This window comes from Saimiri boliviensis, chromosome 2 (assembly GCF_048565385.1).
Source record: "Saimiri boliviensis isolate mSaiBol1 chromosome 2, mSaiBol1.pri, whole genome shotgun sequence".
Lineage (NCBI taxonomy): Eukaryota > Metazoa > Chordata > Mammalia > Primates > Cebidae > Saimiri > Saimiri boliviensis.
In genome coordinates this window covers 63,905,469-64,405,496 of record NC_133450.1, presented here as the reverse complement: position 1 = coordinate 64,405,496, position 500,028 = coordinate 63,905,469, and the positions used below count along the sequence as shown (strand labels likewise).

The 500,028-nt window shown below is 41.0% G+C and overlaps 4 protein-coding genes, 1 non-coding gene and 2 pseudogenes across 11 annotated transcripts; 1 reads left to right on the top strand and 6 right to left on the bottom strand.

Annotated features, from left to right (window-relative positions):
- Nucleotides 1–23,626: 23,626 nt before the first annotated feature.
- PPP4R3A (protein phosphatase 4 regulatory subunit 3A) lies at nt 23,627–76,749 on the bottom strand. Of its 2 annotated transcripts, none has more exons than XM_003939856.4 (15): nt 76,608–76,749; nt 62,808–62,863; nt 58,496–58,594; nt 47,866–48,483; nt 41,778–41,855; nt 41,568–41,684; nt 40,962–41,117; nt 38,696–38,827; nt 38,490–38,592; nt 36,567–36,725; nt 31,144–31,313; nt 28,035–28,177; nt 27,384–27,574; nt 26,711–26,937; nt 23,627–24,881 (listed from the first exon to the last, which is right to left on the bottom strand). In XM_003939856.4, exons 1-15 carry the CDS (start codon nt 76,747–76,749, stop codon nt 24,771–24,773), a joined length of 2,502 nt encoding a protein of 833 aa, XP_003939905.1. In that variant the 3' UTR covers nt 23,627–24,770. The 2 variants fall into 2 exon arrangements, with proteins under 2 accessions (XP_003939905.1, XP_010348866.1); XM_010350564.3 differs by having other exon boundaries at nt 41,001–41,117.
- A 37,697-nt stretch (nt 76,750–114,446) lies between these two features.
- Nucleotides 114,447–116,280, bottom strand: LOC101045539 (RNA-binding protein FXR1 pseudogene; annotated as a pseudogene).
- A 10,892-nt stretch (nt 116,281–127,172) lies between these two features.
- On the bottom strand, nt 127,173–312,696 carry CATSPERB (cation channel sperm associated auxiliary subunit beta). The gene is given in 28 exon segments (XM_074393468.1): nt 127,173–127,391; nt 134,655–134,729; nt 135,338–135,438; nt 136,937–137,072; nt 139,044–139,154; nt 144,536–144,646; nt 146,842–147,039; nt 154,785–154,924; nt 159,699–160,028; nt 167,265–167,455; nt 184,894–185,048; nt 187,554–187,708; nt 205,098–205,242; nt 216,930–217,088; nt 219,639–219,788; nt 220,637–220,683; nt 230,335–230,401; nt 237,978–238,010; nt 239,287–239,405; nt 239,543–239,638; nt 242,230–242,379; nt 246,243–246,338; nt 258,004–258,064; nt 266,483–266,623; nt 269,105–269,193; nt 274,958–275,036; nt 301,283–301,408; nt 301,760–312,696. Coding segments are annotated over 27 exon segments (3,456 nt in total). The 5' UTR covers nt 301,385–301,408; nt 301,760–312,696.
- On the top strand, nt 203,934–204,439 carry LOC101045211 (ATP synthase peripheral stalk subunit d, mitochondrial pseudogene; annotated as a pseudogene).
- Nucleotides 252,414–252,629, bottom strand: LOC120364227 (small nucleolar RNA U3). The gene has a single exon (XR_005579554.1). It is a non-coding gene; the product is annotated as a small nucleolar RNA U3 (small nucleolar RNA).
- Nucleotides 312,697–312,992: 296 nt separating the features above from the next.
- On the bottom strand, nt 312,993–371,587 carry TC2N (tandem C2 domains, nuclear). 4 transcript variants are annotated; one of them, XM_074393467.1, is made up of 13 exons: nt 371,429–371,586; nt 364,691–364,805; nt 350,071–350,193; nt 348,557–348,790; nt 333,027–333,194; nt 331,195–331,286; nt 329,903–329,978; nt 329,223–329,323; nt 328,718–328,834; nt 323,494–323,685; nt 319,078–319,192; nt 316,786–316,985; nt 312,993–314,798 (listed from the first exon to the last, which is right to left on the bottom strand). In XM_074393467.1, the coding sequence occupies exons 3-13, from the start codon at nt 350,135–350,137 to the stop codon at nt 314,688–314,690; spliced, it is 1,473 nt and encodes a 490-aa protein (XP_074249568.1). In that variant the 5' UTR covers nt 350,138–350,193; nt 364,691–364,805; nt 371,429–371,586; the 3' UTR covers nt 312,993–314,687. The 4 variants fall into 4 exon arrangements, 3 of the variants coding, with proteins under 3 accessions (XP_074249568.1, XP_010348864.2, XP_074249567.1); XM_010350562.3 differs by lacking the exon at nt 364,691–364,805; XM_074393466.1 differs by lacking the exon at nt 371,429–371,586 and having other exon boundaries at nt 364,691–371,015.
- A 32,668-nt stretch (nt 371,588–404,255) lies between these two features.
- FBLN5 (fibulin 5) lies at nt 404,256–484,901 on the bottom strand. 3 transcript variants are annotated; one of them, XM_010350561.3, is made up of 11 exons: nt 484,420–484,901; nt 479,255–479,309; nt 476,267–476,318; nt 471,740–471,994; nt 431,170–431,292; nt 427,711–427,827; nt 423,661–423,780; nt 418,453–418,575; nt 416,865–416,991; nt 413,943–414,138; nt 404,256–405,230 (listed from the first exon to the last, which is right to left on the bottom strand). In XM_010350561.3, exons 1-11 carry the CDS (start codon nt 484,458–484,460, stop codon nt 405,069–405,071), a joined length of 1,371 nt encoding a protein of 456 aa, XP_010348863.1. In that variant the 5' UTR covers nt 484,461–484,901; the 3' UTR covers nt 404,256–405,068. The 3 variants fall into 3 exon arrangements, with proteins under 3 accessions (XP_010348863.1, XP_010348862.1, XP_074249566.1); XM_010350560.3 differs by lacking the exon at nt 484,420–484,901 and adding an exon at nt 483,916–484,310; XM_074393465.1 differs by lacking the exons at nt 431,170–431,292; nt 484,420–484,901 and adding an exon at nt 483,916–484,313.
- Between the last annotated feature and the right edge of the window lie 15,127 nt (nt 484,902–500,028).

The window sequence follows — 500,028 nt, the reverse complement described above, 5'->3', positions numbered from 1 at the left end:
AAACTAGCTGGGCGTGGTGGCGCGTGCCTGTAATCCCAGCTACTCAGGAGGCTGAGGCAGGAGAATTGCCTGAGCCCAGGAGGCGGAGGTTGCGGTGAGCCGAGATCGCGCCATTGCACTCCAGCCTGGGTAACAAGAGCGAAACTCCGTCTCAAAAAAAAAAAAAAAAAAAAAAAGCATAAATTTGGGGTCAGCAGAGATGGGTTTGAGTCCTGGCTGTGCCATCTACAGCAGTGTGACTTGAAACCAATTTCTTAATGTTTCAACGTTAGCAGTTGTTTTCTTGTCTACACAGCGTGGCTCCTGCTGCCTCCCTTCCAGGAATGCCTTGAGAATTAGAAACAGTCTGTGTAAAGTACCTGGTACAGCCTAAGTGTTCAGGGAAAAGTGGCTTTTTTGATCATTTAAATTATTGTTACAATTATAGCACTGGATATTTTTTCGAAGCATTTTCACTTATACTGTCATTTATCATAACCTGTCAATGGAAAAGAGAGGTTAATTAATGTGATCTGCCTAAATTGGCTGAGCACATTTAGATTTGGGACTAAGAGCCAGGCATTCTGAATGATTTCATGCTCTCTCTTCCCGATTAAATGCACTGAAGACATGAACTGTATTGTAAAGCTTTTTGTCTGGCCAGGTGCGGTGGCTCATGCCTGTAATCGCAGCACTTTGGGAGGCCGAGGTGGGCGTATCACCTGAGGTCAGGAGTTCGAGATTGGCCTGGCCGACATGGAGAAACCCCATCTCTAATTAAAAAAATAAAATAAAATGCTGTAATCCCAGCACTTTGGGAGGCCGAGGTGGGTGGATCACGAGGTCAAGAAATCGAGACCATCCTGGTCAACATGGTGAAACCCCGTCTCTACTAAAAATACCAAAAAATTAGCTGGGCATGGCAGCGTGTGCCTGTAATCCCAGCTACTCAGGATGCTGAGGCAGGAGAATTGCCTGAACCCAGGAGGCGGAGGTTGCGGTGAGCTGAGATCGCGCCATTGCACTCCAGCCTGGGTAACAAGAGTGAAACTCTGTCTCAAAAAAAAAAAAAAAAAAAAAAAAGGTTTGTGTCAGCTCAGAGCTATGTGTTTGGACCGGGCGCAGTGGCTCACACCTGTAATCCCAGCACTTTGGGAGGTGTATCACCTGAGGTCAGGAGTTCGAGACCAGCCTGATCAACATGGTGAAACCCCGTCTCTACTAAAAATACAAAAATTAGTGGGGGTGTGGTGGCACATGTCTGTAATCCCAGCTCCTCAGGAGGCTGAGGCAGGAGAATGGTTTGAACTCCAGAGGCAGAGGTTGCAGTGAGCCAAGATCGCACCACTGCACTCCAGCCTGGCAACAGGGCAAGACTACTCTGTCTCAAAAAAAAAAAAAAAAATTAGCTGGCACGGTGGCGCATGTGTGTAATCTCAGCTATTTGGGAGGTTGAGGCAGGAGAATCGCTTGAACACGGGTGGCAAAGGTTGCAGTGAGCTGAGATTGCACCATTGCACTCCAGCCTGGGCAACAAGAGCAAAACTCCATCTCAAAAAAAAAAAAAAAAGAACTATGTGTTCAGCGACAACATAATGAAGACTAGCTGTGACCCTTGATTTTAAGAGCTCGCTGGTGTATAGGAGGGACAGCATCTTGGAAAGCATGTATAAGGTACAGAAATAGTACAATGCAGAGTGTGTTTATACCTTAACTTCTTTTGGGGAATTGTGAAAGGCTTTGCTGAGAATATAATATTTGGCTAGAGTACTTAAGGCTGAATAAAAGCTTGTCCTGCAAATAGGTGGGAAGTGTTGCATGTGACAACTTTCTGGGGCCACTGTCATGAGGGTAGTAAAAAGAATTTACTAAGATACTAGTAGGTAAAGAAAGGCAGATTTGTAAGAGAAACTAGGAAAACGTTGTAAGAGAGCAACAGTCAGGTCAGCAAGAGATCTGACTGCAGACAAAGGCTTCCCGGGGATTGTATGGTGTGATGGTATGGTGCTTGTGCTGTGTGCTGAAGAGAGCTTTGTGCAATGCTGATAACACCAAGGTTGCAGTGAACTAACCTGCATTTTTTTTTTTTTTTTTTTTTTTTTGAGACAGAGTTTCACTCTTGTTGTCCAGGCTGGAGTATAGTGGCACCATCTCGACTCACCGTAACCTCCAGCTCCCAGGTTCAAGTGATTCTCCTGCCTCAGCCTCTAAGTAGTGGGATGACAGGCATGCGCCACCATAGCTGGCTAATTTTGTATGTTTAGTAGAGATGGGGTTTCTCCGTTGGTCAGGCTGGTCTCAAACTCCCGACCTCAGGTGATCAGCCTGCCTCAGCCTCCCAAAGAGCTGGAATTACAGATATGAGCCACTGCACCCGGCCTAGCTTGCATTTTTCTGTCAGCCGACGGTCTGCTGATAAATTAGGCGCAGGAAGTTTGTGAGTTATTCTTGAGGGAAGGCTGCGTGTCCTGGACCACACACAAAGGCTGACTTACAGCTTATCTGCTTTCTCTTTTAGCTTTCCCCTGGTCCCGCCAGCCTAGCTCCTTTTCCCTTACTAGGACTCCATGGTAAGGACGTTCCAGACAGAGGGCACGCCACGTGGAAAGGCATGTGGGAACCACAAATAGCCCCACATTGCCGAGACAGAGGGAGGAGATGATCCTGGGATTTGGGGGAGGAGGGGAGGAGCCAGCTTGTGAGAGGGCCAAAGCACTCAGTTCAGGAGTTTGGACTTTATCTTTTTTTTTTTTTTTTTTTTTTTTTTTGAGATGGAGTTTCGCTCTTGTTACCCAGGCTGGAGTGCAATGGCGCGATCTCGGCTCACCGCAACCTCCGCCTCCTGGGTTCAGGCAATTCTCCTGCCTCAGCCTCCTGAGTAGCTGGGATTACAGGCACGCACCACCATGCCCAGCTAATTTTTTGTATCTTTAGTAGAGACGGGGTTTCACCATGTTGACCAGGATGGTCTCGATCTCTCGACCTCGTGATCCACCCGCCTCGGCCTCCCAAAGTGCTGGGATTACAGGCTTGAGCCACCGCGCCCAGCTGGACTTTATCTTAAGGAAAGGCAGGAGCCATCAAAAAGGCTAGCTAAAGCTGGGCTGGCCATTGACTAGGTTTTCTTTTCTTTTCTTTCTTTCTTTCTTTTTTTTTTTTTTTCTTTGTGACGGAGACTCTGTCTGTCACCCAGGCTGGAGTGCAGTGGTGCCATTTTGGCTCACTGCAACCTTTGTGATATGGTTTGGCTTTATGTCCCCACCCAGGTCTCCCTTGAATCGTAATAATCCCCAGGTGTCACGGGCAGGGCCAGGTGGAAGTAATTGAATCCTGCAGGCAGTTTCCCCCATGCTGTTCTCCTGGTGGTGAGTAAGTCTCACGAGATCTGACTGTTTTATAAATGGGAGTTCCCCTGCACAAACGCGCTTGCCTGCCGCAATGTAAGGTGTGACTTTGCTCCTCTTTTGCCTTCGGCCATGATTGTGAGGCCTCCCCAGCCATGTAGAACTGTGAGTCCATTAAACTTTTTTCCTTTATACATCACCCAAGCTCAGCTATGTCTTTGTTAGCCGTGCGAGAACAGTCATTTGGTACCGGGTAGTGGGGTGCTACTGTAAAGACACTGGAAAATGTGAAAGCAACTTTGGAACTGGGTAACAGAGGTTGGAACAGTTTGGAGGTCTCAGGAGAAGACAGGAAAATATGGGAACGTTTGGAACCTCCTAGAAACTTGGAGGGCTCAGAAGACAGGAAGATGTGGCAAAGTATTGAGCTTCCTGGAGACTTGTTGAATGGCTTGACCAGAATGCCAGTAGTGATGTGAACAGTGAGGTCCAGGCTGAGGTGGTCTCAGATGGAGGTGAGGAGTTTGTTGGGAGCTGGAGTAAAAGTCACTCTTGTTATTCTTTAGCAAAGAGACTGGCAGCATTTTGCTCCTGCCCTAGAGATCTGTGAAACTTTAAACATGAGAGAGATGATTTAGGGTTTCTGTTGGAAGAAATTTCTAAGCAGCAAAGCATTCAAGAGATTTGGGTGCTGTTAAAAGCATTCAGTCTTGGCTAGGTGTGGTGGCTCACACCTGTAATCCCAGCATTTTGGGAGACCAAAGCCAGTGAATCACTTGAGTTTGAGACCAGTCTGGCCAACACGGCAAATCCCCGTTTCTACTAAAAATACAAAGATTAGCCAGGCAAGGTGGCATGCACCTTTAATTCCAGCTACTTGGGAGGCTGACACACAAGAATTGCCTGAACTCAGGAGGCAGAGGTTGTAATGAGCCAAGATTGTGCCGCTCCAGCCTGGGCGACAAAGTGAGACTGTCTCTGAAAAATTAAATTAAATTAAAAAATCACTTTTATGTATTCACAAAGATATGGTTTGGAATTGGAACTTCTGTTTAAAAGGGAAGCAGAGCATAAAGGTTTAGAAAACTTGCTGCCCGATGTTGCCATTGAAAAGAAAAACCTATTTTCTGAGGAGAAATTCAACCCACTGCCTAAATTTGTGTAAGTAACGAGAAGCCGAATGTTAATCACTAAGACAATGGAGAAAATGTGTCCGGGACGTGTCAGAGGTCTTCATAGCAGCCCCTTCCATCACAAGCCTGGAAGCCGAGGAGGAAACCATGGTTTCCTCGGCCGGATGCAGGGCTCTGCTGCTTTGTGCAGTCTTGGGACTTGGTGCCCTGCATCCCAGCCGTGGCTTAAAGGGGCCAACACAGAGCTCAGGCCATTGCTTGAGAGGGTGAAGCCCCAAGGCTTGGCAGCTTCAACCTGTTGTTAGGCTTGAGGGTGCACAGGAGTTAAGAATTGCGGTTTGGGACCCTCTGCCTAGATTTCAGAGGATGTATGGAAACGCCTGGATGTCCAGACGGGTGTGCTGCAGGGGCAGAGCCCTCGTGGAGAACCTCTGCTAGGGCAGTGCAGAAAAGAAATGTGGGGTCAGAGTCCCCACCCAGAGTCCCCACTAGGGCAGCACCTAGTGGAGCTGTAAGAAGAGGGCCCTGTCCTCCAGACCACAGGATACTAGACCCATCAGCAGCTTGCAACATGCACCTGGAAAAGCCACAGACATGCAACACCAGCCCAAGAAAGCGGCTGGGATTAGGGCCGTACCCTGCAAAGCCACAGGATGGAGCTTCCCAAGACCATAAAAACCTACCTCTGGGTGGGGGGTTGGGGGTGAAAAAAAAAAAAAACAAACCTACCTCTTGTATCAGTGTGACCTTAATGTGAGACATGGAGTCAAAGGAGATCATTCAGGAGATTTAAGATTTAACGACTGCCCTGCTGGAGTTTGGACTTGCATGGGGACTGTAACCCCTGGATTTTGGCCAATTTCTCCCATTTAGAACAGGTGCAGTTACCCAGTGCCTGTACCCCTGTTGTATCTAGGAAGTGACTAACTTGCTTTTGATTTTACAGGCTCCTAGGCAGAAGGGACTTGCCTTTTTTCAGGTAAGACTTTAGACTTGGACTTTTGGGTTAATGCTGACATGAGTTAAGACTTCGGGGGACTGTTGGGAAGGCATGGGTAGTTTTGAAATGTGAGGCCATGAGATTTGGGAGGGGCCAGGGGTGGAATGATGTGGTTTGGTTCTGTGTACCCCACCCAGATCTCACCTTGAATTGTAATAATCCCCATGGGTCAAGGGCAGGGCCAGGTGGAGGTAATTGAATTGTGAGGGTGGTTTCTCCCATATTTTTCCTATGGTAGTGATGAGGTCTCGTGAGATCCGATGGTTTTATAAAGGGGAGCTCCCCCTGCACAAGCTCTCTTGCCTGCCAGCATGTAAGATGTGACTTTGCTCCTCATTCACCTTCTGCCATGATTGTGAGGCCTCCCCAGCCATGTGGAACTGTAAGTTAGTCAAACCTCTTTCCTTTATAAATTACCCAGTCTGGGGTATGTCTTTATTAGCAGCATGAGAACAGACTAATAAACTCCATCTCCTGGCTTCAAGCAATTCCTGTGCCTCAGCCTCCCAGGTAGCTGGGATTACAGGTGTGTGTTACCATACCCAGATAATTTTTGTATTTTTAGTAGAGACATGTTGGCCAGGCTGGTCTCGAACTCCTGCCCTCAGATGATTCACCCACCTCAGCCTCCCAAAGTGCTGGGATGACAGGTATGAGCCACCATCCCTGGCCAAGGTTTGCATCTTAGAAAGATCTCTGTGCAACCTCAGAAACAGAACTAAAGAGGAAAAAAGTCAAGGAGATAAATCAGGAGAGCTGTGCAGTAATTCCTGTGAGGGTGATCAGGGTCCACACTAGAGCAGGGGAGGTGGAGAGGAGGGTTGGTGATTGAATGCAGAGGGGTTGGGGGATTTGGATGGTGGAGGAAGACTGAGTTGTGTCACCAATCCTGGGGAGACCACCCAACTTTTTTTCATGGCCCCCTTGCTTGGCTAAGCATGGTAGGAATGCAGTCTCAGAACCCTCCAAAGGCCTGCTTGAATCAGAGTCTGCATTTGAGTGAGTGCAGTGGCTCATACCTATAATCCCAGCACTTGAGAGGCCGAGGCAGGTGGATCACTTGAGGTAGGGGTTTGAGACCAGCCCTGGCCAACATGGTAAAACCCCATCTCTTAAAAAAAAAAAAAAAATTAGCCAGGCATGGTGGCAGGCATCACAGCTACTTGGGAGGCTGAGGCACAAGAATTGCTTGAACTTGGGAGTAAGCCGAGATTGCGCCACTATACTCCAACCTGAGCAACAGCGAGAGTTCATCTCAAAAATAAAAGAAAAGGAATCTGCATTTGAACAAGGTCTCTGGTTGATTCCTAGGTGCCTTTAAATTGAAGAAGCAGAGCTCAGGAAAGCATTGCTTTCATTTGCCCTTTCATAGCCAGCTGGCATCCAGCACAAGCCACAGTTTGGTAAAGACAGGTTTACTGCACATAGCTTGTGATCCACCCGCCTTGTGAGCCACTGTGCCCTGCCTTTTTTTTTTTTTTTTTTTTCCTTAAAGATGGGGTTTCACCATGATGGCCAGGCTGGTCTTGAACTCCTGACCTCAGGTGATCCACCCACCTCAGCCTCCCATAGTGCTAGGATTACAGGTATGAGCCACCGCACCTGGCTTTCTTTTTTTGACAAGAGTCTCACTCTGTTGTCCAGGCTGGAGTGCAGTGCTGCAATCTTGGCTCATTGCAACCTCCACCTTCTGGGTTGAAGCGATTCTCCTGCCTCAGCCTCCTGAGTAGCTGGGATTACAGGCGTGCACCACCACCCCCGGCTAATTGTATTTTTAGAACAGACAGGGTTTCACCATGTTGGTCAGGCTGGTCTCAAACTCCTGACCAAGGGATCCGCCCATCTCAGCCTCCCAAAGTGCTGGGATTATAGGCATGAACCACCGTGCCTGGCCAGGTAGGTTTACTGTAAAGGTGTCAGGTTAAAGGACATATCACAATATAATCATGTTAAATAGTATCTGGTACCAGAAGTATCTGGGTAATGGAAAAGAAACAGGTTTGAAATGTACAAGGCCAGCCAGGTGAAGCAGAGTAGACAGCTGGCAGGAAGAAGCCAAGAGGGAGATTTCTCTGAGCCCCAGCCCCTGCTGGTTCATTTCTCCATTTCAGACTTGCAGCATGTTTTCATGTGTAACAGTCAATAAGCAAGACTAATGTTTATTGTTTAACACCTAAGACAGAGCACATTTTCCACAATGGCTTACTTGTTTAAGGGGATTTTAAAAAAATCAACAGGGAAACGACTTTGAGACTTGGCACCGAAAAGTTTCCTATAATCTTTGCTCTTGTAGCTGAGGCAGGACAGAACAAAGCATTTTTAGGACCTGATGCAGGCTTTGAATGGGGGTCCTAACTCTGGGGTTCTGAAAACACCTTTTTATGATTAAATGTTAAGACCAGGCCAGGCACAGTGGCTCACACCTGTAATCCCAGCACTTTGGGAGGCCAAGGCAGGTGGATAACTTGTGGTCAGGAGTTTGAGACCAACCTGGCCAATATAGTGAATCCCTGTCTCTACTAAAAATACAAATTTTAGTCACACTTGGTGACACACGCTGGTAATCCCAGCTACTTGGGAGGCTGAGGCAGGAGAATCACTTGAACTCGGGAGGCAGAGGTTGCAGTGAGCCGAGATCACACCACTGCACTGCGCAGCCTGGGCAACAAAGTGACACTCCATCACAGAAAAAAAAAAAAAGACCTAAGTGAACCACCAACAATATGTGAAAGTGTTTGTTTCTCTACCCCACCACTGCCCCACCAGAGGGGATTGTAAAACTTTTGAATCTTTGCAATGTGATTAGAAATGGAGGCTCATTGTAGTTTGTTTTCTCTTATTACAAGTGAACCTTGATATCATGTTGATAGTACATCTTTTAATATCTCATCCAGGCCTGGTGGCTCATGCCTGTAATCCCAGCGCTTCGGGAGGTCAAGTTAGGCTTTTTCCCCAACCCCGTGTCTTCACATAATCGTCCTTCTGTGTGTGTCTGGGTCCTAATTTCCTCCTCTTAAAAGTATATCCCAATGACTCATTTTACCTTAATTATCTCTTTAAACACCCTATCTCCAAATAACCTCACATTCTTTTCTATTTATTTATTTATTTTTTTGAGATGGAGTTTCACTCTTGTTGCCCAGGCTGGAGTGCAGTGGTGCGATCTTGGCTCACTGCAACCTCTGCCTCCCCATTTCAAGTGATCCTCCTGTCTCAGCCTCCTGAGTAGCTGGGATTACAGGCAACCACCACCATGCCTGGCTGTTTTGTATCTTTTTTTTACTAGAGATGGGGTTTCACTGTGTTGGTCAGGCTGGTCTTGAACTCCTTACCTCAGGGGATCTGCCCGCCTCGGCCTCCCAAAATGCTGGGATTACAGGCGTGGACCACCACGCCCAGCAAATACCCTCACATTCTGAGGGACTGGGGGTTAGGACTTCAACATATGAATTTTGGGTGTACTCAGTTCAGCCTATAACAGCATCCCTGTTGCAAATCAGCTGACCATAGACCATGGTTTTCTTTCTGAACACCTATTCCATTTCAGTTGATCTCTATTTTACATGCTAGTACGACACTGTCTTGATTACTCTTGCTTTATAATAAGTTTTGAAATTTGGAAGTGTGAGTCCTCCTATTTTTTAAATTATTTTTTAAGCTATTTTGTTTTAGTTATTTTTGTTTATTTATTTATTTATTTGTTTTTGAGATGGAGTGTCGCTCTTGTTACCCAGGCTGGAGTGCAATGGCGCGATCTCGGCTCACCGCAACCTCCGCCTCCTGGGTTCAGGCAATTCTCCTGCCTCAGCCTCCTGAGTAGCTGGGACTACAGGCGCGCACCACCATGCCCAGATAATGTTTTGTATTTTTAGTAGAGACGAGGTTTCACCATGTTGATCAGGATGGTCTCGATCTCTTGACCTCGTGATCCACCCGCCTTGGCCGCCCAAAGTGTTGGGATTACAGGCGTGAGCCACCGCGCCCGGCTGTTGAGCTATTTTCAAGACCTTTACAGTTCCATATGAATTCTAGAAGCAGCTTTTCAACATCTATAAATAAGTGAGCTAGTGATTCTGATGGGGATTGCATTCCATCTGTGGATAAATTTGTGGAATATTGCCATTTTAACAATATTAAATCTTTCAATGCATAAACATGAAATGTATTTCCATTTATTTAAATCTTTAATTTTGGCTAGGCATGGTAGCTCATGCCTATAATCACAGCACTTTGGGAGGCTGAGGCGGGCACATCACTTGAGGCCAGAAGTTTGAGACCAGCCTGGCCAACATGTCAAAACACCATCTATACTAAAAATATGAAATAACTGCTTGGCATGGTGGAGTGCACCTGTAATCCCAGCTACTTGGGAGACTGAGGCACGAGAATCACTTGAACCTAAGAGGTAGAGGTTTCAGTGAGCCAAGATTGTGCCACTGCACTCCAGCCTGAGTGACAGAGCAAGACTCTGTCCCAAAACAAGCAAATGAACAAACAAACTTTAATTTCTTTCAACAATGTCTTTTAGCTTTCAGGGCATAAACTTTGGACTTTTTTTGTTAAATTTGTTCGTATCTTATTTTTCTTTATGCTATTGCAAATGGAATTGTCTTCTTAATTTTCAGATCATTCATTACAAGTGTATAGAAATACAACTCATTTTTGTATATTGATATTATATCTGCAACTTTGCTGAACCTGTTTATTAGTTCTAAGGGTTTTGTATGAATTCCCTAGGACTTTGCATGCAAGATCATGGCATCTACAAACAGTTTTACTTCTTTCACTTTTTTTTTTTTTTTTTTTTTTTTTTGAGGCAGGGTCTCACTCTATTGCCCAGGCTGGAGTATGGTGGCATGATCTTGGCTCACTGCAACCTCCTTTGCCTCCGGGGCTCAAGTGATCCTCTCACCTCAGCTTCTTCACTAGCTAGGATCACAGGTGCATGCCACCATGCCCAGCTAAGTTTTTTGCTGTTGTTGTATTTTTTTGTAGAGAAGGGGTTTTGCCATGTTGGCCAGGCTGGTCTGGCACTCCGGAGCTTAAGCCATCCACCCACCTCGGCCTCCCAAAATGCTGGCACCACAGGCATGAGCCACCATGCCCAGCTACTTTTTTCATTCTAATCTGATGCTGTTCATTTAATTGTTTTACCTAAATTGTCTGGCTAATACCTGCAGTATAATGTTGAAGAGGCAAGAGGTACTTCTTTTCTTTTTAGACAAGAGTCTCATGCTGTCACCTGGGCTGGAGTGCAGTGGTGCACCTCCCAGGTTCAAGTGATTTTCCTACCTCAGCCTCCCAAGCAGCTCAGATTACAGGCGTGTGCCACTATGCCCAGCTAATTTTTTGTATTTTAGTAGAGATGGGGTTTCACTATGTTGGCCAGGCTGGCCTCGAACTCCTGACTTCATGATTTGCCTGCCTTGGCCTCCCAAAGTGCTGGGATTACAGGCGTGAGCCACCATGCCTGGCCGGCAAGAGCCACTTCTTGTTTCTGATTTTAGGTGGAAAATATCTAGTCTTTCACCATTATCATGTTAACTGTAGCGTTTTCTTAGATGCCCTTTATCTGGTTGAGTTTGAATACTGTTTTTATCATAAAATGATTTTGAATTCTGTCAAATGCTTTTTCTGCATTTATTGAAATGATCATGTGGTTTTGTATTTTATTCTTTTGATATGGTTTATTACATTAATTGACTTAAATATATTAAACCAACCATGTATTCCTAGGATAAATCCCACTTGGTTATTATGTATAATTCTTTGTTGCTGGATTCAGTGTCCTAGTATTTTGTTGACAATTTTTGCAACCATAGGCAGAGGTATTATTTTGTAGCTTCCTCTTCTTGTGACGTCTTTGTCTGGATTTTGTTATTAGGGTAATAAGAATCTCACAGAATGACTTAGGACGTAATCCCTTCTCTTCTGTCTTTTGGAAGAGTTTGTGAAGAATTGGTAAAATTCAGTAATGAAGCCCCTCTGGGCTCCAGGGTTTGTGTGTGTGGTGGTGGGCGGGGGGGTAGTTTTTTGGATTACTAATTCAATCTCTTCACTTGTTGTAGATCTCTTCAAATAGTGTTTCTTCTTGAGTTGGTTTCAGAAGTTTGTCTCTAAGAATGTGTCCATTTCATCTGCGTTATCTAATTTACTGGCATACAGCTATTCATAGTATTCCTTCAAGGTTTGTAGTAATGTCCCAACCAAATGTCTTTTATCTCTGTTGTAAATAATCTGAGTCTTTTTTTTTCTTGGTCAAGCTACTGCTTCCATGAACAACCAAGGGTGTGTTTTTTCCTCCACTCGAAATCAAGTCAGCCACTTCCAGCAGTGAAGCTGCTTGTTTTTAAGGCTATCCTGCTTAGTAGAACTACCTGGCTGGTTGAACTGAGGGGTTGGGAGTGGGGAAGGAAGGTGGTTTTGGGGGATGGAAGTAGCTCCAGGCCCAAATACTAGACTCCCAGTGTTCTTACCCAAGATAATAATTATTCTTTGTCAGCCAGGTTGGAGTACAGTGGCACGATAGCTTGTTGCAGCCTTGACCCCCTGGGGCTGGGGTGATCCTCCCACCTCAACCTCCAGAGTAGCTGGAACTACAGGGGCATACCACCACGGCCAGCTAATTTTTGCATTTTTTGTAGAGACAAGTTTTCACCATCTTGGCCAGGCTGGTCTTGAGCTCCTGACCTCAAGTGATTTGCCTGCTTCGGCCTCCCAAAGTACTTGGATTACAGGTGTGAATCACTATGCTTGGCCCACTAAGATTCCTTACTTTTCTTAATTTTTTTATATACCTTTGGTTGATTTCTGCAGTCCTGAATGAAATGGTTGGTTTTGGCAATTTTGCTGTTTTTTGTTTTTTTGGTTTTTTGTTTTTCTTTTTAAGATGGAGTTTTGCTCGTTTCCCAGGCCGGAGTACAGTGGTACAATCTCGGCTCATCGCAACCTCTACCTCCCAGGTTCAAGCGATTCTCCTGCCTCAGCCTCCCAAGTAGCTGGGATTATAGACATGCACCACCATGCCTGGCTAGTTTTGTATTTTTCTTTTCTCTTTCTTTTTTTTTTTTAATTAGAGACAGGGTTTCGCCATGTTGGTCAGGCTGGTCTCAAACCCCAACCTCAGGTGATCTGCCTGCCTTGGCCTCCCAAAGCGCTGGGATTACAGGCGTGAGCCACCGCACCTGGCCTCTTGTTTGTTTTTTGAGACAGAGTCTGCGTTGCCGAGGCTCGAGTGCAGTGGTAAGATCACAGCTCTCTGTAGCCTGAACCTCCCCCACTCAAATGATTCTCCTGCCTCAGCCTTCTGAGTAGCTGGGACTACAGGCACACCATCATGCCCAAAATTTTTGGTAGACAGGGTTTCATCATGTTGCCCAGGTTGGTCTCGAACTCCAAGCAATTTGCATGCCTTGGCCTCCCAAAGTGTTGGGATTACAGGTGTGAGCCACTGTGCCCAGCCAATTTTACTGTTTTAACATTGCTTTTTGGGGAGAGATTTGCCAAGTTCCTCACTCAGCCATTTATGAATATATAATCTTAACCAATGTATTAATTCTCACTGTATAGACTATGAATGACTCCTAAAAGCAGATGATTTTTAGGCTTGTTTAGACTATATTAATATAACATATTAAATAGCTACTACCTATTGAGTACCTACCATTGGGATAGCTGTTTTATAGATACATATATTCCACAGCCCTCAGTGTTGTTTTGTGGATATTATTCCTATCACAAATGAGAGAAGCAAGGCTAAAGGAACTTACCTAAGATCTTTTTTTTTTTTTTTTTTTTTTTTTTTTTAGACGGAGTTTCGCTCTTGTTACCCAGGCTGGAGTGCAATGGCGCGATCTCGGCTCACCGCAACCTCCGCCTCCTGGGTTCAGGCAATTCTCCTGTCTCAGCCTCCTGAGTAGCTGGGATTACAGGCACGTGCCACCATGCCCAGCTAATTTTTTGTATTTTTAGTAGAGACGGGGTTTCACCATGTTGACCAGGATGGTCTCGATCTCTCGACCTCGTGATCCACCTGCCTCGGCCTCCCAAAGTGCTGGGATTACAGGCTTGAGCCACCGCGCCCGGCCTCTTTTTTTTTTTTTAATTGCATTTTAGGTTTTGAGGTACATGTGAAGAACATGCAAGAGTGTTGCATACGTACACACATGGCAGTGTGATTTGCTGCCTTCCTCCCAATCACCTATATCTGGCATTTCTTCCCATGCTATCTCTCCCCAACTCCCCACCCACAGCTGCCCCTCCATTTCCACCCCAACAGACCCCAGTGTGTGATGATCCCCTCCCTGTGCCCATGTGTTCTCATTGTTAAACACCCATCTATCAGTGAGAACATGCAGTGTTTGATTTTCTTGTCTTGTGTCAGTTTGCTGAGAATGATAGTTTCCAGGTTCATCCATGTCCCTACAAAAAACACGAACTCATCATTTTTGATGGCTGCATAGTATTCCATGGTGTATATGTGCCACATTTTCCCTGTCCAGTCTATCATTGATGGGCATTTGGGTGGGTTCCAGGCCTTTGCTATTGTAAACAGTGCTGCAGTGAACATTCGTGTGCATGTGTCCTTACAGTAGAACGATTTATAATCCTTTGGATATATACCCAGTAATGGGATTGCTGGGTCAAATGGGATTTCTATTTTTAGGTCCTTGAGGAGTCGCCACACCATCTTCCACAATGGTTGAACTAATTTACACTCCCACCAACAGTGTAAAAATGTTCCTATTTCTCCACATCCTCTCCAGCATCTGTTGTCTCCAGATTTTTTTAATGATCGCCATTCTAACTGGTGTGAGATGGTATCTCAATGTGGTTTTGATTTGCATTTCTCTAATGACCAGTGATGATGAGCATTTTTTCATTTGTTTGTTGGCCTCATATATGTCTTCTTTTGTAAAGCGTCTGTTCATATCCTTCAGCCACTTTTGAATGGGCTTGTTTGTTTTTTTTTTTTTATTGTAAATCTGTTTTAGTTCTTTGTAGATTCTGGATATTAGCCCTTTGTCAGATGGGTAGATAGCAAACATTTTTTCCCATTCGCCTGGTTGCTGATTCACTCTAATGACTGTTTCTTTTGCTGTGCAGAAGCTGTGGAGTTTGATTAGGTCCCATTTGTCTGTTTTGGCTTTTGTTGCCAGTGCTTTTGGTGTTTTGGTCATGAAGTCGTTGCCTATGCCCATGTCCTGAATGGTTTTGCCTAGATTTTCTTGTAGGGTTTTTATGGTGTTAGGTCTGATGTTTAAGGCTTTAATCCATCTGGAGTTAATTTTAGTGCAAGGTGTCAGGAAGGGGTCCAGCTTCTGCTTTCTGCACATGGCTAGCCAGTTTTCCCAACACCATTTATTAAACAGGGAATCCTTTCCTCATTGCTTGTTTTTGTGAGGTTTGTCAAAGATCAGATGGTTGTAGATGTGTGGCATTGCTTCCGAGGCCTCTGTTCTGTTCCATTGGTCTGTATCTCTGTTTTGGTACCAGTGGCATGCTGTTTTGATTACTGTAGCCTTGTAGTATAGTTTGAAGTCTGGTAGTGTGATGCCTCCAGCTTTGTTCTTTTTGCTTAGACTTGACTTGGCTATGCAGCCTCTCTTTTGGTTCCATATGAAGTTTAAGGTGTTTTTTTTTTTTTTTTTTTCCAGTTCTGTGAAGAAGGTCATTGGTAGCTTGATGGGGATAGCATCGAACTGTAAATTACTTTGGGCAGTATGGCCATTTTCATGATTTTGATTCTTCCTAACCGTGAGCGTGGAATGCTTCTCCATCTGTTTGTGTCCTCTCTTACTTTGTTGAGCAGTGGTTTGTGGTTCTCCTTGAAGAGGTCTTTTACATTCCTTGTTAGTTGTATTCCTAGGTATTTTATTCTCTTTGTAGCAGTTGTGAATGGCAGTTTGTTCTTGATTTGACTGTCTTTAAGTCTGTTACTGGTGTATAGGAATGCTTGTGATTTTTGGGCACTGATTTTGTATCTTGAGACTTTGCTTAAGTTGCTTATCAGTTTCAGGAGATTTTGAGCTGAGATGATGGGGTCTTCTAAATATACAATCATGTCATCTTGCAAATAGAGACAATTTGACTTCCTCCTTTTCTAACTGAATACCCTTTATTTCTTTTTCTTGCCCGATTGCTCTGACTAGAACTTCCAATACTATATTGAATAGGAGTGGTGAGAGAGGGCATCCTTGTCTAGTGCCAGATTTCAAAGGGAATGCTTCCAGTTTTTGCCCATTCAGTATGATATTGGCTGTTGGTTTGTTGTAAATAGCTTGTATTATTTTGAGATACGTTCCATCAATACCTAGTTTATTGAGGGTTTTAGCATAAAGGGCTGTTGAATTTTGTCAAAGGCCTTCTCTGCATCAATTGAGATAATCATGTGGTTTTTGTCTTTGGTTCTGTTTATGTGGTGAATTACATTTATAGGCTTGCATATGTTGAACCAGCCTTGCATCCCCGGGATGAAGCCTACCTGATCATGGTGCATAAGCTTTTTGATGTGCTGTTGCAGTCGGTTTGCCAGTATTTTATTGAAGATTTTTGCGTCCATTTTTCATCATGGATGTTGGCCTGAAGTTTTCTTTTCTTGCTGAGTCTAGTCTCTGCGGGTTTTGGTATCAGGATGATGTTGGTCTCACAAAATGATTTGGGAAGGATTCCCTCTTTTTGGATTGTTTGGAATAGTTTCAGAAGGAATGGTACCAGCTTCTCTTTGTATGTCTGGTAGAATTCGCCTATGAACCCATCTGGAGCTGGGCTTTTTTTGGGGGGTAGGCTCTTAATTCTGCCTCAACTTCTGCCCTTGTTATTGGTCTGTTCAGGGTTTTGACTTCTTCCTGGTTTAGGCTTGGGAGGATGCAAGTGTCCAGGAATTTATCCATTTCTTCCAGGTTTACTAGTTTATGTGCATAGAGTTGTTTGTAATAATCTCTGATGATGGTTTGTATATCTGTGGAATCTGTGGTGATATCCCCTTTATTGTTTTTTATTGCATATATTTGATTATTCTCTTTTCTCTTTTTTATTAATCTGGCTAGTGGTCTGTCTATTTTGTTGATCTTTTCGAAAAACTAGCTCCTGGATTGATTGATTTTTTTTTTTTTTTTTAAGGGTTTTTTGTGTCTCTGTCTCCTTCCGTTCTGCTCTGATCTTAGTTATTTCTTGTCTTCAGCTAGGTTTTGAGTTTTTTTGATCTCGCTCCTCTAGCTCTTTCAATTTTGACAATAGGGTGTCGATTTTAGATCTTTCCTTGCTTCTCATGTGGGCATTTATTGCTATATATTTTCCTCTAGACACTGCTTTAAATATGTCCCAGAGATTCTGGTATGTTGTGTCTTCATTCTCGTTGGTTTCTAAGAACATCTTTATTTCTGCCTTCATTTCATTGTTTATCCAGTCGACATTCAAGAGCCAGTTGTTCAGTTTCCATGAAGCTGTGCGGTTCTGAGTTAGTTTCTGAATTCTGAGTTCTAACTTGATGGCACTGTGGTCTGAGAGACTGACTGTTAGGATTTCCATGGTTTTGCATTTGCTGAGGAGTGATTTACTTCCAGTTATGTGGTCAATTTTAGAGTAGGTGTGATGTGGTGCTGAGAAGAATGTATATTCTGTGGATTTGGGGTGGAGAGTTCTGTAAATGTCTATTAGGTTTGCCTGGTCCAGGTCTGAGTTCAAGTCCTGGATATCCTTGTTAATTTTCTGTCTCGTTGATCTGTCTAATATTGACAATGGGGTGTTAAAGTCTCCCACTGTTATTGTGTGGGAGTTTAAGTCTCTTTGTAAGTCATTAAGAACTTGTCTTATGTATCTGGGTGCTCCTGTATTGGGTGCGTGTACATTTAGGATCGTTAGCTCTTCTTGTTGCATTGATCCTTTTGCCATTATGTAATGCCCTTCTTTGTCTCTTTTGATCTTTGTTGGTTTAAAGTCTGTTTTATCAGAGACGAGAATTGCAACTCCTGGTTTTTTGTTTTTTGGTTTTGCTCTCCATTTGCTTGGTAAATCTTCCATCTTTTTATTTTGAGCCTTTGTGTATCCTTGCGTGTGACATGGGTTTCCTGGATATGGCGTGCCGGTGGGTTTTGGCTTTTCATCCAGTTTGCCAGTCTGTGTCTTTTGATTGGGGCGTTTAGCCCATTCACATTTAAGGTTAATATTGTTATGTGTGAATTTGATCCTGCCGTTTTGATGCTAGCTGGCTGTTTTGCCCATTAGTTGATGCAGTTTCTTCATTGTGTCGATGCTGTTTACCATTTGGTATGTTTTTGGAGTGGCTGGTACTGGTTGTTCCTCTCTATGTTTAGTGCTTCTTTCAGGAGCTCTTGTAAAGCAGGCCTGGTGGTGATGAAATCTCTGAGTAATTGCTTGTTAGTAAAGGATTTTATTTCTCCTTCACTTATGAAGCTTAGTTTGGCTGGATATGAAATTCTTGGTTGAAAGTTCTTTTCTTTAAGGATGTTGAATATTGGCCCCCACTCGCTTCTGGCTTGTAGGGTTTCTGCTGAGAGATCTGCCGTGAGTCTGATGGGCTTCCCTTTGTGGGTAACCCGACCTTTCTCTCTGGCTTCCCTGAGCATTTTCTCCTTCACTTCAACCCTGGTGACTCTGACGATTATGTGCCTTGGGGTTGCTCTTCTTGAAGAATATCTTTGTGGCGTTCTTTGTATTTCCTGGACCAGAATATTGGACTGCCTTGCTAGGTTGCAGAAGTTTTCCTGGATAATATCCTGGAGGGTGTTTTCCAGCTTGGATTCATTTTCTCTGTCACATTCATGTACACCTATCAAACGTAGGGAGTGTTTGCTCTGTCTCCCAGGAGCTCCAATCACCAGCTAAAACAGTGCCTGGACCCCTGTATTTTGTGCAGAGACCTGCTGTGCCAGCCAAAACAGCTGTGTTGGCGACCTGTGGGGCTCCTCTGCCTGGGAATCTCCTGGTCTGTGGGCAATAAAAATCCATCTGGAAATGGCGGCATCTACTCACCCTCTGCGCTTTCGCTGGGAGCTGCAATCCTGAGCTGCTCCTCATCAGACATCTGGCATCCCTCCGGAACTTGCCTAAGATCTTACTAGCAGAGTAAGAATTTAAACCAAGGCCTTTCTCTGCTCTTGCCGTTCCACTTTGTCCACAACTTTTCACTCCTGTTTTGCCAGGAAATATGTTCTTAGAATCAATTTATCGATCAACATACAAGTATGGAATACATATCATGGGATTTCTTGAGTGCTGCTTTAGCCTCTTTTATTTTGTACCCTAATCCCCTACCCCATTCCAGTCTTCCAAAATAGGCCCTTGAAGAGCTTGAACTGGGGGTTTTGGGTGAAAGGCTTTCACTAATTCCTCATTTTCTACCTTTGTTGAAAGCCACCCCAAGCATTCCAAAGGCCAAATATTTCTGGGCTTTTAAGTTTTGGAGAGATTCTTACCTTTCACAGTATGAGGCAATCAGAATTATCTTGGAGGTTGGTTAATAAAGTATCACTGTTTCTTCATCTTCCTTTAGAGCAGTGGTCCCCAACCTTTTTGGCACGAGGGACTGATTTCATAGAAGACAATTTTTCCATAGACTGGGGTGGGTGGGGAGGGGAGGATGGTTTCGGGATAATTCATGTGCATTTACATTTATTGTGCACTTTATTTCCATTATTATTGCACTATAATATATAATGAAATAATTATACAACTCACCATAATGTAGAATGAGTCAGAACCCTGAACTTGTTTCCCTGCAACTAGACTGTCCCATCTGGGGTTGATGGGAGACAGTGACAGATCCCTTGCATGTGCAGTTCGCAATAGGATTTGTGGTCCTATAAGAATCTAATGCCACTGCTGATCTGACAGGAGGCGATCTCAGGTGGTAATGCAAGCACTAGGGAGTGGCTATAAATACAGGTGAAGCTTTGCTGGCTTGCCTGCTTCTCATGTCCTGCAGTGTGGCCCAGTTCCTAATGGGAGTAAAGACCTATGACCAAATGAACACTGAGTTAAGGAGTTAAAGGTTCTGGGGGCAGAGATGAATAAACCAGGAAAGCCTAAATAAGTGGGATTATAGGTGTTGCTGATTCAACAAATGTTACACCAACAAGGCAGTATTTTGAGCATTTAGAATTACCCCAAGGTCTCTTTCCAGGTGTTCATGTAAAAAAAAAAAAAAAAAAAAAATTACCCCGGCCAGGCACAGTGGCTCACGCCTGTAATCCCAGCACTTTGGGAGGCTGAGGCGGGTGGATCACGAAGTCAAGAGATCGAGACCATCCTGGCCAATACGGTGAAACCCCGTCTCTACTAAAATATAAAAACTAGCTGGACGTGGTGGCACATGCCTGTAGTCCCAGCCACTCGGGAGGCTGAGGTAGGAGAACTGGTTGAACCCAGGAGGTGGAAGTTGCAGTGAGCGGAGATTGCGCCACTGTACTCCAGCCTGGTGCCTGGCACCTTGTGCCAGACTGTATCTCAAAAAAAAAAAAAAAAAAAAATTACCCTAAGACTCATGGGTACAAAGGATGGGGAATTTTGTGGTCAATAAGTCAAACTCTTGACTGTGTTAAGAGCATCAGCTAAGGCTTTCCCAATCTATTCTGTGTGCACATTCCTCAGTCTTTCCTTCACTTACTCAGATTACCCAGGATCTGCCTGTGGGTTTGCTGTCATGCTAGATGCTAGGGATACAGAGTTGAAAAGGATATAGCCCCTTCCTTCAAGAAAGGAGTGGGGTATCGGGATCACTTTTGAATGCTGAAAGAATTCAAGTTCATCAGCAGTCAAGGCAGGGAAAAGAGCACTCAGGAAGACGCACAGTACAGGTTAAGGGCAGATCCTTTAGGGCACGGCATGATTGTGTCAAGGACCTCATAAGAAATGTGGTCTGGCCAGAACTTGGGAAGTTGAGTGCACAAAGGTGGAAGCCTAATGAATTCCAGCATTGAAGGGTAAAGAATGGAGCCATCAAAAGATAGAACAGGCCAGGCATGCTGGCTCACGCATGTAATCTCGGCACTTCGGGAAGCTGAGGTGGAAGGATCACTTGTGGCCAAAAATTTCAAACTGGCCTAGGCAACCTAAGTGAAATCCCATCTCTTTTTTTTTTTTTTTTGAGACCGAGTTTCACTCTTGTTACCCAGGCTGGAGTGCAATGGCACGATCTCGGCTCACCGCAACCTCCGCCTCCTGGGTTCAGGCAATTCTCCTGCCTCAGCCTCCCAAGTAGCTGGTACTACAGGCACACGCCACCACGCCCAGCTAATTTTTTGTATTTCTAGTAGAGACGGCGTTTCACCATGTTGACCAGGATGGTCTCGATCTCTTAACCTCATGATCCACCTGCCTCGGCCTCCCAAAGTGCTGGGATTACAGGCTTGAACCACCACGCCCGGTGAAATCCCATCTCTTAAAAAAACAAAACAAAACATGGTGCCACACACCTGTAGTCCCAGCTGCTACAGTCCCAGCTATTACAGAGGCTGAGGGAGGAGGACTACTTGAGCCTGGGAGTTCAAGGCTGTAGTTGAGTGACGATTGTGCCACTGCAGTCCAACCGGGGCAAGAGTGAAACCCAGTCTCTACAAAAAAAACACAAAAATCAGCCAGGCATGGTGTCATATAACTGTAGTGCCAGCTACTCAGGAGACTGAGACAAGAGAACTATTTGAACCCAGAAGGTCAAGGCTGCATTGAACTGTGCTCACCCCAGTGCACTCCAGCCTGGGCAAGTAGTAGGACCCGGTCTCAAAAAAAAAAAAAAAAAAAAAAGTTAAAACACAAATGATTACAGAAACCAAGAGAAAGACATCAAGAAAACAGTGGTTGGTAGCTAATGCTGCCTCAGTGTCAAATAATAGAAAACAAAAAAGGATTCAATGAACCTGCAGGGAGGATGTCACGTATACCAGAACACTTTCTTTGAAATGGTAGGAGGCAGAGGAAATAAACCAAAGCCCATGTGGCATCATGTTGAAGTAACCACTATTTCCTGAGTCCACGGAAGAACCCTTTATCCAGAAGACTGAGAAAGGTCAAGGAATGCTGTGTCTCCCCCAAGAACTATTTGAAGAAACAAGACAACTAATGCAAGTGTTAACATACTTAGCTGAAAAGAGGATCTCTACAGTTTTCTTTCAGATTTGTCATTCTACAGAGCCAAAATAAGATATTAAAGCTAAAGAAATAAAATCATACTGATTTAGCACTGGGAATCACAACATGCTGATGACTACATTTCCTCATACGCTCTCAAAGCCCCAGTTTAACGGCAGATAATCATCCATCCATAAAAATGTCTTCATAATCTTTCTTGAAATAGGTAACATTGTCAGAAAAAGTTTAACATAATCTGAATACAAGAATTTTGAAGGTCTTAAATTTTCCTCCAAAAGGAACTTTGACAATGTGGTTTTAGCAGTTATTTATGGTTAAATACAAGAAATCTGGTGACAACCTGAAAAACTTTCAACTTAAATCTTCCAGTTTAAACCCACTGCCATTCTAATCTTGCAGCCTTTACAAAGACCAGTTGTCAAATCAATTAAGAACAAATAGTAGAGAATGTTTTCCCCTGCTCCATGCCTCCCCTGCATTTCCAAATTCAAAAAGATTGACTTGCAAATTGGAGTTCTGGGAAAAATTAAATGCAAAATCTAATTTTTGTACAATTACAAAAATTAGGCACAACTGGGCAGAAAAAAAAGACATCTCGACATCTTTTTAATAGACGTCAAGGTGTTTCCTGCCATAATTAGAAACTGTGGTGTTCACTCTGGGACGTGAAAATGCTTTCATTTTAAACACTGCAAAATGACCAAAAGAACCAATTGGTATCGTTACGGTGAAAAATAATTGTTGACTACATTCATGTTGGTTACCAAGATAGTATCTGTGATTAAGGGTTTGGACTTTTGGTCAGGCACAATGGCTCACACCTGTAATCCCAGCATTTGGGAGACCAGAACATCATAGGGAGATCCCATCTCTACCATTAGCTAGTAGGCAAGGTAGTATGCCTGTGGTCTCAGCTACCTGGCAGGCTGAGGCAGGAGGATCAATTTAGCCTGGGAGGTCAAGACTGCAGTGAGCTATGTTCATACCACTACACTATACTACACGCCTGGGTGACAGAGTGAAACAAGCATGGACTTTTGAATCACAGGGAACTGTGTCAAGTGTTGTATTTCTAGCAATTGCTTTCTAACAGTTTTCCTTCATAACATGACAAGCTTTTTCTGACCTAATTTCTTCTACTTTTAGAAACACTTGTGTCAAGTCTCTATTTCAGTGACCATAATTACTAATAACTAAGGGAATACAAATGCCCATCAATAAAAAGTCATCTCTTAACTGTGGAGGGCCAGCAGTTAATATACTGGACCACAAAATGAAAGCAAGTGATACTTCTTGCCTCTAAGAACCTGCAGAATACCAAGACAAGTGTTTCAAGAATCGCCCAAAAAGGTCAGTTTTAAATTGCATGTTTAAGACAGAAACATTACTTGACATGGGACTTTCTAGGTAAAAAAGGAAGACATTGACTTAGATCCTAAGAGTTTTTCTTCTCTTTATTTGCAAGATAAGTTGATGAACTTCAATTCTTAATAGCCAAAACTTGTGACTCCAAAGTAGATCTATACTGTGGTGAGATATACTTAACTCATAATTATGCACCCAAAGTTTTTGTTAAAAAAAGTTATCAGCCAATAATAAAACTTTTAATGACTGTAGCAAGTTGACACTTTCTGGTTTTCTATCCAGCTATTCAATATAGTCTTGTTTTTGGTACCACCGTTAGAATTTACTGAGGAATAAACAAGACAAGACAGAGAAGCACACAGCGCTTGCTAGATACTCACTTAAAGTATATGATACTTAAAATAGCATCCTTTCCTGGATATGAAGTTTTATTCACATTTGAAAATATATTCTTCAACAAGTTCTAAATTCTTCACTGTAAAAAGTGAGGGTAAGTAGATTTATTTTCATTTTCCTTTAAAGAATTTGATCACATGTAAGACAATGAAAAGAACCTATTTAAAAATATTGTTTTAATAAGGTGACAGGTGATGGTCCTCTGGCCAAGTATCTACTTAGAAACCACCACTTACAACTCAAACTGGTATTCCAAAGGGAGTAGTTAAAAACAAAAACAAGAAAACATACAACTACTACAATTTCTCTTACTCTTCACTTTTCTTTTTATTATTCAAAAGTCAAATGTTAGTTTTAAATCATCCATCCTCAATTTTGATTTAATGTACCGTCATTTCCCCAAGATATGAAATTTCAGAATCTCTTTGGAATACTAATTTCATGTTTCTAGATTTAACAAAACCGCTGAAGTTTTAAATTCCACTCTGTTTCCCTGAATTCTCGACAGTTGCTGATGTAAATTTTAATATAAAATATTTAGTCACAAAATAGTATTGCTTTTGTATGCACATAGTTGTAAGATTACTTTGCTTTTGTCAATAAAAACTATACCATCTTTCATAAAACTCTAAACAAATTAAGAACTGTGATGTAAAACAAAAATTACACATGGTAAAACAGGTACCAGCACAACGTTAGGTTATATTACATCAAAAAAAGTTTTAATGGTCCCAAATATATATATTCAACAACTAAGCATACACTCAGGGGAGGAAAAAAAATCAAAAACAAAACAAAAAAAATTATGACACAAATGACCACATCTAGAATTCCACTCAATCTTTAATCAAGTAGGGACAAATCCCCACTTAAAAAAAAAAAAAATCTGCAGTTTGAAGGGCAAAGGGAACAGATAAAAAAGAGGAAAACTTTATATTCGCCCCTCCCCCACAGAGGTTTTCCAAACCTGTTGTAGCTTGACTAAAATGTTCAGAATGTATGATTTTAAAGGCAGGTCTCTTTATACAAAGAAACTGCTGGCATTCTTAACTAGTGAAGAATTATGGCAGAAAGGCCCATTCTTCTAAGTGTCAAACATGGTCCAAGAAAGCATATTCTGATTGTAGCAACGGACCAGTCCATCCAGAGTTCCACTTACAAAACCCCTGCCCTGTTGGCTTTTTGTTTCCATTTCCTTCCCTGAGAAAAGGGCAATGTGTGGTCCAAGCTGGAGAGCTCAAAGGCTTAAGTCTTTCCCCTAAATGTATGATATCCCCTCCTCCTGCTCCATTGAATTGGCACTTGATGAGCAGAAGTCAAGTGTAAGAAGCTGATCTGTGTCAGTCATTCACAAGAGACCACTGCGCTTTGTTGTGGATTTTGTATGGGGGAGGGGTGGAGAACCAGTTTTTTTCAACAGGTACTGATCCTAGGCCGTTGCCATTATTATGAGTCAAATTTCGCTTTCTTTGACAATGGTAACGTATCTTCCTTATCTTCATCCTCATCATCATCCTCATCATCATCAGGATAATCTACCAGACCCACGAGGCCTCCCTGTTCAGAAATAAGGATCAGACAACAGAAAACAAAACACATGTAACAACATTGGTGTTTTATGACTGGAGAAAAGAAACCAGATCCTAAATCAACATGGTAATTGTGGTTCTTTCTGGGTGGTGGGACTGTGTTAAACGTAAATTCATTATGTTTATGCATCATTTAAATTTTCGCTAATACGCGTACTTTTTTACATAAGGGAAGACTTTTTTGAGTTAATTAAAATTAAAGCAAGAAAACTTATTTTTTCCCCCTACAGCACCCTCAGACGGAATCTCACTGTGTCACCCAGGCTAGATGCAATAGTATGATCTCTGCTCACTGCAACCTCCACCTCCCAGGTTCAAGCACTTCTCCCTGCCTCCACCTCCCAAGTAGCTGGGATTACAGGTGCCTACCACCATGCCCAGCTAATTTTTGTATTTTTAGTAGAGATGGGGTTTCGCTGGACAGGCTGGTCTTGAACTCCTGACCTCAGATGATCCACCCGCCTTGGCTTCCCAAAGTGCTGAGATGACAGGTATGAGCCTCTGCACCTGATCTAAGGCAAAAAAATTTTAAGTAGTCTAATTCTAGCAAATTACCCAGAAGTTAGAAAATGAATGAAAATGTTTCAAGACTTAGCACAATAAAATTTTTTTAAACATAAAGTCTAAAATAGTATCAAAATGAGGCTGAGCATGGTGGCTCATGCCTATAATTCCATCACTTTGGGAGGCTGAGGCAGAGGGATAACATGAGGACAAGAGCTGGAGACCAGCCTGATCTGTTAACATGGTAAAACCCTGACTCTAATAAAATTACAAAAATTAGCTAGGCCTGGTGGTACACATCTGTAATCCCAGCTACTTGGGAGGCCGAGGCCCAAGAACTGCTTTAATGTAGGTGGAGGCTGCAGTGAGCCAAGATCACGCCATTGTACTCCAGCCTGGGCGACAGACTGAGACTCTGTCCCAAAAAAAGTATCAAAATGAAAACTGCAGAAGATAAAGCAGTTCTGCCCCGACTCTTCCTCATTATTTCATCTGGGTTTCCTCTTAGCCCAGCTCGTTCACCAGAAACCAGTGCAGCTCACTTTATTTAGATGCTCAGGGAAAAATTCACATTGCTCTACTCTCAAGCCTGCCTCTTCGTTTCAGCATGTCTCAGATTCACTTCTTAGCCATAGGGGTCTCCTGCTCACTCCAGAAAAAAAAAAAAGACGGAATGGGCATTACATTCCCAATTTAGGTCAGCGATTCCCAAATGCCAGTCTTTTAAATGCTAGTCTGCTAGCCCAATAATCGATATATTGTATCTCAAAATGGGGGGGGGGGGTGGCAGTATAAGGAGCCCCAAAAGTTGGTTTTACTCTGAGATTGCATCTTTTCTGTTTTTCTTAAGATTTTGTTCCTTTCTTATATGAAGTGTTAGTGACAGTAGTAGATGGTTAGTTTCCTTAAAATCAAAACTTAACTGGCAAAGTAAAGTTAGGAGTATCCAGCTATTCAGATTATCATTTCCCCGCAAAGCCTTTATCTAGGTGTTAGGAAAATTTATTAAATAATAACTGAAAACCTTAACATTTCTGTAAATTTTCTGACATACAAACCTGAAGTTGTAGTTCTAAAATGCAAAATGCCAAAGTAAGAATTCATAATGATATTCAGACTTTTGCATTGGTCATAAGAATTTCTCAACTTTTAGGTAAGTTCAAGTGGTGGTAGGGCAGACTCAATAAATCAGTTCTAGGTGGCAGTAACCAAAGGGAAGCTTAGTCAAAATTATTGCTGAGAAAGCTTAAATTAGGGAAAAGTGGGGGAGCAAAACGCGAGTCAAAAATGTACCTTTGTAGTAATAGCTGCCGTCTGAGATGTATTTTTAGGTACGGATCCAGGAGAGCCTGGAGATCCTGGAGATCCAGGAGAGCCTGGAGAACCAGGCAGATTTGTTGCAGATGCCTGGCTGGTGAGGTTAGTCTTTGTTCCACTGGACAGGGAAAGCTTGAAACTTGGGCTCTGCCGTCCAGAAAGATTTGTTTTCAGAAGCACTTCCTTTTCCTCGCTTTCTTTTACTAAAAATGAGACTAGTGTCAATAGTTGTCCACCATACTCATTCTTTAAAAATTTCCCCAAGTCAGCTGGTAACAATAAAACACATTTAACTAGCTTATTCTGTTGGGTAGAAACACTGAAGTTCAATTTATAAATGAAGCTTACCAAAATACTAAATACAACTCCATTCCTTGGATCTCACTTCAGAGAAGAAATGAAACCTTCAGAATCATATTCAGCATCCCTACCCTTCCTGAAATAGTATATTCCTTAATTGACTCAAATTAAGAAAACTTAAGTCTATGCCTGTACAACACTGCTGTTCAGTCACATCCCATAAAGCAATGGAATCTTTAAAACCTATGCCATCACATATTCAAAACAAATACTAATCATTTTGTCAAGAAATAATAAATCTGGAGTCAGAAAGCCTTCATATATTCTTGCCCATTTTTTTTAAACATACATTTCTTCCTTTCCATGAATTTACTTATTGGATCCATTATATCATCATCATTTTTAGTTTTGTCAGATGGAGACACTACAGCTTCTCCATCTTCCATGTCATCCTCATCTGTGTTAAACCACATCTCTTCTTCATCTTCTAGTGTTCTGGCATCTCTTCGATATCTATGATTCCTCAAAATGGAACGCATACTACGAGTAGAGAAGAAAGAATATAACCATATATAGACTTATTAAACTTGTTAACATTGTGAATTAACAAGGAATTTGCAGATATTAAAATATAGTATCAATGTAAATCGAGGTATTTAATGTACAAGATTTTAAAGAATAATTTGTAACCTTAGTAACTTGTAAATTCAAAGCAAATAATATAATACTCTGATTTTATTTTGAACACATGAAGCCTCATTGCCACTGTTTGGGCTTTTTGTTATCTACCTTGATACATGCCTGAGGGTCTGCAGCATTATACTAAAAACCAGCTAAATCTTCAGGAAAGCATTTATGTTGATCTTTATGGGAAACTACAATTTCTATTTGCTATCTGCTTATTTTCCCATTCCTTGTCAAGCCAAAAAATATCAAACAATAAAGCCACTACCATGCAACTCGATGCTGAATGAATAGGTTCAAATATATGGTAATTTACCTGTCAAGTTTGGGATTATCTTGTCTTTCTCTTTGTTGTTCAAATCTCAGTTTTAATCCTTTAAATGTTTGTACATAATCTACATCTTCCAGTGCTTTCCAGTAATTTTCAATTACATGAGCAGTTAATGATTTTATATCTTCCTACAGAAGGGAACAGTAATGAAAAAATGTCATCTTAGCAAGATGAGGCTTAATAAATTCATACTCACCAAAAATAGGTTAATTTCATAAAATAACATAATCTTAGAGATGGTCAAACAAAAAAAAATGGGAATAACATATGCTGGCTACTATAGTAGTCCCCAATTTATCTATGGGGTTTTTTGTTTGTTTGTTTGTTTGTTTTTCTTGAGATGGAGTTTTGCTCTTGTTGCCCAGGCTGGCTGGAGTGCAATGGCGTGATCTTGGCTCACCACAACCTCCACCTCCCGGCTTCAAGCGATTCTCCTGCCTCAGCCTCCCAAGTAGCTGGGATTACAGCATATGGCACCAAGCCCAGCTAATTTTATATTTTTAGTAGAGATGGGGTTTCTCCATGTTGGTTAGGCTGGTCCTGAACTCCTGACCTCAGGTGATCCACCCACCTCAGCCTCCCAAAGTGCTGCATTTACAGATGTGAGCCACCATGCCTGGTTATCTATGTCTTTACAAAGCAAATGTCCAGGTCTTGCCCTAGGTGATTTTGATTCTGATGTGGGGGATGGGTATGTGATTTAGAGATGAGTTCTCACTCTGGGACCCAGGTTGAGGTATAGTCTTATGATCACAGCTCGCCACAGCCTTGAACTCCTGGGCTCAGGCAGTCCTTCCACTTTAGTATCCTGAGCAGCTAGGACTATAGGCATGTACCACCATATGGGGCTAAGTTTTTGTTTTTTTTTTAACTTTGGAGAGATGGGGTCTTGAAATGTTGCCTGAGGTAGTCTCTAACTCCTGGCCTCAAGCAATCTTCCCAACTTGGCCTGCCAAAGTACATATAAGCCACTGTGCCTGGCCATGGGCATTTATATTAGTGAAATTTTATTTTAGGTTCAGGGGTCCATGTGCATATTTGTCATATGGGTAAACTATGTGTCACAGGGGTTGGATGTACAGATTATTTCATCACCCAAGTAATAAGCACAGTACCCAATAGATAGTTTTTTAATGCTCACCTCTCCCACTCACTACCCTCAAAATGGCCCCAGTAGCTGCTGTTTCCTTCTTTATAGCCATGTGTACTCATAGTTCCCACTTATAAATGAGAACACACAATAGCCATGTGTATTTTAAAAGCATGTCACAGGCTGGACGAAGTGGCTCATGCCTGTAATCCCAGCACTTTGGGAGGCCAAGGTGGGCAGATCACCTATGGTCAGGAGTTTGAGGCCAGCCTGGCCAACATAGTGAAACACTATCTATACTAAAAATATAAAAATTGTTTACACAGGCAAGGTGAAGCAAAATACATACATACACACATATATTTATATGTATAATTAGCCAAGTGTGGTGGTGGGCACCTGTAATCCCAGCTACTTGGGAGGCTGACGCACAATAATTGCTTGAACCTGGGAGGTGGAGGGTGCACAAGGGTGCAGTAAGCCGAGATCACATCACTGTACTTTAACCTGGGTAACAGAGTAAGGCTCTGTCTCCAAAAAAAAAAAAAAAAAAAGCATCTTACAGAAAAGTTCTGAAGATGGATGATGGTGACGGTTGCACAATAATGTATACTTAAAAATGGTTAAAATGGCAAGTTTAATGTTGTATATTATTTACCCCAACTTTTAAAAAAGCATGACATCCAGGTACTGTGGTATGCACCAACAGTCTCAATTACTTGTGAGGCTGAGGTGGGAGGATCGTTTGAGCACAGGAGTTTGAGACCAACTGGGCAACATAGCAAAACCCATCTCTTTAAAAAAAAAAAAAAAAAAGGCATGCCAGATAAATTTGCATAGCATCCATGTTTAAGAACCACTAGCTTATTACAGTCTTAGAGAATGAAGAGTATTATGAAATTGCTCTTTAGAAATGTGAAAGTTAAGAAAAACACATTAAAATGCTTCCCTGTCAAGTGTAGTTTTGCTTTTTTTTTTTTTTTTGAGACGGAGTTTCGCTCTTGTTACCCAGGCTGGAGTGCAATGGCGCGATCTCGGCTCACTGCAACCTCCGCCTCCTGGGCTCAGGCAATTCTCCTGCCTCAGCCTCCTAAGTAGCTGGGATTACAGGCATGCCCCACCAAGCCCAGCTAGTTTTTTTGTATTTTTAGTAGAGACGGGGTTTCACCATGTTGACCAGGATGGTCTCGATCTTTCGACCTCGTGATCCACCCGCCTCGGCCTCCCAAAGTGCTGGGATTACAGGCTTGAGCCACCGTGCCCGGCAGTTTTGCTTTCTTAAAATGACTACTGTGACCATCCTACAAAGCAGCAGTCCTTAACCTTTTTGGTTTTGTAAAAGACAATTTTTCCATGGGGTGATGATTTCGTGATGAAATTGCTCCACATCACAGTTAACCACAGGGTTCATGCTCCTAGGAGAATCTAATGCTGCTGCTGATCTGACAGAAGGTGGAGTTCAGGCGGTAACGCTTGCCTGCAGCTTACCCCCTGCTGTGCAGCCAGGTTCCAAACAGGCCACGGACTGGTCTGCAGCCAAAGGGTTCAGGACCCCTGCTAAAAAAGATTTGCAGCTGGCTGGGCATGCTGGCTGATGCAGTGAGGAAATCAAGACCACCCTAACCAACATCTCTATTAAAAATATAAAAATTAGCTGGGTGTGGTGTTATGTGCCTGTAATCCCAGGTACCTGGGAGGCTGAGACATGAGAGTCGCTTGAACCCAGGAGGCAAAAGTTGCAGTGAGCCAAGATTTTGTCACTGCACTCCAGCCTAGGAAACAACAGTGAGACTCTGTCCCTGCAACCCGCCGCCAAAACAAGATTTGTAGCTGCTGAAAGGTTAAGATGCAGCTTGAATCAAATCTCTCACAGGCTTTTGGTAGTTTCATTATTTAAGAAATTCTCTCCAAATATAATAATCTCAAATAAGCCAAAATACTAGGTAATGCAAATTCATTTTTCTCAAACAAAACAAAAATTCTAATTAAAAATACAGAACCTACCACTCTAATAAATTCAAACATCTCTATTATGGCAGAGTTCATCAGATTGTAGCGGGATCCATTGTTGAGAAATGCTTTGACTACTGGTTCAAACAAAAAACTTTTCATTATGTAGCGGTTGTAAAACTCATCTTTTAATCCAATAATCTTTCTCTTAAAACGAAGGGCACCTGAAACACAGAGGCATTGTTTAAATCACATACCACTCTTCCATACTTTAGACTTACCAAACAGAAAAACCACCAAACAAAAAAAACCCGTTTAATGCATATCAACATTTGTGTAGTGATGCTTGTACTTCCAGAACTATGAACCTAAAGATAAGGATTATGAAAGTGTTATCAGAAAAATGTCTTCTAAAAGTTGTATATGTCATCATAGAACACAAGTCTTCGAAAGCCAGAAGAAAAATCCTGAAAATAAAAGTTACTAATGACCAAACTGTAATTTACATATAAAATAAGAGCTAAGACAAACAAATGCGCCTATTACACTACTTAAGATGAAAAAAGTTCAGCATGATCTTTTATATCCACCATAACAGAAAAAAATGATGTTTTATTAGGGCAATTCACTGTATAATTTGATCTTCAATATTTTTGGACACTCTTATTATTTTGCATCATAGTTTGTGGAAATTTATTTATTTACTTGTGGATGTGGCTGTAGAAAGGCCATAAACCCACAAAAATCTGCATGACCCCAAATTTGCCTTGCCATAGTTTAGAAATAAATTGAGAGGATGTTATTTAAAATGTGGTCCTCTATGCTTATTGTAGCGAGTATGCTTTTTAATTTTTTTCCAGTTTTCATTTTCATAATTAATTAGGCTTTAACTTACAGATTAAAAGGTATATTTACATCTTGAGGTATGGGGAGTTACTTAAGTCACCATTCATCAAGATACAAATATACTCAGACAGCTAGACTTCAACAAAGCCCTCTTTACCTAAATGGAATCATCAGTAAGTTAATGCCCCAGTTATTGTAAACAGTGCAAAAAAGCATACTCACTTCATGCAGTCACATCGTCTTCGGTTGGCAAGATTAAATATTGTGTTTGTATTTTGATTTCTTTGGAGATCATGGAAGTGGCTCGTTAAATTGCCAATTTGCTATTAATCAAGTCCTTCATGAGCAGGTAGCCAGGCAACCATGCTGACACGGTTTCTGGGTGGGAAGGCAGAGGAGTAAAGCAGCTCAATTTTTCTTTAGTTGGCAGAAAAGAGGTCCACAAGTGAATGCCCAATTAGGTACAGTTGATTATTAACTGCCTTAACAATGCAACTTATTTAAGAGTGTATCTTTCTTAAGAAACACTCTGGGCAGGGAGTTTCAAAATAGTTTATAGAATAGTAACTGCATTTTATTTTTTAAACTACGGAATATTTTTAAAAACATAATCATGGTGAAACTAAGACATTTTAAACACTAAGAGGCATCTTTCTGTGTGGTAAGTCAAAGCCTAACAAGGGTTTATTTTCCCAAAACAATATTTTCAGTTTGTATTTTTAAGGTTATTTGGCAAAGGAACTTACTGAGGCAGTTCCACTTGTTAGGAATAAAAATCAGTACTTAGAGATCATGCTAACAGACCACATTTTAAACTTTTAGTAATTAAGGCAGGAGTATTACTATTTTAAGAATTTGTACTCCCAACTTTTCGGGCTTTGTGGAGACTTGTGTCCTACCATACACACACTGACCCCTTGTCTGACTATAGCTCCTACATGAGTAAAAAACTCCCTTCCTGAAATTCACTAAAACAAGGGAATGCAAATGGCACCATTGCACTTCTTCAAGAACACTTCTATCCAGAAACTGCTGGTGGAGACAGAATGTGGTTCTAGTGGGCTTTTTGTTTTAGTCCTTACTTCCATTTGCTCTTACATTTTCACATCAAGAACTTTGTGTTATCACCACTCAAATCCATCCCTTAAAAGAAACCTGCATCAAAAATACCCAACCACTATTCTTTGCTGTTGAGTAAAAAGTTGCTTTCAAAACTTTACCAGAAAGATCCAGGAAGTCAAGTCATTCAAAGTAGAGTGGAGAAAGCCCAAGTTGGCACTGCCACTGGATTTTCAATGTAAAGCACATTCTGCTTCCACTCCTATCTCTAACCTTCATTAACATTCCAGGAACCTCTTGTGCTTAGTTTCAATCATCTCTAAAACCCACTATTCATCTGGACTTTATAAAATATGAGATTTCATGTAATACATTTGTGGCTTTTTACCTTGTAACTAATGATAGCTGAGTAAGTGCCTCTACAATAAAGCTTTATTTCATTCCTTTTTAAGATTTCCATATTTTTAACAAGAACAACAAAACACCCTCAAACAACATAAAGTTTGCACCAATGGGCTACAATGTAAGATCTAAGAAACTTAATAAGGCCAAGGAAACTGACAGAACCGGTATCTAGCCTATAAAGATTGAGTTTAGGAAGGATTGCTGGACCCACCTACATACTAACTAGTTGTGGCAAAGTATACTAATTAAGCAGCCACACACACACAAAAAAATTTAGGTTGGGTGTGGTGGCTCACGCCTCTAATCCCAGAGTCTTTGAGAGAGTGAGGTGGGCGGACTATCTGAGGTCAGAAGTTCAAGACCAGCCTGGCCAACATGGTGAAACCTTGTCTCTACTAAAAATAGAAAAATTAGCTGGGCATAGTGGTGTATGCCTGTAACCCCAGCTACTAAGGAGGCTGAGGCAGGAGAATTGCTTGAACCTGGGAGGCAGAGGTTGCAGTGAGCCAAGATGGTGTCACTGCACTCCAGCCTGGGTGACAGAGCAAGATTCCATCTTTTAAAAAAAAAAAAAAAAAAAAAAAAGCTCCCTAAATCCCCAAATTGTTTACATTTAACTGCTCATTACTGTCTGTATTTATATGTGTGCATCTAAACTAAAATATCAATAAACCCTCCTTTAAAATACTATACCGAATACTTCAATGTACACTTTTTTCAGATGAACCACAAATATCTTACATTTCCTGAAATTTATATTTAGTTCTTAGAAATCTTTGACAAAAACTCCTACTGCATATAATAAAGCCAGTTCAAAAAAGCTTGTTCCTAATGACAGGCATCTTTGTTAGGAAGACATTTGTATCCTTAACCCTGGGAAGAGAGGTACATCAAGAAGTCAATTTGGAAGAGTCAGATTTAATGATAACCTGACTCAGTTTGGAAAATATCAGCAATGAAACATAACTAAGATTTTGCTAACATACTTAGTTTCCAACAATAAACTTTCATTTGCTTAAAAGATTCTGTCCCATAGTTCACTGAAAATACAAACATTAGCTGGATTGGTGGTGCACACCTGTAATCGCAGCTACTCAGGAGGCTGAGGCAGGAGAATCAATTGAACCTGGGAGGCAGAGGTTGCAGTGAGCCGAGATTGCACCACTGCACTCCAGCCTGGGTGAAAAAGAGAGACTGTCTCAAGAAAAAGTTTTATCACTTTTGTGAAATTTTTTCATCTGCCTCATTAAATTATAATAAATTATTTCCACTATGCTTCCAAACACATCTTAATATAGTGTTTATAATTGTTGTATTTTGATTCCCCTGATAGTCAAGTCCAGGTCATAACCAACTTCATTTTCCTAGTACACCAGATGTATAGACAATAATCAAATCTAAGATGCCACTGAGTAACTACCAATTATAATGACATGCCATTAACTCATTTATGCCAGAAGTTGCAAATTTTTTTTGTAGAACATCAGACCTTGGTGATGACCTCGAGCAGGATATAAAACTCCCACAAGCTGGGTGTTCCAATAATGGACACTAAGCATAAATGGATTAACTGTAAGACTCATCTTGATTTCAGAGATAATGTGTAAAAATGCACATTTTTGAATCAATGTATGGTTTTTAATGTATTTGGTAAAACTATATTTATTCCTTTACTTAGTTTTTCCATTCTGTTCTCAAACCCCCTTTTCCACACTTACACAAAACCCTCTATTGTCAACATGAAAGAAGTCAAAGAGCTATAAACTCCCCCGCTAAACTTGGCCTTGATGTTCTCAACCTGTGATAGGTACATGAGAAAAATGAATACAATGTCACTGTGATAGGAAGTTTAATGAATTTTAAAATAAAGCAATGTTGCTTTTATAAAATTTACCATTTCTTTGGTGGGGGGGGGTGTTGGCAGGTGAAACAGAGTCTTGCTCTGTCACCCAGACTGGAATGCAATGGTGCCATCTCAGCTGACTGCAACATCTGCCTCCCAGGTTCAAGGGATCCTCCTCCCTCAGCCTCTCGAGTAGCTGTGACTACACGTGTGTACCACCACACCTGGCTAATTTTTGTATTTTTAATAGAGACGGGGTTTCACCATGTTACCCAGACTGGTCTTGAACTCCTGACCTCAGGTGATCTGGCCACCTCGGCCTCCCAAAGTGCTGAGATTATAGACGTGAGCCACTGTGCCTTGCTGTTTATAAATTTTAATTTTTAATTATTTTAATCATCTGTAATTATGATTTAAGGATTTTAAAAGAATCAAGCAAAACAATTAGAAATGAAGTAAAGAAGATTAGCAAAAATATAGATAGATAGATAAATAGATAGATACACACATTTATGTATGTTCAGGCCTCTAGTGGATGACTACAACTACTTAACAACAAAAACACACTCACACTTACCTTTAAAACCCACAAGGCAAAAATTAAGTTACCAGCAAAAAATCTCTTACAGAACCTCTAGGGTGCCCCCCTAAATTTGGTCTAACAACTTAACAATAAAGCCCACTTACATATGGAAACTCATTACCTGAGATGTCTGGCTGCTGCTTGATAAGGAACATTCTGGATTAACCTATTTTCAATTTAGAAACATGGTTTTCCCTAACGAACTAGGGTCTTAAGAACACTGTGAAAGTTAACTTTTGAAAAACTTATGTCTAAGAACAATCTTGTTTTAAGACTATATTGCTCCGCAAATGTTTTCAAAAAGGTTCACCTAGTACATATTTTAAGCTTTGTGGGCCACATATATGGTCTCTGTAGCATATTCATTTCCCTCTTCTCAGGCCACCTTTTAAAAACAAAACATGTTTCAGCTTGTAGGCTATACAATCACAGGGGTTGAATCTGGCCTCAGCTGTAGTTTGCCACCCCTGCTATAAAATATCCAAGGTAAAATGATCAAAGGTGCTGTTTTAGTAATAGAATATAACACTGTAGATACATTCTACTCCCTTGCTGAATATTGAGTAAGAAGAGTCAAGAAAAACAACTGCTCAACGTTGCAAACGTACGTAATCAGTGGCAGAACTAGTATTACAACCTAGGTCTCTTGACCTGTGATCAGTGGTCTTTTCATTTGGGCAATAAGATATAAAAATACCAAAATGACAATATACAAAGACGGTAAGTAATTCTAACACTTACATAAAGCCAAGAAAGCATGCTTTGAGGCCATAAGAACTAGCACTCTCCGGAGGATATCTTTATTAATAATGTAGTTCTTTATATGGTAGGTATGGTGCTCCACACAAAATGTTAACAATTCCAATACAAGTGCCAATAGCTGAGCAGTCTGAAAATCATCTAGAAGAAACAAAACACAATTAATTATATTTAATGGCTAACATTTTTTCTTCTAAAATACAAGAACTCAAATTCCAATCAAGTAAAATCCCTTCTACTCACCATATATTTTAACTTTAGGGAGGAGGAAATCAGCATTTACTGAATGCCCACCATGTACCAGGAATGGTGTTTTTTATTTTTTACATTTAATTTTAACAACCCTATACGGAACTGGTTTCACATTATGAATCTATTAACCAAGTAGACCCAAGTTGGAAACGTTAGTAAGGCAGAGTTAGGATACAAACCTAGAGTATCTGCTTATTCTGAAATTCAAGGACCCTTTACCAAATGTTCTCCAACAGATGTACACATAGCATATGAGGTTCTACCAGACACCATGTCATTTTTGGTGCAACTGCTCTCTCTTCCTGCTCCTTTGATTTTGGGAAGGAGGTAAACAATGTGTTTTCTGCCTCCTCTACTACTTGTAACGAGTCTACACTGAATTATAATCATTGACTTATCTTTACTCCTCACCAGGCAGTAAGCCTCTGAAGGGCTCACTTTCTTTCATCCCCGCCACATTAAGATAATAACACAGTCCTTCCACAAAATCACAATGAGTTCTTATCTTAATAAAGGTTGGAGGAATAGAACATGTTGTTTGGAAAGACACCTCAAGCTTCACCCAGTATGAATAAAACAGGTAAGAAAATGGATATTCACATTTCATGGACTTGGTTCTGGAGTTACACAAAAAATAAATTTAACATGTATTTTATGTGAGTGCTATGCTGTAAGTTAACTATACGACATTAAGAATTCAAGGCCAGACGTGGTGGCTCACCCCTATAATCCCAGCACTTTGGTAGGCCAAGGAAGGCAGATCACTTGAGACCAGGAGTTCGAGACCAGCCTGGCCAACATGGTGAAATCTCCTCTCTCTACTAAAAATACAAAAATTAGCCAGAGATGGTGGCAGGTGCCTGTAATCCCAGCTACTCAGGAGGCTAGGGCAGGAGAATTGCTTGAACCTGGGAGGCAGAACTTGCAGTGAGCCAAGACTGTGCCACTGCACTCCAGCCTGGGCAACAAAGCAAGACCCTGTCTCAAAAAAAAGAAAACTCAAGTAACAAAATAATGTATTTACTCCTAAAGCTTAAATAAGGAATTTCCCCAATGAATACCCTAAAAGAACTTCCTAAATTAAACACACACACACAAAAGCTAAAGCTCTAATGAGTAAAATGCAAAAATAACAAACCCTAACATATTTTTAATATAAATAAAAATAGCTTAATATTGTGCAAAAATCCTAGCTCTGTCTATACATCTGGAGTACAAATAATTTAAAATGAATTTTTCATAGCTACTGCCTTCTATTTATATTTGACCAGTGGAGATGCAAACTGAATGCAAATATTGTTTAACAAAAAATCATTTTAAAATTCGGAAAGAAACAAAAATTTATCTTATTTCTTTTACATGTTTCTGTTATCTGGTTATAGTACGTTTAGGGAAATTTTTATCATGAACCTCTCTTTTCAAAATACATTATTAATACTCCAGGTTGCTTTCGATAAAACAAACAAATAAACATTATTAAGACCTCTATGTTAACCTGATGGTTTGAACTGTTAAAGACTGCTACTTTTTAAAAGGTGTGTACTTCCAGCCTCTACCTCCCTCTAACTGCCTCCTAAAAACATTTACTTAACATCAACTTTAAATTCAGCATTCAAGAACAGAGAACTTAACTACCAACCTGAATTATCTTACCTTTACTAGGTTTGTCTTCTGTTGTATTTGCTAGTAAAGGAGCAGTGAGAACATGCATACAGTGCTTGTAGAAGAAACCCAGAAATTCAGTCTTTTCTGTTTTCTAAGGAATCAAAAACACTTCCATGAACTTTAACTGTACTGGTTCCTACCAGCAACACACAATATACTAGCTAAGAAAAAGAGGAAAAATACTCATTGCTTACATTGGCAGTGGCTAGCATGTTCTCTGGGTCAACTAAAGTTCGAAGCAGGCCCATAAGTTGGACTGCTCCTCCAAGTTCAGGATCTGTATCACAAATCATATGTTCTATAATGAGGTTGATGAGCAAAATATCCTGGAGAGAAAAACAGACATACTAAGGATCACTTATTATAAGAGAGAATGGAAAAAGCAAAAACTAAGACACATACTACAGCATTATACCCAGGCTCTAGCTGTTTTGTTAACTGCAAAGTGAAATGTTTATTATCAGTTATCTGATAGGACATATGACAATGTTTCATTCCCTAAAGTGTGGTACAGGGATGTGGCCCTAAATAGTACCGAAAAAAAATTTGTCGGTTATCTTTAAACTCCTCTGATGTAAAGCAAAAGCAAAGTTTCAGTTTGGTGATAATAGATCTTTATAACTTTTTAATAATGTAATCTACCTTTTGAAGAAAGCCAATGGATTTTATGACCATAGTTTTAACAGTAAGAATATTTAGGTAGGATTTAGATCATTCTACTTTCATTTCTTTATTTTTATAGTCATTCTATTTATAGCCAATGATATACATTCTCCATTTGTATAAGTTGATATAAAGTTTCCTTTTAAAATAAATTTAGGTAAAAATTAGTTGTTATCTGAATGCCCGAAATTGGGGAAAATGAGACTGTGGTATTTAGAGAGTGCAGAGAACAAATGGATTATACACACTCTAAATATCAAAGATAAAGACGGCTAGTTTTCCTGAGGCCCTATCATGACTGGTGTTCCCTGCCTAAGTAGTAAATAAAATTGAGAGGGATTCAGAGAGAAAATCCCTGCTCTTGGCTGTGTGTATGCAAAGGCAAGATGGATAAGGGACAGAGAAAATGAAGCCAGTATATGGAAATGATAATCAAGAAGAGTGGGATTCAAAAGTGCTACTGACTGAAATGTTATTCTATGGCAAAAGAGAGAGACAGAGAGGGAGAGAGAGTAAGAGAGTCCTACTGTATGTGAGTAAAGTATTTTTGAGGTGTATCAATATATGTTCATGTTCAGCTCATGGGTTAATGGGACCAACAAGAACAGCCTTTATTTACAGTAATACAGATATTTTGGTTCTCAAGAATTTTGTTTGAGATGGGGTCTGGCTTTGTCACCCAGACTGGAATGCAGTGGAACAATCATAGCTCACTGCAGAGTCAGACTCTTGGTCTCAAGAGACCCTCCCATCTCAGGCTCCTGAGTATCTGGGACTATAGGTCATGCCACCATGCCTGACTAATTTTTAAAAATTATTTTTGTAGTAAAGGAGAGTGTTGCTATGTTGCTGGGCTGACATGAATATTTTACAAAAGAAAAACATAATATTTAATAGTTCAAACTAGTGCTTTTTTGCACTTATCCTGCACTATACTTTAAAAATAAAACCTTAAACAGCAGTTATATGGCATTCCATTTCCTTTTGACGTCACAACACATTAATAAGGATCTTTTCAAAAAGTAAGACAGTCTGTTTTCTTATTTCGTAAAAATACCATAGGCTGGAATTCTTCTGCTCAGATTTTTTTTGCCAATCCTCCCTTAAGAAGGAGCTAAGGGCAGACTATCTTACTCATTCTTAAGTAAAAAGTTGCTTCCAAAATGTTATGGGGGAAGCAGGAAAATCAGAATCATTGGTTCAATTATTTTAAAACAAAGAAGAGCACACACATTAGTGCTCTCACATATCACATGCTTGTGATCCAGAAGCACCCTTAACATTACCAGGATATATTCTCTATTACTTTAAAATCTGGTGTAGCTCAGATGCAAATATATGAGTGTTTGTGAACAATGTAACAGCTTGTTCTCTATGGCTAGGCAGTAAAGAAACAGTGCCTTGTGTAATTTAAGGAACCATGCTTCATTTCTTCATTCTCGACCATTTTGAGAACCTACTCTAAAGTCGATGTTTTCCTGGGTAACTTACTCGTAATTCCCTAGATACGAGAACTGATTGGCTAAATGATTTAAATAAAACAACATGGCAAGTTGACTTCAGAATTGAAAACAAAAAAAACCCTAACATCAAATTTTAAAAGGCAATTTATATGCACATAAGTAATTGCTGTATGACAAACTGATAAACTGAGGCAGGAACCAATTCAGGGAACAATAAGCCATTTAATATTATGGCTACGCTTTTCCATAGCAACAGTTTAAGTCTTAAAAATGAATAAATACAGTTATAGCTTCCTATGTATAAATACTTACTATTAGTACAAATAATATTTACCTTGCTGGTTATTTTTTGCTCTGTTAACTTCTTACTTACATCATCATTCTGTTGTGCCTCCTGCATGACAAACTCTCGTACCATGGATGGATTATATTCAACCAAGTATGAGAATATATCAGTAGCAGCACTTCGCACCTGTGTATCATCCATGCCCTGCAGACAAAAAGCATTTATTTATCCTGTAATTATAAAGATACAACACCTATAATTATGTAAATATCCAAACCTAACAAAGCAACATATAAAAAAACTGCAATGTAAAAGAAAAGGCAAAGAAATCCTTCCGCATATAAAACTCTTATTGTATGGATAAAATTATACTTTCTAAATCATTTATTTCTGTTTGCCTTTATATTTTAACATTTCAGCTAATAAACTGCAAAGCTGACAAATTATCATTAAATTATGAAAAATTCCTTAACTGCATTTTTTCAATACTGTGTGAAAACTGTCTAATACTGGAATTTTATAGGTTCTTTAACTTAATGAACTACCCAGCTAATTAATTAAATATTGGCTATAATAGAATATTTGCATGTTACACTAAAAATATTAATTTTGGGATACAAAATGGTAACTAAAAATAAGGAGACACAAACTTACAAGGATGACTTCTAAAGCTGGTAATATGCCCATGTTTGACAAAGTCTTGAAAAAAGCATCTCTGTTTTGAGGCTGTAGCGTTTGGGAAAATGCACAAAATTCTTTTAAAAAGTTAACCTGAAATTAAAAAAAAAAAAAAAAAAAAGATTAAGTCAATATAAAACGTTTGTTGTTTTATTTTTATGCCTTTCATAATTTCTAATTTCTTACCAATTCCTGTCTTTTTTCCTCATCTGTTGCTTCATCTGTTAGTTGTGCAAACAAATCTGTCAGAAATTTTTCATCTTCCTGTGAAACAAAGGGCAAATGCAATTATGTTAATGCTAAGATTATACAAAAAAAATTTTTTTTGAGTCAGCATTTCACTCTTGCTGCCCAGGCTGGAGTGCAACAACACGATTTCGGCTCACCACAGCCTCCACCTCCCAGGCACAAGCGATTCTCCTGCCTCAGCCTCCCAAGTAGCTGGAATTACAGGCATGTGCCACCATGCCAGGCTAATTTTGCATTTTTAGTAGAGATGGAGTTTCACCATGTTGGTCAGGCTGGTCTCGAACTCCTGACCTCGTGATCTGCCTGCCTCAGCCTCCCCAAGTGTTGGGATTATAGGCGTGAACCACCGTGTCCTGCTCTAAAATGTAATTTCAGGATGCTATAATTTAAATGACAGAAACTGAAAAAAGGAAAAGTGGTATTGGCAATGCTCTTTTTTTGTTTGTTTTTAAGAGAAGGAAAAACCAAACTATGTAAGAATATAATTTGGGCAAGGTTCTATTTTGTAAGCCTATTTAAAGGTGAGATAGTAGGCCGGGCGCGGTGGCTCAAGCCTGTAATCCCAGCACTTTGGGAGGCCGAAGCAGGTGGATCACGAGGTCAAGAGATCGAGACCATCCTGGTCAACATGGTGAAACCCCGTCTCTACTGAAAATACAAAAAATTAGCTGGGCATGGTGGCACGTGCCTGTAATCCCAGCTACTCAGGAGGCTGAGGCAGGATGATTGCCTGAACCCAGGAGGCGGAGGTTGCGGTGAGCCGAGATCGCGCCATTGCACTCCAGCCTGGGTAACAAGAGCGAAACTCTATCTCAAAAAAAAAAAAAAAAAGGTGAGATAGTAAATATTTTGAGCTTTGTGGGCCATGTGGTCTCTACTATTAGTACTCAACCATGCTCCAGAATTATGAAAGTAGTCACAGACAACTGTAAATGAATAAATGAATGGGTACGGCTGTATTTCAATAAAACATTATTTACAAAAATAGGCATGGACCAACTTTTGTTGACCTCTCACTTTTATAAGTTTTATAACCTTAACTTTTAAAAGGTAGGTTCTACAACCTCTGAAATGAGAATGAAAATGAAGATAAAGCTACTCTAGTGTTTTAAAGATACAGAGGATAACTCAATTATTTAAAAAGCAGAATTTTAAACTTTTTGTATTACTTCCTCATTTTATAATTGAGACACAGATTTTAAAATTTACCCAAGCCCAATACCCTTCCTGATTGCCTGGTCAGTTTCTCACCACTAGTGTTTCAAGATCTTGGTTTTTGTTTTGTTCTGCTTTTTGAGACAGTCTTGCTCTGTCACCCAGGTGGCCCACACTGGTGCCATCTCAGCTCACTGCAACCTCTGTCTCCTAGGTTCAAGCAATTCTCCTGTCTCAGCCTCCTTAGTAGCTGGGACTACAGGCACAGACCACTATACCCAGCTAATTTTTCTATTTGTAGTAGAGATGGGGTTTGCCATGTTGGCCAGTCTGGTCTTGGAACTCCTTGCCTCAAACACTCCATTGGCCTGGCCCTCCTGAAGTGCTGGGATTACAGACATGAGCCACCATGCCTGACCCAAATTTTATTTTAATTACATACTACCTCAGCTGGTGGAATTAGAGTCAATACCACTCCACGCCTAGACATGCCTCACTCTAAATACACATACACATGGATGTGTATGCAAGCTACCACTAGATTACCAGCTCCACATTCACTGTTGTGAATGCTCCAGAAAAATCTTCTGTGGCACTACTAAATTAGTTTGGTTATTATTCCCCTCTTTACTTTTTTAAAAATGTACAAACAGGTCATACCTCATTAATATGATCTTCACTATGTTTGTTACCCAAATAGGATCCAATTTCAAGATATATCCCTAATATACTATATTCAACCAACTGGATATCAAATGGTTAAAAAAAGGCATTCTCTGAACTGCTGCAGTTGAGGGTATAGAAGTAGAGAAAATAAGGATGTTTATGGTACTACAAAGGAATAAACCAATCTTAACAAGTGGGTGTGATATTATGTGTGTAGGGGACTACACAAAGTGGGCAGGAACCTGCATGAAACTGTACCTCAATCCCTTCTTGCTAAATAAAACATTTGTAAAATGTTCACAGCAGCACTTTGGATAGAAGTGTCTGGCATCAAGAAAAACAGACATACTGGCAGCCAGTATTTTACACAGCATATTGCAGTGAAGCAAAGATTTAACAACTTGAAATTATTCACACTTAATGAGTAAAACTGGCATTTTGCATGAATGAAGACCAAGAAAACACAGAAGTGACAAATCACCACATAACAAAATAGAACCATATGAAACTAAAGAAAATGATCAGGAGAACTCAGGACTATCCAAGGAAATTAGGAATCAGAATTGGACCAGAACAGTGAGGCTCCATTAGCTAGGGAAAACTAGCTCCTCATTAAAGAACAAAAAGAAACTGGAACCAGAATCCTACTCCTTCCTCCATTATCAATCACAAGATGCTGTATAGAGGACTACTATTGTACTTAGCAGACTGTATTGCCTATATTGTTTGTTTACACGTGTATCTTAAACGAATGGAAAACATGTCAAATCAGTCAATATGAACTGGAATTATTACTAGCTCTAGGAAAGCAGTTACAGGTAAAATGACCTTTTCTATTTTAATTCGTATTTTTCCTTTTTTTGCTCATCACTAGCTACTACTACTTAAGAAATAAAAAATTTTCTAAACAAGAACAGACACGAAGATTAAACATACTGCTTCATATATGATGTGTGCTACCAAACAGCTCTGACTACATTTATTGGCTTCCTTTCTATAATTAATAAATTCAGATTTCAAATAATTATTTTGCTTGAACACCTGAGGTAAAGTCTTAAAAGATCTTCCAAGTCATATTACATTTATCTGCAGTGGTACAATCTTGGCTCAATACAACCTTTGCCTCCCAGGTGCAAGTGATTCTCCATCTCAGTCTCCAGAGTAGCTGGGATAGAGGGATGGGCATCTACCTCCTGGGTTCAAATGATTCTCCTGCCTCAGTCTACTGAGTAGTTGGGATTACAGGCAACCGCCACCATGCCCAGCTAATTTTTGTTATTTTTAGTAGAGACGGGGTTTTGCCATGTTGGCCAGCCTCATCTTGAACTCCTGAGATCAAGTGATCCATCCGCCCCCAGCCACCCAAATATCTGTTATTCTTACAATTATCATAGGCATCAAAGAATCAAAAACAACATGGGTATATGTGTGTGTGTGCAAATAACAAATCTTACTTTGTACCACACAAACTTATTTGTTGTTGAGATAGAGTCTCACTCTGTTGCCCAGGTTAGAATGCAATGGCATGATCATTGCTCACTGCTGCCTTGAACTCGGGGGGATCACGCAATTCTCCCAACTCAGCCTCCCAAGTAGCTGAGATTATAGGCATGTACCACTATACCTGGCTAATTTTTAATTTTTTTGTTGGAGTCTATTGTTGTTCATGGTAGTCTTTTTTTTTTTTTTTTTTTTTTTTTTTGAGACGGAAATTTGCTCCTGTTGCCCAGGCTGGAGTGCAATGGCATGATCTTAGCTCACTGCAATCTCTGCCTCCCAGGTTCAAGAGATTCTCCTGCCTCAGCCTCCCCAGTAGCTGGGATTACAGGTGTCCATCACCACGACCAACTAATTTTTGTATTTGTAGTAGAGATGGGGTTTCAACATGTTGTCCAGGCTGGTCTTGAACTCCTGACCTCAGGTGATCCACCTGTCTGGGCTCCCAAAGAGCTAGGATTACAGGTGTAAGCCACTGAACCTAGCCCCAGGCTAGTCTTTAACTCCTGGGTTTAATCGATCCTCCTGTCTTGGCTTCCCAAAGTGATGGGATTACAGGTGTGAGCCACTAGGGTAAACTTCTATTTCAGTTAGAATAGACCAATTCACACATTGGGATGACACAGTGAGAGGCTTTCTCATTTTAGGGGTGTTACAAATGAAATTATCGTCTAGTTCTCAGAGACTTTGACTCTGTGTTTTGTGTAGAATTCAGGATACTGCACCCTAGGGGACTATGATGCAAATACCCTAAAACACCAGATCAGAGAGACTGGGCATGCTATAAGAAAAAAATTTACATTTTAATATGCAACTGTCAATAGGTATTTTTTAAAATTATCGTTGAGTCTTACATTATATTTAACACTTTCTTTACATGCCTGACTTCTTAATTTTCAGACAACTGTCACCATTCTTCAGATGGGGACACTGAAGCTTTTAGAGGTTAAGAAGGCTGCCCAACTCACATAGCTATTGGGAGTTACTGAGTAACAGGTAGAGCCAAAACTCAAATTCCCAGGAGTTTAACTCACCCACCAGCACGCCCATTACCAAAATGTGGCTTTTGGTAGGGATACATGCAGTTATAATTACCTCCTCTGCTACATTCCCTAGACCCTGAAGCTAGACCTCTACTATTATTACCTGTGATTTTTACAAATTCATTTTAATTTTTTTGGTAGAGACAGGCCACAGAACCTAGCCCACAATTCTCATTAGAATTTATATTCCGGGCCGGGCGAGGTGGCTCAAGCCTGTAATCCCAGCACTTTGGGAGGCCGAGGCGGGTGGATCACGAGGTCAAGAGATCGAGACCATCCTGGTCAATATGGTGAAACCCCGTCTCTACTAAAAATACAAAAAATTAGCTGGGCATGGTGGCACATGCCTGTAATCCGAGCTACTCAGGAGGCTGAGGCAGGAGAATTGCCTGAACCCAGGAGGCGGAGGTTGCGGTGAGCCGAGATCGCGCCATTGCACTCCAGCCTGGGTAACAAGAGCGAAACTCTGTCTCAGAAAAAAAAAAAAAAAAAAAAAAAAGAATTTATATTCCGTACATAGTGACATTTCTCTTGGCTTCATGCTTCACCCTTTCCTCTTCCAATGTGTTCTATTCTATGCATAATTCATTGACTAATAACCCTGAAGTTCAGCTTTCAACCATTTCATTAATATTATCCCCCTGTAGCTAGGTTATGGTGGCTCACACCTGTAATTCCAAAATTTTGGGAGGCTACGGTGGGAAGACTGCTTGAAGCCACGAGTTTGAGACCATTCTGAGCAATGAAGCGAGAGTCTATATTTACAAAACATTTTTTAAAAGGTGGGTGTGGTGGCATGCATCTGTAGTCTTAACTAGGCTGCACTGGAAGGCTGAGCTGGGAGAATGGCTCAAGTCTAGGAGTTCAAGGTTGCAATAAGCTATGACTGTGCCACTGCAAACCAGCCTGGGCAACAGAACAAGACCCCCACGTTTATTTAAAAAAAAAAAAAAATCAGGCTGAGTACAGCAGCTCACATCTGTAATCCCAGTACTTTGGGAGGCCGAGGCAGGAGGATTGCTTGAGCTCAGAAGTGAGACCAGCCTGGGCAGTATGACAAACTCCAACTCTACAAAACATATAAAAACTGGTTGGGCATGGTGGAGCACACCTGTGGTCCTACCTACTCAGGAGGCTGAGGTGGGAGGACTGCTTGAGCCAGGGAAGCGGAGGTGGAGGCTGCAGTGAGCTGAGATCACGTTACTACCCTATACAGCAGGCGTCCCCAAACTGCGGCCCCCTGAGGCCACTTCATCCAGCCCCTGCCGCACTTCAGGAAGGAGTACCTCTTTCATTGGTGGTCAGTGAGAGGAGCACAGTATGTGGTGGTCCTCCAACAGTCTGAGGGACGGTGAACTGGCCCCCTGTGTAAAAAGTTTGGGGACGCCTGCTATACAACCTAGGCAACAGAGCAAGACCCTATCCAAAAAACAAAAACAAAAACACATCCCCTTGTAATTTCTTCAAACTACATTGATTACCTCTCCTACCCCAGATACAACAACCTTCTGGTCTCGTAGTATTACTATAAATTATAATCTCTTAAAATATCTCACAAATAACTTTATACATTAACAAAATTAAAACTCAATGTGTGTACTTAAAGGAGCAAATTGTTTTTGCTGCATCTTTTGAAGTATGAAAAAAGGAATGATCTGACTCACCTGCAACATGCCAACAATCTCTACCTTATTGAAAAAGATAAAAGAGTGAAGTGTTGATAACATGTTTTCTTCAAAGACCGAAGGAGTTGGTAGAACCATATCTTGTATATATTGAACTCTGTATGTCTGATGAATTTTTTGTTTCAGCTCAGGATCTGATATGGGAATCACTTCTTTAAACTTCGCTGTTTTTGTTAGAAATTCCCTGTGTTTTCGTGGTTGTGATAAAGCAGGATCATATTCTAAACATCCAATGACGTCCATTATACATTCCTCAGAGAACATAACTTCAAAAAGAGCAGTTCTATTCAAGAGGAAGATGCCTTTTATAATTTCATACAAGTGGTGCAGTCCTTCAATATTTTCCAAATCCTCACACACATGAAAAAGCTCCAAGAGCTTTTTAATATAACCCTCATTTTCTAGTGCCAGTGCAAGTTTTTCACGACGAAGAGGTGAAGGTAAAGATGATGCCACAAGTTCTGCAATTTCCTCAAGGCGACTTAATTCGCAAGATGGCAATTCTAAGCCTGGAGATGACATATCATCAAAACGCTCCTCTTCAGATTCATCCACAAGGTCCTGAGTGATGTCCACGGAAGGGTCCTTTCCTTGAACCTATGAAAAAAAATTTAATTTAAATGTATAATAGCTGCTGACCAGCAAACCTAAATGATATTCTAAGATGAGTACAAGAGATGTTGTAAGAAACCTGTAACAATAGTTTTCAAGACAAAATTGTCTGCTTTTCCACGTTACACTTCTCCAAATAAAGTACACTTTCAATTTTAAGGAAGTTAGTCAAAGCTCAAAGACAGAATGAGCTTCCTTATAAAGTATGAGGTTTGCTGGCAAGAACAACTTTCTAGGACAGGCTAAACTAAGTGAGACTGTTATGAAACAGCCCTCCGCAGACCCACAACATAAAAGCCTGATGCTAAAACAGCCACTAACATCTCATATCCCTGACCCTCTTTTCCACAGACCAGGGCAAGTCTCAGAAACAGTCCTAGGACTGTGCTAAAGAACAGGTGCCACCACCAAGGTTTTCAATGTTTAACTCTAAGGTGAAAACCAAATAAATACCAAATATCATAATGTTATGATCACAGGAAAAATATATAATTATAAGCAAAAAGGAAAATATTTAACATCAATTCATTGTAGATAGCAAGGGCTAAAGAGCATGAACAAACAGGCTTTGGACCCAAGTGAGTCACTGATGTGCTATAAATACTGACAGCCCAAAAATAGGATTTAAAAAATACTAGGTAGAATACAAGTGTACCTATATAAAATGAAACCACATATAAAGTAAATACAACCTATATGTAGTAGAGTTATCCCCAAAAAAAGGTCTGCTGAAGGTTAAGTAACCAAACCAGGAAAATATCTTCCTTTCCACATACCCTAACCTGTGGCCTTCATGATCCCTTCAGAAGCCCAAAAATGTATCATAAAACCCAATTTTATGCCACTGTAGGGGTTCTTATTATAAAGGTAACTTACATTACTGAATGCATTTTTTTTTTCTTTTGAGATGGAGTCTTACTCTGTCACCCAGGTTGGACTGCAGTGGCACAATCTCAGCTCACTGCAACCTCCACCTCCCGTGTTCAAACTATTCTGCTTCAGCCTCCTGAGTAGCTGGGACTACAGGTACATACCATCATGCCCGGCTAATTTTGCATTATTAGTAGAGATGGGGTTTCACCATATTGGCTAGGCTGGTCTTGAACTCCTGACCTCATAATCTGTCCGCCTCCACCTCCCAAAGTGCTGGGATTACAGGCGTGAGCCACCACGCCCGGTCTTGAATACATTTTAAAGGCTTTTTTTCCTTCTTTGTAAAGAAAGGTCAAGGATAAAATTTGAAATGAAACGAATTTTGTTACACTGGCCCTAGAATTTGGGACAGTGACCACTAAAGCAAGTAGAAGGCCAAGTAGAATGGTATAGGGATGAAAAAATTAGACCTTATGTGAAAAAGGCAAGGAACTTAAACTGCTTAGCGCAATGAAGAGACACATTGATAGATAGCAGAAGAGACGATGACCTACAATACTTTCCTTGAAATGTGCTGCAAGGTGATATGGTCTTAACCGTAACCAAGTGGACAGCAGCACTGAAAGGAAGCAAGTCACGTTCATGGCTTGTATCTGGCATGGTCTCACACTGGTTCCTAATTTGCTAATTACATTAGATTTTGATTAGCAAACCAAATGAAAAGTGAGAAGTTCCCTTATTAAGAATGCCATATTTTCTAGTTGAGACAAAAATTGGTGAACATGGTTCAAGAAACAGAGAAACATTTAATATCTCAGCAAAACGTAATGACGTTCTTGGAATGATCTAGGATCCTGAACATGACTGAGAAGTTCAGACAGAATCCATAAGAAGAGTGACTGAGAACACCTTGAACATACTCAAACTATGTAAAATTTGGGAGGGAATACGAGGAAAGAATATAAAACAGCTAGTGATAGAATTACTATCGAGAAAGCATCCAACTACTATGATCTGTGCCCAACTTTAGATGATGGAAAGCTTTATGGCATTAAAGACCAAGGAAAAGTAGAGTACATATCAGATAATAAGCCGAGCGCGGTGGATCCCAGCACTTTGGGAGGCTGCGGTGGGTGGATCATCTAAGGTCAGGGGTTCAAGACCAGCCTGGTCAACATGGTGAAACCCCATCTCTACTAAAAAAATACAAAAATTTGCTGGGTTTGGGGGCATGCGCCTGTAATCCCAGCTACTCAGGAGGCTGAGGCAGGAGAATCCCTTGAACCCGGGAGGCAGAGGGTGCAGCAAGCTGAGATTGCACCACTGCCATGCAGCCTGCGAACAAAAGTGAAGCTCCACCTCAGGAAAAAATAAAAATAAAAAAAAAATCAGACAATACTAAAGGAGAGCCAGGCATGACAATGACAAATCAAGTTCAGGTCTGAGTTAAATACCGGCATAAGAGAAGACTCTATCCAGAGTGAGACTGTTTGATTTAGAAAGATGAAAGCGAGGAGAACAAGACTGGTCTGAGTAACAGATGCTATTAACATAGTCTGAACTCATTAATGTCACCTCTCTTTCTTTGGGAGAACTCTACAAGACAAAATTTGGAGAAACTGCTATAAATATAACAGTTGGACAGAAAGCCAAGAAAAGCTAAAGATGGCTGGTATTCAGATATAAATGTTGGTCTTTTCTGTTTCAGAGAAGGAAAGGCACAGCATAACAGGTTAATTTATAAAAAGGACACCTAAGTAGAATATATGGTTGAAATGAATTCCAAAGTTAAAGAAACACTGTGCCGCTTCCTTTTCTGCTCTTTCTCCCTCCGGAACCCCAGGTGCAGGGCAGCGGGAGAGTGCCAGCGCTGCACATTGGGCTGTGGCGGCAGAGGTTCACAGATGGCTGATTAGGAGTAACTGAGAATTGCAGCGACCCGTGAAAGCGCGGATGCTGCTGCAGGTGATCCCCAGACAAGCAGGGCCTGGAGTGGACCTGGAGTGGACCTCAGCAGTCATACAGCAGAGGGGTCTGACTGTTAGAAGGAAAACTAAGAAACAGAAAGAAATAACTTCATCATCAACAAACTGGACGTCCACTCAGAGACCCAATCTGAAAGTCAACAACTACAAAGACGACAGGTGGATAAATCCACAAAGATGGGAAGAAACCAGCATGAAAAGGATGAAAACACCAAAAACCAGAACACCTCTCCTCCCCCAAGGGATCACAACTCCTCACCAGCAAGGGAACAAGGCTGGATGGAGAATGAGTGTGATGAATTGACAGAAACAGGCTTCAGAAGGAGGGTAATAACAAACTTCTCTGAGCTAAAAGAACATGTTCTAACCCAATGCAAAGAAACTAAGAACCTTGATAAAAGGTTTGACAAAATGCTAATGAGAATTAACAGCTTATAGAGGAATATAAGTGAATTGATAGAGCTGAAAAACACAAGAGAACTTCATGAAGCATATTCAAGTTTCAACAGCCTAATTGGCCAAGCAGAAGAAAGGATATCAGAGGTCAAAGACCAACTCAATGAAATAAAACGAGAAGGAAAGATGAGAGAAAAAAGGGTAAAAAGGAACGAACAAAGTCTCCAAGAAATATGGGACTATGTGAAAAGACCTCATCTACGTTTGATAGGTGTACATGAATGTGACAGAGAAAATGAATCCAAGCTGGAAAACACCCTCCAGGATATTATCCAGGAAAACTTCTGCAACCTAGCAAGGCAGGCCAATATTCTGGTCCAGGAAATACAAAGAACGCCACAAAGATATTCTTCAAGAAGAGCAACCCCAAGGTACATAATCGTCAGAGTCACCAGGGTTGAAGTGAAGGAGAAAATGCTCAGGGAAGCCAGAGAGAAAGGTCGGGTTACCCACAAAGGGAAGCCCATCAGACTCACGGCAGATCTCTCAGCAGAAACCCTACAAGCCAGAAGCGAGTGGGGGCCAATATTCAACATCCTTAAAGAAAAGAACTTTCAACCAAGAATTTCATATCCAGCCAAACTAAGCTTCATAAGTGAAGGAGAAATAAAATCCTTTACTAACAAGCAATTACTCAGAGATTTCATCACCACCAGGCCTGCTTTACAAGAGCTCCTGAAAGAAGCACTAAACATAGAGAGGAACAACCAGTACCAGCCACTCCAAAAACATACCAAATGGTAAACAGCATCGACACAATGAAGAAACTGCATCAACTAATGGGCAAAACAGCCAGCTAGCATCAAAACGGCAGGATCAAATTCACACATAACAATATTAACCTTAAATGTGAATGGGCTAAACGCCCCAATCAAAAGACACAGACTGGCAAACTGGATGAAAAGCCAAAACCCACCGGCACGCCATATCCAGGAAACCCATGTCACACGCAAGGATACACAAAGGCTCAAAATAAAAAGATGGAAGATTTACCAAGCAAATGGAGAGCAAAACCAAAAAACAAAAAACCAGGAGTTGCAATTCTCGTCTCTGATAAAACAGACTTTAAACCAACAAAGATCAAAAGAGACAAAGAAGGGCATTACATAATGGCAAAAGGATCAATGCAACAAGAAGAGCTAACGATCCTAAATGTACACGCACCCAATACAGGAGCACCCAGATACATAAGACAAGTTCTTAATGACTTACAAAGAGACTTAAACTCCCACACAATAACAGTGGGAGACTTTAACACCCCATTGTCAATATTAGACAGATCAACGAGACAGAAAATTAACAAGGATATCCAGGACTTGAACTCAGACCTGGACCAGGCAAACCTAATAGACATTTACAGAACTCTCCACCCCAAATCCACAGAATATACATTCTTCTCAGCACCACATCACACCTACTCTAAAATTGACCACATAACTGGAAGTAAATCACTCCTCAGCAAATGCAAAACCATGGAAATCCTAACAGTCAGTCTCTCAGACCACAGTGCCATCAAGTTAGAACTCAGAATTCAGAAACTAACTCAGAACCGCACAGCTTCATGGAAACTGAACAACTGGCTCTTGAATGTCGACTGGATAAACAATGAAATGAAGGCAGAAATAAAGATGTTCTTAGAAACCAACGAGAATGAAGACACAACATACCAGAATCTCTGGGACATATTTAAAGCAGTGTCTAGAGGAAAATATATAGCAATAAATGCCCACATGAGAAGCAAGGAAAGATCTAAAATCGACACCCTATTGTCAAAATTGAAAGAGCTAGAGGAGCGAGATCAAAAAAACTCAAAACCTACCCGAAGACAAGAAATAACTAAGATCAGAGCAGAACGGAAGGAGACAGAGACACAAAAAACCCTTAAAAAAAAAAAAAAAAAAACAATCAATCCAGGAGCTGGTTTTTCGAAAAGATAAACAAAATAGACAGACCACTAGCCAGATTAATAAAAAAGAGAAAAGAGAATAACCAAATATATGCAATAAAAAACAATAAAGGGGATATCACCACAGATTCCACAGATATACAAACCATCATCAGAGATTATTACAAACAACTCTATGCACATAAACTAGTAAACCTGGAAGAAATGGATAAATTCCTGGACACTTGCATCCTCCCAAGCCTAAACCAGGAAGAAGTCAAAACCCTGAACAGACCAATAACAAGGGCAGAAGTTGAGGCAGAATTAAGAGCCTACCCCCCAAAAAAAGCCCAGCTCCAGATGGGTTCATAGGCGAATTCTACCAGACATACAAAGAGGAGCTGGTACCATTCCTTCTGAAACTATTCCAAACAATCCAAAAAGAGGGAATCCTTCCCAAATCATTTTGTGAGACCAACATCATCCTGATACCAAAACCCGCAGAGACTAGACTCAGCAAGAAAAGAAAACTTCAGGCCAACATCCATGATGAAAAATGGACGCAAAAATCTTCAATAAAATACTGGCAAACCGACTGCAACAGCACATCAAAAAGCTTATCCACCATGATCAGGTAGGCTTCATCCCGGGGATGCAAGGCTGGTTCAACATATGCAAGCCTATAAATGTAATTCACCACATAAACAGAACCAAAGACAAAAACCACATGATTATCTCAATTGATGCAGAGAAGGCCTTTGACAAAATTCAACAGCCCTTTATGCTAAAACCCTCAATAAACTAGGTATTGATGGAACGTATCTCAAAATAATACAAGCTATTTACAACAAACCAACAGCCAATATCATACTGAATGGGCAAAAACTGGAAGCATTCCCTTTGAAATCTGGCACTAGACAAGGATGCCCTCTCTCACCACTCCTATTCAATATAGTATTGGAAGTTCTAGTCAGAGCAATTGGGCAAGAAAAAGAAACAAAGGGTATTCAGTTAGGAAAGGAGGAAGTCAAATTGTCTCTATTTGCAGAGGACATGATTGTATATTTAGAAGACCCCATCATCTCAGCTCAAAATCTCCTGAAACTGATAAGCAACTTAAGCAAAGTCTCAGGATACAAAATCAGTGCCCAAAAATCACAAGCATTCCTATACACCAGTAACAGACTTAAAGACAGTCAAATCAAGAACAAACTGCCATTCACAACTGCTACAAAGAGAATAAAATACCTAGGAATACAACTAACAAGGAATGTAAAAGACCTCTTCAAGGAGAACCACAAACCACTGCTCAACAAAGTAAGAGAGGACACAAACAGATGGAGAAGCATTCCACGCTCACGGTTAGGAAGAATCAAAATCATGAAAATGGCCATACTGCCCAAAGTAATTTACAGTTCGATGCTATCCCCATCAAGCTACCAATGACCTTCTTCACAGAACTGGAAAAAAAAAAAAAAAACACCTTAAACTTCATATGGAACCAAAAGAGAGGCTGCATAGCCAAGTCAAGTCTAAGCAAAAAGAACAAAGCTGGAGGCATCACACTACCAGACTTCAAACTATACTACAAGGCTACAGTAATCAAAACAGCATGCCACTGGTACCAAAACAGAGATATAGACCAATGGAACAGAACAGAGGCCTCGGAAGCAATGCCACACATCTACAACCATCTGATCTTTGACAAACCTCACAAAAACAAGCAATGGGGAAAGGATTCCCTGTTTAATAAATGGTGTTGGGAAAACTGGCTAGCCATGTGCAGAAAGCAGAAGCTGGACCCCTTCCTGACACCTTGCACTAAAATTAACTCCAGATGGATTAAAGCCTTAAACATCAGACCTAACACCATAAAAACCCTACAAGAAAATCTAGGCAAAACCATTCAGGACATGGGCATAGGCAACGACTTCATGACCAAAACACCAAAAGCACTGGCAACAAAAGCCAAAACAGACAAACGGGACCTAATCAAACTCCACAGCTTCTGCACAGCAAAAGAAACAATCATTAGAGTGAACCGGCAACCAAGCGAATGGGAAAAATTTTTTGCTATCTACCCATCTGACAAAGGGCTAATATCCAGAATCTACAAAGAACTAAAACAGATTTACAAGAAAAAAAAAACAAGCCCATTCAAAAGTGGCTGAAGGATATGAACAGACGCTTTACAAAAGAAGACATATATGAGGCCAACAAACAAATGAAAAAATGCTCATCATCACTGGTCATTAGAGAAATGCAAATCAAAACCACATTGAGACACCATCTCACACCAGTTAGAATGGAGATCATTAAAAAACCTGGAGACAACAGATGCTGGAGAGGATGTGGAGAAATAAGAACATTTTCACACTGTTGGTGGGAGTGTAAATTAGTTCAACCATTGTGGAAGATGGTGTGGCAATTCCTCAAGGACCTAGAAATAGAAATTGCATTTGAACCAGCAATCCCATTACTGGGTATATATCCAAAGGATTATAAATCGTTCTACTGTAAGGACACATGCACACGAATGTTCACTGCAGCACTGTTTACAATAGCAAAGGCCTGGAACCCACCCAAATGCCCATCAATGATAGACTGGACAGGGAAAATGTGGCACATATACACCATGGAATACTATGCAGCCATCAAAAACGACGAGTTCGTGTTTTTTGTAGGGACATGGATGAACCTGGAAACCATCATTCTCAGCAAACTGACACAAGACAAGAAAATCAAACATTGCATGTTCTCACTCATAGGTGGGTGTTTAACAACGAGAACACATGGACACAGGGAGGGGAGCATCACACACTGGGGTCTATCGGGGGAAATAGGGGAGGGGCCGCAGGGGGTCGGGAGTTGGGGAAGAGAGAGCATGGGGAGAAATGCCAGATATAGGTGATGGGGAGGAAGGCAACAAATCACACTGCCATGTGTGTACCTATGCAACAATCTTGCATGTTCTTCACATGTACCCCAAAACCTAAAATGCAATAAATGAAAATTTCTTAAAAAAAAACAACAACAAAAAACAAAGAAACACTGTGCTAAGGATACTGTATCTTCTGTGAATGCTGTGGCTCTCAAACTTCAGGGTACATCAGAATCACCAAAAGCAGAGAGTAACAAATTACAGCCAAATTTTGTCTGTTACCTGTTTTTTAAGTAAGTTTTACTAGAAGACAGCGCCTCTTCTCATTCATTTATGTGCTATCTATGGCTACTTCCAAACTAAATTAGCAGAGTTAACCTAGCTGTGACGAGACTATAAGGCCTGCAAACCCTTGAATATTTACCATCTTGTCCTTTACAGAGAAAAGTCTGGCCCATAGGGCTTGTGAAAACAGAATTCCTAAGAAAGGATTTTAAAAAACAATTATTGGACCCTACTCAAAGTTTTTGATTCAGTAGGTCTGGGGTGAGGGGGGCGGAGACGGTCTCAGAATTTGCATTTCTTTCTTTCTTTTTTTTTTTTTTTGAGACGGAGTTTTGCTCTTGTTACCCAGGCTGGAGTGCAATGGCACGATCTCAGCTCACCGCAACCTCCGCCTCCTGGGTTCAGGCAATTCTCCTGCCTCAGCCTCCTGAGTAGCTGGGATTACAGGCACATGCCACCATGCCCAGCTAATTTTTTGTATTTTTAGTAGAGATGGGGTTTCACCATGTTGACCAGGATGGTCTCGATCTCTTGACCTCGTGATCCACCCGCCTTGGCCTCCCAAAGTGCTGGGATTACAGGCTTGAGCCACTGCACCCGGCCAGAATTTGCATTTCTATCAGTTCCCAGGTCATGTTTTTGCTGCTGGTTTGAGGGCCACACACAAGGAAATTAAGGAATCTGGTGAAGATTATTCTCCAGATAAAGTAAACATGGAGTTGGAGAAAACTTCTCTAGAAAAAAATGGCCTAAACGAGTGTATAACAAGAGCCAATTCCATTTAGCTACTAGAGCACATACAAATGCACATTCCCAAAATATTGTGATTTATGTTTCCAGGGAAACTCCAGAGTAAATTAAAAACATTCAAGCTTAGAGTCTGGGTAAGGTTGAACAGTCAAGAGGCATACTGCTGAAGACAAGTACCAGAGTGGGTTTTCTTTCAAGAGCCACAAGAAGTTAAAAACAAAGAGTGATGTGATCAGACTTGCATTTTAAAAAAGATCCTCTCTCTCTCTCTCTCCTGTCTGTCTCCTCTGTTTTTCCTCTCTCTCTACTGTCTTTTAAAAATAAAAAATAAAAAATGATTACCTAATCACTCTAGCTAAAATGTTGATTTAGGAATATAAGTCAAGACAAAACCAATAAACAAGGCAAAAAATGATGGTGGCTTGGAAAACTATGATAGTGAAAATGAAGATAAGCCAATGGATCTAGATTTATTATTGAGGGACTGAATGGATGTAAGGGATGATGGAAGGATAAACATGATCCACAGATTCCTGATTTAAGCAACTGGATGGCACTTACAGAGAAGGAGATGGGATAGATTTATGTGAGAAGATTATGTTTGGTTTGGAGTACTAAATTTAAGATGCTAGTGAACACATAAAGAGAAAATTTCAAAAAGGCAGTTGGATATAAAACACTGGAGTTCCCAAAGGTATGAGGCTAGAGAGTTTAATGTCAATAAATTATACCTTCCTTTAAATCAAAGTTTTTCAAAGACAGCAGCGATTTAAAAGATTGATTAGAAATTTATTTAAAGTCTTGAGCATTAGTTAAAAGCATGGCAAAACACTAAACACTTAAAAAGAGAAGGCATGCTCATTTTCTATTTAAAAAAATTACCTGACATATTTTCTCCCAAATTTCATCACATCCAGCTTTTTCTTGAAAGCTAAGGGCCAAGTCATAATTTTCTGCTTCAGACCACACAATCAGAGTGTCCTTTGGAGACATAAAAGGAGTCTGAATGATTAACATAATCAGAAATGAAAATGAACAAACAAAAGGAACTGAAACAGTGCTCATTTTTACTTATTCCAACACTAATATTGGCAATTATCAATGTCTTTCTTTTTCAAAACAATGACTTTTTATACCTCACTTTCCCAATCTATAAAATTAGCATTTCCTTAAGGACAACTTAAATCAATCTATGAAATATAAAAACAAAACATTATACCAATGATATGCAAGCATCATGACTTAAATTTTACACTCTCATTAAAATGCCAGAAGACATCTAAGCATAAAATAACCAGGGCATGTTAGGACGATAGGGTTAATAAAACTTTTTCTCTCTTCTCTCTATTGTCAGCAGGTGTTTTCCACTTGGGGCTTCTGAGATCCATGAAGCCCTTAAAATTACTTGCTAAATATGTAGTACATGAACAGTTACCTCCACATAGGTTTTTAAAAAAAAAACTTAGCAAAGTGCTGTGGTTCAAGAAGCTGCACCACTGCACTTCAGTCTGGGCAACAGGAGCGAAACTCTGTCTCAAAAAAAAAAAAAAAAAAATTATAGAGTCAAAATATTTATAACGTCTAATATATCCTTTCGGCCAGGTGCTGTGGCTCACACCTCTAATCCCAATACTTTGGGAAGCCTAGGCAGGCAGATTACCTGAGGTCAGGAGTTCAAGACCAGCCTGGCCAACATGGTGAAACCCCATCTCTACTAAAAATACACAAAAATTAATTTAGCCAGGCATGATGCCTGTAATCCCAGCTACATGGGAGGCTGAGGTGAAAGAATCACTCAATCCCAGGAGATGGAGGTTGCAGTGAGATGAGATTGCGCCACTGCACTACAGCCTGGGTGACACAGTGACACTCCATCTCAAAACAAAACACAAAAACCCCACAACACATATATATATCCATATCTTTCCAAATCTTACTGGCAATAAATAAATATACATACTGTTTGATAGCAATCAACCATTTCAAAAAAGGGCCCCTCTCATTGAGAGCAGCCTATAAATAATCTCACAGAAGAAATGCTGAATGGTACTAGGGAGAGTTACATTTAATGGCTATCTTCAAAATCTGAAGGACCATGTCACTGTTTTCTCAAGCTGGTCCAAAGAGAATTTAGAAGATTAAAAGATGGATTTGACTATGTTATAAATAAAAAAATAATTCAATCTGAACAGTAAGTAACCAAAAAGAACCATGCAAAGGCTGACTGGGCATCCATCAGGATGATAAAGGTTCCCATATTGAGACTAGCTTAAGGTTCCTTAAAGAACCTATGATTCTATTGCAGTGGTTTCTAATCTTTCTCACTAGCAAGGACACTACTTTTTTTTTTACATAGTGTCTCCCTATGTCACTCAGGTTGCAGTGTAGTGGCACCATCATGGCTCACTGCAGCCTCTACCTCCCTAGGCTCAGGTGGTCCTTCCACCTCAGCCTCCCCAAGTAGCTAGAAGTACAGGCATGTGCCACCATGTCCAATGTTTTTATTTTTTGTAGAGATGGAATTTTGCCATGCTGCCCAGGATGGTCTCAAACTGCCAGGCTCTAAAAGTGCTAGAATTACAGGCGTGAGCCACTATTCCCAGGCAAGGACACTTCTTAATGTAACACAGATGGATTCCATGTTTAAAATTTAGTCTATGTGAGGCACAATGGTGTATCCCTGTAGTCCCAGCTAGTCAGGAGGCTTAGGAAGGAGGATTGCTTGAGGCCAGGAGGTGGAAGCTGCAGTGCACTATGATCACGCCTGTGAATAGTCACTGTACTCCAGCCTGGGCAACATGGCAAGACCCCATCTCTTTTAAAAAAAAAAAAAAAAGAAAAAAAAAAAGAGAAATTTATCTGCTAAACTGCATATTAACTCTGTTCAGTCATATATATAACTGTCAATCATGAGACCAGCAGTCTCACTGAACTAAAGTGCTGCCAGCCAGAAATAAATAAGAATCTGACTTGGCTGTGCAGCATCACTAGGTCCCTAATTTTTATTCAGAATTTTGGGAAACACCTCAAACTCCCCTTTTTATACTATCTTAAAAGACTTCCATATATCACAGACCCCGGGCAGGCAATCTGATCCAGACTGAGGAGCAGTTCAAGCTCAAAACTATTAACATTCTAAGATCAACATGCCAGAAATTAGTAGCGTTTCATTTTTAGTTTCCCTTTATAATTCACCAGGACAGAACTTGCAGAAGAATTTGTAGTTAATCTATAATTCTGGCAGCCTAAATACTTTACAAGGTCATCTGTTCAGTAGATACTGAGCACTCTCCATGTAAGACAAAATTAAAGTTGTTACTTTCCCTCAAAATAGCATGTAATAAAAATACTAAGAAATTTAGGAGGTAAAGAGGCCACCGTATAAATTCTAATACCACTATCTATCTAGTAGGTGATGCTTAGAAAGTTAGGTAATCTCTCTGAGCCTCAATTTCCTCATCATTAGAATGGGAAAAATACATACTGTTATGAAAACTAGTGATAACATAGGTATTATTTCTTAGTGATGAAAATAAAGTTGGGGGAGAATAACAATTGTATTGGGAGTGAGGAGAATAACTCGCCCAAATTAGATGGCCCCTAAAATTCTGATAAATATTTACAATCATCAGCTCAATAAAGGCTACTAGGATAAGCATAGAGCCACTATCACATTCTGTTATAATGGATATTCAGAACCATTTGCAGGCTGATGCTTAAGTCCGGGTACAGCTAGACATATGCTTTTAATTACCCACCCATTTGACAAATTTAGCAAATTTATAAAATTTTAGAAACTGCTTTGTTTTCCTGGAAGATTCTAGATTTTCAAGGAATCTTCCTTGAAATTCTTCTAATTCTAATTTCCTTGAAGATTATAGCAACTTTTCTCCAAATTATCTTGATTATCACCCAACAACCTATAGGCTTGAGACACATGAGTTTGTTCATTCATTCTCAAAACAAGTTCAATCTTTCCTTTTTCTTAAGATATGCTTTTACTCTTCAGCTGCATACAACTTCAAAACACAAATTTAATGTATTTAAGTATGGAAGACCAAAGCCAAATATTCTAGGCTCTATATTTTTCCATCAGATTTAAGCTTTCTTAAGAACACTAAATGCATCACAGTGTTGTATTAGACTATTAAACCATTAAGAAAATATATTGTATGAATGTTTGGTGGACAAATAAATCACTAAATATATTTATGAGTTGATAACAGCATTCCTATCCACTATTTGTGTGATATCAAACAAGTCACAACCTTTACGCATCATCTAATAGAAAAAAAATCAATACTAACTTCTCTCTAATATTTTAAAGGTCAACGATGAAGCAAAGCACTTTATGAACAAGTTGGTAATATTCTTTCTTCAAAATTAACTATTTTGTACCTGCATCTTCAGGGCAATGAGGGAACTGATCTTGACTTCACTGGCTATACAGAGCACTCGTGTGTGTGTGTGTGTGTGTGTGTGTGTGTGTGTGCGCGCGCGCGCGCACTTGTGTGTTGTGTGTTGACTTCACTGGCTATACAGAGCACTCATCTTTGTGTGTGTGTGCATGTGTGTGTGCGCGGGCGCACGCTGAATTAATACCATTTAATGACAGCACTAGTTGATACTAAGTGAGAGATTAACTTTCTGATATTTCTTTGGATATTAGAAAGGTTTAAAAAACAGCATACTTTGAGTACACTGTACTGTTAAGTACAGTTACCTTCAAAACTGTAATATCATAAGACCATATTAAGGAATCTGTAAAAGAAATCAGATTCATGTGACAGAATCCTATCTACACAGTGCTGCTGTAGAAGGAGATACTAAAATGTTCCTTCTGCACTATAGCCTACAATGGCAAAAGGAGGAATTTTTGTCATTTAATTATGTTAGTAGCAGCTTATCACATCAATGGTCATCTTTTTTTGTTAGGTAAAAATGAGAAAACTTTAGGGCTCAGTTGCTATATGTGTAACAAAAACTCCATTTTAACTAGTGGCAAACTTTTTAAATTTAAAGTTATTATGTTAAACACTGTAGAAACTGACAGAAATCCCATTTGAGAATTTGACTGATAAACTGTTGTAATTTGTTCTAAATTTTTCACTGCAGGGAATCAGATAATAAACTTTAATTTACTCACCAAGTGAAAGGAAAATATGCAAGATAAAATACATCATCAGAATTTTACCTGTTGTTTCTGGTATGCAGTGTTAGGATTTATTTTGGACTCTAAAAGTAGAGAACCTAGGAAACAGAAAAAGATAATCCATTATGTTACTGTAAAACAGCAAAATTATATTCCCTTACATATATACATATTTCCTTTAAATACATTTTTGAGACAGCGTTTCACTCTGTTACCCAGACTGGAGTGCAGTGGCGTGATCTTGGCTCACTGCAACCTCTGCCTCCCAGGCTCAAGTGATTCTCCTGCCTCAGCCTCCCGAGTAGCTAGGATTACAGGTCTGGCATTTTTGTATTTTTAGCAGAGATGGGGTTTTGCTGTATTGGCCAGGCTGGTCTTGAATTCTGGAACTCAAATGATCCCAAGGTGCTAAGATTAGAGAGGTGTGAGTCACTCTGCCCAGTCAAAGAATATTATTTTATTTTTTGAGACGGAATCTTGCTTTTTCGCCCAGGCTGGCGTGCAGTGGTGCAATTTTGGCTCACTGCACCCTCCACCTCTTGGGTTTAAGAGATTCTCCTGCCTCAGCCTCACAAGCAGCTGGGATTACAGGTGTGCACCACCACACCCAGCTTATTTTTTGTATTTTTACTAGAGACGGGGTTTCACCATGTTGGTCAGGCTGGTCTTGAACTCCTGACCTCCAGGTGATCTACCAGCCTCAGTCTCCCTAAGTGCTGGGATTACACACATGAACCACTGTGCCCATCCTCCAAAAATATTTTTTTTTTTTTTTTTTTTTGAGACGGAGTTTCGCTCTTGTTGCCCAGGCTGGAGTGCAATGGCGCGATCTCGGCTCACCGCAACCTCCGCCTCCTGGGTTCAGGCAATTCTCCTGCCTCCGCCTCCTGAGTAGCTGGGATTACAGGCACGCGCCGCCATGCCCAGCTAATTTTTTTGTATTTTTAGTAGAGACGGGGTTTCACTATGTTGACCGGGATGGTCTCGATCTCTTGACCTTGTGATCCACCCGCCTCGGCCTCCCAAAGTGCTGAGATTACAGGATTGAGCCACCGTGCCCGGCTCCAAAAATATTTTTTCTGTTTTTTGTAGAGATAGAGTCTTGCTATGTTGCCCAGGCTGGTCTCCAACTCCTGGGCTCAAGTGATCCTCCCACTCTCCACTCCCTGCTCCTCCCAAAGTGCTAGGATGGCAGGTACAAGCCACTGTGTCCAGCCATATTTCCTTTTTTGAACATTTGATGCACACTCAACTTCAGTTATAGAAAAATTATTTTTAAAACAATGTTAAGTTTAATTACAGCAACTTGTCACCTAAAAAATGTTTTTTCTGAGACAGAGTCTAGGATCTGTTGCCCAGGCTGGAGTACAATTGTGCGATTTCAGCTCACTGTAACCTCCACCTTTTGGGTAGCTGGGTCTACAGGTACCAGCCACCATGCCTGGTTAATTTTTAAATTTTTGAACAGATGGGGTCTCACTCTGTTGCCCAGGCTGTTCTCGAACTCCTGGGCTCAAATGATATACCCATCTTGGCCTCCCAAAATGCTGCAATTACAGGCATGAGCCACTGCACCCAGTCAATAAATGTTTTATATTTGTGCTTACTTTGAACAGGAAAGACACGATAATCTAATGAGTAAGGACTGGATAACACAGAAATCTACCAATTTATGGGCAGCACAAGGCAGTTAAACAACGCAGTGTGAAGCCAGATGATCTTGGTTAAAATATCTGATATACTATATGACTTTCAATACCCTTCTCCTCTCATCTACCAGTTCTAGTTTATACCTGCAAGTACTACTTGAAGACAAACTCTGGCCCAAAACATTTGAGAAAAAGCAGTTTCCTCTGCAAGTGTCTCTCATACAGAGCTTTCATTTCTTCTCATAGTATACTTAACTCTCATAGTATACTTAACAATTGCTTTACCCATTCCAAATAGTGGCTAGATGGCTGAGTGCTCTTAACATTTCCAAATTTAGTTTGCTTTTACATCAAAATTCATTTGTTTTATGATGCTGTCCAATAATAGTGATTTAATGACCACTCACTACTGTGTGCTCAAAACAGTACCAATACCAAACATAGTAAATTAACCAAATTCTGGTAACTCAATTTGTGTATGTCCTATGCACATAAACAGCTTTCCACTTCACACCAACCTACCACTATGTCTAGGACAGGTGACCTGATTAATCCAAAATCTCTTTCTTATCCTTTGAGTACTTAAGGTAACTAAACATTATCCATATATATTTTTCCACCTGTATTCCCCACAAACCCAATTTCTTTGGGCTTTCTTTCCAAAAACTGGTTTTGGCTTAGGAGTCTCAGATAAGCATTCTCATATTTTAGAGAAAATACTGTTTTAATCTTCCTTTTTTCCAACTTTTGACCAGATTAATTGAAATATATCTTCCAGTACCCTTTCAATTCTCTTTATGCACCATTTTCAGGTTTTATTTTGGTGGTTATTAAGAGCAGTTTTAGTGATATATTCATAACAGAAAAAAGCAGCAAGCAGGTGGCCAGGTATGGTGGTTCACGCCTATAACCCAGCAGTTGGGAAGCTGAGGTGGAAGGATCGCCGGAGGCCAGGACTTTGCGAACAACTTGGCTAATAAAGTGGGACTTGCCTCTGCAAAAATAACAATAAAATAAAAATAAGAAAAAATAAGCCAAGTATGGTGGCTCACACCTGTAATCCCAACAATTTTGGGAGGCTGAGGCTGGCAGATCACTTGAGGTCAGGAATTCAAGACCAGCCTGACCAACAAGGTTAAACTCCATCTCTACTAAAAATAAAAAAATCAGCCGGGCATGGTGGCGGGTGCCTGTAATCCTAGCTACTTGGGAGGCTGAGGCAGGAGACTCACTTGAACCCAGGAGGTGGAGGTTGCAGTGAGATTAGATTGCATCACTGCACTCCAGCCTGGGCTACAGAGTGAGACTCTGCCTCAAAAATAAATAAATAAATAAAGAGAAAAAACAAATTAGCTGGATGAAGTGGTACATGCCTATAGTCCTAGATACTCAAGAGACAGGCAGGAGGATTGTCTGAGCCAGGATTTCAAGACTATAGTGAGCCACGATTGCACCACTACACTCTAGACTGGGTGATAAGAGATCCTGTCTCAAAAAACAAAGGCAAGGTGCAGTGGCTCAGCCTGTAATCCCAGCACTTTGGGAGGCTGAGATGAGAGGATCACTTTAGGCCAGCCTGGTCTCAATAGTGAGACCCCATCTTGTATATTTTTAATATAGAATTTCTAAAAAAGTATAAAGGTCTCCAAACTATCTTTGTAGTCTTTGTTTTAATTACTAGAATAAAAATTGCATTCTATTATTCTCCACTGAAATCATAAAGTATATAAAGTACATTATGAATCAATCTTATTTTTTTTTTTTTGAGATGGAGTTTCACTCTTGTTGCCCAGGCTGGAGTGCAATGGCATGATCTCGACTCAGTGCAACCTCTGCCTCCTGGGTTCAGGTGATTCTCCTGCCTCAGCCTCCTGAGTAGCTGGGATTACAGGCATGCACCACCACACCAGGCTAATTTTGAATTTTTAGTAGAGACAGGGTTTCTCCATGTTGGTCAGGCTGGTCTCCAACTTTTGACCTCACGTGATCTGCCTGCCTCGGCCAATCTTACAAAAGTACAGCCTACGTAAAAGAAAAAATCAGGCATCATCAAAATTAAACTTTTAATTGTTTGTGATGCAAACAATACCATCAAGTAAAAAGAAAGCCCATAGAGGCCAGGCGCGGTGGCTCAAGCCTGTAATCCCAGCTCTTTGGGAGGCCGAGGCGGGTGGATCACGAGGTCAAGAGATTGAGACCATCCTTGTCAACAAGGTGAAACCCCATCTCTACTAAAAATACAGAAAACGTTAGCTGGGCATGGTGGTGCGTGCCTGTAATCCCAGCTACTCAGGAGGCTGAGGCAGGAGAATTGCCTGAACCCAGGAGGCGGAGGTTGCGGTGAGCCAAGATCGCGCCATTGCACTCCAGCCTGGGTAACAAGAGCGAAACTTCGTCTCAAAAAAAAAAAAAAAAAAAAAAGAAAGCCTATAGAATAAAAGATTTAGAAACCATGTATCTGGTAAAGAACTTGTATCCAAAATATATAAAGAACTCTTACAACTCGATATTAAAAAGTGGATAATGATTCTGAATAGAAGTTTATCCAAAAAGGATATACAAACAACCAGTAAGCATATGGAAAGATGCTCAGCATTAATCATTAAGGAAATGCAAATGAAACCCATAAATAAGGGCCAGGCTCACACAAAGTGGGAACAGAAGCAGAGGGCAGGAGGCTCGGTGTGGTGGCTTACATCTGTAATACCAGCACTTTGGGAGGCAGAGGAAGGCGTATCACTTGAGGTCAGGAGTTTTAAAGCAGCCCGGCCAACATGGTGAAACTCCATCGCTACTAAAGACACACAAAAAAATAGCTGGGCGTGGCTGTGCAAGCCTGTAAACCCAGTTTCTCCGAAAGCAGAGGCGGGAGAATCGCTTGAACCCCGGAGGTGGACTCCATTGAGCCGGGATCGCACCACTGCACTCCAGCTTTGGAGACAGAGTGAGACTGTCTCAAACAAAAACAAAACCACAAATGAGATACGATTTAATACCCACTACGATGTCTACAATCAAAAAGACAAAAAAAAGTAGTGACAAGGCTACGGAGAAATAGGAAGCCTCATACGTTTGCTTCTAGGAATATAAAATGAGGCATCGATTTTGGAAAAGTTTGGCAGTTCCTCAAAAAGTTAAGCAGTTACCTTGCAATTCCCCTCTTCAGTATATATCTAAGAGAAATGAATGTATGCCCAAACAAAAACTTGTACATTTATGTTCCTAGCAAGGTTATTTACAACAGCAAAAAATGAACAGATAAATACAATATGGCACATATTCAGCTACACAGGGTAATGAAAACCTAACACATTACAACACGTATAAACATTGAAAACATGAAATTAAAGAAGCCCATCACAAAATACCACATATGTCCAGATAGGTAAATTATTTCCTTATTTATATTTTTGAGACAGTCTCACTCTTGCCCCGGCTGGAATACAGTGGTGGGATCTGAGCTCACTGCAACCTCTCCTCCCAGGTTCAATCAATTCTCCTGCCTCAGCCACTCAAGTAGCAGGGACTACAGGTGTGCATCACCATGTCTGACTAATTTTTGTATTTTTAGTAGAGACAGGTTTTCACCATGTTGGCCAGGCTGGTCTCAAACACCTGACCTCAAGTGATACACCTGCCTTGGCCTCCCAAAGTGCTGGGATTACAGGTGTGAGCCACTGTTCCTGGCCCAGACAGGTAAATTTAGACGGAAAACAGAATAGAGGTTTCTAGGACTGGGAGGAAGTGACAGTGGGTAGTGACTGCTAATGGGCACATGATTTTTTTCAGAAGAGACAAAATGTTCTAAAATTAGATTGTGGTGATGGTTGCACAAACCTGTGATTATACTAAAAAACAATGAATTGTACATTTTGAATGGGTGAATTATATAGTATGCAAAAGCTGTTAAAACCAAAACAAAACAGGTAAAGTACAGCCTAGGCAATATAAGGACACCTTGTCTCTACATAAAAATTTAAAAAATTAGCCAAGCATGGCAGTGCATGCCTGTAGTCCCAGCTCCTCAGGCAGAGCTGAGATTGCTTGATTCTGGGAAATGCACGTTGCAGGGAGTCAAGATCATGCCACTGCACTCCAGCCTAGGCAACAGAGCAAGACCCAGTCTCAAAAAAAAAAAAAAAAAAAAAAAGGAAACGGTAAAGTATAAACATTTATACAATGGATACCACAAAAATACCACAAAATAAATGAATCAAAGTGTGAACACAACAGATACTAATTTTACAAACCCAAACCTGAGTAAAAGACAGCTGAGACAAAGGTATTTACCACAGAATTCCATTTACGCAAAGCTCACAAAGTGGCAAAGTTAACCTTATCATTAGGCTAGCAGTTATCTCAGTAGGATAGTGACTGGGGAGGAACGTGAATGAAGTAGGCTCCTAGAGTACTGGTTATGTTGTTTCTTCAACTGTGTGCTGGTTATTTTTTGAAAATTCATCAAATTAATACTTATGATTTGTATACCTTTTTGATGTATTATACTGCAATTCAAAAGTTTTTTTTTAAGAAGTCAAAAACACATAGCACAGGGGATTGAGGTTGTTATTTAAGTTGTACTTTCAAGAAACCCATGCCTGACTTTTATAGTTGTTAAAAACCACAGCGGTGCAGTGGTATGACATTGTCAGCCACCCGATCCCCATTAGCAATTATTTCTCAAGTACTAGTCCCTTTTGCAATTTCTTCAAAACTCTCTCAGTAGTGTTTACAGGGTCAGGAAAATTGGAAAGGGAAAACAAACAAACAAAAAGGTCTGATATACTCCCTTCCAATATCCTGGCTAAAACAAGAACTTTAGAAGCTTCTGGTGTTGGGAAATTTCTTTTTTTCTGGGCCATTCAGGATATTAGAGGGAAGTAACCCCTGAAAATCTCTTTTCAGCCATATCACACAGTTTTAGTCTAGGAAGTCCAGCTGATCCCCTAATACCATATTCCCTAAGAGATAAGTAGGCAATAGAGGCTAGACCATGGGAAACAGTCTTTCAACTTAGGGCTTAGTAAGACAATAAATAAAAGACACAATACTAGGTTTACTCCTAATCTAGCTATTAGGTTACCCCCCCCATCACCTAATAGGTTTTATTAAGCTAAGTTATAAACACTTCACCAATCCACTATAAAAGGTCCAGTTGAGTGTTAATATGAATTAACACAATCCTTCCCTCCAACAAGTCTGTCTGTATTTTGTTGCTATAGCTACAGTATTAAGAACAGTAATTCTATCCTGTTAATGTATGGGTATGGAGGGGGATGCAGAGTTCAACTTTAGGAGAGGGATTTATTTAATAGCATGGTAGCAGAGATGACAGGAGAGAAATGAAGATGAGCAGGAGACCTCAGCAACATTAAGGGGGAGGTAGAGACAGTTCTAACTAGGAGCAACACATGTTTCTGTTAAGTGTTACGTCTAGTGGAAATCAGTAACTTTTCTGTTAAGTGTTACGTCTAGTGGGAATCAGTAACTGAAGCACACACTCAAGACAGAACCCATTCACCCAAACTCATTTGAGAAACACATCTATCCTCTCCAATGAAACAGATGCCCTTATCTTCCAAGAGCAATCACACACACACACACACACACACACACACACACACACACGAGATACCTTTTCCCACACATCTGAGAAAGACACTGTTACAAAGACCAAAGAAAGGAAATCCTACACTCCAATTTAAGAAAACTCCCAACATTGAGATTTGAGAAAGGTCTCCCCACTTCCAACCTGAAATATGAAAAAGGAAATACAGAGAACGGAAATCAAGAGACTGCTCAGCTAAGAGGAATGGATCAGTACTTCTAACTAAATCTGTTACTGTAGAATCTATCATTCCTTTTTTTTTTGAGATGGAGTTTTGCTCTTGTTACCCAGGCTGGAGTGCAATGGCGCGGTCTCGGCTCAGCGCAACCTCCGCCTCAGCCTCCTGAGTAGCTGGGATTACAGGCACGTGCCACCATGCCCAGCTAATTTTTTGTATTTTCAGTTGAGACAGGGTTTCACCATGTTGACCAGATGGTCTCGATCTATTGACCTGGTGATCCACCTGCCTCGGCCTCCCAAAGTGCTGGGATAACAGGCGTGAGCCACCGCACCCGGCCGGAATCTATCATTCTTAACAAGTTCTAATGTCTACTAATTGATATGTACACTTGGACTTCCTCAGAAAGATGAGTCCTTAACACTCATTTACCAGTAACAAGACTGAAAACTTAATCATCTTCACCTACCCAACATTTAAACACATTTCTTCGGGCCAACCACTCTTCTAGGAAATTACCCTACATCCTCAGATAAGTGCCAAGGTATACGGGTAAAGATTTCATTAGTAGAGTCTGTAATGGCAAAACACTGCAAACCATCTATACCAGCCGTTCTCAAAGTATGATCTGAGGACACCATGGGGCCTGCAAAGTTAAAATTATTTTCAAAATGGTACTACAAGGTTATCTGCCTTTTCAACCATTAATTCTCTCACAGAGTCTACACTGATACTGCAAAAGAATGCATGCAGAAGCAGATGAGAATCTTTCTGGTTTTTTAAAAATGAGGCCAGATGTTGAGATTTATAAAAATATAAAACCATGATACTTCTCACTAAATTCTTGTTTTAGAAAAGTTATTTTTTCTTAATGTTATTTTGTTAACATGCTATGTTAAAACATTATTTTTAAGTGAGTTCATGTTTTTAAAAATCTGTTTTAATTTCTAATATGGTAAATATCAATAAATATAATCCAAATGAACACTGGGGGAATCCTCAATTTAAGAGTATAAAGGTATCTAGCTGGGCGTGGTAGCATGAGCCAATGATTCCAGGTACTTGGGAGTCTGCTGTGGGAGGGTCATTTGAGCCTGCGGGATTGAGCAGGACCCTGCCTGGAAAAAATAAAGTAAAAAATAAAAACAAGGCCAGTCTTGGTGGCTCACACCTATAATCCCAGCACTTTGGGAGGCTGAGGTGGTCCGATCACTTGAGGCCAAGAGTTCGAGACCAGCCTGGTCAACAGTGTGAAACCCTGTCTCTACTAATAATACAAAAATTAGTTGGGCATGGTGGTGCATGCCTATAATCCCAGGTACTCGGGAAGATGAGGCAGGAGAAATGTTTGAACCTAGGAGGCAAGAGATTGCAGTGAACCGATATTGCACCACTGCACTCCAGCCTGGCCTACAGAGTGAGGCTCCATCTCAAAAATTTAAAAATTAAATAAAAAAAATAAAAAACAAAAACTAAAGGGACGTGTTCTTACAACCTATTTTGCCAGCAGAAACCTACTTCTGCTATGGATAAGGATGCAAGCCAAGAAATGGGCCCAGAAGCTTAAGTGGGACATCCCTTTCCTCTATAGCGAGGTACGCTGAGTGCCAAGTTACTCAGTTTTGGAAGGGAAGAGCATATAGTACTTACCCAGACAGCCCTGTAACATGAAGGCCACAAGTACTTCCATTTAGAAATTCCCTTCTGTGATTCTTGAATGAGCATATAAGCTCCCCTAATAAGAACTGAACCTATAGTTGAGATAACATTATTATAGCTTCCCTTTCCTCAAAGACAGACCAAATAGAGAAAAACTTAAAACTAACCAGCCTATCTACACCCATGCTAAAACTATACACATTATAAAATTCCTAAACACTTTGTAATTACTAAGTAGTACGTAAAGTTTGAAACGAATTGCCTGAATTTGAATCCCAACTCATACCATCTTAGTAGACAAATGGCTTTGGACATGTTGTCATCTATTATGAGAGAATCTATTTTAAAAAATGAGGCTGAGTGTTGTGGCTCACGCCTGTAATCCCAGCACTTTGGGAGGCTGAGGGGGGAGAATCATCTGAGGTCAGGAGTTCGACACCAGCCTGGCCAACATGGTGAAACCCCATCTATACTAAAAATACAAAAATCAGCCACACATGATGGCATGCACCTGTAATCTCAGGCCTGAGGCATGAAGCATGAGAATCACCTGAACCCAGCAGGTGGAGGCTACAATAAGCTGAGATCATGCCACTGCACTCCAGCCTGGGTGACAAGAGATTTTGTCTACTCCCCCTCCAACCTCCTTGCCGCCCAAAAAAAAGATACCACCACCGACTTGACGGTATGCAAAAGCTCCTATCATCCTACCTAGCACTGGTTAGTTTCTCACCAAATTAGCTGAACTGGGAAATAACAGCCTATTTCTTTCTTTTTTTTTTTTTTTTTTTTTTTTTTTTGAGACGGAGTTTCGCCCTTGTTACCCAGGCTGGAGTGCAATGGCGCGATCTCGGCTCACCGCAACCTCCGCCTCCTGGGCTCAGGCAATTTTCCTGCCTCAGCCTCCTGAGTAGCTGGGATTACGGGCACGTGCCACCACGCCCAGCTAATTTTTTGCACTTTTAGTAGAGACGGGGTTTCACCATGTTGACCAGGATGGTCTCGATCTCTCGACCTCGTGATCCACCCGCCTCGGCCTCCCAAAGTGCTGGGATTACAGGCTTGAGCCACCGCGCCCGGCTAACAGCCTATTTCTAAGGTGGATGATTAACACATCATAAAAGCTTATTAATTTTATGGATCATAAAATATTTCAAAAGTGTTAACAGTCAAATTTTGTTTTAAAGAAATAATCTAAAAATCAAAAGAATTTGGGGGGGAAGCTAAAGTAAGTTATAAAAAGAAAAGCTTCAACACAGTAATGACTAGGTCTAGCTCAAGTACGGAAAAGCTCAATAATTTTAAGTTTCTGTTGGATGAATGACTCAATTTATGGAAAATCAGAAATACTTTCCATTTTGCTCATGACACAATAAAAAGAAAATATCAATTATCCTCTGATGGAGAATGAGCGAGCACACAATAATGGATAACCCAAACTAGCAGTCAACACAAAAACATTCACGTAAAGCTTGTAGATAAACTACAGTAGACAATATCTTTAGGCTAAAAGTTATTTTCATTTTCTTTGAAATAAACCTTCAGGCTAAGAATAAAGCAGCAAATGCAAGTAGACAGTAATATGGGAGTTTAATATGGCTAATAGCACTAACTAAATCAGAGCATTGCTGTGAGAATTATGTAAGTCAATTTAAGAACTGCTTAAAGACTTTCTGGCACATAGTAGGCACTCAGTAAATTTTGACTTATTATTATCCCTATTTAGACGTTAGAAGAAATGTTAATCATGAAACTACACATTACTGACAGTATTTCACAAGTACTTGGAATTTCTTCTAAGTCTACTGTGTGTGTGACAGAGTCTCCCTGTCATCTGTCACCCAGTGCAGTGACATGATCACAGCTCACTGTAGCCTCCATCTCCTGGGCTCCAGTGATCCTCCCACCTCTACCTCCAAAGCATCTGGGACTACAGGCCCATGCCACACCAGCTAATGTTTGTATGTTTTGTAGAGACGGGGGTTTGCCATGATGCCCAGGCTGGTCTTCAACTCCTGACCCCACAAAATAGTCTGCCTCCGCCTTCCAAAGTGCTGGGATTACAGGCGTGAGCCACCACACCCAGCCTAAGTCCATTCTTTGGTTTCAGTTTTCCTTACAACCTATATTTACAGTAATTTAGTTAAGCTCTCTCCTTGCTAGATAAAAACTAAGTAATTTTGTTTTAGTCATTTAACCTCCAACCTACGAAATGGAGGAAGAGAGATTTGGGGCTATTTCTAAAATGGTAAAAACATAAATGGAGGTTGGGGGACAGTGGTTCATGCCTGTAAACTTAGCACTCTGAGAGGCTGAGGCAGGCAGATCACCCGAGTTGAGAAGTTTTGAGATCAGAGTTGCCAAAATGGTGAAACTTTGTCTCTAATAAAAACACAAAAAAATTAGCCAGGCGTAGTGGCACATGCCTGTAGTCCAAGTACTCAGGAGGCTGAGGTAGGATAATTGCTTGAAACCAGGAGGTGGAGGTTTCGGTGAGCCGAGATCATGCCACTGCACTCCAGCCTGGGTGACAAGCGCAAAACTCCGTCTTTAAAAAAAAAAAAAAATGTATGTATGTGTATGCACACACACACACACACACACACACACACACACACACGGAAAAAAGAAACAGATTTTTATATTAACATGTCAGAAGAGCATAATTCTGATAATATGACATTAAGCTTTTATGCTTAAAAATATGGGCTGGGCGCGGTGACTCATGCCTGTAATGCCAGCACTTTGGGAGGCCAAGGTGGGTGGATCACGAGGTCAGGAGCTCAAGACCAGCCTGACCAACATGGTGAAATCCTGTCTCTACTAAAACTACAAAATTAGCCAGGCATGGTGGTGCGTGCCTGTAATCCCAGCTACTCAGGAGGCTGAGGCACGAGAATCACTTGAACCCTAGAGGTGCAGATTGCAGATCGATCGTACCACTGCACTCTAGCCTGGGCGACACAGCAAGACTCCATCTCAAAAAAAAAAGAAAAAAAAAATCTTAAAGGATATGTTTGTATAATTAATCAAATACATGATGTGAAGGTTATTTTTAAGATGAATTTCAAAGACGATCTCAAATCTATACATGCTTTCAGCCGGGATGGTGGCTCACGTCTGTAATACCAATACTCTGGGAGGCCTGGTGGGTGGATTGCGTGAGGTCAAGAATTTGAGACCAGCAACAAGGCAAAACCCTGTCTTTTTTGTTTTATTTATTTATTTTTGACAGTAAAAAATTAAAAAGGAATCTACAAATGCTTTCATCTCACAAGAAGCTTGATACTAAAAGCCCATACCTTCCAACATACTTGTAAAGTTTTCCAAATGCGTGAAAGATCTAGAGTAGGTTACTATGTGAGTCACATACAAACACACACTAACACTTGACATTCGAATTGTATTTTAAGAAGCCAGTAGTAACTCAGGCTCAGAAAAATATACCTAACATATTCAAAAATTTTTAAATGCCCCCAAAAGGAAATAATTTCTCTCCAGTTTTAAGTTATTTTGGGTAACCTTATAATCTCTGGGCAATGTACTCCAGACTACCACCTTCAATTTAAATCCAACATAAATGTTCCCAGGGTGGGTCTTGATTTTTCATGGAATTGGAGTTCTGGGTACAGTCCAATTGAAAAAAATTCCTTGAAATTAGTTTGTTAATAATTCTGATACAGAATCACCACAATCATAATAAACCGACATTGTCAGCAACTATAAAATATAAACCAACGTACCAAGATAGGTGGGAGAGAACTACTTTCACGTTTGGAAGCAACAATAAAAATTTTACCCCACGTGAACATTTTAAGTGAAATTCGCATATCACCAAAAACTGTGGCAATCCCTAGAGAAAAAGTCTTTTAAAATATGAAACACTCAGAACATGTGGAAAAAAGAAAAGAAAAAATGTGAACCACTTATTTTCAAACACCTTAGTCTTTTAACTTTGAAGACTGTTTCAAAATATGTAAGGCATAATCACTAGGGAAGATCCGAAAGGTTTTAAAAATTATCTGCCAACTTCCCTGCACCTGTTAACCAAATTATGAACACTCATTTAAGCGATCAAAAAAAAAAAGCTCATGTACAATGATTCCAAATTTGCAAGATGTTTATATAGTGAGCTACACCAAAATCCTGCATTACTATAAAAAAGGCAACCAACATGGGTGAACAAAAAAATCTATCTTCGCAAGGTAAAGTGTTTTCTCTGCTTAGTGTGGAGTTGCCAGATCCATGAACCAGTGTTGCCAACCTGCAACAGGATGAGAAATACGGAGCAAAAAGATGTTTGAGAAAAGAAAAAAAGCACAGCAAGTGAAACGTCCAAGAACTTTCTTAGCTCCAAGCAAAGTTTCATGCCTGCTGTACAGATGGGTGAACTAAGGCAGAAGATCGGATTAATCAGTGCCTTTCTCAAGGTCACTCTAGTGCAAAACAACAGCACACCCCCATCTCAGGTCCTCGACCTCTCCACGCTCCGGGGCGGCACTGCTCAAACACGCTCGGCCCTCCTCATACCCCAAATGCCACCAGGAACTCAGAAAGAAAAATTTCAAGCTCTCTCCGGAGAGGTCCCGCAGGTCTGGGGTACCTGGGGCCCGCCCTCCCCCGAGGTGGCTGCCGTCCCCAGCCGTCCCTCCGTTCTCGTGGAGCGAGTGCCAGGCCCCGCAAGAACCAGGGAGGTGGCGCAGGGCCGTGGGGGCTGCCAAGGTCCCGCCGCGAGCGGCTTCACTTACCGTCGCTCTCGGCCCTGACAAGCAGGGACATGCCCTTCAGCCGCTCCACGTAGCCGGACGACACATGCCCGGTGCCCCGGTCGTCCCACTGCCGGTCCTCGTTGAGCGTGTACACCTTCACCCGCCGCCGGGTGTCGGTCATCGTGCCGCCCGGGGACCGGGGCGGGGGCCCCGCCGGTAGACGCCCAGGAAGGGGCCCTGGAGAGGCGAGGAGCGAGGCGTGAGGGCGCCCGCGAGCGGAGGGCTCCCCGGCCTCACTGCCGCCGCTGGGCGCCGCGGGGCCGCGCCGCCGCCTGCATGGCCCGCTCCCGGGCCCAAGCTCTGGGCCGCCGCCTTTCCTCGCCTCCGGCTCCCCGGTGCTATTGTCCAGACCCGGCGAGCCCGGCGCCCGGCAGCCCCGATGGGGCCGCGCAGCGCTTCGCAGCCTCCCGCCCCGCCGAGCTAGGAATTCGGGCCTCCCGTCACTGCCCTGCTCCCGCCTGTGCCATGATCTCCGCAAAGCAGCTTCCCGCGCCGCCGCCGCCTCCTCAGGCCGCCGCCGCCGCCGCCATGTTTTCCTTCCTTGTACCTGGCCCTGCCACCGCGGCCAGTGGCTCCCTTCCGCTCCGCCTGCTTCGAACGTCAAAAGCCGACAGGCGCCTGATCCTGCTGCAACTGCTACCGCTGCCCGGGAGACTCCGAGGGCTCTCGGCCGCCCGAGCGCCCCGGGCTAGTGGAAGTCGCTTTCTCTCCGCTGCCGCCTCTTCCGTCTTCCTTACAGAGCCAAAGCCGCCGCCATCTTGGTTCGCCCCTCAAAAGCGGCGCGCGGGGCCACCCAGGGAGCAGCTGCAGGGGCGGCCGGTAGCCCCACCATTTAAAGAGACAGCAGCGAGGCCGGGCGCCTTACTGCGGCGGAGGCCTCGGACGGAGGCGGGAGGCGGGCGCGGACTTGCCAAGGTGGCGGGAGCGAGGGAGCGGAGGAGGCGGGACGCTGGTTGCGCCGGTGACAGCCCGGGGCTCCCTCGCGCCTCCCCGCACGTACCGTCGTGCGAGCGCGGGGCGGCGTGTGCGTCCGTCGCGCCTTGTGTTCGTCATCAGCCCGGCTCCAGGATGCGCGAGAGGCGTGGATCCGTCTGCGGCCTCTGCGTGCGGCACCGGCGTCCCGGCTTGATTCCGTTCTCCGCCGCCTTCCCTAGTCCCTGCCGTTGCTCCCGGTCTGCGGACACCGGGCGGCGGGGGCCTGGGCCCCTACCCACCTCTTGAGAGTGTTTCCCCCGGGCCGCCTTTGCGGCTGAGTCGGGCGCTTGGGACCCACCGGGCGCTTTGCGGACTTGAGGGAATGAAATGGAAACGCTTCCGGGGAAGGTCGCGGGTGTGGGCGGCGAGGTCGGCGCAGCCTTGAGAGCCGCCATAGGTCGCGGACTGGCGTGGCCAGTGTGGACACTTGGGACTGTTTGCGTTTTCTGGGCGTGGGACCGGGTCCCAAGTGACAATTCTAAAACTTCAGCTTACAGTCTAGCCAAGCCCCAAGTGCTCGATTCCTTCATCCCTTTGAGAACTGTCTGCCAGCCTTCCTTGTCGTGAAAAGAACTTGAGGCTCTCAGAGAAACAAATGCGACACTGTCTGATCGGGAGGAGTGATTCTCAGCGTTAGATAGTCCTGTGTTTCGAACACTTACTTGATGTCAAACGTTGCTAATCTTCACAAAGGAATTACATTACCGTTTCTATCATTCAGCTCATATGCCTCCATTTTAGTGGCTTTTACCATTTGCCAGGTCTGCTAGGTCGGCCCTGCCCATTAGGAATATAATGTGAGCTACACACGGAATTTTAAGTTTCACAGTAACCACTCAAGTAGAAGAAGCTGATGAAATTAGTGTTAACGTTTTAGTGCGGTATTTTCTTCTTTCTTTTTTTTATTTTTATTTTTTATAAAGACGGGGTTTCACCATGTTGGTCAGGCTGGTCTTGAACTCCCGAACTCAGGTGATCCGCCCACCTTGGCCTCCAAAGTGCTTGGATTACAGGCGTGAGCCACCACGCCCGGCTAGTGCGGTATTTTCAAAATGTTATTTCAATAATCAAATTATTGATATACGTTCCTTATTTACTGTACAATATCTTTTTTTTTTTTTTTTTTTTTTTTTTTTTGAGATGGAGTTTCGCTCTTGTTACCCAGGCTGGAGTGCAATGGCACGATCTCGGCTCACTGCAACCTCCGCCTCCTGGGTTCAGGCAATTCTCCTGCCTCAGCCTCCTGAGTAGTTTGGATTACAGGCATGTGCCACCATGCCCAGCTACTTTTTTGTATTTTTAGTAGAGACGGGGTTTCACCATGTTGACCAGGATGGTCTCGATCTCTTGACCTTGTGATCCACCCGCCTCGGCCTCCCAAAGTGCTGGGATTACAGGCTTGAGCCACCGCGCCCGGCCTGTACAATATCTTAAAAATGTGATGTCTTGGCCAGGCGTGGTGGCTCATTCCTGTAATCCCAGTACTTTGGGAGGCCAAGGTGGGTGGATCAGCTGAGGTCAGGAGTTCAAAACCAGCCTGACCAACATGGTGAAACCCTATCTCAAAAAAAATTACAGGCCGGGCGCGGTGGCTCACGCCTGTAATCCCAGCACTTTGGGAGGCCGAGGCGGGTGGATCATGAGGTCAAGAGATCGAGACCATCCTGGTCAGCATGGTGAAAACCCGTCTCTACTAAAAATACAAAAAATCAGCTGGGCATGGTGGCGCGTGCCTGTAATCCCAGCTACTCAGGAGGCTAGGGCAGGAGAATTGCCTGAACCCAGGAAGCGGAAGTTGCACTGAGCCGAGACCACACCATTGCTCTCCAGCCTCGGTAACGAGCAAAACTCCGTCTCAAAAAAAAAAAAAAAAAAAAAAATTACAATAAAAAATTCAGCTTGTGAGTCGCACTAGCCAATACTTGAAGGCCCAGTAGCCACATGTGTCTAGTGGCCACAGTTTTGGAAGGTTCGAGTGTTTGACATTGCCAGGAATCTTGTATTAAACCTACAGTGTGGCCGGGCGCAGTGGCTCACACCTGTAATCCTAGCGCCCTGGGAGGCCGAGGCAGGTGGATTGCTTGAGGCCAGGAGTTTGAGATCTGTCTGGCCAACATGGCAAAACCCTATTTCTACTAAAAATACAAAAATTAGCCAGGTGTGGTTGAATGCCTCAGCTACTTGGCTGTCTGAGGCAGGAGAATCACTTGAACCTGGGGAGCCGGAGGATACAGTGAGCTGAGATTGTGCCACTGCACTCCAGCCTGGGTGTCAGAGCAAAACTCTGTCTCAAAAAAAGAAACGGAAAAAAAGTAACACGGTGGTTTCCAAAGAAATTTTTTATAAAAAGAAAAAAGAAAAAAATGGAAAAAAAAGAAACCTGTAATGTAATTGGTGTTATACCCATCTATTCAGAAGGAGGCTAATAGCTTGAACAGGGCTGAGGGGTTTCTGGGATACAGGACTTTCCATTTTAAAATCCTTTAGAGGCAGGGCACGGTGGTTTACGACTGTAATCCCAGCAGTTTGGGAGGCTGAGGGAGGCAGATCACGAGGTCAAAAGATCCATACCATGCTGGCCAACATGGTGAAACCGGGTCTCTACTAAAAATACAAAAATTAGCTGGGCGTGGTGGCTCACACCTGTAGTCCCAGCTACTAGGGAGGCTGTTAAGAGAATCGCTTGAACCTGGGAGGCAGAGGTTGCAATGAGCCAAGATTGTGCCACCGCACTCCAGCCTGGCGACAGTGAGACTCCGTCTACAAAAAAATAAAAAAAATAAATAAAATCCTTTAGAAGCTGGGACCTCCTCCCCAACAACTTCAAATATAAATATGTAAACAAGTGCTTGCAGAGACCAATCTGAAACTCTTTATTCATGAACAAAACTGGGAAATTATGAAAACAAAGCAATTGCTCTTTCTTAAAAAAAAAAAAAAAAAGCCGCCAGGCATGGTGGCTCATGCCTGTAATCCAAGCACTTTGGAGGCCAAGGTGGGCGGATCACCTGAGATCGGGAGTTCAAGACCAGCCTGACCAACATGGTGAAACCCATCTTTAAAAAAAAAAAAAAAAAATCAAAAAAGGAAAAATTTTTTTTTTTTTTTTTTTTTTGGTGATGGAGTCTCATTCTGTCGCCTAGGCCAGAGTGCAGTGGTGTGATCTCAGCTCACTGCAGCCTTTGCTGTCTGGATTCAAGCGATTCTCCTGCCTCAGCCTCCCGAATAGTTACAGGTGCCTGCCACCACACTCAGCTAATTTTTATATTTTTAGTAGAGATGGGGTTTTGCCATGTTGGCCAGGCTGGTCTTGAATTCCTCTCCTCAGGTGATCTGTCTGCCTCCAGCCTCCCAAAATGCTGGGATTACAGGCATGAGCCACCATGCCCGGCCAACAATTTCAAGTACTAGGACATGAGAGCAGTTTTGTCAATTTTTGATGCAATTAAGACGTCAGTAGATTTATTCAGATGCTAATACTTATTTGAGCCCCAAACCAAATATGAAATACTTTGTAGAAAATAATAAAGTACAGAAATTGTTTATTAAATGGAATAAGGTTAAAAATTATAGTTTATGGAACAAACCATAAAAGATTAGATTTAAATGAAGTTTAATACAATACAATCTTAACAATTCTATAAGTCAAGATTCTACCAGAGAAACAACCAGTAGAATACATGTACGCAAAGATGGAGATATCTCAAGAAATTTGTTTACATGATAGTGCAGTCTGGCTAGGCAAGTGTAAAATATGTAAGACAGGTCAGCACCAGAGGTGAAATTCTGAGGCAGGACCTGACGCTGCAGTCCACAAAGTCTTTTTTCTCAGAAAAACAGATTTGCTTCTTTTTTTTTTTTTTTTTTTTTTTTTTTTTTGAGACAGTCTCTCTTGCCCAGGCTGGATGGAGTGCAGTAGCGCGATCGTGGCTTATTGTAACCTCTGCCTCCCTGGGGTCAAGCAATTCTCGTGCCTCAGCCTCCCAAGCAGCTGGAACTGTAGGCCTGGGCTACCACGCCTCGGCTAATTTTTGTATTTTTTAGTACAGATGGGGTTGCACCATTTTGGTCAGGCTGGTCTGGAACTCCTGACCTCAAGTGGCCTGCCTGCCTGCGGTTCCCAAAGCGCTGGGATTACAGGCGTGAGCAACCACACCCAGCCCAGATTTGCTTTCAAGGCATTTAACTGATTGGATGAGACCCACCCAGATAACTTGGGTTAATTTTTCTTTGAAGTCAACTGGTGGTGGATGTTTAATCACATCTATAAGTACCCCCACAGCAATGCCTAGGTTAATGTTTGGTTGGATAACTGATTACTGTAGCCTAGCAAAGTTGCCAGAAGGGCTGGGTGCAGGTTTTCATAACATAAAAACGCAAGCCCAGCACTCTGGGAGGCTGAGGCAGGCAGGTCACCTGAGGTCAGGAGTTTGAGATCAGCCTGAACAACATGGAGAAACCCCATCTCTACTAAAAATATGAAATAAGCCAGTCATGGTGGCACATGTCTATAATCCCAGCCAGTTGGGAGGCTGAGGCAGGAGAATCACTTGAACCTGGGAAGCAGAGGTTGTGGTGAGCCAAGATCGTGCCATTGCACTCCAGCCTGAGCAACAAGAGCAAAACTCTTAAATTGCCACAAACTAACTTACGATAACTTCATATGCTGTGCACAAATGGTGATATGGTTAAGGCAATTCCTAATGGAATTAAATAAGGGAGGTTGCAAATCACTAGAGATATGTTGTTATAGTTGTCAAGCCTGTGGAGGATGGATCACGAGTCTAGGTCCTGCCTTTTAGCAGTTATGTGACATTGCCAAGCTTCTTCAGCTCTCTGTACCTCAGTTTCCTCATCTGTAAGATAGGAATAATGTTGACTTCTAGGGTTGTAAGAATTAAATAAAAAACTGATTCTTCATCCTTTCTGTGCTCTAAACATAAAGCTTTCCCACTGAACCCTTCTACCTTCACCTACATACATAACATGCATTTGTAAAGTATGAACTGGAAGGAGCCTGTCCATTACGTAGTATTTGTACTTATGTTACTTACCTTGATCCATGTTGGATTTATCATTGTATAATGTTGCCTGCCTGTCAAGAAAGTAATGTGGAAAAAAAAGTATGTATTGCCTGCCTTAGATTTAAAATCCTGGAAAGGATAGGGACAAGGCTGCTGGCTTGTACACTGCCCAAATCCAGAAAGCGTCGTCCACACAGATGACCTCGATGTTTGCCAGTGAAGATAATAGTGTCTGTATGGTGAGAAGGGCATATCGCCGAAAGTTAGAGGAGTTGAGTCCTCTTGGTTCAGCCACTAAGTTGGTGGTCTAGGGTAAGAACTTAGCCTTTTTTGGCCTTAGTTTTCTAATCCTGATAAGGTGATTTAAAATTTTTTTAAACATTTTTATTTTATTAGTTTATTTTTTATTGACTTATAATATTTGTAAATATGAGGTAAAGGTGGTATTTTGTTACATGCACAGAATGTGTAATAATCAAGTCAGGGTATTTAGAATATCTATCACCGTGAGCATTTATCAATTCTGTGTGTTGAGAACATTTCAAGTCCTCACTTCTAGCTATTTTGAAGTGTGTAATACATTGTAGTTAGCTAGAGTCACCCTGCTGTGCTACAGAACATTGTAACTTATTCGTTCTGAAATCACCTTTGCCAGATTTTGAGAGTAAAAGAAATCTGGCATAGCTGACTTCATCTTGCTTCTGACCTCCAAGCTGTCCTTGGTCACTCCTGGGCATAGGCCAAGCTAACTTGGGAGGAATTTAGTTTATAGTTTAACTTGAAAAAAGGACAATAACAATTCCTCCCTAAAACTAACCCCTTCCTTGCTCAGGGACAGAAAATTACATTTTTAAGACTAATGAAAGGACACAGAAATAACATTATGGGAGGGGCGTGAACTCTGCTAAAACGTAGGTATAATTTCTATAAGCCCTTACTGCACAGGAGTCCTATGACCTTCCCAATTGCTCCTATAGATAACAACAGTATTGTTGAGCCTAAGATTGTTTTTTTTGAGGTGTTTTTCAGACTGACCCCACCCAGACTCATGATTCATGACACAACTGGTCCTGTGGCCCCACCCAGAGGCGGACTCAGCACACACCTTTATGATTTCATCTTTAAGCAGTCAGCAGCACCCATTCCCTAGTCTTCTGCCCACCAAATTGTCCATAAAACCCTAGCCTCTGAGCCTTCAGGAAAACTGATTTGAGTGATAACTCCAGTTCTCACAAGTGGATGGCCTCTACTCAATTACACTCTTTTTTTTTTTTTTTTTTTTTGAGAAAGAGTTTCGCTCTTTTTGCCCAGGCTGGAGTGCTGGTGATCTCCACTACACTGCAACCTCCAACCCGCTCCCCGCTGCCCCTGGGTTCAAGTGATTCTCCTGCTTCAGCCTTCCAAGTAGCTGGAATTACAGGCATGCGCCACCACACCAGGCTAATTTTCTATTTTTTTAGAGACAGGGTTTCTCCATATTAGTCAGGCTGGTCTCGAACTCCCGACCTCAGGTGATCTGCCTGTTTTGGCCTCCCACCGTGTTGGGATTACAGATGTAAGCAACCAAGCCTAGCCCAATTACATTCTTTCTTTACTGCAGTGCTATGGTCTCAGTGAATTGATTTTGTCTGTGCAGCAGGCAGGACGAACCCCTTGGCAATTACACTTCTACTTAGTATAACTGCATGTTTGCATGTTTCTACCCCTTTTTTTTAGGTAGAGTCTCACTCTGTCACCCAAGATGGAGCACAGTGGTGCAATTTCAGTCACTGCCTCAGCCTCTTGAGTAGCTGGGAGCACAGTTGCTTGCCAACATGCCCAGCTAATTTTTGTATTTTTTTAGACACAGGGTTTCACCATGTTGCCCAGGCTGGTCTCAAACTCCTGGGCTCAAGTGGTCTGCTTACCTTCACCCCGCAAAGTGCTGAGCTTATAGGCATGAGCCACTGTGCCTGGCTATTTGTACCCATTAATTAGCCACTCTTCATCCTCACCCTCAACATCCTTTCCAGGCTCTGGTAACTAATATTCTACTCTGTATCTCCATGAGATCGCTATTTTAGCTCCCACACCAGTGAGTGCATGGGATATTTGTCTTTTTGTGTCTGGCTTATTTCACTTAATGCAGTGACCTCCAGTTCCATCAATGTTTTTGCAAATGACATGATTTCATTATTTTTTATGGTTGAAAAATATTCCATTGTGTAAATATGCCATATTTTCTTCTTTTTTTTTTTTTTTTAAACGGAGTTTCGCTCTTGTTACCCAGGCTGGAGTGCAATGGCCCGATCTCGGCTCACCGCAACCTCTGCCTCGTGGGCTCAGGCACTTCTCCTGCCTCAGCCTCCTGAGTAGCTGGGATTACAGGCACACGCCACCATGCCCAGCTAATTTTTTGTATTTTTAGTAGAGACAGGGTTTCACCATGTTGACCAGGATGGTCTCGATCTCTTGACCTCGTGATCCACCTGCCTCGGCCTCCCAAAGTGCTGGGATTACAGGCTTGAGCCACTGCGCCCGGCGCCATATTTTCTTTATCCGTTCTTCTGATAATGGACACTGTTGTGAATAGTGCTGCAATAAACATGGGGCTGCATGTATCCCTTTGAAATCATGATTTCCTTTCCTTTGGTTATATGCCCAGTAGTGAGATTGCTGCATGGTATGGTAGTTCTATTTTTAGGTTTTTGAGAAATCTCCATACTGTTCTCCATGGTGTCTGTACTAATTTGCATTCCAACTGCAGAGTATGAGAGTTCCCTTTTCTCTGAATCCTTACCAGCATCTGTTATTCTTCTGATATGATGGTGATTTTCAAGGACACTTCTAGCTTTCAGGTTCTGTTAAGTGTGCAATGATGCTTGTAAGAACAGTAGAAATCATAAATTCTCCCCAAAAAGGTGTATGTCGATATGACCACACATGAGCATTTTTATGACATTCATTAGAATCTTACTACAAAGCACCACGTAATATATATATAATGTGAAAATAATCACCAGAGAAAATATTCAACAAAGTAGGTATTCCAACAATCATCTCATCCATTTTTGCCCTACTTTTTTTTTTTTTTTTTACATTTGAGACTGAGTTTTGCTCTTGTTGCCCAGGCTGGAGTGCAATGGTGGGATCTCAGCTCATTGCAACCTCCACCTCCTGGGTTCAAGTGATTCTCCTGCCTCAGCCTCCTAAATTGCTGGGATTACAGGCACCCACCACCATGCTCAGTGAATTTTTTTGTATTTTTAGTAGAGACTGGGTTTCGCCATGTTGGCCAGGCTGGTCTTGAACTCCTGGGCTCAGATGATCCACCCACCTTGGCCTGCCAAAGTGCTGGGATTACAGCCATGAGCCATCATGCCTGTCCTTTTGTCCTATGTTCGTAAGTTATATACATACTTAATTTGCAATGTAATATTTGTAATAAAATTATTAAAGAAAAATTATTCATGACACTATTAAAGATAATAAGGCAGGCTTTATTCAAAGGGAGCCATGGTGACAGGTATAAGGACCATTGCAATGGGGTCTCACAGTAGGGGAGAGCGATTGCACTCAACTCTGACTCCAACAAGGACGAGTGAGGATTTATCACCAAGGAGCAGGGCGGGAGTGGGTGGAAAATTACTAAGAAGAAACATGAAGGATAAGGGGTTTCTGGCTAAACCGACTTGATAGGATTCTTGCTAAAGGCAGATCAGGGAGATAAAATGTGAAGGCTGGTCAGATATAAGCCTGGAAGATTTTTCACTAAACCAGTTTATCAGGATTCTTGCTCAAATTGGATTCAATCAGGACAAAGAGAGAAGCCTAAGGTCGGGCCTAGTGCAGGGAGGACTCAGGAGGCTGACTGAGGTTTTGGTCAAAGGAGAGTCTTTGTCAAATGTTGAAGTTTCCCTTATCATACCCTTAACATAGTGACATTGGGAACAAATCAGAAAAGAAACATAATTTTAGATAAAACCTGGAGCAACCACAAACTAACAGCTTGGAAATCACTACTATTCACAATTTATTCCTTTATACATAAAAACAACCTCACAAAGTGCTGACAAGCAAGTCTTCTTCGTTTACAATGATCAAAACAAATGGGAAATATACTTGTAAAGAACAAAGCAAATCAGAGAAACGCCTGAAGTCTGTCTGTCATTCAGTTAGCATGTTTGGGGATTATTCAAAATATTGCTAGGCTTGGTACAGTGGTTCATGCCTGTAATCCCAGCACTTTGGGAGGCCAAGGCAGGAGGATCACTGCTTGAGCCCAGGAGTCTGAGAGCAGTCTGGGCAACAAAGTAAAACCCTATCTCTATCAAACTATTAATAATAATAAATATAGAAAATGCTTCTAGGGCACTGGGTGTGGTGGCTCAAGCCTATAATCCCAGGGCTTTGGGAGGCCAAGGTGGGTGGATTGATCAAGGTCAGGAGTTTGAGATCCGCCTGGCCAACATAGCAAAACCCCATCTCTACTAAAAATACAAAAATTAGGTGGGCATGGTGGTGTGTGCCTGTAACCCTAGCTACTCGGGAGGCAGGAGAATTGCTTGGACCCAGGAGGCAGAGGTTGCAGTGAGCCGAGATCACGCCACTGCACTCCAGCCTGGGCGACAGAGTGAAACTCTGTCTCAACAAATAAAAAAGTAGGCTGGGCACAGTGGCTCATTCTTATAATCCCAGCACTCTGGGAGGCCGAGGCAGGTGGATCACTTGAAGTCAGGAGTTTGAGACCAGTCTAGCCAACATGGCAAAACCCTGTCTGTACTGAAAATAGAAAAATTAGCCGGGTGTGGTGGCAGATGCCTGTAATCCCAATTACTCATGAGGGTGAGGCAGGAGAATCACTTGAACCTGGAAGGCAGAGGTTGCAGTGAGTGGAGATTGTACCACTGCACTCCAGCCTTCGCGACAAGAGACTCTGCCTCAAAAAATAAAATAAAATGCTTCTAGGGAATGAACATTGCAGTTGGAATTACTATGATCCATTCTCTGTTCTTTTCGTTGTGCAGGTTTTTATTAAAAAAAAAAAAAATTTCAGATCAGACATGGTGACTCACGCCTGTAATCCCAGCACTTTGGGAGGCCAAGGGTGAAGGATCACCTGAGCCTGGGAGCTCGAGGCTGCAGTGAACCAAATTGCACCACTGCACTGCAGCCTGGGTGACAGAGCAAGACCAGAAAACAAACAAACAAACAAAAAAAAAAAACAAAAAAATGAAGGAAGGAAGAAAAAAATATTTTAAAGGAAGGTAATTTGTCCTTATTCTTAAAAAGTTTTCTATATGGATTCCATATGTGTTCATCATTCATTTGCATCAAAAAGTTTGACAAATACCAATCCATCTAGAAGTACAGCTGTTGTTGTAGTGATAAGCATTAGTGCCAGAAACCCAGCAGGCTCTTCATCAACTTCCATATCAAAAGGAGCAGAAGTCTATGATATTTAATTTTTATGAATTGGCCAAAAGTTGTATTCATGCTCAACTATCACAATAAACATGACAGTCTAGTCTTAGTTTATTTATTTATTTTAATTGAAAAGATACATTAAAAAAATAGAGATGGGATCTCATTATGCTGCTGAGGCTGGTCTTGAACTCTTGGCTCAAGCGATCCTCCTGCCTTAGCCTCCCAAAGTGCTGGGATTACAGGCATGCACCACCATGCCCGGCCAACAGTCTAGTCTTAGAAATAGCCATTTGCGTGCGTGCCCAGTGAATAATAATAAAACAAGATAAATAGAAGTCATTATTTTGCTAGTGATGTATATTAAAAGGAGCAGTTATGAGTTATTATTTATTTGAGTTATTATTTATTTAAATGTTTTCCCTTCGATCCAGGAAATGCCCTGCTGTCAGAATTGTGTCTTTTAAAAATACATATATATCCTTGTGTACAGTGATATGCAGTATATGCTAGAAAATTGGCTGGGCCTTGTGGTTCTCACATGTAATTCCAGCACTTCGGGAGGCTGAGACAGAAGGAATACTTGAGCCCAGGAGTTTGAGACCAGCCTGGGCAACATAGTGAGACCCCATCTCTAAAAAGAAAAAAATTACACACACACACACACACACACACACACACACACACACGAGAAATTCTTCAATAGATTTCCATTTTACTTATATGACAAAGGCCAAAACACTCAGCATCTCCCTTCACAATCAGTTACTTGCCTTGAATTTTACACACTAGTGATGTTGCCTGCTTCTAGTTGCCCAAACATCAGTTTTCATTTTGTGTCTTTAAGCTTCATGGATCTGTCTAGAATGTCCTTTTCATCTTCTTTTCTTTGAAATCTTGCATAGGCATTCCAGCACTACTCTGCTACCCTGACAGAATCCGTCTCAGACAGCCTTAGTTATTACCTTTGTTATAACACATCTGTGCCCTTTCAATACTTATACTATCATCTATCCACTGTTGGTTTACTAACATGCCTGATCTTTTTTTTTTGCATGCTTGATTCTTTTTTTTTTTTTTTTTTTTTTTTTTTAATGAGACGGAGTTTCGCTCTTGTTACCCAGGCAATGGCGCGATCTTGGCTCACCGCAACCTCCGCCTCCTGGGTTCAGGCAATTCTCCTGCCTCAGCCTCCTGAGTAGCTGGGATTACAGGCACACGCCACCATGCCCAGCTAATTTTTTGTATTTTTAGTAGAGACGGTGTTTCACCATGTTGACCAGGATGGTCTCGATCTCTCGACCTTGTGATCCACCCGCCTCGGCCTCCCAAAGTGCTGGGATTACAGGCTTGAGCCACCGCGCCCGGCACATGCTTGATTCTTTTATTTATTTATTTTTTTTGAGACAGTCTTGCTCCATTGCCCAGGCTGGGGTGCAGTGGTGTGATCACTATAACCTCCACCTCCCTGCTTCAAGCAATTCTTTTGCTTCAACCTCCCTAGTTGCCTGGATTACAGGCACAACAGTCTTGCTCTATTGCCCAGGCTGGAGTGCAGTGGTATGATCTCGGCTCACTGCAACGTCCACCTCCCAAGTTCAAGTGATTCTCCTGCCTCAGTCTCCTGAGTAGCTGGGATTATAGGCACACGCCACCATACCCAGCTAATTTTTGTATTTTTAGTAGAGATAGGGTTTCACCATGTTGTCCAGGCTGGTCTTGAACTCCTGACCTCAGGTCATCCACCCGCCTCGGCCTCCCAAAGTGCTGGGATTACAGGCATGAGCCACTGTGCTCAGCCAAAATGTACACTTTTAAGAAAACAATTCCATTTACAATAGCATCAAGACGAACAAAATACTTAGGGATAAACTTAACTGAGGAGAAGAGAGACTTATTTACTGAAAAATCACAAAACATTGCTAAATGAAATTAAAGATATAAATAAATGTAAAGGCATCTTGTGTTACTGGGTTGGAAGACTTAATATTGCTAACGTGATAAAAATTAGCTGAGTGTGGTGGTGCATGCCTGTAATCTCAGCTACTCAGGAGGGTGAGGCAGGAGAATCACTTGAACCCTGGAAGTGGAGATTGCAATGGGCCGAGATTGTGCCATTGCACTCCAGCCTGGGTGACAAGAGCAAAACTCTGTCTCCAAAAACAAAAAGAAAGACAAACAGAATGGCGGTTTTTCAAAAAGCAATACAGAGAACTGCCATATGATCCAGCAATTCTATGTCTAGGTATATACCTGATATGGTTTGGCTGTGTCCGCACCCAAATCTCATCTTGAATTGTAAGTCCCACAATTCCCATGTGCCATGGGAGCAGCCCAGTGGGAGGTAATTGAATCATGGGGGCAGAAACTTTCCCAGGCTGTTATCATGGTAGTGAATAAGTCTCACAAGATCTGATGATTATAAAAGTGGGAGTTTCCCTGCACAAGCTCTCACTCTTTGCCTGCCACCATCCATGTGAGATGTGGCTTGCTCCTCCTTGTCTTCCACCATGATTGTGAGGCCTCCCCAGCCATGTGAAAGACATACTCAAGTATGTCTTTATTAGCAGCATGAAAACGGACTAATACAATACCCAAAGGAATGAAAAGCAGTGACTCAAAGAGACATTTGTGCACCCATGTTTTAGCAGTATTATATACAATAACCAAAAGGTAAAAATAACTCAAAGATCCTTCAACAGATGAATGGATAAACAAAATGTATTATATACATTGGAATATATACATGGGACATACACACAAAATAGAAGATTATTCAGCTTTACAAAAGGAAGGAAATTCTGACTCATGCTGCAGTGTGAAAGAGCCTTGAAAATATTATGCTGTGTCAAATAAGCCAGACACAAAAGGACAAATGTATGATTCCATTTATATGAGACACTTAGGGTGGTCAAAATCATGGATACAGAAAGTAGAACGGTGGTTATCAAGGGCTGGAGGAAGGAAGGTTGGGGAGTTATTGCTTAAAGGGCATAGAGTTTCTGTTTGTGATAATGGAAAAGTTCTGAAGCTGGATTGTGGTGATGGTGGTGCAACAGTGTGAATGTATTTGTGGTGTTATGCTATATATTGTTTGGTTTTCTTTCATTGTCCCTGGCTTATAACCCAATAGACCTTGTTACACTCTTTTCCTATAGTATCCAGTATGTTAATCCTCAGGGTCAGGCCTCAGGAAACTGAATCTCTCTGACCTTCTCCTGCTCTCCTTCCACCTGCTCTAAGGCAGAATTCTCGTATTCCTCCACCTTTTTGATTGTGAGTCTTAAGGCCCCCTGCCCCCTAGAGCATCCTGCCCTTTACCCTGACATTATGAAGCCTCCATAAAAACCCAAGAGGACTGGGGTTGGACAGCCTCTGTGTAGCTGAACATGGGAGGTTCCTGGAGGGTGGCATGCCCAGGGAGGACATGAAACCTCCGTTTCCCTTCTCCCGTTCCTCCCCCTCTGCATATCCTTTATAATAAACTGGCGAATGTGTTTCCCTGAATTCTGTAAGCTGCTCCAGCAAATTAATTGAACCCAAAGAGGGGATCATGGGAATCCCAACTTGATGTCAGTTGGTCAGAAGTTCAGGAGGCCTGGACTTGTAACTAGGGGGTGAGGGGCAGTCTTGTGGACTGAGGCCTCATGCTGTGGGGTCTGACACTATCTCTAGGTAGACAGCATCAAAATTAAATTAGAGGACACTCAGCTGGTGTCTGCTGTGTGGTGTGTGGGAAAACCTCCCACGCCTTTGGTCACAGAAGTCTTCTGTGTTAATTGTTGTGGTATGAGAACAGAGGAAAAACAGTTTGAGAATTTTTTTTCAAGACAGTATTTAATGCCACTAAATTGTACAGTTAAAAATGATTAAAATGTATGTTTGTAGGATGAACAAGTTGAAAGATCTATTGTATGGCATGAAGTCTATAGTTAAGAATAGTTTATTGTAGTCAAGATTTTTGTTAATGGGCCGGACGTGGTGGCTCACGCCTGTAATCCAAACACTTTGGAGGCCAAGGTGGGCGGATCACCTGAGGTCGGGAGTTCAAGACCAGCCTGACCAACATGGTGAAACCCCGTCTTTAAAAAATAAATAAAATAAAATAAAATAAAATAAAAAGATTTTTGTTAAATAAGTAGATGATAGCTGCTCTTGCTACAGGAGGGGGAAATGGGTAACTGTATGAGATGTTGAATATGCTCATGTGTTCCACTGTATTAATGATTTTATTATATATATCAAATATGTTGTATATTTAACTTATTTATTTATTTTGAGATGGCGTTTTGCTCTTGTTGCCCAGCTGGAGTGCAATCTTGGCTCATCGCAACCTCTGCCTCCTGGATTCAAGCAATTCTCCTGCCTCAGCCTCCCAAGTAGCTGGGATTGCAGGCATGTGCCACCACGCTCAGCTAATTTTTTTTTTTTTTTTTTTTGGATTTTTAGTAGAGACAGAGTTTCTTCATGTTGGTCAGGCTGGTCTCAAACTCCTGACCTCAGGTGATCTGCCCACCTCGGCCTCCCAAAGTGCTGGGATTACAGGTGTGAGCCACTGTGCCCGGCCTATTGTAAATCTTAAATATACACCGCAACATTTATTTTAAAACACAATCTGTAATTAAAAAATTAAGTGCACTATGCATACAAAAATGATTAAAATGGTAAATTACGAATTTAAAAAAATTTTTTTTGTAGAGACAGGGTCTCACTTTGTTGCCCAGGCTAGTCTTGAACTCCTGGACTTAAACGATCCTCCTGCTTTATTCTCCCAAAGTGTTAGGTTTATAGGCATGAACCACTGTGCCTGGCCTAAAATGGCAAATTATCTTTTATCATGGTAAAATAAGAATATTTCTTTTATCATGGTAAAATATTCTTATTTTACCATGATAAAAGAAGTCTACATTTTAGAAGCTGAATTCTGGTGGTGATATTGAAGACAGATTAAAGAAGGTCAACATCGGAGTCTGGGAGGCCTGCTTGGACATGATGTACTAGCCAGCTAGAGATTCTCAGGAGGGCCTGCACTAGTACCAGGGCAGAGTTTTGGAAAGAGAAGGGTGATGACAGAGCTATTTTAGATGTACAGTCAAGAAGAATCAGACACTCATGGACCATCAAGGTGGGGCGGAATCATGGATTTCTAGTATTTCCAGATCACATGACAGAAAGAATATGGGAAAGGGGTCACAAGAGAAAACGTGGTAGAAACGTGTGTAATTTACAAAATAAAAAATATGAAAGCGGTTTTAATGAAAGGAATGTGAAGCAATCACTGCCTCTTTATCTAGGTGCAGTGCAATCAACTCTGTTCTGGATTATTTGCAGGACCGAAGTTCATTAGCGGGGCTAAGGGCAAAGTTCCAGATTCAGATTACATTTTGCCACGTTTTATTCTTTTTTTAATTTTTTTTTTCAGACAGAGTCTTGCTCTGTCCTCCAGGCTGGAGTACAGGGGTGTGATCTTGGCTTACTGCCACCTCTGTCTCCCTGATTCAAGCGATTCCTGTGCCTCAGCCACCCAATTAGCTGAGATTACAGGTGCCCGCCCCACACCTATCTAATTTTTGTATTTTGAGTAGAGACGGAGTTTCACCATGTTGGACAGGCTGGTCTCAAACTCCTGAGCTCAGATGATCTGCCTGCCTCAGCCTCTCAAAGTGCTGGGATTATAGGCCTGAGCCACCGCACCCAACCATATTCTTTCTATCCCTAAATTTCTTGACATCAAGGTACAAGAGAGAAGTCTATCAGAGAAGTTTAGTCTGTTTTAAGTTATGAAATGTATTATACATACACAAAAATATATAAACATATTGTACAGTCTATAGAATAATAAGATGAACTGTGAATGATTGCATCTAAAATAGATCTTTCTTGTTTTTGTTTGTTTTTTGTCTGCTTGAGACAGAGCCTCATTCTGTTGTCCAGGCTGGAGTGCAGTGGTGCAATCTTGGCTCACTGCAACCTCCGCTTCCCAGGTTCAAGCAATTCTCATGCCTCAGCCTCCTGAGTAGCTGGGATTACAGGTGTGCACCACTGCACCAGGCTAATTTTTGTATTTTTTGTAGATACAGTGTTTTACCGTATTGGCCAGCTCGTCTTGAACCACTGGCCTCAAGTGATCTGCCCCCCTCAGCCTCCTAAAGTGCCAAGATTATAGGTGTGAACCCCCGTGCCTGGCCTCAGATAGATCTTTACCAGTATTTTAGAAATACCCCAGGTCACTTTTCCTTTCCATCCTCCATCAGGAGAATCACTTGTTCCTTTTTCTTTTTAGTGTTAACTCTAACATATGAATTTCTGGTGACTGAAGCCCTCATCTGCATATATTTTCTCAATGAAATCAGCAATGAGCCCTTTTGGTACAAAAATGAAGCGGCCTCTCTCATAGCTCTTCATCCCACACCAATACTTCCCCCTCTCTCAATTGTCCCTGTTGTAACTCAAAGGATGACATATCAAGGTCTTTAAATTGATATATGAATTTCTAAAAGATATGCTATTTATATGTAAAGAACTGAAAAAACAAGCACAAAGTTAGCTGTGTTAAAAAAAGAAAAGACTAGTGCCATTATTAGAAAAAGACTCAATCATTGCTATAGACTGAATGTTTTAGTCCCCCAAATTTCTTATGTTGCAACCCTAATTCCAGAGGTGATTGTATTTGGAGATGGGGCCTTGGGAGATCATTAGGTCATGAGGGTGGGGCCCTCGTGATGGGATGAGTGCCCTTATAATGTGAGGATTTGCTTCCTCTCTCTGTTCTCTGCTATGTAAGGATACCATGCACAAACCAGGAAGCAGCCCTCACCAGACACCAGATCTGCTGACACCTTGATCTTGAACTTTTCAGCCTCCAGAACTGTGAGCCACTCAGTATATGGTGTTTTGTGACAGCAGCCTGAGCACACTAAGACAGTCATAGTTTGAGTAACTGCCTGGATTCAGCTTTCCTCAGAGTTCATAAATGCCCCTTCTGGAGAATGCAGTGGGCAAAGCTGTAAGGAGTCCTGGGAAACAAAGTCTTTCTCCTTCTGGAGCATCTGCAGGGCTGAAAATGGGAAGGGGAGTGGTCAGGGGCATGACCTCTTTCTATTTTCTACTTTCAGGATATATTCTCAACTCTTCTTTCTGACTCAACTATTAATTTCTTTTTCTTTTTCTTTTTCAAGAGACAGGGTCTCACTCTATTGCCTAGGTTAGAGTTCAATAGCATGATCATAGCTCACTGCAACCTTGAACACCTGGGCTCAAGTGATCTGCCTGCCTCAGCCTCCTGAGTAGCTTAGGACCACAGGCCTGTACACCACACCTGGCTAATCATTATTTTTTAAAAAGTTTTGTAGAGAGGAGGTCGGGCTCTGTTGCCCAGGCTGGACTCAAACACCTGGTGTCAAGTGATTCTCCCACCTCAGCTTCTCAAAGCACTGGGATTACCGGAGTGAACCACTACACCCAACTGAAGTTTTCATTTTTTAAATTATACTTTTAATTTCCAAGATTTCTCTTTTGTTCTCTGAATGTTTCTTTCTTAAAGTATTTCATTTTTGTTTCATGGGTACCACATCTTCTGTCTCTGAGGATACTGGAAGGTTTTTAGAAATTTTCTCTTTCTTTCCTTCCTTCCTTTTTTCCTTCCTTCTCTCTCTCTCTTTCCTCTCTTTCTTTCTTTCCTTTTTTTTCTCTTTTCTGGCTCTGTTGCCCAGGTGGGAGTGGGAGTGTAGTAGTGTGATCGTAGCTCACTGCAGTCTGAAACTCCTGGGCTCAAGTGATCCTCCTACCTCAGCCTCCTGAATAGCTAGGACTACAGGCATGTACCACCATATCCTGCTAATTTTTATTTTTCTTTTTGGTAGAGACAGGGTCTTACTTTTTTGCCCAGACTGATCTCGAACTCCTGGTCTCAAGCAATTCTCCTGCCTTGTCCTTCCAAAGTGCTGGGTGGTCGCACAGTACGCAAACACACTGATGAATTTCAGAGCACAGCAGCTGGGGTCTTTGGTCAATTATGTTACAAAAAAGAGGCCTATGAGGCATGTTCTCATGGCCACCACGTTTGCCATCACTGGAGTATTATGCAGTGCTAAAGCTATTCAGACACCCAGAAAGAGGAAGCAGGAAGCAGGAGGGGGTTGTCCACTTGCAGGCACAGCCCTGAGGGAGATGTGGAAGACTGAAAAGGCATGTGCATGTTGCAATTCCCCATGGATAATGCCAACGCCCAATCCGCCCTTCTCTTCCCATCCTTTTCACATTGAATCTTGGAGCCCCTGGGGAGACTTCCCTTACCTAAGCAGGCAGTTGTCAGAGACTTCTCTGCAGATTTTTTTTCTTTTTTCTTTTACTTTTTTTTTGAGGAAGAGCCTCATTCTGTGGCCCAGGCTAGAGTGCAGCAGTGGGATCTTGGCTCACTGCAACTTCCACCTCCCAGGTTCAAGTGATTTTCACATCTCGGCTTCCTGAGTAGCTGAGACTCCAGGCGCACACCATCAACCTGGCTATATATATATATTTGTGTTTTTAGTAGAGATGGGGATTCGCCAGGTTAGCCAGGCTAGTCTTGAACTCCTGACCTCAGATGATCCACCCACCCTGGCTTCCCAAAGTGCTGGCATTACAGGCGGAGCCATGGTGCCTGACCCTCTGCAGAATCTGATCATGAAGGAAAAAAAGATTTAAAGACACTAAATCATTGAGCGTCTTAGCCAAATGTTCAAGGCAAATCTATACATTCACATTGACAAGTCCAATCCATTCACATAGTTTCCAAAGAGCTGTTCAGTGCCCCATTCCTAAACATGAGTAGACAGCTAAGGATCATCAGACATTTGAGAAAAGTTCATGGCATGGAAATAGATGGGAAATACCACACAAGCAGGAAACGGCAACCTAGAGGAAACGAAGACTATCCTTAGAAAATAAAACTGCCAAAAACCTATCAATATTCTCTGAGACAGAAGATGTGGCACCTATGAAACAAAATGGAGTGTTTTAAGAAGGGAACATTCAGAGAACAAAAGAGAGGTCTTGGAAATCAATAATAACAAAATGAAAAATTCAACAGATGGTATGAAAGAGAAGCTGAGAATAGCTCCTGAAAGTAGAGCAACAGGATGTATATAGGAGGAAAATGATAAGAAAATTAGAGAAGCTTACAGGTAGAACAAAGCCAGATAATTAGGAGTTACAGAGAACAGAGACAATGGAAGGAAGAAAATTACTAATTATGATTCAAAAAGATTTCTCAGAGTTGAGGGATGTGAACTTGTACGCAGGAAGGTTAACACACAGTGTCCAGCCCATGACATGAATATAGAACAAAAACAAAGCCCACCCAGCTGGGTGTGATGGCTCACCCCTGTAATCCCAGCACTTCGGGAGGCCAAGGTGGGCAGATCACTTGAGGTCAGGAGTTTGAGACCAGCCTGGCCAACATGGTGAAACCCTGTCTCTACCAAAAATATAAACAAATTGGCTGGACACAGTGGCACATGCCTGTAGTCCCAGCTACTCTGGAGGCTGAGGCAGGAGAATCACTTGAACCTGGGAGGCAGAGGTTGCAGTGAGCTGAGATCACACCACTGCACTCCAGTCTGGGTGACTGGAGTGAGACTTTGTCTCCAAAAAACCAAAACCAGAACAAAACACACACACACAAAACCAGAACAAAACACAAAGCCCACTAGTATGAAATGTCAGAACATTTTGTAAGGAAAGATATTTAGATCTTTCCTTACAGAAGAATCAGAGAAAATGATGGCATTGGACATCTCAACGGTTATACTGCAAGCTAAGGGACAAGAAAGCAGTGCTTTTGAAATGTTGAGAAATGGTTTCAAACAGAGAATTATATATCCAGCCAAACTAGGATTTCAACTGGAACTAAATGAAGACATTTTCATACATGAACAATCTCAAAAAATGGCCACCCATCTATTTTTTCTCTGAAAGTTACTGGAGGATGTGTTCCATTAAAATGAGGTATAAAGTAGAATATACGAGAGCCAGGATCCAGTAGAGGGAGACAAAATAGTGAGCACCGCATAGAAAACTACCGGAAAACAAGGACACGTATTAACAGCAAGAACAAGAAAAGATTATTAGGGAAGAAAAAGAAATATGACTGTGCTGTGAATGTGGTTTACGTTACCATAACAACAACAACAGTGAATCTGACCAAACTATTTTATTTTGCTCTTGCTCTTGTGACCCAGGGTGGAGTGCAGTGGCGTGATCTTGACTCCGCCTCCTGGTTCAAGCGATTCTCCTGCCTCAGCATCCTGAGTAGCTGGTATTACAGGTGCTTGTCACTATGCCTAGCTACTTTTTTTTTTTTTTTTTTTTTAATTTTTAGTAGAGACTATGTTGCCCAGACTGTTTTCAAACCCCTGGACTCAAGTGATCCACCCGCCTCAGCGTCCTGAAGTGCTGGAATTACAGGCATGAACCACCATGCCTGGCTTAAACGATTTTATCTTGCTTTATTTTAATTTTTAGAGACTGAGTCTTGTTCTGTCACTCAGACTGGGGTACAGTGACATGATCATAGCTCACTGTAGCCTTGAACTCTTGGCTCAAGATGAGCGCCTCCCACCTCAGCCTCCCACTGGCTAAAGTCTTCATAAAACTCTCATGTGGGAGGATGAGATGAGTGCGTGGTTATGTATGGTAGTCACAGCAGGGCTTAGAAAAGACCTAAATCCTTGTCTGTCCTAGTGGAACATTGATAGATTATACTTTTCTTTTTTTTAACCTTTAAGTTCAGGGGACTTAGATGATACTTTTCTTTTTTTTAATCTTTAAGTTCAGGGGACATGTGCAGGTTTGTTACACTGGTAAACCCGGGGGTTTGTTGTACAGATTGTTTTGCCATGCAGGTATTAAGCCTAGTACCCAATGTTGGGTAGAGATAGTCCATCCCCCATATCCGGGACCCACATTCGGCAGGCCGCCTCTAGAGATCAGTCTACCCAGGAACAAGGCAAGCCAATCATCTCCCCACTTTAGCCCGCCAAAGCTAAACCAACCCTTGCACGCCACGACATTCCCCTCCGCCCGCCACCAATCACTCTGCGACACCTCGCCTATACAGGCCGCCGCCCCTATAAAAACCCTCTCCGGCAGCTGCTGGGTGCAGCTCTTCCCTCTCCCGCTCGAGTTGCCCGCAGACCCAAATAAACCTGGACTCGGCCCAACGGTTCCTCAGATTAAATTATTTTGGGAAGGGCCTCTGCGGGTCGCACACCCGTTAGTTGTCTTTCCTGACCCCTCCCTCTTCCCATCCTCCATCCTCTAACAGGCCATTTTTTCCCCTCTAGCTGTCCATGTGTTCTCATCGTTTGGCGCTTACTCATAAGTGAGGCCATGAGGTATTTCGTCTTCTGTTTCTGCATTAGTTTGCAAAGGATAATGGCGTTCAGCTCCATCCATGTTGCTGCAAAAGACATGGTCTTATTCTTTTTTACAGCTGCATAGTATTCCATAGCGCATATGTACCACATTTCCTTTATCCAATGTACCATTGATGGGCATTTAGGTGGATTCCATGTCTTTGCTATTGTGAATAGTGCTGCAATGAACATACACGTACATGTGTCTTTATAATAGAACAGTTTACTTATAACTTAAAAAAAACAATGGCAGTATAAGGCCAGGCACAGTGTCCCATGCCTGTAATCCCAGCACTTTGGAAAGCGGTGGTGGGTGAATCATTTGAGCTCAGGAGTTTAAGACCAGCCTAAATAACATGGCAAGACCTGTCTCTATCTTAAAAAAAAAAAAAAAAAAAAAAAAAAAAAAAAAAATTAGCAGGTGTGGTGGCATGTGCCTGCAGTCCTAGCTACTTGGGAAGCCGAGGTGGGAAGATCACCTGAGCCCAGGAGATTGAGGCTGCAGTGAGCCAAGATCACATCACTTCATTCCAGCCTGGGCAAGAGAGTGAGACTCTGTTAAAAAAAAAAAAAAAAAAAAAAAAAAAAAAAAAAAAAAAAGGCAATATAAGTAGGTTACTTAGAGATTCCGAGGCAAATGTCCAAATAAACAGTTGAAAGAATTATATGCAAAATAAAATACAAGTTAGTTACTTCCAAGGTACAATGTGGGTATAGGCATTGGGTAAATGCTCCCATTCCAAAAGGAAGAAATAGAAAGGGGCTACAGACTCCACACAAGTTTGAAACCCAGAAGGGCAGTCATTAAATCTTAAAGCTCCCAAATAATCTCCTTTGATGCCACATCCCACATCCAGGCCACACTGATGCTGCTCTGCCTGTGTGGCTTTGCAGTGTTCAGCCCTCAGTGACTGCTCTCACAGGCTGGTGCTGAATGTCTGCAGCTTTTTCAGGCACATGGGGCAAACTGTTGGTGGCTCTACCATTCTGGGATCTGGAAGACAGTGGCCCTCTTCTCATAGCCCCACTAGGCAGTGCCCCAGTGAGGACTGTGTGGGAGCTCCAACCCCACATTTCTCCTCTACACTGCCCTAGTAGAGGCTCCCCATGAGGGCTCTGCCCCTGAAGCAGGCTTCTGCCTGGACATCCAGGATTTTCCATACATCCCCTGAAATCTAGGCAGAGACTCCCAAGCCTCAACTCTTTCATTTTGTGCACCTGCAGGCTTAACACTATGTGGAAGCCACCAATGCTTATGGCTTGCACCTTCTGAAGCAGAGACCTGAGCGCTGGGCCCCTTTGAGCCATGGCGGGAGCTGGAGTGACCAGGATGCAAGGAACAGTGTTCAGAGGCTGTGGAGGGCAGTGGATCCCTGGGCCTGTCCCACAAAACCATTCTTCCCTTCTAGGACTCAGGGCCTGTAATAGGAAGGGCGGCTGTGAAGGTCTCTGAAATGCCTTCAAGGCCTTCTCCCCATTGTCTTGTCTATTAGCACTTGGCTCCTTTTAACTTATGTACATTTCTTCAGCCTGCTTGAATTTTTCCCTGGAAAAATAGGCCTTCTTTTCTACTGCATGACCAGGCTGCAAATGTTTCCAAACTTTTACACTTTGCTTCCCTTTTAAACACAAGTTTCAACTATAGGCCATTCCTTTGCTCCTGTATATCTGACAGGTTGTTAGAAACAGGCAGGCCACATCTTCAACACTTTGCTGCTTAGAAATTTCTTCTGCCAGATACCCTAAATCATCACTCTCAAGTTCAAATTTCCACAGATCCCTAGGGCAGGGGTACAATGCAGTCAAGTTCTTTGCTAAGGCATAACAAAAGTTACCTTTGCTCCGGTTCCCAGTAAGTTCCTCATTTCCATCTGAGACCTCCTCAGCCTGGCCTTCACTATCCATATCACCATGAGCATTTTGGTCACAAACATTTAAGCAGTCTGTAGGAAGTTCCAGACTTTCTCTCATCTTCCTGTCTTCTTCTGAGCCCTCTGAACTCTTCCACTCTCTCTCCAAAGTCATTTCAACATTTTTAGTTATCATTAAAGCAATGTTCCACACCCAATTTTTAGGTATCATTGCCTTAAAGGTAAGATTGCCATAAAGAAATACCTCAGGCAGGGCACTGTGGCTCATGCCTGTAATTTCAGCACTTTGGGAGGCTGAGGTGGGCGGATTACTTGAGGTCAGGAATTTGAGATCAGCCTGGCCAACATGGTGAAGACCAAAAAATACAAAAATAAAAAGTAGCTGGGTGTGGTGGTACACACTTGTAATTCAAGCTACTCAGGAGGCTAAAGCACAAGAATCATCTGAATCCAGAAGGCAGAGGTTGCAGTGAGCCAACATTGCTCCACTGCTCTCTAGCCTGGGTGACAGAGTGAAATTCTGTCTCAAAAAAGAAAAAAGAAATACTGCAGACTGGGTAATTTATAAAGAAAAGTGGTTTAATTGGCTCATGATTCTGTAGGCTGTACAGGAAGCATGACACTGGCATCTGCTTGGCTTCTGGGGATGCCTCAGGAAACTTACAATCATGGCAGAAAGTGAAGAGGGAGCAGGCCATGTCTTACATGAAAGAGCAGAAGAGAGACCAACTGAGGAGGTACCACACATTTTCAAACATCCAGATCTCAGGAGAATTCACTGTCATGAGAATAGCACCAAGTGGATAGTGCTAAGCCATCAGAAGGAACCCCCATGATCTAATCACCTCCCAACAGGCCCCACCTCCAGCAATGGAGATTACAACTGAACATGAGATTTGGGTGGGGACACAGATGCAAACCATATCACTAGTGGAGTGAAATGTTTCTGGAAAAATTGGCAGGGACTAAGTCCTGAAGGGCTTGCTTTGTTTTGGATTTTATTCTGGAGCACATAGGGATTCATGAAAGGATTTTAAGTTAGGGGATGTGATGACTGGGTTTATATTTTGTAAAAATCCCTCTGCAACCATTGTAGAGGAAGGATAGGAGGAAGATAATGTCAAAGCCGGAGAGTCCATTTACAAATTAACTGTCCCAGACCAGGCATGAAATGACAAATATTGAGTTAAATCAATTCCAGTGTATACAGAGAGAAAGGAATGGAATTCAAGTACCCTTGCCCTTCTCACTCAGAAAGGCATCATTGGAGGCCTGATGAGGTGCTGGAATTCTCATGCCCACACAGTAGAGATATGGAGCACCCTAGCTTGATGTCTAAGAAGGCTGAGTGGGAATCTGGACCTTTACCAATATCTGGCAGTAACAAGGCAGCAGTGCTCCCTTCTCCTGCTGGAGTGGTGTGACACACACAAAAGAAAGCCAGCCAAAAAGAAGGTTAAGATCTAGAGTCTCATAACACAATACCCAAATGTCTCAGATTCAATTGAAAATGAGTGCCATGTCAAGAACTAGTAAATCTCAAACTGAATGAAAAAATATATATAATCAATAGATGCAAATGCCAAGATGACAGAGATGCTGTAATTATCTGACAAAGATAAAGATGCTTCAGTGAAAAATTATGAATATGCTTGAAGCAAGCAAAAAAATTGAAAGTCTCAGCAAAGCAATAGAAGAACCAAATAGAAATTTTTAGAAATTGGCCGGGTGCGGTGGCTCAAGCCTGTAATCCCAGCACTTTGGGAGGCCGAGGCGGGTGGATCACGAGGTCGAGAGATCGAGACCATCCTGGTCAACAAGGTGAAACCCCGTCTCTACTAAAAATACAAAAAGTTAGCTGGGCATGGTGGTGCGTGCCTGTAATCCCAGCTACTTAGGAGGCTGAGGCAGGAGAATTGCCTGAGCCCAGGAGGCGGAGGTTGCGGTGAGCCGAGATCGCGCCATTGCACTCCAGCCTGGGTAACGAGAGCGAAACTCCGTCTCAAAAAAAAAAAAAAAAAAAAAAAAAGAAATTTTTAGAAATTAAAAATACAATAAGTAAAGAAAACATCCAGCAGATAAGCTCAATATGCTGAGGTGACAGAGGAATGAATCAGATAATTTGAAGATAGATGAATAGAAATTACTCATTCTGAGCAACAGAGAAAAATAGACTTAAAAAAATAATAAACAGAGCTGCAGGGACCTGTGCGTTTGTAACAAAAGATCTAACATTCATGTAATTGAAGATCCAAAGAAAAGAAGAAAAAAGGGACTGCCTTGCAAAAGTACTCAAAGAAATAATATAGAAAACTTCCCAAATACGGTAAAATACATAAACCTACAGATTTAAGATGGTGAGTGTATACCAAACAGGATAAACCCAGAGAAATCTATACCATTAACATAGTCAAACTTCTGAACACAAAAGACAAAGAAAAAATGTTGAAAGCAGAGCAAGAGCAACAAGATCTTAAGTATAAGGAGAAAAAGTCTGAATGTCAGTGAATTTCTCATCACAAACAACAAAGGCCAGAAGGAAATGGCAAAACAGTTTTCATGTGCTAGAAGACTGTCAACACAGAATCTTATACCCAGAGAAAACATCTTTCATGAATAAAGGAAAAGTCACAGCATTCTCAGATGAAAAAATCTATGAGAATTTATCGGCAGATCACCCCAAGAGAATGACTAAATGAAGTCCTCTAAGCAGAAAGGAAACAATAAAAGAAGGAATCTTGGAATATCAGAAAATGAAAACATGGAAGTCAAAATACAGGTAAAGACAGAACACCTTCCAAAATTCCTATTGAGTTTTCTAAATTATATTTAGTAGTTGAAGCAAAAATTATAAACTGGCTGGTGTTGTTCTAAATGTATAAAGAGGAAGTAGTTAACATAAATCTGGGAGGATAAAAAGATGTAAAGAAAAGTAAAACTTCTATACTTCACTTGATCTGGTAAAATGATGATGCTAGTAACTATGATAAAATTTTGTATATATGTGTGCTTGTATGTATACATATAATTTTATATTACATATAATTGTATATTCTACATATAACCATATTTTATAAAAGTATACAATAAAATATGTTATATTAGAAATAATTTATTTTGTATCTAAATTATAATGTTATTTAAATAACAAAATATATTTTATATTTCTATAAAATATAAAATTATATAAATATATAATTATATAAAATATATATAATATACTATAGATTAAATATTTATAATTCAATATTTACAATTTAACTATGGACTATTTTATAATATACTATGTATTAAATATTTTATATTTAAAAAAAAGGGCCAGGTGTGGTGGCTCACGCCTGTAATCCAAGCACTTTGGAGGCCAAGGCGGGCGGATCACCTGAGATTGGGAGTTCAAGACCAGCCTGACCAACATGCTGAAACCCTGTCTTAAAAAAAAATATGTATATATATATATATATATATACATTTTTTTTTTATATTTCTAAAATAGTTCTTTTTTTGAGACAAGTTCTCCCCCTGTTGCCCAGGCTGGAGTGCAGTGGTGTGATCTTGGTTCACTGCAACCTCTGCCTCCCAGACTCAAGTGATTCTCCCACCTTAGCCTCCCAAATAGCTGATATAGTTAAGATACAGAGCATTTCCATTACCACGAAGATCCCTCCTCTTTCTCCTTTATGGCCACACCCATTTCCTTCCAGCTCCACACCTCCTACCTCCTTAACCTCTGGTAATCACTAATCTGTTCTTCATTTTTTAACCTTCTTTTTGGCTGGCTTTGTGTGTGTGTGTGTGTGTGTGTGTGTGTGTGTGTGTGTGTGTGTGACACTATCACAGCAGGAGAAGGGGGCACTGCCTTGTTACTGCCAAATGGGGTAAGGGTCCAGGTTCCCACTCAGCCTCCTTTGATACCAAGCAAGTATCTCTACTGTGGGGGGGTGAGAGTTCCAGTAGCCCACCAGGTCTCCACTGACACCACCATACTCAGCTAAGTTTTGAATTTTTTGTGGAGATGGGGTTTTGTCATATTACCCAGGCTGGTCTCAAACTCTTGGGCTCGAGTGATCCACCCACCTTGGCCTCCCACAGGGTTGGGACTACAGACATAAGCCACAGTTATCAATGTCCTGACTGTGATATTGTACTATACATAGTTTTATGTATAGTGCTATAGGTACTATACACTGTGGTATTACATATAGTTTTACACTATAATATGGTACTATCATATTGCATTATATTATAAAATTGTGCATTATATTATAAAATTGTATTGTAATAATATAATATTCATGCCCAGCTGAGAACCCAGAAATATTTTTTACTTCATTTACATATATGTATATTTTTTATAGAAACAGGGTCTTACTATGTTGCCCAGACTGGTCATGAACTCATGGGCTCAAGGTATCCTCTCCTCTCAAGCTGCCAAAGTGCTAGGAGTACAAGCGTGAGCCACTGCACCTGGCTGAGAACCCAAAAACAGAGCCACACAAATATCCCATACTTACATTTTATAAAAGTGCAAAAACAATTCAATGGAGGAAAGCTAGCCTTTTGAACAAATGGTGCTGGAGTATTTGGACAACCATAGGTACAAATATAAACAATAACGAACTTGGACCTAAATCTCACACCTAATAAAGAATTAACCTGGCCAGGCAAGGTGGCTGATGTCTTTAATCCCAGAACTAAGGGAGGCCGAGGCGTGTGGATCACCTGAGGTCAGGAGTTCAAGACTAGCCTGGCCAACATGTCAAAGCCCCATCTCTACTAAAAATACAAAAAAAAAAAAAAAAAAAAATTTAGCCAGGTATGATGGTGAGCACTTGGAGTCTCAGATACTCAGGAGTCTGGGATTTGAGAATCGCTTGAACCCAGGAGGCAGAGGTTGCAGTGAGCTGGGATCGCGCCATTGTACTCCAGCCTGGGCAACAAGAGCAAAACTCCATCTCAAAAAAAAAAAAAAAAAAAAAAAAAAAAAGAATTAACCCAAATGGATAATGGACGTAAATGTAACACACAAAACTATAAAATTTTACCAAAAATTCTAGCAGAAATTCTTTGGGAACTAGGGGTGGAAAAGAATTTTTGGACTCGACATTAAATGCACAATTCATAAAAGGAAAACATGGCAAATTGTACTGGATCAAAATCAAAAACTTCCTCTGTGATAGATGCTGTCACTAGGATGAAAAGATGAGCTACATACTAGGTGAATACATTTGCGAACCATATACCTAACAAAGAATTTCTTTTTTTTTTTGTTTGGAGGCAGAGTCTCACTCTGTCACCCAGGCTGGAGGGCAGTGGCACCATCCAGGCTCACTGCACCCTCTGCCTCCTGGGTTCAAGCAATTCTCCTGCCTCAGCCTCCCAAATAGTTGAGATTACAGGCAAACTTGTCCAATTTTTGTATTTTTAGTAGAGATGGGTTTTCATTGTGTTGGCCAGGCTGGTCTCGAACTCCTGGCCTCAAGCAATCTGCCTGCCTTGGCCTCCCCAAGTGCTGAGATTATAGGTATAAGCCACTGCACCTGGCCAGGATTTATTTCTTTTTTCTTTCTTTCCTTTTTAATTTTTTTTCCTTCCCTCTTTCCTTCCTTCCTTCCTTCCTCCCTCCCTCTCTCCCTCCCTTCATGCCTTCCTTCCTTCCCTCCCTGTCTTTCTTTTCTTCCTTTCTTCCTTTTTTTCTTTCTCTCTCTCCCTTCCTTCCTTCCCTCTTCTTTCCTTCCTTCCTTCCTTCCTTCCTTCCTCCCTCCCTCCCTCTCCCTCCCTCTTTCCTTTCCTTTCTTTTTTTTTCTCTTTCAGACAGAGTCTTGCTCTGTTATCCAGGCTGTGGTATCATCACAGCTCACCATAGCCTCAAGCTTCTGGGCTCAGGTGATTCTCCCACCTCAGCTTCTGAGGTAGCTGGCACTACACACATGCACCACCACATCCAGCTAATTAAAAAATTTTTTTTTGTAGCAACAGGATCTCCCCGTGTTGCCCAGGTGGGTCTCCAACTCTTGGGCTAAAGTGGTCCTCACACCTTCGTTCCCCAAAGTGCTGGAATTACAGGTGTGAGCCACTGCTCCCAGCCCTGGATTTTTTCTTAAATATATAAAGAAGGCTCAAAAATCAACAGGAAAACACACACACACAATCCAATTAGAGAATGGCTAAAGACATGAAGAGACATTTCACCAAGGAGGATATACAGATGGCAAATGCACACATAAAAATATATTCAGTATCATTAGCCATTAGGGAAACGCAAATTCAGTTTACAATGACATATCACTACGCACCTACCAATGGCTAAAACACAAAACCTTGACAACATCACATGCTGTAGAGGATGCCAAGAAACATGTTTACTCATGTATTACTGGGAGAAAACAGCTTTTCAGTTTCTTTAAAAAACTGAATCTGAATATGACCCAGTAATTTTACTCCTGGGCATTTATCCCAGATAAATAAAAACATAGGTTCACACACACACATACGCTGTACATAAATGTTAATAACAGTTTATTAGTAATAGCCAAAACCTGCAAACAACCCTGATGTTCTGCTATGGCCAAATGGTTGAACAACGTATATCCACACAGTGGAATACAATCTGCTATGGCTTCAATGTTTCTGCCTTTCCAAAATTCATGTTGAAATTTAATCCCCAATGCAATGGCTTTAAGACGATGAAGCCTTAAGAGGTAATCAGTCAAGAGGGCTTTGCCCTCATGAGCAGCATTAGTGCCTTTATGAAAGGGATTGAGGGAGTCTGACCCTTTTTGGCGTTTGCCCTTTTACCATGTGAGGACACAGCATTTGATCCTTCTGCCATGTGAGAATACAGCCATGCGAAGGAGCCATATTGGAAGCAGAGAGAGGCCCTCACCAGACCCAGATCTGCTAGTGCCTTAATCTTGGACTTCCCAGTCTCAAGAACTGTGAGCAACACACTCTATTATTTATAAATTACCTAGGCTAAGGTATTCTACTATAGCAGCAGGAATGGACAGAGACAGTATTTATCAAAAGGAACTAACTACTGAGGAACACAGCAACCTGGATGGATAGCCAGAAATCCATGCTGAGTGAAAAAAGCCAGTACTAAAAGGTTATGTACTTTAGGATCTTATATAAAATGTTCTTGAAATAATAAAATTATAAAAAGGAGCTCAGCTTGGTGGCTCATGCCTATAATCCCAGCACTTTGGGAGGCCAAGGCGGACAGATTGCTTGAGCCTACGAGTTCAAGACCAGCCTGGGCAACATGGTTAAACCCTGTCTCCACCATATGTACAAAAAGTTAGCTGGGAAAGCCTGCAGTCCTAGCTACTGGGGGCGCTGAGGCGGGAGGATGGTTTGAGCCTGAGATGTCAAGGCTGCAGTGAGCTGAGATTGCGCTACTGCACTCTAGCCTGGATGATAAAGGTCCTCCCTCAAAAAAAAAAAAAAAAAAAATTATAGAAATGGAGACTAGATTACTGGTTACCAGAGGTAAGTGGGGGTGAGAGTTACGGAGTGTCATGGAAGTGGGTGTGGCCATAACGCAGCAAGAGGACAGTAATGGAAATGCTCTGTATCTTGACTATACCAGTGTCAATATCCTGACTGTGATATTGAACTATACATAGTTTTACAATACAATATTGCATTATATTGTATCGTTATATTATGTTGCATTATATTATAAAATTGTATTGCAAGATGGTTTTTTTTTTTTAACAAGGGATGTCTCTGGCCAAGACTTTCTTAGGGGTTTTTTGGGGTTCCCCTGCTGTTCTTGCTCCCACTTGCCTCTGTCTTCCTTCTTTTACATCTAATTCCATCTTGGCATCTGCTTCTCAGAGGACCCGGGCTATGACAGAACCCTAAAACTAGCTTTTAGATTTACAAGAAAATCTATAAATTCCTACAGTTAATTCTCTGGACCCCAGAGCTTCCGGGTGATGAGCGCAGAGGAGTGCATGAGCGCCCAGGCAGGGACTGTCTGCTAACCACAGGCTGCAGGATTCAAGACCCGTCAGAAGTTACCGGTCTGCCAAACAGAGCTCCTTCACTGATACTAATTCTTTTACTTTTTATTATTTCTTTATTTTTAGGCTAGTCACGTGAAGCAGTGTGAGTGGAGAAGGAACAAGGAAATCTGTAACTGGTTGTGATCAATTAGTTGTAAACACCACTGCACTGGGGCCAGCCAAAATTCCTTTATTAATAACACTTTCTCCTTTTGGTGTCTTCCTAAATCATTGCCACAAAACCACTTACATGTTTTTACAGTGGCTACGGATCAAACATTTTCCCTTCCAGGAATTTACAGGAAGTTCAACCTGGCTCTGTCTTTCTCTTCCCTTCTTTCTTTCTTTCTTTCCTTCCTTCCTTTCTTCTTTTTCTTTCCTTCTTTCTTTTTCTCCTTCCTTCTTCTTTTTTTCTTTCCCATAATGCTTGCTGTCATCAGAATCCCCAACCTAGCATTTTTAATCTCATGGTTGCATTAAAAAAAAAACAATCTAAAAAAATTTTTATCTTTCTTTGACTCTATGGTCAGAGGAAAGAATGAACAAGGTTGAGTTTTTGACATCAAATTCTGTTTTTTCTTGGTGGACTCTGTTGCAGATAAATAGATTTGAGATATCTGTTCCTCATTTACTCAACAGTTGCTTAATTACTAGTATAAGTAGGGAACTAACTGCTGAAAGAAAGGACCAGAGGAAAAAGGAATATATAGGAACTTCTGAGAAGGAAAGGGAGGATTATATTAAATACAACAGCTGTTAGTCTGTTCCAAATGCTCAAAGAATCTTAGATTGGGTGGCTTATAAACAACAGGAACTTATTTCTCACAGTTCTGGAGGCTGGGAAGTCCAAGATCAAGTTGCCATCAGATTTGGAGTCTGGCATGAAGGAAGGAGGGCCACTTCCTTCATCAGATGGATGTCTTGTCTTTGTAGTCTCAGTTGGTGGAATGGGCAAACAAGAGATGAGTGGCCCTCCTCAGGCCTCCTTTATTTTTTATTTTTTGTTTGTTTTTTTGAGACGGAGTTTCGCTCTTGTTACCCAGGCTGGAGTGCAATGGCGCGATCTCGGCTCACTGCAACCTCCGCCTCCTGGGTTCAGGCAATTCTCCTGCCTGAGTAGCTGGGATTACAGGCATGTGCCACCATGCCCAGCTAATTTTTTGTATTTTTAGTAGAGACGGGGTTTCACCATGTTGACCAGGATGGTCTCGATCTCTTGACCTCGTGATCCACCCGCCTCGACCTCCCAAAGTGCTGGGATTACAGGCTTGAGCCACCGCGCCCGGCCCCCTCAGGCCTCCTTTATAAGAGCACTAATCTCATTCTGTAGGGCCAGGCCCTTGTTACCTAATCACCTCCCAAAAGGCTCCACCTTTTAATCCTATCACAGGGGATTAGGTTTTAACATATGAATGGTGTGGGGGGTGGGCAGGGGGATGGGGAGGGACACAAAGATTCAGACCATAGCACTAACTTGCCTTGGTTATATTTAAACTCCATATAAAAAACTGGACACTTCCAAAATTGAAGCCGTGGCATATAAAAGTGACAATTTCATCTCTATAAATAAAAACAACTAATTTCTGAACTTGCTACTCATTTTAGAAAGATCAATCTGTGTCAGCGGGGTAATATTTTTCTTCTAAATTCCAAAAGAAAAAACATGCCCTTTATTATCATATAATATAATATTAGTATAATAAAAGCAGAACAGAATTGGCCAGAAGGAATCAGTATCAACTTCATTAGAACAGTAGTAGCCTCTGAAATTTATGAATGGCATGATGATAAATCAGAAAGTGAGCTCTGGCTCCCCCTGGCTCCCCCTGGCTCCCCCTGGCTCCCCCTGGCTCCCCCTGGCTCCCCCTGGCTCCCCCTGGCTCCCTCTGGCTCTCTTCTCTTTTTTAAAGTACATTATTTTTATTTTTGAGACAGGGGCTTACTCGGCTGGAGTGCAATGGTGAGATTGTGGCTCACTGTAGTCTTGACCTCCCAGGCTCAAGCAGTCCTCCTGCCCCAGCCTCCTAAGTAGCTGCTGGGACTGCACGTGCACATCACCATACCTGGCTAATTTTTAAATTTTTTTGTAGAGACAGGATCTCGCTTCATTGCCCAGGCTGTTCTTCAACTCCTGGCCTCAAATGCTCCTCTTGCCTTGGCCTCCCACAGTACTGGGATTACAGGCTTGAGCCACTGGGACCTCTGGCTCTCTTTTATTCAGTCCTGGGAAACTTTCATGAGATATAATTAATTACAATCACTTATGCAGAGATAGACTCTATTATAATAGATGCTTTTATTAATTGTTCTAAATTGAGGACCAAGGAGGGGAAAGGGCATTGAAGAGAGAAGAACAAACCACACTCTGACCCAAAAATATTTTTCCAAGAGAAGGGCCTAAACTGTGGTCAAATAAGTCACCTGATTATTTTTCTCCGTTGCAATACTTACATCATTTTAAATTATTATCAGTTTTTTGCTATAAGCCTAACTGCAAAATTATTTATTATAGTCAAATGATAAGCACATAGTATAGGAAGGGCACATTAAATGTTTATGGTATCTTCCTTTTAATGCAACATAAATGCTTGCATTAAAAGGATAAGCATGAATTTGGCCTTCTTTATTTTTATTGTAAATTCACAATATAGGAAAAGCATGTGAGTGTGGATGATTCTAAAGTTTTTATAATAAAGCTTATTAATTTTCTGTTCTTTAATCTACATATGATCATGCATAATAATGAATTTCTTTAGGTTATGGAGGGCAGAGAATAGAGAACCAACCTAGAAAATTTATAGAGGCTGTTAAAGAAGACATCAATACAATTAATGCATAGATAATAGTATTCAAATACATCATCAAAGGAAACTTGTCTGAGTTTCCAAAAAATCCTGAAAATCTAAAGATACACAAAGGGTCAGGTGAAGTGGCTCATGACTGTAATCCCAGCACTTTGGGAGGCCAAGGTAGGCGTATCACGGGATCAAGAGATCTAGACCATTTTGGCCAACATAGTGAAACCCCATCTCTACTAACAATACAAAAATTAGCTGGGCGTGGTGGCGAGTGCCTGCAGTCCCAGCTACTCGGGAGGCTGAGGCAGGAGAATCACTTGAACCCAGGAGGTGGAGGTTGCAGTGAGCTGAGATGGCGCCACTGCACTACAGCCTGGTGACAGAGTGAGACTCCATCTTAAAAAACAAAAACCAAACAAAAACAACAACCGTAAAAGATACACAAAGTGCTCCCTGGATTCTAAGTGACACCTGCTAAAAATAATTTTAATTATAAGAGTAACAACAACAACAAAAAACTATTGGTATCTGGCAAAAACCTCAGTTATTCTCAAAGGAAATAAATTATTTCTTTTCTATTTTCTCACATTTTCAAGGACAAGAAAAATTTCTTTTTAAAGCCATATTCTTAACAAAGCAGTTCAGGTGAAATATCTTTTTGTGTTTGGTGACCTCTATGCAAACAAGCAAATGAACAGAAAACCTGAACTTGCTAATGGTGTAAACCTTTAGCATGTAGGGACTCTTGCGCAAAGATTATTCTAACTCAGCAAAAATCACATAAACAACAACAACTAAAGATACACAAAGTGTTCCCTGGATTCTAAGTGACACCTGCTAAAAATAAATTTTTAATAATAATTTTTAAAATACTGTTGGCTAACATGTTTAGTAATTGCAAGTGTCTTTAAGAAAATTCACATTGAACAAAACCAGGAAGGTTTTCTTTTGCTTTTTGCTTTTTTTTTTTTTAAATTAGAAAAGACCCACATATGGCCAGGCACAGTGCCTCATTACCTATAATCTCAGCACTTTGGGAGGCTGAGGTGGGCAGATTGCTGAAGCTCAGGAGTTTGAGACCAGCTTGGCCAACATGGCAAAACCCTGTCTCTATAAAAAATAGAAAAATTAGCCAGTATGGTGGTGCACACCTAAAGTTCCAGCTACTTGGGAGGCTGAGATGGGAGAATCCCTTGAGCCCAAGAGGCAGGGTTGCAGTGAGCAGACACTGAACCATCACACTCAAGCCTAAGCAACAAAGTGAGACCCTATATCAAAAAGGAAAAATAAAGACCAGCCAGGCACTGTGGCTCATGCCTGTAATCCCAGCACTTTGGGAGGCTGAGGCAGGCAGATCACCAGAGGTCAAAAGGCAAGACCAGCCTGGCCAACATGGTGAAACCCTCTCTCTACAAATATACAACAATTAGCTGGTCGTGATGGCAGGTGCCTGTAATCCCAGCTATTTGGGAGGCTAAGGCAGGAGAATCGCTTGAACCTGGGAGGTGGAGGTTGCAGTGAGCTGAGATTGTGCCATTGCTCTCCAAACTGGGCAACAGAGTGAGACTCCATCTTAAACAAACAAACAAAAACATCCTACATATATTCAAGTGCAAAGAGAGAGAGAAAGATTTTAAAAAAGAAAAGAAAAATCATACATATAATAAATTACAGGCTATGCAAGGTGGCTCACGCCTGTAGTCCCAGCACTTTGGGAGGCTGAGGCTGGTGGATCACGAGGTCAGGAGTTTGAGACTAGCCTGGCCAAGATGGTGAAACGCTGTCTCTACTAAACATACAAATATAAGCCAGGCACGGTGGCAGGTGCCTGTAATCCTAGTTACTCAGGAGGCTGAGGCAGGAGAATCCTTGAACCCAAGAGGCCGAATTGCAGTGAGCCAAGATCACACCACTGTACTCTAGCCTGGGCGACAGCGCAAGACTCTGTCTCATAAATAAATAAATAAATAAATAACAAATGTCATTTGGCAGCAAGCTCTTCATGTTACCTTCCATTTAGACCCAGTTAATGTATCTGTATTACTTATGCTTAATATATATGTACATGTACACACACACACACACGCGCGCGCACGCACACATACACACACCATAAGAGATTAAGAAATACGCCTAAATTTTAAGTGGCATGATATAAAATTTTCTTCTTTATACTTTTCTTTTTTTTTCAAGTTGCATATACTATTCTCAAGGCACATCTGATGATATATTTTATAACACAGTAGGTGTCAAAGCATGTTTCACATATGATTTCTTCAGGATCCCTCCCCTTTTTGAATTCCAAATAGAGTAACTGAAACTGTGATGTAAAGACTGGCGATCCATATTCTACCTTCGGCAAGCTTGCACAAGCACTGCTGTAAATATAATGTAAAGGAACTGTAAACGAGGAGCTTCTTCAGTTTATGAAACACCATTCAGGACTGCTGCTGCTTGAGAGTTTTTCCTTTTGAGGTATTAATCTTTTCTTCTCCTGGAGTATGCTGTAGCTTAGAAATGTCATCGTCAGAAGCACTAGTTGGGCCATTTATTGCCTTTTCTGAAAGACCATGCTCTTCAATCACATCTTTTGCCTAGCCCATTTTCATTAACTGCAGCTGTATCAGATTCGGTTATTCCATCCATCAGAAGAGCATCTTCATCAGTCCTTCGTCTAGGAGACCACCTACGAGGTTAGTACTGTGATGAGATTCGCTGGCATCAGTGTCTGCAGTCTGATCTGATTCTGTATTATCAAGTAAGCTGTATGGATTGCTGTCTGGATCTTGGAGCACGGAACTGATGGAGGATTTGCTACCATGTGGTCCACCATGACCTCGACCCCCTGCAACACTTCCACCTCTTCCTCCCGGGCTCTCCTGCTGACACACTGATGTCAGCTGTCTCCATCATCTTCTCCTGCCAGTGACCAATCACTCAGCTTGTCCTTATGCTCAGATTCTATTTCAGAGGGGTTAGACAGCTCAGAATTTGTGCCTAATTACTGGAGGCGTAATTAGGACCCTGATGACCCCTGCCTCTTCCACTATAAGACCTAGAAGCAATCTGTCGCAGCTGTTCATCAATCTGCAGGCGTTCCATTCTTTGCTGTTCTGCTTCCTTTAGATAAGCAACATGATGCTCTGAAAGAACTTGGGCATTTCCAATGCTTTCTTTAGTGCCAATAGGTACAAATGGAAGCACACCGTCTTCCCTGAGTCATTTATTTTCATTGTCTCTTTCAATTCTCACCAAAGCCACACTTTGTCCCCTATTTCTTAACTAACTTTGCCATTTTTTCCAATTACTTTTCCAACGAGATTCCTAGGAACCTGAATAAAATCCTCCACAAATTCCCAGAAACCTCTCGCCTCTTTTACGGCATCAGCGCTCTCTCCACGGATTCTAAATGTTCCAGTATCTTCAACTAGGTCAATGGCAGTAACTCCGGTAACTCCAGGAACCTAGCATGTGTTCCTATTGCCAGGCCCATGAAATCTTCTCTCACAACAAATTCCTCATGAAAACCTGCTGCAAGTTGTTTTGGGCATTCTAAATGCTTAGCGGCCTCTTCATTTCCGCATAAGCATCATCTTCGTACAAATACTTCCACAAATGCATGTCACTTAAGACGCTTACGCTCTTCACTGTTGCTTCACTGGCAGACAGTATCATTAGCTGTGTTGTTGTTGGAAGGTAAAAAAATTCTGCATGCTCCTACTGCTTTCTTCAAATCTATGTGCATTTTCATTCACACACGCCTCTCTCACATCCTCAGGAACACCCACTGTGCATTTAAAGAAGGGTTTTTTTTTTTTTTACAGTTTTATTTTGATTGACAGGCCAAAGTCGTTCACATGTGACTATTCCGTTGTAAGTAGCGTCACAAGCTGCATATTCAATGATATAAAGTTCTTTTATCATCCGAACTTTAGCCAACCACCATTCACGTGGCTCTTGGTCATTTGCTCTTGAATATACCTCTGCTTCATCTCCTTTACTCATTTCTTTTTTTACATCAGGTGGTGGAAATCTAAGTTAATTGACTGGAACCTGGCGTTCTGGTTGCCAATTATTTCAAAAACAGCTGTAAGGGAGTGTTCATGAACAACATCATGATAAATCCCTTGCAGAAAGCCCCGTTGAGCCACGAACCTCCACCGTCAGCTCTGCCATGTTGGAACCACAAAGTTACACTTTTATTTTCTAAATTTTCTAGTTATTCCTCTTTTTAGAAAGAAAGTTAGAGAATAAAAACACCCATTCCTTTATAATTTTATATATATAATGATTCCCCAAAGCCTCTTATTTTGGGTTCTTTGTATTCATTTTTCAACCAATATTTATCGAGTGTCCACTTTATGCCTGAAATGTGTTACTTTATATGAACTTGTCTTATAACAAGATGCTCTTATGCCCTATTTATATTCTCATAGTCTCCTTTGAATTTGAATATAAGCAGTATTTTTTTTTCTTTTTTTCCCAAACATTTGTTGAATATCAACCATATGTTGGTCACTCCAGGAAGGCATTAAAAAGAAATGTGACAGAAAATTAGCACTGTCCTTATTGCAGAGGAGAGATAGCATGTAAATACCAAAACCCGGCCAAGATGTAGGATGTAGAAATGTGCTACCGCACTCAAAGGAGAGAAGGAACCAATTACCAGAGAGAGCTGGGGAGAAACTTTTCAACAGAGGTAACATTTCTCTAAGCCTTGAATGACAGGTCAAATGATATTAGATGAAAAAGGAGGAAGGCGCTGGTAAGGAGGAAGAGGCTGGCAGGAGAGGAAGAGCCTGGCAGGGGAGGAGGAAGCTGGCAGGGGAGGGGGAGGCTGGCAGGGAGGAGGAGGCTGGTAGGGAAGGGAGAGGCTGGCAGAGAGAAAGGCTGGGCAGGGAGGAGGAGGTTGGCAGAGAGGAGGCGGCTCGCAGGAGAGGAGGCTGGCAGGCAAGCGCTGCGGGCGACCGTGCCTGGTGGGCTGGTTTTCCCCCCAAGGGAGGCTCAGGTCCCAAGGGCGCGGGTCCCGCTGGGCGTCAGGACGCAGATGGCCCCAGGATTTGCTCCTCACAGCCGGAGCGCCCTGGAGAGGAACCGCGTCTGCGCCCCGCGAGACAGACCACTCGGGCGCCTCCGCCCCGCGCCCTGCCTGGGGGCCGCCCGGCGCGGGGAGCCCAGCGTGGAGGCAGCAGCGCGGTCTCTCCTCGCCCGCGCGCCCAGCTCCCCAGGCGTTTCCGGGGCGCTAGTTGGCCGGCACTTCCGCGTTTGAAAGCGGGTGACAGCCGCCGCGCGGGCGTACTTACTGTTCGCTGCCTCCCGCCAGCATCCGAGTTCCTGTCCGCGACAACTCGTGGGAGTGCCAGCTCCAGCGCGGTTTCTCCTTCTCCGGGAACGGCCCGACTGAGCGGAAGAGCTGGGTCTGGATTACGTGGCCCTGTCTCCCAGCCGTGCTTGACTAATTCAGGGATACCCATGCATCTGGACTCCAGCAGCCAGTCAGACGCCTGCCTTTGGAGTTTTGACTTGGATGAGAGTTCTGTAGCTGGAGATTGTGGTTGAGAGGGGAGTTTAGGCACACGGTGGCAGTTCCTAGAGAGGTCTGGGCGGGAGGTTCCGCTGCTGTGGCCCCAGAGGGTTCAGGGCCCCCCGGAAAGCGATGAGAGATGGAGGTAGGTAGTCAGTGACTGCTGAAAGAGGAGGAGAAATCTTAGCATTTCTGGGTTAGTTGGTTGCTTCTGATGGCACTGAGACAGGCAAATCCCAAAATTACTGATCTAGACAAAATAGTCTTGGTCAGAACGATTTTGTGACTTTCCTAAATGAAGCTGTCATTATCGTCCGTGGCCAAACGCTGAGATGAAAATGCAGTTCAGAACCGATTTTGTGGATTTCTGAAGTCGAATACCAGTTGAGTTCACAGCCCAAGTAGATTTATTTGATGAACATCAACGTGGTGGATTGTGTTTCCAAAGATGACTGCAACAATCCCTCCCAGACATAGGCTCTTTCACAGTGTCCGCTTGCCAGTCGAAAGTGGGGCCGTCTATTTCTCCTTCCTTTGAACTCGGGCTGTCCCTGGGACCACCTCGATAGTAGAATGAGGCAGAGGTGACATTCCGGGGCAGCCAAGACCCGGTATTAAGGAGACTCTAGCAGCTCCTGTTTTGTGTTCTGGTGGAAGCCAGTCACCAAGTGAGAAGTCCCCCTCCCTCTGAGGCAGGAGAACAGGGTCTGGAGGCAGGGAACTTGAGGCCAATTTATGCCAACTTCCTAAAGCTGAATCATGGGAAAACATCAAGGTCTGGAATCTGAGGCCAATTTGCGATAAATTCCGAAAGCTGGATCAAAAGGGGAGCACCTGGGTCTGGGACAGGGAACCGAAGGCCAATTAATGCCAACTTCCTAAAGCTAAATCAAAAGGGAAAATCTCAGCTCCCCCACACCCAGAAACACAGGAGTAAAGGCACTCTCCTTACAACCCTCCCCTTTCCACCACGGCTCAGAGGGAAAGGGAGAGTGCCCTGGATTGACCGTGAGCAGAGCAGGGGCCAATCCTTCATCTGCACAGGGCGCCAATTCACCCCAGCCTTTAATTAGCCACGGACCAAATCCTTCATCTGGAGAAGGGGTAGCTGATAGGAATCTCAAAAGGCGGACTTAAAACCCAGAAAAGTTTGTAACCGGGCCCTTAAGGCGTGTGCTCCGGCCCACTCCCACGCTATGCAGTGGTTTCTTGCTTTAGTACATACTGCTTTCATCGCTTCCTTCCTGTATTTCATTCCGTGGTTACTTTGTGTGTTTTATTCAATGCAGTGACTCACTCTGTCGCCCAGGCTGGTGTGCACGGGTGTGATCATGGCTCACTGCTCCCCAACTTCATGGGCTCCAGTGATCCTCCCACCCCAACCTCCCAATTAGCTGGAACTACAGGTGTACACCACCACTACTGGCTAATTTTTCTTTTTTTGGTGGTGGTGGAGGGTGTCTCACTATGTTGCCCAGCCTGTTCTTGAACACCTGAGCTCAAGTGATCCTCCCATCTTGGCCTCCCAAAGTTTTGGGATTACAGGTGTTTGCCGCCATGCCCGGCTGGCCACATGATTTGATTTCGGTGATAGACTATGAGCAGATGTATTGAACAGCTGCCCAGGTGGCCCCTGCTCTTTGGTCTGTGTCCTGAAATGAGAGACATATGGAGCCACCACAGCCAATCTGCAGACCAGTGGGCAAGAAAAGTTTATTGTTATAAGCAACTGAGAGTGAGATCTGAGGGTTGTTACTGCTATAAAAACTGACTAAAAAGCCTGGCCAACCAAGTGTCACCTCAATTCTTCCTACAGTGAAATCTTGGCCATTTCCTAATGTGCTTCCCTTGCAGCTGAAACCTCAAAGTCCTTCTTGTGTTCCACTGTTTGTCAAGCAGTAGATTCTAATTCAAATTCAAAATAAACTGAGCCGTGTTAGGCCTCAGAACAGAAAAGAGTTACATTGTAGAACTGCCATTTAGAGAAACGTGTTCCTTGTATTGTCTAAAGTCTGTGGAAATTTTTACAGGCCAGGTTTTCAAGAATGTTTGACCAAAGGTTGGAAAACATATGTGATTATTCTCAGTTGATTGTCATAGTGATACTGTATTTAATGTGGCAGCTGAGCCTGCTAGCTGGGTTCTTTTTTTTTTTTTTTTTTTTTTTTTTTTTTTTTTTTTTTGAGACGGAGTTTCGCCCTTGTTACCCAGGCTGGAGTGCAATGGTGCGATCTTGGCTCACCGCAACCTCCGCCTCCTGGGCTCAGGCAATTCTCCTGCCTCAGCCTCCTGAGTAGCTGGGATTACAGGCACGTGCCACCATGCCCAGCTAATTTTTTGCACTTTTAGTAGAGACGGGGTTTCACCATGTTGACCAGGATGGTCTCGATCTCTCGACCTCGTGATCCACCCGCCTCGGCCTCCCAAAGTGCTGGGATTACAGGCTTGAGCCACCGTGCCCGGCTTAGCTGGGTTCTTATAGATGGGGTTGACTCATGCAAGAAAGGCCAGAGAGCACCTGACCCAGTGTAAAGAGAATAATTCAGACTGAATTCTTCTGAGCAACACTCAGAAGTCTCTGGGCCGGGGCAGTGGCTCACACCTATAATCCCAGCACTTTGGGAGGCTAAGGCGGGTGGATCACTTGAGGTCAGGAGTTTGAGACCAACCTGACCAACATGGTGAAACCACATCTCTACTAAAAATACAAAAATTAGCTGAGCGTGGTGGTGCACACCTGTAATCCCAGCTACTCGGGAAGCTGAGGCAGGAGAATCGCCTGAACCCAGGAGGCAGAGGCTGCAGTGAGCAGAGATCATGTCACTGCACTACAGCCTGGGTGACAGAGTGAGACTCTGTCTCAAAAAAAAAAAAAAAAAAAAAAAAGTCTCTGTTCCCTTTCTCATCATTAGGAGTGGGTTGATAAGAGAAGCATCTGACTCTTGGAAGGAGCACTCCCAGCAGACTGGCCCTGTTCATAGCTGTCTTAGTTCGTTTGGACTGCTGTAACAAAATGCCATAAACTAGGAGGCTTTAATTTCATTTTGACAGTCTTGCAGGCTAGAAGTCCTAGGTCAAGACGCTGGCAGATTCCGTGTCTGGCAAGGGCCCATTTTTTGTAGATGACAACATCTCACTGTCCCCTCTCATAGTGGAAGGGGCAAGGCAGTTATCTGGGGCCTCTTTTTTAGGGCACTAAAATCCCATTCATGAAGACTTCATCCTCATGACATAATCACCTTCCAAAGGCCCCACCTCCCACCATCGCTTTGGGTGTTAGGATTTCAACACAGGAATTTGGGGGGCACAAACATTCAGACCATGGCAATAACGAACACTACAGGACATTCCATGTGCCAGGATCTACACTAAGCACTTTAGATGTGTTCACTTGTTCAGTTCTCAGACTATCATTATGTTGACAAAAAAGCGAAAACATGGAGAAGTGTAATGACTCCTCCAAGATTACACAGCTAGAGAGTGGCAAAGACAGCATTCATAGCCAGAGATTCCTAGTCTGGAGTGCAAGCGCTTAACCCCTGTGCTATTGAGCGGGACTGGATGATGGAGCAGTCGTTAAAACTGTTGCTGGATGTTGATGGAAATGAGAGGTGCCTGGGGTGACCATGTCCTTTGACACAGAGGGGGCATGATAACCACAGTACAGAGACAACCAGTGAAGGCCCTGGTACTTGGCATATTGCCCCATTTTAAGTACAGACCTTTCCCCAACAGAGCACAGTATGCTTTTACTGCTCTGCTGTAAGGGTGTGCTCCTTCTGGCTCTGTGGCTCAGTCTAGTGAGAAGGGAGTTGACTACCTCACCATGCTATAGAACTTTATGTTGCAAGGACCTGAAGATCCTGAAGAGGCAACTTTCTTCGGTCCCTTGGTAAGATACCTGTGCGATGCAGTAGAAGATCAAACCCAACAAGAAAATGCTTCTGCAATGTGTGTGAATTCAGTATTCTCAGCGCATGTGGGAACATCTCATTCCTAAGTAAAGAGTAGGCCACAGCACCTTGCATTCCCAACCACTAAGAAAGAAGAACAATACCTAGCCTAGTAGGTTATTTTGGAAATTTGAGGCAGCACATACCAGGTACCATATAGAATATTCTTCTAATGCATTTGGTTCAAAAAGCTGACAGCTTTCAGTGGGATCTAGCCTATTCCACGTTGCAGTACAAATCCTGTTACTCTTCTCTCATGACCCAGCAGTTTTGTGAATGAATTTAAGTCTTGTTAATGTCAAGAACCATGAAGCGTCTGAGACTGTATTCTACTTGCAAAGCAACAAGATGGTTTACCATGGTTCTGCGTCTGGTAGAAGACACAAGACTCCTGGGACAAAACAAAGGATGGTTTATGACTTTCAGCAATAACAGCAGCCAGAGGACTAGATTAGGATTCTGATATCAGTTGTCTGAGCCCGAGGAAAACACAAAGAAGGCCTGATGACACCTGCTCATACAGTAGTATTGCCGGAAAGGAACGCTGAGCTTAAGGACCTCCAGTCTTTTATAATGAGCTGAAACCATGCCATCTGTTGATTCAGAGAGGGACATTAGTTTCATTACGCAGTAAGCATGCCTGCCATTTTCTCTGAAGACCTTGCCCGCTTCCATGGTATCTGCCCATCACTGCCACTTTTTGTACCAACAGAAGGAAGATGGTGTATTAGTCTGTTCTCAAACTGCTATAAAGACACTACCTGAGACTGGGTAATTTATAAACAAAAGAAGTTTAATTGACTCACAGTTCTGCAGGGCTGCAGAGGCCTCGGGAAACTTATAATCATGGTGGAAGTCAAAGGGGAAGCAAGGCATGTCTTACATAGCAGTGAAGAGAGAGACAGTGCAGGGGAAACTGCCACTTCTAAACCGCCAGATTCCGTGAGAACTCCTTCAATATCGTGAGAACCGTCACCTCCCACCAAGTCCCTCCCTTGACATGCAGAGATTGCAATTTGAAATGAGATTTGGGTGGGGATGCAGAACCAAATGGTATCAGGCGATAACCAAAGAAAATGAGAAGAGTAAAGCACTGATAAATTACTCAGAAATTTTCAGAAAATCAAGAGAAGTGATGCTTATTCCCACATATTACATTCCTGTTTAGCGTTATTTCAACTATTTTTAGCTACACATGGGGAGACACCATAATCTTTTCAGTGCCTCGGGACTCTAGAAATTTTTTTTTTTTTTTTTGAGACAGAGTTTCGCTCTTGTTACCCAGGCTGGAGTGCAATGGCACAGTCTCGGCTCACTGCAACCTCTGCCTCCTGGGTTCAGGCAATTCTCCTGCCTCAGCCTCCTGAGTAGCTGGGGTTACAGGCACGCGCCACCATGCCCAGCTAATTTCTTGTATTTTTAGTAGAGACGGGGTTTCACCATGTTGACCAGGATGGTCTTGATCTCTTGACCTTGTGATCCACCCGCCTCGGCCTCCCAAAGTGCTGGGATTACAGGCGTGAGCCACCGTGCCTGGCCAACTCTAGAAATCTTAATCCCTTACAACTTGCCTCTGATGCAATCCTCACTCACTTCACAGAAAGAAGCGGGGCAATAGGTTGATGTCTTTGGGATTCATTGCATCTTTGTGTATTCTTCCACCCAGAAACAGGTGGTCTTATGATACAAGGAGAAGGCCTGTTGAAAGCTCATGCACAGTTGCCCGTTTGACCCTGGCAATTCCTCTGGCTGGATGAAAGGCAGTTTTGCAACCACATAGACAGTGACGGTCCATAAGCTTATCACGGAGCTGAAACATTCCTATCGCTTTGTGACGTCACAGTACGTCGTAGCACAATGCATTACTCCGATCTTTGTGGCAATGCTGATGCACACAAACCTACTGTGCTGCCAGTTGTCTAAAAGCACACAGCAGTGTCCCAGGCCTTCACGTTCACTCACTGACGCCACCAGAGCAACTTCCAGCCCTGCAAGTTCCATTCATGGTGAGTGCCTTATAGAACTGTACCATTTTCAACCATTTCTACCACATTTGTACAGTGCCTTCTCTATGCTGAGATATATTTAGATACACAAATACTTACCATGTTGTTACAACTGCCTACACTATTCCGTGCAGTAACATGTTGTACAGGTCTGTAGCCTAGCACCAACAGGCTATACCACGCAGCCTGGGTGTGTAGTAGGCTTTGCCACCAGGTTTCTGTAAGTGCACTCTATGATGTTCACACAATGATGAAATTACCTATGACGCATTTTGCAGAATGTATCCCCATGGTTAGGCCACACATGACTGTGTATGTTCCACGTCATTATATCATGTTTCCTGTAGCTAGGACATGTGAACTTGGGAAACAAGGGATGGAGAATGAATGATTCTTTTTGATTTCACTTAATAAACCACTACCTAAAGTTTTGCTTTTTGTGCTCTAAACTTTGGGCTCTGATGATCAAGTAGCCTATCTAACCAATATAGAAACACTTCTACATTGAACACAGTGATGACTCCACTGAATTGACAACAGAGACTGCCATGTAGCCATGCTTGGTTCCTGTTATTTAAGAAAACAGGCAAAAGGGAGGATAGTTGATCTTACCAAGGAGAAACAGAGGTGCTATAACATGATAAGAACCAATATTCATCTGGGTGAATCCTGGGCCAAACTTCCCACCATAATGCCCAAGGGTACAGATCAATGGAAGGCAACTTAAAAGTAGTAGATTCCCAAATGGCAGCTTTGACAAAGGCTCAGATCCTTCAAGAATGAAGGTAATTCATCCCTCAGAGGCTTTACACAGGTGCCGTGTAAAGGCAAAGGAAGACATAGAATGTGTAGGGCAGAGGTAATTCTAATGTCAGCTTAGGTATTAGTTACTGAAATAAGCGTCATAAACCCTACTTGCATTTCTTGTTTTCTGCTAAAGAGTAATAATTATCACCATATTATGGAGAAGAGGCTAAGAGAATTTGATATCACCCAGAGAGCCTGGTCTCTGAGAACACTGGCTCCGTGACATTACCCCCAGACCCCTAGTTAGATGTGACTTTGGGTTGTCTATTTTGGAGGAGGAGGTGAATGTGTTTTCGATTGCATGTAAAGTAGTTTGATTGTCTTAGCAGTGGCATCTGTGAATGTGCAAGAAGACTGATGTATGCACAGAATGTGCTTATGTGCTGCGATGCTGAATGTAGAAGACCAGAATATGGAATCTTAGAAAGGTTAAATAACTTTCCCAAGGTTATAGAGCCAATAAGTGATGACACTAGATAGAAATCAGGTCATCAAGTCAGAGGACACTCAATGTGGCTTACACAGAAACTCTCTGCACTATCTTCACAACTTTTCTGTAAATCTTAAACTATTTAACATTTTTAAAAGTTTATTGAGAGAAAAAAAAACCCAGGCTTTAGATTCTGGAGCCTATACATTTAACCACTGTGCGATACTCTATCTCTAGACCCCTGGTCCAAGGGAAGCTCTGAGGAGTTGACACACATTGGTTTCCCAGGTCCACAGAATGGACCTCATTCCTGCCCATGATAAAAACTGATTGTTTAGACTTTGCTTTGTTTATCTGGTATTCTGTAGTGTTTGTTCAGTGCTTTTCCCTTGTTATTTTAATTAGACAAAAATCTCTTTCTATTACTTATAATCTAAAAACAGCAGCAGGGGCAGCAGTATCAATTATAGCCAATATTTATCACACTCACCGTAAACAGGTCCTGTTCCAAACATTTTACATGTATTCATTCACTCGATCCTCCTGAAAGCCCTGTTAGTGATAGGGACAGGAGGCAGATAAATTCTAGACAGAAAAGAGAGAAGCCCCACTCTTAAGCATGGAACTGTGGCCCAAAGTGAAAACATGCATTCCTGTTTTCCTGCCCAAATGTTGCCCTTTCCAAAACCACACATAGCCTGCCCTGCCCCCCATCCTGTACCCATAAAAACCCCTCACCCAACTGGCAGAGAGCAGAGGAGGGGAGAAAAAGCAGCAGCTGGACGTCAGAGACTGTGGTTTGATGTCGGAGAGAAGCAGCTTGGCTTCAGAGGGATGGTTTGCCAGTGTTGCTTCAGGGAAGAGTCCAGCCAGGGATGACCAGACTCCAGGGGAAGATCACCTTCCTGCTCCAACTCCCCTCCAACTCCCCTTCCGCCGAGAGCCACTTCCATCAGCAATAAAATCCTCCTCATTCACCACCCTTCAATTTGTTCATGCAACCTGATTTTTCCTGGATGCTGAACAAGAGCTTGGATACCACAGGTGTGGACACTAAAGGCTGTCACACTGACCCTCTGCCCTTGCTGGCAAAGAGCAACTGCCTCCCACAAAAAGGCAGAGAAACTACTGAGCTGTTTAACACTTAAGCCATCCTCGGACAGCAGAGCTAAAAAAGCACTGTAACATGTGCCCTCTGGGGCTTCAGGGGTCGTGGATACTTCTCCCTAGATGCTGCCATGGGGCTTGCATGCAGTTTTGCTCCTGCTGGTGCCCAAAAGTGCTCACTCTGGCTCCTATACTCACTCACATGCATGCTCCCCCTTCCATGAGGGGTTGAGAGCTGCAGGCTGAGTGAGTGATGCATTCCTGTCACAAGGTCTGTGAAGGGGTCAAGGAAAATTTCCTGTTTCATTAGGTAGGTGTTAATATCTCTCCATTTTACAGATGAAGCAACTCAGGCACAAATAAATTAACTTGCCCAAGATTATGCATCTACTATATGGCAAACCTAGGAGGTCTGGCTCTGGAGTCTGATTCTCTTTCCCACCTGCTGCACTGCCCTCTCTAAGGAATTTTAATAATAGATGGTTTCAGATCTGGATTGGAATCCTTCCTTTCCTTATGTTGTCAAAACAGTGTGCTCCCCTCCTGAGCTTTAGCAGGGAGCATAACACTCTGATCTCTGAATGTTATGGTCATCTTCTGACTACCTGGGGACAGGTACTTTGACAGCACACAGAGACACAAAGATAGAGCTTTTGGAATTCTCCATGCTACATGTAGGTTTGTAAACCAGTACTCTGCCCAGACACCTCATTCTTCTAGCACCCTTACGATGGGGGTCACATTTCCCTCTGTAGGTACTACAATCTGGATTTGAAGTTGCCTCAAGAAACTTTAATGGCTTCCTCTTTAATTCCCATGAGGCTCTGAAAACACATTTGCTGACCCACCGCCTTCATTGCCTACCTCACTCTGGCATAACTGTACTCTACTCAAAGTCTATCCGGAAGGAGCAGCGCTCAGGGATTCTGACCTCACAGAATGGGCTCCAGGCACTAAGAGATGAACAACACAGAACACCTGTTCCATGTTGAGTTGGTTATCACTTTATACTTTTCTAAAAACCTCAAAGGAACTCTTCAATGGAAGGCTTAGCATAAGACATTTTCTATGTATTCAAAATAAGAAGAGGGAATGGTGAACCTATTGACAAGTAGCAATTTGAATTATTACGGCAATTCTGTAGGATTTTATGTAGCTTGTAAATTTAACACTGAAGCATATTGTTCTAGGAATCGTCTGATAAAACTAGAAAATAAAGAGAAATTATGATGACCATGTGTTCACTCTCCAGACTTTCATCTGCGAATCATCTAATGGAGGGAGATATTTGAAAACTTCTCTTGGCCTCTTCTAATTTGTCTTTGGAATGACTTCCACAGATGGATGCCCTTCAGTTGAAACATAAATGCTGCAAAAATTAATCCCCCTAACACTACTGCTGCTGCCACAGCAATAAGCGTGTGTCCTGGGAATGGCAGTGGTGCCTCATCAACATAAACCTGCAACAGAAAAAGCAAAGTCTTTAAGCTTTCTGAGTTTAGCAATGCAAAACACTGAACATTTTACGGTTCCCACAATTAATTGGCAAGCAAAACACTGCCAAGAGTTACAAAGACATTCAGCATCCACAAAGCTTGGAAACAGTCTCTTGACAATCGAACAAGTAACAGTTTGCCTACGGTAAACACAGTCTTAGAAGTCCATATAGGCCGGGCAAGGTGGCTGTAATCCCAGCACTTTGGGAGGCCGAGGCGGGTGGATCACAAGGTCAAGAGATCGAGGCCATCCTGGTCAACATGGTGAAACCCTGTCTCTACTAAAAATACAAAAAAGTAGCTGGGCATGGTGGTGCGTGCCTGTAATCCCAGCTACTTAGGAGGCTGAGGCAGGAGAATTGCCTGAACCCAGGAGGTGGAGGTTGTGCTGAGCCGAGACCGCACCATTGCACTCCAGCCTGGGTAACAAGAGCAAAACTCCGTCTCAAAAAAAAACGAAAACAAAAAAACAACAAGAAAAAAGAAGTCCATATATTATCCTTTGCCTTTACCCTGTCTTTAATGGTGGAAGGAGGCAGATAAAATGCTTACACGGCAGAATATTCTCTTTTCAGTCACAGAGGAATGGGCAAAGAGCTCTGGGAACGGGGAGGAGGGAATACCTACCTGCCTAGGACAGTCAGGGAATGCACTTTCTGAGTTGGATCTTGATGAATAAGCGGGTTCACAGAAGAGAAGGAGAAAAAGAAACATTCTTTTTTTGTTGTTTTGAGACAGAGTCTTGCTCTTGTCGCCCAGGCCAGAGTGCAGTGGCGCAATCTCGGCTCACTGCAACCTCTGCCTCCCACATTCAAGCGATTCTCCTGCCTCAGCCTCCCGAGTAGCCGGGATTACAGGTTCGTGTCACCACACCCGGCTGATTTTTGTACTTTTAGTAGAGACGGGGTTTCACCATGTTGGCCAGCCAGACTGGTCTCAAACTCCTGACCTCTGGTGATCTGCCTGCCTTGGCCTTCCAAAGTGCTGGGATTATAGGCCTGAGCCACTGCACCTGTCAGAAACTTTTTACGTGTTCAAAATGTTTCTTCTGCCTGAATAGCTAATTAACAGAAGCAAGTAAATTCCTGGGGGAATTATTGACAAAGGAGGACAGTGATGTCTTTTTCTCTGAGATGTGAGGCAAGGGTGGAATCATTGTATGTTAAATGTAGAAGCAGGGCATAAAGAGAGTAGGGAGTTCAAGCCAAGGCTTATGTTTCCTTTGTGAAGCAGGAAGCCAGATCATCTTCTGGGGGAGAAGAACATGCTGATGAATGGATCTAGGACAGTAGGGAATGTGGGAAAGTGCAAATGACAAGAAAAAAGATGATGGCTGCTTTAAGGTCTATCTCAAGCTAAAGGTAGCCCCACTTTCCCATTGACCCAAGGAGGTATCTGTTCTCTTAGAAACAGTCCCTCCATACTATGAATTCGTTCTCGTTTTCTTGAATTCTTACTTGTTCAATACTGCTACTGTGATTATTGCACTACCTTTCATAACTAGACTACCCTAGTGGCCTCCTTCCCAGGCCCCCAGTCTATGTTGACATCCTAACATTGCCAGATTTATCTTTGTATAAAATAGCAGTCTTGCCAGGCACAGTGGCTCACACCTGTAATCCCAGCACTTTGGGAGGCTGAGGCAGGCAGATCACGAGGTCAGGAGATCAAGACCATCCTGGCTAACACGGTGAAGCCCTGTCTCTACTGAAAATACAAAAAATTAGCTGGGCGTGGTGGCACACACCTGTAGTCCCAGCTACTCGGGAGGCTGAGGCAGGAGAATCACTTGAACCCGGGAGGCAGAGTTGCAGTGAGCCAAGATCATGCCACTGCGCTCCAGCCTGGGTGACAGAGTGACTCCATCTCAAAAAACAACAACAACAACAATAACAAAAAACAGCAGTCTGTGTATAAAACACCTTTATCCAAAACAGGCATGTTGACAGGAATGTTTTAACGCTTTCATTCTGACATTCAAAGCCTTCCACGATTGGACCCTAACCTACCTGGCTTTCTTCTAAATAACCTTACATTCCAGCCAAATGAATTTCCACTATTCAAGGCGCAAACTTTATGTCTTCAATCATGACAGGAGGCAGTCAAATGCCTAGGCAGATAGGGGCAGGTCCCCGGTGAAACCTGACCTTCCAGCTGAAGGCAGTCTCAAGCTGAAGACAGCTGAGAACCTGTCTTCCTGTTTGGCATGCTTTCCTCTGACAGATCCCACCCTTCACCTAGCTTACATACACCTGCCCTTTGCTCACTGGTTTTCCACACTGCTGTGTCCACCTTTGAGTGACGCCTTTGCTTTAGCCCTTCTTCGCAAACTCACAGACCAGTCAGCAAGCTCTCCCTGATCCGAGCCCAAAAGGGCCCCAGACTCAGCCACACTGGCAAAGAAACCACCTGACTGCAGGGGTGGGGGACCACCCCTATGACCCCTCTCTGCTGAGAGATGTTCCTCACTCAATAAAATCATTCTCCGCCCTCCTTAGTCTTCAATTGTCAGTGTAACCTTATGATACTTGGGTGCAGGATAAGAGCTTGGGAACCATCAAACATGCAAGGTAAATCACAGGTGGGACCAGTGGACAGGGTGCCTCCAGCACAGGCTCAAGGCTGAGCAAGGCCCAGGTGGAGGGTGTCACCAGCTATGGAGGTCCCTGGTTGGAAAAGTGGCCAAGAAAAATCCTGCATTACTTTCCTATACCTGGACCTGCTCTCTCCACCCAGAATTGGCTTCCTTATCCACTTTCATCTAATGAAATTTCAGTCACTCCACCAGATGATGTAAAAATTTCACTTGTTCATTTAAGCCATTTATTATATTTCTAAGATTAGAAACTTCTGTCACCTCTGGATTCTGTATTCTCCACCTAAATTGCTACCTCTAAAGTTCTGAAAAACACTGTTTCTTCAAATGCTTCCCTTCTAATCTTCTTCAACTATCCAAATATTCCATACCATGTCTAAAAAAGGTTCAACCTCAGAATTATGAGTCTGTTTTAGATACAATGTCTATTTACTCCTAAAATAGTTCAATTTGTATTTTTAAGCACAAAAAATCACTTACATAACCAGAGTGTAATTATCAAAGTCAAGAAATTAACTTGAGACAACACTATTACAAAGTTACAGATATTACTTCTTTTTTTTTTCCAATTATCCCCATAATGCATTTTGGGTGAAAGAAAATCCAAGATTATGGCTTGCATTTCATTGTTTCAGGATTCTCTTTTCTCCTCCCCTTCCTTTTCTTGACGGAGTGTCACTGTGTTACCAGGATGGAGTGCAGTGGTTAATCACTGGCATGTTCACACTGGACTGAGGCCTCAAGCCCCTGGCCTCAAAGGATCCCCTCTTGGCCTCCTAAATAGCTGGGTTAGAGTCACGTGTCACCAGGTCTGGCTATTTCAGGGTATTTTCTTCTTCTTTTTTCTTTCTTTTTTTTTTTTTTTCTGTTTTCTTTTCTGAGACCAAATCTCACTCTGCTGTCCAGGCTAGATGGAGTGTAGTGCTGCTATCTCAGCTCACTGCAATCTCTGCTTCCTGGGTTCAAGCAATTCTCTTGCCTCAGCTTCCTGAGTAGCTGGGATCACAGGTGCATGCCACTACACCTTGCTAGTTTTCGTATTTTTAGTAGAGATGGGGTTTCACCATGTTGGCCAGGCTGGTCTTGAACTGCTGACCTCAGGTGATCCACCCAAGTTGGCCTCCCAAAGTGCTGGGATTACAGGTATGAGCCACCATGCCCAGCCTATTTCAGGGTACTTTCAAAAGCAGGTTTCGACAGTCCCAAGAATCTTTATACCTTTTTTTCCTACATTTTCTTAACAATTCTTTTCCTTTATTGATGGTGCAGTCACTGCCCTGCCTATCTTTCTTTTATCCATTTTTTTCCCTCCATTCCTGAAGCTTCAAGTTTCCTGCTGTTATCACTTTTCTTCTGCTTGAAGAACTTCTTTAAGAATTTTCAAAAGAGAAGTTCTCCCGACAATGAATTCTCTTAGTTTTCTTTCATTTGAGAAAGTCTTGATTTTTTTCTTTATTCCTGAAGGACATTTTTAGTAGGTAGAGAATTCTGGATTGACAAGCCTTCTTCCCACCCAACCCTCACCCCCAACACTTTAAAGATGTATGACTTTCTTTTACCTCTATGGTTTCTGTTGAGAAATCAGCAGTCATTGAAATTGTACCCTTGTATAGTGTTGTTTTTCTCTGACCGCTTCATTATTTTATAATCTTGATTTTCAGTAGTTTGATTACAATATGTTCAGGCATGGTTTTCTCTTATCTTTATCTTGTTTAGCGTTCATTAAGCTTCTTGAATATGTAAACTTATGTCTCCACCAAACTTGGGGATTTTCAGTCTTCAGTTGTTATTTCTTTCCTTTCTTCTTCTTTTTTTTTTTTTTTTGAGACAGGGTCTCATTCTGTCACCCAGGCTGGAGTGCAGTGGCATGATCTCAGCTCACTGCAGCCTCAACCTCCCAGGTTCAAGCAACCCTCCCACCTTGGCTCCAGAGTAGCTGGAGCTACAGATGTGCGCCTCCATGCCTGGCTAATTTTTTTGTATTTGTAGAGACAGGGCCTTGCCATGTTGCCTACTTGGTCTTAAACTCCTGAGCTCAAGCAATCCACCCACCATGGCCTCCCAAAGTGCTGGGATTTTTTTCCCCTGTACCAATCTCTTCCTCCTCTCCTTCATGGACTCTGACGACATCAATGTTAGACCTTCTGAGACTGTCACACAGATCCCTGAGGTGGGATTTTCTTTTTCTTTTTTTTTTTTCTTTTTGAGACAGAGTCTTGCACTGTTGCTCGGGCTGGAGGGCAGTGGTGTGATCTTGGCTCACTGCAACCTCCACCTCCCAGGTTCAAGGGACTCTCCTGCCCCAGCCTCCTGAGTAGCTGGGATTACAGGCACCCATCAGCACTCCCAGCTAACTTTTTTGTATTTTTAGTAGAGACGGAGTTTCACCATGTTGGCCACTGGACTCGAACGCCTGACTTCATGATCCACCCACCTTGGCCTCCCAAAACGTTGGGATTACAGGCGTGAGCCACAGAGCCTGGCTGGTGGGATCTTCTTCTTAAAATACTTTTTCTTCAGGTTGGGTTTCCACTGACTTAAAGTTCACTGATTTTATTCCTGTTTCATTTCCATTCAGCAACTGAGTCCATTTGGCAGTTTTAAAATTTCAAATATTGTAGTTTTTAGTTCTAAAATTCCACTTTGTTCTTTTTAAGTTGCTTCTAGCTCTCTGCTGATAATTGATCATTTTCTACTTATTTCTAAAGTGTTTACCTGTACCACATGGAGCATGGTTATAACAGCTAGTTTAGAATCTTTGATAATTTGCATTTGTGGTCCTTTGTTGATGTCTTTTCTCTTCAGAATTGACTATATTTTCTTGGTTCCTGATATGGTAAATAACATTGGATTGTATCCTGGACACTTTTGATGTTATGTTGTGAGACTCTGGTTCCTGTTTAAAGGGTATCTGGAAAATGCTGTTTATTTATTTGTTTGTTTCAGCAGTCAATCACACTGTCTGAGTTCAGGTCACAATCTATGTCTCACCTTCTGTGGGTGGTGGCTTCAAAGTTGGTTCAGTTTTCCAAGCTGTTGCTATGCCATCTGTGACTTCCTGGTACCTGTGCCACTCAGGAGCTGCTCTGAAACTAGAGAGTGTTTACTTCGTAGTTTTATTTAAAAGCCTTTGCTATCTTCTTTAGGTGTGCCCTGCTCAGATGCAGCTTCTTCCTGGTGCTAGCTTATACATATAAAGAATCAGGACTCCCTTTCTCCAGCCCTCTTCTTATAGAGATTTTTCCCATACTTTCCTCTCTTAGAGGTCCCTTCCCTAGTCCTTTGGAAAGAAAGCTGAGCTTCTATGAGAAGTTTAGCCTTCTGTGCTATTGTGCTGTTCCCCACAACCAGGGTGGCTCTTAAGCCAAAGAGATGAGAAAAGAGAGAAAAAAATAACAGGGATTTCCCTTCACACTCCTCATGTGACAGATGCTTCTTTTGCTAGCTCCAGTGGGTTGGATCTTTCTCTCAGAGTTTTAGAGGTTTGCACTGCTGCCATAGCCACCCACCACTGTAGTAGTACAAAGGCATTATTGGGGGCTGGCCTTAGAGCTGGGCCAGGACAGGGCAGGGTTGTGGGGAGAGAGCACAAAGAGACAGAGAGACAGAGAGAATGTTAATGTAGCATCAGCATTTGATAATTAATGACTTGTTGATTTTTATCAAATCCTTCTTCCTTCCCATGCCTCACAGGCAGCAGACGTCATTATATGAATAAGTGAAATGAGTTGTTGCTTTCATGGGATGATTTGGGAAAGACTGATCTGGTGTCCAGTTCCTTTGGATCTTGAAAGCCTTTGAAATATTTAAGACAACAATTACCATTCAAACAGCCAAAAGGAGGATAATCAGACTAGAAACTAAACAGTTACAGAAATATGTTCTTTGGAGAAGTAGGTGTGAGAGGAAGAGCATTAAAAGTCAGAAAACTGGCTGGACACGGTGGTTCATGCCTGTAATCCCAGCACTTTGGGAGGCCGAGGCAGGTGGATCACAAGGTCAGGAGATAGAGAACATCCTGGCCAACAAGGTGAAACCCCGTCTCTACTAAAAAATACCAAAAAAAAGTAGGTGGGCATGGTGGTGCACGCCTGTAGTCTCAGCTACTTGGGAGGTTGAGGCAGGGGAATCACTTGAACCCAGGAAGTGGAGGTTGCAGTGAGTCAAGATTGTACCACTGCACTGCAGTCTGGTGACAGAGTGAGACTCTGTAAAAAAAAAAAAAAAAAAAAAAAAAACTCAGAAAACTGGGCTAAACATGGAAGGTAGAGAAGGGGGAGAAAAACAAAGATAGCCTGACCTTAACTCTTAACTCTAGGTAAAACTCAAAAAAAAAAAAAAAAAAAAAAAAAAAAGAGAGAAATTAAAAAAAAAAAAAAACAACACACAGACAGCCACATATTATTATAGGTCTTATTAAAATTCTGCCAGCATCCATAAGTCCTGGCCCCTGTCACACATTCTGGCTTCATCACTACTGACTGTCACTGCCATCCTTGGGGATCCTGTCTCTAAGCCTTGTCCATCACACAAATTCTGTCAAGTTTTTCTCTTCAGTGTCTCTTGAATTGGTTTTGTCATGTTGTTTCCCCAGCCACCACCCACTCTGATGCCGAGTGCATCTACTTTACCTGAAATTCTTCAACTAAGTCACAAAAAGTGACTCCTTTAATGACGGTCACTCTAAAGTGGAAGAGTTCAGAGCCCTGTGGAAAAAGCACACCCAGTCGTTAGCAGCATCAACATGTACATTCCTTTCAGCATTAATAAAATACCCTGGGGCCACTGTCCCTATAGATGCTGCATGAAAAGGTTCCCATCCCCTTCCTAAGGCTCTTGTACACATCACGTGTCAAAATGAAAAGATGGATTGAAGTGGAGGGAATCAATAGTTTGATAAGTACTTTGGGCAAATCCTCGTATTTGTGGTTTCAATGTGTTCCCTAATTCTGGTTGTTTTTCACAATCATCTGTATTCTACCGACTTCATGTATTTTTATGAGCAGCTGGAACCAGATGGCAGGTGCCCATGCATGTCCAGGTGAATAATACTGAGCCTGTTTCTTCCCTCTCACTTTTGGAAACACCATTTCTTCTCCACTTTGCTGGAGAATCTGTTTTGCCCATCTGCTCAAAACTTTTGAAATAATAACACCAAGGGAAATGGAGAAAAAACACACCCTCTTCATGTACGTTAAAGGTGTTATTCCCACCATGCCTGGTTACCTATACTTTCGAACTAAAACCAATCTTAGCTTAGACACACAGGTTTTATCTAAACTCAGCACAGCGGAAACAACCATGCCATCATTACCTTTATGCTTAAGTTGAGACCTGAAGGATTATACACTGCATCATGAAGCATTGGTTCTAATAACGTTTTCAGTTTTCTAATCTTTTCTGGCACAGTGTGCTCTAAAAATACATGAAACATATTATAAGCACACTTATTTTCTCATTTTGTATTAGGTTGGTGCAAAAGTAATTGCTGTTTTTGCCATTACTTTCAATTTAGTATTACTACTTAATTTGCAATTACTAATATAAAATTTGTTATGCATGTTAAGATACTACGAAATATTTCACTCCATAACACGACCAAATTATCCCATACTTTTAGTTCTGCTTGACTTTCTAGATGATGTATTTAGGGGAGTTAGGCCCAATATCTCACATTGCCCTCAAGGGCGTCCTCAAGAAGTTCAAGACTTCTGATCACCTTCATGCTGATCTTTTTCTTCCGGCCCCATGCTCAGGACCAGTCCCGACCTGCACATGCTTCATGTTTTTGGCAGTAAGGTCATCTCAGGACCTCCTTAGGGAAGGTAAACGATTTATAATAAGGTGGCAGTAAAGTTTTACAATAGGATCACTTAAATCTTTTCTAAAAGATTTTCCTCTTTCTTGTCATCCTTTCTAAAACCAGTTAGGTAGTGATTTAGACGCTGCAGTGGTATAAAGATACACAGAATCTAAAGGAAAAGAAAAAGCTGTGATTGTAATTTCCAGTTTCTGTAGTGTGAATCCTGTCACCCTGGCAATTTCAAGCTACCAATGGTTTAACAACCAGCTTGTAAAATATTTCAATATTTAATAATCAGGACTCCAGATCTGGTTAGAACCATTCCTAGCACACCACAGAAAATGGGGATGTCAGTTAACGCAAATAGTTAGTAGCTTTATTTTGCTGGATTTTGCATTTCAACAATGCATATATGTTGGCCAGAGTAAGACTCACTGAATACCAAATGTCTGGATATTTAGTAACATATTAATGAAAGACCAAAATTTCTGTTTAGCTAATTCTTTCTATCTGCCTACCTGTCTGTCTATCACCTTTGAGTATTCATATGTGAACACAAAATGCGTAACAAAAAGTTACATATTTGAGGTAAACTGAATAGAGGTAAACAACTTATTTAAAATATTTTCGCATATTTTCAATAGTTTACCATAGAAACTTTAAGAAATTTTACTCATATAATTAGAAGATAGATCCTAAAGATTATCTGGCCACACTTTTTACGACCTCCTTTGTAACACTGAATCGGCAGGGAAAGGAGATGCCAGACCTGCGTGCGGCACAAATTCAATCCCTGTTGCTCTTAATCCACAAAATGGCTTTCAAATTGTTTGCAGTGTAAATTCTTCAAAAATGCTTTTACTATAGAATCTAGGTCGCTGGACGTGATGATGAAATTAGTGGGAAACAATAGAAATAAATAGCCTATTGATCCCATTGATCAACTGTCAATTACTTCTATTGATCAATTGTCAATTGTCAATATGAAAATTGATCCACATCCACTTGCCTCTCTTTTGTGTGAACAGGACTTGAAAACCATTGATCTTTGTAAACCAGTCACAATATTACTTATAAGAGAAAATAATTACAAATGAAAGCAAACCCTACTCAGTTTCCAGTTTTGCCTATTGTTCACTTCAGACACAGTAACCAGATACGGAGGTTCCAATGGGACACGTCCATCCTCGTTGACAATTTCCATGGAAACTGGATATTGTGTAACTGGGAACTTAAAGCGAGGAACCTAAAATACAAATTCCAAGCATGAATGTAAACTTGGAAAAGTAATAGTCACTTCATTTCCTGTTTAAAAAAAAAAAATGAAAACATATGTTGCCAATAGTTTGGCTGTTCAATGAAATGTGCTTCTGAGGGGTTTCTGCCTTTTCAGTCAGAAAAGGTCTTAGAGCAGAATCAATGTGGACTCCAAAGGCAGTATATACATTGTGGTAACAGAATTCTTCATGTCTACAGGCCCTTTTCACAGGAATAACTATGATGCCACTCAAACTTTTTTTTGGCTAAATCATATCCTAGGAGGCCCTGCATAGGTCCCTCCCCCTCCTTTTTGTCACTTTTCCAGCCAATCACAGTCTTTCAGGCACAATCTGTAAACTTGGGCACTGGCGTCAGAGCTCAACTCCAGCCCCGGTGCATGTTAATAACGCAATCTTTGGCAAATTGCCTGACTTCTCTGTGGCTCAAATTAAATGAGGCAAATCACGGAGATGGCTTAGAGTAGCATTTAGTAGATAGTAAGTGCATCACAAAACATTATTTTAGTTCAGCAAGGGGGTATATAAAATCAGCCCTCATAATTTACAGAATGCTGGCCAGACATGATGGCTCACGCCTATAATCCCAGCACTTTGGGAGGCCGAGGAGGGTGGATCACTTGAGGTCAGGAGTTCAGGACCAGTCTGGCCAACATGATGAAACCCCATCTCTACTAAAAATACAAAAATTATCCAGGCGTAGTGGTGCCTGAAGTAGTGGGTGCCTGTAGTCCCAGCTACTCGAGAGGCTGAGGCAGGAGAATCACTTGAACTCAGGAGGTGGAAGTTGCAGTGAGCCAAGATCGTGCCACTGCACTCCAGCCTGGGTGACAGAGCAAGACTCAGACTCAAAAAAAGTAAAAATAAAAATAAAATAAGATTAACTTACAGAATGCTGACTCTATGCCAACATATTAGATATATAAAAAATACATATATTCTATGTAGTCTCTACAGATCTTATATATAGTTTAATATATGTACAGTTTGGGTAATAATAGTTTCTCTATATACAGTTTGACAAAGACATTGACATTGATCTGTTTGAAAATTATACCAACTGCATATTCCTTTTTTAAAATTTTTTTGAGACAGAGTCTCACTGTCACCCAGGCTGGAGTGCAGTGGTGCGATTTCTGCTCACTGCAACCTCCACCTCCCAGGTTCAAGCAATTCTCCTGTCTCAGCCTCCCGAGTACCTGGGACTATAGGCACACGCCACCATGACTGGCTAATTTTTGTATTTTTAGTAGAGACAGGGTTTCACCATATTAGTCAGGCTGGTTTTGAACTCCTGACCTCAGTTGATCCACCCACCTTGGCCTCCCAAAGTGCTGGGATTAAGGCGTGAGCCACTGCACCCGGCTCCAATTGCGTATTTGACTCTTCTAATGCAAACACCAACAGTAATTAGACATAACCTTTGAATGCTTTGATACTAACAGAATGAAATATTATTTGACACAGAAGCCTTCTCTTAACGAACATATTACACTGTTGTTCATTTGTCACTATTAGCAGACTCAGCTTGATTACAATGAGTTTGCTTTCTATATTCCAAGAACATGATACTAGATACTCAGTTGTTTTAAATGAACCAATATTCACCGTAACCTGTTACAGTGTTTTACAGATTACAAGTTGCTTTTGTATACATAGCAGTGTGTGGGTATGGGTGTGGGTGTGTTTGTGTCTTTATATGAACATTGTGGAATAGACAAGGTAGTGCAGGTATTATTGTTTTATTTTACAGAGGAGGGTCATTAACTTGCAGGGTACATTTAAATTCAGATCTTTCTAGTTTGGTGTTATATTTAGCTCTGTATCATAATGAGACATTATTTCTATGTCTTAGTTTTCATGTTTAAGCCAAAGGCATATTTCAAAATCTTGTTAATATAAAAAATATATTGTCTTTAGGTAATTAAAAATGATCTTACTTTTTCCTTGCAATCCGAGAAAGCAACAGCATGTGAAAACTTCTGATCCTCTGTGCAATTACACTCCTTCCGAGTGGAAACATTAGCACACTGTTTGAATTTACCAGTTTTCTGCAAATAGAAGTAACAGACGTTGACTTGTTTTTCTGTGTTGCAGGATTTCTGCAGTTATAAATGTTTAATAAATATTTGTTCCCTGAGTAATTAAAATTCCTGAGAAGTTAAAAGGAGAAAGCAACTCATTAATAATAAAGTAAGAATAGAAGTACAGTATTTCTGAATTTTAATTGCCCCCTTGCTTGGTAATTTGAACCCAGGTATTACTCAGTCACTCACCGGTTCACCTCGTGCGGCTGCAAGGTACCTAGAAAGCTTGTGTCATTCTGAATTCTACTTCCCAGGACTACCAAACTCACTGCTCTTGGCCCCTGCCATTGCAGGCATCTGCACGGAGACCTAAAAGGAGTGGCCTTAATAATGTGGGGCTGCATACTCTTCAAACCTACTATTTCATACTTGTCTTTCTTTATAGCATATATTGATATTTGAAATCTCCTCTATATCTGGCCATTTGTCATTCACTTACACTTGATCTCTCTTGCCAGACATTGGTTTATTTTAAATTATTATTATTATTACTATTATTATTTTTAGAGATAGTATATTGCTCTGGTGCCCAGGCTGGAGTACAAGGGCTTGATCATAGCTTACTGCAGTCTTGAACTCCTAGACGCAGGCAATCCTCCCATCTCATCCTCCCTAGCATTATGGTTGGGACTACAGGCACATGCCACCACAGTTGGCTGATTAAAACAATTTTTTTTTTTTTTTTTTTTGGTAGAAAGTCTATCTGACTATGTGATAGAAAAGAAAAACCCTTTTTCTGGGAAGAAAGTCAAGCCAGTTGCAGAAATTTGCAAGCAGCAAGGAGCCTACCGTAAAGCCTCAAGACCATAGGGAAAATGTCTCCAGACCATGTCAGAGACCTTCACGGCAGCCTCTCCCAACACAGGCCCAGAGGCCCAGGAGGAAAAAGTGGTTTTGCGGGCCAGTCCCAGGGTTTTCGTGTTGTGTGCATCCTAGGGACTTGGTGCCCTGTGTTGTAGCTGCTCCAGCCATGGCTGAAAGGGGCCAATGTACAGCTCAGGCTGTGGCTTCAGAGGGTGGAAGCCCCAAACCTTGGAAGCTTCCATGTGGTGCTGAGCCTGTGGGTGCACAGAACTCAAGAACTGAGGTTTGGGAACCTCTGCCTAGATTTCAGAAGGTGTGTGGAAACGCTTGGCTGCCCAGGCAAAGGTTTTCTGCAGAGGTGGGGCCCTCATGGAGAACCTCTGCTCGGGCAATGAGGAAGGGAAATGTGAGGTCGGAGCCCCTACACCAGGCGTCCCCAGACTTTTTACACAGGGGGCCAGTTGACTGTCCCTCAGACCGTTGGAGGGCCGCCACACACTGTGCTCCTCTCACTGACCACCAATGAAAGAGGTGCCCCTTCCTGAAGTGCGGCGGGGGGCCGGATAGATGGCCTTAGTTTGGGGACGCCTGCCCTACACAGGGTCCCTACTGAGGCACTGCCTAGTGGAGCTGTGAGAAGGGGGCCACCATCCTCCAGACCCCAGAATGGTAAATCCAGTGACAGCTTTGAATGAGACAAGACTTGTTCACCTTTTTTTTTAAAGGACCACTTTTTTTCTTTAGCAAGAATGTTTTCCTACAATATATATTTATTGGAAAACACCCAAATAATGAAATTTCTATTATTTAATATAACTTTGTATTCTAAATTATGACCAGCTTGTCTATAAGTATTTATCTCATTACATTTACCTAATTGTTTTAATTATTTACCTCAATTATTTATGAAAACTGTGATAGTCATGATTTAAAGTTATGAAACTGCCATTGCAAAGTTATAACTGAGACAGTGAGAAAGATTTGACCTAACTGACTTCATACTGTTCTTAACCTCTGAGCTGTCCTTGTTCATTCCTGGGCATGGGATGAACTAACTTTGGGAAGAGCTTAGTTTGTAGTTTAGCTTTGAAACAAAGATGATAACAGTCCTTTCCCACAACAAACCTCCTTATTGTCTGTGGATCAAGACTGCCTAAAGCCACAGGATTAGAAGCTATAGTAATTTTACTAAATTTAAGATGCATTTATTTTCATTAAATCCATATCAATGTCTTATTTATTAAAAACTACACAAGCAAAGATCATTCCATTTTAGGCTGGGTTTATAGTTTGGTAACCCCTATGCCAAATTTTAATGAACTTACAGTATTTAGCAGGGATAAATAGGAAACTGCTTGATTTATAAATGCAAACAAAAATGTATGCTGGGCAATTCTTAAGACATTTCTAATTTTACTTTACCAATAATTTTAAAGGTAGCTTATTTATTATAGATTTTACTTGTTACATAAACTTGAAAAGCATTTGACTAGTCTTTTCTTTTTTAGTATCTCATTTAAATGCTTTTATTTTTGTAAGCCAATTCATTAGAGCTCTTTTATATATATTTTAGTAGTGAAACATTCTGTAAACAACACATAAATACAATACATATAAAAATGTATTAGGCATGCTGATAGAAGTATATTTTATAGATTTATGAACTGCCTCCCCTGCCTTTTTTCCTGTCTTAGACTTTCAGATTCTTGTTAACCTGTTTCACAATCCTAGATAGTTGTCAGCTAAACAGCCTTAAATTTACACATTAAAAGAAACGACTCAGGTGAAAACCCAGTAGCAAAATTTACATCATAAAATACAGAGAGACAGTCTGGTGGTGCTAAAGGGAAACACTTTTATTTTTCTTTGAGCCAAATTAGCTCTTTTCTTAAAAAGATCACTCCACTGCACTCCAGCCTGGGTGACAGAGCAGGACCCTGTCTCTCCAAAAAAAAAAAAGAAAAAATATATATGTTTATGAATGTTTCATGAAGTTTGCCCAGGAGAGAGTGTAGATGTTTGTCATTTTGGTTTAATCATGTTTTAAAACATACAAACATAATCATGTTACTTTCTTGCTTAAAACCCTTAGATGGCTCTTGATTTCTCTTAGGATAAAATTCGACATCATTTCCACGGCCCAGGAGATCCTGCAGCATTAGGGCCTGCTGTCTCCAAACTCTCTCTGGCTCATTATGTTCCAGGCTGAATGGTCTTCAGGTTGGTCAGAGACACTGAGCCTCTCCTCATCACCACCCTTTGTGCCTGGTGTTGCCTCAGCCTGGAATGCTGTTTGACTCCCTTTCCAGTCCTCTCTGTTACCACTTTCTCTTCCTTTGTTTGGTTAACCCCTACCCATCTTTCTGTCTTGACTCAGAAGCATTTCCTCTAGGATGTCTTCCCTGACTCACTCATACTCTGTTTTGTGTCTTAATCTACTATTGGCCTATCTTAAAGTCTTTAAAATGCAGATTTCAGGAAGGTACCTCATAGTTTCTGATTCAGGAGGTATGAGATGAGATTCAGAAAGATGCACTGTAAGGATATTTTTGGGGTGAGCATAGTGGCTCACGCTTATGATCCTAGCACTTTGGGAAGCCAAGGTGAATGGATCACATGAGGTCAGGGGTTCAAGACCTGTCTGGCCAACACGGCAAAACCCTGTCTCTACTAAAAAGGCAAAAATTAGCTGGGAGTAGTGGCACACACCTGTAATCCCAGCTACTAGGGAGGCTGAACCAGGAGAATCACTTGAACCCAGGAGACAGAGGTTGCAGTTGAGCCAAGATCGTGTCATTGCACTCCAGCCTGGGTGACAGAGGGAGACTCCATCTCAAGACAAAACAAACAAAAAGATTTCTGAATAATTCTGGTTCAGGTTATGCAGGGCCATACTGTTCAGAAGCCCTGCACTAGATGACACCATTTAATTTGTATGTCTTTTTGCTTAAGAGATACAAATTCTTACCTATTAGAGTCCAGAAAGCCACCATGCTTATATTGCGCATTGGTGTATCTTCAGAAAATGTCTGGATAGTGCCTGATAACACTGGAAATACTGAAATTAACACTTGTTGGATGCATACAAGATGCATTAAAAAAAAAACCCCTCTTATTTACTTAGGTATACATACATTCCCTATTTAACTCCCAAGAAAATCCTGGGGGAAAAAATCCAGGGAACTAAGGATTTCCATGTAAACACAGTAAAGTCGTATTTCAGTAGAAGAGGTGGTTCTAGTGATACAGCAAGATTTGTCTTTGGGAGAAACTGGACGTGGAGAAGAACTCAGAATCATAAGTTAATCAATGCCTGGAGCAGAGCTTCTTAATCTAAACCCCAAGATATCACGAGAAGTCTGTTCACTACCTAAGAGTGTGTGTGTGTGTGTGTGTGTGTGTGTGTGTGTGTGTGAGAGAGAGAGAGAATGTGTATTAGTATGTTTCACAATTTTAAAGCATTTCCTAAGTCTGTCACTGTTCTGGGCACCTGGGGATACAGTAGAGAAGAAATAGATAAAAACCTCTACCTTCTGAACTTACCTTCTTATGGGGTCAGAAAGACGATAAATAAGTGAGTAAAATATGTAAAACCGTAGTAAGTGGTATGGAGAAAAACAAGGCAGGGGAGGAGGGAGACAGTGGAGATGGGGGTTAGGATTCTAAATAGAGTCAGAGAAAGGTTTACTATGATAGTGACTTTAGAAAAAGCACCTGCAGTCAGCCATGTGGTATCAGGTAGAAGAGCACCGACACAGAGGCAACTGTGAAGGCCATGGAGTGGAAATGAGCCAGCATATGGAGAAACAGCAAAGAGACTAGTGTGGCTAGAGCAGATCAAGCTGGGAAAGTCAGGTCAAATGTATGCTGAGGCCAAATCATGGAGGACTTTGTAAACCATTGCAAGAATTTGGTTTTCACTCTGAATGAGATGGGAAGACAGTGGAGAGTTTTAAGCTAAGGAAACACCAATTTTATGTCTGTGTGTGTGCACATGTTTATGAATGAATATGACTGTCTGTCTGTGCATGTGTATAGGCAGGTGGGTGCATTTTTTGGGAAAGAGATTCCACAGGCCTCCATGTGGTTTCCTTGAGAAGCTGCCCCATGCTGCGCTTTTCCTCTGAACCTAATGGCCCCTCCCTGTTCTCCCTCCGTCCCTCATTCCACCTCTAGAGAGGCAGGGTGCTGCTGGGGGTTGGTCATTTTCTAGGCAGAATTTTTGCAGGAGTTTGCAAATGTGCTTGCATTGGAGAAGGCTGTCTTCTTCTCTCCTGGACACAATCTGTTTACAGGGCTGAAGAACTGGGGGCGCATTTCTTTGAGAAAAAATGCTGTCACCCCATCAGTGAAATCCAAATGGGAGCCAGGGAGAGTCAAGGGGAGGGGCTGAGGTAGAAGGAGGAAGAACAGGGTAGTAATCACGATAATAATAGCAGCACCTTCTCATTTAAGACTCACAACTAGGTCCATGTAAAATTTTACTGAATGATTTCCTGAATTCAAATGAGTATTAGTTTATTTGTAAAAATGTTATTTACCTTTGACTTGTAAAATAGATTTCTTGGTATGGGTTTGCTAGGATCTGCATGATAAAAATTATCTGTGAGTGGAACAGCAATTCCCATATTAGATGGAGGCCTGTAGTTTATCTGCAAGAGATTAAACAAAAAAAAGTATAATTCATTATTATGAAATATTTATTTTATAGACCTTGATTTTCTAGAAAACCAATCAATGCAAAAATTCCATTTTTAACTACAAATATTAAGGTAGATTTCTCTTCCCTAGCTCTTCTACCCCTCATTTCCCAGAATTTCAACAATTTTAACCCATGATAATGTATCTTGGATGTTGTAAATAAGTGAAAAAACTGCCATAAAGTCAATGTAATAAAGTTTAAACACTTTATCAAAGAGTCTTAGTGATGGATCACAATTAGCAAATAATTCTTCTAGTTTGGTTATTTACTTTTTGTCACAAGGAAAATTGTAAGTAATAAGTTAGTTGACAAAGAGTAACATTTTATATTTGAAAAGGTCACAAACTCTGACAAAGCAAAAATTAAAATTATTACATTGAAATGGGTAGATATATAGTTGATTCTTGAACACAGGGGTTAGGAATGCAGACCTCCTGTACAGTCAAAAATTCACATATAACTTTTGACTCCCCCAAAACTTAACCGTTAACAGCCTACTGTTGACTGGGAGCCTTACTGGTAATATAAAGTTGATTAATATATATTTTGTACGTAATATGCATTATATACTGTATTCTTACAATAAAGTGAGCTAGAGAAAAGAAAATAAAAATGCATTTACAGTACTGTCCTGTATATGGATACTGTAAGTTTACATCATTTGTTTACAAGGTGAATTGTCTGGCTGAAATTGAGGGAAACTGCAGCTGAAGACTTCAATCTACAGTGTACTTCAAGAAATTCACCTCTTTTTTTTTGTAATGTCATGACTTTTCTCTGCCTCTTGGGAGCACTTCTAGCATCATTGGGTGCCATAACCTTTTGCTTATTATAATACTTCATATGGGACCCATGGTGTTATTTAAGGTTTATAGTATTGCATGATGAAAAGTATATTAGAGCCAGCAGAGGTCACTTTTTACTGTGATTTGCAATTTACTAGCTAGATGAACTGCTCACATGGAGATGAACAGCCTTTCGGGGCATTTTAAAGGAATACTGGCAACATTTGAGTTCACCCAAATAGCAACAAGAGGTGGCTACAAAATTATTACAGCAGTATAGTGTGTGCCACAGCTGATTTTATACAGTTATGATTTAATACTGTATCTTTACATTTGCTTACATGTCTCTGGCTCCATGTAGGATCTGTGTTTGTGTGTGTAAGTTTTGATAAATTTTAACTTTTTGTAATAGATTTGTATATAGTTTATGATAGTAAATGATAAAATAGACTAGTATCTCTATATTTTATGCATTCATGACATATCCAACTTTTTATTAATTTTTTTGATATTAAAAATATTTTATTTATTTATTTATTTTAGAGACAGAGTCACACTCTGTCACCCAGACTAGAGTGCAGTGGCACTATCTAGGCTCACTGCAACCTCTGCCTCCTGAGCTCAAATGATTCTCTTGCCTCAGCCTCCCAAATAGTTGGGATTACAGGCACCTGGCACCTTGCTGGGCTAATTTTTGTATTTTTTGTAGAGATGGGGTTTTTGCATGTTAGTCAGTCTCAAACTCCTGACCTCAAATGATCCACCCGTCTTGGCTTCCCAAAGTGCTGGGATTACAGGCGTAAGCCACTGTGCCTGGCCGATTTTTTTCTGTATTTCTTTTTTTTTTTTTAATTTGTTTTCTTTTTTTCTTTCAACCATCCATGCTTGGATTTTTTCTGTATTTCTAAGCTATGGTTTGTCTGTGAATTTTTTCAATTATCGCAAAATTCCAAAAAATGTCCAACATATTTCTTGAAAAAAGTCCACATGTAAGTAGACCTATGCAGTTCAAACATGTTGTTCAAGGGTTGATTGTATCAGCTTAGGACAGGTCAATGCAAGGGAAAATAGTTGAATATATCACAAAAGCCAAAGATCACACCAACATATAAAGTACAAAATGATAATAATGGTGACACTAAGTTACCAGGAAAAGTAATTATTTCAGAAAGTTTTTACATTTTAGAAATTATCATCACAGCCTCAAAATGACATGAGGATTGAAAAATAACTGTGAAGTGTTTTGAACCACTCACAAAAGAAATGCTGAAACCGAATGGGTAGGCAATCACACAAAAGTCACACAGCATTGCTTCTCTTAAAACAATATACTTAGATATATATATTTTTTCTTTTTTACCGGCAAAGTTTTGATGAGGTTAAAACCCCGACTGTCTTTATGAACTCCACTAATCCAGTCTTCAGCTGGGATAAATGTGCTAGGAATGTGATGCATAGATCTGAGGTAACCACAGCTGCTTTTCAATGTTGGTATCATTGTCGTAACAAAGCACTCAGTAGAGGCTGACCACATAATAAATGCCAGTGAAGTTGAACCCTGGAAATAACCAAATAAACGAAGGTTATTTAAAGTAACTGTTACGGACTGAATTGTGTCCAACCAAAAATCACACGTTGAAACCCCAACTGCCAGTATGTCAGAATGTGACTATATTTGGAGATAGGGCCTTTAAGGAGGTAAGTAAGGTAATATGAGGACATTTGGGTGGGCCCTAATCCCATGTTACTGGAGTCATAGTATAAGAAGAGGAGATTAGGATGTAGACAACGCAAAAACTGAGGGGCGATCCTATGAGGACACAGTAAGATGGCCACGTACAAGCCAAGTAGAGGGCCTGCAGAGAAAACGAACCCTGCCAATAGCTCGATCTTGAACTTGTAGCCACCACAACTGTGAGAAAATAAATTTCCTGAAAAAAAAGAAAAAAAGGAAAAAGAAACTGGTAGATTAGTGTCCTCAATTAAAAAAAGAAAAAAGAAATTTTTGTTGTTTGAGTCACCAAGCCACCAAGGCAGCAGTATTTTGCTATGGCAGGCATAGCAAACTAATATAGTGAAGAACACAGAAAACTAAAAAATATAGAAAAAGACATGACAGATGTAGAAAAATATTTGATCATGAAGCTCTGTTTCAGCATAAATCATAATAGAAAACATATTCTTTCCCAGGAAGAAATATATTCCAATCTAATTGGTTTTGGGAAACATTCAGAAATAAGCTAGGATCAAGAACATGAAGACTGGTTGGGTGCAGTGGCTCATGCCTGTTATTTCAGCACTTTGGGAGGCCGAGGCAGGCAGATCACCTGAGATCAGGAGTTCAAGACAAACCTGGCCAATATGGTGAAACCTCATCTGTACTAAAAGTACAAAAATCAGCTGGATGTGGTGGCATATGCATGTAGTCCCGGCTGCCTGGGAAGTTGAGGTAGGAGAATTGCTTGAACCCAGGAGGTGAAGGTTGCAGTAAGCCAAGATAATGCCCCTGCACTCCAGATTGGGTAATAGAGTGAGCCATCTCAAAAAAAAAAAAAAAAAAAGAACATAAGGACTAAGGTTAATGATAGTGTATTCACAGTGTATTATATTCAGTACTTTAGTATTTTCACTGAATCTGCACATTATAGCTGCTTTTACCACATTGGAGGAAAATGGGTGCCTATATGAGATGTTTATTCCACAATGGTAATGATTTTACTGGATATATGTGTCTTATAACATCACATTGTATTCCTTAAACATATACAACATAATTTATCTTAAATATTTTTAAAAGACTTATTAAATAAATACCATTATTACATCTAACTCATATCTTTGAGGCTTCCCCATTCACTGATGAGCACCTGAATATTTGGTTTGATGATATGAATAAAATAACTTTGATTATTTACTTTTTTTTTTTTTTTTAAAGAGATGAGATCTCACTCTGTCACTCAGGCTGGAGTACAGTGGCACTATCATAACTCACTGCAGCCTTGAATTCCTGGGCTCAAGCGATTCTCTCACCTCAGCTTCCTGAGTAGCCTGGACTACAGATGTGTGCCACTGTACCTAGCTTTTGAAATTTGGAAATTTACTCTTAGCAATTTTGAAATGTAAAATACTCTAATATTAAATATATTCACCATGCTATGCAAATAACTAAAAAACTAAAAAAAAAAAAAATTTGTAGAGACAGGATCTTGTTACCTAGGTTGATCTCAAACACCTGGCCTCAAGTGATCCACCTGCTTTGACCTCCCAAAGTGTTGGAAACACGGGTATAAGCCACCATACTTAGCCTGATTGGTGCACATTTTGAAAATAAAATTCACTTAATAATCACTGTATTTCATAAAGATAGATTTTTGGTAGAAATATATGCACAGTAAATGTGCTTGATCCTTAAAAAATATTAAACAACAATACAATTCAATACATTCTAAGTACAATTTTGAAGTATTTGTGTACTTTCAAATTGTAGAAATACTAACAATCATAGCGACATACAGTAGTAGGTTCTGGTAGTGGTCATTTTGTCCTGTCCTCTTACTCTGTCACCCTAAGAATGATGTATTTTTATTACTTTTGTCAAACACATTGACCCTGAATCTAAGCAGAGTTCCACTATTAAAGGAAATACAGAGGTCTAATGGCACAAGTTAAGTAAGATACAAGAAAGCTAATAGGAAAACCTGGAATGTTGGCGATTCCATAGTACAACTGACCCAATTTCTACAATTAAATGGCAGAGGAAGAAAATGGAGTAGTAGCTGCTCTCTAATAAAAGACTTAAGAGCTAAACAACCACATATTGTGTGAATCTTGTTTTTATCTCAGTTCAAATAAACTGAATATAATTTTTTTTTTTTTTTAGAAAATTAGGGAAATTTGGCTGGGCGTGGTGGCTCACGCCTGTAATCCCAGCACTTTGGGAAGTGGAGGCGGGTGGATCACAAGGTCAGGAGATTGAGACCATCCTGGCCAACATGGTGAAAACCCATCTCTACTAAAAATAAAAAAATTTCGAATGTGGTGGCACATGAGGCAGGAGAATCATTTGAACCAGGGAGTCAGAGGTTGCAGTGAGCTGAGATTACGCCACTGCATTCCAACATGGTGACAGAGGGAGACTCTGTCTCAAATAAATAAATAAATAAATAAATAAATAAATAATTAGAGAAATTTTATACAATATTAAAAATTATTTTAAAATTTTTAGGGTTGATAATGGCCATTGTCATTATGTGGGAGATAATATACACTTTTTAGAGATGTATATTGAAGTATGTAAGCATGAAATCACATGCCTGATACTCTTTTTAAAATACCTCAGAATATCAACAATACACATTAAATAGGCATGATGAAACAAAAGGAACACAATCTCGACTATTGTTTAATCTGGGCAATGGATGTATGGAAGTTCTACTTTTGCCTGTATCTTAAAGTTTTCATGATAACAAAATTTTAGAATATTTAAGAAAAATATTGACTTGAAAGGATTAAAGCCAGGTGTGGTGGCTCATGCCTGTAATCCCAGCACTTTGGGAGGCTGAGGCAGGCAGATCATAAGGTCAAGAGATCGAGACCATCCTGGCCAACATGGTGAAACTTCGTCTCTACTAAAAATACAAAAAAATTAGCCAGGCATGGTGGCACGTGTCTGTGGTCCCAGCTACTTGGGAGGCTGAGGTGGAAGAATTGCTTGAATCCAGGAGGCGGACGCTGCAGAGAGCCGAGATTGTGCCACTACACTCCAGCCTGCTGACAGAGCAAGACTCCCTCTCAAAAAAAAAAAAAAAAAAAAAAAAAAGGATTAAAACATACAGTTAAATGGAATGAGCACATGTCTAAAAGTATTTATACTATGTATCCCAATTTTAGGAAAAAAATAAGAAAATATTGTAAGTTCACAGTTATTGAGCATTCTCTGGGTGCCAGGCATTGTTTTAGATATGCTATTTGTATTACTGTTAGAGTAGGCAAAAGTGAGCAGGAAAAAGAGCCCCTGGCAAAGGAATCCTTGGAGATGCTGCCCACTGATTGCCAGCACTGCCAACTGACAGCAAACAATAATAATAAAAAAAACAATGTCTACAGTGGCAACTTCTGACCTTGTGATTGGGCTTATCAGGTTTGTCAGGCTTATCAGGCCCTAGCTGAAGATAAACCTGGTAGGGACTCTATCTGATGACAAGCATGTCCACTCCTCCAAAATCTCACCCTAGAGTAGCCTTTTGCTCATTATAATACTAAAAAGCACATCCTGGGTGGAGAATTTAAATGCTAACAAGACATTTGATATGTGTACTAGCATGTGCAATCACAGCGCATGCACCCAGGGGACCACTCAAAACATGCTTGTCAGTAACACTCCCTCATGCCCCTTCATGAATAATCTTGTAAGATTCTCATGAAGAAGTTTTCACCAGTGCTAGTTGGGGCTGGCTCATTCTCTCGAGCAGCCTGCTCCGAGGGTATTGCCACTTTAAATAAACTCTGTTGCTATTTAACCCTTGCCGCACGTCTCTTGGATGAATTTTTTTCCTCCAAGAAGACAAGAACTGAGGACCCCACATCCCTCCTGGTAATATTACCACATTTAATTCTCAAAATAACCATATGAAGTAGGTATAATTACTGTCACCTCCATTTTATAGAAGAGGAATCTTAGCCACAGTAAAGTAACTTTTCCAGAGTCATGAAATACCAGAAGTGAGAGCCAACGCAAGCAGTCTTTGCTAAGGCTCATATTTATCCTCTGTTTGGAACCTTTTCATTGCCTTTTTAAATACCCAAGTGTTAAAAGTGCTTAGTCATCCTTGAAAGATATGGCTAGGTACAGTGACTCATGCTTGTAATCCCAGCACTTTGGGAGGCCTAGGTGGGTGAATTGCTTGAGCCCAGGACTTTGGACTAGCCTGGGCAACATGGTGAAACCTCATCTCTACTAAAAACACAAAAATTTGCCAGGTGTGGTGGGCCTGTAGTCCCAGCTACTAAGGAGACTGAGGTGGGAGGATTGCTTGAGCCCAGGAGGTCAAGGCTGCAGTGAACTGTGATCACACCACTGCACTTCAGCCTGGGCATCAGAGAGAGACCCTGTCTCAAAAATAACCAAACCAAACAAAAAAAGATAAGATTAAGCATAATTTTTTCCTTCTCTTTCATAGCTTATATGCTAAATTTGCTATAATTATGAATATAATGTGGAAGAATTAAATCAATCTAGTTAACATAGCCATCATCTCGAACACTTCATCATTTTGTGGTGAGAACATTTAGAATTTACTCTTAGCAATTCTGAAATGTACAATACTCTATTATTAATATTTATAATTTATGTTATATAAAAATACAATTATATATAATAAATAAAATATAATATATAATTTATAATAATTACTAATAATACTCTAGTATTAACTATATTCACCATGCTGTGCAATAAGACTAAGAAATCCCCATATTCTTCCTGTCTGAGATCTTGTACCCCAGGTGTCCCCAATCCCCTGGGCTGAGGACCAGAACCAGTCTGTGGCCTGTTAGGAACAGGGTCTTACAGCAGGAGGTGAGGGGCAGACAAGTGAGTTTTACTGCCTGAGCTCCACCTCCTGTCAGATCAGCAGCATCATTAAATTCTCACAGGAGCTTGACCCCTACTGTGAACTGCACATGTGAGGGATCCAGGTTGCACATTCCTTATGAGAATCTAATGCCTGATGATCTGAGGTAGAACAGTTTCACCCTAAAACCATGCCCTCCCATCCCAGTCCATGGAAAAACTGTCCTCCATGAAAACTGGTTCCTGGTGCCAAAAAAGTTGGAGACCACTGTTGTACCCTTTGACTAGCTCCCTTACCTCCACCTCTGTAACCACCACTTTGTTTTTCGCTTTTATGAGTTCAGTTTTTTAGATTTCACATACAAGTAAGGATGTGCAATATTCACCTTTCTGTGCCTGGCTTATTTCACTTAGCATAATGTTCCAATTCCATCATATTGTTGCAAATGGCAGACTTGACTTCTTTTAAAAGGCTGAGTAGTATTCGACTGTGTATATATTCCTGTACCTCATTTTCTTTATCCATTCATCTGTTAATAAACCTTTACGTTGACCCCATAACTTGGCTATTGTGAATAGTGCTTCAACAAACACTGGCATGCAGACATCTTTTTGACAAACAGATTTGAAATGTTTTGGGTAAATACCTAGATGTGAGATTGCTAGATCATACAGTAATTCTGTTTTTAGTTTTTTGAGGATCATCCATACCGTTTTCCTTGGCTCTGCTGATGTACATTCCCAGCAATAGTGTACAACAGTTCCCTTTTCTCCACATCCTTACCAAAACTCACCTTTCATCTTTCATCACTTTCTACCTCACACATTCATACAATTATAAACTGTTAATATACAACAGGGAAAAAAAAAAAGGAAAAATGCCGAAGAGCAATTGATTCCGTGTCTGTATCTAGTCCTCTCCAGTGATTTTTTGTGGTTCTCATTTACTGAATAAAGTAATGCTAATGATGAGTACATACCCTGGTAATTGTCCACTGTTAAAAAAATATCTGACATGGCTGGGCGCGGTGGCTCAAGCCTGTAATCTCAGCACTTTGGGAGGCCGAGGCGGGTGGATCACGAGGTCAAGAGATCGAGACCATCCTGGTCGACATGGTGAAACCCCGTCTCTACTAAAAATACAAAAAGTTAGCTGGGCATGGTGGCACGTGCCTGTAATCCCAGCTACTCAGGAGGCTGAGGCAGGAGAATTGCCTGAACCCAGGAGGCGGAGGTTGCAGTGAGCCGAGATCGCGCCATTGCACTCCAGCCTGGGTAACAAGAGCGAAAAAACTCCGTCTCAAAAAAAAAAAAAAAAAAAAAAAATCTGACTTGTAAATGTATTATTTGAAAAATGTTTGTTTTTCCTGAGGAATCGAGAGATTTCTTCCTCCTAGATAATAGGAGTTTAGTAAGCTACATGTGTTTTATTTTTCAGCATTTAGTTTTTATTTAGTAATTCATCTTTATCATGATTTTAATAAATAAATCATACAAAATACATTATTAAGAACATGGTGCAAATAATGTCTTTATTTCAACTAATGAATTTCTTATTATTTAAAGTGTTCCTTATTTTTATTTTTGAGATGGAGTTTTGATCTTGTTGCCCAGGCTGGAGTGCAGTGGCATGATCTTGGCTCACTACAACCTTTGCCTCCCAGGTTCAAGCCATTCTCCTGCCTCAGCCTCCCAAACTGGGATTACAGGTATGTGCTACTGTGTCTGGCTAATTTTTTATATTTTCAGTAGAGACGGGGTTTCTCTATGGTAGTCAGGCTGGTCTTAAACTCCTAACCTCAGGTGGTCTGCCCGCCTCGGCCTCCCAAAGTGTTAGGATTACAGGCGTGAGCCACTGCACCCTGCCTGTGTTCCCTATTTTTAAACAGTCGAAGGAAGAAACGTAATTAACTGTATACACATATAAAGCAATAAAAAGTAGTTCAAGTTAAACAACAACAAAACAATAAATGATCTCAATTGCTACTGTTTCTTATTACCTTTTTCTTTAATTTTTAATGGGCTATTTGCAAAAATTATAAATTGAACATATAAAATTGCCAAGGTTTTACTATGTTTTGGTCTGCAAAAGGGTAATTTCATATATCTCAACTTTATTATTATTATTATTATTATTATTTGAGATGGAGTCTTGCTCTGTCACCCAGGCTAGAGTGTAGTGGCATGATTTGGCTCACTGCAAACCTCCGCCTTCTGAGTTCAAGCAATTCTCCTCCCTCAGCCTCCTGAGTAGCTGGGACTACAGTTGTGTGTCACCATGCCTGGCTAACTTTTTGTATTTTCAGTAGGGATGGGGTTTCACCATGTTAGCCAAATGGTCTCGATCTCCTGACCTTGTGATCTTCCTGCCTCGGTCTCCCAAAGTGCTCAGATTATACGCGTAAGCCACTGAACCCAGCCTTAATATTTTTGTGGTAAAAAAAAATGTATCTGGAATGTGCAGTTACCTTCAGTGGCATCTCAGTTTTTTTTGGTTTGTTAAGTCTGATAAATATATAAGTGGTTACTAAAAATATTATGTAGGACATAAATCTATTTTTATAAAATTATTAAATGTTTTCTTCAATATATTTATCCTTGTGACCCTATACTCTCATGTGTGTACTTATAAATAGAGATGTTTAAAATGATGCTCATTAAATGTTAATACTAGTTGTTTTAGAAAATATTTTCATTAGTAGGAGATGTTTTATAATTGAAGAAAATCCTACCTGACGTAAAGCTTTGCTAGCTGCAGAAATATTTATTATATAACTGTCAGTATCATCAAAAGTGACTTCAGCTGTAACTTCCAACAAATTAGGGTTTCCAACAAACACAGTCAGTAGTGGTATTTCAAGTTTTTGAAAATCTGTGGAAACAAGGTTAGCAGTTAATAATACATAATGAAAACTATAAGCTCAATTTAATAATGATTGGCTAATCAGACTTTAGAACATCAACAGAATCTATTCTGCAAGTTGCACAATGGCTGCACATATAGTTAGCAATTTATATAGAGTCAACTTTAACAGTTCTGTTACAGAAAGGGGTTCTGATCCAGACCCCAAGAGAGGGTTCTCAAATCTCACACAAGAAAGAATTCAGGGGGAGTCCACAGAGTAAAATGAAAGCAAGTTTATTAAAAAAGCAGAGGAATAAAAAAAAGGCTAGTCCATAGACAGAGCTGGTGGTTGCCCACTTTAATGGTTATTTCTTGATGATATGCTAAATAAGGGGCAGATTATTCATGCCTCCCCTTTTTAGACCACATAGGGTAACTTCCTGACATTGCCATGGCATTCGTAAACTGTCATGGCACTGGTGGGAGTGTAGCAGTAAGGGAAACCAGAGGTCACTCTCACAATCATCTTGGTTTTAGTGGCACAAACTATTTTATCAGCAAGATCTTTGTGACCTGTATCTTGTGCTGACCTCGTATCTCATCCTGTGACTTGGTGTTATATATACATTTTTGGTGCTGCAAAAGAAGTAGCACTAGAATATTAACTATAGAGAAGGATGCGTCTCACAGATGGAGCATTGGTGAGCACACACCTGAACAGGGGAGAGGAAGAGGTTCTTATCCCTGACATAGCCCCTACTGCTGTGTCGTTCCCCTATTGGCTCGGGTTAGACTGCACAGTCAAAGCTAATTCTGATTGGCTGCTTTAAAGAGAGCAGGGGTAAGAGCCAGAGTGGCGGGGTGAGTGGTTTGGCGGGAAAAATGGTTATGGCAGAGCAGCTGACTGGGGGTGACTCAGGTCAAAGCAAGTGACCGGGATGAGTCAGGATGGAGCAGGTGACTGGAGCAGGTGATCAGGATGAGTCAGGATGGAGCAGGGGACAGGGGGAACAGATGTGAACTACTAATTAGAACTGGTAGGAAAGTTGTTTGCTGAAACTAGAGGCAAGGGGGCACCAAGAACCAGGAAGTTAAACTTTAAAATGGAGAATTAAAGAATGAGAGCTGAACATACAGACACACTGGTTCTTTGAAGTAAAATCAAGTTCACTATATCTAACACTTAGAATGCCTTAACTGTCTGGGAATGCAGCCCAGTAGGTCTCAGCCTCATTTTACCTCGCTCCTATTCAAGATGGAACTGCTCTCATTCAAACACCTTTGACAGTTCTCAGACAAATTTAGCTTTACAAATATTTTTTTCCTGTTTTCTCAGAAAAACATTGTGTCCCTTATTCATCAGCCTGGTTCTCAAATGCTAATCAAGATCTCAGATAATACTGCCTATCCTGAGTTGGTTGATTAGTAGAAAAATGGAAGGGTACATGCTCAATTGAAAGGGCTGCCAGTCAATCACTGCCAACAGAAAACTCTTCTGCATTTCAAACAAAATATTTCACCAGGCCAATTTCTACCTGCAGGCCACCTGTTTGCATCCTTGCCATACTGAGGACTTTAAGGGAAAAACAGATTTGAAATACTATGTAGTCTAACCGCATCTTTACTGATCAATAAGGCAGAATTTAAAAGAAAGAAATGATTTGCCTCAGGTCTCACTTGCAACTGTTTCCCTTAAACTAAAGTGACCTAGCCAGTGCTTCCTAGCCTTTACCTGGAGATTTTTTTGAAATGCAGATTGAGCAGGTCTGGAGTGAGGTTCTGCATTTCTTTTTCTTTTCTTTTCTTTTCTTTTCTTTTTTTTTTTTTTGAGATGTAGTCTCGCTCTGTCACCCAGGCCACCAGGCTAGGAGTACAGTGGCGCCATCTCCGCTCACTGCAACCTCTGCCTTCCGGGTTCAAGTGATTCTCGTGTCTCAGCCTCCTGAGTAGCTGGGATTACAGGCGCCCACCACCACGCCCATCTAGTTTTTGTGTTTTTAGTAGAGACAGGTTTCACCATGTTGCCCAGGCTGGTCTCGAACTCCAGGGCTCAAACAATACACCTGCTTCGGCCTCCCAAAGTGCTGGGATTAGAAGTGTGAGCCACTGTGCCTGCCGGTTCTGCATTTCTAACAATTGCTCTGGCGTTGCTAATGCAGGTTCAGGGACCACACGTTCAGTAGTCTGGACTAGATTTTTCTGCAGAAACAGGCAACTTAGTTGATTTGTTGGTTACTATTTGCTTCCATCAAACTGAACATATATAACTGATTGAGCCCTTTAATAAGCAATTTGGTGTATTTTAAAGGAAAAATAATTAAACATTGTGGTGTTGGTGACAGAATATAGAGAGATTACAATGGAAAAGATCTTAAAAATTTAGAAATGGCCAGAGTAATAGGTAAATTATATACTAAGATAAAGTTATATTTTGAAATCAGTAGAGAAAGGATGCATTTGTCAATAAACAATATTGGAACAACTAGCTAATCATATACAATATACCAAAATAAAATTGAGATAACCTAAAGAATTAAATGGAAAGTTAAAACCATAAAATTAAAACTCTAAAATTATTTGAAGGAAATAGGGACAATTAGTCATATAATCAACAAGAAAGGATTTCTAAGGGTTTCAAATAGAAGGAAGTTTTTCAGGACATTTAATCCACGATATTGAGGGAAACAGATGTTCTGAATTTTTTTTTCAAAGCTTCTAAGTTTTACCTATATAAATTGTGTTCAGTTCTGTTTTTCAAATAAGTCCTTTTTTTAAAATAGCATTTTGTCCTTTTATTATGGTTCCTATATCTTCTTTTACTCTGAGAGTTTTATGCATATTTATTTGATAGTGTCTTTCTGATTTTTCTGTTATCTCAAATTCTCAGAGTCTAAAATTTTCTGTTTCCTATGCCTGTTGACTCTCTGTTATGTTGGGTCATTTCCTTACATAGTTTTAAAATACTTTTTCTCAATTTGTGATCAGTGGAGATTGATATTCTTCTCCTGGAAGTCCATATTACCTGGGTTATGAAATATTCCTACAGAGAGTTAATTTTAAAAATATTTTCAAAAAAATTTTTTTCAATTTAATAAAATTTGTGTGTGTGTGTGTGTTTTAATAGAGACAGGGTCTCACTATGTTGCCCAGGCTGGTCTTGAGCTCCTGGGCTCAAGCTGTCCTCCTGCCTTGGCCTCCCAAAGTGCTGGGATTAGAGGCATGAGCCACTGTGCCTGACCCCTACAGAGAGTTTTGTGCTTCCTTGTGTTTGGGCCCAGGAATTATTATTTCTCAGCTTGGAATTCTACACTTGAATGCAGAATTCAGTCTCTGAATGTGATAGTCTTGGAGTTTGGATTTTTTATGGAAGATTGCTTTTCCTCACTCTAAGCACCATGGAGATGATAATCCCCCATGCTGCTGCTTTGGGCTGGTGGGTAGAGTTTTCCTAATTCCCTCTTCATGATTTGATGGTCCCAGCTTTCTTTAATGATTTACATTCCAACTTCCTTCCACAAAGTAGTAAGGCCCAAAGTCAAACTTTCTGTCAACACTTGGGCTTTAAAACCCATCTTACTGCCTTATGATCAATATCTGGGCCTCACATCCTTCGGGGAGTCATACATTCGCTAATTTCTTTGGCTTTAAGTTCCTTCTTCATTTCTGGTGACATGATTTTCTTCTTTTTCTTGCCCTTTCTCCCCTACTCCCTCCCTTCCATCTTTTATTCCTCTCTTCCTAGCTCAGTTATTTACTAAAATATTTTTTGTTTCATTTTTTCCATTGTGCTATTTCTCCAGCATCTTGAATAATTTTTGTATTACCTTTACAATAAATAAATTTCTGGAAAAATGGGGCAAAGTATGTAATTCTATTTCAAAGACTTTTTTTTTTTTTGGCTTAAAATAAATACAGTCATCTTGTGGGATACACAAAGGGTTGGTTCAAGGAGCTCTGTATATAACAAAATTCACATACACTCAAGTTCCCATGTTGGGTGTGTGGAACTCAGATATAGAAAAAGTCAGTCCCTGTGTATATGTGGGTTTCGCATCCCACAAAAACTGTGTTTTCTGTCTGTGTTTGGCTGAAAAGTATCTGTGGATAAGAGAACCTGCACAGTTCGAACTGGTGTTGTTCAAAAGTCAACTGTGGCTGAAATAAATATCACAATACCAAAGTAATTAAAGAGTTTTCTTTTCAGAGGGCAACAAAAATCTATACTAAAATTCTGTGTCAACTTGGGGTGGTAGCAATCTCATTTTCCTAATTTGTAAAATGAGAATTATAATCTATATTTTAGGATTGTTATAAACATTAAATAAAAAATGTATAAAAATATGGCTGAGCAAAGTGTGTCACTCCTGTAATCCCAGCATTTCGGGAGACTGAGGCAGGTGGATCACTTGAGGTCAGGATTTCGAGAGCAGCCTGGCCAAGATGGCAAAACCCCATCTCTACTAAAAATAGAAAAACTAGCTTGGTGTGGTGGCATATACTTGTAATCCCAGCTACTTTGGAGGGTGAGGTAGGAGAATTGCTTGAACTCAGGAGGCAGAGGCTGCAGTGATCTGAGATCATGCCACTGCACTCCAGCCTGAGTGACAGAGACAGACTCTGTCTCAAAAATAAATAAATAAATAAAATAATAATATAGAGCCCAGTACATTTTAAGTGCTCAATAATTAGACACTAATACTGTTAGCAGAATGCCATCAAGTAAAGTCAGTAACAAGGAGTATATTTCACATTCAAGAAAAAAACATTTATTTTTGATATTTTCCAATAAAAACAAACTTACCTTTTGACTTTTGTATGACCTTAGCTTTTAAAACTTGAGAGTTTCCCAGATCAACGTATTTCACAATATTGAGAGATGGTGAATCATCATATTGAAACCAATAATTGCATGGTTTTGCATATATCTTCCATGTTCGTCCATTCCTTTGCCCAAAGTTGTATAAGAACCACGTGCTCTTCAGAAAGGTCATATTGTTGGGTGCTCTTTTAGGCATGGTAGCAAGGGCAACTGCATTCTTATTATCTAAAATACTTGTGATGAGGAAGCTGCTGTACCCAGGAATCACTACAGTCTTCTCTATATCTGTATTTTCAAACAAGGCCTGAGCAACTGAGATGAAACAGAAGAGATTTGGTATTAAATCAAACATCCTATGTTTGCCAAACAAACTGATATACATAGCTAACAAATACACTGTTCGAGTTTTTAAACTGTCTCTTAACCAGAGAACACATTTGCCAAATTTCAGGTCATAATTCAAATTATTTTATAGAAAGTTTATCATGAATAGGCCATGCACCTATGCTTTAATTATTTTGTTGTGTTTGCTTTTTTTTTTTTTTGAGATAGAGCGCTCTGTCACCCATGCTGGAGTGCAGTGGTGCGATCTCGGCTCACTGCAACCTCTGTTTCCCAGGTTCAAGAGATTCTTCTGCCTCAGTGTCCCGAGTAGCTGGGATTATAAGCACATGCCACCACACCTGGCTAATTTTTGTATTTTTTAAAAGAGTCGGGGTTGCACCATGTTAGCCAGGCTGGTCTCGCACTTCCTACTCTCAGTGATCCACCCACCTTGGCCTCCCAAACCTGCTGGGAATACAGGTATGATTACAGGCGTGAGCCACCATGTCCGGCCTGCTTTAATGTTTACTGCGAAATTATTCTATAAAATTTTTGGCAGAAAAAACTATGTAGAGCTAAGTAAAAAATTTAGCTGATTTTTTCCAAAAAACTATGGAACTACTAAAAGCCTTAATAACCTAAAATCTACATTGTGATTCTACAAGAGAAGGATAATGCAGCCGGTTTCCCAGTACTAAAGATGTGCTTATTACAAAGAAGATGCTTAATAAATATTTGTTGAATGGATCAGTAATTGAGTATTTAAGGAGAATGTAAAGATTTAGAAGGAAATAGGTTCTTGGGCACCTTAAGGAACACCATTATTTAAGGCAGGCGTCCCCAAACTACGGCCCCCGCGTGTCGCATGCGGCCCCCTGAGGCCCCCTGAGGCCATTTATCCGGCCCCCCGCCGCACTTCAGGAAGGGGCACCTCTTTCATTGGTGGTCAGTGAGAAGAGCACAGTATGTGGCGGCCCTCCAACGGTCTGAGGGACAGTGAACTGGCCCCCTGTGTAAAAAGTTTGGGGACGCCTGATTAAGGAATGGGAAGGGGAAAAGATTCTCTCAAGGAGACGAAGAAGAAATGATTGGAGAAAATCAGAGTAGATATCAATGAAGCCAAGGAAGGCTGTTGAAAGTTATCATTATCAAAACATTTTTGATAGGTCATGAAACATGTCAGCAATACTCTCCTCACTCTAAAAAAAAGTCAGAAGAGGCCCTCATCACTCCCTTAATTATGCCCATATGCTCTAATTTCTCTCAGTTCAAAACAATCAACGAAAATCCTTTCCAGCGTTCCCTCCAACCACCCCGTAATTTCTCTCTTCTCCTTTATAGTGAACCTTCCTGAAAGCGTTATCTTTATTCCCTGTCTCCACTCTCCTCTCATAATTTTTCGAACCCATTCCAATCAGACTTTTGTCTACATGACTCCAACCAATAGCTTTTGTCAAGGTTCCCAAGGACTTTTAAAATTTTTTTGAGATGAAGTCACCCAGGCTGGAATGCAGTGGCACAATCTTGGCTCACCGCAACATCCGCCTCCTGGGTTCAAGCAATTTTCTTACCTCAGCCTCCCGAGTTGCTGGGATTATAGGTGTGTCACCACACCCAGCTAATTTTTGTATTTTAGTAGAAATGGGGGTTTCACCATATTGGCCAGGCTGGTCTCGAACTCCTGACTTCAGGTGATCCACCCGTCTCAGCCTCCTAAAGTTCTGGGATTACCACCCAGCACCCGTGCCCAGCCAAGGTTCCCAAGGACGTTCACACAGATCCACTGGCCAATTTTCATTTCTTATCTTACCAGACCTATTGGTATTATGCTGTTGGGAAAAACAGCAGAGGAGAAAGGACTTACAGAGTGCCTACATAAATTGGTTATGAGTAACACATAAACAAGGATCAACAAACTACGGAAGGCTGCAGGAGGCCTCTGAGGAGGAAGGCCTCTCCATGCCTCATGTTCTGGTGCGGGGTGACCTCGGCTCTGTTACCATAAACATTGTGCTCAAGGACGTAAAACCCCTTCACAGTACTATGAGGTAGCCAGACTTGTAGGCTCCTTGTAAGGTCCAGAGTAATAAAGTAATGGCCCCCTGGTCCTACTTTTTCTCTTAATCTATCTTTTTCTCATTCCTTTGTTGCCACCGAACTTGGGGTACCCATGGGTGATGCAGGGCTGGCTCCCTACATTTTGGTTTCCAACTGTCCAGCTCAAGGATTTCGGTGAAGGCGCGGCTGAGCGTGGTAAAGTGGTGGAACTACAGACAAAGGAACCCAGAGGATGAAACGAATCAGTGCTACGAGTAGGTAGATGGCTTGGGAAGTATACCAGGGTGACAATGGGAAGCCCTCTTAAGCGAAAAGAGGAAGTCAGTACTAGTTGCTCGCTCTGTCAGTTGTTTTCAATGTATCTGTGCTTTCTGACTGTCTATTGCAGTCTTCGTCTTTCGCTGCTTTATAAAGAAGGAGCTAAGGAAAAAGCAGTCTGTCTGTCAGCTCCTCCTCTGTATTTTATCAAAGATTGGCCAGATCTACCTAACATTCCTCCGTTAGAGGAATCACAGGCCGTTTTAAAAGTAAAACTCACTGCTCTAACAGCAGCGTTCAAGCCCAACAGGCTCAGCCCAATGCCAGCAGCTGCTGCCCGGGCGGGAGAGGGAGCAGGACAGGCAAAACGCAAGCGAAAAGCTGCAAACAGCAAGCGGCAGCGTGGCGGGCCCGGTTTAGACACATACGGGCTGCTCTCCACAGGTGTCCCACAATCACATTTTGTGTGTTCTTTGTAAACAAGTAACATCCCAAATTGTAATTCTCTACTAAAATTTAAGTAAAATTTAAGGATTTGTAAGACCTTTAAATGTGGCTCTTTTAAAATCTAATTTAAGTAAAGCAGTAACCTCTCTAAAGGGCAAGAAATTACAACTAGCTCATAAATTAGTAAGGAGCAATTAGAAGCGAGCCATATAGCTTTGCTCCTCAGTAAAAAAGGATTTCCTAATTAACTAATAAGTTGCAAAACCTGCTTAGTATCTTAAAAGGCAACAGCAACAACAAGCCGGTTCAAGGCCGTGTGCCGGAAACCTTGCCGGCAAAGAGGCACAACACCTGTGCCTGCAGGCGAAAAGACCAGCAGCCCAAGGCCAGTCCAGCCCCAGCCAGAAAAATGTCAAAAAATGGAAAGAGAGTGTGTAAAAGAAAAAGAGAGAGAAAGAAAAGGAAAACAAAGAGAAAGAGAGGCACAGAAAGTAAGAGCATGTCGAAGTTTGTCAGTGAAAGTTGTAAAAATGTCATAAAAGGAAATTTATATAAATTTTGCTTTAAAAGTCTAAAAAAGTTTTAAAACATTAATTGTAAAAAAAAAAATTCTGTGTGTAAACATATTGGTTAAAAGTTAAAAAAGTATCATCTAGTTTTCTGTAAACTAGACATTAAAATAAAACAGCACCTGGAAAGGCCTTTAAACAGCAAGCAAGGAGGAGGGACCCCGAGGGCCTTCAATGCCCATTTTCAGCAGGAAGTAGTTACAGAAGAGCAAGCTCCGCCCTATTTCCCCCAAAATTTCTGGGTCCCAACCCCTTAAGAAAAAAATGTAACAGTAGGTAGTCAGTCAGGTTTCAAGATGCTCAATAAAGCTGCTAATAAATTGGCAGCCCTAAAATTTAAATAAAAACATTTGGAGAATCTATAATTACTGTTATAATGATGTTATTAATCTGTTCTGTTTCTCTGTGTAGTCTACAAGAACAAATCCAAAAGCCTCCAAAAAATAACTCATCCAAATCAAGCTGTACTTGCTTACCTAGCTTTGGAAAACAAACAAAAAACAAACAAAACAAAGACAGGGACAGGAAATAAAGAACCTCACAAATGCAATTTAGCTTAACATTATTCACTAAAAATTGTTTTAAGCTGGCCAAGGGACAACAAATAACAGCAGCTGAACAACACCTAAAGAATCCAGATTAGAAAACTTAATGAATCTGGTGGCAAAACCCATTAACAAAAAGTTGGGGAAAAGACAATGTAATAACATGGGGGAGAGGATTTGCTTGTGTCTCTCCAGGTCCAAATCAACAACTGGTGTGAAAACCATCAAGACATTTAAAATCTTACCATAAGCGGCAGTTACCACCCTAACAGTAAGTACTCCTGGAGTTGGAGTGGAAGTAAAAGGAAATAGTATCTTACTTGTCCAAGCTCGAGGAGTTTGGATACCTGTGTCTCTTAACAGACCTTGAGAAACGTCTCCCTCTATACATATTGTCACTGAAGTCTTAAAAGGTGTTCAAAATAGAACAAAAAGATTTATGTTTACTTTAAGAGCAGTGATAATGGGTCTTAATAGCTGTCACAGCTACTGCTGCAGCAGCTGGTGCTGCTTTGCATTCTTCTGTTCAGACTGCCAGCTTTGTAGATAATTGGCAGAAAAAATCCTCAAAGCTTTGGAATTACCAAAGTCAAATAGATCAAAAATTGGCAAATCAAATCAGTGATTTGCGACAGACGGTCGTCTGGATGGGTAATCGTATCACGAGTCTTAAGCACCGTCTACACATGCAATGTGATTGGAACACTTCTGATTTTTGTATTATTCTTAGTTCTTAGAACACTACTGAACACCACTGAGAAATGATTAAGCGTCACTTACAAGGGAAAGAAGATAATTTAACATTAGATATAGCTAGACTGAAAAAGCAAATTTTTGAGGCATCTCAGGCTCACTTTACCTTGTTGCCTGGCACAAATGTTCTCGCTGGAGTTGCTAACAGCCTCTCCAACATGAAACCATTAAGATGGATAAAAACTCTCTGCGAATCAACCATTGCAAACTTTGTGTTGGTTTGTGTCTGTTTATGCTGTTTGTTCTTAGTCTGCAAATGTTAAAGCTGACTTCGAAGAGAGACACCATGAGCAAACAATAATAGCAATGGTGGTTTTAGATAAAAACGGAGGGGATATGTTGGGAAAAACAGCAAAGGAGAAAGGACTTACAGAGTGCCTACATAAATTGGTTATGAGTAACACATAGACAAGGAACAACAAACTGCGGAAGGCTGCAGGAGGCCTCTGAGGAGGAAGGCCTCTCCATGCCTCACGTTCCGGTGCAGGGTGACCTCGGCTCTGTTACCATAAACATTGTGCTCAGGACATAAAACCCCTTCAGAGCACTATGACGTAGCCGGACTTGTAGGCTCCTTGTAAGGTCCAGAGTAATGAAATAATGGCCCCCTGGTCCTGCTTTTTCTCTTAATTTGTCTTTTTCTCATTCCTTTGTTGCCACTGAACTTGGGGTACCCATGGGTGATGTAGTGCTGGCTCCCTACATTATGCAGCACAGGAGAGGGGCCTCTCCTTGAAACAGTTTCCTCACTTGGTTTGACACACTCTCTCTTAGTTCTGTTCTGACCAGATCACCCGATATCCTTTGCTGATTCTCCCCTATCTCCCTGAACACTACATATTGGAATGCCCTGGATTAGACCTCAAGCCTCTTCCCTTCTATAACTCCAATCATTTTCCAGGTGTTCTCATTTGGTCTCATGGCATTAGCTATCATACATAAGCTGACCATCCTCAAATCTCTGTCTCTAGTCCAGATCACTTCCCTGTATTTCTAAATGCCCATCTTACTTCTCCACTTGGATGAGTAACAGGCATCTTTAAGTCTAATATGATCTCTCATCTGATGATGGTAATGGCCTCCTAGCTGACTTCTCTGCTCTCCTTGCCCTCTCTTCTTCACCTGCCCAGTCTATTCTCATCTCAGCAGCCAAAGTGATCTTGTTGAGACATAATTCAGATCATGTCTCTTTCTGCTTAAATCCTCCAATGGCTTCCCGTTTAGTCAGAGTAAAACCCAAACCCTCTGAATACTTAACTTTTGCTATGAATCCATCATCTTTTGAGATAGAAACATCCTACAGAACAGTGATTCAAAATTATTTTGCTAAAGCAAGGCAAAATCTGCATGAACTTCCCATTTTCTTTAATTTCTTCCGATAACTCTTTAAGACAAAATAAGCTCATAGGAATAAATAATAGGCAATACTATTGATGACATATCAATGAAGTTATAGCTATGCTTTATTATATTAGAAAAAAAAATATTGGGCAGGGCTTGGTGGCTAACACCTGTTAATCCCAGCACTTTGGGAAGCTGAGGTAGGCAGATCACTCGAGGTCAGGAGTTCAAGACCGGCCTGGCCAACAAGGTGAAACCCTGTCTCCACTAAAAATACAAAAATTAGGCCGGGTGGGGTGGCTCAGGCCTGTAATCCTAGCACTTTGGGAGGCTGAGGTGGGTGGATTGCCTGAGCTTAGGAGTTCGAGATCAGCCTGGGCAACACAGTGAAACCCCATCTACTAAAATACAAAATAAATCAGCCATGTGTGGTGGTATGTGCTTGTAGTCCCAGCTACTCAGGAGGCTGAGAATTACTTTAACGTAGAAGGCAAAGGTTGCAGTGAGCCGAGATCACGCCACTGCACTCTAGCCTGGGCAATAGAGCAAGATGCCATTTCTACAAAAACAAAACAAAACAAAACAAAACAAAACATGAAAAAACATTAGCTGGGTGAGGTGGCAGACACCTGTAATCCCAGCTACTCGGGAGGCTGAAGCAGGAGAATTGCTTGAACCTGAGAGGCAGAGTTTGCAGTGAGCCGAGATTGTGTCACGCACTCCAGCCTGGGCGACAGAGCCAGACTCATTGCCAAAAAAAAAAAAAAAAAAAAAAAAGAAATATTTCAGGAACCTAAATATATGTAAACATTGGTAGGTTGCCAACTGGACTAAAATTTGAAATCTATTGCTCTATAAGTAAGCTTTTTTTTTTTTTAAAAAAAAAAACAAAACAGAGTCTTATTCTGTTGCCCAGGCTGCAGTGCCAAGGCACAGTCTTGGCTCACTGCAACCTCCGCCTCCCAGTTTCAAGAAATTCTTCTGCCTCAGCCTCCCAAGTAGCTGGGACTACAGGCGCCTGCCACCACACCTGGCAAATTTTTGTATTTTTAGTAGAGAAGAGGTTTCACCATGTTAGTCAGTCTGGTCTTGAACTCCTGACTTTGTGAACTGTCTACCTCAGCCTCCCTAAGTGCTGGGATTACAGGTATGAGCCACCATGCCCAACTTAAATAAGCATCAAAAAGCCTTCACAAAAGATAATTTTTCATTATTTTCTAGCCATCAAAGCTATATGATATTATTATACTTACCTTGGGAATCAAGAGTGAGTTGATAGGTGAAATTTCCAGTTTTACTAATCAAAAGGGAACTAGACAAACAAGAGCTCTCATTCACTTCTTCTAATCCGAAAGGCTCTTTCATTTCTACAATAGCTGAGGACAAAAATCCTTTAGGAGTCGTATGTTGCAATACTTTTCTTATGTGAGCTCTTCCAGTTTTCCTAGAAATAAATACAACCATTAAGCAATTTGGATAAAACAGTGGATTAAACAAACCAATTTATGAACAAATAATTTACAAACAAAGTTTACCTCAAATAGCTAACAAATATTTGATTAACATTTGTTCAACCTCATTAATAATCAATGAAATGGCAATTATAACAATGGGATGCGATTTTTAACCTCTAAAATTAGCAAAGATCTTTAAATGACAGAATTCAGCAGTAGTGGGAATTGAGTGAAGACAGGCACTCATCCACTACTGGTGGGATTGTAAATTGGAACGGGCTTCCTGGAAAGCAATTTGACATTATGCATTAAGAGCATGCTAACCTTTTCCCTGCTCTGGTTCTGTAAGTCTATTTTTTTTTTTTTTTTTTTTTTTGAGACGGAGTTTTGCTCTTGTTACCCAGGCTGGAGTGCAATGGCGTGATCTCGGCTCACCGCAACCTCCACCTCCTGGGTTCAGGCAATTCTCCTGCCTCAGCTTCCTGAGTAGCTGGGATTACAGGCACGCGCCACCACGCCCAGCTAGTTTTTTGTATTTTTAGTAGAGACGGGGTTTCACCATGTTGACCAGGATGGTCTCGATCTCTCGACCTCGTGATCCACCCGCCTCGGCCTCCCAAAGTGCTGGGATTACAGGCTTGAGCCACCGTGCCCGGCCTGTAAGTCTATTAATATGGCTCTGTCCTAAGGAAATAACTTGAAACACAGGGGTTGGGGAGAAAGCTTTCTATACAAAGATATTCATCACAATATTATGGTAAAATTTAGAAATGAGAAATGTCAATAAAACTAAGTAAGTCATATTACATGATTTACTTAGAGAAAATGCAATGATTAAAAGGGTGTTTACAGAGTATTTAATAGTATAAGGAAGATGATCATTTGTAATGTCCAAATGAAGAAAGCAAGTTGAAAGATATTAAAATATTTATAAAAAGAACTAAATTATGATTCATCAAAGTGTTGACAGTCATAATTTCTTAAAATTATCTTAATATTTTTCTGTCTTTTAGGAAATTTCTATACTAAGCATGTATTAACTTTGTAACCAAGAAAACAATCTGTTTCTAAAATGTTAGCCTTGCATATCCACATGCAAAAAATTCATTCTAGACGCAAATCTTACAGTTGTCCTAAAAATTAATTCTAGGCTGGGTGTGGTCCCAGCACTTTGGGAGGCTGAGGCAGGCAGATTGCTTGAGCCTAGGAGTTCAAGACCAGCCTAGGCAACATGGTGAAACTCCATCTTTACTAAAAATCCATAAATTAACCAGTTGTGGTGGTGCGTGCCTATAATCCTCAGGAAGCTGAGGCAGTAGGATGTCTTGAGCTTGTGAGGTGGAGGTTGCAGTGAATTGAGATGGTGCCACTGCACTCCAGCCTGGATGACAAAGCCAGACCCTGTCCCAAAAAAGAAAAGAAGAACTCTAAATGGCTCACAGATTTAAATATAAAATGCAAAACTATACAGCTCCTAAGAAGATAACACAGGAGAAAATCTAGATGACCTTGGGTATGGCAATGACTTTTTCCTCATTTTAAAAAATCATGTTAAAATACATGCTATGGTTTGAATGTATCTCTCAAAGTTTATGTGTTGAAAACATAATTTCCAGTGCAACAGTGTTGAGAGGTAGGACTTTTAAGTGGTGATCAGACTATAAGGGCTCTGCCCCCATGAATGGATGAACGCCATTATTGCAGGAGCGGGTTAATTATTGTGGGAGTGGGTTCCTGAAAAAAGAATGAATACAGTCCCCTCTTTTCCTCTTTCTTTCTCTCTATCTTTTGCACATGAGTGCTTGCACACCTGTGTGCTCACCTGCACTAACCCTTGTGCCTTCCACCATAGGATAAAGACCCTCACCAGATATGGGCCGCCCAGCCTTGGACTTTCAGCCTCCAGAACCGTAAGAAATACATTTCTTTTCTTTATACATTACCCGGTCTGTGATATTCTATATAGCAGCATGAAGTGGACTAAGAAGATGCACCTAACCAAATTTACCATCTTAATGCAATGACTGTTGAATACAGTACCAAAGACACAATCCATGAAAGATAAAATTGATAAATTTCTCTCCAGTTTTCCTAAACACACATAAAACCATTAAGTAATTTGGATAAAACAGTGGATTAAATGAACCAATTTATGAACAAATAGTTTACAAACAAAATATACCACAAATAGCTAACAAACATTTGATTAACATTTGGTCAACCTCATTTGTAATCAAAGAAATCACAATTACAACAGTGGGATACAATTTTTAACCAATTAGTAAAAACTTTTAAATGACAGCGTTCAGCAGTGAACCCTGAATCTGTGTTAAAAATACATGCTAGGGCTGGGCGTGGTGGCTCACGCCTGTAATCTCAGCACTTTGGGAGGCCAAGGCAGGTGGATCACTTGAGGTCAGGAGATTGAGACCATCCTGGCCAACATAGTGAAACTCTGTCTCTACGAAAATACACACACACAAAAATTATCCAGGCATGGTGGCGCTGTGCCTGTAGTCCCAGCTACTTGGGCGGCTGAGGCAGAAGAATCTCTTGAACCTGGGAGGCAGAGACTGCAGTGGGCTGAGATTGTTTCACTGCATTCCAGCCTGGCAACAGAGTGAGACTCCATCTCAAAACAAAACATGCTACGGTTTGCATGTATCTCTCATTAGTAATTGGTACCTTACTAAAACTACAAACTTCTGCTCTGTGATATACCCTGTCAAGAGAATTCGAAGACAAGCCACATACTAGGAGAAAATATTTTCAAAAGACGTAAAAAGGACTGTTGTCTAAAATAAACTGTAGGGGAAGGGAAAAGAAACCTCTTTTTCCTCTATTCTCCTTGGTTCTGTAACTGAGATCCTGACAATTACGCTGTCAAATACAGATTAACAAGAGAAAAACAGGCAGAGTTTATTAACATGTGTATTGTGCTTAAATGCAGGAAAAACAGCAGCAATGAGTAACTAAAGGGGCAATTAGAACACGGGGCTTCAAAACAAAGAACAGTAAATTTTTAGAGAAGTGATAAGACAAAGGAAAATGGGTTTAGGTTTTTAGGGTCAGCAAACTGTGGAAGGTAAATAAATGGAGGAAACTAACGGAAGACAAAGGTTGTTTTGACAAGGTTTCTTCTGTCAATTCTTTATGTCTCTGGGTTTATTAATAGCGTAGAGTTGCTTGTGCCTGTAATCCCAACTACTCTGGAGGGAAGACTGAGGCAGGAGGATTGCTTGAGGACAGGAGTTGGAGACCAGCCTGGGTGCAACATAGTGAGATCTCACCTCTAAAAACATTTAAAAAGTAAAAAAAAAAAAAAAACATCCGAGCTGGGTGTGGTGGCTCATGCTTGTAGTTCCAGATTCTTGGGAGGCTGAGTCAGGAGGATTGCTTGAGCCCAGGAGTTCAAGGTTGCAGTGAGCTATGATTGCACCACTTCACTCCAGCCTGGGTAACAGAGTGAGAATCTGTCTCTAAAAAGAAAAAAAATTTATATAGTCTAGAGTTATCTCCAGTGATTAAGAATCATTCTGCCCTTCCTGGTGGGAGGGGGCAAAGAGTTTTTCTTGTGTCTGTTTTTCCTTAATTGCCTTCAGCTCAAATAATCTTTATGCTAAAGTGGCATATTCTTTGTTGTTTTTTGTTTTGTTTGGAAATTGGAGGTCTCACTATTTTGCCCAGGCTAGGCTTGAACTTGAGATCATCTGGCCTCAGACTCTCAAGTAGCTGCAACTACAGGCACACACCACTGCACAGCTCTGGGGTGGCATAATCCGATCTCCTACAATACAAAAAACGCTGATAATAAAACAATAAGAAAGCATACAACCTGCTTTTAAAAATGGGCCTAAGACCATAACAGATACCTCATCAAAGAAGATATTCAGATGGCAAATAAGCATGTCAAAAAATGTTCTACAGCATTTACTGATATGGTTCTCATCTTGAATTGTAATTCCCACATGTCAAGGGAGGAACCTGCTTGGAGGTGCTTGGATCATGGGGCGGTTTTCCCCATGCTGTTCTCATAACAGTGAGGGAGCTGTCATGAGATATGATGGTTTAAAGAAGGGCAGTTTCCCCTGCCCTCTCTCTCTCTCCTGCCACCATGTAAGACGTGCCTTGCTTCCCCTTCACCTTCCACCACGGCCTCTCCAGTCATGCAGCATTATGAGTCAATTAAACCTCTTTCCATTATAAATTATCCAGTTTCAGGTATTTCTATATAGCTGTGTGAAAACAGACTAATGCGTATGTCATCAGGGAAATGCAAATTAATAATGAGATACCAGCACATGCCCATTAAAATGGCAGAAATCCAAATCCCTGACAACCCAAATACTGGTGAGTATGTGAATAACAGGAACTCTTGTTCATTGCTGATAGAAATGAAAATGATAAAGACAGTCTGGGGAACAGTTTGGTCATTTTTTACAAAACTAAATATCCTCTTAGCATATGATCTAGCAGAATACCTTGGTGTTTACCTAAATGAGTTGAAAACTTATATCTATACAAAACCCTGCAAATAGGAGTTTACAGAAGCTTTATTTATAATTGCTCAAACTTGGAAGCAACCAAGATGTTCTTCAGTAGGTAAATGGATAAATAGACTGTGGTATATTCAGATGACAGTATATTATATTATTCAGCACTAAAAAAGAAATAAGCTATCAAGCCATGAAAAAGACATGGAGAAATTTAGATGCATATTACTAAGTAAAAGAAGCCTCTGAAAAGGCTATATACTGTATGATTCAAACAATATGACATTCTGGAAAAGGCAAAACTATGGAGACAGCCAAAAGCTTGGTGGTTGCCAGGGGTGAGGGAGAGAGGGGGATGAATAGGCAAAGCACAGAAAATGTTTAGGGCAGTGAAACTCTTCTGTATGATATTATGATGATGAGTACTTGGAATTATACATCTGTTCAAACCCACTGAATCTGCAAGACTAAGAGTAGGCCCTGATGTAGATATGGACTCTGGGTGATAAATGATGTGTCAGTGTAGGTTCGTGAGCTATAACAAATGTACCACTTTGGTGTGGGATGTGGCTAGCGGGGAAGGTTTTGTGTGTGTATGGGACAGAAGTATATAGGAACTCTATTGCTCTGCTCAATTTTGCTGTAAAGCTGTAATTAATTAAAAAATAAAGTTTATTAATTACTTTTAAAAAGTTAACCTCTTTGTATCTGAAGTCAATGGCCAATGGTCAGGCAGCTACCTTAATTATGGAGGCTGTCTCCCCACTTCTTCCTAGGATTGCTTTTGGGGGTGATTAAGCACTGCTGTTCTAGGAGAGGACAGAAATCAGCCTTCAAAGGAGAAAGAAAGGGGATTTGGGCAATGAAGAAAAGTCTGTAAGTTTTAGAGGTGGAGAGGAACAACTGTTGAGTGGAGAAGATACTGCAAAAAGACAAATGAAACTATCTATGCATCCTAAGCTCTCATTCCAATGCCTATGCCATTTCCCCAGCCCAGCCGATCCCTTCCACCCCAGGCCAGAACGGAACTGTTTTCATCAAGGTTACTACAGCCTAGAATGGTGCCAAATTCAAAGGTCACATCTTTAATCTGATTTCACTCAAGTCTCTTTGCGGCACGCATCACAGTTGATCACGCCATGCTTTCTTTAACACCCTCTTCTCTTGGTTTATATGGCCCCACATTTTCCTGTGTCTTTTCTATGCTGTGGGCTGCTCCTTCTTATTCTTCTTTGCTAGGGCCTTCTTCTCAGCCCAGTCTCTCTTCCTGGACTGTCCCAGGGCTTTTCTTCTCAACATACAGCCCCTTCTGCAGGTAGAATCAACCATCTGTATCTGAACAATTGCCAAATGCCAAGACTCTCAATTACCCTGCCTGATGCCTGCACTTTTCATCTTAGAAAATGGCAGTATCGTCCTCCTAGCTACAAACTATGAACCTAGACAATTTTTGATCACTCTCTTTTTTGCTCATATCCTTCATAGGCAAGCACATCATCAGATCCTGTCTTCTCTCAACTGCACCTGCTCCAGCACCATCGTCTCTCACCTACCTGATATCAGCACTGGACATCTCATTGCAGATGGCACTTCAATAACTTTCTAAGGAGCTTAGCAGTTTCTACTCATACCCTGTCCCATACTTTTCACAGCAGAGTGATCCCTTCAAAAATGTAAATTGGGGATTATTTAAAAATAATCCAGTAAAATTCAATGGTTTCTGCTGACACCAAGAAGAAAATTTACACTCTTCCTGCAGCCTATAATACCGTCTTTGATCTGGCATTTTCTGACCTCCTTGCTGGCCTTTTCACTACACCATCACTATGTATCATCTATATTGGCTTTCTCCATGTTTATTAAACACATCCCAATTTTTCTTGACTTACCTTATGCAACTTTTAACCTGGAAAGATCTTTCATTGGCTCTTTGCTCTTTGTTCTTGGGTCTTTCCTTATCCTTCTCACTCCCTCTGTCATCATATTTACGTGCTTCAAAGCACATACTAGATACAATTTTTTTTTTGGTTTACCTGTTCATCAACCTGTATCTGTTTATTAGAATGTTATCTCTATGCAGGGAAGAGCCTTGTGTATCTTATTTACCACTATATTCCCAGTGCCTACCACAAGACTTGATATGTAATAGGCACTCAAATATTCACTGAATGCATGAAGAGCTTTACTGAAACCTTTGTATGTTGATGATGTATTCCTTCTGGGCAATTTAGTAGAGACATGGACATTAAGTTATCACTTTTAAGATTTTTGTGAAGAGTCTTAAGAACAACTGACCTTGTTACGAGATGACAGAAGTTCCTTCTGAAATATTTCACCATTTGTGCAATGACTATACTTCCCTTGTTATCAATCAGATATTGTCTTTTATCTGTGTACATTTAATCAATTCTTACTGTAAAAGGATTTTGATTCAGTACCTAACATCTCATTGTAGGTGGTGCCCTATACTTTTGTTGAGATTATGCAAGGCTTCTGGCCTCCATAATCCAGATTCCTTGATAATGTCCAGAATCCCTTCTTTTCCATCATCTAACTTTAATTCTTTTTCTTTTTTATGGTGAAAGGATATATATATATTTAGAATTAGCCAGCTGGACTCCGTTTAGATGATCCCGATTTTATTGGTAACATCCAAAGCATCGTAATCAGGAGCCAGTAAAACATATGGCTTCTTCTCTCCATCAGGCCGAATCAGGGTGTTGACCTTGGCCACATCAATGTCACAGAGCTTCTTCACAGCCTGTTTGATCTGGTGCTTGTTGGCTTTAACATCCACAATGAACACAAGTGTTGTTGTCTTCTGTCTTCCTCATGGCAGACTCAGTGGTCAGTGGAAACTTGATGATAGCATGGTGGTCCAGTTTGCTTCTCCCGGGGGCGCTCTTCCGAGGATATTTGGGCTGCCTCCGGAGTCGCAGTGTCTTGGGCCGCCAGAAAGTGGGTGACGTGCGGATCTTCTTTTTTTTTTTTGTGGCTGTGGACACCTTTCAACACTGCCTTCTTGGCCTTTAAAGCCTTCGCTTTGGCTTCGGCTTTAGAGGGGGCAGGAGCTTCCTTCTTCGCTTTCGGTGCCATCTTGTGAAAAGCCTAACTTTAATTCTTGACTTATTCCTCAAACTCTCATCTGAATTCCAAGTCTACCATTTGCCATTTCCATACCACCTGATTCCTCATCCACAGTCTGTCTACCTCAGGTACCTGTCCTCTTAAGCACAGCGTAAGCATCTCAGACAGCATCACCACAATAAGATCATGTGAGGCTGGATGCAGTAAATAGAAGGCAAGCACAGATGTGTTTTTTAAGGCACAGAGCCAGATAATGAAGTAATGAAAACGGCTCTGCTCCATTGTCCTGGTGAGTCTCTTCCCCATATATCTCTTAATTCATTCATTCCTCTCAATTTTTACCATCGACATCTTAGACTAAAACACCAAAAATTTTAGCCTAGGCTACTGCAAAAGCCTTCTAAATGATCTAAGTGCATCCATAATTGTTACCCTCCAGTTCATTCTCCATATCACAGCTAGAGAGACATTCTAAACAAAAGCTAGAGTATTTAAGATAAATGAGAGTTGAAGAATTTAAAGAAGGTAGTAGTAATGGTGTGTTGTGCATCTCATCTCTCATCTCTTTGCCACCCTATATAGAGAAAGAGAAGTGCTTCTCTCTCACGAAAAGCCAAGAGAGACTTCAAGGGGATCACTTTAGAAGCTGTACTATGTCTTCTGAGGTTTGAGGAATAGAGGGACTGGAATTGGACTCGTTCTTGAGAAATATAAAGGGTGGATACTGATTAGACACTTAGAGTTTAATGATTTCATATGGAGTGGGAAAGAGATAAAGTTATCAATTAACTTTAGACTTTCAAGCTAACACACATGTAAAAATCTTGGGTAACACTAAAAAGCAAAATAAAACAGGGTGTAAAAGTCCCAATCAAGTAGAAGAAGAAAAGAATGAAAAGAGGAGAAAAAAGAACCTTAAAATAAGGTAAGCAAGAAGAGAAGACAAAAATGAAACAGAAAAAGTGGGACAAATAGAAAGAACAAAAGAAGGTGGTAGGAATGAAGACAAATATATTCATAAAAATAATAAATGTCGTTGAACTAAACTCTCCAACTGAAGGACAGAAATTGTTAAATTGGCTAAAACCATAAAATTCACTATGTCTTTTATGACATATATAAAGCAGGTGAAAGTTAAAGGATTAAAATAATATATCGTGAAAATATTATCCAAAAAAGGCTGGTGCCATATATTAATAACCAAAAAAAACTAGAAACAAAAATTGAAACTCATAACAAAAAATCCCCGATTTGAATAGGCATTTCTACAAAGAAGACACATGGGTGGCCAATAAGCATGTGAAAAGATGGGCAACATCACAAATCATTAAGGAAATGGAAGTCAAAACCAAAGTGAGATATCATCTCACACTCATTAGGATGGCTATTAAAAAAAAACACACACAGAGAAAATAACAAGTATTGGTCAGGATATGGAGCAATCTGAACAGTTGTACATCACTGGTGGGAACGTAGAATGGTACAGCTGTGGAATATGGCATAGTGGTTCCTCAAAATATCTTTTTTACTTTTAATTTTTTGACTATATATATTTTGTTGCACTTTATCCTCAAAATATTAAACATAGAATTATATGATGCAGCAATTCTACTTCTGGGTATATGCTAAAAAGATTTGAAACAGGGACTCAAACAATATTTGTATACCCAGGTAGATAGCATCATTATTTGATTCACCACCACCAAAAGGTGGAAGCATCCCAAATGTTCATCAGTAGATGAGTGGAAAAACAAAATGTGGAATACATATATATATATATATATATATATATATATATATATACAAAACAGCATTTTACTCAGCCTTCAGAAAGAAGGAGAAATCCTGTCACATGCCACAACATGCATAAGCCTTGACATTATGCTAAGTGAAATAAACCTGTCACTAAAGGACAAATACTATGATTCCACGTATAGAAGGTACCTATAGTAGTCAAATTCATAGAGACAAAAAGCAGAATGGTGGTTGCCAGTGGGAGATGGAAATGAGGAGTCATTATTTACTGGGTACAGAGTTTCAGAAGATGAAAAATTCTAGAGATTGATGGTGATGATGGTTGTACAACAATGTGAATGAATTTCATGCTACAGAATGGTACACTTTAAAATGGTTGAAAAAAGCATAAAAAAAGGCACTGTAATACAAAAAAGCATTATAATGATGAAAACAGTCACTAAATACCAATAAAATGTTCAACTGATCATGAGGATGTGACTATTCTAAAATTACATGTACCTAATAACGATCTCAAAATATACAAGGCAAAATTGACACAACTATAATTTAAAAATGGACAAATCAATGTACACAGTAGGAAAGTTTAATGCAACTCTCTCAATAATTGATAGATCAAGCAGAAAAAAAATCATTAAGAATATAGAAAATTGTAATATCACAAAGAACAGGATTAATCTAACAAATAAATATTAATATTGCATGCAATAGGAAGACATTCAGAACACACCACCACAAAACATCTGCTCGAGCCTATTGATTGAGTTAAAGTCACTTAAAAAAAAACACACACACACACACACAACAGCAAATGTAGGAAGGACACTCTGACCTACCTAAAGGCAGGAGATAAAACTCCCATGTAAAAGGTGTCCTCCTGGCACCTGGAGAAGGACATTGTTTTTATTACCAGAGCCAGAGGCCAAAGCCAAGCGAAATCTGTACAAACACACCTTGTTCAACTAACCCTTATCTTCCCAGCCACTTCACAGTTAACTACCCTAGCCCAAGCCCCCTAGCCTTGTCACATTTTCACAACTTACTACTTTTTATTCAACACAGTATATTCGTGTTCAACTCTAACTGCTTCTTTGGGGGTCTTCATTACTTTAGGCGGGCTCCCATGTCACATAAAACTTACATTAAATAAATGTGTGTGCTCTTCTCCTGTTAATCTGTCTTATGTCAGTTTAATTCTCAGGCTCAGCCAAAAAACTCCAAGGGGATAGATGTAAAATTCTGCCTCCCATACAAAATTATTTACTGAAATCGATCATAATGGATGGCCTAGTTCTAGGCCATAAAGTAAATTTCAAACAATTTCAAAAAACAAATTTTCAAGGAAAAAATATTCCAGTCTTAAACTCTTCCAGAAAATAAAAAATAATTGTTTATGAGGCTAATATAATCTTGTTAACAGAACCACAGAAGGACAACATGAGAAAGAAAAATTACAGGCAAACTTCCCACATGAACATAGGTGTTTAAATCCTAAATATTAGCAAACGGAGTCCAGAAATGTATTGTATGAAAATAGATAATACACAATGACAAGATAGGTACATTCCAGGACTTTAAAGTTGGTTCAACATTAAATTCACAATATAATTTACAATGTTAAATAAAAAGTTAAAGGAAAAAATTCTGTAGATAAGCTCAATAGATATAGGAGAAACAATAATTTAAAACCCCAAACACCAAATCTCTTAAACTAGAAAAATAGATAAATTTCTTTAAATGATAAAGTGTTTAAAAAACTATGAAATGCTTAAAAAATATATATATTTAAAGTCAGGAACAACAATAATTCCATTATCTTTGATTTAACAAGGTATTGGAAGTCCTAGCCACTGTAACAGGAAAAAGCTTTAAGAGGCTAAGAAATGTTAAGGAAAAAACAAAACAAATTATAGTTGACCCTTGAACAATGCAGAGGTTAGGGAGGCCAACTCCCTGTGCAGATGAAAATTACTTTTAACTCCCCCCAAATTTAACTATAAGTAGGCTATTGTTGACTGGAAGTCTTACCAATAATATACACAGCTGATTAACACATATTTTGTATGTTGTATGTCTTACACAATGTAGTCTTATAATAAAGTAAGCTACAGGAAAAAACGTTATTAAGAAAATCATAAGAAAGGGAAAATACAATGATTATTTCTTAAGTGGAATGGATCATCATAAAGGCCTTCATCCTAGTCATCATCACATTGAGTAGGCTAAGGCGGTCTTACTGACTCAGGGGTAGCAGAGGCAGAAAAAATTCCAAGTATAAGTGGACCTGCACAGTTTAAACCCACGTTGTTCAAGGATCAATTGTACTGGCAGGTAATATGATTATCTACTTAAAAATATTTATACAGTATGGAGACTTCTCAAAGAATTAAAAATAGATTTACCATTCAATCCAGTCATCCGACTACTGGGTATCTACCCAAAGGAAAAGAAGTCATTATATTTTTAAAAAACACCTGAACATGTATTGCTTATTGTAGCATAATTCACAATTGCAAAGACATGGAATCACCCAAAGTGCCATCAGCTGATGAGTGGATAAAGAAGAGGTGGTATATATATACATGTATATATATACCATGAAATACTATTCAGCCATACAAAATAATGAAATAACGTCTTTTGAACTGAAGGCCATTAACCTTGGTGAAGCAACTTAGGGACAGAAAACCAAATACAGCATGTTCTAACCTATAAGTAGGAGCTAAGCTATGGGTATGTGAAGGAATACAGAGGGGTATAGAGAATAGTAAAGACTCAGAAGAAGGAAGGGTGGGAGGCGTGAGGGGGGAAAAACTACCTACTGGGTACAATGTACACGACTTGGGTGATGGGTACACCAAAAATCCAGACTTTACCACCGCACAATTCACCCACGTAACCAAAATGCACTTGTACTCTTAAAGCTATTGAAACGTAAAAAAATTTAAATTTAAATTTTTAAATTTAAATTTTTCGACTCCAAAACCCAAGAGAATATGCAGAAAAAGCACTAGAATGATTAAGAGAATTTAGCAAATTTGAAAGATAGAAGATTACTCTACAAAAGGCAATCCTAAGATGTCTGGTTTTGCTTTAGATGCAGAAAGATGAAATTGAAAAAGAAAAGAAAACAAAAAGTAGATAAAGTATAAAGTCATGAGTTTTCTCTAGCTCGTCAGAGAACTAAGGTCACGAGATAACCAAGTGACCTGAAATCCAGAGCAATGAGCCATTCCAAGGAGAGACTGAACACCAGGACAGTGTCACCTATGGAAGAGCATGGGAAGGAAAAACAGTGCTGGCCACAACAGGAGCAAGTAAGAATTAGCTGAAGTTGTAAAAAAGGGCCAAAGGCGGGCACGATGGTTTCTGCCTGTAATCCCAGCACTTTGGGAGGCCGAGGCAGGCGGATCACGAGATCAAGAGATCGAGACCATCCTGGCCAACATGGTGAAACCCCATCTCTAAAAAGAAAAAAAAAAGAAAAGAAAAGAAAAGAAAAGGGCCAAAGGCCTGCTATGTGCTAGTCTGTGAGTCTGGAAGTGCTTGGGCCCTGACAAATGGCAATCTGCACTCACTCGCAAACCCCACAGGCTTCCCTTGAAGGCATGAGGCAAAGACTGAGGCAGAGCAATAGACCAGAGACAGCCCACAGTGGAGGTGCAGGTAGTTTGTGGGTATCAGAGGTTGGGAGGAAACAGCCCTGAAACATCACCTACTTCCCTGAGCCTTCTTTCATAGGAAGTAAAAGCCTTAAACCACAAGAGGTTGGGCATTAGATGCTTTTGCACACAGGCCTCAAAAGAGCTGATCAGTGGCTGAGGGTTAGGGGGGCATCAGGAGGGTTCTGGCACAGAAGTCTTCCCTCATTCTCTCACCCTTTTCCCCTATAAAGCAAAAGCTTTTACCTACTGCCAGGGAAGAAGTAAAGGTACACTCACCCACAGGGCCCAGGGAAAGACATGTCTCAGAGGAGGGAAGGATGAAAATAATAACCTCTACCCCTTAGGAAGAATCAGGAATCTGTCTTGGTCCTAAAATTCTAAGAGAACTAAGAATTCTCTTACTACCAGGGGAAGAGCATGAAATTCCCACCCAGGATCTATCTAACAGTGATATAAGGCAGAATTTGGTTGCAAGAGGTAATTTATATTACCAGGTTTTGGGGGTTTTATTTTTCTTAATGGAACTCAGCAAGCTGAGTCTTAACATATAAATGGAAGACCAAAAGCCAAGAAAAGGCAGGGGGAGGGGGTTATTCATACAAGTTTCATAATTAGAGTCATTTAGTCAGTGTGTCACAGAGAAGACAAATACACCAGTGAAACAGAAGAGAGGACAGGAACAGACCAATGCATACACGGGACTAGGATATATCATAGGGCAGTGCTGCAGATCAGTGGGGGAAAGAGGGGCTTGTGTCGATAATAGATTACCTAGGTTAAAAAAAAAAAGAAAAACTGGATTCCCAGTTTACACTAGACACATCAATTCTACATAGGTAAAATTGAGAAGCTGGGTGGGGTGGCTCACACCTGTAATCTTAGCATTTTGGGCAGCCAAGGTGGGAAGATGACTTAAGCCCTGGAGTTCAAGATCAGCTTGGACAACATGGCAAAATATCATCTCTACCAAAAAAAAAAAAAAATAGAAAAGAAAAAAAATGACAAAAACTAGCTGGGCATGGTTGCTTGTGTGTGCCTGTAGTCTCAGATACTCAGGAGGCTGAGGTGGAAGGATCACTTGAGCCAGGTAGGTCAAAGCTGCAGTGAGTCATGATTACACCACTGTATTCCAGCCTGGGTGACAGAGGGAGACCCTGTTGAATGAAATGAAAGAAAAAAAGAGAGAGAAAAAAAGGAAGGAAAGAAGGAAGGAAGGAAAGAAGGAAGGAAGGGAGGGAGGGAGGGAGGGAGGAAAGAATTTAACATGATTCCAATACAATATAGGAGAATAGCTACATAAATTGTAGCATATTTATGTGATTGAATTACAGATCACATATCAATATTGAGTAATTTCAAAAGCATAATGTTGAAAAAGGCAAGTCATACATTTTACAAAACTAGTGTTAAAGCTCTAAAGCAAAACTTTAAAAGTTGTTAACATAAAATCCAAGACAATGCTTATCTCTGAGAAACAAGGTCGTGTGGGGTGGAAGGGAGGCAGGAAAGAAAAAAAAATTGCTGCCCAGAAGGACTGCTGAAAGGGCAACGGGCCCCCAACCCGGTGATAGAATTCCAGGGGCTGGCTGGGTGGGAGTAGTTGTCACGAGCTGCAAGAGTGGCCTTGCCCATGCCAAAGACTCTGGAGGTCTCCAACAGGAGGACTTCTTGCTCCTTTACCTCACCTCTCTTCTTTCACCCAAACTCTGAGGCTTAAGAAAAGACCAGAAGAACAAGGTGAAGGAAGAGAGTGGTAGTTGGGGGAACGTTCCAGGCTAAGAGGAACAGCATGCTCAAAGTCCTCCAGGCCAAATGGAGCAGGATGTGTTACAGAAACCAAAGTTAAAGCAGAGTGACTTCACTGCAGTGAACAAAACAGAGGTCACTCGAGAGAGTGGAGCCGGGTCAGTGGGGCTTTTTGAGTTCCGGTAAGGAAGTTGGGTGTTATTCCAGGAGAAACCTAGGATTCTCCAAAGAAGGGCTCCAGCCCCAGGAAAATAATCTCTCAATGCTCTATATGCCCCTTTGGCAGACTTAGTCAAGTGTAATCACGTACTTGTCTCCTTCTGGGCTAGAATATAAGGTCATGGAATGAGGTGCTTGAATGTCATGCTCACCACTGTGTTGCAGCACCCACCACAGTGCCTTACTGGTCATCAGTGTTCAATGGTGATTGGTGGAGTAAGGGAATGGCTTGCTCTGCCTTTCACCCTGACTACCTGAATAACTGCCTTTGGCCTCCTGCAGGCTTGAGAACACTGGGCTCCCAAATTCTTCAACTGCCCAGTCGAAGTTCCACTTGCTCTTCAGGTCTCTGACCCTCGCTTTGCTCGTATTTCCTGCCTTGAAGCTACCCATTCCCTAGTTTCTGTGCAAACAGAGCAAAGTTACTGAATCTCACTATAGATTGTGCTCTTCTGGTTTTTAAATATTCTGATCCTTAAGAGAATGAGCATATGCTTTTAAAAATAATTAGAATATAAGAAATTAATATTAATATTTGGATAATATTAATCATATTAATATTAAAATATTGAAAAGTGATTCTGTAGGTTTTCTACAGAAAAACACCTACATAAACACAAACTAACTGATCTGGAATGTCACACATACAAGATCCACCTAGCGCAAAAAATAATTCTAGAGATCACTGCCACTTTGTTAGAGACAAATTTATACAATCCTCATGAGAAAAAAATACTGCTGACGTTTATTATATTAGGTCTGATGCCCACGTTCCCCTCCACTTTGGAGTGAGCTGCCTCATGGTGCAAGATATTGTTAGCTGTGGGACAAGATATGTATTGACAGCCCCAAACACTTATAATATACAGATTCCAACCTGGTATAAGAAGAGAGTCCACCACTTTGAGACAAGGTGAGTATCTTAGTCTATTTGGGCTGCTATAACAAAATACCACAAACCAGGTAGTCTATAAACAGCAGAAATTTATTCTCACAGCTCTAGAGGCTGAAAAGTCTGAGATCAAGGTGCCAGCAGAGTTGGTATCTGGTGAGGGTCCACTTTATGGTTTATAGATGGTGTCTTCTACGTGTGTCCTTCGATGGTGGAAGAGCCTAGCTGGCTCTGTCCTTCAGTCCTTCCAGTGGTGGAAGGGCCTACCTAGCTCTCTGGGGTCTCTTTTATAAGGGCACTAATTCCCTTCATGAGGGCAGAGTCTTCATGACCTAGTCACCTACCACCTTGAGGGTTAGGATTTCCATATGTGAATTTTTTGGGGAAAATGGATATTTAGACCATAGCAGTGAGTTTCTGGTAATCTGAAATTGTTGAAATTATTTCTTTTTAGTTGGTAGATTTGGGGGTTACAGAATTCATATTCTTTTTTTTTTTTTTTTTTTTTGAGACAGAGTCTCATTCTGTCAACCAGGCTAGAGCACAATGGAGCAATCTCGGCTCACTGCCACCTCAGCCTCCTGGGTTCAAGCAGTTATTGTGCCTCAGCCTTCCCAGTAGCTGGGATTACAGATGTCAGCCACCACACCTGGCTGATGTTTTTTATTTTTAGTAGAGATGGGATTTTGCCATGTTGGCCAGGCTGGTCTCCAACTCCTGGCCTCAATGGATCTGCCGGCCTCAGCCTCCAAAGTACTGGGATTACAGGCGTGAGCTGTGGCACCCAGCCAGAATTTATATTCTGAATAAGAGTTATTAGGCCTTAAAAGTAGCTTTAAGCGTTATTGACTCTTACTGAGATGTTAGAAGTAAGCATTTCTGAGTATTCTGTATATTGTGTCATGCAATATTTCATAAAAGATAGCCTCCACTACATTAGATGTGTTGGTTTCTAGGATGTACAAGAGTTGTCATGTAAGTAAACTCTGTGGACAGGGAGTATCCAGTGTAGTCCAGAATATTTTTGATACTCAAGAGACATACATATTTATAGGTTGGCCTGATGGCACTGATATAAATGGTTCTAGGTTTCTAAAACTGGGGCATCATGCAAGACATCTTGGAGTCTATAAACGTATTTGGCCTTGTGGGTTGTCAAAAAAGACTTACTCTATTTGGCCAAGAAAATTATTCAAAAAAGTAGATCCAAAAATTTAGATTCTATTGGCCAGGTGTGATGGCTCATACCTGTAACCTCAGCAGTTTGGGAAGCTGAGGTGGTGAGCCCCTTGAGTCCAGGAGTTCGAGACCAGCCTGGGCAACATGGTGAAACCCCATCTCTACAAAAAAACACAAAACTTAGCCAGGCGTGGTGGTGTGTGCCTGTAGTGCCAGCTATTCTAGAGGCTGAGGCCAGAGGATTGCTTGAGCCTGGGAGGCTGAGGCTGCAGTGAGCTGTCATCCCTCTACTGCACTCCAGCCTGGGTGACAGAGCAAGACTCTATCTCAAAAAAATTTAAAAAGTAGATTCTAGAAACCGATATGCCATCTAAATATATGCAAATCATTACCCGGAGTGGATCACTTTTCCATAGTGTATATTGGTGAACTTCTTGCTGTAGATCGTTTCCTGGGGTTCGTTCTCAGGGACATACGCGAAAAAGATCATTTCATCTAAGGTGGTGTGCTGTGGGGCAAGCGCAGTCTCAAAGCCCATATCTGGAGGCTAGAACCAGAGAAAAAAGAATACTATATTTACACTACTTTATACTTCGATTGTGACAAAAGGCAAGTCACAGATTTATTTCCAGTTCACGTGAAAACAATACTGGTTTATTTATCAACTGAGGAAATACATCAACATGTTCTGTTGGAGTATCCATGTGTGTGCATGGGAAGAAGTATTTTCCTGTTAAGGAGGAATGGAAGTTCTGATGAATAAGATTTGGTGTAAGATTCCTGTGCCCTTCGTGGATGGTTGGAGCAAAAGGGTACACGGAAACTTGATTCACATGGTGTGTGTGTAGGAGGAGCCTGGAGATGCAGATTTTAGAACTGGGTTCTTATTTGGAGTTTTATTTAGGAAAAGGCCTGTGAAATCCCTGTCCTCACTTACTGCTCCCGATCTCGTGCTGGAGACTCTGGACAGCTGCCTTCTGAGTCTCCAAACTGGCAGCATATGCCATTCTCCCTTCCTAACTCACAGACCTCCCCCTGCAGTCTACCCAGGCACTTCTTGCCTAGATTTCTGATCTACAGGGCTTTCTTTTCAACACACCTTTCTCCGATCCTGACCCTGTCCTGCCTGGGGAAGCTTCAGGGGAGAGAAAAGAGGTAGGGACATCCCGAAAGGGGATGTTGGAGTTGACTTTGTTGCTATGAGACAAGGTGTGGGTGGTAGATCGTGCAGACTGGCTGGGGACACAGCCATCCCATCATGCCTCCAAGGCTCATCTTCTGTCATGCCTATTTTCCTAGTTACTGAATTTTGGAAATGCACCTAGGAGAAATGGGAAATAGATGCCAGGAAAATAAATGTGGGACTGAACCAAATGGCTTGAGGACTCTTGAAAATCACTGAAATGGCTAAAACTTTTATAATTCTGTATGACATTGTAGTCTGTGAGTGGCAAGCATATCCTAGGGAAAGTATGCAAGCCCAGTGGAAGGCAGCAGGGCGGCTGAGAGCATAGGCCCCAGGGAGGCCAGTTCCCTGGGATAGATGTCTAATCCCAGTAACTAACCAGCCTCTCTGTGCCTCACTTTCCTCATAAGTGAAATAGGAATAAATAGTTGTTATAAAAATTAAGAGCTCCAACACTGTAGTAAGAGCTAGTGATTATTTTACTTTATCCAGAGAGAATGCATGCATAGTTTCTTTGTGGAGAGGGAAGTGATGTTGTTGAGTGTGGCTTCCTCAAACTTGGCCTGAGTATACAAATTCTTGTAGGTTTTTCTTCTTTTAATAATCTAAACTTTCACATAAGGGAACTAAGATACTTCCTACAAATTGTGAAATTGGTGAAAAATTGAGGTAAATCCTTTTTTTTTTTTGGTTAGTTCTATCCTCTTGCTCACATCATTCACTTTGTATAAATGTGGAATCCACACCCCAGACTTGAGCAAAGACACAGGGAGTCACATGGTGGTATCTTAACTCTCTCATGAAAGTTCCAATCCTTATTCTCTATGCATATTTCAGACAGGGAAAGCTAACACACCATCCTCTTAACTGCAGTTTTGACCTGGTAATTGGAATGATCTTTTAAAACCAGATTCATCCTTTGTTCCATTTCCTTTAAGTCAATGGGCAGGTTTTACTAACCCCAGTCAAAAATATTTGATAATTTGCTGATGGTTTGAGAGTGTCCATTTTTATAACTGGTGCCCGAGGATGAGCTATTTTCACTAGTAGCATATTACACATTAAATATTATAAAAACCTGTATTAAGTGTCATCTGTAAAGAAGAGAACTCCTTTTTATGTTGTCACTAGAAAAAGAAGAAACCAGGGGGCAGGGCTAATAGGAAGGAAAAAAGAAAGGTAGATCACAGCTCATGTTCCTTTTTTTTTTTTTTTTTTTTCTTTTTTGAGGCAGGGTCTTACTCTGTTGCCCAGGCTGGAGTTCAGTGGCATGATCACAGCTCACTTCAGCCTCAACTTCCCAGGTTCGAGTGATCCTCTCGCCTCAGCCTCCTGAGAAGCTGGGACTACAGACGAATAGCCTGGGACTACCACCACACCAGGGTAATTTTTGTATTCTTTTGTAGAGATGGGGCTTCACCTCGTTGCCCAGGCTAGTCTCCAACTCCTGGACTCAGGCAATCTACCCACTCGGCCTCCCACAGTGCTAGGATTACAGGCATGCACCATGGCGCCTGGCATCACAATCCATGTTTCTTCAGGGCCAACTTTAGGAGGTAGAGAATCAACCCTACCTTGGCCTGGGCTGGGAATAATGGTTCTAGCTTAGAATGTCTAGTGGTGATCTGCTGTGAAGATATTTGCATGAAGGTATTCTAGGTGGAACTGAAGCTATATAGCCCCATATGGGACTTGGAAGAAGATGTGGAGATGTTGGTGGCACATAGAGGTTTTTCCTTTCGTTAAATAGAGCAAACTGCATTAATGAATTTGTCCCAATGAAAATACTTTCCCATTATTCTGTGTATTGAATGTGGCATCTATTCTTAAAATGAGGCAAATTGTTTTAATGTATTATATACTGACCTGCCCAAAAAGACTTCTGAAACGTCCAAAGGCTGCAGGTGGTCCACTGGCCTCAAAGTGACCTGGAGTCAGCTTATGTAGGAACCCCAACTGGTCATAGTATAAAGTGAAAATTCTATCATTAACACTTCCAGCTGCACTGTATCTTCCTACTCCTATTAGGAAATAGAGAGAAGTGTCTTGATACTGATATAATAGAAGCCGAAAAATGTTAATACCATACCTTGTAAAGACATCTTCATTTAAACTAACAGGTGGAAGTAGGGCCCTGAGACGTCTGAATTAGGAAAATGAATGATAGTTGTTAAGTCCCTGGGAAGTCTTCTCCAGACTCCATGTCATTACAGAACCTGTTCACTGAAGTAGGTGAAGAAATAAACAGAGGGGATGTTTAATTAAGAGATCTAGAAGAAAAGAGGTTAGGTGTCTGTAGTATTGGTTTCTCTTCCTATTACCAGCAAATCAGATTCCTGAAGAAGTAAAAGGCAGTGAGAAAACAACCCTTAGGAAGGCAAGGGGAATCATCAGTAGACATTGTGTCACTAAGTAATACTAAGATTAATACGTTGAACCAAACTGGACATCCTGTGGTTCTCTTATCCTTAGGACACCACGTTGAGAGGCACTGTCAGTAGTCAGATGGTGCAGCACCATTCACTTAGCCAAACAGACACTGGTCTTGAGACAGGGTCCCCTCCCTTGGAAGGAGCTAGAGTGAAAGATCATGGCTCAGGATGAAGAAGGCTAATTTCTGCACACTGCACCCCACCCAAACCCACCCAGTTGGCTCAGGTTCTCCTAGTTTTTTCTACACATTGGAGTGTCCTAGGACTCAGCTTTTAGATTTCTTCTCTATCTTTGGAGATCTCACTCAGTTTTAGGATTTTAAATCCATCTTTAGGTGGATAATTCCCAAATTTAAGCCTACTGTCTAGTGCTGTTCCCTGAAGTCTAGACTTACATAGCTGACTGCCTTCCAGCAGCTTCATCTGATGTTGGTTGGGCCTCTCAGAGTGAACTCATTCCAGACTGAGCTCCTGATCCTCATGCAAACCTCCTCCAGCCCCAGCCTGCCTCACCTTCATTAATGGCAGCTGCATGATTGCTGCTGCTCAGCCCCAAAAGCCTCGGTGTCATTCTTAATTCCTCTTTCTCACACCCTGTATTTAATCCATCAGTAATCCTATTAACTCTAGCCTCATAATATACAGACTCCATCCACTTCTCACCTCTGTCACCACTATCACCCTGTACAAGCCACTGTCATCTCTCTCGTGTCTCCCAATTGGTCTCCGTGATTCTGCCCATAGCTCCCTTCAGTCTATTCTCAAAAAAAGCATCCAAAGTAACACTTTTAAAATGTTAAGTCGCTTCATCCACTCCCCTCATCAAAACTCTCCATGGCTTCAACCTGTCTCTCAGTAAGAGTCAAAGTCCTTGCAATGCCCTCCAAAGGCCACCGTGGTCTGAATTCCAGTCCCTCTCTGACTTATTGTTTGTGACTTTCTGTGATGCTTACTCTGCTCCAGCTATACCAGCCTGAGGTTGTCTATGTCCGCAATTAGATAATCTGTTACAGAAACAGCTATCCTCCTTCCTCTCCAACCTTATACTTTTAATACATTGTTCTTGCCTGTCTAGGCTAATTCAGCCCTCCAATACAATGATGAATAGAGGTAGTGGTAGATGCCATAGCAAAAACTTTTGGTGTGTTATTGTAAAATCTGATTGGATATTTGTTATAGCTTCTTTCCCCCCCTAGATACTCTTAAAGTTACCTTCTGTTCTTGCTTTAATAAGCGTTTGTTTAAAAAATCATGAATGGCCAGGAGCGGTGGGAATCCCAATGCTTTGGGAGGCTGAGGCAGGCAGATCACCTGTGGGCAGGAGTTCAAGACCAGCCTGGCCAACTTGGTGAAACCCCGTCTCTACTAAAAATACAAAAATTAGCTGGGTGTGGTGGTGGGCACCTGTAATCCCAGACAATGCAAAGCAGGGCTACAAATCTCATAGAGGCCTTCCAATAGCCATAACCTCTCAGACAGGTTTTTTTTCTCTCTTTTTCTTTTCCTACCCACTTAACAACAAGATGACTTTGTTGTATTCCTTGGGGATGTCTGTGAGTGTGTATGGATTTACCTCCGATTCATCGTTATCCTAAGGGTAGAGCCCTTAGGGGTTCTGGTGTATGGTGGGGCACACCATCTATCATTCTCACTACCTGGGTAGACTCAGGGCCATATTAGTCTTCCAAATTCAAAGTGTAAGTTTGCAGGAATTTGTAAATCTCTTCAGGTCAAAAGGACTTTAGCACTGTGAGCCCTGCTTACCTCTCCAAGTGTATTAGCCTGTTCTCGTGCTGCTAATAAAGATGTACCTGAGACTGGGTAATTTATAAAGGAAAGAGATTTAATTGACTCACAGTTTCACATGGCTGGGGAGGAGCAAAGTAACATCTTACATGGTAGCAAGCAAGAGAGCTTATGCAACAGAACTCGTTTTACAAAACCATCAGATCTTGTGAGACTTATTCACTACCACCAGAACAGCAAGGGAAAGACCTGCCCCCATGATTAAATTACCTCCCCCCAGGTCCCTCCCACAACACATGGGGATGATGGGAGCTACAATTCAAGGTGAGATTTGGTTGGGGACACAGAGCCAAACTAAGTTTTTGTTTTCCCTTAGATTTTGGCCTGGTTGTTTCTATTAGCTTTTCAGGTTCTCTATCTATCTATCTATCTATCTATCTATCTATCTATCTATCTGAGACAGAGTCTTGTTCTGTCACCCAGGCTGGAGTGCAGTGGTACAATCTCAGCTCACTGCAACCTCTACCTCCCAGGTTCGAATGATTCTCCTGCCTTGGCCTCCTGAGTAGCTGGGATTACAGATGTACCATGCCCAGCTAATTTTTGTACTTTTAGTAGAGACAAGGTTTCACCATTTTGGTCAGGCTCGAATTCTTGACCTCATGATCCACCTGTCTTGGCCTCTCAAAGTGCTGAGGTTACAGGTGTGAGCCACCATGCTCAGCCTCAGGTTATCAATTTAAAAAATAGTTTATCTAAGCATTTTGTTAGATAAATTATTCCCAGCAGTAAAGTGATGTCACAATTGGAAATGGAAGTCCCTTGGATTCTATGTTCTATGGATGATGTTCATTGTGTCATTACTCATCCAGTTGCCCTATGCATAACTCTTGACTATACCCACTTCTGTCTATTTACAGCCAATCCTTCACAAATTCCCATGGCTTTCATTCATAATTTTCCATTGTTTTCTCCATATTTGTGGCCACTCTTCTAATCCAGATCCTCATCATCACACGTAAACTTTTAAAATAGCCTCTTATTAATGTACCACTTGGCCTAAAATCTCACATTTTCCATTATATTCCCCTATATGATCTTTCTAAAATACAAATGTCATTATGTTAATACTCCCTTAGTTGCATGATGAAATTCTTTAGCTTGACTCAAATGGAAAACTGAGTTCAGCTTACCTTTATGGTCTCATCATCAATGAGTCATCCCTAGGAAACTTATAATTTAGCTATAGTATACTACATGTGCCATATATTTCAACACAATGTCTTAATTCCTCTACATGGAATATTCCCTTATACCAGGCATCCCCAAACTTTTTACACAGGGGGCCAGTTCATTGTCCCTCAGACCGTTGGAGGGCCGCCACATACTGTGCTCCTCTCACTGACCACCAATGAAAGAGGTGCCCCTTCCTGAAGTGCGGCAGGGGGCCAGATAAATGGCCTCAGGGGGCCGCATGTGGCCCGTGGGCCGTAGTTTGGGGATGCCTGCCTTATACTTTTATCTTGATCTTTATGTGAAAAGACTGAACACAGTCCATTTCAAATGTATTCTACTTTGGCACGTCAGTTGATTTCTTCTCATGTTCCTTATAGTTCAGTTTTTTATATTTACAAGATACTATATTATTTTAGGGCATTGATTCAATAACGATATATTTTTACTATTTATATTTTATCACAGAAAGAACTTTATTTATTGAATACTTTCAGCCTAAAACACTTGCTCTGTGTGAATATTAACATTTCTGCCTCTGTTTTCTCTCCCAGCGTGTTTGGCATATTTGTTTGAATCTTTAATTATATTTTTTTCTCTCCACTTAAGCTTTAAGTTTTTCAGTCCTGGCAACATATTTCAAGATTTTAAAATCCAAAATGAGACTCTGTCTTTAATGGAGAAATGTAAGTTACCCTCAGATACCTGCTCATTCCCTCATCTGCTTCAGGGTCGCTCACCCTGGCCACAATACATGCTACACTACAGCCACACAGCACACCCTTCACTTGGCACTTCCTATTCACCTTACCTTATTATTATTTTTTTTTTTCCTGTGTAGCATTTATCTTATATACAGCCTATTTTGATTTACTTGTTAATTATTAGTCTCTTCTGACAAGTGTATAAGTTCCATAGGAAAAAAGACTGCTGTACCCTTAGTGGTTGAAACAGTACCTGGCCTATATGAGGTACTGAATAAATGCTGCTGAATAAGTGAATCCATAACATTTATGGTGATAACTGTAGACCAGCTCTACTTTTGGTTATTCTATTTTGTGCTTTGTACATTTTCAGGTTTGTCTTCTTTCTTTTTTATATCTTTTTTTTAAGGGTTATTCTGTTTCCTTTGCTTTAATACACATATGCAAACTTAAATGTGTGTGTGTGTGTGTATGTGTGTGTGTGTGTGTGTGTGTGTAGGTATTGAGTCTTGCTATGTTGCCTGTTGGTCTTGAACTCCTGGGCTCAAGCGATGCTCCCACCTTGGCCTCCCAAAGTTCTGGAATTCAAGCATGAGCCACCACATCCAGCCTTCTTTTGCTTTTTAAAACTTGTAATGTATACATGTTTTTTTCTTGTTGTTGTTTTTTGTTTTTTTGAGACAGAGTTTCACTCTGTCACCCATGCTGGAGTGCAGTGGCACGATCTCGGCTCACTGTAACCTCCGCTTCCCAGGCTCAAGTGATTCTCCTGTCTCAGACTCCTGAGTAGCTGGGACTACAGAAGACCACCAGCATGCACATTTTTTAAAATTCCATGAATGATCACAATAAAGGATTCCAAAAAATATCCTAACTCCATGTAAAGTTAAACTCAGATAAAGAGATAGTATTTTGGACTGCCTTTTAGGGATGGCAAAATTTTGGCTTTCTTGGTTTTAACTTTTTGTTATTCCCCTAACCTTTTAAATTCTTGATTATTTTATGCGGTTCTGAGAGACTCACTGTGTTTTTTTGTGTCAATAATAGTTGTGATTATTTCCTCTGAATCACGTGTAGTCAGGTTTTTTCTTATGCTCCTGTGAGCTGATTTCAGTAGCAACACTTTGCTGATGTAATTGCTAAGGTTCAATATGCTATATTTTGTGGATAAACATGGCAAGAGACACTTGTTTCACATTGTTAACAGCTGGGTAATTGAGACACGTCCTGTAGTTGGTGTGTCTTACAATCATTGTCAGCCAGAGGGCACTCAAACCATAGTGGTCAATTGCCTACCCATGCAGGTACTTTGTCGCAGTCATTTATACTGTCATCACTTTAATTGAGTTTCCTGGATCATTGGTGCAATACATGTTGAGTTTGACTGCTGCTTAAAGTGCTTTCAAAAATATTACTTTAAAATTTGGCATAGAAACAAAGTTATTGTGAGTGCAGAGAAGAAAACAAAGCAATAGGACATATGTTTATCAGTAAAGCCAGTGTCATGAGAAATCACCATAATTTGTTGTAGAAGAATTCTATGTTTTCTTTTAGAGAATGAATATGAATAATGAGTTGAGTTGGTTACAAATTCTTAGGTGAAACTAATTTTTTTTGGAGGTTCTATATTAGAAAATGCGAGAGGCATTGTTGCAGCAGAAGAATCCAAGGCTGGCTTGATTTTTGTTGCTTTAAAATTGATTTACATTTTTCATTTCAAATAATTTAGAAGAGTGTTTTTGCTTTTAGTATTAGTTTGTTTTGCTTTTTTTTAATTAAAAAATTAATGTCATTATTGATTTTGGTTTCCTTTACTCTTTCAATTTTTTTGTATTTATTAATCCATCTATCCAACCATTTCTATCAGAGGGCTATACTGTGCCAGGAACTGTAGATAAAAGACAGAAACATACATCCACCATTTCTGTTCATCACTAGAAATTCCTACATTTGTAGTTTCTGAATCGTTAGCATCTATATTTATTATTTTAGATTCTTTCCACTTACTTCTTCATTCTACATCTGGATACGTTTCTATAGTTTATATTTATAATTTTTATTGACAAGTTTTCTTGGGTGTTGATTGTTTTCACTGTTTCTAACATTACCTTGCTAGGTCTATTTTGATTTTGTTTCACAATATGTGCTGTTTATTCTCTATTTGGCCATTCCTCCAGATCCACTCTCAGACTTTCTCCTTCCTGTTTGGTGCAATGAAAGACTGATTCCTATGAACTGCAATCTTTGTGCAATTTCCAGTTGACTCCTGATTGGGTTTGGCAAATGAAATGCAGCAGCGGGAGTTAAGAAAAGGGAAGGAGACAGAAGTTAAGGTAGTTTTCACCCTCTTTCTTCTTGCTTTGGTGGTGTGTTTCTGTGGTGGCTGTGAGCTTCCTAGACTAACCTCTTAAAGGGTGGTCCCTATTCCATTCCAGCTTTGACTGGCCTTTAGGAATGCCATCTATCTATATGTCATCTACCTATCTTATCCCTCTAAGCAAAGAGACTGTAACATCTTTCTCCCATTGCTAGTCTCTGGATATTTTAATATCACTGTTGTGCCCTTTAACCATGTCCACCCTCTGCAAATAGTATCCTTATAAAGGTTCTTTGGTTAAAAGACCTGAGAGGAATTATGTTTCCTGCCTGGTCCAAAAAGGAAACAGTGTTTTTACCTAAAATGTCCGTAGGACATAGAATATAGAGGTGGGATTCTGGGACTGAGTTACTTGTATGCTTAATAAATGAACAGATGACCTCTTATGCCTGGCAAACCATAGCAAGCAAGGGCTTCACAATTACTAGATCATCTCTTTGGAGAGCATGGGTTGGAGTATCTGTGGAAGGGTAAAACTTGAGGCAGTCCAGTGGAGTAGTTGCAGTTGATTACAATAACAACTGTGGTTTTTACAGAGATCGTGGGGTGGCATGACTTTTATGGATATACTGGAGAGCTTACAAAACTAAAAGAAAAGCTTAGGACCTTGAATATTCAATTCAAGGCCAGAGTAGAGGCTCTGGCAGTTATACAGGGAAAAAATGAACCTCACTTTGTAACATATATAAAATTAGAGACTTTACATTTGATCTGTATATGAAATCTAAAACAATCAATCTCCAGAATAAAACAGCATATTTTCATAGCTTTGAGAAAGGCAAAGAATTCTTAAATAGAATACAAGAAGTAAAAGGTACTAATCATAAAAGGAAAGATTGATCAATTGAGCTTTTTTTTTTTTTTTTTTTTTTTTGAGACGGAGTTTCGCTCTTGTTACCCAGGCTGGAGTGCAATGGCGCAATCTTGGCTCACCGCAACCTCCGCCTCCTGGGTTCAGGCAATTCTCCTGCCTCAGCCTCCTGAGTAGCTGGGATTACAGGCATATGCCACCATGCCCAGCTGATTTTTTGTATTTTTAGAAGAGACGGGGTTTCACCATGTTGACCAGGATGGTCTCGATCTCTCGACCTCGTGATCCACCCGCCTCGGCCTCCCAAAGTGCTGGGATTACAGGCTTGAGCCACCACGCCCGGCCCCAATTGAGCTTTTAAAAATTAATAATTGGCTGGGTACAGTGGCTCATGCCTGTAATCCCACCACTTTAGGAGGCTGAGGCAGGTAGATCACAAGACCAGGAGATTGAGACCATCCCGGCCAACATGGTGAAACCCCATCTCTACTAAAAAAAAACCACAAAAATTAGCTGGGCAAGGTGGTGCGTGCCTGTAATTCCAGCTACTAGAGAGGCTGAGGCAGGAGAATTTTCTGAACCAGGGAGTTGGAGGTTGCAGTGAGCCAAGATTGCACCACTGCACTCCAGCCTGGTGACAGTGCGAGACTCCATCTCAAAAAAAAAAAATTAATAATTTTTGTTCAAAAGATACCATGAAGAAAGTATGTAAGACAAGCCACTAATTACAAGAAGACATTTCCAATTCATATTTGTAACAAAAAATCAGGTCCATAATACATTAAAATCTCATAGAAATCATTAAGTGACTCAAAAAAAAAAGAAAAGTAACTCAAATCAAAATTTGATTCAAAAAAGACTTGAAAAGAATTTGCAAAAAGAATATAAAAATGAACATATAAACATGTGCTTGACATTATTACTCATGCAAACTATATCTTCAACGAAATACCATTAGGCTGGATGCAGTGGCTCACACTTGTAATCCCAACATTTTGGGAGGCCTGCCTGGACAGATCACTTGAGTTCAGGAGTTTGAGACCAGCCTGACCAACATGGTGAAACCTGTCTCTACTAACAATACAAAAGAAAAAAAAAATTACCTGGCCTTGGTTGGGGGTGCCTGTAATCCCAGCTACTTGGGAAGCTGAGGCAGGAGAATTGTTTGAACCCAAGAGGCAGAGTTTGCAGTGAGCCAAGATTGCACCACTGTACTCCATCCTGGGTGACAGAGTAAGACTGTCTGAAAAAAAAGATACCATTACACATTCATCATAATGACTTACATTTTAAAGACTAGGCTGAGCATGGTGGTTCAAGCCTGTAATCCCAGTACTTTGGGAGGCCAAGACAGGAGGACTGCTTGAGCTCAGAAGTTTGAGAACAGCTGTGCAACATGGCAAGACCAAAATTACTATAAAAAATAAAAAAAAATCAGCCAAGCCATGGTGGAGTGCACCTGTGGTCCTTGCTACTCAGGAAGCTGAGGTGAGAGGATCACTTGAGCCCAGAAGGCTGAGTCTACTGTGAGCTGTGTTCAAGCTACTGCACTCCAGCCTGAGAGTGAGACCCTGTCTCAAAAAAAGAAGAAGAAAAGAAAGACTAACAATATTAAGTGTTGACTAGAAGGGGGATCAACTGGAACTCCTTCACATTGCTGGTGGAAGAGCAAATAGATACAATCACTTTGGAGTAATGTTGGCAGCACTTACGATTTTTTTTTTTTCCACAAAAAGATAAACAAATATAAACTTAATGATGCAACAATTCCATTCCTAGGTATACATCCAAGAGAAAAGAAAGATTATGTCCAGAAGAGATGTATACAAAAATGCTAATCACTGCCTTATTTATGATAAGCCCCAAATGGAAACAATACAAATATCCATCAGCAGTAGAATGGATAAATACATGATACTATATTCGTACAACAGAAGAGTACACAGCAGTGAAAAAGGATGAATTACTAATACATACAACTTTATGAAGAAATCCTGCAGTCGTAATGTTGACTGAACAAGTCAGACACAGACACATTTATACTGCACAATTCCATTTGTATGATGTTCAAAGCTATGTAAAACTAATCAATAGTATTATAAATGATAATAACAGCTACCTTTAGAGGTACGCAAATGAAAAAAAAAAGTAGGCCAGGTGCAGTGGCTCATGACTGTAATCCCAGCCCTTTGGGAGGCTGAGTCAGGAGGATCACTTGAGGTCAGGAGTTTGAGGCCAGCCTGGCCAACATGGTAAAACCCTGTCTCTACTAAAAATACAAACAGTAGCTGGGCATGGTGTTGCATGCCTGTAATCTCAGCTACTTAGGAGGCTGAGGCAGGAGAATTGCTTGAAAATGGGAGGTGGAGGTTGCAGTGAGCTGAGATCATGCCACTGCACCAGTCTGAGCAACAGAGTTAAGACTCTGTCTCAAAAACAAAAACAAACAAACAAAAAAAACTGGGAAGAGGGAGCTTTCTGGAATACTGGAAATGTTCCACATCATGTTCCTAACAATACTCACAATTACTTTCATTTATTTCACAATCATATGATGCCTGATCACCAGAATCTTAGGTTGACACAGCTGCTGTCTCAACATGTGATTCAGACATATAAACCACAAGGATTAATCTTGATACTGACATAAGTTAAACAGAAGCTTTATTGACAGAATAGAGAATAAATAGAGTGGCAAAGATCTGGAGAAACAGAATCAGGATTTTGTGATCTCTCCTTATCCTCAAACAAGGAAGGACCAGTAGAGGAGATTGTACGACTGTAAAACAGCCTTTGCTGGTAAACATCAAGGACAAAATATTGAGGCCTACAAAACCATGCTTTTTGAAGTTAGATCAGAAACCTTTAGAAACTTTGTCATTTAAAATCATATCAGAGACTGAATATCGGAAGAAACTGGTTATACAATAAAAAATGCTGTGTGTTTGAACAAAAACAACACACCCTCTGTCTTGTCTTGGTGAAAGTGTTTTTCTAATTCCTGTTAGACATATTAAAATATCTCCAAGTCCACCTTAATCTCAAAACTTACCCAATAATCTATAAAAGTCCACTGTTGAGGCAATATTGAGAAAAGGAAGGTAAATCAACAAAATCCTGAAGACTCTTGGTAATACCCTCCTAACAAGTAAGAAGGTGTATTGGTCCATTTTCATGCTGCTGATAAAGACATACCTGAGACTGGACAATTTACAAAAGAGAGAAGTTTAATTAGATTTACAGTTCCACATGGCTGGGGAAGGTCCCACAATCTTGGCAGAGGGTGAAAGGTACTTCTTACATGGTGGTGGCAAGAGAGAAATGAAGAGGAAGCAAAAGCAGAAATTCCTTATAAATCCATCAGATCTTGTGAGACTTACTCACTATCATGAGAATAGTACAGGAAAAACCAGCCCCTATGATTCAATTACCTCCCCCTTGGTCCCTCCTACAACATGTGGGAATTCTGAGAGATACAATTCAAGTTGAAATTTGGGTGGGGACACAGCCAAACCATTTAAGAAGATGACAAGTGGATGAGAAGATATCAAAAGGAAAAGTAAAGGGAAAAATCAGGTCCTCATGAGTGAAACCAGGTTTACCACTTTCCAGAGCATTTTACTGAGTTGAGAAAAATGGGTCCAAGTCCTATCTAAAAGAGGCGAAGCAGATGGGTCTCAAGAATAATTTACCTACGCTATATTAGAGCAAATAGAAGATCTGACCAGTGCTGCACCTTTAATGATGAACTTGATGGAAACAGGAAGAGTGGGAGGAATAGAAAAAGAAGAAGCAGCAAGGAAGGAAAAGGGATAAAGAAGAAGGTGGGTAAATAGAGGAGGGGCATGGAGAAGATTAGGAAGGGAGAGATTATAGAAAGGAGATGGAGCAAGATGGCTGAATAGAAGCCTCTAATGATTATCCACCTCTGCAGGAACATCAAATTGAACAATGATCCACACAAGAAAGCACCTTCATAAGAACAAAAAATCAGCTTGGGTACCAGGTTGGCCACAGTGGACAGTACACCAAGTGGGCTACTAGGGTCTCTGATTCCGGATCTTGGCTGTTGGATGGCATTTCTAAACCTGCCCTGGAACAGAGTGGGGCCACTGCCATGAAAGGAGAAACCCAGGACTGACAGCATTCACCACAATCTGACTGAAGAGCCTTTGGGCCTCGAGTGAACAGTGGCAATAGCCAGGAGGTAAATTCCATGGGCTTATGGTGGTGGTGGCCATGTAGAAAGACTGCTCTGCTTCAGGATAAAGGAGGGAAGAGTAGGAAAGATTTTTGTCTTGTAGCTTGGGTGCCAGCTCAGCCACAGTAGAACAGAATACCACACAGACTCTAGGGTTTTCAACTTCCTTGGCTCCCAGATGGCATTTTTGGACCTAGCTGGGGCTGCGGGCAACTCACTGACCTGAAGGGAAGATCATACCCTGGCTGGATTAATCACCCACTGACTATAGAGCTCTTGGGCCTGGAGTGAACATAGGTAGTAGCCAGGCAGCGGGCACTGTGGGCCTGGGTAAGACCCAGTGCTGTGCAGGCTTTGGGTCTGACCCGGTATAGTCCTAGTGGTGGTGGCTACAGGGATGTTTGCATCACCCCTCTTCTAGCTCCAGACAGCTTAGCACAGAGATAGAGACACTATTTATTGAGGGAAAGTAAGGTAAGAGAACAAAAGCCTCTTCCTGGTAATACAGGGAGTTCTCCTGGATCTTATACAAGACCACCAAGGCAGTACTTCTACAAGTTAGCAATAGCCAAAGCATTACTAGGCTTGAGGTACCTCCTAATGAGATACAACTACAGTGACCAAAGACTTAGATCACAACATTCAAGTGCCTTTGAATACTTGGAAAGCTTTCCCAAGAAGGACAGGTACAAACAAGTCCAGACATGATGACTACAATAAATACCAAACTCTTTAACCTCCAAACACCAATCAGTGTCCACAAGCAAGACCATCCAGAACATGACCTCACCAAAGGAACAAAATAAGGCACCAGAGATCAATCTTGGAGAGACAGAGATATGTGACCTTTTAGACAGAGAATTCAAAATAGCTGTTTTGAGAAAACTCAAGGAAGTTCAATATAATACAGAGAAAGAATCCAGAATCCTGTCAGATAAATTTAACAAAGAGATAGAAACAATTAAAAAGAATCAAGCAGAATTCTGAAGCTGAAAAATGCAATTGACATACCGAAGAATTTATCAGGTCTCTTAATAGCAGAATTGATCAAGCAGAATAAAGAATTAGTGAGCTTGAAGACAGGCTACTTGAAAATACACAATTAGAGGAGATGAAAGAAAAAAGAATAAAAAGGAATGAAACATGCTTTAAAAATCTAGAAAATAGTCTCAAAAGGGTAAATCTAAGAGTTACTGGCTTTAAAGAGGAGGTAGAGAAAGAGATAGGGATTGAATATTTACTCAAACGAATAATAACAGAGAGCTCCCCAAACTTAGAGAAAGATATCAATATTCAAGTACAAGAAGGTAACAGAACACAAAACAGATTTAAGCAAAGAAGACCATCTCAAAGCATTTAATAATAAAATTCCCAAAGTAAATAAAGGATCCTAAAAGCAGCAAGAGAAAAGAAACAATAACATACAAAGGAGCCCCAATACATCTGGTAGCAGACTTTTCAGTGGAAACCTTACAGGCCAGAAGAGAGTGGCATGACATATTTTAAAAACATCTTTTATCCTAGAATAGTATATCTATGAAAAATGTCTTTCAAACATGAAAAAGAAATACTTTCTGAGATAAAAAACGAAACCTGAGGGATTTCATCAACACCAGACCTTCCCTATAAGAAATGCTAAAGGGAATATTTCAAGCATAAATAAAAGAATATTAATGAGCAATAAGAAATCATCTGAAGGTAAAAAACTCACTGGTCATAGCAGGTACACAGAAAAACACAGAACATTATAACATGTTAATTATGGTGTGTAAACTACTCATGTCTTGAGAAGAAAAACTGAAAGACAAACTGATCAAATATTATAAGTACAACAACTTTTCAAGACCTATCAGTTTAAATAATGAGTTTTATAAGATATTATGGTAACCTAGAATTTGAAAACATACAACAGATATATGAAAATAAAAAGCAAGAAATTAATAACAGAGTTGACCAAGCAGAATAAAGAATTAGTAAGCTTGAAGACAGAAATTAAAACATGCTACCACAGAAATTTGTCTTCACTAAAAGGAAGATGGGAAGGAAAGAAAGAAGGAAGGGAAGGCCACAAAAAAACTAGAAAAAATTAACTAAATGTCAGGAGTATGTTCTCACTTATCAATAACAACATTTAATGTAAATGGACTAAACTCTTCAATCAAAAGACATAGAGTGCCTGAACAGATTTTTTTAAAAAAAGTCCCAGTGATCTGTTGCCTACAAGAAACACATTTCACCTATAAACACACATATAGACTAAAAATAAAGGGATGGAAAAATAGATTCCATCCAAGTAGAAACCAAAAAAGAGCAGAAGTCACTATACTTACATCAGACAAAATAGATTTCAAGACAAAAACTATAGAAAGAGAAAAACAACGTCATTATATAATGATATAGGGGTCCATTCAACAAGAGGATATAAAAATTATAAATATACATACACCCAACACTGGAGCACTCAGATACAGAAAGCAAATATTTTAGAGCTAAGGAGAGAGAGAGAACCCAACACAATAACACTTGGAGATTTCAACAACCCATGTTCACCTTTGGACATGATTTTCTGTCTGGACAGGTCATCCAGACAGAAAATCAACAAAGAAACATTGGGCTTAATCTGCACTGTAGACCAAATCGGCCTAATAGATATTTATGGAATATTTCAACCAATGGCTCCAGAATGCAAACTCTTCTCGTCAGCACATAGATCATTCTGAGATAAGTAGATTATATGTTAGACCATCCATATCCATATGCAGAAGATATCCATGTGCAGAAGAATGAAACTAGACTTTTCTCCACACACAAAAATCAAATCAAAACGGATTAAAGACTTAAACCTAAAAGTTATAAAACAACTAAAAGAAAACTTTGAGGAAACTATATCTGGGACATTAATCTAGGCAAAGATTTCTTGAGTGATATCCCACAAGCACAGGCAACCAAAGCAAAAACAGACAAACGGAACCACATTAAGTTAAAGAGCTTCTATACAGCAAAAGAAACCATCAACAAAGTGAAGAGACAACCCACAGAATGGAGAAAATATTTGCAAACTACCCATCGGACAAGGAATTAATAACTAGAATATATGAAAAGCTCAAGCAATAGGAATAAACTAACAATCTGATTTAAAAATGGGTAAAAAATCTGAACAGACATTTCTCAAAAGATGACATACAAATGGCAAACAGGCATATGAAGAAGTGTTCAATATCACTGACCATCAGAGAAATGCAAATCAAAACTACAATGAGATTACCATATCACCCAGTTAAAATAGCTTTTATTGAAAAGACAGGCAATAACGAATGCTGGTGAGGATGTGGAGAAAAGGGAACCCTCGTACACTGTTGGTGGGAATATAAATTAGTACAGTGGAGAGTACATTAGTACTATGAAGAATAGTTTGGAGGTTCATCAGAAAACTAAAAAAAGAGCTGCCATATGACCTAGCAATCCCACTGCTAGGATATATCCCCACAAAAAGAGATCAGTATATTGAAGAGGTATCTACACTGCCATGTTTATTGTAGCACTACTCACAATGCGAAGCTTTGGAAGCAGCCTAAGTGTCCATCAATAGATTAATGAATAAAGAAAATGTGGTACATATATACAATAGAATACTATTCAGCCATAAAAAAGAATAAGATTCTGTCATTTGCAACAACATGATTGGAACTAGAGGACATTATTTTAAGTGAACTATGCCAGGCACAGAAAGACAGAGTTTGCATGTTCTCACTTATTTGAGGGAACTGAATATTTTAAAAATTGAACTCATGGAGACATAGAGAGTAGAATAATGGTTACCAGAGGCTGGGAAGGGTAGTGGGGCATTGTGCAGGGGGAGAATAAGGATGGTTAATGGGTACAAAAATATCACTATATAGAATAAATAAGATCTAGTATTTGACAGCACAACAGAGTGACTACAGTCAACAAAAATTTGTTGTACATTTAAAAATAACTAGAGGAATATAATTTGATTGTAACACAAAGACAATAATAAATTCTTGTGATAGATACGCCATTTACCCCAATATGATTATTACACAGTGTATCCCCATATCAAAATATCTCATGTATCCCATAAATTTATACACCTATTATGTACCCACAAAAATTAATAATAATTTTTTTAAAAAAAGGAAGGGAATAGAAGGAAGAAACCTACAGCATATAAAAGAGAAAAAAAATCAAGTTGAGACAAAGCATATCCCAAGATAGGAGGTAAATTTACCTCCATATTCTGCCTCAAAAAATCTTAATAAGTTAAATTCAACAAAACAAGGTCTCAAAGACTCAATAATAGAATGATAAAATAAAATGAAAATACAGGTCACAAACATATAGAAATAAATTGAGAAGCATGTCCCTTTGTCACTCTAGGGTCCTAGGCTGGTTAGCAAAATTCAGTTAAGTTGGAAAGGAGTGGGCAACTGTCAATCAATATTAATTGTTTTGAGATTTGTTAAAGGATTCAAAATTACATCCAGATAGGAAGAATAAATTTTAGTTTTCTATACCACTGAAGGATGGCATAGTTAACACTAATATGTTGTACTGTTTAAAATAACTAGGAGGAGGATATTGAACATTCCCAATACAAAGAAATGATAAATGTTTGAGATGATGGATATGCTGATTACCCTGATCTGATCACTCTACATTATACGTATCAAGATACCACTTTGTGGACCCACTTCTGTTACTTGCTGCTATGGACAGTAGGCAGCGGGGGTCGGTGAAGGATCCCAAGATGGCTGGGCGAAAACTTGCTCTAAAAACCACTAACTGGATAGCTTTTGGGGAGATCATACCCCAAAACCAAAAGGCCGTTGCTAACTCCCTGAAATCCTGGAATGAGACCCTCACCGACAGGTTGGCTGCTTTACCTGAGAATCCACCACCTATCGACTGGGCTTACTACAAGGCCAATGTGGCCAAGGCAGGCTTGGTGGATGACTGAGAAGTTTAATGCCCTGAAGCTTCCTGTACTGGAGGGTCAATATACTGCTCAGGTGGATGCTGCAGAAAAAGAAGACGTGAAGTCTTGTGCTGAGTGGGTGTCTCTCTCAAAGGCCAGGATTGTAGAATATGAGAAACAGATGGAGAAGATGAAGAACTGAATTCCATTTGAACAGATGACCATTAAGGACTTGAACAAAGCTTTCCCAGAAACCAGATTGGACAAGCAAAATATCCCTATTGGCCTCATCAACTAATTGAGAATTTATAAAATTGAGTCCAGGAGGAGACTCTGGCCCTTATATTACACATTCTGGACATTAAAAATAGAAATAATTGTACAGTTAAGAAAAAAGATGGCACTTTGTAAACCCCATGAATATGTGAAATCAATATTTGTTAGTTAAGAAATAAAATTATACTTAAAAATTAACTATTTATTTTGCGGTGCAAACACTGATAGGAGCTATATAGAGTTGATCAATGAAGCACAAGATTACCAAATGAAGGAGATGAGAGCAGTGTATCAGTCACACAACTCCTCCATTACTAGTTGTGTGTCAGTTGTATCAACGTAATCAGCAAGAGTAAGCTAACATTACTTACTTCAGCAAGGTTATTGTGAGTATCAAATGAGATGATATTTTAACATGCTGAGCACAATTGTAGCTGACAAGTGGCAGCTGTTATTATTTGGCTTTTAGGACAGTAAAATGTCACTGAATTGTAAATGAGAACATAGCATGGTGACCTAGTGTTGTCCTTTAGGGCTGTTCATAGGATTGATCCTACTTCTGCAGATCCTACAAATCCATCACCCCAATGGTTTTGAGACCTTAGGATTTGTTGATTAATAAGGCACGGTTTTCTTATATCTTCTAATCCTGGGCCACATGTAATGCTTACATCAATGAAAGCAAATTCCTTACCTGCCTTGGTCGAGTAAACTTTTCCACGTTTAGAAACAAAAGTAATATCTGATGTATAAAAACTATGAAAAGTCCTGCTTATGACATCATCATGAAAGTCAGCCATTAATTCAAAGGTGTTGCCGCCATCAACTGATAGCCATATCTATAGGAATAAAGAGATAATATCTCACTAAGGAGCTGCTATGCAACAGCTGGCAATTACCTATCAGTCTACATGAGAATAGCCATGGGGCATGATCTTTCCCATATGCCCACATTCATACACACACACACACACACACACACACACACACACAGACACACACACACTCTTTACCTACTTCTTTGACCTTCTATTTCCATCCTAGAGTGTGTATGAAAGTATCTGTGGCAGAGTATCAGGTCTACACAATATGCATAGTGATGGTATAAAAGAACAAAGTTATTCCTATGATTTTCCAAATAATTCCCTTGTTCATAAAAGAATGGAGTGCTGAATGCATTTGGATCAGGGGAGGGGTTTACCTTATATTGACATACAACTTCAGGTTCTAGGTGTCTGGCAAATATATATGCAGACATATTTTGCATGGAAGAGCCCCTTGTCATTTACAAGAGATGTGTCTTGGGACTTTCATAGATCCTCAAATCACTAATCCCGCTATATAGTTATATTAGTTTATTATTATAGCATCTTAGTTTCTCTATCTCCTCTTTTTTTTTTTTTTTTTTTTTTTTTTTTTTTTTTTTTGAGACGGAGTTTCGCTCTTGTTACCCAGGCTGGAGTGCAATGGCGCGATCTCGGCTCACCGCAACCTCTGCCTCCTGAATTCAGGCAATTCTCCTGCCTCAGCCTCCTGAGTAGCTGGGATTACAGACACATGCCACCATGCCCAGCTAATTTTTTGTATTTTTAGTAGAGATGGGGTTTCACCATGTTGACCAGGATGGTCTCGATCTCTTGACCTCGTGATCCACCTGCCTCGGCCTCCCAAAGTGCTGGGATTACAGGCTTGAGCCACCGCGCCTGGCCTATCTCCTCATCTTTAGTTAAGAGTTGTTTAAGGATAAAACACGTCGATCATGTATTAATGATTCCCACTTGCTACCTCTTTTAAAGAACACTTCGGTTGTTTGGATTTTTATAAAAGTAATTTTAGTAACAAGTTATACAAGGAAATAGGCTTTTCTCACATTTCCAAATTTATAAATATAGCTGAAGTGTCTTAGACCACCATTCAAATAATTCTCCTTTTACTCATCTGATATAATCAATCCTAGTCTCCTCTATCCCTTCCCAGAGGCAACTAACTAGTTAATCAGTTTGAAAATTCTATATATTTACATTCATATGTATGTATATACCAATAGAATATGTTCAGTACTGATTTCATTTTTATGGCAGGGAGGAGAGAAAGGCTTTTAGACTTGGACAGGAAGTACCCTTGCCCTGAACTGCTTGCTTAGTGGGCCTGAATATTACAAACACACACAGGAAATGTACTGAATAACACATAGGTGCTTCTATTACTCAGGATGCAGCACTCATTGCTGGCATAACACAATCCATGATACAGGATTTATATGGTATGTGGACCTCAGTTTTCACTTTTGCTTTGGGCCCTGCAAATATTTCTGGTGAGCAGGGATGTAGTTAGAGTGTGTAAGGAAGGGTACTTTGAAAAGTCATTCGAACTTGTATCATACTGCACACTGTACCTGTTGCTCTATAACTTACATTTGTCACTCAATAATGTATGTCAGATCATTTGTTAGCTCATGTGGATCACCACATTCTTCTATGCTACCCTATAATTTCCAACTTAACGGATATACCATACTTGAGATACACTACTTTTCTAGTAATGAACATTTAAAAGTTGTATCCAAATTTTCACTTTCGTGAACAATGCAGTGAACATTCATGTATCTGCCTATTTGTACTAATGTTACAGTGTTATCTTTAAAGAAAATACTGAAAAATTGAGTTGCTGAGTCAGCAGTGGCACAATTTTGGCTCACTGCAACTTCTGCCTTCCCTGCTTAAGCGATCCTCTTACCTTAGCCTCCCAAGTAGCTGGGACTACAGGTGTATGCCACCATGCCCAGCTAATTTTTGTACTTTTTTGTAGAGATGGGGTTTTGCCATGTTGCCCAGGCTTGTCTTAAACTCCTGGGCGAAAGCAATCTTCCTGCCTTGATCTCCTGAAGTGCTGATATCACAGGCATGAGCCACTGCATCTAGCCACATTTCTATAATTTTGATAGAGACTACCCAAGAGCTGTTCAATTTTACTAAACCAGATTATGGTCCCACCAGTAGTGTATGAGAAAATCTATTTCCCTAAATCTCACCAATATTTGATATGACCAAAAATCTATTTTTAAGTTTTACTTATGACCTGAATATAAAACGACATCTCATTGCATTTTCCCTAAATATTTAAATTATTTAACTATACATGGCTCATTTGTATTTTCCTTATGTTATTTAATAACGTAATCAACATGTGTGCACTGAAAATCTATGAATCAGTATATTGCTAGTAATTTACATGTTCCTCTTTCTCCCCATTCCTATCCCTCTGCTTTCCCTGTTATATCTGCAATATCCTAAATTTTGTGTTTTTTCATTCCCTTGGTATTTAAAAATTTTTTAGCACGTATGTTTAAGTAATATATTGCTTAACTTTACTTATTTTTGCTCCTTGTAAAAAGGGCTATCATACCATAGATTGTCTCCTATAACTTACTTCCCCTCAACATTATTTACTTAAATTCATATGTGTTGCATACAGCTCAATTCATTTGTCATTTCTATATAATAGTTCATTAGGTGAATAAGATGTAATTTACTTATTCATTTTCCTATTCATAGACATCTGGATTACTTTTAGTAATTTAATGTTATTATTAGCAGTACCCCTGATGAACATTTTTCTTTAATTGTACATTAAATTCTGGGGTACATGTGCAGAACATGCAGGTTTGTTACATAGGTATACACATGCCATAGTGGTTGGCTGCATCTATCACCCTGTCATCTACATTAGGTATTTCTCCTAATGCTATCCCTCCCCTAGCCCTCCACCCCCTGACAGTACCTGATGTGTGATGTTCCCTTCCCTGTGCCCATGTGTTCTCATTGTTCAACTCCCACTTATGAGTGAGAACATGCAGTGTTTGGTTTTCTGTTCTTGTGTTAGTTTGCTGAGAATGATGGTTTCCAGCTTCATCCATGTCCCTGCAAAGGACATGAACTCATCCATTTCATGGCTGCAGAGTATTCCATGGTATATATGTGCCATATTGCCATATTTTCTTTATTCAGTCTATCATTGATGGGCATTTGGGTTGGTTCTAAGTCTTTGCTATTGTAAACAGTACTGCAATGAACATACATGTACATGTGTCTTTATAATAGAACAATTTATACTCCTTTGGGTATACACCCAGTAATGGGATTGCTGGGTCAAATGGTATTTCTAGTTCTAGATCCTTGAGGAATCACTACACTATCTTCCACAATGGCTGAACCAATTTACACTCCTACCAACAGTGTAAAAGTGTTCCTGTTTCTCCACATCCTCTCCAGCATCTGTTGTCTCCTGACTTTTTAATGATGGCCATTTTAACTGGCATGAAACGGTATCTCAATGTGGTTTTGATTTGCATTTCTCTAATGACCAGTGATGATGAGCTTTTAAAAATACGTTTGTTGGCTGCATAAATGTCTTCTTTTGAAAACTGTCTGTTCATATCCTTTGCCCAATTTTTGATAGGGTTGTTTGCTTTTTTCCTGTAAATTTCTTTAAGTTCTGAGTAGATTCTGGATGTTAGCCCTTTGTCAGATGGGTAGCCTGCAAAAATTTTCTCCCATTCTGTAGGTTGCCTGTTCACTCTGATGATAGTTTATTTTGCTGTGCAGAAGCTCTTTAGTTTAATTAGATCCCATTTGTCTATTTTGGCTTTTGTTGCTATTGCTTTTGGTGTTTTAGCCGTAAAGTCTTTGCCCATGCCTATGTCCTAAATGGTATTGCCCAGGTTTTCTTCTAGGGTTTTTATGGTTTTAGGTCTTACATTTAAATCTTTAATCCATGTTGAGTTAATTTTTGTATAAGGTGTAAAGAAGGGATCCAGTTTCAGCTTTCTCCATATGGCTAGCCAGTTTTCCCAACACCATTAAATAGGGAATCCTTTTCCCATTGCTTGTTTTTGTCAGGTTTGTTGAAGATCAGATGGCTGTAGGTGTGTAGCATTATTTCTGAGGCCTCTGTGTTGTTCCATCGGTCTACATATCTATTTTGGCACCAGCACCATGCTGTTTTGGTTACTGTAGCCTTGTAGTATAGTTTGAAGTCATGTAGTGTGATGCCTCCAGCTTTGTTCTTTTGCTTAGAATTGTTTTGACTATGTGGGCTCTTTTTTGGTTCCATATGAAATTTAAGGTGGTTTTTTCCAATACCCATAATGAATATTTAAAAATATCTCCTGACATATGTGTTTCCCTTGCTGAAAAGTGCAATTGGTGGGTCACAGGATATGCAAATATTCGTATTTACAAGATAATAATAGCAATGGCAAATTGCTTTTCAGAACAGTTGTAATAATTTACTCTCCCATCAGCAATATATAAGAAATCCTGTTGATCCACACTTTATTCAACATTTTGTATAATCAGAATATTCTCAATTAAGTAGCTGAAAATGATATCATCTTTCATTCCTGATTTGTATTTCCCTGATTGCTTGTGAACTCCCTCATCTCTTCACATAGTCATTCCACTTGTGTTTCCTTTTCTGTGATATGCCTATTTGTGTGTTTTCTCCTTTTTGCTATTAGGTTGTCTTTTTCATATTGCTTTGCAGAAATTCTTTGTATATTCTTACTTCTATAATTCTAATTAAATGTGTTGCAAATATCATCTCCCAGTTTGCAGATTGTTATTTTTCACTTCTTAGGATATCCTTCATGGAAGTCTCTTTCTCTTCCTTTCCTTCTTCCTTCTTTCTCCTTCCTCCTCCCTCCTCCACCTTTTTCTCCTCTTCTGCTTCCCCCTCCTCCATTTTTTTTTTTTTTTTTTAAGGGAAGATGCCGAGAACTTTCTTTAGGTAAAAAATGAAGTTAGGAGACTCTGTGATCTGATTTGGGGTCCTAACCAAATGAGAAACCTGACCACTAAATGGCTGATCTACAAGTGAGCTTTGGCACATATCACCAGTGTAACTTAGAATCAGTCTCGATTTTCCTTATTATTTTTCATTTTGAATGTTTGACTCAATCCAAATTATAAGTCATTGCCAAATTACTTTGCTTTGTCTTGATTGTGCTATTGCATATGGATGATACTCAAAATTATTAAAAATTAATTTAGATGATTTCAATTTTGTGAGGAGATAGCAGATATTTTCTAGATCATAATACAAAAGTGACTTGTGATCTATTGGTTATCTTATAATTTTGTTTTTTAAATTGAGGTAAAAAACCCGTATCATAAACTTTTTCATGTTATCCATTTTTAAGCATACAGTTCAGTAGTGTTAAGTATATTTATATTGTAGTGGAAGAGTTTTTCTCACACATGGGTAGTCTCCCCCATTACCAGGATTCCCAACCAGAGTGGTGCTTTTGTTACAACTAATGAACCTACATGGATACATCATTATCACTCAGAGTCCATAGTTTACATTAGGGACCATTCTTGGTCTTGTATATCCTATGGACTTAGACAAATATATAATGGCATGTATCCACCATTATAGTATCTTAGAGAAGAGTTTCACTGCCCTAAAGTCCTCTGTTCTCTGCCTATTTATCCTCTCTTCCCTCTAACCCCTGGCAACCATGGATCTTTTTGGTGTCTTCATAGCTTGGCCTTTTCCAGAATGTCATATACTGGAATCATAAAGTTTGTAGCCTTTTCAGATTAATTTCTTCTTTTAGTAATATGCATTTAAGTTTCTTTCATGTCTTTTGCATTGCTTGATAACTCATTTCTGCATAACACTGGATAATAATCCATCATCAGGATATACCAAGTTTATGTATCCATTCTCCTCATGAAGGACATCTTGGTTGCTATACATATTTTTTTAGATTTATATCTAAGTATTTCATTTTGGGGTGTGCTAATGTAAAGCATTTGTGTTTTTATTTCAAATTCCATATGTTCATTGCTGGCATACAGGACAGTAATTGTTTTTTATTTTTTATTTTTGTATTAACCTTGTATCCTGCAATCCTGATATAAATGCTTGCTAGATCAGACCATTTTTTGGTCAATTCTTTCCAATTTTCTACATAGTCATGTCATCTTTTTTTTTTTTCTTCCAAATCTATACTTTTTATTTGCTTTTTTGAGGGGTCTTATTGCATTAGCTAGGACTTCCAGTATAATGTTCAAAATCCTTGCCTTGTTCCTGATCTTAGTGAAAAAGCTTCAAGTTTCTCACCATTTAGTATGATGCTATCCGAAGATTTTGGGTAAATATTCTTTACTAAGTTGAGGAAGTTCCCCTTCATTCCTAGGTTACTGAGAGAGTTTTTGTCAGGAATAAACAATAGGTTTTGTCAAATGCTTTTTCTGCACCATTTATATAATTATGTCATTTTTCTCATTTAGCTTATTGATGTGGAAGATTACATTAATTGATTTTCAAATGCTGAATCCCTTTGCATACCTGAGACAAATCCCACTTAATTATGGCATATAACACTTTTTACACATTGTTGGATTTGATCTGCTAATATTTTGTTGAGCATTTTTTGCATCTGCATCTGTGTTTGTGAGATAAACTGGTTTATAGTTTTATTTTTTGTAATGTCTTTGTTTGGTTTTGGAGTTAGGGTGATGTTGGCTTCAAGGAGTGAGTTAGGAAGCATTCCCTTTGCATCTATCTTCTGAAAGAGATTATAGATAACTGTTCTGTTCTCTTTTAAAATATTTTCTAGAATTCACAAGTGAATCCATCTGGGTCTAGTACATTCTGTTTTAGAAGGTTATGTCTAGTGCTTTCTGTTTTAGAAGGTTATTATTTATTGTTTTATTTAATAGAAATACACCTATTCAGATTATCTATTTCCTCTTGTGTGAATTTCGACAGATGGTGTCTTTTAAGAAATTTGGTAACGTAGGTTATCAAATTTGTGGGCACTGAGTTGTTCATAGTATTCCTTTATTATTGTTTAATGTCCATGGGATATTTCCTCTTTTATTTCTGATATGTTATTTTTATCCTCTTTTCTGTTTTTTCCTATTTAGCCTGGCTAGAGGCTTATTGATTTTATTAATACTTTCAAAGAACTGTTTTTCAGTTTTGCTGATTTTCTTTGTTGATTTCCCATTTCCAATTTCATTAATTTCTGCTCTAGTTTTTGTCATTTATTTTTTTCTTCTTCCCTTGGATTTAGCTTTCTATAATTTCCTAAAGAGGAAGCTTAGGTGATTGATTTTAGATATTTTTTGTTTCTTAATATATGCATTCAATTCTATAAATATCCCTATAAAAATGTTTTCATTGTATCCCACAAATTTTGACTTATTTAAAAACTAATTTTGTGAGCACACAGTAGGTGTATATATTTATGGGGTACATGAGATACTTTGGTACAGGCTGTTGAGATTTACTTGGGCTGGCTGGCAAAATATTAGGGAAATATTAAGGCAAATTATAAATTATAGTCTCAAACCTTTTGGAAGGCCAAAAGGTTTTATTGGGGCAGGCCAAAGGAAGCAGGTCCATTATGTTAGGGAAAAGATAGGGATGATAAGAGGCTTTCCCAGTTTAAGTCTGTTTACCCCATCATCCCTTTGTCTTTACTCTGTTTACTCATGTAAACTTTGTGCTGGATGGTCCTCTCAGGGGAGGTCAAAAAGGAATTACCCGTTAATGGTGTTTACTCTGGGCCCCTGGAACCTAAAGCTTTTATCATTCATAAAACCTCTCTTTTAACCATGTTAACTATCTGCAAGCATGTTGACTTAGAACCTCTGTTATAAAATATTTACTGAAAAAATGTGTGATGTACAGGGGGTCTTGGTTGATTGGCTGCAGTGGCTCTCAGAAGGCAGCCAACGACCATCCCTAGCCTACCTGAATCACTGAACCAGGTGTGAGAGCGCAAAATAATAATGGCAACAATATTTTGATATACATATCTATTTATGTGTGTGTGCTTAAATATATGTGAAATGAATGACAACAATGATAAAAGGGAGAGGAGGGAGTAATCAGGATTATTTTGTTATTACAAGGTACTCACTATCCATGAAGTGGTATGGTATTACTTGATAGTGGACATGGATTAATCATAAATATATGTTGCAAAACTAATATAACCTCTAAAAATTTTGCAAATAAAATGGATATGCTAATAAAGGAAAGAAATGAAGTTATATAAAAAGCTTAGTTAAAACCACAGAAGGCAAAAAAAGAATGGAAGACAAAAGACAAAGAAAGAGAACACATAGAACATGATAACAAATCTGGTAGATATTAATCTCATTATATCAATAATCATTTTCTGCATCAGTGGTCTAAAGACACAGAGATTGTTAGAGTGGATTAAAAACCAGTCCCAACTATGTGCTGTCTACAAGAGACCCACTTAACCTATAAAGACACATACAGATCAGTAAATGGATGGAGAAAGACATACCAAGTTAACACTAATAAAAAAAAATTCAGGAATTGTTTTATTAATTTCAGACAGAGCAGACTTCAGACCAAGGAAAGTTATTGGGGTAAAGGGACATTACATAATGATAAAAAGGCCAATCTCCAAAAAGACATAACAGTCTTTAAGTGTATGTGCTTAACACTAGAGTGTTAAAATACATGCAGCAAAAACTGACAGCACTGCAAGGAGAAATACTTGAATTCACTATTTAGCATCCCTATGAGAACATTACTTAGATTTACAGACCTATTGGCCTCCAAGATACACAACTTGATTCTCATATTTATGTTTTCATTTAACTGGGCCATTTTGGGAGCTTGTTTAGAGGTTCTAGCAGGGGACTGCAGCTACTCATATATCCTTGACTGACGACTGGTCCCCCTGTATAGGGGTTGGTCGTCCTCTTCAATCGAGTGCACAGTTTTGGGAGGGATGCACGTGGAGCGGTGAGGGAGGAAGGGGACACTTGCCTAGCCAGCCAGATTAGTCGAATCAACCCTGGTGATCAATGGGGTCACACATGTCACAGCCAGATCGCCCTCACATCCAACGGGGCCATTTCGTAAGCTCTATTAGATTTATATCAGTTTGAGCTATTGTTCATCTGTTTCCACAAGCACTGTTCCAATTCCTTGGCCTTTCTAAAATTTTGTTCCACTGTTAGTTCTGCTTCTTAGTTTCATTTTAGAGGACACCATATAAGCCCTTTATCTTCAATTCTACTTATTTCCCACAATCAAAACACACATAAATGAACTTTTTGTGTGTGTGAAATGGGGTCTCACTCTGTCACCCAGGTTGGAGTGCAATGGCACAATCTTGGCTCATTGCAACTTCTACCTCCCAGGCTGAAGGGATCCTCCCACCTCAGCCTCCTGAGTAGCTGGGACCACAGGCACGTGCCACCACACCTGGATAATTTTTTTGTATTTTTTGGTGGAGACAGAGTTTTGCCATCTTGCTCAGGTAGATCTCGAACTCTTGAGCTCAGGCAATCCACTCACCTTGGCCTTCCAAAGTGCTGGAATGACAGGTGTGAGCCACTGCACTCAGCCTGAATTTTTAAGGTGCATAAAATACTGGCAAAATTTCTGAGCCACACACTTTTTAACCATTAAGTTCAAGTACAATAACTCTTTATATCACTGTTAGTTTCCAATCCACGGGTCCTAGGAATTCTGGAACAAAAGATAACGAAGCAACTACTTTTTCAAAAAATGACAGAAAATGTGTAAATAAAGTGATGATTCTACACAGTTGGAGAAATACACAGAAAAAAAACACAAGAGGGAGACTGGGGGAAATTCATGCCCAAGAACTCTATTTAGATGGTCACCTGTCATATATGTGGATAAATCTGAACACCATAGAATGTAAACTGTGTTCCTCTTATAAAGAGAACAAACATTGAAGAGCCAAAGAAGAAATTAGAGGTTTTAAACTGATATTGGCTGGGCACAGTGGCTCATGACTGTAATCCCAGCACTTTGGGAGGCTGAGGCATGTGGATCACTTGAGGTCAGGAGTTTGAAACCAGCCTGATCTACCTGGTGAAACTCCATCTCTGCTAAAAATACAAAAATTAGTTGGGCATGGTGGCAGGTACCTGTAATCCAAGCTTCTTGGGAGGCTGAGGCAGGAGAATTACTTGAACCCGGGAGATGGAGGTTGCAGTGAGCCAAAATGGTGCCAGTGCACTCCAGCCTGGGTGACAGAATGAGGCTCCATACCAAAACAAAACAACAGTAAAAAAAAACTGATATGGTTAGGCTTTGTGTCCCTACCAAGATCTCATCTTGAATTATAATCCCCATAATCCCCAGGTGCTGAGGAACGAACAAAGTGGAGGTGATTGGATCTTGGGAGCGGATCCCCTCATGCTGTTCTCATGACAGTGAGTGAGTTCTCATGAGATCTAATGGTTTTATTAGAGACTGTTTCCCCTTCACTCTTCCACTCTTCTCTCTCCTGTTGCCCTATGAATAGGTGCCTTCTGCCATGATTATAAGTTTTCCAAGGCATTCCCAGCCATGCAGAACTGTGAGTCAAACCTATTGTCTTTATAAATTACCCAGTCTTGGGCAGTTCTTCACAGCAGTGTGAGAACCGACTAACACATAAACATTTAGTGTGAAAACTAAAATATGAAGAGAGGTTTAAGAAGACCTAGAAACGGCCGGGCGCGGTGGCTCAAGCCTGTAATCCCAGCACTTTGGGAGGCCGAGGCGGGTGGATCACGAGGTCAAGAGATCGAGACCATCCTGGTCAACATGGTGAAACCCCGTCTCTACTAAAAATACAAAAAACTAGCTGGGCGTGGTGGTGCATGCCTGTAATCCCAGCTACTTAGGAGGCTGAGGCAGGAGAATTGCCTGAGCCCAGGAGGCGGAGGTTGTGGTGAGCCGAGATCGTGCCATTGCACTCCAGCCTGGGTAACAAGAGCGAAACTCCGTCTCAAAAAAAAAAAAAAAAAAAAAAAAAAAAAAAAAAAAAAAAGACCTAGAAACAGGGTATCATCTTTACAAACCTCTAAATTTTGCACATGATACAGATATTTGAGAAACTGAATTAGTTCCTTCTTTGGAAGTCATTGCAGCGCTTTCTTAGTTCCAAAGTTTGCTTAACGTTTCATATCTGTGGCCCTTACTTTTAAACTGTCCAGTGCTCCATAGATGGTATAACTACAACTTTACCAAGCTTTCAGGTTACTGACACAGAACTAATTGACTGAAGGAGCAGCCAGAGGGCGGAAAATGCTACCAGAGGAACTTAAAGAACAACAGAGCCAGAAAGTCAAGCTCAGACAAAGTCAAACAGAAAAAGGCAAACATTAAATGCTGGAAACACCAGTTAGAAATACAGCTTTAATGGGTTAGTTGCAAAATCTAAGTCATTCAGAGCTGGAAATACATGTATAGTGATTGGCAACATTCAATGTAACTCTGATGTACTCATGGCTCATTTTCATTAGCCAATGAACTACCTGAAAGATAAAAACTGATAATAGACACCAAGCTTACTATACAATAAATAGTCAAAAAATATTGTCTTCCCTCCCACCGCCACCTCTAGGTCATCAGAGAAGCTCCGTTCTTAATGTACAACTATGCAGCATAGAGTAGGTGGATGATTTGACCCTAACTCAGACTGTGAAGTTTCCTGTGTACACACCTGATTGCCGTAAGCATACAAAAAGTGGCTTCGGGGATGAAACACCATTCCAACGGGGGAAGAGAATGATGAAGGAAACCGAAAAATTGGAAATTTTGGTTGTAAACTTGGTTGATCATTTTTCAGGATGCTCACAGAGGCAGTGACAGTTTTTAGGGCCTAGGTAAGCAAATGATGAGCAAGTCATAAGAATTCAGCCATTATTATTAATCTGTGTACAATTTTTAGAGTTTCCCATTACGTGGATTTTGATTAAGAGAGAGATACAACCATTAACACAACACAGAACTAAAAGGATTAGCAATAATTGTTATCTCTTGACTCCACCACTCTGGCCCCTGCCACACACCCATCTTATAGTTGTTGAAAATGAAGGTTAGGAGATTAAATAATTTGTGCAAAGTTCTATAATTAACAATGAAGAGAGGTTTACTATAGAATCATTGCTGAACTTGGCAGACAGACTCCAATGCCCATGCTTATAACTATCATGCCAAAAGGGAGGATGCCTAAGCCACACTCCAATTCTATTCAACCACGATTTTAAAGGGGATCAGAATATGATGCATCAGGCCAGGCACAGTCTTCAGCTTAAAATTATTTTTATATAAAAGTGGCTTGTAATTTCAGCACTTTGGGAGACCTATGCAAGAGGATTGCTTGAGCCTAGGAATTTGAGACCAGCCTGGTCAACAAAGTGAGATCTAACTGTATATTAAAAAATTAAAATTAGCCAGGCATGATGACATGCACCTGTAGTCCCAGCTACACATCAGGCTGAGGCAGAGGATCACTTGAGCCAGGAGTTAGTCTATGGTGAGCTATGATCACACCATTGCACTCCAGCTTGAGTGACAGAGTGAGACCCTGTCTCAAAAGCAAAAAAAAAAAAGAAGAGATATGACACCTCAAAATATGCCACTTTTGACTAGGCATGGTGGCTTACACCTGTAATCTCAGCACTTTGGGAGGCTGAAGTGGGTGGATCACTTGAGACCAGGAGTTTGAGACCAGCCTGGGCAACATGGCAAAACCCTGTCTCTACTAAAAATACAAAAATTAGCCAGTGTGGTAGCACACACCTGTAATCCCAGCTACCTGGGAGGCTGAGGCAGGAGAATTTCTTGAACCCAGGAGGCAGAGGTTACAGTGAGCTAAGATCACCCCACTGCACCCCAGCCTGGGTAATATAGCGAGATCCTGTCTCAAAATTTAAAAAATGCCATTCTTACATAAAGATAATTTTAAGCTGAAGACTATTGACATTCAACACATACAGGGAAGAAACCTTGGAGCTTCTTGTGTCTCACTAAAAGCAGGAATTTCTGGGAAATGAGTCTGACAGAAATTCCTCTTTGTGGCAGATCTACTCCCAGAAGAAAGAATGCAAATAAAACCTGTCCCAAATTCCTTTTCCAGAGTTTCATAGCTCTGAAGGAGAAGAAAAGACCACTCATACTACAGATTTATACCTACATTTACAAACATTATCAAAAACATTCATATCTCCTGGCCAGGTGCTGTGGCTTATGCCTGTAATCCTAGCACTTTGGGAGGCCAATGCAGGTAGATCACTTGAAGTCAGGAGTTCAAGACCAGCCTGGCCAAAATGACAAAATCCCATCTCTACTAAAAAATACGAAAATTAGCCAAGTGTGGTAGCAAAATCCTGTAATCCCAGCTACTTGGGAGGCTGCAGCAGGAGATGTTGAGCCTGGGAGGCAGAGGTTGCAATGAGCCGAGATCACACCACTGCACTCCAGTCTGGGTGACAGATCAAGACTCCATCTCAAAAAAACACCAAAAAAAAAAAAAATTTTTTGTATGTCCTGTTTGCTGTCCTGAAAACCCATTTATCTTTTTTTTTAAAAAAAGGAATTTGTTTTTCCATAAATGCTTTTCTCCCTCTCCCCTTCACCTATTAAGATGGTACCTAACCTCCAAATTTTAATCACTTCACTGAGTTTCTTCCATGAGTGCACACTGCACACATGAATAAACTATTTTCTCCTATTAGTCTTTTTTTTCTTTTTTTTCTTTTTTTGGTTTAATTTGCAAGAGTCCAGGCATTGAACATAAAAAGGTAGAGGAAAAAATTTTTTCCTTCCCTACAATCTTGACGATAGGGGCTAAACTTATGGTTTTGTTTATTTGCTTTTTCAGACTGGATCTTGCTCTGTCACCTCGCCTGGAATGCCAGAGTACAGTAGTGCCTCACTGTAGTCTTGAAGTCCTGGCCTCAAGCCTTCTGCGTCAGCCTCTGAGTTGGGATTACAGGCATGAGCCATCACCACTGGAAGTTTATGTGGTTTTTAATGGCTCTAAGAAGAATTCTAATTCACTAGTAGGGTTAAGGACCTTTGGAAGAAAAAATACAGATCTGTGGCAATTAATTCCATTTTTTGGTTTAATTAACCATTTTATGGAACCTTAAATTTATATAGAAAAATCCCAGCTTATATTCTTTAGAGAATCAGCAAGGGAGAATCACTGCACACAGCATCATGTTTTCCATTTTCATCAAAATGAATGACATCGGGCAAGAAATCTCTAAAGTGTCAAACTATTTTATTGATCTTAAATAATTTTTATGTAGCTAGTTTTATGAGGTTCTATTGCTAAAGATAACAAGAACTTGAAAATAACTTTTGCTAAGGTAAATTTTTATTGTCATGTCAAGATAAATTCCATCTGGGATATAAGGCTTACCCGGTTATAGAAGAGGTAAACTCCAGTATGATGCTCTTGGTCAACAAGAAATGTTAACACACTTGGAGGACTTTTCATTCCTCTAAAAATGTGAGGTAAGCAGGGGAACCATTCAAGAAATGGTTCTTTACTGTAAAAACAAGAGCTTGACTATAAAAAAGAAGGGAAAAATTAATCATGTTTTTGAAATAAAGTTCTCAATTAGTTCTCTTAGTGCAACTAGCCCAATTGTTCATAGAACTAATATTTACAGTTTTTTGAACAAACAGAAATTAACCCTCCCTCCCTGGTCTTAAAACCCACTGGCCTTTAAACTTCCTGGTCTTAAAACCTACACTTGTTTCATCTGAATTCCTTCTTTAGGAAATTGACCCTCAGGCAAGGAACTCAACCCTCAGGCAAGAAACTGAAACTCAGATCACCACATCCAAACAATGAGAAGTCAGACTCCTCATCCATAGTGATTGCTTACTTATCCATCTCTAATTCCTGTTTTCCTACCTTCCTTTCTGTGTAAACCCCCAAAGTGTACTCAGTCAGAGAGACAGGTTTGAGATTTTTATTTCCCATTCTCCTTGGCTGTAGCACCTGATTAAAGCCTTTTTTTCTGGCAATACTTGCTGACTCAGTGATTGGTAGTCTATGCAGCAGCAGGACCTAGACTGAACTCCTGGTGTTTTAGTGACAGTAGGAAAATAAATAAACAACCATTGTGTTGTCCTGACTGATCACAATTGTTTTTGTTTTTTGTTTTTTGTTTTAAATCCTTAATGTCTGTGCCTCTCTCATGAGGGATATGAGCCCAGAAAACATTGCAAAGCATCTCTGTTGTTTTTTTTTTTAAGAATCATTGCATAGGTCCTAATTAACAACACCACTGGGAGCAAAGAGTGATTGTGAAGCTTTTCAGTCTATAGAATTGCCATTTTTTAGATTAATCACAATCCATGAAATCATGCACAACAAAATTTATTAACATAAAATAGTCAATATCATACCTCACTTAGGGTTCTGTTTCTCTCAAAGGTGACTGCAATATAATCAGCTACAAAATATAAGGGTACAGAAATTATGAGTGCATCTGTATTTCTAAAACTGGAAGGGTTAGTCTTAGTAGTCTTCATGAAAATTATTTTTGCAAACTTTTATTATTATTCCTATTTTCATTTACCTACTTGCAAAAATAACTTCTATGAAGTTATTATGGTAAATTAAAATAAGAAGAATAAAAGTTATGTATCATCAAGTAACGTATACTCCAATCTAATTTTCTTACCCTATTGCAAGTGTACCTGTGTTCTCAAATTTAAGTTCAGTTTTGTTTTGTTTTAGGCCATTAACTTATATAAAGCAAACTTATCTTTATATTTTGTTCTAGTTTTATTTTATGTCGTGTTAAATCTAGATGTAACTGAGTAGCTTAGATTAAAAATGCATTTGGAAATTTTATTTTTTTCCTTCCTTGATTTTTGCCTTGAAAACATAGTTTGGAACTTTGTTTCCCTCCCTTCCCACCAGACACACCCTTGCCCTGCTAGCTTATCTAATTACGTGCTTGCTTAGAAGTTCCTGGGGCTAATTTTGAAACAAATCAGACATGGAGACTCAGTTATAAAATTCCAGAGATTACCTCAAGGAGGTTAGTCTCCAACCTGGCCATTGTGGAGATGATACAAGCCTACGCTGCAGATGAACCATGATTCAAGATAGTAACCGGGACAAGACACACAGACTTTGCACCCAGCATCACCCCTGCACGCCTCCCACCCCAGCTTCCCCCTTCTAAACTCCTCTCCCTAGCCTAAAGTTTGGAATGGTCTTTTAAAGGCATGGACCTGGCCATTCTCCCAACTGCTGGCTTTTGGAATAAAAGTCACTTTCCTTTTACTGCATCTCATCCTTGTTCATTTGGATTTATAGGTGGCAAGCAGTTGAGCTTGCATTCTTCACCAATTTCGTAGTCCTTATAGGGAGCCCGCATTTTGAGTGGTCTAGTCTGTCAACCTTGTCTGCAACAAGTAGGGCAATTGACTGCAACAGTGTGCCAGGGCTTACCTATTCATGCTACTGGATGGGTCAAGAGTTGCTCATGAATACTAGCTGCTTCTGGCTAGCTAACCCTGCAGCTGGGGCTCTGGAGATTTTCCCAGCGGCTGCTGAGATATTTTGTCTCAGGGAATCTCCCTTCTCTCCCTGTCATGGCGTTAGCTGCCTACTACACTTTGCTGGTGCAGGGAAAGTGACATGTGAAGAAGTTGACAGGCTTCAGAACTGGCTAAGTCAACTGGAGTGCACCCAGGTCTCCTCTGTCTCTTCTGTGATAACACTTGAGCTCTGCTCCACTTGGACGTAGATGCTTGTGACGTTGTCTGGGCAGGTACACCATCTTTATCTGTGGCACCACTTGAGCTTTGTTCTGTTTTGACCTAGATGCTCATGGGGCCATCTGAAGTTGAGACAAGGTTTCAGGACTTTTATCTAGTCCCCCTGATGGGGAATTAGCTTGGGAGTGCACCATCTGAATCTATAACTGTGTATGTATGTGATCTACATTTGGGCTCTTATCTACTTGCTACTTTCTTACCTTCTTTCTCTACCCTTTAAGGCAGCCTGTACAAGCCCCCCTACTCAATGCAGGGATCCAACCCTGAAGCAGAACAACTTCTGTCATCCTGGCTCTTGGCTGGGTTGCTCTTTCTAGGATTCTAAAGTACTTTTCACAGCTGTGCCAGATCTTATGGGGAAAAGCAGCATGTGAATTCTTCTGTGGGTTATCTAAATGCGCCTGTCATCCTGCTTATGGTTTTCAATGCTATTTGCATGAGCAGAAGATCAGAAATACCTGGGATGAATGTTTAAACAGTCCCAACTCCAGTTCTTTTGCCCTTTTGCCCTTTCTATCTACTTGTTTTGCCATTTCATTTGTTGCCCTCCCATTAGTGTTTACTGGGATTGCAGCAGGACCTGGACTTAGATGAAGGTTGATGTACTAAAAAAGGTTATACTGGTCATTGCCAGTCATCGGCCTGTTGGGGAAATCAATTCTTTGACATCTTGGGCTGTCCTGTGTGGAAAAACTTACACAGGCACACCTATTGGGACTGTGAATGGTACCGTCAACACTGGTTGCGTAAAGTAAGGAGAATTTACCCAACTCCTGGCAATCCAGTTGCAGGGAATTATTGACACAGAGACAAAAGCAAGGCATCAATATAAGCTGCTCCTTTGTTCACTAGAGGCCCCTGATTTTGTCATCCTCTTTGGGACTCTAGATGGTTACATATTATGGTCCATTTCTGTGCATTTTAAACTGATGGGAAAGTTATAACAACAAAAAAATTCAGAGTTCAAATGGTTAATTTGCAACTGTAAAGTTAATCATAGTTCTAACTCTCTGTCTTCTCTTTTTTTCTTCCTGCTTTGAATCTGCTTTTACTAAGCAGTGGTGCCAAGATAAGACTCATTATTTATGGTCTAACTGAAATGTAAACATTGGAAACTCATTTGGAATGGAAGAAAAAAAGGATAAGAGACTTTTTAAAACTGAACTGCCACATGAAATTTAAAGTAGTTTTTTTCTAATTCTGCAAGGAATGTCAGTGATATGGAATTAAAAAGGAGTCTGTATAGCCAAGACAATCCTAAGCAAAAAGAACAAAGCTGGAGGCATAGTGCTACCTGACTTCAAACTATGCTGCAAGTCTACAGTAACCAAAACAGCATGGTACTGGTACCAAAACAGATATATAGACCAATGGAACAAAACAGAGACCTCAGAAATAACAGCATACATCTACAACCACCTCATCTTCAACATACCTGAGAAAAGCAATGGGGAAAGAATTCCCTATTTAATAAATGGTGCTGGGAAAACTGGCTAGCCATATGCAGAAAACTGATACTGGACCCCTTCCTTATACCTTATAGAAGAATTAACTCAAGAGGGATTAAAGACTTAAATATAAAAGCCAAAACCATAAAAACCCTAGAAGAAAATCTAGGTAATACCATTCAGGACATAGGCATGGGCAAATGCTTCATGACGAAATCACCAAAAGCAATTCTAACAAAAGCCAAAATTGACAAATGAGATCTAATTAAATTAAAGAGCTTCTGCACAGCAAAAGAAACTATCATTAGAGTGAACAGGCAACTTACAGAATGGGTAAAAATTTTTGCAATCTACTCATCTGACAAAGGTTTAATATCCAGAATCTACAAGGAATGTAAACATATTTACAAGAAAAAAAAACTCCATCAAAAAGTGGGCAAAGGATATGAACAGACACTTCTCAAGATATTATGCTGCCAAGAAACACATTGAAAAAAAGCTCATCATCACTAATCATTAGAGAAGTGCAAATCAAAACCACAATGAGATACCATTTTATGCCAGTCAGAATGGTGATTATTAAAAAGTCAAGAAAAAATAGATGTTGGTGAGGCTGAGGAGAAATAGGAATACTTTTACACTGTTGGTGGGAATGTAAATTAGTTCAACCATTGTGGAGACAATGTGGCAATTTTTCAAGGACCTAGAAAATCCAGAAATGCCATTTGACCCAGCAATCTCATTACTGGGTATATACTCAAAGGAAAATAAATCATTCTACTATAAAGACACATCCACATGTATGTTTATTGCATCATTAGTTACAATAGCAAAGACATTCAACCAACCTAAATGCCCATCGATGGTAGATGGGATAAAGAAAATGTGGTACATATAGACCACAGAATACTGTGCAGCCATAAGAAGGAATGAGATCATGTCCTTTGCAGGGACATGGATGAAGTGGAAGCCAGCATCCTCAGCAAACTAGCACAGGAACAGCAAACCAAACACCACATGTTCTCACACATAAGTGGGAGTTGAACAATGAGAACACACAAACACAGGGAGGGGAACAACATACACCAGGGCCAGTTGGGGAGTAGGGGACAAGGGGAAAGAGAGCATTAGGACAAATAGCTAATATGTGTAGGGCTTAAAACCTAGATGACAGGTTGATAGATTCAGCAAACCACCATGGCACATGTATACCTGTGTAACAAGCCTACACGTTCTGCACTTATATCCTGGAACTTAAAGTAAAATAAAAATAAAAATTAAAAACAAAAAAAACTGAACTGTCATAGAGACTGCTTTACCCAAATTTTGGTCCATTGCTATTCTTGGATTACCTACCAAGGCAAACAAAGTTCAGCCATGTGAACAGATTGCAATTTTGTCACAAAAATAATTCAGATCCAGCTATCTTTTATAAAATGATGAGTTTGTATTGCTATCTTGTGGCTAGAATTCTAAGGTAAAAGCTATTGGATATTTGTGTATGCATATACGTGCTTAGATATGTTTATGTGATGTTGATGTATTATGTGTCATATCTGGCACACTACCAAACTGGCTTATAAGTAAATGAGTATTCATAAATGAAATCCAAAATCTCTTCAAGTTCACATTCTGATAAATAAAACTCATTTTAAATATTGTTAATAAAATAAACATAGAAATGTATTCAGAATTGTCAGCATACATTTTTGTCTAAGTTTACTGATTAGGTATGTTTTGTATTTGCCTCTGCTAGTTATATTAAGGTGTCTAGATTTGGCATAAAAGTTATAAGGCTATAAACCCAGCCAAACAAAATGATCTTTGTATGTTTTTTTAATAAAGAAGATTAATTTAATATTGGTGATTCAATACAAACAGCTGAATCTTCTAAGTTGTCAGCAAAATGCCCATGTGTTTAACTTTAAAATTCTTAGGTGAATCCCTGATGTTTACAAGCTTTAAAAATGGTTAACAGGAAAATAACTTTAAATGATGACTAGTGCTGTCTAATATCTCAGTTTTCAAAAAGTAATCTAGATAAATGGTTAAACATGAAAAACTCAAATGCATGTAAATGGGTACATGCTTGCTAGCAAACTTTTTATAAAATTTAAAAACTTAAAATTATTTTGGATGCTCATTTGGATGTCTGGGTCATTTCCAACTAAAAAAGGATTTTATAAAACTTGTAGAATGATTTCATCTATAAAATGTTAACATCTGATAAACAGTTCAGGATTTCTTGCTTTCTAAGCTTTTACCAAAGTTTAAAGTTATTAAAAATAAAAGTACATGTTAATATATAGTTCTGTAAGTTGTATTCTTATTAAAAATAATTATGTATGAGAAAAGATCTTATATGGTAAATTTCTGTCCCGAAGTAAGTTATTTAGGAAAGAGGTAATATACGACAAGATAGAAAGGAAGTATTCCATAGATGGCCTATGTCATATGCCATATCCATGCAAGCCTATGTCAGATGTAAGATTTTACATCTTATCAAGATAATTTCTATGCTGTCTTTATTAGATTTTTGATAACTTTAAAAAACCTGAGATTTAAAAGAGTTAAGGTTTTTACATCCACATAACCTTCTATGTTGCCCTTAAAGTCTTTTGATTATTACTTTGGTTAAATGAATAACTATTGTTTTACAATGACCTATCATTCTATTTGGACCAAATGTTTTGAGTCTTTTAACATCTTTCACAAACATCCTCAAAATCAAATCCTAAATTAAGTCTCTGACTTATTTCTTAGGCTCATCAAAGCTATAAAAATTAATCAATGCAAGGTTGTAAATCTTTTTATGACTTCCAGTCAGGACTCCAGTATCACCACTTCCAGCCTCTTGAAAAGATCCTTAACAGTGCTATTAACTAATCCATGTGCTGTTAAGTTACAGAGTTTTGACTCCTAGATGCACATATCACATCTAAGACGACACTGGCTGCCAGTATCTGATACCGAACTCAAGTCAACCAAAGCCTCATCTTTAGAACCAGACAAAGACGACAAAGTATACTGCTTTAATAGGACACAAGACACTCCTGTATTTAAAAATATTAAGATGCATTTACTAATTTTGCCTCTATCTGAATTAATATTTCTTTTGTGCCTTAATTCTAAATAATTTAAATGTTTAGCTACCTGTGAGGTTCCTTTCCTGTCATTCTCAGAATGGGGCAAGGCTTATGACCATTTTGTTTGAAATGCTGCTAATTATGTTTTACTTTACCTCCAAAATGGAAACTATCCCATTCTTCCAGGACCAGGGACTACTGCAGAAGAGGCAGTCATGTGAGATTATAAGGGCTGGTTTTGAGGGATAAACTTACTTCAGAACCTTCAAATCAAGAATAGGCACACAGATGCCTAAACAGCTAAACAAAATGCCTGTGTTTTGTATAACTAATTGCTACAAGCTAAGATTATAGTAGCTCAATGTATAAAATATATACATAAGTCAATTTTATAACTTGGGTTTTTGGCTTTTGTTTTTTTTTAGCTCTTACGCTGCTTAAGAGGAATTTTAAGGATTAGTGAGTGCCTCCATTCTAATCTGGCCTAAAGTGTTTAATTGGCTATAAGTCTTTTGACTCTAAGTTTCTTGGCCATAGGTATCCCACTGAAGGGCATGATGAACCTGGGAGAGGTAGCCATACACTCCAGCATTAGTATGGGATAACTTGGCCATTGATACTGTCTCTGGCAGATCTTTACCAAAAAAGAGGAAATACAAGCCAAAAATAAAATACTGAATCCCCCTCCAACCGAACAAACCCTTCCCCTTGGCTAAGGGAACCCCAAGAAAAAAAACCTTAAAAACTTAATTCCCAACAGTGATGGTACAGAAAGTCAGACATGCCCTATTATGTTCCCTCCCTTTTATGGTTTAGACACTAAAATTGACCAGTATTAATTATCACAAGATTGACAGAATAGATTATTTATGGCAATAAGCTATCAAATTATAAACATGACCTAAACCCGTGTCAGAAAAGGATTAACTCTCCCCCCAAGGTAAATGGAGTCATATGTTACATGCACGTTTGTTCGATATGCATGTGTCAGGACCACTTTCATAAATATTCATAGCTCCTCCTATAACCTGTTCAATTCGTGTGTTTAGCCAACCTTTCATCATACCCACCTCCCCGCCCCACCCCGGCCCCCTGGGTATGATGGACAATGGAGAACAAGCTTACTAACTTTCTAATTGGTATGGGGGGGGGCATATATTCCATCGTTAACATCTGCCTATCCTCTGATTCAAAAAGACTGATGGTTGCAGGAATGTCAGGGCAAACTCTCACCCCTTCCTACAACTGGTAGATTATCATCTTAAAGACCACAGGAAAAACTCCTTTCCTTAAAGACAGGAAAAACTAAAGAGATGAACCACACTCTAAAAAAAAATTGCATTGCCAAAATATATCAGGAAAGCAATTTGACTTGTGATAAATTTTTCCTATTGTCTTACTCTGAGTCAAGTTAACACCCCAAAGTGGGTGCAGGTTGAACCCTTTTGAGATTGCTTATGGGAGACTCCCCAGGAGTCCCACCTTTAGACCTAATAAATGAATCAAGAATTAAACAATACATACAACAGTTAGGGAAGACATTACTAACTAGGCATCAGTTTGCTGCTTCTAGGTCCTCATACCCTTGGGGTGAGCCCCTCTCACCCTTTCCACCAAGAGTTAAGGTACAGCTAAAGTCTTGGAAAATAACAAGGACCTGACCGGCAGCTAGCCAAAAAGTGGATGGGACCTTATGATGTGCTGCTGACCCTGCATTCATCTGTCAAATTGGCTGGAATTAAACCCTGGATATATCACACTAGGTGAAGGCAGTTCATCCTCAACCTGATACCTCAGACAACCAGCCTGCCTCTTCATGTGAGCCAAGAAAAGACCTAAAGGTGTATTAAAGAAAAAAACACAGAGATAAGTACTATCCTTTTCTTAACATGAACTTCTTAACAAGTTTTGTAGTCATTAGATTATTTATGTCTGGTAAAACTAACCCTTTAGCTGAATGGGCACTAATGGTGGCTTCCCTCCAGAACAGAACAGACTGCTGGGTCTGTGGGGAATTGCCCTTCCTTCCACTGCAGGCTTGCCAAGGTGCATCCAAGCCACCAACCTAAGTACTTGATGTCATTTCTATACCTGGTATGGGGCACTTCACCCATTTTCCTTTCATGGCCATAACTCATCTCATCATAAGCCTCATGAATTTCCTACTTGCCAGGAAATCAGAAAACATGTTTTTCAACCAAGTTGTGAGCAGGTCAATGTCACCTCTACCTTGGGATATGCTGTACACCATGGTGTCAGATGGCTGACAGAGGTACAAATACAGGTAATAGGTCAAGCATAACTGTGCACTGAACACCACAACAGCAGCGCACCTCAAGCTAAGACCTGGAACATAGGATAGTTACCTCCCCAGCAATGTCATCAAACTCTTCAACTGACTAGCAGTTATATCGCTGGGGTAGCAAAACAGCTCCTTCTCGCATAGAGCCAACCCTCCACGCTGGGGCTGGCTGTAAGCCTGTGGCACTCACAGTTGGCCCTATGGCAAATACATCTGGGAGCACCCTTACCTTACAGGATGAATCCTGTTCTATCTGAACTCTTTGCCTGCCAACTGAGAAAGTACAAACGCCAGACACCACTGTTGAAAATGGCATCCTGGTGGTTTTACCCACTAGCCATCTTTTCCCCTCAGGCAGTGACCACATATGTAGAATTACAAGTAGAGGCCCTGGCTAAGCATATAGCTGCTGCCTTTAATAACATCCACCATGCCATCACCCTTGTTACTGAGGAAACTTTCAGATTAGGCAAGTGGCCTTACAAAACTGTATGGCCCTGGATATCCTGACTGCAGCCTAAAGGAGCACTGTGCATTAAGACTATTATCTACATATGCTAGATTATTCTCACCATATAACCTAAGCTATGCATACATTGGATACTCACATTTTGCTATAGATGCCTTCTCCCAATAACGGCATGGCTTAGTCAGCCACTTAGTGCATGGAAGACTTTCACATATAGCATAATTGGTATTTTGCTCATTGTCCTCTTTAGCTGTGGATTTTACTGCTGTTGTATACTCTGCAAGGATGCAGGAAAGATGTCCTCAGAAGCTCCTGTGTCCCCGCACCATAATGCTCCCACAAATTCCTGCTACAAGTCTAGGAACTTGAGAATATTTCCAACTTCAGGTGGACAAATTCCATTCTGGTACCTCCTAACTATGCCCCTTCTCAGCAGGAAGTAGCCAGATCGACTATGCCACCCATTTTCCATAGAAATGGAATGGAATTTGCACAATGGAAAGTTGTAACCAAGTGGCTTAGGTTAAAAATGCACTTTGAACATTTTTGTTTTTTGTTTTTCCTCCTTTCTTGCTTTTAGCCTTGAAAACATACTTTGAAACTCTTGGTTTCCCTCCCTTCCCACCAGACACTCCCTTGCACTGCTGGCTTATCTAATTATGTGCTTGCTAGAAGTTCCAGGGGCTAATTTTGAGACAAATTAGACATGGAGACGCAGCTACAAAATTCCAGAGATTACTTCAAGGAGGTTAGTCTATAACCCGGCCATTGTGAAGGTAACACCAGCCTATGCTCCAGGTGGACCATGACTCAAGATAGCCACCAGGACAAGACACACAGACCTTGCACCCAGCATCACCCCTGCATGCCTTCCACCCCAAGTTCCCCTTCTTAAACCCCTCTCCTGAGCCAAAACTTTGGAATGGTCTTTTAAAGGCTGAGCTTGCATTCAGTTACATACATATGTAAAAGTCTCTTGATACAGCATATCTTGAACCAAAATTTACCTTCAAATTTCTCTCTGTTGGCAAAACATCTTTCATTATACCACAATTTTCCTTTCACATAGTCAACCTACATAAATAAAGAAAAATATCACTTAGTCAATATGCAGACTTAAAATATCTTAGACAGAAGATAGAAAAAAACTAAAAAATTTCAAAGGTTGATAGTTCAGAAATGTGAGGCAAATAAAGAGACAAAAATTGTATGCAAATAAAATAAAAGATTATAGAATGAGGACAAGAAATAAGAATATACATTTTGAAAAATGCACAAAAAAAGAATAAAAAGAAATTGCACCTGGATTAGCACATGTTAATGGAGGATGCCCTTGTCTATGAGCTCTCTTTCAGAAGCTACCAGAAGACATTAGTCTTTCAGCACAGTTATAATGGGTCACATGTTTATCTTTCATTCCTCATTAGTGGCAGCTGGGTAGCTTTCCCAGAAGCCTGACAGCAGCAAGAAGCAACATGAAAAGGGCTTTGAAAATTGGTCATGAGAGAGAAGCTTCAAATATATTGAATATGTTGGATATTGATGTTGGATATTAATTAAATGCAACAGTTTGAGATTATTTTATTATAGGAAGATTCTGACCTTCAATATCTGTTGGGATGTAAGAAGACTTTCTTACTTTTTTATAGACCAATAATAAAATCTGTCTGATCTGTGTGCAAAAGCCTTCGCTGCTATCTAATGATCAAACCTGAACACATGAGGAGTTGCTTCTTTTTTTTTTCAATTGAGAAGGAGTCTCACACTCTGTTACCCAGGTCCAGTGGTATGATCTAGGCTCACTGCAACCTCTGCCTCCCAGGTTCAAGTGATTCTCCTGCCTCCAGCTCCCAAGTAGCTGGGATTACAGGCACACAACACCATGCCTGGCTAATTTTTTTTGTATTTTAGTAGAGATGGGATTTCACCATGTTAGCCAGGTTGGTCTTGAACTCTTGACCTCAAGTGATCCACCCACGTTGGCCTCCCAAAGTGTTGGTATTACAGATGTGAGCCACCATACTGACTGAGGAGTCACTTCTATGTATGTATGTATGTATTGATATGGGGTTCTGGCTCTGTCACCCAGGCTAGAGTGCAGTGGTATGGTAGTAGCTCACTCCAGCTTCAAACTCTTCAACTTAAGCAATCCTCCCGCGTCAGCCTCACAAACAGCTGGGACCACAGGTGTGCACCACCATGCCTGAGTAATTTTTTAATTGTCCGAAAGAAAGGATTCTCACCATATTGCCCTGGTCTAGAACTCCTGATCTTAAGCAATTCTCCCGCTTTGGCCTTGTAAAGCAGTGGGATTATAGGCATGAGCCACTGTGCACGGCCACCAACAATTTTTTTTTTTAAGTATCTACATTGTGCCACGTACTGTACTGAGATTTTTCATATGTAGTGTTACTTAATCACCTAAGAGGTAGTATATATTGTTATGTTTATCCTAAGAGGTAGATATTGTTATGCTCATTTTAAAATGAAGAAATTGAGGTCCAGAGAGTTATACAACTTGTTCAAAGTTTTATGTCACATGGCTAAGTTAGTCCAAAATTTGAATCCAGTCTGTCTTTATTTATTCACTCAGTGACTCAGCAAATATTCATTGAGACTGCCTATTTGCAAGGCTGTATGGTAACTTACCAGGACACAATAGTAAGTAAGATAGGCCTTGACTGGAACCTAAAATGTTGTGAGACTAGCTTGAGGCTCAACAGACAATATAGGGTGATAATGATAGGAATTTGTGTTGAGAACTGGGAGAGTGCACAGGAGGAGCACCTTGGTGGTCAGGGAGGGATTTCTGAAGAATGCTGAAATCCTCTAAGTGAAACAGAAGGAGGGAGTGCATGCTAAGAAGACAAAACATGATAGGCAAAGGAGTTGAGGTGTGAGAAATGCTGGTGGGTTCAGGGCAGGTGAGTGGTTTAGCCTGGCCGGCAGGATGGCTGCACGTGGAGGCGGGCATGATCAGGCTGAAGCAGAAAGTATTTTGTGTCTCATGAGAATTTCAATTTTATCCTTAAAGAAGTGATCCATATTCCTTGCTGTTGCCACTAAACAGATTTTGGTGGATAACTAACAGATTTTACCTCATGCCAAATCCCCAATTTAGGGATCTTATGCTTCCTATTACTTTTGTCTGGAAATGCTCTGTCAAAATAATTGCTCCAAGTCATTCAAGTTTCTGCTTAAATTTCATCTCTTTGAAAAGGCCTGCTTTAATCACCCGATTTCAAATAGAATATTATCTTCCCCTATCTCTTTCTCTTACCCTGCTTTAATTTCAACAACCATTTATTACTATCTAAGATCACATTATATATTTGTTTATGTATTTTTTTAATGGTCTAGCCCCCTCAGTAGAAAGTTAAGCTATATGAGAGTAGGGACTTTGTCTTGTTCACTATGGAATCCCTCTTTATCTGAACAATAATGGAATATAGGAAGTGCTCAACAAATATTTGTTGAGTGAATGAGATTTACTGAATGAATAAATCATTAAGTATTCACTCATTCAGCTACCTGCCCAAACACCCACATATATCTCATTCTTAACACCTTTGCTTCCGTCATTAGTAAAAGAGGTCTTATCCAAAGGTAGATCCTTATAACCCTTAAAAACAATTTCACTTTCCCCCTTCCCTCCACTCCCCAATCCCAGTACCTCTCTACCTTTGGAACCCTGTATTTCCTCTCTCCCTCATCACTACCAACCATCCTTGAGTTTTACTAAGATATTTTAGTTTAATAGGATTTATCATAATATCCTTGCAAATTGTAAAAACCTCCATGAAGGGCAATTTGTGATGATTTTTTAATGTTGCATAAGGATTTACCCCTTGATCTCCCAATCCAAGTTCTAGGATGTATTGTATCTATGTATCTGGACACATAAAATTTCTAGGTACAAATTATTCATGGCAGCATTGTTTGTAATAGCAAAATATTGGGAAATTACCCAAGCATCCATCAATGGATGATAATTTAAACTCTGGTTAGTTCATACAATGTAATACTTGAAGCTGTAAAAATTAAACAAAAAAGAAAAGAAAAAGAGTCTATTCCCCATTTATTAATATGGATTTTTTTCCCTGTGATTTGTTGATAAGTGAAGAAAATAATTTAGCATACTTTGTATATGGTATAAGAAAGTGAAGAAAAGAATATATATTCACAATTATTTGAATTTCCATTAGAAAACACTGAAATGTCAAGGCAAAAGTAATAATCTAGGAATAAGTAAAAGAAAAAAAAAACCACTGAAATGGTATCAAATTTTTAAAAATGATTACCTGTAAGGGATGGAAAAATCAGGGTGAATACACATAGAGGTGGGACAGACTTCTCAGTGTATATCTTTATGTAACTTTTTTAGTTTTTAACTATGTGAATATACTACCTATTTGAACATCATAATTTTTATTGAAAATTGAAAGGTATTGAAAATTCTCATTTCCCTTGTAACATGTCCTTTCTTGCTACAGGCTGTGTGGGAGGTGGGGCCTTTGGGAGGTGATAAGGTGAATAGAATTAGTATCCTTATTTGATGTGGGGGTGATTCAGTGAATCAAATTAGTGCCCTTATAAAAGAGAACCCAGGGAGATCCCTTGCCCCTCTGCCATGTGAGGACACAGTGAACAGATGGCTATCCATGATCCAGGAAGGCAGCCCTCACCAGACACTGAATCTGCCTGCACTTTTATCTTGGACTGTCTAGTCTCCAGAACTGTGAGAATTAAATTTGTGCTCTGTATAAGCCACCCAGTCTATAGAAACTTTGCTACAGCAGCCCAAATTGGCTAGGATGTCTTTGTTCAAACATCCTTTTCTAGGCTGGGTGTGGTGACTCAGGCATGTAATTCCAACACTTTGGGTGGTCAAGGCAGATGGATCACCCAAGGTCAGGAGTTTGAGACTAGCTTTACTAACTGGTGAAACCCCATCTCTACTAAAAATACAAAAATTAGCTGGGCAAGGTGGCACATGCCTGTAATCCCAGCTACTCAAGAGACTGAGGCAGGAGAATCACTTGAACCCAGGAGGTAGAGGTTGCAGTGAACCGAGACTGCCACTGCACTTCAGCTTGGGTGACAGAGGGAGACTCCATCTCAAAAAAAAGAAATCCTTATCTAGTACTCCATTTTGACTTATACAGATAGACAGAAAATACATGAATAAATATAAGATAAAATGAGAGAAACAGCCAAGTATTTCTCATCACTAGTCCTCTCCTCATTTTCTTCCCCTTTATTGAAATGTCTGTTCTTTTTCATTTGTTTTATTAAAGTTCTTTCTTCAGTATTTTCCTTAGTTGGGATAACCAGGTCATATACTCTCTTAATCTGAAAGACGAATAATCTCTTGGCTGGAAATAGAAATTCTGGACTTTGGTTCTTTTGTCTTAACTTGACTGTAGATGTTGATTTCACTGTCTTGAACCTTCTACTGTTGTATAAACAAAATCTAACACCAGTGAGGTATATTTTGCTTTTGCTCTTTCTGTTTGGATACTTGTAATATTTCCCCCTTAAACTTATAATTGAGTAATATTCCTTGGATATGCCTACATTTTTTCAGTGCTCCCTGGAATTTAGTGGATTGTAATATATAGTCTTGGAACTTTCTTAATCTCAGTTAATCTTCTTCTATTTTGTGGTTGTTGTTGTTCACTGTCTTCTATCTGTTCCTTTTAAAATACATCTGAAAACTCTTGCTCATCTGTTACACCTTCTGGATCACTCCTCAAAGGCTCACAGTTGCTGTTGTGATTTCTAGCCATGTTCCTTAGATGGTTTAAGAAGTTTCTTCATCTTGGTCTTCCATGCCACTACTCTGTATTTAAACAGTGGCTATTCTGTCCTTCAATTTATTCCATTTGTAATGGAAATTTTGGTATTTAGTCCCAGGAAGTATTTTGATGCTGCACTTGAAGCTCTTTATCAGTATTGACTATGTTCAAAACACTTATACAAATATTCATCGGGGTTGCCTACCTGCAAGGCCATGTGGTAATGTATCAGGATACAATAGTAAGTAAGATAGGCTTTGACTGGAACCTAAAATCTTGTGAGGGTAGTCTGGGGGCTCAAGAGACAAAATAGGGTGATAATGGTAAATTATCTAATACCTCAGTGCCAATGACAGTAATCACAGAGTAGGTTCTTATTGGGTATTTGTGAAATAATTTTATTTTAAAATGTTCTTGTTCAATTGTTGCCTCATCCACCAGCGACTCTAGTACTATTCTAATGATCTTTGCTCTCAGAATGCCAGGCTACCTTAAGTGTGCTTTGAAGAGAGGGCTCAGGTATGGTTTGTGGAGCACCTCAAATTTTGAAAACTTGAATAATAGCTGCCATGCCACCAGCTCAGAACCAGAAGGGGCTCCCCTCTTTCCAGGTCTCCTTCAACTTGCCCACCTCAGGCACAGGGAGAATGCCACCCTCCTGGTAGGCTCATCTTCAGCCACACCCTCAGCCATACTCCCAAAGCTAAGAGAACCCTTCCTTAGGAGTTTGCGGAGCTCTGCCTGCCAAACTCCCTTGAGAATACTTCACCTTCTAATCCTCTAATCTCTGCCCTGTGAGCACTTTGTTCTCAGGTAACCCATGAGTGAGGTTAACGATATGCCAGATCTCCTCAGTGAGATTTCTCAAAGCAGGCTTCCAGTGATCCCAGCTGCCCAGTGGCCCCAGCAGCCTTTTGACTTAGCAGAGCAGGTAGGCTGAAGATAGACGTTAAAGGGAGTTAAAGGTCATCGTCTCCTCCACCCATTTTCTTTACTTTTGGTGTGATTTTTCTTTAGGTGTAGCTTTTTAAAATATATGTTGGTTTTTCTTAAGTTTTCTATAATGTCCCTTTCTACTTATTGTAATTACTGACATATTTGGTTTATTTATACTGTTTTACCCTTTAGTTTGTTTTCTATTCTTTTACCTTTATCTCTCCTCTCCTTCCTTCCTTTTCGTAGAATGAATGGATCATTCTTTAATCCTGTTTTCCTTTCTCAGGTGGTTTGGAAGCTTTAGGTTGTATTCTTTTTGTTTTCTTATAGTTTTTTGGTAATTATCCTTCAATTCTTAACACATATACTGAATTGTACATTTTTCTAACAACTTCTTAACTTATTCCCCATATTGGTTCTCTTGACAAAGATTTTAAATACTTTATTATCCACTGAAAACTATTGCCATTTCTCCTTGTTACATTGTCTAGAGTTTTGGTTCCATCCAATTATTAAACACAAAATGTATAACTTATGTTTTATTTATTTTATTTTTATTTTTATTTTGAGACAGAGTCTTGCTCTGTCACCCAGACTGGAGTGCAGTAGCACGATCTTGACTCACTGCAACCTCAGGTGATCCACCGGCCTCAGCGTCCCAAAGTGCTAGGATTATAGGCATGGGCTACCACATCTGGCCATGACTTATTTTTTATACCAATTATGTTCTTTGAACACATATTTACTAAGTACAGACTTTGTGTCAGGTGCCTTTCTAGACACTGGGATCTAGTAGTGAACAGCATAGACAAGGCTCCTGTTCACCCAGGTCTTAGAACTTACATTTCAGTTTTCCTCATTGCTTCGAGCATCCTACTCCTTCATGGGGATTTCTGGATGGTAAACCCTCCCAATGTCTTTAGTTATGATAATTTTCTTTTCACTCTCATTCTTGAATTACATAGTTTAGCTAGGTATGGAATTTTATTTTGACAGTTATTTCCCTCTGTTCTTTATAATATAAATCACTTTTGCCCATCTGGCTCTCTCTGTTCTCTGCTTTACTTTTCCTCTGATTAGTATAATTAGTCAGTTCCATTTGCTTCCTAAGAAATAAATGTTCCTTCCTCATAGACAGTGTGAATGTAGGTATATGTGCAAATGCACATATGCACACAGACTGGAGCTTGAACAATCTAAGATAAAGGTGGTAGCAGATTGAGTGCCTGGTGAAGGCTGCCTTCCTGGTTAATAGCCATCTGCTCACTCTGTGAGGACAGAATAGGAAGGGCATATGGCAAATGGTTAGGAACATTCATGATTTCATTTGTGGTTTTCCAACTGAAGCATTACCTAGTTCATTAATAACAAAACTTGACTTTTTAACATACAGGGGAGATAATCAATGAAACAAAATCCCCCAAAAGGTCAGAAGCAGACCAGTGACTAGATTATATGACATTTTTGTGCAAGTTAGAAAAGGTACCCCTTTCTCCAAGTAGAACAGATTTACACTGGGGTAGATGGACTAGGGAGTAAAGCATTAGCCAGATCTCAGCCCTTTATTCTCTTCAATCCCATGCCCTTGTGCAGAATCCAACCTGAACAACCACAGCTAGTCTGGACATAGCATATGAGAGTGGGTGGGGGTGGCCTCTGAAACAAGGAGGAGGACTTCTTCCTTTGAAGCAGAAGAAAGCACTGCTTAATGGTTGCTACAATATAGATTATATATATCATGTATATATAATATATGCTACAAATTTAGATATGTAAATAAATATATTTTGTTTAAGCTATAAGTAATATAGTAACTGGAATAACTTATATTGTGAATTATTGTGTTACAGCTCATCTCAAGTCACCAAGTAAATACATATCTTCTAACCAGCCCTGGGAAATGTAAAGCTTCTTACCCTTTCAAAACCACAAAAGTATGCCCTGGAAAACTAGAAGAAAAAAAAGAAACTTTAATTTTTGCTTGCATATCAGAAGGACTAACAAAACATAGCAATTTAAATTATACCAAAGGAAATAAACCATATAAATTCCTTGAAAAAATTTATACGAAAATTATATGTTTTTCTATCCCAGCAGTTAAGATAGCCAAACACTAAAAGCAGTCTCTGATATAGTTTATACAATATTCTGGGAATTTCCCCATCAGTCTTTGCCTCATTTTGTTGTTTTATTAATTTACTTATACCTTAGTGTGATTCCAGAAAGGATTTGAGAAGAAAACCATGCCTTTCAATGATTTACGTGGAGGAATTAAGAAATGTGCAGGCATATACAAGTCTGCCACCCACCTGGGTTAGGAAGGCATACTCTCAACCTATTATTTTCTCCTTTGCCACTCTGTTTCTTCTGCCCAGTCCAGGGCAGTCTGGAGATGAGGACTTACAATATACAATCCCTGTCTACTTCTCTGCACTTTGAATTTAAGCCGTTGTAGTATTCCTGGTTTCAACTCTCTGTTTTAGCAATTACTTAATAAGCAGGTAAAAAAACAAAACAAAACAAAAAAAAACAAAAGAAAACTCAGATCTACTAGGCATCTGAGCAACAAATGGTACTTTCTCAGAGATGGTGAGGAAGGTTCGGATATATACGAACATTCTTATACCCGAAGAAGGATAATAATGACCACATATAAGAAATATCTGCCTCTCAACCAATACCATTTCCCCTTCTTTACTTTCCTCTATCGTTTCTCCTACTGATCCCAAGTTTTTATTGCTGGTCTCATCTCTGTTGTAGTAATTTTTTAGAGGTATTTGTTAACATGTTTAAGAATTTTATGGTATGCATATAAACTATCTTCACCTAAACGTGTATTTCCCTTCTCTCAATCCCAACACTTAATTTCACTTATGTTACTTTGTAATACTGTATTTGGCTTTATAAATTACCTTAAAGCATTTGGGTAGCATATATACCTATAAATAAATTGGTCAATCAATAGATAGGTAGATCTTTTCTCCATGTATATATTTAAAACTTACTATAAATTTGTTCAGGAATAAAACTGGCACCATTTCCAAATTACATATTGAATACTACAAGGCAAAGGAAAAAGTTGCTGTATCATGCCTTTATGTTTTTCAAAAGAAAGAAGCATTTCAATTTTAAGATACACCACACATAACTCAAATATTAAATATTTCTTTTTGTGTCACAGAAGATATTTAAGGTTAGCTATTAGTTACAAAGCAATTTACATACCGATAAGAAGCGGTTTGCTGGGTAACGAAGATCTTCACTTACAAAAAGGCCCAAAGAGGTGAGGAGGACTAAAAAACGATTTGTTAAAACCATATCCACCACTGTAAGGCCTTCGTGTTCTAAAGGAAGAAATCATACCATGGATTAAAAAGGAAGAAAAAAGTGAGCTCCTTAGAGAAGCAAAGACATTTTATAGATATTAATCAAATATTGATATGTTAAATGCTCAAGATGAAGGCAATGTTAGAGGAGTTACCTTCTTTAAGGTGGGAATAGATAGTCTCTGTCATGTTAACCCATGTGATACCACGATAATGCCAAAATCCAGAAAATGTTATGCCTACGTAAACACCTACCATGAAAGAAAAGGAAAATTAAGGCCAGGAAACTTTACAAATCGAGTCACTCTACTGTGTGGTTGTTAGGCCTTCAGGGGCAAAAAAGCCTGAGCCAGTTCTATCTTTCAACCTGTTGTCCTCTCTTGCCTCAACTCCTTCCCGGCATTTTGATCTCACTTCCCCAAGCATTGTAAAGATGAAGTAACTTCAAGTTACACCACAGAATATTAGCCAACTATCTGGAGGAGGAGGAGGTCCTATCCAGACCTGCTATTCACAGAACAACATAAGAAAAGGAGCCAACTCTCTATCTGAGTTGACACAGGGTAGCATATGGACAGCAGAGAGGGAAAGAGCACAATCACTAGGTTCGTGCAAAAGTAATCGCAGTTTTTGCCATTAAAAGTAATTGCAAAACCATGATTACTTTTGTAGCACCTAGTAAAACTAAATGAATTATATAGAAGCAGACTGTGAGTCATTAGGAAGTCAAAGAGATTTGGGTAAGGTTATTTGTCTATCCCTATACTGATGCATACTGTTTTAATCTATTACTTTACAACAAGTCATGCTAGGACAAATTTTTGATCTTTTTATTTTCTCTAAAATTATGTTTGCTATTCATGGTGTTTCATTCTCCCACATGAATTTGGATTTGGCTTGTCAATTTCCAGACCCTCCCTTGCCCAGAAGAGAAAACACACAAAATACACACACACACACACACACATGCACACATGCACACACACACAAACCAAAAACATTGTTATTATTTTTCTTGGAATTATATTGAATTGATTGATAAATTTGGAGATACTTAATATCTTTATAATATCTGAAGTTCCTGCTTATAAATGTCTTATTTATTTTGGTCTTTTTAAAATGACCTTCATTAGAGCTTTATATTTCTACACAAAAGGACTTGCAATTCCTTTTTTTATTACTGGGTACTTTTTGGGATTTCTTGCCTTATTAATAGGATTGTTAAAATTATGATATTTAATTAATCCTTGGTGAAATGGTTTTTATACATTGTTATTCTATCTCACAACCTTCTAGCATGCCCATATTTGTTCTGAGTTTTTCTATAGATCTTTTTGGATTTTTATGTAGGTATACATATTATCTCTGAGTAATAAAATTTTGTTTCTTATTTTTTAATTTTTTAGTTTACTGCTTTTCCTTTATATTCATTGAATTTGGGGTCTAGGATAGGTCATCAATTAGCTAGGAACAATAATTAGAATAATACTATTAGTAGTAGAAATGTGTAATGACATTGTGATGTTGTGATATAATATAATATATAATAAGTTCACTGTGATGTCCTGGCTCCTGATACAGAACTCCTAAAATCCTACCATTTCCTGCATGATGGAGTGCTAGGAACATCCTTTGTTCTAACATTTTATCTTTGACCCCAGTTCCTAATACAGAGCCCCTAAATTCCTTGGAATTTCCTGGGTGATGGAATTGTCTTTTGTTCTAATGAAGCAACTCTTGACAGACTCCCAGATAGCTTTAAGATGTGGGCTGGTCACCAGTAAAAGCAAGCCACAATTAGAAGCTTAGAGCTTTCAGCTCCACAGCACATCTCCCAGGAAGTTGGGAGGGGCTGGAGACTGAATAAATAATTGATCATGCCTATGTGATAAAGCTTCCATAAAAATCCTTACAGTGCAGGTTTTGGAATGCTAAAACACATCTACCTACCAGTAGTGTGGCATGACAAGTCCATGGGGACAGAAGCTCCTTTTCTGGGAATCTTCTGGACCTTGTCCAATGTACTTCTTTATCTACTTACTGTATCCTTTGTAATGTCCTTTATAATAAACTGGCAAACCTAATAAATGTTCCTCTGAGTTCTGTGGGCAGTTACAGCAAATTATTGAACTCAAAGAAGGGGTTGTGGGACCCACCCCCCAATTTATAATTAGTCGATTAGAACTACAACCTGGGATTTGTGACTGGCATTTGAATTGGGGGACAGTCTTGTGGGACTGAGCCCTTAATCTGTTGCTGGGGTGGGGGTCTGTGCTAACTCCAGATAGCTTGCATCAGAATTGAATTAAATCATATGATACCTACTCTGTCATTCACAGAAAACTGGAGAATTACTTGGTGTGGAAAATCCATACATTTGGTGTTAGAGTGTCATGAAATGAATATAGAGAGAAACAGTTGTTTTTTTCCCTATATGTATGCTCTCAGATATTACAGTTGTAATGAAAAAAATGCAAACATAAAGTAATGTGATATTTCAGGAACAACAATCTGTTTATACATGGCAGGAATAGCAGTGTTTAATCCACAATGGATAGTCTCTGGGAGAAAGTAATATATTAATGGAGGGTATGGGATAAAAGAAATTAGGAGACACGGTAAATTCATGATTAACATGGCAAAAAGTCACAGCAAAAAAACATACTTAGTATATCACACTTGCAAGTAGACAAGATACAGTATTGAAGGATAATTTTTTAGGTATTTTTAGGAAACAATTTTCCTCCCCTAGATCTATGCATTTATTTCTGCTGCCAGTTAAATATTACTGTTATAAAATACACAATGCCGACTTCAACATTCAATGAAGCTGTAAACCTACCTTTAACCCCTGAGTCCACAACGAAGCCTAGTAATGCCACATCATTGGCACAGGGGCATTTTGTTGCTTTGAGATCTACCACATGTGGATATATGTTACTGAAATCCGTTTCTGTCATCACATTCCCAGGAGACCACTGAAGAATCGGTTCTGCGGAAATCAAATTTGGGTATTTAAATTGTGAGAGCACACTTGAAAATGGAACATTGCTACTTTCCTTTAAAGTTTTTAAAAGAACCATGTAAAGAAACGATTCCATAGTTCAAAAAAGGTATATTACCTCACTCTGCATTGTTAAAAATAGGTCAGTTACCGTTTTCCCGGAGAGAAGGAGTAAAGTCTAATTCCCCTTGATGGGGGCCTGGCAAGGTTATGTTGCAGCAGAGCATGTGGAATGGGAGAAACTGCTTTGGCCATATTTGAAAAATACCATTTGCCACAGGATCTATCCCTAGAAACAGAATTGCAGGATCACAGAATACTAACATTTATAACCTCTAAGCCCACTCATTTACTTTTTGTTCTCTTCCTAAGCCCACTGAAATAGCAGTAGATATATAAAAATGAGAATAAATCCAGAGTAGCAGTGGAGAACAAGGACAGTTATCATTAGTGGGAAAGAGACTTAGAGATATTTCTGGAAGATAGTTGAAACATACTATGCCACAGGATCTACCCCTATAAATGGAATTGCCGTACCACAGAATATATTTATAACTTCTGCTTCAACAGCCCACTCATTTACTTTTTGTTCTCTTCCAAATCCCATTGAAACAACAGAAGGTAAATAAAAATGAGAATAAATCCAGAGTGGCAGTGGTGAACAGGGACAGTTATCATCAGCAGCCAAGAGACCTAGAAGAATTTCTGGAAGACAGAAGTTGGGAATGAGACAAAGAAGAAAAAGCAATCAGAGGTGAGGCATCTCCAGCGCAGCACAGGCAGGACAGCAGCACCACTGGCGAATAAGGTCTTTCATGTGCAAACCAGGCCTTCCAGAATCTGTCGTCCTCTTGGTCCCTCCACTTTCCTTCTTCCCATTATAGACCCTAATTCGTGGGGCTTTGAGTATCTGGTTTTCTCCCAACCCTATTTTTCAGTCCTCAGTTTGAATGTCTCCCACTATGGGAAGCCTTCCATGAAGCCCTAGAATGAGTGAGGCTCTGCTCCCAGGTGCTCCGGTAGGACTCTGCACTCACTGTAACTAGAATAAAGGTACAGTCTTCCCCATCAAACCAGGGTAGACAGTGATCCTTTTGAAAGAACTTCATCAGATAAGGCTTCACAAATTTTAAAACTTAAAATGTTTTACTTTTGGATATGCACAGGATTGGAGCTAGGTAAATTCAAATTTTCATACATTAAAAGAAGGGAGGGTTTTTTCTTTTGAAAAAAATGAGAAAAAAAAAAAAAAGAATACAACAAGTAAGCCAGGGCAATTGGAAAGACTACTGCTGTCTGAATCTCAAAATCAGTCAAAGGACTTCTAAGGGCAGAGATAAGCAATAACCAGTTATTTAGCTATTTACATTCTCCTCGGTCTCCCCAACTTTCAGTAAAATCTGCTACAAATCCAAAGAGTTTATGTGATTTTTTTTCACTTTGTGCAAAGCAAGAAAAGAAGCTAACTTTTCATCTGGGTTGATATAGTGCAGCACAGGGACAGCCAAGGAGGGAAAGAGACATGATCTATAACTACACTAATTCACCAGGAAGTCATTCCAGAATTCAAAGAAATTTGGGGCAAAGCAGCTGATGTTTCAGGGTGTAGTATATGTTGGCAGACCATTCACACCCAGGTCAGGGAGATTTCAGCTTACCTCTGGACATCACTGCACTGAGTTGACAATGCCCCCCCCCACTTATATACAAGGTCCTTGAAGTCAGATACTGTATCTCAAGCATTTTAAGAACGAGGAAGTGATTAAAAGTTTTGACTGCTACTAAGAAGCTAAAAAAGAGACAGAAAAGTGACCACCAATATGAAGGTCACTGGTGACTCTGATTAGCAGCAGTTTAAGTGGCATGGAGGAAATAGAAACAGATGAGTGGTTTGGGATGCAGATTGCATAGAAAAAAAGTAGAGACAAGGTTTTACACTCTCTTTTGAGTTCAGTAATGAATAAAGATTTCTAACTCTAGCTTTCACTCTTGACTCCCATTTCCCAGTGTCTGTTCCTCCTGTCTTCAGCATTCTGATGAATGATAACATCCTCTACTTGAACGCTTAAGTAAGAAATCCAGGCATCAGGCTGGGCGCAGTGGCTCACGTCTGTAATCCCAGCACTTTGGGATGCCAAGGCGGGTGGATCATTAGCTCAAGAGATTAAGACCATCCTGGCCAACATGGTGAAACCCTGTCTCTACTAAAAATACAAACATTAGCTGGGCATGGCAGGGCGTGTCTGTAGTCCCAGCTACTCAAGAGGCTGAGGCGGGAGAATTGCTTGAATCTAGGAGGCAGAACTTGCAGTGAGTGGAGATCGCATCACTGCACTCCAGCCTGGTGACAGAGTGAGACTCCATTGGAAGGAAGGAAGGAAGGTAGGAAGGAAGGAAGGAAGGAAGGAAGGAAGGAAGGAAGGAAGGAAGGAAGGAAGGAAGAAAGGAAGGAATCAATCCAGGTATCATCCTTGTTACTTCTGTTTGCCTCTACCTTAGTCCACCAAGAAGTCACAGCAGCTCTACTTCCAAAATGTATACTGAAAGCTCTGCTCACTACTGCCACTGCTAATGCTACAGCCTATCAACTCCCGACCTTCTCAAGAAGACTATTGCAACAACTGCTACCAATGTCCTTTATTCCATTCTTGCTGTCCTTCCTCAAGAGTTATTCTCTACACAGCAGCCAAAGTGATCTTTTCATTATAAAAGATAAATCAGAATTTATTACTCCTCTGCTTAAAATACCCCAGTGGCTTTAAATTGTAATTACAAGAAAGTCCACACTTTTTACCAAGATCCCTGCCAGCTTCTCCAAACTCATTATCCACCACCCTGTCATTTACTGTGCTTCAGCAACACTAGTGTCCTTTCGGTTCCTCAAACAGATCAATCTCATCTCTGCATATGGAGCTTTCAAAGACCTACTGATTTGTGAAGCTTTTTGCTGCCATTATACCTCAGTACATTATTCTAAACAAATATAAGTTAACATTTTAATATAGTATGTGGTATTTTGGGTACATCTCAATTTGGAAATGGTTCAGATTTCAGATCTTTTAAAAAATTGATATAACAATTTTATATTGATACTGTAGTAGTTAAAAAGTAGCATAGGGTATCAAACTATCAGAGTTCCAAAGCCAGTATTGCAATTACTATTGAATAATTGATTCACTGTTTGTTGTTTTTAATTTTGGAAACTACCTAAAACTACTTACTTTTTTGGAATAAGTAAATATAGTCAACATTATAAGTCATTGTTTATAATAACCCTCAATATGGCCACAGTAAAATATGTATTTCCTTTCTTTTTTTTTTTTTTTTTTAAGACTGAGTCTTGTTCTGTTGCCCAGGCTGGAATACAATGGCACAACCTCAGCTTACTGCAACCTTCATCTCCTGGGTTCAAGTGATTCTCCTGCCTCAGCCTCCCAAGTAGCTGGGACTACAGGTGCACATCACCATGCCTGGCTAATTTTTGTATTTTTTTCTTAGTAGAGATGGGGTTTTACCATGTTGGCCAGGCTGGTCTCAAACTCCTAGCCTCAAGTGATCTGCCCACTTTGGCCTCCCAAATACCTGCTAGGATTACAGGTATGAACCACCAGGCGTGGCCTGTATTTCCATATTTCTATAGCACTCTGGAGATTTCTGTTAATAATTTACCCACATTTATTTAATTATTTGTTCTATCAGATTGTGAGTGCCTCAAGGGTCATGATTATCTCTTATTTATTTAATTTTTTAAAATGTTTAGGACCTTAGCACAGAATCTGGCATACAGCAGATGTCAAAGTTTATTGAAAGAATATATGAATTCCATTTTACTTCTGCCTATTGGCACTTACCTCGAAGAATATCCAATAGAGTTCCTTCAGTAGCATAAATATTTAGTCCATGATGTAAAGTGATCCTTACTAACCATTGTTCTACAGCTGCAACATCTGTTTGAAAACAAAAGGTAAATAATCAGCTATTTTTTCATATGTCATATTGGTGAAATTTAAGGATATGTGAACATTACCAACAATGATAGCCTTTCCTTTCCCAACCATTTTGTTAGCATTTATATGTCAAATTTAATATGTTTTCCCTATAAATATTTTGCTTATAAAATAATGAAAAAAGAATTGTGAAGAGACCTTACCACCATAGCAATGAATCTAGATACTAATATTTAGGTCATAATTTTTTCTCCTAGAGCTGTAGGGCTTGATAAAAAGCAAATTATGACTCTTCTTGTGAAGCAGACCACAATTAATTAAAATGTATCATATAAACCCTAAGATGAATAATTTAAAAACTTTTAAGGTACAATTAATAAGCCACCAGTGGAGATGAAATGGAATCATAGAAAAGAATTAATATGAAGACAGAAAAAGAGGAGAAAAGTGAAACAGAGATGGCTAAACAAATAGAAAACAACCTGAAAGGTGGTAGATTTTAATATAACTAGCCATATCAATGATTACATTAAATGTAAGCGGTCTAAAATATCGGCTAAAAGACAAGATTCAACAGATTAGATGTAAAAATCAAGATTAAACTATATGCTATTTATAACAAACTCATTTTAAATGTAAAAGCATAAATAAGTTAAAAGTAAAAGAATGGACAGGGCCTGGGGATGCCAACAGCCTGGGAGCTGCTGAAGTGGCTGTACCCACAGGCCAAGGCTGAGGCTGAAACTGAAACAGGGGTTCACTCATGAAGAACATGCCTGATCCAAATGGTATGGCAGCAGAGGCCCTCATGTCCAACCAGGCATCTAGGCAGGACTGTGCACTGTCATGACTACACTGGTAGCCACTAAAGCAGCCAATGCCCAAGTTCATCAATTGCTATCTGTGCATCTTGCTGTCACCACTCTCCATCAAGCAGTTCCTGGACTTTGGGAGAGATAATGGTTTGAGAGAACATCATATGATTTTACAAAAGGAGATTCCTGTGCTACTAGCAAACGCAGTGAATGAAGCCAATTTTCTGCTGGATAAGTGGTTTAACAGTGGGACTGGTTCAAAGTTGGTATATACAGCACTTTCTTGAAGTTTTAGAATATAAAAATAAGAACCCTGAAGATCCACAGGTTTTAGGTAACTTTCAATAAGTACTGATGAAAGCCAGAAAATGTGGTTTCTGTAATGGCACATGGATTGATTAAATATAAGAAAAAATTATGCATTTGATTCTTTTATTAGCAGTACAACCAGTATCTTCCAGAATGGTTTTTATCCCAACTCCATTTCTTCCCACGTGCTATTAACTAGCACACACTTCTCTTTGATGGTGATACCATCACTGCTCATTCTAAACACATAAGAAATATTGGTCTCACCTGTAATGTGGCTAATGTAGAGAACAATGTATATGAAACAGCCAGAAGGCTATGTGAATAGTATTAGCTGGTAGCTACAGAGTTGGAAGTTGAAGAGTTCAATGTGAAAGCTCCAGACAAACCTATTCAAGTAGTTTATGTGCCTATACATCTGTTTTACATGTAATTCAAGAACTCAGTGAGAACAACAGTAGCACTCCATAAAGACAGAAAATAGAGATAGTTGGCTGTTAAAACTATTGTTATTTGAGTTTTTAAAAAAGATTTATTCATTAAGATAAGTGACCTAAGTGATGATATCTCACTTTGAAAATGTATCTTTTCAAAACTATATGTATTCAACTTCTAATAGACATAGCCTGTAGCCTATAAGAGTTGTCCCTTTGACTGGATTCAGTTACGATTTGCCATTTTTTCATTGGCATGCTGTATATTTTTAAGGAGCTCTAATACTATGTGATGGAATAAATGGGACTGATGCTGTCATTTATTTAAAGGCTGTTTCAAGTGAATCATTTGAGAGACTTCCAGTTTTTAAGAACTCTACTTGGCACCATTACAAAACGATACCTGAAGCTGATGATTGGTGTGATCCTAGCAGTAAACCCAGAGATGCTTCAAAATTTAAGATTAAACAGGAAAGGATCGATGGTGATAGAACTTTCTAGTCCTCTATGTGAAAAAAGATTGTCTTTTACAGGTCAGTCAGAGAGAACGTCTTTCTTCTACCATCTCTTGAGCATGGCACCATAACTACTTCAGTGGCTGAATGTTTATTTTCTCCATGTCAGCTGGATGTTTTCATGGGATGTTCTCCATGTCAGCTGGATGTTTCCTGTAGCTACTCTGGCTCTTCCATTAAACTAGTAACTTGAATAATTTTTTACAATATCTTGCTGCAGTGTGGTTAGTGACACAAAGAAAAGAGCTTCCCTAGAGCTCTAGCATCCTCGTACCTCCACCTCATTATTACAGAGTTGACGGTCTACAGTCTCCATAGGATTCTGAACTTTCTTCCCATTCCAGACATAGCATATACCTACTGTGACCAAATATGATGCTTGTCTCAAACCACTGATTAGGGGCTCAGAGTATGTGGAATTTAAAGACGTCAGCTGAGTCCATCTTGATAATTCAGTCCCAGAATCCTTCTTTCCTCATGTGCATCTCTCCTCCACTCTCTTAGACTTTTGTCTTCTTCCACCTGATTATATTTTCATCATGAGGTGTGGGTACTTTTGGGTTAGATCTTATTCACTGATTTTATTTTGTTTTATTTTATTTTATTTTTATTTTGAGATGGAGTCTCTGTCTCCCAGACTGGAATGTAGTGGCACAATCTCAGCTCACTGCAACCTCCAAAAGTTGTCTTGAAAAGAAAGCATGAAAAAATATATAACACTAATGAAAAGAAAGCTGTAGCAGCTATATCAATATTTGACAAAGGAGATTTCAGATTGATGCAATATCAGGAATAAAGAATGTCAGTACATATGATAAAGGCATGACAACCCTAAGTACAGACATGCTTAACAACAGAGCTTCAAAATACGCAAATCAAGTTATTTCAAGTGTACATGGGACATTTACTAAATAAGCCATAAAACACATTTTAATAAGTTAAAGAGAATTGCTATCATACGAAATATACCCTCTAAAAATAATGGAATAAGCTAGAAAAATCAGTAACAGAAAGATACCTGGAAAATTTTCCAATATTTGAACATTTTACAATACAATTCTAAGAAGCATATGTCAAGGAGAAAGTGCCGTGGGGAATTAGAAAATATTTTCAATTGAGGCCGGGCACGGTGGCTCAAGCCTGTAATCCCAGCACTTTGGGAGGCCGAGGCAGGTGGATCACGAGGTCGAGAGATCGAGACCATCCTGGTCAACATGGTGAAACCCCGTCTCTACTAAAAATACAAAAAATTAGCTGGGCATGGTGGCACGTGCCTGTAATCCCAGCTACTCAGGAGGCTGAGGCAGGAGAACTGCTTGAACCCAGGAGGCGGAGGTTGCGGTGAGCCGAGATCGCGCCATTGCACTCCAGCCTGGGTAACAAGAGTGAAACTCCGTCTCAAAAAAAAAAAAAAGAAAAAGAAAAGAAAAAAGAAAATATTTCAATTGAAAGAAAATGAAAACACAGCATCACAATTTATCAGATGCAGATAAAGTAATGCTTAGAGAGAAATATGTAGCAGTAAAATACTTTTATTAGAAAGAAGAAATCTCAAATCAATTACAGTAAGTTCTCACTTAACATCGTCAATACATTCTTCGAAACCAGGACTTTAAGCAAAACAATAAGTCATAGAACCAACTTTACCATAGGAAAATTGATATAAACAAGAATTAAGTCTCTATGGCATTTGTCTGGTCACAAAAACATCACCAAACTTCTTAATAAAGACCCCAGATTCTAATATTAAACATTGAAATAAATGTGAGCTATGCATTGATCTTAAAAAGATTAATAAAAGCAAGTAAGATAATTATTTACTCAATTTTTGGTGAATAAATAAGTGTTGGTGGTCATGGCAGTGGTGAGTTAAACCAAGGAATAAATGTTTGTAAAGCAACATCTGTAAGGAGCGTCCTCTACCACATGCAGTTTAAAAACAATAACACACATGACAGGCTTACTGAGGGCTTTTGTACTACATCATTTACTGTCAAGCATTTGTTTGTACGATTATTATATACTTTATAAATTTTTATTTATAATAATTTATAATCATTCATTCACTCATCTTCTAGTCTGCTTATTTCAGTTCAGTCATGGAAGCCTACTCCAACAGCTCAGAAACAAGGTGGGAACCAACCCTAGATTGTAAACCATTTAATCACAAAGTGCATTTACACACATGCTCATGCTCAGTCATATGGGGACAATTTAGACACACCAATTAGCCCAACATGCACATCTCTGGCTGTGTGAGAAACTAGAGTACTCAGAGAAAACCCACACAGACATAGAGAAAACATGTGCATTCCATATAGACAGTGGCCCTGGCTAGGAATTGACTTTCTTTCCTCAGCAATATTATAATAAAATGATGTTTGATGAAATGAGGTTATTGGAGGACCTGCTGTTTATGAAGCAGGGTTTGGCAGATAGTAAAGAGTTTGTAAACGGTCAGATAGTTGTAAAGTGTCAAATATTTGGGGCTTTGTATGTCATATGATATCTGTTACTTCAACTATACCACTGTAGCATAAAAGTAGCCATAGAAGACACATAAATAAATGAGCATGATTGTGTTCCAATAAAATTTTATTTACAAAAATAGGCAGTAGGCAGGATCAGGGGTCAGTAGTTTGCTCACCCCTGATCTAAAGATTCTCAACAAACTAGAAAAAAAATAGAAGCAAATTAAACCCAATGCAAGTAGAAGGATAAGATAAAGAGTGGCAATTGATGAAATTAGAAACAGAAAAACAGTATTCACAATTAATAAAATCAAAAGATGTCTCTTTGAAACATAAAAACTGATGAACCTCTGCGCTAACACAGAATTTTTTAAAATACAAGTAAGTCATGTTAGAGATAAAATAGCGAGCACTGCTACAGACACTTTAGATATTCTAAGGATAAGAAGGAAATATCACAAACAACTCTGTGTCCAAAATTCAACAACTTATATGAAATGGACACTTTCTTTGAAAGACACAAATTGCCAAAACACTTAAGAAGAAACAGAAACTTGAATATTCCTAAATCTTTTAAGGGATAATGAATGTGTATTTAAAATCCTTCCACAAAGAAAACTCCAAGCCCAGATATCTTCACTGGTGAATCCCACCAAACATTTAATAAAAAGTTGACACCAATTCTACAAAAACTCTTCTGGAATACAGGAAAACAAGAAACTCATTCCAACTCATTTTATAATGATAACCTTACTCAGATACAAAAATGAGATAAAGACACTACAAGAAAAGAAAATAAATCTCCAGATTGACAACCTAGGAAACCTATTCGCCAAATGAATCTAGGAATATATAAATAAGATAATATATCATGGCCAAGTGTTGTTTGTCCTAGGATTCTAAGACTGGTTCAAAATTCAAAAATGAATCAATGTAATTTATCATATCAACAGACAATTATAAGAAAATCCTTATAAACATCTTAATAGACGCAGAAAATCATTTATTTTTTATTTTTATTTTCGCAGAAAATCATTTAACAAGATTTGACACCAATGATAAAAGCTCAGCAAACTTGTAATGAAAGAAATTTCTTCCACCTGATGAAGGGCACCTACATAAAACACCAAATGTTTTTTCCCTAAAACTGGAAACAAGGCAAGGATGTCGTCTCTTACAACTCCTATCACACTAGAATCATATTAGAGGTCCTACCAGTAAAATAAGGCAAAAAACAAACAAACAAACAAACAAAAACACACCATATTGGAAGAGAAGAAATAAAATTCTCCCTATTCTAAAATGAGAGATTATCCATGTAGAAAATCCCAAATAATATATTAAAAGTTATTAGAACCAATAAGTGAATTTAACAAGATTGCAGGATACAAGATCAATAAACAGAACTCAATCATTTTTCTACATATGAACAATTGGAAATTAAAATATTAAAAAGTATCACTTACAATAACATGAAAACTATGAACTACTTAGATATAACTTAAACAAACAAACAAACAAAAAACCAGAAACCACTCGAAGTGCATTCTCTCCCTTTTCCTCTACCACAGGAAGAGAAGAATGGTCATTAATGGCAAATGGCAGTTGCAGCCAACCAATATCAAGAGCTAACTTCACGCTTAGGTGAGAATGCTGAGCCTTGGCCTTGTGACTGCCAGTGCTCTACACATTCACAGAAACTTCTCTAGTAACAAACTATAGAGATGATCCCTGAAAGTATAATTTTGGCATAAGTTTTTTTTTTTTGTTTGTTTGTTTTTAATGTGCAAGTTCTCTAAGCTGAAAGCCAGAAAACTTGGATGAAATAAATTTTTTAAAAGATGTAGGCCAGGCGCAGTGGCTCACACCTGTAGCCCTAGCACTTTGGGTGGCCGAGGTGGGTAGATCATGAGGTCAAGAGATAGAGACCATCCTGGCCAACACAGTGAAACCTCATCTTTACTAAAAAATACAAAAATTAGCTGGGCATGGTGGCGTGCACCTGTAGTCCCAGCTACTCAGGAGGCTGAAGCAAGAGAATTGCTTGAACCCAGGAGTTGGAGATTGCAGTGAGCTGAGACTGCATCACCGCACTCCAGCCTGGAGCCTGGCGACAGAGCAAGACTCTGTCTAAAAAAAAAAAAAAAGAAAAAAAGAAAAAAAAAAAGATGTAAACAAATGGAGAGATATACTTTCTCCATGGTTTGGAAAACTCATTATTATTAAGATATTGACTCTCCCTAAACTGATCTATGATTCAATGCAATCCAAAATTAAAAATCACTGCAGGATTTTTGTAGAAGTAAACAAGTTGATTCTAAAATTTACATAGAAAGACAAAAGAAGTATAATAACCAAAACAATTTTGAAAAAGATCAACATTGAAGGACTAACATTACTTATGAGACCTATTATAAAGCTAAAATAATTAAGACAATGTGGTATTGGTGAAAAGATACATTCCAGAAATAGCAATTCAATGGAGATTAAATAGTTTTTTACAACAATAGTACTGGAATAATTGGATACCTGTATTCCAAAAAATTAATCAATCCTGGCCCACATAACTTATAAAAATTAACTTAAAATGAATCATAGACCTAAATACAAAAGCTGGAACTGTAAACTTCTAGAAGCAAATATAGGAGAATATCTCTGCAAATTTAGGTTAGGAAAAGATCTCTTAGCTGTCATGTCAAAAGTACCATTCATAAAATAAAAAGCTGATAAATTAGACTTCAGCAAAATTGAAAACTCTGATCTTCAAGAGACACTCTTAGGAGATTAAAAGACAGCCCCAGACTGGGAAAAAATATCTGCAAATCATATCTGATAACACCCGTATCCAGAATACATAATAAACTTATAAAACATTTGAACAGATACTACACCAAATGGCAAATAAGCACAAAAAAAGATGCTCAATGTCATTAGTTGTTAGAAAAAATGCAAATTAAAACCACAATTAGGTCAGGTATGGTGGCTCACACCTGTAATCCCAGCACATTGGGAGGCCGAGGCCGGCAGATCACCTGAGACCAGCCTGGCCAACATGGCAAAACCTGATCTCTACTAAAAATATAAAAAATTAGCTGGGACTGGTGGTGTGTACTTGTAATCCCAGATACTCAGGAGGCTGAGGCAGGAGAATCACTTGAACCCGGGAGGCAGAGGCTGCAGTGAGCCGAGATTGTGCCACTGCACTCCAGCCTGGGTGACAGTGAAATTTCATCTCAGAAAAACCTAAAACAACAACAAACAAACAAACAAAAACCACACACACCCACACCCATACACACACACACACACACACACACACACTCACACACACACACACATACACACACACACAATTAAATGCCACCACACTTCTTTTCGAATGGCTAAAAATTTAAAGTATATATCTATACATACATATATGCATACATATTTACGAGCATACACACACACATATATATACTAAGTTCTGGCATGGATGGAGATCACCTGGTGGTCAGAATGTAAAGTAATAAAGCTACTTTGGGAAATCATTTGACAGTTTTTCTTATAAAGTTCAGCTTACACGTACCATACAACACAATAATCCTATTACTTAGTATCAGCTAAATGCAACAAAAATTTATATTCACACAAAAACCTGTATGAGATTGTTCATAGTAGCTTTCTTCATAATTGTCAAAAACTAGAAAAATCTAAATGCACTTCAACAAAATTAACTATCCACACCAAAAAATACTACCCAATGAGAACACCGGAGAAACTATAACAGACAAATCTCCAATGAATTATACTAAGTGAAAGAAGCCAGATTCAAAGACTGTATATTCTATGATTCCATTTATATGACGCTGAAATAGACAAAACAACAGGAACAGAGAACAGAACAGTGGTTGCCGGGGCCTGGGATATGGAGACAGGTTGATTATGGATGGAGTGATTTTATTGCCTGATGGAACTGCTCTATGTCTTGACTGTAGTGATTACACAGTTGTATACATTTGTCAAAACTCATAGAACTGGACACTAAAAAGGATATGGTTCATAAAATGAAAATTATCCCTTATTTTAAAATGAAAATAAGAAAGCAAATTATGTAGTGTAAATCAAGGGGGGGCTGTTCACTTTCAATAGTTAAACAGTTCACTTCAAACTGCTTTCGTCACCTTCTAGTTATCACTAAATTTCCATACAACTCCATGGGTCTCAGTTAAATCATCTGAAAATGAAGATAATAATAGTATATACCACATAGTTAGGAATAAATGAACTAACAGAGAGTGTTTAGAGCAGTACCAGCATATAATAAGAATTCAAAAAATGCTGCCTGCTGTTTCTACTTCCACCACAATAACTATTATACTACCTTTGTTGTTGATGTTGCCTAACCTACTTTTCCCAAGATTTTACATACACTCGAATATATTCCCAAGATTTTATATACTCATAATACTCAAATTTGTGGCACAGCAGTAAATAAGGTATGATTAAGGAGGAAAAAGTGAATGAACAAATATGATACCCTTACCTCTGAACATTTCCCCCTGACTTTTAGCATGTTACTATCTACATAAACCATCCCCTCCTATCACAGTACTAGCACAAAGACATTTCTTTTTACTCAGTCCAGAGAATTGTATTAGGAGAGGAAGAGCTAATTTTGTCTTTTACTAAAAGTTACTTAAGTTCTCATATCACCTTTGTTTCTTTCTGGGTGACCTTAGAAGCAATGCTTTTCTAAAATTAAAGTTTGTAAATAAAGAGTAGAAGTAAAAATAACATGTGATCTTCATTTCTGCAATGGTAAATGAATGTCAATATTATGTTAAGCTTCTGGAATAAGATTCCATCATTATATTAATGAGAGTTAGGTTACATCCATAAATAAAAGTACAATTTTCAAGATAAATTCCTTTTAAAAATCACAGATAGCTCCAACAAGAAAATTAATTTGAAAAAAACAGTTGAATAAAGGGTAAAGATGCTGATACAATCTATGCGAGATGTTATGGTACTGGGGCTTCTATTGCAGACTTTTTTTAAAAAATTGTGCTTTAAGTCTGGGGTACATGTGCAGAACCTGCTGGTTTGTTACATAGGTATACACATGCCATGGTGGTTTGATGCATCCATCATGCCATCATCTACATTATGTATTTCTCCTAGTGCTATCCCTCCCCTGGACCCCCACCCCTGACAGTCCCCGGTATGTAATGTTCCTCTCCCTGTGCCCATGTGTTCTCATTGTTCAACACCCACTGATGAGTGAGAACATGCAGTGTTTGGTTTTCTGTTCTTGTGTTAGTTTGATCAGAATGATGGTTTCCAGCTTCATCCATGTCCCCATAAAGGACATGCACTTATCCTTTTTCATGGCTGCATAGAATTCCATGGTGTATATGTGCCACATTTTCTTTAGTCTACCATTGATGGGCATTTAGGTTGGTTCCAAGTCTTTGCTATTGTGAACAGTGCTATTCCAGACTTTTATCTTTGATGCTTTCTTATCTATACAATCTTTTCCATCCTTTCTAACTAACTCTCACCTTGCCTGGCCTTCATTCTACAGGACTCAGTTTAGAATGTCCTTTACTCCAATACCAAGAGGGGTTGGCCTGTGTGATTCCCCCATCCCACTCTCCCAATCCATCTGGTTGGTGCACAACCAAGCAGTTGATCAACAATTGGTCAACTGAAGATGCTGTCCTAGGAATTTGGAATTGGGCTGACCCATAAGAAAGATATATAAAATTCAACTGTAATGGGGCAGGTTTAGAACGCCTATCTACAAAGAAAGAAATATACATGTAGGTTTACAGAAAATACAGATAAGACAAACAGGGAAAAAGTATTTCCTTGGTTCTTGATGGATTTCCTTCTTATTTCTAATTCCTTCCTTGAGAGCTTGTTTGGAGGTTCTAGCAGGGGAGCGCAGCTACTCGTATACCCTTGACTGAAGACTGGTCCTCCTTTATCGGGGATGGTCGTCCTCTTCGACCGAGCGCGCAGCTTCGGGAGGGACGCACATGGAGCGGTGAGGGAGGAAGGGGACACCCGCCTAGCCAGCCAGATCAGCCGAATCAACCCTGGCGATCAATGGGGTGACAGATGTCGCAGCCAGATCGCCCTCACATCCTCTAATTCCTTCCTATAAGATGACTGCATTTTTGTCTTTGGGTTTCATGACTAAAATAAATTTTCTCTTTTTCTTTAAGTGAAATCAAGTTGGTTTTGTTTAATGCACCTATCATATTAAAACAATAAACCTTCCATCATTTTTAACCTCTGGGAATGTGTTTCATGCCTAGACATCTACCAGGTCAGTTCACTAGGTCAATACTCACAGTTCCTGGAATTTGACTTTTCTCCTCTTTTCATCTAGGTATATACAATAGCATATGATGCTACACCACCACAAAATACTTAATAATAGATTCCATAATAAAATAATTAATATTTATAACCTATAACATATTAAGATTAATGATTCAGCTTCAGTAAATTAGTACCCATATTAATACTACTATTTCCAAGTTCTTTTTTTTTTTTTTTGAGATGGAGTTTCGCTCTTGTTACCCAGGCTGGAGTGCAATGGCGTGATCTCAGCTCACTGCAACCTCCGCCTCCTGGGTTCAGGCAATTCTCCTGCCTCAGCCTCCTGAGTAGCTGAGATTACAGGCACGCATCACAATGCCCAGCTGATTTTTTGTATTTTTAGTAGAGACAGGGTTTCACCATGTTGACCAGGATGGTCTCAATCTCTTGACCTCGTGATCCACCTGCCTCGGCCTCCCAGAGTGCTGAGATTACAGGCATGAGCCACTGTGCCCGACCTACAATTTCCAAGTTCTAAGAAATGAGTTTATTTTAAATAAAGCATAACATAAATGTTGTATACACCAAAACAATCTACCTATAATGAGACTGTCAGGTAAAATACAGTATCCCAATTACATTTATAATTCAGCTAAACCACAGATAATTTTTAGTAAGTATGTCTGAAATATCACATGGGACATTTACATGAGATAACAAATCATTTTTAATATAATAAATTCTTTTTGTTATTTTTATTTAATAAGTCCAGACCCAGGGGTAAAAGAATTAATTCAGATCACTCTTACTTGTGTTATGTGTGATGTTTTCTCTAGGAATATCAATCAACCAGGAAATCCGATCACTGAACTTAAATAAAGAAGACATCAGAAAGCAATGTTTTACAACATTAATAATAATACTTATTACATTACATTCTATGCTATCTTTTTAAAAGAAAATTAAACAAAAACACCCAATGCATATACTTTTTACCTAGAAATTTCACCGTTGGGAATTTTTCCTACCTTATGCTCACATATGAGTGAGATAGAATGTGTTCAAGGATAATTTTTCATTATTGTAATGGCTGAAGATTGAAGACAATGATAATAAAGCCACATAGTGGAATACTATACAGCTAAGCTTAGGCAGAACAAAGTTGAAGTATTTACTGGCTTGACATGTCAGACACAAAGCTTGATGTTGAGAGAGCATTTGGTATATTAAGAAGAAAATCCCAGGAATAAGGAAACTTCAAGAATGGTAATCTCTGAGATTTAAATATAAACTCTGACCAAATTATTGGGCAATAAAGGTGCAAAGGACACCCCCAGAAGACCAGTTTGTAAAAATTAGCAGTGCAAGCTAAAAGAATTAAGTAGCAATTTTAGCTGCCAAAACTACAGGTAAGATCTTAGACACCTGTAGTACAATTCTTTTTTTGAAGAAATAATGGCTGGAAACATTTCAAATTTGATAAACTTACAATTCAAGAAGTCCTGGGAACCTTACTTGAGTAAATTCAAAGAGAAAATCTTAAATCCAGAGAAAAATGACATAGTACATACAAGAGACAATCATAAAATTAACAGCTGACTTCTCATTCAGAAGCAAACATGTCAGATGACATTAAAATAAAATGTTCAAAATGTTGAAAGTGAAGTCAACCAGAAATTTTATATTTCACAAAACTATGCTTCAAAATTTCAATTGACCACTGAAAACCTATTAGAACTTACAAACAAGTTTAGCAAGGCTGCAGAATACTAGATCAACATATAAAAATCAACTATCATATTTCTATGTAGTTGCAGTGAACAATCTGAAAATGAGATTAAGAAAGAAATTACGTTTACAACAACATAAAAAAGAATAAAATAATTGATTTCAGAGACCGAAGGTAGATAAATCCACAAAGATGGGGAGAAATCAGCACAAAAAGGATGAAAATTCCAAAAAACAGAATGCCTCTTCTCCTCTAAGGGATCACAACTCCTGACCAGCAAGGGAATAAAACTAGATGAAGAATGAGTTTGATGAACTGACAGAAGCAGGCTTCAGAAGGTAGGTAATAACAAACTCCTCTGAGCTAAAGGAGCATGTTCTAGCCCAATGTAAGGAAGCTAAGAACCTTAAAAAAGGTTAGATGAATTGCTAACTAGAGTAACCAGTTCAGAGAAGAACATAAAAGACCTGATGGAGCTGAAAAACACATGAGAACTATGTGAAGCATACACAAGTTTCAATAACTGAACTGATCAAGTGGAAGAAAGGATATCAGAGACTGAAGATCAACTCAATGAAATAAAGTGAGAAGACAAGATTAGAGAAAAAAGAGTGAAAAAAAAATGAACAAAACATCCAAGAAATACAGGATTATGTGAAAAGACCTAATCTAAGTTTGCTTGGTGTACCTGATACAATGGGGAGAATGAAAGCAAGTTGTAAAACACTCTTCAGGATATCATCCAGGAAAAATTCCCCCACCTAGCAAGGCAGGCCAACATTCAACTTCAGGTAATACAGAGAACACCACAAAGATACTCCTTGAGAAGAGGAGCCCCAATACACGTAATCATCAGATTCACCATGGTTGAAAAGAAGGAAAAATGCTAAGGGCAGCCAGAGAGAAAGCTTGGGTTACCCACAAAGGGAAACCTACCAGACTAACAGCAGATCTCTTGGCAGAAACCCTACAAGCCAGAAGAGTGGGTGCCAATATTCAATACTCTTAAAGAAAAGAATTTTCAGACTAAAATTTCATATCCAGCCAAACTAAGCTTCAAAAGCAAAGGAAAAATAAAATCCTTTATGGACAAGCAAATACTGAGAGAGTTTGTCACCACCAGGTCTACCTTACAAGAGTTCCTGAAGGAAGCACTAAACATGGAAAAGAACAACTGGTACCAGCCACTGCAAAAGCATACTAAATTATAAAGGCCATCAACACTAGGAAGAAACTACATCAACTAACAGGCAAAATAACCATCTAGCATCATAACGGCAGGATCAAATTCACACATAATGATATTAACCTTAAATGTAAATGGGCTAAATGCCCCAATTAAAAGACACAGACAGGCAAATTGGATAAAGAGTCAAGACCCAATGGTGTGCTGTATTCAGGAGACCCATCTCAAGTGCAAAGACACAAATAGGCTCAAAATAAAGGGATGGAGGAATATTTACCAAGCAAATGGAAAGCAAAAAAAAAAAAAAAAAAAAAAAAAGGAGGGGTTGCAATCTTAGTTTCTAATAAAACAGACTTTAAACCAACAAAGATCAAAAGAGACAAAGAAGGGCATTACATGACAGTAAAGGGATCAATGTAACAAGAAGAGCTAACATCCTAAATATATATGCACCCAATACAAGAGCACCTAGATTCATAAAGCAAGTTCTTAGAGACCTACAGAGACTCCACACAGTAATAGTGGGAGACTTTAACACCCCACTCTCAATATTAGACAGATCTATGAGACAGAAAATTAACAAGGATATCCAGGACTTGAACTCAGCTCTGGACCAATTGGGCCTAATAAACATCTACAGAACTCTCCACCCCAAATCAACAGAATATATATTCTTCTCAGCACCACATCACATTTATTCTAAAATTTACAACATAATTGGAAGTAAAACACTCCTCAGCAAATGCAAAAGAATGGAAATCATAACAGTTTCTCAAACCACAGTGCAATCAAATTAGAACTCAGAATTAAGAAACTCACTCAAAATTATATACCTACCTGGAAACTGAACAACCTGCTCCTGAATGACTAGGATAAATAACAAAGTGAAGGTAGAAATAAAGATGTTCTTTGAAACCAATGAGAATGAAGACACAACGTACTAGAATCTCTGAGACACATTTAAAGCAGTGCATAGAGGGAAATTTTAGCACTAAATGCCCACAAGAGAAAGCAGGAAAGATCTACAATCGAAACCTTAACAGCACAATTAAAAGAACTTGGGAAGCAAAAGCAAACAAAATCAAAAGCTAGCAGAAGACAAGAAATAACCAAGATCAGAACAGAACTGAAGAGACAGAGACATGAAAAACTTTTCAAAAAAATTAATGAATCCAGGACCTGTTTTTTTGAAAAGATCAACAAAATAGATAGACCATTAGCCAGACTAATAAAGAAGAAAAGAGAGAAGAATCAAATAAATGCAATAAAAAATGATAAAGGGGATATCACCACCGATCCCACAGAAATACAAACTACCATCGGAGAATACTATAAATACCTCTACGCCAATAAACTAGAAAATCCAGAAGAAATTGATACATTCTTGGACACTTACTCGCTCCCAAGACTAAACCAGGAAGAATTTGAATCCCAGAATAGACCAATAACAAGTCCTGGAATTGAGGCAGCAATTAATAGCCTACCAACCAAAAAAATGTCGTGGACCAGATGGTTTCACAGCTGAATTCTAACAGGGGTACCAAGAGGAGCTGGTACCATTCCATCTGAAACCTTTCCAAACAACAGAAAAAGAGGGAATCCTCCCTAATTCATTTTATGAGGCCAAGATCATCCTCATACCAAAACCTGGCAGAGACACAACAAAAAAAGAACATTTCAGGCTAATATCCCTGATGAACATCAATGCAGAAATCCTCAATAAAATACTGGCAAACCAAATCCAACAGCACATCAAAACATTTATCAACTATGATCAAGTTGGCTTTATCCTTGGGATGCAAGGCTGGTTCAACATACACAAATCAATAAATGTAATCCATCACAAAAACAGAACAAAAGACAAAAACCACATGATTATCTCAATAGAGGGAGAGAAGGCCTTTGACAAAATTCAACAGTCCTTCATGCTAAAAACTCTCTATAAACTAGGTGCTGATGGAATGTATCTCAAAAGAGCTATCTATGACAAACCCACAGCCAATATCATACTGAATGGGGCAAAAACTGGAAGCATTCCCTTTGAAAACCAGCACAAGACAAGGATGCCCTCTCTCATCACTCCTATTCAACATAGTATTGGAAGTTCTGGCCAGGGCAATCAGGCAAGAGAAAGAAATAAAGTGTATTCAATTAGGAAAGGAGGAAGTCAAATTGTCTCTATTGGCAGATGACATGATTGTGTATTCAGAAGACCCCATCACCTCAGCCCCAAATCTCCTTAAGCTGATAAACAACTTCAGCAAAGTCTGAGGACACAAAATCAATGTGCAAAAGTCACCAAGTATTCCTATATACAAATAACAGACAAACAGAGAGCCAAATCATGAGTGAACTCCCATTCACAATTGCTACAAAGAGAATAAAATACCTATGAATACAGCTTACAAGGACCCCTTCAAGGAGAACTACAAACCACTGCTCAAGGAAATAAGAGAGGAAACAAATAAATGGAAAAGAATTCCATGTTCATGGTTAGGAAGAATCAGTATCGTGAAAATGACCATACTGCCCAAAGTAATTTATAGATTCAATGCTATTCCCATCAAGCTACCATTGACTTTCTTCACAGAACGAGAAAAAACTACTTTAAATTTCATATGGAACCAAGAAAGAACCCACATAGCCAAGACAATCCTAAGCAAAAAGAACAAAGCTGGAGGCATCACGCTACCTGACTTCAAACTATACTACAAGGCTACCATAATCAAAACAGCAAAGTACTGGTATCAAAACAGATATTTAGACCAATGGAACAGAACAGAGGCCTCAGAAACACCACCACACATCTATAACCATCTGATCTTTGACAAACTTGACAAAAACAAGCAATGGGAAAAGGATTCCCTATTTAATAAATGGTGCTGGGAAAACTGGCTAGCCATATGGAGAAAGTCGAAACTGGATTCCTTCCATACACCTTATATAAAAATTAATTCAAGTGGATTAAAGACCCCAAAGTAAGACATAAAACCATAAAAGCCTAGAAGAAAACCAAGCAATACAATTCAGGACATAGGCACGAGCAAAGACTTCATGACTAAAACACCAAAAGCAATAGCAACAAAAGTCAAAATAGACAAATGGGATCTAATTAACTAAAGAATTTCTGCACAGCAAAAGAAACTATTATCAGAGTGAATAGACAACCTACAGAATAAGAGAAAAATTTTTGCAATCTATCCATCTGACAAAGGGCTAATGTTCAGAATCTACAAAGAACTTAAACAAATTTACAAGAAAAAAAACACAACCCCATCAAAAAGTGGGCAAAGGATATAAACAGACACTTCTCAAAAGAAGACATTTATGCAGCCAACAAACATATGAAAAAAAGCTCATATCACTGGTCATTAGAGAAATGCAAATCAAAACAACCATGAGATACCATCTCATACCATCTCAGTTAGAATGGTGATCATTAAAAAGTCAGGAGACAACAGATGCTGGAGAGGATGTGGAGAAACAGGAACACTTTTACACTGTTGGTGGGAGTGTAAATTAGTTCAACCATTGTGGAAGACAGTACGGTAATTCCTCAAGGATCTAGAACTAGAAATACCATTTTACCCACCAATCCCCTTACTGGTATATACCCAAAAGAGTATAAATTTTTCTGTTATAAAGACACATGCACACATATGTTTATTGCGGCACTGTTGACAATAGCAAAGACTTGGAACCAACCCAAATGCCTATCAATGATAGAATGGGTAAAGAAAATGTGGCACATATATACTATGGAATACTATGCAGCCATAAAAAAGGATAAGTCCATGTCCTTTGCAGGGACATGGATGAAGCTGGAAACCATCATTTCAGCAAACTGACATAAGAACAGAAAACCAAACACTGCATGTTCTCACTCATAAGTGGGAGCTGAACAATGAGAACACATGGATACAAACAGGGGAACAACACATACCAGGGTCTGTTGAGGGGTGGGGGCTAGGGGAGAGATAGTATTAGGAGAAATACCTAATGTAGATGATGGGGTGATGGATACAGCAAGTCACTATGGCACGTGTATACCTATGTAACAAATCTGCACATTCTGCACATGTACCCCAGAACTTAAAGTATAATAAAAAGAATAAAATATTAGAAATAAATTTAACAAAAGAAATATAAAACATATACTCTGAAAACATAAAACATTGTTGAAAGAAATTAAAGATCTAAATAAATGGAGGGACATCCATGTTTATAGATTGGAAGACTTAATTTTAGTAAAACGGCAATACTATCCACATGTATCTACAGATTCACTACAGTCCTTATCAGAATCCCAAATGGCTACTTTGTAGAAATTGGCAGGCTTATCCCAAAATTCATATGGTAATAAAGACTAGCAAAAATAATCTTGCAAAAGAAGAACAAAGTTAGAAGATTCATGCTTCCTGATTTCAAAATGTAGTACAAAGCAACACTATCAAGACAATATGACACTAGCATGAAGATAGAAATGGATCAGTGCAATAAAATCTAGAATCCAAAAATAAACTGTCCCATTTATGATCAACTTATTTTCAACAAAAATGCCAAAGCAATTCGATAGAAGAAGAAGAATAGTCTTTTCTACAAATCATGCTAAGATGGCTGGATATTCGCAGGCAAAAGAATGAGTAAGGACCCCTTTCTCGTATCAAATACAAAAATGAACTCAAAATGAATCCAAGATCTAAATGTAAAAGGTAAATTATCAACCTCCTAGAAGAAAACATATGGGGTAAAATTTCATAACTTTGAGCCAGGCAATGGTTTTCTACATATGACACCAAAAGCACAAGCAACAAGAGAAAAAAATAGGCACAGCAGACTTCATTAAGAAAAACTTTTGTGTATCAAAGGACACTATCAAGAAAGTGAAAAGACAATGTATAGAATGGGAGAAAATATTTGCAAATCATGTCTGATAAGAGACTTGTATCTAGAATCTATGCAGAACTTTTACAAAAGACAAATATCCCACCTAAAAGTGGGCAAATAATTTGAATAGATATTTCCCCAAAGAACACATTCAAGGGACTAATAAGCACATGACATGATACTCAATATCATTAGTCATTATGGAAATTAAAATCAAAATTATAATGAGATAGCACTTTATACCTACTAGGATGGTTATTTTTTAAAAAGACAAAAACAAGCATTGGTGAATGTAAAGAAACTGGAACCCTAACCCAGGTGTGGTGGTGTGCACTTGTAGTCCCAGCTACACAGTGGCTGAGGCAGAAGGATCACTTTAGCGCAGGAGTTTGAATCCAGCCTGGGCAACACAGCAAGACCCTGTCTATAAACAAAAGAAGAAAGAAAAAAAAGAAGGAAGGAAGGAAGGAAGGAAGGAAGGAAGGAAGGAAGGAAAAGAAATTGGAATTCTAACCAGCTGCTAGTGGGAATGTAAATAGTACTACCACTTTAGAAAATAGTCTGGCATTTCCTCAAAAGGTCAAAAGTGGAGTTATCATATGATCCAGTTATTCTATTCGTGGCCATGTAGCTGAAAAATGAAAACATATTTCCACACACAAATTTTCACACAAATGTTCACAGTAGCATTATTCATAATAGCCAAAAAGTGGGAACAGCCCAAATGTTCATCAACTGATAAATGGATTAACAAAATGTGGCAGTTACACAATGGAATATTATTTGACCATATTACGTTAACTGAAACATATGCTAATTGAAAGAAGCTAGCCATGAACATTACGTATATGTTTCATTTACATAAAATAGTCAGAATTAGAAAATCTATAGAAACAGAAAGATCAGTGGTTGTTCAGGGCTGGGGAGTGAAGGGGGGGATCGGGAGTGGCTGCTAATGGTTATAGACTGCCACTTTAATCACTTTTCGAGTGACTAAAGTATTCTGGAATTAGTGGTGATGGTTGCACAACTCTATGAATATACTAAAAACCATTTAACTGCACACTTTAAATGAGTGAATTGTATGGAATTATATCTTAATAAAGTTGTTGCCAAAAAAAAAGAAGTGAAATAAAGACATTTTTAAGAGGAAAAGAATCAGAGAATTATTTGCCAGCAGTGGTGTACTGTAAGAAATGCTAAAAGAAGTTGACATCAGATGGCAACTTATATCTACAGGAAAGAATGAAGAACAGTATAAATAATAAATATGTAGGCAAATGGAACAAATAAGTATTTCTTCTTCTTTTAATTCATTTAAAAATATATGACTGTTTAAAGCAAAAAGTGTAACACTACTATTGGGCTTAAAACATACATAGATGTAATATTACTGAGCTGCCTATTTTTTTAAAATACACATCCTATAAGGAAGAGTGTGCTTCTTGTTAATAACACATCCCAGAAAAAGATAAAATGTAATTACCAACGTTAAATTAAAGTGGAAGATGCCATAATATGTACTATTTATGATTTCCAAGCTGGGAGCAAGTCCTCCTGATGTAAAAACACTTAGCAATCCCTTTGAAGCAAGTTCACTTTCAGTTCGGAAGAAACACTGGATTTGCTTTAGGAAAGAGAGAGAGAAAAAAACAACTAATAACCACTTGATGCTGAGACACAAGTTACATTAATCTAAAAGTAGTGAGTAATTCCAGTCTCCAGTTAGGAAAAAAAATCTATATAAAATTATACTTTGTCAGAACTCAGTAATCTAAAGGTTTCATCTTTATAATAATCTTTTCTATCATTGAAATGGTAATTATTACATGTAGTAAACATAGAATCAAACAGTATGTTGTCGCAAACAGAAATTCCAGTTTTATTAAAATTGTTATTTTGTGTCTAAATAAAAAAGAAGCAAATGTATAAAGCAAAGCTCATTTTAGTGCATCTTTACTGAGTATTTCTTAGTTTTGAGAAGGTATATAAAAGTGCAGCAATCAGAAATGGTGGATTTTACTGAAAACTAACATGAGACAGATTCCAAGAACTTTATTTCTATTAGTTCTCCTAGTACTTAAGATCACATTGGGCAAGTTCCCTATCTGAGTTTTAGTTTCCCTAACCTAAAAAATGGGGAAATACATTCATTCCAGAAATATCTACTGAGCTCTTACTATGAACAGGGCAGTGCTACAGGTGCTAGGAATACAGATGTGAATAAAACAGACAAAACCCTCTGCCCCTGTGGAATTAACATTCTAATGGAGATTGGCAGGGAGACAAACTGGAAGGATAGATTGGTGGATGGATTGGTAGAGAATGAAGGAAAAGATAGAAAAGATAAAATAAATATAGAATACATTATAAGAATGAAGCAGAAGGCCAGGTGCCTGTAATCCCAGCACTTTGGGAGGCCGAGGCAGGTGCATCATGAGGTCAGGAGTTCAAGACCAGCCTGACCAACATGGTGAAACCTTGTCTTTACTAAACGTACAAAAATTAGCTGGGTGTAGTGGCACGAGCCTGTAATCCAGCTACTCAGGAGGCTGAGGCAGGAGAATCACTTGAACCCGGGAAGCAGAGAGTGAGCTGAGGTTGTGCCAGTGCACTCCAGCCTGGGCGACAGAGCCAGACTCCATCTCAAAACAAACAAACAAACAAACAAACAAAAAAACAAAAAAAAGAATGAAGCAGAGAAGTGAGGTTGAGAGTACAGCAGTGTAGGAAGGCAGTACAACTTTTAACAGGGTTATCAGAGAAAAGAAAAATAGTACTTTCCTCATAGAAGATTAAATGTGTAGACTAAATGTCATAATAAACATAAAACATTTTTTTGAAATGCCTGATGCACAGAAACACTTTATAAATGTTAGTTATCATTTCTAACACTACTGCTACTAGAACTAATATATCATAACTATCTGAAAAGTAGGTTAATTTCCTTTTTAGAAGAAGAACTGAAGGTCAGAGAGTTTAGGTAACCTGCCTCAGGACACACAAAACATAAATGGCAGAACCAAGACTGGACCCCAGCTCTGTAAGTCTGTCTTCCTTCAAAGTCCATTCTTTTTTCATAACATATAACAACAAATCAGAAATGCATTTTTGGCTCAAAGAGCATATACCTCTCATTAGCTGTAAATATAAAACTTAAATATATATTTAAGGATATCATCCCAGCACTTTGGGAGGCTGAGGCGGGTGAATCACGAGGTCAAGAGATCGAGACCATCCCGGTCAACATGGTGAAACCCCGTCTCTACTAAAAATACAAAAAATTAGCTGGGCATGGTGGCACGTGCCTGTAATCCCAGCTACTCAGGAGGCTGAGGCAGGAGAATTGCCTGAACCCAGGAGGCGGAGGTTGCAGTGAGCCGAGATTGCGCCATTGCACTCCAGCCTGGGTAACAAGAGCGAAACTCCGTCTCAAAAAAAAAAAAAAAAAAAAAATGGATATCAAGAGGGAATTGTGACCTAAGTTAAAGCAGGCTTAGGAATAAATGTATTTGTTCTCATGGAAATTTTTTCTTTGTTTTGATTATCATAGATTCTTAGACAATCTGTGTATTTTTTATTAACATATATTTTTGTTCGTATTTGCTGCATGATCTTGATAGTTTGCCTTATTTCACTGTGTTGTGCGTGTTTTTTAAAAAGTCTCCCATTATTTGAATCAAAGGATCATTCCTTAACCAAAATGACAACTTCAATGTGGTACTTGTTATACAAGGCAAGACTGTTTCTCAAGGTCATGTGAGGTAACTTTCCTTTTCTAACTGGTTCCATTTGTCAAATTTCAAAAGGACAAAGGAACTCTATTAAAAAGGTGCCAATCTTTAAAATGGGAGAGAAGGAGGCATCATTTTAAAAAAGAATCAAAGCAAAAACACCCAGGGTGCTCAATGGCTAAGTGAAGTATTTTACCTGCTCCAAGTGGACATAACACTAAAAAAGAGAGAAAAGATTATTATCTATATAGAATTTTTCCTCCCCAAGTCTGAACATAGTAGAAGGTATCTGGAAAGAATACAGTGCTATTGGTTTTACACATGGACTTAAAGAAACCTGAAGGGTTACAACACATGCTATTAGTGGACCTTACCAGGCTTTCTGAGAAAAGATACAACTTGATTATTCCATTCTTTTGAGGGAACCCTTTGCCAGTACATGCAAAGCGTTTCTCTGTATCACCTAAATAATAATAATAAAAATATATACATATATATATATATTAGATCAGTGATAGAAGACTGTCCATGAAAAGTATCATGTTTTTAAAACTGACAAAATATTTTTAAAGAATAAGAATTATAATTGTACATTTTAAATTCACTTTAGGCAAAATTCAAATTTTCCACCTTGTTTTTCTTTTTGAACCTACACTATCAGGCATGTATAAAATGGGAAGGTTTGGCTCAAGCACTAATATTACTCATGCTAGACCATGACACAAAAGTTTTAGAGGCAGACAAAAACCGGCTCTTGACACTTCAACTCCTCACCTTGAGAGTATAAAAGGATCCAGAATTGGCAACTGCAGAGAGTTTGTGTTTTGGCAGAGAGGTACTGAATGAAGATGTTGGGAGGAGGACCCCTTCTACTTACTTACCTTGCGTCTGAGGCAAGAGGGTCTGATGGGCAAAACAAAAAAAGTAACATGTATCCCTGCAGTTTGGGGCACAGACTCAGACTCCTGCTTAGAAAATCTAGAAGGCAAGAGGTGATTTGGTGGATAGAACAGGATATGGTTTGTTGAGAAAGAGATAGCTATATTAATGATACAGACAGGAGACAGAAATATTGGGCAGAAGGGGCAAAGGCCCTATCCTTAACCCTGGAAGCCCACAGCCCTAATGAAAACAGGCATTTCTGTTTTCATGCCTAAAAGTTGCTTTTGGCCCACCACACCCCCTATCCTGTACCCATATAAACCCCAGATCCCAGGCTCCAGAAGCAGACAAGTAGACAAGCAAGAAGATAAACAGAAGAGCGGATGAATGGCAGAGAGAAGAGAAGGAACATCCAAATACCAAGAGTTCAGTTGGAGATGGTCGGAGAGATCAAACTCCAGAGGCAGATCATCTTTCCACTCCATCCCTCTTCTAGCTCACCATCTATCCTGCTGAGAGTCACCTCCACCACTCAATAAAACCCCTGCATTCATCCTTCAAGTTTGTGTGCAAACTGATTCTTCCTGGATGCTGGGTACCAAGCAAGAACCTGGGTACCAAGAGGGCACTGAGCTGGTTAACACTTAAGCCATCCACGTTCAGCAAGGCTAAGCGGGCACACTGTTAACACACTCCCACTTGGGCTTCAGGAGTCACAGGCTTCCACCTGTGGATACTGCCACGGGGCCAGAGTCCTGTAAGAGGGGCCAGGGAACTCTCCCATTTCATTAAGAGTCCTACACAACCAAAATTTACTGAGGCCAAAGATGCATGAATGCTTCCTGTGGCTCAGATGTAGGTCACTGGTGAAAAAGAACTAGCTTAGAGTCATCTAGATTTCAGTCCCCCAAGGTCTCTCTAAGTGGCAACTGGCTCTCAGCAGAAAGAATTTGAAGACAGAGTTGTACAAGTTGACAAAGGAATTAGTGATCAGTGGGAATAAAGAAGTTTTTGCCTTTGTTAGAAGAACTGTAGATAAGAGATTCCCAGTGAAGTGATGGAAGGGAAGGGACTATGAAGGACTCATTTAAGTGCCCAGAGATCAAGGGTCAGCTTTACACATCTGTTGAAACTTGGAAGTGCAGATGTCGAATAGTTCCCTCAGAACCAGTTAGGGCAGAGCTGTGCTATCCCCCATCACCCCACTTCTCCCTCCCTTTCTACAACACTGGAGGGGGAAGGGTCAAAACCTAAAGTTAGTGAGATAATGAAAAGGAATCTAAATACTAGGTGGAGAGAAGGAAAAGTTGATCTTAGTCTTTCTTCCTCAACTATAGGTTTCCCACCAGCACAGGCCCGGGCAGGAAATAGGGAAGAGGCTTCAATTATAAAACAAGAGTTAAATTTGACTCATACATGGGCTTAGATATTTTAATTATGACAATAATAATGCAAAACTGTTTTAAAATTTCAAATCCTTAAGAGAACTGGTTTTTGATGCTTATACTTTGTTAAATAAATATGACTAAATTTTTTTTCTAATTTCCAAAGTAAAACATGTTTATTGTAGAATATTTGTAAGATATGGAGAGGTTAGAAAAATACGAGGGGCTGGGCGTGGTGGCTCATGCCTGTAATTCCAGCACTTTGGGAGGCCAAGGCAGTGGATCACCTGAGGTCAGGAGTTCACGACAAGCCTGGCCAACGTGGCGAAACCCTTTCTCTACTAAAAATACAAAACTGCTGAGCGTGGTGGTGGGCGCTTATAATCTCAGCTACTCAGGAGGCTGAGGCAAAAGAATTGCTTGAACCTGGAAGGCAGAGGTTGCAGCCGAGATCACACCACTGTACTCCAGCCTGACCAACAAGAGCAAAACTCTGTCTCAAAAAAGAAAAGCGGAAAAAGAAAAATATAATGAGAGCTAATTTCACCATCCAAAGCAAATCACTAAAAGATTTTGATGTGCATGACCTCAAGCTATTTTTCTATTGAAATTAAACTATTTTTTCACCTGTTCAAACATCATTTGTGTATTTTGTTTTGTTTTTGTTTTCAACTTTCATTGTAGGTTCAAGGGGGAACATGTGCAGGTTTGTTCAAAAGTATATTGAGTGATGCTAAGTTTTGGAGTACAGAGGAATCTGTCTCTCAGGGAGTGAGCATCATCCCCAACAGGTACTTGCTCAGCCCCTCCCTGCTCCATTTCTCCCCCTCTCATGTTCCCCAGAGTCTATTGTTCTAGGGATCCAACTGTGTGAATCACCCAATTGTAACCAAAAAAATCTTGGTTCTGGCCCAAATATTCATTCAGTAACAGAGGAATAGCAATGCCAAAGATTGGATTTAAATAGGAGGCAAAAATAAATTTAATTTCTAATTGGATATTACTCATTCTGTTTGTATAAGGTAATGATTTTAATGCTATTCTTGAAATTCTATAAGTAAATATATCTTTACAAATATCACAGATACAGCTTCAAATATTTCTGGAGGTTATAATGTTAAACAGTTTTCAAAGTACTTTCAACTTATACAATCACTTTGCCCATATTTGACAATGCTATCAGACTCATTTTTTAAAGCTATAATTTGATTGTGAAGTTCAAATCACTTCTCTGTTTAAAAATTTTCACTGACCCAGCATTACCTCATGAATTAAACTCCTTAAATGGTGAGATGCTAAACAGAAGTAAACTAACTCCTTTAAATAACATACTTTGAGCCATTAAAGCTCAAATGGGTTGAGCTGGATTTAGATGTCATTTTATGAAATTCCCACAATACTTTGTGCCATATATGTTACTGTCTCCTCTTTAAAGAAGAGAAAATTAAGCTCAAAGGTCATATAACTAACAACAGTGCGTCCAACTGGAACCGAGTTGTTTCTGTCTGTAAGGGCCATCCTCTGTTTACCCTGCTAGACAGTCTTTCAATAGTTAAGCCCATTTTTTCAGTCTCCCCTGCACATAACCTCATCCATCATCTCTGAAATGCCTGGGGTTCTCTCTACTTTCATTCTCTGCCTCAAATTTTAATATATTTTAAGATCCAGTTTAAATAGAAATTGTGTTTTTTTGTTTGTTTGATATACGGTCTTGCTCTGTCAACCAGGTTGGAGTGTAGTGGAGCGATCTTGGCTCACTGCAACTTCTGTCTCCTGGGGCTCAAGCAATCCTCCCATTTCAGCCTCCTGAGTAGCTGGGACTGCAGGTGAGCACCATCACACGTGGTTAAATTTTGTATTTTTTGTAGAGAAACATTTTTGCCATGTTGCCCAGGCTGGTCTCCAACTCCTGGGCTCAAGGTATCATCCTGCCTTGGCCTCCCCAAGTGCTGAGATTACAGGTGTGAGCCATTGCATCTGGCCAAAGAGTTTTTTCTAATACTTGTCTCAGTGAAACTAGTTGATTTGTCTTATGAACTTTGGTATCATTTTGTGAAATTCTCAGATTACAGTTTGCTAGATTCTGTTATAATAATAAAACACAAAAAATACTTTTTTGCAAGCTTCTAAAGGAAAGATGTGCCAGAGAAGTTATATTTTTAACAGTATGTGACTTCTTTAACAAAAATGGTGATACAAAGGGAAACCACCCAAGTGTAACTACCAATGGAATGCCTGCTCTGACTGCAATAAAAATCCACTGTGGGACTAATGTACAGAAAAATATGCCATTTATGAAACTCATTCATTGTCCTATTCACGGTTACACAACCACAACAGTCACCCTGTTTCTGTGATTTCACTTTACATAGTTTCAGTTACCTGTAGCCAACCATAGTCCCAAAATATGAAGTGGAAACTTTCAGAAATAGGCAATTTATAAGTTTTTACATTGTGCACCGTTCTGAGTAGTGTGGTAAAATCTCATGCCATCAGCTGGGTGTGGTGGCTCACGCCTGTAATCCCAACACTTGGGAGGCCAAGGCGGGCAGATCACGAGGTCAGGAGTTCAAGACCAGCCTGGCCAAGATGGTGAAACCCCATCTCTACTAAAAATACAATAATTAGCTGGGCCTGGTGGCAGGCACTTGTAATACCAGCTACTTGGGAGGCTGAGGCAGAGACTTGCTTGAACCTGAAAGGTGAAGGATGCAGTGAGCCGAGGTCATGCCACTGAACTCCAGCCTGGAAACAGAGCGAGACTCCATCTAAAAAAACAAAACAAAACAAAACAAAACAAAACTCTCATCATCCTCCACCATCCAACCGAGGATGTAAATTATCACTCTGTTCAGCATATCCACACTATATGCTACCTGCCTGCTAGTCACTTGGCAACCATGTGAGTTATTAGATCAACTGTCCCAGTAACACAGTGCTTGTGTTCAAGTAACCTTGTTTTACTTCATAATGTTATTTCACAAGGCCTCACAAGGCCTGTGTCATTCACCTCACTTCACCTCATCACATAGGCATTGTATCATCTCACATCATCAAAAGAAGGACAAGCGTAGTACTAAGATATTTTGAGACAGAGAGAGAAGAAAGACCACATTCACATAACTTTTACTACAGTATATTGTTCTACTTGTTCAATTTTGTTAGTTATTGCTAATCTCTTATTATGTATAATTGATGAATTAAACTTTATCATAGATATGTATGCATAGGGAAAAAACAGTGTATATATAGGGCTAGGTACTCTCTGCAGTTTCAAGCATCCACCGGGGATTCCCTGCAGGTAAGAGGGACTACCTTACAGCAATGAAGGTGAAAACAAGGGCAGCAAAAGTGCTTCCATCCTTCTCTCCCCGCCCGTGCTCCATCAAGGGATGACAGCATGCCACATCAAAATACGCCACGTTGGCGCATTGATTATTTTGAGATAAAAGTAATCAAGAAACAGCAGGTACACTAAAGCAGGACATAAATTTCCCATGATAAAGGTGCCCTCACTGTACCTTTCTCAGAACGATAAAAGTCCTATTGACTAATTCAATCTATGTTTTACTTTTAGAAAACTCTTTTCAATCTCAATCCACTAGTCTTATAATTCAGTTTGCATTCATACAACAATGCAACCATTCATAGAGGAAAGAATTTTAAAATGTCTGTTCAAACAATTAAAGTTTTGCAAGTATAAAATTAAACTTTAAATATTCTATGATTTTAAAGTGATAAAATACTATAAGCAGAGAAAAGTCTCCATCTACACAACTTAATAAAAATAAGATCACAATGATATTTGAAGCCTCTAGACCACAGTATAATAGACAATACTGGGGAACAACTCAAAGATTTCAAAAAATACTAAAAGAAAAATATTTTTTGTAAATGAGGAAGGTACATAAATGACAACTCCTGAGAAGGAAATAGACAGTAAGACAGTCTGAAACTTACCTTTGTTATATACTATTCCTGATGAAAATTCAAATATGTTCAAAAGCAAAATGGAAACATATATAAGTGGCAATGCCATCTGTTGGAATAAATAAGAATTATTTTCATTCAATTACTCTGAACATATTTTTGAATTCCTTTTGTTATAAACAACTACAAAGCAGTAAAGAAATCATCTCAACTTAATATTTAGCACTATGTGACAAAAGCAGATAACACAACAGTTGACTAAGCTGTAAATTTACTCCCTACTTGTATTAAAGGTAAATTTATAAGTATAATTATCACAAAGAAGAAAAAGAGATGTGGCTCAGGGTTTCCTTCAGTATAGATAACGTTTGGAGAGGAGAGTTCAACTACACAGCTATGTAAAACAGAACCTGAATCAACGAAAACTCTGAGGATGATATGGCTGTAACTTAATCTAATATTTTGGCGACATTGCTTTTGGGGAAGATAATTCACATGGTCCTGAGTATACCTGCACATTCTTGTTGAGTGTGCCAAGAATGCAAGGCCCTGGATGCTGTTCACCTCAGGGCTGTGTTTGTAGCCACCAGTCTCAAGAGATGAGGTAAGGCACCCCAGACAACAGCAGGCTTGTTTCCATGGTGAATCGCCTTATCTCAGTGTACATCTCCTGTAACGCACACCACTATGTGTATAAGCATCTGTTATGGGCTCAGTTTTCTACCCCTCAAATTCTTAAGTTGACTTCCTAACCACCCATACCTCAGAAGGCGATCATATTTGGAGATAGGATTTTTAAAGAGGTGATGAAGTGAAAATGAAGTCATTAGGGTGGGCCCTCATCCAATAGGACTGGTGTCCTCAGAGAAGAGGAAATTTGGACGTAGGGAGGATGAAGTGAACACACAGAGGGAAGACATTCAGAGGGAAGATGAAGTAAGGACACATGAAGAAGACAACCACCTATAAACCCAGGAGAGAGGCATGGAACAGATCTTTTCTCATGGCCCTCAGAAGGAATCAACACTGCCGACATCTAGCCTCCACAATTGTGAGAAAATAAATTTCTGTTGTTTAAGCCGCCCAGTGTACGGCCCTTTGTTATAGCAGCCCTAGCAAACTAACACAGCATAAGCACTCAACAAGCATTACCTCTGAGTTCATATCTCTATACACTGCAGCAACTTCTTTATTCTCATCACACTCCCCTACTGATCTACTTAGCAGTTAAATTACCCCCAGTTATCATTGCCTTGTAATTATTATGAGTTTTACATAATTGTCAGATACAAGTCATGTATCTGGGCATTTTCTCTTCTCTGGCACCAAATAAACATTGGAAATTGCCCCAAAGAAGGAATCTACCGCCCCTCCCAGCTTGTTCATTTGTAGTTACTCCATTATTATGGAAGAGTGATCACACTGTAAATTCATACTCTAGCAGGGTCCTTATTTTAATATATATATATATATTTTTACTGTAATTACCTCTTCATGGGATGCCCAACTGGTTGTGCTTTTCCTTTTTATATTTTTCCTAAATTTTCTTCCATATAGACTGAGAAGAAAGACAGTCAGGAGCCAAGTTTTCACTGTTGACTGGTTTAGCAATCTAAGCACCTTTGGTAATAGCCAATCAGCAGCTACCAAGTACAGAAGCAGGCTTAGAAAATCTAAAGTACAGGCAGTTGGAATTTCCAATTAACTGCCTCTTTCAGAGCACCACAGGGCATTTTCTTTAAAAACTGATAAGAGGTCGAGTTTCTCCAAACCTACCATCTTTAATATAACATTCATCCAGGAAGGATCAGAAACCTACAGATGATTATCTGTAAAATATGTCAATTATCATATGATCATTGGATGCCTGGGGGAAAATGTAAATGCTAAAAGCTCATGCCAACTGCATACAATGAGGTTTAAAAGGAGACAACCTGTCAAAGAGGAGAGCTTCATAACTGAGTCTTGAAGGAAGAGTGGCACTTAAAAAAAATAGAGAAGGCTTTATTGGCGGGTAAACAAGACAAGCAAATACACACAGCACAAAGTTAGGAATGAGCTGTGGATGCATGGAAACAGTGAGACCAAATGGCATGGCAGTTTGTCCTCCATATTCGTGTTGTGTGACTGTCCTCGATGTGGTTGTATGTGCTCACTAAGGCTGCCTTTAAGAACCGAGTGAGCTGAGCTTGAAGCTTTCTGTATCACCCAGCACCCTGACTACTCATGAATGGTCACAGAGGCTGACACATACTTTTTGATACTGATGATAATAAAACTTGTTTATACTCTGGTTTTCCTTCAGAAGTCCTTTGACACAGTCATGTAAAACCTACTTTATCCTCATATCATGAAATATGTCTGCTATCTGGGTTTAATCTATTCCTGGAAGAGCCCACATAATAAATAAATTTGTCTCACCCTTTCTGGTGACGCTGACCTAAAGAAGAACCTGAAATAGTGTGCAAAATACAACAAAATATCTCTCCTTACAAAGACTGAGTTTCCAGAAACTCGGAGCTCTCTTTTTCTTGCCTGTTTCCCACTAGGGAAGGCAATAAAGCTTTTGTGGAAGAAGTTGCAGTTTTCAGTTACCATAGCAACACTGCTACACATTAAAAAAAGAGTCTGAGCAATACTGAAGGTACACATTGAGAACTCTTAAGATATTATGATGAAGCAGGTGATATTCACCTTATTTTTCCCCAGCAACCCCTTAGTTTTCTTTTCCTCATTTGTTCTCACATAATGTTTCCTCACTTACGAAAGAGTAAAGGATCTGCTTTCAGTCATAGTCACTGATGAATTACACTTTGATGTGAGTGAGTACCAAGACTACTCTCACAGTAGGTGATCTACAGCGGAATGAAAGGGGTCCTTCTCCCTGAAAAACAAATAATGCTCTGGGAGTCTGTCTAGTCAGGAGGATAGGGAGAAAGGGAATGGGCTGATTGAAAAAAGGATAACTTTGTCTTTCTTTTGGTAATGTTTTACTGGCTGTAACAGTGTTTATTACGTGTGAAAAATAAAAACAAGTATAGAGAAATCAATTACCCATAAATCAACCAGATATAACCACTGTAAACATTTTGACATTTCTCGAGCCTGTTTCCTCTGCATTTATACGTCCTTCTTTCAGTCATTGTTATTCTGACCATTTTCTCTTGTAACTTAAGTGTTTTAAGTCTTCACAGTTATATATCTAAAAATAACTGAACTTAATTTACTTAAACATAAAATATTGTACTATTTTCAGTGGTTTCCTTTTTGAAAAATGTGGCAATGAATAATCCTAAACAAAAATCTTTTCCTACATCAAAGAATATTTCCTTAGGATATGAACATGTTTAAGACTCTTGGGTGTATATTGATAAATTGCTTTCCAGAAATTCAGCAGTGAAAATTATATATAATCTGTAATAATTTGATACATTAAAAATCTTGTTTTACTTTTTTGAATATTGGTGCAACTGAACACTTAAAAATGTTTGCTTGCCATTTTTTTCTTCTATAAATTATCCAAACATGTTGTTGACAATTTTCTACTGGAAATTTAGTGTTGTACTTGTGAACTGGTAAAATAACCCCCTGCAATATTTACTGTAAATGTTTAACTCAATTTATCATTTAACAATTTGTTTATAAATTTTCTTTCTTTTTTTTTTTTTTAATTTGAGACAAGAGTCTCTTCATGTCATCCAGGATGGAGTACAGTAGTGCAATCTTGGCTCACCACAACCTCCGCCTCTGGAGTTCAAGTGATTCTCCTCTCTCGGCCTCCTGAGTAGCTGAGATTACAGGCATGTGCCACCATGGCCAGCTAATTTCTGTATTTTTAGTAGAGACAGGGTTTCACCATGTTGGCCAGGCTTGTCTTGAACTCCTAACCTCAGGTGATCCACCTGCCTCAGCCTCCCAAAATGCTGGGATTACAGACATGAGCCACTGCACCCAGCCTTCTCATCCTTTTTATGTGAGAAATTTTAAAGACTCAAAAAGTTCAAAGACTAAGATAACGAGGATATTTCAACCACCCAAGATTAAAATCACACCCAGTTTTTAATAACTTTTTATTATGGGATGTGCCAAATATTGGGGGGGAAAGTAGAGAGAACTGTATAATTGCATTTTGTATAATTGTCTACCATTGGTCTTGTTTCATCTATACTCTTTACTTCCCTCCAGTATTATTTTGTTGTTTTTTGGTTGTTGTCATTATGTTTTGAGGCAGAGTCTCACTCTGTTGCCCAGGCTGGAGTGCAGTGGTCTGATCCCAGCTCACTGCAACCTCCGCCTCCTAAATTCAAGTGATTCTCATGCCTCAGCCTCCCAAGTAACTGGGGTTACAGGTGTGTGCCACTATGCCCAGCTAATTTTTGTATTTTTAGTAGAGATGGGGTTTTGCCATGTTGGCTAGGCTGGTCTCAAACTCCTGGCCTCAAGTGATCTGCCTGCCTTGGCCTCCCAAAGTGCTGGGATTATAGGCATGAGCCACTGCAGTGGGCCTGCAGGATTATTTTGAAGATATCAGAAAATGACTTTTTAAAAAAATAATATTAAGTCCCAGATATCAACCCAGTGACTGTATTTCCTCAGTTACTTAATTCACAAAATTGTTCATAGTTGTATGAACCAGGATCCAATAAGGTTCAAATTTTGCCACTGGTTGATATATCTCTGAGGTGTTAAAATCTATACATAATTTTCTTTTCACCTCTCCCTCCACCGCATCATTTTTTTTCCCTGTCGCCTTTTTCCTTAAAACTCATTAAAGAGCACTCTGGGAGGCCAAGGCCGGTGGATCACAATGTCAGGAGATCGAGATCAGGCTGACCAACATGGTGAAACCCCATCTCTACTAAAAACACAAAAATTTGCTGGGTATGGTGGCATGTGCCTGTAATCCCAGCTACTCAGGAGGCTGAGCCAGGAGAATCACTTGAACCTGGGAGGCAGAGGTTGCAGTGAGCTGAGATCATGCCACTGTACTCCAGTCTGTCGACTGAGATTCTGTCTCAAAAGAAAAAAAAAAAAAACTCATTAAAGTTAGTTGTAATGTGTTTCCCACAGTTTGGATTTTACCGAGTGCATAATTATGGTATCTTTTTACATCATAAGTTTATCATATTGTTCTGTAAATTGTTAAGTAGATTTAGAGGTTTGATCAGATACAAGTTTAATTTTTTTTTTGTCAAGAACACTTCATAGGTGGTGTTGAGTACTTCCATGAGGAGGCATCTAGCTAGTGTGTGGTTAGCTCTCTTTTTGTGATGTAGCAGCCATCATTTATTGCCTACATCTATTAAACTCATTAAAAGCTGCAAAGTGTTGATGTATTATAATTTTACCATTTTGAAAATAATGAATTGATTCCCTAGCATCTTCATAGAAGCAACCAATAAAGTTTGTTTTTGGCATCATTATGAACTCACAGGTTTCCACTTAAATATGTTTAATGTATTTCTATCATTATAGTTATTATCCTTATTGATGCTCAAAGTGTCTAATTTTTTACAGATATGGTTCTTTTAAAGTTGGCTTCTGAGTCTTTTTGACATGACTCTAGTCATTTTTGACAGTTTTCTTCTTTCCTTATAAGACAAGATACTCCAGGCTCACCTTATACATTTCCTGCCCCAGACATGGACTCAGTCATTTCTCTATATAATTCTGATTCCTTTTACTGGAAAATAGTATATAGAAGCTATAGTTTTGGGAGTTTGGCCAGTCTTTTTTTTTTTTTTTTTCTTTAATAAATATAGACAACCTGGCCAGGTGTGGTAGCTTACACTTGTAATCCCAGCACTTTGAAAGGCCGAGGCAGGCAGGTAACTTGAGGTCAGGATTTCAAGTACAGCATGGCTAACATGGTGAAACCCTGTCTCTATTGAAATACAAAAATTAGCCAGAAATTAGCAAAGGCTTCAGTGAACTATGATCATGCCATTGCATTCCAGCCTGTAGACAGAGCAAGACTTTGTCTCAAAGAAAAATAAAAGGAAATTCTGTCATTTGCAACACATTGATAAATCCAAAGGACAGTGCTAAGTGAAATACGTCAGGCACAGAAAGACAAATACCTCATGATCTCACTTATAGGTGAGATCTAAAAAAGTCAAACTCATAGAAGTAAACAGTAGATTGATAGTTACCAGAGGCTTGCGGGGGGTGGTGGCAGGATGGACAGACAAAGGAGAGATGTTAATAAAAAGGTAGGAGGGCACAATATTATTTTCTTTATTTTCCAATAAGTCTTTCATTTTCAGACTGTCCTTTTTATAGATTCTGTTTTTATCTCATGTATGTAGTAACATTCTTTATTTTCTGAGACTTAATGGTAGGGTTTTTGTTTTTGTTTTACTCTCCTTGCATAGTTTTATTCTGTAAGTCATTTTTCCTTTTTATTTTTTCTGGTCTCAATCTTTCACTTTGAGACTTCTTAGACATTTCTCATAATCGTTGGTTTTCTACTCAGTTTTAAAAGCAAGTTCTAAGAAGCTTATTTGAGGCGCTGGATCCAAGAGAGGCTTATCAACTTTGGGTTTCACTGTAGCACATTTTGGAGAAGTTGTTTTACTGGGGAAGAATCTCAAGTAGGCCTTTTCTCTTTGGCTTCTCAAATTCCCTGGGTCTTCCATCTCTTTCCCAAAGAGCACACAGTCCTGGCTGCTAGCATTCTGAGATGTCAACATGCAGTACTTCTTCTTGTTCTCCTGTTTTCAATATGGCACCCACATCCTCAAATGTGTTTGATGTCTACCAGGCCAGAGACCCTCTGTTTTACCCTCTCCCAAGAAGAAACTTCCAACTTCTCCCTGAAAGGGGAAAGGGCAGCTGGCAGACTGTAGAGTACTGGAGAAATTATCTAAACACTTCTTATCTGACTGTTCAAACAATCCTACTTTTGACCCCACTTTTACCTCCACTTCAAAATCTACTTAGTGCTGTGAAGTTCTGAGCACTAAGGGGATCTAGAGTACAAATCACATTGCTTTTAATCTTTTCCAAAAGCTAGTTTAGGATTCCAGCTTTCCTACATGTGCTAATTTAGTTATTGCTTATTCATTTACTTTCCTGCTGTCTAAATTTTGTTCCTACTGTCAATTCTCCATTTCTCTCCATCCTTATGGGTTTATGCCACTTCAGAAATCACTTTAGTGTGTATTTCAGGAGTAAGAATGTGTGTTCAAAACCAATAAACAGAAATCCTAAATGTGTCATAAATTTAAACAATTGATGGAGAGTGCCATGGTTTGAGTGTGTCCCCTCCAAAACTCAGGTGTTGAAACTTAATGGCCAATGTGAAAGTGTTAAGAGGTAATGACTTTATAAGGTCATTAGGCCATGAGGGCTTCGCCATCAGAATGGGATTCTTAATCCTTGACCCTTATAAAAGAGGCTTCATGCAGCATTCTGTTCCCTTGCCTTTCTGCCTTTTGCCTGGGAAGACACAGCACTCTTCCCCTCTGGAGGATGCAATAACATAGGGCCATCTTGGAAGCAGAGAGCAGCCCTCACCAGACACCAAACCTGTGGGAGACTTGACTTAGAGCTACCCAGTCTCCAGAATTATGAGAAATAAATTTCTGATCTGTATGAATTATTCAGTCTCATGTATTTTGTTAAAGCAGCACGAACAGACTAAGACAGAGAGGATAATTAAAAAGAGATCCAGGCCAGGTGCGGTGGCTCATGCCTATAATCTGAGCACTTTGGGAGGCCGAGGTGGGTGGATCACAAGGCCAAGAGATCAAGACCATTCTGGCCAACATGGTGAAACCCCATCTCTACTAAAAAATATAAAAATTAGCTGGGTGTGGTGGCGTGTGCCTGTAGTCCCAGCTACTTGGGAGGCTGAGGCAGGAGAATTGCTTGACCCCGAGGCAGAGGTTGCAGTGAACAGAGATTGCACTACTGCACTCCAGCCAGACAGAGCAAGACTCTGTCTCAAAAAAAAAAAAAAAAAAAAAAGAGAGAGAGAGTTCCATTTGATTGTCATGCTGAGAACATTCTCTTTGATGGCCTAGGTCATGACATTAGACCTCTAGGAAGGAGGAAATATATTTCCTCCATTGGACCTCTAGGACCTCCATTGGTTCTCCACTGGACTCCCAGGAAGGAGGAAGATCAAATCCAGGCAAAATCGTGTACTAGGATTATATTTCCTTGTCTAGAGGAGGAAATGAACAGTATTTAAACAGTCATTGTGGCAAACATAATCCAAGGTGACCCACAATGATTCATGTCCTTGTGTAATTCCCACCCCTTGAGTGTGAATGGGACCTGTGCCTTGCTTCTAATCAATAGGCTATGGTAAAGATGATGAGATATCATTCAATTAGGTCATATTACATGACAGAGGTGTGGGATGTCACTCCTGTAATTATGTGTCATTAAACAAGAAGTCTTATCAGACTGCAGGGAGCCTCCTGCTGCTTTTGAAGATGCAAACAGCCATGTTGTGAGCTGCCTGTGAATAGGGCAGGGAATTGCAGCCATCCTCTAGGAGCTAAGGGTGGCCTCCAGTTAGTTAAAATCTAGGACTCAATTATACAGACTCCAGGAAGTAAATTCTGCTAACAATTTGAGCTTATAAACAAATTCTTCCCTAGTTGAGCTTTCAGATAAAAAATCAGCCCAGCCAATACCTTGGCTACAGCCTTGTGAGACTCTGAACAGAGAGCTAGCTAAACTTGTGTCTGGACCTACGAAACTGAGATAACAAATCTGCAGTTTTAAATCACTAAGTGTGTAGCAGCTTACTATGCACTAATAGAGGGTGTAGATCATAACTTTTTTGGAACTGCAAGTTGAGATGGCTGGCTGGTCACTTTGGCTGTTCATACATCTTTCAATCAACAGACAAAGAAAGAGGTTACTATACTGGCTAGAGTGATTGATTCTCACTACCAAGGGGTAAACTGGGTTGGTACTACACAATGGGGTAGACAGAAGTATGTATGGAATACAGGAGAATCCCCCAGGGAATTGTTTAGTCTTATGATTAAAGTCAATGGAAAACTACAACAACCCAATTCAGGCAGGCCTGCTAATAACCCAGAAGTTTCAAGAATGAAGGTATAGGCCATTCCATTATACAAAAAAACCTGTAACTAGCTGAGGTGCTTGCTGAGGACAAAGGAAATATGGAATGGGTAGTAGAAGAAGGTAGTCATAAATATCAGCAATGACTACATGACCAGAGGATGGCAATAGTTATGAGTATTTTCATGATTATAGTTGTGTATATAGTAACCAAATATTTTTGTGGTTTTCCCTCTCCTATTACCTTATGATCTAGCATGTGATAGTAATGATTAATTTTATATCTCAGTATTTATGTTATAAAATATCAAAGAAGACTCAACATCACCAAGGATTTTGTATCCTCCTCTTTGGAAAGAGCCTGTTACAGTTGTGCATAGATAGTTGTATCATGTTAGGAAGAATTGTGACTTTGTTATTATCTTTATTTGGACATTATGAAATAAGCAGATGTATATGAGTGCCAAGTTGACAAAGGGTGAACTGTGATGGCTTTGTGATGTGCCAACTTGGCTAGGCTAAACTACATTCCCCAGAATTTTCCTCCTAATATGTTTCTAGTTAGGCTGGACTACAGGGGATATTTTCTTGCAAACCGGAGGATAAAAAGGGAGGGAGCAGCTATTTTGCATAAATCACATACTATCTCCCAGTTATTACTCAAACAGTTATCTAGGTCTGCTGTGAAGGGATTTTTGCAGGTGCAATCACCTTCATCAGTTGTCTTTAAATTAATAAAAAAGTAAAGGATCAGATTGTAGATGGGCCTAGCTTAATCAATTGGAAGGCTTTTAAAAGAGGGCCTAGTTCAGAGACATCAAGCTTCAGCTTGTGCCCATGGGTTCCAGCCCATGTGTGATCTTCCCTTTCTGATTGCCTGCCCTACCTACAGACTTCAGGCTTGCTTAGTTAGTCCTCACAATTGTATAAGTTCATTCTTCATAATAAACAAATAAACTGGAGTGTATGTACACATATGTAAATATGTACATATACTTTTATATATTGATATTATATACTATATGCATTTATATAACATACTATATGTAATAAATAGCATTTACATTATTATGACTGTGACACTGTTCAACTAGAGAAGCAGTACTATAGATATACGTGATCTCTTACTGGTTCTGCTTCTCTGGTTGAATTCTTGAACAGCCATAATAATGTAAATGTCAATTATCTGTATTCAATAGTTAAACTAAACTTAGTAACAAAGGCTATGTTGGCAAGTCAAGAAATAGAGGAATCAGCATATTTTTAATCATTAGGACACAAAAACTGGTAGAAGAGGATAGCTCTGCAAAGTGAGACTAAGGCAAGAGCTGACTGGAACTCCAAACTATTGCTTGCGCCATTAGTTTTTCTGTCCTACTTTGTTCCTATGCAAATATCTCCAAATAAAAGAAAACAGCTTTAAAAAGATAGACATTCTCCTCCCCACTGGACAATGTAGATTAGTAAAGAGGAATTGGGATTCTACAGTTAGATTTCTTGGATTCTTATTCCTGTGGTCTTTATTAATGATGTCACATTGAAAAGGTTACTTAACCTCTTTAACAGCCCGTTTCCTTATCTGGAGGGGTAATACGGCTATTTACCTCACACTGTGTATGAGTGTGTGTGTGTGTATGTGTGTGTGTGTGTGTGTGTGTGTACACACATATATATACTTTTACTTTACTTAAATGTTAGCTTACTGTACACCCTATTATTTTCTTTATTTTGAGCCTAACAATACATGTTGGAGAGTGTTCCTTATAGCTGCCCCATTTTTTTAGTAGCTGCCTATTATTCCATTGTGTGGATGTTCTATAGCCATCTATTGATAAGACATTTCATTTTCAATCTTTTGCTATGACAAAAAATATTCTCCTCTCTATGTCATTTCATGTGTGTACTATAGGTATATAATAGACTCCTAGGAATAAAATTGCTGTGTTAAGAAAAATGTGCTTTTAAAATGTTGATAATATCAAATTGTCCTCCACTGCTGCTGTGGAGTCAGTATGCAAGAGTGTGTTTCTCCATACCCTCACCAAGTGCTATTAGGTCCCAAAAATATTATATCATCATTAACTTTACATTTCTCACATTGTATACCTCCTTTCTTCTGAACTGTTTGCTCATGGGTTTTGTCCATTTTTTGTGGGTTGTTAATCTTTTCCTTATTGATTTGTAAATGTTTTTATATGTTATGAAAATTAGCCCCCTTTCTGTAAGTTGAACTACAAAAAAAAAAAATCCTCCATCTGTCCTTTGTCTTTTGACTTTTTAAACAGTGATGTGATATTTTTTCTTGTAGTTAAATAAATGGATTTACTCTTTTATGTTCTGGTAATTTATGGTTTTATTTTCTTGATGTGGTATTTTCAATTCATCTGGAAATCATTTTGGTATGATCTGTGAAGTAGAGATCCAACTTTTTTTTTTTCAGATGTCTACTCAGTTGTCCCAACACCATTTACTGAATAACTTAGTTTTTCTTCACTGCCTTAAAATAAAACCTTCATTTAATTGCTACCTATATTTGGATCTATTTTTGAATTTTCTAGTCTATTTCTTTGAATTGTTGACCTACTCATGTGCCAATATCTCATTACCTTCATTATTGTAGAACAAGTTTTTGTTTTTTTGCATCAGCTTATCCAGTTCTGAACAAAAACAAAAATAAAAATAGTCTTTTGGGGTCAGTTAGGTTTACTTAAGGAGAATTCATATTATGATGGCACTGCATTTTCCTACCCAAATGTGGCAATGCCTTTGCATTTCTTTAAGTTTTCTTTTTTTGTTTTCTCCATGGTGTTTTATAAGTTTCTTCACACAGATTCTGTTTGTTTAGTTTTGAGACATTCATACGTTCCACGCTGTATATTCTTTTCATCTTTTTTAGAGCTATATAATGAGATCATTTCCTCTATCACTTCTTTTAACTGTTGTTCTTTCTCTATTTGAGGTTTCTGTTTCTGTGCTTTTTGTTTCAGTGACCTTACTGAATAATTCTACTAGTTGGTCTTTCAGTTGATTCCTGGGGTCTGCAAATATTGGTATGATTTCTTTTTTTTATTATTTAAGTCTGCATTTTAGTTTTTAAATTTTTTTGTTTTTTAAATTGACAAAATTGTTTATGTCTATGGTTCACAACATGATTGTTTTGGTACACACATACATTGTGGAATGACTAAATCAAGCTAAGATAGGCATTACCTCACATACTTATGTTTTTGTGGTAAGAACACTTAAAATCCACTCTCTTAGCAATTTTCAAGTATACACAATTCTATATTGTTATTAACTATGGTCACCATGATATACAACAGATCTCTTGAACTTATTCCTACTGTCTGTCTAACTGAAACTTTGTGTCAATTGACTAACAAATTGCCAATCCTTTAAGCCTCAGCCTGTGGTAACCACCATTCTCTACCTCTATAAGTTCTACTAATTTAGATTCCACATGTAAGTGAGATCATGCAATATTTGTTTTCTGTGCCTGGTTTATTTCACATACTGTAATGTCCTCCTGGCTCATCCATATGGTCACAAATGATAATATTTCCTTCTTTTTAAAATAGCTGAAACTGGACCCCTTCCTTATACATTATATAAAAATTAACTCAAGATGGATTAGAGACTTAAATGTAAAACCCAAAACCATAAAAACCCTAGAAAAAAATCTAGGCAATATCATTCAGTACATAGGCAAGGAAGGGCAAAGATTTTGTGAGGAAATCGCCAAAAGCAATTGCAACAAAAGCCAAAATTGACAAATGGAGTCTAACTAAAGAGTTTCTGCACAGCTAAAGAAACTATCATCAGAGCAAACGGGCAACCTACAGAATGGGAGAAAATTTTTGCTATCTACCCATCTGACAAAGGTCTAATATTCAGAATTTATAAGAAACTTAAACAAATTTACAAGGAAAAAAACCCCATCAAAAAGTGGGCAAAGGATATGAACAGACATTTTTTTTTCAAAAGAAGATATTTATATATCCAACAAACCTATGAAAAAAAGCTCAACATCACTGATCATTAGAGAAATGCAAATCAAACCCACAATGAGATATTGTCTCAGGCCAGTCAGAATGGCAATTATTAAAAAGTCAAGAAACAACAGATACTGGCAAGGCTGTGGAGAAATAGGAGCACTTTTACACTGTTGGTGGGAATGTAAATTAGTTCAACCATTGTGGAGGACAGCATGGTGATTCCTCAAGAATCTAGAACCAGCAATGCCCTTTGACCCAGTAATCCCATTACTGAGCATATACCCAAAGGAATATAAATCATTCTGTTATAAAGATACATGCATGCATATGTTCACTGCAGCACTATTTGCAATAGCAAAGACATGGAATCAACCCAAATGCCCATCAATGAGACTGGATTTTAAAAATGTGGTACATATACACCATGAAATACTGTGCAGCCATAAAAAGGAACAAGATCATGTCCTTTGCAGGAACATGGATGGAGCTGGAAGCCATTATCCTCAGCAAACACAGGAACAGAAAAGCAGACACTGCATGTTCACACTTATAAGTGGGAGCTGAACAATGAGAACATGTGGACATAGGGAGGGGAACAACATACACTGGGGCCGGTTGGGGCTGGGGAAAGGGAGATATCAGGATAAATAGTTAATGCATGATGGGCTTAATACCTAGGTGATGAGTTGATAGATGCAGCAAACAACCATGGCAGGCATTTACCTATGTAACAAATCTGCACGTCTTCTACATGTATTCTGGAACTTAAAATTAAATTAAATTAAAAAAAAATTTTTTTAATTACATTGGTAAGATATTAACATTTGTATAAGAAAGAGGAGAAAAGAACTCTATGTCATTGCTTAATTTTAAATTTTTTAAATAATCACTTCAAAAATATTTATTAAATATGTGTACATCTCATTAGTTTTGGAATAAAACACCGACACAACCTTACATTCATAGAATTTATATTCTAGTAAGGGAAAGAGACAAAAATTAGTAAAAATTTGAGTAAATTTGCCGGGCTCGGTGGCTCAAGCCTGTAATCCCAGCACTTTGAGAGGCCGAGGCGGGTGGATCATGAGGTCAAGAGATCGAGACCATCCTGCTCAACATGGTGAAACCCCGTCTCTACTAAAAACACAAAAAATTAGCTGGGCATGGTGGCACGTGCCTGTAATCCGAGCTACTCAGGAGGCTGAGGCAGGAGAATTGCCTGAACCCAGGAGGTGGAGGTTGCGGTGAGCCGAGATCGCGCCATTGCACTCCAGCCTGGGTAACAAGAGCGAAACTCCATCTCAAAAAAAAAAAATTGAGTAAATTAATAGGCGATCATGAATAGTATTGTGCAATGACCAAGAATAATGATGTAAGAGGTTTGTGCTACTGAGGGGATGCATTTGAGCATTGAAAGGTATGCATGATTGATGTAATACCTCTTTGAGATGACACCTAAACTAAAAGATGAGAAGGAGACTTTCCGGTGAAGAGTTATGTACTTAAGGGGTGGCACTAGAGGGAGTGGTTGTGGAAGGCAGAGGGAACAGCACATGAACTCCTAATGACTCTTCCTCATCATATGATTCAGTATTTCAAGGTAGGATAAGGATATGTGTAATGAGAATACACAGGGAAGTATAAAGATGATCTTATTGGGATAGGGAAGGCTTCCTAGAATTCTTTTTTTGAGATGGAGTCTTGCTCTATCACACCAGGCTGGAAGCAATGGCACTATCTCAGCTCACTGCTACCTCTGCCTCCCGGGTTCAAATGATTCTCTTGTCTCAGCCTCCCGAGTAGCTGGGATTACAGACAAGAACCATCATGCACAACTAATTTTGTAATTTTAGTAGAGATGGGGTTTCTCCATGTTGGTCAGGCTGGTCTCGAACTCCTGACCTCAGGTGATCCGCCCACCTTGGTCTCCCAAAGCACTGGAATTACAGGTGTGAGCCACCACGCCCAGCCGCTTCCTAGAATTCTTAAATCTTCTGCTTTCATTTCTATGAAAATCTTTAAAAACAGAAACATTGTCTGCATCATTTGAATGATTCCATATAACTAAGAACTACCATATAATTCTGTTGCCCAAGTACGTGTTCATGATTTTTGTGTTTAACTTTATTGTTCCAAGCCTGAATAGGAAGAACAGTTTGCAGTATTCCTTCTCTTCCCACATTATCTGAATGTCCTTTTTTTCTCACATCATCTGAATGTCCTTTTCTGGTTTCTCCTCATTTCTTTAACCTATTTCTTTTAGAGAACCTCAAGACTGAGTCCTTGGTACTCCCATCTAGACTCATTTCCTAAGCAAGACTGTCCAAGCTCTTAGCTTGGAATATCATGTGTATGCAAATGACTCTAAAATTTACATTTCCAGACCAAATATGGACTCTGGACTAACTCCTATATATCCAATTGCCCTCTTGAATCTCTGGATGTCTCACATTTAATGTTTAATGTGATCAAAATGTAAGTTTGCATCAGGTCCTCCTACCACAATAAACTTTCTCCTTCTCCACAATTCCTTCATCTCATCACCTATCCAGTAGCAAAAGTAAAAAAAATAAAACTTGGGAGTCATTCTTGATCCTTTGTGTTTCCAAAATTGATCTCACCTCTCTTCATTTCTTTCCACTTACAATGCCACCACCCTAATCAAAGCAATCAGCAACTATGTTAGTCCATTCTTGCATCACCATAAACAAATACTTGAGGATGGGTAACTTATAAAGAAAAGAGGTTTAATTGGCTTGCCATTTTGCAGACTGTACAAGCATGGTACTGGCATCTGCTTAGTTTCTGATGAGGCCTCAGGGCACTTTTACTCCTAGCAGAAGATGACACAGAAGCAGACACGTCACATGGTGAGAGGGAGCGAGAGAGAGGTGGGAGGTGCCATACTTTTAAAAGACCAGCTCTCACGTGAACTACCAGAGCAAGAAATCACAAATCACCAACGGGATGGTGCTAGGCCACTCATAAGGGATCTACTCCAATCATCCAAACACCTCCCACCAGGCCCCACCTCCAACAGGGGAATTACATTTCAACAAGAGACTTGGAGAGGACAAACATCCAAGCCATATCACCATCTAGCAAATAAACTATTTCACTGTTTTCTTGATTTCTCTGCTCCCATTCTAAACACTCTCCATATAGGAATGACAATTATCTTTTAAAAACCTAAATCAGAACTAGAATTTTGAAGTTTGCTTTAATGGCTTGCCATTGCAGTTAGGATAAAATTAGAATTCCTTATCACGGCCAGTGAGGCCATTTATCATGATCTGGCTCCATACTGCATTTTGAACTTCTCCAGCTTCATCTCATGCGGCTTTCATTCTCCTTTCCCTCCATGTCTATGCTCCAGCCACCCAAACTAGGCTTTCAATTCCTTAAACATAACAAGTTCTCTACCTGAGGGATTTCCCATATTCTCCCTCTGCCTAGAAGACTCTTGTTCTAGATCTTCACATGATTTATTTTCTCAGTGCTCAGGTCTCAGCTCAAATGTCACTTTCTCAAACAGGCTTTTTTGATCATTTGAATAATCTGAAGTAAATGGCACATCTTTTAAATCTGCTCTTTTTTCTTTACAGCACTTAAGTAGGTTTAAAGGCAAACTCCACATTACACAGCATGGGTTAAAGGTATACTTTATTAGGGAAAGAGAAAACTTACAAGTAAAAGGCCATGGTTAGTGAGAGAACAAAAGATATGGGTATCTCATTCTCCTCCTACAAGAACCTATACCATGGGAATTTGCTTCTAGTTGGAGAGACAATGGCCTCTCTGCTATTCTCCCTGTTTATACAGCCTTAACATTAGAGGAATACCCTTGGTGCCAGGCAGTCTGACTGTGACAGCCAAGGAGGCTGCTTACTGGAGTTGTTTAAGAATGCCAGCTTCCCTGCAAAGTTGAAATCATCTCTACTGATAAGACAAAGCCATCAGTCTCATAAGAATTGAGCACAGCCCCTCCCGTGAAGTAGAAGAGAACCCCCCTGTTCTCACTGTCCAGGAAACCTAGAGTGAGAACTCATGGCTATTTTCAGACAATCCTGCTCCTTGAACTGTAACTAATTTTTTGTCTTTCTTCCTTACTCGACTGGAAGTTCCATTAATAGAGCAACCACATCTCTTTTGTCCCCTATTGTATTCCTGTTACTTAGTGAAGTGCTAGGCACATATTAGGTATTCAGTAAACAGTCTTTGAATGAATGAATGGTAGATTGGGGGCAAGGGGTATAATAAAAATAGGTTCAATGGTAGAAAAACACAGCTAAAACACAGTAATTTTCTGTCATTAGAGTAAAACAAAAATCAGCAACTCTAGTTTGGCAGGAATGGTTCCAACTTAAGAAATTCTTTCTTGATTCAGGTTTCGGATCAAATCAATTCCACAGAGCTTAAAATTAGCCTCAGTGGAGAGGTATTTATGGTGTATTACGGCAACAGTAGGATGAGTCAGATACTGCTCTAGTGGCACTGACTATAAAATGTGGCACATTGGTTGAGTCAGTCCATCAAAAGCCCTTAAAAGAAAACCATGCCTTCATATCAAACATGCTCACATGGCTGAAAAGGAGAAATTTAATAAGTCAATATACAGGTAGCAGATGATATCCGCACTCCACCCAGAGTACTAGAATTCATTAACCTTGCATGCACATGGCTCCTAGTGTGCTTTCACGCCCACAGCCAACACCAGGGTCGATCAGGGGTTTTCTCTTAAGCTGCCAAAGACCATTTTGCTTGAATACCTAAAGTTGCTGGAAATTTACATCTCCCCAGGGACAACACTTATTCCAGTGGTCCTGAATAAGAATGTGATTCTGATCTCCAGGAGTCAAAGTGTCTAGAGATACTTTTGGTTGTCATAACTGGGCCGGGAAAGGTGGCTGGGAGGTTACTGGCATCTAGTACATAGAAGTCCAAGATTGCAGCCAGACAGCCTACAATGTGTAGGACAGAAGACTCCCACAACAAAAAACAAAGAATTACCCTCAAAATGTCAAGGCTAAGAAACTCCACCTCAAACAATGACTGATGGGCAGGGAAGTACACACACACTAGTTTTTTTCTCCTGTACCTGATCTGAATAGTTCTGAGATGTGATCTACACTGTCTCCAGGGCTCTCCTGCAGGACTGGGCTAAAATTACTTGCTTGGAAGTTTACCTGACATTGTACCAGTACTTGGTTTCTTTCTCCTCCCTGGCCACTTCCCTTCTCCTTTACCAATTTTTCCTGGGAACACTTCCTAATAAACTGCTTTTACACAAATTCCCATTTCAGGATTTCTTCTGCGAGAAACTACTCCAAACAATATGCAGAAGTGGATATTAAGGAGAACTACAGATTTTATGTGCATATAATGGAGTAGATTATTCAATGGTTGGCTATACTGTAACAGAACTCATAGCTGGACAAGCCCATAAATAGAATATCAGAGTATCTTAAATCAAGAAAGCATGGTGTGTTACAAAAAAAACCTAAATCCAAGTTCCAGTCTCACTTCTTAAGTGAGATCTCAAGTAAACCATAGCCATATGGAATATGAGAAAATAAAAACTGGATAATTCTCTATGGTTCTCAAATGGGGCAATTTTGCCCCCTAGGGAACATGTGACAATGTTTGGTGACATTTTTGTCAATCATAACTGGGGGCAAGGTGCTACTGGCATCTACTGAGTAGAGCCCAGGGATGCTGCAAACATCTATCTCATAATGCACAGGTAAGCCCCCACTGCTCCCCACCAGCAAAGGATTATCCAGCCCAGAATGTCAATAGTGCTGAGACTGGGAACTGCTTTAGGGAAAATTAAATTAGATATTAATCTAAGAAATTGTTAATTGATGCTTAAAATTATTAAAGATAGGTAATGTATTATTGAAGGAGACTACAACATAGTCTCTATATCCTTAAAAACAGCATAGACTATACATGCTTTTCTGTATGAGACTGGTAGGGGCTTATTCTAAACAGATCTTGAAATGTTATGTGGGAGAACTAATCAATTATACAAGTAGCTAGAGACAGAGGAGAGAGCAGAAGAGAAACATTAGCAGGGGTGCCATAATGCGGAAGACTCGACTCTCACCCATGTACTGGGATTGAAATACATTATGAGCATATCTCCAGATCCATCTATCTCCCCTGCAATCACTGAAGACAACCTCCCTCACGTGAATATTAACTTCTGTATACAACTTTGGGGACACATTGTTCTCCACTAACATCTTCCTGGAGGGAAAAAGATAGTTTCTCCAAATTATATCCAGGTAAAGAAAAGAGAAAACTATTTTAGAGCTGGCTTATCTGAGTTAATAAAAACACTTAAATGTATAACATATTTGCTTATGAATCCGGGTTTATTCATGTGGCAGGTGGTAAGATGATGCCATACTTAACTCTGACTTCACAGTCCTGTTGGTCAAAACCTCTCACACCCTTTTTAAACAAAGCTGGCAGTAAAATCCAACATATTGCGTAACTAACCAACATTACATATTGCTCAGAAAACTCTACACTCCCAACAGGAAATTCCAGGAATGAAAGGATTTCTGTTTCATTATCAGAAAGGTACCTTGTTCCAGTAACCACAATAGGTAGGGTAAATTAAAAGATTTATTCCTAGATTGTTAATTTCTCTAAAAGTCACTTAAGAACAAACTTAAAACTTTTGAGGTTAGGTCTGACACAGTGAATTCTCTTACATCTGTGGTAATACTTTTAAACATGCATCAGAAACTCTTCAAAGGTGCTTAAAACTTTGAAAGACTAACTGCTGTCACTTGAAAGTTAGGGTAACAGCTGAGACAGAGCCCAGGGTTTTCATTTGGGCAACTTGCCTGCCAAGGATAGACCCAGCAGAGGCCTGTTTCCTGCACTTAACTCAAGTCTTACTCATCAGGAGTCAGACAAGCACATTTTCCTCTCTGTGGTCTTTGGTAGACTCACTCATTAGAGGAGGACCTAGGTATCATACAGCACAACTTCCAACATAAGGTGCTTTGACAACCTGCTGTCAACTGCCAAATCAATGTGTGTTTAACTGAAATGCAGAGTTTTAACTTTTTAGACCCAAGGTCTCAAAGCTGAGTATTTGCTCTTGATGATACAATTGTCAGTGTTACAGTCAGTAGCACAGCATACATTTTAAGTTGATTTGTAGTGTTCAAAGTTACTAAATGCAAAATTTTAAAAACTAAATAACAATTTTTTGTTGTTCCTATTATGTTTTAAATCTTGGGGGACATTGTATGTCATCAAAGAAGTAAAATGAACATTAATTGAGATTCTACTCCAAATTATCCAATATGTTTAAGTAAAATGCATTTAATTATTGGAGTGGTTGGGGTGGTGGGCAATTGAAGGTACTGATTTAAATGAAGCCTATTTTACTGCCATTTGTGGTATTTAAAAAATAATAAACTTAAAAATGAGGTTTACTTTTATTCTTTACAAATTTGACATGTCAATCTTAAGACAACAAAAGTTTACACATCCTCATTTAAAGATATATATTCTTTCTAGCCATATTAAAATAATCTCATTTCATTACTCAAAAAGAACACATAGGAAAGAGAATGAATATAATTCAAGTAGATGGATTTCTAATCAGTTAAAAAATGGTTAAGCAGGCCAGGCGCAGTGGCTCATACCTATAAATCTCAGCACTTTGGAAGGCCGAGACAGGTGGATCACAAGGTCAGGAGTTTGAGACCAGCCTGGCCAACATGGTGAAACCCCATCTCTACTAAAAATACAAAAATTAGCTGGGCATGGTGGCAAGTGCCTGTAATCCCAGCTACTTGGGAGACTTAAGTAGGAGAATGGCTTGAACCCAGAAGGCAGAGGTTGTGGTGAGCCAAGATCACGCCACTGCACTCCAACCTGGGCAACAGGAATAAAACCTTGTCTCAAAAAAAAAAAAAAAGAGGTTAAGCAAATGATGTTCAAAATATACTTATTAAAGGAACAACACCTAGAAGTAGGCAGTGAGGCAATGTTTGCTTTAAGAATTTTAGCAATAACTAGGGCAAAAGCAAAATCATTATCAAATTTTGCATTACACAAAAGCAATGGCCTATTACCTTGTTAACATTTGATATTTCTATCTTTTTCTCTCATTGAAATGGGCAATGACTTGTATTATACAGATGTTATACATTCTAAAATGATTTAAACCAAAAGATTACCTTTAATACATTACTTCTAGATATAATAGGTACTTGATGTCTGCTGAGTCAAAGACTACTAAACTAGACATCAGGAAACATGAATCCTTGATCCTACTCAAAAAACACCATATTTACATCCTCAGGAAAAAAAAAAAGTCCCACACTAATGAACGTAAATTTAAAAGTAAGAAGCAGCAACTGGGCTGAGCACAGTGGCTCATGCCTGTAATCCCAGCACTTTGGGATGCCAAAGTGGGAAGACTGCTTGAAGCCAAGAGTTAAAGACTAGCCTGGCCAACATGATGAAACCCTGTCTCTACTAAAAATATAAAAAAATTAGCCTCGTGGCACACAGTTGTAATCCCAGCTACTCAGGAGGGTGAGGCACAAGAGTCATTTGAACTTGGGAGGCAGAGATTGCAGTGAGCCAAAATTGTGCTACTGAACTCCAACCTGGGCTACAGGCTGGAGACTCTGTCTTAAAAAGAGAAAAAAAGAAAAAAAAAAAAGAAAGAAAGAAAGAAAAAGGAAAAAAGGCAACAACTGTTACTCCAGATGTGAAGAAATCAGCATTACAGCATTATAATACTGGAAGTATGTAAAAACAAAGTGCTATGATATTCCCAAAGGAACACAGTCATTCTATAGCAATGGATCTTAAACAAAAAGAAATCTTTGAAATCCTGATAGAGAATTCACAGTCCTGACTTTAAAGAAGCTCAATGAGATACAAGAGAAATCTGAAATTCTGGATATGAATGAGAAATTTACCCAAGAGACAGATACCTTTAAAAAAACAACAGAACTTCTGGAAATGAAAAATTCATTAAAGGAATTACAAAATACAATTGAAATCTTCAACAACAGACTAGCCCAAATAGAAGAAAGAATCTCAGAATGTAATGACTGGTCTTTTTTCCTCACTGAATTAACCCAGTAAGAAGAAAAATTTTTTTTAAAAAAGTGTTTAAAAGAATGAGGAAAGCTTTCAAGAAGTATGGGACTACATAAAACAAGTACACTGACAAATCACAGACATACCCAAGGGAGAAGAAAAAGCAAAAAGTTTAGAAACACCATTTGAGAAAATAATTGAGGAAAACTTCTCTAGTCTAGCAAGAGATTTAGACATCCAAGGCCAGGCAGGAGACAACAACAACAAAAACACAAACAACTCCATTTAATAGTGGGTAAAGGACGTGAAAAAACATTTTTTCAAAACAAGACCTGCAAATGGCCAGCAAGCATATGAAAAAATGGTTAACATAATTAATCATCAGAGAAATGCACATTAAAACCACCATGAGATATCATCTCACACCAGTTTAAATGGCTACTATTAAAAAGTTTAAAAAAAAAATAGATGATGATAATGTGGACAAAAGGGAATGATTAGATACTATTGGTGGGAATGTAAATTAGTATAACCTCTATGAAAAACCATATGGAGATTTCTCAAATAAGTAAAAACAGAACTACTATTCAATCCAGTAATTTCACTACTGTTTAATTTACCCAAAGGAAGTCATATTAAAAAGTCACATAAAAATATACTTGCACTCATATGTTTATGGCAGCACTATTCACAATAGCAAAGACATAGGCTCAAACTAAGTGGTGTCCATCGGCAGATGATTTGATAAAGGAAATATGGTAAATATATATATACTACATCTATATACATATATATAATTATATATATTAATGTGCTGAAAATGTGTCAATATATACACATTAATATATTCATATTCATAATATATTTAAAGACACATTTATATATTTATATACATAATAATATATATAAAAAGACACAAGGGAATTGTTGTAATAAAATACCTGTTTCTTTCTTTCCCTTTTTTAAAAAAAAATTTTATTGGTAGAGATGGAGCCTCACTATGTGGCCCAGGCTCATCTCAAACTTCTGGCCTCAAGTGATCTTCCTGCCTCAGTCCTCTAAAGTGTTGAGATTACAGGTATGAACCACCATATCTGTCAAAATACCTGTTCTGTCTTTATATGCTCCTCACATTCTCTAGCAAGTTTTCCATTTTTATTACAGGGTCACTGGAAAGTGTCACAAGTGCACTTTTGATACTATCTGGCATCACTGTATTTATCCAAAAGTGACAATTTATATTTGCATATGTAAATACTTGAGTAGCTTTACCTCTAAGAACTTGTAACATTCTCTAGCAAATACTGCTGTAATGTGTTAAATTGATGGCAGCCATTCTGCCACTCTGGTTAAAAATGCAAATAATAAGTTATTTTTAGATGACTTGTTAGCACCACCACCCCCTACAAAAGGGTGAAAGACATCACTGAATAAAAGAATGTTACATTTTAGATAACATTGTGAACATTATGAATCTTATAATAAAGAAACCCTACTTCTGAAACTTGCAAAAAATATTGTGACATTACAGAGAATATCAGCGAATCTTTAAAATATAACACTATTATAAGATTATATTTCTTTCAAACAGCACTACACCACACTTGACATGAAAAATCTACTTCTTACCATTTTCTTCCCAAGGCAAAAAAAATGATAAACCATTGTCACTTTTGGATAAATACAGTGATGCCAGATACAACAGTATCAAAAGTACACTTACAACACTTTCCAGTGACCCAGCAATATAAATGGAAAACTTGCTAGAGAATGTGAGGAGCATATAAAGACAGAAATAGGTATCTTGACAGACATAATCCCTATAATCCCACTACTTTAACAGGCTGAGGTAAGAGGATTACTTGAGGCCAGGAGTTTGAGACCAGCCTGGGCCACATAACAAGGCTCCATCTCTACCAAAAAAAAACAAAAAAAAAAGAAGAAAAAAGAAAGAAGAAAATAAAAAAGAAAGAAACAGTTATTTTATAACAATTTCCTCACGTCTTTAGAAAACACATCACTGGTTAAAATCTCTCAGTTCCAGGCATCCAAATTCCAAACTGATATAGTCTTGGGAAACAGATTCACGTATGATGATGACCTGAAATAGTCTTTGACAAACCAGAGAGGTATTCTATGCTAATAATTTTCTCTTACTTTCCTTGTGGTATGGCCTACCAACCTACAATAAAACTACAATAAAAACCCTGTTTAGCTTCCTTATCCTTTGAATGACAATGCCATATTTGCCATGCCAACTAATGGAACCCCCATACCCCAAAAACAGTTTCTCAAAAGTGAAGAAATATGTTAACAAAGGAATAATCAAGTATACCAAATACTTCAAATGCTATTGATAGATGAAATTTTGCAAACCTACAGATTTCAGACAGACATTTATTACCAAAGAGTAGAGAGAACTCCTAAAACTGCACTTTGGATGACTCGGGTATGATGTCTGGGAGACATCATAAAACAGGATTTTAACTTAGCAAGCTGAAATCTCATCAATTAAATGATAACTTGTCTGGCCAAAGATTCTGTAAACAGGTGGGAATGTTTAGAAAGAAATACAGCAAAAGGGATGGTCAAAGAAACAGAATAAACAGTATGAATACCGTGCTCTCCAAGAGAAAGACACTAAATCTGGGCATCTGACAGTAAGGATCTTCAGCAGATTGCTGCTTGAGGTGAGACATTACACTGGCCGCATCGTGGCCTGGATAATACCTCTATCTATAATCCACTTCCCTTTGCTTTGATTACATGCTCCCCAAACAATTACCTGGCTTCTAAAATTCAACTTCATGCATGCCCTGACACAACACAGAGGTGCCATAAAGGCAGACATAAATATTTAAATCATTGTAAGGGACTATCTTCCATTTATAAATTAGAAAACTGGTATTACAGTTTGCTCATCAGACTTTGGACCAAAGTTTTATTAGCTGAACGAATTCTCCCAATTTATTAGCATCCTGATGAAATTGAAATCCAAGCCTTGTAAAACTGTGGGCCTAGACCAGGCGTTCTCAAACTTTTTACACAGGTGGACAGTTCACTGTCCCTCAAACCACTGCAGGGCCGCCACATACTGTGCTCCTCTCACTGACCATGGTGCCCCTTCCTGAAGTGTGGCAGGGGGCTGGATAAATGGCCTGAGGGGGCCGCCTGGCCTAGATGCAAGGAATATGAAGCCATCCTGAGTTGTTTTGGTCTCCCCAAGTTATTCTCACCTCCCTTCTCAAACAACAACCAATTTATCTACTTGTCTTATACCAACCAATGACAATCACATAGGGTCCTGAAAAGATTTCTTATTTCTGCTTTACAAATTAGTATTTTAAGTGGTTAAACCAAAAATTTCCAAAAGTGGCCCAAAGACCAAAAGATTAGTATCTTCCAACATCTTGATTTAAAAAAATAAGTATATTTAGTTCATTTTCCTCACTCCTGGGGCATAGAAATTATCTAGGCAGTAAGATTAATAAGGAAAAGTGATTAAGAATTTCAAAAGAACAAATGACATTTTCCTGTGTGAACGGCCTGAAGACAAAACTACACAGACTAGGTATGTGTATGTATTTCATTATGTTCTACCTACTTCAATAATTGGGGGCTTTTTTCAAGATTCACATGCTAGGTGCAAATTACTGCTAGTGTGACTCACTATTAGTGATGGAAATGTGTCATACAGATATGCTGGGGAAGAAAAAAGGTCAAGAACTATTTTCTTTCATATATCCAGGTAAACCATAAAGGGAATTTTTTTTTTAACCTTATCAGCTTTCAAGAAGGAAGTAGGGATAAAAACTCCTTGAGAATTCATCATTTATTATCACAGAGCAGAGACACACTGCTAGACACAATGAGCAGATCTGGCTCTGTACCATATTGAACCTAAGCCAAAGAACCCACAGCATTATCCCAAACATTTTACTGTTTTGTTTTGTCTACAACTTAGTTTCTTCCGGACTAGGAAAGGAAAAACTTCCGTATTTGTCAAGCTTAGTTTTTTTTCTGGACTGGGAAACGAAACAAACTTGACTGTTATCAAATCCATGACAATGTTTCCATCACTCTTCCCACCCTGTTGACCATTTATTTCCCTCACTTTCAGGAAAACAGATGTCATTTTTCTAATTCTGCAAGATAATGGCATGTGTATTGTATGTTGAGGTATACACACATACACACACATCATCATAAGCCAAATCCTACCACTTACAGTTATTTTCTTGACCCTCGATGTGACCATTCCCCTGTAAAAGCCCATATCTTTAGGTAACCTGAAGAGTAGATGCCATAATCTCCTTGGTTTACTTTTCATCCTTCCTTTCGCCTTGACTGCAGCCTGTGAAAAAAATAAAATAAAATCAAAATGTCTTTAAAGAAAGAAAGAATAAAATATTTTAAGAAAAAAACTTCAATGTGCCAGAGAAGAAACTGTATTTAGATAATGAACAACCTAGTTTTAACATTTTGAGAAAATGCTTCTGATCCCTTTTACTTTTTCTTCTTTTCTCCTCCAGCCTTAAAAGACAGAAAAGGGGCCTGGCGCAGTGGCTCACACCTGTAATCCCAGCACTTTGGGAGGCCAAGGCGGATGGATCACAAGGTCAACAGATTGAGACCATCCTGGCCAACATGGTGAAACCCCGTCTCTACTAAAAATACAAAAATTAGCCAGGCGTTTGGCACGCACCTGTAGTCCTAGCTACTCTCAGGAGGCTGAGGCAGAAGAATCACTTGAACCCGGGAGGTAGAGGTTGCAGTGAGCCGAGACTGCGCCACTGTTCCAGCCTGGTGACAGAGCAAGACTCCGTCTCAGGAAAAAAAAAAAAAAAAGATAGTAAAGGATTAGTCTATGTAACTACGCTGAGGAGTATAAATATAAAACATACACACACACACAAGCACACACACAAACACACCCACACACACCAGAAAAGCAGCAAATGCAGAAAATTGAGAATATTCTATTTGGTCTTCCCAGATACTCTAAAAGTAGTCTCCCATAATATAAAGATATCTCTATCTGTTTTTATCCAAACCCAATAAAAACAAAGAAACATTTAAAACATCAACCTCATCTCTACCATCTTCAAAGCCAGGAAAACCCAAACACACAAGTAACCCAGATAAAAACTGATTTGCAAGGGGATTATTCTTATACAATCACATCCCCAGGTTAGGAATTCTGAGGTAGTTTTCTTCAATTATATGACCACTTGACATATACATATTTACTGTTTTTGCTTAAAGAGTAGCTCAGGCCAGTGCAGTGGCTCACACCTGTAATCCCAACACTTTGGGAGGCCGAGGGCAGGAGGATCACTTTACCTCAGGAGTTCAAGACCAGCCTGAACAACATGTGGAAACCTCATCTCTAGATAAAATTAAAAATGAGCTAGGCATGGTGGCACATGCCTGTAGTTCCAGCTATTTGAGTGGCCAAGGTGGAAGGATTGCTTGAACCCAAGAAGTCAAGGCTGCAGTGAGCTATCATTACACCACTGCACTCCAGACTGGGTGACAGAGTGAGGCCCTGTCTCTAGAAAAAAAAAAAGTAGCTCAAGGAAAATAATAGCTTTAAATATACCTTTTCTGGAGGGGGAAAGGACATGAACAGGCACTATTCAAAAGATGACATACATTTGGCCAACGAGCCTATGAAAAAACGCTGAACATCGCTAATTATTAGAGAAACGCAAATCAAAACCACAATTAGATACCATTTCACACTAATCAGAATGGCTAGTGTTAAAAAAGTCAAAAATAACAGTTGCTGGAAAAGTTGGAGAGAAAAAGGAATACTTACATACTTCTGGTGGGAATGTAAATTAGTTCACCCACTGAGGAAAGCAGTTTGGTGATTTCTCAAAGAACTTAATACAGAACTACCATTTAACTCAGCAATCCCATTATTGTGTCTCTACCCAAAGGAATATAAATTGTTCTACCATAAAGACACACTCTTAACGTTCATCACAGCACTATTCACAATGGCAAAGGCATGGAATCAACCTAGATTGCCATCAATGGTAGACTAGATAAAGAGAATGTGGTACATATACACCATGGAATACAATATAGCCACAAAAAAGAACAAGATCATGTCTTTTGCAGCAACACAGATGGAGCTGGAGGCCCCTATCCTATCTAAGCAAACTAATGCAGGAACAGAAAACCAAATACTGTATGTTCTCACTTATAAGTAGAAGCTAAACATCGAGTACACATGACCACAAAGAACAGAACAACAGACACCAGGGCCTACTTGAGGGTGGAGGGTGGGAGCAGGTCAAGGATCAAAAAATTACCTATCAGGTATCATACTTATTACCTGGGTGATGAAATAATCTGTACATCAAACACCTGCAACATACAATTTACTAAAAATACCACGTATACCTTTGAAACTAAAAATTTTTTTTTTAAAGTATCTTTTTTGGGGGAAAAAAACCTGGATAATAATGCAGGTACATTATTAACATGCGCATTTGAAGACAGAAAGAGGTTCAGTGATGACGACTGGCATATAGAACAGTCATATAGAAGAAAAGACCAGGAACAGACTTTCTGATTTTCTATTTGTTCATTCATTGCATGAAACTCATCAAATTTTAGTTAAAAGTATTCTGTATTAAAAAAAAAAAGTATTTTGTATATTCTGATGTATTCACTAAAATATAAGCTCTACGAGGGCAGTAGTTTGTTTTTTTTTTGTTGTTGTTGTTCTGTTTGTTTGTTTGTTTGTTTGGTCTATTTTGCTTAGTGTTGTATTCCTAGCACCTGAAATGAGTGGCACAAAGTAGCTGCCCAACAAATATTTCTTGAAAATAAATATTGCTATGTTCTAGTTACCTGGGCATTACAGCAGGGGACTCTTAGGGTCTTTTCCAGGCACAAGAGCTAGTGGTTTTTATTACCACAGACTAGACTCGTTTTCAGATTTTTAATCAGGAAAGCAAAAAAATTGAGCAGGAGTTTTGCAGGGATTGGAGAGAGGGGAAAGGAAGGAGGGCAGAAGAAAAGGATGCAGGAAAGGAGAAGAGGAAGGGGTCATATAAGAATTTTGTTTACATTCCTCTGTAGGAAATCTGAATTATGATGAGTCATCTTATGTAAAAAGAAAAAGCATATAGTATTAGGAAGCATATAGGGTCACTGTATGACTGCACCCTTACCTTCCTACTTTTTTATCCTTAACTGTTCTCCATAAACTTCCCTTAATCTTAAAGGCCTCTGTCTGGCTATCTGTTCTTCCCAGGGTTCTTTTTCATTATAAATTAAGAAAACATTACTCAGCAATCCTTTTCACCTTCTTTATCTACAGACCTATTATCTGTCCTTCCTGGATAAAGACAGAAAGAGGAAATTGTCCCTAGTATTGGAACGTACATGGAATTAGGTTCACTTCTCTTACAGCCTCTTCCCTAAACTTATTTCCTAAATTACGTCAGTAGGGGGTCTCCAAAATTCTCATTCTATCCCTCCAGGAGCAGAACTATCATCTAACCAATCTTCTATACTAGTCTTCTTTCCTACATAAGTCTTATGAATCCTGTTTAGGCTAGTAGATAATAACTATACTACTTGTTTATTTTATTTAGGGTAACTTAAATATGTTAGTTATATCTAATAAGAAAATTTCAAAGCTGGACACAATCTAAGTATTGTTCCTACTTTAGGAAATCAAATTTAACTCATTCCCTGCAAAAAATGTTTTAAATAAATTAATATAATTTTTATTCTTAGTAATGACATACATTAAGCTGCTACCATGTGATGAAGCAAAATCTGATAGACATCTCAGCAATCTACTAAATTTAGCTTATGAACACTTTAGAATTTCAGAAGCTTTCTGTAAGCTTGGTAGTATGAGGTTGATATGAAACTACTGTATTTCTCTTCTCTATGATTAAGAAATGTAACAATGAATTTTTTAAGTAAATATGGTAATAATGTATTATACAGGATTATCTCTCTCAATAAGAAGATACTGGCCTTAACTATCACTTTACTGAGCCATAAAACCTGACTCTATGTGTTCATTCATTTTTTTGTTTGTTCACTGTTAAATCCCTAACACTCAAAACATTGCATATCAGTAAAATGCATAAATGAACAAATATTGACTATGTACCTCTTATACACCAGATACCATACTAGATTCAGGAATGCAGCACTAAATGAAACCCTGCTTTCATGGAAATTAGAGTGTAGGAGAGACAGCTATGTAAGTAACTATTTAACCGTAATTCTGACAAAAGCTATAAAGAAAAAGTATAAAGTATATGAAAATAAGATCTAATATTGCTTGAAAAGTCAAGAGATTTTTCTGAGGAACAAATATTTAAGCTGGTACCTTAAAAAAAAAAAAGAATTTAGCAAAGGTAAGTGTGAAGAGATAAACTATTCCACATAGATAAAACAGCACGTGTGAAGATTCAGAGGAAGCTAGGCGTGTATTGTCTGTCTTCCAAGAATTGAAAACAGATCAGTGAAATTAAAGAGGTGAATTGTTCAAAATCAGGCTGTAATGGAAGGTAGAGCTCAGTTTATATAGGGACATTATAATTTTTAAAACTGCTTATTTTCTTGATGCCTCAACATTCCCATTCCCACAAACAGGCTATGAACACTCTGTCTGGCCAATCAGGTGCACCAGTGTGGTAAGGCTGGTCCCTGCCACAAGTTCCCTTTTGCTATTCGGATCATGACCTAGTGACATTCAAACACTCCGAGGAAACACTCTCATAATTTTTGTTTATATACTGTACCCTGGCCACCAACAAAGGCCCTTGTCCACAGGTCCTTCCCCCTACCCTCTCTCCGATCCCCACCTGATTAGTTGAGCTCACTCTCTGGGAGTTCCACCCATGTGACCCCTGCATGACATGCCATGCCTCCCCATTCCAGGACCTGCCAGTATAATAAATCTATTTCATTTTCCTATGCCTGTCCATGTTATTACATGTCCACATTTGACTGATCATCGGAAAAAAAAAACCTCATTTTAAGTAACATAATTATTCCTTACAACACAACAGGGTAAAGAGGATCAGGATATGTTACCTCAAAGTATGCCACTTTGGCATAAAGATTTTGAGCTGAAGGCAAGTGAGAATCAATAGATGCAGGAAGAGTTCTTTGCCCTCCCCTTAACTGCCTAAAAGCAAGGCATAAATTATGCTTTGTGAAGGTGTTCTCCATACTCCCTGGACCAGGAAGAGGAGTGACTTATCACTGGAGATGGAGAGTCAACACTGAGATGAGTTTGCACTAACAGACCTAAAATAATCCTTATCCTCCTTTAGTTCCCCCATATGTTTCCTAGTCACTTCCCCACAATGTATCTCTTAAAGTCCAAACCTTCTTTCCTTAATAAAAAGGTATATAAACTCCTAGTCTAATTACCTCTTTTAGTTTCACTTTTCTGTATATAAACTCCTAGTCTAATTACCTGTTTTAGTTTCACTTTTCTGTGAATACTCATGCATATAAGCATTAATAAAAATTGTGTCTTTTCTCCTGTTAACCTGTCATTTGTTAGTTTGATTCACAGGCCCCCACTTATTGCATGTAAGAAGGTAGAGGAAAAGTTTGTCATCCCCAACAAGGGCCTTGTAGACTGTGTAAAGGATCTTGGACTTCATATTAAGGGCAACGAGAAACAAGGTGTGACAATCAGATTATAAGGGAAGTACAATACTACAGGTGGGAGATGATATTGCCTTTGATTAGAGAAGTTGCAGTGGAGATGGAGAAGTGGGTACATTCAAGATCTATTTAGGATATATAGATTTCTGAACAGGGTGACTGAGTATGGGAGATAAGAGAGAGTTCCAAGGTGTGATATTGACATAAGAAAAATACAGATTTGGCCTTTGTTGTTGACTCCTGGCACAGAGCTCTTAAAAACCTTGGGAGGCAGCTATGCTCACCACTATACCATCGACGTACCTAAAACCCTTGGAATTTCCTAAGCAAAAAGTGTGATGAGGCAACTTTTCTTATATTTGGTTTTTGTCCCTGGCTCCTGAAATAGCATCAGACTGATGAAAATGAAAGTAGCATCTTGTGTTATTCGTAACAAGCCCCTTTCAACCATACTGGAGTTTATGTTAATGAGGTGACTTTTGCAAAGCCACTAAGAATGGGGGGCTTGTTGCCAGGAAAACAAAAATGTAGTTAGAGGATTGGAACTTTTAGGTACATCTCCCAAACATCCTCAACCTCTGGGGAGGAGGTTGAGGAAAGAGTGGGTAGAGATTGAGTTCAACCACCAATGGCCAATGATTTAATCAATCATCCTATGCAATGACATCTTCATAAAAATACTAACTGCAGTTCAGAGGGCTTATGTGTTGGTAAATACATAGAAGAGCCTGCAAGGGTGCACTCCCCACAAGGGCAGGGAAGTTCCACCTCCCTCCCCACTGGCTTGTCCTGTGCATTCTTCCATTTCGCTGCTCCTGGCTTGAATCCTTTAAAAAAAAAAAAAAAAAAAACTGGTATGTGTACATAAAGTGTTTCCCTGAGTTCCGTGAGGAATTTTAGCAAATTATCAAACCTGAGGAAGTATCATGAGAAGCTCCAATTTGCAGTCAAGTCAGATCAAAGTTGTGGGTCACCTGGGAACCCGCCACTTATGGTTGGCATAGGAAGGGGGGGCAGTCTTGTGGAACTGAGCCCTTAACTTGTGGGGTTTGTGCTAACTCTAGGTAGTTAGTGTCAGAATTACATTAAATTATATGACTCCCAGTTGGTGTCCACAGGGAATTAAAGAATTGCCTGGTGGGAAAAGCCGACACATTTGGTGTCAGAAGCATTGTAAGAATAGAGAAACAGCTTTTCTTAATTTCCTCCCCACCCAGCTCATCCAACAGAAAAGAAATAGTTTTTTCATTTACATGTGTAACTGGTAGAATACTGATTCCAACAAATTCCTGAATAATTACTAGAATTTCAGTGTAATTAACTCAGTGAATAGGAAAGCCACCATCCCTACTTGAGATGACCAACTAGGTGGATGATAGTGCCTTTTACTCAGATGGGGAAAAGTGAAGACCACATTTGTGGTAGGAACGGGAAATCAAAAGCTTGACTTAGAACACGTTCAAGGAAAGATGTCCACATTAGCTATAAGTTTGATTTAGAACACACTCAAGAAAAGATGCCCACATTAGCAAGATTTGGGTAGAGATGTAAATTTGACAGCCTTTAGACAGTAGATAGTATTTCAAGCCATGGAAACAGATGAGGTTGCCCAGGAAAACAGTATGGAATGAGAAGAAAAGATGGCCTAGGACTGAGTCCTAAAGAACTTCTACTTTTTAAAGTCAGGTGCATGAAGACGAGCCAAACAGAGAAGAAAGAAAAGAACCGACTAGGAAGGTGATTAAAATAATAAGCAGAGCATAATGACATGAAAGCTAGAGGAAGAGATGGTTTCAAAGAGAGAGAGAGCAAGAGAAAGAGCTATTTAAAGTTTATGAGTAATAATGGGGAAAAATAGCTGAAAAGCATTTATTAAGACTTTAACATGAACTTTGGTGGAGTGGTGACGAAGGAAGACTGAAGAGAACAGATTAAGGACAGAGCAGTTAGAAATTATCTACAAAGAGGCAAACAAATAAGACAGGATCTACAACAGAAGAGGTCATCCTAGATCTTTTTTTTTTTTTTTTTTTTTTTTTAAGAAAGAAACCACAGAGAGAGGTGACCTAAAAGATGCTATGCTGAGAAACCAACCTTGCTATTCATTTAGTTACACTTAAATTTTAATAATTAAGAATTTGTTGGGATTGTAGACTACCAGTTACTACACTTGTTGTGCAAGCAGACATGAAGGCTATGCTTGGGAATAGTCAGATGGAAGAAGGAAAGTGAGGAAAGAATAAAAACTCCTGTGAGAATGAAAAACAGCTTCTGGTGCCCAGGAGAATCTTCACTGGCTATGCATACTCATCCATAGCAGTCTGACTTCAGGAAAACTTTTGGGATCTGGGAAGACACCTTTATGGGGAGCATGCTGCATTGGTTCCTGCTTTATGTAATGTTCTTAGTCCATTCAAACTGATACAACAAAATACCATAAACTGGGTAACTTACAATGAATAGTTATTCCTCACAGTCATGGAGGTTGGGAAGTCTAGTATCAAGATGCCAGATTTGGTTTTGGGTAAAGGCTTGCTTCGTCATAGAAAGTCATCTGTTCATTGTAACCTTAGCTGGTAGAAGGGGCAAGGGATTTCATTGGGGTCTTTTTTTATAAGGGCACTAATCCCTTAATGCCCTAATTACTAATGCCTTAATGACCTAATCATTTCCCAAATGTCTCATCTCCTAATACTATCACCTTGGGGGTTAGCATTTCAACATATGAATTTGGGGGAGGGCATAAAACATTCAGTCCATTGCAGTTTACATAGGTTCCTTCATCAATACAAAGACCTAATCCCCAAAATTGTATCTGTAGGGTTCTTTCCACCAAACACATCACCAACCAATTCTGACACAGCCACACACCAGAGATTTGAAAGATGAAACTAAGAATTCAGTAGAGTGGGAATGGCTCAAAAATAGGAGAAAATGGGCCTAACAAATGGAATGAAATCCCAGAGAAAGCAAAGAGGACTGGATTCACAAGTCACAAGGAAGAACTGGCTTTCTAACATAATAGGGAAAGGATGGATTTGGGTCAAAAGAAGTTTGTGGATATGGTAGTAGGAAGTTTGAGGAAAACCTGACATTATTTCCTTTGCAAATCATGACATAAGATCTACTAACAGCAAAGAAAGCAGTAGGTGGGTTAAAGGTCAGAAGAGAGTAAAAGAAAGTATAAACTGTTTTTCACGGTCGGTCAGCTGACAACACAAATGAAGTAGGACGGCTAGGGAGGCAGAGTCAGTGCAGCAGTGCTTGGTTTTGTGCATTTCAGGTCAGGGACCTACCAAACCTTTCCTACTTCCTTCAGTTGCATTAAATTCTTTATTTGAGGCCCTAAGGCATTTTGTTCATACCTCAAATCCTGCTTTCCACTAGAATCTTTCTTTATATTGTTTCATTTACCTACCTAAGTATAAAATCTGTGTAAACAATGATGGCTTATTCATTCTTGTATCCCTGAAATCACACAGCACAGTTCTTTGTGTGAAGTACTAATTTTTTTTTGCATTTAGTTATTAAATATATCATATAAAATGGCTCATTTAAAAATATAGTTGTTTCAAAATCAATTTCATACATTATATAATCAAGAAAGATGAAAGACTCAGAAATTAAAAGACAATTTTAAACCACAACCAAATTTATTTCTGCTAAAATAAATATAATCCTACCATGAACGACAGAAATTTTCATCATCCTACTGCCTCAAGAAACTAAAGAATGGTGACCCAGGCTGGTGCAGCGGTTCACGCCTATAATCCCAACTCTTTGGGAGGTGGATCATCTGAGGTCAGGAGTTCAAGACCAGCCTGGCAAACACAGCGAAGTCCTGTCTCTACTAAAAAATTAAAAAAAAGAAAAACAAAAAAATTAGCTGGGCATGGTAGCGGGTGCCTATAATCCCAGCTACTCAGGAGGCTGAGGCATGGGAATCACTTGAACTTGGGAGGCAGAGGCTGTAGTGAGCCAAGATCATGCCACTGCACTCCAGCCTGGGTGACACAGCGAGACTCCTTCTCCAAAAAAAAAAAAAAAAAAAAAAAAGAATGGTGACCAAGAAACAAATCCCACAGCATAGAATATGAAAATCAATACTGAATAAACATCACCACAACTTAAAAGTCATATTCTCATTCAGTGATTTACTTTGGCATAGAATCAGATAGGTTTCTATTCTTTGAGAAGACATACAGAACTTACTTTTTAGACATCTACCATTATCAGAGTCCTACAGTTTAATATAATTATTATTGTAATTGTTTTTAGAGATCATTTTTTTTATAGATTAAAAATTTAAAAAGAAAAAAGAAAAAAAAATCCACTAGGAGTTCACTAAAACTGTAGGCCACATTCATCTTCCTATAATTCTTTACCTACAAAATAAAATTCAATTTAGGAGGCTCCATTAACTCTTTTAATATCTTTGTAAATCTAAAATCTGTATTTCAAAATAAACATGGTATGTCACATGGGCCCACTTTTCATAATTCTTTCAACTCAATGTTTTAGCCAAAACTGCAAACATTTGAAACTTTGAATAAAAATTGTAACTTATGGACCAAGACAACATTAGAAAGTGCCCTCAGACAATCTGTCAGGTACTTTCCTCATTACACCCAACCAAATGCAGAAAGGAAATATCAGTTACTCAAAAGCCGACATTTATTGCAAACTTCTGAAATTCTTCATAAGCAAATATTTGATAAACAAAACCAGAAAATTTTACTAGGAAATATAGTTTCTACCTAGCTATTGGGTACATTAGTATCAGAGAAATTCATGTAACTATATTCAAATAGATCTTCAGTTTAGCTTCTTTTCAGACCACAATTATATGACTTGTTCAAAATCCCACTGGTTTCTTCTTAACGGTCTGGTGAGAGATGAAACTGATATACTTCTGAGGCCATTTCTCTAGGAGTTCTGTTTTTAAAAAACTAAATGAAAGCCAAATAGTAATGTTATATTCTAACCCGGACTGCAGCTATTTGTGTTGATCTGAAAGCTTACAAGTAAATACACTGTTAGGAATGAACACTGTGTGTCAGCCATCAGTGTGAACCCTTCCATGGTTTCCTTTGGTCACGCAGCATCATTATGATTTCCTTTTCCGTGCTGTAAGTGGGTAAAGGTCAAGAAATGCCTAGGCAAATACAAAGAGAAGTGATTTTGGCATAGAATCTCATTTTTTATTACCAGCTCCTAATGTTTTTCTCACAATATGAGCACCTATTAGCAGAAGACTGTATTTCTATTTATAGCTCCACATAAAGCTTCAAGGAAACAACCAATGTATTAGCTGTATTCAGTATCTCCTCACCTGAAAAAGGCTTAAGTAAACACTAATTAAAACATTTAGGATTATGGCCAGGCATGGTGGCTGACACCTGCAATCCCAGCACTTTGGGAGCCCGAGGCAGGCAGATCATGAGATCAGTAGATAGAGACCATTATGGCCAAGATGGTGAAACCTCTGTCTCTACTAAAATACAAAAAATTAGCCAGCATGGTGGCATGCACCTGTAGTCCCAGCTACTCAGGAGGTTGAGGCACGAGAATCACTTGAACCTGGGAGGTGGAGGTTGCTGTGAGCCGAGATTGCGCCACTGCACTCCAGCCTGGTGACAAAGCAAGATTTAGTATCAAAAAAAAAAAAAATCTATCTATCTATCTATCTATCTATGATCTTAGTTGTATCGATACTTCTCTACCTGAAAGGTCTTTTAAATGAAAAGGTTTTCTTTTTATTGTTTTATTACCTAGGATTCTAAGAAACTGAGAAATCATAGCTTTCCTGCAAATTATACATCATACACATATTGTAAGAATATAGAAAATTAGATAAAATGATTAAAAATTGAGTTAAATACATAGCTACATATATTAAATTTGGAAATTGAAAGCATTAATAGAATACAGAAATGTGCTAAAATAAAACTGTTGCTTTAAAAACAAACAATAAAGCCTGTTATTTATTATCTAAAAGCCAGTAAACAGATTTACTTCTTTGGTACCCATTAAAATAGTTGTATTTGCAGAGGATATTTGGGGCAGTGAAACTATATTATAATGATGGACACATATCATCATACACTTGTCAAAACCTATAGAATGTATAACACCAAGAGGGAACCCTAATGTAAACCATGAACTTTGGTTCATCGATTCACCAATGTACCATTGTGGTGCAGGATACTGATAGTGTGGGAGGCTGTTGAGGGCTTTGTGGGGGAAGAAAGGAAATTTCTATCTTCCTCTCAATTTTTCTGTTAACCTAAAACTGCTCTTTTAAAAAAGTCTATTTTTAAAAACAAATTTTAAAAGTTATTTGTCTCAGATTCAAAATATTATCACACAAGGTGATTAATCTTAAAAGTCCATGTGAGCATTGACCTATATGCCATTTTCTACAAATCTAAAACAAAAACATTTCAAAATGTTCAGTGGCAGAGAGTAGTGGTACCATAAAGCCAAGGCAGTAGAAGCAAAGGGGATATAAAATATGGACATTTTGTAGCTTGAGGAGACACCACCTAGGGAAAAGAGAATTAGGTGTTTATTAGGGAAAATGTTAATGATATACATGGACTATAGGGGCTGGAATAAAGAAGACATGCTTAGGTTATAGCAAGGTATACTCCTGGCCTAAAATATCACCATCTATCTCTGCATGTGTGGGATAAAGAAAGAATGGGGGGAAAAAACAAAAAACAAAAAACAGAAAGAATGGGGGGAAAAAGGAAGACTGAGAACACAAAGCACTTACTCTACTTGTAGCAAAATTAGTAAAATCTATTACATTTTCTTATCAAATTTTCTATCAGATACATTATATACTGTAATTACAGCCCCCATAAATTGACAAATGTATTGATTTGTCTCTTCTCATTGGTAGCAAATTGAAAGCATAATAAATAAAGTGAGATTTTCTAAAATCAATTGTAATGTCATTAGTCGCTCCAAAAAGCTGTTCTTTTTGGCCACAGCTCTATGATCAATAAAGGTGAAATTATTTCCAAATATTGAGTTCTAATAAGTACTAGAAAGAAAACTGTAATAGAAAATATTTGTTACACAGTATAATCAGGTACAGTTATGAAAAAACATGGGAAACTAAAAACAAAGATGTGATTATCATAAAAGACTGAATTTGCTATTTAAGCTCATTTAATTCTGCGAATTAGGATGGACCACGTGGATGATACTATTATTTTAACTCTAAATGGAACAAATAGTAAAATATTTGAGGGAAGAAAACAGCAAAGTATGCATATTCTGGGTTTCCAATTAAACTTCAACCTTCTGGTGTTTTCATTTATTTCTGCCAAAATGTAGTTTTCTATTTCTGAAGTTTCTTGGAGATAAGTAGCTTACAAAGTGATAATGTGATATTATATGGGTAAAAAATTATAAAACACAGGGTACAAACTTTCCCCAAATACAGGAAATAGTTGAAATGGTTCAATTCACTTTTACCAAGCAAAAATATATAGCAAGAGGTAAACAGTGGAGCCAAGGCCTAATTAATAATGCCTAGCACTGAAATGATGGTAAAGTCTTCTAAATGTCAATAGTAATAACGGAGACTTGATAGACCAGGTTTTCAATATCTAAGTAAAGCTTAAAATACAAAAGCAAAAACATAATATAGAAAGAACTGTGGTTGATATTCTCAGACCTTATAATTTATTTAGTCGTCCTAATAATACTGTCCTTTGATTTTACTGTCTGTGTCTCTTGTTGCAGTTTTAAAACATTTCCCTACTTCGGATATCTGATTTAAAAATTCATTACATTTTCCTATCAAATTTTCTATCAGATACATTATATACTATAATTATAGCCCCCATAAATTGACAAATGTATTGATTTGTCTCTTCTGATTGGTAGCAAATTGAAATCATAAGTCTTCTAAAAGAATGTCAAGTTCTTCACCAAATTAATATGTGAAGTCTTCAAGATGGATTTAATCTGTGCCACTTGACAACAACCTTTTCTGGATTTATTACTGTCTCTTTCCACTGGTTCACTGCTTCAATGTTATTACTGTCTTCACTTATCCAAACCTGTAAAGGAACAGTAAGTACAATCATTTAACTTGACACAATAATAATAACTGAGTTCAGACAGTTACTCTTAATGATGGAAGAAATTTGGAAGTTTGGTTTATGTATTTTGAATTAAACATCTTCCTTTTTTCCAAAAGTCAGTTTGATTTCTCTATTTGTCATTTAAATGCTAAAACATTTAACCTGTTTAGTCATTCTCAAGACTAACTTATAAGGTTCAATTTAATTCAAAAATTCACGGTGAAATATTACAAAATCATTTTCCCCAGAACAGTTATTAGTGTCCTTTCCTATTCAATAAATCTTGGAGCTCAACTTAAAACTGATCCCAACCACTCAAAAACATTTTTGTAAAGATCAATTAAACTGAGACTAATCATGATTTAAATTGGATTGGTAAGGAATGTGCATTTTAAAGCACCCTTTACATGAAATAAACTGTGATCTCAATTAAAATCTAATAAACAGTCATTTTTGATCGATAGTAATTTCATAGTACCCATCCTTACATAACTTTAATACTACATGTGAATGTATACATAGTATTATGTAAATGTAAGACATCAAATATGCAATGTAAGACATCACAATCTTTATATTATTATGAAGACAAGGAATAAAAAACTTGAATTCTCACTTTACCTCTAGCACTAACGAATTCTTTTACCTTGGAGTTAACTTCTGAGATTCAGTTTCTAAGAGATTGAAGCAGGTCATTGGTTTAAACCTTTTTCCTTTTCTTTCTTGGTCTAAAGAACCTTCCTTTCAAATGAACTCTTACAAATAACCCCAGTATATAAAACAGACAACATTAGAGCACTTTCACTGATACGGGGGTGGAGAACTTGAGTTCACCTTTGGCTACTCCATTATGGTTCCTTCTAAGGCTACCAGATAAGCCAGAGGGAGCAGAAGACCAGCAAGAACCTTTCCAGAATTATTCTTCTAACTGGAATCTCAATCAAGAGAAAGAAATCACCACAAAAGTTATCATGAAAATCATCTCATGTAAATTTCCTATTCCATTCATACCATCCTATTCCATCCATACCATTAAGTTGAGGCTTGATGACATAGAAAAACTTTAACTGAATTGACTTCATAGTCTTAATGACTTTCAAAAGTATGCTGGTTATATGTATTCTTGAATTCAAGCTCTTTTCCAAATAATAGATGATAAATAAAACAACATTTTTATTATCATTTTAGGTAAAAATATATATTAAGAAGTAAATCAAGGGGCTGATATCAATCTTTGAAAATTCATATATAATTTGAGGATTTCACTTAGACTGTTAATAATATCTTGTCAAGTTGAAGCTTTTAAACCAATAATAACGATTTTGGAATTTAAATGTGGTTCAAACAACTGTAATCAAGGTAAAAGATAATGGACAGCTACCACTAGTCTATTCAGAGTGAGGAAACAAGTTCCTAGAGGACTGGCAAGTTAGCAAATGTTATGCTGTTTTACACAAATTGTACCAAGATTTTAAAAATAATTCAGACAATAGTATTAACTATCTAGGTAATATCACAACCACTGTTAAAATCGACAGGTTCTAGCAATTCAAAACTAACATAACTCAAGTAAGAGCATATAAAAAGTCCCCTGTTAAACATTAAATCAAAGATTAAACAGAATAATTTGATACTCAAAGCCTTAAGAGATTTGATTTAAATACTTAATGTTCCCTCCTTCCACAAGTCAGTAGTACTGAAAGACTGATAAATTCTCTTAGTTTTTAAAGTCAGAAAGAATAAGACTTATTTAAAGATAAATGTGATTGCTCAGAAATACCAACTATTTTTATTAAAGCAAGAAGTCTGACAAGATTTGATTTTTGTAGCAACACTGAATTTTGATTTATGATGTTGAAGAACTGTACTCTATTAGACTTCAATATTGTCCTGTATTCTCTTTGTTAACTGCCTGTTTAAATGCATAGAAAAATACAAGGAAGGATAAAAACTCCCTACTAACCTGGCCCACAAAGTGTTTTCTTCTTACAGAGCTTCGACTGTAAAGCTTAATGAGAAAAACAATTTCTTTTTCACCCTGTATAAGTGGAAAAATCATAGTCTCTCCCCACTTGACTCTTCCATTGGAGGCCTTCAGTAAGCGTGTCTTTTTCTTATAAATTAACTCTCCTGAGCTAAACATTCCCACCTTCACAAAAAAACCTAAAACATAAGAAATACTGGTTTATAAAATGTTATTCAAAATACCATATAAAGGTGTGTACATATACATCCAAGTTGGAATTTATATATATAATATTAATTGTAAAAATATAAGTAAGTCACTTTTAAATGTTTGATGAGCTACTGCCATAACAGAAAAGAGCTCTAGTTAACTTTATAACTTTGGCATACTTTACTACTGTAACTTTAAATGAACTTAATCTTCTCGTGGCTGAATGCCACGGAAGACTGGAAATGGAGGCATAAACATCAACCAGAGTAAAAGAGTGCACATTGAAAGGATCACACTAAAGAGAGGTGCCAACTCTTTGGACAGCTGGAGGTACTTATTTCACAATTTTACATAGGTAAAATGCTTTGCTTGAGACTCCAGAAGTATACGCCCACTAGATAAAATCTATACTTTAAATAAATTTGAGATGTAGAACTTCCGGCAATGGTAGAATAGCTTGTATGAATGAGCCTTCCCATAAATAACAATTACAAACTTCGAAAAAAATTTAAAAACACTAAAAGCAGAAAGAAATTGGAGGAAGATCAACGTGTAAAAGATGGGAACTTCACTGGGTAAAATTCAGGTTGATATAGCTTTTCATCTAAGCATACTTCCCTACCTGACTGATGCACAATAACTACAGCTCAAGCAGAAAGTACAGTCTGACTAATTGGAGGTGAGAGAGCTGGGGCTGCCAGAAAAGCAAGAAAGTGAATAGAGAACTCCCAGAAGGGAGGGAGCCACAAAGTGAGGGCTGAGACCTGAACATCAGATAGATAGAGTGAAGAGCTGTGGTTCTGTCTAAGGGAAGCCCGCCGTCAACGGCATCTGCTGTCCTTGCTTCCTAGAATTCACTGTGTATAGTCCTCATGATTTATTCCGTTAGATTTTATTTGCTTATTTTTATTTTAGGATCTTCCATCTATCTTCGTAGGTGAAAGAATATGCTGACCTCACAGAATTACTTTTCCCACCTTCTTTTTATGCTTCAGAACAGCTTATATACAATAGAAATTTTGTGTTCCTTGAAAGTTTGGTAGAATCTTCCAGTACAATTACCTTGGCCTAGCGCTTTTATTAGAGGCGGTCTTTTAACTACCTTTTCATGGTTATTCTTTTATTCGGATTTTCTTCCTTTTCTTAAGATTCTACTTTCAACCACCAAATTTCTCAGGAAGTCATTCACTTTACATAGATATCCAAATAAATTGGTACAGCTACAAATGGTATCGCCTTATATATGATACAATCTCTTCTGAATTTGAAATTATATCCTCTTCATTGTTCAGAATCTCATTCATGTTTTCTCTGTTTTTTCACTTGAACCTACTATAGATTTGTCTCTTTTAATGATTCAAAGAAACGGCTTTTTGTTTTATTAATTATGCCTGTGTTTGTCTCCATATTTGTCATCTTCAACTTCAGCTTTAATACCTTACTTCTAATTTCTTTGAGTTTGTTGTTTTTCTAGCTTCTTGAATTGAATGCTCAGTTTCATTTATTTTTAGTCTTTCTAGTTACAGTGAACATGCATTGCTTTTGCCTGTCCCCAGATGGTTTTCTTCCTTTAGTAAGAAAAAGGGGCACTCCTACCTCACTCCAGGACTAGACAATCAAAGTATGACAACCCCTCGTTGTACACAAAACACAGGGAGGGAAAAGTGTTTCTAGGTTTGTTTTTAATATTTTTGGTTTACATATATGTATGTATTTTTTACAATTAAGTTTCCAGTTAGCAGGGCCTTCCACAAAGGGCACAGCCCTAGAAAGAGGATACATTATTTCAGGTGGAAAAATATAACTGAGAATCCTCTAGACATTCAACCTGTATAAACTGATGAGATAAACAAAAAACAGTATCAAAGGCAGAGAGGTCATAACCGGATAACACTCAAGAGACTACTGTGTTAAGGTAGACACAATGGTTAAAATTTGAAATCTTTTAATTTTAAATTAAAAGTAACTAAGTTAAATAATAAAAGTTACTAAGATTTTAATCACCATTGTAAGAAATGTAAATACTTTCTATTATCAATACTTTCTGAAGATTCTCCTTTGAACAATTCATATACTTACTCAAAGTCAGAGGTGTTGATGAGCTTGGAAGGTAATGTGCCTCAAGAATTTGTAACTGAATTCTGCTATTTACTGCTTGAAAACAAGTCCCCAATTCAAGTTCTGCATGGCAAACCTGCATATCAAAAAAGTGTCATTTGGTAGCTGAGAATAATGTTTCTGGGATGATTCAAAAATTCAAAGATGAAGGGCTAAGGTTAGACATTTTGAAAGCATTCCTTTCTAATGATATTCAAAACTATAAGTTATAAGAGAAGGTTAAGAAGATAAATATCATGAATTCTTTAGAGTACTCATTTGCACAGATTCTAAAAATACAGGTTATATCTATGTACTAAAACTTCAAAATCAGTGATGCCCAAAGCCAATTCAAATTAAAAACAAATTAAATTCATAAGCAGTATCACTGGAGAAAATGCTGGTGAAATTTACACAAAAGGAACACACTTTCAAAAGAACTAAATGTAGTCAAATTATTTTTAAAGAACACATGAAATATGATTAAAAAGTTATCTATGAAAATCATCATTTTTTTTTTCTAATTACGGAGATCAGAGTAGGTGCTACCAAAATCAGAAGACAGATGGTTATAGCGATAAATAGCTCTGTGGATTAAGGGTTGAATTACTATGCTGAATGGAAGCAAGCTAAAGAAAGTTGGCAAGAAAGAAGCCAGTCAAAGGGATGAGGCAGTAAATAATAAGGAAAAGGTCAAAGAAAACCTGAGGCAAACAGTAAAATGAAGGAGACTTAGAGAAGAGGAAAAATTAAAATGTGTTCTTCAGTACTGCTGACCAACAGCAGAAGAAAGGTGGTCATTTGTCCGTAAAATACAACGGAAGCCAGACTACTCAGGTGGATTCCAAGGTCCTTGGACTGAACAATAAAAGGGAGAAACACAAGGTTGCCCAGACACAAAAACGCTATTGTTTCCATGCTGAAAAGAGTAAGAATAGGAATAAAGCAGGAATGCAATGTTTACAGATCACACTAGGACTCAGCATAGACAGACACAAAAGTCTGCCAGTACTGATTCCAGTGAAGTTATAGAACAACTGAATGACACTTGATGAAGACATTTATGTTTTATATTGCTCAGTATTCCCCAATAGCTGGCTCATGGCTCAACCTTTCCATATATATGACACTGACTGAAGTTTGGTGTTTTCTTAAAATATGATTCTGTATTTTAAATTAGTTATGCCATAAGAAATGAAAACATAGAAAATGAAAAGTGAATTGCTTAAGAAGTATAAACAACTGTTAGAATATAATTTCTCCTGGAAAGGTCTAAATTGATGATAAAACTTGTTATTTGGCAACAAATACTGATTTCTAATAAATAAGTGAATTTACTGCTTTTGATTGTAATCAAAATGAGACAGAACTAACAACTTTTCACATGAACTAATTTGGTAGCCATAAAAAAACACTTTGCAGATTAAAAAAAATTGCTGTCCTTGGCATTTAAAAAAACACATTTTAAAAGACAGAATCACACTCTTTATAAAACACAAGGAAAACCATGGTTAAATTTTTTGTTATTTTTTTCATTATGGTTTTATACCCACAATGTAATAACACTTATGAAAACATGTAAAGGCGGCAAAACTTCTCTTACTGTTACACAATTCTAGAGTTCACTCTCATAAAATAGAGCACCATTTGGCAACAGGCTTACCATCTCCCACTTGCCAAGGTTATTTCGCAAACTCAGTTCATGTTCCAGGACAATGATTCAGATCAAGAAAAACTATTTAAAAATTTAAATTATTTAAATCTCATAATAACCAAAAAATTAAAATTCCAATCAATTAGCAGGCATGTTAATGCTCCTGAATAATGTATCCTTTTATTCAGAAGAGAAAATATTATTAGCCTTCCTGGAAGGGTTGAAATGCAATGTTGAGCACCATTAGAACATCATGATCTAGTGATGTTTGATAATATCTTCTTGGGGGGACAATACATGGTAGAGTTAAGAGAGCTGGCTTTGGAATCAGACTGCCTCCATTCAAATCCTGACTCTCCAACTACTGGCTGTGTGACCTCAGGCAAGTGTTCCCCTGACCTCCACAATAGGGATAAAGAGCAACAGGGTCATAATTTTGCTGTGACCCTTAGATCACTTAGCATTGAGGCAGCCATAAGATAAATCTCTATAAATACCAGCTACTTCTTCAGGAAAACGTATTTCTTCCACATTATTCAACACAGAAATTTGAGATCTGAAGTAACTATTTACATTACTATTTGTCAAGGTCAAGAACTCTTTATTGAGTAAAATATTAGGTCTACCCAAAAGTTATACTGTTCGTGATGAAACAGTGGTCGGTGTGGATGGGTAAGTCCAGCTCTTTGAACAACGCAATTAGAATATTTATTTTTCCCTTCAACACTTTATAACAAAGCATACTACTCTGGCTTTAACCAATAATATAAAACATTCATACTTGCTAACATAAACTCACTGGTCTAGTATAGCCCAAACACTCTTCTTTCAGGGCATCACTCTACAACCCTAGCACCTGGCATTCAGAAAATATGCAAATATTTATAAGATCTCTGAGACATGAAATATGATTTAGTAGAAATTTTGCCATAATTATTCATTCATATTCTCCCATGCAGATAATGCCTCAATTTCCCCAGAAAATACTTTCCCTGAGTTCTCTTCTTACATACTCTAACTTTAAAAAAAAATTTTTTTTTTTTTTTGAGACAGTCTTGCTCTGTTGCCAGGCACCAGGCTGGAGTGCTGTGGTACAATCTCAGCTCACTGCAACCTCTGCCTCCCGGGTTCAAGCAATTCTGCCTCAGCCTCTCGAGTAGCTGGGACTACAGGTGTGTGCCACCACACACAGCTAATTTTTGTATTTTTTAGTAGAGACGGGGTTTCACCATGCTGGCTAGGATGGTCTCGATCTCTTGACCTCGTGATCCCCGCCTCGGCCTCCCAAAGTGCTGGGATTACAGGCGTGACCCACCATGCCCGGGTGTCTTCAAAATTTTAATATATGAATTATCTATTTGAATAGTGAATTTGCGCCTTCTGTAAACTATGGCTGCAGATTACTATCTACTAAGCTAGTGTCAAAAATGCCAGTGACAAACTCCTGTCATAGTTACAGAACAGCTCACTGGGGGTTGAACTAAAGAATAATAGGCAAGGCTAGGCACAGTGGCTCACACCTGTAATCCCAGTGCTGTGGGAGGCTGAGGCAGGAGGATTGTTTGAACTCAGGAGTCTGAGACCAGCATGGGCAATCTAGCGAGACCCATCATCTCTCCTAAAAATTAGCTGGGCATGGTGTGTGCCTGTAGTCCTAGCTACTCAGGAGGCTGAGGTGGGAGGATTGCTTGAGCTGGGAGATAGAGGAGGTAATGAGCTGTGATTGCACACTGCACTCCATGCTGGGTGACACAGCTTTCTTTCTTCCTCAAAGAATAAAAAAGGAAAGAAAGGATAAAGAAAGGAAAGAGAAAAGGGGAGGGGAGGGGAGGGGAGAGTCAAAGAGAAAAGGAAAGAAGGAAAAAGGAGGAGGAAGAGAAAGAGAAGAGAAAGAAAAGAAAGTTACAAATGCTTCTACCCCATGTCCCCCAAAATTCTAATTTTTGATAGTTTATGTATAGGCATTTTTTATGGGCAGTTTTTTTTAAAGCTCCCAGATGATTCTCAGGTGTACCCAGAGTTAAGAAGCACTTCCAGTCACCTTAAATATTTTTGGAAACAGGTGAAATATAAATCCCATATAAATTTAAAATCACATATAGGTTTGACCTTATAAAAACTTATGACTGACTTTTATAAATGTCAGCCTAACATTCAATGTATACAATTGAATTAGAAATTCCTAAGCAATTTAACAGTGTTCAGCTGGCTGAGAGAAGCAAAGAGCAGGTCCCATCAGCACTATTAGGTAATAAAGCTTGTTCCAAAAAAAAAAAAAAAAAAAAAAATCAGCTGTAAAAACTTCTAATCAATTTATGAGCAGCTGTATAGCCTACTCCTGGTTAAAACAACTTTTCTAATCTATTTCAGGTCAATTTCTGATTGAGTTTGGAACTTTTGATTCTTTCTTGTTTTTCCTAAGTTATCAGCTACTTAAGAAAAACTAAAAACAAATAGTTATTCATACTTCAGAGTTATTTTCCCTCAAGTATAAAACATTAATAAGAAATGTGCTAGAAGGTAACCCTGAGGTAATTTTCCAATGGAGAAACAAAACAGTTCTGTTAACCTTTTATCAATAATTTCTAAAATATTATTTGAAAATAATAATATTATTGCTATCTGAGAGCCTTCCAGATCCTCTAATGTTCTATTCAAGTTATCTTCCAACCAACAAAAACCCATCCACTAAGTAATTCTAAAAGTATGAAATACTCTTAATGTAACATACTATTATCACTTACCGAAATTTTTGAAGGTGGTATTATATCCAAAGAGTAATCCATTTCCTGTGTGCTAAGGGTTCTGAGTGATAATGAGCATTCTCCAATGGTTTTCTTCCTGGGAGTCTGGGTTTGAATCTTAAATACAAGCCCTGCAGTTTGTAGACTTTGAAGTTTAATAGCAAATACAAACGTTTCCATAAATTCAATAGCCTTTAAAAAAAAACAACAAGAAAATATAAAATATATAAATAAAAGGCTGATATGCCAGTACCAAACAATATTTTATATTTAGGAAAGGTATATTTAATTCTTTTTACAACAACAAAAAAATCTTTTTAATGTGAATGAAAATAAGAATGGCAATGACTTATTTTTCTAGAGTTTATCCTGGATACAACCTTTCTTAATTTCACAAATCATCCTTTAAATTCTTTAGAAATTCAGGTCAACATCAACACATGCTCACCAGAATACAGCTTTTTCCCTTTTTGAATATTAGATTGTTTCTCCGTCTTTGGTTCTGGCATCATCACAATTCTTCAACAGTTCAGGAGAGTGATTCAAGAATCTCATATGCAAGCACTCTCTTGTTCACAATATCTAACTTGTTCACATAAAGAGACTTGAATTATTTCTTTAAAGGAGTTATTTTTTTGTCTAATGAATCTTCCCATCTATCTTAGGCTTCAATTTCTCTTTTGGTGACATTTATTCCACCCTTTCCAATCTGAAAATCAAACTCTTGATATAGAAGATGAAGGAAAATATGAGTTTAAATTATACCTTCTCTCCTAAGCACCCATCTCAATCAGCAAGTCTGTGTTTTCCAGCCTCAGAATATTTTTAAATGCTCTGCTACTTTTAATATTTTTAAATCCTTGGCTTACCATGGGCTAACATGTTCTTGACACTAGACTGTTCTTTGCCATACACTTCCTTCTTTCCATCTTTAATGCATCCATTTAGAAAGGAGCTTTTTTTCCTTTTGAAAAGGCCAGATATCTGGGCAACTAGCATAAACATTTTGAATACAGGCATACCTTATTTTACTGTACTGCCTCACTGTTTCCTGAGAAACAACAATATTGAATTTAGGCCAATAAACCTAAAAGGAAGAAATGTACCTCAAATGCCTAAGCTTAGTGAGGAAGATGTTGAAAGCTGAGATAGACCAAAAGATAGGCCTTTTGCACCACTTAGTCAAGTTGTGAATGCAAAGGAAAAACTATTGAAGAAAATTAAATGTGCTGCTCCAGTGAACATACAAATAAAAAGTGAAACAGCCTTATTTCTGATGTGGAGAAAGTTTTATTTGTCTGAATAGAAAATCAAATCAGCCACAACATTCTCTTAAGCCAAAACCTGATCCAGAGCAAGGTCCTAACTCTCTTCAATTCTACGAAGGCTGAGAGAAGTGAGGAAGCTGAAGAAGAAAAACTGAAAGCGAGGTTGGTTCATGAGGTTTAAGGAAAGAAACAGTCTCCAAAACATAAACGTGCAAGCTGAAGCAGCAAGTGCTAATGCAGAAGCTGCAGCAAGTTATCCAGAAGATCTAGCTAAGAAGGTGGCTACACTCAAGAACAGATTTTCAATGTTTTCAATGTAGACAAAAGAGCCTTCTGTTGGAAGAAGATGCCATCTAGGACTTTCACAGTTACAGAGAAGTCAATGCCTGGCTTCAATGCTTCAACGAACAGGCTGACTCTCTTGTCAGGGGCTAATGCAATCAGTCACTTTGAGTTGAAGCCAACACTCACTTATTATTTTGAAAATCCTAGGGCCCTTAAGTATTATGCTAAGTTAACTCTCCCTGTGCTCTACAAATGGAACAACAAAGCCTGGATAATAGCGTTTCTGTTCACAGAATAGTTCACTAAATATTTTTAGTCTACCATTGAGATCTACTGCTAAAAAAGATTCCTTTCAAAACATTATTGCTCATTAACAATGCACTTAGTTACCCAAGAGCCCTGACAGAGATGTATAAGATGAAAGTTATTTTCATGTCTATAAACACATCCATTCTGTATCCCATGGATCAAGGAGTAATTTCAACTTTCAACTGTTATTACTTAAAAAATACATTTTGTAGGGCTATAGCTGCCATAGATAGTGATTCCTCTGATGGACCTAGGCAAAAGCAATTGAAAACCTTCTAGAAAGGATCCACCATTTTAGATGCCATTAAGAAAATTCATGATGCATGAAAGGAGGTCAAAAAAATTATATTAGCAGGAATCTGGAAGCTTATTCTAACCCTCATGGCTGACTTTGAGGGATTCAAGATTTCTGCAGAGGAAGTAACTGCAGATGTGGTAGAAACAGCAAGAGAACTAGAAATGGTTCCTGAAGAAACAGTTGAATTGCTGCCATCTCAAGATAATATGAACAGATAAGGAGTTGCTTCTTATACATGAGAAAAGAAAGTAGTTTCTGGAGACAGAATCTACTCCTGGTGAAGATGCTATGAATATCGTTGAAATGAAAACAAAGGATTTCGAATATTCCATAAACTTAGTTGATAAAGCAAGAGTAGCGTTTGAAAGGATGGATTTTAATTTTGAAAGAAGTTCTGTAGATAGAATTCTATCAAACAGTGTCACCTACTACAGGAAACCTTTTTGTGAAAGGAAGAGTCAATAGATGTGGTGAACTTTGAGTTGTCTTATTTTAAGAAATTGCCACAGCCACCTCAACCTTCACCAACCACCACCCTGATCATTCAGCAACCATCAACATCAAGGCAAAATTTTCTACCAGCAAAAAGATTACAACTTGCTGAAGACTCAGATGATCATCAGCATTTTTTATTAGCAATAAAGCATTTTAAATTAAGGTATGTAGCTTACTTTTTTAAGACATAATGCTATCACATTCTTAATGGACTACAGTATAAAGGTAACTTCTGTATGCATTGGGAAACAAAAAAACTCATGTGACCTGCTTTACTGCAATGTTCATTTTAGTGTGGTGGTCTGGAACTGAACCTACAGTATCTCCAAGGTATTCCTATACTGTGCCCAAATTGTTGCTCTTGTTGTAATAGCTTATGTCTGCCTTTACAGCCAGAATCGTTTGTCTGAGAGTCTCACAACTACCAAGTTATCTTTTTCTTGTAGAGTTCTCAAGCCATAGAATAACACCAGTTATAAACATAAAATGTTTAATGAGCTTACAAATTAAGCAAGTGTGATGCTTCATTTCACACTTTCCATATTTTGCCAAATAGAAGTCTCCCAAACAACTTTATGTATAATAATAAAACTGTAAAATGAAAGATTCCATATGTTTCAATATGACAACATTTTTTCCTAAGTCAAATTAGTTTTGTTTGAAAATCAAAAAGTAAAACTGTGTAATTCAGAAAGTATTCATCTATGAGTGTCAAGGTTATGAGTTAAGGTTTATTTCTATCTAGACTTTCAATGATACATATTTTCATAAAGTGAGATCCTAATATATACACACACACATATATATACACACATAACACACATACATGCATATATACACATATACACACTCCAATTTTGATCATTGCCTTTTTCGTTTACCAAAAATTTTTTTCCAGGTCCTTAAAAACTCTTCCTAAGCATTAGTTTTCATAGCTACCTAGTTTTCTAACACATATTTATGGACTAAATTATACCCCCCTAAAAAAGATATGTTGAAATCTTAAGCCACAGTATCTCAGAATGTGAACTCATTTGGAAACAGGGTCACTGCAGATGTGATCAGTGAAGTTAAAAAGAGGTAATAATGAAGTAGGGTGGATCCCTAAGAAGACGGCCATGTGAATACCCAGAACACAGGTATAATGCCATGTGAAGACAGAAGCAGAGACTAGAGTGATCTACAAGCCAGGGAATGTCATGGATGGCTGGCCATTCCAGAAGCTAGAAGAGAGGCACGGAACAGATTCTCCCTCAGAAAAGGAACCAACACTGCTGATATTTTAATTTTGGACTTTCTCCAAAGCTGAAAGAGAGAAAATTCTGTTGTTGTAAGTCACCCAGTTTGTGGTACAGTACTGTGTTATGGTAGCCCAAGGAAACTAATATACATAGGTACACCATTAGGTTTTTCAGCCATTCCTCTGTAAGACATGTTTAGACTTTTTTCAATTTTTCTTTGAACAAAACTTCTAAGAATATTTTATATATTTTTGTTTGCATTTTAGATTATTTCTACTGAAATAATTTCCAGTTTCAAAGTAGAATTACTGTTTAAAAGTATAAATATTTTAAGGTTTTGACATGTAGTATCAAGATAATTTCAAAGAAGTTGTATGTTCTAGAGAACCTGTAAAATTTTTCCTAATTCTACAAAGAAAGGAAAGAAAGAAAGAGAGAAAGAGGCCAGGCACAGTGGCTCAGGCCTGTAATCCCAGCACTTTGGGGTAGGTGGATCACGAGGTCAGGACATCAAGACCATCCTGGCTAACACAGTGAAACCTCGCATGGTGGCACGTGCCTGTAGTCCCAGCTACTTGGAAGGCTGAGGTAGAAGAATTGCTTGAAACATGGAGGCGGAGATTGCAGTGAGCCAAGATTGCACTACTGCATTCCAGCCCTGGGCGACAGAGCAAGACTCTGTTGCAAAAAAAAAAAAAGAAAGAGAGGAAGAAAGAAACAAAAAGCAATATGTAATTTCAATTTTTATTTCTATGATTAATAGTGAGAGTAAACTTTTTATATGTTTATTAGTCATGTTAATTATCTTATTTTAAAATGACATGTCTTTGAGAAGATATCTTTTCATTTGCATAGAAAAACAATAATCTTTTAACCTGTAACAAATGACAAAAATGAACATGTATTTAAATTAATGTAAAACCTAGGATCTACAAAACCAAACTCAGGATCCTAAGTCCTTGTGTTATACTAATTGGAAGTATTTAAAAGAAATTCATTGTGACTATGAAATTATTTTTCAAAGCTAAAGTGTGTTGAGGGAAAGAGAAGCCAAGATTCATTTCCTTTCACCCAAGAAAAATAAATCGGTTTCTTAGATATCGTTCATCTTCTACATACTTAAGTGAATAAAATACTCTTTTTAAATTCATCTTAATACTAGACAATGAAATACCAATATTTTTGAGACTCAAAGTTGTCTTGAAAAAGCAACAATTCATAGTTGTAGTTTCCCTAAGGTAAAACACTTTTTCTAATTTGTTTACATGGATAAAAGCGACGAATATAAGAAAAACAGAAAAGAAATTCAAACAAAACCAGTCACTTACGTTGGAACCCTCCTTGGCTGAAGATTTGAAATGCACTGGTTTGGGCAATGTAAGTATTCCTTTTATAGAAACAGTAGGAGTGTCTCCATAACTAGAGGGCCAACTTAAATCTCTGCACTAAAAATATTAAAAATACAGTTTGAATTTTACAAAGGACTCCGACAATACAAATATTTGATGTATTTCTTGAGTTACTGACTTCAGATAAAAACTATAAAAATAAACTTGTCTACTGAGACTTCATGCTGCATCCACATTAATTTTGACATATAATATTCTAGATGTCATGTCAATTTCCCTCTTGAGCTTAAAAACACACATACTCCCATCATACTACAGATTTCTTAGATGCTTTATTAAATACTATTTTCTGTAAAAATATTATAGAATTCCAAATTTCAAAGATAGCACTGGCCCATTCCCCAGGAAAGGACAACAGTAAATGTTTACAATGTCTAAATATTCAATTTTATAATAAAAGCTGGTATTAACTATACTAATTTACCTGTAAAACTGTGATCCAGATCTGTTCTACTGAAGAATTATAAAATAATTTCACATTCAGTCTCCCAAAGTCTCTTTCATCTCCTGATAGAGTAATTGTATCTGAATTATAAAAGGACAAAGATGTTTCAAATGCCATGCCATCCTTCTAACCCAGTTAAGCTTTGATACAAGTCAATATTAAGAGCACAATTTTTAAATGCTACAATTATTTTTTAAAGTTCACAATCTAATAAGACAAAGATCACACTTCGATGTTTTTATTGAAGCGCTAGAGGTAAGACATATACTATAAAAAGCTCTCATAGTTTAAAAACTTAATTGCAGTGAGGGATTTAAATTAAAACTAGGAAAAATCTTTCAAAATAACATTTATATGGCCTTAACACTGTATTCTTCTGGAGGCTCCTTCACTAGTACACTTTTAAACAAACAAAAGATATTCAACTGCTTCACTTCTTAAAAAGCCACACTTGTACCTGAACACTGAGAAATGGACCGTGTGATATGAGTATCCATATGCTGATAACATTACTGACATAGTTTTATTAGATTTAGTTTATTATATAAACATAGTAGATATCATCATCTAGAGTTTTTCACCTTACATACACTTTCAAGTTACTATTGAGTAGAAATAATTATCTTAAGAGTATAAAAGTAGAATACTTTATTCCTTACCCAGGCTTCTGTTACTCCCCTGAGAATTTTTCCTTGAAGAAGAACTACTGGGTACACTGGACAATGAATCATGTCTCTGTAAGTAAAATTATCCTTTAGTCAGAAAGTGCATATGAAACCTTAAGGATTCTGATACTTATACCTCAATATCCATCCTAGTAACAAACTGCATGCTAACTATTTTGACAGTGTTACAGGTCAGAATTTCCAACTTACAGGTAGTAAAGATGAAAAAAAGCTTTTGGCATGTGTTAGGGATATCTTAAATATCTTATAAGATAATATACTGGAAAGCCTTTGCTGTTTTTGGTTTGGTTTTGTAATGAGGAGAATGATATTACTGCTTAAGTTTCATACCTGAGAACATTAATGAAAATGAGAATTTATTTGGAAATACCCTGCTATCAAAAAACTTATAGAGCAGCAATTATCAAAGCATAGTCCATCTGGACCTGCAGCATCCTTATCATTTGGAATTTGGTAGAAATACAAACTCAGGCCCTCCTGCAGAGCTGGTGAATTAAAAACTCTGGGGATGAAGCCTGTCATCCTGTGTTTTAACAAGCTCTGCAAACAAGTCTGATGCATGTTAAACAACTATTGCTATTAAAACAAACAAACAAAAAAAAACTGTAAAAGTTAACTCAGCTGAGGATTAAAGATTATCTAGAATATATTTCCATTTTGTAAAACATATGTATATATATTCACATGGAAACAAGTCCATGAGTCCATATAACAGTATTTTCACATTGCACTTACTCTGATACAGGGATTTGTCTTTCTACTTTGCTACCTTCTATTTTCTAATTTTAAATAATCAGTTTACTTGTATTAAAAAAGAAACATTTTAAAAACATCAAAATAATTCTCAATTCCTTTTCAAAACCAGGAAGACACAGTGTTAATATTAGTGAGTAAAGTCCTACATCTCAAAATAAATATAATTTTTAACAACTAGCTGGCTATATTCAATAAGGAAAGTTAAACTAATAAGCACTTTTAATTATACCATTTTAAATAAAAACTGTTTTAAGATTCCCTGAGAGCATACCAACTGAGATATAAAATTTATTTTTAAAAATTTATTGAAAAAAGAAAAACTACTGCCTTTCAGCAATCAAATAACAGTTTCCTAAAATAATGTACATGGGAAATATCAAGTATTTATTCTTCAGATATCAGAATAGATACAGATATCAGAATATATTCCTAATATAATTCATACATTTCTGAATTTTTAATTTGAAAATAAATTATCATAGATAATTAAATTGATACGATTAATTTACCTGGATGAATCGCTGAGATGTACTTGTAAGATCAAACATAGATTTGCTTAGCCCAGGGGAACCGGGAAGTTTGTTGGTCCTTAAATCACAAACTAGAAAGGGATTTGAGAAAAGCAAATATTTTTAAGAAACACTAGAATTCTATTTAATTAACATGAACTAAATCTCTGCAGCAATACATCAAGAATATTATGTAAATCTACATTTATCTTTATCTCTTCTGTAGATTTACACAGAATCTAGATTCTAATAAAAATTTTTTTAACTTAAAAAAATGTTTTTCAATTTTATTTTTGTTTGAAACAAATCAACATAAATCAAACAACACATTTTGACATCTACATCAAATATCAAACAGGAAAAATTTACTCTTTCCTTTACATTCCCCATTCCTTAATCCAATAAATATAATCTAAGAGTAAATACTCTGTACTAAGTGTAATGTAACTATTTATTGTTAATAAGCATGTATTACTTTTAAAAAATCAATACTGAATCCCATGTGCTCCTATATATCTAGTTTGTATTTTTAGTTTTCCTCCTACACTGCAAGATCTGTGAAGAAAGGAGCTTTGTATGCCAATTGTATATTCTAGCACAGGATTGAATGCAAGACAGGCCCTTAAATAAGTATTTCTTCTTTATTTTCAGTACCTCACCCTAAATTCAGTGGTTGATTTACACACACACACACACACACACACACACACACACACACAAAACCCTGAAAAACTGAGAATTTTGTGAATCACAAACATGTATAATTCAGTCTCAAATATGAAAATTAAAAAGTTCTATAATCATTTAAGCAGTTTGTTTATATTTCTAATCATACCATGAGTTCTAAATTCATCAGTTTCATTGAATACAGAAAAAATGGAAAAAAATCATTATATTTAGAACAACGTATCTATGCTGTGGAATTTATGAATAGACAGATGACAAGTGAAATGTATGCAAAATAATCTGGGCTGGTGCAGTGGCTCAGGCCTGTAATCCCAGCAATTTGGGAGGCCAAGGTAGGAGGATTGCTTCAGCTCAGGAGTTCAAGCCCAACCTGGGCAACATGGTGAAACTCCATCTCTATAAAAAATATTTAAAAATTAGTTAGCTGTGGTGGCACGTGCCTGTAGTCACAGCTTCTGGTGACGGGGGAGCTGAGATGTGAGAGTCACTGGAGCCTGGGAGGTTGATGCTGCAGTGAGCTGAGATCACACCACTGCACTCCGACCTGGGCAACAAAGTGAGACTCTGTCTTAACAACAACAAAAAGAAAAAATACTCTGAAAACAAAACTTCTTTCTATTTTATGTTTTTTTATTTTCCCTTGTACCTGGTATGTAGCTTACTTCTTTCTCTTTTATTACATGTATTCATCGTAAACAGCATAATGTTTTAAAGTAAAATACACTGCAGAATGATTAAATCTAGCTAATTTACAAATGTATCTCACAGTTATCACTTTTGAATAACAGAGTGTTTTGAGAACACCTAATATCCACTCTTCTAGCACTTTTCAAGAATATATCATAATTAACTACAGTCCCCATGTTGTACAAAAAAATCTCTTGAACTAAAACTTCTTTCAAAAAAGGAAAATTAAATGGAATTTAGAACTACCAACAGACATAACTCATTAATCTTTCAATTTTTATATTAGACATTAACACTACAGAGATGTCATAATGTTTATCATATTTATGAAGCTTGCTTTTTTTCTTATTTTTAAATTGCCTTTAATAGTAAGAATCATTTATTCCCAGATCTTAGATTTGATTTCTAAATTTCTTAAAGAGAAACACAAAGAGGAAAAGCACAAAAAATTTTCATACCTGATCCATATAGTCTTGTCACTTCTGAACGGGGAGGAAAGCGTCGACTCAAATCAGGTGAAATGTGCTGATACATATAGAATGGGTTATACACATCATAGCTAGGTCCATGCTGGGATGAACCAGAAAGTTCTACCTTTCGATCTCCAAAAGATGCTCTGGCAGATCCTGAAAATGAATGTATCTAAAATTTTAAAACATCCTTTTCTTGTAGTAGCCAACAACTGGTATACCCAGGGCAAAAGAAAAAGTACTTTGTCTCAAGTAATATTAAATTACATGCCTTTGATATCTAAAAACATCAGCACATATTAATGGAGTTCTGTGTGAAGTATTATGCTAGGGGTCAACCATGAAGCCTGCACTTAGAAGAGTTTGGTAAATTTCTGGCATTTTTCTTTGCCCCACAGACGATTCTGTATTTTGTGATCTGAGTTTCCTCTTATTTTTCTACGTATATATAGAACATCTTTTAGATTATAAGATTTGGAGGGAAGATATATCCTTTACAAAAAGACATAGAACATGTATTAAAACTGACCACATGCTGAGATACACCAAGAAACTCTCAAATTTGAAAAGATTGAAATCATACAAAGTACGTTTTCTTACTATAATGCAATTAAGCTGGAAATCAAATAGCAAAAATAAAAATAAAAAAATCTATATGAAAACACTAAGACCAAGAATAACCAAAAGCTTAATCTTTAAGAAGAAAAATAAGACTGAAAGATTTGTTCTACTTGGTACTAGGAATATAATACTGGTAAGTGACAGAAAAAGTGATCAATGCCAAAGAAGAGAAGGCCCAGAAACAGATACTCATTTCATGAACACTTAATTTATAATTACGGTGGCACTGCACAAGAAAGGATGACCTTTTCACTACAAGGTGATAAGACAACTGGATATCAACAGGGAAAAAAAGCCTGCATTCAACCAAACATATTCACAAAAAAATTAGTTCCATGAAGACTGTAAATCTGAATTAAATGTTAAAGGCAAACCAATAAAGTTTCTATATTCAGGTTAACTTATAAGAAAGTTTCCATGACCTTAGGACAGGGAAGCACTTCTTAAATAGAACATAGAGAGCATTAATTGTAGAACTATATATATATCTTTATATATATTTATATATACTGGGAGGCCTCAGCCTCCTGAGTAGCTGGGAGTACAGGCATGAGCCACTGTGCCCAGCCTAATTGTAGACATATTTTAATAAACTGAATTACATTAAAATTTACAATTTCCATCTGTCAAAGACTATTTAAGGTAACCCGCAGAGCGAAAGAAGGTATGTGCAACAAGCCTAACTGACAAAGGGCTTGTAACCAGGCCCGACCCTGCTTAGCTTCCAAGATCAGATGAGATCAGGTGCATTCAGGGTGGTATGGCCATAAAGGGCTCATATCCAGAATACATGAGGAATGTCCACAAATCAATAAGAAAAAAGCAGACAAGAATATATATAAACTGGCTTAAGATGTTAACAGGCACTTCAGGAGGCAGACTATCAATCTCGTTAATCATGAGAAAAAAATAAGTTGAAAACCCACAGAAATACCACTATATACTCAATAGAATGGGTAAAAGTAAAAAGACTGACAATACCAAGTGTTGGCAAGAAAGTAGAGGAATGTAAACAATCATACTATGCTAGTGGAAATGTAAATTGATATAATCACTAATGGAAAAGAGTTTGGCAATTTCTACTAAAACTGAAGATATTTACATTCTATGACCCAACAAGCCATTCTGAACATATACATGACTGAAATGCTTGTACATGTGCACCAAGAGCTAAAAAAAAAAAAAAAAAATTTTAAACCAAATGTGTCAAGCTCCAAACCCCTAGCTCTGACTCTCACATTCATAGACTATTAGAGTTATGAGAGATCTTTGAGTTTAGCCCAATACTTCATTTCTCAGAAGAAAAAAACTGAAGCTCTCAGAGGTTAAAAGCTATTCTCTAAGTTCTAAAATTAGCTAAGGGCAGAAAAAAAAAAAAAAGAGCTATGCATAAGAATGTTCATAAGTATTATTACCTGTAGTAGCCAAAAATTGGAAAAATCTCAAAATCTCATCAACAGTAAAATAAATAGTGGTATACACTTACTACATAAAAAGACCTTATAGTATGCTATAAAGAAACACTACTATACACCATGCCATTTAGAATACAGAACAAATTGTAATATACACTTACTGTACAGATATAAAAACAAACTAAAACTGACAATTACTTGAATGAATCTCAAAAACATAATTGTTGAATGAGAAAACCCATAAACAAAAGAATACAGACTGAATAAATTGTTTATTTGATATAAAGTTCAAAAAACAGAAAAAATTAAACTACAATATTCAGGGATATGTGCTTAGGTGGTAAGAAGTAAGAAAAGCAAGAGAGTTATGATTAGAACAATTCTAATACTGAACATTCTAGGGTGACTGAAAGGCAAAGAAATGGAGAGAAGCTTTGGGGTTACTAATAATACTCTATTTCTTTACCTAGGTGGTACCTATACAAACGTTCTGCTTTGTAATAAATCACTGAGCTTTATGTTTCTGCTTTGTGCACTTTTCTATGTGTATTATAGTTCATAATTTTAAAAGGACAAAATATGGGTCAAATTCATTTCAAGGTTAATAATTATACTGGGAATAATATATAGACATAAGCTAAATTCTTCAAAGGCTTAAATTATAGTAATTCTCCATATAACAACATTGTGGCCAACTAGGGACCACATGTACAACAGTGGTTCCATAAAAATATAATGGAACTGAAAAGTTCCTATCATCCAGTGACATCGCAATGATTGTCATCAAGATGTGGAGTCCTAGGTTAATGTGGATGTTTGTGTCTAAGTTTTTAACAAAAATGTTTAAGAAGTTAAAAAAAAGTTTTTAATAGAAAAAAGCTTATAAAGATATAAAGAAAATACTTTTGTATAGCTGCACACTGTGTTTGTTTAAGCCAAGTATTATTACAAAAGAGTCAAATACTTTAAAAATAGTTGTTTATAAAGTTAAAAAGTTACAGTAAGCTAAGATTGATTTACTACTGAAGAAACACAAATATGTTTAATAAATTTAGTATATCCTAAGTGTACAGTGTTTATAAAATCCACAGTAGTATACAGTAATGTCCTAGTCTTCACATTCACCCACTACTCACTCACTGACTCACCCAAAGCAACTTATAGCCCTGAAAGCTCCATTCATGGTAAATGCCCTATACAGGTGTGATACGGTTTCACTGTGCCCCCATCCACATCTCATCTTCAATTGTAGCTTCCATAATACTCCTGTGTTATGGGAGAGAACTGGTGGGAGATAATTGAATCATAGGGGCAGTTTCCCCCGTACTGTACTTCTAGTAGTGAATAAGTCTCAAGAGATCTGAAGGTTTTATAAGAGGTTTCCCCTTTTGCTTGGCTCTCATTCTCTCTTGCCTGACACCATGTGAGACACATCTTTCTCCTTCTATCATGATTGTGAGGCCTCCCCAGCTGCATGGAACTGTGAATCTATTAAGCTCTTTTTTTTTTTTTTTCTTTTATAAATTACCCAATCTCAGGTATGTCTTTATCAGCAGCATAAAAATAAACTAATATACTACATTGGTACCAGGAAGTGGGTGCTGCTGTAAAGATACCGAAAAATGTGGAAGCAACTTTGGATCTGGGTAACAAGCAGAGGTCAGAACAGTTTGGAGGGCTCAGAAGAAGACAGGAAGATGTGGCAAAGTTAGAAAATTCCTAGAAACTTGTTGAATGGCTTTGACCAAAATGCTGATAATGACATGGGCAATGAAATCCAGGCTGAGGTAGTCTCAGATGCAGATGAGAACTTGTCGGGAACTAGAGTAAAAGCGACTCTTGTTGTAAAACATAGCAAAGACACTGGTGGCATTTTGCTCCTGCCATAGAGATTTGTGAAACTTTGAAGTTGAGGGAGATGATTTAGGGTATCTGGCAGAAGAAATTTCTAAGCAGCAAAGCATTCAAGAGGTGACCTGAGTGTTGTTAAAAGCTTTCCATTTCAAAAGACAGAGCATAAAAGTTGGAAAAAAGTGCAGACTGACAATGCAATAGGAAAAAAACACATTTTCTGAGAAATTCAAGCCAGCTGCAGAAATTTGCATAAGTGAAAAGGTGCCAAATGTTAATCATCAAGACAATGGGGGGGATTTCCACCAAGATGGCCGGATAGGCACAGCTCTGACGCGCAGTTCCCAGCGAGAGTGACGCAGAAAGTGGGTGATCTCTGCATTTCCAACTGAGGTACACGGTTCATCTCACTGGGGCTGGTTAGACAGTCGGTGCAGCCCAAGGAATGCAAGTCAAAGCAGGGTGGGGCATCGTCTCACCTGGGAAGCACAAGGGGCCAGAGAACTCCCTCTTCTAACCAAGGGAAACCATTAGGGACTTTTCCTGACACTCTGGCTCAGATATTGTGTTTTTCCCAGGGTCTTCACAACCCACAGACCAGGAGATTCCCTCTGGTGCCTACAAAACCAGTGCTCCAGGTTTCCCTCACAAAACTGGGTGGCTGTTTTAGCTGCGGCAGTTTTTTGTTTTGTTTTGTTTTTTTCTCATACTCCAGTGGCACCTGAAAGGCCAGCGAGACAAAACTGCTTATTCCCCTGAAAAAGGGGGCTGAAGCCAGGGGGGAATACCCCCAAGTGATCTGCCTCAGCAGGTGCCACCCCCATGAAGACCAGCAAGCTAAGATCTACTGGCTTGAAATTCTTGCAGCTAGCACAGCTCAAATGTCCCAGGTGGAGCTTGGTCAGGGGATGTCCACTCAGAGAACCCATCTAAAGGTCACCAACTTCAAAGACCAAAGGTAGATAAATCCACAAAGATGGTAAGAAACCAGCATAAAAGACTGAACTCTCCAAAAACCGAAACACCTCTTCTCCTCACAACTCCTCACCAGCAAGGGAACAAAACTGGATGAAGAATGAGTTTGACAAATTGACAGAAGCAGGTTTCAGAAGGTGGGTAATAACAAACTTTTCCGAGCTAAAGGAGCATGTTCTAATCAAATGTAAGAAAGCTAAGAACCTTGAGAAAAGGTTAGATGAAATGCTAACTAGAATAACAAGCACAGAGAAGAACATAAACTACTTGATGGAGCTGAAAAACAGCACGAGAACTTTGTGAAGCATACGCAAGTTTCAATAGCTAAATCAATCAAGTGGAAGAAAGGATATCAGAGATTGAAGACCAACTCAATGAAATAAAGTGAGATGGCAAGATTAGAGAGAAAAGAGTGAAAAGAAATGAACAAAGCCTCCAAGAAATATGGGATTATGTGAAAAGACCAAATCTATGTTTGATGGGTGTATCTGAATGTGATGGGGAGAATGAAACCAAGTTGAAAAACATTCTTCAGGATATTATTCAGGAGAACTTCCCCAACCTAGTGAGTCAGGCCAACATTCAAATTCAGAAAATACAGAGAACACCACAAAGATATTCCTCAAAAAGAGCAACCCCAAGACACATAATGTCAGATTCACCAGGGTTGAAATGAAGGAAAAATGTTAAGGGCAGCCAAAGAGAAAGGTCTGGTTACCCACAAAGGAAAGCTCATCATAGCAGATCTCTAGCAGAAACCCTACAAGCCAGAAAATTGGGTGTCAATATTCAACACTCTTAAAGAAAAGAATTTTCAGCCCAAAATTTCATATCCAGCCAATTGAGCTTCATAAGCAAAGGAGAAATAAAATATTTTATGGACAAGCAAATGCTGAGAGATTTTGTCACCACCAGGCCTACCTTACAAGAGCTCCTGAAGGAAGCACTAAACATGGAAAGGAACAACCAGTACCAGCTACTGCAAAAACATAACAAATTGTAAAGACCATTGACACTATGAAGCAACTGCATCAACTAATGGGAAAAACAACCCACTAGCATCAAAATGGCAGAATCAAATTCACACATAACAGTATTAAATGTAAATGGACTAAATGCCCCAATCAACAGGCACAGACTGGCAAATTGGATAAAGTGTCAAGACCCATCAGTGTGCTGTATTCAGGAGACCCATCTTACATGCAAAGACTTCCATAGGCTCAAAATAATGGGATGGAGGAAGATTTACCAAGCAAACAGAAAGCAAAAAAAAAGCAGGGGTTGCAATCTAAGTGTCTGATAAAACAGACTTTAAACAAACAAAAATCAAAAGAGACAAAGAAGGGCATTACATAATGGTAAATGGATCAATGCAACAAGAAGAGCTAACAATCCTAAATATATATGCACCCAATACAGGAGCACCCAGACACATAAAGCAAGTTCTTAATGACCTACAAAGAGACTTAAACACCCACACAATAATAGTGGGAGACTTTCACACTCAACTCTCAATATTAGAGAGATCAATGAGACAGAAAATTAACAAGGATATCCAGGACTTAAACTCAGATCTGGACCAAGTAGACCTAATAGATATCTACAGAACTCTCTACCTCAAATCAACAGAATAGACATTCTTTTCAGTACCACATCACACTTGACCACATAATTGGAAGTAAATCACTCCTCAGCAAATGTAAAGGAATGGAAATCATAACAGTCACTCAGACCATAGTGCAATCAAATTAGAACTCAGGATTAAGAAACTCACTCAAAACTGCACAGCTACATGGAAACTGAACAACCTGTTCCTGAATGACTACTGGATAAACAATGAAATGAAGGCAGAAGTAAAGATTTTCTTTGGAACCAATGAGAACAAAGACACAATATACCAGAATCTCTGGGACACATTTAAAGCAGTGTGTAAAGGGAAATTTATAGCACTAATTCCCACAAGAGAAACGAGAAAAAATCTAAAATCAACTCCCTAATGTCATGATTAAAACAACTAGAGAAGCAAGATCAAACAAATTCAAAAGCTAGCAGAAGACAAGAAATAACTTAGATCAGAGAAGAACTGAAGGAAACAGAAACACAAAAAAACCCTTCAAAGAAATCAATGCATCCAAGAGCTGGTTTTTTGAAAAGATCAACAAAATAGATAGACCATTAGCCAGACTAATAAAGAAGAAAAGAGAGAAGAATCAAATAGGTGCAATAAAAAATAATAAAGGGGATATCACCACCAACCCCACAGAAATACAAACTACCATCACAGAATACTACAAATACCTCTATGCAAATAAACCAGTAAATCTAGAAGAAATGGGTAAATTCCTAGACACTTACACCCTCCCAAAACTAAACCAGGAAGAAGTTGAACCCCTGAATAGACCAATAAGAAGGTCTGAAATTGAGGTAGCAATTCCTAGCCTACCAACCAAAAAACGTCCAGGACCAGACAGATTCACAGCAGAATTCTACCAGAAGTACAAAGATGAGCTGGTGCCATTCCTTGTGAAACTATTTCAAACAATACAAAAAGAGGGAATCTTCCCTAACTGATTTTATGAGACCAACATCACCCTGATACCAAAACCAGGCAGGGACACAACTAAAAAGGAACATTTCAGGCCAATATCCCTGATGAACATTGATGCGAAAATCCTCAATAAAACACTGGCAAACTGAGTCCAACAGCACATCAAAAAGCTTATCCATCACAATCAAGTTGGCGTCATCCCTGGGATGCAAGGCTGGTTCAACGTACGCAAATCTATAAACATAATCCATCACATAAACAGAACCAAAGACAAAAACCACATGATTATCTCAACAGATGCAGAGAAGGCCTTCGACAAAATTCAACAGCCCTTCATGCTAAAAACTCTCAATAAACTAGGTATCTATGGAACGTATCTCAAAATAGTAAGAGCTATTTATACAAACCCACAGTCAATATCATCCTGAATGGGCAAAAACTGGAAGCATTCCCTTTAAAAACCAGCACAAGACAAGGATGCTCTCTCTCATCACTCCTATTCAACGTAGTATTGGAAGTTCTAGCCAGGGCAACCAGGCAAGAGAAAGAAATAAAGTGTAGTCCAGTTAGGAAAACAGGAAGTCAAATTGTCTCTATTTGCAGACAACATGATTGTATATTTATAAGACCCCACTGTCTCAGCCCAAAATCTCCTTAAGCTGATAAACAACTTCAGCAAAGTCTCAGGATACAAAATCAATGTGTAAAAATCACAAGCATTCCTATACACCAGTAACGGACAAACAGAGAGCCAAATCATGAGTGAACTCCCATTTACAATTGCTACAAAGAGAATAAAATACCTAGGAATACAACTAACAAGGGTGTGAAGGACCTCTTCAAGGAGAACTACAAACCACTGCTCAAGGAAATAAGAGAGGATACAAACAGATGGAAAAATATTCCATGCTCATGGTTAGGAAGAATCAATATCGTGAAAATCGCCATACTGCCCAAAGTAATTTATAGATTCAATGCTATCCCCATCAAGCTACTAATGATTTTCTTCACAGAATTGCAGAAAACCAACTTAAACTTCATATGGAACCAAAAAGAGCCTGCAGAGCCAAGACAATCCAAAGCAAAACAAAACAAAACAAAACAAAACAAAACAAAACAAACAACAAAAAAAACAAAGCTGGAAGCATCACACTATCTGACTTCAATCTAAGGCTACAGTAATCAAAACAGCATGATACTGGTACCAAAACAGATATATAGACCAATGGAACAGAACGCAGGCCTTGGAAGTAAGACCACATATCTACAACCATCTGATCTTTGACAACCCTGACAAAAACAAAATCAAGCAACGGGGAAAGGATTCTCTAATTAATAAATGGTGTTGGGAAAACTAGCTAGCCATATGCAGAAAGCTGAAAACACCTTATACAAAAGTTAACGCCAGATGGATTAAAGATTTAAACATAAGATCTGACACCATAAAAACCCAAGAAAAAAACCTAGGCAATACCATTCAGGATGTAGGCATGGGCAAGGACTACATGAGCTAAAACACCAAAAGCAATAGCAACAAAAGCCAAAATAGACAAATGGGATCTGATTAATGAAAGTGCTTCTGCACAGCAAAAGAAACTATCCAGAGTGAACAGGAAACCAACAGAATGGGAAACAGTTTTTGCAACCTACCCATCTGACAAAGGGCTAATGTCTAGAATCTACAAAAAACTGAAACAAATTTATAAGAAAAAAAAACAACCCCATCAAAAAAAGGGCAAAAAATATGAACAGACACTTCTCAAAAGAAGACATTTATGCAGGTAACAAACATAAAAAAAAAAGCTCATCATCTCTCGTCGTTAGAGAAATGCAAATCAAAACCACATTGAGATACCATCTCACACCAGTTAGAATGGTGATCATTAAAAAATCAGGAGACAACAGACGCTGGAGAGGCTATGGAGATATCGAAATGCTTTTACACTGTTGGTGGGAGTGTAAATTAGTTCAACCATTGTGGAAGACAGTGTGGTGATTCCTCAAGGATCTAGAACTAGAAATAGCATTTGACCCAGCAATCCCATTACTGGGTATATACCCAAAGGATTATAAATCATTCTATTATAAAGACACATGCATACATACATTTATTGTGGCACTGTGCATAATAGCAAAGACTTGGAACTGACCCAAATGCCCATCAATGATAGACCAGACAAAGAAAATGTAGCACAAATATACCATGGAATACTCTACATCCATAAAAAAGGATGAGTTAATGTCCTCTGCAGGAACATGGATGAAGCTGGAAACCATCATTCTCAGCAAACTGACACAAGAACAGAAAACCAAACACCACATGTTCTCACTCATAAGTGGGTGTTGAACAATGAGAACACGTGCACATAGGGAGGGGAACATCACACACCAGGGCCTGCCGGGGGGTAGGAGACTTGGGGAGGGATAGCAGGGGGTGAGGGGATAGGGGAGGGATAGCATTAGGAGAAATACCTAACATAGATGACAGGATAATGGATGCAGCAAACCACCATGTCATGTGTATAACTATGTAACAAACCTGCATGTTCTGCACATGTACCCCAGAACTTAAAGTACAACAAAAAAAAGTTAAACAAAACAAACAAAAAAAAAACAATGGGGATAATATCTCCAGGCCATGTCAGAGACCTTTGCAGCAGCCTCACAGGCCTGGAGGCCTAAGAGGAAAAAATGGTTTCATTGGCTGGACCCAGGACCCCCTGCTGTATGCAGCCTAGGGACTTGGGGCCCTGCATCCCAGTTGCTGTAGCCATGACTAAAAGGGGCCAAGGTATAGCTCAGGCCATGGCTTCAGAGGGTGCAAGCCCAAGCCTTGGCAGCTTCCACATGGTGTTAGCCTGCAGGTGCACAGATCAAGAACTGGGATTTGGAAACCTCCTCTTAGATTTCAGAGGATGTACAGAAGTGCCCAGATGTCCAGGCAGACATTGCTGCAGGGGAGGGGCCCTCCTGGAGAATCTCTGCTAGAGCAGTGTGGAAGGGAAATGTGGGGTTGAAGCCCCCACAGAGTCCTCACTGGGGCACTGCCTAGTGGAGCTGTGAGACAAGGGCCACCATCCTTCAAACCTCAGAATGGTAGATCCACCAAGAGCTTGCACCGTACACCTGGAAAAGCCACACTCAATGCCAGCCCATGAGAGCAGCTGGGAGGGAGGTTGTAACTTGCAAAGCCACAGGGGTGGGGCTGCCCAAGACCATAGGAACCCATCTCTTACAACAGTGTGACCTGGATGTGAGACATGAAGTCAAAGGAAATCATTTTGGAGCTTTTAAGATTTGACTGCCTCGCTTGATTTTGGACTTGCATGGGTCCTTTAGCCCCTTCGTTTTGGCCAATTTCTCCCAATTTGGAACAGGTGTATTTATCCAATGTCTACACTGCCATTGTATCTAGAAAGTAACTAGCTAACTTTTGATTTGTCTCACATGAGACTGTGGATTGTGGACTTCTGAGTTAATGCTGAAATGAGTTAAGACTTTGGGGGACTGTTGGGAAGGCATAATTGGTTCTGAAATGTGAGCACACGAGACCTAGGAGTGGCCAAAGGCAGAATGATATGGTTTGGCTGTGTCCCCACCCAAATCTCATCTTGAATTGTAGCTGCCATAATTCCCCCATGTTGTGGGAAAACCCTGATAGGAGATAATTGAATCATAGGGGCGGTTTCTCCCATACTGTTCTCATGGTAGTGAATAAGTCTCAGATCTGATGATTTTATAAGGAGTTCCCCCTTTCATTTGGCTCTCATTTTCTCTTACCTGCAGCCATGTAAGCCATGCCTCTCACCTTCCGTCATGATTGTCAGGCCTCCCCAGCCATGTGGAACTGTGAGTCCATTAAACCTCTTTTTCATTATAAATCACCCAGTCTCAGGTATGTATTTATCAGCAGCATGAAAACAGACTAATACAAGGTGTATCATCTTTTATCTTTTATACTATATTTTTACTGTACCTTTTCTATGTGTAGATATATTTAGATACACTAACACTTACCACTGTGTTAATTGTCTACAGTAATCAGTATAGTAACATACTGTATAGTTTTGCAGCCTAGGAAAAATAAGCTATCCATATAGCCTAAGTGTTTAGTAGGCTACACCACCTAGGTTTGTATAAGTGCTCTACATTGTCCGTGCAATAAGATAGCCTAACAACATATTTCTCAGAACATATCTCCATTGTTAAATGATTCACGACTGTGCTTGAAACACGATTTTAGTCATTATTGATAGCAGTCTGCCCTATCCCCTCAAAATCTTCTCTATCTCAACCCGTCATTCACATATGCATACATACATACACTTATTTAACTTCTATAATTAGGTACCACCTTACTTTCTTGACTCTAATAAAAGTAATTTTCTCTCTAATATATAAAAATCCGATGGTTTCACCACTCCATCAATGAACCTGTAATTTAAGAGTTAACCAATTTCTCCCTCATTCAACTCAAAAAGCAATGTTTTCTAGTGAGCGCAATGTCAAGAACATAAGAAAAACTATCACACATTCCCAGGTAGATATTTCTTACCTTTTTTCTGATTGTGAAAATAATACATTAAAAGCTCAAAATTATTTAGAAAATTTATTAAACTAATTATGGCATATTCATATGAAGAAATACTATGAATTAATCAAAAAGCAACAAATATGAAATGTTCAGAATATATTATGTGGATAAAACAACTTACAAGACTGCATGGTTTAATCCCAATGTCGTTAAAAGATGAAAAAAAGAGAAAGATCAATTGATTGGGTGTTCTATGAGCCAGAACTTTTTAAAACTATTTTTGAGAAAGACTACTGATAAGCACAAAGTAAGATGGTAGGCCAGGCACCGGGGTTCATCTTTTCTTTTTCTTTAAAAAATTTAATTTGGCCAGGTATGGTGGCTCACATCTGTAATCCCAGCAATTCGGGAGGCCAAGGTGGGTGAAATGTTTGAAGACAGGAGTTTGAGACCAGCCTGGCCAACATGGCAAAACCCCATCTCTATAAATACAAAAATTAGCTGGGTGTGGTAGTGTACACCTGTAGTCCTAGCTACTCAGGAGGCTGAGGCATGAGAATCATTTGAACACAAGAGGCAGAGGTTGCAGTGAGCCAAGACCACACCACTGCACTCCAGCCCAAACAACAGAGTGAAATTCTGTCTCAAAAAAAACCCCCACAAATTTTAATTATAATTAAAAAAAAATCACTCCTCCCAGACCCAACTCTCTTGTAGCTAACAATAAACTCTAGACCAAAACTAAAACAAAGCAAGCAAATAAAAACCCTGAAGGCAATGAAGAGTAAAGAAAAGTAATACAGATCTAGATAGAAGTTGACTCTGGGGAAAAAGGTAATGACACAAAGTGAGTTATCGGTCTTTAATGACTATTAACCTGAGCACACATCAAAGTTGGCACCACACAGTGTATATAAAACTCCAACAGAAAACTCACAGTCTTTCTAGCTGAAGAACAACAGGGTACAGTTCAAAGAAATCAGAGCTGCAGGAAAGTAAGGTGAGAATCCTGGAAAGGAGAGATTTCCAAATTCTATAAATAAAGCCTTTTCAAATATCTGTCTCATCTCTGAACTACCACCCAAGTGCTGCCATCCAAGACAAAATTTATAGTTTAAGTCCAACCAATTTACTTGTCTGGTAGAAGGGAGGAAGAAAGAAAGGAAGGAGGAGGAGGAGGAAGGTGTGGTATTCTGTTTGCATCACTATAAAGAAATATCTGAGGCTGGGTAATTTATAAAGAAAATCTGTTTCATTTGCTCTGTGTTTTGCAGGGTGTACAGAAAACATGGTGCCAGCGTCTGCTTCTGATGAGGGCCTTAGGAAGCTTACAATCACAGTGGAAGACAAAAAGAGAACAAGCACATCACATGGCAACAGCAGGAGCAAGAGATAGGCAGGTGAGGTGCCAGGCTCTTTTAAACAACCAGATCTCACAGGAACTCAGGGCTAGAACTCACCTATCACCAAAGGGATGTTGCTAAGCCATTCATGAGGGATCTGCCCTGTGATCCAATCACCTCCCACCAGGCCCCAGTTCTAACACTGGGAATCACATGAATTTGGAGGGAACAAATATCCAAACCATATCAGGAGGGAAAGGAGAAAGGGAAGGAGGAAAGGAGGGATGAAAAAGAGGAGGAAGAAGGAAGAAAGGGAGGAAAGAAGAAACCTTTTCAGAGGAATGGAATTGAATCTAGAATCTCCACAACATAATAGTCAATATTTTTGATACTGATATCAAGAATACAACCCAAAATTACTCCATATACAAAGAAACAGGAAAATGTGATCCATTTTCAAGAAGAGACAATCCACAAATCCAAACCTAGAAGACCTAGATGCTGAAATAGGCAGATAAAGATTTTAAAGCTTACAACATGAAAGAAAATAGGTTTGCAATAACGTAAAAATAAGAAATTGCAGTAGAGGAAAACTATAACAAAGAACCAAATGTAAATGCTACAACTAAAAAATGCAATGTCTAAACTAAAAAATTCATGAATAGGCTTAACAGCAGACTAAAGATAACAGAAGAGACAGTGAATTTGAAAAAATGATCAATATTACTGAATCTAAAGAACAGAGAAAAATACTTGGAAAAAAAAAATAGTCTCACAGACCTACAGAACATCAAAAGGTCCAACATAGGTATAATTGGAATCCCAGAAGAAGAAGAGGGGATAAGACAAAAAATATTTGGACAAATACCGTAGCTCTTGATAGAGATTTGTATTACACTGACATACACATTTGTCAATATTCAACAAAGATACACTTAACATTCAGCAAATATACACAAAATTCTACATTCACTTGGGCAGCTCATTGTGTATAAAATTTATGTCAAAAGAAGAAAACTGTAAAGAGATTGTTGAATTCCAGTAAATAATATATATGTTTAAGTGTTTGCAAGGAAATATATTGGTGTCTTCAATTTACTCTAAAATTCATTCCCCTCCAAAAAGGGGATTAATAATGGATAAAAGAATGGATATGTAGACAGATATTTGATAAAGCAAGTATAGTAAGTAATGTTAATGGCAGAATTTATGTGGTGGACATACAGGTATTGGCTATTAAGTTTTTTGTTTGTTTGTTTTACTTTGCTATATGTTTGAAATTTTTCTAATAAAATTTTGAGGGAAAAAAGCCATTGTGCCTTAGTGTGTCAATGGATTAACACAAATTGTTTTTTTAAAAAACAAGAGCTACATGTTATTTCATCCTCTCTCTATTAATCCTTAGCTTCTACATCACCCAAATTCAGCCAATGGATCTACCTTATTCAAGTAACTATTTAGAATGAGAAGTACATACAGATTGGTGAAGAACAAAGGGAAGGCAAAATGACTATTTGGTTGTTTCCTTATTTTTCATTGCACCAAATATTAGAAAATAATAAATAAGAAACATGTCTTCTATGTTCACTAACCAATACAAAATAACTCCTTTACTTTTTCATTCTAGACATGTGATGGAGAACTGAGGTATTATAATTACAGTTATCGTTCAGTAAATGTGAGGGATTGGTTCCAGAACCCTCCATGGATACCAAAATCCATGGATGCTCTAGTTCCTTATATAAATGGTATAGTATTTGCATATAACCTACACATATCCTCCAATATGCTTTAAATCATCTCTTGATTACTTATAATACCTAATACAATGTAAATGCTATTGATATAGTTGCTACACTGTATTGTTTGGGGGAAAATGAAAATAAAAAATTCTGCACATGTTCAGTACAGACACATTCATTTTTTTTTTCCAAATATTTTTGATCTGCAGTTAGTTAAATCCATAGAAGTGAAATCCATGAATAGGGAGGCCCAATTATATATTGTTGCTTGAAAAAAGGCCAAATCTACACACGAATTATTGTCTTATTATCAGATTTCAAAATGGGACCTTTCAAAAATACTGTACATTAAGTTCTTCTACAGAAAAAGCAAAACATAAAAAACAAAATTCAAAAGTTTTATATGAATTTTGTATTAAAAATACCAAGGCAAAATAACAGAACTTAAGTGCTGCAGTGATTTTTAAATCTTGCTATTTTATTGTTTACCTTCAAGTTCTTCCAGATGTGAGGCAGTTCCTTGTGTCCTGGGTTGAATATAAGATAACTTAAACTTGGGCACCACAAATGGTACTTCTTTGCCATCAGATGGTAATTTGGAAAGCAAATAATCCTCAGTACAGCCAAACTGAGGCTTTACAGAAACAGAAGTCAATGGAGGCACAGAGATAGCAGCATTCTGACTATTTGGGAGTGTCGCTTTATAATCTCTTTCCACAGAAACTGCACATAAAAGAAAAAGGAAAAGAAAAAAGTCATAAATATGAATATAAGTTACATATAATCTAAACCTAGTATATTTTGATATTTAACCATTTTAGAACAAATTACTGACATATTTACTCTTGGGTCTTATCAAACAATTCTGGAATCTACATTAATTTTGTCCAGACAATGTTTGAGCAATTAAAACATTATTGCTAAAGTGCATTAACTTATCATAATGGTAAAAGCAGCTTTAAAAGGGTCTTATTCCCACAAGAATCCACAGATGGAAAACAATTTTATTTCACAGTTAGTTACACAGTGCTTTCAAGTAAAAATCTAGTCATTTAAAAATACTGTCAACAAAAGCAATTCTTGTCAGTACTACTGGTTAACATCAGTCTTAACTGCATATAGCAACACTATAAGGAAGCTAAAGGTCTCTAAGTCTAAAAATCTCAACCAAATCACAAAATAAAATACATTATGACCCTCAATATATTTCACAATAGCAGCTATCCCTGTCGTAGTTTTTATGACCCATTTTATTCATTCTCTAGAATCATATGTGATTCCTCAGTTACATGACTTACGATGGGAACTAAGTTATTCTTTATATATATATAACGCTATCTGTAGACTGAATGAAAGTACAAATATTATTGTGTAGAAATTTATGAAATGTTTCAATGTAAAAAAGAAGCCTGCATACTCAAATATACTATGAAGCTCTGCTCTAAAAAGGAGCCAGAGAAGAGATAAGAAAGCCATGCAATAAAGAGAGAACTCTCCAAGGGTCCTTAATAAATGTGGGTCTTCATAAAGTTACAGGTCTCTTCCCCACTGGTTATTGATTAATTCAAGGCATTTTTAATGTTATATACATATTCAAAATTGTCTTTATTTAAATCAAAACATTGGTCAGAATATGTTGTCTCTCAAACATACTTCTCTTCCCTCCTTGCCTTTGACTACACTATTTCATCTACCTGTAACACCCATATCCAGCTTTCAGCTTCTCTTCCTTCTTCCAACCATCTTGCTAAACTCCTATTCAGATTTCCAGGGCAAATGCAATCTTCTTTATGGTAAGGTCTTACGTGTCTCTTGGATTGAATTAATCTCTCTCCCCTATGCTCCAGATGATGTGAAGTTATAAAATATTTATCTAGTGTGCCTTATATTTCTGCTTCCCCCAAGAAGTTGGAAAACATGCCTATTTTTTGATATTACAAAATGCCACAAATGAAGAAGGTGCTACATAAATGTTACTGACATCAAAATAAAACAAAACTCACAGTTGTGTTTTTCTGTTTCACCATAGAAACATCCTCTACAGCAACTCTTTATAAATTCTGTTGCCATTACATTCAATTTCCAATATCCAGCAAAAGATACGAACTTCCAATCGTAGTATTAATCTGTGGTAGAATAGAAAACAAGTTAACATGCTCCTCATGCTTAATGCCATTAGATGTTACTAAATAAACCATATTGTCTGTCTTTATAAGACACAATGAGGATTCTCAAGCAAAAACACTTAAGAGGAAGATAGATTTTTGTAATGGTATGAAATGTCATACAACTTATTTATAAGTTGTTAAAATGGCATGTTTAGAAATTACTAAATAAACAATCTCAATGTTAACATCTGGAAAAAATGAGAAAAATCCCATCCTTAATTTTCTTTCAGGAAAAATAAGATGGAAGATTGAGTGGAGAGATATAGAGTAACAAGACGAGGGGGATGTGTTTATGAGAAAGAGAAGGGACAGTGTGGAAAAAGAAAAGCAACATGGAAGAAACATAGAAAAACAGAAAAAAGAGAAAGAAGAAAAAAGAGGTAAACAAGGACTTTTGCTGATAAAACAGCAAGAAGCCTAAGACAAGAGCACATAGAATTAAGAAGAGATGTTTGGGAAGGGAATTGAAAAGGAAAAGGTGAAAAACAAGTGTGAGCAAACCTAGAAATAGAGAGTGGAGACTAGACAGCAGGAGAGACAGAGTGAACTGAGGAAGAGCGAGAGATAAGAAGTAAAGAGGGAAAGAGTAGAATGAAGCAGAGAGAGAGGGAAAGGGAAATAAGGATGAGAGGCATAAAAGGTCAGAGAAATCAAAGAAGAAAAGAGGACGTAAAAGGGGTAAGACAAGGAGAGAGGGGAAAACAATATGCAAAAGAAAAAAAGGAGAAAAGAAAAAATGTTCAAAGAAACAGTAAAAGTTGGAAACTGAACAGAGGATGAAAGACGAGAAAAGGGGGAAAAGACTGAGATAGAGACAGCAGAGTAAATTTAGGAGCATTGGTCAAAGAATACAAAATTACAGTTTGGATAGGAGAAATAGGTTCAATGGCTTTACTGTACTATGTGGTGATTACGGCTAATGAAGATCTGTCGTCCTCTTGAGAGATGCTAAGGCTAGATATTTAATTTCTCTCCACAAAAATAACTATGTCAGGTAATGCAGATGTTAGCTAGTTTTAACCATTTCACAATGTGTAGGCACTTCAAAACATCACATTGTATATAATAAATACATATGATTTGGTCAATTTAAAAAGTAAAGAAAAAGTGTATCAAAAAAAGTAAAGACAGAGTGGTAAAGAAGAGAGGGTTAGAGAGTTAGGAGAATATGAGGATAAAGGAAAACAGACTAGGAGAAAGGGAGATGAAATTAAAAAGTTGATAGGGAAAGAAACTAAGTATCTTAAAGAAAAGCTTATTCATTATCATATTCTAATAAGTACATACATAGTATAACTAAAAAAAAAAAATTTCTCTTTCACCTGATCTATTTTAATCTATGTCCAAGCAAAAGTTGAAAGAAAATAAGGCACTCCATTAAAAGTGTGAGAAAACATTCACTTCCTCCAGATCAATTATTCTGGTAATTCAAAGGCCCTATAATGGGGACCAATAAACAAATAAACTGCATACTTTATGAATTATTTTAACCTTTAGAGTTACATTAATAGAAAAGTATACCTTAAGCACTACATCACATACACACAAAAAGATACCACAAATAAGATACAATGCAAATAAAGGAAGTCTATTTTATATTTACCAGGAAATTAAATTGTATAAGAACTTCATGTCCAATTTCTCATCATCCTTGGTCTCAATGCCTTTGTTCTAAATGTACTCTCTTCATTTATGCCTACTTAAACTCCACACATTTTTTACAAGAGATTTTAAATATATGCGAAGAAGTGTAGCAAAACCCTAACCAATCAGATTAAAATAATTATCAATTCATGTTGTTAATCTTATTTCGCCTCTGCCTCCCCATTTACCCTGTCCTTTGGATTATTTTGAAATATTTTTTAATCACATAATTTCACCCATAAATACATAAATAATGATCTCTAAAACGTGGCAAAGGACTCAAGAGTTAACTTCAAGGGACTCTCACTGGCTGAAGGTGAATCATTTCAAGTATTAATACAAACAGTATCTGTAATGAATGGTAACATATCAAATGTTTCTAAAATGTTGCTCTTTTTAAAGATAACCATTATAGTATCATCATGTGTAAAATAACTAATATAACCAACTATTCAGTCACTGTTCAAATTTCTGCTATGGTCTCAATTTTTATAGTTGTTTTGTTGAAATTAAGATCAAAGTTTAAATTGTTTCATCTTTTGTTATTAGAAATAGTGCCAGCCAAGATAAGTGGCTCACACCTGTAATCCCAGCACTTTGGGAGGCCAAGGTGGCCAGATCACGAGGTCAAGAGATCAAGACCATCCTGGCCAACATGGTGAAACCCCATCTCTAGAAGAAAAAAAAAAAAGAAAGAAATGGTGGCACAGTAGCTTAGTGTACACATATTTCTTAGATATTTCTCAGTATATTTCTGTAAGATAGATTCCTAGAGATAAGACTATGGGGTCAAAAGGTGTATGTATGTAATTTTGCTTGTATTGCCAAAATTCTCTCTGAAGCTACACCATTTTGCATTCCCAATAGCAACATATAAGAGTACCTTTTTCTGTTACCAACAAAACGCATTGTCAAACTGATGAACTTCTGCCAGTGTGATAGGAAAGAAATGATATATTGTGTTGTTTTAATTTACATCTATTATAAGTGATGTTCAGCTTCTTGTCATATAAGATTTATCTGTAACTGTTTGTAAGAATTCTGTTCATTATTTCCTGCTGATATTTTCATAAAGCTGTTGATCTTTTTCTTCTCCAGTTTTTGGAGTTCTTTAGATATTTGAGAGATTAACACTTGTCCATGATACAAGTGGCAAACATCCTTCTGGTTTGTCATTTGTCTTTTTGCTTTGACTATGGCATTTTCTGTTATGCAAAAGTGTGTGTGTTTTACAGATCACAAAATAATTTACCCATGTTTTCTTCCAGTACTTAGTGTTATTTTCTATACTGATATCCTGTTATACAGTATGAGAAATGGATTCACACTTACCTCTTCTCAACTGGCTATCTCATTAGCAAAAACACCACATACTAAAAATTCCATATTTTCTCCATTTACAGGATGCTCCCTTTAGTACACATTAAATTTCCATATGCAATTGGGTTTATTGTGCATTTCTATTCTAATTGTTCTGTCTATTCTTGTACCAATGGCATACCATTTTAATCTTAAAGGCTTATATCATGTTATAACATGTAGCAAGATAAGCCATCTTTACTGCTCTTCACTTTCTGCATTTTCTTAGCTGTTCTTTCTTGTCTGTTCTTGAAAATGAACTTTATAATCTGTCTAGCCATAGGAGAAAAAATCTAATGGTACTTTCATCAGGATCATATTAAATTTGTAAATTATTTTTTAAAACCTGACATCTCTAAGAATATTGAGTCTTCCTACCCAGAACATAGTATATCTTTATATTTGTTCAGGTTTACGGTTGTGCCTTTGAGAGTTTTTATAGGTCTCATAAAAATTCTGAAGATTTCTCATTAAGTGTATGCCTATATAATTTGCTTGGCTAATTAAATGGCATCTCTTCTTCCATTACATCTTGTGACTGATTTTTTTTTCCTCTGAAAACTTTAATACAATTGAACATTTCATCCCCCTCCAACAGTAATCAAAGCAAACCTTATATCATTATTTTATCATTATTATTCTTGCTATATCAAACTAAATTCCAGGAATGTAAGAAAGTCTGACTTGGAAATAATACATAGGAAAAGGATGAAGTAATGCATTACATTTTTTAGTTTTTCCTTGTAAGTATACATTGAGATCTACTTATCTGATAGCAGCACTGCCGGTTTTGACTGAGTTTGTTTCCTGCCAGAGGGAATGCAGTATGGTAGCATTCTCTTTGCAACAAATTAAGAAGATAGTAACAAATAACAGAAGAAATACTTCTACACGCAACAAATTAAGAAGATAGTAACAAATAACAGAAGAAATACTTCTACACATGTATTTTCCGTGGGCAATACAAGTATATAATTATGAAGAAATATGCCTCAACTATGCTTTTTTTAATTTCTCAAGGTTTACTGGTTTGTTTTTCCTTTTTTTTTTTTTTTTTTTTTTTGAGACAGCGGCGGACTCTCACACTAAGCCAGAGCACAGTGGCGTAATCTCGGCTTACTGCAACCTCCGCCTACCCGTTCAAGTGATTCTTCCGCCTCAGCCTCCTGAGTAACTGGGACTACAAGCGCACACCACCATGCCCAGCTAATTTCTATATTTTTTAGTAGAGACAGGGTTTCACCATGTCAGTCAGGATGGTCTAGATCTCTTGACCTCGTGATCCACCCTCCTCGGCCTCCCAAAGTGCTGGGATTACAGGCGTGAGCCACCGCGCCTGGCCTATTTTTAAAATGTATACATTTTCAAAGGCCCTATTCAGCCCCAGCATATCAGAGTAAAACACTCCTTAACTACCCAAATCAAATGAATATTCTCTCATCTGTAAATATCTAGTGTCTTAAAAAAAAAAAGTTTAACATTTTTCTTAACATTTGATGAGATCTTGTTCTATTTCCTCTGTTAGAATATAAACTGTTCAGAAACAATATTGTACTCACTTTCTGCTTAGCACTCAGCACACTATATGATGCTGGAAATGTAGCTGAAACTCAGCAAATACCTAGTTAGTAGATAAGGAAACAAAGTACAACAACTATCTCCTATAAAAACTCACAATATATTCATCAAACCACATCTCTGACCCCAATCAGCTTGCAAATACTTAACGTTAATTATAACAGAAATGTGAAAGAATTGGTTAAAAATGACTACTACTTTAAGGGGAAAAGTCCTTAATGCTGATGACCTTAAGACATCCAAAATGAGTTGGGGAAGATGGAGGAAGGTAGTAGAGAGACAAACCTATATGAATAAAATGTGAAATCTGTTTAAAATGAACACCCAATAATACACTACAGAAAAGACAGTCAAAAAACATAAGTACATTTTCTTTTGTACAAAATAGAGTAACAGGGACAGATTTACCCTACCACTTGAAAAGCAAATAAAATAAATGAAACACCAATTTTCAAGACATTGGCTATCAGACAGCAAAGAACTGACAAATAGGAACTAAATGAGGTAACCTTACTCCCTTGAGGGAATTTCCAGGCAATGGGAACTTACCCAGGAAAAACCCAGTAGATTTTCTGAAATGAAGAGATGAAGGTGAGCATTTCTGTAACAGACTGCTATAGCATAAAGTGGTACATACAGAGAACTACAGAGGTCAGTAGAGGGTCCCACTCAAGTATTCAACATTGTACTGATCAGAGCACAAACAAAAGGAAGCTACACAAGACTAGGGAGAAAACACCATTAAAAAATTACAAAAAAACATACACAACCAGTCCTCACCAAATTCAGGAACGATGCCTGTCCCCACAAATCAGATAGAATTGGGATCAAATTGTTTACACAAAACTGTTTCCCAAAGCAAAATATATTTACGGATATCCAAAAATATTCAGCATACAAGGTAAAATTCACAATGTCTGGTAACCAACAAAAAAAGTTACCAGGTATACAATCAGCAAAAAATATACAGAACCCATAATGAAGAGGAAAAAAAAATCAATCAATTAGGAACAACCTAGAATTGCAACAAGGCAGTTGAGGACACTAAAATAGTTCCAGCTGGACTCAGTATGTTCAAAAGGTTAAGCAGAGATATGGAAGATATAAAAAAAGACCCAAATCCAATTCCTAGAGATGAAAACTATAATGTCTGAGATGGAAAATATACTGGATGGGATTAATACCAGACTAGATATTGCAAAAAAAAAAAAAAAAAAAAAAAAAAAAAAAAAAAAAGATTAATGCACTTGAAAGTAAAGATAAACTAACTAAAATGAGACACAGAGAAAAGACTAACATCAAAATTATAAAAAGCCTCTGTGACCCATGGGACAATTTGAAGTGACCCAAAATACTTATATTTGGAGTCCACAAAGATGATTGGAGATGGAGAGAGAGTATATTGAAGACATAATGGTCAAAATTTTCCAAAGTTGATAACTACATACCACAGATCTAAGACCCTTCACAAACACTAAGCTCAGGAAACATGAAGAAAACTACACCAAGGCACACCATAATAATATTGTTCAAAAATAGTGATGAGAAAATCTTAAAAGCACCTAGAGAAAGAACGCATGTTAGGTACATCGGAGCAAAGATTAGGAATAGCAGCATATAGCCAGGCATCGTGTTGCACAACTGTAATCCCAGTACTCAGGAGGCTGAGGTATAAGAATATCTTGAACCAGAGAGGCAGAGGTTGCAAGAAGCTGAGATCACGCCACTGCACTCCAACCTGGGCAACAGAGTGAGACTCTGTCTCAAAAAACTAATTAATTGAAAGGAGTAGTAGCATAGTTCTCAATGGAAACAATATAAAAAGAAAACAATGGAGCAAGATCTTTAATGTACTGAAAGAAAACACCCATCAACCTAGAATTTGACACTCAGAGAAGATCTTTCAAAAATGGAGGTGACATAAAGACTTCTTCAGACATAAAAAGTTGAAAGAACATTATTACCAACAGATCCACACCATAAGAAGTGTTAAATTACATCCTTCAGGCCAAAGGATAATACCTGAGAGAAATATGAATCTAAACAAAGGAATAAAGTGTACCATGAGTATAAATATATGATTTATTATTATTTAGATTTCTTTACAAGTTTATTAAGGCTTAGACAAAAAAATAACACTGTGACAAAAGTTTTCTAACATATATAAAACTAAAATGTATTACCATCAATAGCACAAAGGCCACATGGAGAAATAAAAGTAAATAATTATAAGGTTCTTATAGTATATGTGATGTGGTAACATATCATTTGAGCACTGACTGTGTAAAGTTAAACATATGTACTATAAACCCTAACACAACCACTAAAATAAGAAAACAGAGTTATAGCTTATAAGCCAACAAAGGAGATAAAATGGAATCATTTTAAAATAATAAAAGAAAAAAACAAAGAGGACAATGTAATATTAGTATAAGGCAAATAAATCAATAGAATTAAATTCAGAGCCCAGAAATAAACCCTTATATTTGTGGACAATTGATCTTTAACAAAGGTACCAAGAAACATTAAAGGGAAAGAAATAGTCTTTTCAACAAATGGTGCTAGGACACTGAATATCCACATGCCCTTTCCACCAAAAAAAAATTTGGATCCCTGCCTCACCCTATGTACAAAAATTAACTCAAAATTGATCACACACCTATATGTAAGAGTTAAAACTTCACACTCTTAGAATAAAACATATGAGCAATTCTTTGTAAACCTGGGTTAGGCAGTAATTTTTTAGACACAACACAAAAAGCATATGTGATCAAAGAAAGATTTGATGTATCAGATTTCACTGAAATTAGAAACTTTGTGCTTTAAAAGACACCATTAAGTAAGTGAAGAGACCACTCAGAGACCAAAAGAAGATATTTGCAAATCATACATCCAATAAAATATGGATTATAACCAGCATATATAAAAAGCTATGACAACTTAATAAAAGAAAAGTAATCCAATTTTAAAAATTGGCAAAAGATTTGAACAGACACTTTACACACACACACAAAAAAAACTACAAGTACCCAAAAAGCACATGAAAAGTGGGCAGTAGGGAGTGGGGAGATAAAGGGCAGAGAGGGACAGGAAGGACGGACTTGGAGTGTCCGGACAGGAGGAAGCCTTGGGGAGAGATATACTCATTATCATGATTGTGGTGATGGTTTCATAGGTACATACATATATGAAAACATCAAATTGTAGACTTCAAGTATATGTAACTTACTGCATATCAGTTATACCTCAATAAACCTGAAACAAAATAATATAGAAATAGAATTATGGAACATTAACAGAAAAAGAGGCCTCAGAAACATTAACAGAACAGAAGGCCTAAGAAATCATTTTATAAAAGTCCTTCTAATTTTACCCATAGAAAATAATGAGTCCAGCAACTAGATAATGTTAGGTTCAGAACCAAACCTAAGTTTCACAACTTTTTCTAACATACCACGTTGCTTTAGATAGGGTATGGGCAGAAGGGCAGGACCAGTCAGATTAACAGACTATGTGCTGGCTATCTATATAGCTACATGTTTGCTTTTTTAGCAACAAGGAGAAGCAAATATAAATGTTTAAAAGTATACTGCTTAGGTTCCAATCCTGTAACTTTCACTTATTAGCTATTTGACCTTAAATCTGTTACTTAACCTCTCTAACCTTCAACTTCTTCATCAATTTAAACAAACAAACAAACAAACCAAAGACCAAAACACTTTCTTAGAGTTATGATGATGATCAACCAAAGTAATGCACATAAGGTACAAAACTAGCAGCTGGGCTGTTTTAAGAATAAATGTTTATGCCATCAACATCATCAATAATTATATTTATTATCATTGGATCCTACTTACAACCTAACTGATTCATGCTTGGCACTTTATCCAATGCCAGGAATGATATGAGGACATTAACTGGAACATTCTAGTATGAGGACAGACTGTGAAAAGTCTTAAATACTTCCATATCAATGGATAAAAGCTATGAGCACCTAGTCACTTTAACTCCCTCCTAGGTACTCCCGAGGTAAATGTCTGAGAAAGCAAAGGCCTCTATGACTTTGCTCTAATACTGTGGTCAGTGCTCATGCTGGCTAAGTTGTTAAAATATTTTTAATATCACTCCCTGTTTGAGGTTTCCAAAGGGCTTATATGCCTCTGCTGGCCTGACATAGTCTAGGTAAAGAGCCTTACCTGTGGTATTCTCACAAATGAAGGACAGTACATCGACTTTCCCCTGAAAACCTGCTTTTCCTCTGGTATTTCCTACTATAGTGCCACTATCCAGTTAGTAACTAAGCCAGAAACATGAGTGCCATCCTTGAGTCCTTCAGCTCCCATAACCCACACATCCAGTTCATCCATTCACTTACTTACAAGCATTTATTGAGCATCTACTATGTACTAGGCAATTTGTTAGGCACTAAGGACAAAACAGCCAACAAGACAGACAAGCTTTCGGAGAACTTACAATGAAGAGGGAGATAAACAGAAAAATAAACACATGATACATTTGATCCAATTAGGAAAATTAACCAGGATTCAAGAACTAATGTTAACATTGTATAATCAGAAAAGACTTCTCTGAGGAGGTAACAATACGGCTGGAACCTAAACACAAGAAAAGATCAGCTAGCAAAGTTCTTGAGGGAGGAGCATTCCAGAAAGTGCAAAGACCTTGAGTTGTACACACTTGGCATTATTTTGCAAGGAACTGGGCAACAGAAAGAGCGGTTAGCAGGTGAACTGTGAAATAGGCAAGGGCTAAAATTCTGTTGAGTACAGCCCCTTAATCCTTGTAATTTCCAAACCTTCCTTTCTGTCCTCAATTTGACTATCATGATTCAGATATTATAATATGCCCAAATTACAGAAGGCAAGCTAACATGTTTGCCTTTCAAATCTTTTTTATCTCCCCACTGTGCTGCTAAGGTCCTTCATCTGCTTTAAGTAATGCCATGGCTCTCTATCACTTTCAGGATAAAATTTATTCTCCTAAATAAAATATGTGATCCTTCTCTTGCTCATCTTCTACTACATCCTTCTGCAAATATTAAGCTTCAAAATATGACTACCTGATGTGCCAGAAACACACCATTTCTCTTTTTTACTTCTCCATCTTTGAACTATGTTAGGGTAGGAATGTTTCTTCCTGTTGCCTCTAGTTTCTTTGAGAAAGACTTGTTTGTATCAGAAAACCTACTTGCCTGCAGATACATGCCATATTCTTCTATATTAGCTTTATTAATAACAAAGCCATATTTCAGTTTTCTTTTATTTAGATTATCTGGCTCTCTTACTCATACTGATTTGCAGCTGAATTCCACTGTGATCAGAGAAATTGCTTTGTGGCATAGTATATGATCAATTTTAATAAATGTTCCATGTACATTTGCAACTTTGAGGTGCAATGTGCCATGTTCATCACAAAATCAAATTTGTTAGTCACGTTAAAATCTTCTGTATCTTGGCAGGGTATCGTGCCTCATGCTTGTAATCCCAGTACTTTGTGGGGACTGAGGCAGGAGGATCATTTGAGTCCAAAAGTTCAAGACCAGCCAGGGCAATATGGGGAGACCCCAATCTCTATAAAAAGTTAAAAAAATTAGCTAGGCATGTTAGTGCATACCTGTAGTCCCAGTTACACAGGAGGCTGAGGACTCTGTGAGGCCCTGTCTGAAAAATAAAAAATGCAGTACAGAAATCTGTATCTCTATTGATATTTTTTTCTGCTTATTTTATATGGTACTAAAAGAGATGCATCTAAAAAGAAAACTCCAAGGGCCGGGCACGGTGGTTTACGACTGTAATCCCAGCACTTTGGCAGGCTGAGGCAGGAGGATTATGAGGTCAAGGGATAGAGGCCATTCTGGCCAACATGGTCAAACCCCATCTCTACTAAAATACAAAAATTAGCTGGGCGTGGTGGCACACGCCTGTAGTCCCAGCTACTCGGGAGGCTGAGGCAGGAAAATTGTTTGAACCCGGGAGGCAGAGGTTGCAGTGAGCCGAAATTGCACCACTGCACTCCAGCCTGATGCCTGGTGACAGAACGAGACTCTGTCTCAAAAAAAAAAAAAAAAAAGAAAAGAAAAAAGAAAAAAGAAAACTCCAACTATGACTGTGGCTATATCTATTTCTCCTTTTAGTTCTATCAGATTTGTTTCACATATTTTTATCCTAATTTATGAGGTGCAAACAAATTTGTTTATTAAATAATCTCCCTTTTGATCTCCAATAATACTTCCAGAAGCCTTAATGTTGACTTTGTCTGATATAACTAGAATTTCTTTCAGTTAATATTTGCATGTTATATCTTCTCTCCATGATTTTCTTCTCAACCTTTCTATGTTAGGTCTAAGGTGTCTTTTAGAAGTAGCATGTAGTTACATACTACATACTACAATAGAATTGTGTTCTATTATCCACTCTGACAATCTTTGTATTTATTTGTATTTTAACTGTATTTAGTCTACTCACAGATTTAAAACTGTTTTAACATAGTGATGATTTAAATCTCTTATCATTATGGTAACTTTTTAATTTCTAGAAATGATTTTACCCTAAAAACAATTTTGTCTGATAGTAAGAGAGCTATGCAGCTTTCTTTGGGATAGCATTTGTTTGGAATATCTTTTTCCATTCAATGTTTCCATTTGTTTACCAATCTGTCTCCTCATATTTTAGAGATGTCTCTTATAAATAGCATTTAGTTGAAGTATTTTAGTCCAAATAAACAATCTTTCTCTTTTGATTGTAATATTTATTCCATTTACATTTAAGGTAACTGGCTGAAATATATTTGAATTTAAACCTACCATTTTATCCTGGGCTTTCTATTTGTCCTGCTTATTCTCTGTTTTTCTTTCTTTTCATCCTTTCTTGGATTGAGTGAGTGTTTATGATCTTCATTTTTCCCTCCAATAGATTGGATATTATATTAGTTTCCAATTGCTGTTATAACAAATTACCACAAATTTAATGGCTTTAAATAAACTTACTATCTTACAGTTCTGGAAGTTTTAAGTCTAAAATGGGTTTCATGGAGCTAAAATCAAGGTGTTGGCAGGGCTCCTACTTGTGGAGGCTCTATGCTACCACTGTCGCATCTTCTCTGAGTCTCCTAAAATCTCTCTCCCATTTATAATGGCTCTTGTAATTACATTAGACCTACCTGGATACTCCATAATCCAAGATCATCTCCCCATCTCAAAATCTAAATCACATCTGCAAAGTCACTTTTTCCATGTTAGGTAACATTCACAGGTCTGGGAATTAGGACATGGTCATCCTTGGAAGGCCATCATAAATTTTATACACTCAATTGTCTTTTCTTTAAATAGTTACTCTGGTTGTTTTCATATGCACATTTAACATGTCAAAGTCTAAAGTTAGTCCTTTTATATTTTTCTGTTGCACAGTAAAAGGACTACTAAAGACTTTTAGCTCCTTTATATGCCACCCCATGTGTGACTTAGGCATGATATCAATGCACATATTTTGATTCTATCTTGTTAAAACCCCACAAAACATTATTATTCTTTTGTAAAGTTAGTGCTCATTTGTATTTACAAACATATTTCACTTCATTCCTTCTTACATTCCTTCCATTTCATTCTTTCTGCATCGCCAACTATTCATGTACAATCACTTACTTTTTCCGAATAACCTTTATGATTTTGTTTAGTGAAGGTATGTTGGTAAGAAACCCTCTCAGTTGTCACTGATCTGAAAATGTCCCTGATGTTTATAGCATAGAGAATATAAAATAAATACACATAGACACATCACCTAGCTTTAATTATTATTGAGTCATAGTCAAACTTTTTTCCACAATCTCCTCCCACTTTCAGAAATTTTGAAAAAAAAAATCAAGATATCATTTTATCTGTAAATATTTCAGTATATATCTATAAAAGACAAGGTATCTCTTCTTAAATACAACTACAGTACCATAACACTTTCAGAAAATCTATAATTTCTTCATTTTATTAGTATTCACATTTCCCCAATTTTCCTATAATTTTTAATAGCATATTTGTTTTGGGTGAAATAGGTTTAAATATTTCTTAAATCTCCTTTAATCTACAAGTTTTCCTGTGAATATTTTGATGCTGAAACCAAGTCTCTTGTCCAGTAGAGTTTCTCATAACAGGATTTTGCTGATTGCATTCCCATGATGTTATTCAGCAAATCTCTACCTGCTATTTTTCTGTAAAATGATAGCTGAATCTATAACTTAATGTAATACAGATTTTTAAGTTTGACTTTAGCAAGACTAAAGTCAAACTTAAAAATCGGTTGTAGATGCATAATGTTCAGCTTTTATTTTTTAACGATGTTAGCAACCATTGATCAACACCGTATTACTCTCATTCTTAAAGATATTTCCTCCGGGTACAGAATTCTAAATTATAAGCTATTTTCTTCAGGACAAAAAATATCTTATTCCATTGTATTCTGTCCCATAAAGAAGTCAGTTGCCAGCATAACAACTTGAGTAATTTAAGATTTTTTTCTCTTTGTCTTTGGTTTTCTTTATTTCACTGTGATATTTCAAAGTGTGTACTTTTTTCTTGCTTGAAATTCATTGAGATTCTTGAATATATGGATTGATGTCTTTCCTCAGTACTGAAAAACTGTCATTCATTCACTCTTTAAATATTGTTTTTGCCCTTTTCTTTTCTCTTTTCTTATAGAAATTCTAATTTATTGGACTTTTTCACGATAACTCCTCACTCTGATCACCCTAATTTCATGTCTCTTCATTTCCATTTTCCATTTCTGTCCTTTGAGCTATATTCTGAATTATTTATTCCAATTTACCTTCCAGTTCATTCAGTCTCTTTGTGGAGTACATTTAATTTCCTTATTTGTGGTTAAAATGAAAAGATGAGTTTTGAGTTTTTACTACTGTATTTTTCATTAGTAGAAATTCATTTAGATCTTTTTTCAACCTGCTCTGTAGCTCTGTCACTTTTTAGACTCCTGATCTCTGCACATATCTTTAAATTTGTCTTTTATTTACTTAAACTCAACCCAGTATCATTATCTTAATAATCTATGACTGGTTTTTCAAGCTTTTGTAGATTTATTTCTAGTTTCTATAATTCTACCAATTCTTGCTCAGGATGTCTTACTTCCTTGTACAGTTGCTTATCTTTGACAATGAATTATTCATTGACCATGAAGCTTTACTGGTAGAACTTTTTAAGCTAAAAATGAAAGTATACTCCAGAGAATATCTGCATTTGTTTACTGGATCATTTTCAATTCATGCATTGACAAATAACCCAAGTTTTAAATGGACAAAGGATTTAAGTAGACATTCCTGCAAAGACAGACAAATGGCCAATAAACACATAAGAGGTGTTCAATGCCACTGATCAGTAGGAAAACAGAAATCATAACCATAATGAGTTACCACTTCACACACACTAATCAAAAAGACAGACAAAAAATAAGTGTTGGTATGGTTGTGGAGAAACTGGAACCCTCATAAATTGCTTGTAAGAATGTAAAATGGTACAGCTGTTTTGGAAAACACTTTGGCAATTCCTTAAACGCTTTATGCAGAGTTACCATATGACCCAGGAATTCTACTGCTAGGTAAATCTACCTATAAGAATAGAAAACATATTTCCATATAAAAATTTTTTAAAAAATTTTTTTTATTGTACTTTAGGTTCTGGGGTACATATGCACATCATGCAGGATTGTTGCATAACTACATACATGACAATGTGGTTTGCTGCTCCATCCCCCATCACCTATATCTGGCATTTCTCCCTATGTTATCCCTCCCTAACCTCCCTACCCCCCCTTGTCCCTCCCCTAGTCACCCCCAACAGACCCCAGTGTGTGATGCTCACCTCCCTGTGTTCATGTGTTCTCACTGTTCAACACCCTCCTATGAGTGAGAACATGCAGTGTTTGATTTTCTGTTCAGTTTGCTGAGAATGATGGTTTCCAGATTCATCCATGTCCCTACAAAGGACATGAACTCATCATTTTTTATGCCTGCATAGTATTCCATGGTGTATATGTGCCACATTTTCCTGTCCAGTCTATCATCAATGGGCATTTGGGTGGGTTCCAGGTCTTGGCTATTATAAACAGTGCCGCAATGAACATATATCCACACGAAAACTTTTTACACAGATGTTCATAGCAGCATTATTCATAATAGCAAAAAAATAAAAACAGTCCAAATGTCCATCAACTGATGAATGAGAAAATGTGGTATACAGCCATACGATGGAATGCTATTCATCTATAAAAACAAATGAAGTACTGATTCATGCTACAACATAGATAAATCTTGAAAACATTATGCTAAGAAAGAAGTGAGACACAAAAGCCCTCACACTGTGTGATTCCATTCATATGAAATGTCCAGAATAGGTAAATCCATAGAAATGGAAATTAGTGGTTGCTAGGAACCGAAAAGGAAGAGGCAAATGGGGAGTGGCTGCTAATGGGTACAAGGTTTTTTGGGGAGGGTGACAAGAATGTTCTGGAATTATATAGCGATGATAGTTGCACAGCTTCATGAATATACAAAACAAACAAACAAACAAAAAACCTCACTGAATTGTACATTTTAAAGGAGGGTGACAAGAATGTTCTGGAATTATATAGCGATGATAGTTGCACAGCTTCATGAATATACAAAACAAACAAACAAACAAAAAACCTCACTGAATTGTACATTTTAAAGGGGTGAATTTTATGGTACGTAAATATCTCAAAAAAGACATGATTTTTTTAAAATTTACATCTTGAAATATTTTTAGACCACCAAAGTAATATAAAACTTCTCCCCATGGTCTGTTTAGTGGTCACAACTTCCCAAGGACAGGCTTTTTTTTTCTTTCTTCTGTTTTACCTGGCATCAAGACAACTTTCCTTGTACCCCCTTGAAGGATGCAGAGTAAGTTTTTCACCCTTTTCATGACATCACAACCCTTTGTGGTCCCAGAATTAGTCTCTTAGCCTACATTGAATGAGCCCTGGGCTGACTTCCAACTATCCTTGGTGACCTGCAAAAGTACCAAGTTCCTATTCAAATCCATCAAGCTTCCCCAGTTTAACAAATGCCCTCAGAGCAAATAAGACTTAAAGTCTCCTTTAGTTGCTCATATGTTCACCTTTCTCTTAGATTTTGGCATGTTAATGCCTATCTTATGAATTGTTTTTTAAAATACAGCATTGTTAGTGGTTTTCAGCTAACGTCTAATACCTCAATTTACACCGTTCCTAAAATGCAAATCCTATATTTACTTTCCAAGTTAAAATTAACTCTAGTGGGTTAGGAAAGGATTTGCAGCCCGGATAGTCTATATTAGAATAGTTTCAGTATTATTTATTACTTCAGTGATTACAGTAGATATTTAATAATTAAATAACACATTTTACTCCAATAAAGAAGTTTACTTTTTTTAAAAAGGAAAAGAAGTATGCTTCTTTTGAAAAGAAGCATGGGTGGATGATGACTTGTTCTCTCAGGTATCAAGGTTCTTCAAACAGCTAAAGTAAATAAGACTGTGGTAAGGATACACAAACAGATCTGTTTTAGAAAGAGTAGCCTGGAAACAACCACACATATATGGAAACTTCATCTGTGATACTTGTAGATCACTGGAATGAAAAACAGAATATTCAATTCTACAATGCTGGGAAAAACTGATTAGCCATATGGAAAAAAAAAAGAAACTGGACTCTGATTTTGCACCACACAAAAATCAGTTCAACATGGATTAAGGACACAAATATGAAAGGCAACTTTTTAAATAAACTTTCTATTTTAGAGTAGTTTTAGAATCACAGTAAAATTGAGAAGGTACAGAGATTTCCCATATACCCCCTGCTTTTAGCAGAAAATATCAGAGTCTCTCTCTCTCTCTCTCTCCATATATACACACACACACACACACACACACTCACACACACACACATATATATATATTTAGATGGAGTCTCGCTCTGTTGCCCAGGCTGGAGTGCAATGGCACAATCTTGGCTCACTGCAACCTCTGCCTCCTGGGTTCAAGTAATTCTCTGTCTCAGCTTCCCGAGTGCTGGGATTACAGGCACCCGCCAGAGTTCCTGGCTAATTTTTGTATTTTTAGTAGAGACAGGGTTTCACCAATTTGGCCAGGCTGGTCTTGAGCTCCTTACTTCGTGATCCACCCACCTTGGCCTTCCAAAGTGCTGAAAAAGTTGACATAGTCAACTATATTCAACTGTAAAATGTGATCATCAAAAGACACTATAAAGAAAGTAAAAGACAGTCTGCTCACCTAGAGAAAAAAAATATATACCACATGCATAAATGACAAGAGATTCACACCCAAAATATATAAAGAACTTCTATTACAGAAATCCATTTTTTAGGCTGGGTGCGGTGGCTCACGTCTGTAATCCCAGCACTTTGGGAGGCTGAGGCAGGTGGATCATCTGAGGTCAGGAGTTTGAGACAAGCCTGGCCAACATGTGAAAATCTGTTTCTATGAAAAATACAAAAAATTAGCCAGGCATAGTGGTGCGCACCTGTAATCCCAGCTACTCAGGAGGCTAAGACAGGAGAATCGCTTGAACCTGGGAAGTGGAGGTTGCAGGAGGTGGAGGTTGCAGTGAGCTGAGATTGAGCCACTGCACTCCAGCCTGGGCAACAAGAGTGAAACTCCGTCTCAAAAAATAAAAAGAAATCTATTTTTTAAAGTTTAAAAAAAAATACATGGCAAAAGACATAAAGAGACAACCACAGAAGACAAACTAAGAAAGGTTCAACATCATCAGTAATTAAGGAAATTTACATTAAACCCCCAATGGGATACCATCTCTCACTCACCAGATTGTCAAAGAAAAAAAATCAGGTAATTACGAATGTAGAAATGTCTTAAATATTGAAAAAGAGAACAAAGTGAATACTTAAACATCCTGCTTGTGAGGGTATAAACTGGTACAGCCACTTTATAAAACAATTCAATATTTTCCAGCAAAACTGAGGGTGTTTAAAATCATGAACACAAAGAGACATACATTAGAAAGGGCATTTAAAAATAGATTTTAATGGAAAAAAGTAAAAATTAAATTTAAAAGAACAAAAAGAAGACTGAAAACATCTTAAATATCCATCCACAGGATAATGGATAAACAGTGGTAAAGTCACACAATGAAATGATATACAGTAATAAAAAGTGAATAAACTATAATACACATCAGCATGAAGGAATCTCAGAAATAGAATGTGCAAATGCAAAGCCACAGGAAACACATAGTAGAATATCATTTATACAGCATTCTAAAGTGGACTAAACAACATAGTGTTTGCAATGCATAGATACGTGGTAAAACCATATAGAAAATCAAGGAGTGTGGAAAGAGAAAGATATAATCACAGAGAACACACAAGCTGGCTTCAAAAATGTTGATTATGTATTATTTCTTAAGCAATATATAGGAACAGGGGTATTTATTTGTATTCTCTGAATCTGTAGATGTGTCAAAAGTACTGTTTTGCACATATGAAATAATTTATCATTTAAGAAGTAAATAAATACATGGTTGTGGTACAAAATATTAAAAATTCAGAAAACTATATGAGTAAAATAAAACTTATCCAGAATTATATTACCCTGAGATAACTATAGTATTTGAATGAGGTAAATATACTTAAATGATGTGTCTTTCTTCTATTTTTTTATTTAATCTGTTTCAAAGCTTTATTGAAGGATAATTTACCTACAATAAATTTCAAATATTTAAATTATAATTAAATGAGTCAGACAGACAGACACACACACACACACATTAGTGGATACATCATTCCATCAAGAAAATGAATATATCCATCATCCCCCCCAAAGTTTCTTTATACCCCTTTTTAATCCATCCCTCCTTTCTCTTTCCCCTACTCCCAAGTAACCACTGATGTGTTTTCCATCATATTAGTGTGTATTTTCTAGAATTTTGTTGGCTGTATGTCTGGGCATAGCTTATGTGTATGTCTTTAGTAGACAATGCCAAAAAGTTTTCCAAAATGATTACACCAATTTACAGTTCCACTAGCAGATTATGAGACTTCCAGTTACTCCACATCCTAATCGACATGGTTGTCAGCTTTTTCCATTTTAACCATCCTTTTCGTATTCCTAAGGAAAATACTCATAAAAACAATTTGAACTCTTGAGCAACAAAAAAATCAAACTTTCGATGAAGACTGAAGTGAAACTCATTATACAGAAATTTTAATAAGAGCATTTTCCCTTGAATGCATAATAATAATTGAAGCAAAGGCCCTAAATGATGTATGCCTCACAAATTCTGATTTAGTCCAAACACCTGATTTCTACATAAGATTTTTAGAAGAATCATTGGGACATACATAAAAGGACCACATAACTTAAAAGCAAGTTGGGAGTATCAACGTACTGGAACTCATGTGAAATAGAGTCCAACACAGTTTATATGTGTGACTTAAACACCAATAACACCTGAACCCAATACACCAAAACACTAAAGTACTGTTCATAATTTGGATGGGACGGGGCATAACTACTTTATCACGAATAGTTACTTTCAATATGCTCAGCTTCTTGCTCTCAGCTTCTGCTACTTAACCATGAAAGAGGAACAATGTTACGAAATGATGCACTTCATTTTTAAAATTTGTAATTATTATGGCTAGTCTATCATCCTTTTGTCTCTCCTATTTTTTTAATCGTCTCCTCACAAATTCTGATTTAGTCCAAATCACTCTCCTTCTAACCTGTTTCTCAAAACAGTTTCGAAACTCACTACATTTACTTGTGAGAGTAGAATCACTATTCACTCCTCAGATTCATTCAAATTTGGCTTCTACCCTTATAGTGTACTTAAATTATATCTGCTGAGGTTACAGCCCCCTCTAACTTCCAAAGCCAATAGGTACTTAATCAGTTCTCAACTCCCAGATAGACTTCTCTCCTAGTTAAAATTCTCCTCTCCCGGCTTTTCGGACAGCACTGCCTCCTAGATTTCCTCCTTTGCTGATGCTCCTCCTCAGACTCCTTGGCTGTCTCTACCCATCGCTCCATGCTGGTGTTCCCCATCCTTGATCTTGCCCTCCTGTTAAACTAAACTTGCTTAAATGATTTCTTACGCCCTTAGAGGATTAACTATCACAAATCCACTTCTGCTGCCAATATGTGTAAGTCTGATCTTGACTTCAGAAAACCTGATACCAATATATCTATTAGTATATCTCAACTACACAGCTCTGCCAGATGTCGGGCCAGATTCTCAAACTCATTTTCTCTCAACCGGAATTAATCTCTCAATATTAGTTTTAATCGTAAATGCACAATTATAATTCAAATGAAGTCAATAAAATACAAGACATACTTAGATTTTTCATGAAGAGTTAAAAAAGAATAAATTTGTATTATGGCCTCTTCCTCAGTTATGAAGGTAACTCATATTCATTAGCAAAAACTACAATATACAAAAAAAGATGATAAAAAGCAAATATCCTCCATCTCAGCTCTCAAAGGCAAGCAACAATATTATCCCCTCCTTCCAGAAAAAACAATTTTCAACCATGCTGAAGTTACACATCAAAATATGAAACTGGTCATTAGGATTTTGTTGTTATTGCTGATTCTCAATATTTTCCAGGCTATGTTTTACAGTATTAATCAGGGAAAAGAAATTTCTATTGACTGTCTACCTACAGGGAGAACCAGAATAACATTTTAATTACAAAGGTAATCCTTTTATTTGCTTTATTTTAAATATGCTAAAGGAATCAGTGCTTTTGGCTTGGCATCTATCTTGTCTACACCCAGACGTCTATCGGTGTGTAACAGAGCCCACAGTTCACCCACTTATCTTCCTGCAAAGAAAACCACAGTGAAGGAAAGCCTGGAAGAAGCAGAAGTCAAAAATAAAACCCAGCTGGATAGACTGTGGTTTGCAACCACCACATACATGAAAGTGCCACTTCTCACATCCTTTCGCCGCTTCACAAAGTTTCAGAAACATCACAGCTAAAAACCTCCTGCAAAGCTGTCCTCATCAGACCCCGCCAGGGAAAGGAAATTCGCTTCTCTTTCCGCAGAGCTCAGAGCCCACCTGGACGCGCCGTCGGAAGCACGAGACGGAGCGGCGAGCGGGGCGAGCTCAGGTGCGCGGCGCACGTGCGCTCTCGACCGTCCGGGGTCACGGGTCCCGCTGGGCAGAGCCCCCTACCCGGGCGGGGGGCTCCACGTCGCCCACGCCGGTGCCCTGCGGACTACCGCGCTCGCAGCTGTGGCGGGGCCTAAAGCTCCCTCAGGCCCCCGCGAGGCAGGCGTCGCTGAGGAGACGCGGGAACAGCCCACGGGCCCCAAACCCGCCCCATTTTAGAGAAAGTTAAAGACAAAGAGACCAACAGACGGGCGCCCACCGCCAGCCGGCGACGCAGGGCGGCCCTCACAGGCGCCCCCGACAGCCTGAGCGCGCCGCCGGCCGGGAGAAGCGCACCTGAGCCGCCCCGCGCCTTTCCCCGCCCGGGTCCCGCCGCCCTCCGAGGGTTCTCCACGTCCCACCCCCGCGCTGAGGCGGCGCCGCGTGACCGCTGCCGTTACCTGCTGGAGGCAGTGGGCGCTCTGCTGTCGCCGCCCGCGGGAACTGCGACTCGAGCCACCTCGCGCTGCCGCGCCTCGAGGCCCCGCCCTCCGCGGGCCTCCCCTACCCTGACATTTACCCCGTCTCCTCCACTGCCCTCCCGGTCCCCACTCCCACGCCGCCCACCAGGGCAGCCCCGCCCCTCGGGACGGGCGCAAGGGGGCGGGGCCAGGCGGGGCGGGGCCTCCCGCGCACCTGAGCCGCACTGCGCCTGCGTCCTCTCGCTCCTGGCAGCCACTGCCTGGGAAGGTATAAAAGGCAGCCAGGCACCTTGTGTGTCTTGGGAGCAGAAGGGAGACCAGCCGTAGGAGGGGGATAGAAGGGAAGCTATTGGCCTATGAAACTTATCTGACTTGCGGGAGGCAGAAGCAGTCTTTCTAGCAGATGTTTCTGCACACTTTTCTTAGAAGCGGAGTAGTAGTGTTGTTACCTGACTTTTAGAATTTTTATAAAAATCTAACTTATAAAGTCTTTGAGAATCAGCCCTGCTCTCTTTTTTGTCGCTTCCTATCTGCTACTGCCTTGTCATCAATGGGTGTATTGGAAGAAATGTTAAATGTATCCACCACAGCACCTCGCACCCCCGATTCTATGAGGAAATCCTCACTCTAACCCTGGAAAAGTGGGGGCCTGGCCCTTTTCTTTTGCCTTCGTCGGTGAACAACTCAACGCTGCTTGGAAAGTTGTTGAATGACTTTCCTAGATTGTCTGATGATGAATGGCTCAGCACTTTTTGTTTTGTTTTGAAACAGGGTCGCCCAGGGTGGAATGCAGTGGCGGGTTCATGGCTCAGTGCAGCCTCGACCTTCTGGGCTCAAGTGATCCTCCCATCTCAGCACCCCCACCCTCCCCCCACCGCCTGCAAGCAGCTGGGAATACAGGCGCGAGCCAGCATGCCAGGCTAATTTTTTAAATATTTTGTAAAGACGAGGTGTCATTATGTGGCCCAGGCTAGTCTTGAACTCCTGGACTCACGTGATCCTCCCACCTCTGCCTCCCAAAGTGCTCTGCCTCCCACAGGGCTGGGATTACAGGTGTGGAACCGGCCTGGGTGGTGGGATTGTAAAATTGAAGTGAAGGTTAATACTTTCCTTCCTGGAGAGCAGTCTTTCCCAAAGTGAGTTCTATCCATCTCAAGGTCCTAGAGATGATGGAGTGAGAGTGGGGGTAGATCCCAAGATAACATCAATTTGGGGAAAAGCGACACAAAATACTTGTTTTCCTTGAGATTCACAATGCACACTAGCATTTTACAGATTTTACTTTCTTTGATCCTGCATCTCCCAAATGTGTTTGACCATAGAACTCTTTTCTTGAGAAATGCCTATTTCCAATCTTGGGCATTAGTGTTTCAACAAACACTTTGAAAAACACTGCTTTCAAGTCCTAGTACATTCACCTTTAATCGTAGTACCAATGTTTGCAAAGTTCTGCACTGTTTACACAAAGCTTTCATGAGTCATCTCATTGAATCCTGGCAATTGTGATATAACTGTTATTATCTCGTTTTGCAGTTGGAAATATTTAAAGGTCAGACAACCAGTTAGTGGTTGCCCAAACACAGAGACACAGAATCAAAATCTGAATCTGAACTTTGAACTCCAAGGGGTTTTAGACTAATATTCTTTATTCTTTCTCTCTCTCTCTCTCTCTCTCTCATTTGTTCCTTTTTTTTTTTTTTTTTCCCAGGTTCTCAATGGTTGCCCAGGCTGGATTTCAGTGGCACAATCATAGCTCACTGCTGTCTCCAGCCATCGTCCAGCCTCAACCTCCCAAGTGTTTTGGGATTACCGGGGCCACCATGCCCGGCTAATTTTTTTTTTTTTTTTTTTTTTTTTTTTTTTGAGTCGGAGTTTTGCTCTTGTTACCCAGGCTGGAGTGCAATGGCACAATCTCTGCTCACCGCAACTTCCGGCTCCCAGGTTCAAGCAATTCTCCTGCCTCAGCCTCCTGAGTAGCTGGGACCACAGGCGTGCGCCACCATGCCCTGCTAATTTTTGTATTTTAGTAGAGATGGGGTTTCACCATGTTGACCAGGATGGTCTCGATCTCTTGACCTCATGATCCACCCGCCTCAACCTCCCAAAGTGCTGGGATTACAGTCTTGAGCCACTGTGCCCGGCCAATTTTTTAAGTTCTTTATAGAGACATGGTCATGCTTTGCTGCCCAGGCTGGTCTAAAACTCCCGGCTTCAATAATGCTTGCACCTCAACCTCCCTAAGTGCTGGAATTACAGGCATGAGCCACAGTGCCCAGCCTCCCTTGATGCCTAAGGAGAGCACATCCTTGGTTAGAAATCACTAGAATCATGTGTTAGTTGAATCTTCTCAAAGGCAAGACCATTACTTTCCCAATATTTTACTTCCTGGCAGCACCTAACTTAGAGCAGGGCACAAAAGTGTCATTGAAATGTGCTGAATGAATGAAGGGGGAATGAATGCTCACAAACTACTGATTGAACTGAACTGATACTTAGTTCCTTAAATGAACGACTTTGACAACCACTTAGCTGATGCAGAAATACCAAGAACAGGAGCTCCCCGAATTGTTCCTAGTTTTCTTCCCTAGTCCACCTTAAAACACTTTCCTAGAAGAATCCGCTCTATTGACAGATTCGGTTCTTATAAAATCAGGGATCCAATTCCTTTGTTTTCCTTGAAATAGGCCTCCTTCCTGTTCTGTCTCAGAGGCCAGGCTACATGAATGGAGGATACTGCACACCTTTCTTTGTGCTCTTATTTCTAACCTCTTCCCACAAAACGGTTGTCCTCAAAATAATATGAATGGGCTTTGTTTGTTTTTTAATGTAGTAATTTTATATTATTTGAGGATGATCAAAGGAGAAAAATAGACTGGTTGATACAGATAACATGGTTGCTTAGATATTACTGTGTGTATTGATTCTTTCATTTGATGAAGACAAATCATGTAATTCCTAATCTTAACCCCTATTCATTGTTTATTTAATGCAGTTTAGATGTGCTTCGTGATTCAGCCCAGACCTACCTTTCTGGCCTTAGCTCCCAGTATTTCCATCACCCCTTTTCTTTTTCTTTGAGACGAAGTCTTGTATTGTCCCCTAGGCTGGTGTACAATGGTGTGATCTTCACTCGCTGTAACCTCCACCTCCTGGGTTCATGCAATTCTCCTGCCCCAGCCACCCAAGTAGCTGGGATTACAGGCACACACAACCACACCTGGCTAATTTTTTGTATTTTCAGTTGGTAGGGGGTTTGATTGTGTTGGCCAGACTTGTCTTGAACTCCTGACCTTGTGATCCACCCGCCTCGGCCTCCCAAAGTGCTGGGATTAAAGGTGTGAGCCACTGCACGTGGCTTCTATCACCCCATTTTGACCTACTGAAGGAACTGCATTTCCCTAAACTGTTGAATACCATTCGCTCTGCCGTTCTTTTATGGGTATCAACTAGCAAACTCACGTTCATCCAACCAAAATACCACCTCTTCTAGACAATGAAACCCCACAACACCCATTCCTGACTCAATCAGGTGCCATTTCTCAGCATAACCACCACAGTCCATCTGTATTTCTATCATGGCGCCTACATAATGGCTGTAATTACTGGCTTCTTTTCCCACTTTCCTCTAGATGCATTCCAGGTGAGTTACCAATGGGGAGGAATGATGACTTCCACCTCTATTTCCTGAGCACACAGCATAGCACTTGACATAGAAGGCACTCAATGGTTTGTTGAATAAATGAAAACGTACCTTCAAAAGAATATGAATTCCTAGAGTGCTTGTGAAATAATTTTACAAATAAATGGTCATGAATACATCGGGGATAGCAGACAGATTTTTCTTCTCTCAAAATTATTTCCTTCCAATTTTCTGCCTTAGCAGAACAGAACAGCAGAAGCCTACACCTATTCATTCATTTCATGTATTTGCTCAAGAAACATTTCTGAGTGCCTACCATATAACAGGTGCAGTCCTAGGCACTTGCTTCAGAGAGAAAGTGACATTTCAAAAGCATCATGGATACTAATGAAACCTCAATTCCTCTCCATGGGCACAAGGCTAAGCTGCTTTGCCCATTCACTCTCCTTGCATCTAGGTAAGGTCATATGGCCAGTTCTGACCAATGGAATTTGAGTAGAAGTAGAGTTTCACTTCTGCATCTAGGCAACCAACAGCAGGTGAGCCCTCACCCCACTCTCTCCCTCTTTCCATTCCTTGACAACCTCAGACTAAACCATGCTAACCACTGCTACATCTCACAATATGGCAAGATGGGAGAAATGTCTATGTCCTTGATTGACTTTACGGAATGAAGTTCTCCCCACTGCCCACTAACTTTGATTAGATGGTGATGTGAGGGAAAATATACTTTATTGTGTTAAACCACTAATATTTGGGTTTTTTTTCCCAACACCTAGCTTTACTTACTCTGATAGGCACTGTCATGAATGAATCATAATATAGATTACATTAAGCATACCAAAAAAAGGTATCTCCTGCTGTAGGCATTCTATGGAAGACATAGAACATGAAAATGTATCAAAGAGGATATTATAATCATAGAAAATTTAAGTTTGTCCCAAGTAGATAAAGAAAAATCTTATGGATATACAGCTCTCTCTCTCTCAGACAGCCACCTGATCAGAATGCTGACATTGTGACCTGAAAACAAGCACAGAGTTGCCATCGTGCCTTCTTCATCATCTTTATCCACACTTCTTTGTCTCTTTCATGCACTTTGAAGGGTTTCCCTGAGTGGGCTTCAGGAGATCCAGTGTTACTCAAAGTCTAGTATATATTTGGGAGGAGAGGGAAGTAAAAAGGCTAGGTTCCAAAGCGTCTTGAATATCTTACTAAGGACTTTGCCCATTAATCCACAGGATACAGTTGAATAAGCTAAGAACTATTTGTAGTGAGATGAGTTTCTTTTTTCTTTTTTCTTTCCCTCCCTCATCATCTTCTTACCTGGATAGCTGTTACCCACTAAACTAAGGTAACAGTGGGATAATGACTGGTCGCAGATGCTCCACCAAGAGACCTAATCATGAGAGTCTCATTTCTCGCTAGCCCTTCCTCAGAACACCCGTCTGCCTTCTTCAAACCCCACTAATCAATGAAACTTCATAGCACTAAAAGACTGATTGTTTTACTAGAGGCCTAAACGAAAAATATTCAGCACGTAGGGCAGGAGGCAATAGCACCAGTGGGGTCAAAGGAAGGCTATGAAGGAGGAAACAAAGAAACAGAGAATCCAGAAAAAAAAGAAGGTTTTCCACCAACCACATGATCCACTCACCCAGGCTGAGCAGCTGGTCCAAAGAGGATGAGAGCACATGAAACTGCTCAAGATTCAAGAACAAAGGCTCCCAGTCTCACCGAGAGGAGCAGAGAAACATCTAAACCTCTACTTCTGTGACCTCTGTATGGACTGAAAGAAATGACTCGAACCTGAAGCAAATGACCCTGCATTCTTCTGGTCTCACGTCAACTTGCTTAAATTGGAACTAGATTTCCCCAAATTTCTTTCCCTATATGGTTCCAAGTTAGATTGGTCAAAAAGAAGAATTGAAGCAAGATTTGGAAGGTGAAAGTGGAGCCGAGCCACTTCCTCTGAAGATCATCGTGACTATACATGGTGGCAGAGACACGCAGAGATTCTGGCAGGTTCTGGCTCATCCTCCTCCCCATATCTAGCTCTTCTTCTCACCTACAGGCCCTGCTGAACAGAGGACCCAAGATGACTCCAGAGCTTGGTGGAAGACCTCCTGGAGTATCCACTAGCTATACACTTTTCCACAGCTCCCCTCCTGGGTACCACTCCAGCAGTTAGACACACATGGCTTCCTAGATTCATTGCAAGTTCTGCCCTTACAAGTCCACCTGTACAGGGCTTCAGGATAGCTGGTTAGTAAATTTTCTCTAATCCTTCAATTCCACTTTCAGACCTTTACTTCACCAGTTTCTCACATAATTCTGCAAGAGATTAGTCCCATATGAGTAAAACCCTAGTGGTTCTGCTTCCCTGATTAAACCCCTCCGATACACCATTCCTGCTCTTGGCTACCTAGCAATAAGATTATGTACCACCCTTTGCTTCCACTTTTTTTCTTTCTTTCTTTCTTTCTTTTTCTTTTTTTTTTTTTTTTTGGATACAGGGTCTTGCTCTGGTACCCAGGCTGGAGTTCAGTGGTGCGATCATGTCAGCCTCCTGAGTAGCTGGGAATATAGGCATGCCAACACACCCAGCTAAATTTTCGTATTTTTTTGTAAAGAGAGGGTTTCACCATATTGCCCAAGCTGGTCTCAAACTCCCAAACATTTGTATCTTATTGCCAAAACAGTATACTCTGAAGAAATAGCTATCCAGGAAGCTAAATGATAGCCAAAAGGTTGCCTGATTAGGGAAATAGAATGAAAATTAGAGGAGTTGGGAGGAATATTGAGTGTTAGCATTGAGTTATGATAGCCAGCATCAATACCACAGAAGGGATTCACCTGTCACAGCTGCAGATAAGCCATGTGGTTCCTTCTAGTCACTGGAGCTGCAGTCCTAGTCATATTCCTTCTTTTTAGTAGGTGACAGTGTTGGTCCTAGGACTTCATTGTGCACTGTACCCATGCCCTTTGCTATGACTTTGAAGTTCCTCCCACCAAAGGAGTGGAGTATATTTCCCTACTCCTTGATTATGGGTTCAGCCATGTGACTTGCCTTGGTCAATAGAATGAAATGGAAGGAATCATGTTCAAGTTCTGAGCTTAGGCCTTAAGAGACTTCATGTGTTTCTGCTTGCCTTCTTGTACTTCTACCAGTGCCAAAAGACTTGCTTGGGCCAGACAGCTGGTCCAAGGAGGGTAAGACACCCTAAAGCAGAGTCAGGCCAGATAAACCCAGCTCAGAACAGCTAATCCCCAGCTGCCCAGCAAGCATGAGAAATAAAAGATGATTGTTTGTACCATGGCATTTTGGGAATATTTATTCTACAGAAGTAGTTACCTGACATATCCTCCCACCATGATTTTCTGTAATGGGGAAAATCTAACCCCCTCATGGCCCCAGAGTTCCGAATCAATGTGCCCAAGACTCCCCTCCCTAGTCACTAGGGAGCATCAATTTAGCCAATGGTAAGTTTGAGGATTTAGTTTCTCACCCTCGATACAATTTTACTTAAAATTTTCTGTCCTTTGTGTTAGATATAAAATCTAAATATTTGTTAATAGCAGAGATGAGAAAGATTTAACACCCTTTCAGAAAGTTACTTCTGAATATTAGTGATTGTGCATGCCACTCAAAATCACGACATGAAATAAGATTTGAAGCCTACCATTTGTAACTTTTGCTTTCATCAGACTTTTAGAAAAACACCTACGCCCAGCAAAATCCCCAGGCAGTTTTAGGATGCCAAAGCTTTCTTCATCTGTCTTTAAACCCATTCCATATCTGTAAAGATAATTCATGAATAAATATGGTTGGCAGATGAACCGAATATTCAAGGACATCTTTTTTAAGCCTTTAGGTAAGACCTTTAGTTTGTTAGTTTACACATTAGTCTCTCTATGAATTAGAAGTGGAGGGAGGGACTCAAAATGCTTTATAATCCTATTTTTTTCCAGACATTTCTTCTTTCTTCACCACTCCCAGCCTTTCACTGTCTTCCTCCACCCATCTAGCTTATGAAGGGACTGATGATGTTGGGATAGTTTCTGAGGAAATGTGGGAGGTCTGTAATCCATTTCCTACTTGACATGGGTTACATTTTTACCAGAAGACGGGAAAAAAATGCAAATATATTTCTAGCACATCTGGGCAGCAGCTCCATAAAGTGATTTTTAAAGAGCTATCCCATTGCTCTGTGAGGTGACAGCTCTCAAGGGACAGGACAGGGCCTACAAGGGCCTACCCCTCCATTCCTGAGAAACAGCCCCACAGAAAACAATTTGGCATTTCGTACAAAACATGAACTTGTTTGGCAGCCTGACCAACTCATCGCCCCTGTTCATCTCATATTGCACGCCTGATTAATAACAATGACATACTGAATACAACCTCGATAGGAAAGGGGAGAGGAAGAGCCAACAACAGCCTTTCCAAACAAACGTGCATGCACACATGCCCACAGACTCACACACCCCCAATGTATAAAGCCACCCTTAAAATGTTGGGAAATATAAAATGCTTCCATCAAAACCGTTATGTTACTGGGAGGGCCCAGGGTCGAAGATGACTTCCCTTCTCCCATCCAAATAGGTACATCAGCATAGTTGGGGATGATAATAGCTGTTATTTTTCATGGACCTACTATGTGCCAAACACTGTGTTAATAGTCCATATAAGTGTGTATATATTGTCAGGGTGCGGTGACTTACACCTGTAACCCCGGCACTTTGGGAGACTAATGAGGGGGTGGATCACTTGAGGTCAGGAGTTCGAGACCAGCCTGTCCAACATGGCAAAACTCCGTCTCTGTAAAAATTAGTTGGGCATGCTGTTGCACACCTGTAATCCCAGCTACTCGGGAGGCTGAAGCAGAAAAATCGCTGGAACTTGGGAGGTGGAGGTTGCAGTAAGCAGAGATTACGCCCCTGCACTCCAGCCTGGGCAGCAGAGTGAATGAGACTCCGTCTCCAAATACATACATACATACATACATACATACATACATACATACATGTCTATACATCTAGTTTAATTCTTGCAACAACCCTTTGAGAATTAGATATTATCTAGACTTTACAGATAAGTAACTTCTCCAAGATCACAAAGTAGTGGTGGAACAGGTTGGATTTGAAAACAAAGCTGCATGTGACTCTAAAGCTCAAGCTCCTTTTGTTAAGTCACAGATTTAGTTGGTAAGTTGTAAAGTCTAGACTTAGAGGTGTTTCATTACCCCAAGCCCATTGGAATTGTCATCTCTTCTGTAGGTTCTTGACTTGTTCTAGACAGAATTCTAGTGGTCACAAGTAACAGAAAACCTCTCCAATTGGCTCAAGTAAAAGGCGAGGAATGGCATTCTACGCCTACCCTTACTCTGGGTAAGGAAACGATGGGAATATATTTAGAGATCTGAACAAGCAGGCATCGGAAAGAGCAAGACCTAAGGTAGCCCAGACACCCCTCAGCCTCACATTTCATGGAGACTGCTTCTTTTTGCACACCTACACCTCCCAATCAGCTTATCTGAGTCACCAGTTTCTCAAAGCTGCAGTCTACACCTGAGTCTCTGATTACTTCCTCAACGGTATATCTACCCAGCCTTTGGGCTCAGGACCCACCACCTTAGAAGTAAGTGCTTCTCCCTTCCCAGTTTTCTGGGAGAGAAATTTGATTGGCCCAGCTCATACTTTCCAGCCAGGCCACACACAAAGTACAGATTGCTGTCTGGTCTATGGTTGGGCACCTGTTGGTTGGATGTTCGCCCTGGTCCACTCAGAGGTAGCTGGGAAGGAGAGGGTCAAGGGATCTGTTGCTGTGCCTCTAGGCAGGGAAGTACCCTGAAATCCAGCAGATAGATGCTCAGTTCTTTCTCTCCTTTCCTTTATAAGACTGTCACACCTGCATTAGGATTGAATTTTAAGTAGCTTCCCATTGCTCCCCAAATATCCTCTGTTTATTTTCCAGATTCTTATGGTAATATCTGTGGTTCTATCTGCAAGGCCCTATCAGAGTGCTAAAAACACAGTAAGTGAAAATTAAAAAATGGTTTGTTGTATTTAGATAGAGTTCATCGTGGAAAGGAACAAGAAAAAAGATCAAGAATCTTTTTTTTTTTATCCCTTTCCCTTGTCCACAGAAAGATCATCAAAACTAGAGAGAGAATATCAAATGCCTGATGACAAGTCTTCAGCTGCACTGGCTTAACAGAAGCTTATGTGGAGAAGAAAAAGAATTTGAGCCAGAGGAACAAAACTTGAAAGTTCTTTCCAACTCTCTTACCAAAAGAGGCATTCAGCCCAACAGCTCTCAACCTGGAGTAAAGCTCCCATGTACTATGTGAGGTGTCCTTACTCTGATTCCATCCCTTTACTCCCATTCAGAGAATTCTATTTGAATTAAAATAAATGACTCTTCTGCTATTATTGTGGTAAGCTTGATTCTGCTGATTTAAAAAGAAGATGATTGCAAAACCTTTGTATTAAATTATTGGTAACAAATTACCAGTAACTATGTTGCAATTGGCATTGTGACTGAGAGCTGTTAATTTTGGACATTCTGCTACCCACAGCTGAGGTGACACTAACTGTGTCAATAAAGATGCTTTCAGCCCCAAACAAATAATAGAAAACCCAATTCAATGGCCATAAAACAAGGAAATGTTTTCATTTCTGCAATGGTAAATCATCCACAGTTCTTTGAAACTGCTTTCAACAAAAGCTGGAACCTGTGTCCTCTGAACTGTTTCTAGGCTAACTTTAGTGACTGGTCAACCAGCAAAGTACAGTGGAAATGATGCTATATGATGGCTAATACTAGGTCATAAAAGGTGATACAGTTTCTTCTTAGTTATCTCTGCATGCTTACTCTTGGAATCCAGCCACCACGCTCTGAGGAAGCCCATGTGGTTTGTGGAGACCCACATGAAGCGGGCCACATAGAAAGGACTAAGGCCCATGACCTTCGCATCTGACTGAGCCAGCACCGACTGTCCAGCTTGTGAGGGAGCCGTGTTGGAAGTGGATCCCCCTGGCCTTGGCTAAGCTGCCCCCCCCTGACCCCTTGTGGAGCAGATACAAGCGTTTCCCGCTGAGCCCTGCCCACATTGCAGACTCATAAATGAAATAATGATAAAATGCTGTTGTTTTAAGCCACTGTTTAGGGAAGGTTTGTTGCACAATAGGTAACTAATATGGTTAACCTACTAGGAAGCTCAAAGATAGATCAGCCTTCAGAGTCATTGATTTGCAATTCAACCATTTAGCATTGTTTTCCTTCCCTTTTCTCTGTTCTGCGTCATGTAAGTTTCATCCTAAATCTAGTTCCTTTTGTGGTTGTAGAACGCAGGGGAAGACCCTCTTCCTTCAATTCAGGTGAAGGGAATAGAATGAATTCCCCTAGAATGCTCATAAGAGAAAGTAACTTTCCCAAAAGCCAGCAAACTTCTCCTCTTACCTCTTTGGCCAGAATTAGGTCACAGGCTTATTTTTGAACCAATGCCGGCAAAGAGGATAAGATACCATTTTAACTAATCAGGCCTATCTCTTAAATTGAGACCAATTCCCCAAACCATATGGCTGCTGCTTATGGGATAGAATGGATGTTGGGAAAGCCGCTTCACCAATTTAAGACATCAGAAAGAAGGGACAGATAAATGAGAAAACCCTCAGGTGGTGGCCAGCCCAGGCATATGACTAAGAGGAAACCCCGCAGGATTAGCAGTATCCTGGGTAAGCCAGCTGAGGGTCTAGCATGGTATAAATTGTCTACTTTCATATGTTTGTTGGCCTCCTGTATGTCTTCTTTTGTAAAGTATCTGTTCATATCCTTTGCCCATTTTTGAATGGGCTTGTTTGTTTTTTTCTTGTAAACCTGTTTTAGTTCTTTGTAAATTCTGAATATCAGCCCCTTGTCAGATGGGTAGACTGCAAAAATTTTTTCCCATTCTGTTGGTTGCTGATTCACTCTAATGACTGTTTCTTTTGCCATGCAGAAGCTGTGGAGTTTGATTAGGTCCCATTTGTCACTTTTGGCTTTTGTTGCTAATGCTTTTGGCGTAAGGACACGTGCACACGAATGTTCATTGCAGCACTGTTTACAATAGCAAAGACCTGGAACCAACCCAAATGCCCATTGATGATAGACTGGACAGGGAAAATGTGGTACATATACACCATGGAATATTACACAGCCATCAAAAATGATGAGTTCGTGTCCTTTGTAGGGACATGGATGAACCTGGAAACCATCATTCTCAGCAAACTGACACAAGAACAGAAAATCAAACATCGCATGTTCTCACTCATAGGTGGGTGTTGAACAGTGAGAACACATGGACACAGGGAGGGGAGCACTACACACTGGGGTCTGTTGGGGGGAAATGGGGGAGGGATGGGAGTGGGGAGGTGGGGAGAGATAGCATGGGGAGAAATGACAGATATAGCTGAGGGGAAGGAAGGCAGCAAATCACACTGCCATGTGTGTACCTATGCAACAGTCTTGCATGTTCTTCACATGTACCCCAAACGTAAAATGCAATTAAAAAAATAAAAATAGGCCGGGCGCGGTGGCTCAAGCCTGTAATCCCAGCACTTTGGGAGGCCGAGGCGGGTGGATCACGAGGTCAAGAGATCGAGACCATCCTGGTCAGCATGGTGAAACCCCGTCTCTACTAAAAATACAAAAATTAGCTGGGCATGGTGGCGCACGCCTGTAGTCCCAGCTACTAGGGAGGCTGAGGCAGGAGAATTGCTTGAACCCAGGGGGCGGAGGTTGCGGTGAGCCGAGATCGTGCCATTGCACTCCAGCCTGGGTAACAAGAGCGAAACCCCGTCTCAAAAAAAATAAATAAATAAATAAATAAATAAAAATAAAAATAAAAATAAAAATAAATTGTCTACTTTCAAGGTCCGCGTGACTGCAGACCTCTTTTTATCCCCTCTTCTGGCATCTCCTATGTTTGTTACCTGTCTTACCTTCATCAGCCATCTGCATATTTATTCCAGCTCCCTTGCAAGTTTCAGCCTACTGGGAGGAAAATGCATTACTCAATCTCTGGTAACTTTGTTCCAATTTCTCTCCGAAGAAAAACTTCCTGACTATGCAAGGGTTGGTGTCACTATTTTTCCTATTATTGCCAATGAACTAAGGCTTTACGATAGTCTTGGGAAGATTACTTCTCCTCCCTGGATCTGCCTACTCACATGAAAAATGAAGGGAGTAGACCAGAAGATTAACAACCCCTCCAGCTCCAGGAGTTTCTGTATTCTTCCTCCTATCTTTTCCAAGATGACTACAGCCATGCCTGAAAATTCATGTCATTTGTCTCTGCCTAGCTCTTCTTCATAGTCATCATATACCCAACGTTCACTATTTTGCTTTCACTGCTCTGGGCCATCTCCAAATCCTGCCTTCCTTTTTCACCTTCTGGACAGGCTGTCACTAAAAGTAATAAGGTTTCTTCAGCTTTTCTACACGGCTTTTTCCTGTTTCTACCTTTGACCTTGTGTTGCCTCCTTTAAACACAGCAGAACACTGTCATGGAGTTCAGCAAACATTTCATTTCCAGAAATTGAATAGGATACTTCATGAAAAAAACATTTGTGTGAATTAAGTGTAGGAGACTCAGAGTCGACATCTGCTTTTAGTCTCATCATGAGGACTACTCTTTCTCCATTCCAAAGTCGTGTGGCCACTGTGATTTCCCACAATTTCATTTCCCCAGTCAGAGCTGACTGGTTCATGAGACAGTATCTGACCCAAGACAATCAATCAAAATCATTCCCTAGAATTTTTTTCACCTATCACTAGAAAAAAACAGTCAGTCCTCTTTGCAGTGACACAAGACACTTTGGTAGCCATGTTTCCCAGGTAGAAGAGGTCAATCCATAATGAAAGAGAATGAAGTTGATGTACTTAGAGAAGTAAAGATACAAGATGGTGAAGGATTCCAAAGGCAATAGATTTCTTGGTTGCATTCTTGGGTGAATTCACCTCTACTTTTTCCGTAGTACCAGTATATAAACATACCAGGTATAAGCCCATAAATAATATATTTTGCATAAGTTAATATATGTTTAGTTCTTGCCACTTAAACACAAGAGATTTAATATGAGTACTGAGAAAACTGTGTCCCTATAAGATTCTTTGGAACTGAGTCTTTAGCATTTTGATTGGACTGTGATTTGTATACATTTTTATTTTCTTTAGTTGCTTGCCTCTGACTATTTGTTTATGGCGTGAAAGATCGGGTGTAAAAAATGGGATTTAGGGCCAGGCGTGGTGACTCACGCCTGTAATCCCAGCACTTTGGAAGGCCGAGGCAGGTGGATCACAGGTCAGGAGTTCGAGACCAGCCTGGCCAATATGGCGAAACCCCATCTCCACTAAAAATACAAAAAATTAGCCAGGCATGGTGGTGCACACCTTTAATCCCAGCTACTCAGGAGGCTAAGGCAGGAGAATTGCTTGAACCTAGGAGGAGGAGGTTGCAGTAAGCCGAGATTGTGCCACTGTACTCCAGCCTGGGAAACAGAATGAGATACCGTCTCAAAAAAAAAAAAGGTGGGGGGGAGGGCAGGATTTAGAGGCAGAAAACCCAAGTTGACGTTCTGGCATTAATACTTTTTAAACATGGTGGCATTGCAAGGGCCTCCCTGAGCCTCAATCGCTTTCCTAGAAAAAGGGGATAATCATAATTGTTGCCTTAGCAACTCTCAGAGTCATGATGAGCATCAAAATAAGAAAATGGGGAGGGATGAGGCCATATTCATCTTTGCATTTCTAATGTCTACTTTAAAGCCTAGGACAGCGTACTACATACAGAACAAATATTTAGTGAATGAAAGAAAAAACACAAAAGTATTTTATACACTATAAAGTGGGGATTCCCAAACCCCAGGCCATGGACCAGTACCAGTCTGGCCTATTAGGAACCAGGCCACACAACAGGAGCTGAGCAAGTGATGCTTCATCTGTATTTACAGTCTCTCCCCATCACTCATGTTACCACCTGAGCACTGCGTCCTGTGAGATCAGCGGCAGCATTAGATTCTCATAGGAGCACAAACCCTATTGTAAACTATGCACATGAGGGATTTAGGTTTCGTGCTCCTTATGAGAACCTAATGCCTGAACAGGCACAGTGGCTCACGCCTGCAATCCCACCATTTTGCGAGGCCAAGGTGGGCGGATCATGAGGTCAGGAGTTCAAGACCAGCCTGGGCAACATGGTGAAACCCCGTCTCTACTAAAAATACAAAAATTAGCTAGGTGTGGTGGCATGCGCCTGTAATCCCAGCTACTCAGGAGTGGCAAACAAGAGAATTGCTTGAATTCTGGAGACAGAGGTTGCAGTGAGGTGATATTGTACCACTGCACTCCAGCCTGGGTGACAGAGCAAGACTCCATCTTGGAAAAAAAAAATCTAATGCCTGATGATCTATTACTGTCTCCCAACACCCCCAGGAAGGACCATCTAGTTACAGGAAAACAAGCTCAGGGCCCCCACTGATTCTACATTATGGTGAGATGTATAATTATTTCTTCATATATTACAATGTAATAAAAATAGAAATAAAAGTGCACAATAAATGTAATGTGCTTGAATCATCCCAAAACCACCCCTCACCCCTAGTCCATAGAAAAACGGCCTTCCATGAAACTGGTCCCAGTGCAAAAATATTGGGGACCACTGCTCTAAAGCACTATTTAAATGCTAATTATATCATGAAGACCACTTTCCAATAATACAGGGTGTGTATAAATATTCACATTGTCAAGTTATGTTGGTCTTGGGCTGAATGACAATTTCAGTGTCATGAACGGAGCTTCACATAACAAGCTGTAAAGTGAGTGGGATTTGTGGACAGTACCCCTCCAACCTTTCTTTGTCTGCTCTGTTTCGTCTAAATACAGCTAGTGCTCAACTTACAACCACGGTCGGGACCGCGGAACGGTCGTAACACGATTTGATCATAAGTTGAGTAGGCTATATGTACAGTTGAAAAGGTACACGTAGAGATGGTAGTGCTGCTGGAAGCTGGTCCGCACTGTCCTACACCCAGCTGGGCAATATTTGCGCTGCCAGATGCAGAGCAGTCGTGGCTAGCCATTGCAGTCGTAAAGTCGAATGGTCGTTAAGTTGCGTAGGTCGTAAGTCGATCAATACCTGTAAATGTGTCAAGGTGTCTCTGGTCCCAAGTTCTGTAAATGGCCAATGCTCTAGAGCTGTTGCATGCTGTTGCGGTAGCATCAGAACGAAGAAGGAGGCTTTAAAAATCACTTAAGGCTCTTTCACTTATAATTAGCACCTGACCTTACCTGTCCCTTTGAGATATCACAATGGCTGAGGCTCCCATAAATTCTCAGGCTGAAAATTGCTTATTTATAACTTCTTTTTCTCTTCCCAAATGGCCATGTAAAATTATACAAAGACGACATGCGGAACCAAGAAGCGCACTAGCCTGGTGCCATTGAGTGTATGGGCAACAGACCTCCACACTATGTTAAGCCACCAATGTTTGTCCTGAATCATCATGAAGTAAAACTCTATACATAGTGGAGTCTGGCTACTAAGACCAAAAGTGGTCCATACCTTATTTTTAACATCCATCATAATGACTAAAGATATTTAAAGGTTTAGTGCTTTAAAAACTATTTTCTGAATTATTTGAAGTATATTTCCCAAAATGATTCATTTTTAACTATTCAAAATAGCCTTAGTTTTCAAGTATCATTGCTCATTCAATGGTTCAATAAGTAAATCACAGGTACTAGATTCCCATAATGTAAATTTCACAACCCTTAACATTGTACAGTAGGTGAAAACAGATGGTCTCCCAGCAATAGGCATATTCTATTGGAATAAAAATGCAGCCGGGTGCAGTGGCTCTTGCCTGTAATCCCAGCACTTTGGGAGGCCAATGTGGGCAGATCACCTGAGGTTGGGAGTTTGAGACCAGCCTGACCAACGTAGAGAAACCCTGTCTTTACTAAAAATACAACAAAAAAGAAAGAAAGAAAGAAATTAGCCAGGCATGGTGGTGCATGCCTGTAGTCCCAGCTACTCAGGAGGCTGAGGCAGGAGAATCACTTGAACCTGGGAGGCAGAGGTTGTGGTGAGCCGAGATTGCACCATTGCACTTCAGTCTGGGCAACAAGAGCGAAACCCCATCTCAAAAAAAAAAAAAAAAGTTGCTCTGCCTCCCTAGCCTTAAGTTTTTCAATCAGGAAACCTGTCTTTGATCACATCTCCTACTGCAAAGATTACTGTGAAAGAATAGATTATCATGAATTTTTGAATTTTGTTAACCTCACCAATAGATCACTAACTTGTTTAAAACAAAGTATCTCCCACTTTCCTACCTCGATAGATGTAATCTAATGTGTGTGCTTTGACCTTTGCTTGACCATTGAACCATACCAAGTCCAGAAAGTTACATGACAAGTTTGAGGAATGGTGAGAGGGCCCAGGGCCACTGGAGCAAGAGAAAGCGAGAGAGAAGGGTAGGAAGAGAGGCCGGAAGAGCATGGGGTGGGGCTTGGGGGAAAGGAGATGGCATGGCTGTTACTAAACATTTGCTGCTACTCTAAATAGCTGAGAAGCCACTGGAGAGTTTGGAGTTGGGGAATGACATGAACTGATTTCACGTTTGTACAGATCACTCCAACTGTTGGGTTGAAAATAGACTGCAAGGGACAGGGGCAGCGGTGAAGGCAGAGGGGCCAGGTAACTGATTCTGCCTATAATCAAGGTGACAGAGGAAGGTGGCCGGGTATGGGGTTAAATGATATAACATATGCACAGCATAATAATTGGCACAGTCAGTCGAGGTAGATGTTCACTGTGATAATGGCATTCTGAACCCCATGACGCAATAGTAGATGGTTGTTCATTGCATGGCAGACACAGGTAAGTGATTACAAACTAGATAGCCGATGTCATCATTAGAAAGGGAACTTTTTGAACACTTTTCCATGTATCAATTAAAGTGCAATTGAGTCAAAAGTAAGAGTTCATGCTGCCCTTCATTGAATTATCAGCTTGGATTTTTTTTTTTAACTACACACACACACACACACACACACACACACACACACACAATCTGTGATCAAAAAGTTACTGAAGTGCTGCAGTTGCCCAGAATTCAGCTTGACCTCGCAGCACTCCTAGTTATTAAAAATCATTTCTATGGGCTTACATTTTTTGGTTTAACAAGCACAAGAGGCCATGAACTCTTAATATCTGAAGCAAACGTGTTAAACATCTGGGATCTGGCATAAGCTTCTCCTGTGGGATGCATTGTTTGTGCAAACTTTTATTGAATTAAAAAAAAAGTAAGGACTGAGTTTCAAAACATTCGTGTAACCTAGTAAGAATATGTCTCTGAATCCAGAGTCAAAATACAGAGTTTTAAAAACTGATTTATAAACTTAAATTCAAAATTAGGTTAGAAATCTGTTCTCAAAACAGCATGGTTTTGAAGTGGAACCAAGCTTCAGCTCTAGCTCTAACAGGAAGATGGCTGATCTAAGTGAAACAGTTTTTTTCCAGGCTAGAGGCACAGCTTCTGACCAGTGTAAGAAAGCCGTGGGGTTTGTGGGAAGGGTGCTGGCCTAGGGTTTAGGACAAGTTCTGGGACTTCAACACAGATAATTTTGGGCAACTTACTTTACCCTGGGCTTGATTTTCCTTATTTCCTATAGAAATTGGAAGGAAAAATACTTACCCATGGGTCTTAGAAATGTACAAGCCTAAGAAATAAAATAAAATCATAAGTGACAGAACTTTTAAAAGCTCTGCACGTAAGAGGAGGAAAAGGAGGATGGGGGAGGGGAGGAGGAGGTGGAGGGAGAGGGGAAGGGGGAGGAGGCGGTAGAACGTAAGAGATTCCTATGTGAAGATTCCAAAGACCAAACTGAACAAAGCTTTTTTGTTGTTGTTGTTTTTGTTTTGTTTTTCGAGATGGAGCCCCGCTTGGTCACCAGGCTGGAGTGCAGTGGTGCAATCTTGGCTCACTGCAACCTCCACCTCCTGGGTTCAATCCATCCTCCTGCCTCAGTCTCCTGAGTAGCTGGCACTACAGGCACAAGACCCCACGCCCAGCTTTTTTTTTTCATACTTTTAGTAGAGACAGGGTTTCACCATGTTGGCCAGGATGGTCTCGATCTCTTGACCTTGTGATCTGCCTGCCTCGGTCTCCCAAAGTGCTGGGATTATAGGCATGAGCCACTGCGCCAGCCTAAACAAAGCTTTTTAAAGAAGAAAGACTAAGGATTGTCTTCGGACTGTTCCTCAAGGGAGGGACAACCTCTTGTATTTCTTTAGCAACTCCTTGAAGTGCCCAGGGAAGCATCCAGACACAGGGGACAGTCAGATCAGTCTAGACTGACTGACAGATGGACAGGTCCCTCTTGACTTCCACAATCCATACCCTGAATATTCTGAGGAGTAAGGGAGAGTAAAGCCTGGCTCAGCCCACCCGTTGCCTCTGCTAGACTGAAGAACAGGAAATAGAGAAGAAGCCAGTCCTGCCCAAAGAGGGACAGGAATAGCTTTTTAAATCCACCTCTCCCTTCTGAGAGGAGGCTGCCATTTCTTGCAATGTAATTTTCGTGCAACTGAGGATCTGGAGGGTTCTGACCCGAAGAGTGGGCTGAGAGCTGAGTTTGAGAGTTGGAGCTCTGCATAATAGAGGAAGATGAATTTGGAGTTTGGGGACTATGAAGACGGAGGAGATGAAGAAGGAAGTTGAGCAGGGAAAAGGCAGGATGGCTGGCTGAAGTGGAAACCAGTGGAACAGCAGGGATGGAGAACTGAAGAGCACGTTCACCTCTGTCCCACCCTCCACTCCCAAATCCTCAGGAAATTTGCCTACACGCCCAAAGGCAAATGGAATGTACTCATTTCTAGGGCTGCTGTAAGATGTACCACAAACTGAGTGGCTTAACACAACAGACGTTTGTTCTCTCACAGTTCAGGAGGCCAGAAGTCCAAAATCAAGGTGTCCTCAGGCCAAACTCCTTCCAGAGGCTGTAGGAGAGAATCCTTCCTTGCCTCTTCCTGGCTTGGTCACGTAATTCCCGGGAGTTCCTTAGCTTAGAACCTGAAGATTCCAACTCTGCTTCCATCTTTGCACGGCCGCCTCTTCTCCGTGTGCCTTCGTGTGTCCTCTTATAAGGACATCAGTCATTGGATTTAGAGCGCACCGTCTTCCAGCATGACCTCATTTTAACTTGACTAATTACATGTGCAAGGATCCTATTTCCAAATGAGGTCACCTTTTGATGTTCCACGTGGGCATTTATTTTCAGGAGGACGCTATTCAAAACTCACTACAGTGTTGTTTATTTTTGTTTTTATGGAAATCGAGTAAGAGGCAGAATCTCATGTCAGGGGCAACTGGTAAGGAACTACTGGATGGTGGGGGGTGAGGGGAGTTGAGGTCATGGTAAAAATGGCCTGTGAACCAAACAAATTCAAGGGAAGTGCCGAAGTTGGAGTCAGAAGTGACCATGAAAATAAAGCCCCTCTCCACTTCCCATGGGAGTTTTTAGTTGTGTGGGAAGACTTTGGAATTCCACAGGGCATGGAGTAAGTTCAAAGCAGTATCATCTAGATCTGAAAGGCCAGGAAACCACAGCTGACTTCTGGGTTACAGATAAAACAAAGACACATGAGAGAGGAGAAAAAAGGATGAAGCAGAAGGAAGGACAAAAGGTGGAGCGATGAGCACAAAAGACAGATGAGTTTTCGAAGAGAGACCAGGGAGGAAAAAAGCACCAGCTCTCTGGGGTCAGGGTTAAGGCTCTAGCACAGAACCTGGCATATAAAAAGTATTCAAGATAAGTTTAGGGGCCGGGCGTGCTGGTTCATCCCTAAAATCCCAGCATTTCAGGAGGCTGAGGTGGGAGGATCATTTAATGTCAGGAGTTCGAGACCAGCCTGGCCAACATGGTAAAGCCCTGTGTTCACTAAAAAAAAAACAGAAATTAGCTGGCATGGTGGCACACACCTATAGACCCAGCTACTCAGGAGGCCAAGGTGAGAGAATAGCTTGAACCCAGGAGGCAGAAGTCGTAGTGAACTGAGATTGTGCCACTGTACTCCAGCCTAGGTGACAGAGGGAGACCTTGTCTCAAAAAAAAAAAAAAAAAGGTAAGTTTAGGGAAGAAAAAGGGAAGATAGGGAGGAGGGAGAGCTGTGCATGGAACATGTCATGTGATGTCACCAACAATTGCCCCCCCCACCCCCATCCCCAGAGCTGTCTATCTTGTGGCTGTTGGTTCATGACCCTAATTAATGTCAAAGGCCAGAGTGCCACGTGGAACCCTCTCTGCATCACAGATCTTTAGACTGAGGAGGCAGCAGTCCATTTTCCACCAAGGCCTCTGGAGTCTCTCCATTCTTTTCCAGTGATGCTTATTCTATCTGAGCTCTCATTTGAGTGGCCACATGCCCCGGCCTCTTTGTGGTTTTTGCTGTCCCTACAGCCGCCAGAGTTTACCTTATCTTGAAAGGTCATAGAAATGATCTAAATTAGGGAAAGTCCTTCAACACAAAAAGGCAAGGAGAGCCCTGGGAATTAAGCCAGTTGTTTACAGATCACTTGAGATGCAAGTAGTTAAAATCGTCTAGGACTGGAACGATCCTGTGGTTTATGAGAAAGAGCGCTAGACCAAGAGGTACATCCAGCAAGAGACGCATCTGCCAATCTGCCGGTCACTCCCATTGTTCCCTGGGGCTGGTCAATCCCCACTCCAGCCTCAGAGTCCTTAATGTAAAGGCAGTTGACCTCATGACAGAATTTCTAGATCCTTTCAGTTGTCGTGGACTATAATTCTATACTTTTCTGGAGGCATTCTCAATAAAATATAATTAAAATTACCTCCCTGGCCGGGCACAGTGGCTCAGGCCTATAATCCCAGCACTTTGGGAGGCTGAGGTGGGCGGATCATGAGGTCAGGAGTTTGAGACCAGCCTGGCCAACATGGTGAAACCCCGTCTCTATTAAAAATACAAAAATTAGCCGGGTGTGGTGGCGCGCACCTGTAGCAGCCAGCTACTCATGAGGCTGAGACAGGAAAAGTTGCAGTGAGCCGAGATTGCGCCACTGCACTCCAGCCTAGGCAAAAGAGTAAGACTCTGTCACAAAAAATAAAAAAAAAATTAAAAAAAAAAACCTCCCTGGTACACCCATAGTGTATTATTGTCAGAGTGAAAATATTGCTGGAAACTCCATCCCCAGTTTGCAGAGAGTGACCAGGAAATGGGCCTAATGTTGAATCTCTCTGAAATGCAATGAGAGGAAAGTGCTGAGGGAATGTCAAAATGGGGCCGCTTTAGTCCTCCAAGTCCCTGGAACCATTTATAAATTGAGTCTTGGCAGCCGGGTGCGGTGGCTCACGCCTGTAATCCCATCACTTTGGGAGGCTGAGGCAGGTGGATCACAAGGTCAGCAGATCAAGACCATCCTGGCCAACGTGGTGAAACCCTATCTCTAGTAAAAATACAAAAATATTAGCTGGGCATGGTGGCGCATGCCTGTAGCCCCAGCTGCTCGGGAGGCTGAGGCAGGAGAATTGCTTGAACCCAGGACGTGGAGATTGCAGTGAGCCGAGATCACGCCACTGCACTACAGCCTGGGCAACAGTGTAAGACTCTGTCTCAAAATAAATAAACAAATAAATAATAAATAAATAAATAAATAAAATAAACTGAGTCATGGCTTTGGTGAATGGCTTGGGTATTTGGAACGTTTGAAGTGAAGAAAGATGTAGGGGCACCTGCTGCTTGCTCGGACAATAGGAAGAAAAGCACCAAGCACCCCCACACACATCGTCTTATTTCTCAGAACAAGTGGAGGAGGTATTATCATCCCCCCTTAACAGATGAGAAAAGCGAGAGTCAAAAAACCTCTGTAAATTAGTCCAGGTCACAAACTAGTAAGTGGCAGACCCAAATCCAGGTCTATTCAACTCCAACTCCAGCATTCCTTCCACTGTTGGCATCGGATTGGCACTATGATGTCCAGTCGTCTGAGCCAGAACAAAATTCCTATAAAGAACCAGAGTGGTACCCAGCCCACTTTTCCAACTTTGACATAAAAAACAGACCCATGCTTTTGAATTGGAAGTGATGGCTGTTTGGCCAGGGGCCAGAGCACAAAATTGTTCAAACAGGGATATTTAGCCAGCTCAGTGCCCAGAACAGAGTAGAAGCTTGAAGAATATGTGGGAGTTTTGTTGTTGTTGTTGTTTGTTTTTTCAAGATAGGGTATTGCTCTGTCGCCCAGGCTGGAATGCACTGGTGTAATCATGGCTCGCTGCAGCCTCAACTTCCCGGGTTCAAGCAATCCTCCCACTTCAACCTCTTGAGTAGCTGGAACCATAGGTATGCAGCGTTATGCTTGGCTGATTTTTCCTTTCTTCCTCTTCTTTTTTTTTTATGGTAAAGATGGGGTTTCACCATGTTTCCTAGGCTGGTCCCAAACCCCTGGCCTCAGGCAATCCACCTGTCTCAACCTCCCAAAGTGCTGAGCTTACAGGCATGGGCCATCACTCCCAGCCAAGAATATTTGTTGAGAAGTTGAGTAAATACAGGATTCAGGGTTGACATCAACATCTTCTGCAGGTTACAAAAGAAAGATCTGAGGCTCAGAGAGGCCAGAGGACTTGCCCTAGGTCACATAGCAGAGAAAATTGGACAAAGAACCAAAGATGTCTAGACTTCCAGACAGGGATCTTCCTGTCACATCACCATAACTCCTCTGGCCAAGAGAATTTTTCCTGTACATTTAATTAAATGCAGTATACTTTGGGGAGAAATGAATACTAACCTCCAAATGAGAACATTTATCTGCCTAATGAGTTCATTAGCAAAGGACTCTGCTGCTTTAGGATGCAGAGATAGCTTGGTTAATACATGTTTCAGTTTTCATATTAGGCTATGAGTCATTTTTGTTTATCTTAGAATTCTTTCCTCATCTGTTGTGTGTGGTGGCCAGTCACCAGGGATAGGAGCTTTGTCACTCACTCAGGAAGTGATGGACTGACTCCCTGTGAGTGGATGAAGAAACGCTGCTTTCATAAGCACAGTCATGTAGAGCAAAGAGTGGGTCCTCCACACATGTTCCCAATTAATTGTGGCCATCCCATTCCATTTCCCTTCTACTCTCCAGTATAGTTTCTAATCCTTTCACAGCCCAAACAACAAAAGAGAAGCCCAGCCCAGCCAAAACAAAAGGAGAGAACAGCCAAAGGAAGATGAAAACATCCTGGTGATTAGTGAGAGAGCTCCAGATATCCCAGTATCTGGAGCTGCCTTGGGATACTGGGATATCTGGAGCTTCTCACTGAAGGGGGCTGCCTCATCTGTACCTACATCACATCCCACAAGGACCCTGGAGTGCAGTCTCTAGCACCAGACTCTGCTTTGATACATACTGCTGGCCATCTTCACAATACCTTCACCTAAATGTCTTACGGCCATCTTCAAGTCAGCATGTTTTATTTGTCTAACTGTGTAATTAAGATCTATGCATTTGGCCAGGCACAGTGGCTCATGCCTGTAATCCCAGCACTTTGGGAGGCCAAGGCAGGCAGATCATGAGGTCAAGAGATCGAGACCATCCTGGCCAACATGGTGAAACCCCGTCTCTACCAAAAATACAAAAATTAGCTGGGTGTGGTGGTGCAAACCTGTAGTCCCAGCTACTTGGGAGGCTGAGGCAGGAGAATTGCTTGAACCCGGGAGGTGGAGGTTGCAGTGAGCCAAGATCGCACCACTGCACTCCAGCCTGGTGCCTGGCAATGCAGTGAGACTCTGTCTAAAAAACAAACAAACAAACAAAAACTATGCATTTAACTGTATGTAAATCTTACCTTAACAAAACATAAAAGATAAAAAAAAAAAAAAAAAAAGAAGAGGCAAACTTAAAATGACATGCACCTTTCCCCTCTACCGAAACTCCTTCTTCTAAGGTCTTTAGCTCACTTCAGGGTGTCTCTTGGTTCCCTAAGCCTCCAATCAACCAATCTCCCAATCAATCACCAAGACCTACTGATTCTGCCCATTCCATTTCTCTTGAAGCATTCCCCTTCTCTGCATTTTCTCATCAATTCCCATCATCACATTTTACTCAAATGACACTGACCACTTACTGTGGGCCAGGCACTGTGCTAGGCTGTAAGTCTACATTACAACAACACACAGTGTCGTGCTGGAGTTTGCATTTTAGAATGCCAGGTGGAAACTACGCCGCAGGGGCACTGGAATACAGAAGGAGTGATTCCCTCTACACAGGTGTGGGGGCGTGGTGGATTGCACAGACCACAGAGGTCAAAAATGGCTCTGGGAAGTTCCTAGAGAGGCTGATCTCTGTTGAAAGATGAATAGGCATTTGCCAAGTGGACAAACAGAAGAACCGCATTCCAGCCAATGAGAAGTGCTCAGATGGCAACAGCTGGAGGGAGCACATAAGCCATTCCAGTTTGTCAGGGATGCGTTTGTTTCTTTGAGAATTTGTTCTAAAGGAGGGGTAAGTGGTAGGAGCTGGAACTGGAGCAGCAGGCAGAAACCAGATCACAGAAGGTGTTGTCAACCCTATTTGGGAGTTTGAATCTTTTTTTTTTTTTTTTTTTTTTGAGCTGGAGTCTTGCTCTGTCACCCAGGCTCGAGTGCAGTGGCGCAGTCTTGGCTTACTGCAGCCTCCGCCTCCCAGGTTCAAGTGATTCTCCTGCCTCAGCCTCCCAACTAGCTGGGATTACAGGTGCCCACCACCATGCCCAGATAATTTTTGTATTTTCAGTAGAGAAGAGGGTTTCACCATGTTGGCCAGGCTGGTCTTGAACTCCGAACCCTGTGATCAACCCGCCTCGGCTTCCCAACGTGCTGGGATTACAGGCATGAGCCACCACAGCTTGCCAGGAGTTTGAATCTTAACCTGTGGGCAGAGGGAATCTGTTCTAAGTAAGGCCCTAGTCAGCCTTGCTTTTTTATAAAGATCACTTTAGAAATAATGTCTCTTATATGAATGACTGCAATTATTTTTCTTAACTCTCATCTCCCCTCCCTCCATACACCATTTCCAAAGTGAAAAACAAGATGATGTGTCTTTCCTAATTAAAAATCAAAACAAAATAAAAATCTCACCACAGTTTCCCATAGCAGACAGCGGCAATTCCAGACTCCAAGGAAAATTGTTTCTGGAGATGTTAATAGTTGTTATGGGGGGCTGGGGGAGGGGGGAAATCATTTCCTTGCCAAAAAAAAAAAAGTTTGATTAACCTTTATACAAAATTAAACAGGCTTCTTTTTCATTGAAGAACTTCTCAGAGCCTTCAATTTTCTGAAATCAACTGTGACTTTAAAAAGGGGATTCCGCATTCAAATTCCCCAACTTATTAAACAAGTGAGCTCCTTGATCTTGGGGCATTGAATAGCATCTTCATGAGCTAGTCTTCTGTGAAATGCTGACCTCTGCAATATAAAGTCCAAACTCAGCTAGGTGAAGACTGCTGTGAATAATCTAGCTTCAACTTCTCTTCCTTCCTGCCATATACACAACCTTGTATCCTCTGTTTCAACCACACAGATCTTCTTAGAGCCCCTCTCCTCTTTCTATGCTTGAGGAATTCTTGCTCATCCTTTAAGCCATAGCCAAATAGCAACTCCACTGTGAAAAAGTGGTCTGTGGTGAAGGCTGCAGAGATACAGGTTGATCCAAATCAAGGCTACTGTCCATAAAACCCTTTACGTAGTATTTGAAAATTGTTTGGAAGAATAACTCTGTAATCTGTGAATCTGTGAAGAGTGCTGGACTACGTTTTACAAAGCAAATTAAGGGTTCTTTGTGATTGGCAAAGAGACTCTGGCCTCTGGAGACTGTGCACTGTCCTGTATGTAAACTGTATGTAAAGAGACCTCAGTTTTTCCCAGCCTCTCTCCTCTAGATTACAGGAAGAACATAAGCATCGTGTCAAGCCACTGGATACCATAATGAACAGAGGACAAAGGGAGTGCTGGAAAGATTTTTGGAAGTGCATGTTTGGGAATGAGGGGGGGTTGCCTGGATCTCCGACAAGGGGTCTTGGAATGAAGGAAATTGATCCTAGGATAGACAAACTGGAAATCAGAAAGAACCCAGAGAGTGAATCCTCTGAAGAGCAGCCGCAAGGAAGTGCCATGTTCACATAAGTCGATACAGATACTTTCTTTTTTAAAGCAGGGGCAGGAAGACGACAAGTAACAACAACAACAAAAAAGCTACAGCTTTGCTCAGGGAAAGATGTTCTGAGACTGCTTCTGTGTGCTTAGGAGAGAAGAAAAGAGGAATGTAAGGGAGAAAAGTAAAAATGCACAAAAAGCTTTGTAGTTTGTCCCTTGAACCCAGCTTTGCTTTCACTAGACAGGAGCTAACTCTGACTACCGCCTTCCAAATTTGGAATGGAGAACAGGTGGAGGGGAAGGTGGGCCAGTGGAGAGAAAGAAAGAAGAGAGAGAAGAGAGGCAGAGGAAGAAACAAGAGGAGGAAGTGGAGGGGAGCAAAGGGGTTACCAGCTCTTGGGCAGAAGTAAACAAGAGCCAGGTGTGATGGCTGATGCCTGTAATCCCAGCACTTTGGGAGACCAAGGTGGGTGGATTACTTGAGGTCAGGAGTTCGAGACCAGCCTGGCCAACATGATGAAATGCTGTCTTTACTAAAAATACAAAAATTAGCCAGGCCTGGTGGCGGGTATCTGTAATCCCAGCTACTTGTGAGACTGAGGCAAAAGAATCACTTGAGCCTGCAAGACATAAGTTGCAGTGAGCCAATATCGTGCCCCTGCACTGCAGCCTGGGTGATAGAGTAACATCGTGCCTTTGGAAAATGCGTACATATATATATATATATATATACATACATACATACATATATATGTTACACATTGCATCTGACTCAGAAACTCAATTTTGTAATTATAACTAATTTTAAACAGTTGGTCTTAATTTAAATTATAGGCTGAGCATGGTGGCTCACACCTGTAGTCCCAGCACTTTGGGAAGCTGAGGCAGGCAGCTGGCTAGAGTTCAGGAGATTGAGATCAGCCTGGGCAACATGGCGAAACTTCATCTCTAATAAAAATACAAAAAAAAAAAATCATCCACCTGTGGTCCCAGCAACTTGGGAGGCTCAGGTAGGATCGCTTGAGCCCAGGAGGTGGAGGTTGCAGTGAGCTGAGATCACACCACTGCACTCCAGCCTGGGTGATGGCCTGAGACTTTATCTTAAAAATAAAAAGGAGAATCAGCCCCATCTCGGCACTCCTGTTAGTTTTCACCTCAGCCATCAACAGGCTTGTTGGTATTTGTTAAACCAGCTAAGGCGTGGAGTGGGGCTGAGGGAAATCTGGTGAAAATTAAGATCAGGAACAGCTTGGAGGCGATGTCCCAGGATGGAAGCCTCCTGCCACGGCGGATCACGTGCGAAGAGCACGGGGCACCTTGGCTCAGCATTTGCTGGAAGGAGCCACTTCCTCTCCTCCCTGCGGCCCGCCCCATGCCTGCAGTCACTCCCAATGAGGCAGCCTGCTTCTTTTTGGTGTGCCTTATTGTCCCAAAACTTCTTGCAGTACACCCAGGAACTCTCCACCAATAGACAGAGTCTCGTTCTGTTGCCAGGCTGGGGGGCAGTAGCGTGATCTTGGCTTACTGCAACCTCCGCCCTCTGGGTTCAAGCAGTTCTCTGCCTCAGCCTCCCGAGTAGCTGGGATTACAGGCACTCACCACGATGCCTGGCTAATTTTTGTAGTTTTAGTAGAGACTGGGTTTCACCATCTTGGCCGGGCTGATCTTCAACTCCTGACCTCGGATGATCCGCCCGCCTCGGCCTCCCAAAGTGTTGGGATTAGAGGCATGAGCCACGGCGCCCAGCCCCCCTGCCTTCATCTTTACATTATTTTTCAAGACTATTCCAAATTCCTGAAAAAGTCACTACCTGTCAACATGCAGTTCCCCTCTGAAAGAACAACAATAATGGCAATTCAATAGATCACTCCTGTGTTGACACGTATTTTCTCACTTTAATGATTTATTTCTCTGATGGCTGCTGGCTAAGATTCCTTATTAAGAATCATTAGCAAATCAAACATTCTAACTGGAGGCTTTCATCCCAGCAAAAGCTACCAAAGTGATAAATCTTGCCTCTATGCACTCCTTTGCCTGGGAGCCTCTTGGTTTTTGGTTTTTGTTTTTTGTTTTTAAAAAAAAAACAAAAAAAAACTCTTTTAGTTATATCCAGGGATTCCGACAAAGATATCAGCCATTTGTTAAGTAACAGAACTAAGAAATTTGAAAACAAAAATATCAGCACAAGGAACAATCCGTATATTTGTTTGTGGTTTATGAGTATTGGCCAATTCCAAAATAATGGAGATTTGCTAAGTGCTCACTTTTTTTTTTCCAGAGAAGAAAATATTGGATTCAAAGTAAACACAAATTGTATTAAAAAGAAAAAAAAATGTTTATCTAACATTTATTAGTGTTTCCTTTCAAAATATTTAATAATTCTAAGCAGAGGCAATTTATTCTACGTTTCAAACACATGCCTATAAACGTTCATAAGAATTTTTCTTGCATAAAACAGATGTCTTAATTATTTTAAAAATCTAACTAAAATCATTTTTGTTGACCTTACTACTGCACCTCCCACATTATATTCCAGTTTTGTCTTGTATGCTGCATAAACCCATGGATGAAGGTGTTATCAGTGGACTGTCTATGCCGTTCATGTCTCTGAATCCAGCAACCGGCTTAACCAAAGTGGATTCTCAACCAAAGTATGTGATCCTCTCAAGGCAAAGACCTTTTACAAACAGGATTTCATCTGGCAAGAGGGGAGTAGAGAAGAGCTCCTTGATCAAGTTTTCTCTCTGTGTGTGACCATGTTGGCTCAGAATGAACAACTTGGGCACATTACGGTAAACACCCAGGCCACAAAAATGCATTGAAACCACTGAAAATGAAATAATCAGACCTACTTAAATGTTTTTACCATCTGGGCAAATAACACCCCAAGGGCCAAGACTTACCTAAGAAAGTGTCTAAGTATTTTACCCAAGCCTGAGAGGCAACAGGTAGGTGGATTTTGTGCCAGTTAGAAAGTGTCATGATTGGCAAACCACTGCAAAACTCTGAAATTGCAGTGAAATGGAAATGCTGGCTGTCATCCCCAAAGTACATTTCAAGGAATCACAAAACTTTAGAATTAGAGGCAATTGAATGAAAGTTTTCACCCTTATGAAAGTTGGAAGATGAAGTGGTAACAAGAGCTTTTGCAGGTGTCCCTGCTCTTAATCCTGTGCCCCTTCCGCTGTGGTATGCTTCATTCTTCAGGGACTGATGGGGCAGTACAGAGCAGGGATCACTTGACAAGCTCACAGCCCAGCTCCTGGATGGGACAGAGCTGACAAGGAACAGGCATGGGGAGCCTGGAGACCTCAGGGTCCAGGAAACAGCCCTCCCCATTGGAACCGAACAGCAGAGCACAGCACCGGGATCCAAGAGCAGGCTCATGCCCAGTCTTGTACAAAAAGTCACATTTAATGATTCATAAGGGGTAGGTGAAGCAAGTAGCATTTGGGGTTCTGGGAGCCTCTGGAACTGTTTCCCAAATGCTTGGGGCTTAACTTTGCAGTACACACTTTGCCCTGGACTGTTTTTCCCTTAATTTTTAGGCCCAAGTGTATTTTAAGGTAAATGAATCCCACATGCCTCTGATGCATTTACACTGAACTCATCAGACCATGTTTTGAAAGAGCAATCTGAGGCCCAAGAAGCCCTTGGAGGCTGCTTTTATGAGCCTCTGTGTGCTGCTTTTCTTAGAAGCAGAAAGCCACATTTTGACATGAACAAATAAAACACAGAGCCTAGAGACTTGGATCTGGTTCCAAATGTGGCACCTCTGAAACCAGTGGGTCCTCAAATCATCAAGACAAAAAGCTTCCCAGCCTTCTTTTTGAAAAGTTCATGGAAACTTACCCCTGTGTTCTGTCGAGCCTAGAGGCAGTGGTTCGGAGGTGCTCGGGGCAGAGCTCACGTAAACCTTCAGCGTTTCTGATTCCACACTTCTTGCCGGCACCTGAGTCTTCCCCACACAGCAGAGACTCGGGCTTACTGCTGCCTTCTGGTCTTTGCTCTTCAGGTGCCGAGCTGAGTGAGTCCCAAGGGAATCACCCTTTGTCTTCTGAGCTTTGAAACCAAAGCATCCTGAGCCATTTGTTGCTGCTTTGATTGCTAACACCACTTGACCCTGACTGAGGAAGCACAAGCAGGCATGGTTTAGATGTGCTTAGTTAGGGAAAAAGATAACCACAGCCAGAGCAAAGTGAGGTGTATGGTGTGGGTGTGAGAAATGCTCATGGGGTGAGGAGAGAGGACTTGCAGCTTCTCGATGCTACAGGGAGCGGAACATGCTTCATTCCACTGAAGGCCTAAGATGCTACTAAGTGAAACAGGAGACTTCCCTGGCCCCCTCACAGGATGTGCCACAGGGGGTGGCTCTCTGTTCAGCTGCCTCAAGCTAAAACCCCTTATGGGAAGGGGAGTATGCAGATGAGCAGGTGCTGGAACCAGGGTGAGCACTTTTGGGCTCCAGCCCTATGACAGCATCTAGGGCTGGGTGTCTGTGACTTCCAAAGCCCAAGTAGGCACGTGTTACAGTGCAGTCTCTTAGCCTTGCCATCCGTGGACAGCTTAAGTGTTAACCAGTTTAGTAGACCCTCTGGCCTTTTGCAAGGGTAGAGGGCCAGTGTGACAGCTTTCCGTATCCCAAGCTCTTATCCAGCATCCTGGAGGAATCAGGTCACACATGGACTTGAAGGATGAATGTGGGGGGTTTATTGAGTGGTGGAGGTGGCTCTAAGCAGGATGGATGGGGAGCTGGACAGGGGATGGAGTGGGAAGATGATCTTCCCCTGGAGTTTGGCCATTCAGTGGCCAATTCTCGGATCGTCTCCAGCCTAACTCCTCCCAATTTTTCTTCTTTCCTTCTTTGCCACACTGTTCTGCCATTCATGTCTGCCCATCTCCTCATCGTCCATCTGTTTCTGGAACCTGGAGCATAGGGTTCAGGGTTTATATGGGTATAGGACAGGGAATGTGGCAGGCCAAAAGGCAAATTTTTAGGGATGAAAATGTCCTCATTTAGGGCCACGGATATCCTGGCTTGAAGGTGGGGCCTTTGCCAGGGAATCACCCTCTTCTACCCAGTATTTCCCTGTCTCCTGTCCATATCATAAGGATCTGTGGAATGCCTACCAAGACTCGGGGTCCAGGACACAGCTCCTTGTAGGCACGGTGTGGGTCTTTAATGATTACATCATCAACAGGTAGAACGGGAGCACCTCAGATGGATCTGTAGACTCCACCCCGGCTATCAGGGAGTGCGCTTTTTTTCTGAAGCCTTGGGTTGATTCCCGAGATGGGACATAAAGACAGCCATCCCAACGTATTCTCCTGTGACTTGCAATGTTGACTCTCTTGGCCCCTGCCCAGGGTTCTAAGACTTGAAGGATATCCAGAGGCCCTGACCAGGAAAAGGATAATGAATCCTACAATGAGCAGAAAAGACATTGAGGGCAAGGCAGCTAGGCCTCCAGCCCCATCGGTCCACCTCTCTTTCTAGGGTTTATAACAATGCATTCTCAATTCTGGCTATGTATGCAAGTTTTCAAAAATCCTGATGGCTAGGCCCTACCTGAGCCCAGTGACATCAGACTGTCTGGTGGCATGTCCCACAGAATCCATCTTTCCTCCAAAGCTCTACTGGTTATCCTTCTATGCGGCCAGGGTTGAGGGTCACTGGTTTAAAGTAACTTGAACACATTCCTGTTCTGCAGGAGCACCAGAAATAATTACATAAGAGAAAGATTGTTGGTTGTTTTCTAATTAGAAGAAACAGGACTCAAAGATGACACCCCCCCCCGCCGCCACCAACTTCCCCACCACTCCCATTTCTCTGCCCCACCACCTCTGCTCCCATCAATTTGCCCAAGTCATAGCTGATGCCCTAGCTCTCTGGAGAGCTTTCTAAGCCAGTGTATAATAAACAGATTTAAACAGAACTAGAGTCCCAAACGCTGAATCATCTATGATGTCAAAATGAACCAAACACAAGCTGTCTTCAAATATTTAATCAGTTTGGAGACCTCTGCCTTCCAATCCAATTAGGTAAAAATTCTAAAGAAAGCAAGATTAAGGGGTCCTCAAAGAAAACATTGGGCTAAAATGGAGAGGAGGCTGGGTTTGGGAAAACGGAACATAGCACATGTCTGAAGGCCTTTGGAAGGAATTCTACAACTTATTTTTTCAAAATACTCAAAATGAACAAGACAGGATTAAACAGTGATACAAATTTAAGGACAACTCAAACTTCTTTTATGGCTGAAAATACCAGACATGGTTTTGAAATACATTCTCTAAAAACCCTTCGATCCTGCTGCCGTTTGTTTACATAGCCTTCTCAGTGTACGCAAAAAGCAAACTAGCTACTCCGAGCGTTCCCCACCAGCTCCCGGGTCTTGGCAAAGCAGCAACACAGCGAGAGAAGGAGTGGAAGAGGTGAAGAGGTGACAGCAAGCTGTTCACAGTCTTTGAACATAGACCACCACAAACCTAATCCATTTTCCTTGGAAAACGTGGAAATAAACTGAAGGCCTTGAAAAATCACCAACCATCTTATATCAGGGAGCCAATGATAATACTTTTTGATAACTGCATCATAGGAACTGGGGGTGTCATGTCCTTCAGGGCGACAGGTCTGCAATAGTACAGGTGGGAGTCAGGACATCGGGGCTGACTCTTCGGGGAAACGTTCAGCAGGAAATGCGTAACGTCTGTCTCACTCTCATTCTCTCTGTTGTGTCCTCTCCTCTCCTCTCCCGTCCCTTGGTGCTGATGAGAGGCAGCGTCAGAGGCTCCCGCCCAAGGCTCAGAATGGGTACTGCGACACATATATCCGCAGTCGGATCACAGAGCTGCCTCTGAAGTTGATGACAGTGTTGACAGTGATCATTTCCAAGTCCAGCTGGATTTCCCGGGGCCCTTTGATGGGGCGCGTCATCACTAGGGTGGCGCTGATAGGGCCCGTTTGCTGTGGACAGAACCGGGGGATACTAGTGAGAGAAGGCCTGCATGGTGGCCCTGCAGCCCCACCAGGGTGCTCCCCTTGCCCCCATCAATCAAACTGGCACCCCCTTGGTGCCACACTCTTTCCCTGGCTTTGCCCACTCTCTACCTGCTTTTTTCTGCTAACCCTTCAGATCTCATCTGAAAGGTCTCAACCTAAGAGGAGTCCTCTCTGACTCCCCAATATAAGGCAGGTCCCTCTGTGACCTCTGCCACTGTAGCCTCTACTTTATATAGGATGGAAATCATTTGTGCCCATGTGTGATTGTCTACACTGTCTACCCGATCCACGTCTGACATCTAGGTCCCCACTAGGTTATGAGTTCTGTAAGAACAGGTACTGGCGTCAGGCTTTTCACCACTGAGTCCCCCTAAAACCCAGCCTGGTGCCTTGAACACTGAAGGTGTTCAGAAAATATATTTTGAATGATGAACGAATCATTGGTCGAAACTTCTGCGTGACTTAGGGCTGGCACTTCACCGCTCTGGGTCCCATCTCTAAAATGAGGGTTTGGCATTGAGTCCACACAGACACAAAGAAGGGAACAACAGGCCCTGGGCTTACGTCAGGGTGGTAGGTAGGAGGAGGGGGAGGATCGAACAACTACCTACTGGGTACTATGCTTATTACCTGGGTGACAACATAATATGTACACCAGACCCCTGTGACACGTCATTTATCTATAGAACCGACCTGCACATGTACCGTTGAAAGTAGAATAAAAGTTTTAAAAAATGTTTTTGAGGAAAAATAAAACGAAGGTTTGGACCAGATCAGTAATTCAAAAAAATAATGGCATCAAAAGCTACTGGAACTTTTTTAAAAACTAACAATTCCAGGGCCCATTCCAAGATTTTCTAGGTCAGTATATTTTTAGGTGATGCCTGGGCAAGGTGGAATTTAAGAGCCCCCCTCTAGATATCCTAGAGTCATCTCCAGCTCCACCATTCTGTAACCTGATCACTGTGGGCCTAATAATTTCAGATGAACACTCTCCTTCACTGAGTCTTTTTCTAAAACTTTCAAGGCGGAAGGCAGAGAGGAATGACATCAACTGAGCACCCGTCATGAGTGAGGCGCCTTTTAACCAAGTTTATGTACATCTGCTTATTTAATCCTCATAAAATGGCTGGGCACGGTGACTCACAACTGTTATCCAAGCATTTGGGAGGCCAAGGTGGGTGGATCACTTGAGGCCAGGAGTTCAAGACCAGCCTGGTCAACATAGTGGAAGCTTGTCTCTACTAAAAATACAAAAATTAGCAGGTGTGTTGGCAGGTGCCTGTAATCCCAGTTACTCAGGAGGCCAAGGCACAAGAATCACTTGTAACTGGGGGGCAGAGGTTGCAGCGAGTCAAGATTGGGCCAATGCACTCCAGCCTGGGTGACAGAGTGAGACTCCATCTCAAAAAAATAATCTCATAAAACCCTGAAAGGCCTTGCTACTCAAAATGTGGTCCCTGGACCAGCAGCATGGGTGTCACCAGGGAGCGTCTTAGAAATGCAGAATCTCAGGCCCCAGCTAGGGTCTACTGAGCTAGAATCTGTAGCTTCACACAATCCCCAAGGCTTTGTGTGCACATTAATTATTGAGAAGTGTTGATCTAAAGTCACAGGACCCAGGTGGAGAGGCCTGGCTGTCCTTGTCGAAGTGCTGTATGAAAGGTATGACTCACTACTTCCCCGTTTTGTAAGTAAACAAAGTGAGTTTCCATGAGGTTAAATAATTGCTTAGGGTTACCCAGCTAGTCAGGACAGAGCCAAGGGCTTCCATTTGGGTATTTCCCACCCCAAGCCCCAGACTGTTTTCACTGCACAGCAAGTATCCGAAGAGGCTGATGTGTGTTTTGCGTCTTCCTAGCACTGACCTAATGAGAGATGCTCACTGCCAGTGCAAGGGACAGATGTTGGCACTGATACAGGAAACAGCATGAGGGAGAACAGGGATGGGCTGGACAATCACTTCCCGTACACTGCAGAGCCCAGCCCTGTGCCCAGAAGCTGAAAGCAAGTCTCTGCAAAGGAACCTAACTGGTTTAAAGCTACACTAGATGTTTTATCTGTCTGCATAAAGGGAGGTCTCCCACAAAGCTCTGAACATCCTCAAGAGCTACCACAGGTAAGACAAGGGTGGGGCTGGCAGACAGGTGGGGGCCAGATGCTGTGACCTCCCCTGTCCACGAGGCTGTCAGCAGCGTGACAGTCACACAATTTCCTCTTGGCACTGGTCCCTCCTGTTCCCGTCGGCATCGACATTATTGGCACCTCCTCCTCATGCAGAGGATGGCTTGGACTTCCTTGTCAGCCCTTATGAAACCTGAGCCCTGGGCCAGGACTCTGGAGAGTAAAGCCACACAGGGAAATGCCTGCAGCATTTACATATACAAATATCTTGCCAGCTTTCACTGAGTGAACAAAGGCCAAGAGCTGAGAACCCCAAGCTGGGGGCAGCCCTCCGGAGGGACATCTGCAGAGCCCAGGGTCTGGAAGGCAGAAACGGGCAAGTGCAAACTTCCAAGGTGTTCCTTTGGGCTCTCCTGGTCAATGTCTCCTGAGAATGAAAGAATCCTAGACTCTCCCACTTGGAATCCTGGATTCTCCCATTTGGAAGTAACTGTAGAAACGGATGAGTCCAGCCTCTACCTGGGTCCACCCTACCCACAAGCACCTGGGAGAGCTCAAGTGCCTGCCACGAGAGCTGAGGACGACCACCTCCACATTCAGCTTCTAGGGCAGAGCCAGGGCATTCATGAAATAAACCCGAGAGCCCTTGGGCATTCATAGCCTTGGTGGTGAGAAAAGATGATGAGGAGGATGGTGGTGGCGGTGATGATGGTGGTGGTTATATGCCAGGCATCTGGCTACAACCTTTCCTGCACCGCTTAATTAACCCTCACAACCCTATGCTGTAAGTAGGTTAGGGATACTACATCAGGCCACGAGACTACTACATGGTACTAGACTTCATGGCTCCAACAATCAAGCTTCTAACTACTATACTCTATGGTAAGGTCTCTGTACCTCTCCATTTACTCACCATCCCATGGGGCTTGCCTTGACTTGAGAATCGCCCCTTGGCGTGGTGTTGCTCGGTTGTTTCCCACCCCCCCCCCACTAAGGTGTGTGTAGTTCCTCCAGGGCAGAGGCCACATTCTGTTTGTTTCTCAATGCTCCGTGACTGACCTGAAGCCTCACATGCGTGGTGCTGAGTGCGTGCTGGTGACGGAAGAATGCATACGAATGACTGAACACTAGCGGACCCTACCACAGTGGGAGTTGGCGGCAGACAGCCCACAAGCCGTATGTCTTCTTGGCCCTGATCCCATACACACACTCAGGTTTGTTCTAATCAACAGTGGGATGGCATGGTCTGACCTGTGGCAAGCAGCCACGCTGTAGCAAGTCAGCTTTCATGGGCCCTGCCACTTGATCCACGTGTGTCATGGAGTAAGTGAACTTGGGCACAGTCTGAACCCTCTGACCTTGCTCCTTCTTCTGGCCTTAATTATGTCCCCAAGCCACCTGGCCAAAGCCAATCATCAGTCCTCTTTCCTATAGCTGTCATAAATTAAATTTTTTCTCCAGAGGGGAAAAAAAAAATGTTTTTGGCTGTGAGAGACAGCCAGCCAACAAGGCTTATGAATGGGCATGGGTGTGTGTGCATGGACCCATGTGGCCATGTGGGTGTGTGTGTGTATGCACGTGAGTGTGTGTGCTTTGACTGTGGGGTCAGATGAATCTCCTCCCACGTGCTTATAATCAAATCAGTGAATCTCAGGGTGTGAGAGCCTGGACAGCCAACCAGCCCAACCACCCACACCATGCTCCAGTCCCCTGGGTAGCATTCCCAGGCTCTCCACGGTCCAGGAGCTCACAGCCTCTGTACAACAGTAGCGGCAAGGATTGTAACCTAATGTTAAAGTAGACTTTTCTTGTGATCTCAAGTTCTTCTGAGACCCCAAAGTGGGAAGAGTAGGTAAAATATACTACCCCATTCTAAAGACAAGTGTAAGAGCACAGATTTTTGGTGCCAGGCCACTTAGGTTCAAATCTTGCCCCAGTGCTTATTAGTAGTGAGACTGGTTGGGCAGGTTGCTTAGCTCTGTGCCTCAGTGCTCTCATCTGTAAGATCTGGATAAAATCATCCCATATCATAGGATTCCTGTGAAGATTAAAGGGTTACTGACAGAAAGCACTTAGAATGGTGTCTGGCACATACAGGCACTAGACGTGACCAGCTGCTGATGCTGTGTGTGGAGTTATTGAGGACTTACAATGCTATGATCCAAAGCCGGATGTTTCCCTCATTCTGTCACCCCCTACAGCCTACATTCATAATTTTTTTCCCCAAGATGGAGTCTTGCTTTTTCACCAGGCTGGAGTGCAGTGGCATGATCTCAGCTCACTGCAACCTCTGCCTCCCAGATTAAAATGATTCTCCTGCCTCAGCCTCCCAAGTGGATGGGACTACAGGCACACACCACTACGCATGGCCAATTTTGTATTTGTAGTAGAGATGGCATTTCACCATGTTGACCAGGATGGTCTTGATCTCTTGACCTTGTGATCTGCCCACCTCGGCCTCCCAAAGTGCTGGGATTACAGGCGTGAGTCACCATGCTCAGCCATTATATACACTTTTTTGTTTTTGTTGTTAGAGACAGGGTCTTGCCCTGCCACCCAGTCTTGGGTGCAGTGGTGCAATCATAGCTCACTATAGCCTCGAACTCCTGAAATCAAGTTATCTTCTCATCTCAGTCTCCAGAGTAGCTGAGGTTACAGGCCATGCCACCACATCTGGCTAATTTTTGAAATCTTTTCTTGTAGAGACAGGGTCTCACTATGTTGTCCAGGCTAGAATTGAACTCCTGGGCTCAAGCAATCCTCCCACTTCAGCCTCCAGAGTAGCTGGGATTACAAGCATGAGCCCCTGTACCCAACTCTACGTATGTTTCATTAAACATGCTTACCAGCCTCCATCTCAATCAAGAGAGGTTTAAAAAAAAAAACTGTTCAGAAATGCAGACCCTGAAGTTTAAGGATACAAAAAATGGTACCAGACTCACTCCGAGAGAAGTCTAAAGAGGAGAGCCCTGAGCTGCCCATACCAGTGAGGAATGGAGAATGCAGGCAGCTGATGTTGACATCCTGAAAGGCCCTTGTGAAAGGTCTGCTGCCAGGATGCGGTGACACCCCCCCAACTACCTCATTACCGCCACAGAACATTTGTATGAGACAGCCCCAGAATTAGGGGCTGAGAGATTTAGAGTAGCAAGTGACCAACCACAGACCCTACTGCCCATATCAGGGATTGGTCAGTGTGAAGTACTCAGGCAAATCTCCAAAAGACCCGCAAAAGCATCCCATGAAAGCAACAGCTTTGAGGTCTTTACCTGGAGGGAGCAGCAATGCCTGGTTACAATGGCAACAGTTGGGGAGAAACCTCGCCTCCCAACCTTACCCTTTCCACCACCTGCACCTCCACTGCCAGCCCTGGAGGAGCCAAGGCCAGCACTGCCGTTACTGGGAGGGTGAGAAGTGGGCAGGACAGAGGCCAACCATACCCCTTGCCCACTCTGAACTAGGAGACAGAGCTTTACAGTGGGTAAGAGACCGGTTGAAATTTCCATTTAAACTAGCACAGTCTTTTGACATGAGAGAATGAGACAATCCAACAGAAATGGAATATGCCTGTGAATCCTAGGGGACTGACCTGAGATGTAACCCAGATGCTCACAGGTTTGATCCAACAGCGTGAGAAAAAGAAAGTCATCGACTGTTTCATCCCCCTCCCCGCCACCACACCAAAACTTCACTTCTTTGATAAAAACAGTATTATTCCAGGCAGGATACTAAGTGGATGATCTCATCTAATCCTAAAGTAAACACTGTAATTATGCCCTCTTTGTAGATGAGGAAATTGAGACTCAGAGAGGTTAGGCCACATCACCCAATTAATTGTGAAACTGTAGAATGTCTGGTTCCAGAGCCCACATTAGAATGACTGAGTGGCCTCCCGGGGAGGGTCCCACAGCTTCAGACAGTGTGGATCCTTGGAAAGCCAGCCTTATCCAGATGATTTCTGTCTTCCTGCCTAGTGGTCCATGATTTCATAGGACCCAGTCTCTAATGAAAGCACATAAACTCCCATGGACCTGTCCTTTACAATATGGCTCCCCACAGTGACCTTGGAGGATCACAGCAGCATCTGTTAGAAATGCAGATTCCTGGGTGCAGTAGGCTGAGTAACAGCCCCCAAAGAGATCCAAGGCTTAATGCTTGGAACCTGTTCCATTATAAGGAGAAGGCTTTTTGCAAATGTGATCAAGGATCTGGACAGAGAGATTATCTTGGATTGTTTGAATGGACCTGAAATCTAATCACAAGTATCAATATAAGAAGGAGACAAAGGGAGGTTTGATGCACACCGAAGAGGAAGAGGAGGCAGCATGATCACAGAGGCAGATATTGAGTGATGCAGCCATGGTCAAGAAATGCTGGCAGCTCCCAGAAGCTGGAAGAGGCATGGAACTGATTCACCTCTAGAGCCTCCATAGGGAGCACAGCCCTGCTGACACCTGGATTTCAGCTCAATGAAACTGATTTCAGACTCCTGGCTTCCAGAACTATGCAAGAATAAATTTCCTTTGCCTTAAGACACCAGGTTTTTATTTTTATTGTTTTTCAGAGATGGGGTCTCCCTCTGTTGCCCAGGTTGGAGTGCAGTGGTGCAATCTCAGCTCACTGCAGCTTCGACCTCCCAGGCTCAAGCAATCCTCCCATCTCACACACACCCCCACCCCAGGTAGCTGAGACTACAGGTGCCTGCCACCAGGCCCGGCTAATTTTTTTTTTTTTTTAAGAGAGACAGTTTTGCCATGTTACCCAGGCTGGTCTTGAACTCCTGAGCTCAGGCAATCTGTCCACCTTGGCCTCCCAAAGTGCTGGCATTACAGGCATGAGCCATCACGTCCAGCTCTATTTTTTTTTTTTTTTTTTTTGGTAAGTAAAGACAGGGTCTCACTATGTTGCCCAGGCTGGTCTCAAACTTCAGGACTCAAATGATCCTCCCACCTTGGCCTCCCAAAGTGCTGGGGTTATAGGCAGGAGCCACCACATTGGCTAAGCCACCTAGTTTATAGCAATTGGTTATTGCAGCCTCGGGAAATTAATACACCAGGGCTTCACTCGTTATCTTCTGAAATAGATTCTCTGGACAGGGAGCTCTGGAATCTGCTTTTTGGACAAGTGCCCAAATTCACGCTGAAATGTGAAAAATATTACTCTAAGCCAGTGGTCTCTAAAGAGGGGTGATCGCCCTCAAGAGCTGCAGGATATTGAAGCTCAACAATACAAATGACACAGTAGTAGATGCATACAATTTACAAAAAAAAAAAAAAAAAAAAAAAGAGTAAATGCATTTTAGCAGGCGTGCCCTAAACTCTTTGGCTGATGTGGATAAGTCAGTGCTGTCTAATCAAACTTCCTATGGTGATAGACATGTTCTGTATCTGGGATGTCTCATACAGTAGCCATGTGTGGCTTTTGAGCACCTGAAATGTGGGTAATGCCATGAAAAGACTGAATTTTTTATTTTATTTAATTCATTCCGTTTGTAAGAGCTGCAGTGGCTACTGGGCTGGACCATGCTAATAGAGCGCACTGCTGTGAGCGATGCCTTTAACACATCCTCTGTAGTCCTGAAGGCAAGGATTTGGGGGTTTTTCTGCATTGCTATATCCTTGGTTTCTAGAAGTGCATGGTAGGTGATTTTTTTTTTTTTTTTTTTTTTCTGAGACAGAGTCTGGCTCTGTCACCCAGGCTGGCACGTTCAAGTGATTCTCCTGCCTCGGCCTCCCAAGTAGCTGGGACGATAGGCTTGCGCCACCACACCTGGCTAATTTTTGTTTTTAGTAGAAATGGAGTTTCACTATCTTGGCCTCAAACTCCTGACCTCAGGGGATCTACCATCTTAGCCTACCAAAGTGCAGCATGAGCTACTGCACCTGGCCTGCATGGTAGGTACTTAAGAACTACTTCTCAGCCAGGTGTGGTGGCAAAAGCCTGTAATCCCAGCACTTTGGGAGGCTGAGGTGGGTGGATCATGAGGTCAGCAGTTCAAGACCAGCCTGGCCAAGGTGGTGAAACCCCATCTCTACTAAAAATACAAAAAAATTAGCCAGGCATGGTGGCACATGCCTATAATCCCAGCTACTCAGGAGGCTGAGGTAGAGAATTGCTTAAACCCAGGAGGTGGAGGTTACAGTGAGATCACACCACTGCACTCTAGCCTGGGTGACAGAGGGAGACTCTGTATCAAAAAAAAAAAAAAAAAGAAAGAAAGAAAGAAATACTTGTCACATGGGTAGATGAAAAAAATGGAGACGTGAATGTCTCTCTCACAGAATTTTAGGAGAAAAGAGACCTAAGATTGCATTTTGGCCTAACTTCCCATTTCACAGATGAGGATCTGGAGGCTCAGGAGGAGGAGCATCTGTTGCGAGACCACGGCGACAGTGGTGGAAACCAGGACCTTGAACTACCCACTCCACTCTTCTCTCTAGATACCGGACCCTCCTAGCTCCACTCTTATCTGCTTGCGTACAGGATGCTCGTAGGAGAGACAGCACAAGGCCACTGTTACAGATGATGGCCCCGCTCCCCACTCCCTCTTACCCGCATATAAAATTCTCTGCCCTCGTTCCCAGATTTGATCTGGAAAATGTAATAGGCCCCAGGGTAGCGGGTTGTAGCTTGCATTTGGAAGATGTCAGCGGGAACGGAGCGTCCTGACACCACGTCCATGTCCCGGTACAAGATGGTAAAGGGCTGGTCTCTGCAGCCAGGGTTCTCAGCAGGACACATACAGCGGCTGTGGGAAGGGAAATGGTGTGAGAACTCAAGAAATCCATTCCAGGTGCTGGTTGTGCTACTTCCTCTCTTAAAACACTGAAAATGAGGCCATTCCATTTTTAGCATCCAAATGGCATAACTGTAGAATGTCTCTGCTTCTGGCTTGAATCTAAAAACTCTCCAGCATGTAGGCGAGCTCTGTTGCCTAGAGAATGGCCTCTTCTCACTCATCAGATGTTCTGGCTACTAGATAGAATATAAACTTTAGATCTCTGGTTTTCAGAACATTAGAACATTCTCCAAGATATTTTACATTTGCCATGCAGGCCAAATACACCACTGGCCACACAGCCCTTCACTTTTTCAGCCATAGACGCTCATTTAAAAAATTTCCCTTTGGGAGGCTGAGGTGGGTGGATGCTTGAGCCCAGGAGTGAGACAAGCCTGGTCAACATGGAGAAACCCCATTTCTACAAAAAATGCAAAAATTAGCCTTGCATAGTGGTGCATGCCTGTGGTCCCAGCTCCTTGGTAGACTAAGGTGGAAGGATCACTTGAGCCCAGGAGGTCGAGGCTACAGTGATGGCATCACTGCACTCCAGCCTGGGCAACAGAGCAAGACCCTGTCTCAAACACCAAACCAAAAAAAAAAAAAAAGAATTTTTTAAAGTAAGAAATTAGATAAATAGGTCTTGAGGATCCTTGTACATTCTCTATTGCGCTAAGCCCACACAAACAGCTGGGAGCAGTGGTATCTGAGCTGAAATCTGAAAGACGGGGCAGCTCTGGCTACGTGGAGATGAAAGGAATGCCTTCCATGTGGCCAGAAGGATGTGCACACAAGCAGGGAGGCTGGCCATTCCGGGGCATGAGTAAAGGCGTGAGCAAGTCCTGCTCAGACTGGCAGGAGCACAGGATACCTGAACTGGACAAGGAGCTGGAAGGGGCTGCCGGAGTCCGACTGGACTGGAGCCTGGAGCGAGGGGGTCATGGAGCATTTTCAGCATCATACCAGAGACTCCACCAGTAACAGCAGCTCAGTGCTGTGAGCTGAAATGGGTCAGCTCCCCAGCCACAGACGGGGTGGCCTGGAAAAACTCAGAGAGAAACAGGAATAGAAGCTGGGAAGAGCAGCCTGGAGCTCTGCTCTGCCACAAACAGCCCTTGAATCAGGGGACCAAAAGCCCTATTCTAAAGGGTTGCTTAGAAGCACAGCTCTCAGCAATAAGTGAAGATGTCTCCAAAGGACCCACCTGTCCCAGCACTGTCCTTTCTTTTGCCAATTTTTGATCAAAGTGGGAACCACTGGTAAGCCATAAATTCCTCTCTGAGAGGCTGTATCCAAAAGGGCAGGATGGGTCTGAGTCATCCTTCTGTCTCTCATGCGGGGGTTTGGTGTGCTCAAGGGAAGTCAATGTGTGAACGTTTGGAAGAGAGGAGGCCACAGAGGAACTGAGATGGCTAAACAAGGGATAAAAGAGAAGGAAAAGGAACTCCTAGCATGCCCGGAACAGAAAACCACTGTCCTACTGATTCACCTTTTGGAAGTTATCTTCACTTTAATTCTCTCCTCAACTCTAATATTTGCCATCTGGTGATTTAGTAAAATGTTGACCAAGGTGACGTCAGAAACTTGATTATCGCAAACTAGAGAACTCTCCAGCACCTCAATACTCACAGAGCAGTCCAGGGAGACTGGAAGCATACATTTCACCTGGGAGCTTGCCAGAAAGGCAGACTCTTGGGCCCCACCCCAAACCCACTGAATCGGCACTCTAATGAGATCCCCAGGTGAGTCCTGTGCATGTTACATTTAGGAGCCGAGTTCTAAATGACCCCGTGTATCCAGAACAAAGTCATTAGAGGGAAGAGAAGATTCTAGAACCCTGACTCTCAACTCTTCGGCTTGGTTAGCTCTCTAGAGAATTTTTGCATAGCTCTGTCATGAGTGGGGGAGTGATAGAGAGGTGTGTGTGTGTGTGTGTGTGTGTGTGTGTTTTGAGACAGAGTCTTACTCTGTCACCAGGATGGAGTGCAGTGGCATGATCTCAGCTTACTGTAAACTCCTCCCGGGTTCGACTGATTCTCATGCCTCAGCCTCCTGAGTAGCTGGGACTACAGGTGCGTGCTACCATACCCAGATAATTTTTTTGTATTTTTAGTAGAGACGGGCTTTCACCATGTTGGCCAGGCTGGTCTCCAACTCCAGACCTCAGGTGAGCCACCCGCCTCAGCCTCCCAAACTGCTGGGATCACAGGCGTGAGCCACTGCGTCCAGCCTCGTGTGTGTTTCTTACTATGCGTGTGGTCAAACATTTTGAACAGTAGTTCTTTCTGGTATGCAGGAATGTGTTTCAGATCTTATAACTTGTAATAGAATGTTTTGCAAACTTTTTCACAACCCACAGTAAAAAATACATTTTGCACTGCAAACCAGTAGTACACATAACTGAAAGAGAAGTTTCCGAAAACAATACTGACGTCGCACAGAGTGCAATGTATTCTGATATCTTCTATTCGTCTGTTCCATCTGTTCTACTCTGTTCTATTCTATACACACATGGGCATGTGCACGAGTGTACACACACACACACACACACACACACACACACATGAGCACATGGCATAGGTAGTAGGCCAGGTCCGCTGACTTCCTGGCTGCTGCACTCTTTCACACCACATTGCCAGCCTCCTAAGCCAGGCCGTCATCAGGTTTCTATTACCCCAGGAGAAGCCATGACTTACTTATCGCTGATCCTCAGATAAGGCTCCTCACAGCGGATGGGGTCAATGCATTTGAAGCCCCCTTGTAAATTGTAGCAAGTCTGCTGCAGGTTGCACGTGTGGTTTCTGTGCTCACATTCATTGATGTCTGAAATGCAGGGTAGACAAGAAGCGGGGGCAAGGCATTATTGGCCAGGCCAGATGTGTGGGAATAGGGTAGGCTGGGTTTTACTACAGAGCTGTGCGATCCAATATGGCAGCAGCAGGCCGTATGTGGCTATTGACCACTTGGAATGGGGCTGATCCAAATTGAAATGTGCTGTAAGTGGAAAATACACACCAAATTTTGATGACTTTGCACCAAAAAATAATGTGGGCCAGGCATGGTGGCTCACACCTGTAATCCCAGCACATTGGGAGGCTGAGGCAGGAGGATCGCTTGAAGCCAGGAGTTCAAGACCAGCCTGAGCAACAAAGCTAGACTCTGTCTCTTAATTAAAAATATATATATATATATACATATATATTAAATTTTAAAAAAGAAAATAAAAGATCTAATCAATACTTTTCATATTGAATACATGCTGAAATAATATTTTGGATATACTGCATTAAAGAAAATATAGTAGTAAAAACAGGAGTTTGAAACCAGCCTGATCAACATAGTAAAACCATGTCTCTACTAAAAATACAAAAATCAGCCGGGCATGGTGGCATGTGCCTATAGTCCCAGCTACTCGGGAGGCTGAGGCAAGAGAATCACTTGAACCCAGGAGGCTGAGGCTGCAGTGAGCTGAGATCATGCCACTGCACTCCAGCCTGGGTAACAAGAGTGAAACTCCATCTCAAAAAAAAAAAAAAAAAAAGAAAATACAGTAGTAAAAGTAATTGTACCCTTTTTTTTTTTTCCTTCTTTTAATGTGGCTACTAGAAAATGTAAAGTTACATAGATGGCTCACATCTGTAGCTCACATGATGTTTCTATTGCCTGGCACCACTAGGGAGAATTCCTCCTTGACAATCGATGAGGCAGGTTCGATGAGGCTGAGAATGGGTCAGTCGAGCATGGGGCCGGAAGCCAGGCCAAGCAGGCAAACAGGAGAAGACCCACCCCTTTTACAGTCTGGGGCCCCAACTCTTCCAGGAACAGAGCAGTCAGGTGCACGAGGTCTCCCTGGCAACCCTGCTCTAGGAGATCATTTGTAGAAAGGCTGACCAAACTGCCCTCCAAGCCACATCAGAAAGTGCGGGCTCTGGCCAGGCCCCAAAAGTCCTGCTTAGCTCTGGAGCAGTTCTCAGAGCAGCCTCAGATATCTGCCTGGAAAGGCAGGAAGCCATGCTTAGAGGCTGTCGTCTGCATCTGCAGAGTTCATTGCAGAAGTTTAAGTGGCCCAGATCCTGGCCAAAGGATGGGTCACAGGGAGGGACGGTACCAGGCCAGGCATCCTGCCCAGAGCTGCCACTCTGGGAGCCACCAGCACCTGCTCACATCCCCACCCCTACCACCTTCCCAGAGCTGCACACAATTCCCCAGGTGAGGACATCCAGATGACCCCCTGAATCAGCTCCACCTCACACACCCCAGCCAGGCCCCTCTGGACAGCCTTACCCTGGCAGCTTCGGTTGTCATCCAGCAGAATGTAGCCTGAAGGGCAGGAGCAGAAGTACGTGCCGGGCTGGTTCACACATTCATGTTGGCAGAGGAACTCAGAGAAGCTGCACTCGTCCATATCTGGGGTGACAAGTCATACATACTGTTTATAATCACAGTCTACGTGGGGATGGGAGCTTAGTGGTCATCAACTCCAACTCCCACAGTGTTTTGATACATACGATGGCTTTACTGCCAAGAAGCTCTCAATTCACTTCTTGAACACTTCTAGTGATGGGGAGCTTACTACCTACTGAGGACCCCCACTGACATTTGGACAGCTCTAAATTGTCAGAAAATTCTTTCCTACATGGAGCTGAAATCCATCTCCATCAAGTTTCCTACATCCTCTGCCTCTCACTGAAACTTCCACTCATTATAAACTTCTTTCACCCTGTAGGGGAATCCACCCTCCACCTCTGACCTGCCCAAAGGGCTGAGGTTACTTTGCCCACTGGGGTTTTTCTGGGGGGTTTCCCCGAGACCCAGAAAACATTCCCTGACCCTAGAGGGTCTTCTGAAGGGGCAACTTTCACAGTCTCAACTCGCCTCCAATCACCCCTTTCCCCCAACTTCAGGAACAATATTGTTCCTAAAGTTACAATTAAAAGGGACATATCCAGGGCCGGGCGCGGTGGCTCAAGCCTGTAATCCCAGCACTTTGGGAGGCCGAGGCGGGTGGATCATGAGGTCAAGAGATCGAGACCATCCTGGTCAACATGGTGAAACCCCGTCTCTACTAAAAATACAAAAATTAGCTGGGCATGGTGGCACATGCCTGTAGTCCCAGCTACTAGGGAGGCTGAGGCAGGAGAATTGCTTGAACCCAGGAGGCGGAGGTTGCGGTGAGCCGAGATCGTGCCATTGCACCCCAGCCTGGGTAACAAGAGCGAAACCACGTCTCAAAAAAAAAAAATAAAAATAAAAATAAAATAAAATAAAATAAAATAAATAAAAGGGACATATCCAGAAGGCCAGGTTTTAATTATACTGAAACTTCACTGTGTAAAAAAAAAATTTTTTTTTTAAACTGCTTGAAAGAGAAAACTCTGGAGTGGTGAGGGATGGGCAGGGATATTTTTCTCTTTGTGGCCCGCCTACCTCGGATCCTCCCTGGGACAAGGGAAGCAGCCGCTTCCCGCCAGCCTGTTGTGGAGGGGGAGCCCCTGTCCATGTGATTTACAACTCATCTGCATGGGCTATGGCAGTTGATGCAGAAGCAGACGTTCCAGAAAAGCCAACTCCTCATCACACACAGAGTTTGGCAACAGAGCGCCTGTTTGAACCTCCTTCGATAAGCATGCCAAAGAAAACATGTTTTTCTTGCATTTGTTGTTTCCCAAAAACTTGCTTTCACTAGTTTCCCCATGTGACATGTCCTTGGATTACTCTCTCACTCACAGACCACTGGCGGCTGGAGTCACCCAGAGAGGGTGTCAACGCAAAAGAAGCTGCCTCTCCACCATCAGATAATTCCGGGTGTTACACGCCTCATGCCTCTCGCATCCCAGAAGGAAAACCTCCTTTCTGTCTCGCTCAGTGGTCCTCACGTGATGGGTTATCAGCCAGCAGAATTAGGATGCTGATTTGAAAAGTTCAATGTGCTCAGGTAATACCTGTTTCGGTCTTGCCTCCCCACTTTCCCCAGAAGCCTTGCAGAGCCCTGGGTCTCTGGCTCCAGCCCATCATAACTGAGAGTGTCCTATTTTATTTCCAAGTTTGTAGATTCCATTCATACTTTCAATAGAGTAGTAGTGATGTCTGTGGATCCCTGAGGCTCCCTATGTACCACCGGGGTTAAATGCTTTACCTGCCTCCCTTAGTTCATTCTCACCTCAACCCCATAAAGGAGGTGCTATTACTCTCCATATTTTACAGGAGAAAAACTGAGGCTTACAGAGGTTAGGTGATTTGGCCAAGTTCACAGATAACAAGTAAGGAGGAAAGCTGGGCCTTGAACCCAGCCTCTGGATCCTACACACTTGGAAATATAATGCTGTAATGTGTCCCTGAGTAACTGTGCTGGGAGATCAGCGGAGCTGGGGAGCCTTGAGGCTGGGGCAATCGCCCAAGCAGGGTTAGCTCCAGCACAGATGGAGAGCGTAGCACCCACTCCTGACTCCCACTGGGCAGGGAGGGCTGTCACAGACTCTACTCGGTTGATCTTTGGGTCTGTAATGCCCAGACTTCGCTTAGGGCTGTGGCTCCACCCTCCACTGGAAAGCCGAAATACAAGCCCAGTTTCTGGCAGGGAGTGCGTCTTAGGCCACTTTCACTCCTCCAGTTGAGAACCCACCATGGTTTCCAGGAAGAGTTCAGCTTAGCAAATCCGTGAGAGACAAGGTTAGGAGGGGTCTGGGGCTACACAGAGGGGCCAGCCCAGCTGTGATAACACAGTGAGGATACCAGTGCCTGGGGGAAATGGAGAAGTGCAGAAAGGGGTTAAGTAGGAAGACGCAGGAAACGAACTCTCTCCATCACAGTTATCCTGTGCCAGGCTTCTCTAGAAAGCCTGCATATCCCAGGGTCATGCCAAGTCTTCAGGAGAGTGTATATCATGGAGAACATGAAGGGCAAGTTGGCCATTTGGGGTAAAATGAGTCAACTGAAGATCTTTGCCAAATCAGCATGGATGGTAAGCTTCTCAAGAAGCCGAAAGTCTCTTACACCTACACTTAGGGAAGATAAATTAACATATAATGGCTAAAACTCCACTGTGTCCGCTGGGCGGGGGTGGTGGCTCAAGCCTGTAATCCCAGCAGTTTGGGAGGCTGAGGTGGGCAGATCATGAGGTCAGGAGATCGACACCATCCTGGCCAACATGGTAAAAACCCATCTCTACTAAAATACAAAATAATTAGCTGGGTGTGGTGGCACGCACCTGTAGTCCCAGCTGCTCAGGAGGCTGAGGCAGGGGAATGGCTTGAACCCAGGCAGTGGAGGATGCTGTGAGCTGCGATCGTGTCACTGCACTACAGCCTGGGCGACAGAGCAAGACTCCATCTCAAAAACAAAACAAAACAAAACAAACAAACAAAAAAACCACCGTGTCCAAAAAAAAAAAAAAAAAAAACTTCCTTGAAAGAGAAAACTCCAGAGCGGTGTGGGGTGGCCAGGAATATTTGTCCCTCTGTGCCCCATCTACTTTGGATCCATCCTCCCTGGGACATGGGAAACAGCAGCTTCCAGCCAGCCTGGAACCAGCCTGAAGCTGGGCCACCCTCAGGGCTGTGCCAACTTATTTAATTTTTGACCACTCTATGAGGATGGTGGTTGGTCATCTGGCTGGCTGAATTTTTAACAAAGGATAACACTGAGACTCAGGGAGTGACTTGGTCAAGAAAAACGGTAAATGGTAGAGAATTTGAACTTGGCTCCAGCTAGCTCCAGAGTCACTCTACCACATGGCCTGTGCAGTGGGGCAATAAACATTTGTGGATTGACCAAGCATGATGGCTCACATTTGTAATCTCAGCATTTGGGGAGGCCAAGGCGGGCGGATCACGAGGTCAGGAGTTCGAGACCAGCCTGGCCAACACAGTGAGACCTTATCTCTACTAAAAATACAAAAATTAGCTGGGCGTGGTGGCAGGTGCCTGTAATCCTACCTACTTGGGAGGCTGAGGCAGGAGAATCGCTTGAACCCAGAAGGTGGATATTGCAGTGAGCTGAGATTGCACCACTGTACTCCAGCCTGGGCGACGGAGCTAGACTCCATTTCAAAAAAAAAAAAAAAAAAATCTGTGGATTAATGAACATTCTAGAGAAACAAATAATCTTACCACATAATGTTAGATTTTCCACACTTCTTAGTTCCTTGGCCCTAATTCCCCAAGGAGTTCCATGGAAGAAACTGAAATCTAGGAAGAAGGTGGCTTTTCATGCCTGAGGGTGTTTTATTTCTTTTTCTAGGCCTTAGATTGAATCAGTCCAAGGCTCTCTGTAACTGCCTGCTTGTGGCTCTGACAGTCCTAGCCCTAGGGAGGGGTGTTCATTTGTTTCAGGGAACTGGGTCCCTAGAACACTTCAGTTGCCAATGAGACTATCACAAAAGTTCCATTCATGACCTGGGTCAGCTCCTGTTACAATAAAATCTGGATTAGGAAACTTTCCATTCTGCAGGACAAAAAGATTTTCACAGCCTGGTATATGGCCCACTTATTTTGAGAAGCACAGTGAAGCATTACTAATCTAGACTTTGCTAGTCCACAACTGCTGAGGACGCCACAAGTGGAGAGAATGGGGTGTACTTTAATTCAACCTTTACAAAAAACAGCGAAAGAAAGGGAAAGAAAAGCAGCTGGACGTGGCCCTATGTGGGATGCTACAAATATGAATAAGAGGTGGTCCCTATTTTCAAGGAGTTTACAATCGAGTAATCTTTTTCTAACTAAGAAAACAAAATTTAACTTTCTGGGAAAAAAAAAAAGAGGGAGTTAATAAGGAAATCATAATAGAGTTCCAAAAACTAGCAGGGGCAGAGAATCACAGTTCCTTGGGCGTGGAAGGAATTTATAAAAGGTCAACTAAACCATCACATCTAAGTTCTCACAACAAATTATTATGATTTCATTCATTCAACATTCAATCATTTATCCATTGATTCGAGAACTTTTTTTTTTTTTTTTTTTTTTTTTGCATGCTCCTTGGGTGCCAGCCCTGGAGCGAGGCACTGATTATTTGTAGAGATTTCAGAAGTTCACAATGTGTGCTTCCATACACGATCTCATTCATTCAATGTTCCCCCCAACCCTACCCAATGAGATATGCTATTATACCTGGGTCACTGCCCTCTGTAAGTACTTTCTGTGCTATCCCCCAAGACCGGAGCCGGTGCTGGGTGCGGACAAACAGCTCTCAAACCAACACGCCAAACTGAGTGACTCCTCTCCCTCGTCAAACCCACCTCAGTCCTAGAAGGTAGCTCCACTGATCTTTGCATTAAGGGTCAGATGACAAGGAAGATGAGACTCTACCTCACCTTTCGGGAAGTGACTCATCTGTTCTGTGTGCTTGTGACCCCACCGCCCTGGAGCATGTCCCAGACTGGACATATGTCCAGGAAATGAGAGGAAACACCCATAAAGGAAGCTCTTGCCCTTCAACCCCCAACCCCTCCCCAGGTCCCAAGTACAGGTGGAAGTTTCCAAAGCCAAAGCCCATTACCACTGCAATGAACGCCATCTTCCTCAAGTTCATATCCTGGGTCACAGCGGCAGATGAAAGAGCCGTAGGTGTTGACGCAGGTTTGCACGCAGGGGTTCTCAGTTGCACACTCGTTCACATCTGTGGAAAGCCAAGGCACATCGCTGACTATCCTTCCAAGAGAACAGCCACAATAACTAGGCAGAAAAATGTTACCAGCAGTGAAATCTACCACCACCAGGAGACCAGAGTGGCAGGTGCCAAGGCTCTCCATCCAGGACCTTTGGGATCGTGATCTCAGACCCCAAAGTGTTCACTTAAGGACTGGGGCCTCCATTCGCATGTCCCTTCTGGGGTCAAAAGTCAGGCAGGGTGGAAATCATATGCATACATGTAATATAAACATATATACATATACACCTGCTCATAAGTCCATACCCCAAGACTCCCCATCAGGAACTTCCAGGCCATACCTGCTCCTTTTCATCAGTGGTTGTATTCTGTCAGTGAGCTCCCCTCACCCTTATTGACTTGGAAATTTCAGATTAACAAATAATCATGATGATTCTAATAATATATTTATTATGCATAAATAACTTTGCTCATTAGGAAAGGATCTCATGCTCACTTTTCCTTACAACGAGGACCACTGCCCCACTTTAGAGGTTAAGTAGGTTAAAGAGAAGAACATCAAGAGACACAAGGAGTAATGGGAAATCCATTATCTTGAGTGTGGGGGTGGTGTTTTCATGTGAGTACACATACGTCAAAATTAATAAAATCATGGTGCAATTTATTAGACACTGATGATGTATCAATAGGTTGTTTAAGCATTATTGAACAATCAGGCACAGTGGCTCATACCTATAATCCCATCACTTTGAAAGGCTGAGGCAGGTGGATCACTTGAGCCCAAGAGTTTGAGACCAGCCTGGGCAACACAGTGGGACCCCATCTCTACAGAAAATTTAAAAATTAGCCAGAAGATGTGGCACACACCTGTGATCTCAGCTATCCAGGAGGCTAAGGAGGAAGAATCATTTGAGCCTGGGAGATTGAGGCTGCAGGGAGCTGAGATCATGCAACTATACTCCAGCCTGGGTGAGAGTGAGCCCTTGTCTCAAAAAAATAAAAATAAAAATTACAGGCTATGTGCGGTGGCTCACACCTATAATCCCAGCACTTTGGGAGGCCAAGGCAGGTGGATTACCTGAGGTCAGGCATTCGAGACCAGCCTGACCAACATGGTAAAGCCCCGTCTCTACTAAAAAAATGCAAAAGAAATTAGCCAGGCATGGTGGCAGGCACCTGTAATCCCAGCCACTTAGGAGGCTGAGACAGGAGAATTGCTTGAACCCCAGAGGTTGCAGTGAGCTGAGATCATGCCACTGCACTCCAGCCTGGTTGACAGAGCAAGACTCTATCTCAAAAAATAATAATAATTATACACACACACACATACACACACACACACACACACTCATATATACACATACATATACATACAATTGTTTTTGGAGACTGAGAGACTTGTACCCAAGTCCACCAGCTAACAAGGACACAGTGGGAACTGGAACATGAGTCAGAGGTCTTTCCACAATACCCAAGGTTCATGCTGCACAGCTCATGGTAGGGGGAGCGGGGAGGAGCCCCTTTCCCACTGGCATTGGCTGACCCACTGGAAGCACCATCCCACAATCCTCCACACGCCAATGGCCAAAGTTCCAGCTGAGAGATTTTCTATCCTGTTCCAAAGCCCAGGTGAACCTCTTGGGCCTCTGAAAGAGATGTCCACGTTTTCAGAACTAAAAGCCTTCACAGTGAGCAGCTCGAGAGGCTTTTCTGAAAGGTGAAGGGGTGGGGGCGCTGATCCCATACCCACAAAGCTTCTGCTTCCTGGCATCTTTGGAGATCTCAGGGAGAAAACAGATAAGTAAATGAACAGCTGCAGAGAGAGAGGGTCCAGCAAGACACCAGCCCCCACCGGTGCCAGTGGGAGGTTTGGGTTTCCCCACCCGGAACGGTGGGAGGGGTGCAGGAAAACGTCCGCTGTGCTAAGCCACTGAGTCTAAGTTCAGACAGGACGGTGCTGGCGAGTGTTAGGGCTGGTGGTCTCAGCCTCTGGCCAGGGGCTGGCCACTCAGACATGAATGAGCTCATCCCACCCTCTCACAGCTCTCAGCTGCTTCTAAAGAGCAGGGCAATCACAATGATTCTGACCCCCCCACCCCCGCCAGGGTTCTCGCTGCCCTGTCCTGCCAGCCCTTTCCAAATGCCCTTCTGAATCCACTGAGGGCACACAGGGCCCCACTCCGACCCGCTGGAACAGGAAGTCTGGGCTCCTGGTTTTACTCTCAACTCTGCCACCACTTGGCCGCCTGACCTTAGCCAAGTTGCTTAAGCTTTTTGAGCTTGATTTCCTCCTCTGTGAGGCAGAGCCACAGACACCTGCCTGCCGACTTCACAAGGGTATTTATTATTGAAGTTCGGTGAAATGAACAGACGTGACAATGCTCCGAGTGTGCAAAGCACTCTTCCACACACGAAGAGTCAGGACTGCAAAAGCTCACTGGAGCATGTGACAGCCTGTGCTGCCCATGGATCCTGCTGATGCAACATCCCAGTGGCTGAGTGCCCGTACCCAGGCCTGGGTGCCCGGCCTGCTGCTTTTTTATGCTGTGGACTTGGCACTGCCAGGTGTATCATCTGCTCTTTGTCACACACCTGTCCCTCAGAGGCCTGAAGGACACAGGTGCCTTTTGGCTCTGCTGGGCATGGCTATGCCTCAGGAGGTACTGGGTACGCTGTGCCAGCCTGTGACTGCCACTTTCGATCCCAGGCCTTGGCACAGAGAAACCTGCATCTGCCCTAAGCCGCTTATCACAGCAGCAAGGGAGCCAGGCGCCCGCTCCTGCTCCAGTGGAAGGAAGGGCCCTTGTTTATCTGCCTCCTCAACCTCCCAGCCTGGCGTCTACTCTCAGAAGAAAATGACCTCTTTTGGCATGAGGAACACAGTCCAGACTTCTTGGAACAATTAGCAGAACGAGCTTTGGAGAAGAGACTTAGACTCCAGGATCAAACTCTTTAACACTGATGCCTTCCTGTTTACCGACAATTTAGATACAATTAAACGAATGGAGACATAATATCTTCCAACTCTGCTGGCCAGAAGGCTGCCAGCCAGAACTCCAAGGGTGAATGAAACAAGGAAATGGGCCCTGCAAAACCTGAGGTCTCCAGACAAAGACCTCATTCTGCGTCTCCGGCACTGCCTCCAACCTGGGCCGAGCAGCTGCCAGGGACTGGGGGCCTGGGCCAGAGCTGGGAGTTGAGGGGGAAGCTGGGGGCCGAAGCAGGATTTGCACTAATTCCTTGGGTCTTAAGTCCCTCATTCACTTCCTGAGCAGCAGAAACCTTCAGATGGAAACCACGATTGGCATGCAACTTGTTTTTCTTACTTATCAGTATTTCAAGTGATCATATGAAAACCAGAAAATACCTTTGTTTCAGTCTGGTTTCGTGGAGGCACTCTGAGTAGCAGGGGATGATACCACCACCACCAGACCCTTTACTAAGGAACAGGCCATCCTGGCACAGGTCGGAGGGAAAAGCATAGCAAGAAGCCTCAGAAGTGCCCACAAAACCCCTGCATGGCATGGATGTGTTTATTTTATGATTCATGGAGGGTCAGGGACCCTGAGCAACCCTCTTCAGGCCTCAGGAACTGGACTTAGGCTTTAGGACGTGCAACGAAATTTCTGATTAGGCAAGAAAACCAGCAAGGCTTCCTCTGGATAGCAGACACAGAAAAGCGAAACCATGAAACTGTCCACCCCCAGCCGGTCCATGATTGGGGTCCTACCTCAGCCATATTCAGGACATTTTTTGAGATGTTTCACAGAGCGAGGTTCAGGTATTGGGTTTCTGTAGCAACGGGGATGGGCAGGCAGTGGCAAGGAATGGGAATACACTGTAGCAGCAGTGTTTCCCACAAACATCAGCCGCCAGGCGCTGAAAAAGACTGCATCTAGCGTCTCACATAGTGTCCAAGTTATCACGCACATCACATACCTTGGCAAGACCTTCCATCCTCATTGAGGGTAAAACCAGGGTTGCAGGTACAGGAGTAGGATCCAGGAACATTCGCACAGAGCTGCTGGCAGTAACCATAGCGGCATTCATCAATATCTGGAAACAGAAATGCAAGCAAAGTGAGACAAGTCTCCTTCCCACTCACTGATGCCACCACTAGTGTGGCACGATTGCCCGGCTCTTCCCAAACAGGATCTTGAAGGGAAGCAATGGGGAACGAGCATCAAGACAGTGCCTACGGAGTGTCACGGATGGGGATGCTGGTGCCTATGGAGTGTCACGGATGGGGATGTTGTCGCGACTACAAGGCTCAATCTCCCCACAGTCTTTCTCCTCCTTGACCCATCTCAGTCCCGTAAATACCTGAACCTATCCTAAAAGTTCCAGAAGAAATGTCTGCTTTGAGTGGGATGTTGGGCAAGATGGACTCTCCAATTTTACCCAGCTCTAAGATTCAATGCTAAGGTTTATCCAGGATGGGCTCTCCAGTTTTATCCAGCTCTAAGATTTGACTCTGAAAATTTATCCAATGTTAAGATTCAACTCAAAGATTCCATATAGAAGTTCCACTGCCCTAGGAAGGGATCAGTCAGCTTAACACGTAAGAAGAATCCATAGCATCACTCCAGTAGGCTCCTTGCCAGCAACATGAACAGTGAATACGTCCAGCTGTCAGGAACAAGAGCCAGTTAGGACGGGACAAGCTGGAGAGCCTGACAGTCTGGAGACTCATGAATCCAGTAACATGAGGACACTGGAGTTCACCCTGGATCTCCTCCTTGCACCAGAGTGAACATAAAACTCTGGATAAACACACCTCTTCCAAGCCACAGCTGGCCTTGCCAGGGAAAGTGGTGGCACTGTGGGTGAATGGATCCTTTGAGCAGAGCTGGGCAATGTGACCTCCCTGTAACATGTATCCATCAATGGGGAGCCTGATGTCATTGGGAAAGCACTTCTCAACACCCCAAGCTGACGTGATGATGGGCTGGAGAATTCATTCCTGTGGGGTAAGGATAGTGAATGAAATCACCAGCTTCCTGGAGAGTCTGAGATGACATTAGTACAGGCTCCTGCTGTGACCAGTTGATCTGACTGTAGCTGGAACTGGTCCTTATTCCTACCTCCCCCAATCTAACCAGGTTCCCTCCCTGATCCCCCCATTCCTTTGGAACCAGGGACCATCCAGGATTCTGGAAGTCAGTTTAAGAGTCTCAGTCCTTATACCTGGTTTCTACCTACTGCCAGGAAGGACTCCATCTCCCGGACCCATCTCGATCCCTTACCTATTGTTCAGCCCTTCTCAGATTCCATGCCCTGTCCTGTGATTCTGTTTTGTCTCTGAGTCCCAGCTACATCTAACCTGGCCCATCGCACTGGCCCTGAGTGCAGGGCAGCCCTTGCAAAGAAGGACCATTGGCTGTATAGTGGCTGGCCCTGACTTCTTCTCAGAATGCAACTGGGCACATCACCAACACCAGGCAGGCAGCAGGGGCTGGAGAGGGTACCTTTCGCTAGGGGTACCTTGGAGAAAAGGCAGCCCCCACCCCTCATTTTTCTGCAGAAGTAGCATCTCCACTGGTACACAGAACAGACAGTATGTGGCTATAGAACTTGCACTTTGAAAGGGAAAGGCGAGTTTAGCCAGCAGAGGGCAGGAGTTTCGGCCATGATTAGGAGAGGTCTCCCCTTCAGATGTGCATGTGAGTGGCTGGCCCACGTGGTACCATGCTAGGCTTCCATGAGCATCACTCCAAAGCTCCGTGCTCCCAGGAAGAGAACAACCCTCCCAGGTAGAGGAATGTCCGAGTTGCCGGCAGCCCTCCCATCCGAGGGTTTCCTGGCTCTAAGGTCTCTGGAATAGGGCTGGTCCATCTTGGTCTTCCCTGCCACTCGAGCGCCCCTTGCGGTGGGGAAAAAAAACTAGACTGAGACGCAGGAGACTCAGACGTTAGAAGCAACTCACTTTAACTTTGTCTAAAATGTTCCTTCTCTTTGAGTCTCAGTCTCCGATGCTATAAAAGTTGGGTGACATAATAACCAACATCCTTTCCAGCTCTGAAATTCGACATATTAAGTTCCTGTACAAATAACTCTCTCTCACTGATCTGCTTATGTTCAAATAAGTAGCATCAGATTTTCCATTATAGCAGAGGTTAGTTTGAATGCACAGCGACGATCATCGTCACAAATGCCCAAGTGCAAGCCTGGAAAGGAGAAGCAAGCCAATCCATGCCTCAAGGATGCTTCGGACAGGGCTTCAGGGCAGACCCACTCAGCCTCAATCAAGAGAAACTTGGAAAGAGGTAGCTTTTCTGTCTTTCCATGATTTTGCTTGGATCCGTTTCTCAGCCCCTCCAGGACTGACTTTCAGGCAGCAGAATGGTGTCTTAGAGAATTTAAACTGGCAGGGCCTTTTCTAAAAAACATAGCATAGAAATCACACCCTAGAATTAGAAATTGAAGTGACAGCTAGAGTTTGCTATAAATTCATTCACTTGGCTAAACCCAAAACTAGAGGGGAAGAAAGGAAAACAACCTTCCAGTAAAAATAAACAGAAAGACCAGATAGCAGATGCCAACTGCAAAGGCAGTTCTCAACTGGTGAGGACTGACTCCTCAGGAGTGAAAGGGAAGGCCGGAGCTGGCGGGGTGGGTGCGGTGGTTGGGGGGAAGGGCAATGACAGAGTGCTGGAAGGAACTGATGTAAGATCGGAATCTACTGATCCGCATTCAACACTTCGCACATGTCTGTGACTAAGCAAAAGTGTTCCCTTCTCTTAGCATTATTTCTAACTAAAGCCAAATAATCCTCACCTCTGTCACTTTCTGGCCTGGATATAAACTTTGTGAAGACAGGAAGAAAGTCTAGGTAAAATCAAACGTAAAAAAAAAATACATCCAAAACTGTAGCTCTTAAAAAATACATTTGAGGCCAGGCACGGTGGCTCACGCCTGTAATCTCAGCAGTTTGGGAGACTGAGGCGGGCGGATGACTTGAGCCCAGGAGTTCAAGATCAGCCTGGCAAACATGGTGAAACACCGTTTGTACAAAAAATACAAAAATTATCCTGGCATGGTGGTGCATGCCTATAATCCCAGCTACTCAGGAGGCTGAGGCAAGAGAATCACTTGAACTTGGGAGGCAGACATTGCAGTGAGCCGAAATTGCACTACTGCACTCCAGCCTAGGTGACAGAGCGAAACTATGTCTCAAAAAGAAAGACATTCAAAACCTATAATGATGACAAGATGGGGAGGATGGCAGTTGGTTTTCAAAGGTGGCTACACATGTGAGCTCAATAGCCTTCCACCCCCGGCACCCTCACTGGCAAAGAAGAGCATACTACCCTTAGGCAGCCAGCTGTGTCCATATCTCACAATGCCCCCGGCAGCCCTTAACTTCCAAGAGCCCCTGTGACCCCAGAGAGCTGTTACCTAAGCACTGGCCTTCCAGCAGCCAGTATCCATCCGTGCAGGAACAGGTGTACCCGCCTTCAGTGTTGATGCAAATCTGGGTAGGGTTGCACTGGTGGGAATCTGTTGCACACTCGTCCACATCTGCAACACAGACATATTCCGAAGAATGTCACCCACATCCATCTAGAGCCCTGGAGCCACCAGGGATGCCAGCAGCTTGCTTGTCTTGGCTGGGAGGCAGTTGATAATGTCACTAGGTTACACCGAAGGAGGTGGCAGTGCCTCCCTGATGGGCACCTCTAGGAGACACTGACCTGTAATGGGGGGATGGCTGAGCTAGTCTGCTCACCACACTAGCTCCATAAAGGGAAATCCACAAAGAGAAATGGCCAAGAAGGGAACACATATCCTTAGGCACCCTTCTGCCATCCTATGCCATTACTCTCTGAAGGCACATCACCTTGACAATAACCGTTACCCGATTTAGAAAGGTATTTTGTATTAAGCTTATTCATTCATATGTTAAACCGGGGTCTGCTGTGTACCTACTGTGTGCACAGAACTATGATAAACACCAGAGAACAAAACAAAAAATAAAGTAAAAGAAATGTCCCCAACCAGGGGCGGTGGCTCCTGCCTGTGATCTCAGCACTTTGGGAGGCCAAGGCAGGTGGATCACCTGAGCTCAGGAATTTGAGACAACCCCGGGCAACATGGTGAAACTCATCTTTACAAAAAATTAGCTGGACCTGGTGCCATGTGCCTGTAGTCCCAGCTACTTGGAAGACTGAGCTGGGACTTCAGCCCAGGAGATGGAGGTTGCAGTGAGCCGAGATCACACCACTGCACTCCAACCTGGGAGACAGAGTGAGATCCCGTCTCAAAAAAAAAAAAAGTTCCCTGCCAACAGACGCCGGCAGTCTGGTTGCTTAACCATATTCAACCAGGAAAATCTTTCGGTCTGAAGTTTTCCAGTCTTCCGTCCACTCCAGAGTTCCTGGGGCTAATCTCTGTCTGTCCTCGCTCACATTACATCTCTCTATGCTGCTCAAGAGCCCACTACCATCTGTCTGGTGGCATGAAGATACTTGTATCCACATCGGTCCCTTCTCCTTAATATAGAGCTTCAGATATCCAGCCATATTCACGGCCATTCCCAAGGCATCTGGTGCGGACACTTTACACAGTCAGTGCTCAAAACTGTTTGTTGAAACTGAAACATCCTCCTCCCCTTTCTTCCCTGTACCCACTTTAGGGGAGAGCACCCAGGATCCTGAAATGGTCCTCCTGATGCCACACTCTCACCTTGACCTAAAGGAAGAGACATTTCACTAAACATTCACATATTAGTTTGCTCCACAAGGATCCACCGTGCGTCCTGGATCTGCCTGGCCCAGAGGACCCCAGCGCTCTTCCTCCCTGTCAGTCCTGCCTTCGCCTGCCCCTTGGTGGGGCACCTTCCCTCCCCGCTTCGTTCCCGCATCAGCGTTTGCTCATCTACACCTTTTCTCCACCTTCACTGAATGGACCATCATGCAGTCAGAAATAATAGGAAAAGCTGCAATTCACTGAGTCTGTGTTACGCATCTGACACTTTCCTTGTTCCTGTATTTACTCTCACCTCACCCTGTGAGGTGGGCTCATAATCCCCATTTCACAGATGGGAAAACTGAGTGGAAAGAGCTAATAAGCACCAAGCCAAGAGCTGAGTCCTGGCCTCCCTGTCTGCCTGGCTCCAAGTCTACTCTGTGCAGGTCTTACAGAGGTGGCACCACCCAGGACCAAGCAGGTTCAGGCAGGGCTGGCAGCCCAGGCTGAGGAGGGAGTGTCAAGCTTTTGCTGCTATTGACTGACCCCACTCCCATGCTGTCAGCCGCCTGACACTGCAGATTGCAGATCATCATCCATTCACATGGCTTCTTTGAATACATATGGCGGGGACGGTGGTGTCTACGACCCAAAGTGTAAGCTCCTTGAGGACAAGGGCCTCATGTAGCATGCGGCTTTGTGTGCTTGAGCAAAACATTCAACTGGATGAGCAATGGAAATGCACCATCCACCTGCAACAGCCCAACACGAACAACCCTGATCAGTCCCCACCCTACCCCAAAATGATAGCTATCTGGGCATCCCGTGGAACTGGCTCTGCCTCCCCTAAACATGGACAACCTCCAAGAACCTGGTGCCAAGACGACGGCAGCCTGCACTCCACCCTGAGGCTGAGCACATGGAGCCTCGGTGGCAAAGACCCAGCCCTGTTCTCAGCTGCCAGGACTCCAGCCTCCCCTCTGCCTCCCTTCCATCCAGCTCTGCCCACCCAGCATAGCCTCCCAGGGAAGCTGGTGAATAATGCTTGGCCAGAAGCCGCTCCTGCTCAAATCCACACTGAGGCCTATGACAATAAATAGTGCCACTATCTGCTGGTTCGTATTTACATTTTCCCAGCAGGGAGTGATGGATGGCAATTGTGTCCTGGGAACAACACTGCCTTAGGAATTTCTGGTCTTTTTCCTGCCTTGAGGGGAATGAAGGGTGAACGGGGCCCACACGGGAGAAGAATCACTGGAGAGGCTTGGTGGCGGCAAGTTCCCAAGCCTCTGTGCTTACGTAATTTGCGTCCCACACAGTGTGCCTGCCAAGTCCTAGAGAGAAACCAGACACAGGCAAGTAGGCCAGGCTGGACTCAGAAGGGCATAAAGGACCCCATCGTGGGCATGTGCGCAAACTAATCAGGCCGAGAATCAAAATCTTTGAAGTTCACTCTTTTAAAAATTTCAGCACTTTTACTGAGCGAAAGAATTAACTCAGCCAGGCGCAGTGCCTCATGCCTGGAATCCCAGCACCTGGGGAGGCTAAGGTGGTTGGATTGCTTGAGTCTAGGAGTTTGAGACCAGCCTGGGAAACACGGCGCAACCATTTCTGCTAAAAACACAAAAAGTTAATCAGGTGTGGTAGCGCACACCTGCAGTCCCAGCTACTCAGGAAGCTGAGATGGGAGAATCACCTGAGTCCAGGAACTTGTACCCTGCAGTGAGCCAAGACTGCACCACTGACCTCCAGCCTGGGCGACAGAGCAACACCCTATCTCAAAAAAAAAAAAGTAATAAACTCAGTTATACCCCACTTTTGTTGATACAGATTTTAAAATTACAATTTTAACTTCCACTAACTTGTTTAACAAATTGTCAATATAAACTGTATTTTCAGAAGTCAGTAGTCCCTGACATTTTCTGGGGGTGGAAGTCTCTCATCTTTATATCCTCAAAACACACTTGGTGTAATGCTGTGTCCATGGTAAATGTCCAATAACTACTGAATGAATGAACACGTGAACAGCAAACATCAATGCCTCGCAGCCCCCAGGAAGGTTTTTCACAGCCAACTAGATGATAAGCCCATTTGGGTGTGTGTACTTTAAAAACAGCCACCACCGTCCAAACCACTGTCAGCTTACACACCTGATAGAGCTAAAACTGGAATGTTCACATGGTGGGCTTCCTCGGTGGGTCAGGGGGAGGGGGCCTAAAAGACTCATCACACATTCCAGCTCACAGCGGAACTGCTTACATTAAATACATTTGACTTAAATCACAGAAGGAAAAATATATTGAATCACTCCAAGGACATTCTTTGGCAGGGTCTCCCTTTCTGCATCAGTGGAAAAGTACAAGCTATGACAACCTGAGCAAGTGTCAGTATTCTCGTGTGCAAACAGGACCTGCAATTTCCCTTCCTGTGCAATAGTCAGGAAGTCTAAGAGAAAAGAATGTTGGGTTCATTCAATCCTTCATTTATTCATTCACTTGCTCGCTCATTCATTCTTTTTCTTTTTTTTGAGACAGAGTCTTACCCTGTCACCCAGGCTGGAGTGCAATGGCGCAGTCTCGGCTCACTGCAACCTCCACCTCCCAGGTTCAAACAATTCTCCTGCCTCAGTCTCCCGAGTAGCTGGGATTACAGGCACCTGCCACTATACCCAGCTAATTTTTATATTTTTAGTAGAGACGGGGTTTCACCATGTTGGCCAGGCTGGTCTCAAACTCCTGACCTCGTGATCCACCTGCCTTGGCCTTCCAAAGTGCTGGGATTACAGGCATGAGCCACCACCCCCAGCCTCATTCATTCTTTATGTTCTACAATGGCCATGTGTGCATGTGTGTGTCCTCCCCAGCCTCTACATCCTCTGGGAGAGCTGGCATCCAGCATATTCCCTCCTGCTATAAGGTACCCAAAGCGGACTTTACTGAGAGTCCTTCTGCTGGCTCCCTGCTCCCTCCTGGGTACTGTCACCCTAGTCAGCTGCCTGGGCACTTGGAGGATTCTGCCACAGCAACCATTGCTCGGCTCTCCCCAGGTGGGGCAATGTCTATCTGCTGTCCAGGTGACCAGCACCCCGGCAACTGGAGGAAAGCACTCATCAACTCTTCCAGAACCTGGAAAAGCCCGGCGCTGCTCCTGCCAGGAAGAAGTCGTCATCCACATCAAGCAGCATAGCTCTGCTCACCTTGCAGTTTCACCTGCACTGACTGGGACCTCTCCCTTCAGACGTCCACAGAGTGGCCTTCTCAGTCTGAAACAACTGCTCACTTAGGAAAGTCATCAAAACCCATCAATATCACCTCCCTGATGCTTTCCAAGAAGGCCATAGACAGAAAGGGCTTTCAGGTCCCAGGACAGTGGCCCACATATTCGGGAAGCTCTTTTAGGATTTCGTACCCTTAGCTATGTCTCACATTCCCCAGCTAGACACAGTAAACTTCACGTAGGCAGGTATGCTAAGACGGTGGGAATAAACAGATGTCCCTCAGGCTGGTGTGTTTTAAAGGAGTAAAAGAATGTTCTTCAAGTATAGTCAAGATGTTACAGAGGTGCCAGATGAAGGAACTTGCCTCAATGCATCAAAATACAACTGTCCAACAATCTTGGGGACAACTAAGTGAACAGAACCTTCCATTCCGACCCGAGGGACGGCACAGGAAGGGGCCACAGCCCACACATCTGCTGACCGTTCTAGCCCTTGGAGCAGGACTCTGCAGAGGAAGCCAGTGGTAATTGACACCCCTCTCCTTCGCTGTGTGGAGTTCTCAGAGAGCTTCGTGGGTATTACATGGTTAGTTTATGCCCATTTTATGTCCTCCCTTTGGGAGTGGGCTGGTTCTCAGAAAACATCACACAACCCACTTTTCTGTCCCCATATAAAACTAATGTTTCCGCCAGGCGCGGTGGCTCAAGCCTGTAATCCCAGCACTTTGGGAGGCTGAGGCGGGTGGATCACGAGGTCAAGAGATCGAGACCATCCTGGTCAACATAGTGAAACCCCATCTCTACTAAAAATACAAAAAATTAGCTGGGCATGGTGGCACGTGCCTGTAATCCCAGCTACTCAGGAGGCTGAGGCAGGAGAATTGCCTGAACCCAGGAGGCGGAGGTTGCGGTGAGCCGAGATTGCGCCATTGCACTCCAGCCTGGGTAACAAGAGCAAAACTCCGTCTCAAAACAAAACAAAACAAAACAAAACAAAACTAATGTTTCCAAGTACGATCTTAGTATTAACTCACAGATTATTAAATAAAATCTCTATAGGTAGTTATAACAGACTTAATACACCACATTAAATATGCATAAATATGTTCAAATATAAATTGAATGCACATATTATATACATACACACATTTATATTCCAGCATTTATTCCTGAAAGTTGAAGAGAAAATACCTGGTTTTCAGAACACAAATTCTAACAGAAATAAAATGTCTTTCAAAAACGGTACAAAACAAAACAAAACAATAATGGTTTCCCCACGCCCACAGGGAGAACATTCTCTAGGTCATTCTCCCAACATCAACATTTAAAAGAGAAACACACCAAAGGGCTGAGAACTCCCCAGGAAAGGCTAGCAGGTAAAAGAGTAAGAACTTTGAGAACAGACAGAGCTGGGTGGGAATCCAGTCTCCCACACTGGATAACTAAATAAGGCAGGGCAAGTTCATTAGCCTCTGGGATCCTTGGGTGCTCTGCAACAGGGCTAACGTAGCTGCCTCATGGGTAGAGGTGAGCGTTCATAAATTAACAGGCGCACAGGTCCCAGCCTGACTGCCTGGCACATCGCTCCCTTCCCTGGGAAGGTGCTGTTTCTAACAACTGTAGAAGATCGAAGAAGCTTGGTTTCTGCCTCCTGCAGATGCTGTACTGGAATTCACTAAAGACACCAGGATGACAGCACAGGGGTTTCATGGGCTATAAGCATGGTTAGTTCTGATTCAACCACAGCCAAAGCCAGGGACTTCTCCCACTTGAGCCCCAGACACACGGCAGGAGATCTGGACAAGAGGTAAGGAAAGCCAGGGTACATTCCTTCATGGCGTCTCCGTTTTACCTCTGCCCCAAGGCATCTCTGGGCGCATCTATGATTCCATAATTGTAGGCATCCGAAAGCATAAAGGTACGTGTGTCTTACGGCCAGGTAGCATCAACCTTTGCACAATCTGATTCTTGCCTCTTCCGGTACCTTCTTTGCTCCGATCCTGAGCCTGTGAACATAACCTCGGCCAAATGTCTCCATTCTTGCGTGAGAACAGCCATCAGCCAAAGGGAAACATTCTCACTGGGTGACACTGGGAGAAGCTGTCCAAGAACCCTTGGAAGACACACCTTTCCAAGGCCTCCACTCTTCCTTTCTTGGGCATGGCAAAAATCATTTCCTTGGTAGTAAATTTTTATCCAGTGAAATAACATGTTTTCCCAGCCCATTTTTGTTCCTTCCTCACTCAAGCTAATGGGGCTTGATAAGAAAGAAGAAAATAACAATGGCACATTCCTACGCCTCCAAGCGCAGCCAGTTTCAGGCCTGCTGCTGGGCTGGGTCGGTGCCATTTTTCAGCAAGACGAGCCCAGCCAAGGCTGGAAGCTACGCAGGACCTACTTCCCAAACACCTGTTTAATTAAAGATCTCAGCGTTGGAGAACTCGCTGTCGAATTCCTAGGACATCTGCACTCCATGTGTCTTGCGGTCCTGGCCAATCATTAGGAGCCAGATCTTTTTGTGTTTACAGCACTTTCCCCAACACTTGAGATTAAGCATGGAATACAAAGTTTGTTCATTTTGCGCCTCTGATTAGGCAACAAATATGCAGTCCATTTTCCAAACAACAAAATATCCTTCCCTCTTGAATGAAACCAGCTGGAATCCAGGTCCCAGCCTCTCCGTGGATTCTCTCTCTCTATCCCTAAAGTGAGAGATGGAGGAGCGTTCTGAAAGGCCCCTTCTCGCTATGATCTTCTGCAGAGACAAACTATGCAACTAATGGAGATCACATTGTTTGTTTCTTGGGTAATTACTTTCATCCCCAGAGCATCAGCTTGGTAAACATCAGCTGACTTTAGTTGCTTTCAAACTGGGCAGTGAATTGGCCAAGCCCATTCAACATTTGCCAATGTCTGAATGGTCACTGCCACAGGGGCAGGGGAAGCACATGTCCTCTTGAGCATCATGCATCAAGATGTCCTGAGAGGAAGGGGACACGTCATGTCATGTCTAATTGTCAACCTAGACACGGGTTGGTTTTTGTTTGTGTGTGTGTGTGTGTGTGTGTGTGTGTGTGTGTTTGTTGTTGTTTTTAAAAAGCCATGAGGCTTTGGCCATTATTGTGAATGTAAAGCAAACAGAGGTGGAATTCAAACTAGATTTCCATTTACTAAAATTTTTGCCATTTGGGCATCGACAGAGATTTGTGAATTTTTAGAAGCCAGTAGTTTCCAAACCTGGACACCCAAGAGAATTGTCTGACTAAATCAGAATTTCTGGGGCCGAGGCTTGGAAAGCTGTGTTATTTTAAAGTCACCTAAATGAACCCAATGCAGAACTGTATCTAAAACTCACTGTGCCAAATCAATACTTCTCAGACTTTAATATGCGTATGACTCAGTGGGGATCTTGTTAAAATGCAGATTCTAATTCACTGGATTCCATATTCCTAACGAGCCCCCACGTGAGGTCAATGCTGCTGGCTCAGAGACCACACTTTGAGTAACAAGGTGCTAGACTGTTCCAAGTGGTATTTGGTTCTGTATCCATGCAACCTGCTCAGAGTTTCAGAAACTGTTAGGTTGGTGCAAAAGTAATTGTAATATTTAAGAGATCTAAAATGAAATTTAAGTTTTCAAAAACCAAGCGGCACGTTCACTTGTAAGCAAGAGCTGAGCCACAGGTATCACAGACACGAAGATGGCCACAGTAGACACCGGGGCTCCTGGAGGAGGAAGGGAGGGAAGCAAGGGTTGAAAAACTACCCATGGGAACTGTGCTCAGCACCCAGGTGGCGGGATCCATCATGTCCTCAGCATCACACAAAATACCCAGGCAACAAACCTGCACATGTACCCGCGTATCTAAAATCAAGGTTGAAATTATTTTTTTAAAAAAGGGGGAAAAAAAATCAAGCAGTGATTCTTAACTGGATTCTTCTCTCTCTAAGATAAAGCCTGCTGGTTATAACAGGGTTATTTTTGGAGTCTTATTAAAGTCTCTAGCACGGTCTGGCCAAAACAGAATGCTTTTCTGGTGTGTGGACAGAGCCTTTCTTTAACTCCACCCTGCAGTAGTTGGGTGCCTACTGCTGCAATGCCTTGGGCAGGGCATTGTGTGCTTCTAGAAGGTTCTCCTCCCTTTAGGTCTCTAGTGGGGTTTTGATTTCCTATAAATCAATTCCCTGAATCTTAACTAAGTTCTTAGAAATGCTACTCATAAAGTGATGACAGAAAATACAAAAGATCCCGATGAAGAGAAAGGACAACATATTTCCTCCAACACAGAGCATCCCTTTCTTTTTTTTTTTTTTTTTTTTTTTTTTGAGATGGAGTTTCACTGCTATGGCCCAGGCTGGAGTGCCATGGCACAATCTCAGCTGACCACAACCTCCGCCTCCTGAGCGATTCTCCTGCCTCAGCATCCCGAGTAGCTGGGATTACAGGCATACGCCACCATGCCCGGTTAATTTTGTATTTTTAGTATAGACTGGGTTTCTACTTGTTGGTCAGGCTGGTCTCGAACTCCCGACCTCAGATGATCTGCCCGCCTCGGCCTCCCAAAGTGCTGGGATTACAGGCATGAGCCACCACACCCGGCTCACATCATCCCTTTTTAGCTGAGTACTCATGAACACAGATTCTACATGCTGTGGATCTTGACTCCTGGCATCGCCCCCTCTCCCCGAGGGCTCTTCCTTCTCATTGCCCCCGAGCCTGTTCCTTACCCATCCTGACCTGCATCACAGTCAGTGATCTCCGCGCCCCCTCCCACCCACTCCCCACACCAGTGCTGCATTCCCAGCGCTCTGTCTCGGCTCTCAGTAGTACTGTTTTCCAGTGGCCAAGGCTAGAGACCACAGTCATGCTTAAACTGTCCCTTCACTTCCCACTCTCATACGATTGCCAAGGCCAGGCAGTTCTTCTGAAAATCCTGCAAATTCCCCCTTTTCCTTGCATCCCCTACCCCGGAGACTCCAGGTCCTCACTGTCTTTTCTCTGAATGACTGTAAGAACTTCATCACTCATCTGGCAGCTCCAATCCCTCCCTGGTGAAAGTACACTAAGTAGTAAACCTCAAACACCAAAATGGCAACTTTACATTTCCTTCTTAGAACCCTCAGGGCACAGGCTTTACACGTTGGCAACACTGCGTGTTACGCCTACTTTCCTGCTCGCACATGTGCGAAGCACGTCTCTTTTTGTAGCTGTTCACTTCATACAATATAGTTAGCCACGAGCTTCTTGAAAGCAGGAAAGGGGCCTTACTCACAATCATATCTTAAGCACCCAGCACAGTGCCTGGCATACTAGAGAGAACTGAAGGGAATTATCCTGGAAATGAAGATACTTGACTCTAAGACTCTTCTAAAAGCAACAGGGAAATTCAGTTGAGCCACCAGACACGTCGGAAGAGACAAGTCCACCATCTATCTCCTTGTGGCCCATCTCTCAATTCCAGGGGAGGAAGAATGTCCAGGGGGTATTGGCTGACAGTTCCAACTCCAACAAAGCCTGAGGCTCAGGCTGACAGTGCCTGGAGGCCGAGTCCCACCCTCATCGTGACCCAGGGCTGACCTGAAAGGGTCCTCAAGTTCCAGAAGTTCTAATATACCATGAGTGTCTTAGTCCTGTGGGGCCACACCATAGACTGGGTGGCTGACACAAGAAGCATTTGTTTCTCACAGTTCTGGAGGCTGGAAGTCCAGGATCAGGTAACCGGCACCATCAGGTGTGGTGAGAGCCCTCACAGAGCAGAGAGAAAGCTTATCCCCTTATCAGGGCACCGGTCCCATTGTGAGGGCTCCAGCCCTGTGACCTCATCCAAACGTAATCCCCTCCCAGAGATCCTACATTGTAGTAACATCACACTGGGGATAATGGTTTTCAACATCGATTTGGGAAGATACATTCAGTCCACAGCAAAGTGCTTGGCCAGATGGAGTAAGTTATGTTTCCTCTTTCCTCCCTGGACAGCCTGACATCTCAGATGAGAAAGAACTTTATTCTCAACAATCATAGGAGGGAGGAGCATCATAGAAGGGAAAAGGTACACCTTCCTGGCCTGAAAACTGACATCATCAGGACTTCTTAGGGCATACCCGGGAAATCTACTTTTCAAGCTGGCCGTGAGAATACCCAGGTGTGCAAATTCAGCCCTTGGGATCAATCAGCCCATCGTCAGCAACAAACATTCCCAGCTGGGTCACTCTCAGAGCAGGATAATGAAAGACACATGTGCACCCTTCCACACCTGCGGTGAGACGACCCGGCTACCACTTCTGATCCCATCACAACTCACCAGGGTGACTGTGTGCACATCAGTGACCTTCTGCACGACAGCCTCCTCGTGTCTAAAATGGAACTCCTATCACCTGCCCCCTAAAGCTTGCAGCCAGGAAAGAAGGACAGACATGGCACTCACACAAGCATGTGAGGGTGCTGCAGAGGGCTGGGGACACACGACAGGGCGTGTCATGAAGCTGCTGACAGCTGAGGGCAGGTCTAGATGCTGGACAATGACCTCGGGAAGGGCTCCCTCACATACACACATTCCTGGAATCCAAAGCCTTCTAGGACGAGGAGCGAAAGTGCCAGACGGCTCTTTTACAATCACAAGCTACAAGAAACAGGCCAGCAGGTGACTAAGAATATGAACTTTTTTTTTTTTTCTTTTTTTGATACAGTCTCTCTCTGTCCCCCAGGCTGGAGTACAGTGGCACCATCTTGGCTCACTGCAACCTCCACCTCCTGGGTCAAGCGATTCTAGTCCCTCAGCCTCACGAATGGATGGGAGCACAGGCGTGCACCACCACGCCCAGCTAATTTTTGTATTTTTAGTAGAGACAAGGTTTTGCCATGTTGACCAGTCTGGTCTCGAACTCCCAACCTCAGGCAATCTGCCCACCTCTGCCTCCCAAAATGCTGGGATTACAGGCGTGACCATGGCTGACTGAGAATATGAACTTTTTAGTCAAGAGACCAACCCGCTCTGCTGGTCCTCTGTCCTCTCCCCACCCTTCCACCCCAGTAAGGTCCAAGGCTCCTGGCTCCTCACCTCCAGCCACTGACAATCCTACTGTAGCAGAAAACAGCATGGAGGCTATGGCCCAAGAGGAACTGGAAGCCCAGGATATGAGAGGAGGAGACTAAAGCCTGCTGGGACCCTAGGGGTGAGGCAGAGGGAGCAAGAAAGAGTCCTGAAACATAACCACCTCCCAGTCGAGGGGTGGCCACAGGCCCTGGGAGTCTAGAAGTGAGGGCCACGCCCACAAACAGTACAGGACTGAAATAGCCATGCCCTGCTCCCCATCACCCTTTGGACTTGGTAAGAGTTAGATTCAATGACATGAACCTAAAATAAATATTTGGACGGATCAAACGCTTTTCAGGATTGCATGTTTACCCAGCTGATGGAATGGGGCAGCCCCTTCCCAGCAACCCCGCTGTGGGCACCAGCAGATTCCTCGATGTCTCCAGTGAGGAAGGCAGGAAGGCAAGGGAGCTACATGTGGGGCTGCCCAGCTGGCTGACCTGCCAGACCACCCTTGCCCTCCCTCCCACTAGAAAGGCACAGTGCTCAGGAGTCATTTATGCTATAACATACCAGTGGGGCAACACTGGTATCAGTATTAGGAATTCAAAGATAAATGACACACAGGCCATGTTTGTTTACGGTCTAGTTGAGACCAGGAAAGAGACCAGGTAACCCCAACTCAGGATGGTGAGTGTCATGCTGGAGAGAAGAATGGGGGCATTCCTAGATGGAACAGGCTTCCTGGAGTAGAAGATACCACATGGATCTAGAAGGTTCCTGCAGCAGAGACGATCATCCACCAATATGCGTTCTCCCAACCAAAGACTGCACTTTTAAGCCTCTCTCATAGTAAAGTGTGGCTATGTGACTAAGCTCCGGCCAGTGGGATATAAGTAAATGTCATATGTGCAATGTCTGAGTCATGCCTTTAAAAAGAATTGGTACATAGTCCCCTTGTCCCTTCTCTCCCTCTTCTAGTTGGGATGCAGATGTGATGGTAAGAGCCAGAGCAGCCATTCTGGACCCAGAGCTGAAACCTACACATTGAGTCTCCTAGCCCTAACCTACCTGCCTCTGGACTGCAGCATGAGAAATAAAATTATCTCCTATTTAAACCAGTATTTTGAAGGTCTCTTTGTTGCCGTGGCTTAGCGTGTACCCCAATACAAACGAGTAGGAGTTTGCCAAAAGAAGAGGGTAGGGAACAGCATGTGCAAGGGCCCAGAGACAGGCACCGCACAGTCAGAGAGCTGAGGGGAGCTTAACTAGAGCAGTTAAAACACGTGCGAGCACACAGTGAGAGCTGGGCTGGGGGTGGAGGACGAGATGGGAGCCCATCTATAAAGGCATCATGTGCCAAGCAAAGGAGGCTGGAGGAGGAGAATGAGGAGGAGAATGGAGGCAGAAAGGATTGTCAAGAGGAAAATGAAAGAAAAGAGACGGATGAAGAAGAAAAAGTAGAGAGAAAGGAAGGAGTAAAAACACAGCCATCCTCTCTTACATGTGGGAATTGGTACTGGTTCTGCCTTAGGGAATGTTTTCTCCAGTGAGACGCCCCCTACACATTAGTCCTAGCCCCTTGTAGTGCAGCAAAAAAATGCCTGTAATCCCAGCACTTTGGGAGGCTGAGGCAGGCAGACCACAAGGTCAGGAGTTCAAGACCAGCCTGACCAACATGGTGAAACCCTGTCTCTACTAAAAATACAAACATCAGTCAGGCGTGGTGGCGTGCGCCTGTAATCCCAGCTATACAGGAGACTGAGGCAGGTGAATCACTTGAACCTGGGAGGCAGAGATTGTAGTGAGCTGAGATCGTGCCACTGCACTCCAGCCTGGGCGACAGAACAAGACTCGCCTCAAAAAAAAAAAAAAAAAAAAAAAAAAGGAAGGAAACTCTAACACATGCTACAATGTGAATGAACCTTGAGGACAGTATGCTAAGTGAAATAAGCCACCTCATAAAAACATAACTACTGTATGATTCCATTTATATCATTTATATGAGGTATGTAAAGCGGTCAAATTCACAGAAACAGAAAGTAGAATGGTGGTTATCTGGCTAGAGGGGGGAAAGGGAGAGTGTTGCTTAATAGATACGTAGCTTTTGCTTGGCAAGATGAAAACGTTCTGCTGCATAACCATGTAAATATACTTAACACTACTGAACTGTGCACTTGAAAATGGTCAAGATGATAAATTTTGTTATGTATTTTTACTGTAATAAAAAAGTGAATATCTGTGAATCAAAACATATTTCTTCATTGTTTGCATTCTAAGTTCTATCATCTGTTCCTACTCAAAGAAACAACCTGTGATCTGAAACAAAACCCCAAGAAGAAAAGTCCCGCGGCCATCCTGTGTTCCTGAGAAACTTAACTCCACCCACACAGCCCACAGCTCTCCTGTAGCCCCATCTCCACAAACGAATGAAGATTCAAGTATCACAGAACGGGAGTAGAGTGCCGGGGAGAAAGGGATGGAGCAGGAGGACCAGGAAGGTGGGGAAGGGGTGGCAGGGAAGAACGGAAGCAGGAACAAAGAGGTCTAGACTATGATCTGAGGACCTCAGGCCTCTGGTGACTGATTCAAAGGCCAACATAGGCAGGTGGGAACACCAGCTTTAGGGTCAGATATAGTTCAAATCCTGCTGCCCTCAGTGTGTTTGTGTGTGTGTGTGTGTGTGTGTGTGTGCCTTATAATTGTTTCTTTTTGTTTGTTTTTTGATACGGAGTTTCACTCTGTCACCCAGGCTGGACGGAGTGCAGTGGCACAATCTCCACTCACTGCAACCTCCACCTCCTGGGTTCAAGCGATTCTCTCCCCTCAGCTTCCCAAGTAGCTGGGATTACAGGTGTGCGCCACCACGCCCAGCTAATTTTTGTATTTTTAGTAGAGACGGGGTTTCACCATGTTGGGAAGGCTGGTCTCAAACTTCAGATCTCCTGTGATCCACCTGCCTCAGCCTCCAAAGTGCTGATTTTACAGGCATGAGCCACCGCACCTGGCCAGCTTTGTAATTTTAAACAAGCCTTTTGGTTGGCTGCTTGCTTGCTTGCCCCTAAAAGCCTTGGTTTCCTCATTCATGACAGGAGTTAGTGATGGTACTTAATTCACGGGGTTTTGTGAGAATCACATGTAATTAAAGCTATTAACACAGTACCAGGCACAGAAGTGGCCCTCAGTCGAGAATGGCTATAGCTTCATCTCAAGAAGTAAAAGGAAGAAGAAGAGGGAGACAAGGGAGGGAGAGGGCGGGGGACCCACCTCCTAAAAGAAAAGATAAAGAAGGAAATGAAAGCCAGGTTCTAGACTGGAACTTGCCAGTAGCTCCACAGTGGCCTTCCAGCAGGTCTTTCTCAGCCTGTTGGAGAAAACAAGGTCTTTGAAGTCTCTTCTATCTGAAAAGGTTGATGAATCCAAATGCTCAGGTGCCCAGTTGAGCTCCCTGCCCTCACTCCTCACTGCCTAAACCTCCTACCTCTGCAGGGCTAAGGAGGCCCTCTAGAGGATGCAGGAGGAAAAGACAAAAAATAAAAATAAAAATAAAAAAACCGTGGCTGGGAGAGGCCCACACTGGGGCTCTGCACACAAAATGAGGGCATGACTTTGTAGGCCTATTAGCAAGTAAAGAAAACTTGCTAAGATGGTACCTGAAAGTGGAAGACCTCCTCATCTCATGTCACTTTAAAAACGATTTAGGAGCACAATTAAGTAGTCTGTTTTCCATTTGGTCTCATGTCATGTGTCTATTACACTGTGCATCATTGTTACCATGTATGCATATGAGTTTAATGTACAAACATTGTTATGAATGTTGTCGCACTGTCTAAATGTTATCAGGTATAAACACTGCCATATTTCCTGAGATTTTCTCTAAAATTAGGATGTTCTAATATTTCCCTCGGGACTTCCTTCAAGACTTTTTTAATAGGTATCTTCAAAAGACACTTCAGGGCTGGGTATGGTGACTCATGCCTGTAATCCCAACACTTTGGAAGGCTGAGGTGGGAGGATCACTTGAGGCCAGGAAAGAGAGCAGCCTGGACAACACAGCGAGACCCTGTCTCTACAAAGCATAGAAAAATTAGCTGGGCAGGGTGCAGTGGCTCACACCTGTAATTCCAGCACTTTGGGAGGCTGAGGCAGGTGGGTCACTTGAGGTCAGAAGTTTAATACCAGCCTGGCCAACATGCTGAAACCCCGTCTTTACTAACAATCCAAAAATTAACCGGGCGTGGTGGCACACACCTGTAATCCCAGCTACTTGGGAGGCTGCGGCAAGAGAATCACTTGAACCAGGGAGGCAGAAGTTGCAGTGAGCTGAGATTGTGCCACTGCACTCCAGCCTGGGCGATAGAGCTAGACTCCATTTCAAAAAAAAAGAAAAAAAAATTAGCTGGACATGGGTGGTGCATACCTGTGGTCCCAGCTGCTCGGGAGGCTAAGGTTGGAGGATTGCTTGAGCCCGGGAAGTTGAGGCTGCAATAAGCTATGTTTTCACTACTGCGCTCCAGGCTAGGTGAGAGTAAGACCCTGACTCAAAGAAAAAAAAAAAAAAAGAAAGAAAGAAAAAGAAAGAAAAAAGGCACTTCTTAGAGGCTCAGGAAAAGACTGAGACACTTTTCTTCTTTAATATGCCAAAGAGGTTTTTGATCCAAAAAGCAGAAAATGTATTCATCAAAATAAGAACTGCTGACTCATCCATCCATCCATTTAACCAACATATATTATCCAATGTATATTAACGCAATATGTCCTCCCTGTTGACTAGTGCCGAATGGATTCACATTTTTCATTCTTTGCCTTCAAACATCCTTTTGCAAGGGTAATTCAGTCACGAGTTTTTATCTACCTGTATTCCCTTAGGGAATTCTAAGGTGTTGCTACCCTGTTGCTGTAAGTGTTAAAAATAAGGTAGAGATGGTTCGTGTACAGGACAAAAAATCCACATCAGGAACCCAGCCAGCCCTTCCACTAACCAGCTGTCTGTCCACTTCCCCATTTTTAAAATGGGAATATTATGCCTGAATATTTTGGAGGATTCAATCAGATAAGAGATTCCACTGGAGGAAATGCCACCGAAAATGTATTTATAGCGCCTACTACCATTAAGGAAGAAATGCCTTTCCCTGGGTCATAGAAGAAATAAGAGGGAGAGCCATTATCTAAATCTATTAGGTATAAGACTGGGTCTGAGGGTCTCACACTACCAGTTGTACAAGTGTCCTCTCACTCACCCACTCAGCGTCTGTTTCCCAGGCCAAAGGAGGAAAGGAACAAGGACGATAGAAGATAATTCTGAGGGGTCATTATACTTCCAGTGGCCATTTGCAGATTTATTTTGAAATGTAAAGTAGCTGGAAGGACTGGACAATTTAAGCAGAAAAAGATGATTCTTCTAATGCTTTGTCAATAGACATTCACTCATCTGTTATTCAATTATATCAGCAAACATTCACTAAACAGTATCTACATTCTTGGCAATTGTGCTAGGCATTGTGGATACCAGAATGAATAAATAATGAAGACCGTATTTCCTGATGACAATGCCATTAAGTTATAAATCAATAACAAAAAGATAATTTAAATCCCCATAAATGTGTAAAATTCAGAAACTCACCACCAAATAAATCATGGACAATAAGAAGTGATTACAGGGAAAATTTAGAAAATTCTTATAACTTCATAGCAATTAAAAAAAGAAAAAAGAAAAATAAATAAAAATAGCACTGAAATGTCCTTTGGGAAAAAAAAACAGCTATAAATACCATGCATCCAAACTTAAGGGTCATACCAAGAAATATGTAGTCTTAAGTGCTGACATAATGAAAGAAGAAAGCTTACACTTAATGAGCTAAGCAACCAGCTTAGAAATTAGAGGGGCCAGGCACAGTAGCTCATGTCTGTAATCCTAGCATTTTGGGAGGCCAAGGCAGGCAGATTGCTTGAGCTCAGGAGTTCAAGACCAGCCTGAGAAACACGGCAAGGCCCTGTCTCTACAAAAAATAAAAATATTAGCTGGGCATTGTGGTACACGCCTGTGGTCCCAGCTACCTGGAGGCCAGGAGATCAAAGCTGCAATGAACCATGATCACATCACCGCACTACAGCCTGGGACACAGAATGAGACTCTCAAAAAAAGAAAAAAAAATGTAAAAAGGAACAAAGAAATCCAAAACATAGAAAGAAAATAATAAATTTTTTAAAAAAACAGAAATTAATGAAATAAAAAGCAAAAAGGAAAGAGAGAGATAGGAGAGAGCAACAAAGCCAAAAATTTCTTTTTGAAAATAGCAAACTGATGTGACTCTGGCAATAACTGCTTTGTTTTTTTAATTAAAGAATTAGCACAAGGCTGGGTGTGGTGGCTCACGCCTCTAATCCCAGCACTTTGGGAGGCTGAGGCAGGCGGATCACCTGAGGTCCAGGAGTTCAAGACCAGCCTGGCCAACATGGTGAAACCCCATCTCTACTAAAAATACAAAAATTAGCTGGGTGTGGTGGCGGGCACCTAATTCTAATTCTAGCTACTTGGGAGGCTAAGGCAGGAGAATCGTTTGAACCCAGAAGGCGGAGGTTGTAGTGAGTTGAAATCCCACCACTGCACTCCAGCCTGAGTAACAGAGCAAGATTCTGTCTCAAAAAAAAAGAGTTAGGACAACAATATTGGGAATGAAAATACAACAGAACTACAAAGTCAGCAAAGATTAAATAGATAACACAAAGAACAGTATGAAAACGTTTATGCAAATGAATCTAAAAACTTAGTAAGTAGAAAAGTTCTTAGAAAAAAGTAACTTTGTAAAACTGACTTAAGAAGAAATCGAAAGTGGAAACAGTCCCCTAACTTTAAGAAATTATTTCAGTAGCTAAAAGTCTTCCCACCCACACACACAAATACCAGATCTCAATGATCTTATAGGCAAATTTGAATAAATTTTCCATAAATCATCCCTAAGGTTAGATCATTCTAACTTTCCAGAGAATAGAAAAGGAATAATACCTCACTCTATCAAACTTATATGTGGACACCAAAACTAGCAAGAGTAAGTTAAAAAGGAAATGTGGCAGGTCATTCTAATTTATAGACACTGATGACAAAAATCCTAAACAAAATGTTAGCCAAAGAAATCCAGCAGTATTTTAAACAAATCATGACCAAAGATAATGATGGTTATACATGGTAATAGTCTACCATTCTTTGTCTTTTATTTTTTGTTGTTCCTAAGGGAAGAATGAGAAAGAGCAGCTCAAAAGAATTCAGGTAGCCAGGCATGGTGGCTCATCCCTGTAATCCCAGCATTTTGGGAGGCCGAGGCAGGTGGATCACTTGGGGCCAGGATTTTGAGACCAGCCTGGCCAACACCCCATCTCAAAAAAAAAAAAAAAAAAATTAGCCAGCCCTGGTGGCAGGTACCTGTAATCTCAGCAACTTGGGAGGCTGAAGCAGAGAATCTCTTGAACATGGGAGGCAGAGGTTGCAGTGAGAGAAGATCATTCCACTGCACTCCAGCCTGGGCAACAGAGTGAGATTCTGTCTCAAGCAAACAAACAAAAAGGAATTCAGGTGACGCATAGGCATTTCTTCAGATGTTCTATAAAGAGGATTCATGGTATTATCTGATAACTTTTTTTTTTTTTTGAGACAGAGTCTTACTCTATTGCCTAAGTCAGGCTGGAGCGCAGTGGCACAGCCTTGTCTCACTGCAACCTCCGCCTCCCAGGTTCAAGGAGTTCTTTTGCCCCAGCCTCCTGAGTAGCTGGGACTACAGACGTGTGCCACCATACCCGCCTAATTTTTGTATTTTTAGCAGAGACAGGATTTCACCATATTGGCCAGGCTGGTCTCAAACTCCTGACCTCGTGATCTGCCCGCCTCAGCCTCCCAAAGTGCTGGATTACAGGCATGAGCCACCATGCCTAGCCTGATAACTTTTAATGAAAGGGAGAGATTGTTGTCTTTGAGTGGGGGTGGTATGGGTACCTGCCTACCTGAGGACAGATAAGCAGCTCAGATGGCAGCTCCAGGCCCCTCCTTTCATTACTAGTGACCGTTCCCGATGTCATGGTAGGGTGTGTGATGACTGAGATAGTGCATCCTTCAGTGAATCACTGTATCCTTTGTTATCTGTCATTGTGGGCTCAGAACAAACACTGGGTCCATCTGTTTCTTCTGTATCCATGTAGAAGCTAAGATTCCAGGTACAGCTCTTGCCCCCCTCACCATCCAAACCTCCTTTATCCGGTAACAGCACCCTAATTTTCCTTTAAGGAACTGCCTTTCTGCACTTACAGTCCATTTGTTGCAGGTAGCTTTGGATCCACTGCTGGCTCCAAGGGTGGGCTTGTGATATGGGTTTGGAAAATCAAAGCCCATGTGTTGCTAATCACTGTGACAGACTCAGGGATGGGCCTGTGACCCAAGCTGGCTACTAGAACCCAACTATGACCTTTTGACAGAGTTCCAGAGATTGAGGCAATCTCTCTGGGTTGTTAAACTAGTAAGACATAAGCCTGGCGCTGCCAGTGGCTTCCACTTGAGAGCTCCTGCCCTGAGAACGAAGAAGTCTATGTTTTAGAGATAGGCATTGGAGAGAGAGAAAAAACGAAGGCCACATGACACTACTTAAGCCCTTGGACACAGGCATGTCGGAAGCTAGTTCTACTTCTCAATTTTTTAGTTATGAAAAAACAAATTAGGCTGGTGTGGTGGCTCACGCCTGTAATCCCAACACTGGGAGGCTGAGGCAGGTGGATCACCTCAGGTCAGGAGTTCAAGACCAGCATGACCCATGTTGTGAAACCCTGTCTCTACTACAAATAGATAAATTAGCCAGGCATGGTGGCACTCAACTATAGTCCAAGCTACTTGTGAGGCTGAGACAGGAGAATTGCTTGAATGCAGGAGGCAGAGGCCGCAGTGAGTCAAGATCGAACCACTGCACTCCAGCCTGGGTTACAGAGCTAGACTCCGTCTCAAAAATAGAAAAACAAAGTATGTGTATATGTAGTTTATTGTTGTTTTGCTCAAGCTACTTGGAGCTGGGTTTCTGTCACTTGCAAACAAAAAGTCCTGATGACTAACACGCTGAGTTTAATCAAATTTCCCTACAGCTTTTGAAGACAGAGTCCTAACGTGGCATTCACTTCATCAAAAGCCAGAGCACCACGAGTAACAAGTGAATGTGTTTTGTTTTAAAAGGTAAACAAGAAATTTGCTCTGTGTTTCTAGAAATCTCTGCAGAGCACACCAGTCTAAAGTCGTCCTTCTTAACCTTTCCCACGTTGAGGCACACACAGAACGTCACAAAAGTGCGTAAGGTGCAATGGAGTGGGCACATCAGCCCAAGGAGTCATCCCTCTCAAGCCCCTGCCAAGCAACCCAAGAGCTGAAGAGATCAATATCCAGGCTCCCAAAACACCTGTGAGCCAGCTGGGAGGGTCACATCTAGATTAAGGCAAAGGTGGGAGGTCAGGGAAGCTGTTTCAAGGCACAGTCCTCAAATGAGTCTTCTCTTAACACAATGGGTGACCTGCCTCATCTGACAGTACATTCCTCATCCTCCACACACCATTCGGGAACAAAGTGCTTCTAAGTGATTTGAAGCTTTTCAGAATCAGCCTGCCAAAACCGAGCTGCTTCTGCACAGTCAGGCTTTCTGGTGTGTGTGGCTCTGGATTCGTGGGAAGGACCCTGGCTCTGCTGAAAGTGCTCTTGCTCTCTGCAGCGGACCCAGATTTTCAGCCAAGAAACAAGAGGGCAGAAGGTCACGAGACTGGGGGCGGAAGGAGGAATAGCCACAGAGCTGGGCCAAAAGAATGCCATTATTTAAGATAGGATTGAAGAGTCTCTTCCAGATCGGCCAAAAGAGGCATTCGAGTTGAACTCCGGGGGCTTAAGAATGCTGAGCACCCGGTTTGTAGATTCTTCTGTTGACCCATCGGGGTCAAACGAGGATGGAAAGAGCATCTTTTCTTTATAAATCCAGTAGCTGGACTTTGTCTACGAGTGCACAAAATCTAAGGAAAGGCATGTTGGGTTGCTGTTTTCTAACCACATCATCGTCCTGTTTATCCAGCACTTATTACCCAACTTTCTTGGACAGCTGGCCTATCAACAAGCCAACAAACATTATCAACCCTGTTCTGTCTGCAAGGCAGGAGGTCGGGGATATGAAAGAGACATAAAGATAACCAAGACATGAAGCTTTAATGAGCAAGTGGCACAAGCTCATTCCTGAGTCTCAAGTAGATGGTGAGAAATGTCCCAACGGAGGCACAAGCTCAGTGTTTTGGGAACTCAAAGAAGGGGAGGTTCCAACGGGCTTGGGATGAGACCAGTAAAGCTCTAAGAAGGCCTCTGAGAAGAAATCACAGATGGGCTGGGTCATTAAGAATAAGAAAAAAGAATGGCAGCCAGGCACTATGGCTCACACCTGTAATCCCAACACTTTGGGAGTCCAAGGTAGGTGGATCACTTAAGCCCAGGAGTTTGAGACCAGCCTGGCCAACATGATGAAACCCCACCTCTATAAAGAATATAAAAATTAGCTTGGCATGGTGGCATGTACCTGTAATGCCAGGTACTTGGGAGGCCGAAGTAGGAAAATCATGTGAACTTGGGAAAAGGAGGTTGCAGTGAGCTGAGATCGCACCACTGAACTCCAACCTCAGTGACAGAGTGAGACTTTGTCTCAAAAAAAAAAAAAAAAGAAAGAAAGAATGAATGAATGAATGAATAGTATTCCCAGGGGTCTCTGACCTCAAAAGGGTCCCCACTGGAGGAAGAGGGCTGTATCCTGTGTTACGGGGTGGATCATTTCCCTCTAAAATTCATACGTTCAAGTCCTAACCCCCAGTACCTCAGAACATGACTGCGATTGGAGACAGGTTCTTCAAAGAGGTAATTGAGTTAAAATGAGCCCATTACAGGGGGCCCTACTCCAAAATCACTAGTGTTCTCCTAAGGAGAGGAAACTCAGACACAAACACCCACAGAGGAAAGACAAAGTAAAGACACAGAACCAGCTATAAGCCCAGGAGAAAGACAAGAAACAGATCCTTCCCTTGCAGCCCTCAACAGGAGCCGACCCTGCCAACATCATGATCCTGGACTTCTAGCCAGCAGAACCAGGAGACAATACAATTCTGTTGTTTAAGCTGCCCAGCCTGTGGTGCTCGGTTATGGTCACCTTAGCAAACTAGTACATCCTGTGGGCTTTCCCCCGGGCCCTGAGCACCACCCAAGCTTCCAGAGGGAAACAGACTGCCTTGTCCTTCCCCCTCCCCTGTCTGGTCTCAGAGTTCTTGTTGACGAGAACTTATTAGCGTGTGTGTGGCTCCTGGGGCTCCATTTGGAGTCCCACACACTCTTCTCCACGGTCAGTAGGCTGTGCTGGAATGCGATCCTGGCAAGCCTTTCCTCCTCCTCAGAGCCAAAAGCCAACTTGTACTATCTCCTGTTGTCTTAATGACTTTCTATTTTATTAACCCATCTGTGGCTTGTCTGCCTGCTAGCGTACCAGGGTCTCCTGCCCCATATTTTCTGTCTTTGGAAGGAGATGATGCTAGCAGTCAAATTCATTCAATTTACAACTCTTTATTGAGTTTGAATATGGAAAGAACGGAGCTCTATGATTCACAAAGAAGACTGGTCACTTACTATCCCCGGTGCCTCAAAATGAATGAATATCTAAACTAACCTTAAAGATCATCCTCCAACCACAGAGGAGTGGCTTGCTCAAGGTCATTCAGCTGCTGAATCTGACCTCTTTCCGCAACTGGTGATTTTTTGGGATTAAGAAACCAGAGACTTTGCGCATTATTCAGCACTGCAAATGGCCTGCTAGGTGATCTTGGACAAATCATGTCATATCACACACCTATCTTTCAGATTTCTTGACCAAACTATAAATGTCCCTTATTGGTAAAGACTTCCTCAACCCCCTAGAGGTCAGCCCAAGCCTATCCTCAGTGCCTCTTTGGCCAAAGCAATCTCTTTGGGGGAATCTAACATTAGATCTCGTCTTCAACTCCTCTTTGTCAGGGAAGACAAAATTTCCTGGTTAAAACCCAACTCCAAAAAACAAAAACAAAAACAAAAACCCAACTCTAATCTGTCAAAATTTCAACTTTATTCTTCTGAGACCAACAGTTAGTTGACCTGAGACACAGAGGGTTCTGAAAGTGCCATTGTGGTAATTCTAAGAGGTGTTCTATGCAAGTCAGTTACATTTTAAGTCTCTTACTCAGATATCCTGTGGCTTGGTTGGAATTCTGAATCCAGAAAGTAAAATCCATCACCTGGGATTTTATGAAAATCGTCCATGCAATCTTTACGCAAAATTAATAATGACCCTTAGAAAAGGCTCAAGTGTGAAAAAGTGGAAGAAAAAGGTAGTAAGGGAGAGACGAGATCAGACCAAGTAGCTCCCGGAGTTTCTGCCAATGCTTATCCTTCTTCCCTCTCAGGTGCAAGATGATTGATTATGAGGCAGAAGGTTCCAGCTGAGCTTCAGCCAATAGTCAGCTACCAGGGGCTTAGCAAGCACCAATCATGGGCCAGGAGTGGGGATGCAGCAGGAAACGAGGTAGTTTCTTCCCCTCATGAAATTTATAGCTAAGGGACGGGAAAAGCCACAAACAAATACATAAAAAGTCACCAATCAGTGGCTCTCAAAGTGCAGCCCCCAGGCCAGGAGTATCAGCATCAACCGGAAGAACAGACCCCACCCCAGACCTACTGAGTCAGAAACCGGGCAGCAATCTGTGTTTGAAGCCCTCCAGAGGATTGAATGCATGCTCAAGACTGTGATGGAAAATGATAAGGCTGTGACTGGGAGCAACTGCGGTATGATTTCAGACAAGGTGGCCTGTGCAGGACTCTCTAAGGAGGCGCCATCTGAACTGAGCTGAAGGCGGAGAGGAGAACGAGCCCACAGTGTGAAAAGCCGGAAAAGAGTTCCAAATAGAAGAAAGAGAAAGTGCAAAGGCCCTGAGGTCGGGAAGGTCCTGGTATATGTGGGAAAGAGAAAGGAGCAGGCATGTGCCTGTGACCAACCAGGGTACCTTGTGAGATGGTTCAAAAGGGCCTAAACTGGCAGACCCACAGGCTGGCCAGCCTAAACCACAAGCAAACTCTGGGACGTGAGACAGTCATGGAGCCTCCCTCATATTCTCTAAAATGAAGGGGCAGCCAAGCGTGGTGCCTCAGTAATCCCAGCACTTTGGGAGGCCAAGGCAGGTAGATCACCTGGGCTCAGGAGTTCAGACCAATGTGGCCAACATGGCGAAACCCTGTCTCCACTAAAAATACAAAAATTTGCCAGGCAGTGTGGCAGGTGCCTGTAATCCCAGTTACTCAGGAGGCTGAGGCACAGGAATCACTTGAACCCAGAAGACAGAGGTCGCAGTGAGCCAAGATCACACCACTGCACTCCAGCCTAGGTGAAGAGCGAGACTCTGTCTCAAAAATAATAATAAAGTAAATAAATAAATAAGGGAAGAACATTCCTGGGCCTGCCTTTCTCACCGGGCTGTTTTGAGAACTCCAAGAGTTCTCACGAAAGTATTTGGAAAAGTGAGATGCAGTGTTACAGTGGCAATTACTGTAACGAAAGGGCACATGGTGGTAACCGCAGGACCCTGCTTCCACAGGGGAGAAGCCAACAGACCGCAGGCCAGTGCCGCCTGGTCCCCAGCCACTGTCTGCTCTCTGGAGAGAAATGAAATTGAGATGGTCCTGGAGAAAGGATCTGTTGAGGAGGTCTGAAGTGGGATTTTCCAGAGACGTCTGAGGGTGGGATCTCTTACATCTCTACCTCGTTGGTTAATCTGGGGGGACTCTTGGTTTCCTAAGGAGCTTGTGTTTTGCTCCAGCTGCTTGCAAACCTTCCCCAGGAGTTAAAAAGGCAGTGTCAAATTTCTCGCAGGACCAGGCCAGGTCCCATCATCAATCACAGTGAGAGCCAATTTCATCCATCCACTCATGCCCCTTTTTCAGGGGTCTCGGCAAACTGCTCATCTCAGCAACAAGCTTAAAGGAGACTTTGACCAGGACCCTGAGAACATGGAGGTGATGTCATTACGAGGTGGCCCAGTAATTAGCCCCTAGAGCTTAGACTACATGCAAAATCACTGCCTCAAATAAGAAGACACCATCTCCAAAAGCTGCCTGTCTCCAGAAGCCACCCTTCACCTGGTTGTCCTAAGTATCTTTGCATCCTGAGTGGTCAAGGCTGGAGGAACCCTCGCAGATAATAGCCCAGCCCCTCTCATGCAGATGTGAACTGGACCCCAGAAAGAGAAGGAACTGGAGCCCCAGAAAGAGAGGGAACTGGAGCAGTGAGCTTGTGGCAGTGCCAAGACTAGACTAAGCAGAAATCTTCAAATAAGCTTGTAAACATTTCACTCCCTGGCTCAAAAACCAGTGTTCACATAATAAAGCCCAAGTCAACTGCACGACATTCGAGGCCTCACAATCTGTTGGGGAACCCTGAATGCCAAGTTTCTATTCTCATCTCTTATTCCATGCCTGCCCTGCCCACAACCTGTGCCCATGCTGCAGCCACATGGGGTGTCCTAAGTGTGCAGGTAACCAACTGACTCATGATTAAGGCTCCACATGCAGTGAACTTTCTTCCCCCATGCCTCCGCCCACGCTGTTCCCTAACCCTGAATGCCCTTCCTCATCTCCGACATGGGAATCCTACTCAATCCTGAAAAGATTTGCTTAAAGGCCACCATACGCATTTACATTTCCTGTGGGCACTCCCATAGTACCTGGGACATATTGCTCCTGTCAGTCACATCTAACACTGGCTCATGAAGAGAAACTGATAAGTTGTGTACAACCCCGTTCCAAACCTCCACTCACACCCACTCAGCAGAGAGATTCTGAGGGCAGGGACGGCATCTTGTTCTTCCTTAGACCCTCCCAGCACTTGAGAGTGTTTGACACAGGAAAGTGATCAGTCAGTGTCTGTCTAATCAAATGGATGCACAGAAGTGTGACACTTGTCCTTAGGAAAGCTTCTGTGGCCACTCCAGCCAGGGCCAACCAAGTGTCCCGTACCTATGTTTGTTGCCATCCCATTTCATTGGGCTATATATAATTATTTGGGTTCCATATTTCCAACCAGCCCACCTGACTCCTGCTAAGAGGCTGTGAACTCGCCAGGGTGGTGATGATGTCTGATACTTTTAAGCTAATCATGCCTCGTGTTCCATTATTGGAATGCTAAGCATGTGAGAACTATTTATATCCTACTGTTCAAGGTCATCACCAAGATCTGACTGCAAAAATTTTAGAAATTGCAACCTCCGGCATAAATGGGTTAATCTTCACATGCGTAGTTCAGGCCTCAATACACAAATGGTAAATGGATAAATGAATTCCACCAATGGTCATAAGTTAACCTATGTAGAAACTGTACCTAATATATAATTCCTTTCCCTTTCTTATTTGAATCTGACACATACAATTCACTCATGTAGCTTTTCTGCTCATTTAACAAATATTTATCAGGCACTAGAAAAAATACAATGGTGGGACCGGGGGTGGTGGCTCACACCTGTAATCCCAGCACTTTGGGAGGCAGAGGAGGGCAGACTGCCAGAGCTCAGGTCTTCGAGGCCAATGTGGCCAATAGAGTGAAACCCCATCTCTCCTAAAATACAAAAATTACCTGGCTATAGTGGCACACACCTGTATTCCCAGCTACTCGGGAGGCTGAGGCATGAGGACTGCTTGTACCCAGGAGACAGGGATTGCAGTGAGCCAAGACAGCACCACTGCACAAGAGAAAAATAACAAGAAATAAAAAATATAGTGGTGAATAAGACAGAAGGCTCTGTTGGGTGGAGAGATGTTAAATAAATAATTGCAAATGTCTATCACAGCTATGGAGCGTGAGCCGGAGGATAAGTACGGGGTGCTGTGGTCATCCCTGAGTCCACTCTAAGCTCTCAGTTGCCCCAGTCGTGCTGTCCCGTCACACTTCCTCCCTGTCTCAGCGGAGAAGGCCACCTCTCACTCAGCTCAGATGCAGAAAACAGATGACCCATCTTTTTCCCTAATGGAATGAAGCAGAGTCAGGGTTTTTTGTGTCTTTGCATTGTTTCATATAATCTCCCTCAAACTCTTAACCCCCCTCCCATGGAAACTGTTGAAGATGCCAATTTCATACTGATTCCGGATGCAAAGTCCGTTCTGTCTGACCTCACTGATTCCTGGGGGACGTGTTAAGACCTGTGAAATATGTAGAGCACATAAATCAACTCTGGCTGGATTTCCACAAATGTTTTAGTTTGAAAGAAAATCGGACAGCACGCACAAGACCTTAAGTATTCTGCTTCCCCGGCCCCAGCATACCCGCTGGCCCCGGAGTCTGTGGACGCTGGCTGCCTGCAGCAGGGCCAGCACTGGCTGTCCCCATCTCCCCTCTGGCCCGGCTCCGACAAGCTGGAGGGGAACAAGAGGTCAGTCCTTGACATCTAGTCTGTTGTCTGAGGCCCTCTGGAGGGAAGGAATCCTGTGAATGTCCTTTCCCTGCCAGCCCCCAAGGAGATGGCCCAGAGACCCTTCCCCAAGCATGCTCCTCTGTTTCCAAGACAAACAGGAGCCTCAGGATGGTTGTTGGGCTCCAGGGGGTGCCAGTGACATGTAATTCAATTGAGTGGTGCCCTCCGGAGTTGTGCAAGGAGCTGGTGCTGGCTGGTGGTGAAGCTCTGAGAGCCAGTCTCTCCCATGGCAGGAAAACAAAGCTGTGGCTTCAAGGTAGGAAGGGCACAGCCTCCCACAGAGTTTCCTCTTAGGGAAGGGGACAGTGGACATGGGTTTCTTTGCAGGTTAATCTGACTGGAAGGTTCTTCACAGTCATCTTTTTCCATTAGCCCATCAGCGCTGCTGTACATCAGATTGCATCCAACACTCACTGAGTGCCAACGTGCCCAATGTCTTGCTGCGTGCAGGACACCCACAGTGATCATGGCACCAGCCCACAGAGCATTCAAGGAACAGAAGACTCTTGGTCACCTTAGTCCCCTCTTGGCACCCAGTGTAATGGGAGGGGTCAGCAGGGGGTGCGCTGGAGGTGAGCGCTGGGAGGCCGAGTGAGGAAAGCAGTGGCGCCCCCCTCTGGCTAGCCAGGCTTCGACAGCACCTTCACTCTTCCTTCCTGCCATTCATTCATTCAAAAATCACTCCACGAGAGCTCACTCTGCCAGATGCTGTGGATAAATAGCGGAGGCCGGCACTGTGCCTTTGTCTCAGGAATCCCCCTGCCAGGCACCCCACCTACTTTCCTGAACCCCCGACACCCATGCCCTCCATTATGAAAGATGAGAACCTGGGGGCACCTGCCTGCCCTCACTGCACACATCTGGGGCTGCGGGAAGCCCTGGCCTTTCTGTCCCCATGCTCAAGGCCCGGGGCTGGCTACTGGAGGGAGGCTGTCTGGCTCGTTGGTCTCTCTGATGAGGGGTCAGCCCAGCCTACGAGCACTCCCCCAATCCCAGCCTGTTAGGCCTGGGCACCACATGGCCTGTGTGGGCTGCTGGGAGCCCAAAGGAGAGGAGAACAAAGGTACCCAGGTAGCTCTTCAGCACTCCCAGAGTCTAAGAGGCCCTCGAGAAAGGCTCGAAAGCTGCCTCTGTGGCCTGAGTGAGGTCAGAGTGGAGACAGGGGGAGAACTGTCAAGACATGATCACAAACTGAAAGGAGGCCCCTTCTCCTTCCCCAAACCTCCCCACCTGAGATAAGCAGCCAACAAGCACCTGGCACGTGTCCGACCCTGTGGCTGGCAGGGGCTGCGAAGATGGAAAGCAAACAGAGTTGCTGCTCCTATGAGATAAAGAGCTTGTAGGTACAGGGAGTGGACAGGCGGGAGTGACAATGCAATTGCTTAGAGGGCGAAGACCTGTCGGACACTCAGCATGTCCTTCACTAAGCCGTAAAACAGTCCCAGAAGATAAGCAGCATTGTTCCATCTTGTAGCTGGGACACACGCAAAGGATTTAAAGCCCTGCACCATGCAATGGTGCAGTGATAGGATTCGAACCCACGTCGGTGCAACTCTAAACCCATGCTCTTTCCACTGCATCACACTCTCTACCACTATTGCCTGGCATCATGAAACTGCTCACTCCAGATCCTTTGAGAAACAAAGATCTCCCCCTTTTCCCTAAAAAAGAAATGACCTGGACCTATGGGATGATATTTACATGTAGCTGTTGTTGTCAGCATCAAATAGGATTCCTGATGTATTGTTTCAATCAGTTTTTTCCACTCAAGCACACACGCTCCCTCAAATGAATGGCCTGCATTCATACGATATTTTACTTCTTTATTTCATTTAATCCATTCCTGATAGCACAAACATCTCCTTAATCCCCTCCTCCCCCCCGCCAAATGACTCTGTTTCTTGCATTACAGCAGGGTTATGGTGGGAGCTGCAGGTGCTATGCAGACACCATCCACACAAGCAGATAAGATCAGTGGAGAACATCTACAGAACATCTGTGAATTTCTGTACACAACCCATGTGAGTCATTCTGCTCTAGAGTTCTCCAGTGGTGAATTCAATGCACTTCCATCAAAAGCATGTTTGAAAAGAAACCTAAAGCTAGTCTTGATAACAAAAGAGATGGTGTGATCACCTTGCTCCATTTTAACACATCTAGAATGATTACGCTTCTCTAAGGAGCCATCATATCCATCTCCTACTAATTTTAAAGACGTGCTAAACAGCTTAGCGCTGGCTTAGTGGGGAAAAACATGATAGATCCCTTGATTTCTGTCGACAGACCTCAGATTATGCCCCCTCTATCCACATCCCCCTCGGTGCCTAGGCCAGAGACCTGACACCAACAAGACACTCTGTACACATTGGTTGACAAAAGAAATACCAGTTGGTTTTCAGGAAAAATAACTCAAGAGAAAGCCTCAGACCAACACCATCCACGTTCCAAAAGGATCCCGTAGGTTGCTCTCTGCCTGCTTGGGCACCCTGATCAACAACAATAACAGAAATCCTGGACTAGAAGAGAGAAATCAAGATTGCTTATAATTTCACAAATGGCCGGAATTCCACCAGTCCCTGGAGTAACACAGCATTTGAGGCTATTTGCAACCTGGCAGGTAACTTCAACCTCCTACTCTCCAGGCAGTGCTCTCTGGAGACTTGCTAATGCAGCCACTTTTGCCAGACCAGAGCTGAATGGTCCTGCCATTAAAAAGTCCACACTTCATCCGTCCTCTGCAACACCACACACAACTGGCTAATTCCAGAGTGGAGTAGAAATAAAAGAAACATGACCAGACCAAGGAACATAAGAGGAGAGCCAAGACAAACTTGTAGGTCATTGAAAACACTGCCATACTAGACACGGCGAAGTGACCTACGACATAAAGGCACCAAGGGCTGGGCAAGGCTCACCAGTGGGACCCCACCCAGAACGTGAGGCGAGCCAGTGCCCTGAACCTCACCAGACCAGTGCCAATGATCAGAGCCAGCTACCACTGGGGGTGGGAGGGACTTCTTCACAAGTGGAGACTTGGTAGGGCCCCAGCAGGTGTCAGGAGGCCTGTGTGCTGTTGAAACACACGCAACAGAGAAGAGACACATCACCTGGGCAATCCAGGTGAGAAAGGGTTCACACAAAAATGATGTTCCCTACAGATTGGGAAGATTTAAAATAGTGAAACATTCTTGAGCTGGAGGAAACCTGAGAAATCATCAGGACCGGGGAATTTAAACTTTTTCGTGTGTGTCTTGAACCTGTTTGGCCGACTGCTAACGCGCATGGACTCTCTTCTTAGAATAATGCTTTAAATGGCATAAAATTAAACTCGCAGGATTACACAAGAAAACAATTACATTGAAATGCAGATACCAAAATATTTAAAAAACAAATGTATGGCTGGGCATGGCAGCTCATGCCTGTAATCCCAGCACTTTGGTAGGCCAAAGCAGGAGGATCACTTGAGCCTAGGAGTTAGAGACTAGCCTGGACAACATAATAAGACTCCGTCTCTACAGAAGTTACAAAAATTAGCTGGGCATGGCAACATTCACTGGTAGTCCCAGCTACTCGGGAGGCTAAGGTAGGAGGTTCACTTAAGCCTGGGAGGTTGAGGATGCAGTGAACAGAGATCATGCTACTGTAATCCATCCAGCTTGGATGACAGAGCACAACCTTGCCTCAAAACATACACACACACACACACACACACACACACACACACACACACAAAGTGTATGATACAGTAATTTCTTTATCAGTGCCTTAAAAAACAATATTAGGCAGATCTAGTATCTTCTACAGTTTTGAAGTGATAAGTATAAATAAGGTCTCAAAATGTTTCAAAATACTTCAAAGTATTTCAGAATGACTGCCACAGCTGTAATATGATATGTAAATATCTGATTCTCTTGTCAATACCATCACAGGTACTGCTAATAGTCTTGTTTCCTACAATGAATAGTAATGCTAAATCTCAATTCAAAGTTAGTGGGGAAAAACACGATGATAAATCCCTTGATTTCTGTCCACAGACCCCAGATTATGACCCCTAGTATACTACCATCTTTTCTTTTTACAGATAATAAAACTTAGGCCAGAGACTTAGGCCAAGTGACTTTCTAAATGTCACACAGCAAAAAAGTAGCAAATCTGGGATCAAAACCCAGTTCTTACTGATGTCTAATCTCATCCCTTTACCACTACTTCAATTTAGGCTTTAAAATCATTTATTTCCAGTTTGTGTTTTGGTTTTAAATAAGTAATACATTCTTCTAACAAATTCAAATAATATAGGAATTGCATGAAAAAAATTAAGCTTCTACCTTTCTTTAAACACAGTGCTGTCAAAAAACAGACAGATGCACTAGGGCCTTGCTAATTAAAGGGTGGTCCCTGGACCAGCAGCGTGGGCATCACCTGGGGCCTATAAGAAAATGTAGACCCTCGGGGCCCACCCCAGACCTCTCAAGTCAGAACTGCATTCTCCCCAGGTGATTCAACGGCACAGTGACTTTTGGGAGTAGCCGTCCTGGACAGCTTCCTGGAGTCCTGTCTTCTTTAGGTCTCCTTGGAAGTGCAAGTTAACCCCAAATCCTACTGCTGGAAACTGGCAAGAATTCAAATTTCAACCCCCTAAAAGACACACACGATTAAATCTAATTCCCAGAGGAAAGAATAAAAAAATAATGGAATACCGGGACTAGGGGTCTGGAGCAGGAGAAGTCATCATGGAATGATGAGATCTGAAATAATGAAAACAATCATTACGGTAACTAACTTAAACCCCTCCTATAAGCCGGCCTCGATGTAGATAATCTGCATACATGATCTCACTGAATTCTTCAAGTTTCCTGTGGCGGTTGGTGCTGTTATCCTGCTTACAAGAGGAAAATCGGAGACAGAATTTAGAGAGGTGAAGCCATTTGCCCGTCTTCCCGGCAACAATGGGGAAAGACTTGCTGCAAGATGGGAAGCCTGGGTTGGCAATGCCCATGAACAAGCTTGCTGGGGCCAGTTCAGAGACATCTGCGCAAACCCAGCTGCAGAGCCCCCGCCTCAATGCAGAGTCCCGTTTCCTCCCTGCCTGCCTAGTCCCAATGCCCTCAGCAGCTAAAGAATCAGTTTCATGATTTCATGCATTTTCCTCCCGATCTCAGTTTCACGCATTTTCCTTCTGGTCCCAGCCTGAGGACTGAGTTTCAAGTTACAGCCCAAGCCAGAGGCCTGGATAAAAAATAAGAAAAGTCTGCTGGAGTGAAGGCCGCCCTCTCCTCCCTAGTTTTTGCTAACCACAGACCTGCCAACATTAGGGGCTGAGGTTTCTACTTGCCCTCGGCCTTCACGCCACATTTCCCACTTCCCACTTTTCTGTCTCACAATTTAAATAATCCCAGGCTCTGCTGCCATTTCCAAGCAGATGCTCAGTGAAGCCACATCAGGCTTAGCTGGACAAAGCCCTTCGAGGCCTGCAAGGTAAATGTGTACTGGGCTCAGTTTTAGGTCATTTTAAAGGTTTTTAAAGAATTAGACCCTCAATGCATTTTCAGACTCCATGAATCTTCCCATGGGTTATCATCTCAAGACCCTAGCAGCCTTCTCCAAGAATCTTTCCCAATTCACATTTCCCGTGGGATACTCCACATAAACACTGGGCAAGGTGTTCACACATGTTATCTGTGAGAAGGTGTTGTTATATCCATTTGACAGATGAGGAACCCAACCCCCTGGTCTCAGAGGTAGGAGGTGGCCAAACCAAGGTGAGAATCAAGGCCTGTCTGACTTCCAAGTTCCAGCCCCCTCCACCCCAGAAGTCTTCTTACCTCTGCCTTCTCTAGTACAATCTCAGGAACTCATCAGAGGCCCCCTTGAATTTCAGCTGCCTGCCTTGTGTCTAATCTCCCTTCCTTGTCCACAAGCTCTAGAGAGAGCTCCACGGCCATGCACAACTCCAGATCCCCTTCGGTGCCTAGGCCAGAGCCTGGCACCAACAAGGGACTCTGTACATATCGGTTGATTGAAGAAATACTGGCTGGCTTTCAGGAAAAATAACTCAAGAGAAAGCCTCAGACCAACACCATCCACCTTCTAAAAGGATCCCATAGGTTGCTCTCCGCCTGCTTGGGTGCCCTGATCAACAACAGCAGCAAAAATCCTGGACTAGAAGACAGAATCAAGATATTGCTTGTAATTTCACAAATGGCCAGAATTCCAGCAGTCCCTGGAGTACACGGCTCTAGTAAAAGGCTGCTTTCTCAGCCACAAAACATTTCACAAACATTAGTTACTGCTGGAATCCCTGCTTTCGCCACTGAGCCAAGCTGGTTAGCAAAGCCAGAACCTGGAGTGTCTACCCAGAGAGGTAACAAGTTGAGCCCCCAAGGGAATGAGTTGACAGAGATGAGTGGCAGCCACATTCAGGGACCTGGTCTCAGAGGCAGCGTGCCATGAGAGGAGGGTTCCTGAATGGGAGTCCACATCTTGGGTGCCCCAGCCACTTGGCAGCAGCTCACCCCACTCTCTGAGCCTTCAGCACCGCACCATCCTCAGTCCCCGACCATCTGTCTATGTGGCCAGCGCAGAACTGTGTGTGTGTTTGATTTGGCCTCTGTCTGGGTCTTGATTGAGAGCTGTTGGGTGAGGCTCCCCTCCAGCAGCCCCTCCTTGCTTACCAGTCAACCATGTCTGTCTGGCTCTCCCTCCCCTAAGAATCTGATCACCAGATCTCCCAAGGGTGCAGGATCTGAGTGACACACTCTAAAATAAGCCATTAGTCCCATCACTCTCATGCCAAGATGCCAGTTTTCTGAACAACACAAAGCTTGCTTGGCTCATGGACTGTAATTTCTGGGTCACTGTTCATCCTGTCTGCAGAAGTGTCCCAAGTGATCCAGCTCTATACATCTGGGGGCCTGTGGACTCAAGCCTAAGGACAGACATTGTTCCAGAAGAGCGGGGCCTAGTCGTCTCCAAAGTGGAACGAAAAACAGAGGAGCTGAGGAGGAAGCTCTGAGGGACTGGCCACCCAGGCACTGAGGCAGGCCCCACCCAGGCTGTAGAAACAGGGCATGGCCTCACGTCGGAGCAAGGGAGAAGACTGTTTGCTTGACAGTAGGTCCAAACCCTACTGTCAAGAAAAAGTAAACGACAGTGAAAGAGGATGCTCATTGGCCTTCCCAAGGCTGACCGTCTTAGACTTTAGAGAAGAAAACAGTACGTGCAGAGGGCAAAAGATCAAAGATGCTACCTACAAAATAGCCTACCCAAAAATTTAACCTGAATTGGATAAAGTCTCCAGATCTATTAGCAGCTTACAGGAAAATACAGGGGACGAAGGCACAAGATAAAACACCCCCACAAGAGTGTAATCAGCCACTTGCCAAATGTATGAAATTCTACAGAACAAACAGCTCAGCCTCTTCAATAAGTAAGTGGCCAGGGAAACAATAAAGACTAAAAGGCATTTAACAGACTTGTCAACCAGTGCAATTTGTAGAACTTCAACGGATCGGATTCCAACAAACAAGCAGAAAACAGGCTGTGGAAATGGCTGCGTATACATGGCCCCTTTGGGGCTCAACTTGTTATCGCTCTGGGTGGACATTTCAAGTGCTGGCTTTGCTAACCAACTTGGTTCAGTGGCAAATGTAGGGACTTCAATAACTCATGTTACTGAATGTTTTGTGGCTGAGGAAGTAGGTTTCTGCTAGAGCCTTGCTACTCCGAAGACTGCAGGAATCTGGCCACTTGTGATGAGATTGCAAGGCATTTATGAGACAATCAGAGAGATGTGAGCACTACTTGGATATTTAATGATAAAAGAGATTATTATTGACTTCTGTAGGTTTGATAATGATATTGTGGTTTTTTGGAGGTTTTTTTTTTTTTAAGTTTTTATTTTTTTGAGGTGGAGTCTCACTCTGTCGCCCAGGCTGGAGTGCAGTGGCGTGGGCGTGGCTGACTGCAACCTCTGCCTCCTGGGATCAAGCAATTCTCCAGCCTCAGCCTCCCAAGTAGCTGGGACTACAGTTGCCTGCCACCACACCAGCTAATTTTTGTAATTCCCGTAGAGATGGGGTTTCACCATGTTGGCCAGGTTGCTCTTGAACTCCTGACCTCAGGTGATTTGCCCAACTCAGCCTCCCAAAGTGCTAGGATTACAGGCGTGAGCCACACCATGCCTGGCCTTAAATTCATGTTTGTAAAGAAGCTCTTTATCTCTTAGAGATAATTCTGATGTCTTTAAGGATGAAATTATATAATGTCTGGGATTTGCTTTAAATGAACGCTCTGAGTAGAGTGTAAAGCAGAAAAGAGATCGAGCCCACGCTAATAACTACAGCAGGTGGGATAAGTGAGCAGGTGCTCACGATGCTCTTTCTACTTTTGACTAGGTTCAAAATTTTACAGAGCAAAAAGTTTCATTAAGAAGAAAGAGAGAGAGAGAGAGAGAGAGAGAGAGAGAGAGAGAGAGAGAGCGCGCTGGGTGCCATGGCTCACACCTGTAATCCCAGCTTTGTGGGAGGCCGAGGCATGAGGACTGTCTGAGCCCAGGAATTCAAGATCAGCCTGGGCAACATAGCAAAACCTCGTCTCTATGAAAAAATACAAAAATCAGCCCAGCATGGTGGCACATGCCTGTATTCCCAGCTACTTGGGAGGCTGAAATGGGAGAACTGCTTGAGCCCAGGAGGCAGAGGTTGCAGTGATCGTGCCACTGCACTACAGCCTGGGTGACAGAGCCAGACCCTGTCTCAAAAACAAAAAAAGCAAGAGAAGGACCTTGTTGTTAATCTTGACTTCAGCACTGACCCTCTGAGCACCCTTAAACAAACCTATACCTCATTGAGCCTGTTTTCTCATTCAAAGTCGGAGTGGTTCAAATCGTAGTTCGGCCCCTCACTTGCTGTGTGACTTCGAACAGGTTTCTTAGCTTCTCTGCTTCAGTTTCCTCATGGGTACAATAAAAATGGTAATAATTTTACCTTGTAGGTGGTTATGAGGATCGAGCGCGTTGTGTAATTACTGTAAAGGTCCTAGCACACAAGTACTATCCAAGTACTGGATATGATTACCACTGCTGCTGTGGATGTCCCTGTGGGCCGTTATTTTTATTTTGATGAAGAGAAGAAGATGCCTTTAGAGAGGCTGTCCTCCTCTCAGAACAATCAGGTTTCAGAAATATTTCCCAAGTCTCCCTGACTTACACACTGCTCAGGCAGTGCCTTCTCCACAGGATCAGAGCTGTGCCCTGGAAAATACCCACATTCTCGGGGCAGTGACACCGCCACACTCACCTCCTTGTTTTTTCTCAGTGATCTCCCCCTCTCTTTTCCTCCCACCTTCGCCACGGTACCTCGCTTCCCTTCTCCCTGCTCCCAGGCCCACCTCTCTTCCATCCCAGTTCTTGGAAGGAGCAGTAAGTAGAAAGAGTCTCCCTTCCCCATCCCTTCTCTTACTTCCCTCTGCCCCCACAATGCCACCTCTTTACAATACACAGAGAGACCTCAGCAAGGGCCATTTGAAAGCCCTCTGTAAAATCAGGAAACCATGGGGTGGAGTGAAGGGAAGTTAGAAAGAACTCAGGATTTATGAATGCATAATGCTGAACTTTTTGGAAATGGATGGGCCTGGTGCCAGTCCTCACTAGGGTTCCTAGATTGTATTCTCCTTACAAAAGGGCCATTATGAAAGTGCCACATCTCCCGTGTGATAGGTTTGGGGCCATAAACGGCATGACGTCAGAGGGGCCAGGGAGGAACAGGTTTCCCAGCCATGTCCTCATTGTCAAGGGCACTGGGACCCTGGAAACAGGTCTGGAGAAGGAGGGAGAGACTTTGGAGATGCCCGCAGCAGTTCCCAGCTGTTCTGCAGAAGAGGCCGGTGAGCTTGCCCAAGGCAGCTAGAGCTGTCTGCACCACAACCACCCAAGGCCCCTCGCCAAAACCACAGAGTGCCTTCAAAGAAGCATTACACCCTCTTCCTCACCTCAAGACACGTAAGGGCTGATCCCTCGGCTTATCCAGCCCCTACAAGACATCCTGGAAGAGCAGCACCTCCCACCTGTCTATCTCTGCAATTTCTTTTGGGATCATTTCTTTTCTACCGGATAGGAGAGGTAATTTCCTACAGTTAGGAGATCATAGACAGGGGAGTAGTCAGGGGAGCTGGACTGACATCCCACCTCTGTAATTATCTAACTGGTTGCAGTCCACACTCAGCTTTCAACAAAATGAAGAGGTTGAAGTGAAAGATTGGTAAAAAGTCCCTTCTAGTTAACAAAGGTCTTTCGTCCTGATGCTGGTTACCATCTTCTCCACCAAAACTGGCTTGACTGGGCCCCACCCTCCTTCCCCTTGCACACTCATCTACATTTAAAGTAAAGCTCGCTCTCTCTCTCTCTTTCTCTCTCTCTCTCTCCTCACCAACACATACAGAGACCACACCTTTTAAGACCAGTGAAAATGTGGAAGTTTGCGTTCAAGCATATCCAGTGTTCCCTGGTAGCTCTGAAGACACTTATCTGCATATAATTTATGTGTATTCAAATGGGAATGCACACATCTTCACATAAGCATGTAGAAGACACCATAAATTAACCAACACAGCTTCCCTAATGGTTACAGCTCAACACTCCGGAGTCCTGAAATGGGACAAATGAAAATCTTGCTAGACCGATGGTCTCCCAAACTTTTAGGGTAGAGGAAAAAAAATACTAAAACTTCAATTCATATCTATATTTTCTTAAGAGACAGGGTTCCAGTGTGTTGACCAGGCTGGAGTGCAGTGACTATTCACAGGTGAAATCATAGCACACCATAGCCTTGAACCCCTGGGCTCAAGTGGTCTCCCTACTCACCCTACTGAGTAGCTGGGACTAGAGGCACATGCCACCACTCCAAGTTCATATTTATTTATTATTTATTTATTTATTTATTTATTTTGAGATGGAGTTTTGCTCCTGTTGCTGAGGCTGGAGTACAGTGGCGAGATCTCGGCTCACTGCAACCTCTGCCTCTGGGTTTCAAGCAATTCTCCTGCCTCGGCCTCCTGAGTAGCTGGGATTATAGGCATGTACCACCACGCCCAGCTAATTTTTTGTATTTTTAGTAGAGATGGGGTTTTATCATGTTGGCGAGGCTGGTCTCAAACTCCTGAACTCAGGTGATTTGCCTGCCTCAGCCTCCCAAAGTGCAGGGATTATAGGCATGCACCACCACGCCTGGCCATTTCATATTTATTTTTATTATATCCAGTGAAATTTCATATTTCTTATGTGAGGTTTATATTCTAAAATCCATATGACAGGGCATGTATGTAATTTATAAATATCCAGGCCGGGTGCCGTGGCTCAAGCCTGCAATCCCAGCACTTTGGGAGGCCGAGGTGGGTGGATCACGAGGTCAAGAGATCGAGACCATTCTGGTCAACATGGTGAAACCCCGTCTCTACTAAAAATACAAAAACTCAGCTGGGCATGGTGGCGCGTGCCTGTAATCCCAGCTACTCAGGAGGCTGAGGCAGGAGAATTGCCGGAACCCAGGAGGCGGAGGTTGCGGTGAGCCGAGATCGCGCCATTGCACTCCAACCTGGGTAACAAGAGCGAAACTCCGTCTCAAAAAAAAAAAATAAATAAATAAAAATAAAAATAAATAAATAAATATCCATATGATGGGGGTCCGGACTCAAAAAGATTTTGCAGATGGGATGCATAATCAAAAGGTTTAGAGCCTTCACTCTAAACAGCATCTTCCAGAGCTGGAGACAGTGACAAGGTTTTGGTCTGACCACAGCTAAAGAGACCAAGGAGAATCCAAGGTAACTCGCCTCCAAGGCCACACTGGCCAACAGAAGCTAAACTCTCTAGGGCACTGGTCACACCCCTTGTCAATTTCTTTGTGTCTAGTAGGTCCAGAGGTCCACTTTTTCTATGAGCTGCTATCAGTGAGGCTCCTTTTGGCCAAAAGAATATTAGTTCCAACCCCAGTAACCTACTTACTTTCCAGAACAGTGGGTGTGGCCTTCAAGGCTTCTTCTATTGCAGGAGCACACTTCTTATCAAGGGTGTGGGTGCTGGGGACAGAGCTCTGACCCTTTCTAGATCTTTCTCTGAGATTTACTTATTATAAGTCTGACCAGATGTATTTGTTATTTAATTGAGAAAATATTACCTTGGTCTTTAAATATATAGATGAATTATAGATAGATAGATAGACAGATGGATAGATCAATGGATGAATAGAGCTGGACAGGTAGATAGATGAAAACAAACTAGAGAAAAAAATTGGTTTTCTGGAGAACTGTGAACAAAACAGCAAAATAACCTCCCTAGTTGGGCGGGAACCCAAAGTACAGGCTGCTAGGAGTGAAATAAGTAGGCAGAAAATAAGTCCTTGTTTCACTGGTGCATTGAACGGCAACTAACAGCCCATTTGGGGTGAACATGCGGGATATAGACAAGTTCTTCCCCAAAGCCCAGCGGGGAGGAACAGCAGGCCGGCTACTCACCCACACACTGGTTGCTTTCATCCATCTGGTATCCAAAGCGGCATATGAGAGGCCTGGAGATCGTGGGATAGTTTGGAGCTGAGAGCGGTGGGGCAGCTGCTGGGTACGGACCTGAGTAGGGGGTCGAATAGGGGTTCGAGTAGGGCCCTCGATACACGGGGTTTGTTCGGGGGATGCATAAATACCCGCCATTTTGGTTAACACACATCATGTCTCCTCGGCAGGCCTCGGGGATGGTCCGGCATTCATCGATATCTGGAAGGCACAGAAAGGACGAGCATTAGTGGCTCCCAACCGTGTCCTGTCCGGTGCATATTGAAGCAGAGCTTGGAACCAGGCGTGGAGGAAGCGCTCCCAGACTTCCCCAGCATCTGCTCCCAAACATCTGGGGCGGTCCCAACTCACCACGGGAAGGTCCCCCCCAATGTCGGCTGAAGGGAATCAAAGTAACCAGTGTCAGCCCGGCGCGGCGGCTCACACCTGTAATCCCAGCAATTTGGGAGGCTGAGGCGGGCAGATCATGAGGTCAGGAGATCAAGACTATCCTGGTTAACACAGTGAAACCCCGTCTCTACTGAAAATACCAAACATTAGCCGGGAGTGGTGGCGCGCGCCTGAGTCCCAGGAGAGGCAGGAGAATCGTTTGAACCCGGGAGGTGGGGGTTGCAGTGAGCCAAGATCCTGCCAGTGCACTCCAGCCTGGGTGACAGAGCCAGATGCTGTCTCAAAAAAAAAAAAAAAAAAAAGTAACCAGTGTCACCCAACATCAGCCTTTCAAATACCATCATGATTTTGACCATATGTACAAAAACTTTGCTATAGTTTGGATGTCCCCCCAAAACTCATGTTAAAACGTAATCCCCAGTGTTGCAATGTTGAGCAGTGGGGCCTCTAAGACGTGATTGGATCATGAAGGCTCTACCCTCATGAATGGATTAATCCACTTATAGATTAACAGGTTAATGGGTTATCTTGGAAATGAAACTGGCAGCTTTCTAAGAAGAGGAAGAAAGACCAGAGCTAGCAGCCCAGACCCCTCCCATGTGATGCCTGGCACACTTCGGAACTCTGCAGGGAACCCCCACCACCAAAAGAAGGCCCTGCCAGATGGAGATCCTCAGCCCTGGACTTCTCAGCTTCCACATCTGTAAGACATAAATTCCTCTTCTTCTTTTTTTTTTTTTTTTTTTTTTTTTTTTTGAGACGGAGTCTCGCTCTGTTGCCCAGGCTGGCGTGCAGTGGTGTAATCTTGGCTCAGTACAACCTCTGCCTTCCAGGTTCAAGTGATTCTCCTGCCTCAGCCTCCCAAGTAGCTGGGAATGCAGGCATGTGCCACCACACCCAGGTAATTTTTTTATTTTTAGTAGAGACGGGGTTTGACCATGTTAGCCAGGATGGTCTTGATCTCCTGACCTCAGGTAATCCACCCATCTCAGCCACCCAAAGTGCTGGGATTACAGGCATGAGCCACCACACCCGGCCTAGATTCCTCTTCTTTATAAATTACCCAGATTTAGGTATAAGCAACAGAGAATGAACTAAAGCCTGTACTATCATTTGCACATACTCTTTCCTTAAATAAACCCATATTTGAAGCCCAAATAAATGTGTTTTTAAAATCTTACATGACTACAGAAGTGAAAATTAGCATAAATAGAAAGTAACAGTGAAAATAAATATATACTATTAAAATAAAGCGTGTGTATCTGTGGGTATACCATCTAAAATGCCAGGGAAACTCGTGTGCACATACAACACTCTGAAAACACTGGGATGGGTCTAACAATTGTCTCCACTTCTATTTCAAGTACAGAGGTCGGGCAGAAAGAGTCCCTGGCGTCAACAAAGACAAGGCTTAGGCTGGGCACAGGCCAATAATCACAGCACTGTGGGAGGCCGAGGCAGATGGAATACCTGAGGTCAGGAGTTCGAGACCAGCCTGGCCAACATGGTGAAACCCGTCTACTAAAAAAATTAGCCAGGGTGGCACACACCTGTAATTCAAGCTACTTGGGAGGCTGAGGCGGAAGAATTGCTTAAACCTGGGAGGCAGAGGTTGCAGTGAGCTGAGATTGCGCCATTGCACTCCAGTCTGGGCAACAAGAGTGAAACTCTGTCTCAAAACAAAAGCAAAAACAAAGACAAGGCTTGACGGAGAGCTAGTTGCTTGTTAAGAAAGCAGAGGTTTGCTTTCAAGTTAGCTCTGTGCCAGCCAACAAAGCCCATTTCCAGCCAGGCTGGGCTCTGCTTGTTATGTCTGGAAGGGGAGAGGTGGACTCTAGAAAATCAGCCTTGCTAGGGCACAGACAGGGGAGGCCTGAACTGTGGCTCCTGCGAGCAGCAGACGTGATCCCGTATACCTGCTTTGGAGTCTGCTCTGTGTGGGGCTGGAGGCTGCAGACCACAAGCCTGCACCTGACAGTTCACCCCCAGCATCTCGTCTGAGAAACACACCAAAGCCCACCAGAGGAAGAAGTAACGTCAATGTGCGGAATGCAACAGGCTGTTCTCCAGCTTGAAGCCTGAAGCCTGAAGCCACCATTGGAAATGGTGGGCCAGAAAAGAAGGGCCACTGCTCCACTTTATCCCTCATCAAGTCTTCAAATCAAAACACCTTACTTCAAAATCAAAGTGTAAGCCCAGATTTCCCAGGGCAGGGTTTTATTCCTCACCATTCATTGGTTTTTCAAATCACCTATCTCCCCTCTGGAGCATGGCTGTCATGAGCTCAGAGAAGACAAATTATTTGGCCTAAATTCAATACCATTTAAAAGCTAAACACTTCCCCTAAGATGGGGGCAAGTAGGGCTGTCTGATTCTGTTCATAAACCCTATCCTTTGTCAACAACAAACTATTCTATGCTCTGAGCGTCCTTTCCATACCTGATCTTTGCTTATGCTGTTCCTTCTACCTGGAATGGCATTTCTTAGGATCCTATTCATCCTTCAATACCCAATTTAAATGTGACCTCCATTAATGCTTTTTTTTTTTTTGAGATACAGTCTCGATCTGTCACCCAGGCTGGAGTGCTGTGGCACAATCTCAGCTCACTGCAACCTCCGCCTCCCAGGTTCAAGCCATTCACCTCCCTCAGCCTCCTGAGTAGCTGGGACTACAAGTGCAGGCCATTACACCCAGCTAATTTTTTTGTATTTTTAGAAAAGACAGGGTTTCACCATGTTGGCCAGTCTGGTCTTAAACTCCTGACCTCAGGTGATCCACCCACCTTGGCCTCCCAAAGTGCTAGGATTACAGGCGTAAGCCACCACACCTGGCCCCATCAATGCTTTATTGACCCTGGACATAAAGTATCACTCTCTCCTCTTCTTTTGCAGAGTCCACTGCAAAAGACGGCATGCTAAGAGAATGCCCCTCACAAACACTCTAAAATCTCCTCTTCCTAGTCCTCAGAACCTGTGACTATGTTGGGTTACATGGCAAAGGGGAATTAAGGTAGCAGCTGGAATTAAGGGTGCTAAGCAGCTGACCTTGAGACGGGGAGATTATCCTGGGTTTTCTGGGTGGGGCCGATATATTCACAGGAGTTCTTAAAAGTAGAGGAAGAGGCTGATTGGTCAGAGAGATGCTACAACAGAAAAAGAAGAGATTCAAAGTGAGAGATGCTTCACTCGCTGTGTTGGCTTTGAGGATGAAGGGAGGGTCCGCCAGCCAAGGAAAGCAGGAGGCTTCTGAAAGGTAGGAGTTGCCCCCCTCCACTGACAGCCAGCAAGGAAACAGAACCTCAGGCCCACTATCACAAGAAACTCAATTCTGCCAACAACCAGAAGGAAAGAAAAGTCTCCCTGAGGCCGGGCACAGTGGCTCAAGCCTGTAATCCCAGCACTTTGGGAGGCCGAGGTGGGTGGATCACGAGGTCAAGAGATCGAGACCATCCTGGTCAACATGGTGAAACCCCGTCTCTACTAAAAATACTAAAAATTAGCTGCGCATGGTGGCGCGTGCCTGTAATCCCAGCTACTCAGGAGGCTGAGGCAGGAGAATTGCCTGAACCCAGGAGGCGGAGGTTGCGGTGAGCCGAGACCGCGCCATTGCACTCCAGCCTGGGCAACAAGAGCGAAACTCCGTCTCAAAAAAAAAAAAAAGAAAAGAAAAAAAGAAAGAAAAGTCTCCCTGAAAGCCTCCAGAAAAGCACACAGCCCTACTGACACCTTAATTCTATTCTGGTGGAGACTCTGGTCAAACTTCGGACCTACAGAACTGTGAAATCGTACATTGGTGTTGTTTAAGCTACTAAGTTGGTGGTAATTTGTTATGGCAGCCCTAGGAAACACCAATCCAGACAGAAACCTTCTAGAGAACAGAGATCAATTCTTTTACCCACTCAGGGATTAGCCCAAGGCCAGGCACAAAGAAGGTGATCAATAAAAGGGCACCATGGACTTCAGTCATTCCATGCCACTGTGTTCTTCCATGGGATGGCTAATCATTGAGCAACAGAGAAAGAAATGGCCCTGCAACCGGGCTGAATGCCCCCACCCCAGTGAAGGATCCGCAGTGGCTCATACCTAAACACTGTCCTGACTGGCGATCCAGGTCAAAGCCATTCGTGCACTGGGCCTGCAGGGAAGGAGAAAGCAGAAACAGGCACGGTCATTTTCCTTGCTTCTTCTTTTTTTTTTTTTTTAACCACAAACGTGCTACTGCTGCAACACAGAAAGTTGGGGAAATGGAACAAAAGACAAAGGCTTCCAAAATACCAATACCGGTTTTATGACCCCTGTTTGCTCTTCTAAAATTTTTTCTTATGATTATTTTACACATAGAACTACTTTCTAAACCCCCCACACCAGGCCAGGTGCAGTTGTTTATGCCTGGAATCCCAGCACTTTGGGAGGCTGAGGAGGGAGGATCACTAGAGCCCAGGAGTTTGAGACCAACCTCAAGACTCCATCTCTATTTTTTTAGACAACCTTTATGAAAACAACAAAATCCCTGCACCATTGCTTCATAGCCCCATTTCAGCAGACAGTTTGCAGGTTTGTTCTTTTTTTTTTTTTTTTTTTTTTTTTTTTTTTTTTTTTTTTTTTCTGAGACGGAGTTTTGCTCTTGTTGCCCAGGCTGGAGGACAACGGCGAAATCTCGGCTCACCGCAACCTCCAACCTCTGGGTTTGAGTGATTCTCCTGCCTCAGCCACCCGAGTAGCTGGGATTACAGGCATGCACCATCATGCCCAGCTAATTTTTTGTATTTTTAGTAGAGATGGGGTTTCACCGTGTTGGTCAGGCTGGTCTTGAACTCCTGACCTTGCGATCCACCCGCTGCAGCCTCTCAAAGGGCTGGGATTACAGGCGTGAGTCACTGTGCACAGCCTGTTTTCAGGTTTTTTAATGCTCTAGTTCTGAAGAGCAATAGTAATCACATCTGCTGAGCCTAATGTGGCATGGTCACGGTTCATCCCCTTTCTGGGAATGAATAAGACTGCTTTTAAGGGCAATGACTCTTTCTTCAAGTGTGACCTCACCTTCAAAGTGCCCAGTATGAGTTCTTCACCCCCATGAAATCCTCTACATAAATAAAAGCTACACAGAGATGCAGTCAGTTTTCTAAAAAAAAGTTGAATTGGGTAAATGTCTCCATTTCAACCTCAGCAAGACGATGACATGAAGATGCTTCCAGAAAGAGATAGACCTCAACAATCCCAGAGGGTTGTAGCTTTTACATACAACTTGAGCTACAGGTTTATGTACTTTAAAAACACATGTGTTACGTGGGCTCTTTGGGAAGACCCCGGGGCCTGACATTTTCTAGGAGCCCCCATCGCCTACCTTTTCTACAGCTTCAGAGGTTGGGCTTCCCTGAGCTGTGGGTTGACTGGTGGAGATGATGGATTTGGCCTACACTCCCGGGAGAGGGTTCAGGAGTCCCGGGGAGCTGGGGCAAAGGAAGCGGAGCAGACAAGCCTAAGCTGTGCCAGGAAGCTGGGAGGCCAGGAAACCCCAGTTCCATTCCTGGCTCTCAAGGGCTGGCATAGGTTCAAGTCTGCTGGACTGGGATGTGGCTTCGAATCCTCACTCTGGCCTCTCCTCTCTGGGTAACTTGTCTATGCCTCAGTTTCCCCATCTGTAAAATGGGGGGGAGGTAGCTACGTAGTTCAAAATGGTGATAAGGACGATGTATGTTAACATAGAGAGAGTGCCTAAACTGCAGTAAACACGACCCTGAACCGCTGCCCTCTGGGCCTACCTGTCTTCATGTGTACACCATGAGGCTGCATTAGAAAACCACAAGGTCTAAAATTCTTTGTTACTCTTCCCAAGATGCTTCCCATTGCCAGTGACATAAATACACTTCAGAATTCTTTTTCTTTTTTCTTTTGAGACAGAGTTTTGCTCTTGTCACCCAGGCTGGAGTGCAATGGTGCAATCTCGGCTCACTGCAATCTCCTCCTGGATTCAAGTGATTCTCCTGCCTCAACCTCCCAAGTAGCTGGGATTGTAGGCGCCCACTACCACGTCTGGCTAATTTTTGTGTTTTTAGCAGTAATAGAGATGGGATTTCATCATGTTGGCCAGGCTGGTCTCAAACTCCTGACCTCAGGTGATCCACCCACCTTGGCCTCCCAAAGTGCTCTGACTAAAGGCATGAGCCACCGTGTCTGGCCCAAAAGTCTTAATATGAAGAGAGAAAATGCTCCCCTACCTGCCTGCAGCCCTCAGCCTGCTCGGAGATAGTCATTCTCTCATTTCTTTCCTGAGCCAGAGACACAGAGAGGCCACTTGGAGTTTTCAGGAGGGATCTACCCACATTTCAGGGCCAGGGTCCATCTCTCCTGTTGCTTTACAAAGTCCAGGATGCTGCAAGCTTCTCCCAGAATCCCTGAGGCCTTGAGCCTGACCTCACGCACCCCCTACTTACTCCTCTGAGGGGTTTCAGCCCATGGGTGGGCCCTCCTAGGTTTTGAGCTGAATTACACAATGCAGCATGCTCAGGTGGTTGTATAACCCCCATTTCCTCTCCCACCTCCTCAAGGAGGGGTGTGTCTATGACAATACACTCGCAGACCCATGGGGGTCCTCAGGCATCATCGCCCAGAAATGCTAGACCACATTTTACTTTTCAACAGTGAAGGTAGGTTGAGGCCTGCCACGAGGGGCACAAATGAGGCCATGTGATCTGAGTAAAAATGCATGCTGGGCTTCACATCCAGGTGATGAGTTGACAGGTGCAGCAATCCACCATGGCACATGTTTACCTATGTAACAAACCCGCACGTCCTGCACATGCGCCCCAGAACTTAATAAAATAAAAGGGTCTTGGGCTGGGAGTCAAGAAACTGAGTACCATCCCCAGCCTTGTCACTTACAAGTCATGTCACCCGGGCCGAGTCTCACTTTCTCTGAGTTGCCACTGTTAACCTCTGAGAATGAAGAGCTCAGATGACTGGAAAGCCCCTCCCACCTCCATAATCTTAGGGTTCCATAATGCAAGGCTGGACTCCCTCATTCTGGTTTTTAATACACTTGTAGATATGTTTAAAAAATAAAAATCTTACCTGTGCATTCCCAGGGCTTGGAAGACAGAGAGCCAGAATGGTAACAGTGAGTATCCTGTGGAGATGAAAAGTCACATATAAATGCCCAAGACAGATTCAGGTCTAGGGGAGTGTGGATCACATGGAGCCGTGATGTGTAATAGTGATATCACATTGAGCTTGTAGGGGGTGGGGTGTGCTCCAGAGAGGTCATGGTGATTCCAGACACCCCTATCACCCAAACAGAACCACAGCTCTTCTACTTGCCTCCTACATGTGTTAGATCACACTTTTTTTTTTTTTTTTTTTTTTTTTTGAGACAGATTTTTGCCCAGGCTGGAGTACAATGGCACAATCTCAGCTCACTACAACCTCCGCCTCCCGGGTTCAAGCAATTCTCCTGCCTCAACCTCCCGAGTAGCTGGGATTTCAGGCATGCATCACCATGTCTGGCTAATTTTGTCTATTTTTAGTAGAGATGGGGTTTCTCCATGTTGTTCAGGCTGGTCTCAAACTCCTGACCTCAGTTGATCTGGCCACCTTGGCCTCCCAAAATGCTGGGATTACAGGCATGAGCTACTGCGTCCAGCCTAGATAACACTTTTTAATAAAGGATTTTTTGCTGCTTCAAAAAAAAAAAAAAAAAAAAGGCCAAGGTCAGGTGCAGTGGCTTACGCTTGTAATCCCAGTACTTTAGGAGGCTGAGACAGGAGGACTGCATGAACCCAGGAGTTTGAGATTAGCCTGGGCAATATGGTGAAGTCTCATTTCTACCTTGTCTCTGGAAAAAAAAAAAAAAAGTAAAAGCCCCCCCACTATGGTATTAACCAGTTCCTTGGTATTTATTCTTTATGGGAGATGTATTTGACTTTTGAACATCTTTATGCTGAAATGATTACAGAGTGAATAAACCATCATCATGCCCCAAACAATGAAAGGAGAAGAAAGTGGGAAGGTGAGGCACTTTGAGTGGCACCGAAGAAAGGTGTCACAGGAAGTCACTTAGAGCATTGAGTCCACATGCATGAAAATCCCCTGTCAGTGGATGGGCTAGGTGGTCCAGTCCCCTGAAGCGTGTGGCCTGTGGGAACGGCTGCCAGCAGGCTCTGATGAGGGAAAGGACTCAAGGAACCTGCGCAGCCCAGGGAAAAGGAAACCGCAGGAAAACAGGATGAGGCGTTACAACCCGGGCTCAGGCCAGCTCCACCATGCACAAGCCACTGACCCTCCGGGAGCCTGCAACTCTGCCCTTCGCCTCGCACAGGCTTTCATCCAGTAAGATTGCAGGCAACAAGACTGCTTTAAAAATGCAAAATCTGGCTGGGTGTGGTGGCTCTTGCCTGGAATTCCAGCATTTTGGGAGGCTGAGGCCGGCAGATTACCTGAGGTCAGGTGTTCGAGACCAGCCTGGCCAACATGGTGAAAACCTCTCTCTACTAAAAATACAAAAATTTTCCAAGTGTGGTGGTGGCCTACACTCAGAGACAGGGCAAGACTCTGTCTCAAGAAATAACAATATCCAGTTGCCTAACCATTTGGAAAAAATAAAAAATAAATTTTTTTTTTAATTTTTAAAAATTAAAAAATAAAAATAAAATAAATTAAAAACACAAAATCTATACTACTTCACACTCATGAGGATGGCTATTAAAAAATGGAATATAACAGCCAGGCACAGTGGCTCGTGTCTGTAATCCCAGCACTTTGGGAGGCTGAGGTGGGTGGATCACCAGGTCAGGAGTTCGAGACCAGCCTGACCAACATGGTGAAACCCTGTCTCTACTAAACATACAAAAAATTAGCCGGGCATGGTGGCAGGTACCTGTATTCCCAGCTACTTGGGAGGCTGAGGCAGGAGAACTGCTTGAACCCAGGAGGCAGAGGTTGCAGTGAGCCGAGACCGTGCCATTGCACTCCAGCCTGGGTGACAGAGCAAGACTCTGTCTCAAAAAAAAAAAAAAAAAAGGAATATAACAAGCGTTAGGGAGGATGTGGAAAAAGTGGAACCTCTGTGCACTGTTGGTGTAAATATGGTGCAGTATCTATGGAAAATAGTAAGATGACTCCCAAAACACTAAACATAGAATTTCCATACAATCCAGCAATTCTACTTCGAGGTATATGCCCCTAAAAACTAAAAGCAGGAACTTGAACAGGTATTTGTACATCTGTGTTCATAGCAGCACTATTCACAATAGCCTAAAGGTGGACACAGTCCTTTGATTGATACATGAATAAACCAAACATAGACTGTACATACAAGGGAATATTATTCAGCCTTGAAAAAGAAGAAAATTCTGACACATGCTACAGTGTGAATGAACACTGAGGGCATTATGTTTAGTGAAGTAAGTCACTCACGAAAAAAACAAAGACTGCATGGGTCCCCTTATACAAGGCATGTAGTGTAGTTGAAATTACAGAGAAAAAAAGTGAAATAGTGGTAGCCAGGGGCTAGTGGGAGGCAAAGATGGGGAATTGTTGTTTAATAAATACAGAGACTCAGTCATACAAGGTAAAAAGAGTTCTAGAGATTGCACAGCAATGGGAACGCATTTAACACTACTCAACTAGACTCTTCAAAATGGTTACAGTAGAAAAAAATACAACATCGGGCTGGGCATGGTGGCTCATGCCTGTGATCCTGGCACTTTGGGAGGCTGAGGCTGGTGGATCAACCAAGGTCATTGGGAGGCCAAGGCAGGTAGATGACCTGAGGTCAGGAGTTTGAGACCAGCCTGGCCAACATGGTGAAACCCTGTCTATACTAAAAATACAAAAATTAGCTGGTCATGGTGGCAGGCACCTGTAGTCCCAGTTACTCAGGAGGCCAAGGCAGGAGAATCCCTTGAACCCAGGAGGCAGAGGTTGCAGTGAGCCAAGATCACGCCACTGCACTCCAGCCTGGGTGATAGAGCAAAACTCCATCTCAAAAAAAAGGAAAAAAAAAATCTATGCAATAAGCAGAGCTTTATCTAGTACTATCCAGTTCAACAGCGGTTTTTCCAAGCAGCTACTGCTTGTGTGTGTGGATGCTAGACAGAGGAGCTGCAGAACTATGAAACAGCCACTGCCTTTGAGAACTAGTTGGGGAGCCACATGATGTCTATACACTTCGTCAAGGGTACGGACAGAAATAACTATTGGGTGCCATAAGAGCCAGGCTGTGAGTAGTGATAGGAAGGTCAGGGAAGACTTCCTGGAGTAGGTACTCTTGAAGGCTTCTGGAACAGGGCAGTGAACCTGGGGAGGTGGCCAAATTCTGTGGCTGGTTACTACAAATGTGCACCGCAACAATATAATCCCTCCCTTTCAAGACACATAGCTCGGCCGAATCAGCAACCCTGGGTATTAGAGGACTCGGAGTTTAGGTGGCATCCGGCAGGAATAGAGCCCTGGTGTGATCCTAGGAGATGCAAGGCCACTTCCTTCATCTAGTCACCAATCCAAAAACGAAGGACACTGAGAGTCCACAAGTTTTCATCTAAGTGCCTGTGTGAGCCAGGTCCTAGAACCCTGGAGACAGCTTATAAAGTGCAGAGCCAAATCCCAGGGCTTTTTGATATTTGCAATGGCCAGATTTATATCTGGAAGGAATGAAAGAACAATAACAAATTTATTTTCCAGTCTGTATATTATGAATTTCAATGTTTTCCTGTTTCTTCACATGAAGTTTCCTTTCAGTTAGTTATAAAACCCTGTCTCGTTTATGTTGGAGACAGAACAGGCTGACTGCAACACAGTGGACTTCAATAGCTAGTGGAAAAGGCATGCTAACCCCATTTCTCCCCCTGCTCCCTGCAGCCCCATTCCCTTTGCCCAGAGGCAGTCCCGGGACAGGTCTTGCCTCAAGCCCAGCCTCCTGGAAGAGCCACAGCTCAGTCCTGGGGGCCAAACAGGTTCCAGGCTAATACGATTTTCCTAAAATGAAAGAATGTGCAAGCACTACTGCCCTCACAGCATCAGGAATAGCTGCACCTTGTGATTAAAAACAAAAACAACCAGCACTTTGGGAGGCCGAGGCGGGTGGATCACGAGGTCAAGAGATCGAGACCATCCTGGTCAATGAGGTGAAACCCTGTCTCTACTAAAAATACAAAAAATTAGCTGGGCATGGTGGTGCGTGCCTGTAATCCCAGCTACTCAGGAGGCTGAGGCAGGAGAATTGCCTGAACCCAGGAGGCGGAGGTTGCGGTGAGCCGAGATCGTGCCATTGCACTCCAGCCTGGGTAACGAGCGAAACTCCACCTCAAAAAAAACAAAAACAAAAACAAACTAGAAACTTCAGAAATGAACTGACTATAGGAATAGCTGGGGGAGGCCGGTTGGTGCCCATAACTGGTCCTGGAACTTTCTGAAGCAGGTGGGTTCACCCATTTTGTGCCTCAGCCTAAAACACAAGGAAAGCCGGAGAGACCAACCAAATACCAGGACTGCCTGTCACAGAAGTGCTGGTCCCAGTCTAGGATGACATTGTTACAGCTCAGTTTTCAGCACATGCACACACACCCCACAGACACACACAGACACACACACAAGGTTAATTTGTTCAAAGCGGCATATTTTCAAGAGTTCACTCAATAAAGACAATGTGGATGTCATCTAGGTAAAGTTCCTCAAGGATTAAGGATGACTTAACTGGAATTGCAATTTCTTTAAAGAATAGCAAAACATTTGCTTACATGTATCTCTGTCTGCAGTTCCCACTTCTCATTGGCTTGAAACTTCTGGGTCCCATGCCCTTTGAGGATCCCACACAGACATAGAGCAAATCCAGCCCCGCGATGTTCAGCCAGCCCGCCTGCTTGTCTATCAGCCGATGCGGCACAGTAATTGCTAGTGAACTGGTAATCGGCCTCCAAAAATTTTAAAAATATATACTAAAATTCCTTAAAAACAAAGTTGCTGCCTTTTCCAAAAAAGAAAGAGGAAGTGCTGAGAATTTCGCAGCCCTCTCTGATGCTGACTTGAAACTGTTAGAAAATACCCACTCCCAAAAGAACGCTTCAAGATGGAAATTACAGAGGCGCAGCTTTTTATAATTAACAATATCATTGCATCACTAGCTCATGCCTTTCCAATATCCTGACACCGCCTGAATCACAGCCATAACCATTTTCCACCCATCGGATATTTAGCAAGGTTTCCAGACCCTGGAGAAAGAAAGTCCGGCGCCGAGAACCCACCTTTTTATTCCTGGCATGTCCAAGACGCGCGAGGAGGACATGCGAAGGCGAGAAGAAAGCTCGCGGGCGGGACCCCCGGAGGAGCTCGGGCTCGTCGGCCTCCTCAGGGCCCTCGGGGCTCGCGGGTGTTTTATTCCACTGGGGCCGAACGAGTCGTGGAGAGGACACGGGGAGAGCGCCGGGGTCCTCCTGCCACTGCAGAGCCCGCAGCGCAAGCACCTGGTTTTGCTTAGCCCTCTTCAGTAATTCAGCATTAAACCAATTGGAGGAGGAATGTTAAAAATGAACACTTCATTTTCTAAGTATGTTAAACAATGCAAATGGGGCCTCAGTCTGGACACAGCTGGTTCAGATTACAGAGCTCACCAACTGGCTAGACTCCTCACAACAATCTTGGGGCGTCTGCCAGGGCCCAGTGCTCGGCGCTGGGAGGAGAGCCCTTCCTCCGCCGCGCTCGGCTGCGAGCGCCCGGGCAGGAGGCGAGGGGCGGGCGCGCGCAGGGGTGCGGGGGGCTGGGAGGGCCCGGGCCCCTTGACCTTCCCACCCAGGGACGGGGCGGGGCTGGCAGCGCGGCCCGGCGGGGAGGGGCGTGCACGCCCGCGCTGCGTGGCACGGGGACCCACGGGAACGTTGTCGCCTCCGGGAGGAGAGGGACTTGAACTCACAACCCACGCAGCTCCACGATCGATTGGGGAACAAGAACCTACGAAGCAGAGGCTTGGGACGAGCGACTGGAGAGTCGCGATCTTCCCGAAGAAGGGGTGGGGAGCCGGGGAGTAGGGAGGAGGAGGAGGAGGATGGAATCCCTCTGGTGCAAATTCCGGACTTCAGCTTGTGCAATGCAAGCCTTAGTTAGGACGCTCTTCTCTCTCCGCCCTCATCCCCCGATTCTCCCTGGCATTTTCTTCATGGAAAAGTGTCCCCTGGCTCAAAAGTGGTTTTAACAAGTTAAACGGTGATTTGAAGAAGGGACAGTCTGGAAAAGCAGAATGGTGGAGACAGCACATAAGACATGCTAAGTCCTTTGCATTCATTCCAGTGGAGGCTTCAACCTATTTCTTTTCCCGTTTATTTTTAAAGCCATTGGAGCACGTTTGTCCAATGAAATCTGCAGAAGGCACTCACTCTATAAAACACCAGTGGATTGACTGTGGCCCACGCCCATCTGCTTTCGCCTGCATCTTCCTACCAGCAGCCTAAAAGGCCCTGATCCGGGTCCCCTGTCCTCACCACCACTCTAAGCAGTAGGGATCATCATCTCCATTTTTATTGGAGGTGAAGATAAGAGAGGTTAGGCAACTTCCCCGTAGTCACACAGCTACTCATGGGTACCACTGAGCCGCTGAAGTCTACAAATTTTGCCTTCCCCAAGGCACTTTTGGGGGTAAGTGGAATTCCACTCAAAGGAGAATAACAGAATGTGGATAGTTGTTGAAGTTGCGTCCGTTATACTAGTCTGTTTACTTTGTATGTGTTTGAAATTTCCTATAAAACATTTTTTAAAATACATTATGTTTATAAGCTTGTTCATCTCCCCATTGTTTGTAAAAGCAAAATACTGTAAGCACCTTTAAGGTGGATTAGCAAGGCACCAACAGGTTAAATAAAGAGGCTTCCAAAGGGACTATTGTACAGCCAAGTAAAACCTGGACACAGAAGAGTACATATTGGACGACCCCATTTACATCAAATTCAAAGTCAGGTAGTGACTGGGAGGGGACCCAGCCCCTTCTGGGTGCTGATAATATTCGGATTATTGATCTGGGTGCTGGTTATGTAGGGGTGTGTACACTTAATATTTGTGAAGTGTTATGTATGTTATATCTTATTTTGAAAAAAAGACTGAAACAGCTCCATATGCACTGATATTGAAGGGTTTCCAATATGTTCTGTGGGTCAAAACAGTAAAGTATTGGTAATTTCAGACAGATTGACCTAATATAATAATAAATGTAAAAAGTAAGCTTCAGAACTGTTTGTAAAGCATGCCATTTGTTTTTGCAGGAAAAAAATAATAAGTTCTTCCTTGTACATGTACAAAAAAGACATTGCCTGAAGGGTGCGTGAGAAACCAGGAGTAATACTGGTCTTAGGTCATGCTGCCGTAACAGAATACCATAGCCTGGGTGGCTTACACAATGACATTTATCTCTCCCAGTTCCGGAGGCTGGAAGTTCAAGATCAGGGTCCCAGCATGGTCAGGTTCTGGTGAGGGGCCTCTCCTGGTTGCAGATGGCTGTCTTCTCGCTATGTCCTCACGTGATAGAGAGAGGAAAACTGGTGTTTTGTTTTTGTTTTTGTTTTTGTTTTTTTAAGATGGTGTCTCACTCTGTCACCCAGGCTAGAATGTGGTGGTGTAATCAATCTCGGCTCACTGCAGCCTCTGTCTCCCAGATTCAAGTGATTCTCCTGCTTCAGCCTCCCAAGTAGCTGGGATTATAGATGCATACCACCACGCCTGGCTAATTTTTGTATTTTTAGTAGAGATGGGGTTATGCCATGTTGGCCGGGCTGTTCTTGAACTCCTGGGCTCAAGTGATCCGTGGGCCTCACCTCCCAAAATGCTGAGATTACAGGCATGAGCCACGGTGCCCAACCAGAAACTGAGATTCCTTTTATAAGAGCAGTGGTCCCATTCATTAGGGCTTCACCCTCATGATCTAATGACCTTCCGAAGGCCTCATCTCTAGAATCATCTCCTTGAAAATAATAAAACTTAAAATATCTTACGTAGAACTAGTTGTGAGGGTAAGAAGAGTTTTAAGGTACTCAGTCCATTCGCCTCGCAGATACTGTCAACCTTCCTGAAGAACAGGGAGGGAGAGGAAATCAATACACCTGTTTCCTACGTAAGCAAATTGAGACCCTTGGAAGCAGAATGGTCCTGGCATCCATCTTGGATGAGAGGTTGTTTCCATCTTAAAAGTGTAGGGTTGGAAAGGGCAAGAAAACGAAGGCTGGAATAAAACACTTGGGTGGGAGTCTTGGTTTGACCCTCTCGACAGCTCAGTTTTCTCATCTGCAAAATGGCAGTGACAACGTCTCTCTCATGACTGTTGTGGGAATGAAATAAAAGTTATCCTTTTGGCCGGGCACAATGGCTCACACCTGTAATCCCAGCACTTTGGGAGGCTGAGGCGGGTGGATCACCTGAGGTCAGGAGTTCAAGATCAGCCTGACCAAGATGGAGAAACTCCGTGTCTACTAAAAATACAAAATTAGCTGAGTGTGGTGGCACATGCCTGTAATCTTAACTACTTGGGAGGCTGAGGCAGAGAATCGCTTGAATGTGGGAGGTGGAGGTTGTGGTGAGCTAAGATCGTGCCATTGCACTCCAGCCTGGGCAACAAGAGCGAAACTCTGTCTCAAAAAAAAAAAAAAAGTTATCCTTTTGATTTTTTACTGTGTCCATGTTTCCCTTCCCTACACAATGCCCTCCAAAATATCCTGAATAAATAGTAAATTATCCACGTCTGGGGACGAGGAAATCGCAACCTCACAGAACAGCCCATCTCACTATTGAATAGCTCAAATTGTTAGAAAATTTTTTCTTCGGTTGAACCCAAATCCACTTCCCTGTACGTAATTATCATTCATGGAATCTCATTTTCCCCTCTAAAGCCAGGGGATCCTCCTACTTGGACACAACAAGCTTCCTATCACCCTTCTACTCCGTGCCTGCGCTACTAGTCTCATCTCCAGGATCAACATCCCAGGTGCTTTCAACTGGTCCTCACGTGCCCTGAGACCCCGAGGCGGCCTGTCCATCTCCTCCGGCAGTTTCAGCCTCTTGGTTCATACTGAATTTGCACAAACAAAAACAACCTGTAATACACAGGCTACCTAACAGCGTCTCCTCCGCCCTGTACTTGGACTGCAAATTCTTTTCAAGCAAGAACAAGGTTTGACGTACGTCCTCATCACATTTTTATCCACTATTTAAGATCTTTCTCAACATAAATTGTTGTCTAAAGTATTAAATACCACTCTCAGCTTTGACAACTACAGAGCTGCTGAATGTGACTTCTTTGGCTTTATCAGAGTTATCAATAAAAATGTTACCAGAAGCCTAGTGTAGTCGTAGGCACCTTGGGAGGCTGGGGTGGGCAGATCACCTGAGGGCAGGAGTTTGAGACCAGCCTGGGCAACATGGTAAAACACTGTCTACTAAAAATATATAACTTAGCCAGACACAGTGGTGCACGCCTGTAATCCCAGCTACTTGGGAGGCTGAGGCAGGAGAATCACTTGAACCCGGGAGGTGGAGGTTGCAGTGAACTGAGATTGCACTATTGCACTCCAGCCTGGGCAACAAGAGCAAAACTCCATCTCAGACAAAAAAAAAAAAAAAAAAAAAAAAGTTACCGGGACAGTTGGAGTAAAGCAATCCATCCAGACTGGCACTAATCCCTTCTCTTTCTTCACTATTTTGGGGTCACTGCTCATTGTGTGACTCCAGGCGAGACAAACTTCTCTCACAAAGAGCCCATCTTACTGTTGAACATCTCTAATTATTAGAAAGTTCTTTTTTGAGCTGAACCTAGATCTGTTCCCTTTATGTAACTAATGTCCTTGGATTCAAAATCTCCCCTCTGCAGCTTCCCCCCTCTTCTGCGTAACGAGCTTCCTATCCATTAAAACGGTTCCCCGTGTCCACAAAGACTTGGTAAGATGCTTTGTCAAGTGTTCCGCTAACATCAAAACACGTTACCTATAGCATTTCCTGATCTAGCAAGTGTATTTTAAAAAGAAAAAAGTTCCTTTGGCATGAACTGCTAAAAGGCCCTGGCTGGCTTCCAGAGATCATCACTTCCTCTTTAGAGTGTTTTTGGTGGGTCAGGCACAGTGGCCCACACCTGTAATCCCAGACTTTGGGAGGCTGAGCAGGCGGATCACCAGAGGTCAAGAGTTTGAGACCAGCCTGGCCAATACGGTGCAACCCTGTCTCTACTAAAAATACAAAAATTAGCCAAGGTAATTTTTGTATTAGCCTGCACCTGTAGTCCCAGCTACTTGGGAGGCTGAGGCAGGAGAATCACTTGATCTGGGAAGTGAAAGTTGCAGTGAGCTGAGGTCACACAACTGCACTCCAGCCTGGGCAACAGAGTGAGAGAGACTCTGTCTCAAAACAAAAAAAGTGTTTTTGCTTTTTCACTTGCAAAATGGAAATCCTATCATCTGCTCCACCTCTCATCATCAGAATCAAACACAATCAAAACCATAAAACAACAAAATGCAAATTGTACCATAAATGTAAGAGGTTATCATCTTCTGAATGAGATCTTTCTGGTTCCAATGAAGCTCAATTTCCTCACTTTGCCACTGTGGGTTGAAAGACAAGCAGTTTTATTTTTTTGTAAAGCAATCTGTCAAATTGGGGGGAAACTCACAAAATTATAGATTGAATGATATGCTTTGACTATTAATATTAAATCAGAGGCCGGGCACAGTGGCTCACGCCTCTAATCCCAGCACTTTGGGAGGCTGAGGCGGGTGGATCACCTGAGGTCAGAAGTTCAAGACCAGCCTAGCCAACATTGTGAAACCCCATCTCTACTAAAAAATAAAAAAATTAGCAGGGCATGATGCAAGCACCCATAATCCCAGCTACTCGGGAGGCTGGGGCAGGAGAATTGCTTGAACCCACTAGGCAGAGGTTGCAGTGAGTGGAGATCCTGCCACTGCATTCCGGCCTGGGTGACAGAGTGAGACTCCATCTCAAGAAAAAAAATTAAATCAGAGCTGGACAAGGTGGTGCACGCCTGTAATCCTAGCAACTCGGGATATTCAAGTGGGAGGATTGCTTGAGGCCAAGGGTTCAAAACCAGCCTGGGCAACATGGTGAGATCCTTGTCTCTACAAAACATTTTAAAACTTAGCCAGGCATGGTAGCGTGTCCCCGTAGTCCCAGCTACTCATTAGGCTGAGGCAGGAGAATTGCTTGAGCCCAGGAGGCTAAGGCTGTCTACAAGAATTGAATCAGGTGGAGGCTGCTGGAGGGCTAGAGATGCAGTCACTGTCAGAGGCAGGGGCTGGGAGAAATGCCTTGGCTTCTTCCCTCCTCCCATCCTTTGAGTCTCCCACGTGTACTTCCCATTGGCTGAACTCAATGGGAAACCAGTGGCAAAGAAGCTTGAGAAGAAAAATTTGCAGGATACCAGTAGAGCAAGGAGGAGACGGGACAGTGAATGGATGCGAGAGCAGAGGCAAATGACTGCTGCAGAAACAGAGCAATCAAATGCAACACCGGCATTGCATTTGGGTCCTGATTTGCACTGACCAAGTGTGTGAAAAGACACGCCTTTGATATAATGAGAGAATCTGAATATAGACTAGGTGTTAGAGAATAAAGAATTATTGATAATTTTGTAAGATTTGATAATTTCTAATGTGTCTTTATCATTTAGAAAGGCTAGTGGAGGACAAATGAAACGAGATTGACAAAACCATGTTAACTGTCAAAGCTGGAGTATGGGTTCATGAAAGTGTATTAACTCTTCTTTCGAGTTTTTGTTTGTGAAGAATTATGTGACAATTTCAAAATGAGTTTCAATAGATTTTTTTCCTCTTTATCATGTGTGATAAAGGTCTGACTTTCTCTTGACTCATTCTCCTTTCCCTCAGGATATCTGTGAAACTATCAGTAATATTTACGGACACTGTGAGTTTTTTTTTAACATTATCCTTCTTAATCTATAATCTCTAATTACTCCTGGGATTACTCTAAGGAATATTTTATTTTAAAATCTCAAATCTAAAGCTGCATTGGAAGTTGGCTTAGGATGAGAAATTATGACAGCCAAAGTATGATAATTTAATTTCAAATTAGATGTTTTTGAGTCTGCCATGAGACAAGAGCCTTGAAACAAAGGCTTTGCTGGAAGAAACATTTTCTAAGGTCATAGGGTAGAGAAATTTTGATACCAGAACAGCTTTTCTGTACCCAGGAAAATAAATCTGGGGCAGAAGTCAGGAAGTAGAGAGGATCAGAGGATTGAAAGCAGAGTAAGAAACTACCCGGGTTTGACCCAGGAGGTGAGAGTTGAGACTTGAGGACCATGGAAGAGCCCCGGATAAGCTGCAGGAGAAGTGGAGAACACCTGGGCTCCACTCCCTGCAGCATCCAATTTAGCACCGAAAGAGTGGGATTGGTGGTGGGAGGGGCCTCGGGAGATGCTGGAGGGGCGCCATCTTCCTCCTGCCCTGTGCTGTGCATGTGACAGGTGCACAAGTTCCTGCATCCCCCTGGGGCAGCAGTGGACACTGATCAAATAGCAGCTCACTTCAGGACAAAGAGGATGCAAAGTACAGAGGTCTCGGGCTCAGGTCACAACCACAAAGGGTAGCACAGGGTCCAGGATTCGTCAGGACCCCCACACACTCTAACTGGCCCAAAGCCAAGAAAGCTTCTCTGTGTATACTGATGGGATGTCAAATTCCAATAACATTCCTCTACCAGGCCAGATACGGTGGCTCACCTGTAGTCCTAGCACTTTGGGAGGCCTAGTCGGGAAGATTGCATGAGCCTAGGAGTAAGGTAAGCTATGATTGCACCCTTGCACTCCAGCCTGGGTGGCAGAGACCCTGTCTCTAGGAGAAAAAAACAATTATGTAAATAATTTTAAACAATTGGTCTTAATTTAAATTATAGGCTGGGTGCAATGGCTCACACCTGTAATCCAAGCACTTTGAGAGGGCGAGATGGGCGGATCACTTGAGGTCAGGAGTTCGAGACCAGACTGGCCAACATGGCGAAACCCTGTCTCTACCAAAAGTATAAAAAATACTCAGGTGTGGTGGTGTGCCTGTGGTCCCAGATACTCAGGAGAATGAGGTGGCAGAACGGCTTGAGCCCAGGAGGCCGAGCTGCAGTGAGCTGAGATCACACTACTGCACTCCAGCCTGGGCAACAGAGTGAGACCCCCATCTCAAAAATAAATAAATAAATAAGTAAATTATTAAGGCATTTTTCTTTTCTTGGCCCATGAAGTCCTACACATCATTTACATCTCCAATAAAGGTATTAAAACATCCAATAATTTTTAAAAGTCTACTTATACAAAGAGTATGACTAGAAAGAAAAGTTTTTGTACACAAATGAAAATTTCTCATGATTTAGTCTTCGAGCCATTGTAGGTTTGGTAGTTAATAGATGTCATTTATAATTCTCTCAAACATTATTCAATTTTGAAAAATGAATGAAAACACTGAAAGTATTTTAGGTAGATTTATTTACATATAGTTGAGTTTCATTTATAGTTCTGCGTTTTGAGAAAATCTGAATGGAGAATGGAGGAATTTTTCCTTTCTTTTTTTTTTTTTTAATGGACAGAGTGTAGCTCAATGTTGCCCAGGCTGGAGTGCAGTGGCTATTCAGAGGTGCCATCATGGTACACTGCTGTAGCCTTGAACTTCTGGCCTCAGCCTCCCAAGTAGCTGGAACTACAGGTGCACAGCACCACACTGACTTTTTTTTCCTTTTGACTTTCACGTATATAGACGATCAGGCCATGCTTTTCCCCCATAAGCTGTGCATCTAGGTTTCTCATTTTTATTAGTTATTCCATTATTGATATTCTATTTTGGTCTCCCTTACACTTTAGTAATAATGGCTTCACTTCTTTTTCTTTTTTTTTGAGATGGCGTCTGACTCTGTCACCCAGGCTGGAGTGCAGTGAAGTGATCTCGAATCACTGCAACCTCCACCTCCTAGATTCAAGCAATTCTTCCTCAGCCTCCCAAGTAGCTGGGATACAGGCACGTGTCACCACGCTCAGCTAATTTTTGTATTTTTAGTAGAGACGGGGTTTCATCATGTTGGCCAGGCTAATCTGGAACTCTGTACCTCAAGTGATCCACCTGCCTCAGCCTCCCAAAGTACTGGGATTACAGGCATGAGCCACTGTGCCTGGCCTTTTTCTGGTTTTCAATTTGTCAGACATAAACAGTTTTTAGGCCATGCTATATAGATGATGCTAGTTTGGGTCCCTCTAGGCCAGGCGTCCCCAAACTTTTTACACAGGGGGCCAGTTCACTGTCCCTCAGACCGTTGGAGGGCCGCCACATACTGTGCTCCTCTCACTGACCACCAATGAAAGAGGTGCCACTTCCTGAAGTGCGGCGGGGGGCTGGATAAATGGCCTCAGGGGGCCGCATGCGGCCTGCGGGCCGTAGTTTGGGGATGCCTGCTCTAGACCCTAATCTTTTAGCCTAGTATTTTCTAACATTTAAGAAGACATCAAATGGCATCTCTCCTATGAATTTGTTAGAGACCTCCAAAATCGGATCTCCCAATTTTTTTCCCAGGGTATCTTGACTCTACCTCCATTTTATAACACATTTATAATGCTCTGTCTCTTTCAGTAAACAGTGAATTCCTCAAAAGCAGTAACACGCTTTCTCACCATTATAACTATGTGCACAGACTGACATGTACACAGTAATATCTGCTGAATAAAGACTCATTTTTCCCAGTAGATGTTATATCCTAATGAAATTACTTCAAGTATTATCACTATATTACAATCTTTGGGTATTTTATTAAATATAAATCACATGAGCAATATAGAGCAAGCTTCTCCAATCCCTGCCATGTGGCCCAGGATGGCTTTGAATGAGGCCCAACACAAATTTGTAAACTTTCTTAAAACATGATGTTTTTTTGTAATTGTTTTTAGCTCATCAGCTATCATTAGTGTATTTTATGTGTGGGCCAAGGTAATTCTTCTTCCAGTGTGGCCCAGGGAAGTCAAAAGATTGGACACCGCTGGTGTAGAGTCTTTAACTGGCATATCTCAAGAATTAGACTATAGAGGAATTCTGTTTTCCAAGATCAAATTTCAAATTAATTTTATAATAAATAGTTGTGATCTAAATTGCCCATCTTAAGCTTAACCGATGTGTGTGATCCACCACACTGGGATTATCTTTTTGGATTTTTGGTAGAGACAGGGTTTTGCCACATTGGCCATGCTGGTCTCAAACTCCTGACCTCAAGTGATCACCTGTCTCAGCCTCCCAAAGTGCTTGGATTACAGGGGTAAGCCACTGTGCCCAACCTATAACACACACACACACACACACACACACACACACACACACATGAGCTGAACATGTAGCCTCCTTCCAACGGCATGGTCTCATAATCACTTCTAAGGGAATGTTCAAGTAATTGACCCTGCTGGCTAATTTTTCTCAGGAGCAACAACTCTTATCACTAAGGATCGAAACAAAATTTTTATTTTTGACAAATGTCACCAAATACCTAGATAGACTGATAGATTAATGCTTTTAGTAACTTGGGGGGCATGTTTTATAGTCAGCTGTAGAAACAAGAGTAGCTGTGACAATTTGGCTATGGGATAACTTCTTTCCTCCTTTGTGAAATGGAATCATAATACTAGCCTCACAGGTATGTTTTTGGTTTTTTACATACACAAAATGTTTATTTTAGCTTATCTGTACTGTGAAAAACTTAAACCAAACTGAAGGTCCACTTGGAAAGGAATAGTTGAATAAAATTGGTACATCCTGAAAAACAAAACCAAACCTAAAAACATTCCTGAAGAGTTCAGGAACAGGAGAGACAGGTGTCATTTGATCATCTACATTGTGCTAAAAAGAACAACAAGATTTATTACTCCTTATTTATGGTAGTTTTAAGATGTTATGTAAAAATCTTTCCTAAATTTTTAAAAAAGGAAGTAGGTGGGGGCTCCAGATGAAGTAAGAGTTGGTAAGCTTGAATGGATAGTTGCTGAAGCTGGTGATGAGTACATGGAATCACTACATTACTCACTCTACTTTCATGTCTATGTTCAAAGTTTTCAGGAAAAGTATTTTTTAAATTCTTTAGAAAAGATGGCGTACTGTTAAGATTTGATAAAGCTAGGGGGTGAGTCTGCAGGTGCTAATATCTCACTCCGTGTTCTTTAGACATACTTTCCTTTCATACTTCATACTTATAATTGCTGCTTTGAAGTTTTTGTGGGTTAAATCCAACTTGTAGGCCCACACGGTTTCTTTGGACTACTTTTTTCCTAAGTACAGGCCTCACTTTCTTCTTTGTCTTACTCATAATTTCTAGTTGAAAGCTAGACATTTTAGCAAGTATTGATTCTGACATAGTTTGATTTTTTTTAAAGCTTGGTTAACTGTAACTGCAGAATCTGTCTCCCCCATAAGAGAATGTGGTTGCTCATGTCCCTGCTTAGTTTTGTAGTCTTGCCTTTATCTTTTAGTCTGGCTTCCCAGGGTTCGCCCCTGCATAGCTCAATGTCAGAGGAGGCTGTGCTGGTTAAATACCTCGAGCCTCTGAGGCTTCTCTGCCCTGCAGCTGGCTCTGGGTGTAGGTCAAGCAGCTCACTCAAAGGCCAGTCTCGTGCTGGCCTAGGCTTTTCCTCCCTATGGGCGCTCTCAAGTCTCAACCACCGCCCTTCTATGCCTCTCTCTGTTTCAGGATGTCCGCATTAATTTCTGCTTGCCCTATCTGGAATTGCAATCTCAGGCTAGCAAAACGGAGTTTTCTCCATGTTTCCTTTCAAGTTCACCACTTTTAATTGACATCATGGGCTCTGCACCACCCACCCTCCACCACTGTTCATGACCTCAGGCAACCAAGCTGCTGCTTTTCATATCAGCTCGGGGCTAGAAAAGCCAGGAGGTTTGAGGGGTGAGAGAAGCCCCAGGTAGGAAGGCCGCAGACTTCAGGTTCCCTCCTGAAGCTCTAGAAGCTTTTCAAACGTAACTCAATTTCTTGTCTGCCTTTGGTCAGTTTCCAAAGCCCCCAAATGGTTGGTTTTGACAATTTTAGTTTTATACTTGTTTTTTGCAAGAAGTGGCTGACCTCTTCACATTGCCATAGCCAGATGTCCCTCCTAATATCCAATTATCTCCTCTTAAATGTTTGAACCATTTGACACATACACATGTGTACACACAAATTAAATAATTACATCAGGGCCAGGCACATGGCTCATGACTGTAATCCCAGAACTTTGGGATGCTGAAGTGGGCGGATCACTTGAGGTCAGGAGTTGGAGATGAGCCTGGTGAACATGGTGAAACCCTGTCTCTACTAAAATTACAAAAATTAGCCAGGCATGGTGGTGTGCACCTGTAATCCCAGCTACTCAAGAGGCTGAGGCAGGAGAATCACTTGAGCCTGGGAGGTGGAGGCTGCCGTGAACTAAGGTCGCACCACTGTACTCCAGCCTGGGGATCAGAGTGAGGCTCTGTCTCAAAAAAAAAAAAAAAAAAAAAAAGACATTGGGGTAAAATTTCTTTTCAGCAAGTAACACTGATGTCTAAAGGAGGAAAAATAAAAGTGAAAAGACTCAGAAAGGCAGGGCTTGGTGACTCAGGCCTGTAATCCCAGCACTTTGGGAGGCCAAGGCAGGCAGATCACAAGGTCAAGAGGTCAAGACCATCCTGGCCAACACGGCTAAATCCTGTCTCTACTAAAAATATAAAAATTAGCTGGGTGTGGTGGCGCATGCCTGTAGTCCCATTTATTCAGAAGGCTGAGGCAGGAGAATCACTTAAACCCAGAAGGCGGAGGTTGCAGTAAGCAGAGATTGAGCCACTACACTTCAGCCTGGTGATGAACGAGACTCTGTCTCAAAAAAAAAAAAAAAAAAAACTCAGAAAAAGGGAACTCTTAATTCCTCAAGTGGCAATTTTATGAAGAATTGATTTTTACTGTCATCATATTTTTCAACACAGGAGCTACCAGGTTGCCAAGCACAATCCTGACAAGAGCAGTACGGGCCAAGACTATCCTCGGCCTAAGTATGCATGTGGCATGGAAATGCTTTAGGGAGAAACTTTTAAATGATTTCAAATAATCTCAAAACCTAAGCAGTCCATCTAAATTTTCAAAAATGAAGCTCATCTCATTAGATCTTTTAAGTTCATCACCACCACCATCTTTTTATTCAGAGAGTGTCTGAAGATACCTTTAGCAAACTGACCCTTTAGTAAAGGGATTCATGTGTTGACTCACAGATGACACCACGGTTCTTTAAATATATCTAAACAAGGCCGGGCGCGGTGGCTCAAGCCTGTAATCCCAGCACTTTGGGAGGCCGAGGCGGGTGGATCACAAGGTCGAGAGATTGAGACCAACCTGGTCAACATGGTGAAACCCCGTCTCTACTAAAAATACAAAAAATTAGCTGGGCATGGTGGCGCGTGCCTATAATCCCAGCTACTCAGGAGGCTGAGGCAGGAGAATTGCCTGAACCCAGGAGGCGGAGGTTGCGGTGAGCGAGATCGCGCCATTGCACTCCAGCCTGGGTAACAAGAGCGAAACTCCGTCTCAAAAAAAAAAAAATACATCTAAACAGATGAAGAGGAAACCTGAAGCAAACATATATTTACTAATTCATTAAAAAACCATGTCTCCCTTCACCATCTGGGGGTGGGAACCTTGTCCTTTGAGAAATACATGCATTTTGAGTACAGTACATTCTCGTTTACATGTGGATTACGGAGGGCTTGAGACTGACTCATGATTGTGAGAGGAAAAACTTACAAGATAATATCCTTCAACATTTAAGTGCCTTATATTTTACAGAAAGAAATTATGTATCTTACATTTTTAAGAGTCCACAGATACTTAAAACACAACTTTACTGAACTCTCATATTCACTGTCAAATATTTTCAAATCTCTGAGATTTAATTTGTAAGGTCAAAAACAACTCAATGAAGTTAAAGAATGTTAGAGGTGAAAAGATTACTCTTGTAAAAATAGTCACAGCTGAAAATTATCAGTTAAAATATCAGTATAGTGCAAATTATTACTCTCTTAACCTCAGAAAGGCTAAAAGACTGACATACAGGAAGATTCCATTTTAAGACCTAAGACAAAAACCAACTAAAGGTTCAAATATTTGCCTTAAGTGATCCATGTTTTAAACATTTTCACATTTTTCTCTCAGTAACATTTTAAAATTTTTCTTTATCTTCAAGACAAATATTGTTGTAATTATAGTGGACTATTAATTTATTAGAGGTACTAAATTATGACAATAACATGCTATAAAACCCTCAGCTATATCATTATTCACATGACATAAGTCCTAAGGGCAGGAAAACAAGGTTCTGGTTAGTGACATTTTGTATTCCAGTAGAATTGGTTAGGGCAAGAACCATTAGACTTTTATCTGACATTTAATTTCCTAGCTTGCTTCCTTCCTAAGTGCTCAAATGTTATTTCTTTCAATATAACGGTGAACAACCACTCCCCCTCCTCCCATCGCTCTGGGAGGCCCAACTCAGGACCCCTAGCGCCTGGCATGAGCCCCCTGAGCATTTCTCGTACTTTATTTTTTTTTTGAGACAGAGTCTCACTCCATCACCAGGCACCAGGCTGGAGTGCAGTAGCGCGGCCTTGGCTCACTGCAACCTCCGCCTCCCGGGTTCAAGCAATTCTCCCGCCTCAGCCTCCCAAGTAGCTGGGACTACAGGCGTGTGCCACCACGCCCAGCTAATTTTTTTTTATTTTTAGTAGATACGGGGTTTCACCATGTTGGCCAGGATGGTCTCGATCTGTTGACCTCACGATCCGCCCGCCTCGGCCTCCCAAAGTGCTGGGATTACAGGCGTGAGCCACCGCGCCCTGCTCTCTTAATTCTTTAGTAATCTGGACATGTGTCTGCCTCTCCCACATGTGAATTTCTCAAGCCCCAAGCCTTACTCCCCTTGTTTTTAGCAGATAAGCTCCCCTCCAACTGCAGAGAAAAACTCTCACAACTTCCCCCACCCAACTTCACCCGCCATCTACATCTCCCCTCTCGTCCATAGTACCAGCCCCAAGAAAGGGGTCCTTCCTACCTAAGGCCAATCCCTCCAAAACTGTGCTCCGGTCTCATTTCCCTTTCTCAGGAACTCTACTCTCTACACTCTTCAGCTTCTCCATCTAATCCTGTCCTTACCATACACATTTACCATAAGCTCAAGGCTCTCAGCTTCAAACAAGTCTTCTTCCACCCCCGCTTTCCTCTCCTGCTCATGCCCTCTTCCCACTCTGCGATCTGGTTTCTCAGCAGAGTTGCCTACAAACAGTCTCCACTTGCTCCCCACCCCTCACCAACACACCTCTGGTCAAAGCCAACCACCACCTCTTGTAAGTCCAGCACAGTCTTCTTAAAACTCCTCTTGCCAGCCCTCGCAGCAGCTGGCACTTCATGCATTGACCTCGCCTTACCTTTCGGAAGGAACTCTTGGCTTCAGTAACTCCCTGACATTCTTATCTACCCTTTGGCAGTGATGAACTTTTAACATCTGTCTAGAATTTTGGACTTTAGAAAGCACTCCCACAAGTGGCACATTTATTCGTTTAATAAACATTATAAATGAATGTGTCATTTGATCCTAACATCCCCATGATGTTTACTAGGTAAGCGTTGGCTCATTTCAGAGACGAGAAAAAAAAGACCTGTAGTCAAGGTAATTTTGTGACAGGTCACACAGAAAGGGTCAAAATCAGTACTCCGATCCTGCTGTCAACTTTAAAAGCCATGGCTCTTTCCGTTCTGCCATCATATGAACCGCCAGAAGTACTCAAGTTCCACATCTAAGAAAAAATGAAGACACATACTGATTA

Excerpts from the sequence above, each read along its gene's own strand:
- FBLN5 (XM_010350560.3), bottom strand. The coding sequence starts at position 483,971 with ATGGGACCCAGAAGTTTCAAGCCAATGAGAAGTGGGAACTGCAGACAG. Across the intron at positions 476,319-479,254 it reads CAAGCCCTGGGAATGCACAG|GCCCAGTGCACGAATGGCTT; the intron begins GTAAGATTTTTA and ends CCTTCCCTGCAG. Across the intron at positions 405,231-413,942 it reads GCAGAGAATTTTATATGCGG|CAAACGGGCCCTATCAGCGC; the intron begins GTAAGAGGGAGT and ends TTCTGTCCACAG.
- PPP4R3A (XM_003939856.4), bottom strand. The coding sequence starts at position 76,749 with ATGACCGACACCCGGCGGCGGGTGAAGGTGTACACGCTCAACGAGGAC. Across the intron at positions 38,593-38,695 it reads ACATGCTAGCCACTGCCAAT|AAAACAGAAAAGACTGAATT; the intron begins GTAAGCAATGAG and ends TTGATTCCTTAG. Across the intron at positions 26,938-27,383 it reads ATTCATGGAAAGGAAGAAAT|TAAAAGAAAGCGAGGAAAAG; the intron begins GTATGTTTAAAA and ends TCTCATTTTTAG.
- TC2N (XM_074393467.1), bottom strand. The coding sequence starts at position 350,137 with ATGGCAACAGAATTTATAAAGAGTTGCTGTAGAGGATGTTTCTATGGT. Across the intron at positions 316,986-319,077 it reads ATCAACACCTCTGACTTTGA|GTTTTTTTGTGAAGGTGGGA; the intron begins GTAAGTATATGA and ends CTTATGTTTTAG. Across the intron at positions 314,799-316,785 it reads GAAAACACTTTGTGGGCCAG|GTTTGGATAAGTGAAGACAG; the intron begins GTTAGTAGGGAG and ends GTTCCTTTACAG.